The sequence below is a fragment of the Loxodonta africana genome, chromosome X (genome assembly GCF_030014295.1).
Source record: "Loxodonta africana isolate mLoxAfr1 chromosome X, mLoxAfr1.hap2, whole genome shotgun sequence".
Taxonomy (NCBI): Eukaryota; Metazoa; Chordata; class Mammalia; order Proboscidea; family Elephantidae; genus Loxodonta; species Loxodonta africana.
Genome location: NC_087369.1, coordinates 144,949,183 through 145,473,809, shown reverse-complemented (window position 1 = coordinate 145,473,809; position 524,627 = coordinate 144,949,183). Strand labels below are relative to the sequence as shown.

Below are 524,627 nucleotides of genomic sequence, written 5' to 3'. Positions count from 1 at the left end.
TTTTTGTCTACTATCTAATTAGTGACTACCCCCCCTCCCTCCCTTCCCACCCTTGTAACCATCAAAGAATATTTTCTTCTGTGTTTAAACTATTTCTTGAGTTATAATAGTGGTCTCAAACAATATTTGTCCTTTTGCAACTGACTGATTTCACTCGGCATAATGCCTTCTAGATTCCTCCACGTTATGAGATGTTTCAGGGATTCATCATTGTTCTTTATTGTTGCATAGTATTCCATTGTGTGAATATACCATCATTTATTTATCCATTCAAGGGATGCCCACTCTGAACGCTTCTGTTCAACATTATACTGGGATTGTAGCCAGGATAAGTAGGCAAGAAAATGAAATAAATGGCATTCAGACTTGAAGAAGTAAAACTATCTCTGTTTGCAGATGATATATTTTGTATGGAAACCCTGGTGGTATAGTGGTTAAGTGCTACAGTTGCTAACCAAAAGGCCAACAGTTCCAATCCACCAGGTGCTCCTTGGAAACTCCATGGGACAGTTCTACTCTGTCCTATAGGGTCGCTATGAGCTGGAATTGACTTGACGGCAGTAAGTTTATGATCTTGTATATAGAGAATCCTAAGGAATCCATAAAAAACAAAGAAAAAAAACCCGAAAAGCAAAAACCAACCAACGAAGCAGAAAACAACTATTAGAACTAATAAACGAGTTCAGCAAGATTGAAGGATACAAGATTAATATGCAAAAGTCAATTATATTTTTATACAGTAGCAGTGAGCAAACCAAAAATGAAATTTAGAAAATGATTTCATTTACAATATAATCAAAAAGAATAAAAAAAATTGGGAATAAATTTAACAAAAGAAGTGCATGGGCAAAGGACTTGAATTAAGCATTTCTCCAGAGAAGGTATACAAATGACCAACAAGCACATGAAAAGATGCTCAACTACATTTGCCATTAAAAAGCCATTAGGGAAGTGCAAATCAAAACCACAATAAGATACCACTTGTTGCTCACTAAAATGGCTATTATAAAAAGACAAAAGCAAACAAACAAACAAAAAACCCAGAAAACAACGGGTGTCAGCTAGGATGTGGAGAAATTGGAACCCCCAGCCAATCAATGCCCTCACTTTAACATCAGATACCTTGCAAACTGGGTTTGGTTTTCAGCAATCTCAGCTCTGTGGCTACAGGAGATAAGGTTTTCTTTCAGGGCACAAGTATGCAGTGCTTTGAGCTAGGAATTTGAAGCCCTGAGCTCATACTTTTCTTTCTCCAGCTGGTTTAGTGAAATTAGGAGCAACCAGGAAGTGTCACTGTACTCCTTAGTTAGATAAAAATGTTCTAAGGTATCAAATACTTGATCACCCAGAACCTGTCTCTCATCAGTATTTGATTAGGAGTGTCCAATGGTGATATATTGCCATATCACACCATCGACTATCAGTACCCTCTTTATTACTGGAAATAGAGTCATTAGTGCTTTAAATGTAAACAGATTTGAGAAGCTATCCCATAAACCTGAAAACCAATGAATAAAACTCATCCTTAAGATTCTCTTCCTCTGGAAACACTCCTAAAGGATCTTAGTCGGGGTCCTCTAGAGAAACAGAACCAGTAGGATGATAGAGAGATTTACAAAATCTGTAGGTCAGACAATGGGGAAGAAATTCCTGTAGTTTCGTGTCCCAAAATCTGTAGGTCAGGTGACAGGAAGAGATGAGGAGTTCTGGCAAGATGTCTATTTATAATATGGAGGCATAATACTCCCTAGGGAAAACTCCTTTTTTGCTCTTAAGGCCTTCAACTGATTGGAAGAGGTCCGCCCATATTAGGGAGGGTAATCTGCATTACTTAAAGCCAACTGATTTAATCACATGTAAATTTTGTTTTAAATACTTCATAACAGCATCTAGACTAGTGTTTGTCCAAACAGCTGGGCACCATATCTTAGCCAAGTTGACACCTAAAATTTAGCATCACAAACCCAGGTGTTCATCAGCTGATGAATGGGTAAGCAAAAGATGGATAAGTAAAATTCCATTCAATGGAATATTACCTGGCCATAAAAAATAAATGATACTGATACATGCTACACCATGGATGAACCTGGAAAATATTATACTGAGTGAAAGAAGCCAGTCTCAAATGACCATATATGATTCAATGTATATGAAATGGTCAGAATAGGCAAATATATAGAGATGGAAAGTTAATAAATGGCTATCTAAATCTGGGGAGATGGAAGCTTGCAGGGTCATAGCTAAAGGATATGGGGTTTCTTCCTGGGGTGATGAAAATGTTCTAAAATTGATTGTGGTAATGGTTGCGTAACTGTGTGAATACACTGAAAACATCAAACTGTACACTATAAATATGTGAATTGTGTGGTATGTGAAATAATATCTCAATAAAACTTTACCAAAAAAGTCAATTTTTGACAGTCATTGTGCATATGAGGGGGATTATGCTTTTATCTCTTCTGAGGAACACAGTGGCTGAGATACTCATATTTTCATATTCGTGTATTCATATTTCACCTGATCTACAAAAATACCTGGTGGAACTGGAGCTTCTCTTTTTTACTTGGAAATTTTTCCCATATTGTGGGTTTGGTGACATAATCTAAGTATATAAAACAAAGGCTTCTGGTAATTGTAAAGCAGTGAAGTCATCACATGAACTCTCTCACAGATAACAATTATAAAACTTGATTAAAAACTTATTAAAGATACTGGAGAATACAAAAAAGCAGAGAGAAGAAAGAAAACTAAAACTGCAAAGGCTATGTGTTGTGAACCAAAAGAAAGACAAGTGAACTGGTTCAAATAGCATTTGGAAAGCAGTGATTTGTCCAGTTTGTGGCAAGAGAATGCTGAAATAGGATTTCTAAGTTAGATACATTGCCTCTCTATGAGGAAACAAAACCGTAACCTTTGAGGTTATCTTCTTTATCAGCCCTTCCCCATCATATTTTTTGAAGTTTTCTATAAAGTTAACTTCGAATTTTACAGGGCTGTAAAACATCTCTGCTCCAGTCAGTTCCTGATAGTCAAGCAAAATTACAACCCCTAAGAGAGTCAGATAACTGTCAGGCAGACTTATTAGAAAATACTTTGTTGTTGTTACGCGCAGTCGAGTCGATTCAGACTCATAACGGCCCTACGAACAACAGAACGAAACACTACCCGGTCCTGCGCCATCCTCACAATCGTTGTCATGCTTGAGCCCGTTGTTGCAGCCACTGTGTCAATCCATCTCATTGAAGGTCTTCCTCTTTTTCACTGATCCTCGACTTTACCAAGCATGACTTTGCTTTATTTCCAAATTTTGGATACTTTTTCCTGTGTATATCTCTACTGAGTTTTGAAGGCAAGATAGAAAAAATGTGGGGAATCACCTTTGAGGCAGAGGGAGTAGTATGTATAAACACCTGGAGGCATTAAAACACGGTGCCTTCCAAGTCCTATGAGAGTTTTTAACAAGATTGGAAGGGGGAGAATGGATGGAGAGAGGGACTGGTAAAGGCTGGAGAGGAAAGCTGGATGGCTCTGAAACTGTTTTTGAGCTTGGACTTTATAGGCAGGGTGATAGAGAGCCACTGAAAAGCTTTAAGCAGGAGTGGGATGGTTGAATGCTCCATTTTAGATAGATCATTCTGGATGAGAGAGGAGAGAATTGGAGGCAGCAAGTCCCTATAGGAGTGTCTTTTCCCTGATTGTTCTGAAGTCAATGGGTCCTTCTGAAGCCTAGGCTGTCACCTGCTCTTGCCACTGCCTCTGTCCTCACATGGTAGGTTGAATCACGATACTCTTCCTGAAGTGGGGTGAATGCATATAGTCCAAAAGAAGATAAAGCTTCCGGGCTTCACAAGGTACCTCTGGATTGGGCATTTGTTTATACTTTTTTTGGTGTGCTTTTTGATTTTGATTTCTAGGCATTTATCAAGGAAGTTTCTACTCCTTAGAGCATGTGGTCAGAGCACCTGCTTCCAAGGCCATGCCCTCTCACAATATTTCTCCTTCATGTACAAGATCAAAATTATTTGAGCTACTATTATTACAGTCCTAAGCCAACTGAGGAAACTCTGGTGGCATAGTGATTAAGTGCTACGGCTGCTAACCAAAGGGTCAGCAGTTCAAATCCTCCAGGCGCTCCTTGGAAATTCTATGGGGCAGTTCTACTCTGTCCTGTAGGGTCGCTATGAGTCGGAATCGACTCGACGACGGCACTGGGTTTGGTTTTGGTTTAAGCCAACTGATAGACCATGCCCTACTGAGCAGTCTAGGTGGAGGGGTTTTTTTTTAATTTGTATTGTGCTTTAAGTGAAAGTTTACAAATCAAGTCAGTCTCTCATACAAAAATTTATTCACACCTTGCTGTATACTCCTAAGTGCTTTCCCCCTAATGAGACAGCACACTCCTTTCCTTCATTCTCTCTTTTCGTGTCCTTTTGGCCAGCTTCTGACCCCCTCCACCCTCCCATCTCCCCTCCAGACAGGAGATGCCAACATCATCTCATGTGTCTACTTGATCCAAGAAGCTCACTCTTCACCAGTATCATTTTCTATCCCATAGTCCAGTCCAATCCCTGTCTGAGGAGTTGGCTTTGGGAATGGTTCCTGTCTTGGGCTAACAGGAAGTCCGGGGACCATGACCTCTGGGGTCCCTCTAGTCTCAGTCAGACCATTAAGTCTGGTCTTTTTACAAGAATTTGGCGTCTGCATCCCACTGCTCTCCTGCTCCCTCAAGGGTTCTCTGCTGTGTACCCTGTAAGAGCAGTCATCGGTTGTAGCCAGGCACCATCTAGTTCTTCTGGTCTCAGGCTGATGTAGCCTCTGATTTACGTGGCCCTTTCTGTCTCTTGGACTCAGTTACCTTGTATCTTTGGTGTTCTTCATTCTCCTTTGCTCCAGGTGGGTTGAGACCAGTTGATGCATCTTAGGTCGCCGGTTGCTAGAGTTCAAGACCCCAGATGCCGGTCTCCAAAGTGGGGTGCAGAATGTTATCTTAATAGATTTTGTTATGCCAATTGACTTAGATATCCCCTGAAACTGTGATCCCCAAACCCCCGCCCCTGCTACGCTGGCCTTCGAAGCGTTCAGTTTATTCAGGAGGCTTCTTTACTTTTGGTTTAGTCCAGTTGTGCTGACCTCTCCTGTATTGTGTGTTGTCTTTCCCTTCACCTAAAGTAGTTCTTATCTACTATCTAAATTAGTGAATACAGCTCTCCCACCCTCCATCCCTCCCCCTCTCGTAACCGTCAAAGAATATTTTCTCCTCTGTTTAAACTATTTTTTGAGTTTTTGTAATAGTGGTCTCATACAATATTTGTCCTTTTGTGACTGACTAATTTCACTCAGCATAATGCTTTACAGGTTCCTCCATGTTATGAAATGTTTCACAGATTCCTCACTGTTCTTTATCAATGTGTAGTATTCCATTGTGTGAATATACCATAATTTATTTATCCATTCATCTGTTGATGGGCACCTTGGTTGCTTCCATCTTTTTGCTATTGTAAACGATGCTGCAATGAACATGGGTGTGCGTATATCTGTTCACGTAAAGGCTCTTATTTCTCTAGGGTATATTCCAAGGAGTGGGGTTGCTGGATCCTATGGTAGTTCTATTTCTAGCTTTTTAAAGGAAGCGCCAAATCGATTTCCAAAGTGGTTGTACCATTTTACATTCCCACCAGTATAAGTGTTAGGTGGAGGGATTCTTGATCCCCTTTTTTCAAAACCATGTTTAAAAGCTGTGAAGAGGGGTGTTGTCGCTGTTGTGACACATTTTGTTTTCTCTGTTTGATTTTGACCCTTTTAAACCAAGAAAAAACCCCATTGCTGTTGAGTCAGTTCTGACTCATAGTGACCCTATAAAAACCCAAAGCAAACCCGTTGCTGTTGAGTCAATTCCAACCCTATAGGACAGAGTAGAACTGCCCCATAGGGTTTCCAAGGAGCGGCTGGTAAATTTGAACTGCCAAAATTTGGTTAGCAGCCGAGCTCTTAACCACTACACCACCAGGGCTCCTAGTGTCCCTATAACCAAAACCAAAACAAAAAACCAAACCCATTGCCATCAAGTCGATTTCAACTCATAGCGACCCTATAAAAATAGGTACTGGTATTTATGTGCTATACAGCTAGAGGAAATAGGGCGTGGTAAATTACATGGCCTCAAGCTGTTTAATAAAAAAGTTCTGTTGTTCATTTTACCTTGGCTTTTGCCTGTTACTGTATTTTCTAGTAATAATGACAAGTTTCTCTCAAATAATTCTAGGAAGCTGGTCAACGGCTGGTATTGAAAATCTATTTTCAATTATTCTTGAGAAGCCACCAAATCCAGACTCCAGCCTAAAACATGAATGGACCACATGCTAAAATGGCTGCTCTGAAGAATGCTGATAAGTTTGCTTTAATGGGAATGCTTCTAAAATTTCACACTGATTTTCTCTAAAGGTATTTGGTACAGGCCCATTATCATGTTTAAGTTTCCTTCTAGCCCTGTTCCAAGCAGTACCTCTAAATTCTAAGTCTATCCAGTTTCAATTTCACTCTATTAAAGTATCTCCATCATATATTTTATTTTTTGGAACTTTGGAGGTCCCTGGGTTACACAGCTGTAACAGCAAACAATGCAAAAGCTGGATGACGAATAAGAAAGACTGAAGAAGAATTGACGCCTTTGAATTATGGTGCTGGTGAAGAATATTGACTATACCATGGACTGCCAAAAGAATGAACGAATTGGTCTTGGAAGAAGTACAACCAGAACGCTCCTTAGAAGCAAGGATGGCAAGACTATGTCTCGTATACTTTGGACATGTTATCGGGAGGGATCAGTCCCTGGAGAAGGACATCATGCTTGGCAAGGTAGAGGGTCAGCAAAAAAGTGGAAGACTCTCGACGAGATGGATTGATACAATGGCTGCAACAATGGGGTCAAGCATAAACAATGATTGTGAGGATGGGACAGGACCGGGCGGTGATTTGTTCTGTTGTACATAGGATTGCTATGAATGTGAACCAGTTCATCGGCACCTAACAACAACAACAACGACAAAGACATTAAGGTGTGAGTGTCAGTATAGCTAGTGATTTGAAAGAGATGTTTTTGAGTTAGATTATCTGGATTTGAATTTGACTCTGACATTTACTAGCTGGGCAAATCTCTGAAAATTTGTGAGCCTCGGGTTTCTCATCTGTATACAAAACCAAACCAAACCCATTGCCATCGAGGTGATTCCGACTCATAAAGACCCTATAGGACAGAGTAGGACTGCCCCATAGGGTTTCCAAAGCTGTAAATCTTTTTTTTTTTTTAATTGTGCTTTAGGTGAAAATTTACAAAGCAGACTAGTTTCTCACTCAAAAATTTATATACAAATTTATGCCAGTTTTTTTGTGACATTGGTTGTATCCTCCCAATGTGTCAGCACTCTCCCCTTCTCTACCCCGGGCTCCCCATGTCCATTCCTCCAGTTTTCCTGCCCCTTCCTGCCTTTGCATCTCTGCTTTTGGGCAGGTGTTCCCCATTTGTCTCATTTACATGGATGAGCTAGGAAGCAAGCTCCTCACGTACGTTATTGTTTGTTTTATAGACGTGTAATCTTTGGCTGAAGGATGAATTTCGTGAGTGACTTCAGTTCTGAGTTAAAAAGGTGTCTGGGGACCATAGTCTCAGAGTTCCTCTGGCCTCTGTCATATCAGTAAATCTGGACTTTTTTTTTGTGAATTTGAATTTAGTTCTGCATTTTTCTCCCACTCTGTCTGGGACCCTCTATTGCGGTCCCTGTCAGAGCAGTCGGTGGTGGTAGCAGGGTGGTTGTACCATTTTACATTCCCACCAGTAGCGTCTAAGTGTTCCAGTCTCTCCACAATCTCTCCAACATTTATTATTTTGTGTTCTTTGGATTAATGCCAGCCTTGTTGGGGTGAGATGGTATCTCATTGTAGTTTTGATTTGCATTTCTCTAATGGCTAATGATCGTGAGCATTTCCTCACGTATTTGTTAGCCACCTGAATGTCTTTTTTGGTGAAGTGTCTGTTCGTATCCTTAGCGCATTTGTCTTTTTATTGTTATGGTGTTGCAGTCTCTTACGGATTTTAGAGATTAGACCCTTGTCAGATATGTTGTAGCCCCAATTTTTTCCCCAGTCTATAGATTCTCTTCTTTCTCTTTTGGTGAAGTCTTTTGATGAGCATAAGTGTTTAATTTTTAGGAGATCCCAGTTATCTAGTTTATCTTCTGGTGTTTCTGGTGTTAGTTATGGTTTGTATCCTATTTGTGCCATATATTAGAGCCCCTGGTATTGTCCCTATCTTTTCTTCTATGATCTTTATAGTTTTAGGTTTTATATTTATGTCTTTGATCTATTTTGAATTAGTTTTTGTGTATGGCGTGAGGTGTGGGTCCTGTTTCATTTTTTTACAGATGGACATCCAGTTTTGCCAGCACCATTTGTTAAGGAGACTGTCTTTTTCCCACTTAATGGACTTTGGACCTTTGCAAAATCAACTGACTGGAGGTGGATGGATTTACGTGAGGGTTCTCAATTCTGTTCCATTGGTCTATGTGTCTGTCGATGTCCCAATACCAGGCTGTTTTGACTACTGTGGCTGTGTAGTAGGTTCTGAGATCAGGTAGTGTGAGGCCTCCAACTTTGTTCTTGTCCTTCAGTAATGCTTTACTTATCTGAGGCCTCTTTCATTTCCATATAAATTTAACGATTAGTTTTTCCATCTTGTTAAAGAATGATTTTGGTATTTGGTTAGGGATTACATTATATCTATAGATTGCTTTGGGTAGGATTGGCATTTTTACAATGTTGAGTCTTCCTATCCATGAGCGTGGTATGTTTTTCCATTTATGTACATCCCTTTTAGTTTCTTGCAGTAGTGTTTTGTAGTTTTCTTTGTATAGGTCTTTTACATCCCTGGTTAGATTTATTCCTAAGTATTTTATCTTTTTAGGGGCTATTATAAATGGTATTGTTTTCCTGATTTCTTTTTTATATTTCCCTTTGTTGGTGTATAGGAATCCAACTGATTTTTGTATGTGGATCTTGTGTCCTACTACTCTGCTGAATCTTTCTATTAGTTCCAAAGGGTCGGCAGTTCGAATCCGCCAGGTGCTCCTTAGAAACTCTATGGGGCAGTTCTACTCTGTCCTATAGGGTCGCTATGAGTCGGAATCGGCTCGACAGCACTGGGTTACTCTGCTGAATCTATTAGTTCCAGTAGTTTTCTTGTGGAATCTTTAGGGTTGTCTATGTATAGTATCATATAGTCTGCAAATAGGGGTAGTTTTACTTCTTCTTTATCAATTTGTTGTTGTTGTTAGGTGCTGTAGAGTCGGTCCCAACTCATAGCAACCCTGTGTACAAGAGAACGAAACACTGCCCGGTCCTGTGCAATTTGGATGCCCTTTATTTCTTTTTCTTGCCTTATTGCTCTAGCTAGGGCTACACACAATGTTAAATAGGAGTGGCGATAAAGGACATCCTTGTCTTGTTCCCATCTCAGTGGAATGCTTTCAGCCTCTCTGCATTGAGAATGGTGTTGGCTGTTGGTTTTGTCTAGGTGCCTTTTATTATGTTGAGGGATTTTTCTTCTATCCCCATTTTATCGGAAGTTTTTATCAGGAATGGGTGTTGGACTTTATCAAATGCCTTTTCTTCACCGATTGAGATGATCGTGTGATTCTTTTCTTTTGTTCTATTTATACGATGGATTATATTGATTGATTTTCTACTGTTGAACCATCCTTGCATACCCAGTGTGAATTCCACTTGGTCATGGTGTGTTATTTTTTTGATATGATGCTGAATTTTATTGGCTAGAATTTTGTTGCTAATTTTTACACCTGTATTCATGAGAGATATTGGTCTGTAATTTTCTTTTTTTGTGGTGTCTTTTCCTGGTTTTGGTATCAGGATTATGCTGCTTCATTGAATGAATTTGGGAGTATCTCTTCCTTTTCTATGCTCTGAAATAGTTTGTGTAATGTTGGTGTGAGCTCTTCTCTAAATGTTTGGTAGAACTCTACAGTGAAGCCATCCAGGCCATGGCTTTTTTTGTTGAGAATCGTTTTTTTTTTAATTACCTTTTCAATCTCTTCTCTTGTTATGGGTCTGTTCAGATTTTCTACCTCAGTTTGTGTTGGTTTAGGTAGGTAATGTGTTTCTAGAAATTTGTTCATTTCCTTTAGGTTTTCAAATTTGTTGGAGTATAGTTTTTCATAGTACTCTGTTATCCTTTTTATTTCAGTTGGGTCTGTTGTAATGTCCATTTTATTTCTTCTTTGGGTTATTTGCTTCCTCACCTGTTTTTCTTTTGTCAGTTTGGGTAATGGTTTGTTGATTTGGGTGATCTTTTCGAGGAACAAACTTTTGTTCTTGTTGATTCTTTCTATTGTTTTTCTGTCCTCTATTTCATTTATTTCTTCTCTAATTGTTATTATTTTCTTTTTTCTGGTGACTGTGGGCTTCTTTTGATGTTCTCTTTCTATTTGTTTGAGTTGCAGGGCTAACATTTTGATTTTGGCCTTTTCTTCTTTTTTGAAGTATGTGTTTATTGCTATAAATCGTCCTTTGAGCAGTGCTTTTGCTGTGTCCCAAAGGTTTTGTATGATGTGTTTTCATTCTCATTTGATTCTAGGAATTTTTTATTCTATGTTTGATTTCTTCTATTACCCAGTGGTTTTTTAAGGAAGATGTTATTCAGTTTCCAAGTTAAAAATTTTTTTCCTTGCTCTTCCTGTTATTAATTTCTACTTTTATGGCACTGTGATCAGAGAGTATGCTTTGTGTTATTTCAGTGTTTTGGATTTTATTGAGGGTTGCTTTGTGGCCTAAAATGGGGCCTATTCTGGAGAATGTCCCATGTGCTTTGGAAAAGAATGTATACTCTGCTGCTGTTGGGTGGAGTGTTCTGTCTATGTCTGTGAGGTCAGGTTGATTGATTGTGGCCTTTAGATCTTCTGTATCTTTGTTGAATTTTTTTCTAGACGTCCTTTCCTTTACCGAGAGTGGTGTCTTGAAGTCTCCTACTATTATTGTGGAACTATTTCTCTTTTCAATGCTGTTAGAGTTTGTTTTACATATTTTGGAGCCTCATTGTTGAGTGCATAGATATTTATTAAGGTTATGTCTTCCTGGTGGATTGTCCCTTTAATCATTATATAATGTACTTCCTTGTCTTTTATGGTGAATTTTGTTTTAAAGTCTGTTTTATCTGAGATTAGTATTGCCACTCCTGCTATGTTTTGGTTGTTGTTTGCTTCATATATTTTTTCCATCCTTTGATTTTTTAGTATATTTATGTCTTTGTGTCTAATGTGTGTCTCTTGTAGACATCATATTGATGAGTTTTGTTTTTTTAATCCACTCTGTCACTCTCTGTCTCTTGATGAGTGTGTTTAAGCCGTTTACATTCAGTTTGATTATTGATAACTGTGAGTTTATTGCTGTCATTTTGTTGTGATTTTTTTTGTGTGTGTGGTACTGACACTTTCTTTGTTCCTCCTTCTTTCCTGTGCTGAGTTCCTTTTTTTGGCGGAATTTCTTTTCCTCTTTTTCATTATTATAGATTATAGTTTATTGAGTATGTTCTTTTTTTATTTTGATGAGTAGATTTGTTAACTATCTTTGTGGTTACATTGAAGTTTACACTTATCTTCCTAAGTTTAAACCAGTCATTTATTACTTGATATTGCCTTGATTTCCTCTCCACTTGAAAATTCTATACCTACACCGTTTATTCCCCCTTTTATAGTTTTGATGTTGTCGTCATTTACAGATTGACATTTCTGTTTCCCTATTTTAAATCTTTTAGCTTAGTTTTGTTATTGAGAGTTCTTTACCTAGGTTGGTATCTGGCTGATGCTATGCTTTGTCTTAGCCTCAGATTGTTGTCTGATGTTGTTGGTTCTCAAACCAAAGGGTTCCCTTTTATATGTCTTATAAATTTGATTTCAATTTTACAAATTACCTTAATTTCTACTTATCTAGAAATGTCCTAATTTCGCCTTTGTATTTAAGAAAGAGTTTTGCAGGATATATTATTCTTGGTTGGCTGTTTTTTTCTTTCAAGGTTTTATATATGTCATCCCATTGCCTTCTTTCCTGCATTGTTTCTGCCAAGTAATCAGAGTTTAGTGTTATTGTTTCTCCTGTGTAAATGACTTTTCTTTTTTCTTGAGCTTCTCTCAGGATTCTTTCTTCATCTTTGGTTTTGGCAAGTGTGATTATGCTATGTCTTGGTGACTTTCTTTTGAGGCCTATCCTATATGGGGTTCATTGAGATTTTTGGATGGCCAGCTTTCCGTCTTTCATGATATTAGGGGAGTTTTCTGCCAGAAAATCTTCAACAATCCTATCTGTGTTTTCCATTTTCTCTCCCTGTTCTGGAACTCTGAGCACACGTACGTTTTTGCTCTTGATTGTGTCCCACATAATTCTTAGGGTTTTTTCATTCTTTTCTCTGATTTTGCCTTAAACAAAGTAGTGCCCATGGATTTGTCTTCAATCTCACTGTATTGTCTCCTGTTGTTTCAAATTTCTTCCTAAAACCTTCTATTGAGTGGCCCATTTCTGAAAATTTGTTGTTTATCTTTTGAATTTCTGGGTTGCTGTTTTTGTGTGATTTCTAATTATTTATTTTGACATTATGTTCTTGTATTATTTTCCTGAATTCTTTGATTGCTTTTTCTGTGTTTTCCTTGATTTTGGCTTTGTTTTCCTTGGTTTTGTCTGTGTTTCCTATGATTTTGTCTATTTTCTTCTTAGTTTTATCTGTGTTTTCCTTGATCTCTTTCCTAATTTCTTGGAGAGCCCTAAATATTAGTCTTTTGATTTCCATATAAGGTAGTTCCACTGTCTTTTCTTCTACTGGAAGGCCACCTGCTTATTTTGGTCACTTGTTGGTGCCATCTTGTTCTGCTTTTTTATATGTTTTGATATTGTCTGCTGTCTCTGAGACCTTTAGGATTATTTTCTTTACTTATTGACTTAATTTTTTTCATCTTACTTATTTGTTTTGTTTTGGTATGTCTGGGCAGGCTGGCCAGGCATGCTTTGTTGTTTGTTTGTCTGTGTGCATGATAGCTCTTACCACATTGTCTGGATGGGCAGGGTAGGTTGCTCAGCTGTGATAAAGTGAGGTGGGGCTGGCAGGTAGGGAGGTCATGGGACCAAACGCTCAGCTGTGGGGCAACTCTCCTGGTCGGGTGGGAAGAGAGGGATGTGGGGCTGGGTCATTTGGCTGTGGTACAATGAGATTGGCTTCACTCTGAGTGTGTCCATGCCATTCTTCTATCTTCTGTTAGGTATTCTATGAAGGTGACTTTCTGTGCTCTTCGTGCAGACTTTTTGGCTTTATCTCAAGACGGTTGGTCTGTGCTGTGCTGGTCAGCAAGGAACCTCCACTCCATGTCTCTACTCGTTTGCTGTTTTCGATCAGTTTCTTATTCTCAGTGGCTTCTGATCTAACACTTTAACATTTCTTTCAAAGTTCAGAGTTAAAGGATTGATGTGTATCTGTTCTACTTGTTTTTTTTTTGGTCTTTGTTGCAGAGGGAAGGCTTGGTGCATCTGACTAGTCCGTGGTCCTGGCCCCACCTCTGGCTGTAAATCTTTACAGAAGCAGACTGCCACATCTTTCTTCCATGGAGTAGCTGGTGGGTTCAAACTGCTGGCCTTTTGGTTAGCAGCCGAGGGCTTAACCGCTGTTCCACCAGGGTTTCTTCTCATCTATATAAGGGGTATAATCACAGTATTTACTTTATATTAATTCCTTCAACAAATATTTATGAAGCCAGTCATGTTTTAGGCACTGGGGGCATATCAGTGAATGAAACAATAAACATCCTTGCCCTCATAGAGCTTATATTCATAAGGTTGTAGTAAGGGTTAAATGAGATAATGTATTCCCAGTACCTGGCACATAATAAGTCCTCAATAAATGTTAGTTATTGCTATTATGGTTGCTATTACTCCTTGAAGTTTCCTGCAGCATGAAGGGTCTAGGTTTGTTCATTCATTCAATAAATATTTATTTAGTGCCTACATCATGTCAGGTACTTTGCTAAGAACTAGGAGTAAGGGATTTGGAGGAACTGTCTCCTTTTGGCCCAAGTTCCGACAAATCAGAACATTAAAAGTGCTGCTTCAAAAGAAAATTGAGAATCTTTCCTTTTTTTAGCAGTCACTTTTTTTTTTATTGTGGTAAAAGTATATATAACAAAAATTTGCCATTCCAACCTTTTTTAAGCCTACAATTCGTTGACACTAATTACATTCACCATGTTATGCAACCATTACCACTCTCTGTTTCCATTTTTTTTTCATCATCCTTAACAGTGATGAAATCTCAGTGCCCCTTTTCCCACCTCCTACTCACCCCTGGTAACCACTAATAAACTTTGATGTCTATATATTTCTCTATTCTAGATATGTTTCCTCTAGATCATGTTTAAGTGAGATCATACAATATTTGTTCATTTTTGTCTGACTTCTTTCACTCAGCATAATGGTTTCACGGTTCATCCATGTCATAACATGTATGAGAACTTCATTTCTCTTTTTGGCTAAATAATATTCCATTGTATGAATATACCATATTTTGTTTATCCATTCATCTGTTGCTGGACATTTGGTTTGTTTTTACCTTTTGGCTATTGTGAATAGTGTTGCAATGAACAATGGTATACAAGTATCTCTGTGTTCTTGCTTTCAAGTCTTTTGGGTATATAACTAGGAGTGGAATTGCTAGGTCATATGGCAATTGTTTATTTACCTTTTTGAGGAACCACCAAACTGTTTTCCAGAGTGGCTACACCATTTTACAATCTCACCAACAATGGATGAGGGTTCCAATTTCTCCGCATTTTTTTTTCCTTTTTGATTGGAAGCATTTGTGGCCTCATATGGTAATTGAAGCTGATTTTCCTTTTCATAATAATAATTTAAAAACCCTATTGTTGACCCCTTGGTTAGTGTTTCAGAATAGATGTGAGAAGTGCCACATTACATTTATTCAACAATGCATAAAATATTTTCATACATACTGTTTCATTTGATCTTTAGAACAACTCTATGAAGTAGATATTCTTATCATCCCCATTTTATAGATGAGAAAGCTGAGGCTTAGAGATCTGCTGAAACCAATACTCTCAGTTCTGGCTTCACATTGGAATTTTCTGGGATATTTTTTAAAATACTGGGCTCTACCCCTAGAGATTCTGATTTAATTTGTCTAGGGCTCTGGTTCTCACCTGGGAATAATTTAGCTCCTCTCCCCTACAGGGGACATTTGGCAATGTCTGGAGATATTTTTGGTTATAACAACTAGGGCATGGGTTGCTACTGGCGTGTAGTGGGTAGACTCCAATGATGCATCTAAACATACTACAATGCACAGGACTGACCTCCACAATAAGGAATTACCTGGTCCAAAATGTCAATAGTGCCGAATTAGAGAAACCCTGATCTAGAGAAGGTCCTGGACATTGATCTTTATGAAAACCTACCTGAGTTCCCAGGTGATAGCTTGCTATCTACCATCTACCTGTGGGATGAGCACTCAGTGATAACTTGGATAACTCATATCAATAGACAATTGTGAATTTTCAAAATATTAACTCTTCACTGACTTGTTTCTTGAGCTGTTAGTAATATGTTAAATGGACTGGTTTGAAGTCTTCCTTTATTTTATCTTGTGCATTCTGTGGAGTAGTATTTAATGATAAACGATAGTCCTTAATGGGAGGTTGGGGATACCAAAAGCTTAGATAAGTCTCTCCTTGGTAATAGGGAGGTTTGAGAGAAAGAAGCAGAGCCTATGCATTTACTTGAAGAGCTTCTGCTCCAAAACACTTGAGAGTCTGACTGGCTCAAGGAGACTGGAAGCTTTCCAGAGGGGCACAGCTAATTGATGTTTTCAAAGGAGATGCACTTGCTTGGAGACCTGAGAGATACGAATCTGGAGAAGAAAAATTGTAGAAATCATAACTTTGTCCATTCCAGGCTACTGAGATGATACAGGGCCCAGGGAATATTAGTGGAAGTTGATTAGGGCATAGAGAAATCACTCAAGAGAGATACTGGAAAGATTTATAATCAAAAGATTCAAAACAACGTAAAGCAAAGGGAGAAATTAAACATTGTGTAGGTTAATGTTTCTCAAAGTGTAATCCTTGGATCATCCATAAGGGAACAGATGGGAGTATTTGTTAAAAATGCACGTTTCAGGTCCCACCAGGAGCTTTTGAATCAAGTTCAGGGGTGGGGCCTCAGAATCTGCATGCTGAACAGGCTCACCACGTGTTTCTGATGTACACTGAAGTTTGAGAAGCGTTGATGTAGGCAAAACTTTGGCTCTAACTGGAGAATAATCAAGGTGAGAGTATAATCAGAAATAAAGATGTCTCTTGCCTTAGGAAAGAACGTTTTCCTGAGAAGTTGTGTGTTAATAGAGTTTTTCTAAATTTTCTTTTATTGTAGTTGCACCAGTGGGACTCATTATTACTTAAAAGAAACCAAAGGTGAAGACTCTCATAGCGTGAATGTTCCCATTCAACTGATTTTTTAAAATGTTTAGGGGATCTAATTTGTCAGAATCAATATTAGCTAGTTCTCTAACTTGAACAAAATTCAGGCATTTAAAAATATTTAAAAAATATTAACTTTTCTATCTACTTGTGTGATTCTTTAGCATCTTTGCCTTTCTCAAGAACATTTTGTGTCAATTTTCAGTTTAGCAAATAGAGCGAATTAGGTTTAATTAATTTTGACAACCATGATAACACGCTTGTTATGATTATATAAATGAGATTTTTGTGGCTTCCATATCTGTTGCATCTCGTGTTCAAACAAAGTTCTCACACTGAAGCAGAAATATGCTGATTAGATGAATGACATTAAGTACAAAATTGTATTGTGCTGGGTGCATTTGAATTTTACACAAAGAACAGACTCAGTCTGATTATTCCAGTCTCTGATTGCTTTGTCATTCACAGTTTTCATAAATGGTTTAATCATTTAATGAATTGATAATTTTCTATTGAGTCAACAAAATATCAGATTGCAAACCTTCTGAAAATCTGAAGACTAGTTGGATTCTCATCTGTTACATTACTTAATAGTATATATATAATTGTTCTTTTTTTCCCTACTGTCCTTAATCACTTCTACTTGATTTGATAAGGACCTTGCACACTTTCTGTAAGATTTGCATTTTGACAGGATGATGATAATACACGGGATGCTGGAAATTACAGCAACTCCAATAGAGGAGAATATTGGCTTTATAGTATGGAAATGCAGAGTCCCTATTTAGAAAATCAAATCAGTGGATAAATGAAATGCATTCCCAGCTTGTTTCCAAATTAACTTTTCAATGAGGCCCATGTCAATCCACAATGTTTTCAGGGTAAAGGAACCCAGAAGAGTGTAGAATCTTAGAATCTTAGAGCTGGAAGGAATCTAGGAGTTCTGAAACTCAAATGTCTAAAAGAACCAGGCAATGAACATAAATGAGGGATGTACCACAAACTGCAATATAAAGGGAGCTCCTTCCCCCTGTTGATTGTGGGAAATGTGGCCTGGCCTTAAGATGAACAGGGACAGATTATTCTCTTGGGAAGTTTGATTCGTGATTACGAAGGGCATTTACCAGTTGGTAGTAGGGTTTTTTTTTTTTTTTAGTAGGGTAGGGACTGTAGTCAAGTCATGTTAATTGTAGAGCACATGACTAAAGGGTCACCTACTTCTGCAGCTGAGGTCCTCAGAGGGGCTTAGAATCTAGACCCACCTACCCTCCAGATTCCCACTCTAGGTAAGGAGCCACATTTTAACCATGATTTAAACTCAAGGGAAATGGATATGCTACATCCAGAAATGTATATGTGCACAGTGCAGTGAGGAAAGTTTGGGCATCTTAGCGTTCTCATTTGTAAAATGGGGATGATTATACTTACCTCCAGAGTTGTTGTAAGAATTAAATGAGAACATGTGACAGTGTCTATAGGTCAGTATCTGACATGTAGTAGGCACTTAGCACTACCTTCCTTGCTCTCTTCCTCTTTGTTCCTTCTAATCCACATTTATACTCCTAGTGTTGGCTTCAGCCAAGGGCAAGTTGCCAATATCTGGCTCAGACCAATGATGGATAAAGAGTTTTTTCCTGTCTATTAACTAGTTGTTTCCAGAAAGCTTCCTGTCTATAACCCAGATTTTCTCAGACTGAGGTCTTGAGGGAAATTGGTAAAAGATCCTAGAACCCAACACTGGATGCGTGTGTCAGTCAGGATTCAGTATAGGAAACAGATATCATTCCAGGTATTTTAAGTAGGAAAGAATTTAATAAAGGAATTAGGTATCTAAAACAAAAAATTCTTGAAAAGATTGGAGGAGTGACCTCTAGGCTGGAACTGAAGGAATGAATTCAGAACTGATCCACCAGTTGACTACTACTGCCTCTGAAACCACCACCGGAATGCTTGAGTTCAAGGACAAAGCACCATGACTCTGGCCCAGAGAACAGAAGCTGGAATCAGGAATTGCTACTGCCATTGATGCACCTGTGTCTCATTACCCAGGAAGCTGGAGACTGCTGCAGAACATTCTCATGTGTGGATGACCTTGATTGCCAGCGTAAAGGATCCCAAAAGGGGAGAAAGGTAACCTTATCTTCACTGCTGCCTTTCAGATCTCAAATAAGTGTACGTAACTGGTGGAACTTATTTCACATCCAAGACTCTAGCTGTAAAACTAGGTGTAGTTTTCAGTTTCCCAGCTTTTGCAGCACAGAAGACACACTAGAAGGCAGTGCGAATAAAGGATGAGTGAGCCAGTCTGTGATATCTATGACACTGTCCTACCATAATATGGAGAGTCTCAGGATCCCCTTGTACGGACCACCACCTAGGAACCATCTAAATTCTAAACTACAGTAAAGCCTCATGATGATGCAATTCTGATAAAACACATTTGTCATTTGGTGCCTGTCCTTCACCCATCCCCAGTTCTCAAATTGGAGCAGGCCACAGTTCTTTATCTTCTGCAGGACTAGAGGTAGATAAGGGAGGGATGGAGCTACGAATGACTCATAATCATTTCTCAGTACAGTGTCAGGTTTCCTAGGTACAATAAGTTTAACAAATCTTTACTTTTGTACTTTTTGAGACAGAGACAGTAGAGACTGAAGAAAAATACTGCTTTTTGTTAACTTTACAATACAGTGACCCTGCATCTTATGTAATTAAAGCCTTTGGACTCCACTTATACTATTTTAAAAACTGTTCTGTACTTGCTTCTTTTTTTCTTTGTATAAGTCTTTGATATACTCTGGGGTTTGGGATAACCCCTTTAATGCATTTAAGGATGAGAGGGACAGAAATGATTTTACCTGGGTTCAGGATCGTTATCTCTGAGAGGGCCATAATGCAAGCCCATGTCCTTAAGGATGTAGTGCCCATCTAAAGGGGTATGTATCAGGCAAGGTCCCAATTAGAGACAGTTGTCACAATCTGAGTAATTTGAGAGGAGTTTAATGAACTTATAGGCAGATTTAGAGGAATCAGTAAAGGATAGTACAGGACTTCAGGGCTAAAAACAGTGGGGGAGTTATTACAGCTGAAGCCTAAAGGGGAGTTGCTGCCCCAGTGGGCCTGGAAGGCGGAGCTGAAGCCCAGGGCTGAGGGACCTTCACCCAGAATCCAGAGGGCATGGCCAACACCCAGAGTCTGGAGGGCAGGGCCACTGCCTAGATGGCCTCAGAGAACAGAGGATTCTTTTCAAGTCTTGAGAGCTAATGTAATGTGTTCTGCTGGGCTTTGGATTTGCTTGATCCAATTATCTCTTCTTTCCCTCTACTTTCTTCCATTTGTAATGGAATGTCTACCGTGTGCTTGTTCCATCACTGTACTTTGGAAGCAGATAACTTGTGGTATTTCTGTTATAGCAGCACTAGATAACTAAGACAAGGGGCAAGTAGCAGAAGCCGTGACTGGGTTACCAGACTGTGGAGAGGGTAGCTATCTGGAAAAGGTCTTTTGATAGGAGCTGTGGCTTTCATTTTGGAAAACCTGGTAGCATAGTGGTTAAGAACTATGGCTGCTAACCAAAAGGTTGGCAGTTCGAATTCACCAGGTGCTCTTTGGAAACCCTATGGGGCAGTTCTACTCTGTCCTGTAGGGTCGCTATGACTCAGAATCAACTTGACGGTAACGGGTTTGGTTTGGTTTTTTGGTGGCTTTCATTAGGAAGACACAGCCAACCTATGATGACCCCAAAAGGAGAGAGCTGGGAGAATAAATATTCTCCCTCTCCCCATCCTCCAAACTCCTACTGGTGCTCCCCATTGACTGAACCCAGCCAGAAGCCAGAAGGCAATGGAGCCCTTTAATTAGTCCACACAGGTCAGCTTCGGAGGGGGGGAGGTGCAAAGCACAGTAAGGAAGGGTGGGGAGTGGATTTGGAGGACAAATGGAAAACATCTGGCATAGGCAGGATGTCAGCTTCAGACTTGGAGCTTCAGTTGCATCTTTGAGAAAGCTCATTTCTCTCACTCCTATACCTATATATGTGATAATGTTAAGTATGTGGGTGTATATATCTACTCTGTCAGATGGCATGTGTCCTCCCTTTTGTGAAATGCCCAAGTGCTACAAGTGAAATAAGAGGTATGCCAATGGAACAGAAGGAGAAGCCTAGAAACACACACCAGTACAAATTAATGCTTAATAACTGAAAACCAAAAACCAAACCCATCACTGTTGAGTTGATTCCAACTCATAGCGACCCTATAGGACAGAGTAGAACTGACCCATAGGGTTTCCAAGGAGCGGCTGGTGGATTCCAACTGCTGACCTTTTGATTAGCAGCCGAGCCCTTAACCATTGTGCCATCAGGGCTCCTAATAACTGAAGGTGACATTTAAATTCAGAAGTTAAAGATAAATTATTATTTCTTTTTTTATCTAGGTTTTTAAAAAGTAACTTATTTTTATTGTTGTTGAGAATATACACAGCAGAAGATACACCAGTTCAACAATTTCTACATGTACAATTCAGTGACATTGATTACATTCTTCAAGGTATGCAACCATTCTCACCCTCCTTTGCTGAGTCGTTCCTCCCCCATTATCATAAACTCACTGCCTCTTAAGTTTCCTATCTAAAATTTCAAATTGTCGTTGTCAGTTTGATCCCATATAGATAGATCTTAAAAGAGCTCAGTGCTCAAGGCAGATATTCTTTACTAGTTAAGCTAAACTATTGTTTGGTTTTGAGAAGACTTTGGGAGATATTTTTTGTTTAAGGTTAAAAGTTTAAAGATTATCTCAGGGCAATAGTTTCTGGGGTTCGTCCAGCCTCCATGGATCCATAAAGTCTGGATTCCATGATCATTTGCAATTCTGTTTTGCATTTTGCACCTTTTGATTGGGATTCCTGAATAGAACCTTTGATCGAAATGTTCAGTAATGGTGGCAGGGCACCATCCAGTTCTTCTGGTCTCATGGCAAAGGAGGCAGTTGTTCACGGAAGCAATTAGTCTCACATTCCATTTCCTCCTCCTATTCCTGACTCTCCTTCTTTCTTTGTTGCTCCAGGTGGATAGAAACCAATTGTTATAGCTTGGATGGCTGTTTGCAAGCTTTTAAGACCCCAGGCACTACACAATGAACTAGGAGGTAGAACAGAAGCTCTAAACTTGTTATTAGGTCAATTAACTGGGATGTCTCATGAAACCATGACCCTAAACCTCCAAAGGGACAAAATCCTGTGAGGTGTTTGGTTGTACGTAAGCAGCATTGTTGTTGTTGTTTTAGGTGCCATCGAGTCAGTTCTGACTCATAGTGACCCTATGTACAACAGAATGAAATGCTGCCCAGTCCTGTGCCACCCTCACAATTGTTGCTATGCTTGAGCCCATTGTTGCAGCCACTGTGTCAATCCATCTCATTTAGGGTCTTCCTCTTTTTCCGCTGACCCTCTACTCTACCAAGCATGATGTCCTTCTCCAGGGACTGGTCCCTCCTGATGACACGTCCAAAGTATGAGAGCATCTACTATTTTTTTTTGTCTTTGTTGTAAATACATCACACTTTTGCCAATTCAACTTTTTACAGGCACACAATTTATTAACAGCAATTACATTAATCAGCTGTGCAACCCTACCCTTAATCAATGGGTCCATCAATGTAAACCGAAACTCAGCACTCCATAATCAACAGCCTCCCGTGCTTCTTCTTCCCTTTTGCCCCTGGTAACCACTAATAAACTATGTTCTCTATATATTGTCTGTTCTTGTCTTTTTATATAAGTGAGGTTATGCAATATTTGTCTTTTTGTGATTGACTTCTTTCACACAGCATAATGTCTTCAAGCTACATCCATATTGTAGTATGTATCAGGGCTTCATTTCTCTTACTGTCTGAATAGTATTCCATTGTATGTATGTACCACGTTTTGTTTATACGTTGACGGGCATTTAGGTCATTTGCACCTTTTGGCTGTTGTGAATAGTGCTGCAATGAACATTGGTGTACAAGTCTCTGAGTCTCTGCTCTCAAGTCTTTTGGGTATATACCTAGCAGTGGAACTGCTGGGTCATGTGGTAGTTCTATTTTTAGTTTTTTGAGGAACCACCATGCTGTTTTCCACAATGGCTCTACCATTTTCCATTCCCGCTGGCAATGGATAAGGGTTCTAATTTCCTCCTATCTTCACCAACATTTGTTATTATCTTTTTTTTTTTTTTTAATCTTAGTCATCCTAGTGGGAGTGAAATGGTATATCACCGTGGTTTCGAATTGCATCTGTCTGATGGCTAATGACACTGAGCATCTTTTCATGTGTTTGGTGGCCTTTTGAATATCCTCTTTGGTTAAATGTCTATTCAAGCTCTTTGCTCATTTTATGTTTGCGTTATTTGTCGTTTCGTTGTTGTCAAATTTTATATGTATTTTTATTAGATTCTTATTGGCTATACGGTTTCTGAAGATATTCTCTTAGTTGGTAGCTTGTCTTTTCACTTTTTTGGTAAAGTCTTTTGATGAACAAAAGTTTAAAATTTTTATGAGGTCCAATTTATGTATTTTGTCTTTTGCTGTTTGTGCTTTGTTATATTAGATAATCCATTGTTGCAGCCCTGGTGGTGCAGTCGTTAAGCAACAGCATTTCCTCTGCATTTTCTTCCAGGAATTTTATGGTTTTAGTTTGCACATTTAGGTATTTAACCCATTTTGAATTTGTTTTTTTGTACGGTGTGAGGCATGTATCCTGTTTCATTTTTCTGGACTTGGAAATACAATTTTCTCAATACCATTTATTGAAGAGACTCTTCTTTCCCCATTGAATGGACTTAGCACCCTTGTCAAAAGTCAGCTGACTGTAGATGTGTGGGTTTATTTCTGGACTTTCAGTTCTATTCTATTGATCTGTGTGTCTATCGTTATACCAGTAGCAGACTGCTTTGATTGCTGTAGCTGTATATGTTTTAACATCAGGAAGTGTGAGTACTCTTACTTTGTTCTTGTCTTTCTACATTGTTTTAGCTATTCAGGGACTCTTGCTGTTCCATATAAAGTTGAGGATTGGTTTTTTCATTTTTGTAAAGAAAGCCATTGAAATTTTGATTGGGATTACATTGAATCTATAGATTGCTTTGGGTAGTGTCGACATCTTAACAATATTAAGTCTTCCAGTCCATGAACGTGAAACAACTTTCCATTTATTTAAATCTAGAAATTGTTATTTCGTCTGGTTAACCACTCCAATACCATTATTCAATAAATTTATGCCTGATCTTACACTTCAAAATGAATTTCAGATGGGTTAAATACTTAAACATCAATAACGAAACAAGAGACTTAGGAAGAAAAAAGAAGAATATTATTTAAGAGTAGGGAGGGCCTTTTTAAACATGGCACCAAAGACAGAAGCCAGAAATGAAAAAATAAATAAATTTGAATATATAAAATTCAAATTTGTATACGTTAGAAAACGGAAACCCTGGTGGAGTAGTGGTTAAGTGCTATGGCTGCTAACCAAAGGATCGGCAGTTCAAATCCACCAGGCGCTCCTTGGAAACTCTATGGGGCAGTTCTACTCTGTCCTATAGAGTTGCTATGAGTTGGAATCGACTCGATGGCACTGGGTTTAGTTTTTTTGTTTTTATATGTTAGAAGAGTAGAAAGACAATGCTTTGCTGAGAAAATGTGTAACATATGATAGACAAAGGGTTAACACATAACGAATTTTTCCAAAGCAATAAAAAAAGATAAACATTCCAATAGGGGAAAATGGACAAAAGGACAAGGACAAAAAAACAAATACAGATAACCAGTGACCATATAAAGCATTTCAAATTCAGTGCTAATAAAAAAAAAAAAGAAAATTAAGGAAAAATGCCATGCCATTTTTTCCTTTTTTTTGCCTATTGTTGACAAAGAATAAAAGTAATGATAGTACCCAGTATTGATCTGCGTGTGAGGAAATAAGCACTTTCAAATACAGCTGTTGGGAGAATAAATTGGTATAATCTTTCTGGAGAGATACTTGACAATGTTTCAAAAGTCTTAAATGTGCTCTTTAACTGAGCTGTTATAATTCTAGGAATCGATCCCGAGAAAATAATCACATGCCTACAACATTGTTTTGTAATGTTGAAAATTTAGAAATCATCTGAATGCTTTAACAATAGGGGATTGGTTAAGTAATTATTATACATCCGTAAGTAAATCATGGCACATCCATATGTTGGAATAATGTTAAACCGTTAAAAATAATGTAGAAAAATGACACGAGAAAATGTCCGCAATGTATCACTAAGCGCAAAAAGCAGGCAACAAATCAGTGTGTGTTGATTAATATTTTATTATTCATAGAAAGATGGGAAGGAAATAAGTAAAAATATTAATGAGAGTTATTTCTGGGTGGTGAGATTGTGGGTGATTTTAACATTTTGTGTTTTTCAGATTTTTATTCCCATTTTTTTACATTAAGAATTATCTAGAAAAAAAATAAAATCGTGATTAAAATGTAAACTGTTTTGGTTTGTTCTTTTGTCTATAAGGGTAACTGAGTAAGGTGAATTCAACAGTCTGTGTTAGGCGGTAGTCTTGGGCTGGGTCCAGCTTGTAGTTTATTAGCCCTATGCTCAATTTCAAATTTTTTTCTTATGCTCAATTTCCAGGAGCTGGTTAGATTGTGGTAGTTTAAATGGGAAAGTTGCTGGGAGAGTCGCCTTTCTTCACCCCTCAGCATAAAGAGAAGTGCTTTCCCTGACACTTGTTTTCAACCTCCAGTGGCCACTGAATGTCACTGTGGTTCCAAGGAAATACAGTGAAGATAAGACTTCTTTGGTCCTGACAATGACTGTGGAGACTAGGGCAGGAAAAACAAACAGACAAATCAACCCCAGATTCTCTAGAGGCCTGCACAAAACCTATGGCTTCCTATTTCTACTAACAATGTGTTTCTATTGGGCTGAGCAGTGAGCAATAATAAAATGATTCAACACTTCTCAGCCTCCAAGGCTTTCTAAGTCCTATGTAGTAAGAACAAAAACCCCAGGTTCTAATCCTGGCTCTTCCAACTCCTGGTCAGATGGGAAAAACTGAGCTCAGAATAGAGGACAGCCTCAGGAGGCAGCAATGCACTACCCAACAGGCAGACTAAGCACCTCCCTAGAGCACCAGCAAAACAAGGGCAACAACTCATGACGCTCTTCTTGGAAGTAGAGGCTATAGAATTCATCTCTGTATCATTTGTGTACAAGACAGTGTAAGGCATATACTAGGTGCTCAGAAAAAGTTGGAATGACTTCTCTGACCACTACCTTTTCAGTCTGGATCAGGTGCCCCTTCTCTATGGTGCCATAGTATCTGTGCTTACCTCTACCATAATACTAATAGCACTGAGTTACAATGATCCATTTACATGTAAAGTCAAAGTCCATATAGGAATCTACAATCTCCATCACCTCACTGACTTCCTCTATTACTTTTGCCATTGCTCACTGTACTCCAAGCACAGTGGCTTCTTTGTTTCTCAAGCATACCAGGCATGCTCCCATCTCAGGGCCTTTGTGCTTATTATTCCCACTGCCTGCAATGATCTTACCCTAGATATCTGCAGAGCTCATTCACCACTTCAAGGTCTCTGCTTGAATGTGGATCACAACTCTTGTGCAAGTTGTTTCTTTTGTAAAGTGATCCAAGGGAGCAGAAGTGAGGGACAAGGGGAGTGTTATGGATTTAATCGTGTCCCCTCAAATTGTGTTGAAATCCTAAATAAACCCTGTACCTATAAATATGATCCTGTTTGGAAATAGGGGGTCTCTTTGTTATGTTAATGAGGTCCTACCATATTAGGATGGATTTTAAACCTCATTAATTCTGAGCTATATAAAGAGTTGAATAGACGAAGAGACACACTGTGGTGTGATAAATCGCTTTTGTGTGGCCTTTCTTGCCATGGTCTTGTAACTCCCAACCAAGTGATTAGGTGGGACTGTGCAAATAAGGTAATTGTGGCCCACCAAGGGGACTGGTCAGTTTTGCCATTCCACTAGGCTTAAAATGAGCCATCCCAGAGGTGGGAGGGGAGAATCTCATCACCACCAAGAAGGATGAGCCAGGAGTGGAGCACTTCCTTTGGACCCAGATCCCTGCACTGGGACATTCCTAGAGCCAGGAGACTGAGAGAGAAAAAGCTGTAACCCTGAAGACAGCAAGTAGCAGTGGCAGAAAAACCAGCAGAGGCGAGAGACGGCATGGTGGGCTTCCCAGCCTGTGGAACAAGAAAGCTGAGTGCCTTCTGGCAGGAGGCTTGCTAGCAGAGTAGGGTACCCCCAGGCACTTGTTGGAACTAGGTTTGCTGACTCAGGGAGATAGAGCCAAGTGCCTTTGGGTCAAGGCTTACTGGCAGAGGGGGATGTCTCTGAGCACTTATTGGTAGAGCTAAAACAGCTTTGTAACACTTGCCAGAGCAGGGCAGAGACTGGGCTGAAGGGCAGAGACAGACCTGCCTGTGGACATGGCTGAGAAGAGGCTGTCTTGATCGAAGAACCGTATCCTGAGCATTCCTGAACCTGAATTGTAACCTGTTACTTCCCTAATATAATAAACCCCATAATTTTGAGTATTGTCTTTGAGTCCTGTGCGGCCATCGCAACAAATTATTGAACTCAGCAGAGAAGTAGAGTGCACTGTAGGAGGGACAGATGGTGTCAGAATTGGTAGAAAGGGCTGGCTAGAGGAGGTATGTATGACCTCGGCCTCATAAAAATTAGCCTTGGGCTGTTGATCTAGATTCTCCTTCCCCCTTATGAAATTAGGGGAGGTCAGACACCTCACCCATGCCATTTTTACACACACCCAGAGGAAAAAGGAAGATAGATGACGGAGACAGATGCATCTATAAGCCCAGGGACGCCAAGGATTGCTGACAGCTACCAGAAACTGAAATAGACAAGGAAGGACCTTCCCCTAGAGCCACACCCTGAGTTCAGACTTCTAGCCTCCCGAACTGTGAAAAATAAATTTCTGTTCTTTAAAGCCACCCACTTGTGGTATTTCTGTTACAGCAACATTAGATAACTAAGACACCCTCTAACCCTTTCCTTACTTAAATTTTCTTTACAGTATTAATTTCTTAGGTCTTTGGCTATTTCATCCACTAGAATGTAAGCTCTGTGAAGAAAGAGACTTTGTTTTATTCTCTGTTGTATTCACAGGGCCTAGAACTATGCTTGGCACACAGTAGTTGCTCACCAAATTTTTGTTGAATGAATGTTTGTGTGAGAGACAGTAGATAGTAGTTAAGAGTCTGGCCTCTGAAGCCAGACAGCCAGGGTTTGAATGATCCATGTCAATGTGTGAGTGGCTACTGATATGTGCCAATGCCCCTCTTTTTTCACCTGCACCGCATTTGTACAGGGAGCTGGTTAAATTGAACGTTAGCTGTAATTACAGTTTCTCAGTTAATTTTCACAACACTCTTATAAGGTACTATTATTATCTAGTCTTACATATGAGCACACTGTGGTTCAGAAACCAGCAAAGGACATCCTTAAAGGCGACAAGACAGCCCCTAAGTTCTCAGCTAGAGGAGAGTGCTGGAGAAGGGTAAATCCTCTCTTTTAAGTCAGCGGCTGTGGTGCTAGCATGAGATGATTCTATGGATGCTTCCTATGAGCTTTCTGTCTCTTCTAATAGCTTCCCAGGCACTGGAAGCATGGGGACCAGGGCTCCAGAGCGTAGGGACAAGAGGTGAGAGAGCGACAAGCTGGTGTCCTTGGAAGCGTTTCCCCCAGAGCAGTTCCAGAAATTCCCAGGTGGTGGATACTTTATTTTGCATTTGGCAAATGAATAGTTATTTTTACCTAGTTGAATGAGTGAGGGCTACACAGCCAGTTACAGGGATGTGTTCCAGCATCAGTTGTTGCCAGTTAGTAGTCTGACAGCTGGTGGGACTACAGGTTGGCTTAGTCATGCAGGGTTTAGACTATAAATACAAGGATAAGATGCCTTGGCCATGTGGATGTGGTTCCATTTCTACTTACTGAAATAAGAGTGAAGGTGCAGAGAGAAGGATCAGGGTAAAAGTTCAACAACTGTATTTAAGAGAATATTCGGCATGCTGGGAAAGCTTTGTCATTTAACCCAGAAGGCATAGAAAGTCAGTTGTTTATTGTTTAATAGACCGAGCAGATGTTCATGATGACAGGCTAGAGTTTGGGAAAGGGGAGAGAAGGACAGAAATGTGGCCGAGGGCATTAACGTCAGAACTTCTGAAGCTTAATGATGTGAGATGTTCTGGGCAGGTCAGGGGAAGAACTTGACAATGTTACTAATCTTTTCTTTTTTCCCCAAGAGATCCTCTTTTCCCTATTTCAAAGAAGCTAGGGAAAGGTATTTTGGTGGCACAATGGTTAAGTGCTCAGCTGCTAACCAAAAGGTTGGCAGTTCTAATCCACCAGTTGCTCCATGAAAGAAAGACATGGCAGTCTGTTTCTGTAAAGATCACAGCCTAGGAAACCCTATGTGGCAGTTCTACTCCGTCCTGTGGGGTCACTATGACTCGGAATCGACTTGACGGCACACAGCGACAACAAGGGAATGGTGCAAGAACTCTCTAGCACAATCGGTCCCCCCACTGGGTCATGATGTTAATATATTGGGGGATGGGAATGATGCAGTTGTTTATTCTTTATTTTTCTCATGTCTGTGACTTTGCCTAGCCTGCTCACCTTTCTTCTTCTTGCTCGTGGCTTTGGTTGGGTTATGGGTGTTGGCTTGAAAAATTACACGCCCTTGCAGAACTTGTGCTGGGCATCTTTTCTTTCCAGTGATTGCTTTGAGTATGCAAACAGAAAAAACAGGGATGATCTTGACTTTCCACATGTGGCAAAGACTGCTGGTTGATTGACAAGATAATGTCTCCCCTTCTTTCTGGGAACGTGGTTTATGGGTACACCTAATGCAGTCCCTTGTGCAGAAGATGTAGCCATTTGACTAAGCTCTCCCCAGTGGAATGTGAATAGAAATGATATGTTCCACTTCTGGACCTTAAAAGAGTGAGTGTGCCTCCTCCACACTAGGAGCCATGATAACCTAACTTTGATCTTGCAGATAACATCCATGATCTAAGGGACAGAGGAGCAACCCCATGGCAGGAAACTGGATCTCTAAATGATCATGGAACAGAGCTGCCTTGCCTAACTTGACCGTGTACTTTCCTCACAAATATTATGGGAGAGATATAGCAGCTTTTTGGTTTCTAAATCATTCTATTGTTAGCACAATTTGTTAGAGCAACTCATCATTTTACTCTAAGACATTGTAAATGTGCTTTATGTGGACTTTAGGTTGCTCATGCCAGAGCCCTCAATTCAAGATAGGATCTTTTTGCTCCAGATGAATCTTGTGCGGGTAAAGGCAAGGCTCATGCACCTGTAAGTAGAGACTGAGTTTGTTCCCATGGTGGAAATATCTCACAGACGCAGCTATAGTACCACTTGTCCTTCCTGAGAGAAACGCGACCTGGCCAAGGTTAGGGGTCATTTTGGGGCTGGAGTTAAGGATGCAGTCCACGCCTACCGAAAGCCAACTGGCCCATAGTGGGACTGAATCCATCGAGACCTTAACCTCATTAACAATGAGCACAAATCAATTGAGTTAATGATCCCAGGCAAGGAAAGCCGGAGAGTATGACAAGCTGTTTTCTTGAAAAATAATAGTGAAACAAAACCTTTACAATTCTAATAAAAGATCCTAGATGTGCAGGAGAAAAGTCACATTTTTGTCATTCTAACTTGATACTACGGTCACTAAAGATTATATTCTGTGGGAAATTTCACTTGACTGGTTTATTAGAACTTCAGGTTTACTTGAGCAAAGAAAAGTCAGGTTGTTAAAGAATTGCCAACCTCAAAGACACTTGATACAAGGGATTCTGAATCTTTATGGTACAGAAAAGCTATCCTTTCTTTAGGTGGTTAGAAATGGAATCTTTTGTCTTCCCAGAAAGCCATAGAATGCCTTTGTTGATTTCATGAAAGCAGAATTGTGGGTTTAAGAAACATCAGCCTTGTCACCTCCTTGAAGACACTGAGAAATGTGCACCCTTTAGACATGAAAGAGGTAGAGCGTGAATTATTTTCGCTGGAAGGTTAAAGGGTGATCTTAGAAACATAATTCTTTAGCAAGTAAGATTTACCCTCTTTGTAATTGGGGGATAGGAGGTGAAACTGCACGAAGAATTGAATCCACGTAGGAATTAAATATTTATTTTCCTTCTAAAGGAGATTGCAGCAATAAGTCTTGGAAAATAAGTTTTCATCTCTTTCAAGGGGGGAAAAACTAGCACTGGGTTAGCACCAGGAAGTATGAGTAGTTAGCTGAAGTTTTTCAAATAGGCAAAATGTATTTTGAGTTAGTTGGATCTATCTGCATGTGGTGTAGTGGTTAAGAGCTATGACTGCTAACCAAAAGGTTGGGAGTTTGAATCTACCAAAGTGCTCCTTGGAAACCCTATCAGGTTGCTATGAATTGGAATTGACTCAACGGCAATGGGTTTGATTTATTTGTTTTTGGTATCTGTGTATATTTTTCTTGAAAGTGAATGATACTCTCCCAGATATGGAGTAACCAGCATTTGCATGCCATGAGCTTTCTCTTATTTGACATCTTTGGTGCCCAGAGGAGCAGTTTTGTTCACCCCTAATCAGGTGATGTCTCGGTTAGCTTGGCCGCATAACCAACTACCCCAAAACTTAGTGGTTTAAAACTGTACCATTTTACTTACTCACAATTGTGTGTGTCAGTAAGTAGGGCTGAGTAGTTTGCTGGTCTCACCTGGGGTCACTTAAGTGGCGCTGCTCAGCTGGTGGCATGCCTGGGACTGGGTGGTCTGAAACAGTCTCCCTCACATGTCTGATGGCTGGTTTCTGGATGTCAGCCGTGTCATGTATCTCCAGCAGGCTAGCCCGGGCTTCTTCATGTGGCAAAGAGGTTTCAGTAGGAGTAGCTCCAGTACATAAACAAATCTCAAGCATCTGTTTGCATTATATTTGGTTATGTCCTATTGGCCAAAGCAAATCACAGGTCCAAACCCAGAGTCAATGTGTGTAGGAAACCATACAAGGGAGAGGATACAGGGAGGTGTGATTCATTGGGGGTTGTTATTGAAACCATCTACCACAGATGTTAAGTTCAGGGCAGGAGTCTCCAGCTTTGGTCAAATTAACTTGGATTCCCGAGATAGGAAAACATCGAATCTTTATTGTCTTGATATAGATACCTGAGAGAATTCTCAAATCTCTTGCTTAGGATCATTGTTATTGCTGGGTGATGTCAAGTTGATTTTGACTCATAGTAACCCAATGTGACAGAGTAGAACTGCCCCTAAGGATTTTCTAGGTTATAGTCTTTATGGAAACCTTGGTGGCGTAGTGGTTAAGAGCTATGGCTGTTAACCAAGAGGTGGGCAGTTCAAATCCACTAGGCACTCCTTGGAAACTCTATAGGGCAGTTCTACTCTGTCCTATAGGGTCGCTATGAGTTGGAATCGATTAGACGGCACTGGGTTTGTTTTTTTTTTGTTTGTTTAATCTTTATGGGAACAGATTGCCAGGCCTTTCTCCTGTGGCGCCACTGGGTGGGTTTGAAATACCAACTTTTTCTTTAGCAACTGAGTGCTTAACCATTGTACCACCAGGGATTCTAGGATACTGAGCTTTTTTATCCTGGTGTCAGCACAGAGCCTCATGTCAGGACATCACACTCTTAGTTTAGCTTCATTGGCCCTTTCTTATGTTACTATATTAGATGGCAGTGTAGTTCTTTTCCCTTTCCTAAGGCTGAGCTGCTAGAATGTGCTTCGACTTTGCCCTTCACTTTATGTCCCTTTTCTCTTTATGACTCTCAGTTCCTTATTTCTAAATGATTACCAACAGTTTCTTGAAGTATTTGGCAAAAATTCAGCAAGCAATTTGAAACTTCCAAGGCTCTATGAAAGACTACATTTAGAGAAGTTGTATAATGTCATGGTTAAGAGTTTGCATTTTGTTCTAGCTCTGTCACCTTTTGAACTGTGTACGCTTGGGCAAATTATGAACACTTCTGAGCCTCAACATCTTTATCTGTGAATATTTTGGCTGGATGAGCTAGTACTCAAATATCACTAGTGTAGACATAAGCCAGTGCTGCCCCCACCAGTATTTATTTAGTTTCATCGATATATTTAGATACTTGCTTTGCAACTGGGAAGGAGGAAAACTTTTTTTTTTTTTAATGTTTGTTGCTGCTTTATTCACAACAGCAAATAAACGGAAACAACTGAAGTGTGCACTGTTGGATGAATGGATAAGCAGATTGTGGTACATATATACAATGGAATACTACGCAGCCATAAAGAACAATGATGAGTCCTGAAACATATTAGAACATGGAAGGACCTGGAGGGCATAATGTTAAGTGAAATAAGTGAAGCATATAAGGACAAATATTATGTATGATCTCTCTTTTATAAGAAGACAAGAATAGATATATATAGAGAGACCAATGTTTGTTGGTGGTTACCAGGGAGAAGGGAGGGAAAATTATTCTTTAGATCATAGAGACTAGTTCTTTTTGGTGATGGGAAAAGTGACACCAAATGTGGGTGTAGTGAGCATAGCACAACCAAAGTAAAAATGAGTGTTTGAGGACATATGGGTGAGTACAGGCATATTGGTATATGGATAGGTACAGGTGTGTACATGGGTTAGAACAGATAAAAGTATCTATAAACCAACCAAAACCAAACCTATTGCTGTCAGGTCCATTTGGACTCATAGCAACCCTATAACCCGTTGCTGTGAAGTCAATTCCGACTCATAGCAACCCTATAGGACAGAGTACAATTGCCCCATAGGGTTTCCCAGGAGCACCTGGTGGATTTGAACTGCCAGCCTGGTTTCCAGCAACCCTATAGGACAGGGTAAAACTGCCATGTAGGGTTTCCAAGGGTGCAATCTTTACGAAAGCAGACTGCCACATCTTTCTCCTGTGGAATGGCTAGTGGGTTTGAACTGCTGACCTTTCAGTTAGCAGCTGAACATTTAACCACTGCACCACCAGGCTCCTTATAGAAGTATCTATAAAAACCCATTGCCGTCAAGTTGATTCCGGCTCATAGTGACCCTGTAGGACAGAGTAGAACTGCCCCATAGAGTTTCCAAGGAGCAGCTGGTGGATTTGAACTGCTGACCTTTTGGTTAGCAGCTATAGCACTTAACCACTACATCAACAGAGTTTGTTTCTACAGGTATATGTAAATACAAATATGTGGGTGCAGGCACATATATTCATTGAAGACACAAACATGGATATTCCTCAGATATAATCAAACACTTTCCAAGATAGGTTTTCTGGGTTTGAAAGCTTAGGACCATATAGTCTCATGGGACAACTCAGTCAACTGGCCTAACATAATTTACAAAACTCATGACCTACATCCCAGTGAAGTGGGTAGCATCTAGGATCTTAAAAGCTTGTGAGTGGCCATCTAAGACACAACTACAGATCTCTACTTGCCAGGAGAAAAACAGTAAGAAGTTAAACGAAATCTCAGAGAAGAAACAAGTCTACACGAGCCATGACTTCATCTACCCTCGAGCCAGAAGAACTAGATGGTGCCTGGCTACCACCACTGACCATTCTGACTGGGGTCATAATATATAGTCCCGGACAGAATAGAAGAAAAATGTGGAGCAGAGCTTAAATTCTTAAAAAAACAAAAAACAAAAGCGTGAAACTGGAACGGTAGAGAACAGAGGACTCCCTGAGACTATCTCTCTGAGACAGTCTTTAAACCTGGAACCGAGCCTAGCCCCTGAGATTATCTTTTAGTGAAATAGCAAAGTGGCACACAAAATGAAGGATGTTACCTGTATAACATCCCTGCCCTACTTAAAAACCATCAATATGAGACCAAAAGGTCAACAATTACTCAAAAGCAAAGATGAGAAGATAAGGGGGCAGGGAAACTAGAGTGCTGGAAATGGAACAACCAGAACACAACTAAAGAGAATGTTGACACATTGTGATAAATGTATCTAATGCCACTGAACAAACAACAACAACAACAACAACAACAACAAAAGAGAACAAGTGCTAGGGAAAAAACACCAAAGCATAACAGCATATAGTGTTCTGATGTGTGCTGTGTTCAACTTTTCATTTGTCTCATTAAATTCTTTTTTCCAACGTAGACAAAGGTTATAGTAAATTATGACATTTGTCATACGAGTGGTTCATAAAATAGGAGTGGCTGTGCTTCTGAATCTTGTTCATGTCACCCTCTGTGCATAATATATAATACCTAGATGTTCTGGTTTTGTTCTCTAAGAGGTCACCAGCTGATGGTTCCAGTCATACAGAGAAACAGACATGGAAATCTTATCCATATAAATAGTCCTGCCACTAATAGAAGCATCACTTATTCATACGGTAAATGGGTTATAAAGAAACAGCATATTGTGTGCAATTAAAATAGAGAAAAAAATAAAGTCAGATCCTTCCAGGCATAAATATATAAGTATTTAAATTTCATAGCAAATAAATATACTTCTAAGTGAGGATGTTCTTGTATTTCCAATTAAGATAATGTTGAACGCATCTTATCAACTTTTAATTTTGGCCTCTTTTTTTTTTTTTTTTGGTAAATATGGCTGCAAAAACCGAGTTGCAGATACTTTCTATTTGAACAATTCTCGCCTAAACACACCTCTCTTTGGGATGGGTCAAGACAGTTTGGCACACTAAGGCAGCAACTCTCAGGAAGATACCTGACAGAGGGCGAGAGGGAAGGTATGCTCTTCCTCCTATTCCCCCCCAGCCACCCCCCCCTTTCTTTTTTTATTTTGAGGTTATAATGTCAAAATATAAAGTCTTGCAAGGTCTGAAAATAATTAATCTGCAAAACAAGGCAGCTTCATGATGTAAAAACATTAGTTCTTTGTCAAAGGTTGCATTCTTCCATCTTTGTCTGCTGTTACCAGCCGTCAGCATCTTTAAAGATCGGTAGCAACACCAACATGCAGCTTTTTGGCTGTCCAGGTCTGGTATACAGCCTTAAATGCACAACACTGTCAAACAAGAGCTCCATTGTTGTTTCACAGGCCTGAACACGCTGAGCGAGTCCTAGTGTTTTCTGCACATCTCGGCAGATCTTGGAGAGGCAGTACTGGAACTCCTCGTCACAGTCATTCGTGCTTTTGCCACAGGCCTTGTAGCACCTGTCGTGTTGGTTGCAGCACTTCGTCAGGGAAGGGATGCCAGTGTTAATGTGAACCCAAACAGCGGAGAGCCATACCCATTCGGTGGAGAGGGTTTATAACAATAACGTGGGTAAGGCTTAGATCCCTCACCACACTTACATTGGCAGAGCCCATTCTTGCCTCCCAGGATGTCCAAGGCGGCCTTCAGGTATGTGTCTATCTTGTGAATGCCATTCGGTGGTCTGGGCCTGCTCCTGGCACCTGAGAGCAGCGGCTAGGAGGAGGACTAAGAGGGTGAGCACGGACCGTGACTGGAGGAGCGGTGCCATCCACTCAGTGCCGGGCCTCGCCGGGCCCCATGGAGACCCCAGGGCGTCCTAGGCTGCGGTGCTGGCTGGGGGCTAGGCTGTCACCGCCGGCTCCATGGCCATGTCTCCTTCACCGCTGGCTGGGCCGCCCTCGCCGCCTTCGCAGTGAAAACTGTTTTTCAATGTAATTGTGGGGAGGGATCTGGCAGAGACAGCGAGAAAAGAGGAGAATAGAACTGGTTGACATGGATTGGTCTTCCCAGCTGGATTTCTGAACTGGATTTGAATACTGTACTTTTGTTAGATGGTCGAGTACTAATGCCATTGAGCTAGAGAAGCTTTTTTTCTCTCCCTCGTTTGTTCACTCACTCATTCACTCAACAAATACTTACTGAGTGCCTACTATGCATCCAGGAAACCCTGGTGCCTTAGTGGTTAAGTGCTACAGCTGCTAACCAAAAAAGGTCAGCAGTTCGATTCCACCAGACGCTCCTTGGAAACTCTATGGGGCAGTTCTACTCTGCCGGATAGGGTCGCTATGAGTCAGAGTTGACTGTCGAGTAGGGTTTTTTTTTTTTTTACTGTGCATCTAAGGACCCTGGTGGTGCAGTGGTTAAGCACTCGGCTGCTAACTGAAAGGTCGGTCCTCTGTGGGAGAAAGATGTGGCAGTCTGCTTCCATCAAGATTACAGCCTTGGAAACCCTATGGGACAGTTCTGCTCTGTCCTTTAGGGTTGCTGTAAGTCTGAACTGACTCAATAGCAACGGGTTTGGTTTGGTTTACTATGCATCCAGCACTGTTTTAGACGTTTAGGAAACAGCAGTAAACAAGGCGTACAAGTTCCCTGCCCTCCTGGAATTCACATTGTAGTTGCAGAGACAGAGAAACAAGTAAACAAATACCTAAGATAATTTCAGATAGCAGTAAGTGCCAGGTGGAAAATTTAAATAGGATAATGTGAAAGAGAGTGGCTGGGAAGGGCCACTCACTATAGATAAGGTCAAAAAAAAACCAAAAAACCCAGTGCCGTCGAGTCGATTCTGACTCACAGCGACCCTATAAGACGGTAGAACTGTCCCATAGAGTTTCCAAGGAGTGCCTGGCGGATTTGAACTGCCAACCCTTTGGTTAGCAGCCGTAGCACTTAACCACTACTACCAGGGTTTCCATAGATAAAGTAGTCAGGGAAAACCTGAGGAGGTAACTTTTAACCTGAGACCTGAAAGGTGATAAAGAACTAGACTTAGAGAAACAACGGCCAGGGAGAGGAAACAAGAAGCCTAAAGGACCTGTGGTGGGTACAGTTCTGAAATGTCTGAAACAGATAGGCAGTTTGGATGGGGAAGAATGAGTGAGAGGGGCGTGGTAGCAGGTGATGATACCAGAGAAGTACCAGGGGGCTAAATTGTATAGAGCCTTGTAGGCCATGATAAAGACTTAGGATTTTATTCTAAAACAATGAGAAGCATTGCATTAAGTGAATATTTTCTCATGTAGCGTTCCAATTCCTTTAGTGATTTTTCATTTTATATGTATATAAATTTATTTAATTTCATTGTAATAAAATCTATATAACAAAAAGTTTGTCATTTTAAGTGTACAGTTCAGTGGCATTAATTACATTTACTATGTTGTGCTAGCATCACCACTATCCATTTCCAAAAGTTTTACATCACCCTAAACAGCAACTCAGTAACCCCTCAACAATAGCTCCCATTCTTCCCTCACTCCCAGCCCTGATATCCACTAATAAACCTTGTCTCTATGCATTTCCCTATTCCAGAGATTTCACACACAGGCAGTCCCCGGGTTATGAACGCCCGACTTAGGGACAGCTCTTACTTGGCTTCTAATGCTATGTAAATCTGCCCTCACTTTGAAATGATTGAACCAACTCCTGCTTAACAAATTCTTCATCACAATCACCTTGACTTGCTGCACATGCGGCTTGGAAATCGGTGAAAAGCTACTGCTGTGGGGCCGATTCTGACTCCTAGCAGCCCTGTAGGACACAGTAGGACCGGCCCATAGGCTTTCCCAGGCTGTAAATCTTTACGGAAGCCAACTGCCACATCTTTCTCCAGGCCACCTTTTGGTTAGCAGCTGAGTGCTTTAACCACTGTGCCACTAGGGCTCCTTTCTTGCACTATAAATAGTAGGGCTAAATAAGAGCCACATGAACCTGTTCCGACTTCACTACAAATTCAAAGATATGGTTAGGAACGGACCTCGTTTTTAATCCCGGGGATTAATTGCCTGTAAGTAGGATCATACAATAGTTGTCCTTTTGTGTCTGTCTTATTTCACTTAGCATCATGTTTTCAAGGTTCATCCATGTCGTAGAATGTATCGGAATTTGGTTTCTCTTTATGGTAGAATAATGCTCCACTGTATGGATATACCACATTTTGTTTATCCATTCATCCACTGATGAACGCTTGGGTCATTCCCACCTTTTGGCAATTGTGAATAATGGTGCAATGAACATTAGTACAGGCAGTCTCTGAATTAGGAACATCCGACTCACATACAACCTGTAGTTATGAACCAACCCCTGCAAAGTCTATTATATTGAAAATTCAAGGTACATACAATGGTTGGTATTAACAAATGGATGCCACTTTGCAACACACATAAAAAAATTCTTATTACTGTATTATTCAAGATGTTTTTGTGTATCTGGAAGTGTTTCTTTAATGTTTTTTACACATAGAAAGGTACACTATACATTACACTAAGACAAACATTTGGCTAACTGATGTTAGATACGAACCATACCTAACTGCTCCGACTTACAAATTTGACCTAAAGACAGACTTAGGAACGGAACTCGTTCATAATCTGGGGACTGCCTGTATACACATATCTGTTTGAGTCCTTGCTTTCAGATCTTTTGGGTATATACCTAGGAGTGGGATTGCTGAGTCATAGGGTAATTCTATGTTTAAATTTTTGAGGAACAGCCAAACTGTTTTCCACAGCGGCTGCACCATTTTACATTCTCACCAGCAAAGCACCGGGATTCTCGTTTCTCCACCAACATTTGCTAGTTACTGTTTTTCTGGTAATAGCCATCCTAGTGGGCATGAGGTGGTACTTCATTGTGGTTTTGATTTGCATGTCCCTGTCAATAAAAAAAAAAATTTTTATTGACTAATGCCATTGAACATCTTTCTATGTGCATAAGTGAGATAATATGTACAAATTGCAAAATACGGTGCCTGGAACATAGCAAGCAATCAATTGAGTGGTAGTGCTGTGTGTGTGTGTGTGTGTGTGTGTGTAGAAATATACATACATGACAGTCACTCTAAATGTCTCTACTTTGCCTATGTTAAATAGTTCTTTAGTAACTGTAGAATACTTTCTTTTTTTTCCCCCATCCTCTCTTAGGCTCTATGTAGAATACTTTCTGATTTATTTCCAGATATTTAGTTGCCAGAAGTAGATTTTAAACTTTTTTTTTCTATAAAGTGCTCTAAAAATGTAAATGTAGCATGTTAGCAGCTGCTAACATGTTTCATTTTGCTTCAATGGCTGCAAAAATATAGTTTGCTACTTGTCTACAACTTAGTTGTTGAACTCTATTAAATGTGAATATCCTTGTGACTAATTCTCATTTCATCTCTACGGTTTATTTGCATTTTGTTGCTCAAATTTCTGTGCTTTAGAGTCACTGAAGCTTGCATTAACTTAAATCTTGGAGATGATGGTAGGATTTAAATTCCTTCATGAAGGCAGTTTCAGATCTCAGATTTTCACTCTTGCAGTGTTTCAGCCCATTCTGCTAAACCTGGTCTGACTTCTCAGAGTTTTTGCAGCAGCCACTAAATGGTCCCCCATTTCTCTGAACTCGAAATTTTCTCACTAAGGCCAGATTTTGAGGTCCATTCACAAAGGCAATTTCTGACTGGTAAAGCCTCTAAATTTCGTGTTCCTGTGGGCATGCTCAGCAGTTGCATGATGCTCACGGAGTGGCGAGAAGTGAACTGGAAATATGAGAAGGAAATTAAAAAAATGGAAAAAAAATTCTACATGAGAAGCCAGATAAGCATTCATTCCAGCTCTCCTTTGACTAGACGGTTGTCAAGTGTCAGGCAGATATGAGTAATGACAACGTAATCTGCTTTAGACAACCCACCCCTCTGTCCTTGTGCTCTGCCAAATGCATACATAATACTGGTTGGTCAGCTTTCTTTGGCCTTTACCACATGATTTTCTCACTTTGTACTCATCATGCACTTGACACATCATCAGGAGATATGTTTAAAATAATTAAGCATCTTTCATTGTCTTTATAATAAAATCCAAACCTCTTACCATGGTGGTCAAGGCCTTTCCTATTTGGGCCTTTGTTACCTCTCCATCCAGCCTAAATCTTGCTACTGACCACCTGATAACCTATGTTCCGGTTATGCTGAATTCACCACCCACACCCACCAGCCACCATCCATGACTCACAACCAATAATCAACAACCACCAACCACACTTGCCTCCCCTCCCCATGCCCAATGAGCTCTGCTTTTCTAGGCCTGTCCATCAGCCCCACTGTACCACCAGCCATACCCCAACAGTCCTGGCCACAATCTCCGTCTACCACAATCTCTGCCCACCAGACCTGTCTACAGCTTTATTTACCCCTACTCGTACACTTAGTCCTGTTGATTTCCTTTAATATCTCATTAAATGTCTCATGCATCAGGCCCCTTCTCTCTAATGTCTCCCACTTTATTCTAGATTAGACCACCACCATCTTCTGGAACACTGCATCGGCCTCCTAACTGGGCTCGCTGACTCTATGTTAGCCTCCCTCCAATTCATCCAATACATGCTGCCAAAGTGATCTTTCTGAAATCTAAGTATGACTGGATCCTCCTCCTGCTTAAAGGCTGTGTAGTCATTAGTGCTATCTACTAAGTAGATCTAGTTCTCTCTTCTAGGCACATGAAGTTAGGTGTAACCATGTGACTTGTTTTAGCTAGTGAAATGTGAGCAGAAGTGATATGTGACATCTCTGGGTAGAAGCTTTCAGAGCCCGTGTACAATTTGTCCCATTCTCTGTCCCTCTGGCTCCAGGTGGTGGCTACTCTTTTGGCCTAGGTCCAAGAGTGAGGAGCGCCCACAGTATTTGCAGTGGACCTGTAGCATGTAGGTGCTAGGTACTGTCAAGTCAGTACCAACTCATAGCAACCCTATGTACAACAGAACAAAACACTGCCCGGTCCTGCACCATCCTCACAATCGTTATGCTTGAGCCCATGGTTGTAGCCACTGCGTAACATGAGTAAGAAATAAACCTTGTTGTTTTAAACCACTTAGATTTTGGGGTTTTTACTGCAAGCTAATCTGGTACACTTTGAGTAATACAAAGACCAAAGTAAAACTCAAACTCCTAATCAAAGTGTTGATAATTTTTGATATCTGACATCTAGTTTCTAACCTTGTTTTAAATTATTCCTCTCCCCACACCATATACTTCAAACTGCTGTTCTTGTTATAGGATCCTGTGCTTTCCTGCGGTGGGTCTTTGCTCTTCCACCTCAGCTTACAACTCAGGATGTCCAAAACCCATTCTAGTGGGAAGTAATCTCTCCCTCTTTAGATTCTCATAGCATTTTATCTGCACCGTTTTCCTACTTGTATCAGTTTCTTATATGTGCGTCTTATCTCCTCTGCTTGCCTGGAGTTTTCTTCGTATCAGGATTTGTGTCTAAATCATCTTTGTATCTGCCTACCGTATTTAGAACAATGTCCTTCATCATGCTGTTGTTGTTGCTGTTAGCTGCCATTGAGTCGGCCCCCTACTCATGGCAGCCCCATGTACAGTGGAATGAAATACTGCCCAGTCCTGCGCCATCTCCATGATGAATTGTGGATTGGACCATCGTGACCCACAGGGTTTTCATTGGCTGATTCTTGGAAGTGTATCGCCATGCTTTTGTTCCTACTCTGTATTAGTCTAGAAGCTCCACTGAAACTTGTTGCATTATAGTAATTCATCTTGCTAGCGCTCAAATGGAAACCCTGGTGACACGTAGTGGTTAAGTGCTACGGCTGCTAACCAAAGGGTTGTCAGTTCAAATCTGCCAGGCGCTCCATGGAAACTCTATGGGGCAGTTCTGCTCTGTCCTATAGGGTCGCTATGAGTTGGAATCGACTCAACGGCACTGGGTTTGGTTTTGGTTTTTTTTTTAGTGCTCAAATATTTGTCAACTGAATGGACTCTGTTCTTGAAATATAGTATAATGACAATATTCATCTTTAATTTTGTGATAGGGTTTATTTTGTGCGACCGGGTGCATTAGAGAGATTGTGGTGAGTGGCTCTGAAACAGTGTGGGATAAATGATTAAGGGAATGGGATGGACAAGGAAATAGGGCATGAAAACAGTGAAGTTAATACATTGTCACATGACATCTGCTCGAAGCCTAACACTGTGCGAGGCACTGTGAGGAACTTATAGGATGAAGACCACATTCTTGAACTTACCATCTGGTTTGGAGGCAAAGCATTGTATGCATCTGTTTTACAGATGGAGTTTGTAGTAACTTGAGTTATTAAAATTCTGTTCCAGGCAGTTAATTTTCAACCATTTTTGCAATATGCTATTGTGCCTCTAAGGCTATTGGAAACATTTTCAAGCATGATTAGTGACAGTTTACCTTAATTAAAAAATCACACCCCTGGACACCCTGCTAACTCAGAACTGAAGCCACTCCTGAAGTCCACCTTTCAGCCAAAGATTAGACAGGCCTATAAAACAAACAGTAACACATGTGAGAAACGTGCCTCTTAGTTCAATCAAGGAGACCTAATGGGCAACATGTGGCCCAAAAGCAAAGCTGAGAAGGCAGGAAGGGATAGGAAACTTGGACCAATGGACACTAGGAACTGGGGGTGTAAAGGGAAAGGGGCAGAGGGCTGATACATTGCAGAGATTGCAAGCGATGTCATAAAACAATTTGTGTATAAATTTTTGAATCAGAAACTAATTTGACCTGTACAGTTTCACCTAAAACACAATAAAATTGCCATGCATTTAATTTTTTTTAAGGGGCCAAGTTCACAAAATGGTGATTGTTGAAAAATCATACCAAGACCAATGGCAGGCTATTGTAAATTTGAAAAGACTGACTGAGTTGAAACTTTCTCCTAGTAGGCTTCTGTGATTTACTTTGTTTTGTGTGACTGGATAACGGTTTTTTGCTCTCAAAATTGCTTTCAAAGCTCTTTGAAGCAATTTTGATATAATTTGAGCGTATTTTGTATGCATGTGTGTGTGGGAGATGTCTAATGATCAGTGGTGTGCTGATGAATGTTTAACAATTAACTCCAGGAAGTGGGGTGTGAGGAGCCTTGATTTGCAGCATGGGCCAATTTCTGTGGTGTAAATACTCCCACCACGGCCAGTTTTAAGCTACCAATTGAACATCACTGAAAGTGGAGTTGGGAAGAAGCATGCACAATAGCTCTTGCAAGCCTTTACTAGGGGGCTCCAGCACACCACTTGGTGTGTGTGTGGGGGTGGCTAGGAGGGAGGAAGAATGAGGGAGGGCAGGCAGGGATATTAAAAAAAAAAAACTGCTTAAAAAGCTCTAAAGGAAGAAGCAAGGTCAGAGGCTTGGATAATTTTAAACTACCTAATCAGCCTCCTGAAAAACTAAGAGTTGCTGTTGTTAAGGAGCCCTGGTAGCATAGTGGTTAAGAGCTCAGCTGCTAACCCATAGGTGGCAGTTCAAATCCACCAGGCACTCCTTGGAAAGCCTATGGGGCAGTTCTACTCTGTCTTATAGGGCCACTATGAGTCAGAGTCAGCTCTACGGCACCTAACAACAAGAACGACATTGTTGTTAAGCCTGCTTGCTAAGAGTGCTGGACTTTGCCTGAGCTGCCTTTACCATAGTGACAAATAAACAACTTCAGTGTTCACTTCGGAAGATTGCTAAGCCCTGAACTTACACGTTTTAAAAAAGTTTCTCACTTTTGACATCCCAGCCTTAAATGTTTCTTCCAGGTTTATATTGGATAAAAAATAGTGAGATGGGGGTGGGAGGCAGGCAGAAAATACAAATTGTCTTATTTGGTGATGTACATACCGATAACGCTACCACGCATAAGGTGTTTTCGTGCAGCGTGCATTTCACACAGTGCATTATCCATTACACGCACGGTGGTATTGGCTAGGAAATTGGGATCGGGTAAATAACACCGGGAAGTAATGACTGTTGACACTACATGTAATAATCTGTTTTCCTGGAACAAACTGCAAATGTATTCTGTTTGGAATTAATACACTATTTTAAATTTTATCCATAAAAATGACTTATGAGATTGAATCCATTAGTTTAATGGAATATCACAATCATTATTCCGAACTTATTTATATTGCAATCAGTAGAATGGGATGTCTCTTCTGAATAAGAAAATGAATGTGAATGCCAAAGATTTTCTCTTATTTAATTTTAATAATTGTAAATCATATGTGATATGTATTTTTCATATTTATGCCTGTAAATAATCCCGCCAGAAAAAAATAAAAGAGGGAAAAGCCACATTGAGGCTTGCTGTTAGAGCCTTGTGTTCCCACAATAAAAATTAAGGTATGGTCCCCAGTGAAGGTCAGGCGTGGGCCAGGAGTAATGAGCACGGGAAGGCCCACGGTGTGGCACTCAGTTCCATGGTGTGGAGCTCATTTCAGAGGAACCTTGTATTTCACCAGGATGTTTGTTAAGGCTAGAACTTCCATCAAGGACCCCAGAAGACCCTAGAACAGCAATTCCTTTAGGAAAGAATGTTCAGAAAAGGTTGGGTGGGATGTTGCTGGCTCTATTGCTCTGAAAATTAGCCAGTCAGCAGGCTTAAAATTTTACTATTTTCCCTTCACGCCTTTGGTGTGCAGTATTTCATCTGTAGGGTGTTCTGATTGAAATATCCTGCCACTTACAAGTTGTGTTTAGCAAGTTGCTTAACCTCTCTGTGCTTCACTTTCCTCATTTGTAAAATCATAGGCTTGCTGTGATGATTAAATGTGTAAATATGCCTTTTATGTCATGGACACTAAGAGAAGCAGGGCTCTGGGGCCTGCAATTTAGATGAGGGTAAGTTGGATATATCTTTTTTTTTTTTTTGAGATATATTAATATGCTTTTCTTTTAGTTTTTTCATACACAACAACATTTTTCCTAGTTAACTCAAGGTGGGAGAGGGGTGGAATTAGGACTTGTATAGGAAGAATTCGAAGAGAAAAAACAGTACAGTGAAACCCTTGAGACCCGGAACTCAATGAGACTGCCTTGTTTTTCAGTATGTTGCAAGTTTTCCGCCTCTGACAGGGTGCAATCTTACTACTTTTCCATCGCTCTCTATTAGTGGAAAGTATTTGAGTTTTCCGTTTCTGACAGGTTTCTGCATTACACAGGTTCCAGCTTTCACAAATTTTACTGTGTTCCGTTTTCAAAATAGGATTTTCAAGTTCATAGCAAGAAAATAGGCTGAAAGTCAGACTTTATTAAGAAGGGATTTTCTAAATTCCTTTATCTTCTTCTTTATCATATAAAGAAGACCTTGGCTGAGCTGATCATGTTGTTTAACCTCAGGGCCCTTTTGGCCAGACAGGGAGAGGGAGAGGATTTATAAAACTTGCTTCTCCGATTCCTCTGGACTGCAAGAGGAAGACTAACCCAAAACCTATTGCCACTGAGTTGATTCTGACTCATAGAGGCGAAAGTAGAGGAGGAAAATGGTCAGGGACGTAGCAATCACCCCTTCTAGGGTCAAAGCTCTAGAGTAAAGAAGCACCTGCCCTTTAGGATTCTGGGAGATCACTGCAAAAGCCGCAGAGTGAACTTGGCCAAGAATGTTCTGCAGAGAGAGGACTAGAGTGTAGCTCTGCAGAGATGCCCTTGATTTCTGTGTAATGTGGAGTAGACTTAGAAATGCCCTCCTATCTCAAGGGATCAGAGATTATGGCTGCTGAATTTGCAAAAGGGATCACCATGGCAAGGGCAAAGTGACCCTGTCCCTGGGGCAAGACCAGAGAAGGGTTACAGACAGAAGCCCAGGGAGGGAATTAGTTCATAGCACCAGTAAGAGCCTCACTAGTGAGATGGAGCCAGCAGGGAAATTGGCCAGGTTGTGCCAAAGCTGAGAGGCACAGTGGTCCACAATTGTCTCCCATGGTAGGCTCTTGCTCTAGACAGTAGAAGAATGCCTCAGGGACCACCAGTCCAGGCAGCAGTCCAGCCTCCACACAGCAGAGAAAAGTGAGGAGTCAAAGGCCACTTTGTGGTCTTGGCAGTCTTGTTTTCTTCTGTTACCTTGAGGCTACTACGTAAGCCACATACTGCCCCAACATCTGGAAGAAGGGCAAGGGGCAGAGTTCCTAAAGATAGAGCACTTTATTTAAAAAGAGATTGTTGCAGGCAGGATGGGTTTTCCAGAAGCAGACACTGAGATGGAGTTAAGAGTACAAAAGGTTTATTGGGGAGTGACATCTGTGAAGCAAAAGGGAGGAAGAAGGATTGGGCAGGGGGAGCCATCGGACTCAATGGAGACCTCAGAAAGTCTCTGCTAGCCCAGTGGGGGTGTTCTGGAGCAAATATTCCCATCAGAGGAGTCCCACATTGGACAGAAATGGCCAGGCCCTTGTACCACTGCTTTGCTCAGTCATTGGCCAGAGGCTGCTCCACATTGGCTGAAAAGCTGAGGCCAAGCCTAAAGGTGCTAACAGCTGGTGGCTGTTAGCTAACTACTTTCCTTGCAACTTGGCAGTTGGGTCTTTTCTTGAAGAGGGATCTGAGTGGCTCATCTCTAGGTCTACCACAGTCCAACCATTGTACCACTGCGATCCACTTCTCCACACGTGTTCAGAGAGAAGCTATTTCAGGTAGGCCTTTCTTAGAAGAGGAAGGTTAGTGTGATGAACTATATCTCCCTTCAGCTGGTCTTGGGCTACAACTGGTATTCATTGCTTCCCTCTTCCACTGTCATTCTAAATTCCCCTCACCCTCAGCTATCACTCTGGCAGGTTTTGGTGGCTTATCTGGCAGTTTGACCTAAACTCTCATTCCTGAAAGATGACACCCCCTAGTAACCATACTCTTCTCAGTCCAGGGTTGCTTTATATGTTCACTCACAGTTACAATGTGGCAGGGGAATACCAGGGGGGCACCCAGTTGGGTCCTCTAAGTTCCACATATATTCCTCTCAATTCTCATGGTGGAAGATTATCTCTGTCTCCTCCTGATGATTAGGGTGATTTACTCCTGACAGGACGGCGACTCATCTTCTTGCCTGCTGGTCACTGGACACAAGAAGCCCAAAGTATCCAGGTGGCATTGTAGTTAAATGGGACCCTTGTGTCTCCTGGTGAGAGTATGCCTACTTTGGGGACCATGACCTCTAACACTAAAGCTAAGAGTTACAGTGACAGCGTGAATTTGGTTATTGGGAGTGATGGTTAGTGGGACCATTCCTGTTTCTTATTCCTTGTCTCCTGGACCCTTTTTTCTTTCTATAGGGGACACAGCATCATATAGAGGTGTCTGATTTAATCCTTTCAGTGTTTGCCTCTGAACTGGTGCCTTTAGAAGGCTATTCCATCTTTCTATGAGGCCAGCTTCTTCTGGATGGTGTGGTATGTGACAGGACCAATGGATCTCATGGTAACGGGACCATTTCCATACCTCCTTTGCTGTGAAGAAAGTCCCGTAGTTGGATGCCATGTTGTGTAAAATTCCATACCTATAGGTCAGTTACTTCATAAGCCCCTGGTTAGTGGTTCTGGCTGAGGTTCTGCAGGTAAGAAAGGCAAAACTATACCCAGATTAGGTATCTATCCCTGTGTGGATGAACTGATGGCCCTTCCAGATAGATGGGGCCCATTGTAGTCAACTTGCCAGTAAGTGGCTGATTGGTCTCCTTGGGAAATGATGCCATACAGTGGGCTCAGCATTGGTTTCTATTTCTTGTGACCCCAATACTCCCCAGCATGTTTTCTCCTTTTTCAAAATGGGTGCCTGAGAGCTCAACATAGTTGATGCCATGATGAACCTTTACGCTTTTCTCCTTCCCCTGCCTGTGTCCCCCTTCACATACCTTTGTTAATGACCTTATGTTAATGATTTTGTTCTATGTTTTGTTCTGTCTGACCACCTGTGACTTACAACCCCCCACATGGAGATTAGAGCCCAGGTGTCTGATATGTATGTCTTTAGCCTGATAAAGAGATGTTCTGGCATGTATCTCTTTAGTCTGATAAGGAGTCTTTTGTCACTATCTTCTAATGAATAGCCTCTCTGGCCAGGCCATCTGTAGACTACAAAGACACTTCTAACTCTTTTAAAAATTCTATATAAGCTCTAATGTAAAATTGCTCTTTGGGACTTCATAGAGACAGCCTGTGTTGCTGCTGGGTCCCTGGTGATGTATACATCCCCTTAATAAACTTTCTCACTCTTTCTGACTTGGAGTACGTTTCATTGGTTTGACTGTACAGAGCACAGGCCCTAATCGGGTAACATGCTGGCAGTTTAGACATTCAGAAGCCGCAGTAGCTACAGCAGCATAAGTGAGTGGGAGCCCGTACTGTTGGGTCCATGTGTGGCCTCAATCCCTGCCACCATGATACTCCTTTTATGAACCCATTTTGCCAGTATTGGGGTGGATGATGAAGGCATCAACTGTCCAAGTCATTTTGTCTACTTGATGTTTAATACCTTTTTCATGATAGATGCCCTCTGTTGGATATTAACATGTGAGACAAAGATCTTCACATTTTGTGCCTAGTTCCATATATCAATCTATATGCCTCTATAACAGAATCTGTTTTCTCTGATTTTCCAATCTTTCTTCTTCCAGGTCCCTGACCCAGCCATTCACCACTGCCTATGAGTCTGTATTTATTCTAATGTTCTCCCCTCACACTAAGTAGATGATCAGGTGTACCTCCTGTAGATCTACCTACTGGGTGTATCTTTCTCTCTCCACAGACTTTTAAGGCCACCCTTGAAGCTGTAATGCAGCCACCCTTTTGTTTTTGGTTTGCATCCATATTCCAAGCCAACCCACCTGAAAACCAAATTCAGGATTTTTCTTTCTCCTTCAGCTGGTCATATTCCCCTGTCCCCCACCCCATATGGTTATCAGTGTGAGATGAGGGTGGGGCACTGGTGCAGCTATAGTGAGTATGACAGGAAGGCTGGGCTACCTTCTCATGCAGCTTGCCTCTGCCCTCTGGTTCAGCTTGTTCTATGTCCTGGTTGTATCATTTCCATCTTACCATGGATTGTTGCTGGGCCTCCTCAACATTAAGACTTTTTGGGTCTGACAGGACCCAGCTCATGATGGGTAGTTCTAGGCACATGGTCACTTTACTATATAGTCAATGGTTCCATTCTACCAGGGCCTAGTAGCTTGCCAGGAGCTGTTTTTCAAAAGGTGTGTATATTCTCTGACATGACCTTGCTCTAGAACTCCAGGGGCCTGTGTTGTTACTCTTCTGCATCTCTCCCCTAAACGCCACATTGCGTCTTCTCGTTTTTTCAACACTGAAACCTCCAACAACATGGGGTCTGCCAGGTGGTGTGGCCCAAGTGGCCAGGCTGCTTGCAGCATGGCCTGGATCTGCTGCAGAGCCCTTTCCTACACTGGGGCCCCCTCAAAACTGGTAGCCTTCTGGGTCACCGAGTAGATGGGCCAAAACACTATTCCTGTGTGCGGAATATGTTGCCTCCAGGGATTTGCAAGATGTAGCAATTTGGGATGTCCCTGCATGCCACTGATCACTGGGCCCCTAATAACTGTACTGAAAGTAGTAGGTCCCTGAATCTTTATAGGGTTTATCTCCCACTCTCTGAAACATGTGTCTTACTGAGGTCTCCAGCATGCTAGTCACCTCTTACACATCCTGCTGGATTAGTGTGGTGATGTTCTCAATGTAAGAGATCAATGCGATGCCCTGAGGGATGTCCAGATAGTCCAAATCTATTTGGACTCTATTAAGACAGAAAGTGTGAGAATTAACATAGCCCTGAGGCAAAACTTTAAAGGTATTTCGTTGTCTCTTTCATATGAATGTTCACCATTTCTGATGTTCTTTCCTGATTAGTATAGGAAAGAAGTCATTTGCCAAATCAACGGCTGCAGATCATGTACATGAAGCCATGTGGCTACTTCTTGATTAAGTTTGCAGTAGTCCACAGTCATTCTCCAGGATCCATCTAGTTTCTGCAGGAGCTAGGCTGCTGGATATTGTAGGATACTGTGGGGATCACCACCTCTGCATTGTTTAAATCTTTATAAATGGCAGTAATTTCCACCAATCGTCTTGGGATGCAATACTGCTTTTAATTCACTATCTTGGTCATTTGGGGAAGGAGCATCTTCAGAAACACCTATTTTGGCCTTGTGTACAATGGTCAAGGCCCCAATATGGGGGTTACTTCAACTTTCAAGTGTGTAAATCCCAACTATACATTCAGAGTCTAGGAAAGTGACCATCGGGTGGGTTGGCAGACCCAGAGAATCCATTGTAAGTCAGACTTTGCCCAGGACTCCATTTATTACCTGACACCCATGTAGCCCCACTCTAATGCGAGGGGGTCATAATGATGCTTCACGTCTCCAATTATCAATGTCAACTAGGACCTGGGGTCCAGCAGTCCTTAAAATGTCAGGGTATTCCTCTTTCCCTAGAGTACAGTTACCTGTGTAAATGTGGATCCTTAAGTCAAACACTAGGTGAAGGGCTGGTGTTGCAGGGTCCTTTCCCCTGGAGGCCATCTCTTCAGTCAATGGGTCCTAGGGCTAAAAATTAGCTCAGGTCTGGAAACTAGTCAAGGAATAGTGATTCTTTTTTTTATGGGGGAGACTGGCCTCAACTTCCTGCTCATTTTATTTCTTATCCTTTTTTAAATTAAATATGTGAAGGAATACCCGTTTTGTCTGCTTAATCTATTTTGCCTTTAGGGATACTGTGTTCTATTAACCAACTACTTAACCCTGTATAGGTCATGCCTCCAAATGTGTCTGTTGTTGCAATAATCACAACCCTCTGGCTTCTGGGTAGTTACTGCTGTCATCTGTCCTCTATTTCTGGGGGTGGGGAGTGGCTATCATTTCCATTTCTATCAACTAATCAAGTACTGGGACTTCCTGCCCCACTATCATCTCTGGATTACAGAGGAGAGCCACCCTGAACATCTTGGTGATGCTGGTGCCCGCTCACCAGCGCATGGCCTTGGTGAAAGGTGTGCCCTCTGGGCTCTCCTGTGCAGCATAATCCTCTGGTGGGTCTTCTTGCCTCACATAATATATCCACTCCAGTATGTCCATCTCCCTGAGCCTTTTAATTCCTTCCTTTACCATCTACCACAGCAATTCAGGCATTTCAACATCACTCAGTGTGGGGCATTGCTTTTACCAGGCCCCTAGCACCTTAGCAGCGAGTTTGCACCAACTTCTGGGGTCCCTACTAGCGTGTTAAGTCCTGTATCCCAAGAGAGTATGCCCAAAACAAGAAACTCTCCCTTATATGGTTTTACAGTGTCGCCCTCTTGATCAAGCATCTGTAGATGTCATGGGTACTTTCTTGACCCCTGCTGGCACATGCTGGCTAGGTCTTGCATTTTCTTTGGGATATAATCCCTTTCCTTCCTTATTAGGTCCAGCTTGTTCTTGGAAGTGTTTTGCAGCTTTTAGGCCTGTTACTTTTGGGGGGGAAAGACCTCTGTATCATATTCTCATACAGGAAAAGTACCAGCTCTTACTGGGGGGAAGTGGGCTGCTTCTACAGGCTCAGAAGTTTTAGAGAAAACCGGGCAGTCAAAATCTTCGAAATCACCCACTTAGATGTCCCCATCCCATGTATCAGGGTCCCAGGTTTATCTAACTGGGACCCTGACTTTGGCATAAGAGACCTGCCTCAGTTGAGCATTTAACAGTCCTAGAAGTTCAGTCACTCTAATGATCAAATCCTGGGTTTGATCTTCAGCTTTTTAAACTCGCCCATTTTATGAAATGAGGGCTTCTTTGTAAGCCACTCAAGTGACTTTTGTCTTCTCGCACTTATCTTTTAACTGCTATTTCCCATCAGCTTTTTACTATCTGTTTTTAAAGCATCAACGTAATGTAGCAACAGCCAACCAAGTCTATCTTCTTTATGTTTATTATTATCCATACATTTCAAAGACATGAATCATTCCATTTGTTAGTACATCCTCTCCACTGGCACAGGCTTCCAAAACACCACAGATGAAAGCTTTAACAATTGGACCACTACCTTGATCCACAGGCTGTCTGTACAATCTCCCACCAGGAATTGGGTGCTCATTACAAGTCAGATGGTGAGGAATGTAGTTCTCAAATCCCATCTTACAGTCTGCTTTCTTAGACCACTTCTGGTACCATATGGCTTTGGGAAACAGATGCTGAGAAGGAGATAGGAGTGCAAAAGATTAGGAAATAACACCTGTGAAGAAATTGGGGAAAAAGAAGTAGGATTGAGCAGGAGGAGCCATCAGACTGTGATGCAGATCTGACAAAGTCTCTGCCAGTCCAAGAGGGCTCTCTAGAGCAAAGATTGCTTTTTAGAGAAGTCCCAGGTTGTATGGAAATGGCTAGGCTCTTGTACTACTGCCTTGCTCAGTCATTGGTTGGGGTCTGCCCCAAGAAGAGTGTGACCTCAGTTCAAAAGCTGAGGCTGACTTGAAGATGCTAATAGCTGGAGGCTGTCAGCTAACTACACTCCTTGCAGCTGGGCAGTAAGTCCTTTCTGAAAGGGGATATGAGGGGTGCATACCTATGTCTACCACATGGATGGAGCCTAATTAATACCACTATGTATTAGCTAAATTTATCTGCTTGGAATAAAATTTATTTCTCCCACCCACCACCCATAGGGTGAGTCTCACAAAGGAGAATAGGTTTGCACATCTGAATATTCTACGAGTCAATTCATAACCTAGATATAATGCAAAGCTTGGGGCACTGGCCAGGGAGGGCAGCCTGGGGTGTGGTGGTGATGACTAGTGCAGGAGATACTCCATATCCAAGGGAAACTTGGGGGCTAGGTTGCCTGGCTGGTGGGGGGTGATGTAGAGCTTCTTTGGGGAGAAGAGATGTTGAAAAGGTGGCAGGTTATGGAAAACTGCATTTGCTGGCAGGCCGATTGTGTGGAGGGTAGACCTCTTTGGACAGAAACTTGTGAGTTGTATCATTTTCATTTTGTACAGTATAAGGTGGCACCTCTTCTTTGTCCTCAACATCACTTCCTAGGTTATGCCCCTGGTTTTTGTTTCCCCCTCCCCCACTCCCATATTTCATTCATTTGCTCATCAAACATTTGAAACTGAGGTGATTAAGAGAAACTCTACCTACGGCCTCAGCCCATTATCTGGTAGGGAAGACAGTAGATCATCATTGTGCTATGAAAGCAGTGAGTGCTAATGCTTCAGGGACACAAAGGAAGAGTCCCTGGATTAGTTTCTTAGGCTGCTGTAACAAAATAGCACAGACTGGAACAGAGGGATCCACTGACCTCAGAACAATAAGGAAAAATACATTCCCATAGGGTCTGGCTGGGTCCCTGTGTGGCGCAAATAGTTAGGCATTCAACTGCTAGCTGAAAGGTTGGTGGTTTGAGCCCACCCACAGGAACCTCAGAAGACAGGTTTGGTGATCTGCTTCCAAAGGTCACAGCCTGGAAAACCCTATGGAGCAGTTCTACTCTGCACACATGGGGTTACCATGAGTTGGAGTTGACTAGATGGCAACTAACAACAACAATACACACACACTCACATACACACACACTGTTGGCTCTGTTTCTCTGTAGAGCCCTTACTGATACAATGAGGGAGGGAGCAGACAAGGTCGATTTCCAGGTTTCAGGACTGGGTGAGTGGATTTATGATGGTGATTGGCCTGCTCTCCCACTGTCCTCTATTTGTGGCTGAACCCTCTGTAGCAAGGGCAAGAGTAAGGAAAGAAATCTAAAAAAGGGACTGCTTAGAATACTTCAAATCTTTACACAAGACATCATGAGGGGGAGCCTTTACCTTTTTCCCAGGCCATGGATTTTTCTGTGCAGCCCTGTTAGTAGAACAGGTGACACAACATGGAGTTACAACTATCTGATTTAGTAACTTACACTGACTTGACCAGTACCACTAGAAACAGAAACAAGCTTGGAGTTTCCCAGAAGCTCTCAAATATACACGCCTGGAGTTATATAAACAACACGCAAACCTAACACCTGTTCTTTTATTGTTATTCCTTTGATTCTACCCAGGTTCCACCTAGTATCTACCTCAGGGTGATCAGAACTACATCCTTTTATTACCATGTTTTGGGGAGTAGTTTTGAGTCCTTGGCTAGCTTGTTTGGGGCCTGCACAGTCTTTTCTTGGTGACAACCCTAATTGGTTTTCTTCCACATGGGTGTAAACCATATTATGATTCTGGGATCCCAAACATGCAAAGAGCCACATGTTTACTTTTTTACTGCATTTTGTAGCTGTTCAAGTTGATGTTAAACTGTCTATCATGGATTGAATTATTCCCCCCACCCTGTGTGTGTATTAACTTGGTTGGGCCATGATTGCCAGTAATCTGTGGTTGTCCTCCATTTTGTGATTGTAATTCTATGTTAAAGAGGATGAGGGTGGGATCATAACACCATTACTCAAGACACCTGCCTGATCCAATGCAAAGAAAGTTTCCCTGGGGTGTGGCCTGTATCACCTTTTATCTCTCAAGAGATAAAAGGAAAGGAAATCTAGCAGAGAATTGGAAACCTCAAACCACCAAGAAAGCAGCACTGGGAGCAGAGCTTGTCCTTTGGACCTGAGGCTCCTGTGCTGAGATGCTCCCAGACCAAGGAAAGACTGGTGACAAGGACCTCCCTCCAGAGCCAACAGAGAGAGAAAGCCTTCCCCTGGAGCCAGCGCCCTGAGTTCAGACTTCTAGCCTACTGGACTGTTAGAGAACAAACTCCTCTTTGTTAAAGCCATCTACTTGTGGTATTTCTGTTACAGCAGCACTAGATGACTAAGACACTGACCCATCTTTTTTTTCATTGTTTTTATACTATGTACTAGTACTATGTACTATTATCATATTTACTCTGCTTTTGGGTGCAATCCCTTTTTTTTCCTTCTCAGATTGTTACATCAACCAATTTTAAAGTTCATTTAGATGATCTATTTTAATATTTTATTCTCCATCAATAGGGTTTTAAATCAAGATAGAAAATCTTAGAGGGAACTCTGGTTTAGCAGTGGGATGAGGATAAGTGCAGAGACGATAGTTTCTATGTTGGCAATGTTTATGGGACAATCCAAGTGGGCAGTATCATAGACATTTGGATATGCTGGTTTGGAGCTCAGGAGAGAGATTTGAGATGGAAATGGAGATTTGGGAGACATCATAATATAGATGGGAGTGGAAACCCTGGAATAGCACCAAGGGAGAGTGTACAGAATGAGAAGAAAGGAGGGAAGATGGGGGACCTCAGAAGAACATTGATATTAAGAGCTAGGCAGTAGACGGTGAGATCAGAAAGTAGAAGAGAAGTTAGCAGCAGCAGAGTAGGAGGAGTAGAGGAGACTGCTATCACAGAGTGCAAAGGAATAGAGACTTCCAAGATGGACTCTACCACCACTACCACGAGCAGTTGCCATTGGGTAGATTTTGACTCATGTTGACCCTATGTGTGTCAAAGTAGAACTATGCTTCATAAGGTTTGCAATGGCTGATTTTTTGTAAATAGATCACCAGGCCCTTCTTCTAAGGTGCCTCTGAGTGGACTTGAATTTCCAGCCTTTCGGTTAGCAGTCAAGCGCATTAACTGTTTGCACCACCCAGGGACTCCAAATTCTGGAAAGGGGTCAAATAAAAAGAGAACTGTCAAGTAGGGTAAAGCAAGAGTTGGCAAATAGTGTAGACCTTGTGGACAATGAGGTCTATGTTGCATCTATTCAACTCTACCACTGTAAGGTGAAAGTAGCCACAGACCGTATGTAAATGAATGGGCCTGACTGTGTTCCAATAAAATTTTATTAATAAAAACAAGTGATGGGCTGCATTCAGCCCGTGGACCAAAGTTTGCCAACCCTTGTAATAAAGTATGTATTGCAGCGTATTGATGACCTTGGCAAGAGCAGTTCTTGTACAGTGGTAGGGGCAGAAGCCACACTACAATAGCTGAGGAAGTGGAGATGGAGGGTGTAACAAGCTCTTCTGAAGCTGTGCTGTAAATGGGGAGGGGGTAGAGGCAGGGGGGTTGTGGGCCTTAGAGGGCTTCACCAAGATCAAAGAGGGTTTCCAGTCTTTCAGCGAAGCTCTTAGACTCTCATGGGGGAAGCCTGCAATGTTAGGGAATACTTGTAAAGGTTTTTTCCCCCTTGTCTGCCTACATTCAAGCTTCTTGTGAGCTGCCTCCAGAGCTTTAATTGACTTGCTCAGGCTTAATGAATATTTATTAGGAACATTTTAGATTAACCACTATGCTACAGGACTGAAACACAATGAAACCGCTGCATGTGTAATTTTGCCAAAGCAGCTGACATGGAGAGAGGATTATTTCTTAGGCTGTCATTGCAGACTCTTTTACACATTTATCGGGAGAGTATCAGGGTTCAACAAATAAACAACTACTACCTCCTGCTTGGAGGGAGCGCAGGTTGACATGAAAGTGGTCATTCTGAAGTTCTCAGTGGCTAGAGGCTTACAGGGACCACAAGTTGACTTCTCAGGTGGAAACCCCACACCTTTTGAGGCACAAAAAGAGATTCAGTTAGGCCGTATCTGATTGTGTTATAAGAGCAAATTCAAGTGAAGGTGTATAAGGAAACCCTTCATTTTGGGCTCCTTGCACTTCTTACTTGGAACAAAACATTGGGCACGAGTGAATGCAGAATCTTTCTAGTCGTCATCTACTTTGCCACCAAGACGGCAAGCCTCTTGATGAGGGCAGGAGCCAAGTTTGCTACTTCACCATCTGTACTCTCCCCTCAGCCTGGAGAAGAGAGGAAGACAGTGTGTCCTTCCCCCAACCCTCTTGTCCAAGTGATGTTTGGTTACCACAGTAGCAGCATGGGAATTTTGCCCATATCAATGGGTTTGTGAACCCTCAGTATTGATGCTGAGGATGTGGCAGGTAGGTTTGAGGCAAAGACAGACCCCAATGTCTCCCTCCACCCCCTCCTGATAACAATGCCTTCCCAGGTAACCTCTAAAGTAAGTCAAAGTGCCCTGTGTCTTCACTGAATATAAATGGCTTGTCCATGACTCCTAGTCTTCAATGTGCAGGAAGTCTCCTAGCACCTCATTTTTTTTTTTTTTTACTTTTAGTTCTAGAGACAAGTTTCACTAATTCTCAGACTCACCAACCACCCTCTCCCCAGGCCTTGTCTTTCCCTCAGTCTAGAATGATAGGTGTGAAACTGTGCCTCCATTCCTGTGACTTGAAATTCAAGAGAGATTTTCTGAAGGGATGCTAAGTTACGTATGCTCTCACAACTGAATGCAGATATATTGTTGCTGGGCTTCATGTCTGCCAAGGGATCTGATAATAAGTTGGTGCTCAGGAAGCGCAGTCCAACAGGGTGAGGACAGGAGGGGAGGGCTGTGGCACAGAGTATCTGAAAAGCTGGTTCAGGTTTCCAAAGGAACTTGCCCACTGATAATGAGTTTTGGTGGTGCTTGTGTTTGAACAGGTCTCTGACCCCTATGAGATCATGTATTAATGCATCTTCTGCTTCACCGAGTCTGGATTCTGAGGTTAATGTCTTTGCTTCTTGCTTTTCAATGTGTTTTCCTTCTCCTCTATATTCATCTCTCTCCCCTCAAGTCACCGTCAACCCTCTCCCCCCCAATATCAAGAGGGTGATTTGTAGCACCGTTTCTTCCATGATCCCACCAAGGTGTTTTCAATTGCCTCATATGCATGCAAAAGCTGGACAATGAATAAGGAAGACTGAAGAAGAATTGACGCCTTTGAATTGTGGTGTTGGTGAAGAATATTGAATATACCATGGGCTGCCAAAAGAACGAACAAATCTGTCTTGGAAGAAGTACAACCAGAATGCTCCTTAGAAGCAAGGATGGTGAGACTGCATCTTACAAACTTTGGACATGTTGTCAGGAGGCATCAGTGCCTGGAGAAGGACATCAGAGGGTTGGTGAAAAAGAGGAAGATTCTCAGTGAGATGGATTGACACAGTGGCTGCAACGATGGGCTCAAGCATAACAACGATTGTGAGGATGGCACAGGACAGAGCAGTGTTTTGTTCTAGGGTACATAGGGTTGCTAAGAGTCGGAACCAGCTCCACGGCACCTAATAACAATGACAACAACCAAGATTTCCTCAAATATGTTTGCGCTTCCTGTTTGAAGATTGTTCTATTGATAGAGTATGATCAGATGTGAATCTTAACAGGGCAAGAAAACCAGAGCAGAAATCGAGAGTCATTCTTTTGTGCACAGGGTAGAGAGTGTCATTTGAAGCTCCAGGCCTTTTTGCAGACCTGGTTAGCAAGGCTGGCCCTATGTGTAAGCAAAATATGTAGTGTCTATAGTCTAAATTGAGAAACACTGAAAGTATCCCCTTTTTGCTTCTCCCTTCTTTCAAGGAGAATAAAATCCAGACCTCACCTAAACCAAAATAGCTCTCCACCATCATCTGCCACAATGCCTGAGATTAATTTCTCCTTTGGGCTGAGGAACTGAAGCTCCTGTTAAAATAGAAATCTATTATTTTGGAGATCCGGGACATGATTTGGTACTTGAACTGATTTCATCAACTCCCGATGGGACCATCACTCTCATCTAGTCACTGAAGCTGCTCCCTAGAGAATCAGTATTTTTCTGGTGGGACTGCTATGGGTATCCTAATCAAAGGAAAGGAAAGCAGTTGAAGAGTTAGAAAGTGTGAGTGATTCACCAGCCAGCTGGCATTTCAGGACAGTGAAAATAATAGTAATATGCTGAGCTCTACAAGCCAAGTTGATGGCAGTGTAATTATATCAGCCTATACTTCAGAATCTTCTGAAAGTTGTCCTTGCCCACTCCTGTTTTTCTCTTTCTAAAAGTCTTTCTGTTCATTGCTCCCTAGCTCCCTAGTCCCAGATATCTTTCTTCCTTTATCTCTCTAGCACCTCTTTGGCACTTTCCTTCTTTCCTCCATTGAAAACTATCCCCTTTCCTTCCTTTCTGTATTCCGCCCCTGTTCTCTGTGGTGGCCATAATAGAAAACTGGTCTATATGGAAACATTTGCTTTATTTATTGGATAAAGTTGTATTCCATGTTCAGAATCTACAAATCAGACTAGTTCATCAGCCTTTTGTTTCTTTTTTAGAAATATTCTAAAATTACGATAGCCTTAAATTAATGATTTCTTCCCCCACTCTAGATCAGTGGGCCTTGGTGAAATAAAGATTTTCCACTGGGACTTTAATTTATCATCAGTCATTAAGGCAGTAGCACAAAACTTAGGCAAATTACTAAGAGTACTAGGCCATGTACTTTGCAATGAGATGGGAAAGTAATTGGAAGTGTTTTTGAAGCTCATCAGTTCTGAGTTTAGGCACTTCCTTGGGAGGTCAGAATGGGGGCCCAAGGTTAGGGTCAAGGTAGGCCACTGAGGAGAGGGTCCCACAGGGTGGAGGAGACAAAGAATGGGGATGAAGGGTCCTAAAGTCAAACTCTCCCACCTTCACATATGAACTGAAGTCCTGCCTCTTACTGTTGTGAATACCATCTCACCATTGGTGATCCCGACACACCTAAGCTGAGGTCTTGATGGTACAGTGCCCTTTAGGTTGAGAGTTCTGAGCCCGACTGCAGTTGCAGTCGGGGTGGGGAAAGGTGAAATCCTTTCTGAAAATCACTAGTAAGATGATTGTTACATTATTGGCAAACCTTCTGATGGGAAATATGTTAGTGAATAAAAACTTCCTGACACCTGCATCCAAGCAGATGTTAAACAGCTAGTCAAAGCACAGAAACAGAATTCTTTCTTTACAATTTTATTTACAAAATGTATTAAAACTTTGTACAATACCTCATGGCAATGAGGCTCCGTAATTTATGCCCACACATGCAATTTATGCTTTTACGGCCATTAGTTTGCTTGGCAATTTTTCTGTTCACTGAAGTACAGCTTTAACAACAAAAAGAAAAGAATTGGAAAAAAAAAAAATCCTCAAGTGACTACCGCCAAACTCCCATAGCTTGAAGTTAGTAGCAGAAATTTGAAGCAATCAACATTTTTTTAAACATGCAAGTTTTTAAAAAATAACAAACCAATTTATCCGCCTCTTCATCTCAGTGAAGTTTCCTCTCTGAAAAACTGATTTGAGTCAATAAACATACATTTCTCTTTATACAGTGCCTATGAAAACGTTTGTGTGTAGGTTGGTTGGTTTGTTTTATACAATTTCGTATTCGCACAGCATTAGCTTCCCGTGCTGGGGACGTTATAGCATTCAGAAGTTGAAAATCACAGTTTCAGGAAAAAAACAAAACAAAACAAAAACACAACAGTTTTCTTTTTTGTTCAATACCATTTAAAATTTGACAGGTGAGTTATTTGCCTATGACACAAGTTTTGGAATGAAAGTTTATATTACACTTTTCTGGAAATGTTTCGTTGGAACGAGACTTCTTCCTTTCTCTTCTGAAGACAAGAGCAAATATGCAGTGAGTCAACTAAGCATCTAAGGGTCACACTTGGGAAATGAATGCGAGCTCCTATGTCTTACAGCCTGGAAACTTCCCAATGCACGTCACGGATGAGAGCAAACTACTTAACTACAGAAAGCATACGTTGTTATATAGGAGGTAATTAGTGAGCGGAGACTATTTCCTCTGACTGTTCTGATGATGCCAATGGCAGGTACGCAATTAGTTACTTGATAGCCCATGGTGCAGTGGAGCGATCTTCTGAGAGAGTCAGTAGAAAGACTGCTCCAAGCAAGGACCTGGGAGTGATGCTGAGGCCCTCGGTTTAGCAGTAGGTTTGGGAATGCATTTTCATCTTTGCAAACTAGAAAAGGACACATGCAGTCTGACGGAGAGCCACGGGCAGGAACAGGCAACAGCTGGTAGGACAGACCTAACAAGAGTAAAGTCAGATTGGGAACTGTGGTCTGAACTCGCTGGCCCTCCTTGCGACGTGGTCCTGTCTCCGTGGTGTACACTTGAAAGGCATACTTAGCAGAGAAAGCAGAGCTACACACAGTGTTGTTTCTGAGATATTCTAAACACATCTGGGAGTAGAGGCAGCATTTCCCTCACCTCAGTGCTAAATACTCAGCTGTATTGACTTAAAATACACACTGAAGCAAGAAAAACAGATCTGTGAGCTGAAATTCCAGGCTTCTTGGAAAGCCCCGGGATCCGTTTTAGGAAAGCACTGAGAGGTATGCCTAATAGTGCCCCATCCCTTGCTACACACAAGAGTGCATTGTCACGCTCTGTTAATCCCTTTACCGAGTGGGAAGTTATCAACACAATTTCACAAAACCATTTCAAGAATACAGAGAAGTCACTGTTGAGTCCCTTTCCCAAAATGTTTGAATTTTCTAAGTGTTGCATTTACGTTCTAAAGATATACACATTTCAGCAACGTTGAAAGGAAATAGGATGCACAGAACATCACCACCAACAGGAAATACCAAAAACATCTGGTCAGCAGATCCTAGAAGAAATGCCAGTCAGTCTTCCCAAACACTGGGAGTCAAAGGTTGTTTTTTTTTTTTTTTTTTAATCAGGAAGAATTAATTATTTTAGCTAAGATGGGCCTATTTGCTGAATTATAATTTTAAATTTGTGTGAGTGTTCGTATGTATGTGTGTGTGTGTGTGTGTGTGTGTGTGTATTAAAGAATGTGGTGTTTGTATACTGTGCGGTGGTATCAAAGGATGGCTTCTGTTGAACTGATTTTTTTAATAAGATTTTTTTCACATACTGGAATCTTGCATGTCCATTTTTTTGTTGGTTTTTATTTTAATTTTTTTTCAAGCAAAGCAAAAAGATTTCAATGATGGTTTGCACTGTCGCGAGTCTCAGAGTGTTCCATAAGGCACTGAAGGAAAAAAAAATCAGTTTTTCCTATTGAAAGGTCATTGCACCATCAGCAATATTCGTGTCACGCCCGACACCAAGGAGAGTGAAATCTGGCTCAGGATCCTTGAAGCAGCCGTGTTTTCGGTGATTCCTCTTGTCACGTGCCTCCAGTGGGAAGGGATCTGCAAAGGCAAGGGGACACTTAAATTTGAAGGGGCCGTCTGTTGGGAATTCAGAAGTTTCTTATGGCTCAGTCTATCTTGGAAAAAAACCATGGCTGTCTTCTCAAATTGGCATCTCTGGGGCTGTACCCTGTTTGACTGGCTTTAGGCAAGAGGTCTGGCTAAATTCTTTAGCCTAATGCAAATGCTTTGAAATAGGTTAAAAAAATAGGTTACATTAGGATAATTCTCTATACATTGTGCTAAGGAATATACAGGCATCGCATGATGTCTAACTCAAGACTAACCACTTAGGGTGTAGGTATACTAGAAAGACTTAGTGGCATTTCAGTACAGGTATTCAGGACACCACCACTTCGTAGTGTATTCTAATTGCAGAACCTGTGATAAAGGGATGTTTACCTACAACAGAAGGTGAACAGTGTTCTCTTGCTTGTTGGATTGAAATCCATTTTGACTGGGAGAAGAAAACTTGCTGCTCATTGCCAGAAAGGTGGCAGCGTGTTTCTCTTAATACCTACAACCTTAGTTATTAAAGTTCGAGAATAGCATGGGATTTTAAAGATACAGCACATTTCAGGAAGAAGGCAGAATAGTGATACCCACGAAGGGACTCGGCATCCACTGGGGTCTTTGCCTTGCCATTATGGGCCTGATGGAGATGCTGACGGTGCCCTCCTTTTAAAAAAAAGGAGGGGATTTATTCATTCATTTATTCATCCATTTGCCCCTGACTCTGAAAACCGAAGGCAACTTTCCTTCTTCTTCAACTCACCTCACCATCTTTTTCTGTACACTGATGTGATGTGTCTTTTGGTCCAGAGCCAACACTAAGTTGTATCCCATATAAATGGCACAACCACAATCTACCACTGGCCCTGGAATAAGTATCTGTAAGAAGAATGTCGAAGATGCACCTGAAGGCCAAAAGCCCCAAGGAGGGCAGAACAAGACTAACATGGAAGTGGGTAAATCTCTTCCTTGGAACTTTTAGAGTCCTGAGTCTATCTATCTGTTCTATATCAGAAGCTTGGAGAAGGTTTATATCTATGGCAGAAAGATCAAAGACCTCCCACCCCCAATTGGCCACGGGGTCTCTCTAACTAGCTGCATGAATTTGGGAAAGTCGCCTAACCTCTTAGTGCCTTGTTTCTTGATTTTAAATGGTGATAATAATGAAGTGTTATCACCGAGGTAAAAGTCCTCTAGACATAACGAACATCAACACTTCGGTTATCCAGAATGGTGTCTCCACTTAACAAAAGATGAACTCTTTTAAACAGGAAAACCTCTCCAGCAAGAATGCCTACACATAGGCGGCAGAAGGAAAACTGATCGTTTTGAAAATGGGTTGCATGAACAAAGTTAATATTTTCTAGGAAGACTAAACAGAACAGAGTTAGAGGGAAAATGGAAATCTTTTCCCTAACTTCAGGCATCTTGAGGTCTTGAAAATAAAAGGGATTTCAAGAATATTGTTGAAGAAAACCAAAGAAGACAGAAGTTCTGACAATGAAGAGGAAAGTGGGAAGAACTGGAGAAGCTTGGAGAAGTTTTATATAATCAGGCTTATTCTTCAGAGGTGCCTATGGGCAGGCTCGAACCTCCAATCTTTTGGTTAGCAGCTGAGCACATTAACCATTTGCACTGCCCAGGGACTCCTCCTGAAGAATTACTGGTACTATGGAGCCCTGGTGGCAAAGTGGTTAAGAGCTCAGGCTGCTAACCAAGTGGTCAGCAGTTCGAATCCACCGGCCACTCCTTGGAAGCCGTATGGGGCAGTTCTACTCGGTTCTATAGGCTCGCTATGAGTCGGAATCGACTTGACGGTACGCCACAACATCAACAACAACATAGACCTCTAAGGCTGGCTCTGATAATTAGCAATAGAAGTGAAATCTCAGGGTACCTCTCAATCTCTGTGCCCCGAGTAGACCCTAGACTATGTCAGAGAACTGGAAGCCTAAGAACTGGGTAACAAATTAGAAGTTGCCAGGAGATATCCCAGAACTTCTTGGAGAATAAAAGATGAATGAGTGAAGATCTCATTCTTCACTTAACCAACACTCCCCTAACATCGCATCACCCAACTGGCTGAGGACGGCAGAGAGGCTTCTATTTCCTGACCTGGCCTGCTTTGTGCCTCTTGGCTGACACACATAAGGTCTTCCCGGCTGACATCTTCTGAGGCTTTTCCTTCTTGTGTTGAGACTTCACATGGACATGGAAGACAGTTTTGTTTGCAGAGGCTCTCCCCAGGTTTTATTTCCATCTCATCCCAGAGATGGTTGCCAAGGTGCTAGCTAACTGAGATGTAACCACATTGGCTCAGTGTCTTTTAAGATGTGGTTTTTGCCTCAATTAGCCTGAATTTTGCCTCACAAAAGTAGATCAGCCAAGATGACCAAAGGAAAGCCAGAGAGCCAGAAGTTGCGGCAAGTTCATTTCTGAGGTTCTTCCCCCAGGTTTGATGTTCTGGGCCCCCCCTTTAGGACGGCAAAATTCTGTCCAGCAGAACAAAGGTTTGCTGGTCCTAATTTTCTTTCTTTCTTTTTTTAAGTTACATTCTGAGATAATTTTCTCTAGAATCTTCCTACTCCTTGGATAAGCAGCATTAGCACTTTTTTGTTTTTTTAGGAGTTTGGGAGAAAGGTGAAATCTCGGGTCCCACCCCAGACCTGCTGAATCAGAATCTGCATTTTAACGAGATTCTCCAGTGATTCACATGCACGTTGACATTTGAGAAACCCTGCTCTGGGGCCTGAAGAAGAGATGGAAACTACAGTTTCTGGGGGGTAGAGTCATAGATTCTCAGGTGGAATGGTTGATGATAAATAAAGATGATCTGGAGGCTGAGCCCCAATACTTTTCTTTTCCAGAAAGATTCTTTCTGGGGAAAGTAGGAGCAAATGGAATATGCAATTTTATGTGGAGTGCATAAGAAGTGGGGAATATGGAGACTTGGTGGGGTCCCTCAAGATTTGATTTTGTGGCCAAGCCGAGCATAGACTTAGGATCTGCTCTCCATTTGACAGAATTCTATTAGGGTTTTGAGGTTCCTGGAGGCCACCAGGCCATGGGTGGTTAGAGGCAGCATGGTTTAGTAAAGAATACAGCTGTACTGAGTTGTGTTGCCTTGAGCAAGTCACTTAATATGGCTGGGTCTTAGTTACCTCAAAGAGAAAATACTATCTGGCCTATTTTATCTCAAATGAAGTACTATGTGAGAGTTCTTGGCAAAGTGCTACACAGATTTAAGATGTATTATTTATTTGGATGCCAGGACCTCAGAATTTGGGATACCCCAGCTAGGCTGAAATTGCCCATGGATTACCCTAAGAAAAAGCAAAGAATGTGCACAAAGTTGTAATGGGCCTATATAAATTACTCAGGAGTAGAACATTTTAAGGTAACTGGCACATTAAATGCTTGCATGCAAACAATGCCAATTACAGATGAATCCATGTATTGTACACTCAGCAAGGCAATGGGAACACTTCTCAGTGTGCTAAATACATACATTGTGGCAAAAGGCCACAGTCTGCAGCAGGAACAAACAATCAGCAAATACATCCACCCAGATGATGCTTTCCCTCATGAAGGCAAATGATTTATTTGGATTAAAATATTCTTAAAGAATTGGCTGAATTTAGATCCTTAATGTGAAATACAAGATTTACTCATGGGGTCAAGAATCTCCCTCCTAAAATGAGGGATATAAGGTTGCTAATTGTTCCATTCCACTTCAGATGGGAGTGTTAGCGGTGACAGATGCACTTGCAGGCAACAGGACTATATGCTTTTAAACACTGCCAGACTTTAGGTGGTGTCCTAATTCAAGTTGGCCTTTGAATATGTCTGCGTTATTGGTGGGGTTTGGCCATAGCTGCCAGGGTCAAGGTGGTATCAGAAAGGCTCATCTAAGTATGAATTTGGGGGTGGACAGCACCAGGGAGCCTATACTGTCCTTTGGGAGACACTTACCTGGGCATTGCTTCCCAGGAAGGGACAACAAAAAGACTCAAGATTCAGAAAATTATCTCAGGCTTAAACTGATTACTTAGAAGAACCACAGCTCCCCTATGGAACAATGCACTACTTAAGGTGGCGGTGCCTCACTTCCATTCCTAGTTCTAACATCTGTTCCAGAGCAGCTGCTTTGTTTAGCTCTGCACTGTCCAATACAGTAGCCGGGAGCTACATGTGACTATGGGGCACTTGAGATGTAGCAGGTATGAGTTGAGATGTGCTGCACATGTAAAATACACAGCAGATTTCTAAGACTTAGTATGAAGAAAAGAATGTAATATATCTGATTAATAATCTTTTGTATGCTGATAACGTGTTGAAATCATAATATTCTGGGGACATCGAATTAATAAAATATGTGATTCGGATTAATGTCACTTGTCCCTTTTTCCCTTTTTTAATGTGCTAATAAAACCAAAAAACCAAACCCATTGCCGTCGAGTCGATTCTGACTCATAGAGACTAGAGCATTTAAGGTGACATGCGTGGCTCACCTACGTGACTCGCATGTATTCCTTTTGAACACTGCTGCTCTAGAGCATACTTTTTTCATTTTGGGTCACAGACCAATTTAATTACAATTATGCTATTAGAAAAGCACCATTGCCTGACGAGACAGCACACAGCACAACCGTTGTTTTCAAAGAATCAAATGGTTGCAGAGAATAGACGATGCTTGAAACAATAAACCAAACGAAAAACCCAAGCAAGAAAAAAAAGAAAAGAAATTAACATATAGCAAAGTAAGGCTGATTAGTTTACTAGACCTTAGCCGTACCCCTAGATTTTAACACTCTCTGTTCCATACACGTTGTAGCCTTCTCTGTATGTAGCGTAATTCTGAGTGTTGGTGGCAGGAGCAGGTTTAAAGTTTTGGGTGTTCTTTGTGAGTTTCATGCGTTTGGACTCTGCCCGTGATTTGTAACAGAATTCTATCAAAGCCACCATCATGGCCAGCCCCAGACCTCCGACAAGTATATAGAAAACTCCTGCCACATTGCTCAGGCTCAGAGCGCTGGTCTTGTCCTAAGAAAAATGAACAATGAGATTAGTTCTTGGGGAAAGCAAAGGCATTGGGACATTATAATACATTACAACAGTATAGGATAGTTCTAAGTTGTAAAATAGCTAAACATTAATGTAAGTGTTATGACTCAACTCTGGCAATTGGCTGATGTCTCACAATGACCAGCAAGATGGTAGATTGTGCTTCTGTTGACAGTTGTGTTCCTCACTTAAATGTTCTTTTGTTTGACTCCTTAAGTCCCTTAGTACCTCAAAATGGTGTACAACTAAATAAGACAGCACTTGGCCATGGGAACAAAAGAGTAAACACAAGCACAATTTATTCCTCTGCCAGCTGAAATAAATGCCATTTGCCAGACTTGAGCTGTGACGTAATCTCTAGAAATGTAACACTCTTTTCATTTGGGAACTTGAAGCACTCTTTCCCCTCTCTGCCCCGCAACACCCCTTTCTCCCTTGTCCTTCCTGTGACAAGCTTTGCCAGCTAGTCTTTAAGGCACCAGGTGAGAATATTAGAGGCTCCTGATATTCTTATCTGGGAACTTATTTCACAAGAGTTTGTTTAAAAAGGGTTAACTTTCCCCTTTCCCCCAGTGGCTGAGAAATTGCTCCCTTTGGGGACTAGTAGCTAAGTTCTCAATCTAGTTAAAATCAGGGCAGCAAGTCTCTGTGCTGCCAGAACAAGGGCACAGCACAAAGAATTGGCTCCGTTCCATCTTCCTGAGAGTTTCAAGAAACTGTCAGGAGGACCCATTGGGTCTTGGATTGACTCCATACAAATCAGAAAGCTTCTCCAGGAGGCTGATGGTTTAAAAAAAAGTCCAACTAATTTTTAGCTTTTACTCCAGGGAGTAAATAGTAGAGAATACTAATAATCATAATTAAAAACACTACACTTGTCTACACTTGGGGGGAAAAAATCAAGGAAGCCGGTCAGTGACTTTCAGGTCAAACTGTGCAAATCTGACTAAACTATCTGCCTGTATGAAAAAGCAAAAACTGAACTGCTGAACAATGGAAAGATAAAAGGTGGTGCCTCGAGCCCTACCTTGAGGTAGGACACATCAAGTGCCAGGAGTCTTTCTTTGAGAAAAATAAAATAAAATAGCATTTTGTAGTCTTTTTAGAGGGGATGTAACCATTTTGCTGCTGAGTGGAATTGACTGGAATACCCAAATTGTTAAACCAGCGAAATGAGTATCTTATTTAAATGATAACACAGTGAGCAGACGATGGCCATTGCTGACATTCCACTCGTCATGGCTCAGCTAGTCCTGGTATCACTTAAAGGATTAAATGCAAAGACTATATGGCCATGTCTTTCTGGTTCGAATTTCATAGGTGCCAGTCCTGAACTTGTTTACTTTAATGAAAAGGCCAATTGGAGTTGAATGGCATGGTTGGGAAGGGGGGAAGGGGGTGTGTGAGAGTACCTCATGTCTATAACAACCTTGCAAATAGTCACTCTCCTAGGATGAATGACAGCTAGACAAATAGTATGCATTTTGGTCACTTAGGAAACAATAGATCATCTCCTTAAGGAGGCTGGTGAGGCTATCTGCAAGGACATTCTGTAGTCCATTAGGAAATGGACCAATTTCTGGTAACCCTCCCTCTGCCATTAAATTTTTATATGTATATGGTATTTGATTGGGGAGAGATGTCCTTTGACATAGCCCACATAAGCTCTAGCTACATGAACAGTTTCAAGTTCCACGTATCCAAGTTTCACAAGAGTTGCAGAATTCCCTGATGTGGGATGTAGAAAACCAGTAGCAAAATGGTTCACTGCACAGGGAAAATGAGTGGCATTTCATGAAATGAATTAACTGATACCACAATATTAGTTCAAAAAAAGGAAAGGCAAAAATTGAAACTAAAAAGAACTTCCTTAGGGGAGCGAAGGGGGGCAGGAAGGAGGCGGGGAAGAGTGTTTCATGCTTATCAATGTGCTGTTACCCTGACAATGTACACCCTTAAGGAGCATGCGACTAAATTTTAGAAATATTCTGTACAGAGACTCAAATGAGACCTTGGGAAGAGAGAAGTGTGACAGACTTAATGTGATCTGAGATCCAAATAGATGCTGAAGTCAGTACAACAGCAGCTGGGGCGACACTAGTCATTCTGCTTACAGAGCCCAGTCTTTTCTATTTATTTGCCTGTTTTCAGATGGGATCAACATAATATCTTAATATCCAAAGGTATTTACAAGTACAAAGTCTGACACTGTAAGAGGTTCAGAAAATGTACTGTCACAATTGGATCTTTTTTGGGGGCGGGTGGGGTGTCGTGGTTGTTGTTAGATTTTCTCTTTGAACTTTCGAAATGTGCGATACAGTAAAACCCCCTTATAACACAGCTCATTATTTTACAGCTTTGGAAGTATGGTGGGCCAGATTGAGTTCCCTAATCCCATCAACAATTCTACTGAGTCAATGACAGATGCCATGTGGCAGCCCGTTGAGGCTGGTGTTTGCCTTATTCCTTTAGCGCTGGTGCTATAAAGGGGTCCCACTGTGTTAGGGAGTGTGTGTTGGGAGGGAAAGCCGTTTTAGGGTAGAAAATAAACAGTGGGTCAAAATGTGATTGCTAATCAGTACAAAAAGACCTTCAGCGACTGACCTTACTCCCGGAGTCCTTGGCTCCACATTCCCCCTTATCGTACCACCATTTGTTTTTCAGCTTGTCTAAGATGCCTTGTTCACTGAGTTTCAATACTGCAAGGTTTACAGGCGTTCTTCACGTGGGAAATAACATAAATAACATTATATTATGTTATTTTATGTTATTCAAGCTTCAAACTACTTTAAAACTATAGAAAGCGATAAAGCAGGGGGCCCTGGCCACAGAGTAATTTTAGACACTGCAGGCAACCCTGAGCATTACCTTATAAAAAGTTAACACTACAGCAACGCTATATTTACCAGGGCCTGCCCATATCGCTTTGAGTAATCGGCACACACTGTTAAATGATGAGGACAGAAAAAAAGGCACTCCTCAGGTAGGCTGTGTGTGTGGTGAGGTGGGTCTCCCCTCAAATGACAATCGTCGGTGGCAGCTTGCAGTAGCTTTGTGACGGAGGTGTGTTAGGTTTGATCTAACCGGGTGTCTTGTTGTACTTCCAGACAGAAAGCAAGTTTTATGGGGGAGAGGGGAAGGGGACAGGGCCAGAAGGAGAAGAGTTTCCATATTGTGTACCCAGAAGAATGGATAGATCGAAATAGAATAGAAAATAGAGTCTGTGTGAATAACATGGCTTCTAATTAGTTGCCCTTTATTACACACATCTGTTGCCCGGTTGAAAATGATCCCAGAAAGACCTGTACTATGTACATGTCCTTACTGCACAAACATATTCTAAATGCTTTATGCACACACTGGTCTTGGTATGAAACGTATAACTTGGCTCTCTGACTTTTGGGTAAGAGCAGTACTTTCAATGACAGGAGAACTAGTCTGTGGATTGTTTTTGAATTACTGACTGGCTGTCTGATATGGTCGTCCTGTCTATGGTCAACTCAGATCACCACAGAGTTTCCCAGATTATTGAAAAATGGATTATTAATATGCCATGGCCCAAAATGGCAAACCGACTCTGCCACAGTTGGGTAGCACCATAGAGGAATGGTATAGGTAAATTGTTCTAGTCAGATAGGACTTCCTCAATTGAGAGGCTGATACATCCCCAGGAGGCCAGGCCACAGCTTCTTAGTCCTCCACTTAAAGTGTGAGGGCTACATTTGGAGCCGCCGGGCAAGTATATCCTACTGGGCTAGCTCTATTCTGGCCCTAGGATAAAGATTTTATCCCTTAGAGATTGTTTCTTCAGCTGTAAAACGGGAATAATGGTCTTTACCCTGTCTTCTCTCTAGGGCTATTGAATTTTAAATGAAGTCTAATAACTCTGGATAAAAAATGTATTATACATAAACCAAAACCAAACCTGTTGCCGTTGAGTCGACTTTGACTCATAGTGACCCTATAGGACAGAGTAGAACTACCTCATAGGGTTTCCAAAGAGCATCTGGTAGGTTCAAACTGCCTACCTTTTGGTTAGCAGCTGCACTCTTAACCACTACATCACCCGGGCTCTGTATTATACATAGAGGGTGGCATAACTCTATTATGAAGCAATCAACTACTGTGTGTTCAGATTCGTATGGAAAATATTGCCAATACTAGTACAAGTTGGTTCAAATGCCACCAATTTAGTAGGAAGAAAGCAGACAAATGTAGGTAAACATGCCATAGAATTTCTTTCCTTATTTTGGCTGTCAGACCCACCAACATATCCAGTCATTGACAAGGCTTCCTCTAGTCACAAAGATCTGGCCTGTATCATCCCAAGTCCCCAGTGCCTATATCCTTTCTTCCCCCACTAGCTGCTGAGAGCGGAGAGGCCATCTCATCTTGAGATAGTCTAAGAAATGTACCATCATTTAAAAATAATATGCAATTTAAGAGTCACTGAGATTTAAAAAACTACAAACCTTTAGTGTCAGAGTAGTGACACTTTCTAGGTTAGTGCAGAGCCTGGCAGCCAGAATGTCTGCACTTAGGATCTCACCAGGAAATTGGGGTCTTTTTATACTTTAAACAAATTCTTTCAATCAGTGCTCAGAGCCCTAGGATTCTCAAATGGCAGCCAGAATTGCCTGGAATGCAAAGCACCAAGATATACTGAAATGAAAGTTTTGAGCCTCCTTAAGATCTTATTAGCAATGAAAACCAAATCTTAGACTTTTAAAGGACAGACAGGCCATCTAGGGCCCTGAGACCAGTGTTGGAGCTGCCTTCTCCCTTATTCCCCATCATCTGACCTCCTTCTCTCTCTCTTCCCGCCCCCCCATGATTTTTTATCTTGTCATTACCTTCTCTCCCCCATGCTATACCTTAAGCCTGGCACACGGCCCAGGCTCAGCAATATGGCAGCTAGCTTAGGTTGTAGAGGGAGATGTTTTCCAATGGCATATGTGTGACCAAGCCCATCAGGACCACAGGGAAAAGTGCAAAGCATTTCTCATTTCCTTCCTGTACTTCCTCTTTCTTATTGCAAAGGGCCCAGTATCCTCACGCTGCTCTCTTACTAAGCCTTTACCAGGCCCTGTCCTCCCTCAAGGTATTATGTTCTCCAAATTACCCCATTCATTCTTCAGTACTGCTGTTCTTGCTAGGTCTCAGGAACACAGTAGTCTGATTAAACACATTCACACTAAGGTCTAAATATATAGGGTCCATCTTCCCTAGAGATCCTGGTTTTTCAAGACGTTTGTCAACCTTTAAGCAAGCTGCATTGTCAGAAGTGTAGTGTGTTAGTTTTGAGTAGTGGCTCTCAAAGTGTGCTCCAGAGACCCCTGGGGATACCTGAAACCCTTTCATCAGAGAGTCTACCAGGTCAAAACTATTTTTTTAGTAGTGCTAAGGTATCACTTGTCCATCTCATCTCATTCTCTGATGATGTACAGTGGAGTTTCCTGGCGGCCACATGATGTGTCGTATCTCAGCAGACCAGAGATAGAAGCCAAAATGAGAATCCTTTTCTCTTCTATTTAGCCAGGTATTAAAGATATTTGCAAACATGTAGGACAATGCCACTCTTCTCACTATTTTTTTTGAAAAATATGTTGCTCATAAAAGTATGTTATTTATATTAACATAGATGGGGTTTGTTATTAAAAAATGAATTAAAGAATGTATTCTTTTAAAATTCCTTGGTTTTAATTTCTAATATGGTAAATAATAATAGATATAGCACACATAAACAAAATATTTTTGGAGTTCTCAAGAATTTTTAAGTGTGTAAAGGGGCCCTGAGACCAAAAAAAAAAGAAAAAGAAAAAGTAGGAGAAGCACTGGTTCCGAGGTGGGAAGGCCTTCCCTGTCTCGACTATGGGCTGCCACATCCACTCTTGCCAAACCCAGACTCTGTAGGTCAGTAACTTAGCATCCTACTTCTGACAAATGGTCTGTCCCTACCTTAGGCCATCTAGTGGCTTCCAGAGTAGCTAGTAACTGCTCTTCCTCCCATGGCCTCCATAGTGACAGAGGAGGTTACCTCAGACCAGAAGTTCTCAACTGGGGGCAGTTTTATTCTCCAGGGGACATTTAGCAATGTTTGAAGTCATTTGTTATTGTCACAACTGGGAAAGGGGTTGGTACTGGCATCTAATGGGTAAAAAGGCCAGGGATGCAGCTAAACATCCTACGATGCACAGGCCAGCCCCCCACAACAAAGAAATATCCAGCCCCAAATGCCAATAGTGCTGTTGTTGAACAACTCTGCCTTAGAGCATCCAGACCTCAACTGAGATGCCCCAGGACATTAGAGAAATCTGACAAATGATACATGTCTACCAGTTTAGTCTTTGATTGGAAAAAAAAATCACAGGGCTTATGAAATCTGGCAGGGAACCAATGTGCATTTGGGAACTTCTAAATAAAAATGGGGGTGAAAAAACAAACATATCAAGCAGCAGCACAGCCAAGGAAGATAAAAGCTGTAATCAGAAATCACAGATAATACCACTTAACAAGGTTAGGATAGCTGCCAAGAAAAGAAAGAGAAAATACTTTAAAAGCTAAATCTCCTAGAACTCTGTTGCTGCAGGGTAGAATAAATTTCTGAGATGGCAGAGAAAAACTGCTTTTTTCCCCATAATTTTCTCTTATTGTACCTCACTGTATGTATTGCCAAGCCCAATCCAAATCAACCAACGTGTGCGCACGTGTGCACACACACACGTTGATGTTTTGAAGGAAGTGGAATGAGGTAGGCATTTGATCATTTCAAATGTCACCTTCTCCATGAAGCCTGTCTCTCTCCCCTTCGTCATTTTCTACCTTGCCTCATTATTTATGCCCATGTCCTGTGTCTCCCACTAGACGGTGTGCTTCTCAAGGGCAGGGACCATGTCTTGGGTATTTTGTATTGCCACTTAGGATTGTTCTCTCAACAAATACTTGTTGAATGAATAACTCTCTTTTGGCATTCTGTTTTTCAGCCTAGTACCCTCACATAGTTATAATTATTATTTTTGGCCATGTTTAATGATAATTCCAAGACGGCAGACTTACGGTCTCTACTTTAGAAGTAAAGAAACGGAGGCACTGATAGGTTAAGCGATCTGCTTAAGATGCACGGCAAATTATGGGGCAGGCTAGAAGAACAATTAATATACAGCCAACTCAGTATTGTGCATTCTCCCGTGGAACAGACAGAAGGGGAGCAACCCTCTTCATTTTTGCTTTTCAGGCTTGGATATTCATAATGATTTTTTTCTTTTGGGATCACCATGCTCTACAGAACCATCAGCCTAGTGAGGACAGATCTTACAGCTGGGGCCTTGTACTGTGGAGCAGCAATATGTCTCCAGGGGAATGTTCCTGAGAAATTACTGCAGGCCCTTAACTTGCACCTAAGAGAATTCTAAGTCAGAAATATCTATCGTACTCACCTCAATAAAGAACAGAAAGAATTACACAAAGTACGTCAGATTCCTATCATGGAAATTAGTCAGGCATTCTTCCCTCTGAAGGGCTGGCTATGAACTTTTTGCTGAGCAGAGCCCTCCTAAGACAAAGACGTGGGTCAGCTCGCTTCGGGAGAAAACAGGAGAGCTTTGTGATGATGGGATTTCAGGGGGTCTGGGAACGTCGCCCTGTCCAAAACAGTTTTCCCCTCTGGAAAATTCCACCAGGAGAATTTCACACCTTTAAATTTGAGCAACATTCCTTGTTGAAATACAGATCTTCCTGCGAAATAGTAAATGAAGCAAAGAGTCACTGTTTACAAACTACAACTCTTTGTTCCATTTTGTTTGGAAAAATGTTCAGGGGGAAAAGAGTGTAAAGTTCCTTTTAGAAGAAAAATCTTAACTTCGGGTAAATCATAAAAATATATGGATCACTGATCCAGTGGGGAGGGTAAGAGTTATTTGAATTAGATATTCATTTAAAAGTATGTAGACCTGGGATTGGAGGATGATTCCTGAGTGTGGAGTGACATCAGTTATTTTTTTAAAAATTGTGTATAGAGTGTAGTAATATCATCATGGAGTTCCTGGGTGGCATAAATGGTTGACACACTCCTCAGAAGGAAGGCCTGGTGATCTATTTCTCAAAAATCAGCCATTGAAAATCCCATGGAGTAAATTCTACTCTGATACACGTGGGGTCACCATGAGTCAGAGTCAACTCCATGGTGACTGGTTTTTAACGTTATTATTCATAATACTTTGATAAGGAGTTCTACTTTTGAAAATAACATAATTAGCTGGTACAAATTTCTGCTTATCTCTGCCATCCACACCTGGCAATAACTCAGCGACAAAGGACTGTGCTCACAACCCGAGGCGTCCATCCCACAGGTGGTGGTGTTTTAGATTCTAGGCTCAGTTCCTGGGATGAACCACTCAGCTATTTCAAGGCCTCCATGTTATCTTAGTGATGGCAAATGTTACTAATGGAGGCAGCTTTAGGATAAGAGGAACTAAGAAGTCCTTTCTTTCTTTATTCTGTGAAAGTAGAAATGTTCCTTTAAAAAAACAAATTCAATAAAAATGTTGCTATATTTTAAAAGAAGCGCCCAATTTATTTTTAAATTTTGATTTCCAAAAAATACCTAAAATACTAAAATAAAGTAACTTGGAGGCATGCTGAATTCCTTCTTATGAATGAAGAAATGCAGAGAGAGGGATGTGAGGACACTGAGCTTTCCCACTGGGGACAAGAAAACTTGGGCCTTGTGAATTAATGATCAGGTTCATTCCTCCAAATACTCTGGTGATCCTGGAAGGGTTTAGCGAGGAATTTGTACTATGGATATGGCTCTGGGCCTGCAAAATATAGGAACTCAGGGGGTAGTATGATTTATCCACCCAAGAGACTGTGGGTTATATTCTGTTCTAAATGGCTTCACTTCTCCTTTCTGAGCAGAACACCTAAAGAGCAAATGTCTGTTTAATTAATGATGCCAGAAGATCTCCAATGGTACCCTTAGGAGGGATAGATATATGTGTAAATACATAGGATATGGAGAAAGACAAGGAGGTCACAGAGAAGTAAAAGAAATACATGAGCAAGGATGGTACATTTGCATAGTTAATTAGAAGCCTGCTCTAACAACACAGAAAACCCTGGTGGCATAGTGATTGAGAGCTATGGTTCCTAACCAAAGGTTGACAGTTCGAATCCACTGGGCACTCATTTGAAACTCTATGGGGCAGTTCTACTCTGTCCTATAGGATTGCTATGAGTTGGAATTGACTTGATGGCAACGGCTTTTTTTTTTTTTTTTTAAAACTAACAACACAATATCTGGATGAGGAAAATGGAAACATCAAAACCTAAGCTGGAAGCCCTCCCCAAACCCTAACCCTTATCCAAACCCTTAGTCCAAGTTACTAACAGTTCCTTCTTGGTACTTAGTAATTTTTATGGACAACTTTTTAGAAATATCTCCAGCCCTGTGGAGGGAAGACATCTATCCCCTCTTTCACTGGCTCTTTTACTGAAGATATTTCAGGCTTCCATGGCAACAAGTCACCTTTCCCAATCAGACACTTGTTTCCTAGTCTTTCCTGGAGAGCCCTTAACGTCACTCAGGCGATCACAGCCATGTACAGGCAGGTAGCTGCAGATAGATATCTGCCTAGGTAGGTCTTGCTTTATTAAATTGAAGCCAACCTATGACCAAGCAGGAGAAGATTCTGTGATGCACCAAAGGATTTACTATAAGGTCCTTTCCATTCCTTCCTGTATGTTAACTTGGGACAGGTGTAGGGAAGAGCTTTACCCTCTCCACAGAGTAGCTGTTAGAATCCATGGCAGTTCAAAACATGCCCTAGAGTGACACTAGAGTGTCTGAGGCCCTTAAAAAAAAATCTGCATTCCCTTCTGTTCACAGGGGTTTCTAGAAGCAGGATTCCAGGAGAACGAGGGTTTAAGCTATTTAGTTTCTTCTACCCTTGGGTCAGCCTAAGCTTTCTCCACAAACTGGGAGCATGTATGCTTATGACTGCTGGCATTACTGGACTCTGGCCATCCCAGTGACTCTCATTCCACAGGAGCAGCTACAGTGATTTGGAAAGTTACACAGTGCTTAGCTGCTAGCAGCTGCCTCTGAGAGAGTATTTATATCTATGTAGTTCACAAATGTAGCTCAAACCTATTTAACTCCTCGCTAATGGGATCATAATTTAATATAAGTGCAAAGAGTAAATTCAATAATGCATGCATATAACATTCGGAGTTGAAAGCTGTGAGTCATTTTACTAAGGATCTAACAATGCTAGTGATTGAAACCTATTGATGAGCCTCTGTGGTAAAGCAGCAGCCCCAGAAGCAGCTTTTAGATATGTGCGTAAATCCAGTAGCATTTCCAAATGAGAACTTCTCAGATTCAAAGCAACAGACCCCTTGATTCCACAGGTTATGATTTTCACTGATGGATTTCTGCCAAACTGGGCCTCTGTTCAACCTCCCCCGTCTAGAATCTAAAACCATTATGGGTTGTGGACTATTTTACACAACCTAATTTGTCTGGGGAAACTTTGCACCCAATTTGTCCCTGACAGCTAGAAAGAAAGGGCTTAGGGAAGATGCCAAGTTCTTGTTAAGTCAGTTTTGGTTAAAATGTGGCCACAGATATTTCCCAAGTACATAATTGGCATGATTCACTTTGAAGACCTGTTTTAAGAGCCATTAAAATCCAAACTATGAAATTTGGTTGTGTTTTATTATGTATAATTGTGTTTCCTGTAGTTCATCCCAATGCCAGTAAGAAAGAGGGGTATAGGCTGAGAAGACAGAGAGAAACCAATCTTTACCAGAAACTCTATGACGAGTTTCTGAAGACATCTACTTCATTCCCCTGACTCTAGGCAAAATACGCTTTTGAGAGTCCAGTCTGACGGATGCTATCATCCTCCTTCATCCCCAAAAGACATCCTTTGACCATTATCCGTAGAAAAATAATCCATCTTATCTTACACCCAAATAGATTGCAACAAGTGGGGTCCATATATCAGATCTGAAAGCTGACTACCGGTCGCCACACCAGGGCATATACCACCGTCTTCTAGCATGCATCCTAGCATCCACGCATCTGCACCCCCAAAAGTAATGCTAGGCAGGACACACTAGAGATCTTACTATATATATTAAAGTAATAGAAAGTATTATAAGTAATTATAAAGTATATATATACTATATATATATATATATTAAAGTCATGTATGCTACTGGCTTTGGTCTGTTATTTGAGAAATATTTGCTTCAAGGCCAGATAAAATTAAGCAATAAGGTGAATCCAGCACTTGGACCACCCTTTTGCCACCTCTGACCAATGGGAATTTGTCTCATGTGCCAAGGGCCAAATGCTATACCGCTCTCTAGGTAGTCAAAAGAGAATGGATTTCAATTGTTCTCCATAAAAGAAATCTGCCCCCTCCCTGCTCCACCAATCCCAACTCCCACCCTCACCAAATGTATTTCACTTGCTTCAAATGTTTCAAAACTGTGGTTCTATATCCATCCCTCCAAGCGAGGGGAAACCAAAGGGCTGGATCTTAGAGGGCAGAAAAGGCATAGACATACACCTTTCACTCTCTGCCATGGCAACAGTGTCTTTCCTCCAGACAATTGTATAACAGCGTTCTTACCTTCAGGCTTTTCACTCCTGCTTCTCTTTCTGTAGCTCTGGTGTTGGATATTTGGTCATTATTTGTCAATAAGAAACACATTCAAGTTATCAAGATAACACCAAAGGCAAATAATCATGTCCTAATCATAGAAATCTGTATTAAGGCCACGCTGTCAATTTCAAAAATCACTAGGATGGAATAACTTTAAGAATGTTTTCTTTCTGGATTACGACTTTTTTTTCCCCCGGTGGTAAAATTTATCCTTTAACACCATCTGTCAAATGCAATGGTTTTGGCAGCCACTGGACTTGTTCACTTCTTAAGGCAAAAAAGTCCCTTGCTTGAAGCAGCCACTTGAGAGAAAGTGAGGATTTGCTTTTGGGAGGAAGACCTGAGAAAGCCTGAGTAAGTTCAAGGAGCAAATTTAGTCACTACCAGGAAAGAAAATGGTCAGGTTCTTCATACTTCCAGGGAGCAGTACCAGCACAGAGACATGCAAACCAACGAAGAGCATGACATACTCACCCTACTCCTTGCTCCCAAACCAGTCTCGGGAATTCACAGGAACTTCTGCTAAGACCCAGGGAGTGCCATCCATCTGCAATGAGTCTTGCCTACACACATAACAGTGTCAATCAAAAGTCATTGGGATCCATTTTAACCCTGGGTATCCAAAATGTCTACCTTTTGGGTGGCTCCTGCCAATAAAAGGTCCATCTTGTTGCAGGCAAAAGGCAGATGCAGATTCATATCCATTACTCAAGGCCCAAGAATGTCAAAGAATTCTGGGTGTGGAAGAGAAGTGGTTAAGAGACGGTGGCATAGGAGAGGAGAATTGTAGACATACATGGAAGAAGAAGAAATACACACAAGACTGAAGATCTCATTTATATATATATATGGGAAACACAGCACAACCTCATTCATCTATGTACTACTAAATAGTAGGAAGCGGAGGGAATTTGGAAATGGGCTGTCCTGAAGTGTAACTTTTTACTACCTTTGAAGAGAAGGCTTGCTAAGCAAATGCATGGAATTTAGAAAAAAAAAAAAAAAAGATTGCCAGGGATAGGGACAAGAAACATGTTTGAATTTCTTATGAGAACATACTTCTGAGGTACTTCAAAAGCACCCATGTGAAAAGAAGCACAACTAATTTTAAGTGCAAGCTACTTTTTGAATCTATCAAAACAAGTGCTTCTCTAAACTCATATTTGTTAGTTTATTCTAACCTAACTAGCCTGTTGCCGCCGAGTTGATTCCGACTCATAGCGGCCCTGTAGGACAGAGTAGAGCTGCCCCATAGGGTTTCCAAGGCTGGAAACTTTACCGAAGCAAACTGCCACATCTTTCTCCCATGAAGCGGCTGGTGGGTTTGAAGCACCGACCTTTTGGTTAGCAGCCAAGAGCTTAACCACTGTGCCACCAAGGCTCCTTTAGTGTATTCTAGTCCCTATATATTTTCAAAGATGATAAAACTGCATTTCTGTAGCACTAATTCTCTAAGTCATAATGATCATCCAATCATTTCCTTAAATAATGAAGATTTAACTGCATATCCTATTCTCATCCCTTACTTCTCCATATGCCTTACAGCTCAAGGCGCAGATCATACAAATCTCATTGCAGTCAAAGGGTTCAGAATGGTTCCATTTAAAGCATTCTGTTCAATGGTCCCAACAGTATGCAAGTCTTACTTGTCAGACTATGTGTGCTGATTTTCCCGCTTAGAGAATGTGGGCAGTGGAAATCTACTTAAATCCTTGGATAGAATTAAAGCCAGGTAGAATTTTAGGGTGAGGTGGAGTAGGGTTTGTAATACCTTGCAATATCAAGTCACCCCAGGCATGGATAGCTTGTTTCACTGACTGAGCCCCTCTTATAAGGTAATGATAGATGGGAAAGCCAAGCTGGCACCCTTTACTCAGAGAATGAGGCAGAGTGGGGTGGTGGTGGTGGTGGTGGTGGTGGTGGTGGTTAGGAGAATGCAAAGTCTGAGGCAACAGGCAGCTGTGGAGGGCAGCTGATGTGTCTATGTGGTAATCCATCGGCTAAATCCCCATTCGGGTGTGATTTACAGTGACAGACTTTCACTGGGTGTGTCACAAACCCCTGGTGATAAGGGTTTAGCGCTGAAACCACCTACTGGCTCTTAATTACCACATTTGCACAGGCGTTGTAATAAGGCACTAACACAAATGGGTGATTTGCAGTTTGCAGGTTAAAAATTCCGAAACCACAGCTCTAATTTCCGTGATCCTTGCCTGTGTATTTAGAGTCCATCAAGGAAGGATCAGCTTTGCTTTGTTTAGGCCCTATTAGGCTAGGTTTAGGAAATTGGTAAAACCAAGCAATATGTAGGTCTGAGTCAGTGACTGACCTTGATCTTAATTCCTTATATTTGGAAACTGAAAATAACACAAATAATGCTTTCATTAGTTCAAGCATGTACATGATTAAAATAGCCTGAAAAGATGCTGATTATTTCCATAGAATAGTACATTTTCTAGAATAGGCTCAGAATGTGTAATGTCACATGCAGAGGGGAAAAGGTCAACAATTTAATATAATTGCCCATTTACCGTTATTTAAAGGTTGCAGGAGAGAGAGATTAGTTATATAGGTATTTCTCCCTCTTCTGGTTTCAGAGATAATAGGCTTGAAAGCAGTTTTGAAAAAGTAAAAGCGCTCATAAATGTCAGGCTTTGTGATTATTGTCATTTTTAGTAATCAGTACTGAGGGCTGGAATGGCTTAAATATGCCATTTGCCTTGTAACCAAGGTGGTTGAGAATGAACCTGCCTCTTATGGAAACACATCACATGCAATCAGATTCACATTGCTCATTGGATGGATACATGTGATAAATTACCTTCTGCAATATTATCGCAGGAGGTGACCCTGAAAGCCAGCAGAGATTTGTGACAGCATTAGCTGTGTGACCTTCTCAAAGTCACCACTATCTCTGGGCCTCACTTGTTCTGTGAACTGATGGTATATTCAATAGTCAATTGTCCTGTTAACTGTGGATAAGATACAATAAAGAGGTGTAATTCTCAAGCCATTTCACTAATACAGTAAAACGTCACTGATTTGAACTAAACAGAAGGGAAGGATTGTCTGAGTGAGCAAAGAGAGGCCTGAATTATAAAATAGGTTTGAAGAACGACAGTTTTATTACTTTCAGTCTAGTTTGTAATTCACACGGACTAGAAAATGTTGCCCTAGTGGAAGTCCTCATGAGAACTACCTTAGTAAATAGATTCGTAATTGACTGTGATAATATCGAATAAATGCTTCAAACATTTGAAAAGGGTTTGTTTTCTTAAGGAAAAATTCATGTGGCAATCTAATCTAAACTCTCCATTTGCTTAGCAAACCTCTCTTGTCCCCATCCCTGATAATAGAAAAAAAACACAGACTCATCCCTGTCCAATTTATCGGGCTCCAAATTAATGAGGTTTCACTGCCATTTCTACCTCCTTCTCCACTGATTTGTTTTTAGCATCACCACCAAATAGTAGTAAAACAGATTCAGATTCATCTCTTGCCCCTTCTCTTGCTCACTCCCAGAAAACAGCAGGTAGCAAGGAGGAAGATAATAAAGGCAAGTTCCTTGATAATCCGGAAATGGAATAAGCAATTGTTGGATATGCAGAACTGATCATACTGTTAGCCATAGTTGAGGAACGGGTTGAGTTATTTCATGAGGTTGGCTGAAGGAGTGACCAAGAAAAGTGATTCGAAAGAGACCTGGCAGGTAGCACTATGGCCAATGAAGTTGAAAATATTTCAGATCTACTGAAATAGCTTTCTATTTGCAAATCAGATAATCTAGAAATCATGGGCTGCCAAGAAAGTTATGTGGTAAAAACTTTGCAGCAGTATCAGCTGAGGGAAAAAAAAAGCTTGAGTGGTGGTTGTAATTAACACACAGCTGGTCTAAAGTTTTAGGGATCTTCGTGACACCAAAACATCTGAGTGGAGGGTAAGAATTCAGTGAAATACGTGCAGTTTTTTGTTCATGTAACATCGAACGTCGGGTTATTCGAAAACTTCTGGGCACTTGGCATCATGTGGCTGTGTTGGAGTCATCTTGATACAGTCCATGGCTCCTTTTCAACCATACTGAGTGTGAAGGATGAATTCGTGAGAGCACTGTATCCACTCCAGCTCAATTTTTCACTCTGCAACTCACTTGGATGGTACAGTTAGGTTCTCATGGCCTGCTAATTACATGAGAAAAAGACCAGGAAGAAGGTGCTAAGTACTTTGGGCACCAGGTTAGTCACTGCAAAATTCGAATGAGCCAATACCTTGGCGAAACTGTCAATGTCATCAGTTCACACTGGTGGCAAAGGAAGTTACTGCTTTTTGACACAGAGTAAAACCTTGATTAATTGGAATCCATAAGGGATGAATGGAATTTTCAATAAGAATACTCATTTTGTTTCATTCTTGGCTAATAATTTTTTTTTTCCCTTAGAATGCTTGTATCCACTTTCTCACCTCAGGGAAGCAGCTTCTAATGTTTGAAGGTCAATCCAGATGGAGAAGAGATAGGAGACAGAGCTGACTGTGAGCTCACCCCAAGGTCATCTCTTGGCAAGTGATTTAAAAAAATCAACTCCTTGCAGTCTTCTTTTTGGGTACTACGGATGCTTTCTCATCAAAATGGAGTGCTGGGGGCGGAGGGAGGGCAATAATTCGGTTAGCTGGCGTATTGGTTAGGTGAGTTCTGGTTAATCAAGGTTTTACAATAAAAGGCCTCACCAGTATCTGGTAAGATTGTGTGATGAAGAAAAGTGGTTTGCAAGTTGTATGAAAGTGCTCTGGATCAGTGTTTCCAAACCCATATTCTACTGCAGACTGGCAAACTAACTTTTCCATCAGGGTTCTGAGGAACAGAGAGGGAACGAGAGGAGCAGACGTGTAACCATTGTCTCTGAAGGAGAAAAGTTTTAGCTTGCCTGTCTGTTGGTCTGTGGTTGGGAAACACTGTTCTTCACCTCCAGATGCCCATGGTATCTTGGTTGTACAAGAGCCAATCTTATAGGCTTCAATATAATTCTCATGCCCCTTGGGCCATGGAGGATTCTGTTTTCAGATCCTCTCCTGTACTTACCCAAAGTGTCTTTCCATCGCTTGGTATCATGGCTTCTGAGCTTGCCCCTATCTTTCGTTGCTTGGACGATGGCTATTCATTCATTCTAGCCCTGAAGAGTATTAAGGAGCCAAAGGAATGCCATAAGATGGGATTTCTCATGATGGCAGCCTGGATAACAATTAGACCTACCTGAATCAAGAACATGGCTAAGGAGAAGCCAAATCAGGGATTCATACACACATAGTATCACAGAAACGACGCATTTGTTTAAAATATACAAAATGTCTTTGCAAAGTCAATGTATGAGGTGGCCTATTGAAGAAAGACCCCATTTAACTTGAAACCGAGCTTGTCCTTTTGGCTTTCAAGTTAAATGGGGCCTGCTTAAATGGACCATCACATATAGAGAGCAACATCTCATCACTCATACACAGAATTGAAGAAGCCAACCCTAATCAACCAACCAAGCTTTGTGAGTAACCATCACATCCTAGGGGAAAAAAAAAAGGCTATAACCTGACTTTTCAGTAGATTGATCTAATAATTTCTCATACCACTCAACTGAGGCAGGCGAGGACAGCCTCACAGGAAAGCCTTGGACTTTTGAAAGCCTAGGGCAATGAAACACACATTGTGGCCTTTGTAAGGCAACCAGTCTAGTGTGTGAAGGGAGGGAAGGGGTGTGGACGGGGAGCCTCTGTCTGGGAGTTTAAGAAGGGACCCAAGTTAGATCAAAAATGTGGGCAGCGCCCTAAAGTCTTTCTGGTTCCCAAAGCTGCCAGGCAGGGGAATAACCTGGTCATTCCACTTTATGTGTGAGTCTTGTGGTGCTCTCTCCTCAATAATAAGATAACAGTCTTGCCGATTACTCGTCACTAAGGGTACCCGGTTGTGGTGACATTGAGGCTGACCTTGGAGTCACCGCCCCCGCTGCCGCACTCTCCTTTGTCGTACCACCATTTGTTTTTCAATTTGTCCAAGAGGCCTTGCTCATTCAGTTTTAATACTGCCAGGTTAACAGCATTTCTTGAAACGATAAAACATAACTTGTAAGAAAATGCACAAATGCTTAGGAAATCGTTAACGTATAAAAAGGAGCACAAGAGGACAAATTGGCTAAATTTCACAGAACGTGGAGCTATAAGAATGTCTGTACAGCAAATACAGGGTTAAATATTGGAAGGTGGCATGGAGGATAACATTTGCTCAAAACTGAAGTGTGCGGGATGGGGAAATTGTCTTTGAGAAAAAAGTAACAAGAACACCACATCCATGCAATTAACATTCGTCACATATGGCACCGTAACTTGGCTTTTACCATTGAAATTGAAAAAGCCGTTGAACTGTAAAATTAAAACAGCAACAAACAGTCAGAGAGGACAACACAGAGAGAGAACATTAAAAAAATGGATGCATTAAATAGATGAAACCATAATTTACCGTCTTATTTAACTCCATGGAATATTGTAGGTTTTAAACTTTGAAATGTTACCTCAAAATCCACAAGAAAGAAAATGACAACAAAATGCATCAGGGTAGGTGGAATACTATAACAACACGGATATTGTTATATTATTCCACCCACCTTAATGCTGAGCCTTTAGGGGTTGCCACACCATAGCCTTTGGAATCCAGATTTCCACCAACTTTCATCGTATCACACGGTTTTCTCTGCTCAATGTACTCATTCATGGTTGACTCCAGCAGGAAGGCGAACTTTCCCTTGGACTTTCGCACACGGGCCACTCCATCTGCCGTTGTTTTGGTAAACACAGATGGCTCTGCAGATTTCATGTAAGACCACATTTTCTCATAGACAGCAATTTTGGACCTCTGCAATGAAGAGATAAGAATTCTTGGAGCTACTAGATTTTAAAACTGGAAAAGCCAGTGGTTTTCAAACATTCTTGACTGCAGCCCACAGTAAGAAAAACATATTACATTGCAACCCAGTAGACCCATACAAAAATATGCAAACATATTTTTGAGACAGAAAACCCACTAACCCATTGCCATTGAGTCGATTCCGACTCATAGCCACCCTATAGGACCGGGTAGAACTGCACCATAGAGTTTCTAAGAAGCACCTGGTGGATTCAAACTGCTGACCTTTTGGTTAGCAGCTGTAGCACTTAACCACTACGCCACCAGAGACAGAGGTTCCTCAAAACCATACTCACCCTTGTTTTGTGTGATGCTTTCTGATATTTTCTATTCTATTCAAATTCACTTCTTTTTTTTTAGCCGAAGGAGAGCATTTATTTATTTGTTTATACTTTAAAACTCCCAAGAGAGTAAAAATAGTTTCCATACTGGTTTTGAATGGGTCATGCGTTGGATACGTTTTGGGAACTGGCTAATTGTCCTAAACCATCTCAATTTATTCTGTTTATCCCCATCCCCGATCCACTCTTTGCTCATCTTTGCCCTGGGAGCCTGATCCTTTAGTACTGCTTCACAGGCTCTCTTGGCACCTGGCTTCTAGTGGGAAGCACCAGCAGAAGAAGATAGGAGTTTGGGAGGAGAGGGTGGTTGGGGCTTTCCTTCCCCATTTTCTATTGTTACTGTGTTCCCACAGTGGCCATAGCCTCCATGATTACAGCTGTGTCAAAGGTTCCCACTTCCATGGCTCCAGCTCTCAATACAGTCTCAGGACTATTGACATTGATTACATTCTTCATGTTGTGCAACTTTTGTCACTATCCTTTTCCAAATAATTCCACCACTCTGTACATAAACTCAAGGCCTCCTAAACAAAAATTCACTCCTCCCCCTCCCTTCTACCCCTGGTAACTACTAATATGCTTTGGTTTCTGTATATTGGCTTATTTCATATGAGATCACACAGTATTTGTCTTCTGGCGACTGATTTATTTCGCTCAGCACAAATATTTTCAAGGTTTATCCAAGTTGTGGCATGAGCAGGACTTCATTTCTCTTCATGGTTGAGTAATGTTCCATTGTGTTTATATATATATATACACCACCTTTTGTGTATCCTTTTATCTGTTGATGGACATTTAAGTTATTTCCAACTTTTGGCTATTGTGAAAAGCGCTGCAATGAACATTGGTTTACCGGTTTCTGTTTGCATTCCTGCTTTCACTTCTTCTGGATATTTACTTAGGGTTGGGATTGCTGGGTCATATGGTAGTTCTATGTTCAACTTTTTGAGGAACCACCAAACTGTTTTTCACAGTCGCTGTACCATTTCACATTCCCACTAGCAATGGATGAGGGTTCCAGTTTCTCCACAACCAACACACATTGTTTTTAAATCACTGACATTCTAATGGAGGTGAGATGGTATCTCATTGTGGTTTTGACAATGGGTTTGGTTTTTTTTTGAACATCTTTTCATGTGCTTGTTGGCCATTTGAATATCTTCTTCGGTGAACTGTCTGTTCAAGTCCTTTGCCCATTTTTTGATTTGTCTTTTTGTTGTTAAGTTGTAGAAGTTATACATATATGTGTGTGTTTGTGTGTGTGTGTGTATATACATATATATAGGATATTAGACCCTTATCTGAAATATGGCTCCTGAGAATTTTCTCCCAATCTGTAGGTTGTCTTTTCACTTTAGTGATGTACACAACTATTTAATTTTTATGAGGCCCCATCTATTTTGTCTTTTGCTGCTCATGCTTTTATTGTCACATTTGACAGTCCACTGTTAAGAACTAGGGCCCTCAGCCATATTCCTCCTATACTTTCTTCTAGGAATTTTATGGTTTTAATTTTCACATATAGGTCCTGGATCCATTTTGAATTGTTTTTTTGTGTATGGTGTGAGGAATGGATCCTGATTCATTCTTCTGAGCGTGGAAATCCAATTTTCCCAGCACCATTCATTGAAGAGATTTGTCCTTGCCCATTGAATGGATTTAGTACCCTTGTCAAAAATCAGTTGACCATAGAAGTATGGATTTATTTCTGGACTCTAAATTCTATTCCATTGGTCTCTATGTCTATTATTATGCCAGTACCAAACTGTTTTAATTACTGCAGCTTTACAGTATGTTTTGAAATCAGGAAGTATGAGTCCTCTTACTTCATTTTTCTTCTTCAAAATTGCTTCTGTTATTCAGAATCCCTTGCCTTCCACATAAATTTGAGGATTGGCTTTTGCATTTGTACAAGGAAGGCTGTTGGAACTTGGATGGGGGCTGCATTGAATTTATATTTAATTCACTTTTAAGCAACACTGTTCATGACCCCATAAATTGATTTCATTATCCCACTAATGAGTTACAACCCAGTTCAAAGATACTTAGTTCAGTCTTCCTCTCAAAGAAGAAATATTCCCTACATCCTGCTATGCTATTATCTAGTACCTGCTTGAAAAAGCCCATTGGAACAGAGCGTATAACCATTTTCAGTAGCTCACTTCAGCATGGGACACCAATTATTCTAAGAAAGTACTTATTCTAACTGAACTTTGTTTCTCTGTACCTTCCACCCTATAGTACTATCCGCTGTTGTTCTTAGCTCGTGACGTTGTTCTTAGCTCAGTCCCTGACTCATGGTGACCCCATGTGTTATAGAGAATTGCTCCATAGAGTTTTCATGGCTGTAATCTTTATGAAAGCAGTTTGCCAGGCATTTTTGGTTACTATCCACAGGAGCTATGAAAAATAATTATGTTTCTTCTTCTACATGACAATCCTCCAAACAGTGTAAGGCTATTACTATGCCCCCCTGTCTCATTCCTTCATCAGGCTAAACTCCACCAATGTCTAATACTGTTTCCATAACCCTCACAATTTTGGAGTTTCTCCCGCAGACACATTCTGGTTGGTGATGCCTCTCTTAAATTGGAGTGTCCAGAAATAAACATTGCATCCCAGATATAGCACCAGGGCAGAGTGAAAACAAAAACAAACTCTTTGCTTCCTGTTATTGGAGCATTATTCTTCTATCAGTGCTGTCTGAGTTTACATTAACATATTTTGTCATACGTCCATCCTTTCAACAAGTATTTATTGAGCACCTATTATATATAAGGCACTTTATTAGAGGTGTGACTATAATAGAATGGCCTCAGGTTGAGGCCAAACCAAAGCTGCTAGTTCTTTCTACCAAGCCAAGTCTCTTTTGTGTTTACTTGTGGAATTTTTAATTGAATGACATTAAATTTCATCTCAATTCAGGTGATCCTTAAAACATACTAAATACTGTGTTTTCAGCTCTGCATTATATATCCTGGAAAATATGAAGGAAGCATACTCTCAATGCCCCCAGGAGCTTTCAGTTGAGATGGGGAGCTAGATACTTAGGAATGAAAACTGTGGAAAAAATTCTAAGGTGCTATTTGACTAGAGGTGACATAGCATGGTAGAAACCATAAACATATATCATATTTTCAAATTTCCTTTTATGATGCTTCCTGGCCCCTACACTAGATTTTTTTTTTATTGTTTACTTGCTCTTCTCTGGACCTCTGCTAGCTGCATCGCGTTTGTCTTGAGGCCTGCTTGGGAACTCCCAGAGCTATCACCATGGAAATTAAACATGGTATTTAAGGCAATCAGATCCTTACTCAGGCCCATACGGAGTGACTGAAATTTCTCACTGAGATTGGATCATGCTTAGTGTCATGGATGGAATTGTGTCCCCCAAAAATGTGTGTCAACTTGGTTAGGCCATGATTCCCAGTATTGTGTAGTTGTCCTCCATTTTGTGATTGTAATTTTATGCTAAAGAGGATTAGGGTGGGATTGTAACACCCTTACCCAGGTCACATCCCTGATCCAATGTAAAGGGGGTTTCTCTGGGGTGTGGCCTGTACCACATTTTATCTCTCAAGAGAGAAAAAGGAAAGGGAAGTGAGCAGAGAGGCGGGACCTCATACCACCAAGAAAGCAGTGATGGGAGCAGAGCACATCCTTTGGACCCAGGGTCCCTGTGCAGAGAAGCTCCTAATCCAGGGGAAGATTGATGAGAAGGCCAACCAAGAGAGAAAGCCTTCCCCTGGAGCCGACACCCTGAATTTGGACTTTTAGCCTACTTTACTGTGAGGAAATAAATTTCTCTTTGTTAAAGCCATCCACTTGTGGTATTTCTGTTATGGCAGCACTAGACAACTAAGGCACTTAGTTCTCATGAAGAACAGCAAAAAGAGCCAGTGTGGCTGAAATAGAATGAGCAAAGGAGAGAGTGGTAGGGAATGAGTTTAGAATGACAAGAGGCCAGATCTTACAGGGCTCTGTAGGTCGTGGTGAAAAGTTTGGATTTGTTTTAAATGTGATGGAAAGCTATTGGAAGATGTTGATTAGAGGTGTGATAAGCTCTAATTTAAATTTTAAAGGATTATTCTGGCTTCTGTGTGGAGAATAGACTAAGGAGGGCCAAAGTCGAAGCAATTAGAACAGGAGGCTATTCTAATAGTCTGGGGGAGAGATGAGTGTGGCTTGAACCAGGGTGGGTAATGGGGTGGCGAGAAGAAGTTGGACTCAAGATATGTTTTGGGGAGACAGCTACCAAGCTTTGCTGATGGACATGTCCACCTGATGATTCTAAAGATACTTTCAGATTGAATATTTCCAAACCAAATTTATTATCTTCCTTATGTAACTTGGCTCTCCTAAATTCTGTCAGTAAACTACCAAAATCTAAGCTAGAAAATTTGGTTGTAACTCTTCCCTTGGTCCCTGATTATGTCATACTTATTCTAATTTAGAAATGTCAATGGAATATGTCCTTTCATTGTCTTTCCTTTCTCATTAGCATTGCCCTGGGTCAGGCTTCCATTATTTTTTTGGTCTGGACTATGTTGTTGTTAGCTGCTGTCAAGTCAGTCCCCGACTCATGGCGACCCCATCCACAACGGAACAAAATGCTGCCTGGTCCTCCGCCATCCCCATGATCTCACGGCTGAGTTTTGGAAGTAGATTGCCAGGCCTTTCTTCCTAGTACATCTTAATCTGGAAGCTCCACTGAAACTTGTCCGGCATCATAGCAGCACTCAAGCCTTTACTGACAGATGCGTGGTGCCTGTGTTTGAGGTGCATTGGCTGGGAATTGAACCCACCAGTTCTCCTGCACGGAAGACCGAGAATTCTACCCCTGAACCACCACTGCCCTTTGCCTGAACTATATTGCCTCCTAACTGGTCTCTCTGCTTGCTTCATCTCTCTTTTCAATTTATCCTCCAGCTATCCCTTCAAAATACAAATCTGATCAATTTACTTCCTTCTTTAAAATTCTGTGATCATTCCCTAATACCTACAGGACAAAATTCAAACTCTTATATATGATATTCAGGAGTCTTTATGATCTCGACTACACTTTCCTATGATCCAGTCACACCGGACTACTCACCGTTCATGGAAATATGCCATACACTTTCATGTCTTATGCGTTTGATTATGCTTTGCTTCTGCTTGAATTATCCCTAACTGAAGAACTTCCATTCATCTTACAAGATCAAAAGCAACTGTTAAGCTTTCTGTGAAATCTTCCCTGACCCTCTACGGCCCCCATGAAAGCTCTTCCTCAGCTGCCCTCCCAAAGCGCTTTGCTCATACCCTTGCTGTGGAGCTTAATTACTATATTACATTCAGGTGAGTCGGCTATGTGTCATTCTGAGCCATGTTACTGAGTGTTTCTCGAGGACAAAGTCCATGCCTTACTCGTTTTCGTATTTTTCTTGGCAGCCAGCACAAAGCCTGATATGTGGTAGGTGCTCACGGTACCTTTGGTTAATAACTGAAGCTTAGGCCTGATTAGAGTAACAACTAGATTGTTGGTCAAAGATATCAAAAAGTTGATTAAAAAAAATGACTACCAGCACTAGCTTTACATTGTAAAATTCTAGAGCTGAAGTTACTCTAAAGATCATTGGGTCCAATCCTCTGCTAAACCAACCAGGATAAACACTTTACAACCCTTCTCTTTTTTATGCTACTCAGACTGCCTTTGATGCCCACACCAATGACTTTTTCCTGTAATAATCAAGGCCTTTTAATATTGAAATCTCATTCATTGTCATTTATATTCATTCCACACCACATTATCCTCATCTGATACAAAAAACAATTTGTGAGCATCATAACGAAATGCATTCTCAATGACTCTCTTAACTATTTTATCTCAATAGGAATCTCCTGGTCAGTTCCCCATAGAATTAAAAAATACTAAATAATTTAGATGCCCAGAAAGATACAAAAATAATGTAAGAATACCTGTGTACCCACCACCGAGCTTAAGAAAGAAAATATTATGTGGTTGAAGCCCGCCTATGCGCCCTTCCCTAATTGCATACGTTTCCCTGCTTCCCAAAGGTAACCACTATAATGAATTTGGTTTTTATCGTTCCCCTGCATCTCTTTATACCTTTACTAGAATAAGCACATCTCCTTTGTAATGACTGCATAGCATTTCAACCTATGAACATACTATAGTTTATTTACCCAGTCTCCTTTGAAGGACACATAGATCGGTTCCAGTTTGGTGGCCTTATAGACACCACTGTGTATCTTTGTGCACTTGGAGGTACTTAGTGTTCCTCATCTTGCCCCAGTCAGACCTGAGTACACAAGAGGGGTTCAGACCAGTTTGTCTCTTACACTATTTCCTTCCAAAGATAAATTTATAGGCCAAGGGCAAAGGGGTCCATGAATTCTGATTCAAGTACACTATAACTTGGATTCATTTACTTCATTTATTTGAGCTTTTTGATTGCTGATACAGATTTAAAAAGTTTACTCCTTTAGGTAATTGTGCATTTCTAGGAGAATAAATGGCAGTGTTTTAAGTGGGCCCTTTGAACATGTGTCGTGTACATGTGGCAGACATTAATGAATACAGTAAATGAAAAATTAATTCGTGGCAGAAATGATTGGCCCCTGGTTGATGACGGAATTCTGAAGGAGGTTAGAAGGGGGAAAAAGAAACAGTGCATAAGTGAGAAAAATTAAGCTGAAACGTTTATCTTCCTAACTGGCATTTAAGTGGCAGTATAACATTCAGACCTAAAAGAAGGAAAAAAAAAATCACTAGTATTTTTTTTTATTTTGTCTTATTTTGGCTGAAATACTGAAGGCAATAAAGGGATTGAATCTTAGATTAATCATCTGGAAAAAATTAAAAAAATTATGGACCGAATGTGTAATAGCAAGTTCATTTCTCTCTAACCTGCCATGATTCGTTTATTTCATCTCACAGAGCATTTTGTACCCAAGAAGGAACAAACAACAGCTATGCAGAGAGGATAGAGGAAGAATAGATTAACCAGAAACAGTAGATAAGGTAGAGCCTTATTCATTCGTGGACTCAACAGTCACTGTTCCAACTATTTGTAATAAATCATGAAGGTCAACAATATGGAGAAATTTGTCTTCTTGTTGAGGCGAAAATTTGAATCTTGGGCTCTGCAAGGCTGGTACATTGGAAGCAAGTTAACTAGTTAGTGAATGCACTGAGCCCACTACACAGACCTGGTGTCTTCTTGCACTGATGTTGGTTGCTCCTAGTCATTGTGCATACATTAGCTCTCCGGTGACACAAATGCTCCTCTGTAGAGCCACATGAGTACAAGGTAACTGTCTGGTGCAGTGGTTGAGTGTGTGGAGTCACACTGCCTGGGTCTGAATCCTACTTCCTAGCTGCATAAAATTATCTAACCTCTATGTGTCTCAACTTCCTCCTCTGTAAAATGAAGATGATTTCATAAAAGTTCCTGCCTCAAACTTTTATTGGAAGAAATGAGATGTATTAGTATATGTATTTCACCTAGAACAGTACCTGGCACACAGGAAGTGGTAAGAAACATTACTCATTTTTGTAGTAAAGAAAGTATCATTTGTTTTAGTGGCAGAGTTTAATAGTTTTTATAAATGACTTCAATCCGGTATTCACAGCATCAGCTCATTTTCATCAGCGTAATTTACATATTTGGGCCTCCAGACACATCCCTGGTGAATGTCTGTCTTCGGCAAGTATCATTATCATTTGACTTTGGATTTTTAAAAATTTGTTGGAGGGGGGGAAATGGATAAGATGGCCAATTTTCCTTTTAAATTTATGTTTTATAGTTTAGTTGAGGTTTATACATTATAAAATCCTCAATAACCAGAACACTGCTGTTGGGGAGACTGAGTGAACGGAATTTTCTGCTTTCTTAAGAGTTAAAATAGAGTATCCACTTAGTCAATAGAATTTCCAGCTGGAGTCAGTAGAATAATAGAATTTTAGAGTTGGAAGAGACTTTAAAAGCCATCTCAGTCAGCCTCTCACCCAGTGTAACAATGGCTTCTCTGTTCAAATACTTCTAGTGATGAGGCACTCACTAGCTCAGGCGGTAGCTTATTTTATGGTGGGACAGTTCAAGTTAAGAAGAAGTTCTTTTTGTTGAAACGACATCTTTCATGAACCCCTGTCTCTTCCTCTTCAGTCCTTTTTCTGCCTTCTGCTTGAACTAGGTACTCCCTTCTGTCTACTTCCCTTTTCTAGCAGCCCCCGAGTTGACCCTGACTCATGGCGAACCCATGAGTGTCTGAGTAGAGAACTGTACTCCATAGGGTTTTCTTTTTTTTTTTTGAACATTTTATTGTTGTTTAGGTGAAAGTTTATAGAGCAAATTATCATGGGGTTTTCAATGGCTGATTTTTTGGAAGTAGATTGCTGGGACTTCCTTCCAAAGTGCTTCTGTGTGAACTTGAGTCTCCAACCTTTTGGTTAGTAACCAAGTGCGTTAACCATTTGCACCACACGGGGACTCTTTTCTCCATAGTGTTGTTAGGTGCGATCAAGTTGATTCCGATTCACAGTGACCCCAGTGACAAAGTAGAGCTGCCGCATAGGGTTTTTAAGGCTGTAATTTTTATGGGTGCAGATTGCCAGGTCTTTCTCCCCTGGAGCCACTGAGTGGGTTTGAAGCACCAACCCTTTAGTTAGTAGCCAAGTGCTTACCTGTTACACCACCAGGGCTCCCTTCCTCCATTATAAAGCCAAAAAACCAAACTCGTTGCCGTCAAGTCAATTCCTACTCATAGCAACCCTACAGGACAGAGTAGAACTGCCCCACAGGGTTTCCAAGGAGTGGCTGGTGAATTTGAACTGCTGACCTTTTGGTTAGCAGCTGGGCTCTTAACCACTGTGCCACCAGGGCTCCTTCTCTATTATAGGTAGCACTAATTACATTGTTTTGTAATGGTCACCCTCAGCAGGCTCTATGCCCCTTGAGAGCAGGCGTCACGGCTGTCTCTGCATCTCCAGTGACTAGCATAATGCCTTGCACATAGCAAGTGCTCACTCTAGGTCTGTGGGATGAATGAATGCAGAAATTGAAGTTCCACCCACTAGTCCTAATTCTGCCCTCTGTAGTGATACAGGATAAATATGCTGTCTTTCCCACACGACCAAAGCCTGAAGACTGCCACCACCATGTCAACTGTTAATCATCTCTTTTGCAGGCTAAACATCCTGAGGGCCTTCATTTGTTACTTGTGTGACATGAATTCCAGTCTTCCCCAACTTTATGGTCACCGTATTCTGAATGCTTTCTAATTTTTCAAAGTCCCTTCTACTCTCCAACCTTTTGATCAGTAGCTGAGCGCGTTAACCATTTGCACCACACAGGGACTCTTTTCTCCATAATATTGCTGGCTCCCAGCATTGACCACAGTATGATAGAGTGACACTAGTACAAAGGACAGTGGGACCAGCTCTTCCCGTGTTCTGATCACAAGCACAATTATTCACTTTGACAGGAAATCAGTAGATACTTCCTTGATATGCTGACAGTCCAGAATTAACTGAATTGGCCAAATAGACCAATAAATTGGAAGCATAACTGTCAACAGAGGCATAATCTGCTAATTCACTTACGGTGTGAATTTACTTTCAGAGTTCAGGTAAAGTATTACATAATTTTGCAAAGAGGGTATTGCTGCTTGTGACATCAGTTCGTCCCAAAGATGTACAATGTATCCTGAGTGAATAATATGAGAGGTTAGACTGAAGGAAAGGTCAGAGGAATATGGGTTTAGGCATTTCGTATCCCAGTGTTCCTCAAAGAGGCTAATAGGGGGAATAGGCTGGCTTTATGTAATTATTTAGTTTCTGGCCACTGTTGCCACCATGAAGAAGCCCTGGTGGTACAGTGGTTAAAGTGCTCAGCTACTAACCAAAAAGTCGGCAGTTCAAACCCACCAACTGCTCTGTGGGAGAAAGATACGGTAGTCTGCTTCTATAAAGATTACAGCCCTAGAAATCCTATGGAGCAGGTCTACTCTGTCCTATAGGGTCGTTATGAGCTGGAATCAACTCAACGGCAGTGAGTTTGGTTTTCTGGTTTTTGGTTGCCACCATGCCTATATTTTCCAACTCTATCACTGTACATGTACAGGACTAGCTCTGTACATGCATGTCAGAGAGAAGGTAGATTTGGCTTTGGGGTCCACAGACTCTATCCTTCTACTCCCATTTTCTTGTCTGCCTCCCTCAGAGACCCAACCTGTACCCCTTTTCTGGCATCAGCACTTTTGGCCCTTAGGGAAGTGTTCACTGATATATATAAGGGCTTCTGTTACCCTGGAGCAAAACATCACTTTTATTTGAATAGGGTATTAGTTAGATTAAAAAGCTTAGCATCCTAAAAAGGAAAGTGGGCTTCTTGGCACTGTAAAAGTTACCTTTTAGGGGCTGGAGAAGGCCTACCCTGTGTATAGGACACTGAGGAAGAGGAACATGACAAGAGTTTCAAACAAAAATGCCTTCCCTTCACTCATTTTTGCCTCCCCTAATTTTATTGTGGACCATTTGATGCTTTGGTAAAGCAGAGGGCCAACAAAAATGAGGGAAGTCCTCCGTGAGATGGATTGACACGGTAGCTTCAACAATGGACTCGAGCGTGCCACCAATCATGAAGATGGCACAGGACCAGGCAACATTTTCCTCTGTTATACATAAGGTAAGTCGGAGTTGACTTGATGGCAACTAACAAGAACATTTACTGCCTAACAATTTGGCCAATTTCTTCTCTAGATTGTACCTTTAACGAAGACAGTGTAATTAATAACTATAATCTGCTTTTTTTTTTCCTGAATCTTTTAGCCCCCTTTGAAATTTCTACTTTTAATAAAGGCTCAGGTGGCATTGCTAAAAAAAAAAAAAAAAAAACATATTCGAAAGGGTAGCTTTGGGCCTTTGTCTGCCTGAACTGAGAATTTACAGAACTGGTGTGCGCCCCTTGTGCCCTCCCTAACATTCAGGGACAAATGTTGCCTCATTGAATTTCTCAAATACTGAGATCTGGACAGGTGATCCTTATAAAACAAGAAGGAAAGTAAGTTGGTAATGCAACTGCTCTAGAAAGCTCCTAACCTTCACCTCTTCTTTCCCCTCTTTACCTTTCCTAATGCTTAATAGGATTGGAAGAGGACAATGTGCTTTTGTGTCCTAGTGGGGTGAACAGGGTAGGAGAATTGGAAGAGGGAAAAAAGTGGATAGGGTGGGCACATTCTCAAGTTCTTTAACATGGTTTGTCATGGATTCAATTGTGTCCCCCCAAAATTTATGTGTCAACTTGGCTAGTCCATGATTCCCAGTATTGTGTGATTGTCCACCATTTTTTCATCTGATATGATTTTTCTATGTGTTGTAAACCTTACCTCTATGATGTTAATGAGGTGGGATTAGAGATAGTTATGTTAATGAGGCAGGACTCAATCTATAAGATTAGGTTGTGTTTTAAGTCAATCTCTTTTGAGATATAAAAGAGAAAAGCAAGCAGAGAGACATGGGGACCACATACCACCAAGAAAGAAGCGCCAGAAGCATAGCACGTCCTTTGGACCCAGGGTCCCTGTACTGAGAAACTCCTCGACCAGGGGAAGATGATGACAAGGACCTTCCCCCAGAGCTGACAGAGAGAAAAAGCCTTCCTCTGGAGCTAGCACCCTGAATTTGGACTTCTAGCCTCCTAGATTGTGAGGGAGTAAATTTATGTTTGTTAAAGCCATCCACTTGTGGTATTTCTGCTATAGCAGCACTAGATGACTAACACATGGTTATAAGTATCAGGTCTGTGGAAATTCTTTAAGTTGCAACCCTGACAGTAGAAATTTCAGGCACTGGTTTAGGTCCACAAAGGGGAGATTTTTGTGGCAAAAGTGTTGCCCCTCATAGGATCTTTCAAGTATTTCCCTTCCTTATTCAGAGAGGCTTTGGATTTGCCATTCCCAGAAGCAGGAGATAGTTGAATTTCTTTAAAACTTACATTTGCATTAGGGTTTCTGATTGCCAAGGTGATTTTACACACACCATCTCAGTTAAACCCCACAGTGATCCCGTGAGGCAGGGGCAGCAAGTATTTGTTCATTGCTTAATCCGCATCACCTAGAATGGTGTCCGGTGGCCAACAACCATAAACAAAACTAAAACAACGAACCAATTGCTATGGAGTTGATTCCGACTCATGGTAACCTCAGGAAAACAACACTGACACCTAATAGAGCTCTGGCATCCAGTAGATCTCTGTAAATATTTGTTGAACAAATGAATGAATTCCCATTTTATAGATGATGGAATGGAGGGTGAGAGAGGGTAAGTGCAGTGGCAGAGTTAAGAGGTGCCATGGAGGGCTTTAGCAACCTCCTCATTTCCATCAACTTACTCCAAGGTTACCACAGAGAAACAAGTCTGGTAAACACTGTGTACTTGCTATGGAAATGTAGCTTCCAGAGAAGTCCCAACCAGAATGCTACCCCAAAGAGACTCCTGTATAGAAATTCAGGGGTTGCTTGGCTCAATAACTTGCTCTAGGTCACACAGTGAGTGAGAAACAAAGCTGAGACTCCATCCAAGCCTGCTGAATTCAAGGCCATACACAGATCTTTCCACTACAACCTCCTCTTCTGTTCTAACACTGACAATATCCTTTTTGATGGGCGAGATGGGCGAGAGTAACTCACCTTCAAAAACATTTTTTATTTCCTGTCCAAGCTTTTTTTTTTTTTTTTTTTGAAATCATGGTAAATTGTAAATTAACCCCAACTCCCTCCCCATCCGGTGAAGGCACTGGAATAAGTGAACGTTCTTGTCACCCATTGTAACCCTGCCACAGGCCACTAGTATCCACACTTCACCACGTGAAGGGATGAGAGTAATTTGGGGCAGGAGGGGAAGTGCACACCTGGCTTGCCAAATGCGTCTGACACATGTTTTCCCTGCATACCTGCTTTGAAGAAATCAGTGGCTCCAGTGAGGGACATTTGGCAAAAGGAGTCAGTTTTACAATTGTTTTCCCCCTAAAGCAAAGGAAATGATTTCTATTTTGACTTGGAGCAAGGGACACAGGAAATGATTTCATTTCTAAAGCATGACCAAAACTCCAATTTCATTGACTTTCCTTCACTTTGGTTTGCACATTTCTAAATGGTCAGACAAGTACTGCTTGTCAGTTTCCTTTTGCTTCAGACAGCAACTGCCATGTGACTGTGTATTGGTGGAAGCAGGGGGACGCGGGGGAAAGAAATACTGGTTTCTATTCTTAGATTTTTCTATTGGTATGGTATGAGCCTGGCTGAGTTATTTTGGGGGCTGGGCTTTGAGATCACTTCAGTGAGTTGGAGGTCACCTTTTGCCTAGCTACTGAGTTTTGCACTCATTCCAAATGCCTTTGCCTAACACTTTCAAACTGTTCTAAAACCTAGGGAAAGATTTCCTTCCAACACGAGGAGTGCTATTTCAGATGTCTCCTTTCCAAAGGTGTAGGTGATAAGCCAGCTAAGTTTCTAGCGACCTTTCTAGTGTCCCTCCCTGGCATGTGAAGTCAGATTACTATTCTGATTTGTCTTTTTCTTCCCTTGCCAAGTCAGGTTTAGAATATTCCAGCGGGTTAAAAGTAGCATCTATGGCTAGATGGCTTTGAAAGCCAGAGTCAACAAACTCTCGGAGAAAACGTTTCTAAGGTGCCATTGCTCTATTCTGGGAGAATTGAGGAAGGGACACAGTATCTTCTACCCCAATGGCTCGCAACCAATTTTGCCCCCTTCAGGGGACTATTTGGCCATATCTGGAGACATTTTTTATCACCACAATTGGGAGCAGGAGGTGCTGCTGGCATCCAGTGGGTGGAGGCCAGGGATGCTTCTAAACACAGGACACACACGCCACATTCCACAACAAAGTCAGTAGTGCCATTGTGAGCAATCCTGGTCTATGGGCTTTGATGGAGCCACCACTAAGTTAGGAAAACAACGATAACTAACATTTAATTGAGTGTGTACTTTGTTCCAGTGTCTGTTGTGTTTTACATGTGTTAAGTCATGTAATCCTCACAACTCTATGAAGTGGATTAAATTACCACATTAAAAAAAATGCAGAAACAGGCACAGAGAAGTTAAGTAACTTTTCCAAGGCCACACAGCTAGTAAGTAGTGGAGCTGGGAACTCACTTATGCCAGTTGGCTCCAGAGTCTGTGCTCTCAAATAGTATCCTATTCCCAGGTGGGTTAAGGAATGATTGTAAGCCATACACAAGGGCTGGACTGAGTCCACACAAATTCTGCTTGAAGCGATGCCTATACTTTAGAATAACTTCAAGGGGCATGTTATTTCTATTACTTCCACCCTAAAATGTGAGATAGGGGGCCAAGGTGTCTTTACCTTAATGTACATGAAAGTCTCACTTTTTAAACCAGAAGTCAACAAATTCATTATTTACTCTTTATTTTGAAAATGAAAATACATAAATATGGACTACTAGGGCTGTTATCAAGCAAAACTATGAGTCAAATTTTATTTTCTGTCCTCCTCCGTATTTTTCATACCCCCAACTGGACAGTACCACCTTCTCACCATTTGTCCTACCAGGTACAATATACCCTCCCTCCTGTTCTCAGAAAAGGATTAAAAACGTTCACACTGAGATAGAAATGATGGACAGCAGCTTAAAGTGTGATCCCCTTGCGGGAGAACTTGCATTGACCAAAACATTAAACTAAGGGAATGATAGCCTGATGGCAGAATTTCAGGCCCATCAACTGGTTAAGGGAGATTTGTGTGTGTTGGAAAGCTGACTTCGCTATCTGCCCATACCTTCAGATGGCAGGCTCTGATTTGGAGACAGAGAATGGGCCACAGAGGAACGGTGTACCTGCCACTATTAACTAAAGTCAAGTCTCAAATTCTCTGACCCCCAAGGAACGACCTGCCATGGCTGTTGACTGCTCCAGAGTCACTTCCCTCAGCCTGCTGGAGTTCTATTTTTCAATGACATTTCATTTTCAGCAATCCAGAGCCTATCATCCTTGACCAATCAGATTTCACTTTCTAATTGTCTTTTTATTTTCCATAACTAATATATTTAAAAGAGAAGTTCAATACTCTTGTTATTCTTGGATCAATTAATTATAGTGTAGAGGTTAAACCTGACAGTGCTTACCCTAGTGAGTGAGAGGAAAAAAGGTTCTACTATGAAGGAGAAAAATCTATCCTGGAGTTACATTCTTTAGGGTTTCCACAGTGGCTGTTTCTTCCACATCCTCAGAGCAAGAATTATTTTTATACTAAGAAAACAGAAGGTAATAAAAAAAAAAAAAGAGAGCAATTTGCTCAGGGATATCCAGAAGAGCTCAAAAGTTCTACCTAGAATCTTTGGGGCAGTTAGTTTCCCTCAAGACAAGCTGGAACTCATCTGAAGAGACGTTCTCTTAAAGCCAGCTCATCTGTCCTCTATCTGTAGGTAACATATACCTGGGGAGCTACTGTGATTTTTATTTAATTGGCCTGAGGTGGGAGGCCAACATTTTTTTATTGAGGTAAAATTCGTATGACAAAATTAACCATTAGCCATTTTAAAGTGTATAATTTGGTGGTATTTAGTACATTCACTATGTTGTGCATCCATCACCTCTATCTAGTTCCAAGACGTTTTCGTCACCCCAAAAGAAACCTGTGTGCCCATTAAGCAGCCACTCCCCAACCCTCCCTCCCCCCAGCTCCTGGAAGCAGAGGTGGATTAAGCATTAAGCAAGGTAGGCAGGGGCTTATAGTAAGCAAGGTTTGCACAGGCTTACTTGTGTTTACTTACTAAACTGTGGTGCACAATTTCAAGGATGTAGTGAAACCCATGTGAAATTGTGCACTGCAGTGAGTAAGTAAACACAAATAAGCCCAAGTGTACCTTGCTTATTGGGTAATCTGTCCCAGCTTGGAAGCCACTAATGTTTCTTTCTCTATGAATTTGCCTATTCTAGATATTTCACATAGCTGGGCTCATACAGGAAACCCTGGTGGTGTAGTGGTTAAGAGCTACGGCTGCTAACCAAAAAGTTGGCAGTTTGAATCCATCAGGCACTCCTTAGGAACCCTACGGGGCAGTTCTACTCTGTCCTTTGGGTCCCTATGAGTCAGAATCGACTCGACGGCAATGGGTTTGGTTTTGGTTTGGGCTCATACAATATTTGTCCTTTTGTGTTTGGCTTTTTTCACTTGGCATAATGTTTTCAAGATTTATCCATATCGTAGCATGAATCAGTACTTCGTTTCTTTCTGTGGATGAATAATATTCCATTGTATGGATGTACCACATTTTGTTTATCTATTCATTGGTTGATGGATATTTGGGTTGTTTCCATCTTTTGGCTATCATCACTAGTACTCCTCCGCACATTCGTGTACCCAACATTTTTAAAAAAGCTCGCCAGGTTATTCTACTATACAACCTGGGCATAAAACAATTGACAAAGATTCTGCAGCAGCAGCAACTACCTGTAAGTTATTGCAATGAACGCTAAGAACGAGAGGGCTACCATATTAATTACTAAGTGTGTCAGCAATGGTGCCTCACACTTTATGTACATGATTGCTAATCCTTAAAATGACCTTATGAGGTAACTGATATTTATAGAAGTTATTTTACTGGTCCAAGATTAGACAGCCGGTTAAATGTACAGCCTTGACCTCTCCTCTATATGCCAGACTTGTTTATCTAACTGCCTACCTGACATCTCCACTCGGATAACTCATAGGGACCTCCAAACTTAGCGCGGTCAAAATGGAACTCTTGACTCTCCCCTAACCCACCTGCTACTCCTCCAGTGTTTCCACCACAGGAAATGGCACCACCATTCCTTTGTCCAGTTGCTCAGGCCACAATCCTTTCAGTCGTCCTTGACTCCTCTCTTTGCTCTCACATTCCACGCACTGTCAGTTTATTCTTCAAAATATACACAAAATCCAACCACTTCTCATCACCTCCACCCTAGTCTAAGCAGTCAGTTTTCACCTGAAATATTGCAGTAGCTTCTTCTTAAATGGTCTCTCTGCTTCTCAACTTTTGCCCTCGAATAGCTGTCTGAGTGATCCTTTCACACATAAATTGGATCATGTCATTCTTCTGCTTGAAGCACTCTAATGGCTTTCTATCAAACACTGAATAACAACCAAAATCTTCACCAGAGTTTACAAAGTCCAGCACAATGGGCTTTGGCTTGTCTTCCTCATGGCTCTCATCTCTTACCATTCTTTTCCTCTCTTACTTCACTCCAGCCACGTGGGCCTTCTTCCTCAAATTTACCAAGCACATTCCCACGTTCAGTCCTTTGCTCACCCCTTTCCGTCTGGAATGCTTATCTCCCACCCCATCTGACCTCACGTTTGCATGGCCTTCTCCTTTACTTCGTTCAGGTGTCTTCAAATGTCACCTCAGCAGAGTGGCCTTTTGCAATCTGCCAATGAAATAGCACCCCCAACATCTTGTCTCGTTACCTACTTGTTTTTTTCTCCATTGCACTTAACACCAACTGAAATATATGTATTATTTACAGTGTTTTTCATTTTCACTACAGTGAGCACAATGAGCACAAATCTTTTGTTGTGTTTTGAGCAGTAAGAACAGTGGCGATCGCATAGCATGTGCTCAATAAATACTAACTGAATGAATAAGTGACTGGAGTAGCTGAGGTTTAACCCCAGATCATTTGACACCAAAGTCTATGTTCTTAATTACATCGTGATAATGACTCTGCCCTTCTCTCTCCTTCCAAAGCTTAGAGAGGTAAAGTGAGAGTTCCAAGATTTCATGGCTGGTAAGTGCCAGAATTGGGATTTATATCTACATCTATTAGCTTCCCAAATCTGTGTTTTTCTACTACTCCACACTGCCTTCCAGTGGAGAAATTGCTAGTGACTTCAGGGCTGACTAGAGGGCAACTAATAACACCACACTGACCAAAATGCCAGTGAATTGTTTGAAGTTTATGTCTTTGATCTACTGTTTTGACATGATTTTATATAGCCTTAATTTCTTCCTTGGATCAACTTTGAAGCCTGTGTAACATGCTATGAAGTAAAATGCACGAATATAACACCCCGCTAGTTTGTCAAAAGGCCATTAGGGGTTGTGCCTTCTGTTTGACTTGGATAAGTTACTTAATTTCTCTAAGATTTTAATAATTATCTCTGAAATGGAGATAGAATATTAAATGAGACAATTCATATAAAGCACCCATCACAGTGCCTGGTATGTAATAAGTCAGATTATGCCCTCATGGCAAATGGGAGGGTAACACAGGCCATATCCACCACCTTTGTTTGATTTGGTTTGTTAGACAATTTGTGCCAGGGCAATATTGGAGGGAAGGGGAATAAAAAAAGATCTTGGGGAGGAAAGGCAGGGTGGGATGCAGACCTGATAAGTCAGGGGCACATGAAGGCATGGGTACATGTGGGTAGGAGGAAGGATGGTGCCAGGTGAAGTGCTATTGGTGCTACTGAGGCATAGACTAAAATCAAAGCTAACTCACAGGATGCTTACCAGAGAAGACCTTATAAGGCCAAATAGGACCACTAAAACGTTCAGTTTCAACATTTTCAAATTGCACCTTCTCCTGTGGCTCTTGATTTTGAACAGCTGGGTTTAGATTTAAGCCTTCCCTCTTGCTGTGTTAGAAGAATTCCAGTACGCATTTCTAAAGGTGCTATGCTGATTAAAAAAAAAAAAAACTGTGGCTGGAGTTTTGTCTGGCAAACACACTGACTGTGAAACTTGCAGGAAAAATGATTTTCCAGCTTTTGCCTGTCCTGGCACAAACTCTGTGGCATGGAAACTCAAGTTACAGAACCTTCTGGTACGTGCAGGTGACTTCACAAAATAATTATGTCTCATTAATATCCACAACTGGGGACCAATGCAAGGGTCCCCATAATGTAAAATGGCAGCTACAACTACTAACTTGCTGTTGTTTAAAGAGCAGTCAGATAGCCATTTAGTCAACATACCTGTTTACACCTCCATTCTTCATGCTCAGGCCCTGATTCCAACCTGTCTTTATTCTGCCTTGGCCAGCATGAGGGCTGTGGTGTAGCCACCCAGTCCCCAGTCATGTGAGGTTTTATTTTGGAATATAGAGCAATGTTTAAGAGCATATGTCCTGAATTACAAAGACCTAGCTTTGAGTCCTGGCTTTGCTACTTGCTAGCAATGTGACCTTGGAAAAATCATTTAACCTCACTGAAACTCGGTTTCCTCATCTGAAAAATGGGGATGGTTATAGAACCCATCTCATAATATTATTGTGATGATGAAATGAGAGACTGTTATAATGAACTTTGCATAGCTCTTGTTATTGTTGTTGTTAGGTGCTGTCAAGTTGGTTCCTACTCACAGTGACCCTAGAACAGAAACAGAACAAAACGCTGCCCAGTCCTGCGACATCCTCACAATTGTTGCTATGTTTGAGCCCATTGTTGCAGCCACTGTGTCAATCCATCTCATTGAGGGTCTTCCTCTTTTTCGCTGACCCTATACTTTACCAAGCATGATGTCCTTCTCTAGAGACTGGTCCCTCTGGATAACATATTCAAAGTACATGAGATGAAGTCTTGCCTTCCTTGCTTCTAAGGAGCATTCTGGCTGTACTTTTTCTAAGACAATTTGTATGTTCTTCTGGCAGTCCATGGTATATTCAATATTCTTTGCCAACACCACAATTCAGAGGCATCAATTCTTCTTTGGTCTTCCTTGTTCGTTGTCCAGCTTTCGCATGCATATAGGGTTATTGAAAATACCGTGGCTTGGGTCAGGTGCATCTTCGTTCTCAAGGTAACATCTTTGCTTTTAACACTTTAAAGAGGTCTTTTACATCAGATTTGCCTAATGCAATACATGGTTTGATTTCTTGGCTGCTGTTTCCATGAGTGTTGATTGTGAATCCAAGCAAAATGAAATCCTTGACAACTTTAATCTTTTCTCCATTTATCATGATGTTTATTGGCCCAGTTGTGAGAACTTTTGTTTTCTTTATGTTGAGATGTAAGCTATACTGAAGGCTGTAATCTTTGTTCTTCATCAGTAAGTGCTTCAAGTTCTCTTTGCTTTCAGCAATCAAGGTTGAGCCATCTGCATATCGCAGGTTGTTAATGAGTCTTCCTCCAATCCTGATTCTTCATATAGTCCAACTTCTCAGATTGTATGCTCAACACACAGCTTCAATAAGTATGATGAAAGGATGTATCTTTGGTGGACACCTTTCCTGACTTTAAACCACGCAGTATCATCTTGTTCTGTTCCAATGACTGCCTCTTGGTCTATGTACAGGTTCCTCATGAGCACAATTAAGTGTTCTGGAATTTTCATTCTTCCCAATGTTGTCCATAATTTGTTGTGATTTACACAATCAAATGCCTTTGCATAGTCACTAAAACACAGGTAAACCTCTTTCTGGTATTCTTTGCTTTCAGCCAGAATCCATCTGACATCAGCAATGATACCCCTTGTTCCAAGTCCTCTCCTGAATCTGACTTGAATTTCTGGCAGTTCCCTGTTGATGTACTACTGCAACCGTTTTTGAATGATCTTCAGCAAAATTTTACTTGTGTGTGATATTAATGATATTGTTTGATAATTTCTGCTTTTTTTTTGGATCACCTTTCTTTGGCATGGGCACAGATGTGGATCTCTTCCAGTTGGTTGGTCAGTTAACTGTCTTCCAAATTTCTTGGCATGGACGAGTGAGTGCTTCCAACATTGCATCCGTTTGTGGAAACATCTTAATTAGTGTTCCGTTGCCTCCTGGAGCCTTCTTTTTCGCCAGTGGCTTCAGTGCAGCTTGGACTTCTTTCAATACCATCGGTTCCTGATCATATGCTACCTCCTGAAATGGCTGAATGTCAACCAGTTCTTTTTGGTACAGTGACTCTGTATTCCTTCCATCTTCTTTCGATGCTTCCTGGGTTGTTCAATATTTTGCCCATAAAATCCTTGAATTTTGCACCTCGAGGCTTGAATTTTCTCTTCAGTTCTTTCAGCTTGAGAAATGCTGAGCGTGTTCTTTCCTTTTAGTTTTCTACCTCCGGGTCTTTGCACGTTTCATTGTAGTGCTTAACTTTGTTCTTCTCAAGGTGCTCTTTGAAATCTTGAGCTCTTTGACTTCACCATTTCTCCCATTTGGTTTAGCTACTACTCTACATTCAAGAGCAAGTTTCAGAGTCTCTTCTGACATCCATTTTGGCCTTTTCTTTCTTTTGATCTTCTGTTTTCTTCGTATATGATGTCCTTGATGTCATCCCACAATTTGTCTGGTTTTTGGTCATTAGTGTTCAATATGTCAAATGTATTCCTGAGATGGTCTCTAAATTCAGGTGGGATATCCTCAAAGTCATACTTTGACTCTTGCGGACGTGTTTTAATTTTCTTCAGCTTCAACTTGAACTTGCTTATGAGCAATTGATGGCCTGTTCTGCAGTCCACCCCAGCCTTATTCTGACTGATGATATTGAGTTTCTCTGTTGTCTCTTTCCACAGATGTAGTCAGTTTAATTCCTGTGTATTCCATCCGGGAAGGTCCATGTGTATAGTTGTTTATGTTGTTGAAAAAAGGTATTTGAAGTGAATAAGTTGTTGGTCTTGCAATATTTTGTCATGCGATCTCTGGCTTCATTTCTATCACCAAGGCTATATTTTCCAACTACTGATCCTTCTTCTTTGTTTCTAACTTTCACATTCCAATCACCAGTAATTATCAATGTATCTTGATTACTTAGCTCTTAACACATAGTAAGTACTCAGTAAGTTTCTCCCCCATTCAATAGTTGTGTCTGGCACTGTGGTAGATGATGTAGAGTTTGGAGATGTGTAAGACATGGTCCTCACCATCAGAACTAAAGAAACTACCAGTGGCAGTGCTGTCTAACACAGCTTTTGGAAATGTTCTATATTTGTGCCGTCCAATAGGGTAGGCTCTGGCCATACATGTCTCTTTAGCACTTGAAAGGAGGCTAGTGACACTGAGGATCTGAATTTTTTCATTTTAATTAATTTAAATTTAAATAGCTACATGTAGCCGGTGGCTACTGTATTGGACAGTACAGGTTTAGAGCTTAAGGGGGAGGCAGAGAGGTACTCATCATCCAGTTGTCATTGGGTCGACTCCGACTCATGGCAATCCCATATATGTCAGAGTAGAACTGTGTTGCATAGATTTTCAATGGCTGAGTTTTTTTGAAGTAGATCGCCAGGCCTTTCTTCAGAGGGAGAGGTACCAAAAGGTAGCAAAGGGCACCAAGAACGAATTTATCTACTTCACAATGTTGTTCTGGCTTACCCTGATGATGGAGGCGGTGGCTGCATCAAATGGAAGTGCTGCTTGCTCTAATTGGAGGGGTTGACTATAGCCCGGGTTGAGAGGTGGGGGAAGGGGGGATAAGCTCTGCTCTCTTCAGAACTAATCTGTAGCCCCAAAATAGCTTACCCAGCCTGTATTTATGCAAAGCCTCTGCAGAGACAGGTAAGCTGTATTATTTGCTTGGGTAAAAATTCTTTAGGCACATGAAGGAACTTTTTCCTTTAAATTTACCCTGTTAGCATAAAATTGAAAATAAATGAACTCCTGGATCTAGCTATGTCATAGAAAGAACATTCTTATTACTCCTGTCTGAGAACCATGCTTTCCTTCAAAAGAATAGATCATTATACAAGGAAATATTTGTGGAAAAAAAAATAGAGTACACTCCTTAACTTTTCCGATTTCCCTAACCCAGCCTGATTTTTCTCTGTCAGGTTCTCTGAGTTGCAGGCGGTGACAGCATTCATAATTTACCTGAGTTTTTAAAAATAAGTTCTTCCCTGTAACAGCTCTGATAGATGGGATGAAGAATTGATTATAATAAAAATTGAAAGTGTCAGAATCTCCAGAGATGCTTTCCTCCAAAAATCCCAAACAACTTTGTCAAGCACTCATTCCAAATGTCTTTGCCTAACATTTTCAAACTGTGTTACAGTTATATTAAGGTCATGAATATAAAACTGACTTATCTGAATCAACAAAAGAGGGGCAGGATGGACCAGAATTTTCTGTGGAGGTAAGACCTGGGCAATTCTGCAGGTTGAATGTTGCTGTCATACAGTAACCAGGGACCTGAACCAGCTATGCCAAAAGCCCCAAACTGAAATAAATGCTACCAAATTGCAGATTTACAAGTCGAACTCCATTAGAAAACAAAAACAGGAAACAGAAGCATGAGGTGAAGCAATTTTTTTTAAAGAATCAGCTAGAAAACTAGTTTATTTCATATTCAGCCTGCATATTTTCTGCCACCATTGAACAGAAACAAAACTGAAGTATGAAAATTCTCCAAACTAAATGTAATCAAATCAATATTTCACTTGATGTTACCTTCTGATTGATATAGCTCTTATCTCTGTTCAAGTAAAGATCAATAGTTAGCCTGCATTAGGAAGCCATACTGGATCCTACAGGACTTAGAAGAAAAGGGAAACTGAAAGTCCAGATTGCATTTCCAATTTTCATGTATTTGCTAGTTCCTGTGAAACCTGTGGCCTGCAGGATAATTTTTTAGTAGTCGTTGGTTGGAAATGTGTTTCCTGTAAGTCCCTATTTCTGTGCCAGCACCTTATTACCAAAGAAATACAGTAACTTAAAAACAGACCTTCCAGCAGGGGTGGGGGTTCGGGGACCATGGTTTCAGGGGACATCTAAGTCAACTGATGTAATAAAATCTATTAAGAAAACATTCTGCCTCCCACTTTGGAGAGTGGATTCTGGGGTCTTAAATGTTAGCAAGCGGTCATCTAAGATGCATCAATGGGTTTCAACCCACTTGGAGCAAAGGAAAATGAAGCACACCAAAGACACAAGGTAATTATGAGCCCAAGAGACAGAAAGGACCACATAAACCAGAGACTACATCAGGCTGAGACCAGAACAACTAGATGGTGCCCGGCTAGAACCGATGACTGCCCTGAGAGGGAACACAACAGAGAACCCCTGAAGGAGCGGGAGAGCAGTGGGATGCAGACCCCAAATTCTAGTAAAAAGACCAGACTTAATGGTCTGACTGAGACCAGAAGGACCCGGAGGTCGTGGTCCCCAGACCTTCTGTTAGCCCGAGACAGGAACCGTTCCCAAAGCCAACTCTTCAGACAGGGATTGGACTGGACTATGGGATAGAAAATGATACTGGTGAAGAGTGAACTTCTTGGATCAAGTAGACACATGAGCCTATGTTGGCATCTCCTGTCTGGAGGGGAGATGAGAAGGCAGAGGGGGCCAGAAGCTGCCTGAATGGACACAAAAATAGAGAGTGGAGGGAAAGAGTGTACTGTCTCATTAGGGAGAGAGCAATTAGGAGTATATAGCAAGGTGTGTATAAATTTTGGTATGAGAGACTGATTTGATCTGTAAACTTTCACTTAAAGCACAACAAAAATTAAAACAAAACAAAAAACAGGCCTTCTATATCTGGAGTGAGTCTGTTATTACCTGTTGCTAATCCAGAAAAGTGAAGTAGGCAATAATAATTAGAAAAAAAAGTTCTCCATTTTTTCCCTTGAGACTCTCCTGCTTGCCTTCTTTTCCAATTCTGATTAGCCAGTGGCAGACCTTTGGCAGCTGGAATGCTCCCTGCCCCCTGCCTTCTACCCTCTATCCACACCAGTGTGCCACTAACAGTGGTTGCCAATGGGTAAAGTCAAGAAAAAAGCTTGTGCATAGGTTCATAGATCTGAGATCTGAAAGACAATGTATATATTGAAAAGCCAATTATAAACTCAAAAAAGAATTAAACCTGTTAACTCAAAAAAAAAAAAAAGAATGCTTATGTGAACTTGTATGTTTTCCAGAGCCCATCAGGATAACCTGGAGTCATGAGCTACCTTGTTTTTTTCTCCATAACTAAATGGTTGGTTTCTATTAAGCCAAGATGTTTAAAGTCACTTGTAAATCTTAATTTCTATTAGGATGACTCTTCCTTTCCAGGCTAACATGTAAAGACAACAGAATATTTAATTAAGAAGCTTGCTTGACTGTCATCCCTCTTCGAGGCATGCCTTCTCTCCTTGCTGTCTTGAAATTGCTTGTCAGCGTTGTAGAGAAAGTAGATATTCTCCCCCCTCCTCCACCTAATACAGTCTGCGTTTCTATGGATTTCTATCCAGGTTATTCATTATCCACTCACCACAACGTCTGTTATTAATGAGGAGCAGGTAGGAGTCATGCTGTCCTCCCCAGGGTTAAATGAATCTTTAAGATTGTACAATCAAATGGATATGCAAAATAGGCCATTAATGCAACATTAAGGTTACAAATTTAAACACAAAATCAAGGAATGCAGAACTTTTAAGTTTCTCATTGTTTCAGTCTTAGCAACATGGCACATGCTGAATATATAGTAGAGTATTAGGAAGACTTGGATCGAAAGGTATTGAAAAATTGACTGGTGTGGAAAGGAGACTCCAAGATGAGCTACCAGGCTTCTGGAATGATGCAATCATACCTATGTAGATTGGCTCAAACTTGGCAGGTAAGTCTTCCAAGCCCCTTTGAACTTTGCTTTCCCTGGTTTGTGCTGCTTCGCGTAGGCAAGAACACACCTTCCATTATGTAACAGGAGTTCCTAGAAAAAGCTGTGCTGTAAATTAGATTCATTTTTGAAAATCAAATTTTATTTCTCTGTTGATGCATAGAGAGCCCTGGAGGCACAGTGGTTAAGTGCTTGGCCACTAACCGAAACGTCGGCGGTTCAAACCCACTAGCCACTCCTTGGGAGAAAGATATGGCAGTCTGATTTCATAAAGATTACAGCCTTGAAAACCCTCTGAGGCAGTTCTACTCTGTAGTTATGAGTTGGAATCGGCTCGATGGCAATGAGTTTGGTTTTTTGGTATAGATGCATGAGCTGTTTTATGTTTATTTCTGAAAGCCCTCCTCCTAGATTTCTCTGACAAGTAATTAATGATCGGTAAACACAAAAATTCACTAAGAGAGCTTGAAAGGAAGAATATGTTTCTAATGTGAGTAATTGGTATTTATTGCTTTTATCGGTTGTGAATTTTCTGATACACGGATTACTTAAGGTAGGGCCTAGCTCTGTTGTGTCGCCAAAGATTTTGGAAGGAAAGGGAAGCCTTAAAGACAACAAAAGATTTTAATTAATCTTTCTACTTGCAGAAGGGCAAGCCCAGTAATTGCCTGGGAAGACCAAAAAGCCAGTACAAAGTGATTCCAGGTGGGAGGTCCTGATACAATGACAACTGTGATGCATCCCCTAAGTGCCAAGGGCAGAAAGAGGTATCCATGGTAACGGCAAGGGTTGGGGGGGGGATAACATGGAAAGATTAGACCCCAGTCTTACAAAAACATATCTTGTCTCCATAAAAGAGAGAGAAATTTTTTTCCAGCAAGAGGGAGGGGAGCGGTAGCTTTTCTTCAGTAGTAAGGATATACATTTTTGATTGGGAGATGTTGACGCCCTGAAGGAGGTTAGGAAGAAGCAATGTTTCCTCTTAAGTATCCTACAGAGTGGCAAGTCATTTGTAATGGGAATACTCTACTTATCTTGTTAACAGCTCCCCACAGCAGCTTAACCCTGTATGAAACTTTGCGATGTCCAAGCTTAGTCTTAACCAGCAAAGGCTGCATCGATTAGAAAATTGACCACCTGCTCCCCTGACCACTGGGATGGATGAAGGCTGGGCAGTCTATCCTCCGGGCTGGAAAGCATTTCTCTCTTGTTTGGGAACGGGAATGCTCCTACTGCCACTCTGGTCCCCACAGTCAGTAGATACCTGCTGCACACTCCGTGGATAACCATCACACTGTTGCTTTCCTAATACCCACAGCAGCTTAGGCGGAAGTGATGGCTCAGCGGTAGACTTCTTGCCTTCCATGCAGGAAGCCTGGGTTTGATTCCCAGCCAGTGCACCTCATGTGCAGCCACCACCTGTCTGTCTGTGCAGGCTTGTGTGTTGCTCTGACGCTGAACAGGTTTTGGCAGAGCTCCCAGACTAAGGCTAGGAAGAAATGCCTGGCTATTCTGAAAATCAGCCAGTGAAAACCCTATGGATCACAAAGGTCCAATCTGCAACTAACTAATCATGGGGATGGCGTGGGACCAAGCAGCATCTCCTTTCGTTGTGCAAGGGGTCTCCATGAGTCAGGGGCCGACTTGATGGCAGCTAACAACAACAGCTAACGCCAATATCGTGTTAAAACAGCAACGTAGAATTAACAAAAGGGAAGGGGAGGAAAAAGGACCACAGAATTCTCACTTCTTCCTTTAAGGTTCGAGATTCACCACTTCAGTCCGGTTATTGTCCACTCAGCTGCTCTTTCCCTTCACTATCCTACCTTGGCAGAGATACTAAAGGGAAGGGGTCCAGCTCAAATTTCCCTTGATGATTAATTCCGCTTACTCCCAGGAGGCTTCACCCTGCCACTAGACACATGGCACTGTCCACCAACGGTATTCCAAGTGTGGAAGTCCCTAATGCTTCTGTAAGAAACGAATGCGACTGCACTGGTCGCCCAGTGCCCAGACCCAGCAGGTAAAATAGGCAAAGAGAAACGGGGTAAGGAATAAAAAAAATAGGGAGTGATATATTAGGGGAGTGCTTATGGCTAAAGGGCAGGAGTTTCCAGGCTCCTGGGCCATCTTTTCCTTCTGTACCATTTTAAAATACATCCTACTTCCTGATGTAATTTACTTCTTCCTAATTTTGAGCTTTTCCTGGTGACCAGGTTCATGTCTGCCCAGCTATAGTCCTCTAGGTTGGTAACTTTGAGGCATGAGGCTCCCTGAGGCCTCTGAAAAGCAGAAACACAGTAGAGTTGCCTCATCATGGAAGGTATGTAAAGTGGTGAAAGAGAGGGAGGTGAGGGGTAACATGATAGTAGAAGAGAGCTTTGGCAAATGGCCAAGAGTTCAAAGCTCTTGTTGCAATTTCTCATTTTGTTCCCTTTTCATTTTTAAGGAAGTTTCTCTTGCACTTAGCTTCCAACCATATGTTAATATTTGAACTTCCCCGTGTGAAGACCAGCTCTTTTGTTTGTCCACCTCCTGTCCTTTAGGCTGGAGAATTTTGAAGCTTTGGAAGCTTCAGAAGGCTCTGTGAAAACACCCACAGCAGCCCTGGCCACCTGAGACCCCACAGGGTAAAAGGGGAAAGAGAAAAAGAAGCACTGGCAGCAGAGCTCCTACTACGCTGGCAGGCATTTCCAAGCTCCTGGTCAACCTCCTCCTTCTGTCCACTTTTTGCTTCTGTCTCTCTTATGCAATTTCTTGTGTCCGTACTCTCTTTCAACGTTTTACTGCCTTTGTTTTCCCATGCTGCCTAGCACCTACGGGCAACCGCTTGAATTTTTCCAGGTGGGGATATTTGAGGTAAGAGACTCCCTGAAGCCTCTGTAAAAGCACTAACATAGCAGCCCTCACCACCCAAGATCCAGCAGGTGAAAGAAAGAGAAAGGGAGGTGAGGGAGAATTAGGGGAAAGTGGGAGAAAGCTTCTCTCTAAAGGGTAGGAGTTAACACCTTCCTGGCCCATCTTCTACTTCTGTCCCATTTTTTCCCCTAAGAAATACCTCTTACCCATGGCCTTATCTAGGTCATGCTGATTGAAATCCTCACTGATTTCCAGCCTTGGATCTGGCCACCTGCAGTCCCTCTAGGATAGGAAGTGTGAGTCATGGGACTCCCTGAAGGGTCCATAAAGACATGAACACAATAGTCCTGGTTGCCCAAGACCCACTCAACAAAGCGCCAAAGGAAAGGAAGGGTGTCATATGGCTCATAGGAGAAAAACTTAGGCCAAATGATAAACGTTTCAAGGTTCCTGCGCATTATACCCCTGCAGTTGTATTTTTTCCCCTCTTTTGGTTTTCAGGAACTTTTATTGCCCATTGTCTCCAGCCAGACACTGTTTCTGGAGCTGCCCTATGAGACTGCACTTGGGGCTCCCTGAAGCCTTTGTAAAGTGATAGGTAACACAACAGTGCCAATTCAGCTTCAGGCTCTGGCCCCTGAAACATTTATCTCCCATTGGTGCCTGTTGATAAGAGGACAGTTTTTCCTTTCTCTCTCTCCCTGACAGGAACACCAGAGGATGAAGCGCCAACTCAGCCAGTCAGCTGTGATCAATCTCATGACACCTCCTGCTGCCAGACAGGCCCCAGCTACTCTTACACAAGCTTCTCTCTGCCCTATACGCCCAGCCTCCATCCTCCTTCCATCACCCCTTACATACGAGTAACAGAAAAAATGCAGCCCCACATCATCAAAGCAGAAATCCCCTTATATGTCATCTAGTCAAATGCTCCTCAAAATGTGGCTCATGGTCACCCGGGTTGGAATCACGTGGGGTGCTGGCTGAAAAACACAGGTTATTGGAGCAACATCTTGGGGGTCATGAGACACAATAATCTGTTTTTTAAAATAGCTCCTTGAGTGATTTTATATGCAGTTAAAAAAAATTGGAAAACACTGGTTTAGTGCAGTCATTCATCAGATTCTTGAATCCACTATTCAACATCCTTGACAAGGGGCCATTAGCCTATTCTCGAATCCCTTCACCACCTGTAGAGACAGACCATTCTATTTTTGGATTGCTCTATTAGAATGTTCTTTTAATATTGAGCTAAAATCTCTATCCCTGTAATATCTACTCTGGTTTTTGTTCTGTCCCTCAGGGCCACACAGAACAAGTCCAATCCGTCTTTAAAATGACTACCCTTCAAATATTTGAAGACAGTTCTAATATATTCTGCTGCTGCATATTTTCTTCAGGCTAAATAGTCTCAATTCTTGTCATGTGGGAAACGATCTCATAAAATATTGTACACCAAACCCTGTGGGTCAGTTCTTTGGGTAATTCCATACAGAAATGTCTTAAGACAAGGACAACATTAAACTATGAGAAGTTATAGTTGTCCTATTGATATCAACTTTCAAGAGGAGGTGTCTTTCAAGCACCTGTCCCTTACCTTTAACAATTTTTTTTGAAGTGCTATATTTTTATTGTTATAATTGAGGGCAACATTATATTTACTCACCAGAAATAAAAAACGTCCAGAAAATAGCATGCAATGTATAAATCAAAGACGTGAAGATTTCACAAGAATTTTCTAAATATAAGACAGACTGTTTGTACTCTCAGTCTTTTCTCAGGAATTATAAACTTTGTTCTGCTCTTCATGGTATATGGTCTATTTGTCATTTGATGAATGTTAATATACCTTCCTTGGCTTTGTTCATTTACTAGTTTGCCATCAGCAACTAGAATAGGTTTTCTTTTTTTATTTGCATAGAAAATGCAATATTCTTCTCTTGTGTGAAGCTTTATATGAATGAGAAAAGGAAAAAATATTTTCCGCAGCTTTTTCCCAAATAAAAGGTTTTTCAGTTGGTAGACTTCAAAATCAGAATTTTTAATTTGTTTTACAAAGTTAAGTGTCTACGTCTAGTATATGTTTTTTTATTTAACATGCTTTCTCAATGTCTTGGGAAAGCAAAGTGCTATTTGGTTTTCTTTTTTTAATTTTGTTGTTGAGAATATATACAGCAAAACACAGATCAATTTAACCATTTCTACGTGTACAGTTCAGTGACATTAATCACATTCTTTGAGTTGTGTGACCGTTCTCACCCTCCTTTCGGAATTATTCTTCCTCCCTTAACATAAACTCGCTGCCCTCTAAGGTTCCTATCTAATCTTTCAAGTTGCTGTTGTCACTTTGATCCTGTACAGACAGTTCTTAAAAGAGCATAATGCTCAAGGCAGACATGTTTTTACCAGTTTGGCTAAACTGTTGTTTGGTTTTTACGAAGACTTCAGGGGATCTTTAACAACTTTTTTATGGATCTGTGTTGCATGAATTTATCCAAGCCTCCTTGAATTTATTTATATTTCTCCTCCACCATTGACCATGCTATTCCCAACCTTCCTCCTGCTTGTACAACTGGCTGAAACCCCAAGCCAAGAAAATGGAGCAAAAGTTCTTCAGGATCTAGCTGGTGGGGCAGTTTATCCTCTGCTACCTTCCTATTAATAAACTTCAATAATATCCTAATCAGAATTACCTAAATTGTGTGTGTGTGTAGGTGCATTCACACGCATGTCTGTTTATCCATTTGGAGGAAAGGGACAGCATACAAACATTGGGAAATCAAACTTCAAATTTCTGTGCAAAGGGGCTTTAATCTGATTCCCATTCATACTATTATATTCAAGAAAGAGACTGTTTATCTTGTCTGAAACAATGTCTAATATAAACCAAAACCAAACTCACTGCCGTAGAGTCAATTCTGACTCGTAGAGACCTTACAGGATGGAGTAGAACTACCCCATAGGATTTCCAACGCTGTGATCTTTTCAGAAGCAGACTGCCATGTCTTTCTCCCATGTCTAATATAGTGGGGTTGTTTTTAAATACGAAAAGTTGGTTATTAAACCTTCTTTTGTTTGGTATTATTTGACAAAGAACATAGATGGATTTTGCTTTTCAACATTGGTTTCTCAAATTCATTTAAAAAAAAAAACTCGTTGCCATCAAGTCGTTTCTGACTGATAGTGACCCTATAGGACAGAGTAGAAGTCATTTACAAGAAAGCAAAATATTCTTTGGAGAGCCTCCTTTTAAGGAGTCTCATCTTCACATGTGAATTTTGAAATTAGAAGTAATAAAGTATTCAGAGCACCTTCGCCTCAGACAATGATTTCCAATTTGCCCTTGGCACTCTACATATAGTGATTTCTACTATGATGCTTTTGTTTCAGAGCAATAATTTTTTCTTGGAAACTAATTGTTTTTATCTCTCCTAAACTCTTCCCCCCGCAACACGCACACAGATACTATTTCAGACAAACAAATATTAGTGTGAACCTTGGAGAAAGCTAATAATACCTCAGTCAATAGTGGCCACAGCCTAACACAATATAAAGCCAGGTGGTTTTATTGTTGTTTTTTTTTCTTTTGTCAGAAATATATTACCACACATCCTTTGAACTATTTCTGAATTCGCTTTTACCCCCCAAAATTTTCCAAATGTCTCTTTCCCTAGAAACCTTTCCTGGTTAACTCATTTGATTCCTTTATTATTTGCGTCCTGGACTCAGGGTTAAGGATGCTACCCTCCTATTTCTTCCCCAGAATGCCCAGGTCAGAGTTCTTCACCCAGTGGGTTGGAGAATCAATTTTACTGCCTGATATAAGAAACAGTCTATAACCCAGACCAAAGACTTAACAGAAATGAAATTGAGAGTCAAATAAATCAGGCTGTAAACACATAGGAATTTTGACAAAACTAGGAAGTATTACTCAGCCCTGAAGCTCAGATTCCCCTAGCCATAGAAGCTAACCACTTTCAGGAATGCCTTCATTAGGGCACCAGGGAGTGTGCAGATAGGTGATCAATTCTGGGGATAAAAAAAAAAAAAATGAAGAAAACTAAAGACACAAGGGAAAGATTAGTCCAAAGGACTAATGGACCACAAGTACTACAGCCTCCACCAGACTGAGCCCAGCACAACCAGATGGTACCCAGCTACCACCACTGACTGCTCTGACAGGGATTACACTAGAGGGTCTCAGATAGAGCTGGAGATAAATGTAGACCAAAATTCTAACTCACAAAAAAAGACCAGACTTACTGGTCTGACAGAGACTGGAGAAACCCCAAGTTTATGGCCCCCAGACACCCTCATAGCTCAGTAATGAAGTCACTTCTGAAGTTCACCCTTCAGCCAAAGATTAGACAGGCCCATAAAACAAACAATAATACATGTAGCTCAACCCTGTATATGAGACTAAATGGGCACACCAGCTCAGGGCAAGGACGAGAAGGCAGGAGGGGACAGGAAAGCTGGACGAGTGGAAATAGGGAACCCAAGGTCGAGAAGGGGACAGTGTTGACATATCATGGGGTTGGCAACCAATGTCACAAAACAATATGTGTATTAACTGCTTACTGAGATACTACTTTGCTCTGTAAACCTTCATCTAAAGCACAATAAAAAACAAAGAAAAAAAAAACAAACCCATTGCCATCAAGTCGATTCCAACTTATAGCGATCCCTATAGGAAAGAATAGAACTGCCCCATAGGGTTCCCAAGACTGTAATCTTTATGGGAGTGGACTTCCACTTCTTTCTCCCTTGGACTGGTTGGTGGGTTCTGAACCACCAGCCTCAGCAGCCGGGTGCTTATCCACAGTGCCACCAGGGCTCCTTCTCGTTTTGGGGGTAGCTGATAGAGAGACACATTTAGAATCAGAACTGGAAAGAAATACAACAAATCATCTCTGTTCAGCCCCTCCCTTCAGACAGGTAACATTTAGAACAGGACAGGGACAATGGGTTCCAGTCTATCATCTATTCCCTGCATCTAATGACTTGATGGCACTGGGTGGCTGGGTAGTGCAATCTTGATGGGGCATCAGAGTTGCCCCCAAAACAGGGAAAGAGGAAGTGTGCTCCCCTAAGTTATTGTTATAAGCTGGAATCACTAGCTAAAATATCCTCGACCCTTTGTACAAATGTGTGGTGTAGGCAGGACTTTAGGTGTTTTCGCCACACCCACACATACACGTACCCCCTCCTCAACTACAGTTATTTATTAGGTTAAACTTTGAGATATTACCTCAAGTTCTGCGCTCCATACCAGTTATTCAGTGACCCTCTTCCTTTTGAGGCAGAGACATTTATTGCTTCAGAGAGGATTAGGATTGTTTGAGTGTCAATTGGAAGCATCAATTTGTTTGTTTCAAAATAGGCTTTTTAAAAATTATAGCAGAGACAAACAGGATTTTGAGAGCCAAGTTTTAAATCGGTAAGATCCAGGCTTTTGAGGAAAAAAAAAATGTTTTTTTTTTTTTGAGTTTCAAAATTCTAAGGAGAAGATAAGAAAGTATGACGTTTATGCCATAATCAATAGATTAGAAAGCAGATGGATAAAAAGCCAGACTAGAGGCTAGATCAGAGCTGATGCAGAGCTGAGTGTAAGAGAAGTCAGACTTCGATATAGGTCTCTAAGAAAGGGCTCTATACCCTGCCGCTCCCTACCCCTGGATCTTCCCAGGGAGAATGAGGAAATGAAAAATCATGAAACGTCTGGGAAATTCCTAAATTTTCCTGAATTTACTTGGATGTGTCTTTTCTGCCGTGTGGCAAAAAGGGAGTGCCAGTCACAGCAACATAAAGAAAGTTATGTATCTGCAAAGTGGGGTTAGCCACCTGTGAAAATATTCTTCTACCATAAAAGTATCTTCTAACAAGATAGCAGCAAGACATAGTAGAGGGATGAATCATTAGGGGCTTCTGGATTTTTAAAAGGGTTTTGAAGAATAACCTATTTTCTGACTTGTTGGAAAAGTTTCCTAACCAGTCCTAGTGTAGTATGTCATATTCGTGGATCATGCAAAGAACTGAGGATGCATAGATTTCATTAATGATCACTGCAGGTGGATGTAGGCCCAAAATCTGAGAGTCATCCTTGGCTCTTGTTTTTGCTCACATGTGTTATCCAATTCATCAGCAAATCCCGTGACTCTTCCTCCAAAATGTTTCCTAAATCTGACCACTTAAAAAAAAAAAAATCACCATTGCTTTAACTCTAATGTGGGCTTCCCTTCTTCTGTTTTCCTCACATTACAGTCCATTCTCCACTCAGAAGCAGAGGGATCTTTCTAAAATAGAAATGAGATCACATCAGTTCCCTGATTGAAACCCTTCAATAGCTTCCTATTACAACCAGAATATGATCCAAATTTCCTTTTTAGATAACCCTCAAGGCCCTAAATAATCAGGCCTGCGTCTACCTCTCTGAGATCATCTCCTTCCAGCCTCTCACTTTGCAATTCTCCAAGCTTTAGCTGTACTGGTCTTCTTCCTGTCTCTTAAATATGCCAGGATTGTTCCTACCCCAGGACCTTTGCACTTGTCATACCTTCTATTTGCAATACTCTTTCATAGCATCTTCACATAGCTGCCTCTTATCATTCAGGCATCTAATCAAACATCACCTCCCCAAAGAGGCTTTCTCTGAAAAACCACCCCCAGCAGCTCCCAGTTATAACAGCCTTCTCTAACTCAAAGTCATTCTTTATCATAATACTCTACCCGCACTTATTGGTACCTGAAATTATTTCATGTATCTATTTGTTTATATGTTGTTTGTCTCCTTCCAACAGAACACAAGCTCCTTGAAGTTAGAGATTCTGTGTTGTTTCCCTTGGTGCCTAAATTGGTATGGTAAACACTCAATATTTATTTACTTGTTGACTGAAAATGCAGAAGATGTTGAACACTAGAATGAATCAGACCACAAGATATCACCTTGTAGCTTTTTCAAAAAAAAAAATTGTATCAAGGCTTTGTTTGTGTGAGTTGCCTTTTCCTTTCAAAAGCGGAGTGCAATCAAACGTTCCAGTTAGTTGAGTGTCCTTGTTAGTTGAGTTTCAGTAAATTGAAATTTTACTTAATAAACCCTTATGGTCAAATTTTTAGACCATGGCATGGTGATGAAGAGGAATTGTAAATATTAACCTGAGTAGACCTGCCAGGTGAACTCAAGGAAATTCTAATTGAACAGATGGGCCCCCTCCTCTAGCTGGAAGGCTATTAGATTATGACTTTTTCAAATAAGAAAAGAAAGTGAGATCCTGAAGTGAGTTCCCCCAGGAAAGAGAGTTTTCACAATGGTCTGGGAGTCTTGCGTGATGTAATGCTAATTACCCCTGGTGTTGTCTGAGAACTTTGGCAGCCTCAAAGAGAATGAAGACTTAACCCCCTTAGGCTTTCCAGACTGTGAAATGCTCTCATAAGCAAGTAGGTTACCTGGGAGAACTAATGGAGATAGAATAATAAAATCCATATGGTTGATAAATTCGGGCAGATGGCCCACATGCCACCTTGGAAGCACTTGAAGCTTTAAGGTGGTCTTCAAGGGCAGTTCTAAATTGTGCATGTGGATGTTGTCCAGTCCGTAGCTCACAAAGGAATGACTAAAAGATGGACTGACTAGGAGATGAGGTCTATAGTAGTTGTTGTTGTTAGTTGTGATCGAGTTGATTCTGACTCATGGTGACCCCATGTGTGCAGAGTAGAACTGCTCTATAGGGATTTCAAGGTTGCGACCTTTCAGAAGCAGATTGCCAGGCCTGTCTTCTGAGGTGCCTCCGGGTGGGTTTGAACCATTTGCACCATCTAGGAACTTAGTATGTCATAATTGGGGGTAGGATGGGGGAAAATATAAATGAGCTTTCTCTCACCTCTCAAGCCAGAAAAATCCCCACCTGTCTTCTACTGAGAAAGCAGAGACTATTTTATTTTTGAGAAGCACCCTTCACATCTCTACAGAGCCTTGTCTAAACAGAGTCTGCATTTTAATTGCACTATTTCTGGATCCTTTTCTGAAAGTCTCTTGGGATTTGTTGAACCCTTTATACTTTCAAAGAGCTTTCCATGAAATTATTCTCTCACCAACCTCGTAAGGAAGGTAGAGCGGGAATATTCTCATTCAGTAGATGAGGAAACTAAGATCAAATACCCCTTACTCAAAGGAAAACAAGAAAGTCATCGGTGGATGTGGAACTAGAAATTGTTTTCATCTTTAATCTTGTTCTTTACAGCTAGATTGATACCATGACATAGCCCTTAGCACATCAGAAACTACAGTGAACCATGTAACAATAGAGGTTTGCTGTGGTTATAGAATTCGCTCTAGTTTTTTGGATGGCTTCCTTTTTTTTTTGCCTTCTTATCTTGGATCCCTTTGAAGTTGCCAGAGCATGGAAAATGTCGTTTAAAAGTGTGTATAGGTTTCCTTGAGCCTTGGTGGCACAGTGGTTAAGCGCTCAGCTGTGAACTAAAAAGGCTGGCAGTTCAAACCCACCAGCCACTCCACGGGAAGATGATGTGGCAGTCTGCTTCCATAAAGATTACAGCCTTGGAAACCCTATGGGGCAGTTCTACTCTGTCCTAAAGGCCACAAGGAGTCGCAGTGGACTCCATGGCAGGGGGTAGAGGTTTCCTTTTCTAATTGATCCATTAAGGGGAATAAAAACAAAGACCAACCAGGAGACGAGACACAAGCCTTACACATGTGCTTCACTGGAGGCTTGATTCATGCATAACACCACATGGTTCTGTGAATACTCATACCAAAAAGGTACTGGAAAGTGAACCCAACCTGGGCTCCGAGCACTAGGGTCCTAGTTGTAGCTCCTCTCCAATGAGCTGAGCGATGTTCAGCAAGTCACAATCTCATTCTGCCTCGTTTCGCCATGTGAAATAGGAGTACTAATAACACCTGTTCTGACTGCCTGGCAGTGTTGTTGTGTGGATTGAATATCTTAAGTATGTGAACGTGTATTGAAAATTGAAAGTCCACTAGATTGTAAGCTACCAGAGGATAGAAGCCATTTGTCTATTATTCATCAACTACCTGACCTTCCTGCCATGGCTTGGGAGAGTCCTTAACCATGCTGCTATTCACTGTGGAGATTTCTCATAGAATGGTCTGTGCTGGGAAGTAGCTCCATAGGAATACCTTCAGCTGCTCTGGAGGGATGACCACCTAGTTCTCTGAGATGGCTATATTTTAAGCCAATCCATCCCAAACATAACCTCCAAATATGGTGAAAAAAATTTGCCTAGGCATTTTCATGTGGCTTGGTAAAAAGCAGATAGAAATTTAATTTTGTTAAAAAAGATGTGTGGATCCCCAGTGCCTTGCATGGAGCTTAGCACATGGAACATACTAGAAAAAAAAAGGGGGGGGGGACTGAAAGAGTGATAAATAATGGAATATAAGAAATTATTATTAGCCTGTCTTCATTGTCACACTTTATTTCTCCTGGAGACAGTTGTTAGCTATGTTTTCAATTGTGTGCAGAGCTGTCAGGTCAACCTCTACTCCCTTGGAGATTGTCCTCTCCACCCAACCTGAGACCTGCCTGCAAGGAAGACTATGGAATCACAGATCCCTGGCTGCTGAGGGACAGGAAAGGCCAACAGCTGTCTGTCTTTCCTGCTTCTAGAGGTCTCTTTGGCCAGGCCTCAGCATCCTCGCCTTGTGGCTGCCACTCCACCTCCAGTCTTGTCCTCTAGGGCACTATGGGTTTTTTCTGTGTAATGTGTTACACGACATAGGAAAGTAAGGCTTTTTTTTTTTTACGATGGCATTAAAACCAAATCCAGAACCAAACCCACTGCCAGTAAGTCAATTCTGACTCATATCAACCCTATAAGACAGCGTAGAGCTGCCCTATAGGGTTTCCAAGGAGCGCCCGGTGGATTCAAACTGCCGACCTTTTGGTTAGCAGCTGATCTCTTAACCACTGCATCACCAGGGCTCTGGCATCAAAACAGACATGTCAAGATTGAAAGACAGTTTTTCTTTTTTTAAACTGCCAAGTAGTACATACAACAGAGAAGGAGCCCTGCTGGCACAATGGTTAAGTTCTCGGCTGCTAACTGAAAGGTTGGGGGTTCGACCCTACCCAGTGGCTCTACAAAGAAAAAGACCAGGAGATCTGCTCCCATAAAGATTACAGTCTACAAAACCCTAAGGGGCAGTTCTACTCTGTCACATGGGGTTACTACGAGTTGGAATTGACTTGACAGCACCCAACAACAACAACAACAATGAGCAACAGACGTCTCTGACCCACCATCCCTCTTGCTATTGCTGTTACGTGTTCTCTAGTGTGTGGTTTGGCTGTATCCTCAAACATTTGGGCACATCATATGTGTCTCTACACTAATTAAAATTGGCTGCAGTTGTCCAGGTATATTGTCTGCCAAGACCTCAAATTCATCATAGTATTTGGTGAGAAAATTAAAAAAAAAAAAAAAAGAATTTTTACATTTTCATGTGTTTCCTAAGGTGAGGGTAGGAGACAGTTTAAGGGATCAGGGAGATATGTTGTGTATATAAATCAGTTGTAGTAAAGCTTAAAGATTAATGGTTAGTTTTCTTGATCATGCCAAAATGTCAACATACTCAGCATAGATGTATTTGTAGAGAGATTTTTCTCCTTTCTCCATAGACTTCAAAAGCCCTATTATAGCAGTTCCTGTTTAAAAGCAGGACGAGAAGGCAGGAAGGGACAGGAACTGGACAAATGGACACAGGGAACCCAGAGCGGAAAGGGGGAGTGTGCTGTTACATTGCGGGGATTGTAACCAATGTCAGAAAAAAAAAGTGTATAAATTTTTGAATGAGAAATTAACTTGAGCCGTAAACTTTCACCTAAAGCACAATAAAAAAATAAATGTTTTATATTTAAGATTTTTAAAAAGCTCTATTATAAATACCCAATAAATGTTGAAGAAATGCAGACTCCAAATGGAAATGCTTTTGTGTCTGTGTGATTCTGAATATGTAAGCAGAATCTAAATACCGTAAGCAGAGACTACTTCCCAAATCAGCCTGGGAAGGGCCCTTCCTTTTGCTGCTTGCATTTTCTTAAAAAAAATTAGAAATGCCCAGTGACATTAGTCAAAAAGTCTCGTGCTGAAACAAAGCATTACGAGCAATCCAATTGTCCTTCATGGGGTTTACAATGTCTGTACCCAGAAGACAGGACAGTCTCTTCAGTGGCCTCCTGCCCTGCCCAGGGCACTAGAAGCAATTCAGCACTCTACCCACCCCTCTCCTTTAATATTTACTTTTTTAGCAAACCCGACCCATTGCCGTGGGGTTGATTTTGACTCATGGCGACCCTATGTGTTTTCTTTACTGTGATCTTTATGGAAGCAGATTGCCAGGCCTTTCTGCTGCTGGGTGGGTTTGAACTGCCGACTTTTAGGTTAGTAGTCACGAGCAAGCTGTCTGCATCACCCAGGGACCTTTTCCTTTCTTAAGGGGGTTAAAATTAGTATTAAACATTTCATTAAAAAAAAAAAAAAAAACCTCCTTTTACCCCAGAAGCTATCTTCAATGGGGCTATGGCCACGTTATCTGGGAAAGAAATCAAGCGTCCTAGTTATCTTTTAATATTTCTAGGGGTCTGAAGGCAGAGAGAATTTTAGAATTGCTTTTTCTCCCAGTGCTACTTTTTAACATGAATCTATATCAGGTTAAATTTCCAAAACCTAGTGGAGAATGATCATTTCAGTGCAGCTTTCCAAATCATAATGGCATTTCTCTGGGCAATGACAATAAAGCTGTCGGCTTGGGTTTTAGCCTGGGTGCCTCCGCCTCTGGTTGGGACACTTAATTTTGGAGCTACTGTCTAAGGAAATCAGTTTTCGAGTCAAGAGGGTTGACGGTAATATTCCAGATGTCTCTTCCAGCTGCGTGCATTTTGTTAGTCCCTCCCTGCCTTTCCCGATGGAACAGGTCCCTCTGCCAGTGACTTTCTGTGATTCTAAGGTGACAGCTAAGGAGAGCTCAGCAAACAAGAGAAACAAAACAATCATTTTCAAGTACCATCATTTTAACGGCAGCCTTACCCAGGACAAGTAAATATGTCTGCAGGGCAATTAGATAAGAATTTTGATTTTATTTCTCTTTCTTAATGGGAGAACTTGGGGGTGGGCCCCAGGCTGTTTGATGGTGTTAGTATTTGGTCCCTGTGGTTTTAGCATGAAGTGAGAATGGGAAGAAATGAGCTAATATTGTTTGTAAATGTTGCATGTCATTTTGTTTCATCTTCTAATGTTTAGAAGGCGTACCATTAGAGGTCTCCAATTATTTTGTGTACGGAGGAATTACTGTTCTTAAAATTGCCTGATGCCTTAGAATCTCTGAGGGTTGAAGGGGTGTGAGAGATGTGCCCCTGCTGGCTGCCTTTCCTTCCCCATGTGGCTCCAAGAGGACACAGTAAGGGCAAATAGCTTGAAGACCAAGTGTTTGGGCCCCTCCTGTGTTATATGAATACCAATGCTACCCTTTGTTAGGTTTACAGCACATTTCCAGCACAAGTGGGCTAAAAGAGTTAATTTTTCTATACTGCTCAATTCCACTCTTAGATCATCAATCTTTGTGTGCTGCCCTGAAGAACTACCCCACAGAGACCTTAATGCCGTCATCGGTCACCAATTGGGGAAAAAGTGGTACTTGGGAATTAGAAAATTATTTGCACTTCCTTATACCTGGAAATATTCAGCTTCTTCGAAACAACCCCATTTCCATACAAATTACTCACTGGCTGTAGAGGTCACTAGGAATCGGTGAGCATTAGACACCACAAACCAATTGGAATGTGTGGCAATAGCTTTGCTCAGAAATGAAATGTGGATTCAAATCTGCTTCGGTAATATGATACTCTGATGAAACTGCCATTGAACAGATGCTTTCCTGGTTTTTGAGAAAGACACAAAATAAGTGGGGGATGGGGCACGGGTGTGAGGACAATGACTATTTGATCACACTTTCAGCTTCTGTGCTAATAAGTCTTTCCAGAAAGCCTCCTTTTGCCTGCAGTATGGATGAATGGCCTTTTGAAAGCCTAATGGGAATTGATGCCATACTGATTACCACTTAAAGCGCACCTTCCTAATCTCTAATCGTTGTTGAAGGAAAAAACATTTTCCAGTGGAACAACCATCTCTTACCAGAGAATCCAGTTGTGAGGTCTTGCTATCCTAAGGTGGTCCATTACTTCATACAGCAACCTTGATGCCTGCCTGTTGGGATCATAAGCCCTGCTGAAGCTTGATGCCAAACCAGATTTCCATGGAGCTGCCTATGTGTTGACTACTCAGCAGATGGAAATCCTTGGCTGCCAGCCCTGAAACCTGGGAGTTACTTCATGGAGGCAGGGAATGGTCCCAGATTAGCTTCTTAGACTGCCATAGGAGTGAAGGTCAAAGCCAGATTAGTCTCACGGGGTCCTTATATCATTTTGATTCTTCCAATATTGGGCCCCCTCACTAGTTGGAGACTTTGATCTGCTAAGTAAATAGGTAGAGCCAATGAAAATGATTGAAAGGGTCCCAAGTCTAACCCTCTCTCCTTCAGGGAGTGAAAACAGTTTTTAGTTAATTGCTATAATTTTAAGAAACATACTCTTCCTGGTTTCCCATGAAGTAATTAGATAAACCTCATGATAATACACGTAGAAACATATTTTTTACTGCTTTATTAAAATACACTGGCTTAGTACCAACATGTTTACTCTGGACTTTCGAAGTTAGTAATTATTTGTTGGAGAGAATGACTAAACTTTTCCTCTCTTCCTACTGCCCAAGTGGCTTCTGGGTCATTGCTCCAACTGGTCACAGTGGTTACAGTAGCAAGCACTGGTAATGTATAGAATCAGTCTACTTTTCTCACATAAAATGACACATTTTCCTTGTTGGGGCAACTGAAAAACATTTGTGTTCTTAACAACTCCATTGATATCCTTGCTTATAGTTCAGTTGCCACAGAACAAAGATCTTGATAGTTTACGTAAAAACGGTTTGTCCATCATATCATCCTTCTATCATTTCCTACCGCAATCCCCTTTCACCTTTGCTCTTGACAGAGTTTACATAGCTTTACTACCTTTTGCCAGTGAATGATTTGCTGTTTCCCCACTAAGGCTTGGCCTATGAGGGAAAAATAAGTCTACTCAAGGAATTAAAACAGTAATCAGCTGCTCTGAAAATTTAATTATCAGCATATACATGAATGCTTGAAACAATTATGATACATTTTAATAGGAAACCAGATACCTACTATAGAATATGTAATTTCAATAGGAAACCAATGTCCCCAATAGAATAATTTCTTCTAAGTCCATTACTCATCAGAGTCCTAGTCAGTTCTGTGAACGGCTGAGACATAAAATCACAGCTTTTGTAAAAGCTAGGAGGGAGAATAGGTACTAGTTAGTTCACTCTCCTCATTATTCAAGTAAGGGGACTGAAGCTGACAGAAGTTAATGACTCGCCCAAGGACAAACAATCACTTTGTGGCAGAGTTGGGATTCCAACCTGGGAGTTCAAATCAGTGCTCTCAACATACCACTTCTTATGCCCCACATAAGTTGTCATAGTCCTCAAGGACAATGAGTGAGGTCACCAACCAAGCAATGCCATATCTGAGATTGCTCTCCTTTGATAATATTCCCACCCCATTCCAAGAGCCCCTTAAAGGCACTGTGAATTTACCTTTATGAGAAGATGATAAAACAAAGACCAGCAGGCCCAATTAACTGCAAAGCACTTACTCTGAAAAATTCTTTTGTTGACCCGGAGTCCAGGGTCCCATATGCAATTTCAGTCTGCTTGGCTAAGTCTTCAGCGCTCTCTATGGGAGAAACCATCCTCTCCACGGTCAGAAAAGCAGCGAGATTGGCAGTATAGGAAGAAATTATGATCAGGGTGAAGAACCACCAAACCCCTCCAACAATGCGCCCGGAGAGTGATCTACAAAACAAAACAAAGACAAATCCAGACCCAGAGGGGCCCGATTTCAGGTGAAGAAATCCTTGTCTTTATTTCTGGAAGAGGAGTGGTTTCAGTCTAGCAGATGAAGGAGGGAAGCAGATGATGTGAGGAAAATTGAAGCAGCCAACGAAAGTCACATGTTCACAACGACACCCCATGTCATGGTGGCAGATGATGATGGTGCATGTGTAATGCTCTTCAGGCCTGGGTGGGTTTCAAAGCAGGATTTTATTTTTTAATTGCAGACAAAAACATTTTCTTTTCACTAGCTCCTGCCTATACATTGTTATGGCACTGACTGCAAGTGGTGTTTTGAAAGTATTTACCACACCTGTGGAAGACTGCTTTTTTTTTCTTTGAGGCAATAGTTCTCAAGCTTGGGTGCCCAACAGAATTACTTGGGTTCTTAAAAAAAAAAAAAACCCCAGTGCCCAGGCCCATCTAAGACCAACTGAATAGCACCTAGGAGGTAGGACCCAGACATCTGTATTTTTTAATCATAATCTGTCACCAAAATTGAGACCACTGATGTAAGGTGGTGGTGTAAGGGAGAAACAGATTCCAAAATCTTTCCGCATTTGAAGAGAAACATGTAGGTGCTTGTAAAGAACTCTATTCACTATGAGGTTAATATATTTAATAAAGACATTGCCATTTTGTGGAGTTGGTCACCCATGAGGCAAGGATGGAGAAGATAATATTTATTATCCTCTTCCTATAAATGGCTAGTGGGGCCCAGGAGCCTAGCTCCATGGATGGAAACTCTCCCTTTTACAAACTAAGTCTTAGTTAGCCTGGGTATGTGGGGCTGGCCCCAAGTGAAGTAGGAAACTACTTATATGATAGGATTTGAGATGTACCAAATGGGTTGTTTCCTCCACCCTCATTTAAACCACCCCCCCCCAAAAAAAAACCCACCAAAACAAACAAAACCATCCTTGCTGCCCTGCCATGGAAATTCTTACCCTTGGAATCACCCTCTGGGTTGTCTTCAGGAAGTTTGGTGGAAATGTAACACACATTACTTCAACAGCACCTATTACCATGTTATTTTGGATTAGTTTATTCAATCAGCAGAGAATGGGACAGAGGATGGTTAAGTTTTAACCATTTTGTCCTTAAATCGTTACTGTGCATTGACAGTAACCACAATGTTTCTTAAAATGCAGATTCAGCATGTCTGAGTGCCCAAGAATCTGCACTTTTTAAGCATCACAGGCGATTCAGTTGCAAGTGGTCTGTAGCTCAGACTTTGAGGAATGTTCTTCAGCATCGGTGATTTAAAACCCTGCCTGCACGTCGGTATCGTCTGGGGAGCTTGAAAGCAAAGAAAGGACAGGACTCTGGACTGCTTAAGGGATCTATCAAAGTTTTACAAGGGAAACAAAATAAAACAGAAAAAACGGTGCCTAGGTCCCACCCCAGACCAGATAAATTAGAATCTCTGGGGGTTGGGCCTAAGCATTAGCATTTTTATAAAACTCATCACGTACAGCAAGGGCTGCAAGTCATGGGCCTTCATCATGAGTGCTACTTAGAGAAAAGGACCACGGGAAGTGTGAGGGTGTTCAATGCTTGACGATGGCTAATGGCTTGTACTGCGGAAACTCCTTCACGATTTTGCTAAAGTCTGGCTCTGTCTGCAGAAGTAGAAATCTGGTCCCTGGGTCTTAAAACATTGATTGCCGTGTCATTGCTAGGATAGTTCTGCTTTGTGGAAGAGCTTCATCCTGGCTTGGCTATGTTCTCACGCACCCAGAAAAGCTCACAGGAAGACAACCGAAACTGTCATAAAATCAAGAATAGGCGTAGGAGCCTGGCTCGTCTCCAGGCTCTGTAGGAAGAGGGCAGTTCTGGGCTGAAAGCTGGCAAATCAAGCTCTTCTCTGCCTGTACTTGCACTTTACCACTTTTAAGGCAATCTAAATTCCTGTGTCCCAAGATAACCCTCTTTGCAGCTAGAAAATTTGGTTGTTTTACATTCTACTTTCTGATCAAATGATTTGGGCAGGTGTTTTGATAGATAGCATTTTTTTCATTGGCTAACTGTAACAAACCTTGATTTTTTAAAGTCTTCAATTCCTTTTGGTCCCTGGATGCCTCAAACGACCCCTATTTATTTATTTCCTGAACACAATCACTTTTAGCTTCTCGGATGTAAAAATTTGGTTTGCAACAGATTTTTCTAAGTAATAGTTAGACTCGCTCAGGATTTCATCCGGGAACATTTTCCCTTTAATCAGAAGAGGTAAAAACCTCTGGATGAGTCAGAAAAGACTGTGCCACACTTCCAAATGCTGAAAGTATACAGCGTTTTCATTATGAATTTGGACCTTTCATAGTTTTTCTTCATTGTTGCCAAACAAGTTTCATTTATTCTGGCCTGATCTGATTCTGGAAATAATTTTCGATGTATAAAGGATGAATGTCCAGGAGTAACATTTCTAGTAACAGGATACTACTAATAGCTAACACGGGCACTTTCTATGTGCCAGACTCTGTTCTAATTGTTGTACATGTATCAACTATTTTAACCCTCCTTAGTGGGTCTTCACCACTCTCCCTATGGGTTAGCTGCCGTTTTACAGATGAAGAAACTGAGGCACAGAGAGGAGAAATAGGAAATAAAACATCCATACTTCCGCAATAGGAAAGAAATACCCATATGTTTGTGGTCCAAAACACCCATATTCTGTATAAGGAACTCCAGAATGGTGTACAGCTTATAGAAGGTACAATTCTCCTACAAGTACTGAGAAATATAGTTGCAAGAAAATCAAATGTGTTTGGATAATTATTGTTTATTGTCTATTGTTCACTTCGAATGGAGCCGTGAATGTCATCCTTATTTGGAATGACGGGGCTTTTCTCAGACCAAGGGGAAAACTGACTTTGGAGTATTTCAAAAATCATGATTTGGTACGGAAAGGGATAGATTCTGCTCCTCAGGATACTAATGGTAGCTTACGCACCGCCTACGTGAAATGTGGAGAAAAAGACGGTAATTTATGGAAATTACACTTGTGCCACTCTACTGAGGCTAATGGACTGTGGCTGTGTCTGTATCATCTAAAATCAAGCCTGCGCATCATAATCTGGTCATTTTGGCCACTTTGATAGCTGACTCGGATCATTATATGGCTGATCCGAATGACTCAGTTGAGACTGGCTATTGACATGACTGAAAATAAACCTACTTAAAATCAAAGTGGTTATTTTCATGGCCTCTTGTCTACGTGGCTATTGACTTGGGCAATTAGGTGGTTACTGTCATGGTATACCTTTGGGCATGGAGAATTTGGGTGATTATCCACGTAGAAATGGCCTAATAGTATCTGCAAACCTCAGCATAGATGGAAAAAGAGAGCTTCTGTGGAATCAGTGTTGAATGCTCACAATTATTCATTCTCCTCTCAAGAATTTTCTTATTAGCTTCAACAGAATATTTGGTGGAATTTCCAGCACTTTCTTCCCTTGTATGGCATGAATTCCTAAATCTTTTCATTGAGAAAGGGGTACAGTGGAACCCCCAGGGAAGATGCTTTCGCCGGCATTTGTATATTTCCCTTCTCTCATTAGTGAAACTATGGCCACTTAAGCCCACATTTCACGTGGAGGCTATATAAAAAGTAACTGATGGGTCAGCCCCATCACATTTTATAAAAGATCTATCAAAACAAGACAAGGCTTTATAGGTGAGTTAAAAAAGACCCGCCATTTTCCAGCATCTTCTCCCCTATTAATGCAGCAACAGAGTGGTGAACATTCATTTCAAACAGGTTTGTTGCATAAGGCAGATTTGGAGGTTAGCACAATGAAATGGCTGTGAAATGCTGTGCATTTAGAGTTTACGAAAGTGCCTTACAAGGAGCACTGCATACCTTTTGAAAACATACAAGAGGAGGCACGGAGTTAATGAAAGTAAATTAGCAACAAGAGAAAACCAGACATATAAAAACATGGCAAAATATGCGTACCAAATAATATACAACACTCTTGTTATCTGTAATCCTGAGAAACTAGAATTTCTGAGGTACTAATAAAATGTCTTTTATGACCTCTGAAATGGTAATAAAAGTGAGCTATGTGCTGTAACCTTCATCCTGTAAGTAAATTTTGAAAGCTGCACTTTACTAGCTGTACAAGATGAAGAGCTTGAACTGCAAACCGCTTCTCCTTTGCACAAACTCTTCACCATTCCCCCCACCCCAACCTTTTCTTTCTTCCAAAGTATGCATCATTGCTGCGCTCCATTCAAGGCTGTATCTGTGACAGATTTTTTAAAATGTGCAGAATCAGTCTTTGGCTCTTATAGTCTTTTCCAATGGGAATAAGCAACCACGTCCCCAAGACTGAACACTCCGGCTTTCAGCCAGAAAAGTCATGAAGTAGTTGTAATAAAAATTCTGCTATGACTTTGTTAATTTATCACCACATCACTACTGCTTTGAGGTGGATTTGCAGTAGGAGGAAGACACTGGTCATACAACAGCAAAGGGAAGAATATTGCTTAAAATGGAGCCCAAAACTCCTATTGTCTTTGATCCCATTCATTTTATACCCTTCATGTCTGTTATGATTCTACACTTACTTTCCATTTTAAAGACGGCTCTATGTGTCAACTAACCTGGATGGTTCCCTTGCCCTCTCCTCCAAAGTACTTAATAACTGGAAAACTGGACAGGAGAGCAATGCCTTTGTAATAATCTATACACAGTAATCTGGTTCAAACTAATCTGTTCTTTCCATTCTCTCTGTCCTAATTCCCCCAACCCTCTTGTCTTCAACTTGGCTAGCCCACAGATATCCCTGCAACTTCACAGAAAGTCAGCAGGGGGAGTATTTGTCTGGAAGGTCTGGGCTCTGGACTCCTTAAGGGTTCTAGCAAAGTTTTACAAAGGAAACAGGTTTCTGACTAAAAATAAAGTTGCAGCCCCCTGTCAATATCAGTAAGACATTATGGGACTTATAGCGACCCCATAGGGTTTCCTAGGCTGTAAATCTCTACGGAAGCAGACTGCCACATCTTTCTTCTGTGGAGACACTGGTGGTTTCGAACTGCCAACCTTTCGGTTGGCAGTCGATCGCTTTAACTACTGCACCACCGGGGAGCCTTTATTGTGGGATAGTACAATCAAAATATTTGCAGGAGATGTAATCCTTAGTGAAAGCAGTATATGGGTTCAAGACAGAATGTTGAAGATTATTTCTTCTTATCAGAAACCAGCTATTTGTTACTGATGAGAATTCCAACTGTATTCCTAAGGAATTTTAGGAACTAAAATGCAAATGCAATATTATAAAAAAAATTGTCACTGATGAGAAGAATTCCAACTGTATTCCTAAGGAATTTTAGGAACTAAAATGCAAATGCAATATTAGCTATTAATATTTGTGAAACTAGGATAGCTAAATGCAGCCAGCTTAAGAATAACAATAACAATAAACCCAAAAAGCCATACCCATTGCCGTTGAGTCGATTCCGACTCATAGCAACCCTGTAGGACATAGTAGAACTGCCCCATAGGGCTTCCAAGGAGTGCCTGGTGGATTCAAAATGCCAACCTTTGTGGTTAGCAGCCATAGCACTTAACCACTAGGCCACCAGGATTTCCAAGAATAGCAATGGCTAACATTTATTGAGAATTTTCTATATACCAAGGCAGGCGCTGTGCTTTACATTTTACCAATGAGGAATTGAGGCTTAGCAAGGTCTGGTATCTTGCCCCAGGTTACACAACTGCAGATTGTGAATCACGTACAGCTAACTCCAGCACCCACATGCTTAATCACTTCGCTCCCTCTTCCCTCTTGTAGCTACAGGCCTGGATCTTATCTGGCTGCTCCCACTGCCCATCTCTCCATACTCCACTCGGGGCGAAAAGGGTTTAATTGAATCTCCTCACACCTTCTTCCTCCTATTCCCACCAAAAAATTGGTTTTTATCTGGATGTAACCTCAGCTTATTAAATTGATTACCCTTGCTAAAGTTGATTTGGCCTCCAGCAACATATAGAACAAAGTAATTCACTTTGAACAACTGAAACCCAGTGCTGTTGAGTCGATTCCGACTCATAGCGACCCTATGGTAGTTGAAAATATCAAACCTAATACTGACACAGACTCTCCAAGCTCCTAGGTTGCTATCAATAGCTTTATTTGATGGAGATGGACTGATGCCAGCAGTTTTCCTCATGATGGCTCATTGGTGATTTCCCACTTTTACTTTGAGTGAACACATGATCGACGGCATTTCAAGTGCTCACTACCTATTTTCTTTAACAGCCAGGGGAAAGGCAGAGTTTCATAAAAGGCTGGGAGACTAGAACACAGCTCTCGTGAATAAGCACACCTTTAGGTCGCTAGTGAGAGACAGTGTACAATAGTGGAAATGATTGTACTACTGGCTTAGTGCTTAAAACCCATGACTTTGGGTTCCATCATGTCTTCCCTCGGGGTACTTGTTCCTTTGTCTGTGATATAAGAAAGCCAGTATAAAGTGAAAAGAACGTGGGTTTGGGAGTCCGAGTCAGGTTTGAATGCTTGCTCTGCCATTAGCTTCGTGACTGGGCAAATCATTGAACTCAAGCATCGCCTTCTTCAGCTTAAAAATAAGTGTAATGCTCACCCTGCGGTGGTGTTTTGAGGATTCACATCCATGTGATAATGCGAGTAAACTGCCCATACACAGCAGGAGCTCAGTGAAGGTGGCTGTCGCTCCACCCACAGTTAAAGGGGAAGAGTTGGACTAATTTATCTCTGACATCTCCTCCTGCTTTAATACTGATAATTCTACCTTAAAGTGTGGTCTCTTATAATTCCTTGACTTGCTGCAATTAGGAGAAAAGTCAGCGAGTACAAAGCATGTTAACATCCTGGGGTTTCTGGAGAGTTTGCCTTCCAAGCGTGGTCATTACACAGAAATAAAGTATAATGCTGGTGTTTGCAGTCAAGGCAGCCATGAATCTTAGAGTCCAACTATGTTATTATTGGGAATGTCTGAATCTGTTAATAGAGAAATGCATTACAGTGGTATTTGCTGCTATACAATTGAGCACAAATATGTAACCCATGGGGCTCTCAAGACAAGGAGAAACATATTTCCTCCTTACTAAAAACTGGTATATAATAAATATGCTCAGAAATATGACATTTTATTAAGAGGCTTAAAGATATAATTTCTTTGGAAGGACACAAAAAATAGTATTGAAGGGGGGATTACCCATATGGTAGAAAACATAGAGCTCATAAAGGCAATAATTTATTACTCAAAAGCACAATAAGGATAATATGTTATTCTAAGCCCCCCCCAAAAAAACCCGAAAAAACAAAACAAAACAAAAAAACCCAAACTTACTGTAGAGCGATTCCAACTCATAAATATCAATTTTTTAAAAATAAAGACTGAATCCAACCCTGCTCTATAGGACAGAGTAGAACTGGTCCATAGGGTTTTGTTGGTGGGTTCCAACTGCCAATCTTTTGCTTAGGAGCCGGGCCCTTAACCACTGCACCACCAGGGCTCCTCTTGTTACTCTAGTGTTATTCCACTAGTGTTATTCCTGAGTTGAGTTGCGACTAGCATTTTAAAAAGGGAAACAAAATAGAAAGTATCAGAGTACCTGGCCCATTGTAAGGGTAATGTTTGGTGAAACTTCTGTTATATACACATATGCGTACTGAGTCAATGGAAAATTTATTTCTTACTGTGGGTCATGGTCAAAAAATTTGAAAGCCATTTCTCTATAGGACAGTATCTACTGCAGTACAATAAAATCTGTATCTTGGAAAAAAGCATTTGATATATCCCAGTGCCACAGAAGAGCCACAGCTTAAATTCTGTTACCAAAAAAAAAAAAAAAAAATCTGTCCAGCTTGTCATTTTGAGGTCGTCATCTTTCAGTTATTACTTAAGGAAGCAATATACTTAAATGCTTCTAAAAACCAATGGTTTTTTGAAAGTCCTGTTTGAGTATGCAGACTAGTAGGCAGCACTTCAGTGGGGATATCACAAATTTAGTTCTGAAAATTCACTTACAGAAACCAATAAACTCTCCAGCCTTAACGACTCTTTAGCATTGTCTCAGCACGGATTACCAGCCATTTGAAATATCATTCAGTTACAGGGTCATTCAGAAAGCCTAGTTTCTTGAAGTGAATGTTTAAAAAAGAAAAAAAGAAAGCCACAAAACAAACTCCCAGATAATATTACAAAATAACACGCCTTCAAAAAAAAATTTTTTTTCAAAGCACAAAAGGAAAAGGGAATCAAATAATTTGGAGATGACCTAGCAGATTGAGGAGGGTGAAAAAGTGTGATATGAAACCAACGTGCTTAGACAAATGAGGTTTGTCCCACACATGCTATACTAAAAAGTTGCTGAATACCTGTGAGTTATACTGCAAAGCTTCCTTTGAAATGTTTTGTGTTCCAAATGGGTAATCTCTAAATGAAGTATGTTCTTAAAACATGGAAGGTAACCTCTTGAGTCCTTATGTTCTAAATAAAAATCCCTATATGTTTGTATAATTGATTCTGGTCTGTACTTGGATCAATGTTTGATTTTACCAAAAACTAAAACCTTTTATATCAGAAATAGCACTTTTAAACTATAAAGATATTATGTTTACTTATAATATTTTATGATTATGAATTTACCACCATCTTTTTTTTTTTTTTTTAGATGAGTTAACACTTTCAGTGGGTAAGACCCAGGACACTCACAGTATTTTTTAACACCTTTACTAAGATAATTTGCATACTATAAAATCCACCAATGTAAATAAATACAATTCAATAATTTTAATAAATTTAGAGTTGTGCAACCATCAACACAATCCAGTCTGGAACATTTTCATTACCCCCAAAATTTCCCTCATGCCCTTTTGCAGTTCATCCCCATGGGGCTGGGACTAGGATAAGGTGAGTGAGGCATTTGCCTCACATACAAAATTTAAGGGGTGCTAAAATCTAGTAATCAAGATAAATAATATTTTAATGCAATATTTAAAAAGAATCAAATTTAAGGCAAAAAAGCCATGATGAACAGAATATCAAAATTTTAAATAAAGACTGGATCCAACCCTGTTTTTGATCTACTCAGCCTCACTTGCCTCAATCTAACCCTGGCCTTGATTATCCTGGCACTCTCCACTTCCCCAGGCCTTACAAACACTAAAGTATTTTCTGTCTCTATGGATTTGCCTATTCTGGATAAATGGAATTGTATACAGAGTAGTCAATAAATGGAATTCATTGAGTGGAATCCTACAATAAGTGGCCTATCATTCACTTGTGTATTGTGTGAGATAAGGGTCTAAGATCATTTTTTTTTTTTATCTGTGGGCACCCAGCTGTTCCAGTGCCACTTGTTGAAGAGACTATCCTTTCTCCATTGAATTGTCTTGGCATCTTTGGTGAAATTTGTTAGTATGTAGTCTTACATAAGTACATATATAGTATATACAACCATATAAGTATATATATCATACTATATTAGTACATAAGCTGTTAAAAAAAACATAAAAATACAGTTGATTTTCGGATACTGGTCGTGTATGTGACAACTTGGCTAAACTTGTTTACTATTTCTCATCATATTTTTTTTGTGGATTTCTTAGGATTTTCTACATATAGGATCATGTCATCTGTGACTAACTAAAAACAAGTGACTAAACAGTTTTATATCTTGTTTTCCAATCTGCATGTCTAAAGGGTCATACTTGCCTTGTTCCTGATCTTAGAGAGAAAGCATTTATTCTTTTACATTAAGTATTGTGTTAGATGTGGATTGAGGAATTTTCCTTCTATCCTAGTTTGTTGAGAGTTTTTATCATGAATGGGTGTTAGGGTTCATGTTTATCATTTTAAAAAATATTCTTGTTTTTATTTTTACACCTAGCTTCCTAGGGGTTCTCCTGTGTCTGTGTAGCTTAGTGGTTGGTCACTGACTGGAAAGAGGTTGTGTTCAAACCCCTTGAGCTAGTAAAGCTTCCATCCTCTGCTGATGAATGAGTGTCTGCGGAAGGCAGTACATTAACAGTTCAGGCCATTTTAAAGTCTGTTTTGTGTTCTACTTTCCACAGGGCCCTTTGAAGTCTCCCGTGCACATGTGCACAGCCTCAGGGTCAGCCAGGAGTGTGTGAAGAGTTTGGGCCCTTTCCAGATTTCTACTGTGTATTTGCACAGCCTCAGCCAAGAATATGTTTGCTTCAACCACAACAGCCACCTCAGGCTAGTAGGGCTGAGTCATGACCCTCCTCCACTTGCTGATCTTTAAGAAGTCATTTCCAACACAACACTGCTGGGTATGGACATTGCCCACTGCTCCAAATTGAGAGAACCCCCTTTGAGAGTATTGGACCTGCCTTGCCCTGGCAGAACCTCTATGCTGACCAAGATAGGTATGGGAATAGGAGCCTTCCCAGGGCGGAACACCACACACTCCCATGTTCTCACCTGAAGTTCAGTAGTTTTTCAAACACAAAAACGTCTTGATTTCCAGGGTGTTGAAATGGTTGCTTTTTTTTAAAATCAATTTTGTCCGGTTTTATGGTTGCTTTTTTGGGGAGAGACTTTTCTCATCTCTTCACTAGGCCATAGCTGGAAGTCCCACTTCACATACAATATTTTTCTTACAAACTCACCACCAGTTACTTTTATGGGAGTTAACAGTTGAAGTAGGTTGGTGAGGCCCAGGATACATCCTGAATGTGGTGAACTTTCAATCAACCACATGGCTATAATCTAAAGCCTCAAAATGCCCCTTTCCCTAATCATCAATGCATATGAAAGTCCAGTATTAAAGCTTCATTGCTTTGGGCAATGACTTAAGTTATCCTTGGAAAGTAGAGAGAAGTTCATTGAAGGCAGGTCTGGGAAGGACACTACAATGGAGAGTTCTAGGCAGTCTGAGGGCAAAATGTAAAAGAGGACACTGAAAGGGGAGGGTGGGAAGGTTTTACAGAAGAACACTATCTTCTTTCAAATTTTGTCTAGATCCAATCTCTAGACAAACGAGAAAATATTTTAGCTTATTTAGTGAGGAAACCATGCCTGTTTGATCTGATGGAATTAGATTTATCTGGATAATATTAATATTAGCTGGCAATGTTGGCTTTATCCAGAGCTCAACTGTTTGCTGATATATATATATATATAAATATATGATATCACAGAAATACATGGAAGACATTCAAAACACCACCACTGACACACTCACTTCATGGATGCAAGCAAACAAAATGGCTTGATGATAAATTTTGTCCTGGATGGAATGTTAAATGAAAGAGATCTGGACTTGAGATGGGTGAACACCAGATGTACATGAATGGAGTATGACCATAAAATGCAAGGGGGCGGCAGGTGTGACATGGAAACAAACCTTGGAGAAATATCACATCCTTGCTGCATAAAGGCACCCAAGGAAAACCAAAGACTGTTAAATATTCCAAATTCATTTGGAGGATCAGGAGGGCTCTGTGGATCACGGGGTTCTTCATTGTTGTCTTCCAAGTGCCATTCATAAGGGCTGAATCTGCTGACTAGGAACAGAACTACACTGACTCCGATGTAAGCGAAGACGATACACATCCAGATCTCATAAGCCAAGGGATCCAGAAATGAAAATACGCCTGGTTTTGACTTCTGAGGCTTCTTTATCATGATGGAGATGCCCAGGCTCATAAACGGCTTTGAAAAATCTATGACTTCTTCCCGGACCAGTGTTATAGTGAGTGGGGCAACAGCTATATCAGCTCTCTGGAAAAAAAACAAAAACAAAAAAACAAAAACATATGACTTTCAGAGACAGTCTCTCAGTCATTTACCACTTAATATACTTTTTGGTGGAAATATAAAATTTTCAATCACTACAAGCAATCAACTTGCCAATGCTTAGGGTAGAAAATCAGTAGCATTCAGTGGGTTCCAAAGTGCTTTAACTTGACGATCCCAGGGAAAGGACACTGGCCTTTTGTCCTCTGAGACATGCAGGCTTAGGGCAACTCAGCCATTTTTTTTTTCTTCTAAAAATGACTTTTACTATCTCGCAACTCAACTTGTACTCCCTTGTGACATATCACCGTTTAACTCTTGTTTTCTTATTTTAATTTACATGTTCTTATGTCTTAGTTCCCACACTTGACTGGAAATTTCTGTGGGGCAAGCATAATAGCCTCTACTTACATCTGCCTCCCCACCTCACCACCATGAGGTGCAACACAGGGCCACCGAACTCAGTTAAAGACTGGGTGCTCGTTATCTTCGATTATCCTTAAATTATTTTTTAAGAGTATGCATGTCAAAATGCAGGTTCTTGGAAGGCAGGGAATCTCTATTCCAATTTTATATCTATCACAGCAACAGATCCTAAGCTAAAGAAACTGCAGAAGCCTAAAAATACATTGTTGGTTATTGAATATGATACATGCAAACATGAAAGAATTCTGCATGGACAATGACAAGGGTGAAGCAGTTATTGGAATACATATTAATTTATAGAGTAAGCCGTATTTTCTGGTGACAAATATCAGTGTAGCACTTGCATGTATTCGATCAATAAAATAAGTGTATCAGTAGTGCCCTGCATAATTAGCTCAGGCAGAGGCAGACAATGTTTTTATATTAATCTTGGGAAAATAAGCACTAGAAGTTTCTGAACTTCTTTCTCTCTCCCCCCTCCACCGCATAATTGTTCCTTTGCAATGGTACTAAATTTTAGTTTAGTGCCAGGCTGTAAAATGCACACAAAAAATGCTTCTAACTAAGGAAAGGGTTTTTGATGGTATACCAGATACAGAGTGAAAAGATCCGTTTTGGTGATCAATTTTTTTCTCTGTTAAACACATTTATGCCTTAATATCTCTACCAATCAGGGGAGGTAGGGGAAGGAGAACCATGAAGTCAGAGGAATATCTGAGATACAGCATATTTTCAAAGAAATGAAGTTTTGCTACCTTGAATTATGTATCATAGCTCAAACAGGTTAAGAACTATTGCTGAATTAATTTAAGGGGAAATGCAGATAATAAACTTCTAGCTAACATTTACTGAGCACTTGCTCCATGTGAGGCACTGTGCTAAGCACACTTTATACATTATCACACTTAATTCTCACAGCAACCTTAAAGTCAGTAGTTTTATCATTCCCATTTTAGAGATGGGGAAACAGAGCCCACTGAGAGGCTGGGATTAGAACCCTGGTTTTCAGATTCCAGAACCCACTGTCTTAGCCATCGTAATAGTCTCACTCTATAGATATTTGCAGGTTTCTACTACACATTACTTTTACATACAATTATCAACCTCAGCCAGCTCCTCTCAGGTTCACTCTGAAACATATTTGAGTACCTATTCTGTGTCAAGGAGTCCCTGGGTGATGCAAATGGTTAGGCACTGGACTACTAACTAAAAGGTTGGCAGTTCGAACCCACCCAGAGGTGCCTCAGAAGACAGGCCTGGCCATCTGCTTCTGAAAGGTCACAGCCTTGACAACCTTATGGAGCAGTTTTACTCTGCATACTTGGGGTCACCATGAGTCGGAATTGACTCAATGGCAACTACCAACAACGATTCTGTGTCAAGAACTATTTTAGGTGCTGGGGATGAAGCAGAGAACAAGACAGAGAAAACAGACAAAAATACTTAACTCTCACGGAGGACATTCTACATTCACTACATCCTAGTGAAGTTGCAGGAAGTATGCATTTATTGAATAAAGCCTGCTGACCAAATCTACTTCGGCAGATCACCAACCTTCTCAGTCACCATTTCTAGGAATAAACCTATCACCTATCACTCCAAGGTATGTTCTCTTAAATCTGTGAATGATGCTTATTCCCAACTCTCCCCAGGCTCCAATCCTTACTAGTCTTACTCTCTCTGCAGATGATCTTGCCTTTACTTTACCGAGATGATGGAAGCCATCTGATAAGAGCTCCCTTACCTCAGTGTCCCTCTTCATTTTCTCAACATGTTGCTGCATCTTCATCCATCCCTTCTGTCATTCCCATCTCATGGAAGGAGACCCTTTTTCTTTCTAAGGTTTTATCTATTTATTCCTTGCATCCTATAATCTTCTGTTTCTTCTTAAACCCCAGCTCCGTCTATTGTCTCTTTTACATCATTAATTTCTCCTTCTGCATTAATCTATCCCAATGGTTCCCAGAGTGTGGTCCCTGGACTAGCAGTATCAGCGTTACCTGGTAACTGGTGAGAAATGCAAATTTATCAGTCATACAGAATCAGAAACTCTGCAGGTGGGGCCCAGAAATCTGTTTTATCAAGCCCTCTAGGTGATCCTGATGCTTGCTGTAATTTGAGAACCACTGACTTGTCCTATTAGCTTAAAACCATCCTCAGGTAGTTCCCTTTATTAACAAATAAAAACAAAACAGAAACTACTCCTCCCCACTTTTTTGATCCTGTTGTCCCCTTGACCACAGTACATCTCCCTCTATTACCACTAAACTTCTTGAAAGAATACACCTTTACTATGTCCCAATTTCAACACCACTTTCTCCTGACTCACAGTGACCCCGTTTGTGTCAGGGTAGAACTGTGCTCCATAGAGTTTTCAATTACTGATTTTTCAGAAGTAGATCACCAGGTCTCTTATCTGAAGCACCTCTGAGTGGACTCGAACCTCCAACCTTTTGGTTAGGAGCTGAGCAAGTGACCAGTTTGCACCACCCATGAACTCTATTTTCTCCATTAGCCCTGCTATCTAATGTCTATCCCCTCCAATTTATTGAAATTGTTTCTTGAACTACCTACTTGGTTACCAAATTCAAAGCTCTTTCCTCAGACATCAACTGCTCATGTGACACTACGGGACTTTGGCACTATACACTCTCTTACTGTGGGTCTTTGATACTGAAGAGTATAGGTTCTCCTCCTACCTTCCTGAATGGTCATTCTCTGGCTTTCTTCTTAGTTCTATTCTCTCATTCGAGGTGTGCCTTTGCAGCTCCACAGTCTACTCATGGTACCTGGCTCTAGAGATAGTCAGTGAAGGTTTGTGGTATAAGCAAGATGTCGTCCTTCACTATCTTCTCTAACTTTGTTGCAGATGATTCCTGAATTGCCAGCCTTGTCCATTCGCCCCAGTTAGATATTTCTAACTGGAGGGGAGCCAAAGACAAATTTCATCTGTTTTACCCTTTTGTCTGAGCCTGCAGCTCCACAGTCTACTCATGGTACCTGGCTCTAGAGATAGTCAGTGAAGGTTTGTGGTATAAGCAAGATGTCGTCCTTCACTATCTTCTCTAACTTTGTTGCAGATGATTCCTGAATTGCCAGCCTTGACAATTCGCCCCAGTTAGATATTTCTAACTGGAGGGGAGCCAAAGACAAATTTCATCTATTTTACCCTTTTGTCTGAGCCTGGACCTGGTCATAGAAACAAAGGCTACTCAGGGAAAGGTAGCAGTTTTTGGGCAGAGAGTCTGAATCAGCTAAAGAGTCTTGTCATGCCAAGAGAATTCATAGATAAAGCCACTGCCTATCCATGCCAGCATGTTTCTGCCTCCTGCTCAGAAAATGCAAATGCCCTTCTAGTGTCATTTCCCATTTGATCTAACTTGAATTTAATTATACAATTTAACTAGTTTTTTTTTTTTGAGGTTTCAAGTCTAAAAGATCAATAGTTCTAGGAGAAATTGCCTTTCCTTTGTTTTGGAAGGAAAAAACTAAGGGGGCATTTGTATGAGAAAATTACTTTGGACTGAATTTAGGGGAATTGGGCTCCTTTTCAAGCAAACGAAGAAAGGCGTTTGAGAATCTTGACTTCCTTTCAAAGAAAAAACTCAGTAAGTGAAACTCAAACCCATTGTTTGGGAGTCGATTCTGACTCATAGCCACCCTGTAGGGCAGAGTAGAACTGCCCCATGGGGTTTCCAAGACTGTAATATACAGGGTTGCTATGAGGCAGAATTGACACGACAGCAACGGGTTTTGAAATCTCTGTGGAAGCAGACTGCCACATCTTTCTTCCGCAGAGCAGCTGGTACTGCTGACCTTTTGGTTAGCAGCTGAGCACTTAACCACCGCACCACCAGGGCTCCTTTGTAAGTGAACACCCACAGCTAAATACTGACAGGAGGTGGCTAGATAGACAAATCAGGACTACTTGTCTGGCTCCCAGGAACACTGAGCCAAAGAACAGATTCCCAAAGGAGGCTATTCCTGGTCTGAAGTACTTTTGAAATCACAAAAGACAACAGAGAAGAATCTGTTTCCCTCAGGCACTTGCCTTTTTTCCTCAGTCTGGCATTTTTGCCTTTTCTTAATTGTTGTTTTCTAAGGAGCTTTTTCAAAGAATGTGAAGTTTGTTTTTTTTGGAGGGCGCTAGTTGGAAACCCTGGTGGTGTAGTGGTTAAGAGCTATGGCTGCTAACCAAAAGGTCAAGTCCACCAGGCCCTTGCTCCTTGGAAAACCTATGGGGGCAGTTCTACTCTGTTGTGTAGGGTCACTTTGAGTCGGAATCGACTAGTCAGCAACAGGTTTAGTTTTTTTTTCCCCCTCAGTGAAGAATGGTGTTAAATCTGTGTTCAATTAAAGCTTCATTGTTGTGGACCTGGGGGTGGGGGAGGGAGGGGAGGTGTGGTAGTCTCCTTCAGTAAAGATTACAGCCTATGAGCACTTCTACTCTGTCCTATGGGGTTACTGTGAGTCGGAATAGACTCTAGGGCAGTGAGTTTGGTTGTGGACCTGACTCAAAAATGAGAATTCCCCATGCCCAACTTAAAAAAAAAAAAAAAAAAAGAACCTATCGCAGATGAAAAAAGACAAAGGAACAGAGAAAAGCAGGTGAAAGAAGACTCAACATAGGAGAGAACCCCCCCCCCCAGCCCCAATGCATTGCGGTAGAGTCACTTCTGACTTATGGCGACCCCAGATGGTTCAGAGTAGACTAGGCTCCCATAGAGTTTTCAATGGCTGCGATCTTTTGGAAGCAGATTGCGAGGACTTCCTTCTGCAGCAGCGCCGCTGGGTGGATTAGAACCACCAACCTTTCCGTTAGTCCAGCGCAAACGTTTGTGCCACCCCCAAACCAAAGCCAAACCCGTTGCCGACGAGTGGATTCCGACTCATAGCGACCCAGGGACCTAAAAAAACACAAAACACACACAAAAAACGAAACAAAACAAAAAACAAACCGGTTCCATCGAGTAGATTCTGACTCATAGAGGGCTTAAAGGAAGATACTAAGCCTCAAGGACAGCCAGCTTGGTGAGGAGATTTAGCAACCCTTCCCACCTCTGGAGGAGCCCTGGTGGTGCAGGGGTTAAGCGCTGGCTGCTAAACAAAAGGTCTGCAATTAGAATCCAGCAGCCACTCTGCGGGAGAAAGGTGTGGCAGTCTGCTTCCCTAAAGATTTACAGCCTTGGAAACACTATGGGGCAATTCTACTCTGTCCTATAGGGTCGCTGGGCATTGGAACTGACTCTATGGCAACAGGTTTTTAATCTTTATGGAAGCAGACTGCCACATCTTTTTCCCGCTGAGCGGCTGTTGGGTTCAAACAGCCCACCTTTTGGTTAGCAGCCCAGCGCTTAGCCAATGCCCCACGAAGGTTACTCTCCCTAAGGTGTATAGCCTCCTTAAAAGTGTACAGTTCTACCTTGTCCTGTGGGGCCGCTATAAGTCAGAATTGACTTGACCGCGAAGGTTTTTTTTTTTTTTTTCCCACCTCTGTATATACTCAGTGAGACCAAAGCAGCAGAACTGTCCTGTCAGCTCCTAGCCAGCCCTTGGAGAAACCCTTGCCCTCCACCACCACTACCCCTACCCTATATAAAAGGCAGTTATGATGGTTGGTTATTTAGGAGATTAGGACCTATTTGGCATATTGTCTGTGAAGCAATCAACTTGATTATTCAAGGAAATGGGGAGGAGCAGGTAACTGACTAAAAAAACTGACTAGTGTCCAAAAATACCCATTTAGCTCTCCAGCATGCAGATGAGGGGGAAGGTCAGTTTCAAGGCAAGTGAAAGATTTAGGAGGCCAACATTGATGACAAAGTGAAAAAGGCGGCTCCCCAAATGGCATTCCTTTCCTGGTCTCTCTCCTATGAAAGCCAGCTGAGGCTGGGGGAGAGCATGGTTAAGAATTATGGATGGCAACAGATACCTGCGATGGTGACCCAACATGATTAATGTAATTGGTGTCACTGAATTGTACGTATAAACAATGGAATTGGCAACTATTGTGTTATCTATATTTTTTACAACAATTAAACAAAAGGTCACCTTGTCCTGTTGGGAAAAAAAAAGACAGGGGTCAGGAGGAAGTGAAATTCTGACTCAATAATGAAGTGCCTCACTTGTGGTGTCCTGAACCACTCCAGAGGCCTTTTGTCCTCAAGCTTCTGTCTGTGCTGGTAACAGCAGTACGATATACCCGTTACTGTTGAGTTGATTCCAACTCATAGCGACCCTATAACAGCAGTAAAAAAAAAAAAAAAAAAAGTAGGCAGGCCTTTTTCAGAAACCAGGTGGGTCCGTAGGTGGAATGAGAGTGCTCCAGTTGATGGACAAAAACTAGCAAATGGAAAGAGCTCAGGGTGAGAGTTTGTGAGCGCTTCTGTGTGCATCCTGACTACTTAAAGGATTTTAATCAAGGGGCTTAAGAGTGGCTGTGTGGGCTCAGTAAACACACCAAATTAAATTTGATTTTCCCACTCACCAGTGGCAAATCTGGAGCAGCTGCCTTGTTGGGGAGGATTTAGCGTGAGGGGATTTATAATCCTTTGCATAGGTGGGTTGCTGAAGTCATAATTGTTTTTTAAAAGCACTTAAAAACACAACAAATTCATACGTTTAGGGATGATGGACTTAAAAATCTGACAAGCTGAAGATGGAAATGACAGTTCAATTTTTTTTTTAATGTTTTGAGCTGTAACGCTTATGTTTTATCTTAAAGTATTTTCATCTGATGATCTCATGCGACACTTGTAACCCACCTGAAGCCTGTGTATGAGCAGGAGTTTGTCAGCCACTATTTAAAAGCACTTTCTGAAAGTAAGGGGAGAGGATGGGAGAGAGAGGGGTGTTGTTGTTGTTAGGTGCCGTCTAGTTGGTTCTGACTCATAGTGGCCCTATACGACAGAGTAGAACTGCCCCATAGGGTTTCTAAGGAGCGAATGGTGGATTTGAACTGCTAACCTTTTGGTTAGCAGCCATAGCTGTTAACCACTGCACTACCGTGTACTGGTGAGTAATGCATAAGACATTGTTATCCTAGGAAGAGGCAGAGATGCCCCAACCCCTTAGCCCTGTATCAACCATATAGCTCTAGTGGCCTTTGGCATACATTTCCTTTGGAAAGTTCAAATGTGTTGGAGAAAGGAGTGGGGCAGAATCAAGTTAGACAAGAGGAATGTAATTGCTCTGTGTAGGGGGAAGGGGGAGGGGGAAGAACAGGACTTAAATGGCTTTATTGGTTGTACTCTATGGGGTATTTACTGTCTGCAATTGTTAAGATCTGCAGAAGAGGACGAGGCCTATTTAAATCTGTGCAACAACAAGCAGTGTCACAACAGGATATCCTCATTTCTTCATCCAGAACAGATGTCCCTGTCTGGATGTATTGATTAGGTCCTCTTGTCCTTGGGGAGTTGAGAGCATTAAAAACAAAGTGGAGATAAAGGAGTGTCCCTGGATCTGAGACTAAATTTGGTTGGAAATATATCCCCAATATCTCTGCTCAGAATGGCAGCTGTCCATGTGCCACTAATGCTCCTTCCTGGGGTTCATATACATCACTGGAAAGAGAGGGGCACTTTTGTCAAACCATCAGCCCTTCTGCCCAAGCCCAATGTAATCACCTGAAGGATGGAAGAAACTATCTGGCATCTGTTACTGGACCCTTGCTTCTCTGCCTTTCAACTGGAAGGACAGATCGACTTTCTGCCTTTCTTAATGGAAAATGAATCTATCTTAGGATAGTGACAACCTAAGAGGCAATTTCCTCTAGGTAGAGGAATGTCAGTGTGAATAGAATCTGTAAAATTGCCATTTGTCTTGGAAGCATGAAGGAGGCTGGGGACACCCAGAGGAGGTGACTTGGAGTCAACTGTCCCCACTCCCATCTCTATCCTCAAGCTCTCTGCAGTTTTCTAAACCAGAGGTGCCAACCGGGGCAGTAGTTTGTCTGCTCTTTTTCAAGGCCACCCCCACTCTTTATCCTTAGTCTGAGTGCTAGGAATACAAGGAACATGGCAACTGCCCATGGGGAGGTGTCTTTTTGACAATTAATTTCCTTCCAGTGCTTTTCCTGACTCTCTTTTTTCATTAGGTCTTGTTTCCACTCAAAGGAAAGAAGCCTCCAGTTGTATACACTTTGAGTTTTCAAATACTTCAACTGGTAACTAGAGGTGTTCACTCCATTATCTTGGAGGCCACAGATAAGCATGATGGGTATCTTGGATGGAAAATCTCATAATCCAATTCGTTTTTAAGCCCCTTGAGGGCAGGGGTAGGGGAATAACATATTTGATTCCACACCAATCTTCCCATCGTCCGATAAGCTTAGTGAACTCAGCCAGCATGACCCTGTGGACAGAATATTGGGCCAGGAAATCTGAGCTAGTCTTAGCTCTGTCAAGCTGTGTGATTTTGTGACTTTGTCGCAATCCCTGCCACCATTCCTACCACCCCTGCCTTCCATCAGGCCTTGATTTCTTGGTTCACCCACTAGGCATTTCTAATGTCTCGTCCTGCCTGGTCCCCATATGCGTCTGTAAAATGAGCCACAATGTAGGTAAAGGATGTCTACGAGCCCTGCTAGCAACAACATCCTGTTTTTAAATGCCATCTTAAAACACATGCTATCTGGAAGCCATAGAAACTTGTGGTCTGTAAGCTATTTGAACTGAGGACAATTATTGTGTGGTGAGGTTGCAGATATCTAGCTCAAAATCAAAACTGCTAAAAGCAGGTGGACAGTTTCAAGTCCATGATGTTCTGAAGAGCTTACATAATTGGGCACATTGTGTCCTACTGACATTTGTTTCAAAAATAGCCCTTCTTGGAGATTACAAGGTGCCCCAAACATCAACCTTGATTTGAATTTCTTTAGAGAAAGAAAACCCACTTAGAAATCATATGAAAAGGAGGCTGATTGGCCTCTTCTTTAACAAATTTAATTCATTTTGACTCTTTCTTGAGACTTTCCTGGCAGATACTGACATCTCCTTTGCAAAGCTTTCCCTATCTCTGCCTTTCTTTCATTTTTCCCTTCTCTGATCTGTTTTACATAGTAAAAGCATATGAGAAAATAGCCTAAATGTAAAGCAGTGCCTATCTATGTAGTTTTCATGTTCACTACAAGAAATAGCTCCATGCTCGCCATTCTTTTGCTCGCTGAGCACTTAAGGAAATCGCTGGGGGTTTCCTGCCCTTCTTATTCTTATTCTTAAGCAACTTGCAAACCACAAGCGGCCAGACCTGCCAAAAATGAATGCCTGTGTTTTTACTTTTCTCCATTTCTATTGTTGATAAAGAAGTTGAAAACTTCCCAGTGACCAAAGACTGAAAACTTCTAAGGAAGAAGAAGAAACACTCAGTTTATGAGTTTATCCTCCCCAATGAAGAACTCTTAGACCAAGCAGGATGAGAAAATGTCCATTTTTCATAGCCACAGGTTTGAGGGGGAAAGTGGAATTTGCCAGTACACTCAGAAATGGGGTTGATTTGCTGTCAGTTCTCCAGAATCACCTTGTGCTATACGCCCAGGAAGTACTAGAAACTTGTTCTAGGTCAGGGGAGAGGGGAGGGAATTTCTGTAACAGTCTGCCCTGGCTACTGCATTTGTCTTTAGTAGAAAGAAGTGAAAAGGTGGGACAGCTACTCCAGGAGAATTTTTACCTATTCAGAAGTGGAGAGATGGTATTTAAATTACTGAACAAATAAAGAACTCTCTAATTCTTAAGCTCCTTCATGCACACATGAATTGGAAAGATGAAGGGCTATGTGGAGATTAAATGAGTGCAGTACAGAGGACATGCCAGAGCAGAAACCAAAATCCTGAACAGCTCAGGAAATCTGCCTTACTCTGCACCAAACACTGTGTCTAATGTCCTGCCTTCAACTGCCAGGAGGGCACTGATCTATTTACCGAGAGAGACAACTTTCTTTTGAGAAGCTAGAGAGCTCTGGCCATTGAGTCACAATGAGCTGGTAGAGCTCATGATAGAGCTCATACCAGTTATCCTGGAGTAGTGGAAACTGACACTCTCAATTTCTTACCTGGCCACTGTGGCCAAACCCTAAGAACATTTGCAATAAGTTTCAACTCTTCTCTCAGGATAGGATAGGCCTGAAATGCCACTTTGGCTGTTGGGCAGCGTAATGTAATAAAGAGTATGGACTTCATAGTCAGAGACCTGGGTTTGAATCATTGTATCACTACAAGCTGTTTGGCCTTTGTCATGTGACTTCTCCCTCAGTTTTCTCATCTCTGAAATGGAGTTAATAACATTGCCTCCCTCACAGGCATGTTGTGAGGATTAAGTGAGATGATGTCTGTAAGGCACTTAGCGCACTGCTTGGCAACCAATAAATACCCAACAAATGGTAGCTAATAATTATAATACAGGATTACCTCCCACCAAGGATTCAATTTAAAGAATATTGGCCAGGCATTACTGTGTGACAGGCATTGATTTATTAAAACAAAAAATGAGCATCTGCTATATACCAGGTAACACGCTAAGTGCAGGGGAAAGCTGTGAGCAAGACAGGCCTTCTTGGAGCCTGAGTGTTGGGAAGATGAGGGACAGGAAAGAGAAGACCTGATTGCCACCTTCTGAAATAAGAAGTTAGAGTTGTGCCAAGATGTTTCAGAGCTTCCCAGGGTCTGCAGAAAGCATGTCAGGTGCTCCGCCCCTTGTTCAGCCCCCTCTCTCTCTGGCCTAAGAAGGTCTTTTCTTACCCACAGCTGGGCTCTCTTGAATCTCATCTGCGACTCAGCTCTGCCCCAGTTCCCGGGACCAATCCTGACCCATGACAGGAGGTAATTGGCTGCAGCCCTATAGCTGAAGGCTGAGCTTCAAGTTCCTTGTTGTCTGACTGGAGGATGGTGCCCCAGTTTTGATACCTGGGGTCCAGCTGCATTTTAAGCCCTAGTTCCCTTTCTGTACCCTTATTTTTAGAAATTTGTGCTTGTTCCCAAGGGCTTGTTCCAAAAACTTATTTAGTGACCCTGCTACTGTCTTAGGGTTGGAGAGCTATACCTTATTCTTGCTGGCTGTCATCTCAAGCACTAGAGTCCTTCCCCTGAACCCTAGTCCAACAGATAACTTGGATGTTTGCTTCTTGCCAGCCGAGACTTCTTGGTATCTCCACCCCCTGAATTCCTCTGTGTTCCCCCTACCTGTTGTCTGGACAGGGAGCTGTCATTGCAGGTAATCCTGATCAGTTAGAACAAAACCTCTGCTGCCACCACCTGCACTTGGGTCAGTTCTTTAGTGACTGGTTCACCCAACGGGAAATTCTTATGTTCAGTCTTGTTCATCTCCATATGCCCCATTGTGCTGCCCAAGACCCAACATTCCCTATCAGAGGCCAAAACCCTTTAAAGCAAAACCACTGAGGACCTCTGAAGATACTAATGTGTCCCTTATACAAGCCCTAATTCTCGGTATTAATTATTTTTTTTCATTCAAAAATTTTCTTCAAGAATTGTTTTGTGACATCAGTTGCAATCCCTGCAATATGTCAGCACTCTCCTGCCATTTCCCTTCTACCCTGGGTTCTCAGTGTCCACTCAGTCTTCTGTCCCTTCCTGCCTTCTTGTCTTTGCTTTTGGGCAGGTGTTCCCCATTTAGTCTCATGCACTTGATTGAATTAAAAAGCACGTTCCTCACGTGTGCTATTGTTTGTTTTCTAGTCCTGTCTAATCTTTGGCTGAAAGGTGGACTTCGGGTGTGGCTTCAGTTCTCAGTTATTGATATTAATTCCTTTGTACTTAGCCCATAGCCAAGCTCTTGGCAGAGCCAAACTATTCATTCATTCATTTACTATTTATTGAACTTCTACTATGTGCTAGGCTCTGGAATACTGAAATGAATGAGGTATGGCTTCTATCCTCAAGGAGTTGGCAGTCTAGTGTGGCAGCTAAACTTGCGAATAGATCATCACAATACTGGAGTAGAAGTACTATAAAGAAGCAAAAAAACAGGAGCACCTAATCTAGACTGCAGGTGGGTAGATAGGATTACAGAAGACTACCTGAAAGAGGTGACCCTCTGAGTTCTGGAGGACTGGGAGATGGCATTAGCTGGCTGATGAGAGGCAAAGGCACTCAGGCATGCCCTAAGAGACAGCTTGGCACTTTCAGGGAACAACACATACTTTGCTATAGCTAGAACATGGGGTGTGAAGGGGAGAGGGTACAGATGAAGCTAGAGAAGTAGGTGGGCACTAGATTATGAAGTGCCTTATTTGCTGTGTTAAGGAACTTGCATTTTACCCTGATTTTTAAAGTGAGGAAATACAGTAATGTGGAGATCTGATTTGACGGGGTAAGAATAGAGGCAGAGAAACCAGTTAAATGACTGACAAAGTTGAGAAATGGTGGGAGCCTTAACGAAGGTGATAATGGTGTGGATGAGGAGAGTGTTTGGACTTGAGAGATTTAGGAGTTGAAGCGATAGGATTAGATATGTGGGGAGCAATGAGAAAAGATGCCCAGGTTCTTGGCTTAGGTGACTAGGTGGGTGGTGAGTCTGCTGCCTGGGACAGGGAACACAGAAGGAATAGGTTTTCAATAGATGGCAGGCTGCACTTAGTGTTGCCAAAAAAATTTCCACTTTCCTTTTAGTGAAATAATCCTGTTGTCTAAATGATGCTATCGTCAACCTGCCTTTATAGAATTCAGTTGCAGAAGAAAAGGTTTTTCTTGCAGACCGTATGAAAACCATACAGTTGAATAAATATTGCACTCAAAAATGAAATCCTCTTTTTTGCTAATTGGAAAGCATAGAGGTAAATGAAAACGGAGTTTAAAGAAAACTTACCCCGTAGACAAGTTCCCCAACCATGCCGTTCCATATTTTAGTCTCTGGATCCCTTGCACCATATTTCCCGTCACCGACAATGGACAGTTTGTATTTGATCCTTACGTGTTTGGCTATTTCATAGGCTAAGTCTACACAATAGCCTTCGTAGCGCTCATTTCCTTCCAGTTGCTCATGGTTCTTCTTATACATCACATATGGTGATTCCTTTGGGACCAGAGGAAGATCAAAGGATTACTTTTATGTAGTTTTCCAGGAGATGATAAATGTAATAGCAAAGGTTTTTTTTTTTTTTTTTTGCCTGTGGCTAGTGAGGTTTGGTGTATGAGGAAAGCCTTTAAAATTTTTATTTAACAAGCAGTACAGCCTCCATTCATTGGGCCACATATGCCTTGAAGTCCTTAACTGGTGATTTAAGGAAGTAGAGAAGGGTTTAGGTTCTTTTTTGAGAGTTTGAAAGGAGGACTGGTTTTCCCCTGTAAAGTCTCTGATTTAGTCAGATTGGGCAGAGGCATTCCCCTTAGTTCAATGAAGGTGAATTGCCTTTGATTTTTTCGGTATTTATCATGTAGAAACCATAGCCAGCCCATACAAGCAAGTACTAGGGAAACACTGTGATCTTTGTGAGGTCAGAATCTGTGACTTATTTATTTTTATATCCCTAGGGCCTTTTTTTTTTAGGGCCTAGTGATGGAGCCCTGGTCGCTATGAGTCGGAATCGACTCGACGGCACTGGGTTTGGTTTTTCGGTTTGGTAGCGAAGTACAGTACCTATGACAAAGTGGGCGTTTGATACGTATGTTTAAATGAAAGGTAAACTTCAGCTGAATCCCCATCCAATTTGTCACAGTTTCAGACGTAATGGGCATACTCTTTTTAACTCAGGTTTTTACCCCATTCAGTAAAAACAAACCAGCTCTTGTTGTGGTTGTTAGGTGCCGTCGAGTCAATTCGGATTCATAGCGACCCTGTGTACAACAGAACAAAACACTGCCCGGTCCTGCACCATCCTCACAATCGTTGTTTATGCTTGAGCCCCTTGTTGCAGCCACTGTGTCAATAGGCATACATATAGATCTCTTCCAGTCCAGCTTTTAGAAAAATGTCTTACTAACTAAAAAAAAAAAACTAGATGAGAATAATATTTTATATCTTAACAGTGCTTTATATTTTACAGACAAGCTTCTTTTTGTGGTAAAGGGTGCTTTAAAATGGTCTTATGGCATAAGTAAAAACCAAACCAAATGCATTGCTGTTGAGTCAATTCCTACTCATGGCGACCCCACGTGACAGAGTAGAACTGCATCATAGGGTTTTTTTGGCTGTAATTTTTATGGAAGCAGATTGCCAGGCCTTTCTCCCGTGGTGTTGCTGGGTGGGTTCGAACTGGCAACCTTTAGATTAGCAGCTGATCACAAACTTCTTGTGCCACTCAGGGACCTATGACATAGATTGATGTTGTTGTTAGGTGCCATCCAGTTGTTTCTGACTCGTAGCGACCCTATATGCAACAGAATGAAACACTGCCCTGTCCTGTGCCATCCTCACGATCATTGTTATGTTTGAGCTCACTGTAACAGCCACTGTGTCAATCCACCTCCTTGGGGGTCTTCCTCTTTTCCGCTGACCCTCTACTTTACCAAGCATAATGTCTTTCTCTAGCGACCGGTCCCTCCTGATAACATGGCCAAAGCACGTGACATGAAGTCTCTCCATCCTCGCTTCTAAGGAACATTCTGGCTGTACTTCTTCTAAGACAGACTTGTTCATTCTTTTGGCAGTCCATGGTATATGCAATATTCTTTGCCAACATAATTCAAAGGCATCAATTCTTCTTTAGTCTTCCTTGTTCATTGTCCAGCTATCACATGCATATGATGCGATTGAAAATACCATGGCTTGGGTCAGGTGGACCTTACTCCTAAAAGTGTTATCTTTGCTTTTTAACACTTTGAAGAGGTCCTTTGCAGCAGATTTGCCCAATGCAATGCGTTTTTAATTTCTTGACTGCTGCTTCCATGGGTGTTGATTATGGATCCAAGTAAAATGAAACCCTTGACAACTTTAATCTTTTCTCCATTTATCAAGACGTTGCTTATTGGTCCAGTTGTGAGAATTTTTGTTTTCTTTATGTTGAGGTATAACGACGTAGGTAGGAGGTTATTATTATTCCCGTTCCATAAAGTAAAAAAACAAAACAAAACAAAGCAAGACAACAACAACCTGAGGCTCAGGGAAGTTGTGACTTGCACAGTTACACAGGTTAGTGACATACCTAATATTAGAGCCCTAATCTACTCCCTAAAGGAGCCTTGGTGGAGCAGTGGTTAAGCACTTGGCTGCTATCCAAAAGATAGGTGGTTCAAACCCACCATCTGCTCCAAGGAAGAAAGATGTGGCAGTCTGCTTCCATAAAGATTTATAGACTTGGAAACTCTATTGGGCAGTTCTACTCTGTTCTACAGGGTTGCTGTGAGTTAGAATAAACTTGATGGCAACGGGTTTTGGTTTAATCTACTCTCTCCACCACACAGTGCTGCCTCTTCTAAAACAGTCAGATTTCACGTTTGGATGAAGCATTTGTCCTATGGAGGGTAAAGAGGAGAACCAGGAGTGTCTAAGGTGAATTCTATCTGAACCATTCCAAATTCCCATTCTCATTTAAAAATGACATAATGTCAAGATACTCTGAAAGCTTCCAGAGCTGCCCTGTTGGAAATTTTCACTGCTTGAACTTGAGGTCTTCTTACTGGTCTGAACAATGCTTTTCAGAAAACGGAAGCCTACACTTACCAGAATAGTAGTCACTACTATGGTGCGGTTCTCCGAGGAGGCACTGTCGTTGCTGATTTGCTGATCTGAGAAAGGCACAAACCTTTCATACTCATTCCAGTAGCCAGCCTAGAAAAAGCAGACATTTGACCTGGTTGCCTATTTTTCACTCCAAAAATACTGTGTGAAATGCAACTGCTATTGTAGAATGAAATATAAAAACTTTTTTTTTTTTTTTTAGTAGCTCCAGATTTACCAGGATTGATGTCCTGTCTCCCTCTGTCTTGCCACCTCTACCCGGGCTGGGCCCCGACATCAACACACACCCAGATGTGCTGTTCCTTTATCCTGGGGGTTCCCAGCCTCACCTCACCCCTACCGATATTTTTTAAAATAACCCACTGTAGGATAATCAGACTTTTTTTCTTTGGACATTAAGTTCCTATAGCAGGAAAAATATTTGGCTTTGAACTACAGGAAAGCTGGGAGTGGGTGAGGAATCAAGGCATTTCATGTAGAAATGAGCCAAGATATTTTACCTTCTGTGAGGTTTTATCAAATGATTACTAAATTCCCACTTCGTGCCTGACTCAACTATTAGTATGATAGAGGCAAAATGAATTTTATAAATTCAGCTGTACAGAAAGACACTTTGAACACCGTCCTTTTTGTGGGTAAGTCGGCAAAGTGGCAAGTTACCCTACTTCCCATTTATTTTGGAAACCAACGGTATGTACCTCAGCAGCTTCTGTTTAAATAACAACATGCTTCCACATTGGTGATTTCTTCCCTTTATTGTAGAAAGTTGGTTATCACATGTGAGACTTCCACTTTTATAGGACCAGCCTCAGAGGAAAATAGTCTTTTAAAATATGTACATGGAACACTTTTGTAACCAGACAACTTTGTGCATCACATCTCTAGTTCTTACTGAAAGGCAAGGCAAACATGATGTATGCGGATTTGCTTTGCGTCTGCTGCCTCACACTTATTTTCTTGCATTTGAGGGCTGGCACCTTCTGAGGCCTTTTTTTTTGCTGTCTGTTTTGGTTACTTACTTTTCGAGAGCCAGTGACTTTCATTTCGTACACATCGATGGTATAATTTGTCCTACGCCCGTAGGTGTCAAATTGGATGTTTCCAGTCATTCCTTGTACTTGCACCTGGTAGAAAGGGAAAATGTTGAATTTTAAACTAGCACTGCATGATTGTCTTGTGGGTCTCTGGGATGAAGTCTACTGCCTGGTCTTGGAATCTTGGGAAACTTTTTTTTTAATAATTTTTATTGTGCTTTAAGTGAAAGTTTACAAATCAAGTCAGTCTCTCACATATAAACTTATGATAAACCTTACTACATACTCCCACTTACTTTCCCCCTAATGAGACAGCCCGCTCTCTCCCTCCACTCTCTCTTTTTGTGTCAATTTTGCCAGCTTCTAACCCCCTGCACCCTCTCATCTCCCCTGCAGGCAGGAGATGCCAACACAGTCTCAAGTGTCCACCTGATCCAAGAAGCTCACTCCTCACCAGCGTCTCTCTCCAACCCATTGTCCAGTCCAATCCATGTCTGAAGAGTTGGCTTTGGGAATGGTTCCTGTCCTGGGCCAACAGAAGGTTTGGGGACCATGACTGCTGGGGTCCTTCTAGTCTCATTCAGACCATTAAGTCTGGTCTTTTTATGAGAATTTGGGGTCTGCATCCTTGGGGAACTTTTAACTTGAGTCATTGGGCTCTATCCACCAGATCAAGTCTGTATGGTTCTTTGTTTTCTCCCCTGAGTTTTCGAGGTATGTCTTTTAGTTATGAAGCTTTGAGTGGGTGTGATAGGCAGTACCTATATGATACAATGAGGGCTTTACGACCACTTCTTCAAGGCCTGAAATTTCCACCATTAGTCCCTTCTCAGGTGATTCTCTTAACCTGGGTAATGCATTCTTCTACACTGTGAGCTCCTTTGGGGCTGTGGCTGTGTTTTATTTTAGTATTCCAAGTATCTAAACATAGTCTTGTTCCAGTAACATGGGCTCTGGAACTCCTGGATTCATGTCCAAGCTCTGTCTCTTACAAACTGTATGACCTTGGACATGTTTCTTAATGCTTTTTTATCTCAGTGTCCTAATCTGTAAAATGGGAAATCCCAGTAGTACCTATCCCTTGGAATTGTTGGGAAGAATAAACAAGTTAATACATATATAATGTTTAGAACAGTGCCTGGTATGTAATAAGTGCCTGGTGCATTGCAATACATGTTAGCTATATTAATAATAATAATTATTAATCAAAATGAATTTAGTTCTGTTTTTTGGGAGGGTTACACATTCACTAGTCACCACAGTAACAGGGGTGAGTTTTTCCTCTTATTTAACCTTTGCCCAGCTATAAACAGGTAGCAGAGAGCAGGGGGATAAACCATAGACTGATGAACTTTGTTAAGTCTCAGGAGTCAGGAGTATGGAGCACCAGATAAGAAAGATGGATGTACTGAAATAGTCAGGACACCTGTTTGGGATGCCAAATGCAGACTTCATATATTCCATGATTTTTCCTGGGTCTCGTCCCAGTATTAACACTAATAAGAGGTTATTGGTGCTGACTGCAGAGAGTTATTTACCCATTTCACAGTACGGGGGCATTGGGTGAAAAGGCCTCTATAAATACAAGCCATTATCATTACCCACTTGCATTACTCATCTGGTGAATAAGGGTTAAGGACTTTGCTTAAAAAAAAAAGAATGTCACATTTTCCTAGACTAGAAGGACAGAATACCGTTTCATCACTTATCGAAAGCGACGAGAAGTTAATCAAGTCAGAGGTGGTAATGGGCTTATGCTGCAGAAAAGAAAACTGATGTCAAATATTAGGGAACATTTTTTTAAAGGCTCGCTCACTACCAGTGGGATGAACTCCCAAGAGAGATTGTGGGATTTCTGTTGAGGGAGAAATGGTCCACTGTGACTTCCTAAAGACAAGGTGATTGTCCTCCTGACCCAACAAACCTAAGCTCCATTGTCAGCTCAGGCTTTCAGAGACAGTGATGTCATACTTCTAGTTAGAGAAAAGGGCTTTTATTGAAATAGAGATGACTTATCCAGTAGGTTGGAACCAATGCATATTGTGATACATAAAGAGCTCTTTGAAATCTATTTTGAGCCTTGAATTTTAGGAGATGGATCAGGCAGGGCAGAGACACTAGCACGGAAACTTATTAAGGAAATCTTTCATTACTGAAACTAGCAAGGGCTTCAAGTCCCCTTAAGAATTCTATGTTTCTAAAGACCTGGCCTATCTGAACGTGATCTACAAATCGGAAAAACAGTCTAGGTATGTCAAAGAGATTCCAGACCCCATGATTAGAACTTTCGGTGAGCAGGCGTGGAATTGGGCTCCCACTCACAGACAAATCAGTGATAGTTTCCCACCATCCCATCTGGCATTCCTTCCCTCGTCCTCCCCCAACCCCCATCCTGTCTAATTTAGGTGCTTCTTTTCCGGGCTTCCATAGCACCTTGTGTAAAACTTAACCATAACGTTTTAATCATCTATGTATTTCTGTCTCCTCTATTAATTTAGGATCATTTTGAGGTGAGAGAAATTCTTTTTCTGTGTTCTCGGCAGCTAATACAGTGCCTAGGTTGGAGCAGGTGCTCGATAACATTTATTGAACAAGCAGACAAGTCTCATTGACGTAGAATCTGTGATAGATATTTCAGCAGTCCACGCTGAGGCAGATCTTTGCACTATTGGCAGATTGTGAGGAGAAAGAACACCCAATTTGCAAATGGCTTTAAGACCTTTAAAAGCATTTGTTTACATATTAAGAATTTAAATGTGAGCTCCTCTCATCTGCTTTCATCTTTGCATACTTACCATGGAGTCTGATACATAGTAGCAGGCGCTCAGTAAATATTTATTGAATGAATGGTGTGCTTATTTATTCATTAAAACAGGCCCCTTAGGAGCTCTACCAGGTAATGATTTTGCTTGCCAGATGTCTTTGACGGAAGAGAATGATTTATTGAGCGACAACTATGTGCTAATCCTGATGAGGGATGCTTTTACATCATGCAATCTCATTTTTAATTACCTCAAATAAAATGAGATTTCTTTTACTGTAGTAAAACATTTAGTTTTTCAGACTAGCCTCCCTTGCAGTTCCTCTGAATAGTGGAGTTTTACTGAACATCCGTCACAAGATACCTCCTACTTTCGGAAAAGATGGATGCTTTCTGGCTTGTCTGGAGCAATAGGAAGGGGTTGGCCTTGAAGAAGAAGGTAAAGTACCTTTTTGGTTGAGTGTTTGATCATTAGGGCCTGGGGAGGAAGGTTACTTATCTGGCTTATAGCTTGAGCTTTATCAGTGAGTTAGAGATGCAGAAACTTTTCTGTGCTATAGTATTATCAGTCTAATTCTTCCTAGCCATATTAGTTTCTTGTCCTTCATTCTGGTAGCCAAGTTTTCTACCTGGGGAAGGTAGGTTTTTTTGTGTGTGTGTGTGTCAAGAATGAGGAGTCAGTCGGAGGTGCTGGCTCTTGCCTCTTAAAGCTTTGTTGATGAAAACTCCTTTCGATTCACTCTCAGAGAGTTTTATATTTCACTCATGATTATGTTTCACCTGACAATACAAATCTTGTAACTGCTTTGAAGGTTGAATTTAATTAACTGCTCTTCAAAATCATGCAGTGCTACCTCCATAAAACTGCACTTAGGGCATTTGTTAGGGAACTGACATAATGACATAAAAATCTGCATGATGGGAGAATGAGTCATATCTCTTTCTTAGAGAGAGACACAGGGGCTACTAACCCCTTTTGATTGAATGCTTCCAACTTGGCAAATTTAAGGCAGCAGTAAGAGAGCCCACTACACAAAATGATGTACGCTATGAAGCCAGTATAAATTCTTTGTTGCTGAGTTGTGCACAGAATTTTCATGTCATTGCCTATCTCTTCATTTATTTGGATGCCCCAAATGTTGGAATATTAAATAAGTAGAAAGAAGAGATTCTTGTACTCTCCAAGGCTCATTTTTATGCATGCAGGCACATGTGGCATAAAGCAAAATATTCAGGAAAGAGCTCTTGCTTGAAAAGCTGCAATGAATGGGTTATGTTGCTCCTAGTGTAAAAAATGGAACCTGTTCAAAGGCCACTGCTTGAAGCCTTGAATGGTCTCCTCTCCAGTAAATACTAAAAACGAGTGACCTATTTGATTGTCTATCCCTTGATTCCTTGTACTTTTCTTTGAGGCATTCAGGAAAAGCTTCTTAAGTAGGCCTAGAAACGGATCATGCCCCAGCATTTCACCACGTAGACTGGTATAAATGATCTTTATGATAACAGAGATACTATCACACTTGCTGAGTTCCATGGTCCGTCCAGCTAATGTTTTGCTGTTGTTCTTCGTGATGTCTCCCTTGAAGTTTGAGCTTCCCATAAAATATCCCAATTCTCCTCAGGAACATCATATTTCTGGAAAGCCTGAATTTTTGGAAGCTATTTACATGTCCAACCCATAACTTTTGAGGGTGCTGAGTTTCATTTATTACCCACAGTGCAGCACAGAACTCAATTCTCATTCACCCCAAATTTACCACTTTTCAAGCTTCATGGAAAAGCCTCCTACTTTTAGATTTCTAGGTTTTGGTGAATAAAGATCCGTACTCATTGTAGTCTTTACCATTTTCAGAGCTCTCTCGATATCAATTCCTTGACTCCAGGGAACAGCAGGATTTGCCAAGCAGTCACCAGCACTGCCTCTCCGGGACACATCCACTCGCTGCCTCCTCAGATAGCGGAAGGCTTCTGCTATGACGAGGATTGCATCGTGTGTCAATGCAGACGTATACTGAAATGGATGTGTGGAAAAGAAGAGATCATGACAAATATGACACCACTCGAAACTCGCCTGGTCCTTATGATTTTAATTCATTTCCACCTCTTGCTCTATGAAGTCACTCTTCTAATTATTTGAATCAAAAGACCTCTCTGGGCAAGCCTGACTTTGAGTCATTCTGGAATGATGCCTCTTACCTCATGTGTGCACGTGTTAAGATGATTAAGATCAAATGGCTCAAGGAAATCCCTCTTTCTCACTCTCAAGCCCTGTGTCTGGCACTGAGTGAGTGACTACTAAAAGGCCAGGTCCTTTATAGAAGAAGAAATACTTGTGAAGTTAAAGGACGGCAAGTGTGGATTGGAGAGGAAATAGCATATCCTAAAGGAAGATTGGGTTATTGCCGTTTGTACTGGAAAATTCAGATCTGGTGTTTACTTAGAGGAAAATGGAAATAGCTAAGTTAGACAGCTTAAAATTAATTTGGAGGGAAACATTAATCATTTCTGTCTGGACCAAGTTTCTGATGAACTAGGACCCTTGGCCAGCGATAAATCAGTTTTTGTTTCCTTGCGGGGAACAAAAACCAAAGCTGGTTTTCAATTGTAGAAAATTACAATTGTTATTGAGTTTTAAATCTGATAACATTGACAATTCACAGGCAATACTTCATGATGTTACCTCTTCCAGGCAAGAACACTTACTTTCTACTCATTGGATATACTGACATGCTCTAAGGATGAGGGCCAGTCACTTAATACCAGGGATTTGATCATCTGGAATTTGAAATGGTGGATGTCTTTTCATTAGATGAATCGACAAAGTATGATTAAAATAAGTTGGCTCCTGCTTTGCAGGGGTGACAAATACGGATAGAATACAGAATACTATTTTTTTTTAACGTAGCAAAATGTCCTGGGATGGGGGGGTTCTCTCTCTCTATAGTATGTCCAAATACAGTTGGGACTGAATATATTGTCATCTTTACAACTATCAATTTACTTTTCTGACTTTTCTCATGTAGCTCTCCTTTTAAGAGCAAATCATCAACTATGACTGTAACAGGGGGCATAGGTTCTTTCATGAAGAAAAATCTTTGTGTCTGCCCATCCTAGCACTACATAAAGACAAATGGTGATGGTTTTTTTTTTCCAGCCGACTGCATTGGTTGTCAGCAATCTTAATGTAGTCCTTTCCAAACCATGCCAAAAGAGCTATTTAATTTTCTACTTTATTCAGTTTCTACTTACCAACGCTTGAACATGCAAAAAAAGAAAAAAAAAAAAAGCCCTGGAAAGCCCTGGAAGGACATGTTCATAAAATATAGAATAAATTAAGCATCAGGATCTTAATCTCTAGACAATTTTATTTCCTAATCAAAATATTGTACGTCAATTTTTTAAAGTAGGCTTTTTGTCTGATTGATATTGAGCAAGGTATCTGAAAGTTGTAACCATCTATTTAAGTATTCTATTTTCTTAAGTTGTTTGGTTTTACTTATAAGCCTGAAAAGTTCTTCTCAGCATATTCTTAGAATGTCACATCATAAAGCCATGAGTTATCAACGAATAAGCCAGCGATGGGATTGTCTTCCTTTACTTCTGTACAGCGCTACAACTTCTGAGCAAGCATAAACTATTCTGCAGTAACCTTTCCATACTTTTTACCCTTGCCCATTTTCTTGTGCCTAACACAGAGCCTGGCACCCCTTAAAATATTAAATAAATAAATTTCCCTCTTCTACCTATTTTTTTTTTTTTACCTATTACCTGCTGAACCTAAGGGTGGCAAAGCAGTGGATAGCCAGTTTTATAAAAACCTAAATGAGTAGATTTAGATTTGGAGGGTAAGTATCAATTTACTACATAAAACATTTGCATTACGAAGGATTCATCATCAAGATTGTGACCATATTTACTGAAACAAATTAGGACACTTGATCTGACCGCATCTGATCTGACCATGGAACAGAAGGTTTTACAATTGGACTGTCCTGGAAAAATCTAGCATGTATAATCACCATAACCATAGGGTACTATTTACCTAGCAAAAGGCTTAAATTAATGCAAACATTGTATAAAATAAGGTCCCACCTCTACTGTGCTCTAATATGACCCCTGTAGGATGGCCCTCCATAGGCGATCCAGAATGTGTCTCTTCTCTGGTCTGTGTTCTTCATTGTTCTCCCCTAGCCTATTCTTTTTAGGGAGGAAGGATGTGAGGATGGGTATCTTGGAATCATGAAGGAGAGTTTTCCTCCCCACTTTCCCTTTTGTAGAGAAGGGTCTTGACTCTACTTTGATCCCTCATCTTGTATCACAGGAATCCCTCAGCCATGGTACATACTTTCACTTTATCAAGATGGAAGAATTTAAAGTCGGTTGCTTATTTGAAAACAGGCTCTTACCTCGATGCACTGAGGGAATGAGTTACTTAAAAAATACATTCGAAGAATCCATTGTATAACATGAATAACTTTCCCCTAATTTATCCGTTTTAATTCCTGATTTTTAAATAAGAGGATTCCTATCCACAGGTGAACACATGTGAAAGACGTGCACTTTAAGCATGACTTTCTGCTTTTAATATTCTTATCTTGATTTCAGGAAAAGGAGCAACCTAGGTAATTTAATTATATTTAAAGATTTTTTTTTGCAGGCAGGGAAACATTTCCGTTCAATAAATGTATAGGCAACACACACTCTGTATTAGAATCTAATTCACTTGGGTGTACTGAGATTCATGGAACTTATTAACACAAGGCAATCATATAAATAATGTAAAATCTCATTTTCTGTTTCAGACTATCAATCTTCCATACCTATTCCCTCTGCCCCCACCCTTTTTGCCCAGCTCAGGTTCTTATAATATTGTAAATTGCTCTGAGCAGATGACAAATGAAATTCATCAAAAAATTAACTTATTCCCAAACACTGGGTTTTAAAAGACCTCATTCCCAATAGCTTCTTTATTTGGCAGTTTAGTTTCAAATGAGGTAGCATCACCTGCTGCCAGCATCACCTGCTGTTGCTCTTTAGCATCCTCAAATCCCTTCTGAGGGAAGATCACTTGATCACATTCTGGCTGTAAACATAGAAAGGCTATACTGACGTGCTCTGAAAAGCTGGCCTGAGGTTTCTCCATGCCCTGGGACATTACCTTTAGTGGTGCGTTCTTGGCTTCAGGGAATTCCCTTTCATCCAGCCTCACCCATCGCTGTATGAACTGCTGAACCATAGGGTTTTCGTTGTTGACAATCTGAAATCCTGTAATGTTGGCTCCCCCATGCATGACTCTTTCCAGCAAAATATCAGTAAAACCCTGGAAAGACATTCAGAGGGGATCATAATTGTGGAAGGCAATTTTTTTTTTAATGTATTCTCATTCACCGTATCTATTGGTTAGATAGAGCTCTAAGGGAAAAAGGAAAGTTCCTTCTCCAGGTTCACTCTTCAGCAATCAAGAAAACCCTGGATGTGGGCTGATTCTTAGGGCACTATATCTCTGAAACTATAGGCATGGTGGAGAAAATAGGGATTCTTCCATTTTAGTGCCTGTGTCTTAATTTAGAGTAGTGGCCACAGGGAAAAACATAGGTGCCAACTTCAAGCAAATATTTAGATTTGTTTCATTGACTTGGATTTTCAGTTCTTTCTTCATTGAGTACAAATGCAATGCTGGAAACTGTTTTTCAAAGGTCTTAGCATTGCTAGAGGTATAAAATATAAAAAAAAAAAAAAAAAACTTTCCTTCAGCCTAACACGATGAACATAGCAGACCACTTCAGATTCTAGTGATAAGTACTTTCGACATTTGTGATTTACAGAAATGCCAAAGAGCGAAACTGACAGCTTGGTTGTACATGATGGTACAAACCCCAGGGTATGTCTCACATGTGTGTACAAACAAGTCCTGACATCTACTGCATAGCAGCCACCATTTTCTTTTTTTTTTTTTTTTCCTGCTCTGGCTATTATCTGGTGTCTCTGCCACCTAAGCTTCCTGAAGGAGTCTGTCCAGGGTTCACACCAAAGCCATCTCCACCTGGGCACCACCACCTCCCACTGGGTGTTGCTATCTTCTGGGACACCTTTACTAGGGATTGCTTCTAATTCTGTCTCCTGCTAATTGCTGCTAATGTGTTCGGGTCTTCAATGAGTTGAAGTCACCATTTATGCTCAGAAAGAAATGGGGAGAATTCTTTCTTCTTTCTTTAGGTTTTTTTTCCTCAACAGTTTAATATAAAAATTTTCAAATACACAGAAAGTTGAAAGAATTGTACAGTGAACATCCTTATATACCCACTACTCAGATTCTACAGTTAATATTTTGCTATATTTCCTTTATAACATATCTATTCATCCCTCAATCCATTCATTTATTTTTTGGATGCATTTCAAAGTTAGTCGCAGAATTAGTACACTTCAACTCCTAAAAACTTCAGCATGCAAGTCATTAATTAGAGTTCAATGTTTGCTTACAGCTCCTTTTCTTTCTTTCTTTTATTCCTTTTTGAGATAAAATTTACATTTAATGGAATACAAAAATCTTAAATGTACTACTCCATGAGTTTTGATAAATGCATAAACCTGTGTTACCCAAATCCCTATTAAGCCTTTGAAGTATTTGTTTTTTTATTCTAAAAAAGGTTTTATTGAAGTATAATAATCACACACAATACACATATCTTTAAATGTACATTTGATAAAATTCCCAAGCTGAATGCATGCACGTAACCAACATCCAGAAGGCCCCCTTGTGCATCTCTTCCTCACCACCCTCGCTTCTCTTTTTAAAACTGATTGTGGTAAAGTAACTATAATAAAATTTTCCATTTTAACCAATTTTAAGTGTACAATTCAGTGACATTAATTACATTCACCACATTGTGCTACCATCACTACTATCCATTTCCAAAAGTTTTACATCACCACAAACAGAAACTCAGGACTCCTTCAGGACTCCTTCAGCAATAACTCCCATTCCATCCTCCTCCAAGCCCCTGACAACCACTAATAAACTTTCGTGTCTATGCATTTGCCTATTCTAGATATTTTATGTAAGTAGGGTTTCCAACAAGCACCTGGTAGATTTGAACTGCCGACCTTTTGGTTAGCAGCCGTAGCTCTTAAGCACTATGCCACAAGAGTTTCCATGAAAGTAGGACCATACAATATTTGTCCTTTTGTGTCTGATTTATTTCACTCAGCATAATGTTTACAAGGTTCGTCCATGTTGTAGCATGTACCAGAACGTCATTTCTCTTTATTGTTGAAAAATATTCCATTCTATGTATAGACCACATTTTGCTTATCCATTCATCTGTTGATGGGCATTTTGGTTGTTTCCACCTTTTGGCTATTGTGAAAAGTGTGCAGTGAATATTGGTGTACAGGTTTCTGTTCGGGTTCCTGCTTTCACTTCTTCTGGGCATATACCTAGGATTGGGATTGCTAGGTCATACGGTAGTTCTACCTTCAACTTTTTGTGGAACCACCAAACTGTTTTCCACAGTGGCTGCACTGTTTTACATTCCTACCAGGAGGGTTCTATTTTCTCCGCATCCTCACCAACACTTGTTATTTTCCATTTTTCTGATAATAGCCATCTTAGTGGGTGTGAGGTGGTATCTCGTGGTTTTGATTTGCATTTTCCTGATGTCTAATGACGTTGACCGTCTCCTCATGTGCTTACTGGTCATTTGCTTATTTTCTTTGGAGAAATGTCTCTTCAAGTCCTTTACCTATTTTTAAATTCGGTTGTTTTGTCTTTTTGTTTGGCCTCTGCTTCTTTTAATTTTGCATTTCTTTAACATAGGTGACAAGGAAGTCCTCAAAAATATTTTAGCAAAACACCTTTTTTAGTTATTACTTACAGCCCTTCACCTTTACTTAATAATTGGGATATGAGTTGATGGAGAATGGACAAAGAGCCAAACAGTTGCAACGGTGAGAATCATTTCTCATTTCTGATAATCAAAAAGACTTTTTAAAATTAACACTAGCTTGTGCGCTTCACTATCCTTTTATGAAGAGTTTTCTCCCAAATGTCTTCTGTATGACAGAAACTTAGACTTTAAGCATTTTGTTCCATTTGCTCCCTACCTGCACTAAAATCAGTAGGTTTATCTATGTATAAATTGATACAGAGAGGTTTATCTGTATACAAAGCCTAGCACAGGCTATAGTTTAGGTTTGAGTATAACTGTTATCCAGCTTCCCACTCCACCCCTCAAGCATATATACAAACAAACATAAACTCACAGTGACCCAATGTGTGTCAGAGTAGAACTGTGCTCCATACGGTTTTCAGTGGCTGGTTTTTTGGAAGTAGATTGCCAGGCCTTTCTTCCAAGGTACCTCTGGGTGGACTTGGTTTGCAGTCGAGCACCAAACCATATTTGGCAGTTAACAAGTATTACACAGGAAAACTGACCAATTGCCCACCTGCCTGCTGACGTGGGTGAAAGATAGGCTTTCTGGCACCTGGCCTGTGTCTTAAATGCCTGAGCTGGAAAGCCTAACTCCTTCCTTGAGAGAAAAGGGTGAGAATGCTCCTGCCACCACTCTGATTCCCAAGGTCAGTTACCGGAGCATGCACTAGGAGGCAGTATCTCTTGTGTCCCTCACACTGATAATCATCACACTCCTGTTTACCTAATACCCACAGCATGCTAAGATAGCAATAGAGAATTAACAAAAGGGAAAAAAAGGAGGGAGGGAAAAAGGATCCCAGAAAGAAAGTGAATGGCAGAGGGAGATTTTACGAAAGCTGTTGTGGCCAAAAGGCAGGAGCTGGTTGGCTCTTAGCCATCCTTCTATTTCTGATATATATGTATATATATATATATATATATATACACATATATACATATATATATTTTTTTTTTTAAAGAATTTTCTGTTATGAATCAAACATTGCTGAATTATACTGTTCAGGTGGCTACTGACAGCCTGCAAGATTATAAAAAATTAAATTATCTCCACAGCCTCTTCAGAGACACTAATGCAGCAGAACTACCATCTATTGGGTACAAGAGGAAAGAAGGGGTGGTAGAGAGGGAAGAAGATGAAATTAAGAGAGAGGTTCTGCCTAAGAGCAGGATTTGGTTGACTTCTGGTCCTCTTTCTCTTATCTCAACATTTTAAGGCATAACATTGTTCTATAACACGTGTCTTAGGCCATATTCTCCAGAGAAGCAAACCAGTGAAGTGTGTGTGTATGTGTGTGTATATGTATATATATATATATATATATATAGAGAGAGAGAGAGAGAGAGAGAGAGAGAGAGGGATTTATATCAAGGAAGTGGCTCACACAGTTTAGAGGTTGGAAAGTTCCAAGTCTGTGGGTCAGGCTGTGGAGGCTTCTGCCGACTCGCATAGCTGCAGTGGCTGGTGAACCCAAGATCCAGACTGTGGAGGCTGACGAACCCCAAAACTGGCAGGCAGGCTGCTAGCTCAAGTCCCAGGAAACAGAGGTCAGATGAATGAAGACAGCCGCAGGATCCAGAGAGAGCAAAAGCCTGTGAGGCTTGCCAGAAAGTCCACCTATATTGGATGCAGGCCACACCACCAAGGAAATTCCCTTTCAACTGATTGGGTACCCACAGCAGATCCCATCATGAAGGTGATCATATTATATCAAATTTTGTCACGGAGGTGATCACATCATCATATAACAGCCAAACTACATCATAACTGCCAAACCACTGAAAATCATGGCCCAGCCAAGCTGACATACAACCTTAATGATCACAACATGTGATGGACATTAATGGTTGTGACATCTACACACTAAAGGCAGGCTGAATATCCCCCAAAACCTAGGTAAAGACACTAACACATAGAGGTGATGATATAATATCCATAAAGAAGCGCTGGGTAAAAAAAAAAAAAAAGCAGGGGTCAGAACAAGGCCAGGGGCTGACTGTGGAACAGGCCATTGATTGCTCATACGAAAAGTCAAGTTGAAGCTGAAGAAAATTACAACAAGTCCATGAGAGCCAAAATACAACCCTGAGTATATCCCACCTGAATTGGACAGGATCTCAAGAATAGGTTTGATACACTGAACACTAATGACGATCAGACAAGTTGTGGGAAGACATCAAGAACATCATACATGAAGAAAGCAAGAGGTCATTAAAAAGGCAGGAAAGAAAGAAAAGACCAAAATAGATGTCATAAGAGACTCTGAAATTTGCTCTTGAATGTAGAGTAGCTAAAGCAAATGGAAGAAATGAAGTAAAAGAGCTGAACAGAAGACTTCAAAGGGCAGCTCGAGAAGAAGACAAAGTAAAATATTATAATGAAATGTGCAAAGACCTGGAGTTAGAAAACCAAAAAGGAAGATCACATTTGGCGTTTCTCAAGCTGAAAGAACTGAAGAAAAAAATCTAGCCTTGAGTTACAACTTTCAATGATTCTGTGGGCAAAATATTGAATGATGCAGGAAGCATCAAAAGAAGATGGGAGGAATAGACAGTCAATGTACCAAACAAAATAGGTCGACATTCAACCATTTTAGGAGGTAGCATATGATTAAGAACGAATGGTATTGAAGGAAGAAGTCAAGTTGCACTGAAGGCATTGTCAAAAAATAAGGCTCCAGGAATTCACGGAATACCAATTGAGATGTTTCAACAAACAGATGCAGGACTGGAGATGCTCTCTTGTCTATAACGAGAAATTTAGAAGATAGCTATCTGGTCAAATGACTGGAAGAGATCCATATTTGTGCCCATTCCAAAGAAAGGTGACCCAACCAAATGTGGAAATTATCGAACAATATCATACAAAAGTAATATTTTGCTGAAGATCATTCAAAAGCAATTGCAGCAGTTCATGGAGAGGGAACTGCCGGAAATTCGAGCTGGATTCAGATGATAATGTGGAATGAGGGATTCATTGCTGATGTCAGATGGATCTTGGCTGAAAGCAGAGAATACCAGAAAGATGTTTACCTGTGTTTTATTGACTATTCAAAGGCATTTGACTGTGTGGATCATAACAAATTATGGATAACATTACGAAGGATGGGAATTCCAGAACACTTAATTGTGCTCATGAGGAACCTGTACATGGACCAAAAGGCAGTTGTTAGAACAGCCAACATACTGTATGGCTTAAGATCAAGAAAGGTGTGCATCAGGGTTGCATCCTTTCACCATACTTCTGCAATCTGTATGTTGAGTAGATAATCAGAGAAGCTGGGCTATATGAAGAAGAATGTGGCATTAGGATGGATGAAAGACTCATTAGCGACCTGCGATATGCACATGACACAACCTTGCTTGCTGATAAGGGAAGAAGACTTGAAGCACTTACTGATGAAAATGAAAGACCATAGCCTTCAGTATGGATTGCACTTCAACATAAAGAAAACAAAAGTCCTCACAACTGGACCAATACGCAACATCATGATAACCAGAGAAAAGGTTGAAGTTGTCAAGGATTTCATTTTACTTGGATCCACAATCAATGCCCATGGAAGCAGCAGTCAGGAAATCAGGGGACGTATTGCACTGGGCAAATCTGCTGCAAAAGACCTCTTTAAAGTGTTAAAAAGCAAAGATATCACTTTGAGGACTAAAGTGTGCCTGACCGAAGCCATGATATTTCCAATTGCCTCATATGCATGTGAAAGCTGGACAATGAAAAAGGAAGACCAAAGAAGAACTGATGCCTTTGAATTATGGTGTTGGCAAAGAATATTGAATATACCATGGTTTGCCAGAAGAAAGAACAAGTCTGTCTTGGAAGAAGTACAGCCAGAGTGCTCCTTGGAAGCGAGGATGGTGAGGCTTTTTCTCACGTACTTGAAACATGTTATCAGAAGGGACCAGTTCCTGGAGAAGGACATCATGCTTGGTAAAGTAGAGGGTCAGCGAAAAAGAGGAAGGCCCTCAAGAAGATGAATTGACACAGTGGCTGCAACAACGGGCTCAAACATAACAACAATTGTGAGGATGCTGCAGTACTGGGCAGTGTTTTATTCTGTCGTACATGGGGTCGCTATGAGTCGGAACTGACTCAATGGCACCTAACAACAACAACAAGTGGTAGGAAGGAAGTGTTGGCAAAGGGGCAGGAATTGGCTGCCTCTGGTCCTCCTCCTCCTATTTCCCCATTATCTTAAGACACTTCACCTATATGTAACTTTTTTTCAGATTTCTTCCTTAGGGTGGCAAACCACAGTTCATCAAGTGGTAAAATGGAGGCTGAGTCACTTAAAACCTCTCTCAAGACACTAATACAAAAGAGACGATTACCAAACATATGGATGGTAAAAGAGGAAAATAAAAGGGTAGAGGTCAGTGGTAGAAACATGGAAGTTAGGAAAAAGGAGATGGCTAAGGAGGAGGTTTTGGCTAGCTCCTAGTCCACCTCCTACATGTATTCCATCTTTACAAACATGTTTTTATTTTCAAAACAAATTGCTAGAATCTATTATTGTCATGTACTACCATAGTATGCAAAGTTGTGAATAGAGGCCTGAGTTTACCCACAGCTTCAGAAAAGTGACTAATGCAACAAAGCTTGCTAGCAAGCATACAACGGCTGTACAGAAAGTAAGGAAGGGAAAAGAGTAGAAGGAATATACAGAGCCCCACCTTCTTTCTCCTACTCCATTTCTTTTTCCTGTCCCCTGACTACTGCTCTGAATAGAAATAGTGCAGTGAACAGACAACAACACATACGGACACATATGGACTGTTTTTTATTACCAGAAAATCTATTTCTTTAGGAAAAATAAAAGTTTTGATTACTGGGTTAAATACACGATAACTGAGTTTACAAGTTTTTCCTTTTTAACTCATGTCCTTGGTTCAGAGCAAAAGTAACATTTGGTTTTAGGTTCTTTAAGTTGGTTTAGTTTGTTATGACTTTTGTTTCAGAGTTTAAGTGTCTGACCCGAGTACTTCTTCCAATGGCAACCAATCAAAAAAGGACAGAAAACCCATATCCTTTTATTTAATACATTCATTTTAACAGTCTGACTTCAAAGGAAAGTTCTGTATCATGAATTCTATTTCCTCACGCTGAGCTTCATCTGCTATTAAAAATCATATAGTTTTAAATTATATATTTTTAACAAAGACAAAATGTGTTGCAGTAGATTTATTTAGTATCTTTGTGAGAGAGGGTGGCTCATTTTGCTTAAACAGGTTGCTGTTTTATAGCAACTGCTCTATCCCGTCTCTGAATTATAGACCCCTTTAGCAGTTCGTTTTTGCTTGAAAACCAGTTTCTTCTTCTGGCATCTCCCATCTACCAAAAGACACTGGATTTTCTTTTTCTCCCCACCCCCGCTTTACTATTTCGAATGTTTGTGGGGGTAGATAGTCATGATTTCTCATTAAACAAGTAATTTCTTTTATAAGGATCAGCACAAAGCTGGTTCCTATGAGGCGGAGGTTAAAGATGTCCCAAATGTCCAACTTTTCCAAGCTGCTGTACCACTCTATCATCTCCAACATCAACTACTCCCTCTCCCCTCAGTACTCTCACTCCCGTCTTTGGACTCCCTAATTCATTGCAACATCTCACAAAACTCACGAATCATATAAAGGAAATGGCCCATGCAGCTGTGGAGGCTGGCAAGTCCAAAATCCGTGGGTCAGGCATAGGTTTCTCCTGACTCACACGGCTGCAGGGGCTGACGAACTGAAACTGGTTCGCAGACCACAGGCTGCTGGCTTGCAAGGCTGCAAAAACTGGCAAAGCAGGTCAGATGATAGGCCTCTGGCCCACAGGATGTGGAGGTTGGTGAACCCCAGAATTGGCAGGTCAGATGGCATGCCTCTGGCTCAAGTCCCAAGAATCAGAGGTCAATCGAACGTGAACCAGATGTGGGATCCAGATGCACAGAGACCCCCAGAAGCAGACACACATAAACCTTAGATGCAGGCCACACCCCAGGGAAGTACGTATCTTGAATAAAGGTGGGACTTGAGTCATGCCCACCTGCCAGGCTGTGACTCAAGACATGCCCCACACCAATCCTGCCTCAACAACATGTAGAGGTCAGGCTCCCCAGCACGTAAAATGGAGAACAACCATACAATATTGGGACTCATAGCCTAGCCAAGTTGACATATAACCCCAACCATCACAGGTTCCATATACCTTATTTGCATATCCCTGCTCAATCACTGTGTGTGAGTCACAAAGACCATGGCTAGAAGGGTCATATTAAGTAATTCATTATGCTGCACTCATACAGCTGGGCTTTTAGAGTCTACTTTTTCAAGAGGATACCATCTTTCACACGTTGTGCCTAAGTCGATGGATTTGTTCCATATTGAGGCTTTGGATTCTGTAGAACAAATCAATTTCTTGTTTTATTTTGGAATTTTCAACTTGAATTCACTTTGAATGAGACACCAGTGACTCTCCAATGAGAGCCTCTCTTATGTTCTAGAACTCTTTTCTAACTGCTTGGCAACTAAAATAACTTCCATGTTCCAAGTGCATCTTAAATATACTGTGCTCCAAAGCAAAGTCATTATATTCCCTCAAAATCCTTTCTTTTCCTGTATTTCTTCTTTCAATTACTGGCACTGGGTGTGGGGCCCAAGCACCTGTATTTTTATAAAACTCAACAGGTGATTTTCAAGCACAAGTGGGTTTGAGAACCACTGGATTAGATTATTGCCCTAGTTTCCTAGTTGGTGTCCTAAGTTCCAGTTCTTTACCTCTGTAGTTTATTCTTCACATAATACATTTATACAGTTAGATCATTGCAATGGTTCCCTACTTTCTACATACATATTAACAGCCAAATATCTTAGCATGACCTTCAAGGGCTTCCATTATCTGTTGTTATCTCCTACTCCTCTGGCCTCGTTCATACCATTTCCTTCATCAGACCTCATGCTCTAGCAACACCATGCCACTTTATACCTTGGTGCCTTTGTCTGTTCTGTTTTCTTTGCCTAGAAAGGGCCCCTACTTCATCACTTACAGCTGTAGACATCTCTATATACTGAAATTTCATTCTTCAAGAACCATTTCAAATAGTAAAATAATGACAGAGAGACATCTATATCAAATTCGTATCTGTTTTCTGATCACAATGGAGTGAAGCTAGAAATCAATACAGAAAAAAAAAACCTGGAAAATACACAAACATATGGAAATTAAATAGCACACTATTAAACTACCAATGGGTCAAGGAAGAAATCAAAAGAGAAATCACAAATTTCCTAAAGTCAAATGAAAATGAAAGCACAACATACCAAAGCTTGTGGGATGCAGCAAAGGCAGTACTCAGAGGAAACTTATAGCAATAAATGCCTACATGAAGAAAGAAGAAAAATCTCATATCGACAGCCTAACTCTACAACTCCAGGAACTAGAAAGAGAAGAGCAAACTAAGTTTAAACCTACCAGAAGAAAGGAAATAATAAAGATCAGAGCAGAAATAAATGAATTCAAAATCAGAAAAACTATAGAATGAATAAAACCAGAAGTTGGTTCTTTGAAAAGATCAATAAAATTGACAAACCTTTAGCTAGACTGACAAAGATGCAAATAACCGAAATAAAAAATGAAAGAGGGGACATTACAATTGACCCGATAGAAATAAAGAGAATTATGACAGAGTATTATAAACAACTGTATGGCAATAAACTAGATAACCTAGATGAAAAGGACACATTCTTAGAAGCACACAACCTACCCAAACGGACTCAAGAGGAAATAGAAAGTCTCAATAGACACATAACAAGTGAAGAGATTGAATCAGTGATCAAAAACCTCACAAAAACAAAAACAAAAATCCTAGACCAGGTGTCTTTGCTGGGGATTTCTACGAAACATTTACAAAATTTATACCAATACTATTTAAATTCTTCCAAAATATAGAGAAGGAAGGAATACTACCTAATTCTTTCTATGAAGTAAACATAACTCTGATATCCAAACCAGAAAAAGACAGTACAAGAAAACCACAGGCCGATATCTCTTACGAATATAGATGCAAAAATCTTCAACAAAATACTAGCGAACAGAATCCAAGAGCATATTAAAAGAGTCATACACCACGCCCAAGTGAGATTTATTCCAGAAATGCAGGGATGGCTCAACATTAGAACATCAATCAGCGTAATATACCACATCAATAGAACAAAGGAAAAGAACCACGTGATCATCTCTATGGATGCAGAAAAAGCATTTGACAAAATCCAACACCCTTTCTTGATGAAAACCCTAAAGAAAATTGGAATAGAAGAGAAACTCCTCAATATGATTCAGGGTGTGGCCAACAGCCAACATTATACCGAATGGAGAAAGACTGAGAGCTTTCCCCTTGAAATTGGGAACAAGACAAGGATGCCCGCTCTCACCACTTCTATTCAATATTGTATTAGAAGTCCTAGCCAGAGCAATACAACAAGAAAAAGAAATAAAATATATCCAGATTGGAAACAAAGAAGTAAAATTATATCTATTTGCAGATGATATAAACATGTATATAGAAAAATCCGAAAGACTCCACAAGAAAACTTGTAGAGCTAATAGAGGAATTTAGCAAAGTTGTGGGATATGAGGTCAACAAACAAAAATCTGTTGGATTTCCATACACCAGCAATGAGAAATCTGCAAGGGAAATCAGGGAAACAATGTCATTTATAATAAATAGCATCTAAGAGAAAAAAATACCTACAAATAAATCTAGCTAGGTACGTGAAGGACTTATACAATAAAAACTGTAAAACACTGCTGAAAGAGATTAAAGAATACTTAAATAAATGGAAAGATGTTCCATGTTCATGGATTGGAAGACTTAATATTATCAAGATGTCAATACTACCCAAAGCAATCTATAGATTCAACACAATCCCAATCAAAATTCCGTCAGCCTTCTTTACAGAAATAGAAAAAAGAATCCTTAATTTTTTTATTGAATGACAAGAGGCCCTGAAGAGCAAAGCAGTGCTGAGAAAGAAAAACACAGTAGAAGGAGTCACACTTCCTGATTTTAAAACATATTATACAGCTACAGTAATCAAAACAACCTGGTACTGGCATAACAATAGACACATAGGCCAATGAAATAGAATTGAAAGTCCAGAAATAAACCCACACATCTATGGTCAACTGATATTTGACAAGGGTGTTAAGTCTGTTTGATGGGGAAAGAAGAATCTCTTCAATAAATGGTGCTGGGAAAATTGGATTTCCACATGCAGAAAAATGAAATAGGATCCATGCCTCATGCCATACACAGAAACAAATTCAAAATGGATTAAGGAACTAAATGTGCAAACTAAAACTATAAAATTCTTAGAAGTAAAAGCAGGGGCAACACTGTCAGGCCTAGCTTTCAAAAATGGATTATCTAATAACAAAAGTACAAACAGCACAGCAAAAAACAAAATAAATAAATGTGACCTCATAAAAATTAAACTTTTTTTCATCAAAAGACTACCAAAAAAGTGAAAAGACAAGCTACCGACTGGGAGAATATCTTCAGAAACCACATATCCAACAAGAATCTAATAACCAAAATATATATAAAACTTTGACAAGAACAAAAAGACAAATAACCCAATCATAAAATGGGCAAAAGACTTGAATAGACACTTCATCAAAGAGGACATTCAAATGGCGACCAGACACACGTGGAAAAATAGTCGTCATTAGTCATCAGAGAGACGCAAATAAAAACCACAATAAGATAACTTTTCACTCTCACTAGGATGGCTAAGATAAAATAAATAAATAAATAAAACCCAGAAAATAAATATTGGTGAGGACGTAGGGAAACTGGAACCCTTACCCATTGTTGATGGGAATACAAAGTGGTACAGTTGTTGGGGAAAAGTGTGGCAGTTCCTCAAAAAACTAAAAATAGAGCTACCAGATGACCCCAGCAATTCCACTCTTATTTACCCAAAAGACTTGAAAGCAGAGACTCAAATATACACTTGTACACCAATATTCATTGCAGCACTCTACACAATAGCCAAAAGGTGGAAAAAACCTAAATGCCATCAACAGATGAATGGATAAGCAAAATGGGGTACATACAAACAATGGAACACTACTCAGCCAATAGGAGAAATGAAGTCTTGATACATGCTACAATATGGATAGAGCTGGAAGACATTATGCTGAGGAAAATAAGCCAATCACAAAAGGACAAATATTGTATGACCTCGCTTATATAAAAAGACAAGAAGAGACAAATGTATAGAGAACAAAGTTTGTTAGGGGTTACTAGGGCCGGGAGAGAGGGGAAAAGGGGCAGTTAACGATGATGGAAATATGGCATTGATTAAGGGTAGGTTTGCACAGCCTATTATTGTAATGGCTGTCAATAAGTTGTACACCTGTTAAAAGTTGAATTGGCAAAAGTTATGTGATAGATATCTCTACAAGAATGACAACAACAACAACAAAAAAAAAACAGTAGCTGCTGAGGCTGCTTATGTACAACTAAACACCCCGTGGAATATGGTTCCTTGGTTTCGAGGATTAGGGTCATGGTTTCATGGAACATCCCAGTTAATTGGCCTAACAAGTTTGGTGCTTCTGTTCTACCTCCTAGTTTGCTGCATAGTGCCTGGGGTCTTAAAAACTTGCAAGTGGCCATCCAAGGCACAACATTTGGTCTCTATTTGCCTGGAGCAACAGAGAAAGAAGGAATGTCAGGAATAAAAGGAGGATATGGAATGTGTTGGTGATTGCCTCCAAGAACAACTGCCTCCTTTGCATGAGAACAGAAGAAGTGGATGGTGCCTGGCTACCATTGCTGAACATTTTGATCAAAGATTCTGTAGAAGAATCCTGATCAAAAGGGGGAAAATTCAGAACAGAATTTAAAATTTTCAGACTCCAGACTTCTCAGAGCTATGAAGGTTCAATAAACCCCTGAAACTATTGCCCTGAGATAATCTTTAAACCTTAAACCAAAAATATCCCCTGAAGTCTTCTTAAAACCAAACGGTAGTTTAGCTTAACTGGTAAAAAAAAAAAAGTCTGCCTTCAGCATTATGTACTTTTAACAACTATCTATATGACATCAAATTGACAGCAGCAACTCAAAAGATCAGATAGGAGCCTTAGGGGGCAGTGAGTTTATGTCAATGGGGGAGGAATAACTCAGAAAATAAGAGTGAGAATGGTTGCACACCTGGAAAAATGTAATCAATGTCGCTGAATGGTACATGTAGAAAGTGTTGAATTGGTGTATGTTTCCTGTGTATATTCTCAACAATAAAAACAACAAAATAAATAAAATTAAAAAAAAAATTTGTATCTGAATCATCTCTTAGGTAGCAGAGGGCCAACTGTGGTCTTTTTGTTTTTTGCCAACAATTGCGTAGGCTCTTTCCCATTTTGATGACTTCTTATTGACTTTTGTCCTCCATCATTATTGCATGTCTTCCCAGGCCTTCTGTATAACAAGTATCGTGTGTACTCCACAACAACGTTGCCAAATGACTCCAAGGTCCCACATTCTTTTTTTTTTTTCGCTCTAAGTGGAATTTCTGTTAAGCCCATTTTATTATTTCACATGAATTTTAACAATTAGAAGTGATGATTGGAAACGCAATGATTTTTGGTCGCTACAGGGTCGCTATGAGTTGGAATCGACTCGAAGGCAGTGGGTTTGGTTTGGTTTTGGTAGACTAGACTTGTCAAATTCTAGTGCTGCTTGCATTTCACCAGTTCTTTGTGGATGAAATGGATCGTCGTGTTGGTTAACTGCTGCTGGGGTATCCTTTCATGTGGTTGTGCCAGTAAACTTGGCGTGCAGAAGGATGAGATAAGAGAAGATAGAGAGAGCCTGGAGGCAATCCCTACTGCTTACAGATAGGGTGAGTCGAAACTGCTTGTTCACTCTCTATGTTCTGTATCGAACATATTTGTATGTTCTAAGTATCTGTACACTTGACTATTCGCATATGTGCAAAGCTGATGATATTTGTTGGAAATATGGGTATAATCCCCAGAAGTGATTACTTTGAGAGGGAATCTACTCGTTTGAATTTGTAATTCGTGCTATGTTTCGTCCATTGCGTCACGTATGCTTGTTTGATCCAGTGCACTGTTGCCCACACCTGAAGACAACTGTATAAAACCAGCCACAGCCTTTGTGCCTAAGCAGTCCATGCAGGACCCTGTAAGCCACCCTTGATTAATTCTTCCAGGCCATCATTTGCACAGACACTGGTTACACAGCTGGCATCCAAACCCAAACTGTCCCTGATTTGATAATAGCCAGACAACTCAGCCTTCCGAAGATTCAGATGACTTTGGGATTATTCTGTCTCCCTTGATTTGCACATACGGAAGTTCAGTTTTCTTCCGATAGTGTGGATAATTGACATTTGGAAGTAAATATATTTGGGACTTATTTTAGAGCACTTATTTTCAAGATATTCTGTAAAGATTTCCTTCATATAGTGCTATTCATGGGGCCCATTTTGTACAGCAAGGAAAACAGGGACAAGATAAACTGGGTGACTTTCATTGAGTTGATGGTAGATCATGGGTGAGAAATAGAAAAGGTGGTTTGCCCATAGGGAGAGGAAAGCAGTAGAACAAGGGCTGGAAGACTGCCAAGGGTGACTATCTATCTCACAATTTATAAAGGCTGATTCTGCCTTTAGTGTCATTTGAATTGTTCATCTGGGTGATGCTTGGATAGGGAAATGCACCGTAATTGTGGTGAGTGAAGTTATCAGGCTGCTAATGAGAGACGCAAGTCTTTATGGAGAAAGCAGGTCCACCCTCCTGGGACGGTATAATGTGCAGAGTCGAAGATTACGCCATATAAATTAGCACTTGATTACAGGTTGCTGGTATTGTTCAGTCACTGTTTTATTCTCTAATTCAATCAACAAACATACATTGAAACCTAAGTGCTTGCTTTTGGCATAGTGCTGAGCCATATCAAACTTGGTCCCTGCCTTCACAGCATCTGAGTCCACTGAGAGTTATTTGTGTGAATATACAAGTAATTACAGCTTGACATAAGTACTATTAGTGGAAAAAATAGCCACTGACTTTTTTTTTATTAATAGCTTTATTGAGGTATAATTTATACACTATAGATTCATTCATTTGCCAGTGATCTTTTTTAAAGTGTAAATCAGATCATGTCCCTCTCTGCTTGAAACTCTTCAATGGATTTCTGTTACCGTTAAAAAAGAAAAAAAGAAGCGAAAGCTGCTTTACCTGGCCTCCTAAGGTCTCATAACCTGGACCCTGTCATTCACTCTGCTGTAGACAAAATTGCCTTCTGACAGTTCTGAGAAGGCATCCAAGCTCTTTTCTGCCTCAGGGCCTTGGCAAGTGCTATTTCCTATGTATTGCATGCACTTTTCCTGATTCTTCATGTAGCTGGATCCTTCTCACCCTTCAGATCATTGTTTAAAAAAGTCACCTTTTCTGAGAGGACTTCCCCAACCATCCTATGCAAAATATTGACTCCTTGTACTTTCTTTGCCTTCTCTCTATTCTCTGTCCCAGCACCTATCTCCACATCACTTATCATAGACAGATAGATAGACAGACATAGACAGACAAATAGCTGCCATCGAGTTGATCCGATTCATGACAACTTTATGTACAACAGAATGAAACATTGCCCTGTCCTATTTCATCCTCATAACTGCTAGCATGCTCAAGTCCATCGGTGGCTGCTCTTATGCCGATCCACTTCCCTGAGGGTCTGCCTCACGCTGGCAGGCCCTTTACTTCACCACACATGATATTGTCCTCCAGCAATTGATTCCTCCTGATGACATGTCCAAAGCAGGCGAGTCAGACAATGTTCTGCTCTGATCCATAAAGTTTTCATTGGCTAGTTTTTTTCATTGGTAATAGATCATCAGGTCTTTCTTCCTAGTGTGTCTTAGTCTGGAAGCTTCATTGAAACCTGTCCACCATAAGTGACCCTGCTGGTGTTTGAAATACGGTGGCCTAACTTCCAGCATCTTAGTAACACGCAAGCTACCACAGTACGACAAACTGACAGATGGCTGGTGGCACCATTATGTACTTGTATTGCTGTGAGTTGCCATGGAGTCAGCGCCAACTCATGTTGACCTTATGTATGACAGAACTAAATGTTGCCTGGTAATGTGCCGTCTTCATGATGGTTGGTATTTTTGCCTGCCAATCTAGGGGGCATAGCTTCTAGCATCGCAGCCATGTGCAAGCCACCACAGTACAACAAAACTGAGAGATGAGTTATGGATCACTTATCATAAACTGTGAAAATTTGGTCTGTCCAATGTAATTATAAGGTTCTTAAGGACATCTTTCTCTGTCTTCCTGCACTATAATGACCAAAGTGTTGAGTACACAGTAGTGTGTGTATATATATATAAAAAAAAAAAAATATATATATTTATAAACAAACTGTAAAGACATTGAGAGTAGTGCTATCCAAAGTGTAGGTAGACTGGTATTGGCTTGCTAATTGTTACCAGTCTGAGATGACAGAAGCACAAAAATTGAGAGTGTGCCTTTATAAACCTTCGTAGCAATTTGACGGGGTAATTTTATGCCTGCTGAATCTCATACTAAAAAAAATATTGGGCCTATTTTTATATGTCTTATTTTCTTTATTTCAGGTTTTTTAGTAATTCATTTTTGTTGTATTTTTATTAGTCTGTGAAGGATTGGGAGAGGGGAACCTGGTCTTTCATTATGCATAGTCTGAGAACCACTGTTTTTGAGGACAAAATCTGGGGCCTGGGGGAGAAAACAACTCTCTCAGTTCGTCTTGCTAGAACATTGGGTAGGAGGTAATCTCCTCGTTGATTTCAGGCAGCAGAGGGAGAAGGGAATAGTTGATTATAATGGAGGCATATTGGGCAGGGAGAATGAGAGTTTCAAAGTTGGCTTCTTTAAGCTGACAGGTGCTTGTGGCTTTCTAAATGCATGGTAGTAAGTTGGATCCCAGCCCAGTCCCCACTCCTCATTCCTTTGGTGCTCTGCTGCATCCTATCTCCATTTTGAGAAGAAAGTGAATCCCGAGCCACCAGAGACTTTGTGTGCCCAGGGGAGGTGACTGGGCTCCCTGGCATTTGGGACTAGTGGGAGTTTTTCCCCTCCAAGCTCACTGCCCTAGCCTGTAAGGCCAGGCTTCAGCCGAATGAGGTCTGTGTTGACATGCCATCTGCCGAGGTGTCAGTGATCATAACACGTGGCTTGGAGCATTCACATTTTTTTATTTTGAACATTAAAAATGGAAGAACAATGGAAGGGAAAGTAGAGAACAAAACAAGAAGACCTGGAAGGGGAAGGGAGCAGAAGGGAACCATTGTTATTGGCAAGCAAAACAGCATGACTCAATCTCATTCAGACTCACTTTCTCTTTAATCGAAGCAGGCCCTTCTCTGTTTCAGGTACATTCTGAGATCTGGTAAGCCGAGAATTTGCTCTTCAAGCTAAGTTACTCCTGGATACCTCTTCTGGTTACACTTTATGAGTAATGCTTTTATTTTAGTGATATTTTGGAAATATTAGATGTCATCAAGTACCCCCCCTCCATCATTATTTCCTGGTACACTAATAATGTGAGGGGAGTGGGTGGGTGAGAAAGAAAAGAAAGAAAGGGAATGAGAGAGTGGGAGAGAGGTATGTGAGAGAGAGTGGGCAGAGGGAGTTGAGAGAGAGAGAGAAAGAGAGAGACCTGGAGAGAAGAGGGAAGGTGGCAGGAGAGAAGAGAAGAGAGTGGTGGAGATGTAATCAGTGCCCATTAAGATGCATTTCATGTTGGCCCTTCGGACAGATTTCAAACTCAAGTTCACAAAGGTGTCCTTTTTTATTTTTTAAAGCCATTTTATCTCCGATAACTTCACCCTTATGAATTTACAGCTTGTACTTCATTTGTTTACATTTATTTCTTTGCAAATGTCCCTATGTGACCTTTGTGGGGCTGGTTTACTTTCTTAAGATGCTTGGGTGGGGAAGGTGTGAAGAGCAACATGTTCTTCCAAGAATCTGACCAACTTGGGTTAGAAACCTAGCTTGGCAATGGATTAGCTATGAGACTTTGGGCATGTCATTTGTCCTTTTTGAACCCATTTCCTGACCTGTAAAAGGATTTGGGGTGGGGGTGAGCAAGAAGTTTCTCCTCATAGGAGTTCTGAGACAATTAAATGAGAAATATAAGGAAGACACCTAGCACAGCACAGAGGAATCTGTGATATGTCAGCTTCTTCCATTTTCTCCCCTGGCACAAAAGCCTGCTTGACTGTCTGCTCCTACGATCCTCTAGCCCTAGCAGTTGACATTACATAATCTCCATTTGCAGAGTCAACACTGTCCCCAACTCTGGGACCAGTCTTGGCCTAGGCAAGGAAACTGTCAGGTCTTCTAAGTGTTTAACTCATGCAGCACTGAATGAGCCCTGCTATCGCTCATGTTCTCCAAGTGGTGCCTCAGTTGCTTGTTTCTTTGGTCTCATTTTGGGGGCTGGGTACCCAACATCTGTTGTTGGGCCACATCAACCCAGATTCAATTCGCCTTGTGTCAACTACTTAGACTGTTTTGATTGAATCTTCAGATTTTGAGCTCTCCTTAGAACTTGGCTAAAGGGCATTCAAATTCCTTCTGGCTTTTGCCCACCTGGACTAATTTTAAAGGCTTCAGCCTGCCTAATGACTTTACATCCATCCCCATGGATGACAGGGCCCTAGCTTTGCTCCCCTGTTTATGTCCTCTGTGTTTACCCAGCTGCTGTGCCTACACTCTCACTTCTGGCCTTCCCTGGTCCAAACTAACCACCCACCAGGGAAGAAATGTAGAGCTGTAAGTAACTTGGAGTGTTTTCCAAACTTCAGTCATTAAAATGCCATCTTTACACTTTTTTTTCCATGTAGGTGAACCATCTATTATTTACCTAATTTTTTTTAATATGAATTCAGGTTTTTAACCTAAATATCTACTTTAGCCTTATTCTAAGGAATGGTATCTCTAAAATCACAGAATTGATGGGCTACTTATCTTTTTTCTAACACACATTTAATATACACCCGCTCCTTACCTATCGACATGGTTAGGTTTCAAAGACCAGGTCGTTATGTGAAAACTGGCATTATGTGAAAATGGAGGATGACCACGTCGGATCACAAAATGGAGAATGACTACATCATTACATAACTGCCAAACCACTGAGAATCATGGCCTAGCCAAGTCGGCATATAACCTTAATCATCACAGCTAGCATTACTCTTGCCTTGCACCTTGGCATTTGTTACTGCCAGGTGTATGTGGTTAATTTGCAAAACAGTAGGATAGTAGATTTTTTACTATTATTGTAAATGTGAAATATAGGATAATGAGATAGTCAATAAGTGAGGAGTAGGTGTGAACTCAAAACTAATAAATTTAAAAAGAAGTTTGGCTGTACACTACCTAAAATCATCTGTGCACAAATAGCACTCTTTGGGAAATAGTGATCTAAATCTCCATTTTACAGATTAGGAAAAAGGCTCAGAGAGGTTTGGTTTATCACAGTCTAGTCAGAGGAACTCTTGGGAGTCAAGCCTGTCTCTTGGCTCTTAGTATAGCGCTTTTTTCATTGTACCACGCTGGCTCTATCTTTTGCATCTATTGCTGATTTTTGTTTAAGGTCCTGCACACAAGGAGCTATAATTATTGACATATAGGAAAAAATTAAATTATAACACACCTGGGAATGTAGTATAAAGGATCTTGATCCAGGACCTTACCCTGAGAGAAAGAGAGGCTGCTTGACTGACAGATTGTGTACATAAGGATCTGGTTACTTCTGACACTAGAGTAGAGAAACATCACTACCTTAGAGAGTCCTGGAAAAGAAAATGAAAAGAATTAATTGTGGAACAACTCCTAAAAAGAAATGGTTCACCAACTGATGCAGAATTTAGAAGCGACTTACCTGCTCTATAGTGACATCCACTTCTGGCCAAGCCAGATCATATCCCTGGCCTGTGCTCCTGATGGAATCTTTGATTTCTCTGAAGAACTTCAACAAGTCATAATTTTCTGCAGCTCATTGTCCACTTTGAAATGTACACCCTGACCTGTGAAATGCCTTTGTTGAAGCATCCATGGAATATCCATATCTTTCCACTTTAAGGTTGCTACCAAGGGAGGTTCATGCATATGGAAGCCTTTGCCAAGTAGATGGAGTTCAGTAACAAAGACAGACACGTGGGGCTATGGTGCAGGTGATTCCAGGAAGATTAATTAGCAATGTGGGTCTTCTTGACTCTGCATTTGTAGAAGAAAGCAGTGGTTCTGTGCTGTTGTGACACCAAGACTCAGGTTGGACTTTGCTCCCTTGCATGTGCGTCCTCAGCTTTCACCTAATTGGCTCATCTTGAAAGATCAGATTGCTCATCTTGAAAGGAAGCATCTTCTTAGATCCACTTCTCCTTTTCTTGACCATCCAAATGGTCTCTAAATAGTTTTGGCTTACTCTGTGTACGTGTGTCTTTGATGGGAAGTGTCTGGGGTATTTTTCTCCACTTAAAGAAATACGGAAACCATGATAGGGATAATCTGTTCCCTTATAGTTATCAGATGTAAGCAACGATGCCTATCTCTATTGCCCAAATGTAACTTGATGTGGGGTACAGGGACTTAGAAAAACACATGGTTGAGTTCAAATGAAAAGAAGGCTACTAGTGGAAATGAAGGGGTGGCAGATCAAAGCATGGTGAGTGAGCCCATGTTTTCATTACTCAGATTGACACTATGCATTATGTTATTGCTGAAGGAACAGACTTTGCTTGTTCTTGTAGTATGTACCTTCTCAAGGTCTCATAATTCCGAGTTCTATGCTAGGCTCTCAGTTTACTATCATTTTACCCAAAATTTCCCTAGTGATTCTACCTTGCAGCCCTATTATTCCACTGGCTTTCATTTCCTTCAGGTCTAGGTCTCAGCGTTGAAACCAAAGCTCATCTCAAGGATAGTCAGTAGGAGTAAGGAGAACCAGAGAATTCTAGAATGGGAAAGGCTTTTAGAAATCATCCGTCGTCTTAGGCCTACTGAGATAGCCATTGATACGCACCGTTCAGATTTCCCTTCAAGGCAGAACCTGCCTAAAGGTGTTGTGTTAGCTGAAAACCATCAGCTTCAGGTGCCTTTAGGATCTGCCTGTTTTCAGGTGAAAGCTGTGTGCTTCCTGAGCAACAGGCAGCCAGTGACTGAGCAAGGTGGGGGTACAATAGCTCACCATTTTGAGGTATTATGGGACTCCTTTATGTGCAGGCTTTGCACCAGAACTCCCGTTTGTACTGGCCAACATTTTTAGGTTTATACCATAGTCTGAAGTTCTTCGTATCGACCCTCCTTTTTCTCCCCCTCCTTCACAAGAATCAGACTTGTTTTGCAATCTGAAGCTCTTGCTGACTACTCCCGCTCCCTCTGCCTTTTATCTTTCACAGGTATTACTTCCAAAAAATAAATGTCTTTCGTTTCTAATTACATCTTAGCATCTGCTGCCAAAGGACCCAACCAACACATGAGCTAACGCTTCACCCCCACTTGCATTTTACAGTAAGGAAATTGAGGTTCATAGAGGTGAAGTGACTTACCCAAGGTCCCATAGCTAGCTAGTAGCAAAGCAAGTATGACAACCTGAACTTCTTGACCCCTAGCCCAATGTTCTTTCCTAAACTTCAGTTGTCCCTATACCACCTTCACAATTTTGCCATATCTGTTCATCCCCCGATGCTATTGTTTACTTACCACATTAAAATTATTTTACTTATTGTTGTTCAATATCTATTTTAGCCTTGGATGAAGTAATAACACCCACAAAGTTAGAATTTTGATGTGCTAGTTCTATTTTCCAATGCATATTAAGTAAATACATTGCCAGTATAATAAAAAAGCTTGTGTGTGTACTACCTAGAATCACCTCACGTCCTGTCAGTGACCTGTGAACCCCACATTTTTAAACACTGTACTATATATCTTGTGTTTCCTGGGACATATAAGGCAGAAGAGAAGGAAAAGGGAGGGGGAGGAAGAAAGGAGAGAAGGAAGGAGAGCGAATTACATACTGGTGAGGAAGGAATGCTAAATACCCATCAATAACTGCCTCAGGCGCCCTGCGGTGACATCCACGTTTCCTGTCAAGCCCCTGTTTAACTGCCATTGAGTCAAAAAACATCTTTTACTTACAGGGGACCTAAAAGGGTTTTAGGTTAAAAGCCAAATTGAATATATTCAGATGGAAATTAAGAATCAAAACTTCTCTTAAAAGAGTTGACTCATTTATCCCCAAAATGGACTGAAGTGCTCCACTTTGAGCAAGTTATTGGAGAAGACACACAGTACATTTGAAAGTACTGGTTCTAACCTTCATCTTATAAAGTATTTGAATGTACACACTTCCTAAGAAAGAAATTTAAATAACACTTCCTTTTTAGTTTAAAAATATGCATTATTAAAACAAAATAAGATTCTGTCTTTGATTTAAGAACCCTAAGAATACAATGATAATAATCTTTCACCTTTGTTGCTATTCTTTTGGTTTAAGAGATCTATAACGATTATGATTCTGTTGTATTAATGAAACAGAACTGGGGTTAGAACTCACATTATGTAATAATTTAATAGATTCTTAGTATCTTAGCGATAATTTCACATTCTCCTTTCATTATATGGAGATAGTATTATTCAGCACTTCTGCCAAACAGATACTGCTGATTTAGAAACCATTTTGTCAATTCCCAAACCAATTGTCCTGTTAGAGAAAGAAGAGCTATAAATTAAACTCAATGAAATACTATACCGGTTGCCATCGAGTCGATTCCGATTTATAGTGGCCCCATAGGAAAGAGTAGAGCTGCCCCATAGGGGTTCCAGGGAGTGGATGGTGGATTTGAACTGCTGACCTTTTGGTTAGCAGCCGAGCTCTTAACCACTATGCCACCAGGGCTCCCAATGAAATACTGGCTTCTAGAATATCACAGATTTTATAGGCATGGGACGTTTGAAGGGTAAAGAGTGAAGTTGCATTTTATATAAGTAGAAAGGTGGCTAGAGAATGACAGAGTCACTTAATGTCCCATGTTGAAACCTACTTCTGGCACCTGGTTTGAAAAGATGTGGTAGTGGTCTACTTCTGGAAGGACAAGTCCAGTACTGATGTGCACATATGCTTGGATCAACTGGGGAAGAGTCAGTTTCCTGTGATCCCTGTCCTTGTGTTTACATTTCAAATCCAAGCAGAATATAAGAACAATAAGTAAAGAATCATATCAAATTATTATTTTTTAAATGAGGAGAGAATATAAGCTTTTCTGCTAAAACAGACAGCATAATTGAAAACAAGGGTATTGCAATCAGGTTTTAGTATTTACTGAACTCATTTCTCCAAGCTTCTAGAGAAGGCATTAGGTACTTCATCTATTTCCTTTTTGGATGACTACAGATAACACAAACTAAATAGAATATATTGCCCAGGGAATCTTCAACTCTGCTTGTTCTTACCAGGTTAGCAAGCATGTAGTGATAACCTCTTGAATGTTTCCCCAGGATCACCACCTGCAGAAAGAAGAAATAAGAACTATTGCTTATTCAAGAAGGGGATTTCCAATTGCACAATGGGATGGCTAGCGCAACAGTTTTTAAATGATCATCAAAGTGTTCGGTCTTTTCCTTGCAGTAAAATCCCAGTTAGTTGGACCAGATTTCTCTTTATTGCATTTTATTTTCAGGAGGAATTGCTAAAATCAGAGTTAAATATATCAAAACAAGGGAAAACAAAACAAAACCCTGTCCACTTTCAGGACACTAGCATCGCCGTCACTTAAAATAGCAAAAGCGATGACGCTGATGACCCCCCGCCCATGAACTGGGTTTCTATGCTTAGCTACTGAGTCGGAAAATGGGCTGAACTTGGCATACAAATTAGAAAATAGAAGGTACAGTACATTTTTGTGTTATCTGGAGTGCTTAGGGAATAGAATACTCAAGGAATTGGGTTAATGGGATTTTCAGGTTAACTGAGGTTGCGTTTACCTGTTGAAAACTTTTCTGAAACGCTTCCCTTCCTTTTCTTGCGTTACTGTGAAAGACTTGTGATGATCTGTATGTCTTTAGGTGTTGATTGTACGGCTTAGGGCAGTGGTTATCAACGAGGGGAGATTTTTTCCTCCCAAAGGACATTTGGCAATGTCTGGAGACATTTTTGGTTGTCACAACTGGGGGGAGAGTGCTATTGGCATCTAGTGGCTAGAGGCCTGGGATGCTGTTAAACATCCTACAATGCAACAGGACAGCCCCCCCACAACAAAGAAATGGCTGGCTCAAAATGTCAATAGTGCCGAGGTTGAGAAACCCTCATCATTCTTATCGTAGTTTTCATGTACTGTGCTGTATTAATACTAAGTCTTATAGTTTACAAGGTGCATTTCATTATCTGAAAATATGTAAGTGATAGGGCCGCATATTTTCCAACCCCAGGGTATTGGTTGGAAGATTTTGACCAAATAACTGATATAAGCTTATTTCCTTGTTATTTTTCTCTCTTCTTAAAAGATAAGTGGAGCAAAAATTCTGGCTAATTGAAGATTTCATAAAATGCCACTTTGTTGAGTACTGACTCTGGGCAAGGTACTATGCTGGATTCAGGGAGTGGAAATGGGGAGGGGAATAACATAGAGGTTTAAGACACAACTACAGGTAGGGCCAGGTTTTGTACAGGCCTGAAACTAATAAAATTTTGGGAGTCTTCTTTAAGAAAAATAATGTAAAATTACTAATATAATATTTGAAACTAGTCCTCGGAAAGAGCCCATGTAAGTCAGGGGTCATTAAGCTTGAGTTTCTTGGTAAATCCTCCCATGGACAAAGCCATCAAAAGGTTTAAAAACAGGTCGGGAAGACAAAATTGCACACTTATCAAACCAAAAAAAAAAAAACAAAAAACAAACCAGAACTATATAAAACTGGCCACGATAATAATAAAACAACTGCTTTTAATTGAGTGCCTAGTAAATGCCAGTCGCTAGGTGGTGCAAACAGTTTGCACTTGACTACTAACTGAGACGTTGGCGGTTTGAACCCACCCAGAGGTTCTTCAGAAGAAAGGCCTGGCAATCTACTTCTGAAAAATTAGCCATTGAAAACCCTATGGAGCACAGTTCTACTCTGACACATGTGGTGTTGCCATGAGTCGGAGCCTATTCAATGGCAACACGTTGTTGTTATTGTTAGTATATGCCAGGCACTGTGCTAGGTGCTTTATGCACATTTAACCTCCAGAAGAATTTAACAGATTAAATAGCCTTGTCTCATTTCACAGATGAGGAATCTCAGCCAAAGAGAGTTTAATTTCCCAAGGCCACACAGGTAGGAAGTGGTAAAGCTAGATTAAAACCTGGGTCTGTCTGCCTATAGAACCCATACTCTTGACAGTACATCACATGGTTATTAATATGTGCTAAATGCCAATGTCAATGCCAATGCCAATGCCAATTATTGCTCCAGGCTCTTAGGGAAGAGGAAGAAGAGATGTCTAAGGCCTGGGAAGGACAGGGAAGTCTTCATGGAGGAGATAAGGTCTAAATTTAATCGGAACTTAAATTTAAATATCATGCTGGCATTAGAAGCACTCAATTTATTTGAAGTGTTGAGAGAGAGACAGAAAAAGACAGAGAGAGAGAGAACAAGAGTGCGCACACGTGAGAGAGAGCTGTTTTCAATTAATTTAAAATATGAGCCACATCTCTGACTTATTATTTATGGAGGAAATGAAAGGTTAATGAATGTCTTCAGTAGGTGATTTCTCAGGCTGCCACGACACAAAATGATCTGTTAGGTATCTGCTGGGATGTATTCTTCAGTGTCCGCTTATGAGAAACATCCTTTCTGGTGACATTTGTTAACTTTTGGTGGCAAGTTGGGACCATACATTTGTTGAATTTTTAATTCACTGACAACCCTCAACATAATAAAATCAGAGGGCTTTGAGTTCTGTCAGAGAAATGAGTTAAGATTCGTAAGGCTATCTGACAGGGCTTAGAGGGAAATCAGGAAGCAAGCCCAAAGGAAACTAAGGATTGTCTCACCAGAGACGTAGTGTTCTTCTGGGGGAAGGAAAGACAAGAGAGAGTAATAGAAGACATCAGTGTTGTGAGAAGGGCCCGACCTTGTCGTTTAAGCACACTGTCCGATTGTAGGCAAATCACTCAATTTCCCTGAGCCTCCACTTCCTTACCTGGGCTCTGGGGCCCTGAGCCCGGCTCTCCTATCCCAGCAGGAATGTCGGGATAAAGTGTAGAAAGTGTTTGTGACATGTGTTTCGTAAGTATGTGATGTTGTATGAATGTGGGAAGGGGTGTCATTTACCAAGACTTTTTTTTTAGGTTCAGAAAAACATGCAGCATAGGAACACCTGCTTTAATCTGGCCTGTTCAGAACAAACAAATGCACTGATTTGAAGGTTAGTGCTCTCACAACACCATCCTTTCATAGCCTTAAACTGGAAGAAATGGGAAAGTTCTCTAAAGATAGGAAGGAACATTTAAGTGTCACAAAGCTGCTGCCTTGAAGCCCATAATTAATTCCTCATCCTCTCTTTCAGGACCTTCTTAACTCTTATTTAACATACAGTTCTTACCAATCTTGGTTTCCCAGTTTGCAGTAAATTAAAAGCTGCAAACTAGAAGGGGGGGGGCTGTATGGAGGGAGGGGGTGATATTAGCAAGAGCTACATAATTTTTTTTTTATTTTACATTAGCAGTAGAGGAAGTGACAGACTGACTTGAAGGAGAAGGAGGGGACAGGAAAAAAAAAAGGCAGACAACATTGTGCTACCGCACAGTGTAATCACGGATGTTCATTGTGAATGTCTGAGTCATCTGGGAATGGCTTATTGTATTCAGGAATTTCTGCTGAAAAATCCAGGGCTATGTAAAATACATTTTAGGAAAGGTTTCCATAAGAAATACTCCAAGTCCCAATACTTATTAAACTTCAGTTATCTTGAAATTTTACTTACGCGGAGCAGCTGAAAGGAGCCCTGGTAGCGCAGTGGTTAAGTGCTGGGCTACTAACTGAAAGGTCGGCGGTTCGAACCCACCTGCAGCTCTGCAGAAAAAGGATGTGGCAGTCTGCTTCTCTAAAGATTTATCACCCTTGGAAGTCCTATGGGGCAGTTCTACTCTGTCCTATAGGGTTGCTGAGTCGGAATTGACTGGACGGCAATGGGTGTGATGGGTTTGGGAGCAGCTGTGGTCAGGGTTGATGATCTAAGTGAGGCCATGCTACAAAACATGCCTTCTTTTGCCCTTGGTTTTTCCCTGTTTTTGAGTTTTTGGCACAGGGATTGTGGGAGTAGGGGTGGGATGGGAGGGCTGTGTGTAATATGGTGCACAAAAGAACTAGTTAAAGGGAGTGGTTCTTGTTCAGTCACTCCTAAACCTTTATTCTTTTCATCTGTTATGGATGAACTAGGAATAAATTGTACCCTCAGTTAGTTAATGACTCTGGTAACCAAGAGAATATTCGACTTTGCTTTTACAGTGATTATAATAGCTCTTTCTGAATTAGTTTCAGAAGCTCAAGTATAAAAGCTGCTTTTATACTCTACCATGAAATTTAAGGAGGAAATGCTGAGTTCCAATATCCATGCTCTGTTTTCACTGTGCCTTTGTGAGATTTGTTGGAAGTGATGGATGGCTTGATACGATGGCAGATATGATTAATGTAATAAGGGCAAGCATGTGAAATGTAGATAAAACTCATTGTTTTAAGGAAATTTCTTTTTATTCTCACAAAAAAAAAAAAAAAATGCCACGGTCCTGAAGCACTGAAGCTTAAACAACAGGGTTTCATTTGCAAAAGAAAAACCTTTTACATACTAGGCATTGAGCCCTGCATACAGCAGGGTATTGCATTATTTGTCAAAGGAGGCAGCGAATCACCGGTCTATCCATTTGGGAAAGACCCCTGGAGTCAATTGCCTTTATTGACTCCCCACCCATCCACTTATCTGTGAAATTGGGGGCTGGGTATCACTGAGTAGTTCAAAATAATTCATAAACTGTTCAGTTGGTTTTCTACGTAAGAGGTCTCTTCTGATTCAACTGAATGTTTAATCACGATAGTTTCATAATTTCAGAAATTTGAAATTAAATTGCTCCACAAGACTCCTTGAGCGAGGCCCACAGACCCTTTGGGAGGCAAAAGCATCTGTTTTTTCATGCTCACAGTTAAAAAAATAAAATATGTGTGTGGAAAAGTGTGTGTGTGTGTTTTTCTCTTTAGATCTATCTGGTATGCAGATTAGGTTATTTGCAGACCTAAGTATCTTCATGTTTGGATTTTCTACATCGGTGCCAAAAAAGGAGCCATGTATAAAGATTGATCTTACTTTGAGCACAGAAGAACATGCTTTGACGTTCACCTTAATCTTTCTCTTTGATTTAGGAACCCAGTGAATGTCTGGGTAGCTGGGTAGAGAAGTAGAGTAGGGGTTTCCAGTTTTAATTCACCAGTTTTTTTTTTTTTTTTGGTCTTTTTTCCTCATTTGTTGTATGGATATTTTCTCCTTAAGAAAAATACTATTAGCCCATTTTCTTTGTGCTGAAAAAGAAGACTTTTTTTTTTTTTCAGTCCCAGCTCCCTTTCCTGCTCCCTGGGTTAAAAAAAAAGGATACTGTTGTCCTATGGCAACCTATCTGATTTCAGCTGTGTTGGGAGTTAAATGAATTGTATGCTACAGAAACCAGCCTTAAAACATGCCACACCTCCCAAAAGACATCTTCCATATGATGAAAGGTATTCTTCTCCTTGAATGAAAACCCCAAACTACTAAATTGCTTTTGTCTTAGTAAATACAGAAGTCAATTATGTTAGAATTATTTTCTAATAATCTCAATCTATGACACACATGCTTTCCTATAACTGAATGAGAGGGCTTCATATTGCAGTCATCTGATGGGAATAAATGTGCTGGATTAGTGAGGCAGAGAAGAGCCAATCACCGGCACCAAAGTCAGCCCAGTGGCGGTGGGGGTGGTGCAGATGGAGAGAGAAAGGCTGAAGCTTTTCCTAAAGAAGGAAAACGGGAGTATAACAGAGAAATCTCAATGCTTATGCTGTCTACAGGGAAGCTTATGCAGAGAGAAGGCAATTGAATAAGGCATCATTAGAGGACAAGAATTTCACCAAAGACCATGTCTCTGGGAAGTCTCACTTCCCAGATTTAATACTGCATTCACCATGACTGAATGGAATGTGTGGAAGATTTAATGCTAAACAGCAGGAGAGGCAAAGAGCACGGACAAGTAAGAGGTAATAAATGGCCATAAGTAAGTTCAAGGAGTACAGGTTATTCTCGCTCTTAGGGAAGGAACCATTTAAATGCATGTTGGCCTCGGTGGGAGCACCTCATTGTAATAACCTCAAAGTAGCATTTCTCAAATTTTAGCCTTTCCCAAACCTCCTTAGTGATTTGTATCTTCTCCACATTACTATTACTTATTTAATATTTTTCTTTATAGCTACTCACCTTTTTACTTAAATTTAGCCATGTCCAAAGCAATGCTATCACATAAAAAAACCAAACCAAACCTGTTGCCGACTCATAGTGACCTTACAGGGCAGAGTAGAACTGCCCCATAATGTTGCCAAGGAGTGGCTGGTGGATTCGAACTGCCGACCTTTTGGTTAGCAGCCGTAGCACTTAACTACTACAACACCTAGGTTTCCAGTTTATATAAGTATATATAAGATTAGTATCTTTGTCACAAAAAAAAAAAAAAAACAAACCCCTTCCCATCAAGTCCATTCCGACTCATAGCAACCCTATAGGACAGAGTAGAACTGCCCCATAGAATTTCCAAGGAGCGCCTCGTGGATTCAAACCGTTCATCTTTTGGTTAGCAGCCATAGCTCTTAACCACTACTCCACCAGGGTTTCCATGATATCATGTACAAGAAAATAAATATCACTGTATTAAACTAAAATACATGCATCCAGGTTTCACTGAAAATCCTCTTGTGTACCATCAAGGCGGTGGGAAATACTGCCTTACTGCAGTCGTGTCTTCAGGGAGGAGAGTGCAGTCCGTGTCTCCCTGCCCTGATGCAAGGCTATTTCACCTTAGCAGATGGCTATTTTAGGGTTTGAATGTTAGAGCACCCCCATTTACTTTCAAAGGTCCTTGGGCCTTGCGAGGGAGCAAAATGCTGGGGAGCGTTTGGGAGGTAGCAAATAACGCTTAGGGCTGGGGACTAATGACACATCTGGAAACTTACGAAACCGTCTCCTAAGACAGTTCCCATATACTGCCCCACCCAGGAAGCTAGCACCTCTAATCAGCTGGAGTCCCTGTTCATGGGGCCAATAATAAATGCTTTAAACACCTGGAGCTTTCCACCTGCTAACTTCCTGTAAAATGATGCTATACCCAGGTACGTGAATTTCCAAACACTGTGCCTTTTTTTGGAGTAGCCAGTCTAGAAGGCCTTTATGTTGTTGTTGTTAGCTGCCCTCGAGTCAGCCCCCAACTCATGGCAACCAAAGGCACAATGGTACTAAACACTGCCCAGTTCTGTGCCATGCCCAATGATCAGTTGTGGATTGGACCGTTGTGATCCATCTGGCTTTCACTGGCTACTTTTTGGAAGCAGCTTGCCAGGCCTTTCCTCCTAGTCTGTCTTATTCTGGAAGCCCTACTGAAACTTGTTCAGCATCATAGGACATGCAAGCCTCCATTGACAGACAGGTGGTATCTGTGCGCGAGGTGTATTGGCTGGGAGTAGAACCCAGGTCTCCTGCATGGATGGCTAGTATTCTACCACTGAACTGCCGATGCCCCTAGAAGACCTTTATAGTACCCTATATATATTTGGGAATATTCAAAATGTTTTTTGGGGGTGGGGTGGGATGAATTTAACTAGCCCCCAATCTAGAACAGTACATTAAAAGGAAATTAGTTTCTCTTCAACATGGGCGCGTATATATGTTTGTAGCCTCTCTGCATTTTGCATTGGCTGTCCCCTGAAATTAATGATAAGTTACAGTACATTTCAAGTGACAGTGTTCTTGATCCATTCCTTTATGAAATTAACTGTGAACTTAACTATTTTTATATTCACACTCACCGCAACTTTCGTTTTAATCTTTATAACTTTATTCTAAGTGTCATATTGTATCTTTTTAATTTTCTCTGTACATCTTGCAAAATCTTTGGGGCAATTAACTTAGACTCTGTGTCTTCTCATCTGTAAAATGGGGCTCTCTTTAGTAACTACCCCATAGCGTTGCAGTAAGGAATACATGAAATGACGTATATATAGTCCTTAACACAGAGTCTGGTGCTTATTCGATATTAGTTACCTTCTGCCTTCCTTGTTCCTTATCGGCATGCCCTCTCCCTCCACCCCTACACATCCATCCTCCAAGGTCCAGCTCAGATGCAGCCTCCTTCATGAAGACTTCCCTGATTTCATATCCCCCATAAAAATTTTTTTTTTTTTATCTCCAAAAGGTAGAGAAGCCTTTTCCTGCTGCCATGGGGTGCGGAATATGGAAAGGCATCAATGAAAAGAAGTATTGGGGCCACTGCTTAGGTTGGAGGTGGAGGGAGGGATCTGAGGTTTGCACTTGGAGTTTGGGCATTTGTTTTGGGGGTGCAAAAAAGAACAAGAAGCTGGGGGTAAACTAACAGCAAAGTAACTCATTGCCTCCTTTCACTCCTCTGCCTGCCCCCTTGCCCCCAGCATTGATCAGAGCTGTAAGTTCCAACCACACAGCAACCATGGCTGAGGAGATGTGTGTGTGGGGAGGTGGGGAGGGGTGGTTCTAGCCTAGGTTCCATGACCTAATTGAGCATGTGCAATCATCACAGCGTTTCTGCAACAGGGAAGATGGGGATTGGGGGCGGGCGGTGAGAGAGGTGAGAGCAGACAATCAGCAGTAAGAGGGGTCTCTCCTCTGCGTTGTGAAATGTTGCCCAGGTGGCTTGGGCTGCTCCACTCTGACAGTAACTACTGGACCTTGGCCTTGTTCACGCTTCATTCCAGGAACACGGAGGCATAGCTATTCCTGGCTTTCTCACATGAATCCACAAAGGCGGTGGGGCAGAAAGAACATTAAGGAACACAGGCTACATGCCTTGGAGGCCAGGCTATAGGAGCGTCTAGGGCAGTGCTTTCCAAGCACCTGCGCTTCTCTCTAGAGAATCTAATTCAGAAGGTCTGGGGTGGGACCAGGGAGTCCACATTTTAACCTTCATCCTAGGTGATTCTGATACACAGGGAAATTTAAGAATCACCATCGCTCTGATAGTAAACTCATGTTGAAAAGCTAAACACAGGACTGTCAATGATGGGATGCTCGTGAAAGGGGTAGGAAGGGAGACATTGAGTGTACGGTGAGCAAGCAGGGGGCAGCATGAGGACACTCACTCAGACTCCTGGGAAAGAAGCCAAAGGGGGAATATCCAAAAGGCTCTTGTTTTATATAGGGCTTCCTCAGAGGCAAACCCTGAAACAAAGGTTTGAGGGCCAGTAGTTCAATTGGGATGGGGGTAGTGGTGGTTTAGTGGTAGAATTCTCACCTTCCATTCAGGAGACCTGGGGTTCAATTCTGGCCAATGCACCTCATGCGTAGTCACCACCCGTCTGTCAACGGTGGCTTGCATGTTGCTATGATGCTGAACAGGTTTCAGTGGAGCCTCCAGAATAAGACAGACTAGGAAGAAAGGCCTGGCAATGTACTTTTGAAAACCAGCCAATGAAAACCCTATGGGTTATGACATTCCCCTCTACAACTGATCATGGGGATGGCACAGGACCAGGCAGCATTTTGTTCCATTGTGCATGGGATCGACATAAGTCTGGAGGGCCCTCTCGACGGAAGCTAACAGCAACAAGTCCAAGTGGGAAGTGCTTCTAAGAAGCACTGGTAGGGTAGTGGGGAAATGAGACAGTGAAGGGAAAGAAGCCAATATAGGTGCACTAATGAGCAGGTAGCTCTGGGGACCTCTGAGAGTGGTGTGAAACACACTTCAGAGTTGTCCCACCTAAGCGTCCAGGAAAGTTCTCAAGAGGAGAATGGCAGTATGGGAAAGGCAAATGCCAAGGGGGATATGAGTAGGGCACCAACAGCATCTGCTGTAGCTGCAATAACCCTTATGCCACATATATAGCACTTTACAGTTTACATTTTGTTTTGACATACATCATTGCAATTGATAAAACAACCCTATGATGTGGACAGTAAAGCATAACGGTGATGTGAAGGGACTCTGTGGCATCAGACTGATCCAGAGCACCAGTTCTTTCTCTTCCTAGCTGAGTGACCTTGGACAGGCCATTTTACCTTTCTGAACCTGATTCCACATCTGTAAAATGAGGATCATGACTGCACCTACTTCTTAGGGTTATCATGAAACCTAAATGAGGAAATGCATTTACAATTTTTTTTTTTTAGAAGAGTGTCTGAGATATAAGGGGATTCAACCAATGGTGTTTCCCTTTCCCCAACCCATCCCTTTACTTACCTTATGTGCCCTACAGCATACATAGCCCCACTGTGAGGCGCCAAGACAGTGCTCAATAAATGTTCCTAGTGTGAAAAGCCTAAAGGGTAGTGAACCCTGGAGAAATGTCCAAACTGCTTATGAAGAAGTAGAAGAAGATGCCATTTAAAACAATGCAAAATCTAGAACAGTGTCCTGAAGGGAGAGGTGCTAAACAAGGTCATGTGCAGGAGATGATAGAATCAAAGAAGGCTTTCTTCTGGAGGAGAGGATTGTTGTTGTGTGCCGCTGGGTTGATTCTGACACATAGAGATCCTGTGGGACAGAGTAGAACTGCCCCATGGGTTTCCAAGGCTGTAATCTTTATGGGAGCAGATTGTCAGGTCTTTTCCCCTGAGCAGTGGCTAGTGAGTTCAAACTGCCTATGTTTTGGTTAGCACCTGAGCGCTTAACCGCTGCACCACCAGGGCATCTTTCCGGCGTATTTTTTAGACTAGACTTTGAGTGATGGGGGGAACTGTTGCTGGCTGAGAGAAGAGAGGATCCCAGGCGGGAAGATGCAATGGGCAAAGACTTGGTGGTGGGACATACTAGAAGTCAAACACAGGCTAATACTTATTGAGGACTTACTGTGTACAAGGCACTGAGCAAAGTGATTTCTTTATGTGCTTTATTCCATTGGATCCTCACTCACAACAACCCTTTGAGGTAAAAAGGTAGGTGTTATTATTCATTCAATCTTGAAGGTTAGGAAATTGAGGCACAGTGAAGTTGGGTAACTTGCCTCAGGCCTCACGGGCAGAAAATGATGGAGGCAGGAGTCAAACGCAGATTTGTCTGACTCCAAAGCCCAGTCAATAATTGGTGGCTGATATAATAATAATTCTAATGATAAGAAGAACTATTATTACTGTTGTGGGATGGTCAGCTCCCACCGTGAATTCAATTCAGCAAAGATTGAGCACCTACTGTTATTACGCATTATTATCTTAGTGGGGAGCAGTTGTGGAAAGTCTTTGGAAAGTCTCTTTTGTTGCTGAGCATCCTGGGAATTTCCCTTTGATTTTCCTCCCCCCCCACGCCCAGTTATTTCTCAAAGCTTTGGGCTTGGTTCATATGATCACGACTCCAGTTTTTGATTCCCTATCAGCATATGACATGAATTGCCATTGTTTAATCGCAAGCTGCACTTGTGATGAATGTTGGATAATCTGAACAAAAGCACAGGAAAAATAATTAGAGGGAACCAAAGGGAAGAGGCTTGCCGCCTTGAACAAGAGACTCTGCAAAGGTTTCTAGGACTCAGTCCCTGAAGCTCTGACAATGTATTTTGATCCTTGTCTGAATGCAAATGAACGACTCCATCAAATCATAGGCAGCTTGTCACAGTGCAGGTTATTTAGCTAGTTAATTAAAAGCCTGAGTGAGCTGGTGCTGCTCAGCACTGGGCTCTGAAGATAACCAAACCTGTGTTCTGACCAGGCAAGTTAATTTAAAATAAGTGACCTCAACTGGGTAATGGCTGCAAGTTCAAATTCAAGAATCACTGTAATTAGTCCCAGATGGATCTTAATTGTTCTTCAGGAAACTGTGGGGAGGAAGAGGGGGAAAGAGAAATGCCCAAGCCCAAAGTAAAGGTTATGAGCCATCCCTTTCAAAAGCAGGGGGACTGATTGGGGCAGGGCATATTTAATGTTGTATAACAAGGGTTCCATTGCTGCCTTTCCAGATGCATACTTTTAGATGTGGCACATGAAGTGGGTCTAGGTCTTTTGGAAATAAGGACTACTAGGATTCAGGACTCTTAACAATGTGGTCTCGTCCTCTAACCTTCTTACGCCTGTTCCTCACCTACTGCATGGCACAGATACTGAGGGGCCTACCTCAGAGGGTCAAAGGAGATAATTTGTAAAGAAGCTTTGAAAATATGTGGAAAGCTCTACAAGGCAGTATTTACTCTTGTTTTAATTCAGGAAAGTTTCCTAATAGAAAAAATTTTTTAAAAAATTTATTTTAGAGTATTCTAGGTTTATGCCTAGGAGCCCTGGTGGCGCAACGGTTATGGGCTCAGCTTCTAACCAAAAGGTTGGCTGTTCAAACCCAACCAGCGGCTCCATGGGAGAAAGACCTGGCAATCTCCTCTTGTAAACATTATAGTCTAGAAAACCCTATGGGACAGTTTTACTCTGTCACACGGGGTTGTTATGAGTCAGAATCGACTCAAAGCACCTAAAAACAATGGCAGCAGGTGTACAACTCTCTTAATTTTTTTCCTTAGATTCTACCATAAACTCCAAAGGTAAAAGGATCACAGTAGACAAAATGTTCAGCACCATGTCTGTCTAATGGTGCCCAAAAACCCAAACCAAACCCATTGCCGTCGAGCTGATTGTGACTCATGTCCATCCCATGGGTTACAGAGTAGAACTGCTCCATAGGGTTTTTTGGCTATAATCTTTATAGGAGCAGATAGTTATGTTTTTCTTCTGTGGCACCGCTGGGTGGGTTCAAACCACCAACCTTTAGGTTATGAGCTGATCACAAACCACTTGTGCCACCCAGGCTGCTTGTATAATGGTACAAGATGGCCTAATATCTTAGGAGGTGTGCCCACAGAGCTGACAAATGATTTAGGTCTTGTGGGCTTTTGGAAGATGACAGGGAGTACACCAATTTAACCTTTTTTTTTTTATTACAAAATCAGATCATTCGCCGTTCATGTTCACATAAATCTTTCAGTTAAAATTAAGTGCTGGCACAGCACTGTGGTACCATGAGGTCAGTATTAAGTCACAGTGAGAGGAGGATGGCTTTACCTCCACTTATTTTCTTTTTTATATTAATGTTTGGGTTTCCCTTTGGTGGTCTGATACATGCTAATTGCTCATAATTTCCCAAGCCCTGGAAGCCAAAGGTAATAAGAATTTATACTGTGTAAAAGGTGAAATATTTGGGGAAAAAAATCACAACCCAGTACAAAGCCTTGGAAGACCAAGAATTTGGCCATTTGGGGATAGGAAAATGACTGCATTTTAAACTCCTTTTCTTTCCTGATTCTGCCTTTTAAAGGGAATTGTATTCTGATGTCCATTTGTGTCCTTCTTAATGGAATATAAGCATCCAAAACAGCAGTTTACAACCTATACTTACTGACAGCAATCACAACTGTTTATCCTTCAACCGCAACCAAAATTCATTAAAAGTGCTTTCTTTTAAATCAGAATCTGTGCTCTGCTTTGTTAGATGAGCCAAGCAAGTAATGGCACTGTTATCTCCCAGAATTGCATTGTTACCTAAGGGCTATGTCCTTTGATGAAAAGAGCTTGAGGTCATAATGAAGAAATAAACAAAAAGCCCTAGCCCCACAATTCCCTTCATCACCGGGAACACCCGTGCGTGGCAGGGGAACAGCAGAGGACACAGCTTTGCTGGGATTTTGCAAAGGTTAAGTCAGAGGCTGAAGAGCCATTTCTGAAAGTTTCCCTGGGGAGCACCTGTTGTGTACCATTAGTAAAAGCCAGACATTTGCAATGCATACAGGACTGGAATTATCCTCCAAATGATAACTGTCAGGACTTTTTTTTCCCCTGAAAATAAAAAAAGAAGGCATTTATTTATTTAATTTAACAAATATTTATTGAACACTTACTAGGTGCCAGGCTGTTTGAGGTGCTGGGGATACAGCAGTGAACAAAACACAAAAAAACCTGCCCTCGTGAAGCCTATATTCTAGCTAAATTGCTAGTGTCCTGTCATCCTAATGAGACTATAAGCCCTTGAGGGCACGGCCCAGTGTTGTACTTGTTAGTATGTACCGTATTACTACATTGCCCTGTAGACAGACATTCAATGAATGTTTTGATAGTAAGAAAGGAAAGGATACCAAATACAAGGAAGAGGGATGAAAAATGATAATTAACTTCAAATGTTATCTTTTTGGGGTAGTATGCTTTCATACGGGGGCAGTGGTGGCTTAGCGGTACAATTCTTGCCTTCCATGTAGGAGACCCAGGTGTTTTTTTTTGGCCAAATGCATCTCATACGCAGCAACCACCCATCTGTCAGTAGAGGTGTGCGTGTTGCTATGATGCTGAATGGGTTTCAGCAGAGCTTCAGACTAGGACAAACTCGGAAGAAAGGCCTGGTGCTTCTGAAAATCAGCCAGTAAAAACCTTATGAATCACAATGGTCTTATCCCGTTGTGCATGGGGTTGCCATGAGTCATGGGATGACTCTCAATAGCAGACAACAACAACAACAACATGCTTTCATATGAAAAGACTATCTAAACCTAAATACTAATTCCAGGCACTAAGTAAGCATTCAGCTACTAACTGAAAGGTTGGTGGTTCGAATCTACCCAGAGGTACCTTGGAAGAAAGGCTTGGCAATCTACTTCCAAAAGATCACAGTCATTGAAAACCTTATGGAGTACACTTCTACTCTGATTCATGTGGGGTTGTAGTGAGTCGGGAGCAACTCAACAGCTACTAGTACTGGTCCTGGTGGGATGGGGGAGAGAAGGCAGGTGGCCTGTTCAGAGAAACTCATTGTAGATGTCTATTTGGTCCATGCATTGGTATATTTATCAATGGCATGGGCATTGAGGTCAGATCTGGGTTTGAATCCCTGCTCTTTCACTCACTGCATGTGTGGCCATTACATATGTTAGTCCCTCAGCACCTCAGTTTCTTCGTTGTAAAAAGAAGGGGTAGTTTAACCCTTAAGCAGGATCTTCTCATTTCAGATACCATGTTACTGCAATGCCTGGTAAGAAAATTTGATTTCTTGAGTATCAAATGATCATAAAGTAAGGTAGAATTTTGTTCTGGCCAATATAGCCTGTGTTCTTATTGGTATCAGGTTTATACCATTCTGTTTCATGACACCTGAGTTATTCTCAATTTCCTAATTGGCACTGGTTATTAACATTCACCTTGACAAGTAAGTGTAGCTTATCGTACCAGGACCAGTTGCCATCGAGTCACTCCTGATTCAATGTGACCCCATGTGTGTCAGAGTAGAACTGATTTGCATAGGGTTTTCAATGGCTGTGATCTTTTGGAAGTAGATCACCAGACCTTTCTTCCGAGGTGCCTCTGGGTGGATTCGAACTGCCAACCTTTCAGTTAGTAGCCAAGTGCTTAACCATCTGTGCCACCAGGGACTCCTCATACCTATGCAAATATAAATCTCCATCCCCTTCCATCAAACCAGATGAATTTCTATTGGTCCTTGAAGACTCGTCTCAATCAAATCATCCAGAGGAAGCCCCCCCGATCTCTGAGTCAGACTGAACTAGGCGTACTTCTTCTGTATCCCCATAATGATCTCTATTCCCTACTGTCACTGAGCGTATCACACTAGACTGTTATCATGTGTTTACTTGGCCGCTCCCCTACTAAACCACCAGCTCCTGAGGGCTACAACCGTGTCTTATTTGTTTTTCACTTTTTCTTTACATTTTTTTTTTTACTAATGCTTATCCAGGACTACAGACATAGGCAGCATGAATAGGAACATCATCTTGCTTTCAAGTAGGACTGGAAACCATCTCCTTACATTTTAGCAGATCTACTGGAAAGGATTGTGCAAAAGAGCCCTCTATTTCCTTTTTTCATGCAGTTAAGAAGACAGATAAAGCCATTCACTTGTTTCTTCCACTTCAAATATTATACCTATTTATGTAGATTCTACGAAGAGGACGCTCGACTAATGGGATCCTTCTTAGTTTCCACAAAGAGCCGAGTCTGAGCTAGTCCTCTTTATGCAAAGAGTCTTTGTTAGTCAGGTACGTTGGGTTCTGTTGTAACGAGATTGCCAACAGAGCCATCTTGTCGTTCTCTGTACAGTAAAGTTAGGGAAATCCACCTCCATCCAGCAACTCTTCTGCTAATCTCTGAGCACAGCAAATAATCTGGAACTCATGAAAACAGTTTTCAGGCTGAACAGCTTTCTCTAAATTTGGGGAAACTGTACTTTTTTCTAGTGACTTTTAAATCTCCCAGTGCCTAGACCGTTAATAGGATTGCTCTTTTTCTTTACAAAACACAGTTTGATGGCATGGGGCTATATCACACATCATTCTTGACATGGGTGAAGGAAGCTAGAGTGTGTGTTGCGGGTCACTGAGTGGTAAGGCCTATAAAATAAAGTGGCTAGGATTCCATGTGTCTTGTCCTTCTTGGATGATCCCTGGCTCGCGCAGATTGTGCTTGACTACTAAGCTGCGGGTTGATGGTTTGAACCCACTCAGAGACACCATGCAAGAAAGCCCCGGTGATCTGCTTCTGCACAGTTACAGCCAAGAAAACCCTACGGAGCAGTTCTCCTCTGTAACACATGGGGTTGCCATCAGTCAATCAACCTGGCGGCAATCGGTGTCCTTTTTGGGGTTCAAGATCACTGGCCCTAGTTCAGCAAGCCGGGCATTGTAGTGGAGGCTTCGGTAGACATAGTCGCTGGGGAAGTATATACCATTGGGAAGTTTTCTGAAGCAAATCTCCCCTCCTACTTAGTTCCAATATTATGCACTCAGTTAGCACTTTATCTCCAACAGGTTGGGTGTGAGCAGTAGCCCATAACTCTTCTGGGGAAGAGAGACGAACAATGTTCCACTCCCTGGTGAAAGTGAATGCCTGAGGATTCAGGGCTGGGCCTGCTGCCACCTGTCATAGGTGGAGCTAATGCGGAAGCGCTAACCGCTCTGTTGGGAGGTGCACTTTCCTGCCACTTGATGCAACTCTCTCTGAGCGGCTTGGTGCCAGCTGCCATGGACACTGAACGGTGAAGGGGCTTGGGTCAAAGTTTGAAGGATTGTGCCGTGCTTGAGTGGGTGAGACTGAAATTAAGTTAATGCATGTAGAAATAAGATGTGTTTCTTTCCGTTGTGCCTTAGAGAAATCGGCAACAAAGCAATCCATCAAGCGACAATTGATTTTATATTGGCCAGGGAAGAGAGAGGAGGAGCAATGTATTCAGTAGGAGGTTTTCAAGTTAAGTACAGGCAGTAGTTTGAAATAGGTCAAGAGAAGTGAAAAGGACTTTCAGCCATTGAAGAGATAGCAGCAATGGCCAGGCACTTGTGAGTGGCCATTAAGAAGCTTCACTAGTACCCTCTTTTATTGCCTAGTCCATTGCTTCAGTGTCCCTGGATCCTCATCTCTTAATCTAAGACACAGTATTACTGAAACCCCACTCTATTTTAGTTCTCCCCCCTTATTTATCTCTGCAAGTATATGTCTTTTGGATAGCATCATTTCAAGGTTCTGGTTTGCAAATGGGTTTCCCCCAGTTATCCCCTTTATGTGTCCCCATTCTTAAGGTTGGCAGGCACATTTTCAGCCAATATGAACTCTAAAAGGGATTCACCTTTCCTGCCCCTGTCCTCAATAATAATCTAGTTATACCTAGAGTTAGGACTACTCCCGTTGGAATAAAGACATGAAAACAATTTAAGTTAAACCCCTTAAGTTTGAATATAATACCCTTTTTTTTTATGACCAGTTAACCCTACTATATGGACCCTGGGGGTGCAAATGGTTAAACACTAGGTGGCTAAACAGAAGGTTGGTGGTTCGAATCCACCCAGAGGCACCTGAGAAGAAAGCCTGGTGATATACTTCCAAAAGATCCTAGCCATTGAAAACACTATGGAGCGCAGTTCTACTCTGAAATACATGGAGTTGCCATGAGTAGGAATCGACTTCAGGGCAACTGGTAACCCCACTATGGTAGGCTAGGCCAGATTGGCCTACAACGCTATAACCAAAACACTTGCCACTCTCTTGGGGGCACTCACAAATCTGACCACTTTCACAGACTAGGCGAACATGCTCCACTGAACTCTCCTGCCAGGTCAGTCTTGCTCTCTTGAGACCTGCCTCAGATTACAGTTGGAGTTTAAATGCATTTTGAATTCTTTAGGCTCAGTGACCACATCATCCTTTCCTTATTCATCTTCTTTCCCTTAAGAAATGAGGTGCAGTGTCTGTAATTATAATCTTTGGTATTTGTAGACTTGTCCTTTCTGAGTATCCTAGAGAAACTATCTGATTCATCCTAATGTCATCCTAGTAAGGCAGGGTAAGATTTTTATACTTTATGGCTGAAGTGGCTGAGATGATAAAAGGTGAGGTGGCTGTGCAAGGTCACATAGTGACCTTGAGATAGAAGAACTCAGATGTCTAGTCTCTGGTCCCAATGCTAGAATACTTCAGAAGATATTTGGTCCGTTACTATTCTCTTTGGGGTGGTGATGGTATGCGTACATTTGGGAGGCTGTTTGGTAGCTATGTTGAAAAAAAAAAGGTTGGAGAGAGAATAGTGGTGTTTGGCTATTAAGCTCTTCCATTTTAGCTCCAACCCTAGTGATATTTTACTCGTTGTCACTGATCTCCCCAAGTCCTGGCCTTAGCACACTGAATGGTGCCCTCACCTGTCCATTTGTCATAATCTTTGAACAGAGACAATTTGACCTTATCGAATCTGGACTGAATGAAAGCTGCTGCAACCATTGGGAAGATCAAGGGGTTGAGTGATAACAGTGGCATCAAACTGGTCCAGGGCTCTTTCCATGCTCAGTCTCATCAAAGTCCAGACCTTGAAATGGATCAATTAATGGCCTTTGTCCTTCACTGTTAATACAGTAAAGAACTTGAGTCTTCACATTTTTATTTTTTGTTACTATGCTCATTTTGGACTTGCTAGGTGCCTCTCTGTATTTTTTTTTTTTAGGTGCCTCTCTGTAGGCAAGCTCAGAGATCTAAATTATTTTAAAAATAAGGCCTCTGTGGCAATGTGAGCTTGAACAATAACTAGGCTTTTGTGTTGCTTCTGTAAACTGTGGTTCTTCCAGTCCTCACGAAACCATTTGTTGCAGCATCTGTTACAATCTAGGACAGGGCTCCTCTAATCATGCAGCTGTGCGATGAATCTTCTAATTGCTACATTTTTTATTGCTCTTATTCTAGGGAAATTTTCTAATAAAGCTGGATGATGATTTCAAAAAATCATGAATGTTTACAAGCCAGTAATTCTAACCCCTAGGACCTTGTCAACCTCTCAGTGCCTGCAAAGGCTTAACCAGGGCACTCACAGTTCAAACCATACAAAGGATCAGGTATCAGGGTGTCCCCCTCCCTGTCCCCACCCTCCCTCCCCCATGCCAAAGGAAAACATACTCATTCCACCTGGAAGGATAAAATAGCTAGATTCGGTTAATGTTTTCTTTGCATTTTTTTTTAAAGAACGGATCTGAGTTCTCACCTGATTTAAATGGTGGGATTAACTCTAAACCAAAAAAAAAAGGGGATGTGATATTTGCATTAGGTTTATTTTTCCATTTGAATTGGTTCACGGTTTTGGAATAAGTCACCAGCCTTAATCCTAAAATGTTGGTGTTAATGGATGAGAGACAATATATTTTGATTTAATAAACTTTGCTACAATCTGTTACATGTTGTTAACGTGTGAAGAGCATTGAGCAGGAGTGTAACAGTGGGTATGGATGTAAAGAGGAACTTATGATGGGCTTGTGATGAGCAATCAAACCTCAGTTAATCAGAATCCAACTATCAGAAGCCCTTAATTAATACACATTCTCCCCAGGCATTTTCCAGATATTATAAGGGCTGATGTGATTCATATGTGTACGGGTATACATGTACGTGTATGTATACATATATCTATCTCTCAGCTTTGGTTGACCAGAAACTCCTATCTTCTATTACTATCCTGTGCACTAAGGATAGAGGTAAATGACAAACTCCCAGGCTGTGTCTTGGCCTTAGGATATATTATATCAATCTCCCCCATCATCTGACTCTCAATCTAAGCAAAGCCACTGATGCCAAGGCTTGCAAGATTCTCAGTCAGCAAAGAGACATTCAAATGATGGTCATTGACTGTCCTGGCAACCTGAGAAAGCAGGAAAGTTGACTCACACGAATTTTAGATACTTATCATACTTTGCCTTCCAGGATTATTGAGTTGCCTTGTCTCCCCAACTAGACTGCAAGCTTCTTGAGCAGAGAAACCATATTGTCCTTTCCCCAACACCACATCTAGCACTGGGTATGGAAAAATGGGTTGAGATTCAATCAGTATTTCTTGAGTTGAATTTCCTGCCTTGTTTTTCACAGCTCTAGGAATCACAGCCTGTTGGAAATGGAAGGGACTATTGTATCTAACACATTCATTTGGTGGCTTGGGAAAAGGAGGCTCAGAGAGGCTAAGTGACTTTTTGAAGTCATATACCCGGGGTTTCGAACCTAGGTCTTCTGCCCCAAGGCTTCTGTACTTTGCTTTTCAACACTCCAGAGTGTCTCTAATCATCCGAAGGATTCTCATGAGGGCCTCTGTATAAAAATTTGAATTTGTGTTTATTTTTAGAATAATATTGTATTGTGTTTTAGGTGAAATTTTACACAGCAAATTAGGTTCCCCTTTAACAATTAAAAAAAAAATATTGTGCTTTAGGTGAGAATTTAGGGTGCAAATTAGGTTCTCATTCAAAAATTTATGTACAAATTACTTTGTGACATTGGTTGCAATCCCTGCAATGTGGCAGCACTCTCTCCCTTTCCCTTTACACCCTGGTTTCCCTGTGTCCATTTGTCCAGTTTTCCTGTCCCTTCCTGCCTTCTTGTCTCTGATTTTGTGCAGGTGTTGTCCATTTGGTCTCTGTCATGGATTGAATTGTGTCCCCCCAAAATATCTGTCAACTTAGCTAGGCCATGAGTCTCAGTATTGTGTGATTGTCCACCATTTTATGTGATTTCCCTATGTGTTATAAATCCTATCACTATGATGTAATAAGATGGATTAGCAGCAATTACACTGATGAGGTCTAAAAGATTAGGTAGTGTCTTAAGCCAATATTTTTTGAGATATAAAAGAGAGAAGCGAGCAGAGAGACTTGAGGACCTCATACCACCAAGAAAGTAGCACCGGGAGCAGAGCACATCCTCTGGACCTGAGGTTCCTGCGCTGAGATGCTCCCAGACCAAGGGAAGGCAGATGATGAGGACCTTCCTCCAGAGCTGACAGAGAGAGAAAGCCTTCCCCTGGAGCTGGTGCCCTGAATTCAGATTTCTAGCCTATTGGACTGTGAGAATAAGCTTCTCTTTGTTAAAGCCATCCACTTGTGGTATTTCTGTTATTTCAGCAGTAGATGACTAAGAAAGTATCGAGTACTTGATTGAACTAAGAAACACATTCCTCACACCTGTTATTGTTTGTTTTATAGGCCTCTCTAATCCCCTTTAACAATTTCTATACAAATTGTTCCATTCCATTGGTTACAGTTTTTACAATGTGTCAGCCTTCTCATTATTTCCATTCTTTTTGTTTTACTTGCATTGATCTAGCTTTCCTTCCCATCCTTGCCTTCTCATCTTTGCTTTTGGATAACTGTTGATTGTTTGGTCTCATGTAGTTAATTGTTTAAGGGAGCACATTACTCGCAGGTGATATTGTTTATTTTGTAAGCCAATGTATTATTTGGCTGAAAGGTGACCTGAAGAAATAGCTAAAATTCCAAGTTCAAAGGATATCTTCAGGTGATAGTCTTGGGGGTTCCTGCAGTCTCTCAGTCCAGAAGGCCTAGCCATTTTTAGGAATTTGAGTTTTGTTCTACATTTTTCTCCCATTCTATCCAGGATCTTCTATTGTGCCTCTGGTCAGAAGAGTTGGTAGTGATATTTGGGCACCTTGCAGTTCTTCTGGTCCCAGGTTAAAAGAAGTTGTGGTTCATGTGGGCAATTAGTCCTGTGGACTAGTTTCTTCTTTGAGCCTTTGATTTCCTTTAACTGCTCGCAAGCTTTTAAGACCCCAGAGCTACTCATCAAACTAGGATCTAGAACATTATCTTTGTGAACTATGTTTTGCCAGTTGACTAAATCATCACCTGAGACTATGGTCCCAAGCCTTTGACCCAGTAAACCAATCCTGCTAGTTGTTCGGATACGTCTAGGAAGCCTCCACAACTGTGCCTCCTATGTGGTTTGTTATATAGGCAGATACATATGTAGCACACACAAATGTGTGTATGCATAAATTTGTGTTGATTTTTGAAAGAAAACCCTCAAACTTCACAGAAAATAATCAAGCAAATAATGAAGCACTGCAATTAAAAAAAACAAAAACAAAACGGATGGGGGACTGTTGATTGAGCAGAAGAATTTCCTTTTCGAGACCAAAGCTTTTATCATCTGAAATAAACGAGAGTCTTGCTGTTTTAAAGTAATGATCTTAAATGAGTTTTTTAATCTTAATTTTCCCAAAGAGGATTTGCTTCTAAATAGTCACAAAGCCAGACTAGCCAGTCTAGTGTGAAGTATGACCAAGGAATCAGGCCATCTTCTCTAATAAGCAGAAGATAAAATCCCTAAATATAGTATATTGATGTCTGCTACTAATTCCTAGGGTAAATACCTTTACATTTTAGGTAACAAGTTTATTTAAAGCTGCCAGTGACTGTCAAAATCACCTAACATAATGAAGGCTTTTACTGCAAGTACAGAGTCCCAGTCACTGCAAGTACAGAGTCCCAGTCACTTAGGTATTGGAGGACATTAAAGAAGCATGTTTGCAGGGAGCATCTTTAAGAAATCCAATCATAGGACTTGCTTTTGGTACACTGTTCTGTGGCTTGGGGTGTATTTTGGCTTCAAAATATTTATTAGGGTAAGGGTAGTCCAATAAATGTTAAGAAAGAGTATCAAATCACTGTGTTGTTAGGGTAAGAAATAGACACCACAGGATGCCTTGATTGGTTAGGTAACAAAAAGGGTCCCTGAAAACGATGAATGAGTCACTCAATTTACAGAGAGAAACCTGGAATGGTTGGAGATGGGGAAAGAAAGGGAACAACCTACTAAGATACAGTAAGAGGTAAAGGAAGGCCAGTGGGTATGCGTGGCTAAGTGTTGATCTCTGTCTAGAAGCTTGCTCATTATGAAATAGGAGATCAGAGAAAGCAAAGCAGAATGGGGCCTCTTTTACATAAGGGCCTTAACATGTACCTGGGAGAAGAAGGAGTGCTGTCATAGGTCTTAGAAAGACTTAGACCTTATATTTTATAATTAATTTGCTCATATGCAAAAATAAGCTCTCGGCTTATATAATTCCTTTTATCCTACCAGCACTTATGTACCTAGCTTTATTATATTATTTAGCATTTGTTGAGACACTCTCCTCTAACTTGATTTATGTCGCTAGGGGCCATTACAAAAAAAGTGCGAGAACTTTTTGTTTTTCTCAGTAGTGCCTAGTATGCCAGTTGCCTCAAGTCTGTCCTGACTCATGGCGACTCCATGTGTTTCAGAGTAGAACTGTGCTCCATAGTGCATTCAATGGCTGATTTTTACAAGTAAATCACCAGACTTTTTCCCCAAGGTGCCTCTGGAGAGACTTGAACCTTCAGTCTTTCAGTTAGCAGCTAAGCACTTAACCCTTCGCTCTACCCAGGGATTCTGTGCCTAGTATAGTTCTCTGAATATAAGCACTTTTGTGATACTTAACTACAGAACAGTTGACCAGCCCTTGTTGGGGAAGTTTTCTAGGTAAATTATAATGCTCATGCTAAAGGTCTGATCCCATTTACCTTCCTTCTTCTTCATGAATTATCTCTCTTTCTTAAATATTTTATTGTGATTTTGGAAAAAATTTACATAGCAAATTAGGTTCTTACTTGACAATTTCTATACATATTATTTGGAGCCCTGGCAGTGCAGTGGTTAAGAGCTCGGCTGCTAACCAAAAGGTCAGTAGTTTGAATCTACCAGCCACTCCTTGGAAACTCTATGGGGCAGTCCTACTCTGTCCTATAGGGTTGCTATGAGTTGGAATTGACTTGACGGCAATGGGTTTGTTTGTTTGTTTTTGGTTGATACCTATTATTTAGTAACATTGGTTACACTTTTCACAATGTGTCAGCATTCTCATTATTTTCATTCTGGTTGTTCTGTTTCTATTAATCTAGCTTCCTTGACCCTCTTACCTTCTCATATTTGGTCTAGAGTAAATGTTGACTGTTAGGTCTCATTTAGATGATTGTTTAGAGGAGCACGGTACTCAAGGGTGATATTATTTATTTTATGAGCTGCTTTGTCTTTTGGCTAATAGATGAGCTCTGGGAGTAGTTTGAGTTTGAAGTGTAAAGGGTAACCCAGGGTGATTGTCTTGGGGGTTCTTCTAGTCTCTACTGGTGCCGTAAGTCTGGCCTTTTTTAGGAATTAGAGTTTTATTCTACATTTTTCCCCCATCCTATCCAAGACCATATATTTTGTCCCTGGTTGGAACGGTTGGTACTGGTAGCCAGGCACCATCTAGGTCTTCTGGTCTCAAGGTAGGTGAGGCTGTGGCTTGTGTAGACTATTAGTCCTATAGACTAGTTTCTTCTTTGAGTCTTTGGTTTCCTTATTTCTCTTTTGCTCCAGATGTGTAGAGACTAATAGTTGTATTTAAGATGGCTGTTCACAAGCTTTTAAGATCCTAAATGCTACTCACCAAGCTAGGATGTAGAACATTATCTTTATGAGCTATGTTATGCCAACTGACCAAGTTGCCCCCCCCCCAAGAATATGGTCTTAAACCTTCAAACCCAGTAAGTAACCCAATCCCGCAAGGAGTTTGGTTATGTCTAGGAAGTATCCATAATTGTGTCCCCTATGTGCTTTATTTTATATATGAATATATTTGCAGTACACACAAACCTGTATATATGTTTGCCTAAATAAATACCTATACAAGTGCACCTGTATATTCATACGTGCCTACCTATACATATATAAGCATACATATCTACCTGTGTAACCATACACATATTTTTTGGTTGTTATTATTATTGTTGTTGCAAAATTGTATATGTTGTAGCTTTTACCAAAATTGTTCCTTATTCTTGTGTACTTCTTAGTGTCATCTTTTACCTTGGTCAAGTTGTGCTGACTTCACCCTTATTTGGTATTGCCTTACCCATTACAAAAACTAACAAGTGTCTATATTTCAAAAGTAATTCTCCCTCCATCTCCCTCCTAATCCTGGTAACTACCAAAAAAAATTGCTTTCTGTATGTATATCTATTCTTGTCTTTTTATAATAGTGAGATCATACAGTATTTGTCCCTTTGTGATTGACTGATTTCACTCAGGATAATACCCTCCAGATTCATCCATGTTATAGTATGTTTTGAGAATTCATCATTATTCTTTCTGGCTGCATAGTATTCCATTGTGTGTATGTACCACAGTTTCTTTATCCATTCATCTGCTGATGGGCAGTTAGGTTGTTTCCATCTTTTTGCTATTGCGAATAATGCTGCAATGAACATTAAAAAAAAACTGTTGCCATCGAGTCAGTTCTGACTCATAGCAACCTTATAGGACAGAGTAGAACTGCCTCATAAGGTTTCCAAGGAGCGGCTAGTAGATTTGAACTGCTGGCCTTTTGGTTAGCAAACAAACACTTAACCACTGCATCACCAGGACCCTGCAATGAACATAGGTGTGCATATATCTAGTCACGCCATTAGTTTTAGTTCTCTAGAGTATATACCTAGGAGTGAGATTGCTGGGCCATAGGTTATTCCTATTTATAGCTTTCTGAGGATGTGCCATGCTGTTTTCCATAGTGGTTGAACATGAATTATGTCTTGAATATGCAGTGGTGTCTCGGGAAGCTAAACAATTACTCATCTACTCCAAGAGGTTCATTTCTGTGGAGCCCTTGTTTCTTTCTCATGGGAGCATTCCCTTTGAAATACAGGTAAGTAACACCTGCCAAATGCCTTACATGTCTTTATCTTTTGAAGATTCTGAAAAACTTCTCATCCGGCCCAGCAGTAGACACTGGCTGGTAGAGAAATGGCATCCTGCTTTGGTTCAAGGTGGCTCCAGTATAGTTGCACTGTCTCTTGTGTAGGACCCAGCTCAACATTAATTTGAATATCATGGAGGACACAGGCCTAAACTTGAAGTATAGAACCACTACTATATGGAAATGGAAGAAAGTTTTACTCTCAGTTTATAACCATGCCTTTGAAAGCAGGAATTCTAGGTACGGAAAATCATTCTTAGACAAACTCTCCTGTTGCAATGAATCTGACCAGACATAGTACTTGGAGGTAGATTGTGGCTGTGGGCTTGTCATGGAGGAAGAGAAATTTAAGTAGTTTACTTTTCTCTCCCTGTCCTATAATTTATCCTAACCATGCCCCCGACCATCTTCTTTTTCAGACTTCGGATAAGGTGAAATGGAATATCTATGGAATAAGGGGAAAGATATGGGGGTATCAGGATGGTTCTCTGGAGAAGCCTGCATCCCTGAGAAGTAGGAGAAGTGGAATAAAATCTTCCAAAGAGTGATGGGAGCACCACTCTCTATTCCAGTTCTACCAGACACTTGATTAACTTCCCATAGCAGTTAATCTAGTCGGAGAGAGCATGGAGTTCAAGGCAGGGGTCCCTTTTGCCTGGATCTACAGGTGATACTGGGTAGGAAGGAGAAGAATGTTCCTTGGAGCACTGTAGCTCAAGTCTAGTGGCCCAGAACAGCTAAGCACCCACTGACCCCAAATACGTAACCTATGGGCATTTTTGCTTTCCTGGGACCAGTCCTATTTTATGCTTGGTTTTCTGGGAGTTAATAGAGGAAAGAGGAGATGTTCCTACCAGATGTACCTAGCATGGGAAGGAAGAAATGGGCAACACCTAGGTCAGTTTTTGGTAGAACAATGGAGGTTGTGGTTTTTTACCTGAGGAGAAATCCACGCAGATGAGAATGCTAGTTGTACATTCATATCACTCTGAGAAAGTACTCCTCAAAATTTATTTCTATTTTTGTGAGGCCCATCCCATAGTTATATTGTTTTGGCACTGTGAATAAATGAACCTGTTTGTAATAAATGAGCTCTTAACCAAAGGGTTGGTTTACGGGGCATGTTTTCAATTCCATGTGTTAATGGGATATGGCTCCTCATCAAGTGGAGAAAATATCTGTGAAATGGTTGTTCTGTAAACAAAGCTGCTGTAGGCCTCATTGGGATGCTTATCTCTTATACTCACTGGTTGAATCTACTCCCTCTGAAAAGCTCGGTCAGACGCAAGGCCGAATAGCGCAGTGATTAACAGCATAGGACCTGGCGCCAGACCCTCTGGGTTCAAATTCTGGGTCTACCAATTATTAGCTGTATGACCCTCTCTAAGCCTCAATTTCTTTATCTGAAAAGTGGAGATAATATTCTCATCTACTTCCTAGGGCTAATGTGAGACTTAACTCATATGATATATATGAGTTGCTATAGAGTCCGTTCTGATTCAGGGAGATCCCATGTGCCTCAGAGTTTAACTGTGCTCCATAAAAAAACAAAACAAAACATAGATTTCAATAACTGGACCTTTTGGAAAGTAAACCACCAGGCATTTCTTCTGAGGTGCTTCTGGGTGGATTCGAATGGCCAACCTTTTAGTAGTAGGATGCCTAACCCTTTGCATGCCCATGGACTCCATGAGATATATGAACACACACGTATACAAATACATGGCTTAAAGTGGTATCTGGAACATAGTAAGTACTTAATACATATTTGTTACTAAAAATGCCTGCTTAGCATATGTGGCTCAAGGTTTTAGTGTCTTTAATTATTTTAAGTGGTGCTGAAAATTCTAGTTAATCCTCGAATAGTCATTGAGCCTATTGATCAAAATGTGTTCCTCAATGGTACAGTGGAGAAAAAACCAGAGAGGACTTCTAACATCTTAAGCTCATATTAGTGAGACCTAAACATAGCTCAAGTATTAGACTTCACTTTTATGATATGACCTTAGATTGAACTGATATTTTGGAAGACCCGTAAGGAAGACATTTTTCTTGAGCCCCAAAAAAACCCACTGGTGTCAAGTTGATTCCGACTCACAGCGATCCTATAGGACAGAGTAGAACTGCCCCGTAGAGTTTCCAAGGAGTGCCTGGAGGATTCAAACTGCTGACCTCTTGGTTAACAGCCATAGCACTTTACTATGCCACCAGGGTTTCCTTTTCTTGAGCAACAGTCCTTAAATAACTAATTTTCATAAGCAAATAGTTTTGGTTACCAGTTACTGAGCAACTACTGGGTGACAAGCACTATGCCAGGTGTTTTCCACATATTATCTCGTTTGGTCCTTACAACATCTATGAGAAGGTAGTAAAACAGTCTTTTAAGATGAGAAAAGTAAGTCTCAAAGAAATTGAGTCACTTTCCCCAAAGTCATGCAAGAGGAAATGATGGATCTAGGTTTTAAAATCATGTCTATTTGATTCCCAAACTTGTGTTTGTTCAACTATACCACAAATGAAATATTCCAAAAAGGAGCGGTGCCAACCCAAACTGTTTTATGAACTGGTTAGCCACATAAATGTATCCAAAGAACACTGACACTGAGGGCTAGGACAAAGGGGGGCAACAAAGGGGAGAGAAACTGGGCAATACCACTCTCAGCTGAGTGGAGGGTGCGACAGGAAGCAGACACAAGGCTATAATATTTTCGCTTTACTTGCCCCCAGGTCTAGCGGGGGCAAGTGCTCTAGTGGCCACAATTGCTAGACATATTTTGGAGTGAGCACTGTCTCCTTTGTGTTACAGCCTAGTACTTTAGAAGGCCCCTAATATTGTTCATCTTGTTTGAACTTGTTAGAAACTTGACTTACTAACTTGAATATTTCATTGCCTAAAACTGTTTCTGAGGTGACCAGGTTTCTCAAATGAACAGAATCTCAGGGATTGACCTGTTTTAGGGTCCTGACCTTAAGATGATGTAATTTTAGCCTGGAATATCTCCAGGATAAATCATGCATTCTATAATTTTCCTGGGTAACATATTGAAACATATTGCTTTGGACCCCACTAAGTTAGCACATCCTATATAATTTATGTAAGGAGCTATGCTGAGATTTACCTCTGAATTATCTATGGAAAAAATAAAAACATGGGAAAGACTGAAGGAGGATATTTAAACCTTTTTAAGGAGGAAAAAAAAAAGGAGAGGGCCCTTAAAATATCCAACAGATAGGCAAATTAGGAAACACCCTTATCAATTCATTGAAATAAATCTTCTATGTTGTTGTTAGGTGCCATTGACTCAATTTTGACTCATAGCAGCTCTATGTGACAGAGTAGAACTGCTCCATAGGATTTTCCAGGTTGTAATCTTTACGGGAGCAAATCACCAGGTCTTTTTCCTTTGGAGCCACTGGTACGTTCAAACTGCCGACCTTTCAGTTAGCAGCCCAGCACTTAACTGTTGTGCCACCAGGGCTTCTTAAGTCTTCTCTAAGTGTATTTATTTGTCAACATATAGGATTAAGTTAAAATGTTCGTATACTCTTGAGAACAATCTTAAAAATATTCTAGATCGGACTTTTCACTAATTCAGAATGCCTGACCTTTGTATAGCAGGAACTGGTGAGATTTTACTTTCTCCCAGTTTCCTCTCTCCTCCAGTGCTGACTGACTCTCTAGTGTAGTTAAGCTCATTTGCTCTGGTATTGTCCTTAGGCATGTAGAACAGTTGGTCAGTGCCCTCTTTATGATAACTCTTTATGCTTGAGGATGGTGATTAAACTGCCTCTTGGCTCTCTTTCACCAGGCTAAACAACCTCAACTCATTTAGCCTTTCCTCATAGGCCCTATTTCCTAACGCTTTAATCATTTTTCGCTGCTCTTCTCTGGATCTTCTCCAGTTGCTTTGCAATTGTTTTACGATGTAACCTGATAAGCAGACCTAATCTAGGGTTTGGTGTTGGCTAATTGTTTATTTAACAAATGACTTAGAAATTAAGGGGAGTGGTGCAGTATAGGGAAAAGGACTAGGAGGTAGGAGACCTGAGTTTTTTTCCTGGGCTCTGCAACTTACTAGGATTGAGCAGAAAGCCACCCCTGGACATGTCATCTAAATCTCTCTGAGCCTCAATTTCATCATCTGTAAATTTCGGATAAACACACCTGCCCTGATTGCCTCCCATGCAGGGCACCTCAGATGGGATAATCTATGTGAAAACTTGTCAGCAACAAAGCACTATACAAACATTATGTGTCAGATATCTTTCTAAATGCTTTGCAAATTTTAACTCATGAAGATACAGTTATTATTCCAATTTACAATGAGGAAATGGAGGCACAGAGAGGTTACTTAACTCCCAGTCACACAGCTTGTAAGTGACAGAATCCACGCAGAATGGCTCTGAAAAGCTATGCTCATGGTCTGAAAAGCTATGCTATGCTACCTCTCCAAATAAACATAAAGGTCCAGTGTAGCCATATCATTTTATGGGGTCTGATCTTAAAAAGAAGTCCATAGGCATATGCTACTGGAGTGGACGATCTATTCAGACATGGATAGATAAATCTACTACAAAACCAAGCATGTTGCCGTCGAGTTGATTCCAACCCATAGTGACCTCATAGGACAGAGAAGAATTGCCATATAGGGTTTCTAAGACGTAGCTTGTGGGTTTGAACTGCCGACCTTTTGGTTAGCCGCAGAGCTCTTAACCACTGCACCACCAGGGCTCCAGATAACTCTATTAGAGGCAGCCTTTTCAAAGGTTAATGTTCAGATTGGTTATTGAATTAGGCAGCTGTCCACCAGTGGGAAGAACCTCATGAGCATAATACAGTAAACAGGAAATGCTATCTTAGGTCAGATCAAGGGTTCACTCACCCTAGTACACCTAAACCTTCCTATAGAAAGCTTTCTTGACTCTTGGATTCAGGAGCTACAGTTTCTAAACATTCTCCATGAGCCCTAACAACCCTTCATGGTTTCAACTGCTTCTAGCTTTGTCCTTTTCTATGTTACTTCTTATAGCTGTGAATGTTGGAATACCTTCCTTGTGGATTAACAGTTAAAGAGAGATATTAAAGACAGATTAGTACCTAACTGAGGTTCTTCCTCTGCTGTAGCCTGAAGGGTTGAAAGAAGTTTTTTTTTTTTTTTTTAAAGAGTTTTGGGAAGAAATTTTAGATGAATTTTGGGTTACCTTATAAATATTTGAACATTCACAGGGAAAATTAGAACCTATATCATGGAAATTGGGAGATTATTCTATATAACACTGTATTGAAGACCCACCTTATATTTCAAAAATTGCACCATTAACTTTTCATTAACACCTGTTGGATACAGGGTACAATATGAACTTACTTTATGCCAAAATCTGATCTATATGGAATGGTGTTATAGTGGTGTAACAGGCTCTTCTACCTTGGATACTGGCATGAAGGGACCTTTCTTGGAGACTGTAGAAGTTCCCTTCCATGAAAACAACCTCAAACAAAAATGGAAGTGCTCTTGGTGGTTGGGGGCATCTCTTGGGAGAATATGATACTGGTTGAATTATAAATGTTATCACTATAACCAGGATCTGTATAGATCTGAATTATGATGTGTTTGTCAAATAATGGTTATGAACCAGGGAGAAAAGTGACATCTCTGCATATTAGTATTCAGTGTAATTTTAAAAAATGTTTTCTCTAAAGCAGTACCACTGAAGTTGTTTAATTTAAATAATTATTTAATGACAGATCTATTTTTACATAAAGAAATTATGGCAAATTAATGATATCACCAGAATAGACTTGAACAGAGAGTCACTATCTTAAACTTTTGTGAAAATGTTTACTTTAGAAATCACATCATGTGGCTACAGGCACCTTTTTGCCTCTTGATGGAAGCATAGCAAAATTTTAGTGGAACTTATTTAAAATGTGCTTGTTCAGCATCCATCCATCCATCCATCCATCCATCCATCCATCCATCCACCCATCCATCCATCCAATGCTGATGCTCCAGGTACTATTCTGTGTACTAGAGAATCAACAGTGAATAAGACAAACATGGTCCCTGCCTCATGAAACTTATAGCTGACTAGAAACTCCTTAAATGTTAGAGGAAAAAATTATGAGCTGACAATTTTTTAAAGGGGAAAAAGAATAAGGGAAATTGACTCTTTAGCCTCACTTGGATGCTGCTAAAACTTTTCTTTGAACAATATTCCCTGAAAAACTGTGTAGAAAGTGTTTTGAGAGATACTGTTTATGTGCATATAGGAAGTCTGACATGAAAAGAGAGAACAGAGTTTTTGAATAATGGTAGCTTAGTTTCCCTGAAAGTGTGCAGTTAATACTGAATATTTTTTCTATAGCATTTTATGTCCTCAAAGCAATTATGCCAGCCCTGTGAGGTAGGCAAAGCAAATTTTATTATCTCCATTACACAGATGAGAAAACTGAGGCACAGATATTTTATGTGCCCAAGGTCCCCACAGCTACATAAAATTCAGAGTTCTACCTTTTGTTTTTTTCTATTACATCACACTAGAAAATCCCAGGCTCCAGTATAAGGCCCTATAAAACCAAAAGGACTTAACAGAATGTAAGATGTTTAAGAAACCAAAGTCGCTAATAGAAGAGAAGGAAAACAAAGTACAACAAGGAGGATGTTCCTCTGCTTTGGACTATCAAGTAGGTCACCCATTAAAAGGCTATTTTGGTAGAATATTTTAGAGGGCATATAGTCCATGCACCAAGATCACTGACCTGATTCTTCACTTCCAAGATCTAAGAGAATCAAGGGTAATTTTTGGGGGCGGGGTGGGGGAGGTGGTGGATCATTCGTGTAGCTCAAGAGAATGTTAGTTGGGAAACTTGATTTAACCAGATTAGAGATCTAGATTTTCTATGAGGTGTGATTCACTAGAGGAGATGGCTGTTCTTAACAAGGGAACAGCTTTGTATCTTTACGATGCAGAGTCAGCAATTTCTTTCTTTTTTTTTCCTTTCCTTTCCTTTCCCATTCTTCCTTTCCACTGCTCTTGCATTCTCTTCTTATAGTAGTAGATGGATGCATATCTGACAAATTGTTAATATTTAATTTGCTATAAAACAGCTCTCCCAGGCAATGGCTGCTCACTACCATTTCAATTTCTGAAGCTGTTTTGGCTTCCAGGTACACTGGGATCAAATTAAAATGGAAATGTTTCCCTTGCGGTTTTGTTTATGGCATCAGAGGCACTTTGTTAGTAACTGGCAAACTGAGACTTCTAAGGAAAATAATAAACTTTCACCACATTTCAATTTGACTCTTTACCCCAAACAGAGTATTCATCTGGCTTAGGGTAAAAAATTGCTTGTAATATTTTTTAGTCTTAAATGTAAACATCCAAGCTTAAGGATGAATATATTTTGGCCCATTAAATTACATTTTTTCCCCCTTAGTCTTATTCTTTTTCACTTTGTTCACATTTTTAAAGCAATAAACATTTTTCTCATATGCCATCTTACTTAAAAATATGGTCTTAAAGTACACACACACACATGCGCACACACACTCTTTCTCTTTCTCCTTTTTCTTCTTTGGAAGGGCCTGGGGGTAGTGAGTATTCCAGCAACTAGGCCCCTTAAACAAAAACGCTACCCTTCTATCCTAACTCCTTGTCCATTCCCTGCTGGGAGGAAGGTATGGGGAACAGAAGGGGATTACTTTGAAATAGTCAGCTGTTTATGAAACAGAGCTGTGGAGGGGTGTGCTTATTTGATAGGTAGGATCCTTAGTATTAGATTGCAGAGGCTTCCAGATTAATCATAGTATGCAATTTTCAACAGTTTAGATTTTTTTTTTCTGCAGCCACTGGGGAGGAAAAAAGAATTAGAGAGACTATCAAAATCTGTTGGCACATTTAGTCTGTTGGCTACTTAATTTATAAGCAGATATGGGAACTGCCTCAGGCTGATGATTTAACATGTTGGCTGGGTATGGAATAAATCTCAAACGTACCTGTTCCAAAATTGTGTTAATCCTTTCAACTTCGCAGTCAATCAAGTATCGCTTTTCCTGCCTCCTGTCCATTTCTTCAATGATGCGCCTGAATTCTTGGACGTCCTTTATGTTTCCGACAGACCTTGCTGTTACTTGCCAATTGTTTTGCACTGCTGCTTCCATAATCGCTTGGAGGATGGAAAATCCTGAAGGAAGGAAAAACAGCTACAATGACTTTTTTTTTCTTTTTAAAAAACTTTCTGTAGCTATTAGAAGCTCAACGGAGTTTTTATTCACTGTCCATTGGATCCCTTTGAACCTTATCCATTGTGGAGAACAGGCTTGAAACTTCTAGATAGTTGGCACCTCTAGTTTTAAAGGAAAGAATATTGTACAACTTGTGGACAACAGGCTGGGTGTTTATCAAGCCTCTACCTAAGCAATTACAGCTGAATTATGGTAACTAATTGCTTTTATTGACATCACTATCAAAATATCTATGGAATGAATACCAAGAGGTTCTTCCTTATATCTGGCCATAATCTTTCCTATTGTGGTTGAAGCTCATTCCTTCCATCTTCCACATAATCATTCTTCAGAATTAGATATAACTTTGGTAGAGATGGAAACCCTGGTGGCGTAGTGGTTAAGTACTATGGCTGCTTACAAAGAGGTTGGCAGTTCGAATGCACCAGGCTCTCCTTGTAAACTCTATGGGGCAGTTCTACTCTGTCCTATAGGGTCGCTATGAGTTGGAATCAACTCAACGGTAATGGGTTTGGGTTTTTTTGTTTGTTTGTTTTAGTAGAGATAGAAACTCATTGTAATATGGATGATCCTGACACGAATATGAATATCCAACAAGGTAAATTATGTCTCCCAAATAACTCTAAGAAAGCCTGACAAAAACAGTCTTTAACAAAGATATCATACTTTTGTTCCTTGATTACTACTAACCACTAACACAGTGGATCTGTGCTGAATGAGAGAGAAAAGATCTGATGCTTGGAATTTTAGATAACATTTTAGGATTCAGGGGATGAGAAATTGGGAAGAGCGGATTATCTGAATGCCTCATTAACAAGAATAGCACAGGGGTTTTTCTACGTACTGCTACTTTAGAATATTCAAGTCATTAATATGATATCAAGGAGCTCTGGTGGTACAGTGGTTAAACTGATCAGTTGCTAATCAAAAGGTCGACTGTTCAAAACCACCAGCCCCCTGTGGGAGAAAGAGGTGGCAGTGTGCTTCTGTAGAGATTTAAAGCCTTGGAAACTCTATGGGTCGCTATGAGTCACAATTGGCTCGATGACAGTGGGAATATGATATAATGTCTATATTTTACTTTGATATAAATCCATAATTTCATCAAGTATAAAACAAACAAACAAACAAACAAACAAACAAATCTAAACTTGTTACCATCAAGTCAATTCTGACTCACATCAACCCCATGTGTTACAGAGCAGAACTGCTCCATAGGGTTTTCTTGGCTGTAATCTTTACGGAAGCAGATCACCAGGCCTTTCTTCTGCAGCGTCACTGGGTATGTTCAAACCATCATGTATTAACATCTTTTTTGGGATGTCATCAAAGGAAGCCCACGTCTTTCCTTAAATTCTGAATTGTTTTATATTTAGGTAATGACTAATACCACCACTCATTTGTCAATTTGTTGTACTGTGGTAGCTTGTGTGTTGCTGTAATACTGGAAGCTATGCCACCACTATTTCAAATACCAGCAGGACCACCTATGGTGGAGAGGTTTCACTTGAGCTTCCAGAATACGACAGACTTGGAAGAAGGACCTGGAGATCTACTTCTAAAAAACTGGCCAGAGAAAACCTAAGGATAGCAGTGGGACATTGTCTGATATAGTGCTGAAAGATGAGCCCGTCAGGTTGGAAGGCACTCAAAATACGATTAGGGAAGACCTGCCTCCTCAAAGTAAAATCGATCTTAATGACGTGGATGGAGTTGAGCTTTCAGGACCGTCATTTGCCAATGTGACATGTCTCAAAATGAGAAGAAACAGCTGCGAAAATCCATTAATGATCAGAACGTGGAATGTACAAAGCATGAATCTAGGAAAATTGGAAGACGTCAAAAATGAAATGGGATGCTTGAAGATCAATATCCTAGGCATTAGTGAGCTAAAAGGGACTGGTATTGGCCATTTTGAATCAACAATCATATGGTCTAGTCTGCCTGGAATGACAAATTGAAGAGGAATGACATCATATTCACTGTCGAAAAGAGCATTCAAGATCTATCCTGAAGTAAAATGCTGTCTGTGATAGGATATTATCCATATGCCTACACAGAAGACCAGTTTAATATGACTATTATTCAAATTTACACACCAACCACTAATGCCAAAGACGAAAAAATTAAAGATTTTTACCAACTCCTACAGTCTAAAATTGATCAAACATGCAGTCAGGATGCACTCATAATTGCTGGTGATTGATATGTTAAAGCTGGAAACAAAGATGAAGGATCAGTAGTTTGAAAATATGGCCTTGGTGATAGAAACGATGCCAGAGATTGCCTGATTAAATTTTGCAAGACCAATGACCTATTCATTGGAAATACCTTTTTTCAGCAACATAAATGGTGACTGTATGCGAGGAGGAAACCCTGCTGGTGTAGTGGTTAAGTATACGGCTGCTAACCAAAAGTTCGGCAGTTTGAGTCCACCAGGCACTCCTTGGAAACTCTATGGGGCGGTTCTACTCTGTCCTATAGGGTCGCGATGAGTTGGAATCAATTCAATGGCAATGGGCTTGGTTTTCTGGTTTTATATGCGAGGGCCTCACCAGATGGAATACATGGGAATCAGATCAACTACATCTGTGGAGAAGCTCACTATCAGTCAGAACGAGCCAGGGGCTGACTGCAGAACAAACCATCAATTGCTCACATGCAAGTTCAAGTTGAAGAAAATTAAAACAAGTCCATGAGAGCCAAAGTATGACCTTGAGTATATCTCACCTGAATTTAGAGACCACCTCAAGAATAGATTTGATGCATTGAACACTAATGACCGATGACCAGACGAATTGTGGGATGATATCAAGGACATCGCATATGCAGAAAGCAGAAGATGAAAAGAAAGAAAAGATCAAAATGGATTTCAGAAGAGATTCTGAAACTTGCTGCTAAGCACAGAGTAGCTAAAGTGAATGGAGCAAATGATGAAGTAAAAGAGCTGAACAGAAGATTTCAAAGGACAGCTCGAGAAGACAAAGTAAAATATTATAATGACATATGCAAAGAGCTGGAATTAGAAAACTAAAAGGGAAGAACATGCTTGGTATTTCTCAAGCTGAAAGAATTGAAGAAGAAATTCAAACCTTGAGCTGCAATATTGAAGGATTCTATGAGCCCTAGTGGTGCAGTGGTTAAGAGTTTGGCTTCTCATATCCCTGATACTAAAGCCAGGTAAAGACACCACAAAAAAAGAAAATTACAGACCTATATCTCTCATGAACTTAGATGCAAAAATCCTCAACAAAATTCTAACCAATAGAATTCAACAACATATCAAAAAATAATTCACCATGACCAAGTGGGATTCATACCAGGTATGCAGGGAAGGTTCAACATTAGAAAAACAATGTAATCTATCATATAAATAAAACAAAAGACAAGAATCACACGATTTTATCAATTGATGCAGAAAAGGCATTTGAAAAAGTTCAACACCCATTCAAGATAAAGAACTCTCAGCAAAATAGGAATAGAAGGAAAAGCCCTCAACATAATAAAGGGGATTTATACAAAGCCAATAGCCAACATCGTCCTAAATGGAGAGAGCCTGAAAGCATTCCCCTTGAGATCGGGAACCAGACAAGGATGCCCTTTATCACCACTGTTATTCAACATTGTGCTGGAGGTCCTAGCCAGAGCAATTAGGCTAGAAAAAAAAAAATAAAGGGCATCCAAATTAATAAGAAAGAAGTAAAATTATCTCTATTTGCAGATGATATGACCTTATACACAGAAAACCCCAAAGAATCCACAAGAAAACTACTGAAACTAATAGAAGAGTTCAGCAGAGTATCAGGATACAAGATAAACATACAAAAATCAGTTGGATTCTTCTACGCCAACAAAAAGAACATCGAAGAGAAAGTCACCAAATCAACACCATTTACAGTAGCCCCCAAGAAGATAAAATACTTAGGAATAAATCTTACCAGAGATGTAAAAGACTTATACAAAGAAAACCACAAGACACTAAAACTGCAAGAAACCAAAAAAGACTTACATAAGTGGAAGAACATACCTTGCTCATGGATAGGAAGACTTAACATTACAAAAATGTCTATTCTACCAAAAGTGATCTATAGATACAATGCAACTCGATCCAAATTCCGACATTCTTCAACGAGATGGAGAAACAAATCACCAACTTCATATGGAAGAGCAAAAGACCCCGGATAAGTAAAGCATTTCTGAAAAAGAAGAGCAAAGTGGGAGGCCTTACCCTTCCTGATTTCAGAACCTATTATACCACCACAGTAGTCAAAACAGCCTGGTACTGGTACAACAACAGATACATAGACCAATGGAACAGAATTGAGGATCCAGACATAAATCCATCCACATATGAGCAGCTGATATTTGACAAAGGCCCCAAAGCAGTTAAATGGGGGGAAAGATAATCTTTTTAACAAATGGTGGTGGCATAACTGGGTATTCATCTGCAAAAAAATGAAATGAGACCCATACCTCATACCATGCACAAAAACTAACCCAAAATGGATCAAAGACCTAAACATAAAATCTAAAACGATAAGGACCACGGACGAAAAAATAGGGACAATGTTAGGAGCCCTGATACATGGCATAAAGAGTATACAAAACATTACTAAAAATGCAGATGAGAAACCAGATAACTAGGAGCTCCTAAAAATCAAACACCTATGCTCATCCAAAGATTTCACCAAAAGAGTAAAAAGACTACCTACAGACTAGGAAAAAGTTTTCAGCTATGACATTTCCGATCAGTGCCTGATCTCTAAAATCTACACGATTCTGCTCAAACTCAACTGCAAAAAGACAAATAACCCAATTAAAAAATGGGCAAAGGATATGAACAGGCACTTCACTAAAGAAGACATTCAGGTAGCTTACAGACACATGAGGAAATGTTCACGATCATTAGCCATTAGAGAAATGCAAATCAAAACTAGAATGAGATTCCATCTCACTCCAACAAGGCTGGCATTAATCCAAAAAAACACAAAATGATAAATGTTGGAGAGGTGGCGGAGAGACTGGAACACTTATACACTACTGGTGGCAACGTAAAATGGTACAACCACTTTGGAAATCGATTTGGCACTTCCTTAAAAAACTAGAAATAGAACTACCATATGATCCAGCAATCCCACTCCTTGGAATATATCCTAGAGAAATAAGAGCCTTTACACGAACACATATATGCACACTCATGTTCATTGCAGCACTGTTTACAATAGCAAAAAGTTGGAAGCAACCAAGGCGCCCATCAATGGATGAATGGATAAATAAATTATGGTATATTCACACAATGGAATACTATGCATCGATAAAGAACAATGATGAATCCGTGAATCATTTCATAACATGGAGAAATCTGGAAGACATTATGCTGAGTGAAATTAGTCAGTTGCAAAAGGACAAGTATTGTATAAGACCACTAGTATTAGAACTGGAGAAACAGTTTAAACGGAGAAGAAAATATTCACTGATGGTTACAAGCGGGGGGAGGGAGGGAGGGGGTATTCACTAATTAGATAGTAGAGAAGTTTTATTTTAGGTGAAGGGAAAGACAATACACAATACTGGAGAGGTCAACATAACTGGACTAAACCAAAAGCAAAGAAGTTTCCTGAATAAACTGAATGCTTCAAAGGCCAGTGTAGCAGTGCCGGGGGTTTGAGGACCATGGTTTCAGGGGATATCTAAGTCAATTGGCATAATAAAACCTATTAAGAAAACATTCTGCATCCCACTTTGGAGAGTGGCATCTGGGGTCTCAAACGCTAGCAAGTGGCCATCTAAGATGCATCAATTGGTCTCAACCCACCTGGAGCAAAGGAGACTGAAGAACACCCAAGACACAAGGTAATTATGAGTTCAGGAGACAGAAAGGGCCACATAAACCAGAGACCACATCAGCCTGAGACCAGAACTAGATGGTACCTGGGTACACCCGATGACTGCCCTGACAGGGGACACAACAGAGAACCCCTGAGGGAGCAGGAGAGCAGTGGGATGCAGACCCCAAATTCTCATAAAAAGACCCGACTTAATGGTCTGACTGAGACTAGAGGGACCCCAGAGGTCATGGTTACCAGACCTTCTGTTAGCCCAAGACAGGAGCCATTCCTGAAGCCAACTCTTCAGACAGGGATTGGACTGGAGTGTAAGACAGAAAATGATAGTTGTGAGGCCTGAACTTCTTGGCTCAAGTAGACACATGAGACTGTGTGGGCAGCTCCTGCCTGAAGGGGAGATAAGAGGGCAGCAGGGGACGGAAGCTGGCTGAATGGACACAGAAACAGAGGGTGGAGAGAGGAGTGTGCTCTCTCATTAGGGGGAGAGCAACTGGGAGTGTGTAGCAAGGTGTATGTAAATTTTTATATGAGAGACTGACTTGATTTGTAAACTTTCACTTAAAGCACAATAAAAATTAATTTAAAAAAAAGACAAAAAAAAAGTGAAGGAAACTAGAAAGGAAAAAAATAATTCATTAGGCCTGCTTCTTGAAAGAGTCTCCTTTGAGCTGCCAAGTTACAAACACATAAGATTATATTGTTCTTTGGAAAAAATGTTGCCATCAGGTCAACTCCAACACATGGTGACCCCATGTGTGTCAGAGTAGAACTATGCTCTACAGGGTTTTCAGTGGCTGATTTTCTGGAAGTAGGTTGCCAGGTCTTTCTTCAGAGGCACCTCTGGGTGGACTTGAACCTCCAACCTTTCAGTTAGCAGCCCAGCGTGTTAACCATTTGCATCACCTAGGGACTCCATATTGTTCTTTAATTGAGGTATATTTCATACACAATAAAATGCACAGATCTTCAGTGTACAGTTTAGTAAGTATTGGCAAATACATAAACGTGTGTAACAATTACTCAAATCAAGATATAGAGCATTTCCATCACCTGGGAAGTTCCCTCGAGCCTCTTTTCAGCCAATGCCCTGCCCACACACCCAACCAGAGGCAACCATTTCTGATTTCTTTTGTTGTAGATTCATTTGCCTACCCTTGAACTTTACATCAAAGGAATCATACAGTACATAAAAAAAAAGAGTTTGGCTTCTAACCAAAATGTCGGTAGTTCTAATCCACCAGCTGATCCTTGGAAACACTATGGGACAGTTCTACTCTATCCTATAGGGTTGCTATGAGTCAGAACCAACTTGGCAGCAGTGGATTTTTTGAGTTTTGGATGTGCAAAATATTGAATGATGCAGGAAACATCAAAAGAAGATGGAAGGAATACACGGAGTCACTGTACCAAAAAGAATTGGTTGACATTTAACCATTTCAGGAGGTAGCATATGATTAAGAACTGAGGGTACTGAAGGAAGAAGTCCAAGCTGCAGTGGAGATATTGGCAAAAAACAAGGTCCCAGGAACTGATGGGATATCATTTGAGATGTTTCAACAAACAGATGCAAAGCTGGAAGTGCTCACTAATTTATGCCGAGAAATTTGGAAGACAGCTACCCAGCCAACTGACTGGAAAAGATCCATATTTGTGCCCATTCCAAATAAAGGTGATCCAGTTGATTGTGGAAATTATGGAATAATATCATTAATATCTCATGCGAGTAAAATTTTATTGAAGATAATTCAAAAATGGTTGCAGCAGTACATGGACAGGAAACTGCCAGAAATTCAAGCTGGATTCAGAAGAGGACGTGGAATGAGGGGTATCATTGCTGATGTCAGATGGATCTTGGTTGAAAGCAGAAAACACCAGAAAGGTGTTTACGTGTGTTTTATTGACTATGCAAAGGCATTCGACTGTGTGGATCATAACAAATTATGGATAACATTGTAAAGAATGAGAATTCCAGAACACTTGATTGTGGTCATGAAGAACGTGTCCATAGACCAAGAGGCAGTTGTTCGAATAGAACAAGGGGATACTGCGTGATTTAAAATCAGGAAAGGTGTACATCAGGGTTGTATCCTTTCACCATACCTATTCAATCTGTATGCTGAGCAAATAATCCGAGATACTGGACTATATGGAGAAGGACATGGCATCAGGATTGGAGGAAGACTCATTACCAACCTGTGATATGCAGATGACATAATCTTGCTTGCTGAAAGAGAAGAGGATTAGAACTACTTACAGAATAAGATCAAAGACTACATGTAGCCTTCAGTATGGATTGCACTTCAATATAAAGAAAGCAAAAATCTTCACAACTGGACCAATAAGCAACAAAATGATAAATGGAGAAAATACTGATGTTGTCAAGGATTTCATTTTATTTGGATCCACAATCAACACCCATGGAAGCAGCAGTCAAGAAATCAAAAACGCATCGCATTGGGCAAATCTGCTGCAAAAGACCTCTTTAAAGTGTCAAAAAGCAAAGATGTCACCTTAAATGCTAAGGTGCACCTCACCGAAGACATGGTGTTTTCAATCGCTTCATATGCATGTGAAAGCTGGACAATGAATAAAGAAGACCAAAGAAGAACTGACACCTTTGGATTATGGTGTTGGCAAAGAATATTGAATATGCCATGGACTGCCGAAAGAATGAACAAATCTGTCTAGGGAGAAGTACAGCAGGAGCAAGGATGGTGAGACTATGTCTCACATACTTTGGACGTGTTATCAGGAGGGATCAAGCCCTGGAGAAGGACTTCATGCTTGGTAAAGTAGAGGATCAGCAAAAAAGAGGAAGACCCTCAATGAGATGGATTGACACAAAGGCTGCAACAATGGGCTAAAACATAACAATGATTGTGAGAATGGCACAGAACTGTGCGGTGTTTGTTTCGTTCTCTTGTACATAAAGTTGCTATGACTCCAACTCGACAGCACCTAACAATTTCATATATATATATATATATACATATATACATAAAACCCAAAGCAGAACTGTTGAGTCAATTCTGACTCATGGAGACCCCATGTTTCTCAGAGTATAACTGTGGCTGCAACAATGGGCTCAACATAGCAATAATTGTGAGGATGATGCAGGACTGGGCAGTGTTTTGTTCTGTCTTCATAGGGTCTCTATGAGTCGGAACTGACTCGATAGCACCTAACAACAAAAACAATGACTAAAGGGAGTGCGTGATGGATTTGTAAAGCGAGCATGGTCTGTGCAGTAATAATCCAATCACTGGAGGAGTAGAGAAAGGAGGAAGATTCTGCTGCCTTTTGAACACATTCCTGGTTCTGCGCTGTTTTAGGCTCGCCCTGTGGTGTAAACAGACTAAGGCTGAGAATGTTCTTCACTGCACCATATACGATGGTATTGACATTTGGAGATCATGCTTCAGGGAGATGGCAGTGGTGACTCAGCCGGTCATTATGACTCCTTTGTGTGCTGGGTGTATGCAGGAAGAAGATCACAAATGAGACCCAAGCACTTGGTAATTTCCAGATGAGCAATTTCAGCACAGGAGCTCAAAATTACAGATCAGAGTAAATTACCATTGCTTTAAATGTTAATTCTTACTCTTTTTAAACCGACTGTGCATATTTATTTCTCAGATTTACATTTTCTTGTGGGTTTTAGATGTGCTCTCTGCTTCAGTGGGAGTGCAGGGCACATGGTGGGCCAAACCATGGGATTAAGAAATAAACGTAGGAAGAAAGGGATTAAAGCATTTGAAAATCTTTCAATGTACAATAAGGCCTCATTATTTTGAATCTCACTAATTAAGAATTTATGAAAATTCAGCAAGGACCGAGTTGAATTTTACTTCTGTACTATTTATGAAGAAAGTATTGGCTGGGTAATAATGGTAATGGAATTACACAGGGAATCTTTGATATATTTGAAGCAAACTTTTTTTAAGGCCTGTTAACAAAATACAAGTTTTTCATGTGTTGAGTCAAAAATCTGCCTTCTTACAACCGCTACTCATTAGTCCTCTTTCACTCTTTGGGGGGAACTGAACTGGGTGACACAGAGCAAGCGTAATCCCTTTTCCACATGACGGTCCTTCACATTTTTGAAGGGAGTTTGCAGCTCTCCCCTTAACCTTCTTTTCTTCGGGCTAAAATATTCCAATCCTTCAACCATTACTTGTGTGACGTAATGACAAGTTCCCTCACTGTTATGTCCCTCTCCTATGGATATTTGTCAATATTTTATTGATCCAGGTAATCCAGATGTGATCCGACCAGTGTGGCTGACAATGGGATTATTGTTTGCTTTGACATGGACAGTTATTATAGTAGCCTAGTATTGCTAATATATTAAAATAAAAACTAGTTGATTCCAACTCATGGCGACCCCATGTGTGTCAGAGTAGAACTGTGCTCCATAGAGTTTTCAATGGCTGATTTTTCAGACGTAGGTCACCAGGCCTTTCTTCCCAAACACCTCTAGGTGGACTTGAACTTCCAACTTTTCATTTTGCAACCAAGTGTATTAACGATTTGCACCGCCCAGGGACTTCATATTTTAAAATAACCACATTATATTGTTAACTCATATTAAGCTTCAATTCAACTAAAACATGTCAGTTCTCTCCATAGAACCTTTGCTCTATAACAACTCACCATCCAGGTATCAAGATTCATTCCATACTAGCCTGTTTTCATCTCCTTTTCTTTAATCCCTCACCTCACCCTGGTTCCTACTTCTCCCCTATTTCATGTCTTCTTAAATCTGTAAAATGGTCTCACCCAGTTATTCAGTATTTTTGCTGTTACCTATTCAAGGTGACTGTACCTGTCTGTCCTTTACCTGGACACCCCTGCTACCTGCAGACCTTTTTGGCTAACTCTCTCCCCCCCACCCCCCCACCATGAAGTTTCCCTTACTGATTTTGCATGCATTTCTCCAGAGATCAGTAGAGTTAAATTCAAAGCAAATCAATTATAAGCAATGGAGAAACCTGTTTGAAAAGCAGTATCACAGACATTTAAAAATTTAAAATGTAACTGGATAAATAAAGCACATATACATGGAATGCTATGCTGCAATTAAAAAGGGTGCTCAATCTGTATATACTAACAAGGAAGGAAGTCTGCAATATGTTGTTACATAGAAAAAAGCAAGCTGCAAAATAGCACTTATAGGGCGATCCCATTTTTGTAAAAAATATATATGTTTGTATATGTTTAGGAAAAATTTGAAGGAATTGGCAATAGTTATCTCTGAGGTAGAGAGCCCTGGTGGTGCAGTGGTTAAGCGCTCAGCTGCTAATAGAAAGGTCAGCCGTTCAAACCCACTAGCCACTCCATGGGAGAAAGATGTGGCAGTCTACTCCTGGAAAGATGTACAGCCTTAGAAACCCTAAAGGGGTAGTTCTACTCTGTCCTATAGGGTTGCTATGAGCTGGAATTGACTCATTGGCAACCGGTTTGATTTTTTTGGTTTATCTCTGAGGTGTCTGGAGTCCCTGGTGGTACAAACAGTTAATGTACTCAGCTGCTAACCGAAAGGCTGGAGGTTTAAATCCACCCAGAGGCACCTAGGAAGAAAGGTGTGGCAAACTCCTTCCAAAAAAGTCAGCCATTGAAAACCCTATGGAGCAGTTCTCCTCTGACACACATGGGGTCACCATGAGTTAGAATCGGCTCCAAGGCAACTTTTTGTTTTTTAAATCTCTGAGGTATAGGTTTACTGAGAACTTTACTTTCAATAAGGAGCCCAGGTTGCACAGTGATTAAAGTGATGGACTGCTAACCGAAAGTTCGGTGGTTCAAAACCACCAGTGGCTCTGTGGGAGAAAGATGTGGCAGTCTGCTTCTGCAGAGATTTAGAGCTTTGGAAACCCTATGGGGTCGCTCTGAGTCAGAACCAACTCGATGGCGGTGGGTTTGGCTTACTTTCAATGTCTTTTATTTATGTAACGTTTGACTATTTTACAAGAAGCAAGTATTTTTTTTATAAGCACAAGAAAAAACAAAAACAAAGATGAAAAAATACAACTCAAGCTGCCCTCTCAGACCATAAGCTCCTGGAAGACACGGATGACAGATGAGTGCTCCTCTCCCTGTTGCCTGCTGCCACAAATGAGAGGCCTCTTGATAAACACTGATTTAATTGATCTTTTTATAGTTTTATTCTTTGAACCACGTGAATGTATTACCTATTCAAAAATTAAATGGGAAAAGCAGACTGATTTTTCGATGGGCTTGGGCCAGGGTCTCCTGGGCTATGAGTCTGACTCATGTTTTCTGAAGGAAGCAAGTCAGAACCGTGGCTTACCGCTGCAGTCTTTTTGACCATGCAGAGCTTCTCCGTGTCTGCTTGAGCGTGTGGTTGTGTGCTCAAGAGCCCTGGGGACATTGGTCATCTCAGTTCAGTATATGTCAGTGAGCAATCTGAGAAAAGCTTTTGTTTTCATACCTAATTTATTGTAGTTTGACCGTTCTGTGTTGCAGCTGACCAAAGAGAGTAAATATGAGCTTGAGGGAGAAAAAAAGATAAGGTTTCCTTGGGAGGCAGAGCGAAAGCAGGCATTGGTGCTTGCAGGAGGTGAGGTGTGTAACAAAGAGCTGGCTTTGTAAAACTAAGCCTGCGTTTCAGCAGCTCCAGAATTGTCCTCCACTCTGTGCGAACTTTAACGCACCCAACCTGGCAACACTGAAAACTACTTTTATTTGAGCAACAAACTTTCTCATTCTGATTCCATACCGCTGTTGTCGCCCACCTTCTTTTTCTTCTTCATTTTAAAGAATGGGAGTTAAGCCACGTAGGTGACTGGGCAAAAGCTAGATTCTCATTTGCATTTGATGAGAGAAAATCAGGAGTTGGAACTGTTCCTTCTGGTTCGAACCCCTGCTGAGAATTTGCATTTCTAACAAGTTCCCTGCTGAGAATTTGCATTTTTAACAGTTCCCAGGAAGTTATACATAAGAATCACCTAGGGATTTTGTTAAAATGTAGATTCTGATTCAGAATATTTTGGGGTGGAAACGCAAATTCTCAGCAGGGGTTCGAACCAGAATGAATCTGATTCAAAGCCCTAGATAAAATAGGAGCTTTACAAGAGGGGAGAGGCAAAGCAATTAAGCACGAAGAACTGGACTGCAGCTATCTATGTCCAATCAATTCCTACTGGACTGGTCGTTGGGCTACTCTTGGCAAACCAAGGAGGCCACCTTGGTAAAGGCTAATGTTGTACGTGCTATGCTGTACCATCCAGTTTCCCCTTCAGCACAGAAGGACTTATTCCCCAGCTGCTGGGGAAGCTGTCGGCTGACAACTCTCAGCTGTCAGCCCCCTCCAGGAATTTCCCTGGGCTGAAGAAAGCTGCCTAGCTCAATGCTGCATTTCCTTCCCAGGGCAGCCTGCGTCCAATGACTGGTTTTTACTGGATTATGGAAACCTGGTGGCATAGTGGAAACCCTGGCGGTGTAGTGGTTAAGAGCTACGGCTGCTAACCAAAAGGTCAGCAGTTCTAATCCACCAGGCACTCCTTGCAAACTCTATGGGGCAGTTCTACTCTGTCCTATAGGGTCGCTATGAGTTGGAATCGACTTGATGGCAATAGATTTGGTTTTTGGTTTTAAAGGCATTACATCCTCCTTCAACTGGAGACAACTGTAAACGGCCATCCCAGCTTCAGACCTCCCTGAAGGGTAGGATGGAAGCCTTGCTATGACTTCACCATAGCCCATCTTCTCCCTCTGCCTGAACTTGTTTCGTTTTCTTTCTCCCACAGGTGTTGAGCCTGAGAGCGCTCCCCAATAAACTTCTTGCATGCAAATCTCCACCTCATAGTTGGCTTCCCAGGAAATCCAATTTGTGACAATTAATTTGACTTCATGACAGGGTTGGCAACAGATACAAATAGATCTCAAATCTACACCTGTCGAAATCATTTTCAGAGTGGGGAATGAAGGCCATGATGTTATTCAGTGTACAAACAAAATAAAAACTTACTCCATGCTGAACAAATTTACTATTTGATCTGAAAACACTGAAGAACAATAAACAGGATACTGACATATGGAAGTTGGTAGTGAAGATACCCAAGGAAATACAGTTGATGATAATGTTCTTCCTTCTGATTTGCATTCTTCCAGCAGGGACTCTCACTACCTGTTGTCCCTCATAAACCTGTATCAGTTCCCTCAGAGCCATACCATTTGTATTTCTGACATGGTCTCTAGCAGTCCCCAAAATGATTGGAGGTCTGTGGTATTGACAAATGAAAGTGATGTCGGGCTTCACATTGAGTGTTGACATTTATAGCAATCTGTGTCTGGCTGGGTTTCTCAGAGGGCTTTCCACAAGGCCCCAAAGGGGATTACTGACCCTCTGGAAATGTTCCAGAGAGGCAAGTTTGTCTTTCCCAGAGGGTAATTCGATATTTGTCCAGTGGCCTGTGCTGGAAACTGCCTTTTCTATATTTTCAAGCTGAAAAAGACAGGTTAAAACTGGCCCCTGAAAACTCTCATGGCATTACAGGCTAGAAGGACTTTTATAGATGATTCAGAGCAGTAGGATACAGTTTTTAAAGCTGTGGAAGGAACTCTTGTATTTTAGCCAATTAAATTTTCATTCGAGTATGTGGGAAATGGAGCCCTGGTGGTGCAGTGGTTAGGAGCTTGGCTGCTAACCAGAAGGTCAGCAGTTCCAATCCACCAGCCACTCCTTGGAAACCCTATGGGGCAGTTCTACTGTGTCCTGTAGGGTCGCTATGAATTGGAATCGACTTGACGGCAACAGGTTTATTTGGGAAATACATGAGACAGATGAAAGTAGACCTGCTCTGGTTTTGGGGGGATGCGGGGGGTGGGGGAAGCAGGCTAAGAAGAGAAGTGACTTACTCAAGATCACACAGCTACTTTAAAGTCAGAAACAAGACTAGGACCTAAGCAAGCAGGGCCAGGACTATGTGATGCAAGCAAGGCATGTAAGTCACAAAATGTAAGAAGGCACTTTCTCAGGGTTGTGAGAATATAACCTCTCTTGCCTCACTCTAGTCTCAATCCTGTAAACAAGTTGCAGTTGAGTGCTCTTTCAAGTACATCACACTGTCTAGCCTGCTTTATAGGTCTTCTCACTTCAGGATGACCCGAACATTCATTGGCCACATTATGGAGTCAACAGAGCTTGCCTCTTTCTGTGCCCTTTCATCTTCTCTTTTTGCTGCTACACCAACTCCTGGTGTTCCCTGTCTACCCGGTGCTCTAACTAGGCCTCTGACAACCATGTCCAGCTTTTTCTTTCCTTCTTCTCACATCAAAACTTTCCTGTCCTATGTTCTATTCTCTCAGCACCTTTCCCTTTTCTAGGTGTTAGCATAAGAATGGCTAATGCCTTAATATTTTACCCTTCCAGCTAAAACAGTTTCATTTTAGCTGTGGCCTTAACACAAGTGAGTTTGGCAATAAAGGAAAAAGGGATGTTGAACATTGTTTTGGGCTCTGTTCATCTCATGGGTCATTTTGGATGGAAGAATGTGAAAATTGGTGATGTGCTTTACAATTCTTAAGTATGACATTTAACAAATGAACAGTTGGTAGCTTGGTGGGTATCTCAGGGGCCAGTGGAGTGGGAAGGCAATGGCAGAACAGGTCCCAGAGAGTCAGTGTCTCTCAAAGTAATGCTGTAGACTGTAGGAAGATACAGGTCCTTATACCAAGGACCTGCCCTGAGGTCATTCCATCTTGCCTATGTTACTCAACTGAATTCAACTGAAGAAAACATTGCTTTATCTTTCTGTCTTTACCTACGTCTGTGGTTCTCAACTCTGGTTTCACCTGGGGAGCTTTAAAAAAATCAATGCCCAGGCCTCACCTTGGACCTATTAAGTCAGAATCTCTGGGGGTGATTTGTCCATTTTGTTTTGTCTTGTTTTAAACTTGTAGGGTGATTCTTATGTACAACCATGGTTGGGAACCATTGACCTACTCTAAGGCTAACCAATACAAATGTGGCATATGGAAGTAAGCCTCTTTTCTTAGGTGTCCTTCATGACTGGCAGAGACGTTCTGGACTGCATAGGAAAAGCATGGTTCAAGAAGGGCTCTATACCACCTAGAAATAAGCAAACAAAGGCACAGAGGCAAGAAGGGTGGGCTCAGGCCAGGGTTACAAATTGCCTCTCACTGTGGTAGATAAGTGGTCTGGGAACCTTGAGTATGTAGGAAGCAGAACCTAATGTACTCAAAAAAAAAAAAGCACTTCACAAATATTTTTCTTCTTCTGAGGCAGCATCTGGGTGTTTATTTCTAATTACAAAATCAGTATTTGCTCATTTTTAACATTTGGGAAACACACAAAATGCAAAAAACAAGAAGTATGGATGAATCTATCCCTCAGGGATAACCACTGTTAACATTCAATGCATTTCTTTCCATTCTATTTTATATAAATACCATGTATACATTTTATTTTAGCAAAATGCGTTGTACTATTTGTATCCTGACTTTACAAAATCTAACATTGTGTCACGAATATTTTCATATGTTATTAAATATGATTTTAAGATGTGATCTTTAACAGCTATGTAATATTCCATCATTTGGATCTGTAATTTAATCATTCCTCACCATGAACATTTTGATCATTCCCAATCTCTCCCAATTATGCTGTGATGACAACTCTCATACGACCTCTCTAATTATTTCCATGGGATAAATGTCTACAAGTAGGAATTTGGGGTCAAACATTTATGGACATTTTTAAGGTTCTTGATCTATGTTGCTAAATTACCCTCCAAAAATGTTGTACCACTTTATATTTCCATCAGCAGAGTATGAGAGTACTTGTCTCTCTACCCTTTGCCAGCATTGAATAATCTTTGCCCACATAATAGGTAAATAAAAAGGATTCTCTTTTTTGTTAGTATTTCTTTGATGGTTCAAGAAGGTAGTGACTTTTTTCATTTTGTGGCCATTTTTACTTTTTCTTTTGAGAATTAACCGTGAATTTCCTTTGCCCATATTTCTATTATGATATTAATGTCTTTCTAATTAATTTATAAGAGCCTTTGCATATTAACGGTTTCAGTGATATATGTCATATGTATTTTAATACAGTGTATTTGACTCCTAATGTTTTTCACGATGCATTTTGATGAACAGAAGTTTAACACTTTTATGGAATTGACATTCTTGTTTACCATAAAAAAATCACGTGAGATGGAAAGAGGCAAATGAAAATTTTCTTTCTACTCTTATTCTAGATGTCTACCTGTGTTTTATTGACTATGCAAAGGCATTTGACTGTGTGCATCATAGCAAATTATGGATAACATTGTTGACAATAGGAATTTTAGAACACTTAATTGTGCTCGTGAGGAACCTGTACAATAGACCAAGAGGCAGTTGTTCGAATAGAACAAGGGGATACCGCATGGTTTAAAGTCAGGAAAGGTGTGTGTCAGGGTTGTATCCTTTCACCATACTTATTCAATCTGTATGCTGAGGAAATAGTCGGAGGAGCTGGACTATATGAAGAAGAACGGGGCATCAGGATTGGAGGGATACTTATTAACAACCCGCAATGTACAGATGACACAATCTAGCTTGCTGAAAGTGAAGAGGACTTGAAGCGCTTACCGATGAAGATCAAAGACTACTGTCTTCAGTACGGATTATACCTCAACATAAAGAAAACAAAAATCCTCACAACTGGACCAATAAGCAACAACGTGACAAACAGAGAAAATACTGAAGTTGTCAAGGATTTAATTTTGCTTGGATTCACAATCAACACCCATGGAAGCAGCAGTCAGGAAATCAAAGGATGCATTGCATTGGGCAAATCTGCTGCAAAATACCTCTTTAAAGTGTTAAAAAGCAAAGATATCATTTTAAGGATGAAGGTGCACCTGACCCAAGCCGTGGTATTTTCAATTGCCTCATACGCATGCAAAAGCTGGACAATGAAAAAGGAAGACCAAAGAAAAATTGATGCCTTTGAATTATCGTGTTGGTGAAGAATATTGAATATACCATGGACTGCCAGAAGAATAAACAAATCTGTCTTGGAGGAAGTATAGCCAGAATGGTCTCTAGAAGTGAGGATGGTAAGACATCATCTCAAGTACTTTGGACATGTTATCAGGAGGGAACAGTCCCTGGAGAAGGGCATCATGCTTGCGAAAGTACAGGGTCAGCCAAAGAGAGGAAGACCTTCAACGAGATGGACTAACACAGTGGCTGCAATGATGAGTTCAAGCATAGCAATGACTGTGAGGATGGCACGGGACTAGGCAATGTTTCATTCTATTGTATACAGGGTCTCTATGAGTTGGAACCAATTAGATGGCACCTAACAACAACTTATTCCAGTACTCACCTGGGCTTTAAGTCCAAACCTTATGGGAACTACTCCATTTTTTACAACTTCTTTGGTCTCCATGAACTTTCAGGTACATTTCTCTTGCATATTGTGGTAAAATAAGGGAATGGGGGAGCTACATATGGAGTGTGAAGCTGGTTTTTGAGGCAGAAGTGAAAAGGGAAAAATAAAGGCAGAAGAAAGAGAGAGATGATCCTGATTCCATTATTTTGTATCCTATTTTGCCATATCTAAGAAGCCTGATATACCAAAATCTCAATTTAAAACCAGTACTTCAGGGTATGATTATTCACATTACAAAAGTGCACTTTCCTTGAAATGTAATTCATGGAAATATTCCCATAGCACATTTGGACCTACATTTTTTGCTGTTGCTATTTGTTTTAATTTGATTTAAACACTCTTGGTTTCCACCAAAATCAATATCGTGTTTGTCTAAATTTGAAATGCTAATGCAGAAACTGTTCTATATATGAGGAACATGAAATGGGAGGATCAAGAACCCCTCTGTGTTTGCATGTGGGTATCAGTCTCTGAATTTTATAGAACAGGCTAAAAACAAATATTCACCTGCACCCAGCTCAATTTACTCTGAGCAAATTAAGATTCCCCTGAGGTCTTCATTCATCATAATTGTGTTTGGTTAAGGTTCTCTTTAATTAAGAGCTGACCCTCTGCAAATCTTCTCTTCCTTACGGCTGCGTTATTACGATGGGCCCTTAGTTGATTTGTGAAGTCAGTGAGCAGAATGTGCCCCCAACTTCTCAGTTCTGTGCCCTTTTTCCTATCCCTGCAAACATATCGTCCTACAATCCAAACCAAACCCTTTACTCATACGAGACTGTGACCGACAACAGCTTCAATTGTGACCTCTTTCATGAAGGATTTGTGTTTTAAATTAAAATCGAAGCCTTAAACTAAACGACCAAACTCTAATGAAGAAATATAGACAACAGTAAGTGGGAGAGTATTGTTTAGCAACTTGATGTATTCTCGGTACCCAAAATCCTACGGAGGAAGCAACTGCTGACTCCTTGCCAAGTGGAAAGTTGGCCCTGAAGCTGGCAGTGCATGTACTCCTGCCTTTTCTGTCTTCCCCTTTCATCCCATTCTTCATTATGAACTTTGTCTCCCTGCTGGTGAGTTACCTAGCCCCACTCTTCTCACCATAAACCAAAAAACCAAACCCACTGCCACTGAGTGGATTCCAACTCCCAGCGACCCTATAGGACAGAGTAGAACTGCCCCCTAGAGTTTTCAAGGAGTGCCTGGAACGGCCGGCGTTTTGCTTAGCAGCTGTAGCTCTTAACTACTACGCCACCAGTGTTTCCCTCCTCACCATAAGCTGAGAAAATACACCCAAATAGATATGTTGGTTTTGTTGAGTGAAAGTAAACTTGCTTTGCATTGTCAGCTGAAAGGAAATTTAGAAGACCATCTGGAGTAGATTTGCTTAATGTCTGGGAAAAGCAGAATAGGCAAGCCTTCTGATCCTCAACCACACAAGGCTTTATATAGCAAAATAAAAACGTAAAAACAATTGAAAGCAACTGGAGTTGGATTAAAGGGGATTCTTTCATGCTTGTGCATAATTCCTTCATGTTTCTGTTTGGTATCACGATAATTGTCTTGGGATAGGCTGCCTGCAATGCAAACTCAGAGAGAGCTGGAGTCATCTCAAAGTTGCTCTGTGGACTGTTGAGCATTTAACAGACGTCGTGTGATGATTGATCATACCCATTAATAGGTTTCTTACACAACACTTCCTCACTTGGCTTCTTAATCCCCTTGAAATCAGTGCTCCAGCTGATCACTTGACTGATGCTCCTAGCCAAGCAAGTGGTGAGCAGCCTGGGTGTTAGCAGACAACTTATGGATAACTGTAGAAGGAAGCAGGCCTTAGATCTTAGCCAGCAAATGCACTTGTCAGCTCTGATTGGGTTGCAGTGGGGAGAAGGCCTTACACATGATTAAAAAGGGACCACCATCTACCGATGGAGGAAGGAGAGCTCCCAATCAGCCACAATATATCTTCTTCCCAAGTTCAATTTATTTTAAATAGAACCTGTTGTTTTTGCTGTTGTTAGGTGCCATTGAGTCTATTTTGACTCGTAGTGACCCCTGTGACAGAGTAGAATTGCCCCATAAGGCTTTCTAGGGTGTAACCTTTACAGGAGCAGATTTCTAAATTTTTCTTCCATGGAGCTGCTGGGTGAGTTCAAACCAGCGACCTTTGGTTAGCAGCTGAGCGCTTAACCACTGCACCACCAGGGCTAAGATGACCCTGCCACCCCTCCCCCAGCAGGAGATGGACTTTGAATTGGCTCCCAGATGTGGGTATATTTTGCCTTGAGCATCCACACCCTGAGCTTCCCTTCCTGTATTCACGTTGTGGCCTGCGCCTCTGGAGCAGTAAAGTGAACTGACTCAGATGGGACTTGAGCTCAGAGAATATAAGCTTGGGATTCATCAAGCAAAGGTTTCTCATCGGGGAAGTGGTTTATCTGGGAACATTCTTCAGTATTCTTAATGTTTAGAAAGCATGGCCAAGACAAACTTCTTAACATTTTTGAACTGTGGGATAGAGGGATGGGTGATGGCTACCAGGGAGAAGGAAAAGAGATGGGAAGTGGGTGTGAATGTGTACCAAAAAGGAGTCTGGACTTGTTTGCAAAGGACTGTGGCTTATTTTGCCCGCTGTGCCTGTCAGGAGTGCTGAGACTTCTTGATTCTGATACTGTTGGAAGGCTTTCAAAGCGAATATTAAGGGCAAGCTCTTGCCTAGAGGATACAAAAAAAAAAAAAAAAAAAAAAGAGGATACAGAGGGGGCAAAAATGCTGTCCTGAGGATAACGGAACAATCTTTTCCCTTGAGAAAAAAAAAAAAAGTTCTCTTTGACTTAATACTGCGGTCTAAGCAAAACACTCAGAGCAGGATGTGCAAAACTCATAAGATAGTTTTTTTCATGTGCTCCCCATGTCCTCCCCCCTCAAAAAAACCCACATAAAACTACCCCCAAGATCAAGTCACTTTGATTAGTTGTTTTCTGTCCATTGAGATTTTTCCAATAGGGATATAAGAGTGGATTTAGAAGTACGGAGGCGGGTTAAAGGCTAATGTTTTATCTTGTCCAGGTCTTGGGCTCTGGGAAGTGGCTGAATCCTGCCTGAGCTGCAGAGAAGTCAGGCTGTTTAAGGCGGCCAGAGTTCCCCCCAAGTCTCTTAAAATATGAGAGCCACAATTTAATGATGGCTCCAATACTTTCATTGTACAAATGAGGACACTGAAATCCAGGGACAGGAAATGGTCTACTCAATGATAGATCCCACACTTAACCATGATCTTTTTCTTGTTTTAATTTTCAATATTAAGGTAAGATAACGTTTCTGTTGTGTGTTCTGGATAAAGATTCATTTTGGTATCAAGTACAAGTTAAAATCCAACAGAAATATTTTGATTATACCTTTGCCTACAAGACTTCTGTGACTTTCTTAAAGTCACCACCCCTCTTTCCTTCAATACTTTGCATAGAAGAACCAGAAGTGCTCCCAAGTAAAGTTTGTGTATTAAAACATCATCTTCCTCCTCAAATCTAGGTGAGGCTCCCACATGATACGGGGACCTACTCTAAGCTACATAGGCTTCGAAGGCCATGGCTTGACTCATTGTGCCAGTTACACAACCCTCATACAGGGCACAGCCTGTTCCAGCATCTTCAATCTCTCGTGATTTGTTCTAACTGCCATCCAAACCTGGAGAAGCGTCACTCCAATCCCAGAACCTTCTCATTCATTAAGATTGAGCTCAAAATGTATCTCACCCAAAAGATCACCTGACTGAGAGGGTGGAAATGAAGGTTCCCAGCTCTCACACATGCTTCCTCTATTAGCCTGAGAATCTTGGGCTATGGAGGGTAACCACCATCTCTCAAGGGTTATGCTTGAATATTATCTTAAATCATTATTTGGAATAAGAGATTTGTTGTTGTTGTTCAGATTGTGCTGTATAAATTCTTCACTCTCCTTTCTCAGATTTTAAGTTGAATTACTTTTCCTTTCACTGTCAAGTTTGGAGAAGGGTTAGAAACTAGCATTTATTGAGTACCTACTTCAGGCTGGGCATTGCACTAGGCATTTATATACATTATCACATTTAGTTCTCTCAACAACCCTGAGCAATAGGTAGTTATCCCCAGCTAACAAGTAAGGAAACTGAGCCCCAGAGAGGTACATGTTCATGAGTAATAGGACATGGTAGTAAATTTTGGAGCTGGGATCTACACCTAGGTCTGGCCTCCAAGCTCACACTTTTCTCATCTCCCCTTATTGGGGGCTGAAATTACTCTGACATATACAATTACTCAGGAAAGAAGGAATCACACATTTTTCTATGTGTTTCTCCATGACAGGGGGTGCTCTAGAACACATTGTTGTGTAACTACCTGAAGACTCCCCAGGGTTTTTCAGGCCCACTAGGATGCATGCCGTGCAATCAACTGTGAGTGAATGCTTAACAGAAACACAGTCAGGGTTCACTGGATAATGGCGTATCTCCCTTCAGTTAATTACCACCTTTGGAAATGAGCAGAGTTACTAGACTGGGCGGGTTTTTATCATTGCTTGTGTCCTTATTTATTTCTCACACTGTCTCAGATGCCCGCTGCCTCCAAAGCAGCTGTTTCTACTGACTTCCCTATTTCTGTCAAATTTCCTAGCCATAAAATCTGAGCATCATCATCTTTGACTCTTCCATTGCCCTAAATACACAGAAAATACTATTAATTCATCTTTTGTGTGTCTGTCTCTTTCTTTACATTCCCATTGCTACCAGCTATTTTGAAGGTGTTATTGGTACATGCTTGGGCTACTGCAAGAGTCCTTCCCCTTCCATCCAAGCTGCCCACTAAGGCCAGCTTTATTTTACTCACTAATTTGACTATGTTATAGCCATGCTCATTCTCAAAAACCTTGAAAAGTTTTCTTCTGCCCATAAGATAAATCTCAGAGCAGGTATTATAAATGTTTCCACTTGCTAGCCACCTAGGATTTACCTTCTACGAAATTCTTGGGGGCCTCATTAAACTAGATAAGCTCGTGACTGTTCCTTTCCCATTCTGGGACTCAGTTTCCTCATCTGTAAAATAATTCCTATTTCAAGGAATCCCTTCAATTCTAATTATCTAGGTTTACATCAATAGATGCTGTCTGACAGTATCTGGAGGTTGGGTCAAGAACATTCTATTCTGATAATAGACAAATGGAGGCTAAAGCTTAGAGAAAAAGAAAGATAATCTGAAAATGAGACAGGTAGAACAGATATCTTTAAAAAATTTTCTGCTGACTAACCCTCATCTCTTCTAATTAGTGTTTTACTTGGAAACAAATACTTTGGCTAGCGTTACATGGCATAAAGCAAAGTGATGTAAAGAAAGCCAGCTCCACCATTCGGCTCAGTCTCCTTTTACACCAATGGCACAGATTACTAAGAAGGTTGGCTGGCTAAATGGAGGAAAATGTCTAGGCCTGTAGGCCAGAGGGAAGCTAACAGGCCCTAGTAGCCATCAAACTCATGGCTTTGGCTTCATTTAGCAAGGGTAGCTACCCAATGAGCTAACTATTTGCAAAGGGAAAACAACTGTATGGCTATGACTGTATTTAGGAGTGTTTCAGCAAACGAGAATATGGGTGGTTTACAGAGGGAGGATGGAGCCCTGGTGGTGCAGCGGTTAAGAGCTACAGCTGCTAACCCAAAGGTCGGCAGTTCAAACCCACCAGCCACTTCTTGGAAACCCTGTGGGGCAGTTCTACTCTGTCTGTAGGGTCACTATCATTTGGAATTGACTCAACAGCAATGGGTTACAGAGGGAGAACCCTGGGTCATTTAGAGTTAAAATGTTTACTGACAGACTGCTGGAAAGCTGCGCTGGCTAGGAATTTAGTTGAATAAAATAAATCTAATTACGAATCACATAGCTAGCTAGCCATCATCATGATTGGGTTAGTGGAGGGATTAGTAGGCCATGCCCAAAAGCTTCTGTGCTCATTCAGGCAAAGTGCTCAGTGACAGACCTTAACAAAATGCCTAAGTGAGTTTCTCTCGGCTGGAAATGTCAGCCCACCGGCCAGTGTCTAGGTCTTACGTATCATTTTGAGGGAGAGATGGAGCTGTATGGTCCTGTGTAGATGAAACTGTTTATCAAGCTCTCCAGGAGAGTTAAACAACCAGCTTAGCAGGGCTGGGATGGTGGACAAGAGGGAAACGGTTAGTGATGGAATACTTCTTTGGCTTGGAGACCCCGCTAGAGCCAGTAACAGGCTGGTCCAGCAAGGTTTCTTTCCACGCAGTCACTGGGGAGTGTAGGTGTGGGCCCGTTCTGGATCTTCATGTTGGCCTATTTTTAAAACTGTCTCAAATTTGCCAGCGTGTTTTAAAATACTGTTTGACAATCCCCTTAGGCCATAAAACATGTTTATATTTTGGATTGAACCACATAATCATAATGCTCTGGAATCTTCTTAGGGGAACCTTCCCATCTGCAGTGTTCACTCTGCAATTATTAATGCAACAGAGCATCTCCTCAACAAAATAAAAGTATTCTTTAAGGTTTACTAGCTTTTTTGAGCAAAGAACACAATCAGGAGCAATGCTAAAGAGGAAAGGATTCAGAAATTACCAAAGGAGAGAAACAAAGCAGTTAATTTCTCCAACAAATTTATGTTTTTAACAATTCCCAGAGTGTTATGCGCCTTGTGCCTCAGAGAAGAAATGGGCTTGCTCTGTCTGGCACGATACTGATGCATTAATGACATCTGGGGCCTCCTCAAGGGGTACGTCGCTCTCCACTGAGGAGCTAAATAGTACAAAAGGCATATTTCCTATAACCTTAAAGCTGAGGCACCTGTCCAGCATAGCTGGCTCCACTTGGATAGAAGATTGTTTTTTTCCAGCATGAAATAAATGGATCGTGCCTTGGATGATGTAGCTGCTTCCGTTGTCTTAACCACTGATGCAGATCACAGCATGAGTGATGTGGCAGCAGCGGCCATCCAGAGTCACTGTGAAAGTGGAGGCGATGAATGGAGTGGCTGGACCCAAAATGAGTTGGACCTGCATGGTTGACTTCAGGAAGCAGGGCAGGTGCCCAGAAAGGCTTATTCCAGTAACCCAGGTCCCAAGAAAGATAGTCTGTGCCTCGGTCCACATTTGCCACACCCTTTGTACAGCTCTGGCTGCACTTTTAAAAGATTCTTTTAGCCTCAATATGAAAGGATGCTACTATTAACTGCTAAGGGGAGGTCGATAGGTCGGAAGGGCTGCATGTAGGGAAGACCCTGGACTGAGTCCTACAGTCAAAAACACTTGCCGTTGAGTTGACTCAGCCTAATGGCAACCCCATGTGTGTCAGAATAGAACTGGGCTCCACAGGCCTTTCAGTGGCTGATTTTTTGGAGCTAGATCACCATGCCCTTCTTCTGAGGCACTCTGAGTGAACTTCCACCTCCAATCTTTTGGTTAGCAGCCAAATGCATTAATTGTTTGTACCACCCAGGGGTTTCGGATCCTGTGGTAGGAAGGAGCAACAGACCCAGAATACTGCATCCAGTCCTATCTGCCTGAGCAGCATGGAGGCTGTAGATATGCAGTGGGAAACCCTTGAACATGCTCAGAGGTGGGACATGAGGAGTTAAAGACACCAGAGGAAGGGCTGCAGTATCTTTATCCTTGAGTTGTCTCTGTCCTACTTGAATTGCCGCTATTCGATTCATTTTTGGAATGCTCCAAAGTTTTTTCTCCAGTGGTTGTTGCCAAAGAACAAATGCCATAAATCCTATATCAAATCCTGCCAACTCAAAGCCATCCAGTTTTTGTTCTCCTTGGACCAACCACAAAACCCAAATGACAATACAAAGAGAAATGCTATCTCCTGTTACCATTGTACAAGTCAGCAAGTACTATGAAGCTGTGCAACATTTTATAGCTAATGAGATATTTATACTGATGAAAAATATGCAAGTGGCCCTTAAGGTGCCCCAAGGTTGTTTCAAGGGGGAAGTTGTCAAGACTTTATCTTAGCTTCACCTTGATGGTGGCTGCATGGAGATGAAAGGCTTGTAAACTATTTTCTGTCCCTAGAGCCTGTCTGTCCCCTGTGCCATTTTAATTTGAGCTTTTTGGATTGGAATAGAATGAGCGAGCAGGGGAGGTTAATTATCCTAATTAGAAAAGAAGTGAAGCCATGGCCCTTCTAGGTCAGGCAGTTGGACAAACCTCCCTGGGATCTCAGCTTTGGGCATTAGCTAGTCATTTGAATGCCAGCAGGTACGCAAGCATCCTCCTCAATCCTCTGCCAAAGTGCCTGATCCAAGACATAGGATAATTCTTTTCAGGAAATGGTGTGATCATTCTGTGCCCCTGGGCCAGAGAGAGGGTTATGTGGAGATGGCAGATATGTTTGTACCGCTGGATGGATACAACTGCGTTGGTCCAACCCTAGGCTCTCCTACTTTGTGGTGCCAAGCAAGCTCAATGCAACCTGGAGAAATACTGATGTCCTGATCATTTCAAAAGATATGCATCCTTCCCTGAACCTCTTGACATTTCATCTTCAGCTGGATGAGGCTATGACGGTATCTTTCTAGAAGGTAAACTCCTCTGGACAGAGGATGCTAACACTTCTTGGATCAATATTTTGTTGTTGGACTTAATGATTCCCAGATGCAGTACATTCCTCTTCTTTCATTCTTTCATGTATCGTCTATTCTCTGAATAGATCAACCCTGCCCCCTGTTCTGCCCTTTAAGCCATGTGTTGGCGTGTATGATATCTGGTCAGCTTGTGATCTGGAGACATAAAGAAAGGGAAGCATAAAATTTTAGATAAAGCTAGATTAGTGACTGTATAATATTAAGGATCAAGCTGGACAATTAGCCAGACAGACCCAACAGACATGTCTAGTACTTTCCTTTGAATTATCCATATACCCACGGGATAAATAAGAACTTAAGCTCCATCTTTCAAAACAGGCTTCATATTGTTGAGTGATCAATCTGTGGGTCTATTACAATTTGCTATATTCATACAGAATAGTCCAAGGACATTTACATCAATGACTCCTAACAGAATGATAGAACAAGTGGAGGTCTCAATGGACCATTTAATCTACCCAATCCAGCCTCCTCCCACCTCCTATCTGCAGCCAACCTGACTGCCTGCTCTTTAAAATGTACTCTTCTTGATGATTTCCAATAGAGACAGGATCCAAGGTATGAATTGTACCAAATAGTGGATACACATAAACTCACTTATATTTAATTTTGGAATCTTTTTTTTCCCAACTTATATTTGAATATGTGTCTGCATGATATGGGAATGAATTTAATGATAAAGATCTGGTCCTGAAGGAAATGGGAAACAGTCCCAGTTTCTTATCCTTATTTCTTGTGCATTTTTATCTATAATTCCCTCTATGTTCAGCTTCCAGACTTATACAAAATACCCATGTAGAATTGCCCTCCCCCAAATCCTCTTTAGTGTCCAGGGTGTGGTTGTCAGTTTTTAAAGATGAATGGAAAGTAAATAGAGGATGATTGGGATATCAAACAAAGTCATTAAGAAAAATGGATGCTGATGGTTGTCATGAATTGAATTGTTTCCCCCCGAAATGTCTGTCAACTTAGCTGGGCCATGAGTCCCAGTATTGTGTGATTGTTCACCAATTTATGTGATTTCCCTATGTGTTGTAAATGCTATCACTATGACGAATCGAGATGGATTAGTGGCAGTTATATTGCTGAGATATACGAGATTAGATAGTGTCTTAAGCCAATCTCTTTGAGATATAAAAGAGAGAAGTGAGCAGAGAGACAGAGGGACCTCGTATCACCAAGAAAGTAGTGCTGGGAACAAACCATGTCCTTTGGACCTGAGATTCCTGCATTGAGGTGGTCCCAGACCAAGGAAAGGCTGATTATGATAACCTTCCTCTAGAGCCAACAAAGAGAGAAAGCTTTCCCCTGGAACCAGTGCCCTGAATTTGGACTTCTAGCTTACTGGACTATGAGAGAATAAACTCCTCTTTGTTAAAGCCGTCCACTTGTGGTATTTCTGTTATAGCAGCACTAGATGACTATGACAATGGTCAAACTCAAAAGCAGTGTTAGCTTTCTGGGTAACTAATATCCTATAATTGGGCCAGGATAATAAATATATCATTTGCTTATCAGAAGACAAATCTTCTGATAAGCGTTGGTGCTTATTCTTGGTATAAGGAAGTCACTTTTGGATGTGTGTAGAAAATCTATATGTTGGGATGTATAATTTATACAGACAATATAGTGCTCATTTTCCTGATTTCTCGGTCTTGCTTTTTGTTTTGCTTTGTTTTATTAGTTCCAGTGTCTTGGCAGCATACTCTTTGGTAAAGTGGAACAAGTCAGCCTCCAGTAGTCAGAAGTGGCGGCAGTTTTACTTTGTGTTTAGGTAGGCATGAGTTTAAGATTAGGTCAGATGGTATAAACTTGATTTGAAAGTAAGTTTTTTCTTGGACTTCTACAAGCTTAAACTCCAAGTTTTATGGTTACGGCTTAGGCAGGTTTCTAGAGCAATTCTTTTTTGTGGGAGGATGTATCCAGGTACTAGTTCGACTTGGGGCAGGGGCCTGAGTTTTGTCCTCAGAAATATCTAACGTTATGGAATTTTCAAGGGTTGCTTTTTATGTCATTGAAGCTTTATACTATCACCATTTGGGGCAGAGGGACCTAGAAAGCATTTTGAACCTGCTGAGAGTTGGCAAAGGAAATCTTAAGAAGATAAGGCATTTCTGTTAAGATTGCCGCTAAATCCCAAGACAGCCTGGGGCAGTAAGTAAAATCATTTATTTATTTTATCTGATTTGTTCTAAGACTCCCTTCTTACCTTTCAATTAATAATACAAACTTGATTTCAAAGTAGCTTCAGGCCAGCAAACCCTCTTGGAAGCAGTTGCCAAACTGTCCTTTAATTCTTTAAACTACTTCCTATGCTTGTCAGATGGACTTCCATTTTTACATGGGTCTTGGCCCCGTCAGTTCTCTCGAGGACAGTCATCAAAGGGATTCTGGTAGCCTTCCACAGATGAGATTAGCAAACCTTCTGCCCTTATTCAACTTCAGCTAATAGTCCTAAGACTGCCTCCCTGGTCTTTGGTATTTCAAAGGCACTGAATGAGAGAGGGAACCTAGAGGGACTATTTCCCTCTGAGGTAGACTCTGCTAGGATTATGCATAGCACCAAAAATATAGAGGCCATGAAAGAGATCATAGTGGTGACATAATCATAGAACATCAGAATTGAAAGGGACCTTAGATATTATCTAACCTAGTCTTCTTATTTTACAGATGCACACTAAGAGTTGGGGGGGGCGGGGTTGGGGAATAAGCATGCTTAAAGTATTATAAAGGGAGGGAGAGGGGAAAGAGCACCTCCCAGTAACCTATATGGAATAGTCTAGGTATTTGAGTGCTAAACAGAGTCTTTTTTTTTGTTGTTATTGAAATGCTATTGAAAACCTCTCTAAAACGTGTAAGTCTACTTTTCTTCCTTAATAATATAGTCTAGTAAATATCACAGCATCTTTCTTGGTGCCTGTCATAGACTGAATTTTGTTCCCCAAAAATATCTTTCAACTTGGCTATGCCACGATTCCCAGTATTGTGTGATTGTCCACCATTTTGTCATCTGATGTGATTTCTCTATGAGTTGTAAATTCTATCACTATGAAGTTAATGAGATGGATTAGCGGCAATTATATTGATGAGATCTACAAGATTAGATTGTGCCTTAAGTCAATCTCTTTTGAGATATAAAAGACAGAACCAAGCAGAGAGACATGGGGACCTCATACCACCAAGAAAGCAGTGCCAGGAGCACAGAGCTTCCTTTGGACCCAAGGTTCCTGTGTGGAGATGCTCCTCGACCAGGGGAAGATTGATGACAAGGAGTCTTCCTCCAGAGCAGACAGAGAGAGAAAGCCATCCCCTGGAGCTGACGCCCTGAATTTGGACTTGTAACCTAATAGACTGTGAGAAAATAAATTTCTCTTTGTTAAAGCCATCCACTTGTGGTATTTCTGTTATAGCAGCACTAGGTGACTAAGACAGTGCCCAAGGATCTTGTACTGTCTTAGGGTCATCATTCTGAACATAGGAATTCATTGCCCAGAACTGTCATTGTTGGAAGTGGAGGCAATTGACCAAATGTATACTGACCCTGAAGAAGCCCAAGGAAACTCATTTTTACTAAATCCCTGATATCACCTGTTTTTTTTTTTTTTTTTAAATCACTTGTCTCTTTCCTAGAAACTCTGGGCAGAAATTCTAATTATTTGAGGACTGTGACTCATCAGACTCTGGTTTATTGAGATTTTACTATTAAAAAAAATGGGTGTTAGTTTGGAACCTGGGATTAGGGCAGACACATGATATGCTTACGCTGGATTCTCCTTGGATTTAGCGCTAACCCTGGGGCCTTTGGGACAGAGGGAGGATCCTACCCAAAGAGAAAGTGCCTAAAGTGAGCCAGGATGATCTCTGGGGTATGGAAGTTGGAAGTTGGGGTAAAGTGGTTAAGATTGTGACGCCTTATTGCAAAGAGTGTCACTAAACCAGTACTGACTGTTTCTGAAATCAGTAACAATGCAAAGCATGAAGCATAGAGGGAACTTCAGGAAAAGGGATGAACATTTTAACGGCAGAGACTTTCCAGATACACAGTGTTTCCTTAAAATGTTTAAGTAGTAAAGCACGTGATTCTCATAAATGATTGACAAGCCAGTCCCAGAAGTAGATGACCTATTGAATAAATTATATATTTTAATTTACACTAACATCCTCTCATCTATATGGTACACTGTCACCTAAACCAAGGTGACTAATATTCCTTGGAAGTATCCTTTCATTTTTTCTGGATGGTCCCTGGCTAGAGAGACATAAGCCTTCCTACCTAGACCAAACCATGACTCTGAAAACAAGTGACTACTTTTCATCACTTGTTTGGTTAATCAAATGACAAATCTAGATCCTTCCCACTATTGAGTAGTCCTGGTCTCCAATATGATTGATAAGGAGCCTGAACACACCCTTACCATATCTGGCAACCTGCCTTTCCCTCAAAGTATCGTAGGAAAGAGTTGGACAAAATATAAATGCACTAAATTAACTTGATTTTTTAAGAAAGCTTGCAGTAGTCATTGAAAGTAATAGGAGACCCTTCTAGGGTGAGAAAATGGTGAAGAGATTGGCAGTGAAAATTTTTTGCTCCAAAACTTGGATTTGAAACAGTCCCTGGGAGCCTAGGAGTTAAGGCCATAGGAAAGAAATTGTATTTTGGGTGTGTAATATAGGACACTTGTCCTTTTAGATTTAGAGGATGGAATTACCGAGAGGAAAATCGTGACCTTTGCAATAAGTGCTTCCCCAACCCTTCCCTGACCTTATCAAGAGATTAAAACACCTCAGTCGAACCTTCTGGCTCATAGAGAGAGATTTCAGTATTAGGAGAGCACATGGGCTCTTGTTACCCTTGACATTCTTAGTACACAGAAGTGGCTCATTCCAGCTGGAGTAATAGACAGATGCAATGATCCTCAGAAAGTTACCAGTAGACTGTGAGTGCCTTCTACTACATACAATCCCCAGCAACCCTGTGAGGCCCAGAGAGTATATGTTTTGGCCAAGGTCACCCAGCTTCTAAGTGCCGGGGGCAAGGAGGCAACCTACGTCTGTCTGGTTCCAAAGCCTGTGCTCTTTCCACTTCACTAGAGACTGGGGAGGAGAAAAGTGGTGTGGATGAAAAATGCTTTCAAAATTGTAAAGATTATATATCAGGGTTGAAAGGACATTTCAACCATCCAATCAGTCTTCGTTTATAGTTACAGAAAACGAGGCCCAGAGAGGGCTACTGATTGACTCAAGGTCACACAGAAGAGAGCTTTGACAAAATTTTAACACAGAATTCTTATCTGAACAAGAACCAGAATTTAGAAAGAATGAAAACTTACTCTGTAATCCAGTGACATCTGATTCCATTCCTAAAATTTGATTCCAAACTACCCTAATCATGCCGACCATGCTTAATCTGTCATTTAAAGACGTGGTTTGTCCAGAAGCTCCACTGATCCCTCATGAGCCAGATTACTTTATTCTGGGCCTTGGACACAGCCTGTAGCCTTTATCCTTGTCAGCCACCAAGGAAGTCCCTATCACTGGTCATGAGGTTATCCAGGCAGAAGAATGTGAATTGTTGGGCAAAGCCATAGCCGCTGATGGGAAAACAATTCAAAGTTTTGATAAACTTTGTTTCAAACAGTGAAATATGCTTGGAATCTTATACAAAATCATTGCAACAAACATTTTCAGTTAATTTATAATTCTTGTTTGGGCCCAACATTCAAGGTAGGATTGGGCACAGAATTTGAAAAGTTTGGATTTAGAATTGTTTATTCCTTCCCCCTCCTCAGGCACACTTTTAAGTGATATAACATAGAGATAAGAGTGTGGACTCTTCAGTCACGCAAAGCAGGGTTCAAATTCTAGCTTGACCACTTACCAGCTGTGTGACTTTGGACAAGTTATTTAACCTCTCTGTGCACCAGTTTCACCATTTATATAATAAATATAGTGGTATCTGACATTTATTGGATGGTTAGTATTTGCTGGGCATTGTTCTAAGTGTTTATTCATATTAACTCCTTTAATCCTCATAGGTAATTACTCTTTAAAGTAGGTGGCACTAGTGTCATAAGGAGGGACCAGTCCCTGGAGAAGGACATCATGCTTGGTAAAGTAGAAGGTCAACGAAAAAGAGGAAGCCCCTCAACAAGATGGACTGACACAGTGGCTGCAACAATGGGCTCAAACATAGCAATGATTGTGAGGATGGTGCAGGACTGGGCAGGGTTTCATTCTGTTGTGCATTGGGTCGCCTTGAGTCGGAACTAACTCGACAGCAACTAACAACAACAACTAGTATCTCCATTTTACAGGTGAGGAAACTAAGGCACTGAGAGTTTAAGTATCTTGTCCAAGATCAAGCAGCTAGTAAATAGTAAAGGCAGGATTCAAACCCAGACCATCTGATTCCAGAGCTGGCACACTTAGCCACTATACTATACCTAACTCATTGGCTAATATGAAGATTAAATGGAATAATATATTTTTAAAAGTGTAACCTAGGACCTGGTAAATAGTAAGCACTCAATAAAAATTAGCCATTGTTACCAATTTTCCCTGCCTCTAAAACACTGATTGGTAACCTGTAAATTCTTCCACTTCCAAAAACCTTCACTGAATACCTCAACCCTCCTGATTTTCCCTATCGTTGCATTCCTCCAATATGACCCACACAATTTAGACTAGATTATATATTGTCCTGGCTAAAAGTAATGTCTTCTCCTTTTTCTGTACTCTCTATTGTTGGTGTTGTTAGTTGCCCTTGAGTCGATTCCGACTCATGAGAACCCCATGTGTGCACAGTAGAACTATGCTCCCTAGGGTTTTCAAGGCTGTGATCTTTCAGAAGCAGATCACCAGACCTGTCTTCCGAGTCAGCTTTGGGTGGGTTTGAACTGCCAACCTTTCGGCTAGTAGTCAAGTACTCAAACATTTGTGTCACCCAGGGACTCCTTGCCTAGTAAACCCATAAGGACTCAAGAAGTGTCTGTGGGCTAGAATACACAGTGTGACTGTTGGTATCAGGTGACAGGACTAACAACTGTTCCCATAATCCAGAGTTTCTCAAGCTTTAAGATGCACATGAATCACATGGGGACCTTGTAAATACTGATTCGGTTTCCGTAGGTCTGGGGTGGGGCGCGAGAGTTGACATTTCTCAGAAAGCTCCCGGGTGATGCTGTAGCTACTGGTCTGTGGAACGTGCTTTAAGCACCAAGGGTGTAGTACAACAGCACCTTTAGGGTCTTCTTCATAAATGACAGATTTTGGGAGAGGTATGCTTGAATCTATTTAATAAGCTAAAGTATATAAGGACTTCTTTTATACATCGCAATATAAGGTGAAATCAAGCATTTTATTCTCATGGGATTAACCATGATATGGAAATTTGAGATTGGGCCCTCATTAAAAACCCGACTACACGCAAAAAAACCTTGTGCTAACAGACACTGTGGACAAAATAAAGATGAATTTAAGGTATAGGCTACATATGACAGTGTAGATTGTCAAGTTTGGTAACGGCTTCTGCTTTTTGCTCCGATGAGCTAAGAGGGCTTTGCATGTCCAAATTGAAATTTGGAAGGAAAGGAGTATAATTATTTATTTGTGTGCAAAAATTAGTAATGCCAATTAAGGCCATTTAAGTTTGCTGATTGTACTTAACACTGTATTTTCTACTGTTTATTACTGGAGTAATTGTTTGTGTCAAAGTAATTTCTGAGAGAACGTAGTGTAATTTATCTCAAGTCCCAGTTAGATGGTCTGGATGTTTCAGTCCCTGGAATAGTAACAGGACACACAAGCATTTAAATTGCATGTGGGGGCAGAGAGTGGAGTGGAGTAGGGGTAGAGTGGGTGCTGGTAACGGGAGGAGAAAGATGAACAAACTTGATTAATGAGTGTAGGGTAAGAAAACAACTTCTTAGGCATTTATTTACAGACTTTGCTCAAGGTAAAATTTCCAGGAACAGCATAGGGTATAGACAGCATAATTCAGTAGTAAGAACCTTGGGATGAAGGCCAGGAGCCCTGCAATCCAGTCTGTTCTCTATATTGATCTGCTTGTGGGGCCTTGGATATATTGCCTCACTTCTCCAAGACTGCAGTGGGTAAAGTAGAGTTAATCATACCAGACTTAGCGTTCAGATCTGAAGACATTATCTGAGGATAATGGATTGACAAGCAAAAGTAACATAAAAAGCCAAGGTAACATTAGCAATATTTTTGCACACATTTAAATCAAAAATAGTTCTTCATATTCTCTAAATAGATGGGGGAAATTTAAAGGTCCTTCTCTCTGCATTTCTAAGTGGGAGTGGGAAAAATACTGCTCCACTTGCAGAATGCCTTTTGTGTCAGAGAAAGAAAGGCTCTCTATTCACATATCACTTATTTAAGTGATACATTCCAACATTTTTAAAGATGGAGATAGGAAAGGGGTATAGGAGATTAGATCCTCTTCCACACTTCTGCCAAATATCCTTGGCTGAAAAAAAAATAATATATGGAACATGAGTCTTGTGTGTGTCCGAGTGCGATTTACCTTTTATGTCTAAAAATTGGAGTGTGCCAAAAACCCAATCAGAACCAAGAAAGGTTTCTAATCAATCTGCTCCTAGTCAACTGGAGTTTTATTGGAGCAATTATTCACCCCCTTCCTTATAGATCCTAATTCTCACTCGGTTAACTTCTGGCTTTAGCTATGTATGAGCTATGGCACTTAAATTACGGTGTCTTTTGGATGGTACCCCTCTTGCAGGGTGACCATAACTTAGAACACTTCCTGCTATTTAAATATCCAACTCAGCATCCTGTAACATAAAGAACCCCTCCATGGCATTTGTTAGGATAGATGCTGGGAGGCACGACTCTGATTCCAGGGGCTCAAATGTACAATAAATCCAACTACACTCTGCTGGCAGTGGACATAATTATAAAATATGCAGAATGCTTGTTATTAACTAGTCTCATGGAGAAGATCTACAGTGCCATGCAGGATATATTTTGGAATGGAGCTACAAACAGTGATTGATTTTTTAAAATTCACATCTCTCCTATCCTCTTAATCATTCAACCTCTAAGAACTAGCAAACATTTATAGACATTTAATGAATGGGAAGCAAAGCCCATTCACAAAGGCTGATAAAAATTATTGTTGGCCTCTTAAGTGAAGATTAAGTCTCAGTTTTGTTTTTAATATGAAATTATTTAACATAGCATTTTTTATGGTGTCTATGCAGAAATGGAGACCAAGATATAAATCAGCATGGAATTATCAGGGGAGCCTCCTAATAGTTATGTTAAAAAAAAAAAGCCATTTGTAATCTTTAATTGTTTGAATCCCAGTTGGATAGACTGTCATTCTTTGGCTGATATTTATTCCCAGGATACAGGCTTTTGTAGATATTAAAAATGAAACAATAAGCACATCAAAACCATATACATAATTCCTTCTTCTGCAATGAAGCTATAGTAATTATTTGTAGGACTCCTGTGGAAGAAGAAATACTCTTGGGCAACAACCAAAAGCTCCAGGAGTGACACCAAACTCCATTATGGGGAAAGGCCGCAGGCATGCAAGAAACAGAAATAGGCTTTGCTCAATGGACTCTGGCTTTGTGAGTCTTAGTATGGTACTTGCCAGGGGCTGATGCACCTGGTTTCCTTTTCCAGGAAGTATTTCCAGTCATAGCCACAGAGATAGATACCTCCACCAAGTCTTCTTCCTCTTCATGTTTGCAAAGAGTCTCTTTGGATACAGAACATTCTAGAGCTAGCTTCTGTTGTTAGGTGCTGTCAAGTTGGCTCTGACTCATAGTGACCATATGTATAACAGGACAAAATGTTGCCATCCTCACAAATGTTGGTACGTTTCAGCCCATTGTTGCAGGCACTGTGTCAATCCATCTTGTTGAGCATATCTCTTTTTCACTGACTCTCTACTTGACCAAGCTTTTACTAGTGTTAATGACTCCTTACTGGTGGGTAAAGGGCACATGGCATCAGAAATACAGGTTTCCCCAGATTAAGGAGCCTCCAAACAGTTGTTCACTTGCATAACAGCTGACTTCTTGGAAATACAGGTAGTCCCCGACTTATGATGGGGTTCCATTCTGATGACTCCATTGTAAGTCAGTTCCGATGTTAAGTTGAATACCTCTTTTTTTCCCCATTATTACTGCCTTTTATTATTAGTATCTTTATAAATCTGTGGTGCAGTGAATTACTTAATATGGTCCTTCAAGCCATAGTCTTTGTGACTCCCACAGAATGATTGGGTGCTACTATGTAAAAAAAGGTGCTTGTAGCCCACCAAGGGGATTGGATAGCTTGCTACTACTGCAAATAAGGTATATGTATTCAACATATATGAATGCTTTGTCAATGCCATCTCTCTTGCTCTGGATCCTGCATCTGACCCGTCATCATCTGACCTCTAGTTCTTGGAATTTGAGCCAGCAGCCTGCCATCTGACCTTCTGATTCTGGGATTCGTCAGCTTCTATAGCCCTGTGAGCCAGCAGCCTATCATCTGACCTGATTCCCCAGCTTCCACAGCCTTGTTAGCCAGCAGCCTGTCTTCTGACCTGCTGATTTGCATTTGTCAGTCCCTGCAACTATGTGAGTCAGGAGAAGCCCCCAGTCTGATGCCTCACCTATAGATTTGGGACTTGCCTGCCTCCTAAACCATGTGAGCCAATTCCTTGATGGTTCATGAGTTCTGTGAGATGTTGCAGTGAATTATAGAACCCAAAGATAGGAGGGAGAGTACAGAGGGGAGGAGTAGTCATTGATGTTCGAGATGATGGAGTGGTACAGTAGTTTGGAAAAGTTGGACACCTGGGACATCTTTAACCACCTCCTCATAGGAACCAGCTTTGTGCTGTATCCTTCTAAAAGAAATTATTCTTTGCAAACCTGATCTTTATTTGTCTTTAGGGGTTGGAAACATTACATACAAACTTAAATATACAGTTTAATATTGTATGTTAGTACATACTACTAACAATATGTAAAAAAAAACCATGGTTGTATGTGCAGTTTGTTGTAACTAGAATACATCATACGTCAGGGTGGCTATAACTTTACTAAAAAAAAAATAACTTTACTAGGTTGCTCATTAAAAGAAACTTAGAACTAAGCTGCCTTCTGTTTCTGCTGTTCACTGATGACTGGTGACATGCCCTTCTTCTGCCTATTTGTGTGTCTTCCTAAGGTTAGTATAGTTGTTACAAGCACAGAGTCTGGAGTCAGACGGCGGGAGTTTACATCCCAGCTCTGCTATCTCTAAGCTGCATGATTCCGAGTAACTTGTTCAACCTGTCTGTGCCTCAGTTTCTTCATTTTCAAAAAAGAAGAAAAATAATAATACCTAACTCACTGGGTTTGCAGGATTAAATCAAATAATATATGTAAAGCACTTAACCCAAAGTTTCTGAGTTACAAATATCTAATTTTGACTTAAATTTTACTTAAAATTTATTTGTACCTCTGTTTCTTAGTCTGTGAAATGGGATAATAATGATAAACCTACTTCACAGGATTACTGTGAAGATTAAATGAGTTAATGCATGTGAGTTGCTTCCAACAGGGGCTTGGGACATAGTAGGCCTGATGTGTTAGCTATTAATATTGTTACTAATATTATAATATTTAATGTCTCTTCTTCCTGTGTTTTCCCTTTACTTCATGACATTACCCTCTCTACCCATCAATTCAAACGCCTTTTTTTATAGAGATGTTATGTTGGGTTATGTCACATCAGGCATGGGCAAGGAAAGGCACAAGGGATCAGTGCCGCACTAGATGGCACAGAGTGTGGATGAACACTTTCATTTACTCCACTGAAGCCCTGCCTTTCCATCAAGCTTATTGCCCTTCCCCTATAAAACTTTTTAATGCAATTTTTCATGTTAGCATTTATTAGATACTTGGGTGATACAAACGGTTAAGCACTCAGGTGCTAACTGAAAGGTTAAAGGTTCGAGTCCATCCACAGGTAACTTGGGAGAAAGGCCTGGTGATCTACTTCTGAGAAATCAGCCATTGAAATCCACAGGGAACACAGTTCTACTATGGGATCACCATGAGTTGGAATTGACTTGATGGCAACTGTTGGTTTTTTTTTCCCCTTCTATAAACCAGTCAGTAGGCCAGGAGCTTTACAACTCTCTGCTTCATTTGAGAAACGTTTTAAATACCCAAGTCTGGGTATACTTCTCCAATCCAAACAAAATCTTTGCATGGACAAGTGTCATGATCGTTTGCCTCACTCCAGGGTTCTACCACTCTTGTATTTCTCTTTCAGCACTCTCTTTCCCCAGGGGTCCAGTAGCCACCTGCTCTTCCCTGGCTTCTCAGGACTTCCTTCTAGGGCATCTCAATGAGTTCTGCCTGGGTCCTAAACAACAAATCATCCCTTTCTTATCCCTCAAAAAAAAAAAAAAAAGCTCCCATTTTATGTACCGTACTCTTAGGAACCTGATCTCATCAGGGTGACGATAGGCCAACCAGATAAACTAATCCCAGATAACGTGTTACCCTTCTCTGGGAATGGAGTGCACCCATCGTCGCCAGAAGACCCTTAAGAAACCACATTAATGGGACTTCCACCCTGATAAGTGAAGAAAAAAGAAATCTGTAGTTAAGAAGTTCCTTTTCAAATCACATCCTGTAGGCAGTTTTGTATTCCTCTGCTGCAGGGTGGCACAAAGGTTGATTTTGAAGGCTATATGGAGTATGATTCCACTGGCCACTCCTGGGCTTCCCCAAAGTCCTTTTCAATTCTTCCTTCACTAAAAATAAAGCATTACTGAGCCTGGGTCCCATGCAGCAGGGATTTTCTGGTTGGCCCCATCCACATCAAAGCAGCAAAGACCCTATCTTTCCTGAGAGCTATTATTCATCTTTCCTTAGAGAGAGAATCCCCAGGAACAAACCCTTAATGGAAATCATTCTAGAGCTCTTAATCATCTTGCCTTTGCTTTTTTGGAGGGTAGAGGTCTTTAAAGCTTGCTTGCAGGATATAAGAAGTCCATTGTACTGACTAGTCAGCAAGTAGGATGAGATAGTGGACTGTGTGGGAACAAAGGTATGGAGGTGAGCTGGCTCCTAAGATGTCTGTGTCATTGTATTACTGTCCACAGCTGAACCTATTCTGCAGTCCATTTTCAAAAGCAATTTGCAGTACACCCAGGCACAAATCCAATTAAAAAGCAGAAAGGGATTTGCATGCATAAAATAAGTCTGGATGCACGGTTTTAAAAAATGACCCTGATAGCTAAAATTCAAAGGCCTGTCTTTGTGAAGGTCCATATTTGGAGCGGGTGAGCTGATGTTTGAGTCTTTGCCCCAAAGTGTCTGAAAGATTAGATGAAATTACATTCTCAAAGCTCAATACGGCTTGGGAACTAGGAACAACAACAAAGAAACATACAGCTAGATGGCAGTTGCGGTAATCTACTCTTCTGAAGAAGCTTCCTTCTTTACATTCTGGATAGCCTGAGGCAAAAGTCAGATCTCTAAGCACGTAGCACAATGTTTGGCACCTAGTAGGGCAGTGTTGGTTCAGTGGTAGAATTCTTGCCTTCCATGTGGGAGACCCGGATTCGATTACTAACCAATGTACCTCCTGGGCAGCCACCACCCATTTGTCGGTGGAGGCCTGTGTGTTGCTATGATGCTGAACAGGTTTCAGCAGAGCTTCCAGACTAAGCTGGACTAGGAAGAAAGGCCTGGTGATTTACTTCTGAAAATCATCCAGTGAAAACCCTGTGGATCACAACTGCCTGATTCCATTGTGCATGGGGTCACCATGAGTCAGGGGCCAACTTGATAACAGCTAACAATACCAGGTGCCCCATGAGTGCTGGTTGAACTGAATTAGAATTTCCAAAGCTCTTCTTTGGTCCCTTGCAGTCTCTTTTCTTTGCCAATACTCTTTTATTGGAAGTCTCTTATGATGGGCACTGTTCGTTGCCTATCCAATATCAATTTCTCTCTTCTTTGCTAACACAATCCTGGTTTTGTTTAAAATGGCAATGTGCCTAGCTATATGCTCCCTTTCCCATTCTCGCTTGCAACTTGGGTTGTGTAGGTGGGGCATGCAATATAGTTCTGGCCAATGAGATGTAAATGGAATTCCATTGGGAGTTTCTGGCAAAGTGTTTGCTTTCCTGATAAAAGGTGACAGACGTGGTTGATGCTGCTCTTCCCTCATTTTCTTGCCTTTTATGAGCACTGATGTCACAGTCATCTTGTGACCATGAGGTAACAAGCATGAAGGTGAAAGCCAACGTGGTAAGGATGGTGAAGCAGCAAGGGAAAGCTTAAGTCTTTGATGACATTCTTGAGAAGCAGAGTTAAGGCCTACAACTACCTACTTGGAGGCCTCTGTTATATAAGGAAAATAAATCGCTATTTGTTTAAACCACTGATAAACCCCAAAACCAAACTCACTGCCGTTGAGTCCATTCTGACTCACAGTGACTCCATAGGGTTTCCAAGGCTGTAAAACTTCACAGAAGCAGACTGCCACCTCTTTCTCCCACAAAGTGGGCTGGTGGGTTTGAACTGCTGATCTTTTGGTTAGCAGCCAAATAAATGCTTTAACCACTGTGCCACCAGGGCCCCTCAAACTACTGGTAATCAGTTTTTTTTTTTTTTTTTGTAACTTACGGCCTAATGTGATCCCGATAGATATATAACTCTCTACCTCCAGGCTTCCAGGACCTTAAAGTTAGTTCCTGACTACTCAGTGCTTCTCACTAGCGTACCTCAGCTAGGTCAGTCTGCTATGCCAGTGTGCCCAGCTTCAGGTCTCTCTGACCTCCATACACTACCACCGATACAACCAAAGCTTAACGTGTTCTGTGTCCCATTCCCTCAGGGCACTTTGTAAAGTGATAGAAGCTAATCTAATACACCTACTCCTCACTTAGCAGCTATCTCCTTATCTGACATTTTGCATTTACCACAATAGTAAAAAATCTATTATCTGACTATTTTGCGCATTAATAACTTACATCTGGCAGTAAGAATGCCAAGGTGCGAGGCAAGAGTAATGTTAGCTGTGATGGTTAAGGTTATATGCCAACTGGGCTGGGCCATGAATTCTCAGTGGTTTGGCAGTTATGTAATGATGTAATCATCCTTCATTTTGTGATGTGATGTGGTCATCCTCCATTTTCACATAATGCCGATTTTGCGTAACAACCTGGTCTTTGGAATCTAACCATGTTGATAAGTGAGGAGTAGTTATAGATCCCTGTGCATTAAAGCTTTAACTTATAGCAAAGTTCTCCAGTGTCTTAGCTTCAAAGGATGGCCTCCTTCCATTCTAACAACTGGGTTTTGATAGTCGTGGCAGGGATATCAAAAGAGATATTTTGGGTCGGGGGAGATTTTGAGTGCTCATCAGACCCCACCCTGGAAGTGGCTACCTTGAAAAGGTCTGGCTCCATTTGGAACTATTGTGGGAATGACTTTTTATTCATTTCACAGATTTTATTTAAATTGTCGGTAACATTTGTATGATCTTGAAATGTAATGCAAAAAACAGCATTGAATATGATTCTCTGCAGAATTGTAAAAGTTACTGTGCTATAATCAATTGAGAACATGATTATGATGTATAATGCAAACAACCCCTCTCTCATACACACATACCCCCCTTGGGGAGAGGGAGCAAAAGAAATAGAATTTAGAAGCCAATTAAAGCTAAACACTGATGAATTGCATGAGGTGGGTCCCCCTCCCATCTAGTGGACTCACTTGTTTGGTTCTGTGTTCTAGCCTATGCCCCCATAGTGTTTTCTGACCTTCATTAGTTAATCCACTGTGTGGAATTGCGTTGAGAAGGCCGTAAAAAAAAAAAACCCACAAGTTATACAGTCACTAGCCCAGCAGACACAAATATATCTTTGCTTTAACATGACAATGAACCAAAAAGCAAAAACACCAGCAGACTCATAGCTGCCAAAGCTAGTGAGAAGACTGCATTTCATCTGCAAACTTCCAAAGTCTTCTCTGTTCTAGAACGACAGGAAGAGGAACAAGCCAAGTAATGCACTGACAATATTTTAGTGCTATGGAAGGAGAGTTCCAAGCCTTGCGTCTGACCATCTTTCTCATCAGTGTTGCTCTCAGTTATTTTCCTCACCACTTTCTCTCTCAGTGTCTCATTTTCTCTTGTATCTTAGTAAAAAAAAAAAAAAATTAGTACATCGTTTAAATATAAGCTATGGCATTTCTCAGAACATTCAAAAGACCAAAGTCAGTATGGAATATAAATGGCTTTGAAATAGCTCCAGAATATGTCGTAAAGGAGTAGTAGAGATAAAAAATCTAAAAACAGAGAGAGAACGTTAAAAAAGAAAATAAAAGCATCTTAAAAAAGTGAAAGCAGCATTTCCTCACTGGGTGGAATTTGTCTGGGACTTAGGTGTGTGCGCTCTTGGCAACTTTGAAAAAAAACTTTAGCAACCTGAAAAATGTCCCAGGCACAATGGATTCAGATGGGTTGAGGGGGTCAAGGAAAAGGAAAAGGTCTCACTCAAGAGCTTTCTTATAGGACATGTGGATCCTGCAAAGGAGGCAGTGGTTGGTTAAGAGAAATGAGACTTTCCTTAGGGCCCTTGTACAAACCTACCATTGGGTAAATCCCTTCTCTAGGAGTTCTTCTATGTTAGCATGCATCAGAAATGCCCCAGGGCACAAGGCACTTGATAATACTGCAGATTCCTAGGTCTCACTTCTGGACATTCTGATTCACTAGGTCAGGCGTGGGTCCTTGTAATTTCCATTCTTAATAAATAACCCAGGTAACTCTGCCACAGTTCATCTGGGGATTAGACTTTGAGAAATGCCACCTTATGCAGTGAGCAGAGGCAGTCCTCTCTGCTGCCTCCTTCTGGACTCCAAAACAGAGGGTTTTTCTATTTTTAGAGAAACTGGGCTGTGCAAGAAGCAAATGTTTCCATTTGAAATGGTACCTGCCAGTGCATTTGTGGTAAGAAAACAGGATTGTTTTTCAGAAGTCAGGAAGATTTCTTTCTGTGACTGAGGTGCATAGACACGTGACCCCGTGTGGGCAGGTGAAGGGAGAGAGGAGGGAGGATACAGGGGAGGCAAGAGAACACCACAGTTAATTGTTTTCTTTTCATTTTCTCTCATGCTTACATTCTGAAATATATGTTTTAAACCCTAAGACAGCAATCAGATTTTAAACGATGCCTAGGCTAATGGTACTCAAAGTATAGTCCTTGGACTAGCAGCATTGACATCACCTGGGAACTTGTTAAAGATGCAGATTCGTGGGCCTGCCCCAGACCTATTGAAGAGGAAACTTGGAGGTAGGGCCCAGTTATTGATGTTTTTAACAAACCCTCCGGATGATTCTGATCATAACAGAGTTTAGGAACCATTGGCCTAGGCAATGAACTACTTTATAAACTCCCCAAGGCCAAAGTCTGAGCACTCTGTATCTTTTCTGTCTTCATCCCCACTCCACCTTCAACACAAGATACGGTGCTGATCACAGAGTAGGTAATCACAAAGTTGTTGCTCCAGGCAGCTGCCATTCTATAGTATCTGAATTCCTTCATTTTCAGTAATAAAAATTCAATTATCCCAGGTGATCTTGACAATAATTTTCTGAAGCTGGCAGGAAAGATGAATATGCCCATTTTTGAGAACTGTTAGCCAAAGCCGTTTTGAGTTCCATCCCTGGATATTCTAATTTAGTATTTCTGCAATGGAGCTGGGAAAATTGTATTTATATTTGTAACCAACACCCAGGGGATTCTGATGACAAACGAGCTTTGGAAAGCATCATAGGGAAAAGGTATGGCAGCCAGGTTCAGGGCACCATGACAACATAGCTGAACCTCGGGACCCACTTCTGTAAAATGGGATCATGATACCTGCCCTACCAATTTCATACAATTACTAAAAAGGTCAATGGAGATGATTTCTTTTTACTACTTAAGGGATATACAAGCAATCTCAGAACCCATATTCTCTCTTCTTTTCAAATATTGGCATTCTTTGGCCACTCACAAGTCCAGCAGTCTATCTTTGGAGAGACTAAAATCTTTCCAAAGAAAATTTATCCTCACAGACAGTGATGCCACAGAAAGTAAAGAGTCCTCAACACAAGGATGCAAATGAGCATTTAGTATGCCAAGATCATATTATGCAAATTAAATAGCTCTCAACTGAGGTGCTTAAGGACACTATTATGGCAACTGTTACCATCTTAGGCATGACTTTCACCTAAGCTATTCTGAGTGCTACAAAAGTTGAGCAAACATACAGAGATTTCTCCAGCTGTGGTGAGATTAGAAGGAGGTCAATACAAATATAGTGAGAGCAGAATTGACATGGCTGCCAAAGTGTGCTGCAGCAAGAGGAACACTAGACTGAGGCTCCAGAAGGCTGGTAAAATAATCTCAGTCCGGGGAAAGTCCCTTTGCATTTCTAGGCCTCAGTTTATAAAATGAACATTCGGTTTCCCAAGAGTGTAAACAATGAGGATCAGATGAGATCCAGATGTGAAAATATGTGGAAAAGCTGAAAGTATCGTTACATTGAATTTTGTTTAGTCAGGCTATTCAATTACTAGGCTTTTCCTCCTCCCATGCCATTGATTAAAGGAGACAATAGACAATAGACCAAAAAACGCACTGCTATGGAGTCGATTCCAACTCATGGTGACCCTACAGGACAGGGTAGAACTACCCCATAGGGTTTCCAAGGCTGTAAATCTTTACGGAAGCAGGCTGCCACATCTTCCTCCAGCAGAGCGGCTGGTTAGCAGCCAAGTGCTTTAATCACCGGGCCACCAGGGCTCCTCAATAGACAATAAACCTCTGGAATAAGAGATTTCACCAAGGCTCTGTCCTGAACTCAGTCCAAGTTGTAGCCTTATCCATCTCCATTTCTAACCCTGGCCATTGAGAAGAGATGTTTAAAATGATGACCCTAAGGCTCTGTAAGAACCTCAAATGCCAAACAAAGATTCGATTATGTTTTTAAGTAGGGACATGAAACCAGGCGTTCCAGAAAGATTAGCCAAAATTGAAAACCAGTTGCCATCAAGTCAACTCTGCCTCATGACGACCCCATGTTTGTCAGAGTAAACTACGCTCCATAGGGTTTTCAGTGGCTGATTTTTGTGTGTGTGTGATGAAAATATACAGAAAACATATGCCATCTCAGCAATTTCTACACGTACAATTCAGTGACATTGATTACATTCTTGCTACTTTTTTCCAAATCATTCCACCATCAATGGCTGATTTTTTGGGAAGTAGATCTCCAGGCCTTTCTTCTGAGGTGCCTCTGGGTAGACTTGAGCTCCCAACTTTTCAGTTTGCCGTTGAGTGTGTTAACCATTTGCACCATCCAGGGAAAACTAAAAAGATTGTTTCAGTAATCTGTATTTTGTTTCAGCTAAACCGTTTATCGGAAGGTTCTGTTAATTAAAACAGTTCAGTCTCTGAGAATTTTGTTTAGCTAATCCTTAGCTGCCTTATTTTTAATAACAAAAAAGTGAGTATATTTAACTTTGTCTTTCTGCCACAGAACTGTTTGATAGCCAGACTCAAAAGCACCACACACACACACACACACACACACACACACACAAAGATGGTGTTTTCTGTACAGTTTGTGGGCAACAGTTGAACAAGAAATAAAGCATGAACATAGTGGGGGGGAGAAATGAAGCCTGAAGATGTCTGCATGACCTGTTTTGGTTTCAGTGTCTAAAACCTTGGGGTGTCTTTTCAAGATTATCTCAAATGGCTGCATTTGAGAATCAAGGTAGTGTTGGCTGGTTAACCCTGGGAATCTCTTTTGGAGCTGTAATATTCGTTTGGGAATTAAGAGCTACCGATCTCCGTTTAGGAGTCCCTGGGTGGGCAAATGGTAATGCACTCGGCTGCTAACCAAAAGGTTGGCAGTTCGAGTCCACTTAGAGGTGCTTCAGAAAAAAGGCCTGGTGATCTGCTTCTGAAAGATCACAGCCCTGAAAAGCTTATGGAGGGCAATTCTACTCGGAAACACATGGGGTAGCCATGAGTCAGAAGTGACTCAATGCAACTGGTTTGGCTTTTTTTTTTGCTGATCCTCCATTTGATTCTCTCTAGCTGCAAGATGGAGTTACAAACTGTAATGCCTGCAATCCTGCAAACTTCCAGTTTTCTGCACTGTTGGGAGTGGAATGCCTTGATTCATCAAATTTTGTAGTCTAAGAATGCTTCCGTATACGCTCTGTAGAGATTTCTGATTTTCAAAGAATGAATATACAACAAAATATAATTTAAAATATCGCATCACATCGAACTTATTTTTATCATTCTTCGGTAATTTAAGGAGGTATTTCATGGCCTTGAAGGGCCCCTGGGACGTGAAGTGGAATTCTAGGTGTTGTTGATGTGTAAAATGGCTGGCTAATAGAAAGATCTTTGGAGGATTAAAGTGCTGGGAAATTAGCTTTTGTTGTGCTGTCCCCCTGGGGCCCCACAGGATGCCATCTGCAGGTACGGTATTCCCCTCCCATTTTTCTCTCCCTCTGCCAGCTCCTCTCAGCCCTCTTCACCTTGCATATCTCTGAACTTCCATCTGCCTGCCGTTTTGAAGCTTCCGTTGCCTTGAAATAAAGCAATTCCTTGCCATAGGAGAAATCTTTGAGTCTACATCCAAACTTGAAATTCTTTGGCTCTGTTTAATTTGGAGGACAATAACAACCCATCATAGGAGTCCTGGTGGCACAAACGGATAAGAGTTCAGCTTCTAACTGAAAGGTTGGCGGTTCAAACCCACCCAGTGGCTCCACGGGAGAAAGACCTGGCCATCTGTTCCCATAAAGATTATAGCCAAGAAAACCTTATGGGGCAGTTCTATTCTGTCATATGGGGCCACTATGAGTCAAAAATGACTCTACAACATCCAACAACAACTAACAGCCGACTGTAGCATAGTCCTGGGCTGGAGGCTCTGGGTCCATCTGTTACTTGGGGAGAGAAGAGGCTCTACTAAGAGCCAGCATTGACCCTGCACTCTCATCACGAGGCTGTTTTACCCGGAAATTTTGGCTATCCATGGCCACAACATTGACTGCTTGTGAAGGCCGCAGCCTGCTGCGAGGACCTAGGCAAGTGGTTTTGCCAAAACTGACCTCTGACCTTTCTTATTGTGAGCCAGGGCTTGAGTTTCAAAGCTGGAAGGGACCTCAGAGATCACCTAGTTCAATGATTTTCAACTCTACCTGCTCCCTAGAATCCCATGAGGGAGTTTCAAGAATACTGATGTCCAGGCCAAACCCCAGACCAGTACCTCACTTCCCTCATTATTTTACTCGATTGTCACAAAAATCTGGAGAGTAGATATTATTGACTCAGTTTTACAGTTAGACGAATAAAAGCTCAATGATGGTAGGTAGCAGTGCCCAACATTACACAGCTAGTGAGTAGCAGAGCTGTGATTTGAGCACAGGTCATTTGGTTCCATTTCAAATATGAGATTGTCACCTTTTCGGTAGGCATTAGAATCCTTCCTATCACTGCTGAAGAGCACTCAGTCAACAGGGTGACAGCGATCTTTAGACCTTTCTGGTTATTTATTTGGGAGTCGCTGGGTGGTGCAACGGTTAACTCACTCAGCTAACTGAAAGGTTGGTGGTTCGAGTCCACCTAGAGACACTTCAGGAGAAAGACCTGTTGGTCTATTTCTGAAAAATCAGTCATTGAAAATCCTATGGAGCACAGTTTTACTCTGACACATATGAGGTCGCCACGAGTCAGAATCAACTCATAGGCAACTGGTTTGGGTTTTTTGGTTTGGTCATTTATTTAGGCTTCCTGAAAGAGGCAAGTTTGAGTCAGGTCTCAATATGCACTGGCTCTATCATTTCTTGGGGAGGAAATCCATCGAGTTCTACAGGATAAGGGTTCACCTCCTTGGTGTGGCATAGCACTCCTGCTCCTTTCTCCAGCCTCATCTCTTAACCCTCATTTTATACCTTTACCCTGAAAAGTTGGTAGGGTTCAGACTGCAGAACAGTTGAAATACCAGGCTGAAGAGTTCATACTTTAGCCTCTCGAGCAGTGCTGTCTAATAGAACTTTCTGCGGTGATGGAAATGTTCTCAAGATGTGTTGTCCAATATCGTACCCACTGTTCACATGTGGCTCTCGAGCACTTGAAATGTGGCTAGCAGGACTGAGGAATTGCATTAAAAAATTTATTGTGCTTTAAGTGAAATTTTACAAACCAAGTCAATAGGAACTGCATTTTTAATTTCATTATTTAATTTAAATTTATATGTATAGCCACTATATTGGACAGCACAGCTCTAGAGGCAGTAGGGAAGGACACAATAATGCTATAGTTTAGGAAAAGTAGTCTGAGAGCAGTATGTCCGATATTCCAGAGGGAATCACGTAAAGGCTAAGAGCAGGGACACTAAGGTTAGGCTGCCCAGGTTCATTCAAATCTCAGTCGTATCTATTACTAACTGTATAACCTTGGGAACATCACTTAAGCTCTCTGAGCCTCAGGATCTTGTAAAATGAGAATAATGACACAGTGTCTATATCATAGGGTTGTTGTAAGGATGAAACGAGATAAAGCGCATGTATTGTTTCAGCACAGTGCCTGAAACGCAGCAAGCACACCTCAGCAGAATTTCAGAGTCTTTATCTGCTTATGGTTGAGTGATGGAGGATATGGGGAGAGGTCCTGTGTTGCTCAGCTGCATCTCTGTCGATTAAAATATGTAATACTCAAAAATCATCACCTAGAGATAGAAGTTTATGGACAGGATGGAAAAAAATGATCCCAACGAACGGGCGTAGGTGGTGGGGAGAGAAATCAAAGTGACTGTTTTCCAAATGGGCTTCAAAAGCAAGGAACCAGCAGGTTCTGAAAGTAAAAGTAAATGTATTAGAAGAGCAAGAATGTGGAGGGGAGAAACTGAACCAGTTTAGGATCTCCAGAAATACATCTTACGATAGTGGACAGAGCACTAGATTGGGAGCTAGGAAACCAGCCATTGGTCTACTATGCGACCTTAGGCAAGTCGCTTTCCCTCTCTTGGCCTTTGTCTTCCCATCTGTAAAATGATGAATTAGACTAGCTTTATTTAACAAATACTTAATGTGTTTGTGTAGGGATGTACATATGCCAGATACAAATACGAATTTTAAAATCTCTGGCCTAAAAATGCTTCTATTCTTGTGTGGAGAGACAGATATACGTTGAATACAATGATAGAAAAAAAGGCATCTTTGGAGCCCCAAAGAGAAAACAGTTGCATCTGGAAGAATGAAAAAGACTTCATGGAGGAAGTGTTATTTAAGATGGGCCTCAAGGTAAGTGAAATAGCAGCTGACTTAAAGTATCTCTAAGATCCCTTCTAAGTTCTAAGGTACCATCAGGTATCTATGATCTTTTTAGTGTCCACCATAGGGACATTCACCATACCCTAAATTCTTAGTTCTGGAATACTCTCAAGAGCCCAATGGCTGTTAGCAGATTTAATTAGAACATGGTGATGCTGAGGAGGTTACTAGGGCTTCTTCTGTCCTAGGTTCATAGAGTGTACCCCTAACCTTTCTGTCTGTTTTGGAGAATGAGTGCCCCTTGGAACCAGGGGAACCCAGGAAAAGGTGTTGGGAATTGCTTAGTAACTGAATCCCATTTCTAGGAAAACCTCTCCAAGAACAAATTAGAGAAGTGGTAGAGCCTAGACCTAGTGGTTAAACATGTGGGCTTCGGCCCTGATGGCTTAGGTCTGAATTTCTGCTTCATCTGATTCAATAGTTCTGTGAGAATCCTGGCAAGTTATGCAATCCCTCTGGGCCTCATAAAATGTGGATAACAGTCCTCATAGGGTTGTTGGCAGGTTTAAAAGAGTCAATTCATGTAAAGTGCAGAAAGCAGTGTCTGGCATATAATAAGTTCTCAATAACTTATGCTATTCTTAGCATTATTACTGCTATCATGACCATTAGTATTAGTATTCTCATTGTTATTACTACTCTAAGGAGCCCTGGTGGCACAGTGGTTGAAGTGCTTGGCTGCTAACTGAAAGGTCGGCAGCTGGAACCCACCAGCCATTCTGCAGGAGAAAGTTGTGGCAGTTTGATTCCATAAATATTAACAGCCTTGGAAACTCTGTGGGGGCAGTTCTACCCTGTCCTATAGGGTTGTTATGAGTTGGAATCGATTTGTTGGCCATGAGTCTTTTGGTTAAAGCTACATGTCTGAAGTTTGCATTCCTTAGCCTCTGTTATTGTCTTGGAAGTGAATCACTGTTTCATGCTCTATTTTGGTCATTTTACCAATTTGCGCGTCTCGGTGTCATACCTTAGCCATTTGACTATCAAGAGCCCCACGCCCTCCCTCGGGCCCAGCTCTGCTTCCATGGTGTCAGTCCACCAGGTTGCCTAACACTAGCAAACTTTTTAACTCTGGAGTTGTGCAAATTGCTAATTAGGCTTGTAAACATTCTCCACTCCACTTCCCTAATATTTTTTTGGTCATGGAACTCTTCCTACTGTCACTCTTGGGGCCTGCGCCTGGTACTTAATTACATTTGGGCAGTCCCGCTATCTGCTCAGCAGCCTGGCCACACCCCCACAGCCTGCCTTGCTGTTTGCTTGCAATATGCCCTCAGAGGCCTAGATCGCTCTCAGAGAACACAGGGCCTGGCATTTGGCAAAATTCGTTCCTTTTTCATTTATCAAAGAGTAGAATAGAATAGAGCAGAATAGCATAGAATATGTGTGTGTGTGGGAGGGGTTGTTAATGAAAGGCAAATAGGTCTAGTTATAGTTCCTAAAGGGGCCCTGGGTAGTATAAACTGTGAACATGCTCAGTTGCTAAAGGAGAGGTTGGTGATTAGAGTCCACCCAGAGATGGCCGGGAAGTGGTCTACCACTGAAATACCAGCCATTGAAAAAACCCTATGGAGCACAGTTATACTCTAACACACATGGCGCTGCCATGAGTTGGAACTGACTCCACGGCAATCAGTTTTTAAAATATTTTCAAAAAAGACCTGGTGACATCACATTTATGGCATGTGCAAGTGACTAAGACCAGTCTCATGACAGGCTGGATAGTATACTTTTCTCTCTCCCATAGCTGACGGATCTTTTTCTTCTTCACCCCCATCTCTTCAGCAGAGTGTCACAGGCAAGCAGATGACCAATAGGCATTATTCAACGGTAATTCTCAGCAGGACAGGCCTTACGATTAGGTTAGGGTTGCCAGATTTTAGCAAATAAACATATAGGAAGTCCAGTTAAATTTGAGTTTCATTTAAATAATGAAAAAAAAAATTTTTAGTGTAAATAAATTCCATACAATACTTGGGACATATTTATCCTAAAAAAAAAAAAATCATTTTCCTGAAAATCAAGTTTAATTGGACATCCTCTATTTTAACTGGTGTGATGGTTAAGGTTATGTGTTAACTTGGCTAGGCCATGATTCTCAGTGGTTTGGCAGATAGTATATAATCATCCTCCATTTTGTGATCTGAATGTGAGCAGCCAATCAGTTGAAAGGGGATGTTTCCTTGGGGGAGTGGCCTACATCAATATATATGGATGTTCTGGCAAAGTTTGCCATCTCTCAATTCTGTATCTGACTTGTCATCCTCTAACCTCTGGTTCATGGGATGTGAGCTAGCACCATGCTGTCTGACCTGCTAATTTTGGGTTTGTCAGGCCCTGCAACCATGTGAGCCAGGACGTCTGACCCACAGATTTAGGACTGACAGATTTAGGACTGGCCAACCTCTACAACTGCATGAGCCATTTCCTTGAAATAAATCTCTCTCTGTATATATATATATAAAATTTTTTTTTTATATATACTCACACACATACATACACGCTTCACTGGTTTTAAAAGGAGCCCTGGTGGTACAGTGGTTAAGCACTTGGCTGCTAACTGAGATGGTGGTGGTTTGAACCTACCAGATGCTCTGCAGAAGAAAGATGTGTAAGTCTGTTCTGTAAAAGATTTACAGCTTTGGGAACGCTATGGCACAGTTCTACTCTGTCCTGTAGGGTTGCTATGAGTCAGAGTTGACTCTATGGGAATGCGTTTGGTTTTGGGTTTTCACTGGTTTTGCTCTTCTAGAGAACCAAGGCTAAGACATTTGGTGACTCTAAATTGTCAGAATAGATGGTCACTTAGGTGGCATAAGTTAGAGAGCTGACAAGTCCCTCTGCCCAACGATAAGGAGCCCTGATGGCACAACAGTTAAGCACGGAGCTGCTAACCAAAAGGTTGGCGGTTCAAACCCACCCAACGGCTCCAAGGGAGAAAGACCTGGTGATGTGCTCCCATAAAGATTGCACCCTATAAAACCCTTTGGGGCAGTTCTACTCTGTCACGTGGGGTGGCTATGAGCCAAAATCAACTCAAGGCATTGAACAACAACATTGCCTTCCCTGACTTCTCTGTCATACATAGTGTCCTAGAGTTAAAGTAAAATGCTTTAGAAATATTAAAATGTCCTTCTGGGAAGGGCAGCACAATCAGCAGCCCTGGTTACCTGGTGCATCATTATAACTGTCTTCCTTGAGGGGGAGAGATGGACCCACAGGAAGGCGGAGGATATCAGTGGTGGTGGCTGCCGTGGTGTTAGTGTGGTGGGGAGGAAAGGCCCAGGCAATGAAAGCTGTGACCATCTCTCTCTCCCACCCCCGACCCTCCACATAAACTGCCAGCTCTAGCATTTTGCCAACGACTGATCCTATGGCATGAGCTCAGAGCAGGAAGGCAGGAATGGAGGGAGGAGGTACGGAAGGCTCCCTTGAAATACTGCAGGCGGCATTCACCAGTTCTCAAGGAAGGGCTCCAAGTTTAGGGGGGCAGGTGGCCAGCGGAGGTTTTGAATCTACCAGAGGAAATTATGTTCCCTCTGTGTGCCCAGGATAAGATCTCAGAGCCAGGGAATGTTTGTAAATGGACTCTCTCATTTAAATAAATACCACTTAAATATTTATCAGATCATGAATATGCATGCTTCTCTCTCAGCGCTGGAAAGAGAATGGGCATGTAATTTTTAGATGGCACATAAATAATGTAAGGGGGGGGAAAAAGGGATCTTTGTTCTGTGTTGACTGTGTATTTACAGCATCTCAAGAGGTCTTGAAATAATGAACTGATTTTTTCCCTTTCCCAGACTCAATGTGCACTTGGAGCTTCACCTTTCCTGTCTGTAGGGTGATTTGTACTCGTTTGTATCCTTGGGGAAGGATTTCTGGAAGCAAGAAAATGAGAATGGTCAACTTTCAATTATTAGTGAATGAGTTTGCCATAGCAACCCATACCCTGTTCACCTTCTAACTGGCTATGCCCACCTCAGATAGAGATGTGAAAGGGCAGTGTGTCAGGGCAGGTCCTGCACCCCCCCCATTCAGATGCCCAAAGGTAGTTGTTAAAAAAGCAAATGTCGCTGAGTTGGGCAACCATTGTCCTTCTCAACCACGAGCACCTGGACTTGACTCTAGGCACCTAGTAGAGTTCTAGAGAAAAGGGAACAGAGTGCTTTTGATGAGGGATGTGAGAAAGGTTGAGGACATTCTAGAACAGGGTCAGGGCCCCAGGCTTCCCTTGAGAGGAAGGGATCTGAAGACTGACGACTTCTTCACTGTTCTATTTGGTGGAAAGCCAGCTGTGACTGGAGCCCAGAGCATGAGTAGGTGAGAGAGAGTGTACCTCTACCCTTGTGTTCTCTCTGCTGGACTCTGTATCCCTAACTGTCCTTCCATAGCTGCACATTCATGGCTTTGAGATTTGGCATGAGTTGCTTGCTTTCTATACTTTTATCCTCCTCTATCGGTATGAGGAATTGAGAGAGGACTGGCTTATCTTTTTGCCCTAAAACATCTTTAAAAATAACACCCTTTCCTTGTTACCAGAACTGCAGGTGCCTGTCAGTGTGGCATAGCAGGAAGAACACTTTGCTGGGAGGTTGGAAACGGGGCATCTAGTACTGGCTCCACCACTTACTAGGAGAGTGATGTCGAGCAAATCACTTAACCTTCCCACACCTCCATTTCCTCGTTTGTAAAATGAGGATCATGACAGTACCTACCTTGTAAAATTGCTGTGAAGATTACAGGAGATGATGCATTGAAAAGGCTTAGCATAGAGCATGACACATAGCAAGTGCTCAGTCAAGGGTGGATATTAGTTTGGGGGAACTGAGAGAGAGAACTGGCTTATTCATTAGCCTCAAAGCTTTCCAGAAAGCCTGAGTTTTTCATTGTCAGTAAGGAAATAGTCCCTTGACTGAAAGGTGGGCAGTAGCCTGGCGGAATGGAAAGAGTTTTGGACTGAGAGTTAGGAACCTTGGACTTTAGTCTTGATTTCACCACTCACTAGCTGTGTGACAATGGACAAGTCACTTCCCCTGTCTGGAAAAATGGATTTTTTAATCTGTAAACTGGTAATGATACATCTGCACTGCCTTCCTCTTGGGCATGAATGATGATGAAATACATGGGAAAAGTGCTTGGAAGTGTAAAGTGGTAGGTTTTCTTTTGGACCATAATATTAATTAGAATAGCTGGTCTCTCATTTCTGTGAGTTCCAGTTAAGCTATAATGTTGAGCTGTCATTACATATTAGGCAAGGCCGTGAAAGAAAGTATTTTTGGGAAGTATTTCTCCAATTTATTTAAAGTTGGAACATTCAGAGAGCAAAAAGGATGGGGGCTGGAAGCAGAAATAAGATCCACAGAGCTCAACGGCAGCTAGAAGGAATTATAGGGTCAGTGAGAAAGTTGCCTTTGCCTCCTGTTTTTGTCCTCTTTCCATCTCTTCTTCTAAAATGCCTTAGTTAATGGAAGGGGAAGAAGTACCTGTAGTTACAGTGACAAGACATCCTGGATTTTCTGGGACAGTCCAAATTTCATGTACATCCCTTCTCTTCTGTAAAGATAGTGACTAAATATGGTGACATATTGGATCCTTTGTAAAATTTTAATCATTATCATAAGTAGTAATTAATAGCTACCATTTATTGAGTACTTTTCTATTTATCAGGCACTGTGCTGAACACTTTCACAGTACCTCATTTAATTTTCACAACAAGCCAATGAGGTAGATACTATAATCATTGCCATTTTACTGATACTCAGAGAGGTTGTTGCCCAAGGTCACACTACTGATCAATGTCAGAACTGGGATTGAATCCTCAGGCCTGCCTTGGCGGCCTTTGCTCTTAATGCTATTCATTTCATAGAAACCAAGTCGCTAACCAGACAGAATGAATGCATGTGTCAGACAGTGTGTCCTGTTTCTGCATTCAGAAAATATGGTCGCTGTGCCGTAGAACTCCAAACATCTTGGTGGGGACAGCCCCTAAGATGAAGTGATGAGGGAAGCTGGAGTTTGTCAAATGTTGACTGTAGGGTTTTGAGAATGGCTGTCAGTGACGGTAGCTGTTATTATGTCCCTTTAACTATTCATCTTTAAGGCCACATAAAGAGTCCTTCCCACGATCTCCCACAAAATGGCTGGAGACTCCCCACGTTCTACAACTGTTGTCTTTTGCTTTCCTGTCATAGCCCCCAAAGGAGTGATGCATAGCAATAACCAGGTCCATCCAGTCATATGGCAATAGCTGCATGGCATGGGCCTGCTGATAAAGGAAGAGACTGGAAGGGAACTTGGAACAAAAGACATGGTCACTCTGTCCCTTTCCCAATATTCACCAGCTTAAATCAGACAAATGTGAGACCATAATCTGAGCTTTGCTTCCCAATTCAAGAATTCAATATGCATACTATGAATCCAGGGTAGCCTAAAATATGCCAGAGAAGACATATGCTCTGCTTTCTGTCAGCTTCTTTAAAAGTGAAAATATAGATATATTTTTGGTAGAGCCACTGACTTCAAGACTTTCCAAAGGGATTGTCTGTTCAGCTTAAGTTGCCTTTAGGCATTTGTATTTGCTTATGAATGAAAAGAATGACATTTTCTGTTTTGTTATTCTCAAAAAGTTGTGCCTAGTGAAACCACAAAAAAAATGTAGTAGTCCAGTTTTTCTGATAGCTCCCTTCTCTTCTATAATGGGGCTAGCCTTAGTGGTGGGTGGGATAGATAAAGAGCTGGCTATGAAGTTAGGATTGCAGGGAGCGAATGAGGCCCCCTTCCTAATCATCAGTATTGCAATTCAAGAAAAGCGAGGTTCTCCCTCCTTTGGCCTGAGGCTTTCTGCACTTACCTAAAATGCAGAGATGTATGGAAGATGTTGTACATCAGCCATTTCTACCTCCATGCAATGTAAATGAGCTTCCCAGCTCCTTTCCTGGGAACAGACTCTGATTCTGATAGAGGAGAACCAAATTTAGCACACTGGAGAGGGTGAACAGGGTGGTGCCAAGGCACAGAAAAGACCAGCTAGGGTAGCTAAGGATCTTCATTCTGGGTCTCAGTGGCCATCCCTTTCCTGTGACCCAAGTAAAAGCATAATAATAAACAGCTAACATTTACAGAAGGCTAACTATGTGCCCGGAATGGTTCTAGGTGCCTTTCATGGATGTAATCCCCACAACAATCCTATGAAGTAGGTAACTACCACTATGTAACTTGAAGGGTGAAGAACCAAAGATGCATAACACAGAGCGTAGCGCCTATGGTCCTTCTTGCTAGCCTCTATATGCTCCAGGGTGTGTCATAGGAGCCACCGGTCTGATCAGCGTCTGCGGACTATTCCCATTTAATGAGGTGGCTTGTTAATTTGCTAATCTGTGTGAGGAATTGGCTGTCCTGGGGTGGGTGACTACTTGAAGAATGTGAGAAACTACTTTAACTCTTTCCATTCTGTTGGGTAAAACCTTCCAGAAAACACAGTGACTCTGTAGGCACAAAAGAATGAGCCTGCCTTTTCTCATCTTAACTGCTTATCTACAGAGCAGTTCTTTTAGCTGTAGGCAATTGCCCAGTTATATTCGACATTTGATTTTAGTTTACGTCATTATGCCAGTCCTCTTTATTCCTGAGAGATAGGGTGCAAAGCACATTACTGTCATTATGTAGATAAAAAAAAATTTGAGACAGAGAAGAAAAAGCTTAATACCATAAATCTGGGGCTAGCCTTCAGTTTCTGGAATCCTGCACTTTTAAGTAGAACTACAGATTAGGAGACTCACCAATTTGACAAAATATGGGGCCAATTCATTTTTTTGAATCTGAAGCCTCAGACTTCATAAGTACTTTAAAAAAATTTCCAGCTTGACATGTCTAAGATCTTTTCTTTCTTATGCTACATCTATCACCATACCCACTTCCACTGAGTTGATTCTGACTCACAGTGACCCTATAGGACAGAGTAGAACTACCGCATAGGGTTTCCAAGGCGCGCCTGGTGGATTCGAACTGCTGACCCTTTGGTTACCAGCCATGGTCAGCAGCTGTAGCTCTTAACCACTATGGATGGGAATCGATTCAATGGCAACGGGGTTTATCTAGCACCATGCTAGGTAGATAATAGAGATAGGATACACTTGTATAAGCCTGAGTCCCTACTCTTGAAAGTTATCGGCATATTGAAGAATCATAACACATTTATATTATTGGAAAGAGCCAAAAAAAAAAAGACAATTGTTAGTTTTGGTGACTAATATCGATAATATCATGCTGCTTCCTCTCATATTATGCCAGGTAGAAACCAGTAATTCCTTCTCCAGGGTTTTCAAGAGAAATACACCTCCACCAAGAGCTTCCCAAGAGATAAAGAGACCTGACTAATTTCTGGAAGACTTTTCTCAGCCTCTCAGAGGTATAAAATGCTTCTGTGGAATAATTCTGTCGTTGGCTAGCTGGAACCTGGAAATTTTACAGCCCATGCAGTTCTTTAGAGTTTCCTAAGCAAAATAAAGCCTCATGTCAAACCTCTTTGGCAAAAATTACCATGCTTACGATGTTTATTATTTTCTTTCTTTCATATTTGTGTCTGTCAGTCGTTATGGCTTCAGGAACAGGGCTGGCCACTGTGAGATCAGCAAAGTTTATCTTTGAGGTTTTGGCACCACCCTCCTTCTCCCTAGGTCCAGGCCCCTGGTCCTTTCTTCTGTATCCACCACCCCGCACCCTGCTATTTCTCCATACAGCTATTTTGTATGCTATTCCTGTTAGTCTCTCAAAAGAGTGCTTCCCATCTTTTGGGCATTTGAAGGGACGTCTTAAAAATTCCTCTCCCTGGGGAAGCTTCCTTGCCTCCCATGCTCAGCAAAGCCTAAGTGGGATAGAACCAAGAAGGAAACATCTTTCATGAAAAGCCTTAATTCATGCCCACAGAAATGCCCTTTGATTATCTGTGCCTGGCTTTCCTCCTCTGGTCTGGCACAGATAACTGAGAACTAACTGCATCAGCTCTCATGTCACTCTTTATCCTTGTCACTTTGCCTACATGGGCATTTTGAAATAATTTACCTCGTTTCCTTTTTTAGTGGGAGCTGTGGAGATTAATATCATTGTTGCTCTTGTCTTTAGAGAATTCACATAGATCTCTAAATACCATTGGTTTGCATGAAATAGTGCGGTACCTACACTTTAGCTCTGAATCATTTTTTGTTAATAACTGTATTGGCTGAGACTCAGGGACTGTCTAGTGCACTGCAGGCTTGTCCCTTGGCCAGAAACCCATAACTAAGGTTCCCAGCACTAAAATGTCCACTGTCCTTCCATATTGGCTGGACCAGGAAAGTGTTATCTTTGGCAAGGCAGCTGGGTCACAGAAGGACTAAAAATCAGGGCTAGCCCAGTGCATAGGGGATAGGTGGGCATCTGATGTATAACCTAGTGTACAACCTACCTAAATCTATCTCATTCACTAGTTCCTCAAGGGCTCTGAAATCTCTCATTTTGTTTTTGGTTAAGTTTCTGTCATTTATTCATTCATTTCTTCAATTTATAAGTTATAATAATAATCCAGGTACTATAATATTCTTAGCAGTTAGTACAGTGCTGGGAGAGGTGAATAAGACAAAGATCTTGTCTTCAAGAAGCTAGAATAGTGTGAGGGAGATACACATATAAACAGATATATAGAGTATGAATAGAGGTACATAGACAGTACTATGAGGACATGGGGGAGGGGCATCTATACCTAGGGAAGTGAATATTTGAGCAGAGTTTTGAAGTATATGTTGTTTGGCTTGAGGGCAGAGTGAGGGGGCTTGGTCCAGAAAGAAGGAACAGTATAAAAGGCATGGAGGCAAAAAAGGGCATAGTACATGTGGCATATTGAAAGTAGCATGGTTCCATATGGTTAGGGTGTGGAGCACTGGTGGGGAAAGGATGGGAGGAGATGAGGCTAGGGAAGTGAGTCGGAGTTTAGTTAGCTCTTGAAGGGCCTTGTGTGCCATGCCAAGAAGCTAGGACCTGATCCTAAGTGTAATGGGACACCACTGAAAGCTTTTAGGTGGGGCGTGATGTGATGGGAAGATTGCTGTCTGGCTGCAGTGGAGGGGGTACAATTACAGAGTCATGGAGATCAGTTAAGAAGTTCGTGCAGGAGATGATGGTAGCTGGAATTTGAATCAGTGATACTGAGAATGTAGAAGAGCGTGTTTGGTGACAGGATACAAGGGATAATGACAAGGGAAGATCCAAGGATGAGGTTTCTGCCTCTGGCAACTGGGTAGTGCCATTCATTAAGCCTAGGAACGTGTGTGGAGGAGGTTTCCTGGGAAGGATGATGAATTCAGAGTTCAGCATATTGAGGTTGAGGTACCTGTGGGACATCAAGGTAAAGGTATTGGGGGGAAACTAGACATATGGATCTAGAATTGAGGAGAGAGCTCTCAGTCTCTGGAAAGCTCACATGAAATTGTAACTGTCTTGCCCAGTGGAACATTTTGAATCATTATAGGAATTGGCTATATCCAAGGAGAAACAAAAATGCATTACCTGTTATCCTAGGAATTCATTTTATTTTTGCTTGGAAACACTACTTTCATTTTCAGGAAACCTGTGCGGGGCCATGTTTTAAGAACTTGAAGCATGCTGGCAGTAAAGGCCTTGAGTGGAGGGGGACACTGTTGAGGATCCCAACAGAAGCAAGGCTGAGAAGTGTGTGGTGGTAGGCCTGGACTTGGAGATCTGCCAGGAAATGTTTTAAGATTGACTGAGATATCCTAATCTACCAACTTGGGCATCTTTTCCTTTTCTCCCTGACCTAGTGGAGTCCTGGGAAGGTTTAGGGCAGAGCACTAAGGGACGATTAAGAAGAAAACATGCCAGTGTGCTGAGGGTCTCTGGCTAATTTCCAAAGCCAATGTGGGTGTTTATTTGTGTCTCCATAACCCTCCCTAATAATGGCCATTTGAAAAGGGGTGCTAGTTTCATTATAAGTGGGAAGGCTAGGATAGCCCAGAGAATTTTAGAACCCAAAGGAATCACTCTAGATACTACTTGTTTTCATATCTACGCTCTCCTCTTCTAAACTGTGTGCTAAGGACAGATACTCTGTTTCGGTCACCTCTATAACCCCAGTAAAGCCCCTGACACACGATTCTTGCCCTCAGGAACTGCTAGTTGCAGAATGATTGAGTCCACTCCCTCATTTTACAGATATGGAATCTGAGGACCTGAGAGGCTATGTGATTTGCCTAGGATCACACAGCTACTTAGTGGAAGAGCTGGGCCTGGAACTGAGGTTTCCAAGGTCCCTGGTTTGAGGATGCTTTTCTTCAACACCCTTAACTGGGCCAATCATGTCTCGCAGAAGGGTATTCTTGATGTGTGATTGGCTTGGTGGCTCTGAATACATGAGATGAGATAGAATGTTCCCAGCAAACTTTCCTCTATTTCTGAGCATTCCTCCCTGCTCCCTAGATGCAGAGAGGACCCTTGAGATTATCTGTAAACAACTCGGGCTGTAAAATGCCTACTGCTCTGTGTGACCATTTGCTGGTGGGGAGGCCAATATGGCTCCAAAACTCTACTGTGCAGCTTGTGTCAACCTCAGTTTGGAGAAATCTCCAAACACCTCTGTTTCTCTTAATAACTCACTATGGGTCTATCATCCATGAGTCTGTCTACACCTTCATTTGGTCGGGGGGCGGGGGATGGAGATGGAGAAGCTATTTATATTTTCAGTCTAATCCACCACTTGGTATAACGAGTTCCATATGTTTCCTCCGTTTTCTACCTGCTGTGAGAAGTAGGGCTTCTTTTTATTTGTCCTAAACTTACCTCTGTGGGCTATATTGCCGGTGAGACACACACACGCACTCACACAGTCTCACGCTCTCTTTCTCCTCTCTCTCAAACACACATGCACGTGATTTAGGAGGGAAAATGACCCCGCTATTAATTGTTATCTTTGTTTACAAGCATATTAAAAATTCAAATGAAAGAGAGCTGAAGGAACGCAATTGAAAGTGAACACAGTGGCAGCTGATTACCCCAAGGAGAAGGATATAAATCCTTGACAAAACAGCAGCCTGTTGACGCAGGAATCAGTGGCTACGGGATCCGTGCCTGGCCAAGTACTGCCTGCCTGCCGTGAGGTTGAAGCACCCTCGAAAAGTTCAGTGTGGTCCAGGAACATAACCTGTCAGCCTCCATTGCCTGACATGATCTTAATTAGCCTCTGTTCTACTGCCGAGAAAGCCCGCTGAGGCAGTTAGCACCAGAGAATTAATCAGATCGTTTGTGGAGTTGACAAAGCAGGACAGCAACTGCCACTGGCAATGTATGGATTGGAACGGGTCCAGGAAGTTGGAAAGGGAAGTAGTCTCTATTTGTGCCTCCCTTTTTTTTCCCCCCTGAGTGAAGGTGCTCTACAGAGACCCTGGGAGCTGGGGAGAGTGAGCTGTGCTCCAACTTAACCACTGCTCCTTTCTCCTCCCCAATCGACAGTGCATTCTGCCCTCCCAGCTTCTGTACATACATTTTTCTGCTAGGCATCATGTGTTTGACTGAGAGAGAGAGAGAGAGAGCACTGTTGATTTTGTTGCAAATTGCACTTTTGTTACAGGATTAGTTGGGAAAATGGAATTTTGCCAGTCTTTCCCTCCCTCCCTTTGTTTACTGCCTATTTTCAACAACCCTGTAATTGCTTTCCATTTAGTAAAAGGAACATTGTTCCTTTTTTGGTTTTTCTTTTAATTGTGTTTCTTGCCCTGAGCTCTGACTTTTGGGCGCGTTGATGGGAACGCCATGTTGCTTTGGTTCTAGATATCAACTTGGCCTTAGCAATCGGGGCAAGGTCATTGTTAGGGGAAGGAGCTCTGTGGTAGGCTCAGAAAAATGTGTATCGTCTTCCACAGAACCTTTCCTGACTAGTCCAGTTTGCCTAGTGTGAACTTTCTCTTCTTTGGATTCCCATTAGTACTTCAAATCCTTACCATACAATCTAGCTCTTGCTTTATGCTGCTTTTTTTTTTTTACATGTTTTTTGCTTCATGTGCATTAATATTATCCCACCTCTCTGACTATGATGTAAGCTCTTCAAAGGTGAGGGCTCTGTTTCCTATTTTTGAACATAACCCTTAACAATGAGCGAGGCACAGTTAAGAGGTACTCAATGAACGCTGGATTGATTCACTGACAACCCCTTGAGGGATGCCGGCAACCATTCATCCCTTGACCCTGCTGCTACCTCGGCACTATTGACATTTTGCGCTGGATGAGTATTTGTTGCAGGGGGACTGTCCTGTGCATTGTAGGATGTGTAGCACCTCTGCCCCCCACCCCAGTGGCAACAATCAAAAATGTCTCTAGACATTGCCAAATCACCCCCCTTCCTGGACCACTATTCTATAATGATAGTAAAATAATAAGAGCTAAAATTTATTGAGCAAATTACCCTGTTCAGCTTGGTGCTAAAGACTTTACATGCCTTCTCCCATTTCACTCTCACAACAACCCTGCCTTGGCTTTAATTGGTTAAAGGACCTCAAGGGAGAACCTCAAAATCACAGTTGCAGGTCTACACCACAGCCTGTCTCTTCCGCAAGGAACATTTAGAAGAACCATCCCAAGGAACTCTCAGGCCCAAACCCTGAATTCATAGATCATCCACTTCCACTAACCCTTTAAGATATTCATCTTAAAACCAAAAAACCAAACCCATTGCCATGGAGTCAATCCCGACTCATAGCTACCCTATAGGACAGAGTAGAACTACCCCACAGGGTTTCCAAGGCTATAATCTTTACATAAGCAGACTGCTGCACCTTTCTCCTGTGGAGTGGCTGGTGAGTTCAAACTGCTGACTTTTCAGTTAGCAGCCAAGTGCTTTAACCACTGTGCTACCAGTGCTCCTTGATATTCAGCTTAAAAAAAAAAACCATTGCTGTCAAGTCAATTCCAACTCATAGCGACCCTATAGGACAGAGTAGAACAGCCCCATAGGGTTTCAAGGAGCGCCAATGGATTCAAACTGCCAACCTTTTGGTTAGCAGCCATAACTCTTAACCACTGCATCAACAGGGTATTCAGCTTAGTGAGGGTTAATTCCTCAAGCAGCTCAGTGAAAAGCAGTGAAAGGTCAGAGCAAAAGCAACCTGGCTAGTTATCACCTTCTTTTTTCAGAGATCCGAATAGCATTCCAAATAACTAATGCATGGTAGAATGGTAGGAGGGCTAGAGATCTTTTTTTTTTCCCCCTTTTTTTCTCATAAGATGGCACTTTAGCTCAGGAGACAGAATTTCTAGCTAGCCCACTGAAGCAACATTCCTACCCTAAATCCCAGCCAGCTGTCTTGCAAATAATGTCATTGGTCACAAGAGGGATGGGGCAAAAGGAGGTGGATAAAACCAGTGCAAAACTGTCCTTCCATGGGGGGAGGACGGTGCTCAGGGCACGTCTCCTGACAGCAGCACAGTCTTCGCTTATGAAGGACAACCCAAGGGAGAAAATTTGACATTTTAGCTTAATGCGTCTCTGGAGAGGAATGTATCTCTGGCAATGAAGTCAATTGAACCTCAAATTCACTGTCACCAAGGAGTTAATGATACATTAAAATTAGTCATGTTGTTTGATGCAGAAATATTCTACTTATGGAAAATACCTTTATAGGGAAAATGCCTTTCTGAGTCTGAGCTGGAAATATTACAGTAAACAGGATCTAATCACAGCGAAGCCTTTTTTCGGCTTTGCATGACAGCTGTAAAATATGACAGTATTTATTAATAGCCACTGCAGTCTGATCTGCAGCATGGGAGAGGTCCGACAAAATACGTTAAGCTACTGCGAGAACAATTTCCACAGTAACTAATATTCAGCTTTTGAAAGGGGAGTTTAACGTCTTGTGATTTTTTTTTTCCCCTACTGATGGTCCAACCCCAGGAACAAGCTACTAAGCTAATAACCTTTGTGGAGAGGAAGTGTTTAAATGATAATTTATTTCAAGAGCTGACAACAAATTGCTCGGCACTTTCTCTTTTTATGCCCCAAAGCAGTCAAGGATGTGCAAATGGAAGTATTAAAAAAATATGACAGCTTCAGTATTTTCATTTTCAATGAAATTCTCATTACAGACAGATGTATAGTCTTTTATTCACAATCCAGTCCAAATATTCATTCACTATTATTATTGTGCCGGCTTTCAAGATGCTCTCATAGTTGAAGACTCATCACAATAGATTAGGCAGGCTGCAGAAACTACCAAATGTCTCAGGTGCTGTCAACCCCAATTATTGCTGCTCTAACAGGGGAATTTAGGATCCGTCTCTCACAGGATAATGTACTCTCTGGGCCTTCCTCATTTATTCAAATGTAAAAAGTAGCTTGAATTTCAATAAAAACTCACTTGGCTTTGATTTTCCCAGAAGGCAAATGGACATGATTAGAATTGGAGCCATCTGTTACCTTCACACATCCTTTAATCAGGTCTTAAAGTAGAGGAGAAAAAAAAATCCAAGATAGTCTGTCCCCCCCTTTTTTAAAATTAAGGTACGTGCTACTTTCTCTCAAGTCTCTTCCAAGTACCCGTGACAGAACCTCTCGTCAGTCTTCTCCTTACCTTTTTCCTCTCCAACCAGATATGGCCCTTTGGCTACGAGGACCTGCAAGTTCAGATCCCTCTCTGCTCTGGAAACTGTCTCTGCTGCAGAGAGTTCCCTTCACCTCAGGATCAGGTCCCCACCAGAGCAGCCCATTGATACACACCTTGAGCAAACCCACCTATCTGCCTGCATTTAGAACTCTGCTTTTTCCCTGCCTTCACCTTTGCTACTCCTCTGCCCTTTAACATGGATTTTTGACCTCTTGCTTATCTGGATCCCTGGTACCCTGGTACTACCAGCTATTGTGTTCATTTGTGGGTACCATGTTTTAGGAAGGAAATTGACAGATTGGAATGCATCCACAGAAGACAGCCAGGATAAGGAAGCTCTGTGTGCTGGGTCTTTTGAAGAATGACTGAAGGAAATAGCAGTGTTTGCCTGGTCAAGGCAAAACTAAGGGCAGAGATAATAGCTGTTTTCAAATGTCAGAAGTCTGGGAGGCCGTATGTGAGCCCAGTGAAAAGCACACCGGCTTTGGAACGTGGCAGACCTAGGTTTCATCCTGCTTTTGTTACTTCCTCCTAACTGTGTGACACTAAGAACCATCACTTAACCATTTTATGCCTCAGTTTTCTTAGTTGTAAAGATGCAGGGATGTTATGAGGATTAAACGAAGTAATCCATGTAAAGAACTAGCTCAGGGTCTAATGCATAGTAAGTGGTCAAGAAACGATAGCTACTCTTATGAGGGTAAAGTGATGACAATAATGGGGCTTTGTTGATTCATAGGAAACCCTGGTGGCATAGTGGTTAAGTGTTATAGCTGCTAACCAAAAGGTTGGCAGTTCGAATCCACCAGGCGCTCCTTGGAAACTCTATGGGGCAGTTCCACTCTGTCCTATAGGGTCACTATGAGTTGAAATCGACTCGATGGCACTGGGTTTAGTTTCGTTTGTTGTTGTTGATTTATGCTGTTGATTTGCATTTGTGTGTGTATGGAGAAAGAAAGATGGAGGAGGCATGGAAGGGAGAGCCAGAGACAGAGAGAGAGACAGAGAGACAGGGACACAGAGAGAAATTGATTCTGTGCTTTATTTGGGAAAGTAGAACTGGATGGAAGGGACTAGGCTAAGTTATGTAAGTAGGTGGTGAATGGCAGCATAGAATTGAAGCTCTGCTTTTGTCTTAGTTGAGTTCAAATGCAGCCAGTGTGATAACATTCACAGTCCTCTGAGGAGAGGCCATTTTCTCCTTGTCTTAGAGAATCTCTTTACCCCTTAAGCCCTTCAGGACCTTCCAACATTTTCCCACTTTCCTAGCTATCTGGCCACTCTAATCTTGTCACAAGCTGTCTGTCCTAATGAATGCAAATGTCATCGGCAGATGTTGGAGCAATTGGTTTAAAAATTCATTTTTTTCAGGCCCCTGCAATAAATCACTGTTACACCAATGGGACTGTCAACTGCTCAAAGGCAGGGCCTAATTCTGGTTCTCTTTTAAACTCTATCACTGGCCTAGCACAAGCTTGCGCTAGGAAATGCCCAATAATTGCTTGTTGACTGATAGGCTACTTGTTACAACTGCCCGATTTCCTGCGACAACCTTCTAGAACTAACAGAAACGTCTGTTAGAAGGCTGTTGACCTCCAGAGAGTTACTTGGGAACTGAGTAGGGAGTTTCAGGCTGACAATGAGAGACAGCAGGAGTTTATTGAACACCGGCAAGAAGGTAGGGACTACTTGCCTCAAAGGGCACCTAGAGCTATTATCTCATTATCTAAGCTGAGAGCCACAGCCTGGGCCAGCTTCTTTCATCTCTGTGGGCTGTGCCCATTGAAGCCAAGGAGAGTTGTCAGGTGCACGAGAGAGTCTGGCTGCAGTTCTCAGGTATGTTGTTCTTCTGGGGGAAATGATAGCACCACAGAGAGCTGGGGGATTTACATCCAAAAGATACATCTCACAGAAAACAGGAAGAGGTGACCACCTACCTGGCATCGTTTTAGGACTTTCTAGGTAGGAAGGCCTGTTGGCAAAGGACCTCCCAAACTGGACTTGTGGTGCCTGAGATCTCAGAGTTAGAGAATCACACTTTGGATTAAGGTTCTACGGCTACAGAAGGCCCTTGCCTGAATACAAATTTCTTCCCTGAGGGCACTAACACATTAAGTCATTAATAGCCATAGATAAATTAACATGAATGAATCGGTCAGCTGAGCTGTTGTTGCTAGTGGAGAAAGACTATTGATCAGTGGGAATGAGATGCAGGACAGGAAAGTTTTTTTTTTTTTTTTATGGAGATGTGGAGGCAGCTTGGGACAGAAACATCTGAGCTTTGCTCCTGCCAGGAAAGGCAGATGTGGACAAATACCATAGTAAGGATCCCTGGGTAAGGGTGCCAATGAAGAAGAGTGGGTACAGAGGTAACAAATGACACACCTAGTCAACCTCACCATTTTTCCAAGAGCTGAGCCTTTATGTATATAGCACCAAGAGTACAACTTTCAATTTTCTATTAATGAACCAAGGCAGCCTTTCAGTAACCAAGCATCAACGTGATGTCCTACCAACACAAAATCAGACCTTTCTCTGCAGATCAAAATCAAAGAATAGCCATGAAAACCCCGAAATGTTTCCTATTTTCTGGGGTAACATTTCTCTGATTGTGCTATAAATCTTTTAAATGACCTCAAATGTTTACCCCATTTCTCAGCTCCTTGCTCATCCCTGCCCGTATATAGTCGAGTCACATCATTTGTAAAAAAAAAATTATAGGCACTCCCTTTTGTTTCTTTGTCTTCCATCTCTCTCTTATATAATTGCAAATATTCTATAACTGTATTTTGCAGTTTCATTTCTCTCTATGATTTTTATTACTATAGCAATACGTGATCATTGTAGAAAGGTGAGAAAATACAGAATAGAAACTTTAATGAATATTTTACTATCAAATGGTTTGATTTTGAAATTGGGCTTCCTTCCTCCCTCCCTCCTTCCATCCCTTTCTCCCCCCACCCTTTTGTTTCTGTTCTGTTCTTTTTCTTTCCGCCCAACATAAAAAAAAAAAAACAAACCATAGGGCTTATTCCTGAAAAATCAGTCGTGGGATGGGAAAGCACTAATTATGTGTCCAGGCCTGTGTTATGTAACAGAGGAGGCACAAAGTATACATCTAGCAGCTACCCAAGCGCTTATTATCCGGCTGGAGAGAAGGACTTGAGAAAGTATATAGCACTCCCAGTGAAATAACAACAGAAAGCAGTTCTACTGAAGTGCCAAGTGAATAACATGGACAAAAGGGTCTTGTGGGCGTTCAAAGGCAGGCGAGATATCTGATCCTCAAAACTAGCTTTCCTCCCACCCAGTCACCTCGGTAAACAGCACCACCATCTACCCGTCTCTTAAGCCAAAACCTTCATAGTCATCCATAAATCCTTCCTCTTCCTCACATCCCACAGCCAATCTGTCTCCAAGTCCTGTCAATTCTGTTTCCAAAATGTATATCAACTCCATTCACTTTTCTTCCTCTCCAGTCTAGTCCAAGCCACCATTATTTCTCACCTGGATGGCCACAATGGCCTTTCCAGTAGCCTCTCTTCTTCCACTCTTGTATCACACTCCATTCTCCACAGAAACTTATATCATGTGACTAAAATCCATTGCTATCAAGCTGGTTCTGACTCATGGCAACCCTATGGGTGTCAGAGTGGAAATGTGCTCCGTAGGGTTTTCAGTGGCTGACTTTTCAGAAGTAGATCACCGGCCTTTCTTCAGAGTCACCTCTAGGTGGACTTGTACTACCAACCTTTTTGTTAGCAGCCGAGCGCTTAATTGTTTCCACTATCCAGGGACATCATTATGTGACTACCCTACTCAAAATCCTCCAATGACTTTGCATTGCAGTTAGAATGAAATCCCAACTCCTTATCATGCCTCTTGTCCATACTCCATGGCCACGATCTGGCCCCTGTCTACCTTTACAGTGTCATCTAAGTCCATGCTTCTCTCTTCACTATCCTTTAGCCACACTGGTCTTCTTTCAGTTCCTCAAACATGCTGAGCTCTTCCCTGTCACAGGACCTTTGCACATGCTCTTTCCTGTGCTTGGAATACTCCTTCCCTGTACTATTCACATGGCTGTCTCCTTCTCATCCTTTAGTTCTCAGCTTAAATGACCTCTTCTCAATGAGGCCTTCAGTGATTGTGCTTTTTTAAATTAGCTCCCATCCATTAGTATCTGTCTCTTTGTTTCTGTCATAGTACCTTATCTAAACGCATAATTATTTTATCTGTTGGTTTACTTGGTTTTTGTCTCTCTTCTTCATTAAAATGAAAGATTTATAACAGCAGACACCATATCTATCTTGGTCATCATTGTAACCCTAACACCTATTGGACAGATGAATGAATGAATGAATGAATCATTGTGAGCTGAAATCATCAAGGAAGACTACCTGGGGAAGGTAGAATTTTAGCTGGGTTTTAAAGAATGGATAAATGAGCAGAATTTTTATAATCAAGGTGAAGGAGAGGATTCCAGGCAGTAGTAAGAGAAATGAAGTTGCTGAGGCAGGCATGATTCTGGCACACTTGGGCAACGGGGCAAACGGGATCTGCCTACAGTTAGGTAGCAGAGGGAGAACAGGTTTGTTAGTTGATTACGACACAATTATGGTGAACCTTGAAGAATAGACTGCATTCTTTTCAATGTGGGCAATAGAAAATCATTGAAAAAATTTGAAATGGGATCATGGCACAGTGTTTTGGGAAGGCTTTCCAAGGGGAAATGAGTATAAAGGTTTATGGAAAATATTAGTATCTCCTAAGCAGAGTGGATTAGCCCTACCAGCTAAACGGCTATAGTGGAAAGAATATGAACAATCATTAGTCAGAAAGGAGGTTTCTTTTGGTTCCAAGATCACAAAATTGTCCCAACTTAGTGAGATGATTTGAGAAAAGATGCAGAGATAAGAAACAGACTTACATGAACTTTTGCTTCCTTTCACCTAATAGAGAGCTAATGAGCAGAGAAGGAAGGAAGAGGAGAAATACATTAATTGTAACATCTCTTCTTGAATCAATGGTAGCTGACAGTATTAGTAGAACTAATCTTCAGTTTTTAAAGTTTCAGGAGAGAAGCTCCCTGATTTACAAACTTCCTATCAGTTCTAAAAATTAGACTGCTATGCACTAGATAAGAGCCCCTTGGAGGTACAAATGGTTAACACGCTCAGCTGAGGCACCTCCGAAGAAAAGCCTGGCCATCTACTTCTAAAAAACCAGCCACTGGAAACCCCATGGAGCGCAGTTCTACTCTGACACACAGGAAGTCACCGTGAGTTGGAATCAACTCCACGGCAACTGATTAATGCGCTAGATCACACTGTATATAGTTCATGGAAAGAGTCTAATTCATCCTCAGTGTTTGAGAGAAGTGAAATGAACCGAAATTTAGCAAATTGTGAAGTAAATGTTCGAACTCTTTTGGAGCCCTAGTCAGGAAAGGCTCTGCACGAACACACAGTGCTCCTTCCTGACCCTGCCCTTTGTTCCTTCTGTTTTCCCCACCCTCATCTCCTTCCTCTCTTGCAATCCACAACTTACCTATCCTTCAAGGCCTAGTTCCTCTAGCAAGCCTGTCCACAGCTCCACTTTCCTGGAGTGCTCCCTTTTCACAATTTTACAGCAACCAGAGTGAGTATCATGTAGGTTAGCACTCAATTTAATATTGTTCTGTACCGTTAATGACTTGTTTCATGAATGTCTTTTTCTGTCCACCCACATTGGGACAATATTGTATACAGCATCTATCACAGGATTTGAGCACAGCATGGGGAGTTGATAACAGCTTGTAGAAATGATTGACTAATTAACTGATAATATTTAAGTTGGGGTTAGTAACAAGATACGAAGTGTCCTGTGTCTGGTATAATACCTCAAAAATCACAGAATCATAGAATACTACATTAAGAAGGGACACACTTTAGATGAGGATTCTAAGGGCAAGAGAGCTTCAGGGAACTGGTCAGGTCACGGAGCTAGTTAGTGGCAAGCTTGAACTTAGGTTCATGAAATTTGATAATATTTAGAGGTAAGCACCATAGGCAAATACAGCCCTTGGTATTGCCTGATAGAGCTTGATGACTCAGCAAAGTGAGAGTGAAGTAAAGAGGGCTCTGGGTTCCCGAGAGCAAAAGAGCCCTTCAAGTTAAGTTACCAAGAAAGACTTCCTTTCCAGGCATGCCTCAGGTAAATAGGTCTTCTATCTGCTCCTTCTTACCCTGAGTCAGAGAGAACCATCCCCAGCCTTTGACCAGAGTTACAGAAAACAACTGATAATGTAACATTGTCTTCTGGAGTCATCCCTTAATTTTACTGATGAACCTCTCAAACATGACTGTGTTTTGGAGCAGTCTATTTAGCTGAATTATGATGTGTACGCTTTAGCTAGTTAATTATTACATCTTACTGGATACTGCTTAAGATCAGATCCTTAATTTCAGAGACTGTTTCAATAGAGTGTGTCTTCCGCATATTATCTCACTTTAGAAAAACCAGCTGTCCCTCAAAGCCCAACTTTAGCCAGTCTCCGCTTATCACGTAATTGCTGAGGCCCTGTTAGCTGAAAGCCTAATGTGATCTGGTGCGACAAGCCGTGGAAGCAGGAGACACCAGTACCAGCCCCTGCTCTGTGGTTAAACTGCTTTGTGAAAAAGCACATTTCCTCTTTGGGCTTCAGTTTTCTCATCAGTGAAGCGGGAATACTTACAGTCTCTGATAATATTAATTTTCCAAAACTTTCCTGCTTAGTCCTCTGTCCATTTTAGACTGAGGTACTTTTCCTCTGTGTATTTCAGACCAGATAATTTTTTTGGCGAGGGGAGTCTTTTTCAACAACAGTCACTCTCAACCAGGAGGGTATCCCAAACCCCTGTTCAGGGTCAGGGGGAGAGGACATACATAGTTTGAAAAATTAGATTCCAAAATCACCATTGCCTTGATTTTTTGATCTTCAATTTATTTGAAATGTCAAGTAAAATTCAAAGAGAACATAAGATTTTATTCACTGGGAGAAAACGGAACACGAGTTGAGGAAGGTTAAATACCACTTTTACGTAAGTATCCAAAGAGGAGAGCAGATGCCTTTACTTACCTCTTTCTGTGTCATAGAGGTACACAAACTTCTCCCACTTGTAGTGACCCAGAAGACTCAGAATAGCGCCCTTCAAGGCTGGGCGCATCTGGATGACAAACTGCACGTCTGCGTCAGTGGGGAAGCTGGGTGTGACAAAGGACGTGTGCAGGGCCCCACAGAAGGAGGTCAGGGTGTTCATTGACATCTGGTCATAGAATCCAAAGATGGCATACACCCCTCTCGAGAACTGGGAGCAGACTGTAACAAGAAAAAGAGAAGAAAATTTCAATAGCCCCATGGTCCCTTGTTGCAGCTTGTAGGGTTGGAAATACAACGTACAGTTAAGCATTGGCTCTGTATTACAAGCCTCAGAAGAAAACCAAGATCACTGAAATCAATCTCCAGAAGCCCTTGGAAGCCTAGTTGCCCAGCAGAAGAGTAAGGAGGGAAGAATTTATTTGATGCAATTGCATGTTCTTTATGTCCACCGTGAACAGGAAATGAAGAATACATGTGAAGGAAGGTGGTAAAGATGTCTTACCCTCTTTTAGCAACCTTCTCACCTTACCCCCAAGGCAGGCACTCGGTGCTCTTGTGCTCCCACCATACCTTCCCAGGGACCTCTTAGTGTACCCATGCCCCATCAAGGTACAACTGTTTTGAGTTTCATGCCTTCAGTGCTTTTTCTGCTAGGTGATAGTGATGGCTGATGATTTAATCAGATAAACTGCTAATGTGCCTGCTGGGAAATGTGTTGTTCCTCCTAGGTTACATAATGCCTTAACCTCAGTTTTATTATGATTAAGACCCTTAAGATAGGATACTAACAAAGAATCCATTGCCATTGAGTTGATTCTGACTCATGGCAAGGCAGTGTGTGTCAGAGTAGAACTTCTCCATAGGATTTTCGAGGCTGTGACTTCCAGAAGCTGATCGCCAGGCTTTTCTTCTGAGGCACCTCTGGATGAGGTTCAAACCACCAAACTTTCGGCAATTAGTTGGGCACTTAACTGTTTAGTAGCTAAACACAAACTATTTGTATCACCCAGGGAAGATTTTTAGATTCTAGTCGGGCCAGTAGGAAGATGGGTCTTTTAGTGCCCAGTGAGTCACACAAGGTAGTGGTTGCCTATTCCACTCATGCATAACTGGCAAAGTTCTGTCTCGATCCTTTCACATTTATCTTGTAAACTCCATTAGCCCATGTGTAGAACTTTCATTTTCCCCTCATGGTTGGTGTCAACTTGCCTTCATTTCAAAGTGGGCCATACCATTACCTCTTTTCCCTTCTGGCCCATATTATCTTAAGAAATGTGAACCAATTTCAATAATAGTTTCAGTAGACCATAATTAGCATGGCAAATCAGCTACAACAACATTGTGTGGTGCATTCCCAAACCAAGTGGAAATGATCTTTAGATTATCTGCACCACTGCTCCCTTCCATTCATGTGAAACAGAACAGGCAGCTGATAATGTGGTATGATTTAAGGGGGTCTGCATGGTCTCCCTGATCTGTGATGATGCCCTAAATGCTTAGGCTTACTTCTTCAGGTTTTAGGGTGCTGAAAAGAATCTGTGGCTTGGGAGAGAGATTAAATAGAACCTTTTTCAGCCATTAGCATGTTAAGATAAATTAATATGTTTGATTATATGCCAGGACAATGGGAAAGCAGATGGGTAAGCTCTGATGGGATAGGTGGATCAGAGACTCGAATGCATAGAATCTGGAGTCCTCTCTAAGAGGGGAAATGGTAAAGGTATCATGCACCAAAAAGATAGAAAGCAGTAGGATGAAGGCAAGTGGAAAAACAATTTAACTCATTTATTGACCCTGTTGTGAGAAATGAAGAGTTCTCAGTATCTGTGGTTTCTTGCTTTCCAAGTATTCTATTTAAACCTACTTTGATTAGGACTGCTCCCTATTATCAGTCAAACCCATTAGTCACTGGCTTGAGGGTAACATCTCAAAAGTGATTATCAGCCATTCAAGCATCAGAAAACAATAGCCCCCGATTTGAGGAACTCTAAGTGACTTCCAAGAGGGAGGGAGTCCATGTGCTCATGCGTGCGCGCGCACCCACACACGCAGGTCTTTATATAAAAAGGACAAAGCCAACTAGATAATGAGTATAGGGTACTTCATGACAGGGATCACGTGGACTACCCAGAAACAAAAAGGAAGAAGCTAGATGCCATTTTGCCTTAAGCATCACCAAGGGAGATACTAAAGAGTCCCATTCCCAAATTAAGCCTGTAGATGGAGAGTTCTGCACTACCAGGTCAAATCTTGGCTGAGCACATAATGTTCTGTGTAAAATTCACAATAATAATAACAGCCATTGAGTACTTAGTATGTTCCAGGCACTGTGCTCAGTGCTATAAAAATATTCTCAACAACCTTATGAGGTATTGCTATTATTCCTATTTTATAGATAAGAATTCGAGACTTAAAAAAAAAAAGTCTGTCTCTTAAGGAGAGGAGCCTGGATTTGAACCTAAGTTTTTCTGATTTTAAAACTCACATCCCAGGACCCAAACCTAACAATGACTTAAAGAGCAATTTTTGACCAAAATGAGATAAGTTTTAGCAAATAAAAATACAGGAATCCCAGTTAAATTTGATTTTTAGATAAACAACATTCTTTTTTTAGTATAAGTATATCCCAAATTCATACTTGATGTTTAAAAAAAAATTGTTGTTTATTTGAAATTCCATTTTAACCAGGAATCCTGTATTTTAACTGGCAACCCTAGAAAGAATCCATCCTTACTAATGGTCATGGGGAAACCCTGGTGGCATAGCAGTTAAGAGCTATGGCTGCTAACCAAAAGGTTGGCAGTTTGAATCCACCAGGCACCCCTTGGAAACCATATGGAGCAGTTCTACTCTGTCCTATAGGGTCACTATGAGCCGGAATCAACTTGACGGCAACGGGTTTTTTAATGGTCATGGAGCTGAAAGGCTAGAACAAGCAATCACGGCTCTTCATCATAATGATTAAGAAGGTAGCTAGGAATTCTTGGATCCATACAAACAAGCGTGCAAGGCCCAAGAGAAAGACGAGGACCCAAGAACACTATTCAAAAGGAACCTCTTGGGGAAAAGCAATATATTTTCAACACAGAGAAACTCAACCTGACTAGCTTAGGGACAATCATTGAGGTAGAAAAAAAAAAAACTTGGAGATAGGAAAACCTATAGACATGAGCCACTTAGTGTTTCACAAGCTTTTGACAGACCGAAAGAAAATGGAAAATAAAAGTAAGTATGTTATAGTGGTGAATTACGGTTAATAGAAAAATCTGGTGTTTTTCTTGTAATGTTTTTTTTGAAACTCAGGGGTGCAAAATAATTGTTACTAGTTCATACATGGGTCTTTCAAATGTTATTGCATTAATCTATTTATATTTGGAATATAATGAATACCCATAAACCCATCACCCAATCTAAGAACTATAACATTACCACGTTAAAAAAAAAAAACCATTAACTTATTTATACCGATGTATTCCTCCTCTATCTCATCTCTTTGTCTTGACATCCCCCCACAAGCTAACTACTATCCAAAATTTTGTATTCATCATTTCCTTGGCCTTTAAAAATGTACAGACACTCACACCTAAACAACATGTTGTTATTTTTGCTTGTTTGAAAACTTTATAACAAGAGAATAATATTGTGTCTGTATATAGATAGAGAGAGAGATATAAAACCCAAACTTTTTTTTTTGACTAGATCTTTAAGAATCACCTGCAGGAAGGAGCACCTGGTAAACTCATCAAGCCTGTGAATGATGGCACAGTGAGACAAAGGATGACCTTATAAGAATGTGTGGGTAAGCAGATATGCGGGAACCTCCTGAAAATAAAAATGAGAAAAATTCTAAACTGAGCATGCAAAATGAAAGGCTTGCAGCTATTGGTTGTGACTCAAGCAAAAGACTTAAGAGTATTACAGGTCAGCCACAATCCTCAGGGAACAATGAGCTACTGTGGTCCAAAAATCAGACACACAGTGTTGGACAGCAGCAAGAAGAGTGTTAGGAGAAAAATCAGGAAAACATTCTTCTTTCATATAAAACAGAGGCACCGTTGTCCTGTAAATACTGACTATTGTGCATAGTTTCCCTTGCTACACCCCAATATTGTTGTTGTTAGGTGTCATTGAATCAGTTTCAACTCACAGTGACCTTACGTAAAACAGAACGAAACCCTGCCTGGTCCTGTGCCACCCTCACAACCATTGCTGTGTTTGAGCCCATTGTTGCAGCCACTATGTCAATTCATCTTGTTGAGGTTCTTCCTCTTTTTCACTGACGCCCCCATATATACATTTAAAATAAATAGAAGGCTCAGAAAGGAGTAGCTCAATGTGGGGACAACTTCCATATGAAGTCAAGGTTAATCGCCTGTAGGAGAAGCTGGAGCACAGGGGACCTTGGAATGGCTTCTCACAGTGTGGTCCTTGGACCTATTCCTGGCTGCAGAAAGTGCTTGCTGAATGAAACACTGAGTTGACCCAAGGGACAGTGTTTATGTTTCTAGATGCTTAGAATCTTTCAACTGGGAAGAATATAAAGTTCATTTTTTCAGTGATTTTTCAAGCATAGTTTTAAATGATGGAATCCTCTCTCCAATTGAAATTTTTATGTGGAAAACCCGTTTTGTTAGTTGCCTTTGAGTCGGCTTTGACTCATGGTGAGCTTATGTATAATAGAACTAAACGTTGCCCAGTCTCATGCCATCTTCATGATCATTGGTATGTTTGCCCTCCAACCTAGGGTCTGGTCCTCCAGCACCATATTGGACAATATTGTTATGATCCATAGGATTTTCATAGGCTAATATTTGAAAGTAGATTGCCAGGCCTTTCTTCTTAGTCTGTCTTAATCTGGAAGCTCCACTGAAACCTGACCACCAAGGGTGACCCTGCTGGTATGTGAAATACCAGTGGCATAGCTTCCAGCACTGTAGCAATATGCAAGCCACCACAGTATGACAAACTGACAAACGGAGGTTGGACATGAAAAAGTACACTATATAAAAGAGAAGAAGTGGAGGGCACTCTTCTGATTGAACCCAGAGTCATACTACTCTGACTCCTCCCTATCATAAAGAAATTGTGACCCAAAGAGAGGAAGTGTCTTATACAAGGTCACACAGTGAATTATGAGGCAGTGTCTTAGAAATGCTTTATCAGCACTCCCTACACACACCCCTCCTATTCCAGGACTTTCTAGGGCAGCATGGGTCAGGATTCACCTGGCATGAAAGTGATTTAACCTCAAAGGCTAGCTCTTAGTCAAGGCTACTTCTCTCAGTTCCCTCCAGCCCTAAATACCAACAATGAGAATCGGTGACAGATGGGTGATCCTTTGGGACTCATGATTATCTTGGAGGGAAGTCTGTTTCCTTTATCTGACTCCTTAATGAACCATACCCGTTTCTTTACTTCAGAAGACAACTCCTTGATAAAATGCTGATGGAAAAAATATTTGTCTTGGCAACCTTATGAAGTTATGAAGTGTAGAGAAAAGAGCAGCAGCTTCCAAGACGGGCAGAACTGGTTCCAATTTTGGCTCTGCCAATCATAAGCTGTATGACTTTGTGTAAGTTACTTAACATCTCTGAGACTCAGGATAGGATAGTGATTACACAGGCTGGCTCTGGAGTTAAACCATTTAGGTTAAAATGTAAAGTCTATTGTTTATCTCTCTGCCTCTGACCCAGTTTCCTCATCTGCAAAATTGGGATAATAATAATACCTGTCTCAGCATCGTTGTGAACGTTAAAATTAGTTCATTCACGTGGAGCACCTATAACAGTGCCTGGCACATAATGGAAACTCAATTAATGCTAGCTATTTATTTATTAATGAAACTAATATTTATGTAGCATCTACTGTGTGCCAAGAGCCCTGGTAGCACAGTGGCTAAGCTCTTGCCTGCTAACCAAAAGGTCTGCTATTTGAACCCACCAGCCGCTCTGTGGGAGAAAGATGTGGCAGTCTGCTTCCCTAAAGATTACAGCCTTGGAAACCCTATGGGGCAGTTCTACTCTGTCGTATAGGGTCTCTATGAGTCAGAATTTTTTTTTTCCGTTATGCGCCAGACACTGTGATATGTGTTGGGTGATATAGAAGTGAAAAAAAGATACTGTCCTCTTGGAAGTTACATACTAGTAAGGGGGGGAAAGACGATAAATGAGATAAATAAGTAGAATATAAAGTACATCATAATGATAAATGTGACTTTTTATTATTTTCATAACGTGAGTATAAAATGAGATGGTGCATGGAAAATTCTTAGCACAGTGTCTCACACGTAACTTGGGAACTAAATAGTTCTTTCTTTGCTTTTTTCCTCTTGCCAGCTCTCTTTTTTTTAGCATACATTGCCCTCCATTGGCTCCTGATACCCTCTCTAAAGCCTCCATTGCCCTCATTCTCACACCAAGTCTCCGTGTAGCACAGCTTTTCTTTTCTTTCACCTTTCCTATCCACTCCTGTAGGGCCCCTTCCTGTTTTCATTCCTGGGTAGCAATGAGTTAAGAAAGAATGAGCCGTTGTCATCTGTCTCTTCCCCTCTCTATCTAATGCCTTAAAAAAAAAAAAGTGCTCGTTAAATGCTGTCTCCACCTGAGGCTTCTGTTCCTTCCCAGTATGAAATATCTTATGTTGTCTGCTTCCTAAGGGTGCCTGTCTCCATCTCTTCCCACTAGCAAAACACCAAATCCTTCTCACTGAAGATGTTGTTTCTGACTACATCTTGGAGTCCTACGGACTCTAGTGTAGCTCCCCAGCTGTGTTCCCTTCCATAGTGAGTGACAAGCAAGGCTGGAGCCAGCTGTCATGCTTTTATTTATAGTCTCCAAGCCTGTAGGGTCGGGACAGGTATTGTTAATGTACAGCGTGGCAGCTAATTACACCACCCATATTCCAAAAGGCATCATTACAAAAATGTCAAACAACTTGATTACCCCAAAGATTGGAATAACAATATTGCATATCATTTACAGAACGCTTTTCATACCCTTTTGAATCAAGGGAAAAAAGGAATCTGAAATCTCTTGCTGACTTAATGATCACATTTGAAACAAACAGGAAGAAGAAAATATAGCTAAGAAGAAACTGATAGAGATACATCACAAGAAGCTTCTCTAGGTAATACTGTAGTACAGTGAATTCCAATGGACCAAAGAAGCTGAGAGCAGGGACGGACCACAAAAGAATATGTAGTCCAGTGTTTTCTAAGCCTGTGATGCTGGTCCATGATGAAGTTTCCAGTCTTGTGAAATATGCTTGTTGGTTTGTAAGTATATATATTGTTATAGATTGAATTGTGTCCCCCCAAAATGTGTGTCAAGTTGTCTAGGCTATGATTCCCAGTATTATGTGATTGTCCACCATTTTGTAATCTGATATGATTTTCCTATGTGCTGTAAATCCTACCTCTATGATGCTAATGAGGCAGGATTAGAGGAAATTATGCCTCTACAAGATTACATTGTATCTTGAGTCAATCTCTTTTGAGATATAAAAGAAAGAATGAAGCAGAGAGACAGAGGGACCTCCTACCACCAAGAATGAAGAATCAAGAGGTGAGAATGTCCTTTGGATCCAGGGTTCCTGTACTGAGAAACTCCTAGACCAGAGGAAGATTGATGGCAAGGAATTTTTCCAGAGTCAACAGGGAGAGAAAGACCTACCCTGGAGCTGGTACCCTGAATTCGGACTTCCAGCCTTGTAGACTGTGAGAGAATAAATTTCTCTTTGATAAAGCCATCCACTTGTGGTATTTCTGTTGTAGCAGCACTAGATAACTAAGACATATATGTTCTGTGCATGTGTGTTTTATCTTGGGGTAAGGTCAACAACTGTTCTCTTTTAGGAAGGACAGTCTTTTTTATCTATAACCTTTCTACTTCCTGGTATCGTATATAGATTCTTTCTTTATCCTTTGTGGTAAACGGTATGTATATGCGTGTGTATGTGTAGGAATTTTCTACATACACACATGCACATCATAAGTGGTAAGCAGAATAATGCTCGCCCCAAAGATGTCCATGTCCTAATCCCCAGAACCTATGAATATATTACATTACGTGGCAAAGGGGAATCAAGGTTGCAGATGGAATTAAGGTTGCTAATCAGATGGCCTTAAAATAGATTATCCTGGATTATTTGGGTGGCCAAATGGAATCACAAGAGTCCTTAAATGTGGAATAGGAAGGCAAAGGAGAGTCAGTATCAGAGTGATGCTCCATGAAAAAGATTCAACCAGCCAATCATGTCTTTGAAGATGAATAGGGGCTACCAGCCAAGGAATGCATACAACCTCCAGAAACTGGAAAAGGCAAAGAAAAGGATTCCTCCAGAGAGGAATGCAGCCCTACTGACACCTTGATTTTAGCCTGGTGTCGCTGATACCAGATTTCTGACCTCCAGAGCTGTAAGATAATAAACTTGTGTTGTTTCAAGCCACTAAGTTTGTGGTAATTTGTTACATCAGCAAATAGAAAATGAATGCACTTTATATAGTAAAATTAAAATGTTGTAAAAAGTGAGCAAAAGATCTGAACAGATACCATACCAAAGAAGACATACAGAAGGCAAGTAGGCATATAAAAAGATGCTTAACATCAGATGTTATCAGGGAATTGCAAAATTAAAACAAAAATGAGATATCATGACACGCCTATTAGAATGACTAATATCCAAAACACTGACAACACTAAATGCTGGTGAGAACGTGGAGCAGCGGGACCTCTCATTCATTGGTGGTGGGAATGCAAAATGGTGCAACCACTTTGAAAGACAGTTTGACAGTTTCTCACAAAGCTAAACATAGGCTTACTGTATGATTCAGCAGTCGGATTCCTAGGTATCTACCTAAATAAATTTGAAACTTATGTCCACACAAAAAACCTGCACATTAATGTTTTCCTCATAATTGCAAAAAACTGGAAGCAACCAATGTGCCCTTCAATAGGTGAATGGATAAATGAATTGTGGTCCATCCACACAATGGAGTATTATACAGCAATTAAAAGAAACGAGATATCAAGCCACAAAAAGCTATAGAGGAATTTTAAATGCACTCTGCTAAATGAAAGAAACCAGGCTGACCTCATTGCCAAATCCAACTCTATTCACAGACATCATTCTGTTTGACTTCTAAGCAGCATTTCATATTGTTGGCCAAATCTCCCTCCTTGAAACTCTTGTTTCCAGAACACCGAACTCTAATGGCTCTACCTCCCATACTGCTACTTTTCAGTTTCCTCTCTGTCCAGCCTCTCAATGAAGATGTTCCCCAAGATTTTGTCCTTGTATTTTTTCTCACTCTAAATGTATTTTTTCTCTCTATTTTCTTTCATTCTACAAATATTTATGGAGCTCCTGCTACATGCTGGGCAGGGGATCTCATCTCACTACCTCCATGTAGATAATTTCCAAGAAGTTACCTCTTCATTCAGCCGCACTCCTGAGCTCCAGATTCACATTTCCAACTGCTCATAAAAAAACCTCACCTGGAGGCCTTCTTGGTATCACAAACTCATTATTCTCCACTCTCACCCTCCACCCACAGGTCTGCTCATCTTGGCCCTGTTTCAATTAATGTATCATTCGTCTTCCAGTCAACTGAGCTAGAGTCTTAATGGTCAGCTTTGCCTTCTCTCTCTTTCTTACTCCCCTGTGCCATTCTTTTGTGATGCTTCATCGATTCTGCCTCAACAGCATGTGTGCTATCTATCTCTTGTTCATGTTCAGGTCAGGTCATTCTGCTTTAGAGTATGAGAGCAGTCTCCTAACTGGTCCTCTTTATTAATTGTCTTTGGCATTGCTCTCAGATTACTCTTCCTCCTTTCTGTTCCAACTGTCCAATCAAAATTCTCATCCCAACTCCCATTCTGCAAGAACCTGCCCTGTGTATTAGATAACAGGTGTTAAGGGATTAAAAATGAATCTTTACTAATGGGTTAGTTCAGGGTTTCTCAAACTTGGCATGCTTGACGTTTTGGGTTAGATAATTCTTTGTTGTGGGTGGCTATCCTGTGGGTTACAGGATGTTTTGCAGCATCTCTGGCCTCTACCCACTAGAGGCCAGTAGCACCCTTAAGTTGTGACAACAAAAAATGTCTTCAGACATCACCAAATGTCCCCTGGGGAGCAAAATCGCTCCTTCCTCCCTCCACAACCTGTTGAGAATCACAGTGTTAACTCATGGCTTACTCCTCACAGAGAACAGGCCTTGTTGTTATTAGGTGCCGTTGAGTCGGTTCCAACTCATAGCGACCCTATGCACAACAGAAAGAAACACTGCCCAGTCCTGCACCATCCTTACAATCGTTGTTATGCTCGAGCTCATTGTTGCAGCCACTGTGTCAATCCACCTCGTTGAGGGTCTTCCTCTTTTCCGCTGACCCTGTACTCTGCCAAGCATGATGTCCTTCTCCAGGGACTGATCCCTCCTGACAACATGTCCATAGTATGTAAGACGCAGTCTCGCCATCCTTGCTTCTAAGAAGCATTCTGGTTGTACTTCTTCCAAGACAGATTTGTTTGTTCTTTTGGCAGTCCGTGGTATATTCAATATTCTTCACCAACACCACAATTCAAAGCCGTCAATTCTTCTTCAGGCTTCCTTATTCATTGTCCAGCTTTCACATGCATATGATGCAATTGAAAATACCATGGTTTGGATCAGGCACACCTTAGTCCTCAAGGTGACACCTTTGCTCTTCAACACTTTAAAGAGGTCCTCTGCAGCAGATTTACCCAGTGCAATGTATCTTTTGATTTCTTGACTGCTGCTTCCATGGCTGTTGATTGTGGATCCAAGTAAAATGAAATCCTTGACAACTCCCTTAATCCGATGAAAATGCGCACATGTTTAGAAGATCCCATAGGAGTTATTTTAGTAGTGGCAACTTAGGAAGGGTGGATATTTTGTACCTCTTCAAAGCCCAACCTATAGGCGGCTACTTTCCCGGCCTTGTCCTTTAAGTGACTATTTGTTTTACCTAAGGATATAGTAGGGGAATTAGGTGGAGGGTAGAGGTAGTGTCTTAGTTATCTAGTGCTGCTGTAGCAGAAATACCACAAGTGGATGGCTTTAACCAACAGAAATCTATTCTGTCACAGTTTAGTAGGCTCAAGTTTAAATTCAGGGCGCCAGTTTCAGGGGAAGACTTTCTCTCTCTGCTTTTTGGCTCTGGGGGAAGGTCCTTGTCATTAATCTTCTCCTGGGTCTAGGAGTTTCTCAGCATAGGGATCCTGAGTCCAAAGGATATGCTCTGGTCCCAGCTCTTCTTTCGTGGTGCTAGGAGGTCCCATTCCTCTCTGCTTGCTTCTCCCTTTTATATCTCAGAAGAGATTGACATGAGATAGTGTCCAGTTACCACCACCAACTTCTCTGGCAGGGATCACAATAGAGGGTCCCAGACAGAGTGGGAGAAAATATAGACCAAAATTCAAATTCATAAAAAAATAAAAAAAGACCAGGCTTGCTGGTCTGGCAGAGACTGGAGAAACCTCAAGAGTATGGCCCCTGGACACCTTTTAACTCACTACTGAAATCACTCCTGAGGCTCACTCTTCAGTCAAAGATTAGGCAGGTCTATAGGGCCAACAGAAACCCTGGTGGCGTTGTGGTTAAGAGCTACATCTGTTAACCAAAAGGTCGGCAGTTCGAATCTACCAGGTGCTTCTTGGAAACTCTATGGGGCAGTTCTACTCTGTCCTATAGGGTCGCTATAAGTTGGAATCGACTTGACAGCAACAGGTGTTTTTTTTTTTTTTGATAGGGCCAACAATAACACACGTGAGGGATGTGCTTCACAGTTCAGTCATGTATAAAAGACTACCTGGGCACACCAGCCCAAAAGCAAAGATGAGAAGCAGAAGGGGTCAGGAAAATTGTACCAATGGAAACAGGGAAACTGGGGTGGAGAAGGTTGGCAACCAATATTACAAGAACAATTTGCATATTATCTGTTTAATGAGAAACTAATTCGCTCTGTAACTTTCACCTAAATCACAATTAAAAAAAAAGATACAACATAATCCTGTAGATTGTGTCCTGCCTCATTAACATAACTGCCTCTAAGCCTGCCTCATTAACATTATAGAGGTTAGGATTTACAACACATAGGAAAATCCCACCAGATCACAAAACGGTGGGCAACCACACGATACTAGGAATCATGGCCTAGCCAAGTTGATACACATTTTTGGGGGACACAATTCAATCCATAACAGGGGGTGTGGGGTAGTAGTCAGGGCTCACATAGATCAAAGACCTTCTCTCACCCCCAAATGCCTTTTGGTCTTGGGTTCTAGTAACCACAACAGGCTTTTGCATGTTCCAGAGTCAGAACAGGTGTCTGCTCCATTCTCTAGCTGATGATTCCATGGTTTAATTACCATCTTTGGATTAATTCCCTTGGACATTTTGTTCTCCTCTCAGGAGTACACTGCCTTCCGACAGTCTAGTTATTTTTGCAATTACATGGTATGTATCTAAATGTTGGCAAAGAAAACACTCATTATCAACATTTGATCCTACTTGAACATAACGGCTTGCAAATGCACGCATTAACATATGAACACATGTATTTTGTAAAATTCATTTTGCAACTGTAAGTACAAACACCCTTCTACAACAGTGTCAGAAATGGCAGGACAGATGCTGGAATGGGTTGAGGGAAGGGGGTACTTTCTAGTCCATTTTATATCAAGATAATATGGTTAAGTAGTGGTGCTCAGAAAACCCTGGTGGCGTAGTGGTTAAGTGCTACAGCTGCTAACCAAAGGGTTGGCAGTTCGAATCTGCCAGGCACTCCTTGGAAACTCTATGGGGCAGTTCTACTCTGTCTTGTAGGGTCGCTATGAGTCAGAATCGACTCGACGGCACTGGGTTTGGTTTTGGTTTTGGTTAGTGGTGCTCAGGAGTCCGATCTGGGTTTTAAATATTTTGTTTATTCATTAATTTATTCATCAAACAAATTTTGAATTCCTACGGTGTGACAAGCACTGTGTAGGTACTGGGATAGAGCAGTGAGCAAAACAGACGGGATCCCTGTCCCCATGGTGCTTGCAGTCTAGGATTGGCAGCAAACATTAAAAATCAACCAAAGACACAAGGAAAATATGAGCCCAAGAGACAGAAAGGGCCAAATAAACCAGAGGCTCCATCAGCCTGAGACTGGAAGAGCTAGATGGTGCCTAGCTACCACCAATGACTGCCCTGACAGGGAACACAACAGAGAATCCCTGAAGAAGCAGGAGAAAAGTGGGATGCAGAACTCAATTTCTAGTAAAAAGACCAGACTTAATGGTCTGACTGAGACTAGAAGGACTCTGGAGGTCATGGTCCCAGACCTTCTGTTACTCCAAGACTGTAACCATTCCCAAAGGCAACTCTTCAGAGAGGGATTGGACTGAACTATAGGATAGAAAATGACACTGGTGAAGAATGAGCTTCTTGAATCAAGTGGACACATGAGACTATGTGGGTAGCTCCTGTCCAGAGGCGAGATGAGATGGCAGAGGTGGACAGGTGCTGGTTGAATGGACACCGGAAATACCGACTGGAGGAGTGTGCTGTCACATTATAGGGAAAGCAACTAGAGTCACATAACAATGTGTGTAAGTTTTTGTATGAGAAACTGACTTGAATTATAAACTTAAAGCACAATAAAAAAAAGAAAAAAAAATCATAGCAATGTGTGAGTATCATGTGGTAAGTATCAAGAAGGGAATGTATAGGGTGCAATGAGACACATGACAAAGTGACTTTAATTTAGACTAGGTCCAGGCAAGGTTATCTGAGGATGTATCTTTTGAGTTGAGATCTGAGAATAGAAGAGCATCCTATGCAGAGAGGATAGCATGTACCAAAGCCCTGAGGCGGGACAGCATTTGTTGCATTTGAGGTACTGAATGAAGACTAGCCTGGTTGGAGCATGGTGAGTGAGGAGGAGGGTGGTGCAAAATGAGTCTGGTATGAGGCAGGGACCCAGTCATGGAGGACCTTGTAGGGTGCTGGTAAGGAATTTGGATTTTATTCTAAGGGTCATGGGAGGAAACCTTTGAAGGATTTTGATCATGGGTAGACCATGGTCTGACTTATGCTTTTAAAAGATTTTTCTGGCTGCTGTATGGAGAGTAGATTTTAGGAGGCATGAATGAAAGCCAGGAGACGAGTTGGAATGCTATTGATATAGTCTAGGTGAGAGACCACAGTAGTTTGGATTTGGGTGGTGGCAATAGAGATGGAGAGAAGTGGAGAAATTCAGAGTTTGTCTTCTGAGGTTGAATTAACTGGTTAAATAGCTTTGGGCTAGTTACTTAACCTCTCCAAACTTCATTTCTATATCCATAACAACTGGGATAATAGTACCTAACCAATAGCATCATCGTGTGGATTAAATGAGTATGTATAAAGTGCTTATAACTCTCACATAATATGTTTTGATAATTGGTAAATGTTATATTGTTAATTTTAAAAATTATTCCTCAGTACTTTTGCACTGAGATGAGTTCTTGTATGGTTCAGTCCCTAATTTGCTGTGTGAACTTGGGCCAGACACCTAACTTTACTGAGCTTCAGGTCTGTCATTTGTAAGCTAGCAATATACTAATACCTGCCCACTTCACTGGGATGTGCTAAGAATAACTGGAAATAATAGCTGAAACTCTTGAAAAATTACAGAAACTCCTATCTGAGTGTCAGTGAGTAAGTAATATTGGTGCTTGGCTCCCAGTAATCATCATTCCCTTAACAAAGAACTCCACAAAATCGTCATTCTTTCCAGCCTCAGTCCCTGCCATTCACTCACTTATCTCCATCAATCATCTAAAGCAGTTAGGGGTCTGTCTTGACTTGCAACTCATTTTACATCAGATTTAGCCAGACTCTTAATTGAAAAACTAATTGATCCAGTGCTCCAGTCACAGTCAATGAAACAATTTCTAAAGCTGAGGAGGAAATTGTGGAACCCTTGTGATGTCTTTGAATCAGCCCTAAGGTTTGTCACAGACAGATAAGGGCTTCAAGTTTGATATCCTGCTGTATGGCATTTGAAAGCCATTTTCTTTAATTTTGCAGCGCATGCTGGGGGTAGGGGAAGTGGGGACGATGAGCTGGGCCCCCAAACAAAACTTATTCTTTAAAGCTAAGTAATGATTATCTGATATATTATTTTTGTGTGCTTGATGTATTTCATAATTAAAACCATATAAAAATAATAAAATATTTCAACCCATTGTCAGTCAGGAAGATATACGTTTATCTCCCATTCTCTTTGAATTCCTTAGCATCAGACCCTTAATGTTAAGTGCGATGGTCACTGCATCAAGCCTCATAAACAGTGCAAGAATCCCCTCTATAGCTTGATTGACAGGTGGGCATTTCATCTCCTCTTGAACACTTCTGGTGGTGATGAACTCACCACTTCCCAAGCAGTGCATTCTACCTTTGGATGGCCCTAATTATTAGACATTTTTTTTTATTGAGCTCAAATCTGCCTCCCTATAATTTTCACCATCTATCTGTCCTTTTCGTCCAAAGCCCACAGCAAAGGTCTACTCCCTCTTTTACATGGCAGACCTTCAAACATCTAAAGACATGTGTCCCATCTGTCTGTGCCTTCTCTTCCTCAGGTTAATCATCCCCAGCACCAACTCTTCTTCCAGTGCATGACATAGTTCCCATGCCCTTTACCATCCTGGTCATTCACCCCTGAATATGTTCCAGCTTGTTAAATGTCACTCTTAGAGTTTGTGTACAGGATTGACCACCACACTGCATGTGAGGCCAAACCCATCCAGAGGACAGTGAACTGATGTCCCACCTTTCCTTGGACTAGACACCTATCAGTGCTGCCTAGGATGGCACCACTCTTTATTTTTTTTTTCCTCAACCAGTCCACTGTGGGCTCCTACTGAGTTTGCGGTCTTGAAATTTTTATCTCAGGTATCCTGTTCAGAAACGTATACCAAGCCAGACTTCCTCCAACCTTAGATATGCGCTGTTGACATTTTTTGTTTGTTTCTAAATATAGAACTTAACCCTTCTGAGAAGTCCACCTGGTTTTGACCCAGCCTCTTGGGATCATTTTTTATCTTGATTCAGTTAACAAGTTTATTAGCTATTGCTCCTGGTTATGTGTCATCTAATAATTTGATCAGACTGCTTTGGGTAGCATTATCCAAGTTATTGACAAAAATGCTGAAGAGGACAGGGTCAAGGACAGAATCCTTTAGCAGGCTACCTCATTCTTCATCCTTCTAGTTTCAAGGATGATAACAATTAGGTAATAAAAATTCTTTGGCTAAAGTTCTTCAGTCTGCTCCAAAGGTATCTTTTATATACCCACAGTTTAAGCAATATAAATGATTCTTAACATTGACCTTGGTTCTTCAAACACATTCGTGAATCTCAGGGAAAAAATAATGGTTTTCTTCTCTCCTGGTCTCATCATCTTTGAGCGTATGTCTTTATTATTTATCATTAATTTTTATAGGAAGGAAGTGAAAGAAGAAGAGGATACTGAAAGGAGAAAGAGAGATAATATGGCAGAGAAGTACCCTCTGGTAAAGAATGAGCCACTGGAAGAATTAGGAAACTACTCTTTTCTATCCTCTAAGTCAAGCAAACCCTGGTAGTATAGTGGTTAAAAGCTACATTTGCTAACCAAAAGGTTGGCAGTTGAAATCCACCAGGCACTCCTTGGAAACTCTACGGGGCAGTTCTACTCTGTCCTATAGGGTTGCTATGAGTGGGAATCAACTCGACAAGAACAGTTTTTTTTTTTGGGGGGGGGACTCAAGCAGTGTATTATCACCAAGATCAAAGAGCTGATTCATTGTCCTTTGTTCTCAGGAAGCAAATGGCCTACCCATTTAACAGGTAGAATAATTGATGTCCAATCAGCTCCATGGTTCTCAGCACTGCTGCCTGTTAGTAGACTTTAAAGAAATTGTATGCAGACTTATAAAATTTCCCAAATGCAATCTGGATAGGAAGAACCTCTTGAAAAGCCATCTTCATAATACCCAGGATTGGTGGTTATACAAATCCTTTTATATTATTGCTGCATTAAAAATCTATACCCCCCAGTGCCTTCAAATATGTATCAACAGCCCAAAGGGCAAAGAACTCATTTTTCTTCTAAATCAAAAGGCAAGTTTTAACTAAAGGCATTTCTTCTAACCTGAATTCCACTGGTTGGATTCTTTGAAGGTAATTCCCCGCTCTGGGTTTGGGAGGAGGTTCTGGGTCTGTGCAGAACTTTGTGCCAGTGAAGTCTGATCAGAGCTGTTTGTCTTGTCAAGCACAGGGCCCATACTCAGGCAAACCTAAGTGGCCCTTGCAGGACATTACAGGGTCCTGCTGCTCTATATTTTAAAGTTGCTTTGATTGGAAAGGACAGAGAGGTACTCCAACTCATATCTGAGAACCAAATCCCCTGAAATCAGCTCACACAAATTCTTCTACCTTTCCTAAAAAGGAAGAAGGCCCCTTGAAAGGGCATTCTAGGTCTTGGGGTTAATTTAGAAAAAGACCCATCTTTTTAACAAGGGAACCAATGATAGATAGGCTCTCCCTCTGAATGTATTTCCTATATCTAGTGACTGTCTAGGTCTGTGTTGTCTAATATGATAGTCACTAGCCACATGTGGCTATTTAAGTTCAAGTTAATTGAAATTAAATAAAATTAAAGATTCAGTTTCTCGTTCACATTAGTCACATTCGAAGTGCATAACAGCCACATGTGGATAGTGGCTACCATCTTGGACAGTGCAGACATAGAACATTTCCATCATCACAGACAATGCTAGTTTAGTAGGTCCTATTAAAGTTACCTCCTATGCCTACCGATCTAAATGTTTTAAATTTTAAATGCTCTGAAGGCACTGGCAAAAAACAAGGCTCCAGGAATTGATGGAATATCAATTGAGATGTTTCAACAAACAGATGCAGTGCTGGAGGTGTTCACTCGTCTATGCCAAGAAATATGGAAGACAGATCCCTAGCCAACTGAATGGAAAAGATTCATATTTATGCCTATTCCCAAGAAAGGTGATCCAACTGAATGTGGAGATTATAGAACAATATCATTAATATCACACACAAGCAACATGTTGCTGAAGATCATTCAAAAATGGCTGCAGCAGTGTATTGACAGGGAACTGCCAGAAATTCAGGCCGGTTTCAGAAGAGGACGTGGAACTAGGGATATCACTGCTGATGTCAGATGAATCCTAGCTGAAAGCAGAGAATACCAGAAGGATGTTTACCTGTGTTTTATCGACTATGCAAAGGCATTAGACTATGTGGATCATAACAAACTATGGATAACATTGCAGAGAATGGGAATTCCAGAACACTTAATTGTGCTCATGAGGAACCTTTACACAGATCAAAAGGCAGTTGTTCAGACAGAACAAGAGGATACTGATTGGTTTAAAGTCAGGAAAGGTGTGCGTCAGGGTTGTATTCTTTCACCATACCTATTCAATCTGTGTGGTGAGCAAATAATACAAGAAGCTGGACTATATGAAGAAGAATGGGGCATCAGGATTGGAGGAAGACTCAATAACAACCTGCGTTATGCAGATGACACAACCTTGCTTGCTGAAAGTGAAGAGGACTTGAAGCACTTACTAATGAAGATCAAAGACCACAGCCTTCAGTATGGATTGCACCTCAACATAAAGAAAATAAAAATCCTCACAACTGGACCAATGAGCAACATCATGATAAACGGAGAAAAGATTGAAGTTGTCAAGGATTTCATTTTATTTGGATTCACAATCAACAGCCATGGAAGCAGCAGTCAAGAAATCAAAAGATACATTTCACTGGGTAAATCTGCTGCAGAGGACCTCTTTAAAGGGTTGAAGAGCAAAGATGTCGCCTTGAAGACTAAGGTGCACCTGACCCAAGCCGTGGTATTTCAACAGCATCACATGCATGCGAAAGCTGGACAATGAATAAGGAAGACTGAAGAAGAATTGACGGCTTTGAATTGTGGTGTCGGTGAAGAATATAGAATATATCATGGACTGCCAAAAGAACGAACAAATCTGTCTTGGAAGAAGTACAACCAGAATGCTCCTTAGAGGCAAGGATGGCGAGACTGGGTCTTACATACTTTGGACATGTTGTCAGGAGGGATTAGTCCCTGGAGAAGGACATCATGCTTGGCAGAGTACAGGGTCAGCGGAAAAGAGGAAGACCCTCAACGAGGTGGTTTGACACAGTGGCTGCAATGATGAGCTCAAGCATAACAACAATTGTGAGGATGGCTCAGGACTGGGCAGTGCTTCGTTCTGTTGTGCATAGGGTCGCTATGAGTCGGAGCCAACTCAATGGCACCTGACAACAACAGCAACATTAAAGTTACCTCCTATGCCTACCAACCTAAATGTTTTAAATTCTGATTCAACCAGTATTTATTCAGTACTCACTCTGTTCTAGGTACCGTACTAGTAACTTTCATACTCTTTTAGGGGGAGGGGTTGTTTCATGTTTAATGGAAACTGCCAATGTGCAGACAGAATAGGTAGCTGGCCTTGTAGTGTGGTTTGAAGGTCCCTAGAAGGAATTCCTGCCTTCAATTGTCTTCCCCATTGACTACAACAAGGTTTGAAATACTTGCCTCTATTGGCCAGGATGGCGAAGGCCCCTGTTAAACTACAAATGTGACCTGGAAGGGGAATGTATGGTCAGTATTACTCATGACTACTTCAGTATGAATTGGTTTGTCATAGTAATTCGAACTGAGAGCCAGGTACTGAGGGAGCAGGGCATAAGTCAGGGAAATTTTGAGGGCTGGTAGTGGGAGTCAGGAAAGAGCTGAGTCCTTCAGTTATGCCTTTGTAGAGTGCCTCTCCAGTTGGGGGCAGCTCAGTATGGGGGCTCTTTGCCATCTGAAGGCAGAGCTGGAAGCTGTTGTTGTACGCTGTTGAGTTGATTCTGGCTCATAGCAACCCTACCAGACAGTAGAACTGTCCCATAGGGTTTCCAAGTCTGTAATCTTTATGGCAGCAGATAGCCAGGTCTTTTCTCTCACAGAGCTGCTAGTGGGTTCGAACTGTCAATCTTTTGGTTGGCAGCCGAGCACTTAACCATTGTGTCACCAGGGCTTCTTGTGCTGGATGCTACCAGGGTAGAAACAAAGGGATGGGTGAAGTTGCTGACGACAAACTCCCGACGCTGTTATTTTCCAGTGTTGGTTCTATTCTTTACTGTATTTTGATCAGACATGTATGTCCAAGCAGCCTCTAACTTTTGTGTGTGAATTCAGCAAATATCTATTTATTGAACAAGATCAAGTACTGTGGCAGATGCTGGGGATGTAGAGTTCTACTCTCAAGTTCACTTTCATATGACCTCTCAGCAGAGAACTCATAGCTGGCCCAGTGACAGCATGACGTCACCTTTCCTCCCCCACTTTTCTCTTCTCCCTGTGGGTTGCCTGGAATCCACCTTCACCACCCTTATCCCAGTCCCTGGTTTTCATCTTCACTTCTGACTTGGTGCAGACCAGAGCCGATAGTTGACAAGGGAGAAAAGGAAGGATAAAGGAAAGCTAACCAACACCCCCCTTCCCTACAGTAGTGTTTGCAAATTGCAGGTTACAACCCATTAGTTGATTATGAAATCAACTTAGTGAGTCATGACCTAGCATTTAAACACTAAATGAAATAGAATAGAAAAATGCCAAAGTATAGTAAGGGTACATATTGTTTCATGGAACTTTTTGGTTATTAAATATGTGTGTGCGTTGTAGGTCATAAAATAAAATGTACTTCTTTACCACCTTACACCATTGTAGCTCATGCCCCATCCCAAGCCTAGCACTGGTTTGATCTATAACATTTGTGTCCTCACTGCATATCACCTCCTACATAAGTCTCATCTCATTCCTTCTTCTGTTCTGAACCCCAATCCATCCCTCTTCAGAGCCTCCATCTGAACTCATCCCCCACCCAGCTGGAGTCCCATTGCATTGCCACCTGGCCTGGGAGCTGGAGGAGTTTTTGATCCCACTGTCTCAGATGGGAATGATTAAGGAACATGTGTTACTGAAATTTCAAGTGGGAACTGTGAATGTATCTTCCCACAGAAACATGAGTATGCAAAGGGATTAGGTTTGGTGCTGTACAATCCTTCCAGCCTGGGTCCCATGTGTTTTAATGGGCAGCCCTGGTACCCTGGCCATCTGTATTCCTGTCAGATTACACATCTTCTTTTAGAACTCAATCCATTTGAGAGCTGGGAAGAGAAACCACTGATGCAGAACGCCATTTGAAATGGATTCCTACTTTAACTTCTTGCAACAAAACATAACAGCGGGGCTCTCTTCCATGGGCCCTGCAGATGCTCCCTCAGTGGCTTGAAAAAATAAGAATGTGTCTCCCAAAGTGCCTAATCTGCTCCATGGAGAAGAAGCTGACTAAAAATAGCTAGAAATATCTAGAATTAAGTAAACACACATAACTTGGAGAATGCAGCTTCAGCTGTAGACAGAATAAGTAGCTCCCTCTAGCACTTTGTTGCTCAGTCATGTATTAACTTGTAACATTTATGTGCTGATGATGAATACATCTGACTACATCAGAGTTGGCCATTTGCTCCAAGATGGAGAGGAATTAGGCCTCTGTAATTCTCTTTGTGCAATGCCACGCAAAACTAAAGGCTTCATATTTTCAGATAACAATGACATTGCCTGAGAGAAGTTGCATACTCACTCATAAAAACACTCAACTATCTCCCCCGAGGTTGACCAAGGTCATCTGAGTGAGGCAACTGAGTGTACTCTTTGTCTTCTTCTAGGTAATGGGGCCCAGTGATTGGGCCTTAGGCTCCTTATTGCTTGTCAGATATAGTCTGGACCCTTCAGAATCCACATTAGAAAAATAAGCAGAGGCTGGTACATAGTAGGAAACCCTGGTGGCATATTGGTTAAGTGCTACGGCTGCTAACCAAAGGGTCGGCAGTTCAAATCCGCCAGGTGCTCCTTGGAAACTCTATGGGGCAGTTCTGCCCTGTCCTATAGGGTTGCTATGAGTTGGAATCGACTCGATGGTGCTGAGTTTAGTTGAGGTACATAGTAGGTACTCAGTAAATAACGGGTATCCATTTTTACCCCATGGCCCTTCATCATTAGGCCTTATGATCTATCCAAACTTATTTCCCACAATTCTCCAGGACTTTCTGCCTCACCTTAGCTAGTCTTTCTGTCCCCCACATACTTCTTACTCATTCCTGCTGCTGAACATGTGCCCATGCTGTGTCCCCATCCTGGAATGCCATTCCCCAAATCTCTATCTTTCCAATTCCTGCCCACCTTTAACAACCTGGCTGATGCTTCCTCCTCCATGGAGTTTTTGGCGACTGTTTCGTTTCCCAAAGCACCTAGTCTTTCTCTGAGTGCCAGGAGCACTTGGCCTGAAGAGCCCATTTTGACACTTGATCATACAATGCCTCACTCAAGCTGTGGGCTGCTCATCTCAAGTGTGTGAATACGAACTTCTCTCTATGGCTGATAGGTTTTTGAAAAGCCAAGAACACATGTTCTGTTAGTCTTGTGTCCAGCTCAGTATAATTTGTTTCATACTATAAGCACCTAACGAGCTGATGACATAAATTGGGACTGAAAAACAGAATTCTCCAGTTCTTATCTCCTGAGTCGCTCCTGACTCAATCTATGACCTTCACTTTACCTTTTTCTGAGCTCTAGCTCCTTGCTAGCATATTGGCAAGGATAGTATTTACACACCCTAAAGAGGTACTTTGTGAATTACCCATAATGAGTATAAAACATGTAAAAATATGAAGATATGTAAGAACCCTATTATTATAGGAATAATAATAATTACAGCTATACTTGCTTAAGTGCTCCAGAAATCATATAGAAGACGCCTTCTCGGGGGGGGGGGGGGTGGGGGAGGAAGCAGCCAACTGTACCAGCAATTAGCCAATTATGAGTATTTAATTTCATTTTACTGCTTGCAATTTTTGTTTCTGTGCGCAATTGGGGCCTAGTTGCCTCTGCTGACTTTTAAGTGGAACCCCTGACGAAGTTGGCTAAAGATTAATCTTCATCTATGGGGCCTAGGCTCCCCAAAGCAACACTGTAGACCCAGTGGCTCTAGGACTATGTTTTCTACCCTTCATCCTTGATGTACCCACTTTGGCCAATGTTCCTTCCCATATTGGTTTTCATCTGCCCTTAAGAAGGAGTCTCAGCCCTAGAGTGATGTGGGTGGTACTGAACTTAAGTGTCAGCCAGGCCGCAATGGCATTTGAGGGTCCTTTGCCAGGTGCCTGGGAGAAACAGAGGAAGCAGAACATGTATCCCTTTAGCTGAGAAAAGATCTTTTGGTTTGCAACGTGCTAGAGAAAACCAGGAGAGGCCACTAGAAAAGCTGAAGAATCTTTCTCTTTGGAAAACCTACTCATTATCGTCAAATGGATTCCAACTCATAGCGACCCTATAGGACAGAGTAAAACTGCCCCATAGGGTTTCCAAGGCTGTAATCTTTACAGAAGCAGACTGCCACATCTTTCTTCCGCGTAGCGGCTGGTGGATTTGAACTGCCAACCTTTCGGTTAGCAGCTGAGCACTTAACCACTGCATCTCCAGGGCTCCTTCTTTGGAAAACAGATGCACTTAATTTGTTCAAGGTAGGTTAGATGTATTCCTGGCTGGGGGCAGAGAGATGACCTCTAGACAGTTCCACCTTCATGAAGAACCTCCAACTTTAAGATGTTTTAAAGGAAGTATTTTGGGGACTCATTCTGTGTCCCTACCTTTTTGTTTATTTATCTGACCATCTGAAACATTCGACACAATGAGTTTCTATAAAGTGTTTCCAAGATTTCTAAGTTAAAATTCTTATATGCATGATTAGCAATTTCTCTGAGTAGAGCATGTGAATATCTTTGAGGCAAAAAAAGAAATAATTGAATAACACAATTTCCCTTCACTTTCATCTATCCAGCTAATACAGATAAAGTATTATGAATGTGCTGTCACTCATTAAACAAATATTTATGTGCCTGGCCATTAAAATTAGAAATCAGGAGGAAGATGGGTTTTTTTTTTTTTTTCTTTACTGTGCTTCATGTTCATCAGTTAGCAGGCACCGACTTTCTCTCTTTTTCTGGAGGTTGGATTGCTGTATGCTTATGTATCAGGAAGTTTTTGTTGTGTGTTTCATCTGAAGATCTCAACATGAGCAGCTTTGGAAGGATTACAGGGACTATACTTTAAAAGGCATTTTGAGTACCACAAAAGCATCCCTTTTCATGAGTACTGCTTTTTTCTTTCAAAGTTTGGCGAATTCCGCCTTGGTGGAGATTCAGCGGCTTTCAGTCCCAGCCCTGCCCTGCCCCACCCCGCCCCTCCTCTGAGGGTACTCCAATGCCAAGCATCGTCTGGTCTAGTCAGTGACCCTGAGCTTTCGGGAACAGAGTTAGCTGTTCTGGGATCTGCAGCACAATGAGGAGGCATGACTGGGGACTGCCTTATTTTCCTATTCTGTTTTTCTACACGGTTAAGGATTTTAGCTTTTTCTACTTTTATTCCCCACCCTCTTTTTAAAATTTGATGGCTTCGGATTTCTAATTATGTATTCAGCACACACCACAGGATGCCAATTTTAATTTTATTGGCCCATTTAAAGGGCAAATAAACCTCTTTTTTTTTTTAAGGAGATGATACAGGATCAGTTGTGCTGGTCCTCAATGCATATTTGCTATTTGAACTTAAAATCCAGTTATGGATCTTTAGAAGAAATTTCACCATTTGCACCCTCTTGCTTTATTCCCTGGTATGTTGTTGCTATGATATAATACATTTGCCAGTGAATACCTTCGCTGCTAATGAACAGAGTTATTATTTTATTAGCTGCCACTGCCTTATTTATGTTCTAAGCTCCCATTAGGAGTGGGCCAAGCACTGAGGGGAATATTCCACTCCTCTGAAATGAAGGGTCTCCTGATCCCGATATGTTGTCACAGTGATCAGATACATGTTGTAATTGGATTGTCATCCAATCAATTTCAGGGAGGCCGGGATGTTACTGCTTGCTGCCTTCTTGGAATGTAATTTCCTCTAAGAAGCTCGCCCTGAACTGGCCTATCCCACAGATAGTTATTACCTCTACATATCACTTTGCCACTGTCCTTAGAGTAAATACCACCAGTATTCCAGAGTCAGAAACATTTGGAAACTCTATTCTAGGAGAGAACATACAAATTCTTCAGGGTGGATTCCTTGGGGAGTGGCATGGGACGAGGAAGGTGTTCGTCATGGGAATGACTCCCTTGTTGTTCATGAAAGTGATGGACCTAGGATAATTAGGGAAGTGACTGGGAATTCCTGATCTGCTGAGGCCAAAGTCACAGGCCAATCTGTAAGGGGAGTTCCACTACTGGGCAGACCCCTGGAACTCAGGTGGTAGAATCTGTGAGAATGATTGCTCATAAGAAGGGATTTGCTCCAGGCATTCATCACAGTAAACATATTCTACCAGGACCTGGTCTCTAGAAGGTGGGGCAACAGTATCCTTTTCCTCTACATACCAATAAAAAACCAATCCATTGCCACCGAGTCAATTCCGACTCATAGCGACCCTATAGGACAGAGTAGAACTGCCCCATAGAGTTTCCAAGGAGTGCCGGGGTAGATTCAAACTGCCAACGTTTTGGTTAGCAAGCGTAACACTTCACCACTACACCACCAGGGTTTCCTGTAAATCTTTTCTGCAGCAGACTGCCACATCTTCCTCCTGGGGAGCAGCTGGTGGGTTCAAACTGTCAACCTTTCAGTTAGCAGCCGAGAGGTTTAACCACTGTGCAACCAGGGTTCCTTTCCTCTACATAAGCAAAAACCAAACCAAACCCAATGCCGTCGAGTTGATTCCGACTCACAGCGACCCTATAAGGACAGAGTAGAACTGCCCCATAGAGTTTCCAAGGAGCGCCTGGTGGATTTGAACTGCCGACCCTTTGGCTGGCAGCCGTAGCACTTAACCACTACGCCACCAGGGTTATGACATTATTCTTCTAGGACCTGATGGTATTACTCACGAAAATGGAAGGAAGCAAGAAGAAAATGAGTGGAATATTTCTGGTTATAAAACAAGAACCATTATTTTCCTAATTTCAGTGTAGTATTTCCTTTCAAAAAAGGAAAACATGAAAAAAGGTAAGTGTGTAGGAATTATTCATAAGAGTGCTTCCAGTTCCTATCAACAAGCTAACAGCTTTATATAGCTAATACCTCTCTTCAAATATTTAATATTCATGGCTTCAACCTCTGATCATCAAATTCCCTGGCAGAAGGCATCCTGCTCATTCTTTCATTTCTAGATTTTAAGCATAAAAGGATTTCAATAGGGATAAAGGTAGAAATAGTAGCTATGGCTCTTCAACAGAGGTAAGAAAATACCTGAATTCTGCATATTTGGTAACTACAGACAAAGTCCATAGTAACTGAAGGCCCAACAAATTCCCCAAGACACCCAACCTATTGGCAGGACTTCAGCAAGGGGAGGTAAGGTATTGGAGCTTGGACAGCTGGAGACCTGGGGTACCCAGTGTTACAGCCTGAGAGCTAGAAGGGACCTGGGAGATAAACAAGGAACTGAGGCTCAGAAAGGGAAAGCAACTTTTTAAGTGACTCCCCATTTCACAGAGAAGGAAATTGAGGCTCAGAGAAGTGACACGACTTGCCCGAGGTCACATAACTAGCAAATGTCAGAGCTAGAATGTCAGCCTGGCTCAGCTTTCTCTCCTGTAAAATGGCAAGAATGGAAGCTATGTCAAATGGCTGCTGTGAGGATTAAATGCTATAATGTGTGTATAAAACATTCAGCGCAGTGCCTGTAACAGAGGAGCTTTTATTATTATTGGGCTGCTTGTGACAGATCATTGTTTAATATCAACAGTTAATTTTTAGCCTGAAGTGAAAATGGGGGGCTGGGTTGCAGGCCCATCCAAGGTGACATAGCAGAAATGGGGACCTCTAAGAGCCTCAGAATTGGCCTGACGCCTCTGGGATACAGGAGTCCATACTCCTTGTGGGTCTAGCACCTGCTGCATGGTTTTCAGGACAGGCCCCTTCTAGTCAGAGCTGGAAGGGGTTAAGCCCTGGTCTCTGCCTGCTGACATATTGCTATGTATATCTTCTTCTGCATACATATGTGAAAATTCCATCATTTCTTATTTCTGCTTCAAAGTACGGACTTCTTTTCAGTGAGCATCACTTAAAATCCACTCCATTGAATATAGGTTTATTTTATCTTCAGGTGCCATGCAAAAGGATGAGGATGTAACCTTTTCAGAAGCTTGAAATGTTGACTATCTGCCTTGGTAGGTGGCATTGGTAAGTATAAGTAACTGTTTAAGCAGAGAAGTGATTTAATAATTATTTTAATAGGTCCAGATGGCTATGATGCCCTTTGTTCCATTACACCCTTACTTCTGAAATGACCATATATACTGGAGATCCTGCTGTTTTATAAAAGAAAAAAAAAGTATGTCTGGACTCTGGTAGGGGCAACATAGAAAGCTGAGAGAACCTAGGGCTGACTATACCTTACCTGGAATGTTCTCCACTCTCACTCTTCTGCCCCCAACCACATGAACAATTTTTGCCTGGCTAGTGGACTTGCCCTCATCTTTTTTTTTTTCTTAGCCTAAACCATGACTTTCTTGAGAAGACAAAGGAAGGTATTATGATGCAATGTGCAAAGACGTAGAGTTAGAAAATCAAAAGGGAAGAACACACTCGGCATTTCTCAAGCGGAAAAAACTGAAGAAAAAATTGAACCTCACATTGTACTATTGAAGGATTCTATGGGCAAAACGTTGATGCAGGAAGCATCAAAAGAAGATGGAAGGACGGAGAGATTGGAACTCTTATACACTGCTGGTGGGAATGTAAAATGGTACAACCACTTTGAAAATCTATCTGGCGTTTTCTTAAACAGTTAGAAATAGAACTACCATACAACCCAGAAATCCCACTCCTCGGAATATACCCTAGAGATACAAGAGCCTTCACACAAACAGATATATGCACACCCATGTTTACTGCAGCTCTGTTTACAATAGCAAAAAGTTGGAAGCAACCAAGGTGTCCATCAACGGATGAATGGGTAAATAAATTGTGGTATATTCACACAATGGAATACTACGCATCGATAAAGAACAGTGACAAATCTGTGAAACATTTCATAACATGGAGGAACCTGGAAGGCATTATGCTGAGTGAAATTAGTCAGAGGCAAAAGGACAAATATTGTATAAGACCACTATTATAAGATCTTGAGAAATAGTATAAACTGAGAAGAACACATACTTTTGTGGTTACGAGGGGGGGAGGGAGGGAGGGAGGGAGAGGGTTTTTTATGGATTAATCAGTAGATAAGAACTGCTTTGGGTGAAGGGAAAGACAACACTCAATACATGGAAGGTCAGCTCAATTGGACTGGACCAAAAGCAAAGAAGTTTCTGGGATAAAATGAATGCTTCAAAGGTCAGCGGAGCAGGGGCGGGGGTCTGGGGAACATGGTTTGAGGGGACTTCTAAGTCAATTGGCAAAATAATTCTATTATGAAAACATTCTGCATCCCACTTTGAAATGTGGCGTCTGGGGTCTTAAATGCTAACAAGCGGCCATCTAAGATGCATCAATTGGTCTCAACCCACCTGGAGCAAAGGAAAATGAAGAACACCAAGGTCACACGACAACTAGGAGCCCAAGAGACAGAAAGGGCCACATGAACCAGAGACCTACATCATCCTGAGACCAGAAGAACTAGTTGGTGCCCGGCCACAATCGATGACTGCCCTGACAGGGAGCACAACAGAGAACTCCTGAGGGAGCAGGAGATCAGTGGGATGCAGACCCCAAATTCTCATAAAAAGACCATAGTTAATGGTCTGACTGAGACTAGAGGAATCCCGGTGGCAATGCTCCCCAGACCTTCTGTTGGCACAGGACAGAAACCATCCCCGAAGACAACTCATCAGACATGAAAGGGACTGGTCAGCGGGGGGGAGAGAGATGCTGATGAAGAGTGAGCTAATTAAATCAGGTGGACACTTGAGAGTGTGTTGGCAACTCTTGTCTGGAGGGGGGATGGGAGGATAGAGAGAGAGGGAAGCTGGCAAAATTGTCAAGAAAGGAGAGACTGAAAGGGCTGACTCAATAGGGGGAGAGCAAGTGGGAGTAGGGAGTAAGATGTATGCAAACTTATATGTGACAGACTGATTGGATTTGTAAACGTTCACTTGAAGCTTAATAAAAGTTAATTAAAAAAATACAAAAAAAAAGAAAACATTCTGCATCCCACTTTGAAGAGTGGGGTCTTAAATGTTAACAAGTGGCCATCTAAGATGCATCATTTGGTGTCAACCCACCTAGATCAAAGGAGAATGAAAAACAACAAGGTCACAAGGTAATTATGAGCCCGAGAGACAGAAAGGGCCACATAAACTAGAGACTTACATCATCCTGAGACGAGAAGAACTAGATGGTGCCCGGCCACAACCGATGACTGCCCTGACAGGGAGCACAACGGAGAACCCCTGAGGGAGTAGGACAGCAGTGGGATGCAGACCCCAAATTCTCATAAAAAGACCAGACTTAATGGTCTGGCTGAGACCCCAAATTCTCACAAAAAGACCAGACTTAATGGTCTGGCTGAGACTAGAAGAATCCGAGTGGTCATGGTCCCGAAACCTTCTGTTGGACCAGGACAGGAACCATTCCCGAAGACAACTCATCAGACGTGGATTGGACTGGACAATGGGTTGGAGAGAGATGCTGATGAGGAGTGAGCTACTTGTATTAGGCGGATGCTTGAGACTGTGTTGGCATTTCCCATCTAGAGGGGAGACGGGAGGGTAGAGGGGGATAGAAACCGGCAAAACGGTCACGAAAGCACAGACTGGAAGGAGGGAGCGGGCTGACTCATTAGGGGGAGAGTAAGTGGGAGTATGTAGTAAGGTGTATATAAGTTTATATGTGAGAGACTGAATTGATTTGTAAACTTTCACTTAAAGCACAATAAAAATTATTTAAAAAAAAAGAAGATGGAAGGAATACACAAAGTCACTATACCAAAAAGAATTGGTGGACGTTCAACCACTTCAGGAGGTAGCATATGATCAAAAACCGATGCTATTAAAGGAAGAAGTCCAAGCTGTGCTGAAGGCATTGGCGAAAAACAGAGCTCCAGGAATTGATGGAATACCAATTGAGGTGATTCAACAAAAGGATGCAGCGCTGGAAGCACTCACTCATCTATGCCAAGAAATATGGAAGACAGCTTCCTGGCCAACTGACTGGAAGTGATCCATATTTGTGCTCATTCCAAAGAGAGGTGAACCAACCAAATGTGGCAATTATTAAACAATATCATTAATATCACATGCAAGTAAAATTTTGCTGAAGATAATTAAAAAAGAGTTGCAGCAGTACATCGAAAGGGAACTGCCAAGAATTCAAGCCGGAATCAAAAGAGGACATGGAACCAGGAATCATTGCTGATGTCAGATGGATCTTGGCTGAGAGCAGAGAATACCAGAAAGATGTTTACCTGTGTTTTATTGACTATGCAAAGGCATCCAACTCTGTGGATCATAACAAATTATGGATAACATTGTGAAGAATGAGGATTCCAGAACACTTAATTGTGCCCATAAGAAACCTATACATAGACCAAGAGCCATAACAAAACAAGGGGGATACTATGTGGCTTAAAGTTAGGAAAAGTGTACATCAAGGTTGTATCCTTTTACCAAACTTATTCAATCTGTATGCTGAGTGAACAATCCAATAAAGTGGACTATACGAAAAAGAATGCGGTATCAGGATTGGAGGAAGACTCATCAACAACCTGTGATATGCTGAAAGTAAAGAGGGCTACTATATGTGCCCTTCAATATGGATTACACCTCAACATCAAGAAAACAAAAATCCTCACAACTGGACCAATAAGCAACATCATGATAAATGGAGAAAATACTGAAGTTGTCAAAGATTTTATTTTATTGGATCCACAATCAACACCAATGGAAATAGCAGTCAATAAATCAAATGATGTATTGCATTGGGAAAATTTGCTGCAAAAGACTTCTTTAAAGTGTTGGAAAGCAAAGATGTCACTTTGAGGAATAAGGTGTGCCTGACCCAAGCCATGGTATTTTCAATCACCTCATATGCATGTGAAAGCTGGAGGAAGAATAGGGAGGACTGAAGAAGAATTGATGCCTTTGAATTATGCATATACTGTGGACCACCAGAAGAACAAACAAGCCTGTCTTGGAAAAAATACAGCTCGAATGCCCCTTAGAAGTGAGGATGGTGAGACTTCGTCTCATGTATTTTGGGCATGTTATCAGGAGGGACCAGTCCCTGGAGAAGCACATCATGCTTGTTAGAGGGTCACCGAAAAAGAGGAAGGCTCTTTTCGGATTGACACAGTGGCTGCAGCAATGGGTTCAAACATAGCAAGGATTGTGAGGGTGGTGCAGGACTGGGCAGTGTTTCGTTCTGTTGTACCTTGGGTCATTATGAATCAGAACTGACTTGATGACACCTAACAATGAAAACCAGAACGCTCTTTGGAAGTGAGGATGGTGAGACTGCATCTTACATACTTTGGACATGTTGTCAGGAGTGATCAGTCCCTGAAGAAGGACATTATGCTTGGTAAAGTACAGGGTCAGCGGAAGAGAGGAAGACCCTCAACGAGATGGGTTGACGCGGTGGCTGCAACAATGGGCTCAAGTATAACAACAATTGTAAGGATGGTGCAGAACCGGGCAGTGTTTCATTCTGTGGTATGTAGGGTAGCTATGAGTCGGAACTGACTCCACAGCACCTAACAACCACCACCACAGTGGACTCGTCCTCATCCTTTTTTTCTTTGCCTAAATTGTGACTTCCTCAGGGAGACTTCCCTTGCTCCCTTGACAAGGCCTCATGGCACGGATCGGATCGTATTTACAAACAATCAGTTAATTGTTTAATTTCTGCTTTTTCTACTCCTGCCCCTGCCCCCCTTTGCTTTATAAGGACTTGTATACCACCACCACCCCCCACTCCCCAGAACATAACACAGTGCCTGGTACATAGTAGGTGCCCAAGAAATGTAGTTGGCTGACTGACTGACTGAATGAGTAGCACTCAAGAGCCCTGGATTCTGGTCCCAGCTCTGCCACTTACTGGCTGTGTGGCCATAGGTATGTCATTTGACCTCTGCGAGCCTTACTCTGATCACCTGAAAAATAAGGATTCGATGACTTCTACGATTCTGTCTGTCTTGAATGTTTTATGATTCCTTGAAGTCATGTTTATGAATCTTACCAGTGGGGTAAAAAAGTACTTCAGTTAAACCACCTGGAATTTGCTGCCTCTTATTTTCAGGGATCTCCACTGTGCCAATGTTTTGAATAGTCGTGATAAAAACAGGTTTAATTAGTGGATTTGTGTTCAAAAGCTATTGCCTGGTAGCTGACAATGTTGGTTTGTTTGGGAAAAGACTAGCAATTTGCCCACTGCAAAATTCACTTCTCTGATCACTTGCTCTTTGTTTAGCTTTTACCTCTAAGGTTAGGTGCTTTCACGCAGAGATCTTCATCTTTGTGTTTGAAACAAAAAGAAGTATTTAAACCAGGGAGGGAAGTCTCTGATGGTAAGTGGTTATAAGGAAACAGCTGCCTGCTTTTTCTGCTGTTTTATTTCTTCTGCCAATCAAATATGCACTCTATGTTTTGTCAGGGGTCCCAGCTGGACCACAGAACTAGGAGCTCCAAGATGTGTCATAGCCATCTTTGTATCCACAGCAGTCAGCACAGTGCCGGTTTCAGAGTAGGTGTTCAAAATCTCTACAGAATTAAATAAGATGACAGCTGGGAGGTCCTACACATAGATTGAGTAGGCATTTTCTCTCTTTTGGTTATTTTTATAATTTATACCCAGTTGACTTTCCAGAATGATCTGAAGCAGAGCTGCCTACATGATGTGGTTTGAGGACTACCAAAATGTTCCTATATGCCCTTGAATAGCTCTTCTGTTAGCCTATTCAGGTGCCAGAAATTCCTATCAAACTGCTTAGGTTGGAATAAAGGGGTCATTAAAGTGAAAATATTACATCTGGTACAGCTGGGATAAACTTCATGTTGAGGTATTAGCAATCACTAATGCTGCAGAATAAATTAAGTTTCTTATTAGCTAAGGCCGGGGGTCCTGGGAGACATAGGACAAAGGATGGGTTAGTTTTGATTGGGAGCTCAGGGGTGAATTAGGGAAACTCTGGAAACATGGGTACTATTCAGGAGAAGGTTGGGGGCTGCATCACAATAAGCTTGAGCCAAGTAGTTAGCATTCAGCATAAGGAGGGCATTGACATCCTTCACTTGGGGGTGCTACCAAAAGTCCAGTCGGGCACTGAAGACCATCTGGGACTATTTTGTAGTGAGACAGGGCTTTGGCTCTGGTCTTGAGAAAGATTGAGTACCTCAGGTGAAAATGCTGAAATGTATTAAGTGTAAAAAACTGGGAATTGTCTAGTTTCTTTCTACCCCCTCCCCAACTTTGTGCATTTAGCAAAGGTGCCTATGTTTTAGTAGCCCTACCGCCCTCTTAGCATCCAATTAGTGATCGAGACCCTCTGGGAAGCTTTAGGCCTTATGGCACATATTCTTGTTTTAATAATAATCAATACTAAATACCATTTGATGTGTACTCACACTTTGCCAGGCATCATGCTAAGCCCCTACATATATTATCTCAACTAATTCTCACAAAACTCTTCAAAATATGCATCTGAATTTTACAGGAAGCAAACTGAGGCCTAGAGAGCTGAAGTAACTTGCCTTTGGTAGTTACCATCTAAGCACAAAAGTGTACAATTCTTCTGTTAAGCTACGATGATTCATCTTACTAGGCTCATAGCCCTCTCTTCCATCTCCAATAGAGTGTCACCAGCCATGGACCTCTATGATCAACCAGTTGGCAGCCACTGAAATTACTGTGTGTCCCACATTGTTCTAGATGATATGGAGAGGACAGAAAGAGAAAATAAAATTCCAGACAAGCACCTCCCTCTGAAAGCTGGCTTCTGTCCGTCACCCTAATTTCCTTCCTCTGGTTCTTAGACAAAGACATGGATCCCCTAAGGAAATGGATGCCAAAGGAATGAGCCAGAACTGTATATTGTACATCCCATTCCCTAATACAATATGGGATTTATCAAGGTTAGGGAACAGGCTATTCAGATTAAGTCATAGTTCCATTTAACTCAGAGCTCTCATAGACACAAAAGTGCAGAGAAGTAAAATTCAGTGAAGTTCATGGCACGCTGGCAATAGAAGGAACAGATCAGGAGTTTCTGTAATAATTCAGAAGGTACCTCAGGGTCTTTCACAGTTTCGGGGTCATCATCGTGAACGTTAATTATAAACAGTAAGATGCAGCATGGTACGGTGGAAAGTGCACCCATTTAGGGAGTCGAGGGACTTGGGTTTCAGTCCTAATTCTGCCACTGATTAGCAGGGCAACCTTGGGTAACCCCTTGGACCTCAGTTTCTCCATCTGCAAAGAAAGATTCCTAATCTCTAAAAAGAATCGTCCAGCCCTCAGATTTTTCCCACTATATAGCATGGAGATGGGCAGTGTCCTGGTGGACTGACTGCCTGAATACAGAATTTCCAGCATCTCACCCCCAGTGAGTCACTCCTTTTGAATTAAGCAAGTATTTTGCCTGTGGCTTTCAGACTTCAATAATGTGTGTGCCCCGTTTCATAACATGTGTTATGTAATCAAACCAACTGCTTTCTTGACCTCTGTGTTACACTACCCTCCTTTCTTGTAAACACTGACATCCCTCCATCAGCAACATCCTGATTCGCCCAGGTTTCTGGTAATCCAAAGGAGCCTCCTTCTTCCCCAGCCCTTCTAGGACAATGCCTGATTTGTGTCTTTGGACTGGATATATTCTACATGTGATTATCTAAATGCTGAGTGCTGGGGGGTGAGAGTGAATGATGTTGGATATAGTGAGGCATTGTCATAAAACCTCAGATTCAGGCATCTGCTTTTGAATGGATCCTTAATACCAGAAGGCATCACTAAGGCAAAGCAGTGAGTGCAATGGTGTTATTAAATCTCTCCATAAAAATTATTCATTTTTGGCTCGCCTGCCAAGTGCCTCTACTCTAGAAAATTGTCCATGCTAGTCCCTAACCAAATGCCCAACCACCAAAGCATGGTCTTATGTCACTGAACACATTAGCTAGCTTTGGACTTGCCCCCCACATGGCGATACTTCAAGCCACTGATTGGAAATGCTCCCTTGGCCTTTTGAGGCCCTTCCAGGCACCCTGGAGCTCAGTAAATGTACAATAATACAATTTACCATAATGTCTTTCCCTTTTCAAGCAACCCAGCTGTCTGTGATCTCCAAGTCCCAGCTCACTATATTTGATGGAGGGTATATTCAAATGAACTGCTGAAATGGCCCTCCATATCCTTTTTATCCCCTCATTGACAAGCATAGGGCAGCTCCATGGGGTTGGCTGCTGAGACGCTGACAACATTGGGGCAACAAGCCCATGCTATTATGATAATTTCAATTCTTTTTGCTGCTCTGTTATTATTATTGAAGCGAATTTTTCCTAAGAGGTGCCAGAGTGACAGCAGGAATGGAAGAAAATATGCAAAAAAAAATCTAGTTATATGTGGATAGTGGAGTTTTGTGTGATTCCCTCCCACCACCGCCATTCTTCAAACTTCTTGTACTGTTGTTATTATAACAACAACAACAACAACAACAACAACACTTCAGATGTCTGGTTTCCATGCTCATTTACAATGGACTTGTGTTTCTTTTTCTCTGGGTCCTCTAGGATCTTCTAGGATCAAGAAAAGGGAAAGACTATACTATGTTTGTCTTTTCCCAAAGAATAAACCCCCTTGTCATAGGGTCAATTCCGACTCATACTGTCCCTATATGACAGAGTAGAACTGTCCCAGAGGGTTTCCAAGCCTGTAAATCTTTACGGAAGCTGGGGAATGGCTGGTGGTTAGCAGCCGAGCACTTTAACCACTACGCCACCAGGGCTCCTTTCCCGAAGAATAGGGTTTCTATTAAAAAAAAAAAGCATGCATTAATTCAGCATCTTTAAGGGATATTCCTTATCAAGGGATATTAAACAGATCACCCTGGGGTGAATATGAAAGGTAATCTTTTAGGATTTAAGGACTAAATTGGAGGTCAAGAGATTAAGATGGATTATAGGTGAAACGGGCAAGAATCAGAAATGCCATTAATTTAAATTTGTATTGGCAGAGGAATTTGGAATGAATTAAACCTCTAAGGCCTCAACTTCAAGACATGTTGCTGAACCTGACTTAGAGGATGGTATTTTCAAGCATGCTGGGCTCAATTACCATTACATCTTAAAAGTTATTGCTGGCTGTATTAAATAATTATCACTATAATTGAATCATTCTATTTGTCAAATGTTAAAGTTGAAAAAAAATCTTTGGATTTATCTGGGAAAAGGAGTTTGAAATATGCACTTCAAAACATGCATTTGCTGGGGATAACAATGTAATCAGTTCAGGTTCAAAGATAAAATGCACATGCAAAGCTTTTGGCTAACCCAATTGCAACTATAATGATTTGTCTACAGATGAAATTCATTATTTAACCCATTTTTTGTGCCTCACAGGAATCCCAAGATCTAACAAAGCAAGAAACTGTCGTTTATCAACTGTCCTTAGGTCTTCCATGCTGTGATTCATTTATTCAGTAACCATTTACTGAGCACTTACTCTGTGCCAGACCATGTGCCAGGCACAGAAAAAAAAGAAAGTAATAGCTAACATTTACTAAGTGCTTATTATCTGTCAGGCACTATAAGTGTTGTTTTTATGCATTTCTTGCTTATTCTTCCTCCAACTCTATTGCTACCTCAGTTTTGCAGATGAGAACACAGGCTTAGAGAAGTTAATTAACTTGCCCAAGATCACACAGCCAGTAAGTACCAGAACTGGTGCTCAGACCCAGGGCTGTCTAACTCCAGAGTGTGAGATACAAAATTATAAAGCCTGAGACAGAATCCCAGCCCTTAAAGATCTCTCACACAGCTAATTGTAAAACAATGCGCATGAGCGCTAGAGTTATGCTCTGTCGAAAGTTCAGAGTTCAGAGGAGACCATAGTTAATTCTGCCTGAAGGTTTTACACAGGAGGTGACATTTTAGCTGGACAAGGTGACATTTTAAAAATATGAGTTGGAAATGTGAATGACGGAAGACTCTTCGAGCTACAGGAAGTAGTATAAAATAAGGCATTGAGACATGAGCTAGTGGCATTTTTAAGGAGTGGTTCTTGTTGTGCGTCTTCGAGTTGATTCTGACAGATAGCCACCCTATATGACAGAATAGAACTGCCCCATAAATCTGTAGAACATCTCACAACATGGATGAATCTGGAGGGCATTATGCTGAGTGAAATAAGTCAATCACAAAAGGACAAATACTGTATGAAACCACTATTATAAAAACTCATGAAAAGGTTTACACACAGAAAGAAAACAATCTTTGATGGTTACAAGGGAAGGGGGGGAGGGAAAAACACTGCATAGACAATAGATAAGTAGTAACTTTGATGAAGAGTTAGACAGTACACAATATTGGGGAAGTCAGCACAACTTGACCAAGTCAAGGTCATGGAAGCTTCACAAACACATCCAAACTCCCTGAGGGATGGAGTTACTAGGCTGAGATCTGGGGACCATGGCCTCCAGGGACATCTAGCTCAATCGGCGTAACATAGTTTATAAAGAAAATTTTCTGCATACAACTGTGGTGAGTATTGTCTGGGGTCTTAAAAGCCTGTGAGCAGTCATTTAAGATACATCTACTGGTCCCATCCCAGCTGTACCAAAGGAGAATGAAGAAAACCAAAGATACAAGGGAGAGGTTAGTCCAAAGGACAAATGGACCACAACTACCACAACCTCCACTAGACTGAGCCCAGAACAACTAGATGGTGCCTAGCTACCACCACTGACTGCTCTGACAGGGATTACAATAGAGGGACCTGGACAAAGTGGAAGAAAAATATAGAACAAAATCCAAATTCACACACAAAAAAGACCAGACTTGCTGGTCTGACAGAGACTGGAGAAACCCTCAGTGAAGGTCCCTGGACACCCTTTTAACTCAGTACTGAAGTCACTTCCGAGGATCACTCTTCAGCCAAAGGTCTAAAGGGCAAACAATAACACACATGAGGAATGTGCTTCGTAGTTCAATCATGTGTATGAGACTAAATGGGCGCCCCAGCCCAAAAGCAGAGACGAGAAGGCAGGAAGGGACAGGAAAACTGGATGAATGCAAATAGGGAAACCGGGGTGGAGAAGGGGAGAAGGTCGACACATCACAGGATTGGCAAACAATGTCACAAAATAATTTGTGTATTAATTATTTAGTGAGAAACTAATTTGCTCTGTACCCTTTCACCTAAAGCACAATTAAAAAAAAAAAGAAACTGCCCCATAGGGTTTTCTAGGTTATAATCTTTATGGGAGCAGGTCACTAGGTCTTTTCTTCCATGGAGCAGCTGGTGGGTTCAAATCTCTGACTTTTTGGTTAGTAGCTGAATGCTTAACCATTGCATCACCAGGGCTCCTTAAGGAGTGGTTAGAAGATAACATAAGTGGGATTGAGGTGTTGGGGGTGATAGGGGCTATAGGAAAGATACTAGAAGTAAAACTAAAAAGGTAAAACATGGCAACCTTGAATGCTATGGGGTAAGATTTGGATTTACTCTATAGGTAATGGGAAGCCCTCCCCAAAGGTTTTAAACAGAGTGGTAATATCAGATATATCTGTGTTTTCAAGAAAGAACTGTGGAGACAATGAGGAGAATAGATTAAAGGTAAGAAAGAGACCGGAAGTGGGGAGACCAATAAGAAAGTTACTGTAGTAACTTAAAACAGAAGGAGGAATGGATTGAGAATGGGTGAGAGAGTTGGCTTATGGATTTGGAATTTGAAGGAATGATTGGGACAAGAGATAAAAGATTTGAGAGTCATTTAAGTCATAGCAAAGAAAAACAAAACAAAACAAAACAAAAAAACCCCACTGCCATTGAGTCTATTCCAACCCATAGCGACCATATAGGACAAAGTAGAACTGCCCCATAGGGTTTCTAATGAGCACCTGGTAGATTTGAACTGCCAACCTTTTGGTTAGCAGCCAAACTCTTAATCACAGCACCACCAGGGCTCTGAGAAGAGAAAAGGGCTAAGAAAAATATCCTGAGAAACATCAACATTTAAGGGATGGTATCAGGAAGAAAAGCCTAAGAAGGCAACTGAAAATAAAAGTGGAGAATTAGGAAGAGAATCTGGATAGCTGCTTTCAAAAAAGTCAAAGCAGGAAAAAAGTGGTCAACAGTGTCCAATACAATCAGGATAAGGACTTGGCTCTTATGAGATCATTGGTATCTTAATACGAGCAGTTTCTGCAGATTGGCGAATATGGAAGGGAAATTTGAAAAAAGAATGAATGAAGTAGAGACAAGGAGGATAGATGTCTATTCTTCCAAGACATTTGACAATGAAGGGAAGCATCATCTCATCTACTTTTGGCACTTTGACCAAGGGTCTACAACAAAGCACCTTCGTACTTTCCCATTTTTGAAGGGAACCTAAACTGTATGTAACTATAAGGCCATGCCAGATTCTGACTTTTCAAGCCTGTAGTTTAGGTTCTTGGTATTTGGGAATTATTCATTCATGTTCCTGCCCTATGCTCCCTTCCACCTTTATTCTACTGCCTTTCTAGCTCTTCCCATATACACACAGAATAGGGAAACAATTCTGGCAGAGTTGTTCTAGAATAAAGCCGTCTTACGACCTTGAGGGGCCCGCTGTTCCCTCTACAGTGCTCGCACTATTTTTCTGACAGGGCCTTCCTTTAGAAGCCTCATGTTCTGAAAAAGCATTGTTGATAGAATGCTAGTGGCTAAAAAAGCTCATGTCTATTTTTTGAAAACAGCCCGGAACATTTTAATTTGACATTTCTAAATCCCTGGCATGTCTGCTCTTCAGCAAGCCCAGAGCTTAGGAATGTTTTGACAGGTTAAGAAAACGCTAAGATGTCACTATATTGGTCTTCCCACTGATGAGGCATTGGTTCTTGCTGTAGCATTCAAGGGCCATATACATGGTTTGTATGTTAAATCGATACCTTATAAAACTCCTGCGTAACTGTTGGCTTATTAAAGCAAAGGAAGAACAAATCAATTCCTTCAGTGTCAAGGACATTCTTGACAAAGGGCCGAATGGAATGGGCAGGCTCAGTGCCATGAAAGAGCCTAGTGAAATGGAAAGTTGTGCATTGTGCTTATGGATTCCTTCCAGATCAGGGGGAGCACCCCAGGCTGCTTACATTTGCTTGTTGGGCTTGCCCAGCCTGGAGGCCGGCAGACTGGATAGCTTTAGGGGTATATCCTGATATCAGATGAGCTTCTTAAAATGACCCAAAGAGCATTAAAAAGCAGATCTCAATAGTAATGCTTAGGAGCCCCAAGAGTACATACGAAGTTTTAAGTCAATAGATAAATGGGGTGAAGCAAGGTGTTATGCTGTGGAGCAACTCAGTTGATAGATCTTGTGGTATATGGTGTTAGAGAGGAAAGTGGAGAACAGGCAGGGCTTCCCTGGTATCAAGAGAGACTCAGCCAAAGTGAGCATATTGATTTTCAGAGTAAGAAGGTACCTAGGGGATCATCTAGCCCAGTGGTGTTCAAATGTGGCAGCACATCAGGCTTGCAGGGGAGCTTTTAAAAATACCGATGCTCAGGCCTCGTCCCTACCAATTAAATGAGAAACTCTGGGGATGTGATCTAGCATCGTTATATTTTTTTTTAATGTTTATTGTGCTTTAAGTGAAAGTTTACAAACCAAGTCATTCTCTCATACAAAAACTTACATACACCTTGCAATATACTCCTAGTTGCCCTCCCTCTAATGAGACAGCACACTGCTTCTTTCCACTCTCCATTATCATGTCCATTTGGCCAGCTTCTGGCCCCCTCTGTCCTCTCATCTCCTCTCCAGACAGGAGCTGCCCATATAGTCTCATGTGTCTACTCGATACAAGAAGTTAACTCTTCACCAGTATCATTTTCTATCCCATAGCCCAGTCCAATCCCGGTCTGAAGAGTTGGCTTTGGGAATAGTTCCTGTCTTGGGCTAACAGAAAGTCTGGTGACCATGACCTCTGGGGTCCTTCTAGTCTCAGTCAGACCATTAAGTCTGGTCTTTTTATGAGAGTTTGAAGTCTGCATCCCACTGCTCTCCTGCTCCCTCAGGGGTTCTCTGTCATGTTTCCTGTCAGGATAGTCATTGGTTGTAGCCAGGCACCATCTAGTTCTTCTGGTATCAGGCTGATGTAGTCTCTGATTTATGTGTTCCTTTCTGTCTCTTGGGCTCATAATTACTTTGTGTCTTTGGTGTACTTCATTCTCTTTTGCTCCAGGTAGGTTGAGACCAATTGATGCATCTCAGATAGCTGCTTGGTAGCGTTTAAGACCCGAGACACCACTCTTCAAAGTGGGATGCACAATGTTTTCTTAATAGATTTTATTATGCCAATTGACTTAGATGTCCCCTGAAACCATGATCCCCAAACCCCCGCCCCTGCTACACTGGCCTTTGAAGCATTCGGTTTATTCAGGAACTTCTTTGTTTTTCATTTAGTCCAGTTGTGCTGACCTCTCCTGTATTGTGTGTTGTTTTTCCCTTCACCTAAAATAGTTCTTATCTACTATCTAATTAGTGAAAACCTCTCTCCCTCCCTCCCCACTCTCGTAACCATCAAAGAATATTTTCTTCCCTGTTTAAACTATTTCTCAAGTTCTTATAATAGTGGTCTCATACAATATTTGTCATTTTGCAACTGACTAATTTCACTCAGCATAATGCCTTCCAGATTCCTCCATGTTATGAAATGTTTCACAGATTCATTATTGTTCTTTATCAATGTGTAGTATTCCATTGTGTGAATATATCATAATTTATCCATTCATCCATTGATGGGCACCTTGGTTGCTTCCATCTTTTTGCTACTGTAAACAATGTTGCAATGAACATGAGTGTACATATATCTGTTCATGTAAAGGCTCTTATTTCTCTAGGATATATTCCAAGAAGTGAGATTGCTGGATCGTATGGTAGTTCTATTTTTAGTTTTTTAAGGAAGCGCCAAATCGATTTCCAAAGTGGTTGTACCATTTTACATTCCCACCAGCAGTGTATAAGTGTTCCAGTCTCTCCACAACCTCTCCAACATTTATTAGTTTGTGTTTTTTGGATTAATGCCAGCCTTGCTGGAGTGAGATGGAATCTCATTGTAGTTTTGATTTGCATTTCTTTAATGGCTAATGATTGTGAGCATTTCCTCATGTATCTGTTAGCTATCTGAATGTCTTTAGTGAAGTGCCTCTTCATTTCCTTTGCCCATTTTTTAATTGGGTTGTCTTTTTGTTGTTTGGAAACCCTGATGGCATAGTGGTTAAGTGCTACAGCTGCTAACCAAAGGGTCAGCAGTTCAAATCCACCAGGCGCTCCTTGGAAACTCTATGGGGGCAGTTCTACCCTGTCGTATAGGGTCGCTATGAGTCAGAATCGACTCGACGGCACTGGGTTTGGTTTTTGGGTTTTTTTTTGCTGTTGAGTTTTTTTTTCTTATTAACTTTTATTGAGCTTCAAGTGAACGTTTACAAATCAAGTCAGACTGTCACATATAAGTTTATATACACCTTACTCCGTACTCCCACTTGCTCTCCCCCTAATGAGTCAGCCCTTCCAGTCTCTCCTTTCGTGACAATTTTGCCAGCTTCCAACTCTCTCTATCCTCGCATCTCCCCTCCAGACAGGAGATGCCAACACAGTCTCAAGTGTCCACCTGATATAATTAGCTCACTCTTCATCAGCATCTCTCTCCTACCTACTGTCCAGTCCCTTTCATGTCTGATGAGTTGTCTTCGGGAATGGTTCCTGTCCTGGGCCAACAGAAGGTTTGGGGACCATGACCGCAGGGATTCCTCTAGTCTCAGTCAGAGCATTAAGTATGGTCTTTTTGTGAGAGTTTGGGGTCTGCATCCCACTGATCTCCTGCTCCCTCAGGGGTTCTCTGTTGTGCTCCCTGTCAGGGCAGTCATTGATTGTGGCCGGGCACCAACTAGTTCTTCTGGTCTCAGGATGATGTAGGTCTCTGGTTCATGTGGCCCTTTCTGTCTCTTGGGCTCTTAGTTATCGTGTGACCTTGGTGTTCTTCATTCTCCTTTGCTCCAGGTGGGTTGAGACCAATTGATGCATCTTAGATGGCCGCTTGTTAGCATTTAAGACCCCAGACGCCACATTTCAAAGTGGGATGCAGAATGTTTTCATAACAGAATTATTTTGCCAATTGACTTATAAGTCCCCTTAAACCACGGTCCCCAAACCCCTGCCCTTGCTCCGCTGACCTTTGAAGCATTCATTTTATCCCAGAAACTTCTTTGCTTTTGGTCCAGTCCAATTGAGCTGACCTTCCATGTATTGAGTATTGTCCTTCCCTTCACCTGAAGCAGTTCTTATCTACTAATTAATCAGTAAAAATCCCTCTCCCACCCTCCCTCCCCCCCTCGTAACCACAAAAGTATGTGTTCTTCTCAGTTTATACTATTTCTCAAGATCTTATAATAGTGGTCTTATACAATATTTGTCCTTTTGCCTGTGACTAATTTCGCTCAGCATAATGCCTTCCAGGTTCCTCCATGTTATGAAATGTTTCACAGATTCGTCACTGTTCTTTATCGACGCGTAGTATTCCATTGTGTGAATATACCACAATTTATTTAACCATTCATCTGTTGATGGATACCTTGGTTGCTTCCAGCTTTTTGCTATTGTAAACAGAGCTGCAATAAACATGGGTGTGCATATATCTGTTTGTGTGAAGGCTCTTATTTCTCTAGGGTATATTCCGAGGAGTGGGATTTCTGGGTTGTATGGTAGTTCTATTTCTAACTTTTTAAGAAAACGCCAGATAGATTTCCAAAGTGGTTGTACCATTTTACATTCCCACCAGCAGTGTATAAGAGTTCCAATCTCTCCGCAGCCTCTCCAACATTTATTATTTTGTGTGTTTTGGATTAATGCCAGCCTTGTTGGAGTAAGATGGAATCTCATCGTAGTTTTAATTTGCCTTTCTCTAATGGCTAATGATCGAGAGCATTTTCTCATGTATCTGTTAGCTGCCTGCTGTTGAGTTTTTACAGTATCATGTAGATTTTAGAGATCAGACGCTGATCAGAAATGTCATAGCTAAAAACTTTTTCCCAGTCTGTAGGTAATCTTTTTACTCTTTTGGTGAAGTCTTTTGATGAGCATTGGTGTTTGATTTTTAGGAGCTCCCAGTTATCTGGTTTCTGTTCTGCATTGTTAGTAATGTTTTGTATATTGTTTATGCCGTGTATTAGGGCTCCTAGTGTTGTCCCTATTTTTTCTTCCATGATCTTAATCGTTTTAGATTTTATATTTAGGTCTTTGATCCGTTTGGAGTTCATTTTTGTGCATGGTGTGAGGTATGGGTCTTGTTTCATTTTTTGCAGATGGATATCCAGTTATGCCAGCACCATTTGTTAAACAGACTATCTTTTCCCCTTTTAACTGACTTTGGGCCTTTGTCAAATATCAGCTGCTCATATGTGGATGGATTTATATCTGGATTCGCAATTCTGTCCCATTGGTCTATGTATCTGTTGTTGTACCAGTACCAGTCTGTTTTGACTACTGTGGCTGTATAATAGGCTCTAAAATCTGGTAGAGTGAGGCCTCCCACTTTGTTCTTCTTTTTTAGTGATGCTTTACTTATCCAGGGCCTTTTTCCCTTCCATATGAAGTTGGTGATTTGTTTCTCCATCTCATTAAAAAATGTCATTGGGATTTGGATCGGAATTGTGTTGTATCTATAGATGGCTTTTGGTAGAATAGATATTTTTACAATATTAAGTCTTGCTATCCATGAGCAAAGTATGTTTTTCTACTTATTAGGTCCCTTTTGGTTTCTTGCAGAAGTGTTTTGTAGTTTTCTTTGTATAAGTCTTTTACATCTCTGGTAAGATTTATTCCTGAGTATTTTATCTTCTTGGGGGCTACTGTGAATGGTATTGATTTGGTGATTTCCTCTTCAATGTTCTTTTTGTTGGTGTAGAGGAATCCGACTGATTTTTATATGTTTATCTTGTATCCCGATACTCTGCTTAACTCTTCTATTAGTTTCAGTGGTTTTCTTGAGGATTCCTTAGGGTTTTCTGTGTATAAGATCATGTCATCTGCAAATAGAGATACTTTTACTTCTTTCCTTCCTTGCCAGTCTGGATGCCCTTTATTTCTTTATCTAGCCTAATTGCTCTGGATAGGACCTCCAGGACAACATTGAATAAGAGTGGTGATAAAGGGCATCCTTGTCTGGTTCCTGGTCTCAAGGGGAATAGCATCATTATTTTTTGAAAGCTCTCCAGGTGATTCTATCTAGCTCAACACTGTTAACTTAAAAAGTTGTTGAATCTGAGGCTTCAGTAGAGATGATGTTTTTTTTTGCTGTTCCTCTGGCTGGTGGTGATAGAATTGAGATTTGAACAAGTGCTATTAAGTTAATGATTGAGAAATAGGAGAGTTTCTTAGTAGAAGCTAACCATAAAGTTCATCTCAATTTCTCATCTTTCTAAATTTATGTGTATTATCTCTGATATAGCCATAATGATGGACTCAAACATACCAACAATCATGAAGATGGCACAGAACTGGGCAATATTTTGTTCTGTTATACATAAGGTCACCATAAGTCAGTGCTGACTCAACAGCAACTAATAACAACATAATGCCTGATAAAATTCCTCCAGGATTCTAATAAAATTAAGGCATTGAGGACATCTGCTTACTATCGCATATGGTGAGAGCATAATCTTCACTCATTCATCAAGTATTTTGAGGGTCTGCTATGTGTCAAGCCCTGTGCTAGATGCTATGGGGGCTGTTTAGATAGAATGGATTAGACAGGGTCTGGGCCTTCAAGGATCTCGGTGCCCGGGAGTTTGAACAAAGAAGATAAGGCCATAGGCAAGTTTGACACCCTGGGAAGGTCAGTTAGCTTTGTTATTGGAGACCGACTCTGTTTCTTGGTCACACATTCTACCTACTTTGAAAAGTGAAACCATGATGTTAAGCACTTGTAGGAATGCTTACAGAAGTTACTCATGTATGACCAGTGGGGTGGTCATGTTGAGAGGTGCCTAGGTAAAAAAGGGCGAGGAGGAATGTCTCTCAGGTTCACTATCACCCAAGACTTTGGTACTACTTCTGAGAGAAGGAATGTGGTTTGGGGAAGTGATGTATTTTCTTGGAAAAGACATGTGTATGGGAAGGTCATATATACTTTGTTTTTGAATCCCAATTTTCTCCATTATTAGCTGCATGTCTGGGAAAACAGCTTTCTGAGCCCCATGTTCTTCATCTGTTTAAGATGAGGTTAATACTGTTGATAATCCCTCTGTCCCCCCACTCCCTACACTTGTGGATCTCATTCCTCCTTTGGTGGCTGTAAGGCCAAAGTTAAGCTACAGCAGTAGCTTGTCACTGGTCAGGGGAGAAACTACAGTTCTACAGTACGCTGGATGTTCTCACACATCTGCTTGTGTTTTTACAGATCAAGTCTCCTTTCTTTGTTTCCTTTATCTCCACCTGGGTTTCCACCCAGCACTTCCCTCAAGACGGTCTTTGTGGCCCCCTGGGGTGCCCCAGGGAGCTGCTACCTTGAAGCCTAATATAAGCTTGTATTTCTACCCCCTTGCACTATATCATTTTAGCATAACTAGTGGTTTGGGTTTATTGGCTACCTTTTCAGCACCTACACATTTCTTTCAGGGTGATAGTCCTTATCTTAAATATTTTCCAAGTTTCAGTAAACCCTATTCTGCTTCTGTGATCTAAATTGTTAAAAGGATCACACATTAACTTTTATAGATGAAAGTTGATGTTAAATTGATCTGTTGTATCATTGTCATTTGTACTATGGTTTTTTTGTGTGTGTGTGCAAGCTCTTTTTTTTTCAGATCAAATCTTATTTCTAAAAAATATGAAAACTTGAGCATGCTGATATATTTTATTGTCATTTTGATATCTCATGCTCTTACACGCAACAATATCTACTCCAGAGGACTATTGTCAGGATTAATGAATCTAATAGATATGAAAGTGAAGGGCACACACCCACCACCATTCATTGCCGACTCATACCGACCTTAAGGGTACATTGTTAAAAAAAAACAAAAAAAAACAACAAAAAACTAATCCTGTTGCCGACGAGTCGATTCCAACTCATAGCGACTCTATAGGACAGAGTAGAACTGCCCCATAGGGTTTCCAAGGAGCACCTGATGGGTTCAAACTGCCGACTTTTTGGTTAGCAGCCATAGCTCTTAACCACTTCACCACCAGGATTTACGTAGGGTACATAAACCCAAAAAACCCAATGTCGTCGAGTACATAGTAGATGCTTAATAAATCCTGGTTTCCACTATCCCTTGAGCATTTTTGAAGATAGTCACATTTCCTTACATATTTGGAGGGTACTGAAAAGTTCACATAGCTTTCTTATCTATTATAATATTTTCTCCCTGTGTACCCACAAGGCAGGTAAAAACAGTATCACACCCATTTTATAAATGAGGAAAATGAAACGAGTGAATGTGCCTCCCCTAATGATACCAAGGGAGTTAGCAGAGTTAAAACTAGAATTCAGACCTCCCAAATTCAGACCTGGGGCTCTTTCTGCTTCCCTTTATCACAAGTTATCTTCCTGCAGCCCTAATGAGGGACAGCACTGATCTCATTAGATAGTACACAAGATTCAGAATTAATTGGAAACTGCACATTTATATTAGCGCAAGGTTGACAGTAACCAAGATGCATTGGGAGAAAGAGTGAGCTTTTATCTGAGGCAGAATTGAATGAGTTCCTTCTTGAGTTACAAAGAAAGACAGCAAGCAGAAGAGCAGTGTATATTCACCTATGTCACGAGGCTACCACAAGTCTGGGTCTCCAGGACAGCTGATTAAAGAGAGACCAACCACTATCATTCTTCCTTACCTAGGTGCATGCATTAATACCCTTCCAAGGTAATCCCTCAAGCTATCTATATAAAAAGAGTATGAATGGTTTGGCCAGGTCTTTCTCATAGGTTGAAGCAGCTCAAGTTAACCCTGTTGTGGGTTGCTTGTTCCCTCTTTCTTTTAACTCCCCCCTTAGCAGCTGATTCAGCATATGACCTTGAACAGTGGCTTTTGTTCTAAACTCAGCACTTGAAGCATGAGGGCTAAGAATACAGACTGGTTCCCAGGGTGCTCAGGTGGACTAGATAATTTCTGCTTTTCAACTGTAAAGGATTTTCTAGTGAGTCCCATGGGGCCGAGGATCCCCTGAGGTGATGTGACAGGGGGCTGGCCCATCATACCCACAGCCTGTGTCTGCTGTCCCCATCCGTGTCTAGGCTGCCTGCCAAATGCTATTTTGGAAACAGGGCTCAAATCGTCCGTCTTTTGAAGGTCATGGACGTTCTGCTCCATGGGAATGCATGGGGCAGAGTGAACTGAGACAAACCTCAGTGTCACCGCCGGAGCTTTCAGCAGAGCGGCTATGTCCACACTTGGGGCCACATCCAGTGCACCTGGCACACAGTATCTTTGATATACATTGTGGATGATATCCACCCAGTAAGGCACAGGAAGCAGTCACTCAGAATAGGTTCCATCTGTAGCAAAGGAGGCCCTTTGTTTTGCCAGGCATAATTGCCCTATTAGTTGATGGAGCTTGTCGAGGTCCAGGAATCCAGAGAAAGGTCTGAAGTAGCTAAGGCAAGGGGTAGTAGTTGTTTACCAATGATATGTTGTTGTTGTTCTATGCCATCAAGTTGATTCCAACTCATAGGAATCCTATAGGATAGAGTAGAACTGCCTCATAGTGTTTCCTAGGCTGTAATCTTTATAGGAGCAGATCGCCAGGTCTTTTCTCTTGCAGAACTGCTGGAGGATTTGAACTTCTGACCTTTCAGTTAGCAGCTGAGAGCTTAACCATTGTGCCACCAGCTGTAGAAAATCAGAACTTAACTAAATACCACCAAAACTCCCCGAAGCCATCACCCTGGATGCTCTGTTAACCCAGAACTAAAGCCATTCCCAAGGCCAACTCTTCAGACAAAGATTAGACTGGACTATAAAACATAAAATAATACTCGTGAAGAGTGTGCTTCTTAGTTCAAGTAGGTAAAAAAGCTAAATGGGCAGCTCCTGTCCAGAAAAGGATGAGAAGGCAGAAAGGGATAGAAGCTGGTTGAATGGACACAGGAAACCCAGGGTGGAAAGGGGGAGTGTGCTGTCACATTATAGGGATTCCAACTAATGTCATATAACAATATGTGTATAAATTTTTGTATGAGAAATTAACTTGAGCTGTAAACTTTCACCTAAAGCACAATAAAATAAAATAAAAAAGAAGAGACACTTAGGACAGAATCTGGGGATGATTCTGGGAGAAAAAGGGCTGGAGACTGTGGGGGCATCATAAGCTGCCTGGACTGAGTAGAGTCACGAGCCCTAAGATGCCAGGGAGAGGTGAGTCCCAAAGGTAAAGGCTGTGCAGAGACCAAGCTATGGAAAGGGAGGGAGAAGGAGACCAAACACAAGCTCCATCCATTTGCCAGCCCTGCTCAGGTAAGTCCACTTGCACAATAATACTCTGAGATCACAGTATTCCTTGTCCAGAGAAGTCTTATTAAAGAGACAGTAATATTCATTTGGAATCAGTATCACTAGATGCTTTTCTCAAGTACTCTGGAACTCAGAACTCTGGACTTGGTGTTTTTACTCTGAAAACTCAGCTGTAATTCAGCCCAATAGGGTACAAACTCAGACCCATCACAAGTCAAATGGTGTCCTAAAAAAAAAAAAAGAACCCCAAGCAAACAAACAACAACAACAACAAAAAACGGTTGCCCTTGAGTCGATTCTGACTCAGGGTGACCCCTTGTGTGTCAGATTAGAACTCTGCTTCACAGGGTTTTCAAAGGCTGATTTTTTTGGAAGTAGTTCACCAGGCCTTTCTGCCGAGGTGCCTCTAGGTGGACTTGAATTACCAACCTTTCAGTTAGCATATGAGTGAGTGAACCATTTGCACAACACAGGAACTCTATAAAAACCGGAGAACCTAAGTGCAAGGTATTTATCCCATACTCATCACTAGTTTTAGAAAGGACCTCTACTTCTTATCATCTGCTTCATTCTAGAAAAGCGGCTCCCTTGTCCCCTACTCACTCCCAAGTGCCAGGCATGAAGGCTGATGCTGTGGGCAGGCCTTCTACTCTCTTATTTAGCACCTTGGGAACAATGTAAAGTTTCAGAAACTTCTAAGCAGGCAGGCATTTTTTTTTCTGTCATATTATGGGTCGCATTTTTTTTTCTTCTTCTTCTTCACGGTTTGATAATATGGCCAGTTATCTTAACTCCTTGTGTTTACTTCCCCCCCCCCCACCCCGCAAGCAATGATATCACATATTAGCAGTTTGCAATGTGTTGGAAATAATTCAGACGAAGTTCTCTTATCTTGGGGCTTATATTACGAAGTATCTTGGTGCTCTGGGAGCTAATTGGGCTTTAGGTTTTTGAGCAGGTGGAAATCTGCTGGGCTGGCTTATACTTAAACAAGGAGGTAGGTAGGTATTCCTTTACATCGGATCGAATGTGGGTCCCCCAAGGATCTTTCTGCTTCAGGTCCCTCCTTCCATTGGAAACCCTTCTTCATATATAGTCTTTGGAATAAAGATACTGTTGCTACGGGCAGATGTTTAGTTATCAATATGTAACCCTGGTGGGAGCTGCACTAACTCACGGATAGCCATTGGAGCGTCGGCCCAGATCAGTTATCATGAGACAACAAGGCAGAACAGTGCTGAGGGGATAAGCCACTGCTGTGGAAGACAATGAGATATTGGGGGAATGGCTGAAGAAGGTGGGCCTGTTGAGGGAGGAGACAGAGCTGAGGGGGATAGGAAATGCCTGGTCAGCTGGCATCAGTGGGGGGGTCTTCGGTGCTTTGGGAGGAAGAGGGTCTTAAAAGTGGGATTGGGGCATGCCAAGGATAAATCCGGCCAGCTTCTTTCTCTTTTTGATGTTGAGCACAGGTAGTCTGTCTTTCTGTTGCTGCTTTTCCCCCACCCTGTTCTTCTTTATCAGGGTGTTCCAAGTTTTTACAGAGCTTTTTCCTTGGCTGCCTTACGAGAGGCCTGGCTCTGGGGACTGGCTGGGCTTTCTCAATTCTTCTGACTCATCCTGCAGACTCACTGTCTTCTCCAGTGACCTTCTGAGGGCCCTGAGCTCATGGCCTTGACTTTGCTGGCTCAGGGAGGTCTCTGATGAGGGGGAGTTTGAAGCCGACCTGCGCTGTGGTTTTGTTAGCTTTGCAAGATCTGAACACTATTTGTTCTGTTCAGGGGGGGGGAAAAAAAAGGCATTGCAGAAATGCCCATGGTTCCTGGCAGCACCTTTTGCCCTTTGGCAGCATCAGATAGTCAGTGCAGAAAGACGATTTGAGTAGTTAGATGTTAGGAATGAAGCTTGCAGCTGCCCAGTGGGTTCTAGGCCGAGTAGCCAAGAGAGGAGCAGGGCTTTAAACCTGACTTTTGCTTTCCTTTCAGATTTACATGTATTACTTGCAATTACATTACAAAAAATAGTTTACAGTATTTATTCAGTTACGGCTCTTCAATGTAGTCTCTTCTTGCACACATTTCATGAAGAAAATCAGGAAAAAACAATGTTTGCTTAATATAATCCCTTCCCCCATCACTCTTTTTCCTAATTAGAAAGAACACCCATGCTATTCATAGTTGTTGTGTGCCACGGAGTTGATTCCCACTCACGGTGACCCTATATGACAGAGTAGAACTGCCCCATAGGGTTTCCTAGGCTGTAATCTTTACTGGGAGCCCCAGTGGTCCAGTGGTTACTGCCATCGGCTGCTAAATAAGTGGACGACAGTTTGAACCCACCCAGCCACTCCTTGGAAGCCCTATGCGGCAGTTCTACTCTGCCCAGTAGGGTCACTTTGAGTCAGAATCAACTCGACAGCAATGTTTTTTTTTTTTTTTTTTAGTCTTTAATGAAGGAGCCCTCGTGGAGCAGTGGTTAAACGCTAGGCTGCTTACAGAAAGGTCGGTGGCTGAAATCCAGCAGTCGCTCTGTGGGAGAAAGATGTGGCAGTCTGCTACTGTAAAGATAAAAAAAGCAAAAACCAAATGAAAGCCGTTGCCATTGAGTCAATTCCAACTCATAGCGACCCTAGAGGACAGAACAGAACCGCCCCATCGGGTTTCCAAGGACCAGCCGGTGGATTCAAACTGCTGAGCAGCCGTAGCTTGTTGTAGCTCTTAACCACTTCGCCACCAGGGCTCCCCTTAAAGATTACAGCCTTGGAAACCCTATCGGGCAGTTCTACCCTGTCCTATAGGATCGCTTTGAGTCGGAAATGACTTGATGGCAAAGGGTAATCATTATGGGAGCATATCAGCCAGGTCTTTTCTCCCCTGGAGCAGCTGTTGGGTTTGAACTGCCGACCTTTCTGTTAGAGTCAAGCTTTTAACCGCTGTGCTGCAAGGGATCCTCTGCTATTAATAGAGACTTCTTTAAATATGGTATGCTTTCTCCTCTCGGGGATGGTGGCTTGGCAAAGGGTTAAATGGAAGGTGCAAGAGATTGATGGCCCAGTCTGTACTTCATCCTCTAGTCCTCCTTCTCAACCATTTTTCAGCCTCCCTCGACTCTGAGATTGGAGGTGCCAAGCTTGCCCATCCTGAATGCCCTACTGGATATAGGAAGTGATGCAAGTGAAGCAGCTGGCTGTCATTTGTCCCCCTGACCAAAGAAGCTTAAGACCCAGATGAGAGCACTGATAGAACAAGGAAATGTTCCATGGAAGCATCACTTGCACCTCATCTCCCTCTCTCATGGACAAAGCATGAAGAATTGCCAAATGGAGAAAGAAATGTTAGGAAAGCCATATTCCAATTAGTATGACCACTGATTGTCAGGCAGCTCTGGCAGAATCAATGTTTGAAAAAATAATAATGGCAAGAACCTCCAACTCTCCTGACAGGTTGCTGAGGTAGGGCCAGCTGGGGACCTGATGCTCACTTATTTTTCTCTCATCTAACCTTTTCCTTCGTGGAGAAAAATGAACAGCAACTGGAGAAGAGAATGATGTGAGTGGATGTGGTATTTATCTGTTTCCTTGGCGCTAACTTTTCGATTATTTTCATGTGCTCTAGAGGTTTGCCTTCATCAATGTTTTTCCTCCTAGTGGGCAAAGGCCACCTCTGCTTGACTGGCTTTGTCCTATATGTAGTACAGCACCAGGCACAAAGCACAAAGCAGCCTGTGACTAGGTTTGTCCTGGCTGCTGGAACTGAGCCCTGGAACTGGAGCCCTGGGTTAGGTCAGTGCGTGGTTTTTCTGGGTAAAGATGACATTGGCTGTCCTTGGTCTCTCTGATTTAACTTAGCCATAAATAATGTGCTTTGCATTAGTTTGGCTTGCCTCTGTGACCAGCTGCACTCCTTTCCCTGGCCCCCAGGAAAAAAAAATTCCCATTTTCTGCCCCACTAGGCACACTAGGCATTTTCACTGCTATACCGTAAGCAACTTGAGGGTGGGACTTGTCTTTTCATCTCTGTGTACCCTAGTGCATGGTGATGCTCAGCTAATCAAATCGAATTGAGACCTTGCACTTGATCTTGTATTGCTGACATCGGGTCTCATTAAAGGAAACTTTACCCTTGGAAGAGGATAAATTACCCTTGGAAGAGGATAGCTACTTTAAAATCACAGCAAAATTTCCTATGCCCCTGCACTAGTGAAGCTGACATCCCAGAGCTACACCAGGGGAAGAGGGTAGGGAGAGAAGGGGAGAAGAGAACTAACATTTTTTTTGAGCTTCCTGCTTGTAACAGATGATTTTCATATACTGCCTCATTTAATTCTCGCAGTGGCTCTATGAGGTAGGGATAGTCATTTTCATTTTACAGATGAGGAAACTGAGGATCACAGAGATAAAGTGTCTTACCTAAAATCTCACGGCTTAGCAAGTGACACAGCCGATCTGCCCACCTATGTTCTTCTAATGTACTCTGACGTGGCAGTAGAATTTGGGGAACAGTTAGTTGTACTTGTTCTGTGCATTGCTTCCAGATCTGTTATTTAAAGGCAAGCATTTCCTATGTAAATAGCCCAGTTTTGTTTTTGTATTTTTTTTGACTGGTCAGACGGTGAAAGATCAAGTGTCAAAATGTGGTCACCTGGTAGTTGCCATCTTTGAAATTTTTTTTGTTTAATCTTTAGTCAGCCTTGCTAGTGTAACTCTGAAGATTTACCTCAGCTGTCACCTTTGGGACAACTGCCAATTCTTCTCCTATGGCCTAAAGCATTGGCCCTTAGAGTCATCTGGAGAGTTGTTAAAAACACAGGTTCCGGAAGCCCTCATGGGGATTAACTCTACAGGTCTGAGGGAGGGCCCTACATCTGTATTCTGTCCCCACTGGCCATATTTTGAGAAACATTGGTGCATAGCAGCACACAGCAGCACATCCTCAAACTGTATGTCAAGAAGTTTCCCACCAAAAAGGCAGGAAACAGATTTTGGTAACTCTTGAGTTAAGAAAAAGAAATTGATTTCTTTACTGCAAAGCCTTCTTAGAGCCCTCAACAGGCTCATGGGCATTGTGAATCTTCAAGAGGGGGCTACAGTTAGCAGAATTATCCAGGGAGTATCTCATGTTTGTAATACAGCCTGCTACATGGGGAGCACTTGACTAATTACTATTTATTACAGAGCTCTGGTGGCACAGTGGTTAAGAGCTACACCTGCTAACCAAAAGGTCGGCAGTTGGAATCCACCAGGAGCTCCTTGGAAACCCTATGGGGCAGTTCTACTCTGTCCTTTAGGATTGCTATGAGTTGGAATTGACTCGACGGCAACAGGTCAGTTTTGGGCTTTATGGAGGCTAGTATTCCTGGCTTTAGATTTGATCTCTACTATGAGAAGGGAAATATAGTTCAACTTCATTTTTTTTTTTTAGGGCTAAATTGAAGATCCATCTTAATTAGGGTAAAGTCTGAATTACAGAGTGTTTTTTTAGTGAACACTGACCTTTATAAAAACAAAAAACATTGCCATTGAGTAGATTCCAACTCATAGCGACCTTATAGGACAGAGTAGAACTGCCCCATAGAATTTCCAAGGAGCTCCTGGTGGATTCCAACTGCCGACCTTTTGGTTAGCAGCTGTAGATCTTAACCACTGTGCCACCAGGGCCCTGAAGTTTATATAGGGACCTTCAAAGGCTAAATGAGGGCTGCTGAGATATTTTACATGGATGTGTTGCAGATCCTACATCCTGTTCTGTTGAATAGATGCAAAGGATATGAACTAAACTGTGTGTTAAGGAGTTTGTTAATATTAATTAACTCAAAGGAGCCTGTCCCTCCTAGTATAGGGTGAAGATAAATTCAGTTAATCTGTGTCTTAGCATCTGAAATTCAGAACTGGTAAGAACCAAAAGATCCTTGGGTGGTGCAAACATTATGTTAATAACAAAAGGTTGGCAGTTCGAATCCACCCAGCAGTACTGCAGAAGAAAAGCCTGGTGATCGACTTCTGAAAATTACCCACTGAAAAACCTATGGAGTGCAGTTCTACTATGACATATATGGGGTCGCCGTGAATCAGAACAGACCATATGGCAACTTTTTTTTTTTTAAAACAAGGCCTGAAAGAGGAGAGTTTCTATTGCTTTGTGCAGTGCTTCTCAAACTTTACTGGGTATACAAGTTATCTGAGGCACTTGTTAAAATGCAGATTCATAGGTCCAGGTCCTGCTTTCAGGGTTTAGGCTTGGGAATCTGCATTTTTACGAACAGCTCCAAAAGATTCTGATGAGAAATGCTGTTTGGAGAGGATTTTAAAGCTTCCAAGCCACTGAGGGCAGAGGGACTGGCTTCTTCCCTTGTATCAAGGGGGAGATCTAACAGCATGGAAGAGTTAATTCATCATCTAAGAGGAAGCTGCCTTGCTGCATGGGGGGGCGGGGGATAAGTCTGGATCACTCTGCTTTGAACGTTTATTTATTTTTTCTTTTATTTGATCTGAAAAGATTTCTGGAAAATGGCTCCAATCTGTTCCCATTCTCTGCTCTGAAAGCTCAAAGTGATCAGAATGCTGTAACCCTCCCTGTGCTCCATAGGATAAAAAGCTCTGTGTACAGGAGAAATGGAATTTACTCTTGACATTGACTTTGGGATTGGATTTCATGACTAAGGTTTTAGTTTTAGTTCCAAGGAAACAAAATATGGAATTTCTTATTGTACTAAATTTATTTCCTCCCTTTTGCTGGTTTGATTTTTGCTTTAATGGAAAGGGCATGAACTTTGGAATCAGACCAATCTAGATTCATATCCCAGCTCTACCCTCATTGTTAGTGTGATCTTGGAAAAATTTCTTAACTTCTTTGAACCTCTCTTCCCTTAATCTGTAACATGTTTAAAAACAAGCTCACAAAGTTGATGAGAATATTAAGTGAAACAGCATATGTAAAGCACCTGGCCTTGTTCCTAGATCATGGTAGATGCTCACTAAATATTAACGCTACTTCATAGGAACCACCTAACACAATTCTAAATGTGTTTCTGTACCCAGGTCATTTTGTCTGAGCAAAATATCCTGCAGACTAGCTCCCCTTCCTTCTGTGGGCTTCAGTTCCTTATTTGCAAAATGGGGCTGGCAATAGTATCTATGCCACAGTTTGTTTTTTTGGGGGGGAGGGTATGGATTTAAATAATATAATACCTAATTGCCTCCATGATCAACTGCCACCTTTGCCATGAGACGAGAAGAACTGCATGGTGCTTGGCTGACATTACTGAACATTTTGATCAAAGATTCTATAGAAGAATCCTGGTCAAATGGGGGGGAGGGGAAATGTGGAACAGAATTTCAAATTCTCATGGAATTCAAAATTTCTGCAGCTGTTGAGGCTGGATGACCCCCTGAAACTATTGCCCTGAGGAAATCTTTAAATCTTAAACCAAAACTATATCCTGAAGTCATCTTTAAGCCAAATAATAGTTTAGCTTAATGAGTAAAGAATGTTTGCCTTGAGTACTGTGCTTTTTAAAAGAATTACCTATATGTGATCAAATTGACAACAGCAACTCGAAAGATTAGATGAGAAGCTTAGGCGGCAGTGAGTTTATGTTAATGTGGTGAAATAACTTGGAAAAGGATGTACAGAAAGGTGGCACAATTTGAAGAATGTAACCAATATCAATGAATTATACATAGAAATTGTTGACCTGGTGTACATTTTGTTGTGTATATTATCACCAAAAATAAAAATATATAACATAACCCCAAAACCCACTGTTGTCAAGTCGATTCCTACTCAAAGCGACCCTATAGGAGAGAGTAGAATTGCCCCATAGGGTTTCCAAGGCTGTAAATTTTTATGGAGGCAGACTGCCACATCTTTCTCTCCTGGAGTGCCAACCTTTCAGTTAGCAGTCAAGCACTTAACCACTGTGCAACCAGGGCTTTCCAGTAAATAGCAAAACACATACAAACCAAAAAAACCAAACCCAGTGCCGTCAAGTCTATTCCAACTCATAGCAACCCTATAGGACAGAGTAGAACTGCTGCATAGAGTTTCCAAGGAGTGCCTGGTGGATTCGAACTGCCAACCCTTTGGTTAGCAGCCGTGGCACTTAACCACTACACCACCAGGGTTTCCACACATACAAAAGCATTTAGCAAATGCCCAGCACAGGATAAGAGGTCAATGTTAGTAGCTTTTATTACTGGTATCGTTATTAACCATCATTTTCTCCTTGACATTGCAAAAATTCCCAGAACTAATAGAACAAATGGTGTTGCTTTAGATGAAAGACTTTTGGGATGATTTCTTGTTTTTATAAAATGTTATCAGTAATTATTAATTTGTACCAGGAACCTAAATATAACTTTTGGCACATAACAGGAAACTCTTTGTCGTTGGCACCATACCACCTGGAGCTTTTGATAAATTGGCATTTTGTCAAACCCATTTAAGCCTGAAGTTGTGACAATGCAACATAGTAAAAATGACTTCTAAAGGTAATATCTTAAAAGCTCAAAAGATGAAGATGTTTCTAGAGAAAGCAAACGTTGTTAGTGCCGTTGAGTTTGTTCCGATTCATAGCGACCTTATATACAACAGAACAAAACACTGCCAGGTCCTGTGCCACCCTCACAATCGTTTATGCCTGAGCCCACTGTTGCAGCCACTGTGTCAATTCATCTTGTTGAAGGTCTTTCTCTTTTTTTGCTGACCCTCTACCAAGCATGATGTCCTTTTCCAGGGACTGGTCACTCCTGATAACCTGTCCAAAGTATGTGAGACAAAGTCTTGCCATCTTTGCTTCTAAGCAGCCATTTGGCTGTACTTCTTCCAAAACTTATTTGTTCATTCTTCTGGCAGTCCATGGTATATTCAATATTCTTTGCCAACACCACATTTCAAAGGCATCATTCTTCTTCAGTCTCCTCATTCATCGTCCAGTTTTCACATGCATATGAGGCGATTGGAAACACGATGGCTGGGGTCAGGTGCACTTTAGTCTTCAGGGTGACATCCCTGCTTTTCAACACTTTAAAGAGATCTTTCACAGCAGATTTTCCCAATGCAATGCATCGTTTGATTTCTTGACTGCTGCTTCCATGGGCATTGATTGTGGATCCAGGTAAAATGAAATCCTTGACAACTTCAATCTTTTCTCCGTTCCTAAGGGTAATAACTTAAAATCCAAAAGATGAAGATGTTTCTAGAGAAAGTAAATGTTACGAGTTTCAAAATGAGATACCACATTACTCCTTTTAAGAGCGGAAAGTTGGGATTTCTCACTTGAAAATAAAGGTAAATACAGGGTATCAGAATACTTGAGCTTGCAATCTCAAGGTAGGATTTTTAGCAGTTTATATAACAATTTGGGCAATGTTTACTCACTTTAAAAATAATCTAGGTTGTTTCTTTTCCCAGAGACCTTAGGATCAGTTTTACCCAGAACAGCCTTTCATGGTCCACTCATTCCAGAGATAGTGCCTTTTACTTAACTACATGAAGTCTTTCAGGGCAGGGCTGATTTAACAATGAAAGATAACTTTATATGCAATATATTTTTAGTTGTGGTAATTTTTATTTTATTCTAACTCTTAAAAATTGGTAAACCTTATATGGCATATTTAGTGGTTCTCTAGTAACATAAATACCCAAGTCTATTAATTTGAGCACTCTAATCCCTGACACTGCTAGAGAACAAAAGTATATGACACAATAAGAATCAGCCTATCAAGCACTTAGGTGTTGTGTGTGTGTATGTGTATGAAAGAGAGAAGGAGAGAGAGATGTAGGGGACAGAAGAAGAGAGGGAAGGGAGGGAGTAAGAGCAGCAGCCAACCATTATCATATTGTGTGCAAATTAAGTTTTTGAATTCTTGACAAATATTTGGGGAACTGTTGACTCAGCCACTGACTTATGATTTGGGCAAGTCACTGAATTTCTCCTGCTAGAGGACACTGACATATTTATGTTCCTTGGATCTAGAGAGTTCCTTTGTGTGCAGGGTCTTTCAAATTCTGATATTCTTTAGTGATAAACAAGAAAATCCAAAACCTCAGCTACTTTTTTATGTGGCTTGTGTTGGGAACAGCTTAAGGACCCTTATCCCCACTCTTGACTGGTTTCCTTAAGTAGGGACAGTCATTTTCTACTTTGTATCCTCAAAGTTTGCTTTTTCTGACCTTCTTGTTTGCCCATCATTTGACAAAATTCCTCATTACCAGCATATATTTCTTGTGTATTCCTCAGATTCAAACACTGTGTTTCTGCCTTTTAATTGGGACAAGGGAAACTTATTATCAGAGGATTTGTGGGGAGGCTTTTAAGGCATGGATGGCCAATCTTTTGCCCTGGGGTCTCAGGCAACTCTCCTAAAGATGTCAGTTATAACACCGAAATTGTGTATGAAGGAAAAAAATGCAGCAGTAGAAATTGCATTGTAATATTATGTCCTTTTGATTATCTTCAAGTGGTGTTACATGGACATACACAAGGGTGCATTTAACCACTACAGCCTATTTCTGTGTAATGTGTGAATTCAGTATTAAATCGTCAGATATGTTATTAGCGGGTCTTTGTTGATAACCATTGGTGAATTCTGGCCTTGTCTGGTTGGTCAGAGTGCCTTGACTTGGCTTAAAACATTTCTATTTCATTTTCTAAATATCCAAATTAAATGGAACAAGATCAATAAGTGCTAACCCATCTACATTCTTGAAATGCTAATATTAAGCACAAGCAACAGGGTATTGTTCTAGAATGTACCCTGTAGCTATTTTCAAGATAGGTGCAGTATAGTATCCATCTAAAATATACATACTTTTAGATGAAGGAGGAAAGCAGACAGATTATATATAATCAGCAAAGGTCCAGCCTTATAAAGTTTGTAAAATTATATCAATTACTGGAGTACTAAAGTAGACAGGAGTAGTTACAAAATGTTCAACATAAAAACATTATAACATAATGAAGTTAAATAAAGGATTTCAAGTATATTTTGTTGACTCTCAGAGCCATAGAATGTTAGATATGGAAGGGACTTTAGATATTATCCTGTTTAAACTCTTCATTTTACTGGTAAAGAAACAAGACCAGAAAGGACAAGTGACTTGCCTGACGACTCAAAGAGAGTAGGTGGAAAATCAGAGAAGAGCCAAGAAAGTGCAGTGTCTGCAGAAGCTAAGGAAAAAAGAGAACTTCGAGAAAGAGTGGATAGATTCAATGCAATCCTGATCAAAATTAAAATAGCCTTCTTTACAGAAATAGAAAAACCAATCCTCAACTTTATATGGAATGGCAAGAGGCCCCGAATAGCTAAAGCAATGGTGAAAGAGAAAAACAAAGTAGGAGGACTCATACCTCCTGGTTTTAAAACACACTATACAGCTACAATGGGGCAGTTCTACTCTGTCCTATAGGGTCGCTATGAGTCAGAATCGACTCGATGGCAGTGGGTTGGCAGTGGTATACAGCTACAGTAATCAAGACAGCCTGGTACTGGTGTAACAATAGACACATAGACCAATGGAATGGAATTAAGAGTCCAGAAATAAACCCACACCTCTAAGGTGAACTGATTTTTGACAAGGGTGCTAAGTGCATGCAATGGGGAAAGAAGAGTCTCTTCAATAAATGGTGCTGGGAGAATTGGATTTACACGTACAGAAAAATGAAACAAGATCCATGGCTCACTATATACAAAAAACAATTCAAAATGGATTAAGGACCTAAATGAACAAACTAAAACCATAAAATTCCTAGATGAAAAAGCAGGGGCAATGCTGCCAGGCCTAGCTTTTAACAGTGGACTATCTAATATAATAACAAAAGCACAAACAGCAAAAGAGAAAACAAATAAATGGGGACTCATAAAAATTAAAAACTTTTGTTCACCAAAAAAGCGAAAAGACAAGCTATTGACTAGGAGAATGTCTTCAGAAACCATACATCCGACAAGAATCTAACAACCAAAATATATATAAAACTTCAATCACTTAGCACAAGAAGACAAATAACCCAATCATAAAATGGGCAAAGGACTTGAGTACACATTGCACCAAAGAGGACATTCAAAAGGCCAGCAGACACATGAAAAGATGCTCAGCGTCATTAGCCATCAGAGAGATGAAAATCAAAACCACACTGAGATACCATTTCACTCCCACTAGGATGGCTAGGGTAGTCCCGGTGGTGCAGTGATTAAAGCGCTTAGTTGCTAACCAAAAGATCTGCGGTTTGAACCACCAGTAGCTCTGCGGGAGAAAGATGTAACAGTCTGCTTCTGTAAAGATTTACAGCCTTGGAAACCTTATGGGCCAGTTCTACACTGTCCTATAGTGTCACTATGAGTCGAAGTTGACTCGATGGCAGTAGGTTTGGTTTTTGGTTAGGATGGCTAAAATAAAATAAAAAACAGAAAATAACAAATGTTGGTGAGGATGTGGGGAAATTGGAACCCCTTGATCCATTTCTGGTGGGAATGCAAAATGGTAGAGTCATTGTGGAAAACAGTGTGGTGGTTCCTCAAAAAAACAAAAAATAGAGCTAGCATGTGACCCAGGAATTCCACTCCTAAGTGTATACCCAAAAGACTTGAAAGCAGAGACTTGTATACCAATGTTCATTGCAACCCTATTCACGATAGCTAAAAGGTGGAAACAACCTAAATGCCTGTCAGCAGATGAATGGGTAAACAAAATGTGGTATGTACATACAATGGAATACTACTCAGCCAGTAGGAAAAATGAAGTCTCGATATATGCTACAATATGGACAGAGCTTGAAGACCTTATGCTGAGTGAAATAAGCCAATCACAGAAGGACAAATATTGTATGACCTCACTTATATAAAAAGGCAAATGTACAGAAACCAAAGTTCATTAGTGGTTAGGAGGGGTGGGAGCAAGAGGGAAAAGAGGGATTAACGGTGAAGGAAACATCACATTGATTGAGGGTAGGGTTGCACAGCCGATTACTGTAAATGCTCTCAATAAGCTGTACACCTATAAAAAGTCAAACTGGCAAAAGTTGTGTGATAGATACATTTACAACAATGACAAAAAAAAAAGAGTACCTGCTGAGGCTGCTTATGTACAATCAAATACCTCATGGGATTTGATTCCTTGGTTTGTAGGTTTAGGGCCATGGTTTCATGGGACATCCCAGTTAATTGGCCAAATAACATGTTTAGTGCTTCTATTCTATCTCCTAGTTTATTGCATAGTGCTTGGGGTCTAAAAGCTTGTAAGCGGCCATCCAAGGCACAACAACTGGACTCTATTCACCCGGAGCAAGAGGGCAAGAAGGAGAGTCAGGAACAGGACGAAGATATGGAATGTGTACCTAACTGCCTCCGTGAGCAACTGCCTCCTTTGCCATGAGACCAGAAGAATTGGATGGTGCCTCGCTATCATTACTGAATTTTTTGATCGAAGATTCCGTATAAAAATTCTGATCAAAAGGGGGAAATACAGAACAGAATTTCAAATTCTCATGGGCTCTAGACTTACTGGAGCCATGCAGGGTGGATGAACTTCTGAAACTTCTGTCTTGAGATAATCTTTAAACCTTAAACCAAAAATACCCCTGAAGTCTTCTTAAAACCGAACAATGGTTTAGTTTAACTAGTGAAAAACGTCTGCCTTGAGCATGATGCTCTTTTAAGAACTGTCTATATGGGATCAAATTGACAGCAGCAATTCAAAAGATTAGATAAGAACGTTAGGGGCAATGAGTTTATGTTAATAAGGGAGGGACAATGCAGAAAAGGAGGGTGAGAATGGTTGTACAACTCAAAGAATGTCATCAATGTCACTAAATTGTACACGTAGAAACTGTTGAATAGGTGTATGTTTTGCTGTGTATATTCTCAACAACAACAAAACTAAATTTAGGAAAAAATAAATAAAAAATAAACTGCATATAAAACCAAACCAAACCCATTGCCGCTGAATTGACTGCAACTCATAGTGACCCGAAAGGACAGAGTAGTACTGCCCCATAGGGTTTCCAAGGCTGTAAATCTTTACAGAAGCAGACTGTCACATCTTTCTCCTGCAGAGTGGCTGGTGGATTTGAACTGCCAACCTTTAGGTTGGCTGCTGAGTGTTTTAACCACTGTGCCAGCAGGGCTCCTCAAAAGGCATATACCCTCCCCCCCAAAAAGAAAAAGTGGATGAAAATATTGTGTCAAAAATCCCAAGAAGATTGAGATGGATGAACAGTTGAGAAATAATGCTTAGATTAGGCAAGAAAGAGATCACTTGTGATCTCAAATGAGAAATTTGGGCAGATTTGTGAGAATAGAAACAGATTGCGGCAGTTAGAAAGAGAACAGGGGATAGAAAATGGAGGCAACTCACACAAATCCCAGATGAGAGGAGGTGGGGAAGCAAAAGGAGGAGGATGGCAGAAAAAGTAATAGGCTGAAGCAGCGATTGTTTTTAAAACAGGAAGCTTTGGGCATGTTTTGAAAAGGAAGAAAAGGAGTCCCAAGTCCCAAACTTTTCAACATCACTTCCCAAAGAAAACAACACAGCAAGACCCCCACCCTCCAATGTTCCTGTAATCATCTTTGATAAGCATATGGACTCAGTATTTTCCCCCAAATTTAAAACTCATACTGAAACCTTTCCATTTCGTTTGTTAACTCTCTTCTCCTATACTAAGATTAAAATACGCCTTTTTCCAAGAAAGCAATTGAACATGTTTACTCCTTGTTGGAGCTAATTAGTTAGGGAAACCATCTTGGATTCCTACTAACTGGGCTAAATTGGGACAGGCTTGAAAGCATGAAAAATCAACCACCCAGTGCTGTCGAGTCGATTCCGACTCATATTGAAAACATGAGCTCCCCTCAAATTAAAATCATGAAACCGATCTCTTTGTGATGGGCCTTTCAGTTGTTTGACAAATGACATCCCGGCTGGTGCTAGAATCAGCTGTTCAGTTAGGTCCATGAATGGTTAAATTGGTTGAAAGTATTACTACTGGTGGTAGCGGAACTGGGCATCAATACCACCATTCATACTCTTGAGTACAGCAGAGGTAAAATCAAGGACAGACACATCAAAGGTCATCAGTGTATAACAACATTGTGGATTTGGGGCTAAAAGTAGATATAAATCAGGTATGCTGCCATCAATCACGCCTTTTCATGATTATTTCATTTAATTCTCAACAAAAGCTGTGTGCAGTAGATATCATTATCCCCATATTACAGTTTGGCAAATGAAGGCTCAGGGAGGTTAAGAGACTTGCACAAGGTAAGTGACATAGGTGTTATGTAAAACAAGTCTGATTCCAAGTTGTTACACATTTTCCTAGGTCACCACTTTACGGCCTCCACCCTTCCCTTTCTACGACATTTTTTTCTTCCTTTTACTAAAGTCCTTTTCCCTCCCTTCAAGAATTCCATGTCTTTGGGGTCTCTTTCTTACCAAAATCTGCTCTCATGACAAGATCTTCTATGTGAGTTACCTGCATTGCAATAGGAATTTAGACAGTGCCACCTTGTCCAAGGAATTTGTATCATATATTTCGAGTGTTTGGAATGAAAGTCTAGGTCTTCTCTTAAAGGGGTGCCTGGCATCAATGAACAGAAGGGAGAGCTATTTGGGGGTGGGGATTTCAGGACCCATTCCAGAACTTGTGACATCCAGCCAGGCAGGTAGCACTGCTTCTGCCTATGTATAAAGTTGGCACTGGTCCCACTGTTTAGACTGGCTTTGTTTGAACAAAGATCTTAAGGCAGCCCTGGGGGGAGGTGGGAAAAGATGACCTTTAAGGTCCTTTCCATCCCATAGATTCAATGAGCCTATGATTCAATGACTCAGAAAAAAAAATTGGTGAGCAATTATCTAGCAATATCAACTGAGGGAGATCGGGCCAAATAGAAATCAACTTTCTGATTCTAGTGGTCTGAGTTGGCTGCTCAGAAACACCCCAAAATAGCTCAGTCTTTGCTTCGTTTGGTCAAATCATCCTGAGTTTCCTTGTTTCTCTAGGGAGAATCATTTTTTATTAAAAGGGGGGGGGGCTAAAAAATCAGACATTATTTAATGTTGTAAAGGTTCTCATAGAGTTCAGTCAAACCTTTTCATTTTACAGAGAGTGTAACTGAGACCTAGAGAGGTCATGGCTGGTTAGAGACAGAGCTGGGACTGGAACCCAGGACCCTTGGCTCCCAGCCCAGGGTTGTATTTAACACAACCTACTGTTTGGTAATATCCTTTTCCAAACTCATATTTTCATTTAGTCCCTGATAAGGCCAGAAAAAGGAGCCTTGGTGATACAATGGCTAAGCACTTGGCTGTTAACCTATAGGTCGGCAGTTTGAATCCACCAGCTGCTCCATGGGAGAAAAGACCTGGAGATCTGCTTCTGTAAAGACTGTTGTTGTTGATAGATGTCTTTGAGTCGCTTCCCACTCATAGCGACGCCATGTACAACAGAATGAAACACTGCCAGGTCCTGCACTATCTTCATGATCGTTGTTACGTTTGAGCCCATTGTCGAAGCCACTGTGTCAATCCATCTAATTAAGGGTCTTCCTGTTTTTTGCTGAACCTCTACTTTACCAAGCATGGTGTCCTTCTTCAGGGACTGGTCTCTTCTGATAACATGTCCAAAGTATGTGAGACGAAGTCTAGCCATCCTCACTGCTAAGGAGCATTCTGCCTGTACTTCTTCCAAGAGATATTTGTTCATTCTTTTGGCAGTCCATGCTATCTATATTCAATATTCTTCGCCAACACCATAATTCAAAGGTGTCAATTCTTCAGTCTTCCTTGAAAGATTACAGCCTAAGAAACCCTATGGGAGCAGCTCTATTCTGTCCTATAGGGTCGCTATGAGTTGAAATCCACTCGATGGCGCACAAAAACAACAAGACCAGAAAAATACAACCACCAAAATGAGGCTTAGCAAGGGAAATGACTGCTTCTCCACTCAATTCCTTCCCAGTGGAGGCTTTCTTTTTTGAACAACTTGATGTCCCCAAGAAATCCCTAGCCCTGGGGTGCATTTTTTAAATTAGAATCAGTGTCTTCTGTTTGTCTTTTCAATTGAGCTGGCTTCTGAGCAGTAGGAAAAAGGTTGGATTTCAATGATCTTTGGTTTGTCTGGTGATCCCACTAGTAGGTAAGGGGAAGCACTCAGCCAGAAATCGGGTGACCAGAAGACATGTCCCAGCAGGGAGGAAGTCCCTACCTGGTTGACTAGTCCAGATGTGGGTTTTTGGCCTTCTTTTTTCAGGACAGTTGGGTAGACAAGTGCACAGCACTGAGATGCTTGACCTGATGACTACTGCCCTATCTCCCAGGTGAAAACCCAGGCTTTTCTCTTGCCTGCCTACCTACCTGCCTGCCCCAGTTTGATTTACCTGACTCACTTTAGTCTTAATGGCAGTGACATACAAATGGTACATGCATTTAGCAAGGAGCAAACCCCACTTGCACGGCAATCTGAGCAAAGAAAACCTCCTACAGATCTGAAAGAAAACAATAGCTTACTTTCAAGGGGATTGAAATTCGTGACCCTTGCAGTACGGTATAGGATGATATCGTGGTTAAGAGTTTAGGCTCTATCACTTACTAGCTGTGTGACCTTAGACAAGTTACTTAACCTCTCTAGGCCTCAGTTTCCTCATCTGTGAACTAGACCTAAATCATAGGATTATTTTGATGATTGGAAGAGTAAGTAAATATAGATCATTTAGAAGGATGCCTCCTGGTATGTAGAAATCACTGTGTTGACTTTTATCATTCTTTTGGATCGTAGAATTTTTTGCAAATTAAAATATTGGGGCGATCCCCTCCCTCCCTCCAATGTGTGTTAACATCATTGCTGTCCCTTCTCCTCTAAACTGAAGTTGAAATGTGGTGTTGCCTAGATAATCTTGCGGATACACACAGAAGAAGGAAGCAGTCCTGTTGCTACAGCGGAAATGAATACTGTGCTGAGTACAGGCAGTCCCTGGGTTATGAATGAGTTCCATTCCTAAGTCTGTCTTTAAGTAGAATTTGTACATAAATTGGAATAGTTAGGTATGGTTCATATCTAATGTCAGTCAAATGTTTGTCTTAGTATATAGTATACAGTGTACATTTCTATGCACAAAAATCATTAAAGAAACACTGCCAGATACACTAAAAGATCTTTAAGATAATTATACGGTAATAATAATAAATTTTTTAATAATAATAATGCTTTGAGGTACATTGCCAAGTAGCGCCCATTTGTTATTATGACCCATTGTATGTACCTCGAGTTTTTAATATAATAGGCTTTCCCGTATTTGGTTCGAACTACAGGTTATATGTAAGTCAGACGTTTATGACCCAGGGACTGCCTGGACACTGAAGGTGAAGGACCTTTGTAAATAAAGCAGCAAATTAGCAATGATTTTGCCAGCAGTTTTAAAGAAAATGGATTGAAAGGGATTTCAATAACTACGTGGCTAACTTAGAGCTGCACTTGAAGCATTTAGTAGACCTGTCCTTCCAGTATTGAAAACAGCATCTAATGAAAGCATGTTTATAATTAGATATCACATATAATATCTTTCAAAATTGTGTTCCGCCAGGTGAGATGCCATTCCCTGGAATGCTGAAATCAACTGTTTGTTAGGCCTTTGTTATTATTAAAAAGAACAGGTTGGGGGTACCAAGAGAGACTCAGATAAATGAAAGTGCTTAATTTTAATTAGAGAGGGGAAAAAAATCACAATATGGGTAGCCTGTACGGAGAGACTTGTGCCAGTAAAACCTGCCTCAAAAGGTATGAATCTATATTAATTTCGATCAGACAGACATTGGCACTGTGTTCTTTTATTTTTCATTAACATTTTGATTTAGAACAACAGATTGCTGCAGTGAGGGGACAAGAACGGCAGCCAGTGAGCCATCTGCTGAGCATCTCGCTGACGACTCCACTAGTGAAAGAAGCCGGTGACTCTGGAATGTATGCAAGAGGGACACACACCATTAGCTAAGTGACAGGATGAAAGATGGGAAACTTTGCCGGGTCAGAGGAGACAGAGATGGAGAAGGCAAAGCAGAGCCCGTTCTGATTGGAACTTGAAAAGATCCAAGTTCTTATAGCAGGCCAATAGGATGGCAATCTGTGGTGGGTTTGCTCGTAGGGATTTTAGTTTTTTGAAATTACAAGTGGAGCAAGGAAATTATGGCCAAACACACCATAATTTGCCATATAGTTTACATAGAATATGTTTTCTAGATCAGTGAAGATTTACCCTTTTAGACACCATATGAGATGGAAATCTTTCTAAAATGGAAATCCCCTTCCCCACCTTTTGAAACACAGTTGATCAGTGGAATACTAAGGGTGGGAGGAGTGGTGGGAGTTACCTGCCGGAATACGAACAGTAAGAGGTACTTTGTGTGTAGAGAATTTGAAGATGGTTATAAACTGTCTAAAAGTCTGCTTTTTATGATCACTATGCACAGACAATTCTAAACAATACCAGTGAAAAAAATACTCCTCCCAGCTGGAGTGGACCTCTTCCATCACCCCTTCCTCCTGGCGTGCCAGTACAGTAGAATAAACACAACTCAGTTTTCTATCGATGCTTTTGGGTCTTTATTGGGAACTCCAGTTCCAGTATTGGATGTGTTGTCCATGAGGTTATTTGGTCTCTCAGGCCTATTTGCCCCTATGCTCCATAGCCCCAGGCTGCTGTACTTTTAGGGTCGCTATGAGTTGGAATTGACTTGACAGCAAAGGTTTTTGGTTTTGGTTTGGCTGTCCTTTTATAGTTGGCAATTCTGAATGCTGTTGTTCCCTCACCGTTAGCTGTCACATTTCAGTATTTCTACTTCTAGCAGCTCCTTATTTGCTAATATGCTATCTTGAGTAACGTAGGAAGTATTGGACGTTACCAGCTCACAGCGAGAGAGGAGATAGAAGGCTATGAAAATAGAAGATTAAAAGCACAGTAATCTGTATATTCCACGTAATAACATAATAAGGCATGGAGGTGTGAGATGCATTGTAGAAAGTTTTTCTTCAGAAACTGTTAAAATAAAAATAGCACTTGAAGTGCTGAAAGATGTGCACTTCAATTATCTGGAAAATTAGCTTATAAGGAACCACTCATTCCTTTACAAAACCCACCAAAAACAGGATTTGAGGGATAAATTAATGATCCTTTATTAACCTCTGTTGCAATTTCATTGACTTTGATCCTGTCCCATCTTACCTTCATCTTTTAATTCTATCCCCAAAGAGCAGTTCCTCCTGTCTCTGAAATGGGTTTGGGCTCCACCTGCCATTTTCCAACTGTGCACACTCAGGCTGAGCCTCTTTTTTTGTTCTCCACCCCTGGTGCTCACTCAGTGAGAACCCGATAAGGGAGGAGATAGTGGCAGTTTCGATGGCCTTATTCTCAACTCACAGTTTAACTTCATACTCTGAGCAGGGGCGGTGAAATACTGTTTAGGTCTTTGAGTGGGTAAGCCACATCAAGGAGTCCCCCTTTGGATCCTCCCTCTCCATCAGCCTCCCTGCAGAATCCCCACAGGCTAAGCTGGCTCCCCAGGGAGGTGAAAGTAGCATCCATCTAAGTACTGTGATTCAAAGAGTACCCAAATGCCACCCTTATCAGAAATACTCCCTCATTGGCCTCTGAAGTTTCCAGAATGTCCCAGTTAAATTGTTAATGTACTGTTACAGGGATCAAAACATGGGGGCTCAGAGAAGCTGAGTAAGTAGATACTGCTTAAACATTGTGGTCTTGATTACCAGTTACCAGTTGCCATCAAGTTGATTCTAATTCATGACGACCCCATGTGTGTCAGAGCAGAACTGTACTCCATAAAATTTTCAATGGCTGATTTTTCAGAAGTAGATTGCCAGGCCTTTCTTCCAAGGTACCTCTGGGTGGACTCAAACCTCCCACCTTTTGGTTAGCAGCCGAGTGTGTGAATCATTTGCACCACACAGGGACTCTGTGGCCCTTATTAGTAGCTCAATATTTATTGATTTATTAGTGTTGAGTTAAGGCTCAACACCTATTTAGAGGAAAGTGGAGAAGGATGCCCACTGGTGGCAGCATTTACTATGTCCTGGGCATTGTGCTGGGCATTTGACATGAATTCTCTCATTTAGTCCTGACAATCATTGCTCTAGAAGGGAGGCAATGTTAAAATGACTCTCATTTCACGGATGAGAAACCTGAAGCACAGAGTGGTTAGGTAACTTGATGAAGGTCACATAGCTGGAAGCAGCAGGACCAGAACTCTAACCCAGGACAACTCTGGCTTAAAGCCTACAAGATGCTGCCGCTAGTATCTGGAGCCCATAGTCTCCTAGTGCACTGAAGAAAACAAAACCCCTGTATCTCACCAGATCTACCTCCTTGCAAGGCAGTTGGGGGCTTAGGGGTTGATGGTTAGACCACGAGATATAAGTCATAGAGCATGTGCCTCTGCCATGAAGGTCAGTCTTGAGTGACACATCTCGGTGGAGTCTGGGCACCTTCTGAGCATCCTGAGGGCCCTGAGCTCCTGAGCAAGGGAGGGCAAGGAAAGCCCCCCAAAGAAGCCCTGTGATGTCATCTGAATGAAAAGTATTTGAAGCTAGAAAGGCCTTGGAGGTCACCTAGCCTAATACTCTTAATTTACAAATGGGAAAGCAGGCCCAGAGAGGGGGCAGTCACAAAGCTAGTTAGTAGTAGCAGATCAAGGGAGATAATCTAGGACTAGCACTTTTTCATTCATAACACATTGCCCCCCTTATACGTGTGGAAGAATTTAACTCTGAGCAAACCAGATTTTAGCATCTCAGTTTCACCCAATCAACCCTAAATACCACTTTTGTCGTCTTCTTTTTTGGCTTGCTTAATTGGAAAACATAATCACAATTCTGACACTATGTCTCCTGGACTCATTCACTGAGGCTGTCAGAGGATCTGGTTGTCCGCTCTAATTTCGAGCTCAGAGAGTCAAGATGTCCCCAAATGGCTTCATTTCCCTTAATAGCCTATCATTGCCTTGGCAGCCATTAATGTATCGAAACCTTCCTGACCATATATGTATTTTCAGTCACCACAAACCCTTGGGCTAAGGAGTCCCATATGTTTATTTCCCACTGTGTAAAAGTAGGCCTGCCTTTGACTTGTCCTAAATTTGTTCCTTTCAAGCTTCAAGGGGAGTCCCTTATTCTAACGTAGCAGGGCTTGGTGAGCAAGGTCATTTCTTCTTTCCATCCATCTTGCTGATTTCAGACTATGGCCACTTACTCAGGACACAAAAGGCCCCGTTTTGTCAACCTCCTCAACTGGCTGGCTCCCACCTGGCCAACATTTTAGGGGCTGAAGCCAGTGATGCCTGCAGCACGATTGAGAGCTTTCTCGTTGCTTTCTCCTCCCTTCCTGCAAAGCTTCCTGACCAAGGCAGGGAGTTCCTCGCAGCAGGAGTTGTGGGGATGACAAGGTGAGGAAGAGCTGCCTCTGCAGTAGGGTTCCCTTCTGCTGAAGGGGGGCTGGGGGGGCCGATTGGGGGCTGGGGGAGGGGGTGAGCCTTGACAGACTCTGTCCAGGCCACGATGGCAGCTGGGGAAAGCAGCCAACATTCTGGAGCTAAGAATAGTGAGACCTCATTTGGGCTTATCATATTAACACATTTCACACTACATTTCTTAATGGGCTGCCTTGTTGGGTGGCATTTTTCGTCACTTTTGGAGCCTGCCATTAAAAAATTCCTTTCTTGTTTCTTTTTGAAATAACCTTCTGTGCTGTTGAACCTGAAAAGGTTGTCAGACGGAAGTGTTTATGCGCTCTCATCTCAGCTAAAATAGCATAAAGATGAAAGTATCCAACACATATTTTACTGAGTACCTGGAGGGACATAATTCAGGAGATGCTGTGCTATCTGAGCTGCCATCGGTGATGCAGCCCTTGCCTGAAGTGGGCTGTATGCATGCCAGCGTAAAATGAATAGTCTTCTGGCTGTAATCAATTTAACTTTATTCAAACAATTGGCAATTGTATTTGCAAGCAACTGGCAATTTCACCCGCTTTACCAAGTTTTCCAAAAACACATAACTGATGACTGACTGCAAAGATAAATATTAACAATCAAAGAAAGGCCATCTGCTACAGCGGTCATTGCTGGGGACAACAGAAATCCTTTGGGAATCTGGCCAGGTCTCCCCACCTGAGACCTGCCATCACCTTACTGTCCCTTTCCTCTCCCTCACTTGGAAGGAGGTTGGCATTTAAAAATATAATAAAGCTGTGCTATACGTGGCTTTGGAAACCCTGGTGGTGTAGTGGTTAAGAGCTACGGCTGCTAACCAAAAGGTGGACCGTTTGAATCCACCAGGCGCTCCTCGGAAACCCTATGGGGCAGTTCTACTCTGTCCTGTAGGGTTGCTGTGAGTTAGAATTGACTCGATGGCAACAGGTTTGGTTTTTGGTTTATACTTGGCTTGTCACTGCAATATAACCCCATTAATCAGTTCCCAGCTACATGGACCCCAAAAATGACTGGATTTTTTTCTTTACCCTCTTTTAGATAAAGGTCAACAAAATAAAGAGCTGCGGAGATTGCTTTAGGACTCTGGAGACTTGACTTCTAGTCACAGTTCTGCAACTGGCTCTGTGACCTCAAACTCTCTCCTTTCTTACTTAACCTCTCCTCTTATATATGTTAAGGATCTGACTAGATGATCTCTAAGATCCCGTCTGCCTATAAACCCGTTACCGTCAAGTCAATTCCAACTCATAGTGACCCTATAGGACAGAGTAGAAATGCCCCATAGGGTTTCCAAGGAGCAGCTGGTGGATTCTAACTGCTGACCTTTTGGTTAGCAGCCGTAGCTCTTAACCACTGTGCCACCAGGGCTCCAACCTTCTGCCTATAGCAGTCTATATTTCTAATACTATGGGCTTAATTAAAAAAAAAAAAAAACTCTTCCAGGGAATGTCCTAGCCTCATTATATTCAGCCCAGTATCCTGCACCCTCTCTCTGCATTTCCAGTTTTACCATGTGATAATCAGACATACATTTTAATTTACATAATTTGCAGTCATACTTTATGTCATAGTTTCAAAGCACCTTCACATTCATTCTCTCATTTGATCTTCATAAAAGCTCTGTAAGATACACAGCTCAAGCATTATTATCCCCATTTTCTAGATGAAGAAACCAAGGCTCAGGCTAGTAAAATAACTCATGCAAGGTCACAGCGCTACATAATAGCAGAGATGGTACAAGAACACAGGTTTTCAGACTCTAAGTCTGGTGCCTTTTTCCTTTGACAAATATAATATTACTAATGACAGCTAATGTTTGTTAAGTGCACTTTCCACATATTATATCATTTAGTTTTCACAGCAACCGTATGAGGTGGGATGACTGTTTTCTCTATTTTTCAGATAGAAAAACTGAGGCTCAGAGGGGTTAATTTTCTCACCCATGGCTATGCAACTAGAAAGTGATGAATCCAGGCTTTAAACCCAGAAAGTCTGGCTTCTGAGCTTAGCCACCACTGCTACCCTGCCTGTCTTGATTTACATAACACAAACCCTAAAGAGGACGGAAGGTCAAGTTCTCACTCTGGGTGCCCTATCTGGCAGAGGAATAAAGGTCGTTCCAGAAAAGCCAAGGCAACTAATGAGTCAGCAAGTATTCATTAAGCTTTTACTACGTGTTCAGGCCTGTGCGAGAATGCAGGTTATAGGGGTTGAGGCATACATATAAAACTCAGTGAATTGGGAATCCACCTAAATGCATAGCAGTAAAAAAAAAAAAAATTGCTGTCAAGTTGATTCTGACTCATAGCCACCCTATAGAACAGAGTAGAACTGCGCCATATGGTTTCCAAGGAGTGGCTGCTGGATTTGAACTGCTGACCTTTTGGTTAGCAGCCATAGCTCTTAACCACTGTACCACCAGGGCTCCAAATGCATAGCAATAGGGCAATATATATCATTACATGGGTTATATAAATCATGGCATATATATGTCATCAAATGAGTTTAGAGTATATAATATGTTGTTGTTAGTTGCTGTCAATTCTGACTCATAGCAACCCATGTGTGCAGAGTACAATTGCTCCATAGAGTTTCCAAGGCTATGACCTTTGGGAAACAGATTGCTACCCTTACTTCTGAGGTACCTCTTGATAGGTTCGAACCGCCAACCTTTCAGCTAGTAGTTAAGTGCTTAACTGTTTGTGCCACCCAAGGACCCCATATAATAATATACGACTATTATAAAAATCATATTTTCAAAGGACATCTAAAGGGCCTAGAAAAAATGCTCACAATATAATAAAAAGCAGGAAACAAATCTGAACGTATGGTAAAATTCGATTTTGGATGGTTTTTATTTCCTCTTATCTATATTGTTGAAGTGGAATTAATTTAAAAATTTTAACACCTATAATCATAAAAATGTCTTTTCTGTCTTTCAAAAAAATCTAGTTGGGGTAATACAATTTAAACACATGAAACAATGCGAGAGGGGTAGGTACCAGAAAATAGCCAAGTAATAAAAATAGTGGCGGTTGTTTTAGTACAGTATTCTGCTGGTGAGGCTGTAAACAACAGGGTGGAAAAGATCTGACTCTGGGAATCAGGCAGTCTAGATTCTCATCTTGCATCTGCCGCCAGGGAGCTGCATCACCTTTGGCAAGTCACTCCTTCCTTGGCCTCACTTTCCTCATCCCATGAAATGAGGGGGTTGGACTAGAAGTACTTGATCTAGCTCCAGTGATCTGTGATGTACAACAGGACTCAAGACTTAGTCTTGCTCATTCCTGACTATAAATCAAAATCAAAAACAAGCCTGTTGCCGTCGAATTGATGCTGACTCATAGCGATCCTATAGGACAGAGTAGAACTGCCCCATAGGGTTTTCAAGGAGCGCCTGGTGGATTTGAACTGCCGACCTTTTGGTTAACAGCTGGAACTTTTAACCACTACATCACCAGGGTTTCTGACTATAAATCAGAAGGTGGTAAAATGACAACAAGTTAACATTGGAGGTACTAAATGGAAGATACTATTAATTGTGGCCCCTGAAACTCATGCTTTACTACATTCCCAACTTGCTGCCACCTATTTAAAAGACAGGACTGTCATTATTTTCATATGTATCATCATCGTGCAGCAGTGAAAGCTAAAAGAAAAAGGATTGTTGGAAAGACATCTTAGAGAAGTGCCGAGAGTTAGATGACTTGCATGGTAATACTTGTTAGCCATCTACTAGCTGTGTGACCTTGGGTAAGTTACCTAGCCTCTCTGTTCCTCAGTTTCTTCATCTGAAAAAACATTGATCAATGATCCCATGAGATAACATGGCAACGGTCTTGGGTGGGAAATGAGCAGAGGAGGTGATGCAGGTGGAGCGAGGGTGCAGCATGTTGGTAGATCATTCCCAGAATACAGAGGAAGAGAAGGAAGGAATTAGACTGTATTGCTTGTTGTTCCTCAGCAGGACCCATTCTAGTGAGTTTGAGTTTGTGGAATCAGCTAGTTAACCTTTGTTCGGGAGAGAATGGAGACTGAAATGCTGGAAAATCACATTAGCAAAGTTTCTCTTTTAACCTTTTCCATATCTTGTTCCTTTGCTAGTTTTGATCTAACTTAGGCAAGCGACATTAAAAGAAGAAAATCCATCCACTCAAACGGATATGCTCTAACTTTCCAACCACACATGACTCTTAATTTAAAAAAAAAGCTCAGAAAAGTCATGGCCGGGAGAGCTCAATTGGCACCACATTTTTCCTTGGTTCAGTGAAGACTCCAAGATCTACGTTTCCACTCTCCCACTTTCAGCCACATTAAAATAGACGTTACATTTGAAGAAAGATTGTTCTTTCCTTCAAGCCAGCAAGCACCAAGGTTATCGTATGAAGCCCTGTATCTAAAGCAGCATGGAAAGTAATAAAATGATATCTAGTTCTGAGAAAAATCAGAAGAGATCATGTACTTCTAGACAACTCCACTCAATGACAGCATGATTACGCTTAATTGTGTGTATGCCCTGGCTCTTTGAGGCATCAAGTTGATTCTTTCTTTCTCCTTTGCTTTGCCCCAAAGCAAATTCTTACACCCCAGGTAGCTTTATGAGTACTCAAAGTTTATCCCATCCAGTCTGGCTCTAGCTACAGATTCACAGAGGGTGCAAATTAGTTTGGAGGACTTTGGGAGCTGCCATAGACTGGAAGAATCTCTTCCACGGTTTGGCTTTGACTAATTCTATTCCTTTTGTTCACTTACCAGCCCCATTCTCACTCTGTGTTAATAATAAAAAAATAGCTACCACTTATTGAACACTTACATACTTTATTGAACACTTACATATTTTAGCCAGATATCATGCTAAGTATTTTACATGGATGATATTTAATTTTCCTAACAACTCTATAAGGTAGTTACTATTACATCCACCCTCATTTCACAGATGAGAAAACTGAGAATCAGAGAGGTTAAATAATTTTCCCAAGGTTCACACAGCTAGTAAGAAACAGAGCCAAAATTCAAATCCAGGCAGCCCAATTTACAGCCATTCTTTGCACTCTGGGAGATCTCAACCTAAGTAGGAGAAACAGTCTTCCACTAGGCAAGGGTCAAGCAGCAACCCCTTGCCCCAAAAAGTTAGGTACAAAACCCAAGGGCCGGGAACGAGGCTGCAAGCTTCAGCACTGCCTGGGGAAGGTCAGTTAGAGCAGAGTTGACACTCAGCCGTGAAAGATCACTGGATATACAGCGTGTATATGTAGGACTATAAGCATGTTCACAGAGGAGAGCAAGTTTTACCATATTGTGGTAGTCCTTTGATGGCACACTAAAAGGAGAAAGTCAAAATAGGGCTTTTCCCTCTGCTGTTTTCAGAAGCTATAACTACTAGTTAATAGAGCTTCCCTCAACCAGTAACTTAGTTGCTAAAGAGAGGTGTATAGTGCAGTGTGGTGCCAGAAACTGGCACCTACCACCCTCCACCAATCCAGGTCCCATTGCACATGTTTTGTTTGTCCCACAGTAGTTTAAAAAATTGAATATGCATGTCTTCATGCAGGGGCATGGACTCTGCAGATTGCTAAAGGCCCCGCCTATTATTACATGCCTGGCTCAATTTCCACATTGATATGATCTGCCTTGCTCCCATAGCATTTAAGAGTTCAACCCCTGTTGAAATCAAGCACAGGCTCTAGAGGCAGGAAGATCTCAGGGAGAATCCTGGCCGTACCACTTAACCAGCTGTATGACCTTGAGCTAGTTGTGTATACATTTTGAAACACCTGTTTTCTCCCTTGTAAAATGGGGATGAGAGTAACTCCCTTCTAACAATTTTGTGATATTCTAAGAGATAAGATGTGTAAGATGTGTGCAACAGTGCCTTCCACATTATACAGGCTCTATGAATGGTAATGATTGTTATTGTTACTATTTCAGCCCTGGTTTTAAATTTGGTGATAGCAAGGATGGGGAGGAGGACACAACGCTATATAAACTGCTTGCAGTACATCTATTTTTGATAAATGGGTTGGCATTTGCCATGACATCTCATTTTTAGCATGGCTAAGGACCAATCATTAGCTAACAAGCAAAGAAAGGATGAAGCATCGTCCAAGTGAAAATCATTCCCTTGTCTCTACATACCATCTTATTCCCTTGTCTCTACTTACCACCTCAAAGCTCATTTTTGCTTTGTTTACCTCAGAGACTGTGACTTGAAGCTAGTCTCTTAGCTCTATCAAGTCTAGGATTTCTGACCTGAGAGCCAAACACCAATACTGGGCTATGGCACCTCACTTACATGGAGAAGTAACATATGTGAAAGTACCTGGCACAATGCCTGGCACTTAGTGGGTGCTTGATAAATGTTCAGTCTGAATCCACAGATCTCTATTCACAGTGCTAGGGCTTATTAAGCCAGCGATTCTCAAATCGACTGTGCATTAGAATCACTCATTTTAAAAAAAAATCTATTGCCGTCGAGTCTGTTCTGACTCATAGCAACCATATAGGACAGAGTAGAACTGCCCCATAGGGTTTCCAAGGAGCAGCTGATGAATTTGAACTGCCAACCTTTTGGTTAGGAGCCAAACTCTTAACCACTGTGCCACCAGGGCTCCAAATCACCAAAAAAAAGAGGGGCTTCCAACCGGCTCATTCTGGTTCAACCCCCTGCTGAGAACTTGCCTTTCCAGGTGATTCTTACATGTACATAAGAATTTTGTTAAAATGTAGATTCTGATTCAGTATATCTGGAGTGAAAAGGCAAATTCTCAGCACGGAGTTGAACCAGAATGAACCAGTTCAAAGCCCTGAAAAAAAAAAAAAAAGGCAGATTCCTCTACCCTAGATTCATAGTTTCTGATTCGATACATTTGGGTTGTGACCCAGGAATTCCCGTGTTTAATAAGCATCTGGTGATTCTGATGCAAATGGCCTAATTCAAGAAACACTGTTTTAAACTAACCAACATGAAGCTTTGGAAATAGCAATGAGAAGTAAGGATATTTGAGAGTCTGTAGCTGGTTCTAGTTGACTGTGGATGTTAGTGGCCTTTCTACCTTAAATTTACAAAGGTGTTCACCCACACAGAGACCCACACACTTACCCTCTCTGGGCTAGCTTTTGATCCCTTCCTGTCTCAGTCCATTGATGGTAGCCTGACCCCTTTCTGGGTAGCTGCAAGGAGGAGAACCCTGGTTGCATTGTCACAAAGGAGAATAGGCAGTCATGGAAAATTGAGAGGGGGCTATATATATATATTTTTAACATTTTATTGTGTTTTAAGTGAAAGTTTACAGAGCAATTTAGTTTCCCATTCAACAATTTATATACAGATTTTTTTTGGTAACATTGGTTGCAATCCCCTCAATGTGTCAGCACTCTCCCCACTTCCACCCTGGGTTCCCCGTTTCCATTTGCCCAGCTTTCCTGTCCCTTCCTGCCTTCTGAACTTTGTTTTTGATTAAACGCTATCCTTTTAGTCTTGTATATTTGAATGTTCTGAGGAGCTCATTCCTCACTGGAGAGGGGGCTATTTTTTATTGCAACATTTTTTAAGAGATTAAAAAACTTTCCCCCGTCACAAAATTATTTTTGCTTCTGAAAACATTCCACTGTAATTGTGGAAAATCCTGATGCTGAGATCATCTATCGTAGCAAACAACCATGGACACAGAATAGACATGGTCAAAGCCAACTAAAATGTTAGTGAATAAACTACCAGAATTCATCCATGGAGAAGGTCAAGTGTTGCAAAATAAGTGTATTTCAGGGACTCTTCCTTACCCTCCAGGGTCTCCCAGTGCCCCCTGAATGCCTGCCATTTGGTGACCTACTTACTTGGGCAGATGCTTTGCTCTGGGTCACTTAGCTGTCTTAGAAAGCCTCCTCTGAAGATCCTGCAAGGTAATAGGCAGGGTTGGATTGCCCAATAAGCAAGGTACGCATGGGCTAAATTGTGCCTTCCTTTTACCAATCTGCAGTGCACGATTTCACCTGCCCCCCACCTCGTCAAAGATGTGATGAAACTCATGTGAAATTTCTCACTACAGATTAGCGAGTAAATACAATTAAACCCCTGCGTACATTGCTCAGTGCAAGCTGGTGTATACAGTACTTACTGGTTAATCTGCCCCTGGATAGGTGGTAATCTGAACAAATCATTCTTATTGAAATATTAATGGCCAATAAACATTTAACTCATTCCCTTTCTAGATTGCACAACTTGCATTTTAACAAATCCTTCAGTGCAGTAATTCAAATAAATGGGTCTGTGGAATTTTAGATTCATTGACATATTGTTGGGGGGGTGGGCAATGTTTTGGGGGAATTGAGTGCCATTTGTCAATCCTCAAATGACACAGGGTAAGTTTCTAACAACTTTCCTGGAGCAGTCCTGGGTTCAGATGTTAGAAAAAGACATTCCGTTTCTGTGTACCCCTCTTCTCTGCAATTTCCAAGGGTACCCATTGCCATCTAGTCAATTCTGATTCATAGTGACCCTATGGGACAGAATACAACTGCCCCATAGGGTTTCAAAGACTGTAATCTTTAGGGGAGCAGACTGCCCCATATTTCTCCTGAAGAGTGGCTTGTGGGTTCGAACCACTGATCTTTTGGTTAGCAGCCTAGTGCTTAACCACTGCACCACCAGGGCTCCTTTTTCAAGGGTACACACCTTGAAAATTAAGTCAAATTATCAGGCTTTGGAGGAACCAGATAGAATTCAGGTTACATTGTGCCTCTTGTTTCTAACCTTGTTGAAGGGAAACTGGACAGCTGAGATGTTACATGCCTACTTTTGGTATACCTTGCTCCAAAGAAGCAAAATGGAAAGGGAGTTGGACCCACGAGGCTACCTTAGCTTTCCTGGGCAGATTGCTTCCAAAAGGGTCATTTTAGGGTATGGCAAGAAGCCAAAAAACTGTCATCCTGGCCCATGAGCAACCTGCTCTCCCTGCCTGCCTTCCAGTTCCCCCTACACATTCCCACAAAAAAGCAACTCTAAGTAGATGCTCTCATCAGACATCTAATCATGCCACCTACAGACATGACTGGGACGGACACAGAGTTGTTGGGAATATGATACGGACATTCTTGTGTCACAATGAGCCAAATGTGTTTCCTATAGCATCGTCTTTGGAAGGCAACTGGGTAGAAAAGTGGGTAAGAGCTTGTCTGGGAGTCTGTCTCCTTTGGTGACCATAGCATCCTTGCTCTGGACCCTCACACGTCAAAGGGAGCTTGGGAAGCCAGCAGCACTGGCATTACCTGGGAGTTTGTTAAAAATGAGGATCTTGCCCCCTTCCCACTGCAGACCTGTTGAATCTTTATTTGAACAAGATAATTTTAACAGGTGATTTGGCTGCACATGAAAGGTTGAGAAGTGCTGCACTAGATGGAATTGTGGCCCATAGGGTTAAGGGATCATTACCAGCTGTATTTCCTCTCTTTATCCTTGTCCTTGTCCCCCTGCTTCCTCCATATAAGGGCAAATGATAGCTGTGCTGAGGATAATTGCTAAGGAAACCAGCGGCAGTTAGGAATGGAGGAACAAGGAGGTCCAGATTGAGGAATGTAAACACTTCTGTAATGAATGCTAAAGTGGAAATCCAGAAGGGAGTATGCCGGATATTTCCATTGGGAGGGAGGCTAGAGTGTACTCTTGAGACTAGAAAAGGGAGGGATGGACAGAGTGGCAAGAGGAGACTGCTTAGCTAGATTTCAACTGTCATTTAGTGCCTATGAGGGAAATGCTACCTTATAATCATGGCCTTCCACATGCCATCCCAGGGAAAGGAAACTTTCAGTCTGAGACCCAGCTTCCCTATCACCTCTCCTCTCCTTTCCTTTGACAGCCCTTCTTTGCCAGTGCATCTTTTGCCAATGCCCAAATAGACACCTTCAGGCTCTATAACACATTTTAAATAAAATTAGTCCCTATAAACTTTGGCTGCTTCCCAAATTACCCCAACAGCTTTTAGAGGTTCAACATAGAGAATCTGAACCTGCCTGTGACATGAGTGTTCCTACCATGTACAGGTAGCTTTTTACTTTGGCCTGCAAAGGCCTCTCATGTCCAAGACCAGCTGACCTTTGGATTGAGTAAATTGCTACTCTGTGCATCAGATTCAGAAACACCCCCATCTGAGTGGCATTATGGCTTCTGTAGTCCCTGGTTTGAAAGCAAATACTCCCCCTGTTAGGAATATTAACTCCTTATCAGCCACTTTTAGCTAAATTCTTGTGTTAGATAAAAAGCTGGCACTCCCAAAGTAGAATGCAGGCCTTGAGAAGGACGGATCAAGAACAAAGATATTTTGACAGAGAAGGAGCATCAGGCCTGGAAAAGTTGAGAGCAGAAAACAGTCCCGAAGTAAGTGAAGTATGGATGGGGTGCCAGAATCAGGGGCCAGTCAGTGAGTAGGCAGGTACGACCAGCAAAAGGGCAGGAACCAGCTAGACTGAGCAGAAAGGGGAAATAATGGCAAGGGAAGAAGATGTGGCAGTGTGAAGAGCACAATTCTGTGCACTTTATCCTTTTGCCAAGGACTGTCCCCTCTAGGGGTCTGCTGCTGGAGCTCAGGGCTCACCACATACACAGGCAGAGCCTATCTGTAGCTCTGTGTCTGGAGCCTGGACATTTCCCAAGCAGCTCCCAGGAGGGAGGGAGTTCTTTCTGTGTCTGCACAACGCCCTTTCTCCTGCTTAAGAGTCCCATCACCCCGACCTGGGGTTTAGTCGTACCCTCCCAGTGGATGTGTCATCTCCTTAGACCTAAAGCATCAAAAGTTGAAGGAACAAAGTTAAAGCTTTGGAACAAATTCTTTTTTAATGGACCAGGTAAAGTACACAAATAATTTTCCTGACCTTCAGAGTAGACAGAAAGTTTTAGAAAAGGTTCTTCAAATAATATTTTCAGCCCTGATCTCAGAAAGTTCCAAGTTAAATCATGTGGGTAAGTATATTTTATCCCCTTCCCCATGTTATAAATTCTATCTTTTAAAATTCTGGCCCTCTCATTAGGAAATCCATTCTGTCTTTTAATTCTTCACCCAATTGTATAAAAAATGACAAATCTCTTATACAGAAAGGAAGACTAATAACAATGCCTAGGCAGATTCATTTATTTTTCAATCTGTTAAAATGAAACCAGCCTATCACCTCTGACTACCTATAACAATGAAATTAAATATATATATATATATATATATATATACACACCAGGATCCAAATACACATAATAAAAATTTCAACCAGCCCCACTCTTCTCACTCAATCTTGGGGTGTAGAGAGGGAAAGGCAGAACTAAGGGAAGCCTAAAAAAATTTTTTTTTTTTTCTGATACAGGTAGAAGTAGGGGGCATGGAAAACTAGCTTTGTTTTCAAGATAAAAGTTAAAATTACTGACAGGAGGAAAAACCGTGGCCCATTTTGTAGTAAGCATAAATTAAGAGCAAAATAATTCTCCTCGCTCCTTCCCCTCAAGCCTCTTCCTGCCCCTCCCCCGGTCTGTTTAGTAGTAGCTCAGTAAGAAGCTGTCTTCTAGGAGAGGTTTTGCAGGAAGCTCACCTTTACAGCCTGCTGATTGTCATCTATTTTTATGGCCCAGATGAACAGCCTCACCTTCCTCCCTCCTCCCCCCATAAAAAATAGATCAAATAATAATAATAATAATAATAATAATAATAATAATAATAATAATAATAATAATAATAATAATAATAATAATAATAAACCTTGTGAGAAGGTGACTTAAATCTTTGACTGGCATCACTGAGCCAACCTCTTTGTGCTTCAGTGGGCTAAGCCAGCTGGCCAGAGGGGCTGAGCAGTGATCTAAGCTGGGGAGCTTATTGAAGACTGACCAGCAGACAGAGGACAGAGGGACAGAAGCAAAGGTGCAAAGGTGGGGAAATGGGGGATGGAGGTGAAGCCAGAGTAGTCCACACTGGTTACTATGTGAAGATCTGTTTGGGAGTAGGAGCTATGACCCCCAGGGGTCTTTACCCTGGTTCCAAAGCTTACATGGAAAGCATAACAAACACCCAAACCAAACCAAAACAAAAAAAAAAAACCCACAAAGAGCAGAAACTGGGATCAAGGGAGACATTTCCTTCCCAAATGGACCTAAACAGTTAAATGGATCCTGGCAATTAGAATAATTAGATAATTAGATTATGACTCTGTGGGCAAGAGACAGAAACCTGTCTCGACTAAGTACACTTGGTAGCGAAATGCACTCAGTTATAAAAGGAGCATGCTCTCAGTTGGAGAGGTATATTTCAAATGGCCTGAAAAAAAATTAATGGAATAAAAATTTGCAGCTGATAGGGTAGGTTTAATCACCAAAAGGGATTTTGCCTGGGGCTCCATTAAAGCCTACACTCCCAAGTCCCACTCTTGGTCCCACCATCACCGTTGCGCCTCCATCAACAGATTTTTATTTAAGCCCACGTGTTTAGAGCACAATTCCGTGGTGAATAACCTTTAAGGTTACATTTGCCTTTTCCCTGCTTCTTGCAAACTGCGTAATCCACGAGCACATTTGTTGGCTGTAAAGGTGTACAACAGCAATTTTTGCAATGACAGTGCGGAGAGGGAATATGAGATCTGTGTGCTAATGAGCTGACACTGCAGAGGCTGGGGCGATGTAGTGTGGAGTGCGCTACAAGTGCACAGCAGCAAGACACAGGAGGGGACTTCAAGGGAATCTGCGTTTTCTGAGGAACCAGGGCAGCCAAGCCAAGCCAGTGGGACCCAGCAGGCCCTTGGTGTTTCCAAGCCGCACATCCCCAGGATGATCAAATCTGCCTTTTAAAGAACAGACATGTAACTTACAACATGTGTGTACATCTTCTTTCATATAATGCTGATTGTGAGTGTATGGGTGCCTGTGTGTGCATATAAAGGTACGCATCCTGAAATCAAAATATTCACACTGTCCTTCTCTCTGGGGTTATCTAGCTAAATTGAAAAGTAAGACAGCAGACCCAATTAATCCCTATGAAATGGGAACAAGTGCTCCAAATCAGATGAGTCTCTTTGATAAACTTCAATTCACCTCTAAGCTGAGATCCCAAATGAACCACCTTTCAAAGCCAGGGAGGCTTTTATTGGCCTCTTAATACACGGAATGAAGTTGGAGAGTGTCTTTAAGCAAATTTCTTGGGGGGGGATGTGCAAAAATTGGTTGCAGGTGAAAAAGAGCCTTTAATTGACAGACGCCTGGGATTCATTGTAAGGAAATCTTCTGAATACGTGGGGAGGGGGTGGTCAGAGGTAGAGGAGAGAGCAGGGACACACACAGAAGGAATTACCCTTTGTTTATTCTTTGAGTATTTGTTTACCTGCATATCAATGCCCTAGAAAGTGTGTGCTGGCTTCTGGATTGAGGAATTAGGAAAGAACCTGAAAAGAAATCATTTCCAGTGCTAGGGGAAGCTGAAACTAGGAATTCTGAATGGGAACAGGTGAAAGTTAATTTTTGCCAGAGTATGACATATTGAGCCAGGTAGGAGAGGTGAGTGCCCGGATGTGGACTCATCTGGGGTTTTCTCAAATTCTCCCTAGGTCTGCAGGGAGAGACAGGACAAAGAATCCAGGGGTTTCTCTAACGGCAGTGGGCATCACCAGAGTGGTCCAATCATCCAGGACAGGAATGGAACATGGGGTCAAGTGCCAGGCTACAATACTGAACTCTAATTGTACATTGGCATCTGAGATGTTTGGTCTCCACTTCCACAGGGAAAAGAACAACCAAGGAAAGGGGAAGAAACGAGACACTGCTCCAGGGCTTCCATGGCCCCTTGAAATGACCAGTTTCTGCATTCAGAGACTATTAGACTGTGGTTGAACTAGTCATCTTTCTCATACAAAGCCACTAGGCAGCAGCTGCCAGGAGACAGCTTTGAGATCTGGCCCCTATTCAATGATTGTGACATTCAGAGAGGGCTGTTTAGGGGACCAGAGGAGATGACGGCTTTCCTCCTCTGTCCTCTGAGCTATAAAGTCTGAGAGTGCAACAGGCAGCTGGGTACACATGACTGGTTTTTGGAACTTTCTCCTGTGTTTTTTTATGCCTGAGTGTGCCTGTATGTACACATGTCTGTATTTGGCATAGCTAAGGGCAAGCCTGGTGGTGCAGTGGATAAGAGCTCTGTTGCTAACCAAAAGGTTGGCAGTTCGAACATACCAGGAGCTCCTTTGAAACCCTATGGGGGCAGTTTTACTCTGCCCTACAGGGTTGCTATGAGTAGGAATTGACTCAACTGGCACCGGGTTTGGTTTGGTTTGTTTGTTTAAGGGCAAGGCCACCTTTTTGCTTTGTCTTTCTTGTTGACCCCTGAGCCACACTTTTCTCCCACACCCTCAAGCCCCCAGCCATAACCCAGCCTTGGCAAGCAGAATTGCTGTGGATTTAGGGCAGGGATTTTGATCAATTTCTTTTCCTTTTCCATGTTTATTCTTTTATTGCCCCAAAAGGTAAGACATTATGACAACTAAACGCCAACATGCTTGACTTATTGCCTGTTCCTAAACCTGAGCTTTTCACATGGCAAGGATCATTTCCTGAAAGCGCCTTGAGTAAGTTTCCGATGGCCCTGGGCTTGCAGATGTCAATCTGGTTTGACCATAGATAGAGGACTGAAAACCTTGGAGATCAATCATTTCTTAGAAGCTTAACTGTCTTTTTATTCTAGCTCTCCTCAGAGGAAAGACACAGAAGGCAGTTGAAATAAATATTATTAGTAATAATAAATTCTGGGTTTTTTAAAATTTGATTTTAAATCTGTTCTAATTGATATTTAGGAAGCTGCAGTTGAGATCCAGCCTCTTGACAAGATCACAGCGCTGCAGGATCAAGAGTCAGATGTGTGTTGTAAGTGCTGTGGAGACAGGCTGGGATTACCGAAATAAGATGCAAAGTATAGACAGACATTTTGTAACTTTCACACTTAGCTGGAATTAATAAGTTCCTATTTTTGTCAATGTTGGAAAGCCAAAAATGTCAAATACGGAGTAGCTCAGAACATGTTCATATAAGGATCTGTACCCTCAGCTAAAATTTTCTTAAAGCTGATAGCTGTCACATTTCTTGCAAAGTACTCCACTCCCATCCCCATGGCTCAAGTCTTCGAATCCAAGGAACCTGTGCCCTTTAGGACCTAGTCAACAGTTTTTGGAAATCACATCACTTTTGAGGCAGAAAGATTTGAAGAAAATCATATACAAAGTTTCACCCAGCCAAACATAAACTACGTTTCTCCCTTGGAAGAGAAAACAAAACAAAAAAATCCAAACTACACCAGCCGTAAAAGCAAAGCATACTTTATACCATCAACAGCCTCATGGTTATGAAAACTTTTCATGGAATAAGCTTAGATGAAGAATTCTCAGTCTTTCTCACAGAACGTTTCGTTCAAGAAAAAGCTGTGTCTGACAGGCTACTAGCCATTTGGGTTCCCTTGGTGTTTTATTTCTCAAAATGTTCCCTTTTCAGAGGGACAATCCAGGGCACAACTATGTATTTAGAAATGGCTTTAGAGCTGATGAATTTTCTCCCTTGTGATATTAAGTTTTCCTGCTGGAAGCCTCCTCCCACCGCCACCCTTCTTCCTTTAAGTTAAGAACTGTATGGTCTTTAACAGTGAGGGGGTGAGCAATACTAGGGGAGGCAGAACTAGCTTTCCCAATATTCAGCTGAGAGCTGTCTTCTCAGGTCCCCTCAGTTTGCCAGGTGTTCATCACTTGCAATCAGTTTTAGTCTTATCAGTTCCTATCAGAGCTCGCTCAGTAAGAAAGGCCATAGTCTAGGACAAAAAGAGGCCCGGGAACCCAGCCTGATGTTCCCCTCAAGGTCACTTGTTTGCAGACTGTCTCCTATTTAGCTCCTATACATTAGGCAGTTGTCAAATTCAGCTCATCCCTACAGCCAGGCACTAGCTTTAACAGTCAAGTGATGTGCATCCTGAATTGACTCAATCTAGAGGCTTCATTTTTTTTTAATCCCATCTGAGGAGATTTCCCACAACAACCATGCTTTTTTTTTTTTTTTCTTCCTTTTTCCAGAAAAAAGCGGGTATGGGGGAGGGAATGCCAGTTTAGCTGGGAGGAAAATGAAACTTTTGCATCAGTCATTATCCATGACAGAGTTTTTCCCACTGCCTAAGCCCCTCAGCAGGATCCTCCGGAGTTGATTTATGCCGCATGAAACCTGGATTGACTAGCTTTCCTAAAATGTCTACAGAGACAGTCACCCCCAACACACACAGACCCCAAACCCCACAAGCAAAATGCAAAAGAGGTCCCCCGAGGTCCCAAAGGGAGGAAAAGCAGATCTACTTACAAGCGTTAGTCACAGAAAAACTATTGGAGGAATCCAAGTGATCTACGTGGTAATTCAAATGGAAGGGCTTCTCCGTGGTGTTCTGGTTGGTGTTGTATAACTGCACGGCAAAGCGGAAAGCGCTGTGCTCCTGCACCGTGTTTCTCATGAAAAGTCCACCTACAAGCAAAGGAAACCAAGATTTGGCTTGTGCCCCCCAGGACCGCTTAGAAATAGTGGAGTCCTACAGATACAAGGTATCTCTCAATGGTATTGGGGTGCGTAATTGATGATTGATTTTTTTCAACCTGTGTGTCTTTCAAGACTCTTGTGAACTCAGATTTCCGCCAAGAGAAACCAGGTTTTCCTCTAAAATAAAGAGGAGAAGGAGAGGCTGGAGCGAAGGGGGAAAGGGCAGAAGAGGAAGAGGGAAGAGGGGACTGCGTTGGGGCAGGACGGTGGAACCAAGAGAAAGGAGTGGGACTTGGTACCTTCTTAGGTGATAGCCTCCTTCTCCACCCCGCTCCCCACCCGCCAATCTCTGAAACCTGGTTCATTCTTTCCTGGCGCAAAGGGAAAGGTTGGGAAGCAAAACAATTTCATTCCCCCGTTTGTCTGCATCCAGTTCCTGATCGCCCCCCCATCCATCCATGACAATGTATGGGGTTGGTTCAATAATGGCAACAATTCCAACTTCTCGACTTGTCAATACAGACAGAAGCCAAGAGAACTCCCTCCCCGCGCCCCAGAGCAGGGCTCCAGACAGACACAGCGGCAATTCATAAATTCGTGGTCTGCGTGACTTCGCCGCTCGCTCGCTCAGCTCCTTGTCTCACCCCCGCCTCCCACCCATCCGCTCTTGGCTCCGGCTGCTGCCCCCAGTCTGGGAGACCCAGAGCGGGCTTCCACCTTTCCCAGGACTGGCTTGTCTCCCTGGAGCCGGGAGCCGCAGCCGCGGGACGGTGCGCCCCAGGCCCAGGTTATGCGCTCTGGCGCGGCCAGACAGGCGGCATCACCCTGGGACAACTTCCAGTGGTGGCACGCACGCCATGGCAAAGTCCAGAGCAGCGAGCCGAAAAGCCGCGACTCTTTCCTCTTGCAGCCTCCCAGCTTTCCGCATGCTTTCCCTACCCCGCTCAGCGCAGAAAGCCGGGCAGCCCCCACCCCCACCAGCCCCAGGAGACCCCTCTCTCGTCCCCGCTGCCCCCCGGACCAGCCAGCTCGCTGGGACTCGGCTCCTCGCGAGCCTTGCCTGGTCCTCGTGCCCAGTCCCTTCCCCAGGCCATGCAGGACAGGGACCCGCGGCTGCCGTAAACCCGCCGGGACAGTGGTCTCGACGCAGGGGAGCCGGGCCCGGCTGGCTCGCTCGCTCGCGCTTACCTATGCTGATGGTGTTAGGGAATCCTCCGTGAGAATGACCCAAAAGCCCTAGGACTACCAAGAAGAACGCCCGGAGCACGCTTTGCCCCATTTTCTTCTGCCTGGCCATGCTACGCCTAAAACGAAGCTGACAAGAGCATGGGCGCAACTCGGGAGTCGTCAAAATAATAATAGGAAAGGAAAAAGAATTCGCTGGCTCTTACACCCCCTCCCCTCAACTTGCTCTCGCTCACTCTTCCTTTCTACCCCACACTAGTCCTCCTCCTCCGCCGCCTCCTCCTCTTCTCTTCTCTTCTCTCTCTCTCCCTCTCGCTCCCAGGCTCTCTCACACCCCCTCCCCGCCCCCCACCTCACTTCTGTCTTCACACCAATCTGGAAGGCGGGTTCATTGGCTGCAAGCTCGTATTGCCAAAGCGATCTCTCTCCCTATCAGGAAGAGAGAGAAAGAGAGAGAGAGAATAAAACCCTAAAACCCAAAGCAAAAAAGACAAAACAGGAAAACAAAAGCAGAGAAAGACGAGCGAGAGAGAAAGAAAGAAATTATAAAGAAAATCCGAGACTTTCCTCCCCCTAGAAGATGGTGGGTCTAAAGAGAGGGGAAAAGAAGGAAAGAGCGAAAAGGCTCAGCGCCCATGAATTGGGCTCTTCCAATTGGGCCGGTAGGGGGATATTGATCAAAGTTGATCTGACGTGGAATTAAAGCAGCACACCGCTTAGCTCCACTGCAAACTGCAGCCGTGGACTGCAACACCTCGGCGCTGGCGTTTGTCAGCATGGGAGATTGGGTCAATAGAAATACACCAGCCCTCATGTGGGCTAGCCTTTCAAGCTGCACCAGCTTTTTTTTTTTCTTCCTTTCAAAAAGCTGCATTGCCCCTGCGTTTGTGTGTCTGTCTTAAGGGGGATACAGGGAGAGGGAGTTTGGTGGTTACTCTGGAGTCTTTGTAGAGACTCGGAGAAGCAGTTCCCATCACAATGCGCCCAAAGATGCTGCGCATGCCCGGTCCCTGCCGCTCAGTTTCTACAGCAGAGATCCGAGGGCGAGTGGACAATACCCCCTACCCTCGCAGCTATGGGAGGCATGTCCTTCCCCTTACCCAAGTACTGAGGCGGGGTGTGGGGGGGGGTGGTGGTGGCCAGGGATGGGCAGTGCGCTTTGGAGGGGGTAGAAAAGTGTGTGCGTGGAAGTGGTAACTAAAAGGTTAATGAGAAGGACTTTAGGTCCTACCAACTGAGGAGGAGACAGGTGTGGAAATTAAAATTAGCTTGTTTGGGGGGTGAGGGCTGATGGCTAAGGTTGGAGGAAACTGTTAGCTGCCTTGCTCCCTTGGTGTTGCCTCTGGGCATAGCAGCCTAGGCCCCTGACTGATGACCCCAGAGGTTATCAGTTCTCCATGTCTCTTCTTCCACTCTGTGATCTAAGGAAAGGAAAGGATCAGTGAAGTCATGCAGTCCAGCCTGGGTAGCAGTGAGGAGTGGTCCCTTCCACAGTACCTTGTCGATGAACTTCCTGGGCTATAGACTCCTCTTTCCAGCATCTTTCTCCAATGGTGAGAAAAAGAATCTTTATCTCTCAAGGCTTTCACTGCTACCCTACAGCTACTTTTCAAGCTACTGGTTTTCTCTGGTACTCCCTCCTCCTCCCATACACTATTCTTTTCATAGCCGTTCCTCCTGGTGGAAGTGGAAGATGAACCTTCCTGGCAGTATTCAGCAAACATCAGTTGATGTATGTGGAGCAGGGAATAGGGGACATGGTTGCAGCTGGTACCCCAATTATTCCAGAACTTTGTATTTGACAAGACATAGGCTGAAGGCTAGATAAAAAGGTTTCAAACCCTTTGGCAACCAGAAAAATGGTCCTACGTTCTTCCCAGATTTCTATCCACTTGGATAATAAACAACCTCTTCATAAAAAAAAATTTTTTTCTTCCTACACCATCACCTATACAAATCTTTTGTCTCTGTTTGGATGGTGGCTAGGAGTGAGAGAGAAACCTGAGTCACAGGAGACTGATCTCGTGAGTTGTAGGAGTATTAGGGCAAAGGGGCCAGCAAAGACAAGGTTGGTCAGCCCTTGACAAACGAGGAGAGTGAGATAGCTTTGTTCAAGGTAGAGAACGTAGGTTTGGAGACAGGCAGCTCCAGGGTCAAGTTGAAATTTCTTCACATACAGACACCATGTGATTTTGAACAACTCTTAATCTGTCCGAACCCTAATTACCTCATCTGCAAAATGGGAATGTTAGTATTTCTTCCCCTGTAAATTGGTTGTGAGGATTAAATGAGCTAATGCAAGTTAAAAAGATCTAACTCAGTGAAAAATCAATAAATGTTAATTTCCAGACTCCTTTCTATGTTTCTCACCTTTTAAAAGTGCTTTCTTCTCCCCCCAAACTCCTCATGCTCTTAGTATCCCTTCCCGCCACCATCCAAACAAGCTCAGACGCTGCTGCCCAGTCTTTGCCAGCGTTCCACATCAAAACCTTCCCATCACAGCCCCTCAAGAGCCCTAGGAGACAGGACAGTCTGGTAAACGATTAGGCCAAGGGTGTAATGGCAGGCAGTGATAATATTAAAAACTCCATATGCAGAGAATCTCCACTCTGCCAGGCCCTATCTGTCCTTCCTCTTAGCTGCATTTTAACAGGAGCCTTCAATGCCTTGACCCAAAGGAATAATTCTAATGACCAGATTTCAGTTTTGATTTCTGGTGAGTGGATAATGTATTTTGAATTTGGGGGTGGGGTGGATTTCAGCATACCTCACTTCACTGCTGGAAACAACCAAATTCCTATCCTTGCTTGGCTAGCCATGAGAAGAGATGGAAGAAGAGATTTGCGACCGTCTTCACCGTCATTTGGCTTGAGGAGTAATGGGGGTGGGCCAGTAACAAAAGATGAGAGGAAGAAGGACATTTCAGTGCCTCTGCACTTAAAAATCCTCTGTTGAATTTGTCATTGTAAATGCAGCCCGTCTCTTCCTTTTTCATCCTCCCTTTGCTCACCACCTTTCTTCCTCTCTTTCATCTGCTGCCATGCTTTCAACTCTTAGCTTTCAGTAGCAGCTGTTGGTAGAGTTGAACTAGTCCCATCTGAGCCGCAGGGATGCATTGATTGATTAGATATATTGCTGTTGGTTGAAAAGCCTGTACTTGAAAATTCTCCAGCCATTGATCCCTCACCCAAGAAAGCAGTGAGACATGTTTTGAACTTCTTCTTTGGTTTTCCAATGAGGTGCTAGAAATTATGATAGCAGTGTCATAACCACAGAAGTTTGCCAACAAAGACCCAAATCTAGCTCTCCCTATGTGATTAAGAAGTATCACTGCTGGACTCAGGATTACCTGCCAGTCTTAAAATCTATAGTTTGCACTTTTAAATTAGTTCTATGATACAGCTTAAACAGGAACAAAATAATTCATTGCAGTTCTTATTGAAAAGTGAAAATGGTTCTTCTCTTCATGAGGTTTCTGTTTGTTTCAGGTTTGGGATGGGGCACTTGGATAAGCAGAAAGAAATGTTGACCAGTAGAGTTTGGGGGGATGGGTCTATACCATACATTAATTCTTCATACTTGCCAACTTGCTACCTTGCAAATGAGGAAAACAGCAACAGGGGACACCCTGGTTCATTGGAAGGAACGTAATCAAGGTACTATATCCTTTGCCTAATGGGAAGATAATTTCGTCACTGTCTGATTTGAAACTTAGATTTCTTCAACAAACGTTATTGACCACCTACTATATAACAGACTCTATTAGACACTGTTTTTTTTTTTATTAGACATTAAGGATATTGGGAAGTGAGACATAGTTTCTACTTTCAATGAATTTCAAGCTCAGAGTAGGAGCAGATGTATTCACTGGCAATGACTATGCAATGTGGTAAGTGTTATGAAAGCAGTAAGTATCAGGTACCATGGCAGCACAGAGGAGGGTGTTTAAATGTCTGAAATAAAATGTTTTCCTTATCCTAGACTCAATTCCAAGCCATTAAAAAGAAAAGACAGAAAAAGGTGATTTCTAAGGACTCTTTCTGCTTTAATGTTCTATGGTTCCATGAGGTGGATTATCGTAAGGTCAGAAAAACTGTCCAAACTTCAGCCTACATTCTAATCAAGGAACTCAGCTAGGCACACTGATTCTCTATGGCTGCCTCTTGCATTTCCATTCTTGTTTCTTTAGGAAGATTAGAGAGTCATGCCATATCTGGAGTCTCAGGTTGGTTATGACATCTAAGAAATCGTGGATCCTCCATTCCACTTCTCTATCGTCCACTGCAGAAACCTCTTTAGAAATCCTCTATGTCAATGTCAGCCTTGTTGCTATTGGATAAATTCAAAGCACTAAAGAGCTGAAATTCAAGGCATGGGCCTAGTTGCAGCTTCTTCTTATAAACTCTTCTTCTTGTGGCTCAGAGGTGAAGCATTATGAACTCGGGTTGAATGTGCCCATAAATAGATCCATGGCAACTTCCAGGAGGAGACAGTCACACCAAGTAAGCAGTGGTGTAGGGAGTTGTTGTGTTTGTCCCAAATTGTTTTCAGATTGGCTTACCTTTTATAGATGGTAAGGGTATTTAGAACTCAAATTTTGCTCTGAAGACTTCTCCAGGAGCGATCTGGGGCAAAATTACTTGGAAGTGACGTTGCTAGGGAGAAACCCCAGGTTCTGCTCAGTGCAACTCATCTCAGCCAACAAACGAGAGACGGAGGTGGGAGAGTAAAAAAGGCACATTTATTTTGTAGTGCAAGGAAAGGAAACAGTCAGGGCTGCTGCCACCAAGACTGCTTAGCAAGGGCAAGGGGGCAGGTTCCTTTTAAGGGGTTATAAGTAGAAGGTTCATACAAGTTACATCAGCAACATTCTTAATCATACTACGTGGCCACAATGGGGTTTACATATAACTTCATGCATCATGTGTTCAGAAAATGGGGGTTAAACTTCACCCAGAGGCAGAAAAGTTGCTATGTATAAGGTCTAAACGGTTATCCTGAATGTCAGCATGGTGCCTAAACCAGTTTCTGCCAATTTCCTCTAGTTTTGGGCAGCAGTTAAGGACAGGGGAACCAGGATTTTGATGTAAAGCTATGGAGCGTGCCAAGCAAGCTGCTTGAGGCAGTAGAATTTTCCACAGCCTGGGGACCTCTGTCTTAGTGATCCTTTGCCTTTAATACTCCTATTTCCCATTCTTCCTTTCAACCATTCACCCCTCCTCCAACCCCCTCTCCCAATTAAGCATTTTAACACTGTCTTCTTTAGGCACTCTCAGGGTTAATGACCATGCTCTTAGCTCCTTCTGTCCCTTTGTCGGTTAGGATGCTTTATACTGCAAGTAAGAGAAAACCCACTAAAACTGGTACAAACAATAAAGGAGATGTATTGGCTCATATAATTGGAAGGGACATAGGTAGGGCTGGCTTGAGAATTGATTAGATTCAGTAGTTCAGCAATTTCATCAAAGACCTAATTTCTTTTCCTCTCTCTTTTCTTCTCCCCTCAAGGTGGCAAAATGGTTATAGTATTTATGGGCTTCACGTCTGTATCACATCTTCTTATGTCATTGGTTCAAATTGACTCGTACGGACCAGAAGAACTAGGTGGTGCCTGGCTACAACCGATGACTGCCCTGAGAGGGAACACAACAGAGAACCCCTGAGGGAGCAGGAGAGCAGTGGGATGCAGACCCCAAATTCTCATAAGACCAGACTTAATGGCCTGACTGAGACTAGAAGGACCCCGGTGGTCATGGCCCCCAGACCTTCTGTTGCCCCAGGACAGGAACCATTCCCAAAGCCAACTCTTCAGACATGGATTGGACTGGAGGGTGGGTTGGAGAGGGATGCTGGTGAGGAGTGAGCTTCTTGGATCAGGTAGACACTTGAGACTATGTTGGCATCTCCTGCCTGGAGGGGAGATGAGAAGGTAGAGAGGGTTAGAAGCTGGTGAAAAGGACACAAAAAGAGAGAGTGGAGGGAGAGAGCGGGCTGTCTCGTTAAGGGGGAGAGTAATTGGGAGTGTGTAGCAGGGTGTATATATGGGTTTTTGTGTGAGAGACTGACTTGATTTGTAAACTTTCACTTAAAGCACAATAAAAATTATTTAAAAAATTGACTCATACGACCATTTGTGATCCAATCTTTGTGGCCAGGTAATGTCCTCTTTTGGCCTGAACTACCTGAACCAATCACCATGGCATGGGGGAACAGGATTATGCTCCATTCATAGAACTGGATGTAAGATCAATCCTCCACCACTAAACCACATAACTGATACACAGTGGGGAAGGGAAACATGGAAGCTGGGAAACAATTACAATAACCACTAAAACCTCTGTTCTCCTAAAGGCCTAAACAAACAAACAAACAAAACCCAAACCTGTTGCCATCAAGTCGATTCCGACTCATAGCGACAAGGTAGAACTTCCCCACAGGGTTTCCAAGGAGCGATTGGTAGATTCAACTGCCCACCTGTTGATTAGCAGCTGTAGCTCTTAACCACTACACCACCCTGAGAATTGTGGGTGGTAATGATCTTACTCTTGAACTACCCACAGGCCCCTGATGACTTGCTGAAATTGTCTCGTTTTTGGTACATTATAGGGAAATGCTTAATGATGAGATCCTTCTGCTATTTTAGTAACTTGGCCACCTAAATTGAGTTCAAGGTACATCCACCTGATATTTAATTCTGCTCTTAAGAGAGCCATGTTATATTGAGTGTCCAGGGTCAGAAATTAATATAGAAGTAATTCCTTTTCCTAGGGTTTAGAGGCAAATAGGCTTCCAGAGCTTTTCAGATAAGGATCTAGTGACACCTCCCCACTTCCTTCTCAGGATAAGCAGAGATCTAGGGTGTCACTGCATAGACTATGAAATGTAGGCATCAGAGAGGTTAAGTGAAAGCCCAAGGTCACACAGCCAAGTGGTAGAAAATGGAATTTCTTAGCCCTCTGGTGTTTTATCCACCAGACCAGTTTCCTTCATGCTGTGAGACTGAGGATGTGAGAGAATTGAATCATAACAGATATATTCTGCTGGGATGCGTACATTTTAGCAAGTAATTATCCCCTGGTGGGCTCTGAATGGGCTTGAAAACTGCAGCTGGAAATCACATGGTTTGGGGACTCTGGCTTCTCACAAAGTGACATTCTTATAAGCTGCAATGTCTCTCTGATGAGGAGTGTTAAATTATTATGAATTATTCCAGGTTACCTCTCAAAGATGATATTGTTGACATTTTTATTAATGTATACTTTTTTTTTACCCTTCTGGGAAGGTTAAAAACTGTCACTGTGAAACAGCATACGCAAGTCAGGAGGAAATTAACCCTCCAACCTAAAACTAGCCCCACCCCCAGTTGGAGAGGTGGTTGCATGTTTGAGCAAATTTGAGGGTTTTACATATGTTGAGGAATTCCGTGTGCCAGTTGGTTGAGGAGTGATGCTTTATACTCAGCTGGAAAAGTTTCCCTTCTTTTGGAGTACCTATAAACACTGGAAACTGACTGGGATTCTGAAACTTACATGACTGGACGTCAAGAACTGGGGTATCATTACACCAGATAACATAAGAAGGCAAATGGACTTGTGGACTTGTTTTCCTTTACGAGTTGTATGTATATGTGCGTGTTGGGGGGTGGAGTTGAGATGGGTGAAGCACATATGCTAGATTAAATGAGTACTTAGATTACTCACCCCTCCCTGTATCTATGGAAACTCTGGTGGCATAGCGGTTAAGAGCTATGGCTGCTAACCAAAAGGCTGGCAGTTCGAATCCACCAGGTGCTCCTTGGAAACCCTATGGAGCAGTTCTACTCTGTCCTATAGGGTTGCTCTGAGTCAGAATCGACTTGACGGCAATGGTTTATGGTTTTCCCGTATCTATACCTTTGGCATGGCCTCATTGTGAGCAGTGTATTTCTCTGTCCCTTAACATTGGCTATGTGACTTGCTTTGGTCAATGGGATGTGGATAGAAATGATAGTACACAAGCTCCAGGCTATGTGTTAAGATGCTTCATACATTTCTACTTGCTATCTTCACCTCTCTCACTGACATGAGAAGAACACGTATCAGCTAGGTTGCTAGTCCAAGAAGAATGAGAGACACGTGGAGCAGAGCTGCTCCAGTTGAACTGACCCACAAACCTGAAATATGAAGCAGAGCCCTCCCAGCGACTGCAGCCTGTGCAAAGCTGCCCAGCTGAACCCAGTCTAGATCAGCTGAACCTAAGCCAACATGCAGATGGGTGAGCAATAATAAATGAGTGTGCTGTGTTAGGCCACTGAGGTTTTGGGCAACTTGTTACAGAGCAATAGCTAACTAATACAGCAGGCATCTGACAGTGCTGTGTTTCTGTGAGTGATCTAAGGCTAGGATTACCATGCCTGATGGTTTGCCCAGGACCATCCAGTTTAGGTCCATTGTCCCAGCACAATTATTATTTATATATATATATTTAAATTCCACTTTAGATGAAGATCTATAGAACAAACTAACTTCACATTAAACAGTGAGTACACATATTGTTTTATGACATGGTTACCAACCCCACGACTTGTCAACATTTTCCCTTCTCAAACTTGGGTTTCCTATTACGAGCTTTCCTGTCCCCTCCTGCCCTCTAGTCCTTGTTCCTGGGCTGGTGTGCCCCTAGTCTCTTTTTGTTTCAGGTCCCAGCACAATTATTACTAGTGCCCCCTTCCACTCTCGAAAGTATCCTAGTTTGGATGATAAAGTCTACGGTCAATTTATAGTCAATCTAGCTGAGGAAATGGGTGGTTTATGGGGTTGTTTTAAGGACCGGATGGAAGACTTGCTATCCGCTTGTTTGCCATTTCCACCTTTTAAATTCTGCTTCCTAATCTGTCAGCTGGGGATTTGACTTTAGCTATCTTGAGGGATAAGGTATTTAAACACTCTTTTTTTTTTTTAGATTTAGGAAGTTCAAGGTTTCCTGCTTTGAAAGAGAATTCAGAGTATTCAGGGGAATGAAAAGATAACAGAAACAGTTGAATTTTAAGATACTTGCCTGTGGCTAATTCTTAAAGAGGAATTGCTGGTGTTCCTAAAGTTTAATCGGTTCTAATCTGTGTGCTGTAGGCATATTCTGTTGAATCTTTGTGATATCACTTCCATGAACATAATAATATTTTGAGGGAAAAGGAAAATGTAGGAACCATTCCACATTTTTCTGGATGATTACCCACAAAATCAAAATCAGTGGTTTTCTCTTTGAAAATACAGATATGCACTAGTTTAATAAAACACAGTAAGAAATATAAATTTGGAGGAAGTTTTGTAATTTACTGAAGGAGTCACCAAAGGTTTTCTTTAAACATTGAACTGCTGTTGTGCAGTGATTCTCGGTTGAGGGTGATTTTCCCAGCCAGGGGACAAGTGGCAATGTCTGGAGACCATTCTGTCATTACTGGGGGAGGGCTGCCTACTGGCATCTAGCGGGTAGAGCCCAGGGATGCTTTCCAAACCAAATTGTGGCATTCAGGTTAGCAAAGTTGATTCACTCAAGTCGTAGCATCCAAGTCATAGGAGTAAGGAAATGGGAACTTTCTGAGAGTATTTTTATTGCTTTTACTTTTCTAGACATTCTATAGCAATAGCTCACTGGTGAAGAAACCGAGGCAGGGCAGAAGGTTAGTAACTTTCCCCGTCAGATGCAGAAGCCAAGGCTTTCTGACTTCCTATGATGCCTCTTTTTCCTTAATTCACTGCAAGGTACTTACGGTGCCTGTTACTAGTCATTAGTACTTCACAGAATATTATTATTATTGCTGTTTTTTAGTTTAGAGAAGGTTTCAAAGGAGAGGAAGCAGCAGTTACTAAAATATCACTACCGTGATCCTCAGAGCTCAGGGATAGGCAGAAAGCTCGTCCACACTGAGCCACCATCCCTTAGTTGGACTCAGGCATGGGTGGAGAGTGGGATGGATGCTGCTAAGTAGCAGCAGGAAGAAGGGAGGCTAAGAACCAGGCCCACTCAGTATTGTTTAGAAACTCTTCAGGGAAGTCAGGAATGGCTATATAATTTGCAGGACTCGGTGCAAAATGAAAATACTGGGCCCCTCATCCAAACATTAAGCGTTTCGAGATAGCTACAACAAAGCATTAAACCAAACGTGGGGCCTTTCTAAGCAGGGAGCTCTGTGCATCTGCACAGGTCACATGCTCATGAAACTGGCCCTGAGAGCAGAGCCTGCTCCAAAGGAGAAAAGGAAGTATGGAGTATCTCTTTCCATAGTTCCCTGGGCTTTTGACCCCAGGGAGTTAACTCAGCCATTAATGGCCCTGCAGGGTCCAAAGGAAATAAAGGGGCTTCCTCTAGGGAAGCCCCAAACCGTTCCTCATTGCTTCTCCTGGCCTCCCTCAGTAGGGTGGCTCCAGTCCCAAGAGAAGTTCTGTGTTAACAAAGAAAGAGAAAATCACTTAAAATCACTGTATCTTGGCAGGAAGCCAGTCAAAAAGTGGTCTTACCGATCCATCTTACCTGCTCTTCTATCTAAACTCAAATTGTGCACCCTAGGGGGAAGATGCTTCTATATCCAGAGGCACTACATTGGGAAGGAAATGCCTTTAAATTCAAAACAAAGCAAAAACAAATACAAACATTCCATCCCTGTTAAAGTTCTGGTTAAGAGTTTAGAAAATTGTCACATTTTGGTAATAACAGTGACTCCATCCCAATTCTGAATTCCCTTTACTCAAATTTCTGGTGTATAGAAATTTACTTGGTATTTTCTCCTGGTCATGATGATGAAGGCAATGATCATGATGATGGTTACAATGACGACAGTGGCGACAATAGATAACATTTATTTCTTACCACATGCCAGGTTTTCTATTTAATGCTTTAAGCATATTGTCTCATTGAATCCTTACAGCAACCCTTTGAGGTAAGTGCTATTGTTGTCTGCAAACCAAAATTAGAAACATTTTCTACAAACGTAAAGAGACGTTGAAAAGCCTCTATCAAACAAGGAGTGTTAAATGGAAAGTAATTGCACAATTTCCATTATTAACAATTTAAAATATGAAAAGTGCCATTGCTTTTTCCTTTCATTTAGGGTGATTCCTTTATTATATCTTTCTGTGGACAATATGTATTTGTAAATGATGCGCACAATGCTTAGTACCTCGAGGCTTCTCAATGAATTAATACATGAGGGCTTTCATGGACTCACTCAAGATCTTACTCTTCTTTAGAAGTTCCAGGAAAACACAGCTAAGTTCTTCAATCATGAATTCTGCTACAAGGGTTTTGAGTTACAAAACCTTTGTAATTGGAGGAGTGCACAGTATCTTCATTTCAGATAAATCATACCTATGGTATCAACCTGCTCTTCTATTGTGGTTATAAACTAAGGCATCATTACCACCACCTTGTGGAAGTTTCCAATAATTGCAGACAAATTACCCAAGCAGAAAGTTGCAGCATCTTAATTACTGAACCTTATACTTCTCCAATACATTACTTTGTTTCAGTTAGATTTATGGACAATAAATCCATGTGATAAATTTCTATGTCTTTTATTGTAGATTACCTCAAATCGTTTTTGAATTAGGACCACTGTGATTAATAAATGTATGAATAAATGGGATTTAAATTTCTAACCTAATCCAATTTTTTTTTCAAAACTTTATTGTCTTTCTAAACAGAGTGAAGCTTGAGAGAGCCAACTCCTTTGGTATTGGAATACACTGTAACTCTATATTTTAACTATAACTAGATATTTTACTTATTTTGTTTGTTTAGATTGTGAGCTTCATGAGAGCAGGAATTTTTTGGGGGGCGGAGGGGTGTCTGTTTGCTTACTGCTGCAATTCCAGCACGTAGAAGAGTGCCTGGAACATCTAAAAAACCAAACCCGTTGCTGTCGAGTTCATTCCAACTCATAGAGACCCTATAAAACAGAGTAGAACTTCCCCATAGGGCTTCCAAGGACTGACGGGTGGTTTGGAACTGTCCACCTTTTGGTTAGCAGTCGAGCTCTTAACCACTGCACCACCAGGGCTCCATCTGGAACATCACAGACGCTAAATAGTTTTTTTTTTCAAATGAATGAATAAATGCAGGAGCTAGCCAGAAGCAAGATCCAATGATGTTTCATTTAACATTATGATTCATGAATCAGGAGGAATACAAGCGAGAAAAAGTTTCCGATTACATGGATGGCCTGAAAAAAGAAGAGGCCAAATGCCTTCTGTCTGAGTGATTCAGTCATTCCTTGGCAAACTCTTACAGAGATGTGGCCATTTTGCTTAGGACAATGTCACCTATACCTTACTGTCTTCCCTAGTGTCACCCTAGACTCCTATATTGGTTGGGGTCTGGCAGGAAACAAATGGCACTCTCAAGCTGGGAAACTGAGGAAAGTTTAATAAAGGAGTTATTCTTAGAAGAGTGGATAGGGATAAAGGATAGTGAAGCACTCTGGGCTAGTAAGAGCAGGATACCTTTACCATTTCTAGGCCTGAAAGGCAAGAAGAGAGAGTTGTAACTGAAGGAGAAGGCGACCTGATGGGTGGTATGGATCTCAGTAGAGGAATGCAGCCATTATAAAACTGCAGCCTGGCATAGAGGGAACTAAGGGAACAGATATCCCAGGCCCTCTCCTCTTGGCTTCCATCAGTTGCTCTTCCGTTGGCCAAACCAGAAGCCAGAGAGCAAGGGAGCCTGGCTGATATAATCTGCAGAGGTCAGCCTCTTGGGGTGCAGAGCAGGGTGGAGAAGACCAGAGGGTGGTTCTGGAGGGGGAAAAGGAGAATAACCAGCACAGCTCCTAACCTTTCTCTTCTTGCCTTCTCACTGTCAAAACTTACCTGTCTTTTCCTTCTTTTCAGGACTTTTCTAGAGAAAAGTGGTTGGTATATTCTGAAAGGTACTTGGAGGAAAGTAGTTTTTGTGTTACCATTAAGGGATGAATGGCAGTTGAGAACTGAAAGACTGAGTTAGCGTAACATTTCCTGTTTCTCAAGAACGTGAAAATTGGCTGACTAAGTCTATAGCTGGTCACCTGATGATAAAAAGCTGGGTGGCAAATGCCGACAAAGTGGAAATGGACATCAGCAATTTGCTGCTTTGCTTTATAATACAGACAAATCTTGCTTTATGTAATGGACATGCATCTAAAAAATTGTGTGGAGAATAAATTTAGGTAACTTGAATGCTGTTTTAAATCCAGGGCAGGTGCTTGCCACTTAAAGGAACCCCAAAGTACATCTTTTTTTTTTCAGTGAAAATTTAACTATTGTTATTTTCGTGGCTTCCTTCATGTTGTACTAAAATATACATACATTGTTCTCTACAATTCAGAGGGCAGACTCCTTCTGATAAAAGATGCACTTTGGGGTTGTTTATTTTTCAGAACTTCTCTGTTATCAAAGTTTAAATGGGAAATATTTGGTCTCCCCAAATTTCCCAATATTCCCATCTGTATCATTTCATAGTACAATTGTGAAGTAGGATTAGAAATTTGTCAGTTTATCTGGGACAAAGTAAAAGTATTAGTAAAACATATATAGTACTGCTCTCCCCTGCTCCAAATTACCATCATTCACTTCTTCACTGAAACCTTGGATATACAACAGAGCTATAAAATTCACGTCAACAGGAAAGGAATTATAATACAAGTTATTATTTATCAAGTACTTGCTATGTGCCAGACACGTGCTAAATGCTTTAATACATTATTTCATTTAGTCCTTACCCCTTCCTATGAAGTAGGTACTATTTTTATTTCAGTTTTAACAACTGAGAAAATTGAGACACACAGGGTGATTAAGTGACTTGCCAAATGTCACACAGCTCTAAATTGTTGTTAGGTGCTGTCGAGTCGGTTCCAACTCATAGAGACCCTATGAACAACAGAACGACACACTGTGCCATCCTGCTCCATCCTTAAAATCGTCGTTATGCTTGACCCCATTGTTGCAGCTACACTGTCAGTCCACCTCATTGAGGGTCTTCCTCTTTTCTGCTGACCCTATAATTTTACAAACATTCTGTAATGCTGATCCCTCCTGACAACATGTCTAAAGTATGTAAGACGCAGTCTCACTATCCTTGCTTCTAAGGAGCATTCTGGTTGTACTTTTTCCGAGACAGATTTGTTCATTCTTTTGGCAGTCCATGGTATAGTCAATATTCTTCGCCAACACCACAATTCAAAGGCATCAATTCTTCTTCCTTATTCATTGTCCAGGTTTTACATGCATATGATGTCATTGGAAATATCATGGCTTGGTCAGGTGCACCTTAGTCTTCAAGGTGACATCTTTGCATTTCAACACTTTAAAGAGGTCCTTTGCAGCAGATTTGCCCAGTGCAATGTGTCTTTTGATTTCTTGACTGCTGCCTCCATGTGTGTTGATTGTGGATCCAAATAAAATGAAATCCTTGACAACTTCAATCTTTTCTCCGTTTATCATGATGTTGCTTACCGGTCCAGTTGTGAGGATTTTTGTTTTCTATAGGTTGAGGTATAATCCATACCTAAGGCTGTAGTCTTTGTACCTTCATTGGTAAGCGCTTCAAGTCCTTTTCACTTTCAGCAAGCGAGGTTAAGTAATTTGCATAACACAGGTTATTAATGAGTCTTCCTCCAATCCTGATGCCCCGTTCTTCTTCATATAGTCCAGCTTCTTGTATTATTTGCTCAGCATACAGATTGAATAGGTATGGTGAAAGAATACAACCCTGATGCACACCTTTCCTGACTTTAAACCAACCAGTATCCCCTTGGTCTGTCTGAACAACTGCCTCTTGACCTATGTACAGGTACCACATGAGCACAATTAAGTGTTCTGGAATTCCTATCCTCTGCAATGTTATCCATAATTTGTTATGAACCACACAGTCGAATGCCTTTGCATAGTCAATAACACACAGGTAAACATCCTTCTGGTATTCTCTGCTTTTAGCCAGGATCCATCTGACATCAGCAATGAAATCCCTGGTTCCACGCCTTCTTCTAAAACCGGCCTCAATTTCTGTCAGTTCCCTGTTGATATACTGCTACAGACGTTTTTGAATGATCTTCAACAAAATTTTGCTTGCATGTGATATTAATGATATTGTTCTATAATTTCCACATTCGGTTGGATCACCATTCTTGGGAATAGGCATAAATATGGATCTCTTCCAGTCAGCTGGCGAGGAAGCTGTCTTCCATATTTCTTGGCATGGATGAGCGAGCACTCTAGCACTGCATGCATTGATAATTACTGGTGATTGGAATGCAAAAGTTGGAAACAAAGAATAAGGATGGGAAGTTGGAAAATACGGCCTTGGTGATAGAAACAATGCCGGAGATCAAATGACAAAATTTTGTTAAGACCAATGACTTCTTCATTGCAAATACCTTTTTTCACCAACATAAAAGGCGACTATACACATGGACCTCTCTAGATGGAACACACAGGAATCAAATCAACTACATCTACAGGGATCAAATCAACTACATCTACAGGGATCAAATCAACTACATCTATGGAAAGAGACGATGGAAAAGCTCAATATCAGCTCTAAACGGTGGAGGTGAAATCAAGTCCAGGACTGTCATACCTCATGCACTTGTGTGTGTGTTCTGACATCCTAACTGGTCTGTGAGTTCCCAAAAGGCAGAAAGCAGATAGATAGCTACCTCTATGCCATACAAAAGGAACCCTCATGGCTCAATGGTTAAGTGCTTGGATGCTAACCAAAAGGTTGGCAGTTCGAGTCTACCCTGCAGCTCCATGGGAGAAAGACCTGGTGATTTGCTCCCTTAAAGATTGCAGCCTAGAAAACCCTATGGAGCAGTTTTACTCTGCCACAGGTGGTCACTATGACTCAAAAATTGACTCAACAGCACCTAACAACAGCCGCAAAAAAACAAAAACCAAAAAACCAAACCCATAGCCATCAAGTCGATTTTGACTCATAGTGACCCTATAGGACAGAGTAGAACTGCCCCATGGGGTTTCCAAGACCGTAAGTCTTTAGGGAAACAGACTGCCACATTGATCTCCTGCAGAGCAGCTGGTGGGTTTGAACCACCTACCTTTCATGTAGCAGCTGAGCACTTTCAACCACTGTGCCATCAGAGCTCCTTGTCCTAACAACAACATACCATATAAACTCAATGGGCACTCAACCAACATTATAGACTGTGAGAAGCAAAGGCTTGGGAAAGAGTTTTGTTGTGTTTTTATAAATCTCCCTCTCTACCTTAGCTAAAGCAGATTAATTTTTTTCAGGACATGGGGTGCTGTTTATGTGTCCTAAAAAAAAAAAATGTGTCCTAGAGAATAGTTATTTACTGAATGGTAATCACATGCCCTGGAAGGGCTAACTTCATTGTCTGAAAGAGGATGACTATAGGGGTACCCTTGTCTTCTTCCATCAGAACCATGGGTTGGTGGCTAAGAGCAAGGACCACACTGAGTCCAAAATCCCCACCCCCTGTTCACTACTAGCACTAGAGTGATTTGACCTCCTTGGGTATCACCTTCCTCATCTGTACAATGTTGTTGTTGTTAGGTGCCTTCAAGTTAGTTCCGACTCATAGTGACCCTATGTACAACAGAACGATACACTGCCCAGTCCTGCACCATCCTCACAATCATCGCTATGCTCAAGCCCATTGTTGCAGCCACTGTGCCACTTCACCTCAATGAGAGTCTTCCTCTTTTTCACTGACCCTCTACTTTACCAAGCATTATGTATTTCTCCAAGGACTGGTCCCTCCTAATAACAAGTCCAAAGTACGTGAGATGAGTCTTAGCATCCTTGCTTCTGCGGAGCATTCTGGCTGTACTTGTTCCAAGACACATTTGTTCATTCTTTTGGCAGTCCATGTTATATTCAATATTCTTTGCCAACACCATAATTCAAAGGCATCAATTCTTTGGTTTTCCCTTATTCATTGTCCAGGTTTCTCATGCATTTGAGGCAATTGAGAATACCATGGCTTGGGTCGGGGCACCTTAGTCCTCAAAGTGACATCTTCATTTTTTAACACTTTAAAGAGATCTTTTACAGCAGATTTGCCCAATGCAATATGTCTTTTGATTTCTTGACTGCGGCTTCCATGGGTGTTGATTGTGGATCCAAGTAAAATGAAATCCTTGACAACTTCAATCTTTTCTCTGTCATGGTGTTGCTTATTGGTTCAGTTGTGAGGATTTTTGTTTTCTTTATGTTGAGGTTTAGTCCATACTTAAGACTGTAGTCTTTGACCTTCACCAGCAAGTGCAACAAATCCTGTTTGTTTTCAGCAATCAAGGTTGTGTCATCTGCATATCGTAGGTTGTTAATGAGTCTTTCTCCAGTCCTGATGCTGGGTTCTTCTTCGTATAGTCCAGCTGCTTGATTATTTCCTCAGCTCACAGATTGAATAAGTATGGTGAAAAAATACAACTCTGATGCACACCTTTCCTGACTTTAATCCACGCAGTATTCCCTTTTCCTGTTCCAAAGACTGCCTCTTGGTCTAAGTACAGGTTCCTCATGAGCACAATTCTGTGTCCTGGAATTCCTATTTTTTGAAACATTATCCATAATTTGTTATGATCCATACAGTTGAATGCCTTTGCATCGTCGATAAAACACAGGTAAACATCTTTCTGGTATTCTCTGCTTTCAGCCAGGATCCATCTGACATCAGCAATGATATCCCTGGTTCTATGTTCTCTTCTGAATGCAGCCTGCTTCAGCTGCTTTTGAATGATCTTCAGCAAAATTTTACTTGTGTACGATATTAATGATATTGTTTGATAATTTCTGCATTCCGTTGGATCACTGTTCGTTGGAATGGGCACAAATATGGATCTCTTTCTGTCAGTTGGCCAGGTAGCTGTCTTCCAAATTTCTTGGCATAAATGAGTGAGAACCTCCAGTGCTGCATCCATTTGTTGAAAAATCTCAATTGATATTCCATCAATTCCTGGAGTCTTGTTTTTCACCAATGCCTTCAGTGCAGCTTGGAATTCTTCCTTCAGTATCATCGGTTCTTGGTCATATGCTACCTTCTGAAATGGTTGAACATCGAACAATTCTTTTTGGTACAGTAACTGTATATTTTTTGCTCATAGAGTCCTTCAATATTGCCATCCTGGCTTCTTTCAGCTTGAGAAATGCTGAGTGTGTTGTGTTCTTCCCTTTTGGTTTTCTAACTCCAGGCCTTTGTACATCTCATTATAATGGTTTACTTTGTCTTCTTGAGCCATCCTTTGAAATCTTCTGTTCAGCTCTTTCACTTCATCACTTTAGCTACTCGACTTTCAAGAGCAAGTTTCAGAGTCTCTTCTGACATCCATTTTGGTCTTTTCTTTCTTACCTGTCTTTTTAATGACTTTTGGCTTTCTTCCTGTATGATGTCCTTGATGTTATCCCACAACTCATCTGGCCTTCGGTCATTAGCGTTCAATGCATCAAATCTATTCTAGAGATGATCTCTAAATTTAGGTGGAATATACTCAAGGTCATATTTTGGTTCTCGTGGACTTGGCCTAATTTCCTTCAGCTTCAAGTTGAACTTGCATATGAGCAATTGATGGTCTGTTCCACAGTTGGCCCCTGGCCTTGTTCTGACTGATGATGTTGAGCTTCTCCATTGCCTCTTTCCACAGATGTAGTTGATTTGATTTGTGTGCTTTCCATTTGGTGAGGTCCACATGTATGGTTGCCATTTATGCTGTTGAAAAATGAAGAAGTTGTTGGTCTTGCAAAATTCTATCATGCCATCTCCGTCAGCATTTTCATCACCAAGGCCATATTTTCCAACTACTGAACCTTCTTCTTTGTCTCCAACTTATGTATTCTAAACACCAGTTATTATCAAGGCATATTTATTTCATGTTTGATCAATTTCAGACTGCAGAAGTTGGTGAAAATCTTCAATTTCTTCATCCTTGGCCTTAGTGGTTGGTGTGTAAATTTGAATGATAACCGTATTAACTGGTGTTACTTGTAGGCGTATGGTTATTATCCTATCTCTGACAGTGTAGTACTTCAGGATAGATCTTGAAATGTTCTCTTTGACAATGAATGGGACACCTTTCCTCTTCAATTTTTCATTTCCAGCATAGTAGACCATATGATTGTCTGATTCAAAATGGCCAGTTTCAGTCCATTTCAGCTCACTAATGCCTAGGACATCGATGTTTATGCGTTCCATTTCATTTTTGATGATTTCCAATTTTCCTAGATTCATACGTAGTACATTCCAGGTTCCAGTTATTAATGGATGTTTGCAGCTGTTTCTTCTCATTTTGAGTCATGTCACATCAGAAATTAAGGTCCCAAAAGCTTGACTCCACCCATGTCATTAAGGTCGATTCTACTTTGAGGAGGCAGCTCTTCCCCAGTCATCTTTTGAGAGCCTTCCAACCTGGGGTGTTCATCTTCTAGCACTATATCAGATGATGTTCTACTGTTACTTATTAGATTTTCACTAGGCAACTTTTTCAGAAGTAGACTACCATGTTCTTCTCCCTAGTCTGTTCTTAGTCTGGCAGCTGTGCTGAAAACTGTCCACCATGGGTGATCCTGCTGGCATTTGAAATACCGGTGGCATAGTTTCCAGCATCACAGCAACACACAAGCCACCACAGTATGACAAACTAACTGATGAGCGGTGGAATACAATAGAGATGGTAATAGTAACAAGTACCTCACAAGACTATTTTGACGATTGAATGAGATCATTAAAGTGCATAGAATGATGCCTGGGACATAATAAATGCTCAGTAATGTTTAATGTTAGCTATTATTGTTTTTTTATTAGCTCCAGGCCTATCAGCATATTTTAGCACCAATTCCCTTTGAGCTTCCTTTGGTTCTGGGAGCTCTGAGAGAGTCCATTTTGCTACGTTGGAGAAAAAGGAAAGGCTTGTACATTTGCAGAATCTGTCAGTATTTGAGTTTGTTTAGCTCTGGCGAGAAATGGCTTCCTATTTTTAAAAGAAAGAAAAAATAGTTTTTAAATGAAGAAACACCTTTAAAATACTTTAAACATACTCAGAAGGCTTATTAGACAGAAAACAGGTTTTACAGAGCAACATTGTGGTGATTGAGGGGAAAACATTGCCTTTAATGGAGAAGCAGAGTTGAGTATGGGAGAGATGACTGGAATGGTGAGGTTGGGGGAGAGAGTAGGGGGATGCAAAAGGCTTGCCAAAGAGCCATGGAAATTGGATTGTAGCAGTCTAGAAACCACTTGCCAAAAAAAAAAAAAAAAGCTGCAGTTGCTCTCACCCACTGCTGCTCTGCAGTAATGAATGCATTTTTGATTAGCTTTGCTGATTACCTGCTCTCTATGCACACAGCAGAAGATAGAATAGCAGAGTTTGGGGCTCTAGGTTAAGACTTTAGAGGGGGGCTTTGATTTCTTTTTCTTCTCACTTGCTCCTCAGTGTATACTGATTTAATGCTGGCTTTTGCTGGGAGCAGTTGAGAGGCCAGAACCTTGGGTTTTTTTTCCCCACATGTTGGTGCTGTTGCAGAGAAATAAAAATAGTGCCAGAGGGGCAAGGAGCTACACTGAAGCCCCCATCTGCTCTCTTCAAATTTCTTTGTAGCATTTAACTCATTCCCTCAACCAAAGGAGACGAATGACTTTGCATATATTGGAAAAGAAATTATGTCTTTGATTTCCTAGATACGTTACAAGTATTTACCAAGAGATGAGAATTAGGTGGGGGAAATAGGTTTTAAGCTCAGAAAGCAATGTCTTTAAAGATTTAGTGCAATTTGAATGGGAACACGAACTTTGGGAAGGAAAAACACAAGTTATCAATTTTGGGACAATTTCCTCTCCGGTGCTGTAAGATGAGAACTGGAATCCAATGTTTATAATCAAATTGTTCTTTTTTTGAACATCGGATGTAGCAGATCTTTTCATATCGTATTTTCTCTGTACATAGCCTATTGATATATGTATTTTTTGTTTTGGTTGTTGTGGCTGTTCTGGACCTGGTATTGCATTAAGACCATTCTGCTTCTAACAAGTTGAGTGCTAAGTAAATGGCCCGACCATCTGTATTTGTCAGGCCAGCCCGGGTCTGAGTTATCCTGTCTAGAGCAAACGCTATGTCCTTTTCAGATGGGAATGGAGGACGTAACAATATTTGGATACATAGATCAGGTCCAGCTCTATGTGAAGGTGGAGTGATTAAGTGTTTCATATTACTGCGATTTGAGGGGCTTCCAATGCTTCATTTTACCCCCTTTGTAATCTCACCACTGGTGGTGGTGTGCTTTCTGAAATTCCCACTTTCACCCTCTGCTTTAGGAAGCCCTCTGTCAAAATGGTGGTGCTGCCTGCATTTGGTACCCACTCCCCAAAATTTCATGGTACACAGGCAACTACTCAAAACTGGAATCAACAAGTTTGGGGACTCTGGCCATCCCAGGCCTTGATACCCAAAAGCGATTAGTAACTCAGCACACTACTGAACTATCCACATAACACCATTATCAGTCTTTCATAAGAGTGACCATATCATTTATTGTTCAACCTGAGATAATTTTGAGAGTGGAAGCGGGTGCTATTAATAATTAAGCCAGGACATCAGGCAAAGTGTACAATCTAAGAAATGTGGCCACCCTAGTCAATCATACCTTAACCCAGATTAGTTTCCCAGACTACCTACTGAGACCAGATCTCTGAAATGTGTACTTCAGTAGTTTGTTTGCTCCATTAGTCCTTTACTTTATCTGCCTTTCTATTTATACAGCTACTATCACCTACTATAATTGTTTTCATCCAGTATCCATTTCACATGAAGAGTCAGATAAGAGACTAAATGATGTTTTTTCCCCCTAGGTTTCCACCAGAAGTGAGCAATCAGGTAGCACCAGGGCCATTTGGGACCCAGGGGCAAACTGGTGATGTGTGAGTCTTTATTTCCTTCCCCTTTTGATATCTTCCTTGCCTCCTTTACACTCTCTCTTTCTCTAGCTTCCCAGTGCCCCATGTTCCTTCCCATGTTCAGAGTTTTCTTTCCTTTCTCACATCCATTAAAGCTTTCCTGTTCTCTACAGCATTCCACTGCCTCAGGACTTTGCCCTGTGTTCAAAAGTGAATGCTGAAAGATTAATCTCAAAAACCAAACTCATTGGAACCAAAGTTGATTCCAACTCATAGAGACCCTATAGGACAGAGTAGAATTGCCCCATAGGGTTTCCAAGGAGTGGCTGGTGGATTCGAACTGCTGACCTTCGGGTTAACATCAAAGCTCTTAACCACTGTGCCATCAGATCTTGGCTGAAAGAGTAGCTATTAACTCCTCCAGGTAGTATATTCACATTTAAATAGCCTACTTCTAGAGACATAACTCTGTCCAATGAGGCAGTGATAATGGTGCAAATTCTGGCACCTTGGCAAACTGGGAGTGTTATTTCTTCGTTAGAAGATACAGGCTCTCAGTAATACCTGACCCATACCACATAGGGCCTGTCTTGGTCAGGGTTTTCAAAATTTGATAAGCTATAATGCCTCCTGATAAGATTCCTGCCACCATCTAGATGACATGCTCTATGGGATTGTGCCAACATTTTAGATTTATTTGAATTTGTGAAAAGGCAATAAAAATGCTTTTCCTAAACAAAGTCGATGAAAGTATAAAAAAGTAAAATAATCCAAGTTTATATCTGGTCTGTTTCAGGCAGGAACATGAACTCACCTCAGTTTGGTGGGGGTATGGAAATGATTAACTTTTCTTGAGAACAGAATTGCATTTTTTCTTGTTGGTATGATGAGTCATAGATTTTCCTGGAGAATGGATAGGAGCTCTTCGAGCTAAAATCCCCAGCCTTCCATTTTAGTTATCTTTCCCACACCTATCCTTGTAAAACTAAAGTTTAACATATCAGGCCTTAAACCTTTAGGAAATCATTTTCAAGACAATTATAGTTTTTTTTTTTTTTTTAGGGTTTGTACATATCTTCTACCCTATCAATCATCATCTAAACCTACTAGTTGCTGCATGCTATGGGTGTGACATTTGGCCCATTCGTTTAACAAATATTTCTTGAATGCCTATTATGTGCCCAATACTGTTTTAGATACTGGTGAACAAGACAGATACTGACCCTGCTCTCATGGAAGTTAAAGAAAGAAAGAAAAATAAGTAACCAGTACAGTAAGAATCCATTATGATTATTTCAAAAAAAGAAAACCAATAAGATAGTGCAATAGAGAGTAGAATTTGAGGAGCAACTTTTAACTGCCAATAACAGAAAACCCAACTAAATGTAGGCCAAACAACAAGGGGTTATTATCTCACTAAGTAAGACTGGAGGTAGAGGAACCCAAGGCTAAATACAATGTAATTATTACGAGGGGCCCAGACACATTCCATCTTTCTATTTTTCCTTAACCAAAAAATCCAAACTTGTTGCCATTGAGTCAATTCCAACTCATGAAACGACCCGTGTATTACAGAGTAGAACAGCTCCATACAACTTTCTTGGCTGTAATCTTTACAGAAGCAGATCTGTGGCACCACTGGGTGGATTCAAACCACCAACTTGTAGGTTAGTAGTCAAGCACAAACCATTTGCACCACCCAGGAACCTTTACAATCCTTAGTGCTTGGGCAATGCTTCCCTCAGGGTTTCAAGATACCTGCCACAGTTGCAAGCATCACATGTAGACACACAATAGCTAATCCAAGGAGGCTGGTGTTTATTTTGTTCCCTCACTTTCTCTTTCTCTTTTTTTTCTTTTCTCGTTCAAAAAGCTCCCCAAGAAGATTTCCCATTGTGTCTCATGTGCCCGTCTGTAGGACAGTCACTGACAAAAGGGGAAGGTATGATCATGATTGGCTAAGAACAATTTTGATTCACCATCTGGGACCAACCTCCCGTGACCACAGGGCAGCCATATTCTTGAACAAAGAAGAAAGTGAAGGGGGAGTGACTGTTGTGGAGGTAGCCAATATTTTCTGCCTAAGATAAGGCCCATCTGCCTCAAGTAAGGCCTTTCTGATGAAATGACGTATCAACTGGAGGAATGAAGGATGAGATGCATTCAGTCAAATGAAGTGTGGAGGGTAAGGACTTTCAGGTACAGAGAAGAGTCTGCAAAGGACCTGAGATTGAAACAGTTGGGCATTTTTTGAGGACCTGAAGGAGTATCAGGGGGAGAAGGCAATAAAATGAGGTTCAGAAGGGAGGTGGGGCTCAAATAATTAGGGCCTCGGAGGGCATGGCATAGATTCAAGATTTACTTTAAGTGCAGTAAGAAGTCACTGAAGGGTTTTAAATAGGTGCGGGACATGATCTATATTTTAGTATCAGTCTTGATGCTATATAGAGAAAGAATTGGAGGGTAGGCAAGAGTAGAATTTAGAAACTAGTTAGGAGGTTGTTGCAATGGTCCAGGCAATTTGAGAAGTAGCAGTGTAGGTGGAGAGAAGTAGATAGATACATTGTATAAGTAGTACTGACAAGGCTAGTGGCTTAAATGTGGGGAGAAATAGAAAGAGAGGAAGCAAAGACATTTCCTGGGTTTTTGCGTTGAGAAACTGGGTAGGTGATCGTCTCCTCCTCCTCCTAACTGAGATAGGAAAGACTGAGCAAGGAATAGGTTTTATCAGATGTGGGAGTATTGATCTAAGAATTCTGCTTGGATATGTTAAGTCTGAGATGTTTGTGAGATATCCAAATGGAAAGGTCAAGTAAGCAATTGCACAGGAGATGCTGTAGCTCAGGGGAAAGATCTGGACAGAGATACATATTTGGAAGTCAGCAGTGCATCCATGAAGTTCAATGCCAGAGGATTAAATGAGTTCACTTAGGGAGAAGGGATGGAGAGAGAGGGGGAAAGACCATGAACATCGAGACATTGGAGAGATGAAGAGGAGCCTGCAAAGGCAATTAATAATTAGAAGCCATTAGGTAGGAGGAAAACCAGGAAAGGGCACGTGATTTACCTACGGTTACACAGCTCATATTCTTCTCTTTAGGGCTTGGGAGAATTGTATAAAAGTCTGTGAAGGGACAGGGCAGATGAGAAAAAGAAGAGGTAATTTTACACACATTAAAAAACATTTTTTTCTTAATATAAAAATTATACATATTCATTGTTGGAAATTTAGAAGACATATAAAAATAAGAAAATGAAAATCACCCATAGGCCTGTTTATTATCATTTTCATGTTTAACTATCTAGTCTTCCTTCCTTCTCCTCCTTTTCCATCCTCATTTTCCTTCTTCTGCTCCTCCTCTTTCTTCCTACATGCACACACACACACACACACAGAGTATGAGCAAGGATGGACTAGGCTATGTTGTGATAACAAATAACTCCAAATCTCAGTGGCTTAATACAAGTTTTTTCTTTTTCCTGCTCATGCTACACGTCCAATACTTACGGACAAAGGGCCTCTGGACAACATAGTCACTCAGGGACCCAGGATGACAGAAAATCCATCTCAACACATGCTTCCTGATTGTCAAGGCAGGAAAAGTGACATATGGCAAATTGAGCACTGGCCCTTAAACTATTCATTCACATTTCACTTGCCCAGTTATGTCACATGGTCCTGTCTAACTTCAAAGGAGATGAGGAAGCAAAATCATTCCAAGTGCATTGAGGGGGAGCCTCAGTATTTATGAACAGTCCTAATGTTCACCACATATATATATTTTTAAAGAGTGTCATATTCTACATACCATTTTACAACTTGCTTTTTAACTCAATGCATTTTTAAAATAGTACATTTAAAACATTTTTCATGCCATTAAATCTCCTACAATGTGCTTTTTAAAAAAATAATTGATTTTATTTTTTGCTGTCGAAAATATACACAGCAGAACATACACCAATTCAACAATTTCTACATGTACAATAAATGACATTGATAACATTCTTCAAGTCGTACAAGCATTCTCACCCTCCTTTTCCGAATTGTTCCTCCCCCATTAACATAAACTCACCATCCCCTAAGTTTCCTATCTAACCTTTTGAGTTGCTGTTGTCAATTTGATCCCATATAGATATTTTTTAAGATATATTTTTAAAAACCAGCACAATGCACAAGGCAGACATTATTTACTAATTAAGCCAAACTATGGTTTAAAGAAGACTTCAGGGGGATATTTTTGATTTAAGGATTAAAGATTATTGCCGGGCAATAGTTTCAGGAGTGTATCCTACAATGTGCTTTTTAATAGCTGCATATATGGTCGTACAAGAATTTATTTAATCAAGCCCTTATTACTGGCTATTTAAGTCATTTCCAATATTTCACTACGACAAGTTATTCTGCAGTGAAGGCCCTTTAACATACATCTGTCGTTCTTTCTACAAAAGAAATTCCTAGATAAGGTGTTGCAGAGTCAAAAGATCGGAAAAATGATAAGACTTTTGATACTTACTGTTAAATCTTCTTCCAGAACAGTTTTAACAATTATGCACCTACAAGCAATGTACAAGGATGTTTGTTTCCCTGAACCTCACCAATTTTGGGTGCTATCCATTTTTTTAACCTTTGCTAATTTTGCCAGTTAAAAAATGACATTGGTTTTATTTGCATTTTTTATTTATTAATGGTGAGGCTGAGCATTTTTATATGTTTCTCTGGCCATTCTTATTTTGCGAATTTCCTGTTTGCGTCCTTTGTGCTTGTTTTTGGAGTGACGCTTAAACCAGTACCAATACTTCAATCCTGCACAGCCCCCACTCACAAACACTTCTTTTCTCTCTTTCCCTTCTGAGCTTAAAGTGCCTAATAGTAACTAAGGCAACAAAGCATTCTAGGTGATTGGTCTCCAGAATAGTAGCAGTAATCACTCTGAAATGCTCAATAATAGCTTTTATTAACTGTGTATGATCTAAACAAAACTATTGTACATTTTGAGTGTCTATCACGGATACAGAGATATTTTTTATGAGTGCTTTCTGTAGGTCTGTGGAGTCGTATCCTGGGGGGCAGGGCTGCTGTTGTCTAGGCCAATGGTGCCACCAGGAGCTGTGTGATGTGCCTGCCCCACCAACGGCCTGAAGGTTTGGGAACCTGGGTCTCATTCATAACTACTAGCTCTAAACTGATTCTAATACTGTTGCTTTCCTGCGCCCCCCCCCCCACTTCAATTCTAACCATCAATTGAACAAGATTTTTCATCAAAAAGGACATTTTAATTTGATGTGGGAAATTACTACTGATTCTTAAGGAAAAACAAAAACAAAAAATCTAGCAGCATAATCCTTGATCCAAGTAAAAGCTGACACAAAAATCTCAATATACTAAATGGATGAATGTCAAGATGGTCTGATTGGAGCATTTATGTGTTGTCCACTTGTCCTCCCACTCATGCTCCCTGCATACCTCTAAGGAGCCCCAGGATTTCCATGGAACACAGTTTGAAAACCCCTGGTCTAATAAAATGGGCACAGGGCCTAGAATGAGAAGTGTAACTAACTTGCTGTGGGATCTTGAATGTGTTGCTTAACATCTCCAGGCCTTACTTTAGGAACCTATAAAGCAGGGCAAATATAAAGGTAATACATATCTATTGAGCATTTACTTTGTGAAAAATCACAGCACTGGGCTCTAGAGAGAATACAAATAGTGTAAGAGCCAGATCTTGCTGCTCTCTAGAGGTTTATAATTCACTATATAATATAATACCTACTCTATCTTCTAAGATACTTATGAAATCCAATAAAATAACAGATGAAAATAATAATAACAATGTGAAAATGCCTGGAAGAATTAAAAAATATATACAAATACAAAACAGTATTGTATATATGAGGTATTATTTTTTTCCATTTTTAAATTGTGCTTTAGATAAAAGTTTACAGAACAATTAGTTTCTCATTAAACAATTAATACACATATTGCTTTGTGACATTGGTTGCCAACCCCATGACATGTCAACACTCTCTCCTTCTCCATCTTGTGTTCCCCATTACCAGCTTTCCTGTCGCCTCCTGCCTTCTTGTCCTGGCCCCTAGATTGGTGTGCCCGTTTAGTCTCATTTTGTTTTACGGGCCTGTGTACTCTTTGGCTGAAGGGTGAACCTCAGGAATGACTTCACTATTGAGTTAAAAGAGTGTCTGGGGGCCGTACTCTCCAGGTTTCTCCAGTCTCTATCACACCAGTAAGTGTGGTCTTTTTGTGTGTGTGTGTGTGTGAGTTAGAATTTTGTTCTACATTTTCCTTCAGCTCTGTCTGGGACCTGCTATTGTGATCCCTGTCAGAGCAGTTGGTGGTTGTAGCCGGGTACCATCTAGTTTTGCTGGACTCAGTCTGATGGAGGCTGTAGTAGTTGTGGTCCTTTAATTCTCTGGACTAATCTTTCCCTCGTGTCTTTGGTTTTCTTCGTTCTCCCTTGCTCCAGATGGAGTGAGACCAGTGGAGTATCCTAGATGGCCGCTCACAGGCTTTTAAGACCCCAGAAGCTAACTCACCACAGTAGAATGCAGAACACTTTCTTTATAAACTCTGTTATGCCAATTGAGCTAGATGTTCCTCAAGGTCATGGTCCCCACAGCCTTCAGCCCAGTAATCTGGTCCCTCAGGGAGTTTGGATGTATCTATAGAGCTGCCATGACCTTGCCTTGGTCAAGTTGTGCTGCCTTCTGCAGCATTGTGTACTGTCTTACCCTTCAACAAAGTTACAACTTATCTATTCTCTATTTAGTGTTTTTCCCTTCCACCATTCCCCTCCCTCATAATCATCAAAGATTGCTTCTTTCTGTGTGTAAACCTTTTGATGAGTTTTAAAAATAGTGGTCTCATACAGTATTTGTCCTTTCGTGATTGACTTATTTCACTCAGCATAATGCCCTCCAGATTCATGCATGTTGTGAGATGTTCCACAGATTCATCATTGGTCTTTATTTTTGTGTGGTATTCCATTGTGTGTACATACCATAGTTTGTTTATCCATTTATCTGTTGATGGGCGCTTAGGTTGTTTCTATCTTTCGGCTATTGTGAATAATGCTGCAATGAACATGGGTGTGCATATGTCTATTCTTGTTTGGGGGGTTGGAGAAGCTGTCACGGTCTGCTTCTTTAAGTGGTTTGATATGGATTGTTGTCTCCGAGCCATCACTGGGAAACTAGTTTTTCCAGAAAATCCGCTAAAAAAAAACTGCAGTCAGATCCCTATCAGAGTTCTCCCTCTGGCTCAGGCTATTCAGATGTTAATGAAGCCGCCTGGGGAGGGTGGGGGAGGGAACAGAGAGATAGGAGAGTAGCACCTCAGAATATAGCCAGAGTTGCTTGTCTTGCTTGGAATGACTATTATATCTGAGATTCCCGCGGGCGCGTCGCCTATGTGTGCTGGCTGTGTGGAGATTGCCCCCAGGGGGTCTGGCCCGCTGGAGTCACGGTCAGATCCTCCGCTTCCAGCCCCACGCCCAGCGTCAAGGCTCCCCTACTGGGACGGTGCACTCTCAACTCCAAAATCAGTCGCTGCCTCCCGGGGACTTCTCGTCTCTCCAGCCGTGTGGCCGTGCCGCCCCCGTGAACCAGGTGGGCCCCCTCCCGGGGTTAGTTCAGATGGGTGGAGTAGCTCCCCGTGCTTGTGCCGCGACCGAGTGTCCCGGCTGGAACGCTGTTCTCCCCACTCCAATACCAGTCGCTGCCTCCCGGGGACTTCTCCTACCGGCTGCGTCCCACGCCGCCCGCGCGACCCGGCTGGTCCCCTTCCCGGGGTTAGTTCAGGGGGTGGAGCAACTCTCCGTGTTTATGGCGTACCTGCGTGCAGTCCAAATCCCTGCGGGACGGTTCTCCGGCTCGGATGCTGCTCTTTCTGCTCCAAGATCAGTCACTGCCTCCCGGGGACTTCTCCTACCGGCTGCGTCCCACGCCGCCCGTGGAACCGGCTGGTCCCTCTCCCGGGGTTAGTTCAGGGGGGTGGAGCAGGTCTCTGTGCTTGTGCCGTACCTGACTGGTACTCTGGCTCCAGGCTCTGGAAACTATCGCTGCTTCCCCGTATTAGTTCGTTCTCCGTCTCTAAATCTGTGTTTGTTGTTCAGGGTTCGTAGATTGTTATGTATGTGATCGATTCACTTGTTTTTCTGTGTCTTTGTTGTAAGAGGGATCCGAGGTAACGTCTGCCTAGTCCGCCATCTTCGGATGATCTCTCTGTCTATTCTTGTGAAGGCTCTTATTTCTCTAGGATATATTTCTAGGAGTGGGATTGCTGGATTGTATGGTATTTCTGTTTCTAGCTTTTTGAGGTGGTGCCGTATCATTTCCCAAAATGGTTGTACCATTTTACATTCCTACCAGCAGTGCAGAAGAGTTACAAGCTCCCCACAGCCTCTCCAGCATTTGTTATTTTCTATTTTTTTAATTCATGTCAGTAATTTCGGGGTGAGATGGTATCTCATTGTTTTTTTTTTAATTTTTTTATTGTGCTTTAAGTGAAAGTTTACAAATCAAGTCAGTCGCTCATACAAAAATTTATATACACCTTGCTATATACTTCTAGTTGCTCTCCCCCTAATGAGAAAGCACACTCTCTCCACGGTCTATTTTCGTAACGATTCAGCCACCTCCTGTCCACTTCTGCCATCTCATCTCGCCTCCTGACAGGAGATGCCCACATAGTCTCATGTGTCTACTTGATCCAAGAAGCTCACTCTTCATCAGTATCATTTTCTATCCCATAGTCCAGTCCAATCTCTGTCATTGTAGTTTTGATTAACATTTCTCTAATAGCTAGTGATCTTGAGCATTTTCTCATGTGTCTATTAGCTGCCTGAATGTCTTCTTTGGAGAAGTGTCTGTTCATAACCTTTGCCCATTTTTTAATTGGATTATTTGTCTTTTTGTTGTAGAGGTGTTGGATTTTTCTATAGATTTTAGAGCTTAGAACTTTATCGGAGTTGTCATAGCCAATTTTTTTTTTTCCTAGTCTGTGAGTTCTCTTTTACTCGTTTGGTGAAGTCTTTTGGTGAGCATAAATGTTTCATTTTTAGAAGATCCCAGTTATCTAGCTTATTTTCTGGTGCTTGTGTATTGCTAGTTATGGTTTGTGTGCTATTTATGCTGTGTATTAGGGCCTCTAGCATTGACCCTATTTTTTCTTCTATGATCTTTATAGTTTTTGGTTTTATACTCAGGTCTTTAATCCATTTTGAATTAATTTTTGTGTATGGTGTGAGCTTATGGGTCCTGTTTCATTTTTTTCTTTTTTACAGATGGACATCAAGTTTTGCCAGCACCATTTGTTAAAAAGACTGTCTTTTCTGCATTTCATGGCCTTTGGGCTTTTGTCCAAGATCAGGTGAGTGTAAGTGGATGGATTTACATCTGGGTTCTTGATTCTGTACCATTGGTCAGTGTGTCTGTTGTTGTACCAGTACCAAGCTGTTTTGAATACCGCAGCTGTATAGTAGGTTCTGAGGTCAGGTAGTGCGAGTTCCCTACTTCATTCTTTTTCTTCAATAGTGCTTTACTTGTCTGGGTCCTGTTTCCTTTCCATATAAAGTTAGTGATTAGTTTTTCCATCTCTTTAAAGAATGCTGTTGGTATTTGGATCGGGAGTGCATTGTATTTGTAGATTGCTTTGGGTAGAATTGACATTTTCACAGTTTTGAGTCTTCCTATCCATGAGGATGCTATATTTTTCCATTTATGTAGGTCTCATTTGGTTTCTTGCAGTAGTGTTTTGTAATTTTCTTTGTACAGGTCTTTTACTTCCCTGGTTAGATTTATTTCTAAGTATTTTATTTTTTTAGGGACTATTACAAACGGTATTGCTTTCCCGATTTCCTTTTCGTAGTTCTCTTTATTGGTGTATAGGAATCCAACTGATTTTTGTATGTTCATCTTGTATCCTGCTACTCTGCTGAATTTCTCTATTAGCTCTGATAGTTTTCTTGTGGAGTCCCTTGGGTTCTCTACGTATACTATCATATTATCTGCAAGTAGAGATAATTTTACTTCTTCCTTACCAATTTAGAAGCACTTTATTTCTTTTTCTTGCCTTCTTGCTCTAGCTAGGACTTCCAGCACAATGTTAAACAGGGGTGGTGATAAAGGGCATCCTTCTCTTGTTCCTGTCCTCAGGGGGAGTGTTTTTAGCCTCTCTCCATTGAGAATGATATTGGCCGTTGGTTTTGTATGTTGTTGTGTGCCTTTGAATACATGCCCTTTATTATGTCAAGGAATCTCCTTTCTATTCTTATTTTGCTGAGAGTTTTTATCAGGAATGGGTGTTGGACTTTATTGAATGTCTTTTCTGCATTGATTGAGATAATCTTGTGATTCCTTTGTTTTATTTTTGTGGTGGATTACATGATTGATTTTCTAATGTTGAACCATCCTTGCATACCTGGTATGAATCTCACTTGGTTGTGGTATATTTTTTTTTTAATATGATGCTGAATTCTATTGTCTATAATTTTACTGAGAATTTTTGTGCCTATATTCATTAGAGATATTGATCTATAATTTTTTTTTTGTGGTGTCTTTGCCCAGTTTTGATATCAAGGTTATGCTGGCTTCATAAAATGCATTCAGAAGTATCCCTTCCATTTCTATGTTCTGAAATAGTTTGAATAGTATTTTTTTTTTCAGTGCAAGCTCTTCTCTGAATGTTTGGTAGATTCTCCAGTGAAAACATCTGGGCCAGGGCTTTTTATTTGCTGGGAGTTTTTTTTTTTTTTTTAGTCTTCAATCTCTTCTCTTGTTATGGGTCTGTTCAGATTTTTGACCTCACTTTGTGTTAGTTTAGGTAGGTAGTGTGTTTCTAGAAATTTGTCCATTTCCTCTAGGTTTTCAAATTTGTTGGAATATAGTTTTTCGTAGTACTCTGTTATGATCCTTTTTATTTCAGTTGGGTCTGTTGTAATGTCCCTCATTTCATTTCTTTTTTGGGTCTTATCTTTTTTTTTCTTTTGTCAGCTTGGACAATGATTTGTTGATTCTTTCTATTGTTTTTCTATTCTCTATTTTATTTATTTTTGCCCTGGTATTTATTATTTCCTTTCTTCTGGTGGCTGTGGGCTTCTTTTGCTCTTCTCTGTTTTTTCAAGTTGTATAACTAATGTTTTGATTTTGACTTTTTTCCTTTTTTGATGTGTGCATCTATTACTATAAACAGACCTCTGAGCACTGCCTTTGCTGTGTCCCAGAGGTTTTGGTATGATGTGTTTTAATTCTTGTTTGATTCTGGGCGTTTTTTTCTTCCATCTTCTATTACCCAGTGGTTTTTAAGCAAGGTGTTATTCAGTTTCCATATATTTGATTTTTTTCCCTTGATCTTCCTGTTATTAATTTCTACTTTTATGGCATTGTGATCGGAGTAGATGCTTTGTATTATTTCAGTGTTTTGGATTTTGTTGAGGATTGCTTTTTGGTCTAAGATGTGATCTATTCTGGAGAACATTCCATGTGTGTTGGAATAGAATGTGTATTTTGCTGCTGTTGGGTGGAGTGTTCTATGTATGTCTATGAGGTCAAGTTGGTTCATTGTGGCCTTTAGATCTTCTGTATCTTTGTTGAGTTTGTTTCTAGATGTTCTGGCCTTTGCTGACAGCAGTATGTTGAAGTCTCCTACTATTATTGTGGAACTGTCAATTTCTCTTTTCAGTGCTGTTTGAGTCTGTTTTATGTAGTTCAAGCCCTGTCATTGGGTGTGTAGATATTTATTATGGTTATGTCCTCATGATGGATTTTCCCTTTAATCATTATATAGTGTCCTTTCTTGTCTTTTATGGTGGATTTTGTTCTAAAGTCATTTTATTTGAAATTAGCATTGCCGCTCCTGATCATTTTTGGTTGCTGTTTGCTTGATATATTTTTTTTCTATTCTTTGATTTTAATATATTTATGTCTTTGTTTCTAAGGTGTGTCTCTTGTAGACAGCATATTGATGGGTCCTGTTTTTTTAATCTATTCTGTCACTCTCTCTCTCTTTATGGATGCATTTAAGCCATTTAAGCTCAGTGTGATTATCGATAGGTGTGAGTTTGTTGCCGTCACTCTTTTGTGCTGAATTCCTTTCGTTTGTGATTTTTTTTGTTTCTTTCATTTTTGTAGATTTTGTGTACTGACACTATGTTTTTCTTCTTTCTTTTGATGAGTAGGTTTGTTAACTTTCTTTGTGGTTACCTTGAAATTTGCCTCTATCTTCCTAAGTTAAATGCCTTGACTTCTCCATCATTACTATGTTATTCAGTGTTTCCAAAGGTCAGAGGTTAAAAGTTCAATGAAGAGGCTCATAGAGCTTGGCTCAGTCAATTGAGAAGTGGTAGCTGCCATCCTGTCCCCTGCCTCCCCCAGACCTCACCAGTATTTCACATCTGAAAAACACTGTCAGATCTTGAAACAAGGCATGAAATCCATCCTCCAGTGAATGACAGTTGCTGGGGAAACTTCCTAGGATTCAGAAGCTGGGTTTGTAAGTACAGATATCCGAAGTACAACTGATTTAAGCAACAGTCAACACTGGACTATACAGTAAAGCCTACGTAGAACCTGTGTAATGCGGAAGCCTGTCAGAGAAGAAAACTCAAGTATTTTCCACTAATAGAGAGGATAGAAAAGTGATAAGACTGCATCATATCAAAGGCAGAAAACTTGCACGATCCAGAAAACAAGGCAGTCTCATTGAGTTCTATCTCTCGCAAGTTTCACTGTATAATTAGAAGGGTAGTGTACGACTATATCTGACAGTCAGTCCTCAGGAGTCAGCAAGCAGGCAGGTGTCATTTGGGAGATCTGTCAATTGGTAGCAAGATTCTAACCAATGGTGGTATTCAGGGGAAGTATCTGATCCTAGAAGGAGTATTGGGACCCTTATCAAGAGGAGAGTCAATTAGAACTTGGAAATAGGAACGAAGGCATAAGCTCAGACAAGTTGCAGAAGACCTTTGGGTTCTCAGAGCCTTCCAGGCTACAAAGTTAATAATATAGGGTGAGTAGAATGCAAAAGGAATTTTTTCTACTGCAACACTGGTGAGGTGATAGCCAAAGTGGGGAGAGGAACAAATGGGGCATGGTTGCTGGAGGAACTCCCTAGAACTCTTTCAGTCCTCAGCCCATCCCCAGATATCTTTTCTTTCTGAAGAATTTAAAATGCAAGTTTTTGTTACATTTTGTGTGCTCTATGGAACAAGATACAATGTATTAGGAGAAGAGGACGTATGACTCAAAATGTTTCCGATACTAAACCTGTTGTTACTTTGAACAAAAGACAATTTAATTCTTTAGGCTGTGATCATGATGATGCTATATTGTTTTCTGTCTGATCAAGAGCATTAGTGCAAAAAATTTCAAATTCACAGCTCTCCTTGCCTTCACAATGCAAGGTAGAGGATGGATTTCAGACGGACAAGAGTGGATATGGAGAAACTAGTCAGGTTAAGAGAATTTCGTAGCAATCCAAGTAAAAGATGCTGGTAATTTGACCTAAGGTTGTGGTGATGAAAACAATGAGAAGTAGATATATTTAGGTTACAAAATCAATAGAACTGGAATATGTGTGTGGTGTGGGAAAGGTGGGATGGTGGGAAAACTACATGAGGGAGAGAGAGGTGTCAAAGGTGAGTCCTAGGGTTTTGGCTTACATATCTGATTGTTTGATAGTGCCATTAACCAGCAATAGAAACAATTAGGTTTGGGGATAGAAAACTCTGAGTTCAGTTTTGGACATATTAAATTTGCAATGCTTTTGAGACTTCAAGATGAAATGTTGAATAGGAAGTGTGAAGTTCAAGGGAGAGGTCTGGACTGGACATATAAATTAGGTGAGTCATTTATGAGTCACACGATATTACGTAATTTGCTTTTCATCCTTACTATGTCATGTGCACACTCAATTCAATTCAATACATATGATGGTTAGTTTCATGTTTCAACTTGGCTAGGCTATATTACCCACTTATTCAATCAAGCACTAATGTAGGTGATGCCGTGAAGGTATTTTGTAGATGTGGTTAACATTTACAATCACTTCACTTTAAGTAAATGAGAAACCCTCAATAATGTGGTGGGTCTCATTAAATAAGTTGGAAGACCTTAAGAACAAAAACTGAAGTTTCCTAGATAAGAAGAAGTTCTGCTTCAACATTGCAGCATTAACTCATGCCTGAGTTTCTAGCCTGCCTATCTGCTCTGTGAATTTTGGACTTGCCAACCCTCCCATGATAAACAAACAAACAAACAAAGTATCCTGTGTCTATGGAGAACTCTGACCAATACAATACACATAGATTAGTTTCATTTAATAAAAACCAGTTACAGTTAATCAATTTCGATTCATGGCCACCCCAAGTGCATCAGGGTAGAACTGTGCTCCATAGGATAATGGAGTCCAATGTCTTTACTCTTAAACATCTCATCACCTCTATTCTTTTTTTCTTTAAAGTTTTCATATGGAGTGGCTGTAGAATTTAATATCTTTAAATTAAATAACATATATATTAATATAATATTTGTTGTCATAATTACATGGATTTTCTCTTTTTAATTTTTAATATATATTATGTTGTTAGATTTCCTAATGTCTTTTCATAAACTGCTGGGTTTTGGCCAATATTTTATTTAGAGTTTTTACATTTGTATGAATGAGTGATTTTTTTCTGTCTGTGTGTTTATAATGTTTTATATTTGGGTTGTGAATACTTTGTAAAATGAATTGAGACATTTTCTGTCTTCTACATTTCAAACTAATTAAAAAAAAAATAAGGATTGCTTGTTCTTGAAAACCAGACAAATTGCCTTTAAATGACCTGAGAATGGGGCCACTTAAAAATGGTGTATCTTTAATAGTCTATTAATTTTTTTCCATAGTTTTTGTTATGTTCAAGTTTTTTTTTTTGATCTGGTATAAATTTTGCTAATCACGTATTTAGATTTTCAAATTGATTACCATAAAACTTCATATACTATATCCTCTTAGAATTCTTTACTATCTTCAGTATTTATGATTATGTCTCTTTTCATTTACCAGAAGTTGTATATTTTGGTTTTTCTCTTTTTTTTCCTAATCAAGATTTATCTACTTCCCCCCTCCATCAGCTTTATTGTTTATTTTTCATTAAAATTTTGTTTTGCATTTCAGCTTTCATCTTTATTAGTTCCGGACCCTATATGGTTTTATTTTTATTGCTCCTTTTGAAGTTTATTAAGTGGAATAATTAATTCAATTGTTTCAAGTTTTTAAAAAAAATAATAAAGATATTTAACAATCAACATTCTTTAGAGTAGTTTTAAATAAAACCCAATGGGTTTTAATACAAAATAAAAAGTACTTTTTTGTTAAATTTTAGATAATTTCAATTTTAATTTCCTCTTTTGTCCAACAATTAATTTAGAAAACCATTTTTCAATTTCCAGGTGGATAAAATAGTGTTATAATTTTGTTATCAATTTCTAGTTTTGTACTATTATTAGATAATATGGCTCTTAAAAACTTCATTTTATAAATTTATTAAAGTTCCTTTGTGTCAATTACATGATTGACTTTTGTATTGTTCCATAGCCATATAGGAGGAACATGTATATTCTTTTTTGAAGGGGACAGAAATTTTTGATTGAATGATTTAAATTCTGCATAACCTGTAACCTGTTGCTGTTGAGTTGATTCTGACTCATAGTGGCCCTATAGGACAGAGTAGAACTGCCCCATAGGGTTTCTAAGGAGCGCCTGGTGGATTCAAACTGCTAACCTTTTGGCTAGCAGCCATAGCACTTAATCACTGTGCCACCAGGGTTTCCAAGTTCTGCATATTCTTATTAATTCTTTCCTTCTTGATCTGTCATATTCTGAAAGACATCTATTAATGTTTTCCTCTATGTGTAGTTTTACCACTTTCTCTTTTTACATCTGGGAATTTTTGGTGCTGTATTGTTTTGTGTATAAAGGTTCATGACTGTTGTGTCTTAGTATCTTTTATTGTTACACCTGATTTAAGTCCTTCTCAGATAGGCTTTTCTTACCCCAGCCGTGGCGGTATCTACTCCTCTCTCCTGTTTTTTTTCCAGAGCATTTACCTCAATAACAAATTTGACACATTGAACACTAATGACTGAAGTCCAGATGAGCTGTGGAATGACTTCAAGGACATCAGACATGAAGAAAGAAAGAAGGCATTAAAAAGAAAAAAAAGACCAAAATGGATGTCAGAAGAGACTCTGAAACTTGCTTTTAAATATAGAGCAGCTAAAGTAAATGGAAGATGTGGTGAAGTAAAAGAGCTGAACAGAAGATTTCAAAGGGCAGCTTGAGAAGAAAAAGTAAAGTATTATAGTGAAATGTGCAAAGACCTGGAGTTAGAAAACCAAAACGGAAGAACACGCTCAGGATTCCTTAAGCTGAAAGAACTGAAGAGAAAATTCAAGCCTCAAGTTGCAATATTGAAGGATTTTGTGTGGAAAATATTAAACAACATAGGAAGCATCAAAAGAAGATGGAAGGAATACACAGACCTTCCATCTTCTTTTGATGCTTCCTATGTACCAAAAAGAATCGGTCCATGTTCAACCATTTCAGGAGATTGCATTTGATGGTATTGAAGGAAGAAGAACAAACTGCACTGAAGGCATTGGTGAAAAACAAGGTTCCAGAAATTAGTGGAATACCCGTTGAGATGTTTTAGCAAATGAGTGCAGCTCTGGAGGTTCTCATTCATCTATGCCAAGAAATTTGGAAGACAGCTAACTGGCCAACCCAGTGGAAGAGATCCATATATGTGCCCATTACAAAGAAAGGTGATCCAGCACAATGTGGAAATTATTGAACAATATCATTAGTATCATAAGCAAGGAAAATTTTGCTGAAGATCATTCAAAACCAGTTGCAGCAGTATATCAACGGGGAACTGCCAGGAGTTCAAGCTGGATTCAGAAGAAGATGTGAAATGACATCATTGCTGATGTCAGATGGATCTTGGCTGAAAGCAAAGAATCTCTAGAGAACTTAGCCTAAGACAGGTGGTAATCCATTATATCTTCAATACCATCTGCCCATGTTGCCATCTGCTGAGATGTCCATAGGCCCATCTGAGTCTCCATTAATGGCCTGTAGACAATGCCAGGTGATATGCTCCTTGCTCTTATCTTCATGGCTCCTCAAAGTTGACTGGTTTTATCTGCTATTTCCATGTGACTCTTCTGCTCACAGGAATCCCCTAGCTGTTCTTACACAATGATGAGGTGTATTAAATTTCTTTTAGGCTTTCGAAGCCCACTTCTGCCTTGACACAAGTAAGAGCCATTTTATGTCTGATATTTTTCTGGGTATCACATCATCTCCCCAGAACTTTACCTAAAAATGGAACCCAAATCCTTATCTCTTGGAAACCAAAAACCTATGTGGCATTATATTTCTACCCCCCTCTCTGGGGTCATTTGACATCTATACCCCCATTTTTCCTCTCTAACTTTCTTTACTTCTCTCATCCTAGGAAACCTTTTTCTGGTCTTGTGGGGGATGATTGAGATAATCTTTGCTTTCTTAAAATACTGTTCATCTATGTTGTAAGCCTTTTGCTAGGCTTTGAAGACCAAATGCCAAATGCTTCTTTCTGCTTTCTATTGTCTGCCAAAGCAAATAAGCAGAGAACTATTTAGCTGCTCAATGAGGAGAAGGGCAAGGAAAAAAAAAAAAAAGAACTTTCAGGAAGAAATAGTGTTTTAAAAATATTATCCTGCCAAAAAGATATCATTTAATGACCATGAATTAGCATACATGTTGCCTTGCCATTATTTTCTCCCTTCTAGTATGTTCTCTTGTCTTTTCCAGTTAGCTCTGTAAAGAACTTAAAGAACATTTCTTTCGACTTATCAAAAGTTACTGAGCATCTATTCTAGGCTCAGCCTTGCTTCTTTGAAGTGACTCAAGCTGTAAATAAATATGGAACCCCATTTATTTGCTTCTGTGGCTTTCTTGGATACTTATTTTTCTTGGAATGGTCAATGATCATAAAAGGTTGAGTCCCTTGTGGGTGGAAATGTAAATTTGGGCAAGCAGTAGAAGACAAATCAACTATCGGAAAATAAATGGAAAATGTTAAGAAAATTCGCAGCTATTCCTTTAGGTTTCCAGGTTAAATATTCTATAGAGACAGTAGGTGAAGTTTATATCTTGCTTTCAGAATTTAATAAGCTAGATTTCATATTGTATTAGCCCATTATGTTCATATGCAAAATGTGGTGAGTTAAGGACTGAATAGAAAAGTCTCACCTCCAAAATTCATGTTTGTTTTTCCTCCTTTCTGAGCCAGAGCTTTTTGCATTGGTTTGATGTACTGTAGTTACTCGGGGTTTAATCTTGTATAATAATTAACTTCAATTGATCCTCCGCAGTGTGTTAGCAAAGTGCCCGAGCCTATTAAATCCGACTAAGGATCCTCCATTGCTTTCCTAATTTCCAGCATCATTATGCTGCCAGGAAAGCTGATTAATGTAAAGGCATTCTGAGCTGGGGCTTTTGCCTGGTGAAATTTTGGAAAGGGTGTACACATATTCCATTTTACAATGTTGCATCTAATAAATACTAACATAAAGAATCTCCATTCTTCGGAGAGTCTTGGGTCTATGAGTGAAGTTCCTGTTCTTCTTCATAACAGAACTCCTTCATCAAAAGTGAAGCCAGAACCATCAGAACTTCACTTTGTGATGAGAACACATATGGTTAATTTAAAAAGGAGAAGAAAAATGAAACATTTTGAAAGTGAACCATGCTCAGTAGGCTTCTGGAAAAGAAAACAAAAGGCTGCCAGTGAGAAAGAGGACAAGAGGAAGAAAGAAATTACAAAAAAAAGTTAAGAGATGGATGTAAATGAAGCTATTAAATTGGAGACTCACAAAAGACATTTTCAGACTTTGAGATTTTAAATAAAAAAAAATCCAAATTGATCTATTGAAAAGCTCTGGGAATGGGATTTCTAGTGAAATAATCCATTTGGACAACTTCACTGAGCCTCCACAGTATGTCAGGAGAGACTAAGAATAAGACTTGGTTCTTGCCTTCAAGGAGCTTACACTTTTTAAAAATTGTCTTAGTTGCCTTGGTGCATTGAAATCCTATTTTGTTTGTCCTCATGTTCTTGGAAATGTTTTAGTTGAGCCCACTTTCCTGCCTTAATATGTAGACTCTGATGAGCATATTCAATTTTATAGATTGACAGACTCATCATCTTAAGAAGCAGTGACCATTCTCCAAGAATGGATGGAATGCCCAGACGTTGGGCATGAGGCTGTCTACTAAGACCAAGACATCTCCTGGAAGATGATTCAAAATTAAATTAGCTAACTTTATTTTGATTTCCCTCATTATCTTAAAAGTTGTATGCAAAAAGAATTCTACTTAATTAAGGGATTCAGTTAGCTTGTTTCAAATAGATTTTTCACTCTCAATTTTATCATTATAAGAAGATAAAGAGGGAGAGATTATCTTGATGATTTAATTAAAGTTATCAAGAATATCAGATGCTGTGAAAATATGAAAACTTGGATTCCTGCTGAATACATCATTCTCTAACCCATGGGTTGCAGACCTACTGATGTTTTCTTTATTTCTTATCACATAGCAATTAGAATCCAAAGAAGGGAGAGACCACTGAGGACTGAAGTTGTTGAGGGAAAGCTTTATGGACTAGTGGAGTTAGAATTAGGTCCTAAAAAATAAAAAGCAAAACAAACCCGCTGCCATCGAGTTCATTTCAACTCATAATGACCCTATAGGACAGAGTAGAACTGCCCCATAGGGCTTCCAAGGAGCACCTGGTGGATTTGAACTGCTGACCTTTTGGTTAGCAGCCATAGCTCTTAACCACTATGCCACCAGGGTTTCATAGGTCCTAAGGGAAAGGTAATTTTCTATTGGTGGGAAAGAGGGAAATTTTCTATTGGTGGAAAAGTGGAGATAACAGCATGAGCAAAGTTGTTGAGGTGGTAGTGAGCGTGATGAATAAAGAGAATAATAATGAGACTTGCTTAACTTGAGGGAAGGGTCCATATGGGGTAATAAGTTTTTTCTGAAGAGTAAAGTATAGTTGGTTGAAGAGTAGGGTGAAGGTGAAAGTATTTTATGAAAGTTTAGGACACTAAACGGAGGAGTCTGGATTTTAACCCATGTTCTCGAAGCAGTAATCCTCTTCCAGCAAAATCCAGTAAAGTTCAAGTAAGTGGCTAGGATAAGATTGTTGGCAAGGGCTAGAGAGGTTGATGGAGTTTCAAACTAATGGATTAAGGCATCAAGTGGGGTTTCCAGCTCCATAAGGCAGCAACAGTGCATTGTTTTACACATACCAAGTTTTTAATAAATTTTTATTTCCTGAATGAAGAAAGTCATACACCTAGTCTCAAGGCACACATAGTTGGGAGGGATGCAGTTCAGTGGGCGTGTGGAATAAATGTACATGATACATCTTATTTTCTGAATGCTAAATGGCTGAATGGAAACCCTGGTGGCATAGTGGTTAAGTGCTACGGTTGCTAACTAACAGGTTGGCGGTTTGAGTCCACCAGGTGCTCCTTGGAAACTCTATGGGGCAGTTCTACTCTGTCCTATAGGGTTGCTATGAGTCGGAACCAACTCGACGGCAACGGGTTTGGTTTTTTTTTTTTTTTTTAATGGCTGAATAGTAACATCAATATTCAGGAATGAGGTAAGTAAAAAAGGTGGCCAGTTAAAATTATCAAGTCTGAGGAACAAAAAGAAAAAAAGAATGAAAAAAATTGAGCAGAACTTAAGGAACTTCCGGGACACCATCGAGACAACAACATAGACATCATGGAAATCCCAGAAAGAGAAAAGGAATAGATAGAATATTTGAAGGTATAATGGCAGAAAACTTTCTAGATTTGATGAAGGATATGATTATCAAAGGCCAATCACTCCGCTTATGCTCTGTGTCCCATTTGCTCTTGAGTTCTCTAGGATTTTGCACCTGCTGTTGTCCTCTCTCTGTTCTGTATCATCAGCTTCTCCTTTTATATTGGAATATTCCCACTATCCATATAAACATGTTCTTGTGTTTCCCTTGATCTCACATCTCCCTTCAAATATCACATGCTTTTTCTACTTACCTTCTTTGAAAAACTTCTTAAAAATATTTGTCCTAGTCATTATTTCCATTTTCTCATGACCCCTTCTTAATTTTACCCACCACAATTCGGCTTCAGTTATCACCATTCCAATGATCTTTCTGTTCTAAATCCAGGGGCAATTTAAATTTTTATCTTAATAGACGTGTCAGAAACATCTGACAAAATTGACCACTACGTTACTCTTGAAGGAGCCCTGGTTGCATAGTGGTTAAGAGCTCGGCTACTAACCAAAATGTCAGCAGTTTGAATCTACCAGCGGCTCTTTGGAAACTCTATGAGGCAGTTCTACTCTGTCCTATAGGGTTGCAATGAGCTGGAATCGACTGGATGGCAACGGGTTTTTTGTTTTCTTTTTTACTTCCGAAACTAATTCTTGGTTTGTAAGACACTATTCTAAGCTCAATATTATCAGTCAGAACAAGGCCAGGGGCTGACTGCAGAACAGACCATCAATTGGTCATATGCAAGTTCAAGTTGAAGCTGAAGAAAATTAAAACAAGTCCACGAGAGCCAAAGTATGACCTTGAGTATATCCCACCTGAATTTAGAGACCATCTCAAGAATAGATTTGATGCATTGAACACTAACGACTAATGTCCAGATGAGTTGTGGAACAACACCAAGAGTATCATACATGAAGAAAGCAAGAGGTCATTAAAAAGACAGGAAAGAAAGAAAAGACCAAAATGAATGTCAGAAGAGACTCTGAAACTTGCTCTTGAACATTGAGCAGCTAAAGCGAAAGGAAGAAATGATAAAGTAAAAGAGCTGAATGGAAGCTTTCAAAGGGTGGCCCAAGAAGACAAGGTAAAGTATTATCATGACATGTGCAAAGAACTGGAGTTAGAAAACCGAAAAGGAAGAACATGCTTAGCATTTCTCAAGCTGAAAGAACTGAAAAAAAATTCAAGCCTCAAGTCACAGTACTGAAGGATTCTATGGGGAAAATACTGGACAAAGCAGGAAGTGTCAAAGAAGATGGAAGGAATATACAGAGTCACTGTACCAAAAAGAATTGGTCGGCATTCAGTCATTTCAGGAGGTAGCGTATGATCAAGAACCTAAGGTACTGAAGGAAGAAGTCCAAGCCACACTGAAGGCATTGACGAAAAACAAGGCTTCAGGAATTGATGGAATACCAATTAAGATGTCTCAGCAAATGGATGTAGCGCCAGAAGTACTCACTTGTCTATGCCAAGAAATTTGGAAGACAGCTACCTGGCCAACTGACTGGAAAAGATCCGTATTTATGCCTATTCCAAAGAAAGGTGATTCAACCAAATGTGGAAATTATTGAACAATATCATTAATAACACACAGAAGTCAAATTTTGCTGAAGATCATTCAAAAGCAACTGTAGCAGTACATAGAAAGGGAACTTCTAGAAATTCAAGCCAGATTCAGAAGAGGATGTGGAACCAGGGATATCATTGCTGATGTCAGATGGATCCTGGCTGAAAAGAGAATACCAGAAATATGTTTACCTGTGTTTTATTGACTATGCTAAGACATTGGACTGTGTGTGTCATGAGAAATTATGGATAACATTGTGAAGAATACAAATTCCGGAACACTTAATTGTGCTTGTGGGGAACCTGTACACAGATCAAGTGGCAGTCGTTCGAATAGAACAAGGGGATATTTCTTGGTTTAAAGTCAGGAAAGGAGCGTGTCAGGGTTGTATCCTTTCACCATACTTATTCAATATGTATGCTGGGCAAATAATCCTAGAAGCTGGGCTATATGAAGAAGAACGGGCCATCAGGATTAGAGGAAGACTCACTGACAACCTGCATTATGCAGGTGTTGCTTGCTGAAAGTGAAGAGAACTTGAACCACTTACTGATGAAGATCAAAGACTACAGCCTTCAGTATGTATTACAACTCAACATAAAGAAAACAAAAATCCTCACAACTGGATCAATAAACAACATCAAGATAAACAGAAAAGATTGAAGTTGTCAAGGATTTCATTTTATTTGGATCCACAATCAATGCCCATGGAAGTAGCAGTAATGAAATCAAATGATGTATTGCATTGGGCGAATCTGATGCAAAAGACCTTTTTTAAGTTTTAAAAAAGCAAAGATGTCACTTAAAAGTGTGTCTGATTCAAGCCATGGTGTTTTCAATCATCTCATATGTATGGGAAAGCTGGACAATGAATAAGGAAGACTGAAGAATTGACACCTTTGAATTGTGATGTTGGTGAAGAATATTGAATATACCATGAACTTCCACCTTTAACAAGATGGATTGACACAGTGGCTTCAACAACGGGCTCAAGCATAACAATGATCATGAGGATGGCTCAGGACCAGGCGTTCGCTGTTAGTTGGAACCGACTCAACGGTATCTAACAACAACAGCAACAACAAAGACACTCTCTTTTCCTCCTAACTTGTTTCTGTTCATTCTTAATCTCTGTTGCTGGCTCCTTTCCTCCGCCCTACATCTAAATGTAGGAATGTCCCAGAACTCAGTTCCAGCCTACCTTTTCTCCTCTATACACTCTCAGTGATTTTATCTAGTCCCACACCTTTAAGTACTGCCTATTTGCCAACGACCCTAAAATTTATACGTCCAACCCCAACTTCCCTAAACTCAAGGTTTTTAACTATTAACTTGAAATGTCTATAATAAACCTAATAGGCATCTCAAAATTTACATATCTAAAATATGCCCTAAAAAAAGGTATAGGTTTGTTATAAGCCAACCACAATTGCCTACTGAAAGACACATATTTGTAAGACTTCTTGGCCTGGTTACGGGCTGCAATCTGTGACCCAAGAGCCAAAATTATAAGGAATCTTTGGTTTTTCTTAGTGTGGGTTAGGACCATTTTGGTTTCAGAGAGAAGAGGCCCACTCAGGCTAATGCACATAAAGGGAGGGTGATTTGAGGGATTAAGAGAAGTGCCACTCAAATCTAAGTAAAGAAAATGAAATATAGCCAGGGCTCATTGGAACTTGGAACTAAAATACTACCCCAGACCAAGGGTTTTCTCGCAGGGGTGGATACTCTAATGATGTTTGTGCTGATCTCTTTGCATCCACTCCATTTTTCCTTCTCTTCTGACATCTTCTGCTCATTCATCTTGCACATGGCTTTTAATGACTGTCCCAGCAACCAAATCTGCCTAATGACCAGAGATGGATTTCCCATCAAGAAGCTAGTGCAGTGAGATGCTGGTAAGTGTTTAATAACCAGCTCTTTGGGTGAGAGAGAGGAGAAATGGCATGATTTCTTAAATTTGCTGATTTCCATGGTTTGAGTGTTTCCACCATGGCCAATTTCAAGCTACCAACATGATGTCAATGAGCTTGTAAAATTCCTGAAAATTTAACATTTATCATTTGCAAGTCAGTAAGACCCTGCTATAGTACACCACTGCTTAATGAACTTAAACTTCATGGCTCCTCACTTGTGTGGGCCTCTTCTCCCAAAACCTTGTGCCTAATTTTATATTTTTAATTTTTTGTTTTTTTTTCTTAAAGTTTCCTCCCCTTGCCCCAATGGTATGAGTCCAGCATTGCATAAACCCTGGATCTTCCCTTGGTAATGACCTTTTAGTTCAGTTCCTAGAGCAAAATTTCAATTTCCCTCTTTGATTTTTGGTTTAAACTACTGAGAAAGGAAATATGATTGGTGTAGCTAATCTGTTTTAGGACTGGGTCTTCTATTCCAGGTGATGCTGTAGGTCAGTTATAAATCTATGGCTGAACTGCCTTGGTTTGTTTAGGTGTCCATTCCTGGTCTAAACAGCTGTAGCTAAGAAGGTGGAATGATGGACTCTACTGTCAACTATGTGGGTGCCAGTTTCCCCTAGAAGAGTCTGTTGATAGACCACGTCTTACCTTGTTATTGTTGTTGTTAGGTTTCGTCAAGTCCATTCCGACTCATAACAACACCATGTGACACAGTAGACCTGCCCCACAGTGTTTCGTAGGCTGTAATCTACAGAATCAGATTGCTAGGGTCTTTCTCCTGAAGAACCGCTGGATGTGTTCAAACCATCAACCTTTTGGTTAGTAGCTGAGTGCTTAACTGTTGTGCCAGCAGGGCTTGAACCACCCAGAGGCTCTGTGGGAGGAAGACCTGGTGATCTGCTCCTATAAAAATTACAGCCTAAAAAACCCTATGGAGCAGTTCTACTTTGTCACATGGCATCGCTGTCTTAGTTATCTAACCAAAACCAAATCAAACCTATTGCTGTTGAATGATTCTGACCCATAGCGACCCTATAGGACAGAGTAGAACTGCCCCATAGAGTTTCCAAGGAGCTGCTGGTGGATGCAAACAGCCAAGCTTTTGGTTAGCAGCAATAACTCACCATAGCTCTTAACCACTGCACTACTGTCTAGTGCTGCTATAACAGAAATACCACAAGTAGATGGCTTTAGTAGAAAAAGAAATTTATTTTTGCACAGTTTAGGAGGCTAGAAGTCTGAATTCAGAGCACTGACTCTAGCAAAAAGCTTTCTCTGTTGACTCTGGAGGAAGGTCGTTGCCTCTTCAGCGTCTGCTTCCTGGTTCCTTTGACACCTCCATGTGTCTTGGCTTCCGTATTACCCCATCTTTGCTCTGCTCTGTTGTTTAATCTCTTTTATATCTCAAAAGAGATTGACTCAAAATATACCCTGTACTAATCTTCCCTCATTAACATAGCAAAGACAACTCATTCCCAAATGGGATTATAACCACAGGCATAAAGGTTAGGATTTACAGCACATATTTTTTGGAGATGCAATTCAGTTCATAAAATCCTACCCTTTAAAAAAAAAAAAAGGCTCTCCCAAATTCATGTCCTTGCCACATGCAAAACACATTCACCCTATCACATTATCCTAAAAGTCTTAAATCTACTTCAAGTCCAAAATCTCATCTTCTGAATCATTTAAATCAAATATAGGTGAGACTTTAGGCATATTCCATCTTGGGGAAAAACCCCTCTTTGTCTGTGAACCTGTGGAATCCAGAATACAAGTTGTCTGTTTCCAAAGTATAATAGTGGAACGGGCACAAGGTAGACTTTTCTGTTACAAATGGGAGAAATTGAAGGGAAAGAAGGGATTGCAGGCACCACGCAAGTCCAAAACCCAGCAGAATAAATTACATTAACTCTCAAGGCTTGAAAATAATCCTCTGTTCTCTGAGACCATCTGGGCAGTGGCCTCACCTTCCAGACTCTGGCTGTTGGCCATGCCCTCTGAATTCTGGGTGGAGAATCCTCTGCCCTGAGTTTCAGTTCTGCCTTTCAGGCCCACTGGAATGATAACTCTGCTCCCTCAGCTTTGGGCATCCCCATTCTCCTAGTCCATCTGAGAGGCAGCCCTACCTAATGGGCCCTGGCAGGCCCCATTCTTCTGCCCATTGGGCATGGCAGCTCTGCACCCTCAGCTTTGAGCAGTAGCTCTATCCCTCTGGCACACCTTAAAGACAGCTCCACACTCTGGAACTGAGTTGGCAAAGAACCAACCCTTTGAAACATAGGAGGCTGTGGCCCTACCTTTTGAGATCCAGGAGACTGAGGCCTCACTCTTTGAAACCAAGAAGACCCTGCTTCCCATTCTCCTTCCACCAGTTATGCTCAAGAGATGGTCCTTTTCTTTTCTTGGAGGACAACAGGGGTAGCTCCTTTGGCCTGTTTCCTGCCTGTAGAACTGTGGTAGTTGGTTAGATACATCAGTCACAGGCTTAATCTCTTTAACAAAAGATTGTGTAGCCATGTCCTTGGTGAACATTCTAGGGCATGTGTCCTTAGTTCGTACAATAGATTTTCCAAATCTTTAAATTTTGTTTCATTTTGCACAGTTTATTTTTCAGTCCATCTTTTTCCTCTTGCATTTTAGTATAAGCAGCAAGGAGAAACCACGCAGTTCTTTTAAGATCTTGCTTAGAAATCTCCTCAGAAAGCTATCCAAGTTCATCATTTACAAGTTCTACCTTCCACCAAACATTTGAACATAATTCAGACAAGTTCTTTGCCACTGCATAAAAACCATTGCCCTTTCTCCATTGTCCAATCACATGTTCATCATTTTCCTTTAAAGCCTCACCAGAAGCATAGTTAATATCCACATTTCTAGCAGTATTCTGTTGCTGGTGCCATATGTATTTTCTAAGATGATAGAGACTTTCTCTATAACACTCCTCACTTTCTTCTGAGCCCTCACCAGAATTGCCTTTGACACCCACAATTCTACCAATCTCTTCAAGGCAATCTAAGCTTTTGCTATTACTACTACTAGTACCCACTGCTGTTGAGTCAACTCCAACTTATAGCAACCCTATAGAACAGAGCAGAACTGCCTCATATGATTTCTAAGACTGTAAAATCTTTATGGAAGCAGACTGCCACATCTTTTTCTTGTAGAGCAACTGGTGAGTTAGAACGGCCAACCTTTCAGTTAATTGCTTTAACCACTGCACCATCAGGGCTCCAGTATTTTACTATTAGACACCTTAAAACTCTTCTAGCCTTTACCCATTACCCAATTCTAAAACTGCTTCTACATTTTAGGTATCTGTTAGATCAGCACCCCACTTTTCCTGTACCAAATTCTATCTTGATTATCTAGTGGTGCTATAACAGAAATTCCGTAAGTGGATGGCTTTAACAAACAGAAATTTATTTTCTTATAGTCTAGGAAGTAGAAGTCTGAATTCAGATTGCTGTCTCTATGGGAAGACTTCCTTTCTCTGTTGGCTCTGGAGGAAGGTCCTTGTCTCTTCAGCTTCTGCTTCCTGGCTCCTTGGACACCTCCATGTGTCTTGCTATCTATCTTACCCATCTCGCTTCTGCTTGCTTGTTTAATCTCTTTTATATCTCAAAAAAGATTGACTCAAGATAACCCTACGCTAATCCCCCTTCATTAACATAACAAAGACAACCATTCCCAAATGGGATTATAACCACAGTCATAGAGGTTAGGATTTACAACGCATATTTTGGGAGGACATAATTCAATCCCTAACAGTTGCTAGGAGTCAAAATTGACTCTATGGCACCTAACTAACATGTCTTACCTACAGATGTCAAATATTCTAAGTGTCCTAGCTGTCAACTCAAATGTAACCTCTAGCACAGTAAAGCACAATATGTCTTTTATTTAACAGTTGAACGTCAAAATGTTCAACCTGCCTTGTACGTAAAAGCATGAGAAGTATCTTCTACTCTAGAGACCAGTCACTGATTATACTTCCTTATCTGATCTAGACTCCTTCAAGAGTTATTCAAATAAATAAATAAGCAAATAATGATACAAAATTTATGAATTGATCGAAATTAGCAGATGGTCATATGTAAATTTTAATTAGAAACAGTAGATATGTTACCATCTGTATAAACTGAGTCTCACTGTTATTTTTATGTTATTTCTATGGTATGGGTCATGAGTTGGAATGGGTCATCAGAAATATAGACAGATGGTAAGTGATTAGCCTGGAGGATTGCTTTTTTGTCATTATCACTATGATGAACTTCTCTCCATAAGTGAGCCCTTTTCACTAGAACATTCCCACCTCCAATTTACAGTATGCAAATTTCTGAGCTTCCCCAAACCTTCTGAATCAGAGTCTCTGGAGGCAGGGTTCAGGAAACTTTCTTTTTAACACAGCTGTGGAATTTGAATTTTTATTAGTCCATTCTGACGCACACTGAAGTTTGAGAAACCCTGCCCCAGACTATCTGGTACTGTTCACCACTGTATCTCCAGCTCTTAGAACAGCTCCTGACATGGAGCAAAAACTCAATAAAGATGGTTGAATGAAGAAAGAATGAATGAATGAATATGTCCCTCAGGGTCAGGTAATTAGTCACCTACATCTTCTTCAGAAATCACAGGAAAGAGGACGTGAGAGATATGTACTTTTTAATTGCTGGAAACCCTAGCCAGTTTTGGATATTATCCAGGATATATGCATAGAGAACGTAATCATTTTTATTCACCTCTTTCACCCATCTAATCAACCAAATCTCTGCCTTATTCAGCCCATTTAGCTCTGTAGGCTGCCTTGCTCAAGGAATTCACTCTAATTGCTCACATCATCAGGGTGGCATTTCTCAACTTGTCACTGTCACCAGGGGTGATATTCAAAATATTTAACAACTGATACAGCGCAGGCACCAACCAATCAGTACAGATGCTGGCTGTGAACAACTGGTAGGGCTTTATCAGGGCATAATGGCTGAACCTTTGCCCTAACCATAGCTTTGTGTAGAGGACTGTGCTCCTAGGCACTAGGCTTTATGGGACTGTCTTAGTTATCTAGTGCTGCTATAACAGAAATACCACAAGCAGATGGCTTTAACAAAGAGAAATTTATTCTCTCACAGTTTAGGAGGCTAGAAGTCTGAATTCAGGGTGGTAGCTCCAGGGGGATCCTTTCTCTCTTTGTCAGTTCTGGGGGAAGGTCCTTGTCATCAGTCTTCCCCTGGTGGAGGAGGTTCTCAGTACAGGGATCCCAGGTCCAAAGGACACGGTATTCTCCTGGCTCTCGTTTCTTGGTGATATGAGGTCCCCCTGTCTCTCTGCTTGCTTCTCTCTTTTATATCTCAAAGGAGATTGATTTAAGATACAACCTAATCTTGTAGATTGAGTCCTGCCTCATTAACATAACTGCCTCTAATCCTGCTGCAAAGGACCTCTTTAAAATGTTAAAAAGTAAAGATGTCACCTCGAAGACTAAGGTGTGCCTGACCCACGCCATGGTATTTTCAATCACATCATATGCATGTGAAAGCTGGATAATGAATAAGGAAAACTGAAGAAGAATTTGAATTGTGCTGTTGGTGAAGGATATTGAATATACCATGGACTGCCAAAAGAATGAACAAACCTCTCTTGGACGAAGTACAACCAGAATGTTCCTTAGAAGCAAGGGTGGTGAGACTGCGTCTTACATACTTTGTACATGTTGTCAGGAGGGATCAGTTCCCGGAGAAGGACATCATGCTTGGCAAAGTACAGGGTCAGCAGAAAAGAGGCAGACCCTCAAAGAAATGGATTGACACTGTGGCTGCAACAATGAGCTCAAGCATAACAGTGATTTTAAGGATGGCTCAGGACCGGGCAGTGTTTTGTTCTGTTGTGCATAGGGTCACTATGAGTTGGAACCAACTTGACAGCACCTAACAAAAACAACAATAATCCTGCCTCATTCATATCATGGAGGCAGGATTTACAACACATAGGAAAATCACATCAAATAACAAAATGGCGGATAATCAGGCAATACTGGGAATCATGGCCTAGCCACACTGACAGATATTTTTAGGGGACACAATTCAATCCATGACAGGGACATTACAAGAAGTAATCTATATAGGGGTGAGACTTTCTGGGTCTTGGGTCACAGCTCAGATTACCTTGTCTGGTAGGCAGAAAAATGGCCCCTTAAAGATGTCTATGTCCCAATACCTGAAAGCTGTGCGTATGTTACCTTACACGGCAAAATGGTCTTTGCAGATGTGATTAAGTTAAGGATTTTGAGATGGAAAGATTATCCTGGATTATGTGGGTGGGCCCAATGTAATCACAAGGGTCCTTATAAGAGGAAGGAGAGAAAGTCAGAGAAGGAGATGTGATGATGAAAACAGAGGAGTGAGAGCGAGCGAGTGAGAGAACAAGAGTGAGAAGAAGAGCAAGAGATAGTGAGACAGAGCAAGAAGGTTCTCTGTTGACTTTGAAATGGAGGAAGGAGCTATGAACCAAGGAATGTGGGAAACCTCTAGAAGCTGAGAAAGCAAGGAAAACAGATTCTCTTCTACAGTCTCCAGTCTTGTTAACACCTTAATTCTGACCTCCAGAATTGGGAGATAATACATTTGTATTGTTTCAAGCCACTAAGTTTGTTATAATTTGCTACAGCAGCAGTAGGAAACTAATGTACTTTGTAACCTCATTGCTATCGAGTTGATTTCAACTCACAGTGGCCTTATAGGGCAGAATAGAACTGCCCCATAGGGTTTCCAGGAACGGCTGGAGGATTTGGCTGCTGACCTTTTGGTTAGCAGCTGTAGCTCGACGTAGCTCTTAACCACTGTGACACCAGGGCTCCAATATACCTTGTAGTAGGTATGATTTTCACAGTCCAATTCAAATTTGTAAAAATGTGATTCTCTTTCCTTGTTACTATTTGAAGCCCTTGCCATGGATTGAATTATGTCGCCCTTAACAATGTGTGTATTAACTTGGTTAGGGCAAGTTAATACTGATTGCCAGTATTCTGTGGTTGTCCTTCATTTTGTGAATGTAATTTTATGGTAAAGAGGATTAGGGTGGGATTGTAATACCCTTATCAGGTCACATCCCTGATCCAGTGTAAAAGGAGTTTTCCTGGGGTGTGGCCTGTACCACCTTTTATCTCTCAAGAGATAAGAGTAAAGGGAAGCTAGCAGAGAGTTGGGAACCTCATATCACCAAGAATACAGCACCAGGAGCAGAGCACGCCCTTTGGACCCGGGGTCCCTGTGCCTGAGAAGATCCTCGACCAGGGGAAGATTGAGGACAAGGACCTTCCTCCAGAGCGGACAGAGAGAAGAAAGCCTTCCCCCGGAGCTGAATTCGGACTTGTAGCCTACTGGACTGTGAGAGAATAAACTTCTCATTGTTAAATCCATCCTACTTGTGGTATTTCTGTTATAGGAGCGCTAGATAACTAAGACAGCCCCCGTTCTCGGAAATTTCAGTCTCAGAAACTTAACGTTGACAGCTCAAGTTACTCTCAGTCAAACTGATGATTAAACATCCTTTTCGGGTAAAAAATTCAGTAAAAATCAAGGTTTTTTTTTTTCTGTAGGGTAGATCTAAGTCTCTAGGTCAAAGCAGGGACATTTGGTCCATGATCATTCTCTACTCTCTGTTGTTGTCTTATGAAGGGAACCTAGTTTTGATTATATTTGGATTGTTTGTCTTTATCCCTACTGCATTATCTACTAACATCCACAAGCCTACTGATTACATGGTTGACAATGAATTCGCTTTCAGTGTTTCCTTGTTGAAATTGCAAGGCCCTTTCTAGTCTTCTACACATCTCTCAGCCATTTATAACCTTCTTGAGGGCATGGATAGCTTTGACATATCTTCCTAACCATCACAGTCTGGGGTCTTAGGAGATTTGGAAGACTTTCTGGACTTTTCTACATAAAAGTGTGTAATCACCGGTTTTAGAAGGCTTTCTGCCTTCTTGAACTTCACCAGAGAAGTGAAACACAGGCCTCTGCTCTCAGTATTCCCCAGATATTCCCAGGATCTTCATTACCCCCTTCCCAGAAATTAGTCTCAACTCTCCTCCTTTCCCCAGTCAATCTAAATTTCATTTTGGATCTGGGAAAATAGGCTCTTCTTTCATTATACATGCTTTCCAACTCTCTTGTTTATAGGATAAACTTTATGCTCTAATTCTTTGCACTAAGTCCTTAAACTTTTGAAACTAAAAAACCTTTTTCTTTCTCAAAAATCTTGGCTTTTGTAATCCAAAGCTTTATCTCATGAGACAGTGATTCTGCTAAGGGTTTCAGAGGTCTAATTCCAAAGTAAACTCCCAGAATGTGACTCTGTTTTATGCATTGGCCCTTGCCTGAGGTAATAAGTCTCAGCCTCAAGGTCTAATTTTAGTGGGAAATGTTGAGGGGTAATGAGGGGTAAAAAGAGAATGAAAACCCATCTGTTAATACTTCAAGATAATATACTTCTACATTTTTCTCCCTAGTAAATCACTGTATTTGGATTCCTCAGCATAGGTGTTTCCACTCCCTCCCCAAGTTATGCAAGGCCCTTGCAAGGCTCATCTGAGCCCTGTGGAAGCTTTGCCTTTGGTTATAGCAGAATTCAGAGAGGAACTAAGTTTTTGCCCAGAATCCGTGCATACAGAATAATAACTCCCATGTGTAAAGATTCAGAACTTACAGGGGTAGTTAACAGAATGAGCCCCAAGAATGAAGGTGGTGAATTTTTAGTCTCTGAGCTAAAAAAATTCACAGGTTTAAGTATTATTGAGAAAAAGTAAGAAGACAAGATCAGTCTGAACAGTTTTTCTCTAGCCTCCCTATACCTGCCATCTCTATCATATATACAACACACACACGCACACACACACACACACACAAACACACACACACCTTTCAATCAGGGAGTGATTAGAAGAGAGGGTTTTGGAGAGAGTTAGATATGAATTTGTGGGTCCATGTGTTCTATCTCCCTATACCCTTGGGTCAAATTTGAGGGGTGGTAAAGCATGACAGAAATTCCTCCTTCAAGGTCAAAGAAATCAAAGGAAAAATGACTTAAGTCTTACAGTGTGGATGGGGACCAGGGAGTTGGGGAGGCTGGTTGAGCTATCCTCTTCCTCTCCATCCAATGCAGCAGCTGTTTAGTAGAGCTATTTTATTTGGTAGACCTAGGCAAGAAAAGGCCAGAGATACGTCTCCACTACTCTTATCACCTGTCAATCCCCACTCTTACATTTTCAGAACACTCCAGGGACATGGGAGACCATCTGAAAAGTTCCTGTGGTTCTCTGAACTGGGCGGGGAGGGGGGGGAAGTTACCTGAAAGAAAGAGAACAAATGTTCCTCTAAGATACCTTTAGCTGTGATGAGAGGGTTCTGCATATGATTTGGATGGTTTCTGCCACGAATTGGGTTACATAATACTTCTCATTGGCTCATAAGCACAAGGGAACTGACTAGAAGCTAAATATCCATAAGATAACCAACTTCCATTTGTGACAGGTTGGTACGATAATGGCTTCTAATTTTTTCATGCCTTTTTGTTTTTATGCTCTTTGGAAGTATCACCCACATTGACTGCGGACTTGGCCATGTGGGTTGATTTGGCCAATGAAGCAATATAAAATGTGATGGCATGTATAGCCTTGAAGGAGTGCTTGCATATTGAGGTTTTCCTTCCCTTGTTTATGTTGGAAGTCTTGGTCACTCTGTGAATAAGCCCAGTCAGCCTGTTGGGTGGTGAAAGACATATGGTTCAGTTACTCTGCCATCCTAGCTGATAGCCAGACAATCGTCAGATGTGTGAGTGAGGTTCTTGACTACCAGCTGACTGTAGATGCATAAATGAGCTCAGCTGAGTTCAGACCAAACTGCATATCCAAAGCTGTGAGGTAAATAAGTGGTCATTGTTTTAAACTATTAAGTTTTGAGTTGGCTTGTAAATATCAAAGCTAACTGATACGCTATTCAAAGGTGCATCACACAACATGTGTTCCTGGAATCAGATGGAACGATGTACATCTGGAGCACTAGGGAAGCAAGGCACACCAGGGCTTTGAACCAGTTTGTTCCAGTTTGAACCCCTGCTGAGACTTTGCATTTCCACCCCAGATATACTGAATCAGAATCTACATTTTAAAAAGATCCCCAGATGATCCTCGGAACCCTGGTGGTGAAGTGGTTAAGAGTTCAGGCTGCTAACCAAGATGTCGGCAGTTGGAATCCACCAGCCGCTCCTTGGAAACCTTATGGGGGCAGTTCTACTCTGTCTTATAGGGCCACTATGAGTTGGAATCAACTCAATGGCACACAACCACAACAGGTAATTCTTATGTATAATAAATTTTGAGAACAACTGCTCTACCAGTAGTTCTCAGAATTTGTCCCTAACCAGCAGCATTAGCATCACTTGGGAACTTGTTAGAGATGCAAATTCTCAACCGGCTTTCCAACTGGACCTGACGGGTCCGAAGTGCTGGGGCCAACACAGTGGGGTTCGCTTTACCTGCCTCCTCAACCTCAAACATACCCAGAGCTGATCATTAAACCTAGGGGAAGAAGGAGTGAAATAAATGGAAAAAAATCATGGTTATGGCTGAGAATTCAATCTGAAGATGGCACAGGACCGGGCAATGTTTTGTTCTGTTATACATAAGGTCACCATGAGTCGCAGCTGACTTGATGACAACTAACATTAGCAGCAACATTCGACCTGAACTGACAAGAAATAACTGAATTTACCCGGACATGGCTAGCTTAAATTTTTTGCATTAGACAGAATGGTGGTTCAGAGGGAGGTACTTTTTTCTTTTTTTGTGTGTGACTAGGGAAATGGTTTTTAGGGAAATTTGTGTTTGCTACACCTGTATTTCTGCCCTAGACTGCACTTGATGTATCTGAATGATTAAGCCTAGAGCCATGCTTTATACTCATGTACAAATACGAAGGCCTAAGTCACAATTGGTTTGGAGTTATTTCCCAAGGTACAGGGAAGAGGCTGCCTTGCCATGAGTCTGAGAAACATGAGGAAATGTGGACATCTATAATTAGCTCTTATTGTCCCGTCAGCTTTACTATAACGGAGGGCAAAATAGAAAAGAAAAAGAAAAAAAAATGTTCATAGGCCAAATTAAAATTTTAACACCCTACATTAGATTGGTGTGCTTAGATTGCTTACCTGGCACTCTGCTAAGCATTACAGTGCTTCATTTAATCCTCACAACAACCTATGAAGTAATATATTATTTCCCCCATTTTACAGGTGAAGAAACTGAGGCTCAGAGATGAATTTACTTAAATTCATACAATGAATAAAATGACCTGAAGGCCAGAACCATCTGACTCCAAAGGATCTGATTTTCTTTTGGAAAAACATTGCTTCTTAAATGCATGGCAGCATTTAAAAATTTATTTCTAGAGATGATTTTCTTTGGAAGAGACAAGTGTGGACAAGGGACGGGAGAGTAAGATTAAATGCTGAGGGACAGGTTACAATTTCATTAGGGGACCTGGGACATTGGGCAGAGCAAAGTTGAGAGAAGGGCCACTTTGTTGTTTTTGGTTGGATGCTCTTGCTGGAGGGGCTTCACATAGACTAAAGATGATGGGATTCCTATTGGATTTGGCCTGAGGAAGGAAAAGCCAAGTTTTTCTTTTTAAAATAATGGTGCTTTACAATGAATTGTCCTGATAACAGCTTTCTTTTTAAGAAAATAAAAAAGATATACAATCAGAGAAAGCACAGCTGGTCTGCAAGCCTCGCCCCAATATCCAGGTATGTACTAATTCCCAGCATTTAGAAATTGGTATCTTTGATAAAATGTGTTTTGATCCTGGTTTTCTGGATATGATCACTAATTTAAAAAATTAAGTATTTTTAGGCAAAGAGAGCTCTCATCTGAAATAACTTCTTATGTATCATAAACATCATATCTCTCAGTCACCATCTCTTAGTTCCCTCAGAAGCCTTGGAAGACAGATAGCTCTTTGCTTACTATCCATTCTGTTTTAGGGTATCTATCAGTGTGGTGGGGTCCCTGGATGGTGCAAACATTTAATGCCCTCGACTGCTAACCAAAAGTTTGGAAGTTCGATTCCACGCAGAGGCACCTCGATCTACTTCCTGAAAAATCAGCCATTGAAAACCCTACTGTGATACACATGGAGTCACTATGAGTCAGAATCGATTTGATGGCAACTTTTTTTTTTTTAATACCAGTGTGATACCAAGCTTTGGCAGAGCTGTTAGACTCAATGCTGCTCCAAGATTCTTGCAGCCCGTGCTGGAGATCAACATGACTTTGCCTTGATGCGCTTATGGCTTTGGCTATTAGGTCAGCTGCCATTAGCCCCAACTGCCTCAACTGCTGCCAGACCTGTATCTGTCTTTGAATGCGAATCAATACCCAGTCACCCAATGAACTGAATACCCTGGACCCACAGCTTTTGCCACCAAAGTATAAAGTGTGTTCTTTAGGAAATATCTTGCCTGGAGGCAGGAGACAAAATTATTAGTCTGAAGGTATGGTATGAAAACAACTTTTAGACTAAAAAGAGATCATATATGTGGAAACATCTGGCTAGTAGGAACTCACCGCCATTTTTTTTCTCTCCTTTTCACTTCCATTTTCAAATGAATGACTATGATGTAAGAAAAAAATAGGAATACATTTTTCTGTGACAAATTGAGCTATTTTGGAGATTGTCAGTCAATAATTAACTTAGTTTTCAAACTTTTTGAATTAAATTTTCTCTATAATTTTGTGAAATATTTGCCCTTTGGTTAGGCTAGAGGTTGTCAACACTCATGAAAACCATTTTGAATAACTACTTTAAAGTACATTTCATTTTCTGTCTTAATACTAGGCATAATGCATGATTCTGTAGGAGATACTGCATCCTTTTAGAACGTAATGTTTGAAATCTGAGATTTCATTTTAGCTGCAAACAACTGAGTTGTTAGTTCCTCGTTGCCAAGGAAACCATTGTGTATAAATCACCAGTAAATACAATAGATGGTAGTTAGACTCTTGTTTGGTGGGGCCAAGTGCCTCTCTCCTTTGAGATTAGAAAATTACTACCTTTTGATTGGAAAGAACAAGTCATGTGGGTTTACACTATTCCTGTAGAGAGACACGAGACACACCTGCAGGACTCTATCTTTTCTTTTTTCCTTATGTTTAACCATGGATGAACAGGCAGGGAACCAAAGAATAGTTTTTAGAAAGAATCAGCAGACAAAGGACGTTGTCTTTCTCCTTGCCTGCAAATGTCCCACTCCTAACAGTGAGAGGCAGAGATCCTTCACCAATGTCTTTCATACTGATCCTTTCCTTTCTTTCCCACCTCTGTTATTCTGATCCAGCCCTCATCACCTTGAACCAAGACCTTTACAATAACCTTCCAATTGGTCTTCCTATGTTCAGACTCTTTTTCCTATATTTCATCCTTCACACTATGTGTCAAATTAATTTCTGAGCCAGACTGCTTGTGTTCAAATCCCAGCTCTGTCACTTATAAGCTGTGTGACCTTTGGGCAAGCTACTTAACACTTCTTTGTCTCAGTTTCCTCCTCTGTAAAATAGAGATAATAATACCTGCCTCATAAGATTGTTGTGATGAGTAAATAAGTTAATTCACTTAAAACACTTATTATAGTGTCTGACACATAATAAACACTCAATAAATGCTAGCAGTTAATAATTTCCCTAAAGCATCAATTTTCGTACAACCATTCTCCCTTCCCAATTCAAACACTTCGATGATTCTCCACCAAACTCCTTAACGTGACATTTAAAGTCTTCAGCAATTTGTAGTCCATTCCCATATTTCCAAATGCATCTCTCACTGGGAGGTAGCAGCAGTGGTGTCACTAGAGTTGGTGTTACCCAGTGCGGTAACTCATGGTGTCATCACCCCCTCCCCAGGGTAGGCAAGGCCAGCCGGTGACCCCCCACCACAGACAGAGTGCCTGGCCCTGCCCTGCACTGAGCAGGGCCAAGCACTGCACCACATGGCCCCACCCCTCCTGGCCCCAGAACCCACCGCTTGGCTCCCTGCAGCTCCTCCCCTCTCCCATTGGCCAAGGCAGAGACCCTCTTCTCTGCCCAATGAGGTGCCTACCTATACCCTGATTGGTGGGTGACAGGGGTAGGGGGCTGACGACACTGGGTGATATAAACACCAATGACTGGTGAATGTAGTGAAGGGGGGAGTAGTGATGAGTTACCACACTGGGTGACACCAAGCTTATGACTGGTGGGTGATGGGGGGATGACGAGTTACCGCACTGGGTGACACCAATTCTAGTGACTGGCAGGTGACGGGAGGGAGGTGTGATGAAGAGTTACCTCACTGGGTGATGGGTGACACCAACCCTAGTGACGCCACTGCATTTCTGGCCCCTCCCCTGGCAGCGCTGGCTGCTGCCTCAAAGCCTGGGGTCGTTTTGGTGTCACCCCCTCTGACAGTGTGAGTGGGTGCAGTCTGCATCCTGTCCCTTCCTAGTGATACCGCTGAGCGGCAGAATGTAGTGGCAAGAGTACTGGTTTGGGAGCAATTCACACCTAGGGTTAAATTTCAACTCAATTATTGTATAATCCTAAACTATTTGACCTTCAGTTTCTCTTTGTATAAATGCAGTTAATAAATGTCAATCTGATGGAGGTTATTTTGAGAAGTAAACAGGATAAGCTTTATGGAAGCATCTAGCAGAGCACCTCACATCTCAGGTGTTAACAAGCATTATTTCCTTCCCCCATTCCCTCACCTCCTCTTTAGCCTACTCGTTATTTCCCAAATATGTGTGAATTTTTACCTTTTAATCTTTTTTTAATCATTTTAACTTTGTCCTCCAGATTGAACGATAGGCCATGATAGATGGGACCAGATAAACTACGCCCTGCCCATAACTATGCCCTTTGAAAACCTCTCCAAAGATCACTACGAAGGCTTGTGCCAAGTGACCCTACCACCCCAGCCACATCTGATTGGGTCTTACCCAGACTCAGTCATCCAGGTGGGCCTAGCATAAGAGCTCTCCTAAAAGGGGTGTTCTAAACTTGATAATGACACATTAGTCCATTTGGATCCTTTCTGTTACGGCACATGTATAAAAAAAAAAACAACAGAGTGTTACAGTGGGCAAGAACACACAGGGATGTTATAAATATTAGAAACCACAAATAAGCAGAAATTATAGGAGGAAGAGACAATCAGTTGAGAGAAGACTATGAAGTCATTTTTAGGAGAGTAGAAACATATAAAAAGCCCTGGTGGTGCAGTGGTTAAAGCGATTGGGTGGTTCCAAACTACCAGCGGGTCCTCGAGAGAAAGATGTGTCAGTCTGCTTCTGTGGAGATTTACGCCTTGGAAACCCTATGGGATCACTATGAGTTGGAATCAACTTGACGGCAGTGGGTTTGGTTTGGTTTTGGAGAAACATATGAAGGTAGAGGAAGAAAGAGAAAAACAGACATGGCAAAAATACATAACGACGTGGAGTAATTATCGGAGTTGAAAGTAACAAATGCCTACTATCTGGTTACTTGTTGGATTTTTAGGCTTTTTTTTTTTTTATCTAGTTACTAAAACTGCATCTCCTAAAATGTATTTAAGTTCCACACAATGCCAGGTTGTGGAGCTGCTGAGATGATTTCCTACATGTCCTATTTCCCCAAGTAGCCTTACACTGGGAGGTTACTTTCTGTCATGGATTGAATTTTGTCCCTCCAAAATATGTGTTAACTTGTTTAGGCCATGATTCCCAGTATTGTGTGGTTGTCCTCCATTTTATAATTGATGTAATTTTCCTATGTGTTATAAATCCTGATCACTGCCTGTGGTTAATGAGGCAAGATTAGATTATGCTAAAGATTAGGGTGGGATGTAACACCCTTACTCAGGTTACATCCCTGATCCAACGTAAAGGGAGTTTCCCTGGGGTGTGGCCTGCATCACCTTTTATCTTACAAGAAATTAAAGGACAAGGGAAGTGAGCAGAGAGTTGGGGGCCTCATACCACCAATAAAACAGTGCTGAGAGCAGAATGCTCCATTTGGACCAAGGGTTCCTGCATGGAGAAGCTCCTAGATCAAGGGAAGATTGATGCCAAGGACCTTCCTCCAGAGCCGACAGAGACAGAAAGCCTTCCCCTGGAGCTGGTGCCCTGAAGAGAATAAACTTCTCTTTGTTAAAGCCATCCATTTGTGGTATTTCTGTTATAGCAGCACTAGATGACTAAGACACTTTCCTTCTCACTGATGTAACCTGATTGTGCCTTTGATCCTTAAACTTAAAGGGGTTAACTAACACAATTGGAACTTTATCTCCCATCCTCTTTGCTTTTCTAAGTCCTGCCCTTCCCTTGTCCAACTTAAGTCCCAGTGTTCCCATAAAGTCCTCTTTGACTACTTTAGGACTGGAAAATACCTGTAGTACTTATTGGCTTCACTGAGCCTTAGCAGTTAAACTATTTATTTCGGCCATAAAGAATTCCTGGAAGGACCCCTTGCTTATACACACCTAGTTACCTGAGTCACTGGATATATTTGAGTGTCCTAAATCTCTATAGATTTAGAAATATGTAATTTGAATTTATGCTAATTAACAGTAGCCTTCTCCATATCATTTAAATCAGTGAGGTAATATCAGGTTAGCCCAACCTCATATTGTGGCCTTATTTGTTACCAAGAGAGGTCCTGATAGGGCTTTATTTGACACCCAGCCTTCTAGTGTCTCAAGAGCAGTGACACTCAAATGAGGCCTGATGTCACATGAATTGTATCAAGGCATAAGATTTATTTGCAAAGTCATGCTCTAAAGACCCAAAGGTCAGCATTATGCCCTGAAATGGTTCTGTTGATGTGTCTTTAATAAGCATCTGTCAAAAATCCTGTCCATTTCCCTGATGTTGCCCATTGGGATGGACTTCCCCTGCAGTGACATGAGGGCACACTGACAGTTGTGAGTGCCTGACTGTCTTGAGTAATAAAGGTGATGGTCACAGCCAACTCCTCAGCTCTTGTCAGAGAACTACAATACACTCTTATGTGAGTTAAACCCTGGAGGAATCAACTAGCTGCCCTAGCAATGCCCTGATGAACAAAGGTGTTTCTAAGCTAGTGTCTGACCCTTTCTATCGCTTGCTCTTTAGATGTATTACTGTTCAAGGGTTTTGGTGAGTTTCTTTGAAAATGTCTGGAGCAGCTACTCTGAGAGGGTGAAAGCCCTTGTGCAATATCTGAAAAATGCAGGAGACGTGCTGATGATATCACTCTGAGGAAGACAGCCTAGATATTTCCTGAGCACTAAAATAAGAAGGAATTCGTCCTGAAATGCCTTGTCCCTAAGCCCAGAACCTTCCCTTTACTATCCCTTACTGTCACAGTTCCTTAGATGGTGACTAGCTTTACTAAATACCTTCTGGAGATTTGTTCCACAAACCAGGAAACATGGAATTGCCACCTATCTGAAATTCAACGAAGGCATCAGAAGCCAGAGCAGCTTCTGGTGTAAGGAGACAGAGATATGTAGTAGGCCTGGTTAATAGCTCCCTAGGGGAGTTTTGGTGCCAACATATTGGGATTTTGTTTTTTTTTTATCATGATCACCTGGGTAGAATCAAAACAGAAGATTGTTGAGAGATAGAACAAGCAATTTGTTTTGGCAAAAAGTGGAGATTAGGAAGGGAGGCATGGAAACAACAGATACTGAATGCTTTCTCTGTGTCGGGTATTCTATTTGATACTTTATCTAATACAAAATGCTGTGAGCTAAGTATTACCCAATTGCTCAGGATAATGAAACTGAGGCACAGAGGGGTTTAATGATTTTCCCAAGGTCACACAGCTTGCAAAAGTGACAGAGCTGAGATTAGAAATTATATTTGTCTTGCTCCAAAGCTGACATTCTTAACCACAAAGGTAATATTTTAAAAATTTTGCATGCTACTTTTAGGTCTTAAAAGCTCACTAAGCCATTTGATTGATTTATTATCAGATTAGCTAGCATTCACCTAGCACGAGCTCCCAGGTAGCATAAATGATTTGCACTTGACTACAAACTTAAAGTTGGCAGTTTGAATCTACCCAGTGGCACCGTGCAAGAAAGGCCTAGTGATCTGTTTCCGTAAAGATTGTTGCTATTGTTGGCTGCCTTCGAGTCGGCCCCTGACTCATGCTGACCCCATGTGTTACAGAGTCGAATTGCTCCATAGGGCTTTCTTGGTTGTAATCTTTACGAAAGCAAATTGCCAGGCCTTTCTTTTGTGGAACTACTGGGTGGGTTCGAATGACCAACCTTTTGGTTAGCAGCCAATCACAAACTACTTGTGCCACCCAGACTCCTTAAAGATTACAGCCAAGAAAACCCTATGGATCAGTTCTATTCTGTGACACACGAGGTCGCCATGAGTTGGAATCAACTTGATGGCAAAAGGTTTGGTTTTTCTTTCTTTCACCTAGCATGGGCCTGAGTTAATGGTATACAGAGCAGGGCAGGGGAGTTTTAAAGGGTGGTTGGAAGAAGGAAAGGATAGTTCAGAGTAAGAATCTGAACCCAGTTTATCTAACTGATATATTGGGGAAGTCAGGACAATTTCAACAGTGAACGTTCTCAAAAGTAACAGGAATAACCTGAACAGATAGATCATCTACTTATAGGTCTTGAAAACTTAACTGGTTAATCTCCAAGCTTGTTGTCACAATCATGCCCTACTCTTATATCAAAACTTGTTCCCCTGACGAGATCAATTAAATATTAGTGTTTAGTGCTGGCAAGGATACTAAGCAGTTGTAACACTTAGATTCATTCTATTCTATTCACACCTTCACAAAGACAGTTCTGAGGTATGGCAGGACTAAATGGGAATTGTACTGGATGTGGACATTGACTGCATTTACTAGAGTTAACTCTTAGCTGATCCCAAGGACAAATCTTTGAAAGTCCTTAGTTACATTGCCTACCTAGTCTGTTGATTTAAGTCTTTTGTTGACATAAAGAACATCATTATTTATTTAAGCTCAGCAGGAGTACAGTTTTCTCTCCTCTCCCCCCCACCCCACTTTTGCCTTCAGGTTGATTTCTTTATTACTTGTTAGAGTCCTAAAGTGAAGCTTATGTCTATTGGCCATAGAATCTTAGCGTTATTAGAAACTTTAGAAATCATTGGCTAACATCATCCCTTATGCATAGGCTGAAAACTGAAACCCAGAGAAATGTAATCTGCGCAAAGTTATGCAGCTAATTATCTACTTAATGCTAAAATCAGAAATCCTCAGTGCTGCTATTCTATGAGTCTTTTTTTTTTAAATCCAGGAGTCGTAGTAGAAACCCTAATTCTCCCACCTTTATTATATTATTATTTTAAAAAGATCATCAGCTTTTGAAAAAAAATGGCTTTAATTGTTTATAATCTTCGCTTCCTCATGTAACCTTCCTGACTTTGGGGATTCATCCCTCAGCTGGAGAATTGAGGGTAAGGCACAGAGAGGAAAAGCAAATAGTTGTAAAAGGTTCTCTGTTGCTGCAGTCACCATTCCTCTATGTCTAGCTTAAAAGTCAATGGCAGTTCAAAGTCTCACAATTTTCGAGTCCCTTAGGGCTGAATTTCGTAAGTGGCAGCGTAAGAGATTGAAACACAAATTCCCTTTCATGATCAACATCTCAAATTACAAATAATGCATGAGGCTTAAATATTCCCTCTGTCTCAACCTTTGCATTTTTATTTTTTTGAAAAGACTAGCAAAGGTTTTCCAAAATTCCTTTGCTGAAATATTCATGCCTGGTCTACAGGGCTGAAGGACACATTTATAAGACAGAGGTCTCTCTAACATAAACAGGAGGCTTTGGTCCCAGCTGGTGTTTGACAGTGGGGATATTTATCTTCAGCTAGCCTTTTGTTGAGGGACTTTCTTCCTTCACAAAAGCCCCCTTTTAGCATTCACTAGTAGAATTCGTTAACTCATTTGAACCTGGAACATTGCTTATTGCAAAGTGATATCTTAGGAGAAATCAATTATAGGAACATATCAGACAACAAAATCAGGCAAGAATAGTGCTTATCTGGCAAAATGGGATGGAGTCTGGTCTGAAAGTGAAAAGACTGAAATGACCATTTGGAAACAGTTTTGCTCCTTTAGAGGGTCTGATAGAGATCAAAGTTTAATAGTGGTTACCAGAGGTGGGAGGGAGGAGGAAAGGAGGAAACATTGAGTTTCTGTTTATGGCGATGGAAAATTTGGCAACAGATATTAGTGATGGTTACACAACATGACTGAAGTCATTTGGTGTCACTGAATTGTACACGTGAAAGATGTTGAATTGGCAAATGTTGTGTTATCTACATTTTGACAATTAAAAAATGTTAGCACAGATGAAAGTATAAGCAAAAATTTTCTGCATCACCCAATTATATCTTAGAAACAAAGGATTCTTAATATATGGAAGCATTTAATTCTGGGTGGACCCAGGCATTTTGGAAAAAAAAAGTTTTTTTTTTTCTTGAGCCCTTGGAAATAAGAAAGGGAATTAAAATGTATTGAGTGCTGCTTTGTGCCACTGTTAGGCACTTTACATATACTCATTAAATTGTCTCAGTAACTTGGGGAGGTAAGTACTATTATTCCTACTTTATAAAAAGGGAAAATGAATGTGCCAATCCTGGGTCTGTTTGCCCCCAGATCCATTCCTTGCCTTTCCCCACCTTGTATTGTAGCATAGTGTTGCTGAGCCTTGAAAGTTATATTTCTCAAACTCCCATGATACCTAGCTTTGGGCCATGTTCAGCCAAAGGGAGATGCATGTAGGAGACTGGAGGTTGGGAGGGAGGAGGGAGGAAGAGGCGAGGGTATCTCACCACCCCTCCCCACTCCCCAGCCTGGGGCGGCACCTTCGGGAGTGGTTGTCTTTCCTTTGTGGCTCCAGCTCCCACTGGACAGGCCCACTGTGCTTCTAGATTCTTCTGGGTGACTCTGGCCTCTGGGCTTTGGTAACACTGCCTCCTCTTCCCTTTGCCTCTCCAGTCCTAGGGGTGGTAGCAGCCTCTCACTCATGTCTAGGTTGCTTCCCTGTCCTCTGTTTTGCTTTTCAGGTCCTCATCACATCTCCTTCCCTAAATATCCTCTATTTTAAGTGTTGTTGCTGTCTTGTGCCTTCGAGTCAATTCTGACTCATAGTGACCTTACAGGACAGAGTAGAACTGCCTCATAGGGTTTCTAGGCTGTAATCTTTGCAGGAGCAGATCGCCAGATCTTTTCTCCCGTGGAGTTTCTGGGTGGGTTTGAACTGCTGACCTTTCAGTTAGCAGCTGGATGCTTAACCATTGCGCCGCCAGCATTCCTGTTGAGCCCTGACTAATACACTTAGACTTTATTCCAAATCCTGTGGTTAGAAGGTGATTAAGACACAAAAATGTGTACTCTTTCCTCTTGGTTTGAAAATATCACAGATTCATGATCTCCATCTCTCTTTCTCTCTCAGCATACTTTGAAAAATCTACAGATGAAGAAATTGTTTTGAAATACAAAAATCATATTTCCAGTTTATGAATGGTCACCATCCTTACTTTACTAGAATCCAGATTGACAAGTACTTGTTCTGTCTTCTAGCTAGCCACTGATGTTATACACTGAGATTTTCAAAAGGTCTTTCCCTATTGAGCCAGTCCTTTTTAAGCCCAATGGGAATATATAGATCTTTCAGGTTTTTAATTCCTCAATGTCATCCTATTCTTCCCTTAGTCAGAGCAGTTTTCCTTTTGTATTTTTCCAATTTTATTTCTTCTAGTTACCTTAAGGAGCCCCTGGGTGGTGGAAATGGTTAATGTGCTCAGCTGCTAACCAAAAGGTTGGAGGTTTGAGTCCACTCAGAGGCACTTTGGAAGAAAGGCCTGGTAATCTACTTCCAAAAAATCAGCCATTGAAAACTCTGTGGAGCATATATCTATATGTCAAATCAAGTCCAGTAGACCTTTTCTTCTTTTTTGAGGCCTGGACCCCTGCAAAGAAAACAGTGCCCAAGGTCATACTAGATGGGTCTAGATTTGATCTCCCTTCAAATTAGTGATAGTGGTAGGAAGAGCGGAGAGAAGGATGGAGGGAGGGAGGAGGGGAGAGAAGCAGGAAGGAGGGAAGGGGAGAGAGAAAGAGAGAGGAAAGGAGGAAGAAGAGAGAAAAGACAGTGAGGAGCAGAAGAAAGAGGGAGGACATAGGGGAGGAGGGAGGAAAAATAGTTTTAATGAATTAAGGCAAATGTTTCAGTTGGTTTTGTAGAACGTATTTCAGAATGGAGGGCCTGTAATGACAGAAAATAAAGGTAATAGTTGTTAATTTTCCTTCATTATCAAACATTGCCATTTTTTCTTCATGGAACTGAGGCAATTTTGTAAATAGAGATACCTCCTTGTATAAATGATAGATTTGGTTTTGAAAAAAATTGACCATTATGAGAAAGCAAATCAACAGAAAGCCAACTAGGTCTTCATCCTGGGAATATAGTAGAGATTAACTTGATTTGTTTAAAACCTTTTTGTCTGAGTTCACAGAAATTAAATAACCTCTCCGTTGTCGCTCATTCCTAATTAGGAAACATTTTGTTTGGAGGCTGATAGTTGGGGTGTGCATGGTGATTTGCTTCTGTTTTCTAAGATACCAGGCTCAGCTGGATTCTGTTAGTCTCCGGTTGGAAGCTGTCGTTCTCCAGCTGACACATGATACGGCAGAAGTTTGGTTTAGAATATAGTACAAATCCTACTTCAGTTAGTTTGGAGATTTATTACTGACTTTTCCTATAAACTGACTGCAGGTGACTTGACTGCAATAGCATTTTTAGTGAAAGCCTAGCAGAGGGAGCTCTCAAATCCAAGAAGAGGCTTTGGGAAGTCTGTAAAAGCTCCTTTTGCTCCACTGGCACCTGGACTAGACCCAGGTAGGCTGGGAAGTCAATGACCTTTGTCTCAAATGCCCTTTCCACTTTCAGTGTCTCTTTCTTTCCCTCTAATGGAGTCCTGGTTGTGCCGTGGTTAGGTGCTCAGCTGCTAACTGAAAGGATGGCATTTTGAATCCACCAGCAGATCCTTTGAACCCCTATGGGGCAGTTCAATTCTGTCCCATGAGGTCGCTAAGTGCTTGAATTGACTTGAAGGCAATAGATTTGCTTTTTTTTCTTTTGGATCATGATATACCCATGCCCTGGGCCTTTTCCCTCAGAAATAACTACCCAGCACAATCTAATTTGAGATCTAAAATCTTTTTCTTTTTTAAATGCCTAAATGTGACATAATGACATCCCTTTCTCAAGTATTTTGCATTTGATCAGGGATCTTCAGTACATGAAGGAAAATGATTGAGGATGCTAGTGACTTGGAGGGCCAGCAAGATTTTTTGTTCGTTTGTTTGTTTTTGGCTTTTCAAATTCCTTTTAAATCAGGTCTGCCATAGGGCTTTGGGGATGGCACCCACCAATCCAATGTCTGACATTTCAAGAGGACTTTGAAACCTGGGCCAAGGCTGAGGCCAGTGTTAAAAAAGCCTAGTCATTTTTTTTTTCCTCGCGAAAGTGCTTCCTTTTCTCTTTTCTTTGGTGAAGCTTTGGAAGTCCCTGTAGTCAGTAATCTAATGTTAAAATGTGGAAAGTGTTCTCAATTAGCTAGTTAGTGGCTATGACTATTTAAACTGCATCTTAGATACCCAACTCTGAGACAGTCAATCTCATTGTCTAACATTTCTCCATTAGCAATACTCCTTTGGGGTGAAGCAGGAGAAGAATTTAGTAGGTAATATATTAGCCAGATACGATTACTAAGCCACTGTCATTGGTAAGTGTTGAGAGAGAGGAGACTGGACCCATGAAATAGTTTCAACTCCACTGAATGCGCAGCCATGGATGGGCACAGCAGGGCTGGTGGGCACTGGGAGCTGGGAAGAGGGAGTGCTGGAAGGAGAAGGCTGATTAAAGAATAAAGAGTGTCTAGGGCTGACCATGTCCTGGGGAGAAGACACAGAGGGAACCTGCGCAGTATTTTATTCTTGGTTGATGATTGGGGTCATTCTGCATTCCAGTATAGGAATCCATTTGATTTCATAACCGTTTCTCAACTTGTTCTCACTTATATAGACAAAGCTTTTTTCTATATGGGGTGAAGAGTTCAGAGAGACAACTAGTTTGACCATTTCTATTTCTTGAATCTGACTACTTTTTCCCTTCAAATTGTTTGCAATTACCTATTTTACCATGCTCAGTGTCTCATTCCAATTTCCTTTCCTTTTTCTTGGCAAATCATACATTTGTCCTGGGGCTTTAGGGGTCATTTTCCTGAAAGCTAATGTAGCCTGAGTCATTTCTACAGCGATAATGGGAACAGGTGGAAAGAAATATTCTTGATAGATTAGCCTTGCTATATTTTTCAACCTGGATCAAATTCTAAAAGTTGCTCAGGCTGGCCTGCCAATCTATGGGGAATCCTAGTCTCTGCTCTTAATCCTCATTACTGTACCCACCTCCAGAATGAAGACAGTTCTTTTTCTCATTCGGAGAGAAGTGAATGAAAGAGCCATTCAGAAAAAAAGTACTAGAGATCTAGAAATGTTGATACTATAGCTTAATTTCTCAGAGTAATTTGGTCTTCAGTTTCAGTCTGTACATTGTCAAGCATACTGTAAACATTAATTGAGATGTAGGTGTAAGACTATGCACAACAATTTTCCAGAGATATTCTTTCCTAGACCATACTATCTGCAGCGTGCCTGTTAATACAGTCATCTACCTATCAGAGTTGTTTCTTTTTTTTTTTTAGTCTTTTTTTTAAATTGTAGTTTATATGAAGGTTTACAGAGCAAACTAGCCTGTCATTAAACAATTATTCAAATATTGTTTTGTGACTTTGGTTGGTAACTTGACAACATGTCAACACTCTCCCTTTCTCGACCTTGGTTTCCACATTACCAGCTTTCCTATCCCCTCCTGCCTTCACATCCTTGCCCCTGGACTGGTGTGCCCATTTAGTCTCATTTTGTTTTATAGGCCTGTCTAATCTTTGGATGAAGGGTGATCTTCAGGAATGACTTTGGTACTGAGCTACAAGGGTGTCCGGGGGCCATACTCTCAGGGTTTCTCTAGTCTCTATCAGGCCAGTAAGTCTGGTCTTTTTTTGTGAGTTAGAATTTTGTTCTACATTTTTTTCCAGCTATGTCTGGGACCCTTTATTGTGATCCCTGTCCGAGCAGCCAGTGGTGGCAGGCAGCCAGGCACCATCTAGTTGTGCTGGACTCAGTCTGGTGGGAGCTGTGGTAGTTGTAGTCTGTTAGTCCAGAGTTGTTTCTTTGTGAGTTGGAAGCAGCCTAGTCAACTTGTGCTTATTTCAATTTATGTTTATCCAAACCTCATCTTTCTCAATGACATTGGTGGAAACTGAGGCAGCCTAATAGTTTCAAAAGCTGGCTCTGTGATTAAATTGTTCAAAACCTGTTCTGTACTAGCAAGGGCACAGGCCTTTGAGGCAGAAGACCTGGGTTTAACTCCTAGCTCTGTCATTTACTAACCATGTGACATTGGGGAGCTAGACAACCTTTCTGCACCTGTTTCTTCCTCTTCCAAATAGGAATAATAATAACACTTACTTTGAACTGCTGGGGGAATTAACTAACATGTAAGAATTTAACTCAGTGTGTGGAACACAGTAGGACCTCAACAAATGTTTGTCAGATTAATTCCTTAACGGGTCACAGAGAGTGAATCCCAATTGATAGTTTGATGCCAACGGATTGCTAGTGCCCAGGAATGCATCCCTGCATTTATGTAGATTCAGCCTCCACACAACTTGGCTGCCCTTAACTTCACATAGTTATACCCGCTCTGTCTGTATCACTTTCTTTGAATCATTTATCCTTCCGCACCTTCTTCCCATATTAGCAAATGTTTGACATGCACTGTTTATCAGGTCCTCAAAAAGCAGAGTGATTTATTAATAAGAATTTGGTGACCACAGTGAATTTTCCCAAGACAGTTTCCTATACTATTCTATAGTTTGGGCTAAATAATAGCCCAACTGTAAGGAAAAACAAATTAAGTGTTAGAGTCCAAGTTTCCCTTTATTAGGCCCATTGGGATGGGAGGCAAATATCTCCTCCCTCTGTTCTCTTGACCCATTGTCTGCTGTGTGTCTTCTGTGACTGCTTACCTTCTAGCAAATGTGTGCCTTCTATCAGCATTTGCTGAGTGGAAAGTATAGGATGCTCCATTCTGGTTCTTCTGAGAGCTTTCTCTTCACTTTTTTCTTCTTTTGAGTTCTGTTTCTATATTTTGGAGCTGGGTGACTTGGACCAATTGTTTGACATTTGAGCCTCACTTTTCCTATCAGCAAGATCTGGTTAATATTAAGTACCTGGCAGGATTATTGTGAAGATTGTTAAAATGTAGGTACAAATACCTGATATATTGGGAAACATATGAATATTAGGAGAGGAGACAACTGAAAAGAAACTCAGAGATGAGATATTCCAGGCGTGTTCTGAGATTCGCGAGTGCAGTTAGATTTTAGAGCCCCTTGTGTTCCTCTTTTGCCACCCTCCTGATTTCCTTCTATTCTTGCTTTCTCCTCTCTCTTCCACACCTAAGAGTTGTCAGTGTTGGGGAAACATGGGAAGGGTTGGATGGAGGTGAAGGAGAACTGAACCATGCTGACTCAACTCTCACAACTCATATAGCTCCTTGCCCCATGTTCTGAATGGATGCTCCTATGTCTCTGGCATGCTTGTGACCCCAATCTCCTAAACTGGACCTTTGGCCCATCAAGTATGTCCACGTCCTAATCCCTGGAGCCTCTGAGCGTTACCTTATATGGCAAAAGGGACTTTGTAAATGTGATCAAGTTAAAGATCTTGAGATGGAAAGAGTATCCTGGATTATCCAGGTGAATTAAGTGTAAAAACAGGGATACTTATAAGAGGGATACAGGAGGAGTCAGAGTCAGACAGAAGGCCATGTGAAGATGGAAGCAGAGAAATTTGAAGATAGGATGCTGCTGCCTTTGAAGCTGGAGGAAGGGAACATGAGCCAAAGAATGTAAGGAATGCATCTGTAAACCAAACCAAACCAAAGCCATTTTTGTCCAGTTGATCTGAACTCATAGTGACCCTATATGACAGGATAGAACTTCCAGATAGGGTTTCCAAGGTTGTAATCTTTAAGAAGCAGAGTGCCATATCTTTTTTCCCCAGAACTGCTGGTAGGTTTGAATTGCCCATCTTGCAGTTAGCAGCCGAGTGCTTCACCACTGTGCCACCAGGGCTCCTTCAATGCAACTCTAGACCCTGGAAAATGAAGGAAACAAATTTTCCCTTGTAGCCTCCTGAGGGAGCATGGTCCTGCTGACGACTTGTTTATGGCTCAGTGATATTCATTTTGGACTGCTAACCTCCAGAATTGTAAGATAGTAAATATTTGTTGTTTTAAGCCACCAAGTTTATGGAATTTTGTTATAACAGCAATAAAACTAATACACTAGGAGTAGCAATTAAATAGTGTTGTATATTGTACGGGTGGCTGTGTTAAGTGCTATTCACACCTTCAACTTCACCTGGCTTGTTAATTGTTGCCCAGGGTCGGATGCATGTAGGGTGGCCAACCATCCTGGTTTACCTGGCGTCTTAGTCATCTAGTACTGCTATAACAGAAATATCACAAGTGGATGGCTTTAACAAAGAGAATTTTTCTTCTCACAGTCTAGTAGGCTAGAAGTCCAAATTCAGGGCGTCATCTCCAGGGGAAGCCTTTCTCTATCTGTTGGCTCTGGAGGAAGCTCCTTCTCGTCAATTCTCCCCTGGACTAGGAGCTTCTCTGAGCAGGAATCCTGGGTCCAAAGGATGTGCTCTGCTCCTGGTGCTTCTTTCTTGGTGGTGTGAGGTCCCCATGTCTCTCTGCTCACTTCTCTCTTTTATATCTCAAAAGAGGTTGGTTTAAGACCCTATTTAATCCTGTAGATCTCATCAGTGTAACTGCCACTAAGTCATCTTATTACATCATAGTGATAGGATTTACAACACATAGGGAAATCACATCAGATGATAAAATGGTAGACAATCATACAATACTGAGAATCATGACCCAGCCAAGTTGACAGATATTTGGGAGGGAAACAATTCAATCCAAAACACCTGGCTTTACAGAAAAGTTCTGTAGACTTGTCTTAGCCTTGGTTATTGGGCCACTGCCTCCAGGACCTCTTCTGCTGTTCATGTTTCTGATTCTTTACCCAGTTATCATCTTTAATTCAGGCACTAATTCAGCTTGATTTGGTGGCTTTTGTCAATACTTTAGACACTGGTCCTGGGCTCACCCTGTGTCACTGCTTCTTGTCATGTATTCTGAATGAATTCTGCTATTGCTTCTCTGATGATGTCTCCTCCAATCCCAGCACTCCTCTGGTCTCAGTCCTCCTGTTGCCCAGTGTTGCTCTGGGTTTGAAAGACCTTGTTTTGCTTTGGAGAGTATGTAGATTTGTCTGCATAGTTGTGTCACTCTTGTTTGGACTGTGAGGCAATGGAAGCAACCTTGAATTAAAAAAAAAAAAGCCAAAACCAAACCCATTGCTGTTGAGTTTATTCCGACTCATAGCGACCCTACAGGACAGAGTAGAACTGCCCCATACGGTTCCCAAGGAGTGCCTGGTAGATTCGAACTGCCGACATTTTGGTTAACAGCCGTAGCTCTTAACCGTTACACCACCAGGGTTTCCAATCTTGAATTACTGCCCTTTAAATGTCACATCTTGAAGTTGGCAGGGTGGGACAGGCTGAAATCTGCTAAGGTGCATCAGTCCAACATTACCCCTCATCCTGAAAGGTTCTCACTTCAAGGGGATCTAATAGACAAATATACAAACATAATCAGGAGGGAAATTATTCACATCATACAAGAGATTCTCAACTTTACAAAAGGTTTAACTTCACGGTTCACTTAAACAGCAAGTACCCATAATGGATTTTAAATGATTTGATTTTCAAAAGAGATATTTACAGTTTTCAAGGGCATTTATGGCACTAAATGCTGTAAGCTTGTGTTAATTCTGTAAATGCTACGACTAATTGAATGTGTGGTATTTGAATTCTCTTTATTGAGTTGGTGATGCACCTCTATTATTACACTTTACTGCATCCCAAGGAAATAAGGCATTCTGTAGGTATCTCATTTATTCTTACATTCCTCTGTGGGGGTAGGTTGTCAACCAGTCAGGCATCCACATGGACTGAATGATAATAGTCAGCTTCTGCATCCCTCTTTTCACAGATCTGTTCCTCTCCCCACCCTTTCCATCAGCAGCATGGGGGCAGTTCATTCTGACTCTAGGATGTATCCCTGCCAGAGGCTTTCAGCAATTCCAGCCCAATATTCTCCTACTCAGTCTCAATTCCCCTTATTGCCAGACAAGTGCTGACCTTTCCCTCCCATTCTGATAATTGGCCAACTGTCTTATACTGAGAGCCAGTCCTTACTTTGTATCTTGGCTCTGATTATTGTCTTGTTCCCTGTGCTTAAGACCTTTATCTTGGTAGCCCGTCCAGCATCCTCATTCCCCTAGGACTTGCCCTGTCTTGATGTTTTCAGCACTACTGCCCCCTCCCAACCCCTCCCTGAATTCCAGCCCAGTGTCTGGGCCTTCCTCACAACTAACAAACAGGTTAATAGACTGTCAGCTTCTGGGAGTATCTAAATATCATCATTTCTTGGATTTTCTGTTTCCCTCTTCTATCTAAATAATCTGAGGGAAAGAACTATGTCTTATCCATCTCAATTTTCCAAGTACTCACCTCAAGGCTTTTCATGTACTTTGTGAAGCTTATTCAATAGGTGAGAAAGTGAATAAATGAATGAATGAATAAGTGAAATGCCAATCAGGAGACAGCTATTACTTTGGCGTTGGACCACCTGACACCAACTGATTATCTGGACTACCACCCATCTTTTAGATGCCCTGCTCTGCCAACCAGACTGGATTTCTTCTCTTCAGCAGAAATCTTTGACTAACCTTAATATGTAGATTTATTACCAGGTCCTGGCCTTACCCAACCCATCCCTTGTCCTCCAGGGTTTTATGTTTTATTAGGGTGGCAGTTTGAGGCATATTAAAATCTTACAAGCGATACATCCATCCACACAGCAAAAAGCTGTAATGGAATGGTGAGGGATTTCTGGCATCATTTGAGCCATACTATTCCCGGAAGGATTCATTCATTTGTTCATTCTTTCTTAAATATTTACAGAGTATCTGTGTATCTATCAGGGTTCCACAGAAAAGAGAGGACATACTTGGTATAAGTCTAGAAGAGTTTGTTTACAAAGATACTAATTAAAAATGTGTGGGCACCTTTTGAATAGTAATGAGTGGTTAGTAGTTGTGGATCTGTTGCCACCCTTACGCCCTAAAATGAGGGAGAAGAGTGTATACTGAAACCTGAAGGAAAGAGTTGAGTAGAGAGGGCCACACTGAGAGGAGCAGTGACCTTCTGTGAGGGACACAACCAGCACAAAATGACCCTGCAGGGAGGGAGCCAGGGGAATAAATACCTTGACTTTTCTCCTTTTTCTCTTTCCAGTTTCTTACTGGAGTTCCTCTTTAGCTAAGCCCAACTGGAAGCCAGAAGGCAAGGGCCCTCACCTGTGGCAGAGAGCAAGGTGAAGTGTAGAGTGGCTCTAGAAGGGCAAAAATAAGATATCTAGCACAGTCAGCTATGTAGCTAACTTTGCCCTAAGTGCTGAGTGGCTTCTAGGAGACAGCAAGATTTCATTGGAGTGTTGAAGAGGAAGGACATCTCTTATGTGACAGGAAGGAGAGGAGCCATTACTATTGCTTTGTACAGAGTTGTAATTAACTCAAAATAACACACATACAGGAATAAGATAATTTAGGACCTCTATCTGTCTCATGGAAACCCTGGTGGTGTAGTGGTTAAGGGTTATGGCTGCTAACCAAAAGGTCGTCAGTTCGAATCCACCAGGCGCTCCTTGGAAACTGTATGGGGCAGTTCTACTCTGTCCTATGGGGTCGCTATGAGCCCGGATGGACTCGACGGCAACGGGTTTGGTTTTTTGGTTTTATCTGTTTCATGGAAACCCTGCTGGGGTAGTGGTTAAGAGCTATCTATGGCTGCTAACCAAAAGGTTGGCAGTTCGGATCCAGGAGTCGCTCCTTGGAAACTCTACGAGGCAATTCTACTCTGTCCTATAGGGTCACTACGAGTCTGACCCTTTGGTTAGCAGTCATAGCACTTAACCACTGCGCCACCAGTGTTTCCCTGTAAAGATTAGAGCCTCGGAAACGCAGTAGGGCAATTCTACTCTGTCCTCTAGGGTCACCACGAGCCAGAATGGACTAGACAGCAATGGAATTTTTTTGGTATCTGGCTCACATGATTCCAAGCCCAGCACCCCTTTTATTAGTTTAAGGTGCTCCTTTGTGCTCAGATTCTTTCCCTGAATCTTCCCCTGAGCAGGGTTCGAGGCAGCAACGGCAGTGGCAGAGGTGGCCGGCAGACCAGCACCACCAGGGGAGGGGCCGCCAAGGTAGTGGGGTCACTAGGATTGGTGTCAGAACTCACTCAGTGCGATAACTCGTCACCACCCCCTACCGTCTATCTCTTCTACTCCCCTCCACCTCCCCCGTTGCCCACCATCCTCCCCCACCCAGTCAACCTTCCCCCACCCCCCATCACCCGCCAGTCAGGGTGCAGGTAACTGGGCCACAGTGCCAGCCATGGGGCTGGGAGGAGGGTCTTTGCCTTGGCCAATGGGAGAGAGGAGGAGCTGTGGGGAGCTGCAGGCGGCAGGGGTGGGAGGTGCGGGGCCAGGCAGAGCCGTGCTCGGCCCTCAGGGACTGGGAGAGGTGGGGCTAAGCCCCTTGCCCATGAGAGGCTGTTCACAGGACCACCCTGTCCACCCCAGCAGGGGGTGGGAGGGAAGAGGGTGGGGGGAAAGGAGGATGACACCATGAATTACTGTACTGGGTGACAGGAACCCTAGTGATGCCACTGCCCCTGCAGACCAAATATGAATGAAACTTTTGATTTAGTCTTTTTGCCCAGCTTTCTGTGGCTGTTGAGGACAGATTCTCCAATCAGCCATAATTCATACCTTGACCTTGCTCCCTGAGGGCTGGTGATTGTTGCTTACTGCCTTTCTGGTGCTACTTGACTTCTGGTATGTGACCCTGGACTGTATGGGCTCTTAATACTAATATGCTCATTAGTTTCTTTAGGACATCTGGTTGGCTTCTTCCTTTTTTCTGCCTACTATGTGCTGAGATACAGGGAGGCATTAGCAAGGAAGTATATGGGAGTATTGGACCCACTGGGATGAAGTTGCTGGGGTACAGTTAGAAGGTTCTACAATTACTCTGAGGTCTGCAAAAAGATTGAGGCTGCTACAAGTCTGTAGTTAGAGTAAACCAACAACAAAGTAGCCAGCATCCGGCCCTGTTAAAATCAAATACTTTCTGGACTAACAGATAACATATGTTAGAAGTTGACTGGTTCTACAACAGGGAGTTGTGCAAACCAGAGAGTGTCTATTGGTCTAAGAGCGTTCACATACAAAATCCAGAACAATACTGTGCAAGCCAAACAAAGCATGTCCGAGGACAGCACCTGACCTTCAGGTCCATATTTTGTGCCTTCTGAATTCTGACTAATAACTGTGAGGGTGATTGGTGGCCAAGGTCAGAAACTGGGGAGATGTGATAAATGAAGAATGGTTCCTAATACTCAGTTGAAGAAAAACTCGGGAAAAAATTTCCAGATTACTGGTGTGTTGCCAGGAGATTCCAATGCTACACTGGGACCAGTCTGGGACTAACTCACACACAACAGAGCTTGGGAGAGTAGGGAGCTGGGTCTAACTAGGCAAGAGCTAGCTTAAACTATTTCATGACTATTGTTTTAAAAATCCATATAAATTCTAAAGGGATATAATTTGTGAGTTACGTATTTGTATTACTTTAAAATTTGGTGCAATATTTATTCTTCTGAACTGCCTTTATGTTAGTAAATATGATAAGATTAGCATTAATCTGACGGTAATGTACTGATTGAGCCATCCAATGCTCTGGGTAATTGTTAGGCCAAATTTTTGATATACTCCTTTAATATGCTGTCTTTGATGGCCAGATGTGTGGCTACTCACCTGTCCCCACTCCCACCATGCATTTGTCAAATTATTTTTATTCTGAAAGCATTTGGAAGTATTTTTGGAGTTATAGTAGCTTAACGAATATGAATAGAGAAGAAACCAGGATAGTGTTATCAGAGCTTGGAACTGGAGCTGACCAGGAGAGACTTAGATGTTGAGTCCAGCCAAATAGAGGATTCTGGCAGATACTGTAAATCCAAGCAGAAATGGGATCAAGTCCAGAAGGGTTTACTTAAGCCACAAGGTAGCAGGCAGGGTGCATAGTCTAGGGGATCTAAGAGTATGAGTGGTTGAAAGTAGCCAGGAGGGTTAGTAATCACTAATCCTGGAACAGAGGCTGATGGAACTCTGCTTTCTCAAAGCATCTGTAAATCCACAAAGCTATTCTGGTGGTGAGAATAGGTGGTCAAAGACCTATAGATCAAAGGCAAAGATTCTGGGACCATTAGGTAGTTCTCACACCTAATTTCCCACTATGTACATCTTAGATAATAACTTGGACAACCCAGAATGAAAATCTGGCTCTCCAATAACCTATCGCCCCTAAAACCAAAAATCCAAACCGGTTGCCGTTGAGTCAATTCCGACTCATAGCCACCCTGTGGGCCTGGGACAGCTTCATATAAAAAACAACCCAGCTTCATATGCAGATGTAAATTGGCTAATGTTGATGTCGTCCCAGAAATGAAGGAAGTTTACCAAATTTAGGCAGTGGCGTTCAGTGAGCCTCTTACAGACATTCCAGAACATAACTTTTGGGAATTATCCAGTTGTCATGGCTTCCTGCCATTGGGTCTGAAGGAAGGGCAGGCATTGAAAACTCTAGTATACTTGAATAACTTGCCAGGGGATTAGAAATAAACTTACGTATTAAGAAGCCCAAATGTCATACTCAGGTTTTATTTGTCCACTAAATTCAACTGTTTTAGTTATTTTTACCTCATTCCATCACACAGACTTGATTTGCTTACTTTGTATGAGTAGAGAAACAGAAAAAGAACCCTAACATTTATTCAGCATTTACAAAGCACTAGGCATTGCGCTGCTTGCCTACATCATTGCCTCAGCGATTTAGTTGGGTAGGAATTATCTTCATTTTATAAATTAGGCAACTGAGGCATTGAGAAGTAACTTGTCTGAAGCCACATAACTGGTCAATGGCAGAGCCAAGATTGAAACTCAAGTGTATCTGTCTCCAAAGCCCATATTCTTTTTGTCACAAGGTGTACCCTTGAACAGATTTTGCTATGTTTGGCCAATTTGAATCCCACGCAATGATAATACAAGTGTGACACACTTCATAAGAGGGCACTATGCATTCAGTAGACACATGATAAATGTTTGCTGACCTAGCAGGAAGTTGAATAATTGAAAGTACAGTGGTTTCACAATAACTCTCACATGTGGCTTATTTTATATGGAACTATGAGTAAAATAAAGCCCCTCTGAATTTTAGTGTGATATTTCACCTCTCGGATTTTAATTACTGTATTTCTCATTACCCAATGGTGCTTCTGGATTTTAATAATCATCAGCTTTTGGTTACTAATACCAGTGTGTATCAGTAATATGTTTTGCTTTATGAATGAATTAATGAAAGTATCGGCCATCTTTTCCCCAAAGGAGTGGTTAACGACATTTCCTGAAACCCAGTGAGGCTAGTGAATCTTCAAAATGTAAAATGTAAAATCTGCAGTTTTAGTCTGTAGATTGTGCATTTTATTTCACTCTAGCGGGGACCCCGATGTGGCTTTATTATTATTTTCTTTGTTGTTTCTTTTGAATTCCAAGATCAAGTAATGCTTTGGTAAATATGAGAAGCTAAATGCCACATTTACAATTGTTTTTGAAAAGGTCTAACATTTATTAAAGTAACTGGGTAAATACAATTCAAAAGGGTTTACTTCTCTTGTAAATTAAATGGTATGTTTGTAGACTGAAAGGTCAATTTTTCAGCAGAGTCTGGTTTTCAGAAACTATCAGTTTTTTTTTCCACAATAAATCAAGGAAGCTAATTTGTTTTACACGTACGATACATAAGCCATAATGCTCTATGTCTGATTTTGATGCTCAGTTACTCGTGGCACATTGAGAACAGTTGTTATAATGAAGTGTAAATGTTGGCTTCTGAAGACAGATGTGAAGGAACTTTGGACTGAGGTATTTGGCTTCCTACACTCGAAAAACAGAATTTATCTTCTGAGATATGTAACCCAATCATGCTCTACATGTCACTTTGGGTTTATTGAGTCATTTTATACTTTGCTACAGAAAACGCTATTTTTCCTCTTTTCATTAGAGAGAAAAATCACCTTTTCGTTTCCATTATCCAACAAATTTGTTAAAAATCATAACCCACTTTTTAAAAAACCACACATACACAAATGCACACATGTGTGCGTATGGGCACACACACCCACACACAGAGGTACTTGCGTGCATGCACACACACACTCAAACACACACACACACACACACAGACACCCGTACACAGAGTGCAACTCCTCCTGCTGGCTTTGGTTGTACACATTTGCTTTGGTTCTGGACTCCGTTTTGAAATCCCGTTACTTAAAGAAGAAACGCCTGAGGAAAACCAGGCCTTGAGGCTGCTGGCTTTGGGAAGAGCCTGCCTGGAGCAAATTTAATTGAGAGGAGGAGTCTTAGGCTTGACTCATGCTTACGTTTTAAGGGTTTTGGTTGGTTTTACACAGATGGACAGGTAGTTGTCTATAAAATGATGGAACCACAAGAATAATAAAGATAGATATTAAATGTTAAATACAAAGAATAGTAAACATTTGTTCCAGTATGGGTATTTGAACAATGATTTCTCTTAATATGCTATATATTTTTTTGTCAGTATTAAAAGAATCAGGAAACATGACCTTGCAGGCAAGTAGGAGATAAGTTTAGTTCAACACATTAATTAAGCACTTAGGTGATAGATTTTTGTTCAGGAGTAGAGGTTCAGGGAAAACAAGAATAAGGAACCAGCTGTCCCTTCCCTGTCCTTTCTTTTTAATTCATCTTTCTTGACCACAGCAGGTTGTTTTTGTTTGTTTTGTTTGTTTGGTTGGTTGGTTTTGGAGTCAACAAAGTTTTTGAAAATTTCCATTTAGAATTTTAGGTTGAAGAATTACTGGCATTTTTTTTTCCAGTCATCAGTGCTCACAGGCTTGCCTTGAGGACAGATAAGTATGGGGCCAGTTCTTATCCTAGCCCTATGGATAACTAAAAGTCAGAGGTGTGACAGTCATTTTACCTATTTGGACTTCTATTAGATTCACTTCTAATTTTTTTCCAGTTCTCACCTTGTCATATTGGCCCAAAATGTTTGGCTTAGTTTCCTCATAATTTAACCTGATAATATGCTTGTTGCAACAGCATTTGATTTAATTGATTTTACCCATTTCTGTTTTACAAAAGCACTCGGCTAGTCCCTGTGGGAGATACAAGGATGAGTAAGATCCAGTGCTGACCTTCAGGCTTTCCCAGTCTTGGCTAGGAAGAAGATAATTACACAAGTACTTGGAATAAGCATGGGGAAGCTGAACAATGAATAAGAAAAAATGAAGAAGAATGGATACCTGTGAATTATGGTGTTGGTAAAGAATATTGAATATTCCACGGACTGCCAGAAGAACGAACAAACCTGTCTTGGAAGAAGTACAACCAGAATGCTCCTTAGAAGTGAGGCTGGTGAGACTACGTCTCACATACTTTGGGCATGTTATCAGGAGGGGCCAGTCCCTGGAGAAGGACATCATGCTTGGTAAAGCGAGGGTCAGAGAAAAAGAGGAAGACCCTCAATGAGATGGATTGACACAGTAGCTGCAACAATGGGCTCAAACATAACAAGGATTGTGAGGATGGTGCAGGACCAAGCAGTGTTTCATTCCGTTATACATAGGGTCGCTATGAGTTGGAATCAACTCAATGGCACCTAACAGTAACAGCTTGAAATAAAGCAGAAAGTGAAAAGTGCCATGATAGAGGAATAAATAAAGAATAAATAAATCACTAGGTAATTTGGTGGTTCAGTGGTAGAATTCTTGCCTTCCATGCAGGAGGCCCAGATTTAGTTGCTGACCAATGTACTTCATACGCAGCCACCACCATCTGCCAGTGGAAGCATGCATGTTGCTGTGATGCTGAACAGGTTTCAGCGGAGCTTCCAGACTAAGATGGACTAGGAAGAAAGGCCTGGAAATTGGTTTCTGAAAAATAAGCCGACGAAAACCCTATGGATCACAACGGTGTGTTTCCATTTTGCATGGGGTTGCCGTGAATCAGGGACCTACTCCGTAGCAGCTAACAACAACAACAAATGGTGATTTGAAGGAAGGAGAGATGATCACATGTAACTAAGTACATGTGAAAAGGTTTTCTGAATGGTGTGGTGTTTGAGATGGGCTTTGGAGAAGGGGCTCGATTTAATAAATAGAGATGTGCAGAAGGTTGGTCTAAGCAAAAGCAGTGAGAGAAAAACCTGGAATGGAGACACATAGGGGGATGCTTGTCTGCAATGCAGGGTTCCTGTAGGGAGTGATAGGAATATTTGGCTGGAAGGAGAATTTGGAATCATACTGAGGAGGGGTTTGCATGCCAAGCTGAGGAATTTGTACATAATTCTGTAGGCAGTAATGGAATTAAAGATTTTTAAAATTATCTATCATCTATCTATCTGTCTGTCTGTCTGTCTAGTTGTCTAGCTGTCTGTCTAGCTGTCTAACTGTCTGTCTAGCTGTCTGTCTGTCTAGCTGTCTGTCTGTCTGTCTACCTGTCTACCTATCTACCTACCTACCCACCTACCTATCCACCTATCTATCTACCTATCTAATCTATCTATCTGAACAGGGAGTGACATGATCAAAGAATTTTTCCAGGAAAAATAACAGTTTGTGCAGGCTGGAAGGAAAGGAGAAAACTGATGTGAAATAATGAATAAAACCCTGTTTCCCCTGATTGTAGGAGTAATGCGCATTTGTTGTAGAAACTACAGAAAATAAAGATAAACGCAAAGAAAAATCCAGTTATCTGAGATTTCATCATTTAGCCTTACTCACGACTTAGATTTTAATTTATCTATTGCAGTAATTTTTCCTATGTATCCATGGTACTCTATAAACACCTGCTTGTTCTGCTTCTTGATATACCAAGAACAATTACTCAGGTCATTCAGATGAATGAAAAAATATTTTTTTGAAAAGATAATTTATGTTACTTTTTAGAACAGAGTAAGTTTACCACGTTGTCAAGTAGAGGTCCTGCTAAGCCTGCTTTAATAAACATAAGAATTACTTGTAATTAGAATGCCAATTATTTGATTAAAGTTAGTGCAGCTATAATGTATAATTTATAAATAGGTTCAGCATGCTACCCTGTCATATTTCTTCCATTGTTAGTTTACAGTAGGTTTCTAGATATTAGTATAAAATTAATCTATAACCTTATTTTTGTTCAATTTTTCAAGAATTCCATGTTAAAAGTGCTCCAAATCAATGGTGATTTTTTCAGTATTAGCAAGTTTCTCTAGCAATAGAATTTTTCATCACTCCTTGTGGTATTTTTCTTCTTTTTAATGGTCATTGAATTGACCCTTTTCTGGTCAGTTTTCCTCTGTTGTTAGTGCTTCAGTTATTTGAAGGGGCTATTGTGATATTCCAGCTGGGTTCATAACACTTGACACAATGGAACAGCATTTTAAAAAAGACTAGGTTTATTCATTAGAAAAATATAGCTGTTAGGGGGTCCCAGAGCCTTCTAACAGAATCTTATAGATATCCTGTTTTTTAAAATAAGATTTGTTTTTCAATACTTTACTATTTAATTGAAGAATTAAAAAAAAAAAATGACTTTACCATCCCTCTCCTCCACCCCAGGTTATAGTAATGCCTCAGTTGTATGAACAAGCATCGTATCTATCATGGACTTTCAACTAATGTGATGTTTCGGCGTTGCTTTCTCAGTTTAGCTTGTTGGTTGCTTTCCCTGGACCCCCATCTGCTTTATAGCCCTGTATTTCATAACCAGGATGTGGCTCCACCAAGCTCTTGTGGACGATACTATAAAATGTGTTGTAATGGCTCATACAATTAGATAGAGGCTATTATACATCTAGCCTGGAGTGCTAATGTCTAAAATTAAGCACGGATTTTGTAAACTGTAATGAAATGGAAAGAAATGACTTTCAGATGTATTTTGGCCCTGTGCTATGCAATCACAACCATAATGTATCAGAGAACCTTATCCTTCTCCCCCTCAAGATTAAACGCTGTACTCTTGCCTAACTATACTATTGAATTGTATGTGTAAATCTCCATGTCCCTTAAGTATTATTAATGCCATAAAGCTAGGATGTCCTAATTACCAATATTTCCCTTTTCTTGAATTGTTTGCTCTTTCTGGGCTGTCTCTGTGACTTCAGTACATTAGTGGTGACACAGTCTCAGACCTATGGCCTTTCCCCCTTCATATAGTGTGTTTTTGTTTAAAGAGGTGGTAAGAATGCATTTAGAACATTTCCCTTAAATGACAGGGTTAAGAAAATGGAGCCTTTTCTGTTCGAAAGGGGAGAGTCTGTAAATCTTTACGCGGGATGACACTTCACACAGACTAAAAGAAAGCACGATATATCTGAAAAAAGAAAGCACATAAATTAGTGATTGATTTACTATGTCATACGAGGAATTTTCACTTTGTAAAGGGACTCACCACCAGCTTCTTAAAGTGAGGAGCACTTAGGGCAGGTAACTTTTTGACAGGTTAGTGCTTATTTGGTAGCAGCTGGGGACACAGGCTAAGTGAAAGTTAAAGTGTAGGAATCACTGCCTATGGAAGATCTACCTCACTTCTGAAATTGGAGTAAAAGCCAAAGGCAAAAACAGGAGGTGATGGAATTTTTGTTTCTTGAGCCCTTACTATGTCCTAGGCACTTTATGCATGTTATCTCACCTTATTATCTCATAAGCTTTATGAATCGTAAACTAGCTTCATAGATGAACAGAAGGAAGCCTGCTTACAGTTACATAGCAAGTAAGTGGTGAAATTGACTCAAATTCATTTCTGTCTTTGAGGATTGTGCTCTTTATACCTTATAAACCAATGAGATTGATTTAGAAAATTTCTATTTATATGCATTTTTTTCAGACTCAGAGCTAATATGTGTGGTAAAGGACACAGCTGCTAAGAGGTCCCAGAACCTTCATGAATAGCCTGGTTTTTAAAATAAGATTTGTTTTTCAGTGTTTTATTATTTAATTGACCGTTTTAAAAAATCACTTTAAATCCTTGGGCCTCTTTCAGTAAATGGCCCAAGATTCTTTTCCTTGCTGTCCATTCAGTATGGTCTCCAAGAACTGTCTTTAATATGAAGGTACATCTCCTGTTATCTCAAAAAACAGATAACACTTAGGCACTTATCTCAAAAAAAGAAAAAAAATTCCAAAGCCAAACAGAGAAGGTTTCTGACTTTGCCCATGATTGGGATGATCTGTGCTGGAGCTCCTTACTATTAGGGTGGCTGGTTGGTATGGTGTACAACTTCAGGTTTTGAAGTTTCATGACAAGTCCCATTAAGGTGCGCTCATTAAGACAGTGTGGTGTGGTAAAGAAAACTCAGGCATTGGAATGAAACAAAATTAGGTTCTAAGTCCTCTTTTTCCAGTCATTGGCTCTTTGGTCAAATTGCTTGACTTTTCTGGGCCTCAGTTTCCTCATCTGTTCACCATTTTCCTATTAAAAAAAGAGCATTGAATTTCCTTAAGTGGAATCACTGCCCCCTTCACTTTTACTTCCAATCATAGGAGGGATTCAGCCAATCATACCTGTATGGCATGGATGGGTTCTGGGACAAATACATGATTGGGTTAATGAGAGTCATCCTGAGACTGTTGGGGAAGAAAATCTCTTTTCCACTGGATGTGAAGCTGTGGTGATGAGTCTGAAACTACTGTGTTCATTTTATGATCAGGAGAAGACAGCTAGTCTCAGAATAAAAGGGACCTAAACCAAGAGACTGAGAGAACTAGGTCCCTGCATCAAGCTCTGCCTGAAGTTAGCAAGATTTACCCTTGAAGCTTTCATTTAATTGATGAATTAATCCTTCTTTTTAAGAATTCTGCCTTCGAAAAGAGCTAGTTTGAGTTGGTGTCTTTGTCCACCGAAATCGAGATAGTCCTAAATATTATACAACTTCATAGGTCTCTGTCTATAAGGATTAAGTGAAATATTATTTGAAAAAATGCCTACTAAGGTACCTAACATATAGGAGTTCTATGAAGACTATTCCTTTCTCTTTCTGCAATAGTCTCCCTAGGGTCTGGGCCTAAGAGGACTCTACTGTTTAATTCCAAGGGTATCATTTAATGTCTCTATGTGACTCAGCTGACTTTCTACAGGAAGATATAAGGGTCATTCCACGGTGATCAAGAGCTGAACTCCACGTTTTCTCCATGGTCTTGGTGATACAAGTCATACACCATTTCAGTGAATCCTCATCAATGCCCAAGCCTTGAAGGGGACTTTCTTTTCTCTTCATCCAGAGGCTGTCTAAACAAAGGTCCACTTCAAGTCCTGGGCATTGATGAGATAATTGATGGTTTATGTGTACTGGGATCAGGGAGAAGAAGTGAAGCACAGCTTCTGATCACTGCTGATGAGCTCTGTAAACACAGACTTGAATGAATCTATTCCTTATTCATTTTTCAACATTTTCTTGCTTTAATTTTGGACGCGTTCCCATAAGTTAATTGGACTGGTATGACTTGTAGAAGCAGATCATGTCACTTCTCTATTTAAAACGCTTTAGCTTCCCATTACTTTCAGAATAAAATCCAAATGTCTTACTATTACATACAAAGCCATTCATGAACTGGCTTCTGTTTACTTCTCAAGCTGTATATCTTGCTGTTTTCCAATATGAACGCCATGCTCCAGTCATGCCAAACAACTGACAATTCCCCGAGCATTTTCTGGTTTTCCCCCAAGCTATTTCTATTGCCCAGAACGACCATTTCTTACCTTCTTCAACCTGCTTACTCCCACTTGCCCTTTAAACCTCAGATCAAGCCACCATGGAAGTCTTTCTGGAGCCTTCTTTCCCCATCTGATTTAGACATACACTATACTTACCCCTATCAGCCTACAGCACCATCGTGTCAGCCTTACCTCTCTGTCTTCTTCACTAGAATGTGAACTAATGTGAGAGAAAGGACTACACCTCATTCATTTGTGTTCCTAGAACCTAGAACAGTACCTGAAACAGAGTAGGTGATCAGCACTTTTGATGTCGCAACATCATTTAAGTTTGATAGCAAAACCCTAAAGGTTGTGCGAGAAGCCCTTATGAATAGAACTGTTATTTTATGTTAGTATAAAAGTGAATGGCTATTTTATAGTAAGAAAAACAAGAGATTTTAGATGAAATTGAAGAAATCTGAGTTAATATCTTGCTTTGCTTAAGAACATACAGTAATTTCAAGACAGAGTGGTATCAGTACAGAGACAGTCAGATCAATCATACAGAATAATAGAAAGACAAGAAAGCAGTTCAAGGCTATGTAAGAATTTAGTATTTCTTTTTTTTTCTTTAAATTTGCTTTAAGATGGTCTATTCAGCAGATGATAACAGGACAATTGATTAAACACTTAGGAAAAAAAAAAGAACCTGTCAGAGTATGCACCAAGTAGTTGCACATAGATTAAAGAATTAAATGTAGCAATGAAATAGTAACATTTAACGCGCTGTATATTTTATATGTTGAGATTAAGGATGTCTGAATTCAGACTTTGACTCCATTGGATACTTACTCTGTGACCTTGGCTAAGTCACTTAATACACTCTGTGCCTTAGGTTCCTCATCTACACAATGAAGGCGATAAAAAGATTTTTCTTGTATGATTATTGTGAAGATGAAATGAGTTAATGCATGTAAAGCAAGTAGAAGTGTCTGGCCCAAGGTAAACACTATATAGATATTGTTTGCATATTATTATTGCTAGAAGAAGATATAGGCAAATCTTTAAAGAGTCTTGAGGTGAGGAAAGGTTGTCTAGGGATAATAAATAGCAGAGGCAGACACAAAAAAGAACAGATTAATAGAGTTGATTATGGAGAAAATAACTTTTCCCTTACTCAGCACCTGCTTCAACTCCACTCATTCTTAAGCTTAGGTTAAATATCCTTTCCAGAGTGCAGCCTTCTTTTTATGTTCCAGTTTAAATTACTCATTCTTGCCCCATTTTTTCTTTTATAGTATCTTGTAAAATATAATTATATATATGCATATGTGTATATGTGTGTGTGTGTGTGTGTTCAATGCCTCCCTAAACTCTTAGTTCCATGAGATCAGAAACCATGTTCATTTATTCACCATTTTTTCAGTTAACATCAGGTGTAGTGACTGTCATGTAATAAACACTGTATACATTTTACTGAATTATTGTAAAATCCTGACTCATGAGTATGCTCAAGGTGGTATGCTAAAGGAGTCTGGCTGATTGTGCACTTTTTTAGAAAGACAGTTTGTGTAGTGGTGAAAAGTGTGAACTATAGAGCTAGATATCTTGATATCAAAGCTGGGTTTTGCCCTTTATTAGCTGTATAATCCTAGATAAATTACTTCACCTCACTGTCCTTCAATTTTCTAATATATAAATTGGAGATAATATTAAACATTTATGTCCAAGTCTGGGGATGGACATGGAGAAAAAGAAGAAAAAACAAAAAGAAGTATTGCCTCTCTGATCCAGAACCTTGATCCTGGAGCTTATTTTCTTTTTAAACTCAGTCCTGGATTTCTGCTTGTTTTATTCTGAGTGGTATTGAATTGGTGATTAGATGATGGAGTGAGTGACCAAACAGATGAATGAATGAATATGTTTTGATATCTTGTGGAGCTTCTCTTGATCCTCTTTTAAAAAGAAATTGGCTACCGATACTTCTATAGCCAAATGATTTTCAACAAGGATGCCAAGTACATTCAATACGGGAAAGAATAGTCTTTTCAACAAATGGCACTGGGATAACTGAATTTCTACACACAGAAGAATGAAGTTGGACCCCTATCTCACACCGTGTATGAAAATTAACTCAGAATGGACCAATGACCTAAATATAACAGCTAAAACAATAAACTTCTTAGAAGAAAACATAGGAGTAAATATTTAGGAACTTGTATTTGACAATGTATTCTTATATACAACACCAAAAGCATGAACAACAAAAGGGAAAATAGATAAATTGGACTTCATCAAAATTAAAAAATTTTTTGTATTAATGCACTTTACCAAGAAAGTGAAAAGTCAGCCTACATGATGGGAGAAATATCTGGAAATCATTTATCTGACTAAGCATATAATATCCAGAATATATAAAGAACTCCTACAAATCAACAACAAAAAGACAACATAATCAATAAGTGGACAAAGAACTTGAATGTGCATTTCCCCAAAGAAGATATACAAATGGCCAATAAACACATGAAAAGATACTCAACATCACTAGTCATTAAAAAAAAAAAAATAGGGAAATTCAAATCAAAACCACAATGAGATACTACTTCATACTCACTAGGGTGGCTACTTTTTTTAAAAATAAAAAAAAAACAGTCTTGGAAAATAGAAAATGTTGGCAAGGATATGAAGAATTTAGGACCCTCATGCATTACTGGAGGGAATTTAAAATGGCACAGCAGCTGTGCCTCCTCAAAAAGTTAAACATAGAATTACCATAACCAAACCCACTGCCGTTGAGTCAATTCCGACTCATAGCGACCCTATAGGACAGGGTAGAACTGCCCCATAGGGTTTCCAAGGAGCACCTGGCAGATTCAAACTGCTGACCCTTTGGTTAGCAGCCGTAGCACTTAACCACCACGCCACCAGGGTTTCCAGAATTACCATGTAACCCAGTAATTCAACCCCTAGGTATACACCAAAAAAAAAAAAAAATGAAAGCAGGAACTCAAACAGATATGTATACCAATGTTTATTATAGAATTATTCACAATAGCCCAAAGGTGGAAACAACCCAAGGTTACCTCAACAGATGAATGGATAAACAAAATGTGGTATATACAATGGAATATTATTCAACCATAAAAAAGAAAGAAGTTCTAATACATGCTACGACATGGATGAACCTTGAAAACATTATGCTAAATGAAATAAGTCAGAAAGAAAAAGACAAGTAATGTATGATCTCACTTGCATGAAATATCTAGGCAAATGCATAGAGACAGAAAGTTGATTAATGGTTACCAGGGGCTGGAGAGAGGTGGAAGTGGAGAGTTAATGCTTAATGGGTCTGAGTTTCTGTTTGGGGTAATGAAAAAGTTTTGGGAACAAATGGTGGTAATGGTTGTTCAACATTGTAAATATAATGGATATCATTTAAAATGGTTAAAATGGCAAATTCTATGTTAGATATATTCTACCACAATTTAAAAAATGGCAATTTTTGTCTACTTATTACTTCAGACAAACATTACACCTACTCCCTATTTATTGACATGGTTAGGTTCCAAAGACCAGGTCATTATGTGAAAATCAGTGTTATTCAAAAATGGAAGATGACTACATCAGATCACAAAATGAAGGATGACTATATCATTATATAACTGCCAAATCACATCATTACATAACTGCCAAATTACATCATTACATAACTGCCAAATTACATCATTACATAACTGCCAAACCACTGAGAATCATAGCCCAGCCAAGTTGACACATAACCTTAACCATCACAGCCAGCATTACTCTTCCTTCACACTTTGGCATTTGTTACTGTGAGACATATGTTATTAGCGTGCAAAATAGTTGGATAGTAGATTTTTTACTCTTGTCGTAAATGCAAAATGTCGGATGAGATAGTCGATAAGTGAGGAGTAGGTGTATAATCATTCTGTCACAAGTTCCAAAAAGAATGTTATTGAAAACTTTGATTGAAATTACCTTCAGTTTATAGATTTAATTTTGGAGGGACTTGACATGTTTATACTGCTGAGTCTTCCCATTGTGGAACATGATATGCATCTCCATTTAGTTAAAAATTTTAAGTCTCTTACTATTTTTAAAAAAATCTCTGAAAGTGTTCATCCTGTATATGTTACAAAGTTTATTGCTATTATTAGTCATATATTTTTTAATAGTTGCTAACTAAACATTGCTTGTATATGAACAAACTTGATTTTTTTTTGCTTGTTCTTTAGATGAAGATTTACAGAACAAACAGTACACACACTGTTGTATGACATTGGCTAACAACCTCACAACGTGTCAACACTCTCCCTTCTCAATCCTGGTTTCCCCATTACCAGCTTTCCTGTTCCTTCCTGCCTTCCAGTCCCTGCCCTGGGGCTGGTGCACTCCTTTAGTTTCCTTTTGTTACGTGGGACTGTTCAATCTTTGGCTGAAGGCTGAACCTCAGGAGTGACCTAATTACTGAGCTGAAAGGGTGTCTGGGGGCCATACTCTCAGGGTTTCTCTAGTCTCTGTCAGGCCAGCAAGTCTGGTCTTTCTTTTTCAGTTAGAATTTTGTCCTACATTTTTTTTTCCATCTCTGTCCAGGGCCCTCTATTGTGATCTCTGTTAGAGCAGTTGGTCGGGGAAGTCAGGCACCATCTAGTTGTACTGGACTCAGTCTGGTGGACGCCATGGTAGATGTGGTCCGTTAGTCCTTTGGACAAATCTTTCCCTTGTATCTTTAGTTTTCTTCATACTTCCTTGCTCCAGACAAGGTGAGGCCGGTGGAGTATCCTAAATGGCGGCTCACAGGCTTTTAAGACCCCAGACGCTACTCACCAAAGTAGAATATAGAACATATTCTTTATGAACTATGTTATGCCAATTGAGCTAGATGTTCCCCGAGATCATGGTCCCCACAGCCCTCAGCCCAGCGAGCACACTTGATTTTTGAGTATTTATTTTATAACTAGCCATCTTAACTATTACTAGTTCAAATAAATTTTCAGCTGATTTTTCAGGTAATAAGTAGTATCGGAATCGACTCGACAGCACTGGGTGGTTTTTTTAAGTAGTATCTATAATCAATAAAAGTTTTGTCTCTTCTAATATTTCTGTCTCTCCATCTCATTGTAATATCTAAAATTTCTGGAAAAAATACTAAATGATACCCATTGCCATCAAGTCAATTCTGACTCATAGCGACCCTATAGGACAGAGTAGAACTGCCCCATAGAGTTTCCAAGGAGCGCCTGTAGTGGTGATATTTTCCATCTTGCCTTAATCCTTACTGTTATGGCAATGCTTCCAGGGTTTTTTTTTTTGCCAAGTATGATATTATTAATCATGTTAAGATGATATATGTATACCAAGCCCATTGTGTTGAATTGATTCCAACTCATAGTAACCCTGTAGAACAGAGTATACAGCCCCATAGGGTTTCTAAGGCTGTAAATCTTTTAGGAAGCATACTGCCACATCTTTCTCCCACAGGGTGGCTGGTGGGTTTGAACTGCCAACTTTTCAGTTACCTGACAAGTGTTTTAACCATTGCATTACCAGAGCTTGTTAATATATGTACAGACCCTGTTTACTAAAAGTTGTTTTATTTAGAAATGGTTATTAAATTTTACATTTTTTTCCTCTTTCTTTGGTCTATTGATAGGATAAAATACCAGGGCTTCTAACCAGTTCATTCTGGTTTGAACACCTGCTGAGAATTTGCATTTCCACCCCAGATATACTGAATCAGAATCTATATTTTTTTATTGTGTTTAGGTGAAAGTTAACAGAGCAAATTAATTTCTCATTTTAAAATTTTATACATAAATTGTTTTGAGACATTGGTTGAAATTCCCGCAAGGCATTGGCACTCTCCTTTCCCTTTCCACCCCAGATTCCCCTGTCCCTTCCTGCCTGTTATTTTATTGTTGAGGAAAATGAACTAGAAAGAAGTAGAGGCAGAATGTGAGCCTAGTTCCATTTTACTCTCAAATCCACTCTCTTTCCTCTGCATTGTGCCACCTGATTAGGGGTGAGGGGCAAAGGAGGAGACAGAACAATAACTCTAAGATTGTTTCCCTAAGATTGAACAGAGCAGAAATTAGCAACTGAGAACATAAACTGTTTTAGAAGAGATCATTGATGAGTTATGAATCGTATGGCATCAGAATCTTAGTATTTAAAAATCGGTATATTCTTAAAATTCTGGCAATATTCTCAGCAATTCTCCCCTAGGTCAGCCACCTTCTGATTCACTCTATAATGCACAGACCACATTTTTGCCCTTTTGATCCCCATCGATAATGTTTAGGGTTGATTACCTGGTACCAGGGTTGAGTCTGCGCTAAGTCAAGCATGCCCTTTGTGACTGAAGGTGTACATTTGGGTGGAAGGTGCCATCTTGAACCCTTGAGAATCCACTTTATAAGCAGCAAGCAGAAGTGTCAATTCTAAATTGGTGAGTTAAATGCAAAAAGCCTGAATACCTAGTTTATAATGCATTCTGACTTTTGAAGCTCTTCTCTTGATTTCATTTGGCTTATGAGAGTCCTGAGTCAAGTTTGGATAAAGATAACAGAGGACGGTTTGTTGTCGTTGTTTTAGTTCAGGATTATTTTTTAAATTTTATTGTGTTTTAGATGAAAGTTCACAGCACAAATTAGTTTCTCATTCAAAAATTTATACACAAATTGTTTTGTGACATTGGTTGCAGTCCCCATAATGTGTCAGCACACCCTCCCTTTCCTTCTCTACCCTGGGTTCTCAAGTGTCCATTCATCCAGTTTTCCTGTCCTTTCCTGCCTTCTAGTCTTTGCTTTTGGGCAGAGGTTGCCCATTTGGTCTCATATACTTGATTGAATTAAGAAGCACGTTCCTAACATGTGGTATTGTTTGTTTTATAGGCCTGTCTAATCTTTGGCTAAGGAATCCTGGTGGTACAGTGGTTAAAGCAATTGACTGCTAACCGAAAGTTTGGCAGTTCGAAATTACGAGTGGCTGCGTGGAAGAAAGATGCGACGGACTGCTTCCTTAGAGATTTACAGCCTTAGAAACCCTGTGGGGTCACTGTGAGTTGGAATCAACTCAACGGTAGTGGTATAATCTTTGGCTGAAAGGTGGACTCAGGAGTGGCTTCAGTTCTGAGTTAGCAGGATGTCTAGGGGCCATAGTATTGGGAGTTCCTCCAGTTTCTGTCAGACCAGCAAATCTGGTCTTTTCTTGTGAATTTGAATTTTGTTCTATATTTTTCTCCATGTCTGTCCAGGACCCTGTATTGTGATCCCTGTGAGAGTGGTCAGTTGTGGTAGACAGGTACCACCTAGTTCTTCTGGGCTCAGGCTGGTGGAGGCTGTGGTTCATGTAGTCCATTAGTCTTTAGACTAATATTTTCCTTGTGTCTTTGATTTTCTTCATTCTCCTTTGCTCCATATGGGATGAGACCAAGAATCTACATTTTTTTTAATTAACTTTTATTGAGCTTCAAGTGAACGTTTACAAATCAAGTCAGACTGTTACATATAAGTTTATATACACCTTACTCTGTTCTCCCACTTGCTCTCCCCCTAATGAGTCAGCCCTTCCAGTCTCTCCTTTCGTGACAATTTTGCCAGCTTCCAACTCTCTCTATCCTCCCATTCCCCCTCCAGACAGGAGATGCCAACAAAGTCTCAAGTGTCCACCTGATACAAGTAGCTCACTCTTCATCAGCATCTCTCTCCTACCCACTGTCCAGTCCCTTCCATGTCTGTTCAGTTGTCTTTGGGAATAGTTCCTGTCCTGGGCCAACAGAAGGTTTGGGGACCATGACTGCCGGGATTCCTCTAGTCTCAGTCAGACCATTAAGTATGGTCTTTTTGTGAGAATTTGGGGTCTGCATCCCACTGATCTCCTGCTCCCTCAGGGGTTCTCTGATGTGCTCCCTGTCAGGGCAGTCATCGGTTATAGCCGGGCACCATCTAGTTCTTCTGGTCTCAGGATGATGTAAGTCTCTAGTTCATGTGGCCCTTTCTGTCTCTTGGGCTCTTAGTTATCGTGTGACCTTGATGTTCTTCATTCTCCTTTGATCCAGGTGGGTTGAGACCAATTGATGCATCTTAGATGGCCACTTGATAGCATTTAAGACCCCAGACACCACATTTCAAAGTGGGATGCAGAATGTTTTCATAATAGAATTATTTTGCCAATTGACTTAGAAGTCCCCTTAAGCCATAGTCCCCAAACCCCTGCCCTTGCTCCGCTGACCTTTGAAGTATTCAGTTTATCCCGGAAACTTCTTTGCTAATAAAATCCTTAGGTGATGGGATCTTGTTAAAATATAGATTCTGATTTAGTGTATCTGGGGTGGAAATGCAAATTGTCAGCAGGGGTTCAAACTAGAATGAACTGCTTCAAAGCCCTGTAAAATACATTTCACACATCAGTAAAATGACACTGTTTGAGATATAGTGTATAGATTTTAAACCATGTATGAATTCTTGGCAAACTTTGCAATAATTACCACTCTTTTTAAAAAACATACATTATAATTTTATTAGTATTTTACCTTATAACCCGTTGCAGTCGAGTAGATTCCAACTCATAACAACGCTGTAGGATAGAGTGGAACTGCCCCATAGGGTTTCCAAGGAGCAGCTGGTGGATTCGAACTGCCAACCTTTTGGTTAGCAGCCGATCTCTTAGTCACTGCGCCATTTTACTTTATAGTTTCACATTTATAATAATAAATGAGTTTGGTTTTTCAATGTTCTTTTCTTGTGCTTTCCTTTGACAATCATCTATTGAGTGTCTACTATGTATCAAGGCAATCCCTGGGTGGCAAAAACAGTTAAGTGCTTGGCTGCTAACCAAAAGTTTGATTGTTTGAATCCACTCAGAGGCACCTTGGAAGAAAGACCTGGTGATATACTTCCAAAAGATCACAGCCATTCAAAATTCTATGGAGCGCAGCTCTATTCTGAAACTCATGGGGTCACCATGAGTCAGAATCCACTTGACTAGTAATTTTTAAACTATGTATCAGGCACTGTGGGTCACTATGAGTTGGAGTCAACTCAATGGCAATGGGTATGGCTAGACATGGGATGCTCTTTCTATTACTTTTCAAACCATATAACTCTTGTGTATGTTAAAAAAAAATCCAAAAAACACGTTGCCATCGAGTCAATTCCAACTCATAGCTACCCTGTAGGACAAACTAGAACTTCCCCACAGATTTTCCAAGGAGAACCTGGTGGATTTGAACTGCTGACCTTTTGGTTAGCAGCAGTAGCTCTTAACCACTACGCCACCAGGGTTTCCTTGTGTGTGTTAGGTAAGCGAAACAACACCATATAGTGTTGAGATTATGATAACTTCATAAAGTGAGTTAAAGCATTTCATAACCTTTACAGTGCTTTGTAACTACTTTAAGTGGTGTAGGAATTATCCATTCTTTGAATGTTTGAAGTAACTTACCTGTAAAATCAATTTTGAAAAAGTAATTGCTTAATCATTTAAAAACTTTTTCCTTTTTTTTGCTGTAATTAGGCTTTGAAGTTATTCTTAAATAAAAAAATTGGTAGATCACATTTTACTTGTGACTCAGTTATATTTTGAGGATTATTATGAGAATGCAGATACTTCTATACAGAAGGGAACATCAGGAGTGGGGAAGATCCCTCCCCTCCCCAATAATATGGTTTGTTTTTTACTTTTTTTTTTAATTTTGGTTTATATTTTCTATATTTTATTTGTTTAAATATTTTATTTTATTTTGTTGTTATTGAAAATGTACACAATGAGACATATACCAGTTCAACAATATGTAAGTATATAATTCAGTGACATTGATTACATCCTTCAAGTTGTGCAATTGTTCCTCACCCTCATTTTCTGAGTTGTTCCTCTCCCATTGACACGAACTCACTGTCCCCTAAGTTTCTCCTCTAACTTTTCACAGTTGCTGTTGTCAATTTGATCCCATATAGGTAGTTCTTTAAAAGAGCACACATTCTTTTACTAACTAAGCTAAACTATTGTTTGGTTTAAAGATGACTTCAGGGAATATTTTTGGTTTAAGATTTAAGGTTTAAAGATTATTTCAGGGCAATAGTTTTGGGGGTTTATCCAGCCTCAATCGCTCCATAAAATCTGGAGTCCCCGAGAATTTGAAATTCTGTTCCACATTTTTGTCCCTTTTGATAAGGAATGGTAGCTGGGCACCAGCCCGTTCTTCTGGTCTCATGGCAAAGGAGGCAGTTGTTCATGGAGGCAATTAGCCACACATTCCATATCCTCCTTCTATTTCTGACTCCCACTCTTTCCCTGTTGCTCTAGGCAAATTCTTTTCTTTTCTTTTTTATATTTTTGATCCAGTCATTGGTTGAATCTGTGAATGCAGCACCCTTGGATACAGAGAGTCAACCTTTCTCTTCTGTGCCCTCCCTCTCCCACCACCAGACTTAAAGGTGCAGCATCAAGCAGGACTGCCTCAAGGTAAATGATTCAGAAGCCCCTGGCATGCTGGCTTGTTCCTGCACACTTTAGGTCACACACATAGCCCTGTGTAGAACGAGCTGGGGGCTTCAAGGCAGATGCTGGGGTGGGAGAGGTAATGACAGAATGTGAAATTTGTTCGTGGAGCACTCACACTGCATACTGCAGAGGCATCAGAGATGGAGGCAAAATACCCTCCTCAAAGATCGGGTAAGATAGTGTTAAGTCGTAATTGGTCTATAAAATGTAGTTTCAGTCTTGTTCTTATTGAGACCGTTAGGTCCAGATCTCATCACCTTATGTTTCTCTTTAGTTTCATACCTAGGAGAAAGTAGCACTTGTTGCTGTTTTCAGAAAATGACAGTTTTTTTTGTTTTTTTTGTTTGTTTTTTTCTCCCCCTTCTCTGAAGCTTTCCTGGGTTGTGATTTCATTCCTCTGGCAATCAGGAATATTAGACTTCAGTGTAGTTTCATGTTTGTGGATGGGAAGCTGGGGAACTCTAGATCAACAGGTAAGGCTGGAAACCTTGTTTCAATGACTTCTAACACGTCCCTGCTTCCTGAGCCCAAGATCCAGCCTCGCCCTGTGAGCCAGTCTCAGAATCTTCTTCCCTGGCATGTGAATACAGTGAAAAGATGAAAAGCACCCCCCCCCCCGCAGATGTAGCTACAATTTACACTAGTCCAATAGGAGGGTTTTAGGCAATAGCAGGAAGTATGGATATTAATTCCCGAGATGGGTTGTAACTATCATTGGGTCTTTCCAGCTCCCTGTAAACTCATTTGCTATCTTCCTTAACGGAGAATGGGGCTGAACACAGTTTATGACAAAAAGCCTTAAAAATCTAAATAGTCTTAGTCATTGTGTTTACATTTTTTATAATTTTCCTTAACTCTTAACAAATGCTCCCGTACTGCTCTATCTCATACTTTGGTGGTGGTTGTTGTTAGGTGCCGTTGAGTCGGTTCTGACTCATAGCGACCCTATGTACTATGTAAAAACAAGCTATGTACTATTTTGGAGCCCTGTCGTTGGGTGTGTACCTATTTATGATGCTTATGTCCTTCTGGTGTGTTGACCCTTTAATCTTTACATGGTATCCTTCCTTATCCTTTGTGGTGGATTTTGCTTTAAAGTCTATTTCGTTAGAGATTAATTTTGCCACTCCTGCTCTTTTTGATTGTTGTTTGCTTGATGTATTTTTTTCCATCCTTTGAGTTTTTAGTTTGTCTTTGAGTCTAAGGTATGTCTCTTGTAGACAGCATATAGATGCATCATGTTTTTTTAATCCATTCTGCCACTCTCTGTCTCTTTATTGGTCATTTAATCCATTTACATTCAGTGTAATTATGTATGGATAGGTATGAGTTTACTGCTGTTAGTTTGATGTCTTGTGTTGGCTTGGTCTGAGTTTTGCCTGATTTCCTTCCTGATCTCTTGGAGAGCACTGTATATTAGTCTTTTGAATTCTTTCTCAGGTAGTTCCATTGCCTTATTTTCCTCTGGAATGTTTTATGGTTCTTTATTTTGGTCGCTTGCTGGAGCCATCTTGACCTGCTTCTTTGTGTGATTTGTTATTGACTGTTGTTTCTGAGGCATCAATAAGTTATTATATTTATTTATTGTATTTTTGTTTACTGTATCCTGCTTTTTGTTTTGTTTTGATAGGCTGGGTGTGTGAGCTGCTTTGGTTGTTGGTTTTCTTTGAAGCACTGACACTCTGTCTTCAGGTGGTCAGAGCAGCTACTAGGTGTGTGAGACCAGGAGTTGTTCACTTTTATTGCAAGGGTGCTGTTACTCAAGGCACAGGTGGCCAGGTCATCAGTCACCGAGTGTGTGGTCCAGGCTCTCACCTATAGTCCTAGGTGGGCAGGACTGTGTGCAGGTTTTCAGGGCAGACACAATCTCTGGCTGCAGTGGAGGGCTATGTATAGGGCAAGACAGGTGGCTGACAGCTGCCCCTTGGTGCCTGGATGGAGGGCATATCCCTGTGCCCTAGAGCCTGTAGTGGGGGAGGGGGTAATGCAGCCAGTCCTTGGGCTGCCAGTGCTGTTGCCTGTAGTGACTGGGAAGCTCTACTAATTCTCAGACCCCGGTTGTGGGTGGCTAGATGGAGCTAGGTGGTACCACCAGCCCTCAGGGCCCAGGTGTGGTTGGGTGAGGCCCCTGTTTAGGGGATGGGTGGTGTGCAATGTCATGAATCTGCAGCTCCCCCTTGGCTGCTGCAGGTGAAAATGAGCTTCGGGTGTTTCCCCTGCTGTTTTATGTTAATGAGGGTGTGTAGTGTTGAACTGTCCCACAAGGGCCTGGGCAGGGGTGAAGTGTGCTAGCCCATGGGCCCATTATGCCAATGGCTGGGTGAAGTAGCAGAGCTTCCTGACTAGCCTGAGTTCCCAGCTTAGAAGGCATGGCATTGTTGGATGCCATGGGACTGGTGTTGGAGTGGAAGGCCCTGAGTTCCTGGCTTAAGAGGTGTGGTGTTGTTGAATGCCATGGAGCAGAGAGGAGTGGAGGGTGGGTGAGGAGAAGGAAGCACTTTTCTGCTGTGAAACTCTGGGTAGGAGGGGTTATTTTGTCCCCATGCACTGGTGATTCTATGATCTGAAATTCCCAGTTTCTGCTGCTTTTGAATTGTCTTTCTCTCCACCTGCCTCTCAGTCTAATTCTTCAGCTTTGTCTTTGATGATTAGGGTTCCTAGATTCTCATGTATATTTGATTCACTTGTTTTTTTGAGTCTTTGTTTTAAGAGGGACTACAGGAAGCATCTGACTATTCCTTCATCTTGGCCCTGCCTGTCCATGGCAAATTATTTCCTACAACAAAATTTTAAAATCAGGAAAAAAAAACTTTATTCAAATATTTAAATAAAGGCTGGAAAATAATGCTAAAGAGATGAGAGATTTTATTCATCCAAATAGATGATGAACCCTGAGGGCGATGACTAGCAAGATAACTTTAAGTATAGCATCAATTAGACTCTTCTGAGAGAAAAAAATGAACAAACAGGAAGATTCTGTGAAGTTTATGCCATGTGTATTTATTTCATAAATAGAAACCCTGAACACTTGACATTTGTTATGATTTTTCAAAGAAAACCGGAGAAAACAAAGCATGCCTTTGAGGAAAATAGTAACTCAGGATAAAACATGTCAGTCTGACTTAGAAAGCCTGTCATGACAAGAGCAGCATCGTTAAGTCCTAAGAAGGCCAACGAGGCTAAACAACATGTGAGGACAGGGCTGGTGTGCTTTTGTTACCAAAATGCTTATGAAACATTCATCCTATAGTATCAAGCATTCAGTTTGGATAAACGCATATCGATCATGGAGCAAAGGGAAAAACTCAAAGAAATTGGGGAATTGTAATGCACTTTGCATATATTTTCTCATTTAAACTGTGTACCAACACCAACTCTATGTTGTTGTTGTTAGGCACCATCAGGTCGGTTCTGACTCATAGTGACCGTATGTGCAATAGAACAAAACACTGCTTGGTCCTGTGCCATTCCCACAATTGTCGCTATGCTTGAGCCCATTGTTGTAGCCACTTTGTCCATCCATCTCATAGAGGGTCTTTCTCTTTTTCGCAGACTGGCTATTTTACCAAGCATGATGTCCTTTTCTAAGGATTGATCCCTCCTGATAACATGTTCAAAGTATGTGAAACATAGTCTCACCAACCTTGCTTCTAAGGAGCATTCTGGTTGTACTTCTTCCAAGATAGATTTGTTTGTTCATTTGGCAGTTCATGGTATAGTCAATATTTTTTGCCAACACCACAATTCAAAAGCATCAATTCTTCTTCGGTCTTCCTTATTCACTGTCCAGCTTTTGCGTGCATATGAGGTGACTGAAAACACCATGACTTGGGTCAGGACCATCTTAGTCTTCGAGGCAACATCTTTGCTTTTGTACACTTTAAAGAGATCTCTTGCAGCTGATTTGCCCAATTCAATGCGTCTTTTGATTTCTTGACTGTTGCTTCCATGGATGTTGATTGTGGATCCAAGTAAAATGAAATCCTTGACAACATCAATCTTTTCTCCATTTATCATGATGTTGCTTATTGGTTCAGTTGTGAGGATTTTTGTTTTCTTTATGTTGAAGTGTAATCCATACTGAAGGCTGTGGTCTTTGATATTCATCAGTAAGTGCTTCAAGTCCTCTTCACTTTCAACAAGCAAGGTTGTGTCATCTGCATTACACAAGTTATTAATGAGTCTTCCTCCAGTCCTGATGCCCCAGTATTCTTCATATAGTCCAGCTTCTTGGGTTATTTGCTCAGCATACAGGTCGTATAGGTATGGTGAAAGGATACAACCCTGATGCACATGTTTCCTGACTTTAAACCATGCAGTATCCCCTTGTTCCGTTCAAACGACTGCCTCTTTATCCATGTATAGATTACTCATGAGCGCAATTAAGTGTTCTGGAATTCCCATTCTCTGCAATGTTATCCATAATTTGTTATGATCCACACAGTTGAATGCCTTTGCATAGTCAATAAAACACAGGTAAACATCTTTCTGGTTTCTCTGCTTTCAGCCAGGATCCAACTGACAACAGCAATGATATCCCTGGTTCCACGTCCTCTTCTGAATACAGCTTGAATTTCTGACAGTTCCCTGTTGATATACTGCTGCAGCTGCTTTTGAATGATCTTCAGCAAAATTCTACTTATATGTGGTAATGATAATAGTTTGATAGTTTCCACATTTGGTTGGATCACCTTTCTTGGGAATAGGCATAAATATGGATCTCTTCTAACCGGTTGGCCAGGTAGCTATCTTTCAAATTTCTTGGCATAGACAAGTGAGCACTTCCAGTGCTGTGTCCATTTGTTGAAACATTTCAATTGGTATTCCTTCAATTCCTGGAGCCTTGTTTTTCACCAATGCCTTCAGTGAAGCTTGGACATCTTCTTTCAGTACCATTGGTTCCTGATCATATGTTACCTCTTGAAATGGTAGAACATCAAACAATTCTTTTTGGTATAGTGGCTTTGTGTATTCCTTCCATCTTCTTTTGATGCTTCCATCGTCGTTTTATATTTTTCCCATAGAACCTTTTGATATTGCAACTCCAGGCTTGAATTTTTTCTTCAGTTCTTTTAGCTTGAGAAATGCTGAGTGTGTTCTTCCCTTTTGGTTTTCTATCTCCAGGTCTTTGCACATGTCGTTATAATACTTTGTCTTCTCCAGCAGCCCTTTGAAACTTTCTGTTCAGCTCTTTTACTTCATTATTACTCTATGAGGCAAGTATTATTATGACTGTCATTTTACAATGAGAAAACAGGGTCTCAGGCTCCATAACAATTGGCCAAGTCTTGAACCCAAGTTGTATGACACTAACATTTGAGCACATTAATCTCCATGATTTCCTTGGTGTAGACAATGCTCAGGATAATGTAGGTAGTATCAGTAGTGTGGCCAGATAGAGTGTACTACTGTACTGAGGCATATCTTCTCTCCATACCTTGACACCTCCAGATTAGTGGGAGTACTTTCTCCTTTCTCTACCAAGCTAGGTCTTCCCAGTAACTTTTTCCCTACTTCTCATTGGCAATTGTCAAACTGGCAGAACACAACCAGCTATAAAGTCCTACCAGTAGAGGCTAAGAAAAGTGTTTAGTTTGAGTAGTAGTTGCTAGGGAGTATCAGTGGGGACAAATATATGGTTTTCAAAAATGCTCCCAAAGCCCTGTCCTCTGAGCAGCTGACTACAACATTCACTTGCAAACATGGCCCTCTGGAGTCCCTTGCTCCATTATAGAGGAGACTTATCAAGAGTAATTAGTCATCCTTGCAATCATGCAGAATTCACATCAGCTACCAGTACTGATCAATTTGTGACTTGCTGTATGAATATGAAAAATTTCTAGACATATGGAGAGAATCCACAGCTTGATAGAGGGTGATTAAGCTGAACAATCAGCACATTTGGCCTTACTAAAACAGAGCTAATGTAGGAAACAGGAAATAACTTTGAGAAAATTACAATTGAGTTTCTTAATGACATTTGAGAGGTTATTGCATCAATAAAATAAGAGCAAGCTGCCATGACAAAGAGGGACGGGGGAATAAAAATTACCTTCTCTGGCCCCCTACCTAAAGTAGGACTCCCTCTGCTAGATTTTATTCAGTATCTTATTTGTATGTTCCTAGCACTTATGACATTTTGCAAGCATTTTGTTTATTTATCTGCTTATATTTCCTCCAATCTACTCCCCATATTCTACTAAGATACAATTCCATGAGAGCAATCTTTTATTCTCAACTCATTTGTTATTGCACAATACTGGATACCGAATATGCAACAGTAAATATTTGTTTAATAAATTAGAATTTAAAAAATCTGATTACTGATAATAAAAACCAACAAGCAACAACAAAAACAAACAACCCCCCTCCCCCAAAACTAAATAGAGGCAGCAAATAAAGAAAGGACACGGCTGAAACCCAAAGTACAGAATTATAGCACTAACCTAACAACTTTCTCCACAAGGTAGCACTGAAAAGATAGTGTTGAAAATTATGGGTTTTAAACAACCCATCAGTTTGTGAGAAGGTAATGGAGAATGTTTAAATTTTGCTATTGGTAAAGAAACAGATTAAAATGAGTTTTTTGAAATGTAAAGGGAAACTCAGAAGCCATGAAACAAAAGATTGATATTTTTGGATACTGTGATGGTTAAGATTGTGTGTCAATTTGGCTGGGCCATGATTCTCAGTATTCATATGTGATCACCACGATGATGGGATCTGCTGTGAGTAGCCAATCATTTGAAAGAGACTTTCCTTGGGCTTGTGGCCTACATCTGAATACAATTGGACTTTTTGGCTTTTGCCTGCTCTGGATCCTGCAGCTGGCTCCTGTTCATCTGACCTCTGGTTCCTGAGACCTGAACTAGCAGCTTACCTGCTGATCTGGGGATTCGTTGATCTTCACAGCCTGTGAACAAGAGCCGTGCTCTATGTATTTATAAGCTTTACTGGTTTTGCTTCTCTAGAGAACCCAGCCTAAGACAGATACATAAAACTTCAAGATGACTAAAATAATACAATAAACAAAAGTAAACAGAATAATTGAAAAGTGGGAAAACATATTTGAACATTTTATACACATAAAACAAAGGGATAATTTCCTTAATTTACAAGTCAGCATGGATCAGTAAGAAAATGATGAACAATCCAATACAAAAATGGGTAGAAGATATGCATAGGCAGTTTGCCAAAAAAAAAAAAAAAAAAAAATGATAATATAAAAAATACACAATTTTAACATACCTCCAAACTTGGTAGCTCAAGTAGATAAAAAATAAAGAATAATTAGATAATTTGAGCTTGAATAATATTCCTAACAAGCTTAGTTTGATATAGATAGACAAACATATAAGTACACTTATACTATATACACTATTTTAAAATAGCCATGAATCATTTATATAAATTTATCATTTACTAGGTCATATAAAGATTAAATGGAGAAACACCCTCACATTCCTGGACAGAAAGACTCAATATTGTAAAAATGTCAATTATCCTGATAGAATTTTTATGGATTTCAAATAAAGTATTTCAAAGATTTGGGAAAATTTGACAAATTTACCTTTCTGATTATTTTTAAGAATGAAAGTGATAGTGTAGCTAAGACAATTAAAAAAAAAGACTAATTGCAGGGAAGGAGATTGTCCTACCAGATGTCAAACATCCTATAAAGTAATTAAAGTGTTAACTGGCGTAGAACAGGTAGACGAATGCAATTGAATAGAGGGTCCAGAATTTAATAAATATCTATGTGACTGTCTATCTAATGATATATACCAATCGGGTATATATTAAAGTATTTCAGCATAATAGATTATGCTGTAAAGAATTTGGAGACAATTAGATGTCAATGTGTGAAAAATTATATATCTACCTACAGATCATATGCACAAAATATTCCAGAATGATTAAATATTTAAATAAAGATACTAGAAAAACATGTAAGTGAATATTTACATAATCTTGGAAATTGATAAAGATTTTCCATGCCTGACATCAAGGTTAGGGAAAAAAAAAACTTGAAAGAAATGATGCAAATCATTATTAAAACACACAGCTTTTTTTTTGCAGCAAAGGACAACATAAAAACACTGAAAGGGAAGCAAATTAGAAAAAATATGTGCAACATTCATGACAGACAAAAGTTAATATACCTAATATATAAATAAGAACTACTGCAAATTTTGTTAGGCAGAATGCCTTCAGTTGCAAGTAATAGAAACCAACTCAAATAGATTAAAAAAAAAAAAAAGAGGGCTATGCCAACAGAACAATGGGCAAAGGAAAGGATCAAGATACTTAGACCCGTAATCATAGGAAAAGATACTCAGTCTCACCACTAATTGACAATTTGGGGGTTAAAAAGGATGAGGAAGATTTATAGATATTGCTGTGGGATTGTCTATATTATATTGTTAAAAGAAAAAAAAACAACAATTTATGTAGGTATATATATTTTTTTATTCTTACTAGCACCCAAGTGTTCGATAGCCACACGTGACTAGTGGCTATTGAATAAAAAAAAAAAAATACCCGAGTGCTAATAAGAATTGAGATCTGCTCTAAGTATAATGTACATGCTGGATTTCAAAGATTTTGTACAAAAAAGCATGTAGAATATTTTATTAATGATTTTTCTATTGATTACATGTTGAAACAATAATATTTTGGATATATATATCATTAAATAAAATATATCATTAAATTTACTTTCTCCATTGTTTCTTTATACTTTGTAACGTGACTATTAGGAAGTTTAAAATTACATATGTCCTCTCATATTTCTTTTGGACAGGGTTTCTATAAACAATTAAAAATGGTTATCTCTGAGAGGGTGGCATTATGGAGAGGGATTTTAACTTTCTACTTTATAAATTTATGTGTGCGTATATCGACTTGGCGGCAGTGGGTTTTTTAGTGGTTATATATTACTTAACAGTTGCAGCGGTACATTGACAGGGAACTGCCAGAAATTCAAGCCGGATTCAGAAGAGGACATGGAATAAGGGATATCTTTGCTGATGTCAGATGGGTCCTGGCTAAAAGCAGAGAATACCAGAACCATGTTTATTTGTGTTTTATTGACTGTGCACAGGCGCTTGACTGTGTGGATCATGGCAAATTACGCATAACATTGCAAAGAGTGGGGATTCCAGAACACTTAATTGTGCTTATAAGGAACCAGTACATAGACCAAGAGGCAGTCTGTTCGAACAGAACAAGTGGATACTGCGTGGTTTAAAGCCAGGAAAGGGGTGCATAAGGGATGTATCTTTTTGCCATACTTACTCAATCTGTATGTTTTTTATGCTGAGCAAATAATCTGAGAAGCTGGACTATATGAAGAAGAACGGGAGATCAGGTTTGGAGAAAGACTCATCAACAACCTGCATTATGCAGATGACACGACCTTGCTTGCTGAAAGCAAAGAGGACTTGAAGCACTTACTGATGAAGATCAAAGACCACAGCCTTCAGTATGGATTGCACCTCAACATAAAGAAAACGAAAATCCTCACAACTAGACAAATAAGCTACATTATGATAAATGGAGAAAAGATTGAAGTTGTCAAGGATTTCATTTTACTTGGATCTGCAATCAATGCACATGGAAGCAGCAGTCAAGAAATGAAATTATGCATTTCATTGGGCAAATCTGATGCAAAAGTCCCCTTTATAGTGTTAAAAAGCAAAGATGCCACTTGAGGACTAAGGTACAGCTGACCCAAGCCATGGTATTTTCGATTGCATCATATGCATGAGAAAGCTGGACAATGAGTAAGGAAGATTGAAACAGAATTGATGCCTTGAATGATGGTGTTGGCAAAGAATATTGAATATACCATGGGCTGCAAGAAGAAAGAACAAATCTGTCTTGGAAGAAGTACAGCTAGGATGCCCCTTAGAAATGAGGATGGCGAGACTTCATCTCACATACTTTGGACATGTTACCAGATGGGACCAGTCCCCGGAGAAGGGCATCATGCTTGGTAAAGTAAAGGGTTAGCGAAAGAAGGGAAGACCCTTGATGAGATGGATTGACACAGTGGCTGCAACAAGTGGACTCAAATATAAGGATTGTGAGGATGGCGAAAGACTGGGCAGTGTTTCTTTCTGTTGTACACAGGGTCTCTATGAGTCGGAACTGACTCGAGGGCACCTAACAACAACATATATTACTTTATGTACAGTTATATTTAGTGTATATTACTTTATATCAAAAAAACATAGACATTTCTATTTGCAATGATCTAACTCATAGTATTCTTTCTGCCTCACAGGTATTAACCAGTAAATGTATTTTTAGATTATTCATCAAGCTTCTCTCTCAGTTCTTTTTAGCTGCTTCCTCAAATAAAATTCACACTCCAAGAAGGGAGACCTTTTTTTGTTATTATGGTGAAAATGTACACCACAAAACCTTCACCAGTTCACCAATTTCCATATGTAGAATTCAGTGGCATTGATTACATTCTTCAGGTTGTGCCATGTTTGTCATTATCCTTTTCCAAAGCTCCATTCGCGTACCCCCTAAGCAAATCCTCTCCCTTCCTCCCTCCCTTGGGGCAGTTCTACTCTGTCCTCTAGGGTTTCTATGAGCCAGAGTCGACTCAACAGCAACAGGTTTGTTTGTTTTTTAAGTTTTAAATGTCTGATTATATAAATACCCCAGAAATAATAATAAAAAGACAAAAAAATACCCTTCAGTCAGAGGAATAAATCCACAATAGCAGAATTTTAGGTAGCAATGAATGCAAGGGGCGTATTTCTGGAGAAAGGGACCCAGGTTGGTACTCCTCTCCCCTTAGTCAGAGGGCTCTAACCCCTGCTCCTTGGATAGCCATCTAATAATAGGCCTGAGCCTGGTCTTGTTTTCCTAAGTATGTGTTTGTTTTGATAATTAGGAAAAATGTGAAAGTGTAAAAATTGGGTACACATTAGCCTTTGTGATGTGACAACCTCCCAAGGGGCTTAGCTAAGGTGAACTCTCTGGAAAAGCAACCTCCTTCCTTAGGCATTAGGAGATAAAACAAACGAACAAACAAACCTGTGAAAATAATGCAAAGGACCAAAGGAGTTCTGTTAGGGAGTTAAAAGAAAATTGCACACAGTCTATTGCTACTGTTTTGAATGGTAGTCAAGATTTATTAGAGATGTTTAATTTTAGCACAGAAGAGAAGAAAAAGTAGTTTAAAAACAAACCAGAGATTTAGAAAAAGGCCTGGTGGGCCTAGTTTAATTTCAGGCACAAAGGCACAGATTTCATAAATTGGATGGAAATGAAGGGGCTGAGAGTACTAGGGGACACGCTTGAGCAATACCATCTATGTATTGTTATGTCTGATTACTTGTAAATAACATTTCTGAAGGGACCATATTGGGATAGATGGTGAGGAGGGTAGTTAATACAATAGATATAAAAGACCTACTTCATATTCACAATTACAGTATAATTTATGTGGGAAGTTCTTTTCTCCCTCTGATCCCCACTCCTGACAAATTCTGACACCTAAAGAAAAATACAGAGCCCTGGTGGCACAAGGAGCCCTGGTGGCACAGTCTTTAAGAGTTCAGCTGCTAACCAAAAGGTCAGCAGTTCGAATCCACTAGCTGCTCCTTGGAAACTCTGTGGAGCAGTTCTACTCTGAGTCAGAATTGACTTGACAGAAACGAGTTTGGGTTTTGGGGTTTGGGTGGTACAATGGTTAAGAGCTCAGCTGCTAACTGAAAGGTCAAGCAGTTCAAACCCACCAGCTGATCCATGGGAGAAAAGGCCTGGTGATCTGCTCTTGTAAAGATTACAGCCTAAGAAACCCTATGGGGCAGTTTTACTCTCATATATTATCACTATGGGTCAGAATCGACTCAAGGACATCCAATAACAACAACAACAAAAAAACAGTTACAAAATGAATTGGAGCAAGGATGGATCAACCTGGAAAATCTGCCTATAGAAAGGAGGTATCACTTGTGAGTGACACTGACATATAGCAAGGCAATGATTTCCAAAGGAAGTTGCACTTCAGAATCACCTGGAGAGCTTTCAAAGAATACAGATTCCTGGGTGCCACTTCAGAGGTTATGATTTAGTGATCTGGAATGGAGTCTGGGAATGTTAATCTTGTTAAAAATCAAGCTTCTCAAGTGATTTGGAAGTACAGCCAGGTTTAGGGGGCACATTTGGGGAAGGGGAGAAAGCGCCTGACAGAATTTGAAGAGACAAAGACCTTTCTCCAGAGTCTACAGAGAGAAAGAAAGACTTTCCCTAGAGTCGGTGCCCTGCATTTGAACTTCTAGCCTCCTAAACTGTGAGAAAATAAATTTCTATTAAAGTCATCCACTTGTGGTATTTCTGTTATAGCAGCACTAGATAACTAAGACATCCTCCCTTTCTGAACTGTTCTTCCCCTGTTAACATAAATTCCTTCTCCTCTAAGTTTCCTAGCTAATCTTTCTAGTTGCTATTGTTAATTTGATTCAATACACCGTATTTTTCGCAAATAACACTCCCATGTAAATAACGCACCCACACATACAACACTTATGAAAATAATGCACGGGGCATTGCACGGTTGGAAAAACATATAAGGTGTACATTATTTGCTTAAAAATATAGCAGATAGTTCTTAAAAATGCACAACATTCTTTACTATTTAAGTTAAGCTATTGTTTGGTTTAAAGAAAACTGCAGGGGATATTTTTGGTTTAAGGTTTAATAGTTCTCAGGGCCATAGTTCCTTAAAGGTGCCCAAGTAACTCTAAAGTGCAGCCAGGGTTGAGAACTTCTGCTGTAAGGGATTCAAACAAGTAGACATGCTATAACAATACAGAGAAGTAATGCTACCAGGGCCTCTCAGAGGCTGAGAGAGACCTAAGCTTCCTCCATGTCCTGCTAAAACAGGACTACCAAATTTTGATTTATATTTAACAAATGAATGCTTTTAGCAAGCATGAAAATAAAATGCAATATAATTGTTCTTTTATAAGATGATTACACAGAATCTATAAATTTATTGTTTCACAGTGCTCTACAGGCAGTGTGGCCTGGCATTTGGATACTATTTAAAGTTATATGATGAATTCTGTTCTCTCCAATCCCACTGTACATCTCTGTAACTATGTGTCTTAGTTACCTAGTGCCACTGTAACAGAAATAACACAAGTGGGTGGCTTTAAAGAACAGAAATTTATTTTCTCACAGTTCTGAAGTCTGAGAGTCCAAATCAGGATCTCAGTCATGTCGATTCCTTTCTTGTCGGTAGCCCTGGGTATCTTTTGGTTCCTTAGTGTTCCTTGGCTTGTAGACAGTCCTCACATGGCATCTGTCTTCCCCACTGTGTGTGTCTTTGTGTCTATTCTTGTATTTTTATAACTCAGAAGTGATTAGGTTTAGAATCCACCCTACACTGGCATGACCTCATTAACATAGCAAAAGAAAAACCCTATTTTCAAACAGGGTCACACCCACAGGTACAGGCGTTAGGATTTCAACACATTTTGTGGGAAAACAGTTCAAACCATAACACCATGTGTTGCTTCATTTGAGGCCCCTCAGACACTGGGTGTAGAGCACTCTGAACATTGAAGAAGGATATTTGACTCAGTTTATGAGGATCAGAAAAGGTTTCTTAGAATTAGTGCTAATTTTCTTTTTATGCGTGTTTGATTATTACATAGTTGTTATGGTATCAAATTATAATGGGCAAACTTTTACTTTCCAGTGTGAGGAAGAAAGCAACTACATGGATCATCACAGAATGTTTCTGGGGTAGATGCTGCTGCTGAAGGGATCCAGGAAGGCTAGATCCATTTGGATTGAGGGATGTTAATTTCTGCCACCTTCCCTGCCAGCTTGGAATTAGATCATGGCTCTCAGGCTGGAACAGAGAGAGGGGTTTTGAATGGGTGAAGTACATTTGGACAAGGTTTAGTTTGAGGGTTTTTTTGGGGGTCGGGGAATGGGCGTTGGTTTTGGTCTTATTTTTAATTCTTCAGTGAGGTGACATACTCCCCCTGGGGACCAGAAGTGATTCTGAAGGGGAATGAAAAAGCGAAACAACTTAAAGGAGAAGCAAAAACTCAGTGGAAAGGGTTTGGGGTTTACAGGAAAAATTATTTATTATCCCTCTGGAGATTTTCTTCCAAACTCCTCCTCTGCTCATCATTAGAGAATGTTTTGATTGTTTCTGGGTGCAAATCCTTAAAGAAGGCAAGGGAATTGGTTTGCCTGGGGCAGAGGGCCTGTTTTGGGAAATATAAGAAATGAGGCTGAAGGAAGCTGGGGCACCTGAGAGTTTGTCTTTGAAATGACTGATGATGTGGTAGTCCTATTAGTGGAATGCCTGAAGATGGGCAGGCAGGTAGCTGCAAGGTGAGCCTTGCCTACAGCCAGCTTCTATTTAGTGCTATAGTTCCCTGCTGGGACTGGAGAGTTGCCCAGATTTTCAGCCTACTTTCCTGGGCACCTGACTTTCTCCCTTGTTCTTGCCACCCCTTCCCTTGAGCTTAATTCCCTAATCTGTAAAATGGAGTCAGGTAAAATGGGGATAATGATAATATGTTTTATAAAGGCTTGTTGTGATGATTAAAATAAACGTAAAGTGCCTGACATGGAGTAACTATAGATCAAGTGGCAGGTGATAGCATTAAGTGCTTGACTACTAGCTGAATGATTGGTGGTTTGAACCCACTCAGAGGCACCTCAAAAGACAAGCCTGGAGATCTGCTTCCAAAAGGCTACAACCTTGAAAACCCTATAAAACAGTTCCACCCTGCACACGTGGGGTCTTCTTCATGAGTCAGAATCAACACGATGACAACTAACAACTACAACAACATAGTAGCACAATTTGTACTTTTATCCCCAACCACTTAGTGGGGTCTTGGTTCTTAATAGACTGATCATCTGGTACCAAGATATCGTATTCAGGGCCTATTCTTGTATTCCCCACCCATGGGCCTCTGAGAGATGGATATTAGACTGAATCAGCCCTGAATTGGTCATGTCCCTTTGAATGGTATATACTGTATTAGGCTGCCTGTGTTAGTTTCCTGCTGCTGCTGTAACAAATTATCACAAACTTGGTGACTTCAAACAATGCATACTTATTCTCTTGCAGTTCCGGAGGTCAGAAGTCTGAAACTGGTCTCACTGGGCTAAAATCAAGGTGTCAGCAGGGTTGCATTCCTTCTGGACACTCTAGAGGGCAATTCTGTTTTCTTTCCTCTAGCTTATAGAGGTTGTCTGCATTTCTTAATTCATGATACATTCCATTTTGAAAGCCAGCAATCACATCACTCTGACCTCTGCTTCTGTTGTCACATCTTCTCTGGCCCTCCCGTCTCCTTCTTTCACTTATAAAGACCTTTGTGATTACATTGGGCCCACCTGGATAATTCAGGATAATCTCATCTCAAGGCCCTTTTGACATGTGAGGTAACACATTCACAGGTTCTGGATATTAGGACATAAACATCTTGGGGGCTATTTTCCTGCCTACTACATTGCCCCAATTAAAATCCATGTCCAAGTGGCTGAGTAGAGTCCCTGGGTAATGCAAACAGTTAACGTGCTCAGCTGCTAACCAAAAGTTTGTAGGTTCAACCCCATCCAGAGGCACCTCAGGAGAAACGCCTGGTGGTCTATTTCCAAAAAAATCAGCCATGGAAAACTGTCTGGAGCACAGTTCTACTTTGACACACATGGGGTCACCACGAGTCAGAACCAACCCAATAGCAACCGGTTAGTGGCTGAATCAGAAGTGTAAAGGTGTTTTGGAATCTTGGCTTTCTTCTGGAGAAAATTGTTACTACCACCATTGGCAGCAATGAAGCAGTAGGGGTCGTCTGCTTCACTTGGCCTGTTTCTGTACTCACATGACACTGTTTCTCCCCTCCAGATCTTTGCTCACACCTTGAATTCCCTATGTATTCTTTTCTGCTAATTCAAATTCTACTCATCCTTTCTGTCTCTGCTCCAGGCTTAACTTCTATGTGGAGTTGTCCCTTAACATTCTTTTTAATGTTGTTGCTGTTAAGTGCCGTCAGGTCTGCTCCTACTCACAGTGACCCTATGTACAACAGAATGAAACACTGCCGGGTCCTACACCATCCTCACAATCATTGTTATGCTTGAGCTCATTGTTGCAGCCACTGTGTCAATCCACCTCGTTGAGGGTCTTCCTCTTTTTCAATGACCCTCTACTTTACCAAGCAAGATGCCCTTCTCCAGGGACTTATCCCTCCTGACAACACGTCCAAAGTACATGAGGAGCATTCTGGCTGTACTTCTTCCAAGACAGATTTGTTTGTTCTTCCGGCAGTCCATGGTATATTCAATATTCTTCACCAATGCCATAATTCAAAGGCATCAATTCTTCTTCAGGCTTCCTTATTCATTGTCCAGCTTTCACATGCATATGAGTCATTTGAAAACACCATGGCTTGGTCAGGTGCACCTTACTCTTCACGTTGACATCTTTGGTCTTTAGCACTTTAAAGAGGTCTTTTGCGATAGATTTGCCCAATGTAATGCGTCATGTGATTTCTTGACTGCTGCTTACATGGGTGTTGCTTGTGGATCCAAGTAAAATGAAATTCTTGACAACTTTGATCTTTTCTCCATTTATCATGATGTTGCTTACTGGTCTAGTGTATCTCCTCACCTGGCATTTCAGCTTCTTCTTCTGTCTCTCTGCTACCTACTTTTTCTGGGACATGTGGAAGAATCACATTCTCCAGTAAGTGGACATTTCAACTGTCATTTCAAAGTAAAGAAGAGAAAAATTAGAAGACTATTTTGCCCTTGGCTCCTTAGGCATCTTAGACAGCAGAAAAGCTGCCAAATCTAGTCCATTGCTTCAAATCTGGTGATCCTTTGAGGCTGAGCATTTGTTCTTGGTTACTGTAACTACAGGCTTGTAGGTGAACATTAGAACATAAAAAGATGTGACTTTCAGCTAGCTTAATAAAACTTGGAGATGAAATCTCCCCGAAAGCCAGAACCTTAGGAGTAATCATGTCAACTGGTTATAATTGTGCCATTCTATGCCTAGGGGTATTCTTTCAGGATGGGCATCAAAACAACTGGGCAACTTTTTAGAAAATATGTGTCAAAACAGTTTCTTGATTGAACTAGCAAGTAAGTTCAGAGTCGGACAAGGGAGTCTACGAATGTCACTTTTGAAATCAATGACTGCCTGATAAATGTCTGATAAATAAGCACCAAGGTTTATAATAGTGTATCTTATTTTCGAAACTCTGTTGAATTGATGGTTGATTCACCTGCCAGAAATCTCCGGGAGATATTTCAGGTGTCTACAAGCATTTCTGAGAAGGTCATAGGCAAATTGAAGCAAGCCATCCCCAAAGAGCAAGAATCTAAGAGCAGAGGTGGAAATAGCAAACACTTGGATTAAAATGAAAAAAACAAAAAGAAAACAAAACATGGTGAATCCAAATCTTTTAGAAACTACCATGTTTAAGTATTTAAAAATGATTACTTGGCTTTTATATTATGTCCCTTGGCTTAGAGGCACAGTTTAGGTGTCAAACTAGCTGGTGGCAGCATGGGCCAGGCCATTTACTTGTTATTTAGATGGCTTCTAAAGGTCTGCCTTTTTGGGCTCAAACACTGCAAAATAAAACCTATTCCAGCAGGGATGAAAACATAACAATGGGAATTAAATTAATGCAAGCAAGAGAATGATTAAAAAGTTATGCTGAGGTGTATGCTTCATTGGTTATATTTCTAATTTTTTGTGTGTGTGCAATTTTCAGCAGTAAACAATTTTTTACGGGGAGCTTAGTGTATTGGTGTTAAATTTTTTTTTTCTCTTCGGCCAGTTGCCATTTGAGTAGCATTCAGTGTGCATCATAGGTAGTCTTTCCATTTGAAGATATATTTTGTGAAAGAAGGTTTTAGATAAAGGCATGCTATAACCTTTCTGCTCTTTTGGATTGAGTTATCACTTACATTTATGCTTCCTTCTTTGTCACTTTTTTTTTTTTTGGAATTGTTAAGTCTTAGGCTGTATCCACATAGTACCAAAAATATTTAAGAGTGAGAAATTCAGTCTCCAAACCAGGGTTTATTTTGGTTGATATGTTGAGACAAATTTGCTAGTTGTACAAAGAAAACGGCCAAATCAGATGAAACAATTAGATATTCACTGTGCACATAAAACCCCAGAGGAAGACATGTCAATTTTACCAGCCCTTAAATATAGCTCAAATCTTCCCATTTCTGCCCAACTCTACTGCTCCCACCCTATTTTAAGTCACTTTCACCTGGACAAATGTACCGTATTAACAACAAAGAACACATGCAAGTAAATAATGCACCTACACATAAATTGCATGAAAGTGATGAAATTAAGTAAAACAGTTCTGGCGTGGTGTGTGCGTTATTTGCGTAAAAATACGCTAATAGTATCCTAATTGGTCTCAGAGTTTTCTTTCTTGTTATTCATACCTTGTTACAATGAGTTAAGTGCTCAATGCAAGGCAAAAGCAGCTGGCTTTGGATACTGTGAAACCAAAGGTCAGCGCAAGGTCCTGAAAGCATATTTTTTAAGTCCAAGTGTCCGACTGAGAGTCTAGGAACTCCATGGGAGTGGTTGCAGAAGCCAAGCTCAGAGCGTTGCTGCAGTAGCACTCTCTGGGGCCTATCTGAGTCAACCAAGAGGGGTCTAAGGCCATAGTTGCTATGACAGCTGTCTATACATTGCTGTAATCTTTTATGCCAGAGCAGCTAGAGCTCCTAGCCCCATCCCTACACCTCCTGGCTAGCCTTCTGCATTTAAAGAACCCTTGCTGTTTTCTGACCAGGCTCCCTTATAAGTCTCCTAAAGGAGATGACGCTTAGAAAACACTTAGCACGGGGTCTGGCATATAGCAAGTCCTGAGTAAATGGGGGAGGGGGATAAAAGATTGTAACATAAATATAATACATATATTATATAAATAACATAAAAATTACCTATTGAACTATTGTCTATATATTATCTTCTATACCAAAAGTAAACCCATTGCCGTCAAGCCAATTCCAACTCATAGCAAATCTATAGAACAGAGTAGAACTGCCCCATAGGGTTTCCAAGAAGCAGCTGGTGGATTCGAACTGCCAACCTTTTGGTTAGCAGCTGAGTTCTTAGAAAAGCCCAGAGAGTCATATGAATGCTCTGGGACTTAGACCATTACCATCATCACTATCGTCACCTTCTGAGGGCCGGTCAGAGAGTCTGAAAATTGGCCTTCTTTTCCTTAGAGTGGGATGCAGCAAGAATATTCTGGAAATCTGAAGTTTGTATTTTTAGTGTCCTGGTTAATCAAGTGTTGGCTGGATATCACTGAAAGCAGTGAAAAAAATCTAGTCCTCATCTTGTCTCCTGAAAAGGTTCTGTTCACACTTAATGTCAAGATTTCAGCAGATCACTGTTTTTCTTAAACCATCCTTATGAAGTTTAACTCTTCAGTCCTCCCTTGCCTGTTTATTGGGTGGATTTGAATTGTGTGGTGTCTGATATTGCTTCCAAAGGTAACTGTTCTCACATGCAGTACAAGCACATGTACCTTGAAAACTGAGTTTCTTATAAAATTAAACTCTTTGGCTGGAGGAAATGGTATTTATAGAGGATTCTGATTTGATTTTGTTCTCCAAATTTTGGCTATCATATTAGTCACCACTTCATGGTGAGGCTATAACAAATTACTCAGGCCCTGGAGACGGGAGAACAATAAGGAAGGTAAAGGAGAGATTTCTTTCTATGGCTTTATTTGGACTTGATTTTCCCAACGATAATTGTAGGAGTCTCAGCTTGTCTGCCCTGTGACTACTGTTGTGTCTATATACTTAAAGTAGAACCACAGAATGTTAGAGCCAAATGCTCTCATTTTACAAATGAATAATATGAGACCCAGGGTAGTGAAGTCACTTGGTCATGGTCACCCAACAAGTGAGATTCCAGAGATTCACAGAATCTCAGAGTTCGAAAGAAGCTCAGAGTTTATCTGGTCCAACCTCCAACCCAGTGTAAACATTCCCTCTACATCATCTCTGACTCCCTGTGTATTGCTTTTACATATATATATATATATATATATATATATATATATATATATATATATATATATATCATATACATACATATATGTATATATATATACACACACACACACACATACATACATAAAAGAGAGAGAGATTTATATTAAGGCTCATGCAGTTGTAGAGGCTAAAAAATCCCAAGACCATGGGTCCGGTTGGAGGCTTCTCATGTAGCTGCAGGGGCTGGTGAACCCAAGATAGCAGGCCGCTGGCCCACAGGCTTTGGAGGGTGATGAATCCAAAGATCAGCAGGTAGGCTGCTAGCTAAGACCCAAGAACCAGAGGTCAGATGAGGAGCCAGCTGCAGGAGCCAGAGTGAGCAAAAGCCAGCAAGTTTTACCAGAAGCTCCACATATATTAGATGCAAGCCACACTCTCAAGGAAACTTGGGGCAGGTCTCATCATGGAGGTGATTACATATCAGATATCATTATGAAGGTGATTACATCATTACATAGCTGTCAAACTACATCATAACCCCCAAACCACTGATAATCGTGGCCTAGCCAAGTTGACATACAACCTTAAACATCGAAGTCCACCCCTTGTAAATTTGGCACCCATATACATCTCCCTAAACCATACACAATCTCTAAATAAAGACAATTATAAATTCATACTTGTGCCTAACATGATACAATTAACATGTGTACAATCGAAAATGCACTTAGCCCCGTTTACATAAGTGAAGAAAACAAAAATATTTGATGCACACATACATGGATGAAATACTCATAACAATTACAGTCCTCATTTTTGCAACTGGTCACTTGATTGTAGCTGGTATTTAGAACTACCTTCTTACACTCATAAAAATTTATTTTTTATCTTACACCAGCCATTCTGTATTCCCTTCGCCCTCAGCAAGCACCTCAGCTGGTCATGGTTCTTTGTCTGGTACGGTGAACCAAACCTTCATTCCTGAAGGGTCTGGCCCTTAGCAGTCGAGTCCGAATTGGGTTGCTGAAGTTTTCCATTGACTTTAATCACAGGGCATGGCAGTAATAAGAGATGTCCTAAGGGATCTCTTGTATTGCAGACATACTCTTCTTTGCCTCCGTTATGTAATCTAAATCTGATTTCCTCTTGGTAATCAGGATCAAATCTGCTGCAAAGGACCTCTTTAAAGTGTTGAAAAGCAAGGATGTCACCTTGAAGACCAAGGTGCACCTGACCCAAGCCATGGTATTTTCAATCGCATCATATGCATGTGAAAGCTGGACAGTGAATAAGAAAGACTGAAGAAGAACTGATGCCTTTGAATTGTGGTGTTGGTGAAGAATATTGAATATACCATGGACTGCCAAAAGAACGAACAAATCTGTCTTGGAAGAAGTACAGCCAGAATGTTCCTCAGAAGCAAGGAACTTCATCTCACATACTTTGGACATGTTGTCAGGAGGGATCAGTCCCTGGAGAAGGACATCATGCTTGATAAAGAACAGGGTCAGTGGAAAAGAGAAAGACCCTCAAAGAAATGGATTGACACAGTGGCTGCAACAATGGAGTCAAGCATAACAATGATTATGAGGATGTTGCAGGACCGAGAAGTGTTTTTTCTGTGGTACATACGGTTACTGTGAGTTGGAACCTACTCGATGGCACCTAACAACAACAACAACGTTCAGGGTCAATCACACCAGCCAATAGAGTAACTCCCTTCTTTGGTTGTTGATCCAGAGGCATGAGGAGCCAAAAGTGGCCAGGTGGCATTCTTAACTTCCAGCTCAATGGAAACCAGTGTTGTGTCTCCTGGTGGAAGCATTCCTCCCTTTGGGACTAAGACCTCTAGACCTGCATAACATATGGTTGTACATAGGAAGCAAACATTTTGCGAGTGGGTCACTAGGGATAATAGTAACTGGTGCCACTCCCATTTACATCCCTTGATTCCTGGACCAATGAATCCTGGCTATGGGAGAAACAGCACCATATATTGGACACTGGTTTAGAGCATGTACTGCCTCCTGGAGAACATTGCCCCAATCATGCAAGGTATTGGCACCTAGCTGGTGCTGTAATTGTGTCTTTAGAAGGCTGTTCCTTCATTCTGTCAAGCCAGCTGCTTCAGGATGATGGAGAACATGGTAAAACCAGTGAATTCTATGAGCATGGGTCCATTGCTGTACTTCATTTGCTGTGAAGTGAGTCCCTTGATCCTAGGCAATGCTATGTGGGATAACATGGCAGTGGATAAGGCATTCTGTAAGTCCACAGATAGTAGTTTTGGCAGAAGTGCTGTGTGCAGGGAAGGCAAATCTGTATTCAGAATGTCTATTCCAGTAAGAACAAAATGCTGCCCTTTCCATGATGGAAGTCGTCTAATGTAATCCAACTGCCACTAGCTTGCTGGCTGATTACCTAGAAGAATAGTACCATACTGGGGACTCAGTGTTGGTCTCTGCTGCTGGCAGACTGGGCATTCAGTAGTGGATGCAGCCAAGGCGGCCTTGATGAGTGAAAGTCAATGTTGCTGAGCCCATGCAGAACCTCCATCCCTGCCGCCATGACCACTTTGTTCATGAGCCCATTGAGCAATGACGGGAGTGGCTGGGGAAAGATAACTGGTTTCCACAGAACACGTCATCCTATCCACTTGATTGTTAAAATCGTCCTTTGCCAAGGTCACCCTTTGGTGAGCATTCACATGAGACACAAATATCTTCACTTCTTTGGTCCATTCAGAGAGGTCTATCCATGTAGCTCTTCCCCATACCTCCTTGTTGCCAATTTTCCAATCATATTCCTTCCAAGTCCCTGACAATCCAGCCAAACCATTGGCCACAAACCATGAAACAGTGTACAATCACACATCTGGGCATTTATCCTTTCAAGCAAAGTGAACAACCAGGTGCACTGCTCAAAGTTCTACCCATTGGGAGGATCTCCCTTCACCACTGTCTTTCAGGGAGGTCCAGAAAGTAGTGCTGCCACCATCTGCTTTCGAATTGTGGCTGCATATCATGCAGAACCATCTGTAAACCAGGCACAAGTTTTCTATTCCTCAGTCAACTGATCATAAGGAACTCCCTATGAGGCCATAGGTGCAGACTGGGAGAGGGCAGATAATGTGACAGGAGTGGAGACTATAGGCATTTGGGCCACTTCCTCACACAACTTGTGCCTTCAGGTCCTGCTCAGGCCAAATCTTGTATATACCACTTCCATTTAATGATGCAGTGCTGCTGTGCATGTCTGACTTTATTACTCTGTGAGTCAGAAAACACCCAGTTCATGATGGGTAGCTCAGGCTACATGGTGACTTTGTGGCCCATTGTTAAGTGTTCAGTCTCCACTAAGGCCTAGTAACAAGCCGAAAGCTATTTCCCAAAAGGAGAGTATCTGCATAGGATGGCAGGGCTTTGCTCCAACATCCTAAGAGTCTGCACTGTGATTCACCAATAGAGGCCTGTCAAAGGCTCCAAACAGCATCTCTATCTGCTACTGACACTTCAAGCACCATTGGAACAGCTGAATCATATGGCCCAAGTGGCGGAGGTTTGCACAGAAGCTTAAAATTGTTGCAGAGCCTTCTCTTCTTCTGGGCCCCACTCAAAAGTAGCAGCTTTTTGAATCACTTGATAAATATGCCAAAGTAGCACATCCAAATGGGGGATATGTTGCCTCCAAAATCCAAAGAGGCTCACTAGGCGTTGTGCCTCCTTTTTAGTTGTGGGAGGAGTCAGATGCAATAAATTATTCTTCACTTTAGAAGGAATATCTCAATATGCCCCACACCACTGGACCCCTAGAAATTTTACTGAGGTAGAATGTACCAGGATTTTTGTCAGATTAATTTCTCACTCTTTAGCAAACAAATGTTTTACCAGAGTCATTGACATGTCTTCCTTACTAGGTTCAATCAGCATAATGTCATCAATGTAATGGACCAGCATGATGTCTTGTGAAAGGGAAAAGTGATCAAGGTTCCTGCAGACTAAATTGTAACATAAGGCTGGAGGGTTGATATACCTCTGAGGTAGGACAGTAAAAGTGTATTGCTGGCCTTGCCAGCTGAAGGCAAACTGCTTCTGGTGGTCCTTTGAAACAGGTATGGAGAAAAGGGCATTAGCCAGATCAATAGCTGCATACCAGGTACCAGGGAATGTATTAATTTGCTCAAGCAATGAAAACATATCTGGACCAGAAGCTGCAATTGGAGTCATCACCTAGTTAAGTTTTTGATAATTCACTGTTATTCTCCAACATCCATCTGTGTTTGCACAGGCCAAATAGGTCAGTTGAATGGGAATATGATGGGAATCACCACACCTGTCCTTGATGGTGGCAGTCCCTCCAGGAATGTGGTATTGCTTTTGGTTTACTCTTTTCTTAGGTAGGGGCAATTCTAATGGCTTCCACTTGGGTTTTCCTACCACGATAGCCCTTACTTCACTTGTAAGGGATCCAATGTGGGGGTTCTGCCAGATTCTGAGGATGTCTATTCCAATTATGCATTCTGGAACTGGGAAATCATTACAGGATGGGTTCAGGGACCCACTGGACCCATCTGAGCTGAACCTGAGCTAGAAAGTGGAAAAAGAGCCTGAGCTAAGGCTCCATTAATTACTTGAACTACACACGCCCCCATTCTGACCGGTAGGCCACAGTGACGTATTGGGTTTCCTGGAATTAGTGTCAGATCAGAGCCAGTTTCCAGTAATTCCTGAAAAGAATGATTATTTCCTTTTCTCCAATGAACAGTCACTCATAAAAGGCCATAGGTCTCTTTGGCGGAAGGCTGGGAGAATGATTAACAGTATGAATTTTTGGCAGTGTAGTGGAGTCCTTCCTCAAGAGAACTTGGCCTCCCCTTCACTCAATGGTTTGTGGGTGTGTAAACTGGCTCAGGACTGGGAATTGACTGAGGGGCAATGACTCTCTATTCTGGTGATTTGAGTTAGACTGCCATTCACTTGACTTAGAATTCTTCCACTTGCAGAAATCAAGTAAATATTTAGTAGATATTCCTGTTTCATTCCTAGGGACACCATGACTAAGTAGCCAGTGCCCTAAGTCCGTATGAGTCAGATTATTCTGATTACTGCTTTGACTCTACTGTCCATTATGGTAACCATGACCACCTTGTCTTTGTTGATTGAGTGCCACCACTTGGCCCTTACCACCATGGAACCCAATCAGCTCCATTGTAGTGAGGTGTCTTATTTCAGGGCAGTTCTCACTGTCAAATCTGACATCCATAAAGTAGCAATCACAGCAGTCTTCAAGGTTGCTGTGGCTCCCTTCACATATTTGGTCCTCACCGTTGTAGTAAAAGGTATACCCTCCAGGCCCTCCATGTGTGGGTCTTTGGTCTAACCTGATAAATCTACTATAACATGCCAGTTTCCCTAAGTGTTTGGATTCCTTCTTCTACAATATACTAAGGCAGGTCTGGAACTTCAGCTTGAGTTAGTGTGGGCCACTGGGTAATCCATGCTTCGGTAAACCAGCCAAATAAACTATTAGATCCTTTCTTAACCTCTCAAGCTGAAACTTTGAATGAAGAATCTATGCTTATTGGGCCCATATCAATAAAATCAGATGGGTCCAATCTTAAGTTCCTTGCACCATTATACCATGTGCTTAATAGCCATTCCCACATGTATTCCCCATGTTTCTTTTGTACATATTAGAAAACTCAAGCAGTTGTTTTCAAGTGTAGTGTTGTACCTCCTCCTGGGTTACACTTTGTACTTCAACCTTTGGGATTGCTGGGCCTTAAGTCTAGTTATATGTCTAGAAGCAAAAATGGGTGGTTGCTGAATGTTCTTAGATGTGATGTAAGGCATCTGCCTCAGGTGATGACCCAGGTAATGACTATATGCCTCTCCAGGGGATGACTCAGACAAAGGCTGTTAGACACAGCTAGGCTAATCTCATCAGATGGTGGTGGAGGGGCTAATGGTTTTGTTGGCAGGAGAGGTTCAATGGAATTTAGGGACTCAGTGTCTTCAGCTTCCTTATTTTCTGTCCATATGTCCCCATCCCAAGTTTCAGTATCCTATTTCTTCCCAATCAATGCCTTCACTTTAACTTCAGACACAATTCGAGGTTGGGAATTCAACTGGCATTGTAGTTTAACCACTTTTATGATAAGACTCTGGGTTTGGTTTTTGGTAACATGAGTTCTGTTACTACAAGAAATCAGGCTGTCTTTCAAGGCACAAGTGGCAACTTTGAGGTCATTTATGCAGTGCTTGAGCTGTGACTCTGAAGCCCTGAACTCATCTCTTTCTTTCACCACTTTGTCTAGCAAAAGTAGGACCAACCAATCATCTTCCTTATATTTCTTATTCTGACAAAATTGTAGAAAGGTATCAAACATGCAATCACCCAGAGCCTAGCCTCTTACGAATATCTGATCTATCAGTGGTGATATTTTGTGTATTCTATGTGTATTCTTCCATATTGCCACCTGAAGCCATGGTTTAGCAGGGCCCTCTTTACTACTGGAAACAAAGTCATCAACATTTTTAGGATTAGCTAAGATTGAGAACTAATTTAGGATAGCCATTCTTACAATTTTGTTTCTTTAGAACCACTCTTGTTACCAGCTATATTAGGCTGGGTTCTCTAGAGAAGCAAAACCACTGAAGTGTATACACCCACACCCACACCCACACATATACATATACACATATATATGTATATATATATGTGTGTGTGTATATATATGTATATATATATATATACACACACACACAGAGACAGAAAGAGAGAGAAAGAAATTTATATCAAGGAAATGGCTCATGCAATTGTAAAGGTTGGAAAGTTCCAAGTCTGTGGGTCAGGCTGGACGCTTCACTTGATTCACGTAGCTGCAGGTGCTAGTGAAACCAAGATGGACAGGTCAGACAGCAGGCTGCTAGCTCACAGGCTGCAGAGGCTGACAAATCCAAAGATCAGGAGGTAAGCTGCTAGCTCAAGTCCCACGAACTGGAGATAGAAGAGGAGCCAACTACAGCATCCAGAGAGAGCAAAACCAGTGAGCTTTGCCAGAAAGTTCACATATATTGGATGCAGGCCACACCCCCAAGGAAACTCTCTTTCAACTGATATGCTGCTCATAGCAGATCTCATCATGGAGGTGATTACAGTATATCAGATCTTATTATGGAGGTGATTGCATCATTACATAGCTTCCAAATTACATCATAACTGCCAAACCACTGAGAATCATGGCCCAGCCAAGTTGACATACAACCTTAACCATCACAGTAACTCTCAAAATGAATGTGGATTCTTACTTAGAGGTAGGTGGAACAACATCAAACAATCTGTCCAGGTCATTGAAAGTCAATTTTAGGCATAGTGGTTAAGAGCTATGGTTACTAACCAAAAGGTCGGCAGTTTGAATCCACCAGGTGCTCCTTGGAAACTCTATGGGGCAGTTCTACTCTGTCCTATAGGGTCACTATGAGTTGGAATCAACTTGACTGCAACAGGTTCTCTACCTCATTCTCTCTCTCACCTTTCTTTCTCCCACTCCAGAGTTTAATATTTAAAACAGAGAAACAATGAATTTGGGTTTGGATTTTTTTTTGGTTTCATACTATGGTAACATAATGAATTAAACAGGAACAACTTCGATAGCTTCTTTGGTCTATGTGGCTCAGACATCACTGGATTGAATGAATAGTTTTGTTTTGCCTTATTACATACTGGTTTTACTAAACTGACTTTTTCTTAATAATCAGATGACCCAAATCAACTGTTGAAATAGCCCTGTGGTTTGTTTGTTTGTTTTTGCCTGGTTGAAGTTTCCTTTTGTATACCTTGTTATGGAATAAATAATAATAGTAGTTACAATAGTAATAATAGCTGCCATTTATTAAAGATTTTGGATGTGCCAGGCACTGTGATTAATAGGTATTTTGCGTGCTATTTTCACTCTTCTCATCAACCTCTAAAAAAAAAAAAACCTCTAGGAGGTAGGTTTTTACTAAATCCTTCTTGTAGACAAGAAGTTAAAGCTCAATGTTGTATTATGTAACTTTCTCAATGGCACACAATTAATAGTGGGACTGGGATTTGAATTTGTGGCTATCTCATGCCAAAGCCCATGTACTCTCCAACACCATAAACCAAAAACCAAACCCTTTGCTGTCGAGTTGATTCCAACTCATAGTGACCCTACAGAACAGAGTAGAACTGCCCCATAGGTTTCTGAGGAGCTGCTGGTGGATTTGAACTGCTGACCTTTTGTTTAGCAGCTGAGCTCTTAACTGCTTTGCCACCAGGGCTTTCTTCAACACCATGCTGCTGATAAAATAATTAAATAAAAATTAAATTAAATGTAAGGTCTCAGTTACAAAAGGAGGAACTCATGAAGAGCCTAACCTTTACCAAATACTTTATCCTTATTCTCTCATTTAATCATCACAGAAACCCTGTGGAGTATTGGTATTATTCCTATTTTACACACGAGGAAAATGGGCAAGTTATGTAACATTTTTGAGCCTCAGGCTTGCACACACATCGCTAGTATGCAGCAGAGTGGTTTTTTTGAATACCTCGACTTCAAAACCTATGCTGTCGCCACCATCCCTAACAGTATTACCAAGACTTTACTTTTAAGTAGGATAGTTATCAATATAATATTGTTTTCAGTACACTAGGGATACTATCTAAGCATCATACTGTGGCTCTTTTTGACAAACAATGAGTATTTTTGTTTCTTTTTTATTTTATTTTATTGGGAAGCAAATAACCACTTACTTTCAAATTGGCTTTTGGGATGGATTGGGATATTTTTATATTGCATTAGCTTAATCATGGCACATCTGTGATATCAAATGGATCCTCATTTGATGTTAGAGGGCATTGAATCTTTAATAGGAGACTCAAAGCTGGTAAACAGTATTACTTCCAGTTTGTCTCATTTGAGTTGTATATCAAGTGGGAGGCAACTGAGCTTGATTCAGCCAAAGACTGAAACCCCATTACCATAGCCAGATGAATGTTGTAAGATCTGAGTATAAAATAATTAAATCTTGGGAGAGTATTGTGTCCCTTACATTAAAAAGACAGATGCCACAGCCCTCTGTGTCAAAGCTATGACAACAACACCTGGCTGATCAATAATATTTGAGGGAGCAAATTTGTGTGTTGGGCTACATGCTGGAGAGCAGGTAATCATCCACTGGGCTTCATTTATTGCCTGAATGCTCATGTAAGAATTTTTTTCTATTTTGATCTATCTCCTCATTAACCTCCAGTACTGCAAAGGGGAAAATGAAAGTTCTGAATCACTTTCAGGGCATTGGGGTAAAGAACAGTTGCACACAATTCTTACTTGGGTTTCTTTTGCTAATTGTGGAATGACTGGAGGGTTGATTTTGTCAGTCTGGTCCAGTCAGAGAGCCATGTATCGGTGTAGTTTGTTTTGTCCCAGTCTATTCATTGGTTCAGTTAATTAGACAAACATACTAGTTCATTTAAGAGATGTTTGTTGGACACATATTTTGTGCTAAGCACCCTTCTAGGCACTGTAGCTACATTGGTGAACAGGATATATTTGTGAACTGGTTGATGTTAGTACATTATAAAACCAAAAAGGCATACAAATAATGATTGCCATTTACTAGTAGAATTTGGTGACTGCTGGAATGGGGGAAATACAGAGTGCTATGAGAAATAAGAGGGATACAGAATATAGCCTCTAAGGTTCAGGGAAGACTTCCTAGAGGAGATCAATTGTAAAAAGAAGTTTGAAGACAAGCAAAAATTAGCTAGGTAAGCTGGTAGACTAGGGAATAGATAGTGTTCCAGGCAGAGAAAGACAAGGATGAGAGAAGTGCATAGCCTGGTTGGGTTTGAAAATTAGTTCAGTAAGACTGGGAAGTACAATAAGGAAAATGGTGAGAGACAAGATGAAAGAGGTAAGCAGGACAAATCATAAAGAGACTTATAAGGTATGTTTAAAAGTTTAGACTTTATCCTACGGAAAGTGGGGAATGACTGAAGAGTTTAAAGCATTTGCTTTGAAACTATCACCTAATCGTTGTGGAGACTTATTGTGGAGGCTAGGGCTACTACTCTATGCTGCCAAAGAAGATACTATGCTTACCATTTCATCTCATATTTCTTGCCTATCCTACATCCCGTTGTCTTTCCTGGCATCAAAGGGATGCCTGGTTGCAAAGACTATCAAAATTATGGTGCCCAATTAATCCAAAAAAAGCAAAATAATAAATGTTGGAGAGGTTGTGGAGAGGCTGGAACACATTTACACTGTTGGTGGGAATGTAAAATGGTACAGATACTTTGGAAATCAATTTGGTGCTTCCTTAAAAAGCTAGAAATAGAACTACCATACAATCCAGCAATCCCACTCCTTGGAATATATCCTAGAGAATTAAGAGCCTTTACTTGAACAGATATATGTACACCCATACTCATTGCAGCACTGTTTACAATAGCAAAAAGTTGGAAGCAACCAAGGTGCCCATCAACGATTGAATGGTTAAATAAATTATGGTATATTCACACAACGGAATAATACACACTGATAAAGAACAATGATGAATCCGTGAAACACTTCATAACATGGGGGAATCTGGAAGGCATTATGGTGAGTGAAATTAGTCAGTTGCAAAAGGACAAATATTGTATGAGACCGCTATTATAAGAACTCAAGAAATAGTTTAAACAGAGAAGAAAATATTCTTTGATGGTTACAAGAGTGGGGAGGGAAGGAGGGAGAGGGGTATTCCCTCATTAGGTAGTAGACAAGAACTATGTTAGGTGAAGGGAAAGGACAACACACAATACAGGAGAGGTCAGCAGAAATGGACTAAACCAAAAGCAGAGACATTTCCTGAATAAACCGAACGCTTTGAAGGCCAGTGTAGCAGGGGTGGGGGTTTGGGGACCATGGTTTCAGGGGACATCTAGGTCAATTGGCGTAACAAAATCTATTAAGAAAACATTCTGTATACCACTTTGGAGAGTGGCATCTGGGGTCTTAAACGCTAGCAAGCGGCCATCTAAGATGCATCAATTGGTCTCAACCCACCTGGAGCAAAGGAGAATGAAGAACACCAAAGACACAAGGTAATTATGAGCTCAAGAGACAGAAAGAGCCACATAAAGCAGAGACTACATCAGCCTGAGACTGGAAGAACTAGATGGTGCCTGGTTACAACTGATGACTGCCCTGGCAGGGAACACAATAGAGAATACCTGATGGAGCAGGAGAACAGTGGGATGCAGACCTCAAGTTTTCGTAAAAAGACCAGACTTAATGGCCTGACTGAGACTAGAGGGACCCCGGAGGTTATGGTCCTCAGACCTTCTGTTGGCCCAAGACAGGAACCATTCCCAAAGCCAACTCTTCAGACAGGGATTGGACTGGACTATAAGATAGAAAATGGTACTGGTGAGGAGTGAGCTTCTTGGATCAAGTAGACACATGAAACTATGTGGGCAGCTTCTGTCTGCAGGGGAGATATGAAGGCAGAAGTGGACAGAAGCTGGCTGAATGGGTGGAGAGAAGGAATGTGCTGTCATTAGGGGGAGAGCAACTAGGAGTATATATCAAGGTGTATATAAATTTTTGTATGAAAGACTGACTTGATTTGTAAACTTTCACTTAAAAAACAATAAAAAAAAATATGGTGCCCAGAGGATCCACTGTTGCGTTAGGCGTCATTGTACTGGTCTTAGTATCTTAATCCCCACATCATAGGTCCAATCTTCTCTCATTCTATTTCCCAACAGTGGATGGACCCTCTGCAACTGCTGTTCTGTTCCTGTGCTCTGAAGTTGCTTGTTTTCACATCTAGCCTTTGAATTATGTTATGTATTTTTCCTTTTGAAATGCCATACCTTTTCTTTCTCAGCCAATCCAAATCTTACCAGTCCTTCATGGTGTAGGTCTGGTCTCACCTTCTCTGGGAAGCCTTTCCTGATTACTCCTGCCTCAATGATCCCATCATCCTCTGAATTCCTGGAGCATTTTGATTCCCTTTCCTAAATTATCTAACTCTTCTTTATGCACCCTTTTTGTTGCCTCTTTTTCAGGGGTTCCCAATCCTGAATGACTATCAAAATTACTGGAAGAGCTTGTTAAAAATGCAAATTTCTGATCCTTCTCCCCAGAGATTCAGTAAGTTGGTGGTGGGTCTAGGAATCTGCATTTTTACGAGAGCTCAAAATGATTCTGGAGGCTATCTGCTCTACATGTTTCATGTAGATTAATCTTTCCTCAGGATCTAGATTGAAGTTTCTTGATAGCAGGATCATCTTCAAATTCCTTTATACTTTCCCCTTCCACTGTCAATCCTTTCTGGAGTGTATAGTAAATATTTGTTTACTTGATTCTCTCATCCCATTATTTATGTAGTTATTCCTGGGTATTCAGCTATAATATACTTTCATTTCTCATCTCGAAGTGAAAGGACATAATGTGCTCTAAATATGCCAATATATTTGCATGAGTGTGTATGTGTGTTGTGTTTGGATTTGGATTGGTCAAAGTTCGATCTAGAAGAGTTCTCATGACTTCTTGTGGGAATATATGAGACGATACCTGCCTCCCAGACCCCATTTCATTTTGCAACACTCCCAGCAATACTGCAATCATCATTACTCACCTATCCAAAGAACACTGTGATATGCCCTTTGTATTGGGGGTTTATTTTTTAATGTAGTTTAGGAAAAGCAACAGTAGTCTTTGAAGAGAATTGTTACAGTACAAGAGGGTTCTCACAGTGTGAGTTGTTGCAAAAAAGAATCTGCAAGATTGATATATAAATTCTGCTGCTTCATTGCTGAAGATGGTAGGTGTGTGTAACATCAAATGCATCTATCTAAATAACTCTAGAATGCTAAACTAAGCCTTTTGAAGATGTTTCCTTTTTGTGACCAGTCTTTGTGTATGGAAATTGTTCTCTTGACTTTTTATGAATTCTAGGATCTCAGAGTTAAGAGAGTTCTTAGAGGCTTTTCTCTCTCTCTGTATGTGTTACAGAAGGAGAATTGTGGTGCGATGGATTGCTTTTATGTGGTCTTTCTTGCCATGGTCTTGTAACTCCCATCAAAAGACTTGGTGGGACTATGCAAATGAGGTTCTTGTGGCTTACCAAGGGCATTGGATAGCTTGTAAATAACATAAACAAAGTGCGTGACACTCTTGTCGGGGGGGGGACCAATGAAATAAGGTATATGGAACCCTAATGAGGGGATTGGTCAGTTTTGTCAATCTACTAAGCTTCAAAGAGTGACAATTACAGAGCAGAGGAGGGACCTGAGTACCACCAAGAAGAATAGATGGGAGTGGATCATGTCCTTTGGACCTGGGATCCCTGCTCTGAGACCCTCCTAGAAGGAGGAGACAGAGAGAGAGAGCTGTAACAATGAAGACGGCTAGAAGTAGTGGCAGAGAAATGGCAATAGCAGAGGTAGCAGAACCAGGAGACCAGCGGGGAGACTGGCAGGAGATGGTGAGGTGAGCTTCTCAGCCCATGGAGTGAGAAAGCTGACCTCCTTCAGGCAGGAGGCTTGCTGGTGGAGTGGGATGCCTCTGAGCACTTATCAGCAGAGCTAAAAGAGGCTTGTAACACCTGTCCAAGCAGGGCAGAGGCCAAGGGGTCAGAGAAAGACGTGCCCGTGGCGTGGCTGAGAAGGGGCCATCCTGATCGAAGAACTGTATCCTGAGAATTCCTGAAGCTGAATTGTAACATGTTACTTCCCTAATAAACCCCATAATTGTAAGTATTGTCTGTGAGTTCTGTGTGGCCATTGCAACAAATTACTGAACCCAGCAGAGAAGCAGAGATTGCTGTGGGAGGGACAGTTGGTGTCAGAATTGGTAAAAACATTGGAGGGTGGAGGTATGTCTGACCTTTGCTTCATAGGAATCAACCTTGGGCTGTTGATGTTGATCTTGATTCTCCTTCCCCCTCATGAAGTTAGAGGAGGTCAGAGGCCACTGCCATGTCATTTTTACAAGACTATATCAATAAAAAAAGCAGGAAAATCAAAGTTTGAAAAAGTAATAGAGCACACACACACAAACACACAAGCACACAATACACAAAGCAGACAAAACAGTGATGCTTTGGTTTTGAAATTTAGACTCAATCACTCCAACTGGCTACCTGTATTCTAACTCAGGTGTTTGATTGGTTGTGTTGATGATCTTGGTTTTTCATGAGGTCCTGGATTTTCTCTCTCCACTGACGATATTTAATAAGTGGCTTGAAGGTTGTTATGGATTGAAGTGTGTCCCCCCAAAATATGTGTTGTAAATCCTAACGGCTAAACTATGTGTTGTAAATCCCAGCGTCTATACTTGTGGATGTAATCCCATTTGGGAATAGAGTTCTCTTTGTTATGTTAATGAGGCCATATCAGTGTAGAGAGTATGTCTTAAACCCAATCACTTTTGAGATATAAAAAGAGCAGTTCAGGCACAGAAGCAAGAAAGCACAGATGGGGAAAAATAGATGCCATGCCACATGAAGATCTCCAAGGGACTGAGGAACAGAAGCTGAAAAGAGACAAGGACCCTCCCTCAGAACTGACAGAGAAAGAATGCCTTCCTCTAGAGCTACTGCCCTGAATTTGGACTTCTAGCCTCCTAAACTGTGAGAAAATAAATTTCTGTTCCTTAAGCCACCCAATGTTGGTATTTGCCTAGATAACTAAGGCAAAGGTGATGATAAGAGGTAGATGAGTGTGGGGATATGTGCATATGCACGTGTGCCTGTATGTTAAAATGCATTTGAGGAGGGTGGCTGCATATTTGTCTGTGCTAGTGGGTGGCTGATGGGCTGGATAGAGAATTTTTTGTTTCAAATAATGAGTCCTAGCAGAGTTACAGATATTCCATAGTTTGGACAAACAGGAGAAACTTTGGCCCAATCTATCTCTGGTATATGTGTCAAGGATATCAGCAGCTTCGGCCACACTAAATTTCTCCCTTTCATTGTTTTCTTATTTTTTTTAATTGCACAAATAATATATGAATATATAATCTATGTAAAAAATAAAAGGAAGAATAAAAAATAAATAAAAAGAATATCCAACAAAAGGTGAAAGTTCACCATCAACTCCTCCCCTAATCCCATTCCCCTCTATAGAGATAAATGCTATTAAGTGGTGTTTATATTTTTCATGACATTTTAAAGTAAATTTCCAAGTACAGAGAGGAGTCAAAACAAAACAACAACCAAACAAAACAAAAACATTGCTGCTGAGTCAACTTCTACTCATGAGGACCCTATGTTTTACAGAGTAGAACAGGTCCATAGAGTTTTCTTGGTTCTAATATTTACGGAAGCAGATCACCAGGCCTTTCTTCTGAGGCATTGCTGGGTGGGTTCGAACCACCAATCTTTAGGTTAGCAGTCAAGCATAAACGATTTGTACCAACTTGGGACATGACATTTTGCTCTTGTGTTCTATACTTAGGCTTCTGAATGCAGGAGCTCTTTGCCTTTTGTGAGGCAAGAGTATGTGTGTGTGTTTATGTGAGAATGCCCTCGTACCCACTTGTGCATTTGGATGAATGTGTGCCTAACAAATTTTTAAATATAGTTTTAAATACATTTTCCAAACATGTGTCCGTAGATGAAGTTACATCTTCAGGGGGTGGGGGTAGGAATGGGAGCTTGTTTCTATTCCAGTTGAAACCACTGTAAAACATCATCTTACAATCCACAGGGATTTATGGTCAATTCTTACTGTCTTCTGACTTCTCTGGGGCTCAACCTGTTAAATAAGATCCCAGGAGTCAAAGGCTGCCATTCTCTCTCCAGGTCTCCTCAGTAGTTCTAGGGTGATCTCTTGGGAGAGGATCCGTCATCATAACTACAGTTTATTACAATTTTTTTTAACCATCCTTGGGCTGAATACTGACATAGAATTTTTTTTTTTTTAACAGTAGTAGATCTTCCAAAACCATCCTGAGAACTCTTTTCCAAACATCAATGCAATGTAGCGGAAATTAAATTCGTTTTGGTTTGAAATGTGGGCTGGTGATTCAATTCATCATAAGATCCATTCTACTTGCAAGAATGGATTTGCCTAAGTAGGGAAGTTTTTAAGCAGTGAGTGGTTAAAAATGGTTGTGTCACTGCTGCCTCTCTTGAAATTAAAATAATTTAAAATGCCAATTGAGTCATGGCAAAGAATGTTGTATCTGCCAAATCATTATATATAACTCTATAAATGGGGGATGGATTAAGTAGCTCAGGAAAATACCTAAAAAGGGAAACTAATGAAAATCATGGTCCATGTCCCAAGGACAAGGAAGCCTGGGAATTAGAGAATAATGAAATTTTGCTTGCATCCGAGTAGGTTCTTATATTGAAGAGGTTTGTCCTTGGCATGACCTAACCTGATTAGTGTGCAAGACTGAAGCGATGGCTAAGGGTTCCTTTCTCAACTCAGTCAGCTATATTTTTTTCCTACTTGTTTTATCCGTAGTCTGCCCCTAATATGGACACACCAGCTGGCAAATATAAGTTATTGGTCACTCACAAGAGAGTCCAAGGAAGAGATTCTGAGTACTCAATGCAAATCCATGTCCACCCACAAACATCATAAATTGCACTATATTTTTGAACCATTACTCTTTGCCAGGCATTTTGCTGGACACTGGGAGTATAAAATGCTTATGAAATGGATTCTAGTTTCGAGGACGTATGGGTATGTGTGTGTGCTTATGTGTATGTATTTGGCTGAGCTCACAGGATTGCTCACTAGTGTATGTGAGTGTAAACACAGTATTAAAATATGTTGGGATTTCTATCCAAACCTGTTGCTGTCAGTTCTGACTCATGGCAACCCCAAGTGTTATAGAAGAGAATGGTGCCATAGGGTTTTCTGGCTGTGATTTTATGGAAGCAGATCACCAAAGTTTTTTTCCAGGCATCCCTGGGAGGGTTCAAATTGCCAACCTTTTGGTTAGTAGTGGAGCACAAACTGTTTGGACCACCCAGGGAGTGGGGATCTCTATAGAAGACCCAAAAACCAAACCCACTGCTGTCGAGTTGATTCTAACTCACAGCAGCCCTATAGGACAGAGTAGAACTGCCCCATAGAGTTTCCAAGGAGCACCTGGCAGATTCGAACTGCTGACCTCTTGGTTAGCAGCCATAGCTCTTAACCACTACACCACCAGGGTTTCTCATCTCTATAGAGATTGGTAAAAAACACCAAAGGGATGGCTACACTCGGTGATGCTAGAATGGCTTCCTAAGGTTAGTTTTACTTGGGACATTTACATCTCTAAATGATTAATAGAGAAGAGGGGAAAGATGGGGAAAGAGCAGGTGTGAAGGTAAAGAGTCTGCAAGTGTTTGGCATGTTTAACAGGCGGAAAGTATATCAGGGTGTTCGGAGTGTAGTATTTGGGGGAAGGGTTTGAAGAGTGGCAGTAGACAAGGCTGTAAAGGTAGAAAGGAGCGAGATTGTAGTATGTTGTGAGAAAAAGTACATCCTGAAAGAGTGTGTTGAGAGCCACTGAAGACATTTATTTAAGTGAGCCAAGCCATGGCGGGTTGGTATTGTTATTTGCTGATGTAACAGGCATGCACATATCAAAATAAAGTTTTTGTTCCAGCCAAT

General features: G+C 41.1%; 1 protein-coding gene and 1 pseudogene across 2 annotated transcripts; both read right to left on the bottom strand.

Moving 5' to 3' along the window:
- Positions 1 to 35,392: 35,392 nt before the first annotated feature.
- On the bottom strand, positions 35,393 to 36,083 carry LOC100657943 (group XIIA secretory phospholipase A2-like; annotated as a pseudogene).
- A 30,901-nt stretch (positions 36,084 to 66,984) lies between these two features.
- GRIA3 (glutamate ionotropic receptor AMPA type subunit 3) lies at positions 66,985 to 388,360 on the bottom strand. Of its 2 annotated transcripts, none has more exons than XM_003414763.4 (15): positions 388,009 to 388,360; positions 386,650 to 386,808; positions 297,968 to 298,207; positions 224,657 to 224,844; positions 190,837 to 190,890; positions 166,529 to 166,690; positions 163,214 to 163,381; positions 158,595 to 158,699; positions 157,558 to 157,665; positions 154,765 to 154,971; positions 141,126 to 141,502; positions 129,523 to 129,721; positions 85,707 to 85,954; positions 85,033 to 85,147; positions 66,985 to 67,369 (listed from the first exon to the last, which is right to left on the bottom strand). In XM_003414763.4, the coding sequence occupies exons 1-15, from the start codon at positions 388,115 to 388,117 to the stop codon at positions 67,124 to 67,126; spliced, it is 2,685 nt and encodes an 894-aa protein (XP_003414811.1). In that variant the 5' UTR covers positions 388,118 to 388,360; the 3' UTR covers positions 66,985 to 67,123. The 2 variants fall into 2 exon arrangements, with proteins under 2 accessions (XP_003414811.1, XP_003414810.1); XM_003414762.4 differs by lacking the exon at positions 85,033 to 85,147 and adding an exon at positions 69,995 to 70,109.
- Positions 388,361 to 524,627: the final 136,267 nt, after the last annotated feature.

Coding starts and splice junctions, on each gene's coding strand:
- GRIA3 (XM_003414763.4), bottom strand. CDS start 388,117: ATGGCCAGGCAGAAGAAAATGGGGCAAAGCGTGCTCCGGGCGTTCTTC. Junction 141,503..154,764: donor TTGGGGAACTTGTCTACGGG/GTAAGTTTTCTT, acceptor TTTTTTTTCCAG/AGAGCTGATATAGCTGTTGC. Junction 85,148..85,706: donor CCTAAAGGCTCAGCATTAAG/GTGGGTGGAATA, acceptor TATCGTTTCAAG/AAATGCTGTTAACCTGGCAG.